The following is a 576,716-nucleotide window of genomic DNA, read 5'->3' on the forward strand; positions in this document are numbered from 1 at the left end:
TTCCCTACAAGCCAAATAAATATTTCATCATCTACATTGGCATGAGTCCACTATTTAGCAATGCTTTTTTTCCCGAACATGACATTAACGCTTTTAGCTGCTCAACCCCCTAGGAGATACTTGAGATGCGAAGGCATATGTCCGGAGCAATTAATAAACTCATCCCAATCTCCAACGAACTAACTTTGCTTTGGTTTAATATTGCAAATCATCATCATCATCATCATCACAATCGTCCTTGTAATCTCATAGTAAGAGGTATTTGCAAGGATCTGATGTTACTCACTTCTGATGTCAATGAATTGCCTCGGATTTCTAAAATAGAAAGCCAAATGGAATCATGAAATAATGAAGCAGACCATGGTGACCAACGGTATGACATTGCAGTAAGTCACTATGCTGGAAATGTTATCAAATTCTAATTGCCAGCAATTCCCAGGAGTTGCTTATTTTTAGCCCCATATTCGGAAAATGTCAGTTAGGGAAATTTTCTAAGTAATAAGAGAAAATTAGTGTACTTTAAATCGCATTTCACTTGGTTGACATTTCCACAAAAGTGAAGGAGGGAGATTTAAATCAAATTAGTACCAATTTTTCAATTTTGGGGGGAAGGAGTTCAAAACATTTTTTCTGGAAAAAAAATGTTAGAGGCAATAAATAGAAATGAAAATAATTTAAATTGTTCAACTTGCATAGTTTTTTTTTTTTGGAAAGTCATTCATTATGAAAGCCAGATCCAGTTTTAATGGCAACGTCTTCCAACGAGAACGAGTTGAGAGGGAAGGAGACAAAAAGAGTTCACACTCAGGATTCCTGCCAGCATCATTTAGTTTGGTGTAAAATATATTAAACTAATTTGAAAATTTTTACTGTGTTCGAAATATTAAGAGCTTCGGTTCTATAGTTCCCCCTTCTGTTATCATCTGACATACAGTTCTACCATCCAGACTTTCGCATCTACAGATCTCTTTTTGAGACCCTCGGCCAAAGTTGCTTGTGATATTTGCAGTGCCTACGGAAAAAGTGTCTTAGGAGTGTCTTTTGTACAAAAATCGTTCGCGAAGTTTAGTTTTGACAAAGTCGTTCTGAGGGCAAGGGCAATCTATAGCCACTTTAATCATTTTTGGATATTCACAAAAACACGGATCATTGATGATTCTTTGTAAGAAAGGCTCTACGGACTAATATAATTTTCTAACAGAGATCCTTTGGGCCTACAGTTCATATACTGAGAAGTTCGTATCTACTGTTTAACTTTCAGAATTTCTGATGTACAGTTTCCACCAATAAGACCTTCCAACCTATAGTTAACTGATTAAAACCTTTGGGCCTATCGTTGCCCAACTGAGACCATCCGGTTTACAGTTCCTATTGATCTACAGTTTCCACACTGAGACATTCTAAACTACAGTTTTCACACCTAGAGTTTCCCGACAAAGACTTCATGTTCCCTCAATGGCCTTTGGGCCTATAGTTCCCCAACTGAGACCTTCTGGCATACAGCTACTAACCAATGGGACTTTTTGGCCTACGGTTAACTGACTAAGACCTTCAGTTCCATCGTTCTCCAGCTGAGACCATCCGGTCTACAGTTCCCACACTGGGACTTTCACACCCAGACTTTCATGCCAACAGTTTCTCCAAAGGTGGGCCTAAAGTTCCACCAGTGAGACTTTTGCCCCTACAGTTAACTGAGTAAGACCTTCGGGCTTATTGTTCTTGTCTTAGATCTACTGGTCTATATTTCCTACACGGGGTTTTATAAACTATAGTGTTCACACCGAAACACTTGTACCTACAATTTCTCTAAAAATACTTTCGGAACTACAGTTACGCCATTATGCCTTTTGGGCCTAGAGTTAACTGACTAATAAGTTCAGGTTTATCGTTTCCCTCTGAGAACTGCTGTTCTATAGTTTCTACACTGAGACATTCTGACGTACAATTTCCAAACTGGGAGTTTCTAAAGTACAGTTTTCACACCGATATTCATACCGCTAGATTCTCCAAAGACACTTTCGGACCTACAGTTCCACCACTCAGACTTTTGGGCCTACTTTTAACTGACTAAGACTTTCGGGCCTATAACTCCTTGGCTACGGCTTTCTACAATTATCACACTGAGAACTTCGTGTCTGCAGTTCCTCCATTGAGACCTCCACACCGACACTTTTTGTACCTTTTGAACTTCGGGTCTACTGAAACCTTCTGATCTACAGTTTCCATACCAACCTATAGTTTCCCCTTCGGGTCAACACTTCCATCACTTATACATTTGCTGTGAAAATATATGCTTTCGAGCCTAAATTTCCACAGCTGAGACTTTCTGCCCTATAAATTCTCCACTGGGATCGGCTGGCATCGAGTTTCCACAATGAGACCTTCTGATTTACATTTTCTTAAAACATACCTTCGGGCCAACAGAATATTTTGTCAATATTTTATTTCTATAGAAAATTTTGCCAAAATTTTATTTCTATAGAAATTTTGCCAAATTTTTTTTGTTGTTGATTAAAGAACAAAACCAACAATAACAAAACAAAACGAATGAAAAAAAATTATTTCTATAGAAAATTTTGTCAAAATTTTATTTCTATAGAAAATTTCGTCAAAATTCTATTTCTATAGAAAATTTAGTCAAAATTTTATTTCTATAGAAAATTTTGTCAATTTTTGTTTTCTATAGAAAAATTTGTCAAAATTTTATTACTATAGGAAAATTTCTCAAAATTTTATTACTATAGGAAAATTTCTCAAAATTTTATTACTATAGGAAAATTTCTCAAAATTTTATTTGTATTTGTAAAAATTTTGTTTCTACAGAAAATTTTGAAAAAATTTTATTTCTAAAGAAAATTTTGTCAAGATTTTATTTCTATATAAATTCTTTCAAAATTTTATTTCTATACAAAATTTTATCAAAATTTTATTTCTGTAGAAAATTTTGTCACCATTTCATTTCTGTAGAAAATCTTGTCAATTATTTTTCTAAAAGAAAATTTTGTCAAAATTTTATTTTATTTTATTTTTATAGAAAATGTCGTCAAAATTTTATTTCTATAGAAAATTTCGTCAACATTTTATTTCTGTACAAAATTTTGTCAAAATTTTAGTTCTATAGAAAATGTACTCAACATGTTATTTCTACAGAAAATTTCGTCAAAATTTTATTTCTATGGAATTTTTTTAAATTATGTTTCTATAGAAACTTTTGTCAAAGTTTTATTTCTATAGAAAATTCCGTCAAAATTTCATCTCTATAAAGATTTTGTCAAAATTTTATTTTTATAGAAAATGTCGTCAACATTTTGTTTCTATAGAAACCTTTTTTAGTTTTTTATTTCTATAAAAACTTTTGTCAAAGTTTTATTTTCATAAAAAATTTTGTCAAAATTTTTTTTCTATAGAAAATTTTGTCAAAATTTTATTTCTATAGAAAATTTGGTCAACATTTTATTTCTATAGAAAATTTTATCAAAAGTTTTTTTTTTATAGAAGATTTTGTCAAAATTTTATTTCTAAGGAAATTTGGTCAATATTTTATTTCTATAGAAAAATGTCGTCAAAATTTTATTTCTATAGAACATTCTTGTCAAAATTTTAGTTTTATATAAAATGTCGTAAAAAATCATTTCTATAGAAAATTTTGTAAAAATTTTATTTCTAAAAAATCTTTGTCAAAATTTTATATCAATAAAAAATTTTGCCAAAGGTTTTTTTTTATAGAAAATTTTATCAAATTTTATTTCCATAGAAAATTTTGTCAAAATTTTATTTCTATAGAAAATTTTATTAAAATATTATTTATATAAAAAATTTTATAGAAATTTTATTTCTATAGAAAATTTGGTCAAAATTTTATATATAGGATTTTTTTTTTAATTTTTGTTTCTATAGAAATTTTTGTCAAAGTTTTATTTCTGTAGAAAATTTTGTCAAAATTATATTTCTATAGAAAATTTAGTCAAAATTTTATTTATATATATTTTTTTTAAATTTCATTTCTAAAGAAAATTTTGCCAAAATTTCATTTCTATAAAGATTTTGTAAAAATTTTATTTTTATAGAAAATGTCGTCAAAATTTTATTTCTATAGAAAATTTCGTCAAAATTGTATTTCTATATAATTTTTTTTTTAAATTTCGTTTCTATAGAAAATTTTTTCAGAATTTTATTTCTATAGAAAATTTTGTCAAAATTTTATTTCTATAGAAAATTTTGTCAAAATTTTAGTTCTATAAAAAATTTTATAAAAATTTAATTTTTTATAAAAAATTTTATCAAAATTTTATTTCTATAGAAAATTTTGTCAACATTTTATTTCTATAGAAAATTTTGTCAAAGTTTTATTTCTATAGACAATTTTGTCAAAACTTTATTTCTATAGAAATTTTTCTAAAATTTTCGTTTCTATAGAAACTTTTGTCAAAGTTTTATTTCTATAGAAAATTCTATCAAAATTTTATATCTATAAAAATTTTTATCAAAATTTTGTTTCTATAGAAACTTTTGTCAACGTTTTATTTCTAGAGAAAATGTTGTCAATTTTTTTTCTATATAATTTTTTTCAAAATTTCTTTTGTATAGAAAATTTTTTTTCAAAATTTTATTACTATAGACAATTCTGTCAAAATTTTATTTCTATATAAAATTTCGTCAAAATGTCATTTCTATATTAATTTTTTTAAATTTTATTTCTATAGAAATTTTTTTCAAAATTTCATATCTATAGAAACTTTTGTCAACATTTTATTTCTATACAAAATTTGTCAACATTTTATTTCTTCAGAAAATTTTGTTAATTTTTTTTCTACAGAAAATTTTTGTCAAAATTTTATTTCGAGGAGGGATTTGTGAAGTACCTCTTAGATGGGGAGGAATGTTTTGCAAAATCTACCAAAACATCAAGAATTCTACTAATCTAGCAAACATTAAAAAAATCTTACATTGCATAAGTGTGTGGGGGGATTGCAAAATGACAGTTGAGAACCAATGTGATAGATGGAATCCCCTGTATGAGATGAGTCGACTGTATAAGGTTGTATGTGTATTTTGTTTTATTATTTCTCCAAGTAATGAGAGATAATAAACAAAATGTTGATGACGTGAAACCCAACCCGAAAAGGAGTAGAAATAACAAAGTGGAGGTTTCAGTTTTGAATTTACAAAATTAAAATTTTATTTATTAGATAATGAATTGTAGGGAAAGTGATAGAGAAGAGAAGAAGTATGATGCTCACCGTTGTGTAGTTGATGCAGAAGTGAAAGAAAAGTAAGGATCTTAAGGAATGGATAGCTTATTGTACTAAATTTTATAAAGCTAATATTCACAATAGGCGTTATCGATATCAATTCAGCGACTTTTTAGTAATAGCAATTCAAAATAGAGAAATTCATAAAACTCGATAATTACAATATAATCAAATTCATTATTATACAATTCAAATTCATAACAATTCAAGATATAAAAGTCATAAAAATTCATAAATATGTTTGGAAAACTATGAAGTTTGTCCAAGCATTATTGGTAGAATTCTACCAGCTGTGGCAATCGACCCTATAGTTCCACACTTGAGATCTTCTAGTGTCCCGATGGAGAAACTTCATCGCCTTGGACTTATTGATATCGAGAAATACTGTTCTTAAAATATTTCACGGTTTTGCTGCCTACAGTCTCCTTTATTATAATTACAAATTATAATAAACTTATTTATACGAGCACTAGCAACTGGAGGCTATCGGCCAAAAAGTGGTATATGGGAAGGATCTCGCAGAATTTAGCACTCCACTTACCTTAGTCTTTGTTCCAAATATTTCATAATATTTTAATAAAAAATCTATAAAAAGTATATTAAATATTTTTTTGTTAATTTTATTTATTGATTTTTCTCCATTCAATTTGTATTAAATTTTACAAAATCTTAATGTAATATTAAAGAGATATATGTAAATAAAATGTTCAAATAAAATATTACTTAATTAGTATTGAACTTACTAGTAGAAAGAAATATATATATATAGATATTAAAAATTCTTATCAAATTAGTATTATTATTTTTTGTTTCATATAATATCAAAATAACTTAAAATAATTGTAAACATTTAAGTTTCTTATAAAAAAAAAACTGAAAATCAATCTTAATAATTAGGTATTCAATATAAATTAGGTTTGAAGAATAGAAAATAAATGAACGGAGTTTTTCTGTTTGATATATGAAACCAATTAAGCCTTTTTTTCTGTCAATGACAATTTAAAGTTTGTTTTTTTGGTTTTTACAAAGGCCTTGGATTTTCTTTTTCATAACACAAAACAATAATGATGTGTGTAGTGATGTATCAGTTTATAGTTTACAATGAGTTAATGTTTGGAAGTGTTGCTAACTATTTTATTTATATTAGGGTGGGTCAAGTCAATATGTTGGGGTCGTGGTGGCTCCATTATTTTCGTATTTAATTTCCAATTTGTCATTATTTTCATTAATAATATGAAAACCTTGTTAGTTAATGGCAAAACCTAAACAATTGCAAAAATTTAATTGTATTTATGGAATTGCTTGTTTGGCTCAATAGCAAATTTAGTTAACACAAAGAAGATTTTTCCACCAGTGCACGGTGGAAAGTTCGGCCAGGCCAGTTCAGGAATTGGAGTACATTTTAGATATAAAAATCGCACACTATATACATAATTAAGGACCAATTGAAAAAGAGGCCCGCTGGTGGGAATTTAGGTCCAATTTTGGAAAATTTTTGGTCCAAAAACACATTTTCGTTGTGGCAAGGCTGGTTTTAGTAACCCATGAAAAAAATGAAGGTTTTTCTTTCAAAAATCCATTCTAGAAAAATTTAGAATATTTGAAAATATTCGAGGGAAAATGTTTCAGACAAGCATTAGAATGCATTAAAATTACAAAAATTATAAAACTTACCAATTTTTTAAATTCATATTCAAAACACTGAAATCGGATCACACCTTAGAAGTGATGCATATTCAGTGCAACGACTATTTTCCATAGATTTTTTTCTGTAGAATTTCTATAGACGATTTTGGCACAATTTTATTAATATAGACGATTTTGGCAAAATTTTATTTCTATAGACAATTTTGGCAAAATTTCATTTCTATAGAAAATTTTGTCAAAATTTTATTTCTATAGAAAATTTTGTCAAAATTTCATTTCAATAAAAAATTGTGTCAAAATTTTATTTCTATAGAAAATTTTGTCAAAATGTTATTTCTATAGAAAATTTTGTCAAATTTTATTTCTATACAAAGGATTATAGATTTTTTTCTATAGAATTTCTATAGACAATTTTAGCAAAATTTTATTTCTATAGACAATTTTGGCAAAATTTAATTTCTATAGAAAATTCTGTCAAAATTTTATTTTTATAAAAAATTTTGTCAAAATATTATTTCTTAGAAAAAATTTTCAAAATTTCATTTCTATAGAAAATTTTGTCAAAATTTCATTCCTATAAAATGTTTTGTCAAAATTTTATTTCTATAGAAAATTTTGGCAAAATTTTATTTCTATATAAAGGATTATAGATTTTTTCTATAGAATTTCTATAGACAATTTTAGCAAAATTTTATTTCTATAGACAATTTTGGCAAAATTTAATTTCTATAGAAAATTCTGTCAAAATTTTATTTTTATAAAAAATTTCTATAGAAAAAATTTTCAAAATTTCAATTTCTATAGAAAATTTTGTCAAAATTTCATTTCTATAAAATATTTTGTCAAAATTTTATTTCAATAGAAAATTTTGGCAAAATTTTATTTCTATAGAAAATTTTGTCAAAATTCCATTTCAATAAAAAATTGTGTCAAAATTTTATTTCTATAGAAAATTTTGTCAAAATGTTATTTCTATAGAAAATTTTGGCACAATTTTATTTCTATAGAAAATTTTGTCAAATTTTATTTCTATAGAATGGATAATTGATTTTTTTTTCTATAGAATTTCTATAGACAATTTTTGCAAAATTTAATTTTTTAGAAAATTCTGTCAAAATTTTATTTTTATAAAAAATTTTGTCAAAATATTATTTCTATTGAAAATTTTGTCAAAATTTCATTTCTATAAAAAATTTTGTCAAAAGTTCATTTCTATAAAAAATTTTGTCAAAATTTTATTTCTATAGAAAATTTTGGCAAAATTTTATTTCTATAGAAAATTTTGGCAAAATTTTATTTCTATAGAAAATTTTGGCAAAATTTTATTTCTATAGAAAATGTTGTCAAATTTTATTTATATAGACTAGATTATAGATTTTTTTCTTTAGAACTTCTATAGAAAATTCTGTCAAAATTTTATTTTTATAAAAAATTTTGTTAAAATATTATTTCTATAGAAAATTTTGTCAAAATATTATTTCTATAGAAAATGTTGGCAAAATGTTATTTCTATAGAAAATTTTGTCAAAATTTCATTTCTATAAAAAATTTTGTCAAAATTTTATTTCATAGAAAATTTTTGCAAAATTTTATTTCTATAGAAAATTTTGGCAAAATTTTATTTCTAAAGAAAATTTTGGCAAAATTTTAGTTCTATAGAAAATTTTGGCAAAATTTTATTTTTATAGAAAATTTTGGCAAAATCTTATTTCTAGAAAAAATCTTGCCAAAATGTTATTTCTACAGAAAAATTTGTCAAAATTTTATTTATATAGAAAATTTTGGCAAAATTTTATTTTTATAGAAAATTTTGGCAAAATTTTATTTCTATAGAAAATTTTGGCAAAATTTTATTTCTATAGAAAATTTTGGCAAAATTTTATTTCTAAAGAAAATTTTGGCACAATTTTATTTCTATAGAAAATTTTGGCAAAATTTTATTTTTATAGAAAATTTTGGCAAAATCTTATTTCTAGAAAAAATCTTGCCAAAATGTTATTTCTACAGAAAAATTTGTCAAAATTTTATTTCCATAGAAAATTTTGTCAAAATTTTATTTCTATAGACAATTTTGGCAAAATTTTATTTTTATAGAAAATTTTGGCAAAATTTTATTTCTATAGACAATTTTGGCAAAATTTTATTTCTATAGACAATTTTTGCAAAATTTAATTTCTATAGAAAAATCTGTCAAAATTTTATTTTTATAAAAAATTTTGTCAACATATTATTTCTATAGAAAATTTTGTCAACATATTATTTCTATAGAAAATTTTGTCAAAATTTCATTTCTATAGAAAATTTTGTCAAAATTTCATTTCTATAAAAAATTTTGTCAAAATGTTATTTCTATAGAAATATTTGTCAAAATTTTATTTCTATAGATAATTTTGTCAAAATTTTATTTCTATGGAAAATTTTGGGAAAATTTTATTTCTATAGATAATTTTGTCATAATTTTATTTCTATAGAAAATTTTGTCAAAATTTTATTTCTATAGAAAATTTTGTCAAAATTTTATTTCTATAGAAAATTTTGGCAAGATTTTATTTCTATAGAAAATTTTGTCAAAATTTTATTTCTATAGAAAATTTTGTCAAAATTTTATTTCTATAGAAAATTTTGGCAAGATTTTATTTCTATAGAAAATTTTGTCAAAATTTTATTTCTATAGAAAATTTGTCAAAATTTTATTTCTATAGAAAATTTTGTCAAAATTTTATTTCTATAGAAAATTTTGGCAAAATTTTATTTCTATAGAAAATTTTGTCAAATCTTCATTTATGATGAATGCCCATTCTATGACAAGCCCATGTTAAATTCATAGCTTCAATTTTTTGCTGGGAACCCCTATGGAACGTAAATCGAACGAAAATGGGTTTTCATATTTGTTACTTCAAAAGCATTTAAATCATTTCAAAACCTTGTGAAAATCATTTGCTACTTCTGTTTGTCCGTTTTATTGATTTGACCTACCCTAATGTTTTTATTTTTTATATATGAAAGAATATAGATGCGTATGTTTATGAAGTCAATTTTCTAGTCATTTAGTTTCTCAGTAAATATGTGTATGACATTGACATATGACATTGTTGTTATTGTTATTTGTTGTATATATATAAATCTTATTCTCGATAAATACTTATTAGATATATTGTTATAATTAATTATAAATATATATTAAGGTGTAAGGTGTGAAATTTTATAGATTTTTTTCTTTTAATTTTGTAAAGAATTGTTTTCGTATTTTTTGTTTCTTCTATAACTTATAAACCTTAACATATAAAATCCTTAATAAATTTACAATAATTTATATACATTTACGTTATATTAACTTATTGTACGATGAATTTCTTGGAAAGTGTTTTTTTTCTTTATTAAGGAGTATGGAATGCTGGGTAATGGAAGGGAAATCTTTATAGTCTAACCTTATTTTATATGCTCATATTGCTTATACAAATTTTATTTGTATATGAACACTTTATATAAATTTATTTATATTGGTATATTTTCTATAAGTTATTTTGTTTTTTTGTTTGTTAATTGTATGATAAAATGTTTTCTTTTGAAGTGTCTATATTTATTCATTATTCGATTTTTTTTACTTATATCCTAATTTTATTTACATTTAAATTGTTTGTTTGTTTCTCTACAAAATATCACATTGAGAAATGTGTTCGTGTGGTTTCGTAAGAAATATTAGTATTATGGTATATTAATTAATATTTTTATTTGATAACTAAAAATAAATCAAATACTCCAATATATGATGATAAAGATATAAAATAATATTTATTATATATATTTTGTTTATTCAATAATTTATAAACAAATAAATGTGAGTAATTGTAAATAATTAATTTAGTTTAAAATAAACAAGCATGGATTTAAAGTTTATTAAAGGGTCTGGGCAGGAGAAGTGTGGTATAGTGGGTAAGAGATTTTCATCTTTCGTCAATTTATGCGAATATATAAAAATGGGCCAAAAATTAAAATACCCAGAAAAGAATCAGGAAAATATATCAATGTCAAATTGATTAAATTTGATAAAGTAATTGTTAAGACTTTGTTTTTAATCCCCTTAAAAACGTCCATGTCCAAATAACTTTGGTGATAACGAAAGGGAAATGTTGTTTACTTTCGCAAGGAAAAATTAAATTATAAGTCTGGACGCGATATGATGTAAAATGAATATGGCAGAAATGATCGTTATAAGCAGGGTTTCACTTCATGAATATGCGCAGTGTTTGGTGGGTCAAATATTTTTTTTTGTTCTTGTTTTTTTTTTTTTTTAACAAAATGTTTGTTTTTCCAATTAACATTTTAATTGAGTAAAAGAAGTAAAATAACTCTATATACAGTGAAACCTCTTAGAAGTGGAGTTGTCCTGTTATGAGATTTGAATTTTAAGGTTTTAACCCTTATATTATGTTGGGGTCATTTGATGACCCACATCGTATTTTTCATCAGCGCATTTCTTACTGTTGGAATATAAATAAAAGTTCTTACTAGTCAGTGCATAAATTGTTGACATGTACTGAATTCTTGCTGAGTAGTAAGAACTTTTAATTATATTCCAACAGTAAAAAAATGCGCTGATGAAAAATACCATATGGGTCATTAACTGACCCCAACATAATATAAGGGTTAATATAGAAAACGTCTCTCCATAAATGTCCACTTTTGAGAGGTGTCCAGTTTTCAGAGTGTCTACATATGAGAGTTTTCACTGTTATTATGTAATAATATAGAAAGTGGTAAATCATATTAACTCTTATAAAATTACAAGAAAATTATTTTATTTAAATGTGAAATAATTATAATCTTAAAAAAATTAATTGATTTTTGCGACGAAAATAAATTAAAATTTTTAATTGAATGAAAGAAAAACTCCGAATAAAATAATTAAATTTCTTATCAAGTATAATTTTTTACTAAGTAAGTCTGTGAATGATACTATGGTAAGTGAAGCAATATCAATTACAAACATAATTTGATCAATTAATTTTTTGATTGAACGCAAAAAAAAAAATGCAAAATTACCATAGATATGGTTGTGGTGATTTCCAAGTCAAAAAAAAAATATTTTTTTTAAGAAATATAAACGCAAACGAAATAAAAATTAAAAGTGAAAAGATGAACAAAGCTCTTCACCGAAAACAATTCAATTTTCCAAACATTTACCTAAAACCAAACATTTGTATTTTAAATATAGGGCATAAATAATATAAATGTAAAAATATATTAAAAAAAACATTTTTTGGTCTTGGTAACCATTGCTACACCGTGGCCAACTAAATGTATGTTTAAGTCAAATAAAGTTTTTTACATCGGCTCGTGGGCACCAAAAATTATGCTTTATAAATATACCTACTTCACTCTTTGCATTTCTTATGCATTTATTGCTATAGCGATAATTGTCTGTTGATGACAATCACAGCTACGTAGCCAGTCGAAAGCTGGTCCGCGGTTCTATTCTCCATCCAGGCGAAAGGTAAAATTTTAAAAAATATATAAAATCGAATAATTTATTCTACATTGTTCGTATTACAGAAGAAGGTGCTAAGAACTAAACAAGTATATACGGCCGTAAGTTCAGCCAGGCCGAATCTTATGTACCCTCCACCATGGATTGCGTAGAAACTTCCACGCAAGACTGTCATCCACAATCGAATTACTTGGATTGCGGTAACACTTGCCGATGGCAAGGTATCTTAAAACTTCCTAACACCGTCTTCTAAATTGCAAGGTAGTCCATACGTGGTACATAATAAACTAAACAAGTATATACGGCCATAAGTTCACCCAGGCCGAATCTTATGTACCCTCCACCATGGATTGCGTAGAAACTTCCATGCAAGACTGTCATCCACAATCGAATTACTTGGGTTGCGGTAACACTTGCCGATGGCAAGGTATCTTAAAAATTCTTAACACCGTCTTCTAAATTGTAAGTTAGTCCATCGGGGTATATATTAAACAAAAAAAAAACCGATTACATACATAAATAATTCGATTTGATAACATTTTCTATAGAAATAAAATTTTGGTAGATTATTTTTGGCGATATGAACCAATTTTTGTGTGATTGGCGATGGGGTATATATAACTATGTTATAGACCGATATGGACCAATTCCCAGCAAAAAAAAAAAGCGTCGCCAAAAAAGTAATGAAAATGTTCTTTTTGTATCCGGAAGTGGTGCAAAACTGACGCAGAAGCGATGAATTTAACATGGGCTTGTCATAGGACGGAAGTCCTCCATTTCAACAGCCTTTGCACTGAATTTGCATCACTTCGTTAGGTGTGATCCGAATTCAATGCTTTGGGGTGAAATATTAAAAAATTCTGTGATATTTTGTCAAATAAATAATTTTTATAATTTTTTATCATTTTTAATGGATTCTAACGCTAGTAGGAAACGTTTCACCTCAAATATTTTCAAAAATTCACAATTTTTTCAGATTGGATTTAGCATTTTTGTCGACAAAATTTAAATGATTTCTACCATTTTATGAATTCTTACTCTGTTTTTAACCTATTTGAAACAAAAAAAATTTAAATTATCTATTAAAAATATGAGTAAACCAAGTTATAAAAAATTGAATTAAAAGAACTTCCTAGGTAGTTAAAATAAAGAACATCATTGGGAGTGCATCTTCTGGAAGTGCTTTTAAAGTTGTTCCTTTGGAAGAACTTCCAAATTTTTTTGCTGGGTTGTTGCATGGCTGTTAATGGCCATATACTAGTGCTATGTACCAAATTTCACCGAATGGGATGAATTTTGCTCCTCCAAGAGGTTCCGGGGGTCAAACCTGGGGATCGATATATAAGAGGGCTATATATAATTTTGGACCGATATGGACCAATTTTTGGATGGTTGTTAGAGACCTTATACTAACACCACGTATCAAATTTCAAACGGATCGGATGAAGTTTGCTCTTCTAAGAGGCTCCGGAGGTCAAATCTGGGGATCGATTTATATGGGGGCTATATATAATTATTGACCGATATGGACCAATTTTTGCATCGTAGGTAGAGACCATATACTATACCATGTACCTAATTTCAGCCGAATGGATGAATTTTGCTCCTCTAAGAGGCTCCGGAGGTCAAATCTGCGGATCGGTTTATATGGGGGCTATATATAGTTATGGACCGATATCGACCACTTTTTGCATGATTGTTAGAGACCATATAATAACACCACGTACCAAATTTCTACCGGATCGGATGAATTTTGCTCCTCCATGAGGCTCCGGAAGTCAAATCTGGGGATCGGTTTATATGGGGGCTATATATAATTATGGACCGATATCGACCAATTTTTGCATGGTTGTTAGAAACCATATACTAACACCACGTACCAAATTTCAGCCGGATCGGATGAAAATGCTTAGAGGCTCCGCAAGCCAAATCTTTGGGTCCGTTTATATGGGGGCTATGTATCAGGCTCACTTAGCCTATTCAGTCCATTGTGATACCACATTGGTGAACTTCTCTCTTATCACTGAGTGCTGCCCGATTCCATGTTAAGCTCAATGACAAGGGACCTCCTTTTTATAGCCGAGTCCGAACGGCGTTCCACATTTCAGTGAAACCACTTAGAGAAGCTTTGAAACCCTTAGAAATGTCGCCAGCATTACTAAGGTGGGATAATCCACCGCTGAAAAACTTTTTGGTGTTCGGTCGAAGCAGGAATCGAACCCACGACCTTGTGCATGCATGGCGGGCATGCTAACCATTGCACCACGTTTCAAGTCGATAGCTTGTTTCATTCGGAAGTTAGCGTGATTTCAACAGACGGACGGACATGTTTAGATAGACTCAGAATTTCACCACGACCCAGAATAACTATATATACTTTATGGAGTCTTAGAGCAATATTTCGATGTGTTACAAACGGAATGACATCCTATAGTGGAAGTGGGAAATATGGAAAAAATTATTTTTTTTTGTTGTGTATATAAGTCAATTCAGTTCTTGATCAGTTTATGTAAAAAAAATCAACCGGATGGGATTAAATTTGTCTCTCCATGTGGCTTCTGAGGTAAAATCTGGAAATCGGTTCATTTGGACGCTGCATACAATTATGAGCCCAATGTTATATTATAGACCGATATGAACCAATTTTTGTATGATTGTTTGAATGCCTATATTTACATCATCGTAATTTTGAACCGGATAGAATGAAATTTGCTCTTTTAAGAGTCTCCGGAAATCAAATCTGGCGGTTGGTTTATGTTGGGTCCATGTATTACGACGGATGGACGGACGGACGGACATCGTTAGGTCGACTCAAAATCTCACCATAACCCAAAATAGATCCCAATAGATCTGAAATCAATGCTGTGTTACAAACGACAACGTTAGTATACTATGGTAGAGTGTAAAGAAAATCAAATGTCTTTCTTTTGAAAAAAATGTCCTTATTCTTGTTACAAATTGTATGTCGTAAAATTAAGGATGCCTTTTATTTAGTATTAGGACACTATTTCATTTACTCTATGGGAATGAAAAGGATCGCATTAAAATTGGCTCAGAAACTATTAGATCATAACACTTGTTTCGGTTCTTGAAATTTAATTCAATTTTCTAAATTTTTATGTGTGACTGATATTATAGGCTGAGTAATTTTTTTTAATAAATTTACCAAAGTAAGATATATTCCATTTTTAAATTCTTTACCATTTTATTAAAAAAAAATATACTGCATATGTATATATTTATTATGTCATTTTCCAAATGCAAGCTATTTCAGAAATTTTCAATTTTGAAATTGCAACAATAACAATAACTGTGGGAATTTTATTTTAATTTTTGGCACACTTTTATAAATTGACATTATCTTACAAATCAAAACCTCTGAGCCACCACACAGACAAATATTTTGATATTTTTTCTGTGTATCCCCGCCGGACCCATTAGATCAAATATAAATGAAAATTTTCACTATAAAACACCCAAATCCATCAAAACAAATCGCCACTCTTGGGTTCACGCATTATGAAAAGAACTCAAGTTCAATAAGACTCTCAAAAAAATCTTGATAATTATTGTGTTAAATAGTGTTGTAAGTATTTTGTCTTTTCCTTAGACAATCTTCTATTATAGACGAAGGTGGCAAATAGATCTAAAGTGTTTTTAAATTTTTGTTTTTTTTTTTTGTGAAGTCTTTTTTTTAAATTAATAAAAATATATACTTATTGCCCAATTCTGTGAGTAAGTTGAATTTCTTACCGCTCAATGATATGAAAATATTTAAAATTTTATCTCAAATTTACATACATTTTATAATAAATAATGTATGTTTAACAGACCATTTTATAATAATCCGAAAATCCATGCTGATACGTTTCAGTAATCTAAACAACTACACTTAATTAAAGATAATACTGCCTACTTTTAGGCACTTAATTGAATGTGATATTTTTTGTGTGGAATAAAAAAAAAACAACTACAAAATAATAATAATAATAAAAACAAACACCATAAACATTTTTAATCATACATAGAAAACAAATATAAATACAAACTAAATTTCGGTTTCAACCCAAAATATATATAATTACATTGCAATTAGATTGTGATTTGATAATGATTGTGGTTTACCATATAGTGTGCATTATCTCCTCCTATTTCATTCGTATAGTAATTGCATTGACACACAAACGGAAATTTAATTTTTATTTCTCACTTTATAGACACTTAGTTTGTTAGTTATTATTTAATAAGTTGATATTGTACAAATGGCAGTATATATATATGTGTGATAGATAGATGCATATGGGAAATTCCATAACAATGAAGTTGATAATTGCACCCATAGAAGGAATATGATCACCTCAAACATGTTTTAAGAGCAAAATGTCATTTTTGGGTGGTGACCATGTAACATGGTTTTCGCAACCATGTTATTTTCTCGGAAATCATGTATCTGATTTCGGCAAGCAGGTTATATTTAACGAGAAAATAACATTTTAGTGACAAACATGTTACATGGTCACCATACAAAAAAAAATATTTTGCTCTTGAAACATGTTTGAGAATATCATATTCCTTCTCTGCGTGTGTCCAGGATATAAAAAACTTGAAAAATATTTTTAAAATTTATTTTTTTTTTGAAAAATTCTTTTGTAAAATTAATAATTTTTTTGGATTAACTTTCTAATAAAAAATAATTCCGAAAATATTTAAATTTTCACCTTACAAGTTCCATGTGTTATGGAATTTCCCGTAATCGATGCTTTAAATTGAAAACACGCTTAAATCGAAAGAATAAATATATTGGAATAAAACACTGAATTTAATATTGTTTTTATAAAATTAAAATTTTTTTTGGATTAAAATCTAGAATTTTTTGAATAAAAAAATCTACAATTCATTTATAAATAAAATATTTTGTTCGGATTAACTTTCTACTAAAAATAGTTCATAAAAATTAAAAATTTTCTTTTAGCAACAAGGATGGAAAATAATTTTTTTTAAGAATGCACAAAAAATTTATTTTTTGAGCCAAGTAGTACTTTTCACTAAATTGCAACAAAAATTCAATTGGAAGATTATTGTCATGAGCTCCTTTAGACTGAGTTTTAGAAAAAATAAAATTTTGTTTGTCAAATCCTTTATTTAAATTTTTAGTTGTATATCCGCTGACAAAGACTACCGCAGTATTGTAATCAATGTTGCTATAGTTTTTGACAAAATTTCATATTGAGATAAAATTTTGACAAAATTTCATAGTGAGATAAAATTTTGACAAAATTTTCTATAGAAATAAAATGTTGACAAAATTTTCTATAGAAATAAAATTTTGACAAAATTTTCTATAGAAATAAAATGTTGACAAAATTTTCTATTGGGATACAATTTTGACAAATTTCCTATAGAAATAATAATAAAATTTTTTTCTAGAAATAAATTGTTGACAAAAACTAAAATACAATTTTGACAAAATTTTGTATAGAAATAAAATTTTGACAAAATTTTCTAATTTTGACAAATTTCCTACAGAAATAAAATTTTCTATTGAAATAACATTTTGACAAATTTCCTATAGCAATAAAATTTTGCCAAAATTTTCTGCAATAAAATTTTGCCAAAACTTTCTACAGAAATAAAATGTTGACAAAATTTTCTATAGAAATAAAATTTTGAGAAAATTTTCTATTGGGATAAAATTGTGACAAAATTTCCAAAAAAAACTTGACGAAATTTTCTATAGAAATAAAATTTCGCGAAAATTTTCTATACAAATAAAATGTTGACAAAATTTTCTATAGAAATAAAATGTTGAAAAAATTTTCTATACCAATAAATTGTTGACAAAAACTAAAATAAAATTTTGACCAAATTTAAATAAAAAAATTGACAAAACTTTCTATAGAAATGAAATGGTGACAAAATTTTCTATAGAAATAAAATTTTGTGAAAGATTTCTATTGAGATAAAATTGTGACACAATTTCCTATTGAGATAAAATTTTCACAAAATTTCCAGAAAAAAATTGACGAAATTTTCTATAGAAATAAAACTTTGCTAAAATTTTCTATAGAAATACAATGTTGACAAAATTTTCTATAGAAATAAAATTTTGACAAACTTCCTATAGAAATAAAATTTTGACAAATTTTTCTATAGAAGTAAAATTTTGCTAAAATTTTCTATAGAAATAAAATGTTGACAAAATTTTCTATACAAATAAATTGTTGACAAAAACTACAATAAAATTTTAACAAAGTTAAAAAAATGACAAACTTTTCTCTAGAAAGAAAATTTTGACAAAATTTTCTGTAAAGATAAAAATTTTACAAATTTCCTACAAATATAAAATTTGGACAAAAGTTTTTTATAGAAATAACATTTTGACAAATTTCCTATAGAAATACAATTTTGCCAAAATTTTCTATAGAAATAAAATGTTGACAAAATTTTCAATAGTAATAAAATTTTGAGAAAATTTTCTATTGAGATAAAATGGTGGCAAAATTTCCTATTGGGACAAAATTTTCACAAAATTTCAAAAAAAATTGACAAAATTTTCTATAGAAATAAAATTTTGACAAAATTTTCTATACAGATAAAATGTGGACAAAATTTTCTATAGAAATAAAATTTTGCTAAAATTTTCTATAGAAAGAAAATTCCGCCAAAATAAAAATAAAATTTTGACAAAATTGTTAATAGAAATAAAATTTTTTATACAAATAAATTTTAGCAAAAACTAAAATAAAATTTTGACAAAATTTTTCAAAGAAAAAAAATTTTGGCAAGATTTTCTATAAGAAAAAAAATTGACACAATTTTCAATAGAAATAAAATGTTGACAAAATTTTCTATAAAATAAAATTTTTGTTTGTTTTTTATTGAAGGTTTGTACTTCAATCATATTTGTTGTTTTGATCTCAGCTTTAAAACCATTGTGTTGACTAAACTACAAGAGCAGCTTAACCAACAGAGGAAAAGAATGTTAGTCAAATTTATTTGGGCAAAGCCCTATAGACTGCAAGATGGTTGGATGGACGCACGTTTCGGAATTACCGCATTCCTCATCAGCATCCTCTACTTGCAGCAAAACTATCAACCAATTATCAGAATAGTTCAAGTGTGGCTTACCATGGGTTTAGTGAACTGTCTGAATTTATTCTGATAATTGGTTGATAGTTTTGCTTCAAGTAGAGGATGCTGATGAGGAAAGTGGCAATTCCGAAACGTGCGTCCATCCAACCATCTTGCAGTCTATAGGGCTTTGCCCAAATAAATTTGACTAACATTCTTTTCCTCTGTTGGTTAAGCTGCTCTTGTAGTTTAGTCAACACAATGGTTTTAAAGCTGAGATCACAACAACAAATATGATATAAAATTTTCACAAAATTTTCTAAAGAGATACAATTTTGACAAATTTCCTATAGAAATAATATTTTGACAAATTTTTCTATAGAAGTAAAATTTTGCCATAATTTTCAATAGCAATAAATTTTGCCATAATTTTCTATAGAAGTAAAATGTAGAAATAAATTTTTGACAAAAACTAAAATAAAATTTTGACAAAATTTTCTAAAAGAAAAAAACATTGACAAAATTTTGTATAGAAATAAAAATTTGAAAAAAATTTCTTATTTTGACAAATTTCCTACAGAAGTAAAATTTTGACTAAATTTTCTAAAGAAATAACATTTTGACAAATTTCCTATAGCAATAAAATTTTGCAAAGTTTTCTATAGAAATAAAATGTTGACAAAATTTTCTATAGAAATAAAATTTTGAGAAAATTTTCTATTGAGATAAAATTGTGGCAAAATTTCCTTTTGAGATAAAATTTTCACAAAATTTCAAAAAAAAAAAAAAATTGACGAAATTTTCTATAGAAATAAAATTTTGACGAAATTTTCTATAGAAATAAAATTTTGACAAAATTTTCTATAGGGATACAATTTTGACAAAATTTTCTATAGAGATAACATTTTTAACAAATTTCCTATAGAGATAAATTTTTGACAAAATTTTCTATAGAGATAAAATGTTGACAAAATTTTCTATTGAAATAAAATGGTGACAAATTTTTCTATAGAAATAACATTTTGACATATTTCCTATAGCAATAAAATTTTGCGAAAATTTTCTATAGAAATAAAATGTTGACAAAATTTCCTATAAATGTTGACAAAATTTTCTATAGAAATAAATTGTTGACAAAAACTATAATAAAATTTTGACAAAATTTTCTAAAAGAAAAAAAATTTTGACAAAATTTTCTGTGGAAATGAATTTTTGAGAAAACTTTCTATTGAAACTTTTGAGAAAATGTTCTATTGATTAAAATTTTGACACATTTCTAATAGCAATAAAATTGTGATAAAATTTCCAAAAAAAAAATTGACAACATTTTCTATAGAAATAAAATTTTGACAAAATTTTAATAGAGATAAAATTTTGACAAATGTCTAATAGAAATAAAATTTTGCTAAAATTTTCTATAGAAATACAATTTTGCCAACATTTTCTATAGAAATAAAATGTTGACAAAATTTTCTATAGAAATAAAACGTTGAAAAAATTTTCTATACAAATAAACTGTTGACAAAAACTTAAAAAAAAATTTTGACAAAATTTTCTAAAAGAAAAAAAATTTAATTAAATTTTCTGTAGAAATAAAACTTTGACAAAACATTTTGAAGAAATAAATTTTTGATAAAATTTTTTGAGTGTTGTTGGTAAGATTTTCTCCAAATGTTGGTGGATTATTTTTGTCTCAAGTTTGGACCTTGACTGTTATGGTTCGCATTATTTTAGTACGTGATCGATATTTTCTTATCTAGAAGGTGTTCGTGGGGAAGCGTAATAAAGAATTGAATGCTTTTTTTTCGACTAAAACGATCTTGAAATTCAATAAAATCGTGTTTTTGACTATGGCTTTTGCAAAATCGAGATTTTCATCCCGCATGAACTTGTCTGTTTTGCCAAATTAGCAAAAGACTTTTTCAAAATATAAAAATATTTTGTCAAAACTATTGTACTATAAATCTGATATCGGCTCAAAAATGTCAACACAAGAGGTACTAAATTATTCGCAGAGGTACTCAGGGTAAGAAAGTATTGAAAAAAATTCTATAGTACTGCATTTTCCATCCCTGCTTCACAAGTCCCAAGTGTCATGGAATTTCCCATAGAATAATAGATGCCTTAAATGGGAAATAATATTTTATACAAAAATAATTGCATAAAACACTGAATTTTTTTATCATTTACCATATATCGAAAATAGAAACTTTTGTTTGTAGACTAAAGCTGTTTTACAATTAATGAATCGGATATAAATGTGTGTGTGTGTGTGGATGGCTGTGTGAATTTAATTTTCTTATATACACCTGCTTCTCTAGGGTAGGCAGTATTAAATACGATATTATAGTTACTTTGTACATGTGAAACTAATTCGATCTCTACGATAGACTACAATGGAAGATTACAAAAAAACGAATTTCTTCCCACAGGGAGCACAAGGATTAAGACCACCAACTACAGCCTCAAAGGTGGTGTTAGTGTTGTTGGTAGATCTACGTGTATGTAGTCTTTGTTTGCTGCTGCTGCTGCTGGTGGTGGTGTTGGTTGTAGTGTTGCGTTGTGTGATAGTCACTGTTTAAATGCGATGTCATTGGCATTGTTCTCACCGTATTCGAATGGCCCATAATAGCCTGGGGTCAGTTAACACTGACCAATGGTTCAAGTGTGGTTAAATGCAACAATTGTTGCTGATGTTGCTGCTGTTGGTGTTGTTGGTGTCCTGCTGTTAGCATTGTCGTTGTTGTAGGCGAAACTGATTGTGGCGCTGGTGGTGGTGGTAATACCACCACTATGGCCTCAGGCGGCATTGTGGTATGATTGTGATGGTGGTGTACTGGTGTCAAAGGCGTACCACTGAGCATTGTGGATGCTGTTCCAGCGGATGGTGCCCCCGGTGGTATAACTGTGGCCGCGGCAGCCACTGCGGCTCTTGCTGTGGTACTGCCACAGTTAAGAGGCGATGCTAAATATCTTAAATATAAGCTGCTGCTACAACTTGATGTATCTTTTGTTGCTGACGATGCTGTGCCCAGGCCTACTGCAGTTGCTGCTGCTGCCGAGGTTTTACTTACGCCCGCATTTCCCGATAATTGTGGCCCCACCATAAGCTCATCAATGGTACATACGCGATCGTCTATGGGAAATTTGAAATTTATTTCATTTGCCTGTGCTTCAACATTATCACCATCATTTTTATTGGGATTTAGTGGTTCCATGGATTCGAACCCATTGCTATTGGCATTCAATGAAGATTTCTTAGTGCTGCCATTTGTGGGTGAGGCAGCTGCCGACCCATTGCTATGGGGTGTTAATGTAGTGGTTGTAGTTGTTTCCATATTCTTTTCCAAACATTTATCTTCACCTAAAGGTATGTGGCATGGAAGAGAATGGAAAAGAAGAAGAAGATGTAAAAGAAATGAAAGTGAATTACCAAGGGCTACCAAATTTACGATGTCTTGTAGCAATGACCACAGATAACATAAAAAAGCTCATTTTCGATTTATTCGCTTTTGGTAAAAGATGTTTTTTGGGAATAATAAACTTGTATTGAAATATCAAATAAATTTCTTTGGGGGACTATAACGAGTATTCAATGGAGCGAAAGGAAGACTTGTAAGCTGCAAGAGCATATTTTTAATTTGTTTAAGGATTTCAATATTTTATTTGTTGATATTAACAAAATAGTTTTTTTTAAGAAATATACAACCAAATTTTCTGAAGAAAAAACAAAAAATAAATAAATAAAGAGAAACCCATTTAGAGATAAATCCAAAATTTAATTTGGAATGAAGTCAGACCTTTACTTTATTTTATTTCGAAAGCTACTATTAAGGCTGTTTGTGAGTGAGGGAGGATTCCTTTGTTGTTATTTTTTTAAAGAAACTGCACACCATCTTTAAAGATTATGTGAATGGAAGTTCTTCTAAAGGCACGAATTTAACAGCACTTCCAAAAATGTCCCCCAAAGGTCTTCTTCATTTTAACTACACAGGAAGTTCTTTTAATTCAATAATGTATAACTCTCCTTTTTTATACCCCCCACCATAGGATGGGGGTATATTAAATTTGTCATTCCGTTTGTAACACATCGAAATATTGCTCTAAGACTCCATAAAGTATATATACCCAGCAAAAAAAAAATGGAAGTTGTTCCACAAACATTTCTTTTAAAGCCCATCCCAGAATCCCCCATCGAGTTTTTCCAACTTCCGATGCAGTCCTTTTGGACAAGTCCACAAACATTTCTTCTAAAGATCATCGTGGGATCCCCCAATCATTTTTTTCCACTTCCAATGTAGTCCTTTTGGACAAGTACACAAACATTTCTTCTAAAGTGCATCTTGGGATCCCCCAATGATTTTTTTCTACTTCCATTGCAGTTCTTGTGGACAAGTATTAGAAAGAACGCAATCAGGCTATTTTACGTGCAAATTTTGGACAATTAAATTTTACAAAATAATAGAAAACTAAAAAAGTAAAAAAATAATAATAAAAAAAAAATAAATTCTATCCCCGCTGGGATTTGAACCTGTGCCGTTTGACTTTTTCGCTTCCATGGAAGTTCTTTTGAGAAGGTTTTGCAAATTACGAGAATTTTTAATTTCTTTTTTTTTGATTTTTAATGGAAAAAATATATTTATACAAAAATATATCCCGAAAATAAAAAAATCAAAATGATTTTAGAAAATTTTTAATAAAAAAAATTGCCGCTGGTGAGATTTGAACTTGCGTTTCTTATTTTTTTCGTTCATACTAATAAAGAACATCTCGAGAAGCAATTAGAATGTTATTCCTTGGTGTCGTATTACGATCATATCACAAACATTTGAATTGACCTTTCGACGCTTTATGTTCAATGGCGTTTGTGGCTGAGTGTGCTAAGGCGTTCTGTTATGGTGCCAGCAAACCCAGGTTCAATCCCTGGTCGGAGCGAAAAAGTTTCTCAAATTGTAAAAATTAGATAATAGGAAAATATTAGTGTAATAAAACATATGGATAAAAGAAAAAGTGAAATTGGTTGAAAAAAAATTTTTTTTTCCTTTTTAAATTTCTTCACTCAAATTAACTTCCAGGGCACAACTTCTAAAGCAATGCAAAGGATCAAAAAAGGGAGTACTTCCGTCCTATGACAAGCCCATGTAAAATTCATTGGAGATGATCCAAGTTTGCACTACCTCCGGATCACAGATTGGGGATCCAAACTACTTTTTTGGAAGCTCTTTTTTTGCTGGGTAGTTATTCTGGGTCGTGGTGAAATTCTGAGTCGATCTGAGCATGTCCGTCCGTCCGTCTGTTGAAATCACGCTAACTTCCGAACGAAAAAAGCAATCGCCTTGAAACTTGGCACAAGTACTTGTTATTGACGTAGGTCGGATGGCAAATGGGCTATATCGGTCCACTTTTACGTATAGCCCCCATATAAACGGACCCCCAAATTTGGCTTGCGGACCCTCTAAGAGAAGCAAATTTCATCCGATCTGGCTGAAATTTGGTACATGGTGTTAGTATATGGTCTCTAATGACCATGCCAAAATTGGTCCACATCGGTGCATAATTATATATAGCCCCCATATAAACCGATCACCAGATTTGTCCTCCGAAGTCTCTTGGAAGACCCAGATTCAGTTGAAATTTGGTACGTGGTGTTAATATATGGGCTCAAACACCCATGCAAAAATTGATCGAAATCGGTCCATAATTATATATAGCTTCCATATAATCCGATCCCCAGGTTTGACCTCCGATGCGTTGTGGAGAAGCAAAATTCATCCGATTCGGTTAAAATTTGGTACGTGATGTTAGTATATGGTATCCAACAACCATGCATGAATTGGTTCATATCAGTCCATAATTATATATAGCCCCCATATAAACTGATACCCAGATTTGACCTCCGGTGCCTCATCCGATCTGGTTGAAATTTGGTACGTGGTGGTAGTATAACAGGTTGGCTGATAAGTCTCCGGTCTGACACATAGATGGCGTCGCTAGTATTAAATGCATATTATGTTTATATAGTACCAACCTTCAAATGATTCGTGTCAAAATTTGACGTCTGTAAGTCAATTAGTTTGTGAGATAGAGCGTCTTTTGTGAAGCAACTTTTGTTATTGTGAAAAAATTAAAAAAAAACAGGAATTTCGTGTTTTGATAAAATACTGATTTCTGAAGGTAAAAAATACGGTGGAAGCAAGAACTAGGCTTGATAATGAGTTTTCGGACTCTGCCCCAGGGAAATCAACAATAATTGATTGGTATGCAAAATTTAAGCGTGGTGAAATGAGCACACAGGACGGTGAACGCAGTGGATGCCCGAAAGAGGTGGTTACCGACGAAACCATCAAAAAAATCCACAAAATGATTTTGAATGACCGTAAAGTGAAGTTGATCGAGATATTTAGCAGAGGCCTTAAATATATCAAAGGAACGGGTTGGTCATATCATTCATCAATATTTGGATATGCGGAAGCTCTGTGCAATATGGGTGCCGCGCGAGCTCACATTAGACCAAAAACCACAACGTGTTGATGATTCTGAGCGGTGTTTGCAGCTATTAACTCGGAATACACCCGAGTTTTTCCGTCGATATGTGCCAATGGATGAAACATGGCTCCATCACTGCACTCCTGAGTCCAATCGACAGTCGGCTGAGTGGACAGCGACCGGTGAACCGTCTCCGAAGCGTGGAAAGACTCAAAAGTCCGCTGGCAAAGTAATGACCTCTGTTTTTTGGGATGCGCATGGAATAATTTTTATCGATTATCTTGAGAAGGGAAAAACCATCAACAGTGACTATTATGTGGCGTTATTGGAGCATTTGAAGGTCGAAATCGCGTCAAAACGGCCCCATATGAAGAAGAAAAAAGTGTTGTTCCCCCAAAACAACGCACCGTGCCACAAGCCATTGAGAACGATAGCAAAAATTCATGAATTGGGCTTCGAATTGCTTCCCCAGCCACCGTATTCTCCAGATCTGGCCCCCAGCGACTTTTTCCTGTTCTCAGACGTCAAAAGAATGCTCGCAGGGAAAAAAAATTGGCTGCAATGAAGAGGTGATCGCCGAAACTGAGGCCTATTTTGAGGCAAAACCGAAGGAGTACTACCAAAATGGTATCAACAAATTGGAAGGCCGTTATAATAGTTGTATCGCTCTTGAAGGGAACTATGTTGAATAATAAAAACGAATTTTGACAAAAAAATGTGTTTTTCTTTGTTAGACCGGGGATTTATCACTCAACCTGTTATGAGATTTAACAACCATGCCAAAAGTGGTCCATATCAGTCCATAATAATATATAGCCCCCATATAAACCGATCCAGAGATCTGGTTTTGGAACCTCTTGGAGGAGCAAATTTCATCCGACTCAGTTGAAATTTGGTACATTGTGCTAGTATATGGCCGTTAACAACCATGCCTAACTAGGTCCATATCGGTCTATAGTTATATATAGCCCTCAGATAAATCGATCCCCAATCACACAAAAATTGGTCCACATCAAGTTCATAATTGTATATGGCCCCCATATAAGCGACCCCCATACTTCAGTTCTGGCTTCAATTTTGAAATTTGGTATGTGGTGTTAGTATATGGTCTCTAATCACAATTGCCACTCGAGTCAAAAATAATTTTCCAAAATTTTATTGCCATAGAAAATTTATTTAAAATATTATGTTAGGTTAGGTGGCAGCCCGATGTATCAGGCTCACTTAGACTATTCAGTCCATTGTGATACCACATTGGTGAACTTCTCTCTTGTCACTGAGTGCTGCCCGATTCCATGTTAAGCTCAATGACAAGGGACCTCCTTTTTATAGCCGAGTCCGAACGGCGTTCCAAATTGCACTGAAACCACATTGAGAAGCTTTGAAACTCTCAGAAATGTCACCAGCATTACTGAGGTAGGATAATCCACCGCTGAAAAACTTTTTGGTGTTCGGTCAAAGCAGGAATCGAACCCACGACCTTATAGTGAAACCACTTAGAGAAGCTTTGAAACCCTCAGAAATGTCACCAGCATTACTGAGGTGGGATAATCCACCGCTGAAAAAATTTTTGGTGTTCGGTCGAAGCAGGAATCGAACCCACGACCGTGTGTAGCGGGCATGCTAACCATTGCACCACGTTGGCTCCCAAAATAGTCAAAATGTTATATTTCTATAGAAAATTTTGTCAAAATTTTATTTCTATAAAAAATTTTGTCAACATATATATCTTCTATAAAAAATTTTGTCAAAATTTTATTTCTATAGAAAATTTTGTCAAAATTTTATTTCTATAGAAAATTTTGTCAGAATTTTATTTCTGTAGAAAGTTTTGTCAAAATGTTATTTCTATAGAAAATTTATGAAGCATTTCATAGTCGGAGAGGAATATTTTGCAAAATCTTCCAAAACATCAAGAATTTATCAATTTGCCAAACAGTAAAAAATCTGCCATTTTTGGTAGACTCGTGTTCATAATTGTATATAGCCTTCATATAAAGCGATCCCCATATTTCAACTCTCACTCTATAATTACTGCACAAAAGTTCATTTCGGTTCGTAATTATTTCTTCCCTATATATACCGGTCAAGAACTGAATATATATGTATTTAATAGACCTTTCTTTTGTCTACTATATATCCCGCATGGACTAACTTATAATTTAGAAAATGATATTAAGAAGTTTTAAGATGTTTTAAGATTTAATTGTGGATGACCGTCTTTAGTAGAAGTTTCTACGCAATCCATGGTGGAGGGTGCATAAGATTCGGCCTGGCCGATCTTACGGCCGTATATACTTGTTTGTTTTTTGGTACATTTTGTTTGATAACAGAATCAAACAGTCTATACAATGAACGGAATATTTATACCCTGCGCCACACTGTGGAACAGGGTATTATAAGTTAGTGCATATGTTTGCAATACCCAGAAGGAGACGAGATAGACACATGGTGCCTTTGGCAAAAATGCTCAGGGTGGGCTCTTGAGTCGATGTAGCGATGTCCGTCTGTCCGTGAACACAGTTTTGTAATCAAAGTCTAGGTCGCAGTATTAGTCCAATCTACTTCAAATTTGGCACCAGTATGTGCTTTGGCTCAGAATGGACCCCTATTGATTTAGGAAGAAATCGGTTCAGATTTAGATATAGCTCCCATATGGACTTATATAGCCCCAGAAGCCAGAGTTTTACCCTAATTTGCTTAAAAATTTGCACAAGACGAACAAATGGTACTATAGTCAAGTGTGCCAAATTTGATTGAAATCGGTTCAGATTTAGATATAGCTCCCATATATAACTTTCGCCCGATATGGACTAATACGGTCCCAGAAGCCAGAGTTTTACCCCAATTTGGTTGAAATTTTGCACAGGGAGTAGAATTAGCATTATAGCTATGCGTAGCAAATTTGGTTGAAATCGGTTCAGATTTAGATATAGCTCCAATATATAGCTTTCGGCCGATTTACACTCATATGACCACAGAGTCCAATTTTCTGCTCCGATTTAGTTGAAATTTTGCGCAGGGAGTAGAATTAGCATTGTAGCTATGCGTGCCAAATTTGGTTGAAATCGGTTCAGATTTAGATATAGCTCCAATATATAGCTTTCGGCCGATTTACACTCATATGACCACAGAGGCCAATTTTTTGTTCCAATTTAATTGAAATTTTGCACAGGGAGTAGAATTAGCATTGTAGCTATGTGTGCCCAATTTGGTTGAAATCGGTTCAGATTTAGATATATCTACCATATATAGCTTTCGCCCGATTTACACTCATATGACCACAAAGGCCAATTTTTAACTCCGATTTAGTTTAAATTTTGCACAGGGAGTAGAATTAGCATTGTTGCTATGCGTGCCAAATTTGGTTGAAATCGGTTCAGATTTAGATATAGCTCCCATATATGTATGTTTTTCTGATTTCGACAAAAATGGTCAGAATACTAACATTTTCCTTGTAAAATCGCCACTGCTTAGTCGAAAAGTTGTAAAATTGACTATAATTTTCCTAAATTTCTAATACATATATATCGAGCGATAAATCATAAATAAACGTATGCGAAGTTTGCTTAAAATATCTTCAAATTTAAATATTTCCCATATTTTTTTACTAACATTGTATTACACCCTAGTGCATTAGCCGACTTAAATTTTGAGTCTATAGATTTTGTAGAAGTCTATCAAATTCTGTCCAGATCGAGTGATATTTAAATGTATGTATTTGGGACAAACCTTTATATATAGCCCCCAACACATTCGACGGATGTGATATGGTATCGAAAATTTAGATCTACAAAGTGGTGCAGGGTATAATATAGTCGGCCCCGCCCGACTTTAGACTTTCCTTACTTGTTTTTTATTTGTACCTATATCAGGCGGACGGAGACCAAGGACTAAACCGACTCAGGAGTTGGTTCTGAGTCGATCGGTATATATTTTCGCAGATACCCGGAGAACTATGTGGTTTAGGGTGATGTGCCAATACTTATGTGCGGCACTGTATATACTTTATGAGGTCTTAGAGCAATATTTCAATGTGTTACTAACGGTATGACAAAGTTAATATACCCCCCATCCTATGGTGGAGGGTATTGAAAATTCATATTTATATTCCATTTAATGCTACTTGCCAATGCAATAACTTTTTTTAGGACATTAGCTTCAATAAAGTTTACCTCTTTTACTGTCAGTAAATTTCAAACGCACATTAATTATTTTAACAGACACTATCAAGTACCACTAACAAACCATAGTATTTTCTGAAATATGACAACAACAAAATATTATCTTACTATGTTAGTTCGTTTTTGCACAAAGTCCTTTTTTAATTGTCAGACATAATCAGGCTTTCTTCTTTTCATACACCTTATGAGAAATCGCATAGCTCTCAAAAAGAAATAAGTTCACCAAAAATACTGAGCACTAGAAGAAATAAAGTTTGACTTTCAAAAACACAAAAAAAGTTATTCCTTACACTTTGGGAACAGTTTTAAGTATCATTAAAAAGTAAGAAAATATATGTTTGATGGTATTTGTTCTGTTGATTTCTGAAATGTTAGTGGTTTGTGGGGAGGGAGGGTGGTTAGACTTAAGTTTGCAGTAAAAATCACACCAAAATATAAAGAGCGGTGGCAAATGCTTCAAATTATACTGCTACACTTTTCCCGACAAAGGGAAAGGGGATCACACTTTCGAAGCTGTGCCAAACTGATTTGCTTTTTCTGTGAATTGATTGGTTGTTTGCACCAACTGTTCTACTACTAGAGAACCCAGACAAAGTTTACATTTTGTGATTGAGAAAAAAAAAACGAAAATTTATTTCACATTTTTTTCTACTCAGTAAGCAAGTCCCTTTGTAACTGGGTCAAAGAGTATTATAACAAATTTGTATTATTGCCAATTTAATTTATACCGCAGTTGTTAAAATATTTGTTTTTCGACAATCCCCCAGTAAGTTTTGAATATTCTTCAGTAAAAGCAAACAAACCGCAAACATTAAAGTTTTCATTTGCAAATGGTGTTTTGTAAAAAAAAAAAAAAATACTATGGTATGGAATATTTAAAGCATTTTTATTAGATTGCTGATAAATTGAGTGAGTTGGTGAAGTGAATGAGAAAATAAATTTAAGAAAATTATTAAAAATAATTCTTATATTTATATAAATATTTATATATAAAGAATATTTATTGGTTTGTTAATAAAGATCAAGTTAATTTAGTATAAGCTCAAGTGTCTTCTTCGGAATTCTTATGCCTTTAGCAAATACGAAATTTTTTGTCAAAGTCAAAAAAACAAAAAACTATACTCTTCCTCAATTTTTTTCTTAATTTCTTCCATAATTTCCCTGTATCTTAAACCATATTAAGTTTCATTTAATTTTTTCCGTTTATAGTTTTATAACTTACTTCCGTTAAGATGATCCTCTCGTGTATAATAGCGGGCACGATTCCTTGAAAAGCATATTGCCACAGAGATTATGATGATGGCAACTAAGACAAATATGACACCACCCAACACGGCGAGAGTGTTAAGGCCACCTAAAACAACAAAGAAATCTATAAGAAAAAAATTTTAAATTTCAAACACAGTAAACAAAGAAGAGAAAAACTATAAATAAAAAATTTAAGGCATTCATTTACCTAAAAAAAATAATATTTTTTAACATTAGGAATTTTTATTAGTTTATACAGAAAAAAGTCACAATATTTTACCTAAAAAAATAATATTTTTTAACATAAAAAATTTTTATTATTTTACATAGAAAGTCAACAATATTTTATTCAATTAACATTTTAATTCAATTTTCAATTTAATTCAATTAACATTTTAATTGAGTATGGATAAATTTTCGTTTAACCCTCTGTATCATAGTGTAGACTGTAGGCAACATACCGTTCGAATGCCTCAAAATTAATAGAAATAACTTCTTTAGCTCAATCACGCACTGTATCCCGTGGTTTACATACTGAGCTAATAAACTTGTAAAAACAGAACAATTAGGTGGCACTACTTGCTGGAAATTGACACTTCTTTATTGACTATTGGTATTTACGAAAAAGTGCCGGTTTGCTGTGACTTCAAAAAATAATAAAAAATTGTTGTGCTTGTGTTTTGTGTGTAATCTTGATAAATTGGAGAGGTAAGTGTTTGAGCTCTATTGTAGAATGTTCTTTTTGAACAATTTTTACGTTTTTTTTTTTGTTTTTGGTGGCAAATAATGTTTGGCAACACACCCAATTTGTGGGAGTTTATCTTCAAATAATAAAAATAAATGAAAATTAAAAATACGTGTATTTTATTTTTTTGTTATCATTTCCAATACGAAAAATCATACAAATCGGAGTTCATGAGTGATAGAGGGTTAAGACATTAATTGATTCTATAATTCTTCAAGAAAAAAAAATCAATCACGACGAAAAAAATAATTTTTGTTTTTCAACCAAGAAATTAATTGATCAATAATAATATTTTATTAAAACGTGTTCAATCAGCCCATTTAAAAATAAATGGATCCAATTAAAAAATTAAATGACACGATAATTTTTATACCCTCCACCATAGGATGGGGGGTATATTAACTTTGTCATTCCGTTTGTAACACATCGAAATATTGCTCTAAGACCCCATAAAGTATATATATTCTGGGTCGTGGTGAAATTCTGAGTCGATCTGAGCATGTCCGTCCGTCTGTTGAAATCACGCTAACTTCCGAACGAAACAAGCTATCGACTTGAAACTTTGCACAAGTAGTTGTTATTGATGTAGGTCGGATGGTGTTGCAAATGGGCCATATCGGTGCACTTTTACGAATAGCCCCCATATAAACGGACCCCCAAATTTGGCTTGCGAGGCCTCTAAGAGAAGCAAATTTCATCCGATCTGGCTGAAATTTGGTACATGGTGTTAGTATATGGTCTTTAACAACCATGCAAAAATTGGTGCACATCGGTCTATAATTATATATAGCCCCCATATAAACCGATCCCCCGATTTGGTTTGTGAGGCCTCTAAGAGAAGCAAATTTCATCCGATCCGGCTGAAATTTGGTACATGAGGTTAGTATATGGTCTCTAATAACCGTGCAAAAATTGGTGCACATCGGTTCATAATTGTATATAGCCCCCATCCGATCCGGCTGAAATTTGGTATATGGCATAAGTATATGGTCTCTAACAACCATGCAAAAATTGGTTCACATCGGTCCATAATTATATATAGCCCCCATATAAACCGATCCCCCGATTTGGCTTGCGAGGCCTCTAAGAGAAGCAAATTTCATCCGATCGGTCCATAATTATATATAGCCCCCATATAAATCGATCCCCCGATTTGGCTTGCGAGGCCTCTACGAGAAGCAAATTTCATCCGATCCGGCTGAAATTTGGTACATGGCGTTAGTATATGGTCTCTAACAACCATGCAAAAATTGGTCCACATCGGTCCATAATTATATATAGCCCCCATATAAACCGATCCCCCGATTTGGCTTGCGAGACCTCTAAGAGAATCAAATTTCATCCGATCCGGCTGAAATTTGGTACATGGTGTTAGTATATAGTCTCTAATCACCATGCAAAAGTTGGTCCACATCGGTCCATAATTATATATAGCCCCCATATAAACCGATCACCAGATTTGACCTCCGAAGCCTCTTGGAAGACCAAAATTCATCTGATTCAGTTGAAATTTGGTACGTGGTGTTTATATATGGGCTCAAAAACCCATGCAAAAATTGGTCGAAATCGGTCAATAATTATATATAGGCCCCATATAAACTGATCCCCAGATTTGACCTCCGGAGCCCCTTGGAAGAGCAAAATTCATCCGATTCGGTTGAAATTTTGTACGTGATGTTAGTATATGGTATCCAACAACCATGCAGGAATTGGTTCATATCAGACCATAATTATATATAGCCCCCATATAAGCCGATCCCCAGATTTGACCTCTGATGCCTTTTGGAGAAGCAAAATTCATTCGATCTGGTTGAAATTTTGTACGTGGTGGTAGTATATGATATTTAACAACCATGCCAGAAGTGGTCCATATCAGTCCATAATCATATATAGCCCCCATATAATCCGATCCCGAGATTTGGTTTTGGAGCCTCTTGGAGGAACAAATTTCATCCGAGTCAGCTGAAATTTGTGTATAGTTATATATAGTCCTCAGATAAATCGATCCCCAATCAGACAAAAATTGGTCCATATCAATAATTGTATATAGCCCCCATATAAGCGACCCCCTTATTTTAATTCTGGCTCCCTACATACCGTGCAAAAGTCCATATCGATTCGTAATTATTTGTAGACTTACCTAAACACACATTTTTTGTCTAAATGGACTAACTCGCAGATTAGAAAAAAGTTTCTACGCAATCCATGGTGGAGGGTACATAAGATTCGGCCTGGCCGAACTTACGGCCGTTTTAAGATACCTTGCCATCGGCAAGTGTTACCGCAACCCAAGTAATTCGATTGTGGATGACAGTCTTCAGTAGAAGTTTCTACGCAATCTATGGTGGAGGGTACATAAGCTTCGGCCTGGCCGAACTTACGGTCGTATATACTTGTTTGTTATTGATTTTTCTTAACAAAAAAATCTTTGAAATAATCAAATTTTTAATTGAATATTTTTCTAAAATATAATTAAAATGTTAATTGTATATTTTGAAAAAATTAATTGAAATTGTAGATGACTATTTTTTTAAATTTTATGTGAAAACATTTTAAATCATTTTTTGTGTTTTTACTTTTCTACACAGAAAAAAGAACAACAATATTTTTTCAGTTAATATTTTAATTAAATTAAGTAATTACAAAATTTTTCAATTTAAACTTAAATTGATTCAATTAATTTTTTTTACAAAAAAAGATAATAATTATTCACACAGAAAAAAATTCTTTGAATTAATCAAATTTTTAATTGAATATTTTTCTAAAATCTAATTTAAATATTAATTGCATATTTTGAAAAAATTAATTGAAATTGTGAATGAGTATTTTTTAAAATTTTGTGTGAAAAAATTTTAAATCTTTTTTTAGTTTTGTCTTTTCATTTTTCTACAGAAAACAAAACGAACAATATTTTTTCAGTTAACATTTTAATTAAATTAAGTAACTATAAAATTTTTCAATTTAAACTTTCAATTAAAAAAAAAATAATAATAATAATTCGCACAGAAAAAAATATTTTTTGTTTTTCAACCACGAAATTAATGGATCTATAATAATAATATAATAACCTAACCTTAACCTAACCTAAGATTTTGTGTGAAAAAATGTTAAATCTTTGTTTAGTTTTGTCTTTTCATTTTTCTGCAGAAAAAAGAACAACAATATTTTTTCAGTTAACATTTTAATTAAATAAAGTAATTACAACATTATTCAATTTAAACTTAAATTGATTCAATTTTTTAGCACAAAAAAAAAAATAATTCACACGGAAAAAATATTTTTTTATTTTCAAGGCCACCTTAAAAAACAAGAAATCGTTATGGTAAAGTTTTTTTAATATTTAACAAAAAATAAGCAATACCAAAAAAGAAATAAAAAAATAAGGTACGTATTTGCTTGAAACCAAAAACAAACCAAATTTCTTCTTTAATTTAGTATTTTTATTTTTCTAAAAAAAAAAAAAATTGTACAATATTTTTTTCAGATAACATTTAATTGAATGTGGAAAAGTTTTCAATTAATTTTTCACACAGAATTTTTTGTTTGGTTTTTGATTTTCAACCAAGAAATTATTTGATCAAATTAATTTTCAGTTGAAATGTCCTCAAACAGTCCATTAAAAAATTAATTGATCAAATTAAAAAAAAAATTAAATAATTGATGAAATTATTTTTTGTGATTGATTTTTTTAGTTAAACAATTTTTTAAATTAATAAAATTTCTAATTGAATATTTGTTAAAATGTAATTAAAATTTTAATTGTTTATTTTGAAAAATTTAATTGAACTTGTAATTGACTATCTTTTAAAATTTTAATTGAAGAAATTGTAAATCTTTTTTAGTTAACGTTTTTATTAAATACGGAAATTTTTTCAATTTAAACTTTAATTGTTTCAATTCATTTTTTAACAAAACAAACATAATTCACACAGAAAACAATATTTTTTTTTATTAGAAGGCCGCAAAAAAGAACCAAGAAATCTTTATGATAAAATTTTATAAATATGTAAAAACAAAGTAAGAAATAAAAAAAAAAAACAAAATGAAATGAAATAAACAAATTAAGATATGTATTTACTTGGACTAAAATCAAAACAAATAGTTTCTTAAATTTTTTACTTTTATTTTTTCTACACTAAAAAAATCTAAACTAATTTTTCAGTTGACATTTTAGTTGAATGTAGAAAAGTTTTCAAGTAATTTTTCACGTAGATTTTTTTGTCTTTGGTTTTCAACCACGAAATTATTTGTTCAAATTAATTTTCAGTTGAAATGTCATCAAACAGTCCATTAAAAAATTAATTGATAAAAAAAAAATAATAATAATTGATAAAATTATTTTTTGTGATTAATTTTTGTTTTAGTTAAACAATTTTTTAAATTAATAAAATTTTCAATTGAATATTTGTTAAAAACTAATTAAATTTTAATGGTATATTGTTAATAACATAATTGAAATTGTAATTGAATATATATTTTTTTTAAATTTAATTAAAATTTAATTTGAAACAATTTACAATTTGGCCTTTTTTCTACACAGAAAAAATCAACAAAATTTTTTCAGATTACATTTTATCTAACATGGAAAATTCTTCAATTTAAACTTTAATTGTTTCAATTAATTTTTTAAACAAAACAAATGTTATTAGCATACAGAAAAAAATTTTTTTTTGTCACCTCAAAAATCAAGAAAAAAGTCAAAGCTTACAATTATATTTATAATTTTATTGTAAATGTAATTAATAAATAAATAAATAAAGTTTTTTTTTAATATTTTAAAACCTATTAAGCAATACAAAACGAATTAAAAAACTTATGGTATGTACTTAAAACAAAAAATACTTTTTTTTTAATTTATTATTTTTTATTTTTCTACATAGAAAAAAGCTACAATATTTTTTAGTTAACATTTTAAAGGAATTTGAAAAAAAAAAAAATATTTTATTAATTCAGTTGATTTGTTAATAAAAACAAAAATAAATCCTACCGAAAAAAAACACGAAATCGTATTGATTTTTATGTCTTCAGTCAGTCCATTAAAAATTAATTGATCCAATTATTTTTTTTTATTGAGTTTTGTTTTAGTTAAAAAATTCTATGAATTAATTTAATTTTTTAATTCAACACTTTTGTACAGTTTTAATTGATAAATTTTATAAGTTTTAATTACAATTTTAATTAAAAAAAAATATTTTAATTTAAATAAAATATTTGCGATATTTGCACAAAATCAATTTATTTTTTTTTTATAAATTTATTTTTTAAATGGTTTGAATGATTGATATTATCAAATCCGTGATTTGAGCAATCGGTTAAGAATTAATTAATTAATTGTATCATTTAATTGGGTTTTTGAAACAAAATAATATTTTTTTCTGTGTATTGTTAACATCAGTATAAACATTATAATATTTTTATTATTTTCAACATAAATTCTTTATTAAATTCTCCTCAAGTATAAACAAAAAATGAAAAAAATAATCGAAAAGGCACTTACCAGCTTCAAGAAAATTGTGTGAAGTACTCGCTGCATTTTGTTCTTCGTCCGTTATATACTGCAAGCATGAATCCAAACCATTGGCATCCAAGTCTGTTATCTCAGCACCTCTTAATGTTTTTGGTAGAAAACAAATCGGATATGTTTCCCACTTCCATTGTAACTAAAAAAAATTGTAGAAAAAAAACAGACCAGGTGAATATGAGATGAATGGCCGGACATATATACCACACAGATATACTAAACGACAAAAGTAACAAATTGTAAATCATAACAGAAAAAAATAGTTGCCAAAAAAAAAAAACAAAAACTTATGAAACATAAATATACAATTTATATAAAAAACCATGGGAGTAGCTAAGGAGGGGTCAAATTAAATCTATAACTTTCAGTGTTATATAATAAAATTTTATCAAGCAAAATTAAATGTGTATTATTATTCGCGTTAAATATAACGAAATTTAAATTAAAAATAAAAGTAATAAATTCATCTATTTAATAAACAAAATTTTAATCCTTGTAGTAGTTTGGAACAATCGGAATTTCGTTAGATTCTTTAAAGTAATGTTTTAAGTATTTTTTTAAAAATAATTTTTAAAGCAATTTTTAAAACTATTTAAGTAATGGTTTAATTGATTTTTTTCCTATCTAATAAGTGGGGACAATAGGAATCTAAAGAGTATCTTCAAACTCGTTTTTGTTTGCACCAAAATAAAGTGATATATTAAAAATTGTATCAACCAACAATATGTGTGCTTCATTATTTGCAATAAGTAAAGAGAATTTTAAATTTAAATTAGAAAAAAATTTATATTTTAACTCCATTCATTTAACAAAATTATTGAATATAGTAGGTTGGAACAGTAGGAATTTCGTTAGAGATTGTATGTGATTTATTCATGCTAATAGTTGGGAACAATAGGAATGCGGAGAGCTTCTCCAAACTTCTACATCATAGAATCTCAAAGTAATTATTTGTTTTTGGTGGGGACAATAGGAATATGAAGAGCTTCTTTAAAGTCCATTATTATATTGAAAAGTTTTAAAATTTAAAAACAAAGTCCCTTTAAAATAATTTAATTCCATTTCCTTTTCATACTACGTCTTTTATACCACCATTTTGTAGGAGAACAATAAATTGCTGGTTGAAACTCAACTAATATTAGATAACATTCATCCCCAAATAACTAACCAGAAATTGCGGAAACACAACGAAATTGTAGTAAAAAAGCAGTTGCATGACAAATAACTATTTTCATATTTAAAATCTCTGTTTTTTTGTTTCTCTTTTCTTTTGGAACAACAATGCGAAAAACATCATTTGCATTTTTCATATATTTTTCGCGTTCTTATTTTCTGTTATATATATATAGAGATGGGGCTAAGGAAGAGAAAATGTATATAAACCATTCCACGGAAAATAGGGACATGTCATACTAAAAGATAGGATATTTCCATTTTTTGTAGGTGGGTAAAATTAATTTTAATTTTTTATTAAAAATTTAAAAATTAATTTGAATTTGTGAAAATTTTTAAGACACACTTTTTATTATTTTAGGAAATTTTCAAGAATTAAAACAATGTTTTGTATTTAAGCCTTTTTAATAATTCAGATCGATTTTAAATTTCAGAAGAATCGGAATTCATATAGATCGAAAACTTGTCTTGTGATCATGGCTTGGCTGCTCAGTTTGGAATTTTGTGCTTAGACAAACTTATGAGCCAAACTTTTCCTAACATACACTGAAAAATCGCTGCCAAAGATTTCATCTTTGAAGTTATGTTTTGGTTTGATTCCGGGCCAAACAATTGGAGCATTGCAGGAGAATGAGGTCTTGAAAAGCAGTTCATATTTTGGAATACGTTTTAGCTTTATAGTCAATTTAGAAAAATACATCGAAATTAGGGACAATTTCACTGAAATCGAAATTTTATTCCCAATAACTAATGAATCTTATATAGGTATTTATATTGCCTTTTTTTATCAAGCAAAGACTCCAAAGGAAGACAATGTTAAGAAGGTTTAACATACCTTCCCATCGGTCACTGTTACCACGACCAGCGTTGCTACAATGAATTTTATTTTGGACCAACAATTTTCCAAAATTACATTAATATAATTTATAATTTTTTTTTCGATAGAAAATTTTATCAAATGTTTATTTCTGTTAAACATTTTTATTTCTATTTATTTCTATTAAAAATTTTGTCAAAATTTTATTTCTACAGAAGATTTTGTCAAACTTTTATTTCTATATAGAATTTTGTCAAAAACTTTATTTCTATAGAAAATTTTGTCAAAATTTTATTTTTACAGAAAATTTTGTCAAACTTTTATTTCTATATAAATTTTTTGTCAACATTTTATTTCTATAGAAAATTTTGTCCAAATTTTATATCTATAGAACATGTTGTCCAAATTTTATTTCTATAGAATATTTTGTCCAAATTTAATTTCTTTAGAAATTCCATTTCAATAGAAAATGGAATAATAGAAAATAGAATATTTTGTCCAAATTTAATTTTTTTAGAAATTCCATTTCAATAGAAAACTTCGCTAAAATTTTATTTATATAGAAATTTTAGTCAACATTTTATTTCTACAGAAATTTTTGTCAAAATTTTAAAAATTTTGAAAAACTTCCGATGTGAAAAAAATGGACGAGGAACAACCAAATTCCAATTGGTCCGACTATGGGACCAAATTTAAAATTTAATAATTTTTTGGACCAATTTTGTTCCAATCGGAATTTTGTCAAAATTTTATTTCTATATAAAATTTTGTTAACATTTTATTTCTATATAAAATTTTGTTAAAATTTTATTTCTACAGAAAGTTTTTGCAAAATTTTATTTCTATAGAAAATTTTGTCAAAATTTAATTTCTTTAGAAATTCGATTAATTTAAAATTCCATTTCTATTTTGCCAAAATTTTATTTCTATAGAAAATTTCGCCAAAATTTTATTTATATAGAAAATTTTGTTAAAATTTTATTTCTATAGAAATTTTAGTCAAAATTTAATTTCTACAGAAAATTTTGGCAAAATTTTAAAAATTTTGAAAAACTACCGATGTGATGAAAATGGACCAGAAACAACCAAATTCCATTTCCCAGCAAAAAAAGGGTCGCCATAAAAGTAGTCAAAATGTTCTTTTTGGTCCGGATGTGGTGCAAAATTGACGCAAAAGCGATGAATTTAACATGGGCTTGTCATAGGACGGATGTCCACCATTTCAACAGCCGTTGCACTGAATATGAATCACTTCTTTATATGTGGTTCGAATTCAGTGTTTTGGATGTGAATTAAAAAATTTTGTGGTATTTTGACAAATAATTAATTATTATAATTTTTTATGATTTTTAATGCAATCTAACACTCGTCTACACCCTTGACTTCAAATATTTTCAACAGTTCGCACTTTTTCTAGAATGAATTTAGAATTTTTTTGGCAAAATTTTAATAATTTTTACCATTTTATTAATCCTTACTCTGTTTTTAACATATTTGAAAATTGCCCTTTACAGGTATGAAAAAAGCGAGTTATAAAAAATTGAATTAAAAGAATTTCTTGAGTAGTTAAAATAAAGAACATCACATCAGAAGGACATTTTTTGAAATGATTTTAAAATTGTGCCTTTGGAAGTACTTCCAAATTTTTTTGCTGGGTTGGTCCGACCATCGGACCAAATTTAAAATTTAATAATTTTCTGGACCAATTTTGGTCGGATCGGACCAAAATGGCAGACCTGACCACGATCCAAGTAATTCGATTAGAATTTGAATTAGCAGAATGTCGTGCGCAATTCATGGTTGGATAGAAAATTTTGTTAATTTTCTATTTCTATTAAAAATTTTGCCAACATTTTATTTCTATTGAAAATTTTGCCAAAATTTTATTTCTATATAAAATTTTATCAATATTTTATTTCTATAGAAAATTTTGCCAAAATTTTAAAAATTTGGAAAAATTGTCGATTTGATGAATATGGATCAAAAACAACCAAATTCCATTTGGTTCGACCATCGGACCAAGTTTAAAATTTAATAATAGTTTGGACCAATTTTGGTCCGATCGGACCAAAATGGCAGCCCTGACCACGATCCAAGTAATTCGATTAGAATTTGAATTAGCAGAATGTCGTGCGCAATCCATGGTTGGATCGATAGAAAATTTTGTCAATTTTCTATTTCTATTAAAAATTTTGCCAAAATTTTATTTTTATTGACAATTTTGCCAAAATGTTATTTCTATTGACAATTTTGCCAAAATTTTATTTCTATTAAAATTTTTGCCAAAATTTCATTTCTATATAAATTTTGTCAAAATTTTATTTCTATATAAAATTTTGTTAAAATTTTATTTCTATAGAAAAATTTGTCCAAATTTTATTTCTATAGAAAATTTTGTCCAAATTTAATTTCTATAGAAAATTTTGTCAAAAATTTTATTTCTATGGAAAATTTTGTCCAACTTATATATCTATAGAAAATTTTGCCAAAATTTTATTTCTATAGAAAATTTTGTTAAAATTTTATTTCTATAGAGATTTTAGTCAAAATTTTATAAATTTTGAAAAACTACCGATTTGACGAAAATGGAACAAAAACAATGAAATTCCATTTGGTCCGACTATCGGACCAAATTTAAAATGTAATAATTTTTTGGACCGACTTTGGTCCGATCAGACCAAAATTGGCAGCCCCGACCGCGACCCCAGTAATTCGATTAGAATTTGAATTAGCAGAATTTCGTAAGCTATTCATGGTTGGATAGTACATAAGATTCAACCTGGCCCATCTAGCTTTAAAATTTATTTCAGTTTTTAAAGTTAGAAATTTAAACATTTGTATTTCGGCAAGGAAAAAAAATATTAACGAATTTCTCATATTTAATTTTTTGAAGGAGTTGTTGAGAAATATCGCACCCTAAATTGAAATATTTCGCACCAAATTGAAATATTTTAAAAATTCTATGATTTTATTGTACTACCAAAAGTGTTTAACAAAATAGAAAAAAAAACTAAAATTTTTTAGCTCCCATTTCCTTCATGGAAATATCTGTCTGTGAGTGCTACGTTAGCTAACAAGATTTTAAACCGTACTATGGACATATTTATAATTTTGTGCATATATTCGGAACTTAACTACTGAAACATTTTCAGTTAAAATGAATTGGAAAGAAGATATTTCCAATTTACTTTTTATTGACTGGTGTTAAAGCTTAACGCAGTTACATGAAAATGGCCGTAAATTTATTAAATCAATGAAAAGTTTAAAACACGATGTTATTAAAGTCTATGCTTTAAAGAAAAACACAACGAAAACTAAAATAAAATTTAGATCTCAAATAAAATTAATCGCAAATACCAAAATAATATGAAGGAAATTATTTATTTTAGTTTTTTTTTTAATGTGAACTTACCTGTCTAACAACATCGATTAATTTCCCCATATGACATTCATCACATATTAAAGGATTATTGTCAAGTCGCACATTTCTTATGGCCTGTATACGCAATACAAGTTCTTCGTTAATACCGGTCAATTGATTACGTGAGAGATCCAGAAACTGAAAATAGGAATGAATGAAAAAATATTATAATGTTAGTGAGAGAATAGACCCTATTTTAGCATAAGAAAGTTATTTTGATCACTATAAACGTTAAATTAATAATTGACAAAAATATAAATGACGCTCCATTAGTTTCCAAAATTTTAAGTAATTTCGAATATTAAGTACTAGTCATTTTAAATGTCTAGACAGAAATTCAGATGGATGCAATAAAAGTAAATTGGACATTATTTGAATTTATATGTTCCTAAGAATAGAAATATCTCAGAGGAAAATTGGATGATTAGTGAACATATATTTTGGGGTCTTCACTGGACCGCGATATCTCCAGTTTCTTAAAAATTGCATCGAAAAAAAACGGATATTTGCTGAAATATGCATTTTGCCACACATTTGACAGTGATGTGCAAAATGGAGACCGATGTGGATATTTTTTTTTTTCAATGACATAACTATTGCGATGACATTTAAGTTTATATATTTCAAGCGCAGATTAAAAATGTGGTATTTTATTTTAAATATTTGAGAATTTATTCCGAAACAAGTAATGAAAGTCTAAAGTCGGGCGGGGCCGACTATATTATACCCTGCACCACTTTGTAGATCTAAATTTTCGATACCTTATCACATCCGTCAAATGTGTTGGGGGCTATATATAAAGGTTTGTCCCAAATACATACATTTAAATATCACTCGATCTGAACAGAATTTGATAGACTTCTACAAAATCTATAGACTCAAAATCTAAGTCGGCTAATGCACTAGGGTTGAACACAATGTTTGTAAAAAAAAAATATGGGAAACATTTAAATCTGAAACAATTTGAAGGAATTTTCGCAAAAGTTTCTTTATGATTTATCGCTCGATATATATGTATTAGAAGTTTAGGAAAATCAGTGTCATTTTTACAACTTTTCGACTAAGCAGTGGCGATTTTACAAGGAAAATATTGGTATTTTGACCATTTTTGTCGAAATCAGAAAAACATATATATGGGAGCTATATTTAAATCTGAACCGATTTAAATCAAATTTGGCACACATGACTATACGACTAAGTGTTATGTTTGTACAAAATTTCAAGCAAATCGGTATAAAACTCTGGCTGCTGGGTCCATATTAGTTCATATCGGGCGAAAGATATATATAGGAGCTATATCTAAATCTGAACCGATTTCTTCCAAAATCAATAGGGTTCTATTCTGACCCAAATTAGGAACATGTGCCAAATTTGAAGGCGATTGGACTTAAATTGCGACTTAGACTTTGATCACAAAAATGTGTTCACAGACAGACGGACGGAGGGACGGACGGACGGACAGACGGACATGGTTATATCGACTCAGGGACCCACCCTGAGCATTATTGCCAAAGACACCATGTGTCTATCTCGTCTCCTTCTGGGTGTTACAAACATATGCACTAATTTATAATACCCTGTTCCACAGTGTGGCGCAGGGTATAAATATGGGAAACATTTTAATCTGAACCAATTTTGAGGCATCTTCGCAAAAGTGTATTTATGATTTATCGGTCGATAAATAACAAGTTGACTGATAAGTCCCCGGTCTGACACATAGATGGTGTCGCTAGTATTAAATGCATATTATTTTTATATAGTACCAACCTTCAAATGATTCGTGTCAAAATTTGACGTCTGTAAGTCAATTAGTTTGTGAGATAGAGCGTCTTTTGTGAAGCAACTTTTGTTATTGTGAAAAAAATGGAAAAAAAGGAATTTCGTGTTTTGATAAAATAATGTTTTCTGAAGGGAAAAAATACGGTGGAAGCAAAAACTTGGCTTGATAATGAGTTTCCGGACTCTGCCCCAGGGAAATCAACAATAATTGATTGGTATGCAAAATTCAAGCGTGGTGAAATGAGCACGGAGGACGGAGTACGCAGTGGACGCCCGAAAGAGGTGGTTACCGACGAAAACTTTAAAAAAATCTACAAAATGATTTTGAATGACCATAAATTGAAGTTGATCGAGATAGCAGAGGCCTTAAAGATATCAAAGGAACGTGTTGGTCATATCATTCATCAATATTTGGATATGCGGAAGCTCTGTGCAAAATGGGTTGCCGCGCGAGCTCACATTTGACCACAAACAACAATGTGTGGATGATTCTGAGCGGTGTTTGCAGCTGTTAACTCGTAATACACCCGAGTTTTTCCGTCGATATGTCCCAATGGATGAAACATGGCTCCATCACTACACTCCTGAGTCCAATCGACAGTCGGCTGAGTGGACAGCGACCGGTGAACCGTCTCCGAAGCGTGGAAAGACTCAAAAGTCCGCTGCCAAAGTAATGGCCTCTGTTTTTTGGGATGCGCATGGAATAATTTTTATCGATTATCTTGAGAAGGGAAACACCATCAACAGTGACTATTACATGGCGTTATTGGAGCGTTTGAAGGTCGAAATCGCGTCAAAACGGCCCCATATGAAGAAGAAAAAAGTGTTGTTCCACCAAGACAACGCACCGTGCCACAAGTCATTGAGAACGATAGCCAAAATTCATGAATTGGGTTTCGAATTGGCTGCAATAAAGAGGTGATCACCGAAACTGAGGCCTATTTTGAGGCAAAACCGAAGCAGTACTACCAAAATGGTATCAAAAAATTGGAAGGTCGTCATAATCGTTGTATCGCTCTTGAAGGGAACTATGTTGAATAATAAAAACGAATTTTGACAAAAAAAAAATGTGTTTTTCTTTGTTTGGGAGCCACCGTGGTGCAATGGTTAGCATGCCCGCCTTGCATATACAAGGTCGTGGGTTCGATTCCTGCTTCGACCGAACACCAAAAAGTTTTTCAGCGGTGGATTAACCCACCTCAGTAATGCTGGTGACATTTCTGAGGGTTTCAAAGCTTCTCTAAATGGTTTCACTGCAATGTGAAACGCCGTAAGGACTCGGCTATAAAAAGGAGGTCCCTTGTCATTGAGCTTAACATGGAATCGGACAGCACTCAGTGATAAGAGAGAAGTTCACCAATGTGGTATCACAATGGACTGAATAGTCTAAGTAAGCCTGATACAACGGGCTACCTAACCTAGGGTTTCCTTTGAAATTTCAGGGGGGTTTGAGGACAGATCAAGCAGAGCAGTTCAACCAGTACACTTCCCGAAGATAAATTTAAAGATTTTACCTATGAAGACTATTTAAGATTCTGGATTTATAAGAGCCATTTTTGTTTGAGTTTTAGAGGAATCATTAACATCTCTTATAAGTGTCCAAGAAAATTATAAAATAACGTCTTGATTTGAAATCTTAAATCTGTAGATTTTCACCCGAGAAGTAAAATCTGGAAATTTTCAATTCAATTTTCATGATCGGTGCGCCTTCTATACCCTCAAGAAGTGAAATCGGTCTATATGGTGGCATTACCAAATGGACCGATAAAAACTTAATCCGATACACGATACCAGAATATTTACAATTTCAAGCAAATCGGATAAAAACTACGGTTTCTATAAATCCAAGGAGTTAAATCGGGAAATCGTTCTAATGGGGGCTATACTAAAATATGGACCGATACTCACCATTTTTGGCACACATCTTTACCGTCCTAAAATACCTTCAGATTGCCAATTTCAGGCAAATTTGATAAACACTACGGTTTCTATAAGCCCAAGACCCCAAATCGGGAGGTCGGTTTATATGGGGACCATACCAAAACATGGACCGATGCGCTCCATTTTTTGCACACATCTTTATGGTTCTAAAATACCTCTCGATTTCCAATTTCTGGTAAATTGAATAAAAACTGCGGATTCTTGAAGCCCAAGAAGTAAAATCGGGAAATCGGTCTATATGGGGGCTATACTAAAATATGGACCGATACTCACCATTTTCGGCACACCTCTTTATGGTCCTAAAATACCTCTAGATTTCCCATTTCAGACAAATTGGATAAAAACTACGGTTTCTATAAGCCCAAGACCCCAAATCGGGAGATCGGTCTATATGGGGGCTATACCATAATATGGACCGATACTCACAATTTTTGGCACACGTATTTGTGGTCCTACAATACCTCTAGATTTCCAATTTCAGGTAAATTGAATAAAAACTGCGGTTTCTATAAGCCCAAGAAATAAAATCGGGAGATCGGTCTATATGGGGGCTATACCAAAATATGGACCGATACTCACAATTTTTGGCACACATATTTGTGGTCCTACAATACCTCTAGATTTCCAATTTCGGATAAATTGAATAAAAACTGCGGTTTCTATAAGCCCAAGAAGTAAAATCGGGAGATCGGTCTATATGGGGGCTATACCAAAATATGGACCGATACTCACAATTTTTGGCACACGTATTTGTGGTCCTACAATACCTCTAGATTTCCAATTTCAGGTAAATTGAATAAAAACTGCGTTTTCTATAAGCCCAAGAAGTAAAATCGGGAGATCGGTCTATATGGGGGCTATACCAAAATATGGACCGATACTCACAATTTTTGGCACACGTATTTGTGGTCCTACAATACCTCTAGATTTCAAATTTCAGGTAAATTGAATAAAAACTGCGGTTTCTATAAGCCCAAGAAGTAAAATCGGGAGATCGGTCTATATGGGGGCTATACTAAAACGTGGACCGATACTCACCATTTTTGGCACATCTCTTTATGGTCATAAAATACCTCCAGATTTCAAATTTCAGGCAAATTGGATAAAAACTACGATTTCTATAAGCCCAAGACCCCAAATCGGGAGGTCGGTTTATATGGGGACTATATCAAAACCTGGACCGATATAGCCTATCTTCGAACTTGACTTGCCTGCAGACAAAAGACGAGTTTGTGCAAAATTTCAGCACGATTGCTTCATTATTGAAGTTTGTAGCGTGATTACAACAACCAGACAGACGAACAGACGGTTATATTGTCTTAGAATTTCTCCCTGATCAAGAATATATATATATATATATACTTTATATAGTCATAAATCGATATTTCGATGTGCTACAAACGGAATGACAAACTTATAATACCCCCGTCACCATTCTATGGTGGGAAACATTTAAATCTGTACCAATTTTGAGGCAACTTCCCAAAAGTGTATTTATGATTTATCTTTCGATAGATATGCATTAGAAATAAAGGAAAATTTGAGTCACTGAGTCACAACTTTTCGACTTAGCAGTGGCGATTTTATCAGGAAAATGTGGGTATTTTGGTCATTTTTGTCCAAATCGGAAAAACATATATATGGAAGCTACATCGAAATCTGAAACGATTTCAACCAAATTTGACATGTATATTTAGTATTTAAAAAACTTTGACCTCTGTGGTTATATGACGGAAAATCGGGTGAAAGATATATATGGGAGCTATATCTAAATCTGAACCGAGTTCAACCAAATTTGGCATGCAAAGCTACAATGTTAATTCTACTCTCTGGAGTCATATGAGTGTAAATCGGACAAAAAATATATATGGGAGATGTATCTAAATCTGCATCAATTTGAATCGAGAACGTTAACTCTACTCCCTGTACAAAATTTAAAGCAAATCAGGGCAAAACTATGGCTTAAAGGGCCATATAAGTGCATATCGGGAGAAAGATATATATGGAGGCTATATCTAAACCTGAACCGATTCCAACAAAAATCGACACACTTTATGACACTATCACTTGCACTCCTTGTGCAAAATTTCAAGCAAATCAGGGTAAAACTATGGTTTCTGGGTCCATATAAGTGCATATCGGGCGAAAGATATATATGGGAGCTATATCTAAATCTGAACCGATTTCTACCAAAATCAACAGAGTTCTATTTTAACCCAAAACACTTGCTTGTGCCAAATTTGAAATCGATTGGACTTAAATTGCGACCAAGACTTTGATCACAAAAATGTGTTCATAGACAGACGGACTCAGATCGACTCAGAGGCCGGCCCTGAGCAATATTTCCAAATACACCATGTGTCTATCTCGTCTCCTTCTGGGTGTTGCAAATATATGCACTAACTGTGGCGCAGGATATAATTATCAAAGTAGCCACCTTCTACAATTTGTAGGCATGATGAAGAACGGGTGTATTTCATTTATACAAAAATCGCCATTTGTTGGGCAAAATCGTCGAATGGCTATTTTCCTTTTTGGCTCGTATAAATTGTTAAAATGACGGTAAATCTTATTTGTGACAACACTGGTTTTAATATCGTATAAACAGATTTACAAGTTATGCTTAATTTCTTCTATTCAACACTACAAAAAAATCTGTTATTTTGAGGTATAAATGTGGACATCAGTGCGTATAAGCATTGCAAATTCATTTCGCATGGCATAATCATACGCCACCTAGGTCTCTATGCCCATGACATAGAGATAACGACACACATTTCATAAAATGTGACAAATGGAGCTAATTGAAAATAAATCAATTATATATTCTGTAAAGTATAATTGTTTTTATTACTATTAGCAATATTTATTATACATATCCTGAAAAAAATTACATTTAATTTAATTATATATTATGCGAAAATGTTCTCGTAAATTTTAATATCATTTCTTTTCCAAGCATTAAGTGTACTTAAACTCCATTTTTTTCAACTTCAATAAAATGTCAAGTATTTATTTTAATTTTTTTTTTTGCTTCTTTCTAGCAAGACAGACAATGTAAAAATCTCCAACAAATGGAGGAGAACGTAAATTGTTTGCGGTTTGATGCCGTACAAACATGCTTTATAGCAGCTTCAGCATCGGCAGCAACAGCAAATGCCTTGCTCTGAAAGAAATGGTCATTATCAATCCAGTCAAGGCAATATGTGTACGTCTGGTATAATGGACAATGATGCTCTACAAGACCAAACTACCAAGCCTGTGGCTTTAACATCACAACCAGAATCAAGTGACATCTTTAACCATGCACCCATCCACCCAAAACCATTCTTATGTGTGTGCTGCAGCCGGTTGAGGAAAAAACAAAACACGAAACTCTGGGTTTCGCATGTCTGCATCATGCTGAATAATGCAATGGCAAATACAAAGATGTATGTTTGCTTTTAGCAGTCATAAAATTTATTGCTATCACCCACTATCCACCACCATAGAGCAACCATCGGAACCAGCACAAGTTTTATCACCAATACAGAAGTGGTTTTTTTTTTTGGTTTTTTTATTTTGTCTACAATAATGTATGTGCATGTATTTATGAAACTCATTCACTCTCAAAAGGGTGTTATACAATTAAAGGCCATATGAGATCTATATAGGACACTATTTTCATATGAAATTTGTATCGATCCAATCTCATACCCCTATTTTGGCCAACTAGGTGAGGGTAATCTATGACTGCCAAAGAAACAAACATCAAATGTTAGCTCTGGTATTTTCGGTGGACAATACAGATTTTCACAAGAATTCCAAGAAACCAAATCAGTCAAGTAGTGGTTAAGGTCAATTGGGCAGAAGATCAAATACTATGGAATTTTGTAGGAAATATTTACTTCTACAATCAAATGCCCCAATTTTGGCAAATCAAATAAATAGTGCAAAACCAGACATTTACTACGTACATCTACATTTGAACCGAATCGGATGAAATTTGATTCTCCAACAGGTTTCGGAGGTCAAATCTGTTTATCGGTTTATATGGAGGCCATATATTGTTATGGACCTATAATGACTAACATTTGCTTCAATCTTAGAGACCATATACTAATTTCACGTACCTAGTTTTAAGCGGATCGTATGAAATTTGCTCCACCAAGAGGATCCGCAAGCAAAATCTGGAGATCGGTTTATATGGGGGCTAAATATAATTGTGAACCGATATGGACCAATATGGGTGTTAGAGGACGAACATCGCTGAATTTCACCACGAGCCAGAATACTTTATGGGATCTTAGACCAATATTTCGTTGTGTTACAAATCCTATGGTGGAGTTTATAAAAAACAAATAAGGAAAGTCTAAAGTCGGACGGGGCCGACTATAGTATACCACGCACCGCATTGTAAATCCACATTTTCGATACTACGTCAAATGTGTTGGGTGCTATATATAAACGTTTTTGTCTCAAATACATACATTTAAATCTCACTCCATCTGAACAAAATTTATAATCTATAGACTTAAAATTTAAGTCGGCTAATGCCCTGGGATGGTACACTATGTTAGTAGAAAACAAGTAAGGAGAGTCTAAAGTCGGGCGGGGGCCGACTATATTATACCCTGCACCACTTTGTAGATCTAAATTTTCGATACCATATCACATCCGTCAAATGTGTTGGGGGCTATATATAAAGGTTTGTTCCAAATACATACATTTAAATATCACTCGATCTGGACATAATTTGATAGATTTCTACAAAATCTATAGACTCGAAATTTAAGTCGGCTAATGCACTAGGGTGGAATACAATTTTAGTAAAAAAATATGGGAAACATTTAAATCTGCAGCAATTTTAAGGAAACTTCGCAAAAGTTTATTTATGATTTATCGCTCGATATATATGTATTAGAAGTTTAGGAAAATTAGAGTAATTTTTACAACTTTTCGACTAAGCAGTGGCGATTTTACAAGGAAAATGTCGGAATTTTGGCCATTTTTGTCGAAATCATAAAAACATATATATGGGAGCTATATCTAAATCTGAACCGATTTCAACCAAATTTGGCACGCATAGCTACAATGCTAATTCTACTCCTTGTGCAAAATTTCAACTAAATCGGAGTTAAAAATTGGCCTCTGTGGTCATATGAGTGTAAATCGGGCGAAAGCTATATATGGGAGATATATCTAAATCTGAACCGATTTGAACCAAATTTGGCACGCATAGCTACAATGCTAATTCTACTCCTTGTGCAAAATTTCAACTAAATCGGAGTTAAAAATTGGCCTCTGTGGTCATATGAGTGTAAATCGGGCGAAAGCTATATATGGGAGATATATCTAAATCTGAACCGATTTGAACCAAATTTGGCACGCATAGCTACAATGCTAATTCTACTCCTTGTGCAAAATTTTCAACTAAATCGGAGTTAAAAATTGGCCTCTGTGGTCATATGAGTGTAAATCGGGCGAAAGCTATATATGGGAGCTATATCTAAATCTGAACCGATTTCAACCAAATTTGGCACGCATAGCTATAATGCTAATTCTTCTCTCTGTGCAAAATTTCAACTAAATCGGAGCAAAAAATTGGCCTCTGTGGGCAAATGAGTGTAAATCGGGCGAAAGCTATATATGGGAGCTATATCTAAATCTGAACCGATTTGGCTGATATTTTGCAAGTTTTTCGAGACTCATAAAATATTCGGATGTACGGAATTTGAGGAAGTTCGGTTGATATACACGCCAATTATGACCCGATCGGTGAAAAATATATATGGCAGCTATATCTAAATCTGAACCGATTTTTTCCAAAATCAATAGGGATCGTCATTGAGCCGAAACAGAACCCTGTACCAAATTTTAGGACACACAAAAATACACCAACAGACAGACGGACAGACAGACAGACGGACATCGCTAAATCGACTCAGAATTTAATTCTAAGACAATCGGTATACTAAACGATGAGTCTCAGACTTTTCCTTCTTGGCGTTACATACAAATGCACAAACTTATTATACCCTGTACCACAGTAGTGGTGAAACATTTTAATCTGAACCAATTTTGAAGCAACTTCGCAAAGTGTATTTATGGTTTATCGCTCGATAGATATGTATTAGAAATAAAGGAAAATTTGAGTCACTTTTACAAGTTTTCGACTTAGCAGTGGCGATTTTATAAGGAAAATGCGGGTATTTTGGTCATTTTTGCCCAAATCGAAAGGATATATATATATATATATATATATATATATATATATATATATATATATATATATATATATATATATATATATATATATATATATATATATATATATATATATATATATATATATATATATATATATATATATATATATATATATATATATATATATATATATACATATATATATATATATATATATATATATATTATATATATATATATATATATATATATATATATATATATATATATATATATATATATATATATATATATATATATATATATATATATATATATATATATATATATATATATATATATATATATATATATATATATATATATATATATATATATATATATATATATATATATATATATATATATATATATATATATATATATATATATATATATATAGAACCTATGTAGAAATCTGAACCGATTTCAACCAAATTTGTCATGCATACTTAGTATTTTAATTCTACTCCCTGTGCAAAATTTCACGTATATATGGGAGCTATGTCTAAATCTGAACCGATTTCAATACAATTTGGCACACTTGACTACACTACTAATTGCACTCCTAGGGCAATATTTCAACCAAATTGGGCTAAAACTCTAGCTTCTAGGGCCATATAAGTCTATATCGGGCGAAAGATGTATATGAGAGCTATATCTCAATCTGAACCGATTTCAATCAAATTTGGCACACATGACTATAGTACTTATTGTTCTCTTGGTACAAAATATCAAGCAAATAAGGGTAAAACTCTGTTTTCTGGGGACATATAAGTCCATATCTTGCGAAAGATATATATGGGAGTTATATCTAGATCTGAACCGATTTCAATCAAATTTTGCACACTTGACTATACGACCATGTGTTATGTTTGCGCACAATTTCAAGCAAATCAGGGTAAAACTCTGGCTTCTGGGTCCATATAAGTGCATATCGGGCGAAAGATATATATGGGAGCTATATCTTAATCTGAACCGATTTCTTCCAAAATCAATAGGGTTCTATTCTGACCCAAAAGTGGAACTTGTGCCAAATCTGAAGGCGATTGGACTAAGGTTAGGTTGGTCCAGCTTGGAAAAATATTAGGAATTAGGAAGGAATTCGTTAAGGACAAAGATATCTTGGAATAAAAGAAGCGTACGGTGGAAAGAAGAAGTTAGGTTAGGTTAGCTTAGGTGGCAGCCCGATGTATCAGGCTCACTTAGACTATTCAGTACATTGTGATAACACATTGGTGAACTTCTCTCTTATCACTGAGTGCTGCCCGATTTCATGTTAAGCTCAATGACAAAGGACCTCCTTTTTATAGCCCAGTCCGAACGGCGTTCCACATTGCAGTGAAACCACTTAGAGAAGCTTTGAAACCCTCAGAAATGTCACCAGCATTACTGAGGTGGGATAATCCACCGCTGAAAATCTTTGTGGTTTTCGGTCGAAACAGGAATCGAACCCATGACCGTGTGTATGCAAGGCGGGCATGCTAACCATTGCACCACGGTGGCTCCCAAAGCGATTGGACTTAAACTGCGACCTAGACTTTGATCACAAAAATGTGTTCACAGACAGACGGACGGACAGATGGATGGACATGGCTAGATCGACTCAGGGACCCACCCTGAGCATTATTGCCAAAGACACCATGTGTCTATATCGTCTCCTTCTGGGTGTTGCAAACATATGCACTAACTTATAATACCCTGTTCCACAGTGTGTCGAAGGGTATAAAAACAATCGAAAAGTAAAGGGTGGTTAAAATTTCAAGGGCCGATGTTGATTTTGAATAAAAACAATCTATTTACGAAATTAGTGTAATTTTATTTTATTATGATATGTGGTATTACTCAATTATGTATGGAACAAAATATCGGCCAAATGGACGCCGCGACCTCGGTGGCACACCTTCATCCGATGGTCCAAATTTTCGATGACGCTGAGGCATAATGGAGGTTCTATGCCGTTAATGTGCCGAATTATCTCATCCTGTAGCTCTTGAATTGTTGCTGGCTTATCGACGTACACCTTTTCGTTCAAATAACCCCAAAGAAAAAAGTTCAACGGTGTCAAATCACATGATCTTGGCGGCCAATTGACATCGCCATTAAGTGAGATAACACGGCCATTGAATTTGTTGCGCAAAAGAGCCATTGTTTCGTTAGCTGTGTGGCAAGTGGCACCGTCCTGCTGAAACCACATATCGTCCACATCCATATCTTCCAATTCGGGCCATACAAAGTTCGTTATCATCTCAGATAGCGAACACCATTCACAGTAACTGCCTGACCGGCCTCATTTTGGAAAAAATACGGCCCGATTATGCCGCCATCCCATAAACCGCACCAAACAGTCACTCTTTGTGGGTTCATTGGTTTTTCGACAATCACTCTTGGATTCTCATTCGCCCAAATTCGGAAATTCTGTTTATTGACGAATCCACTGAGGTGAAAATGTGCCTCATCACTGAAGATGATTTTCTTCGAAAATTGATCATTCCCTGTTACCATTTCTTGGAACCATTTAGCACGTTATTGGATTGTGTATCTCCCCATGGTTCAAATTGAATAAGTCTGAAATAGAGAAATGTCAAATAAAATTCGAAAAAAAACTTGGCGTCTAGGTGTGGTTCACCTTCAACATCGGCCCTTACAATTTAACCACCCTTTTGAAGTCAATAGTCTTATCCACAAACACGACCAACATACTTGTGATAGTTTTGAAGATGACCTCAAACCGACTTTGGGAGGCACTATGGTGGAATGGTTGACATACCAAAAGCTATACAATTTCATGAATAATTGACTTAATTTATAAAAATAAATATAATACAAATTGAATAATAAAATAATAACAAATATATACAGCCGGAAGTTCGGCGAGGCCGAAGCTTATGTACCCTCCACCATGGATTGCATAGAAACTTCTACGAAAGACTGCCATCCACAATCGAATAACTTGGGACGTGGTATCTTCAAACTTCTTAACATAGTTTTCTAACTTGTGAATTAGTCCATACATGGTATATATTAGACAAAAAAGTTATGTAAGTCTACAAATAATTACGAATCGATATGGACTTTTGCACGGTACGTAGAGAGTCAGAATTGAAATATGGGGGTCGCTTATATGGGGGCTATATAGAATTATGAACTTGATATGGACCAATTTTTGTGTGATTGGGGATCGATTTATCTGAGGACTATGTATAACTATAGACCGATATGGACCTAGTTAGGCATGGTTGTTAACGGCCATATACTAGCACAATGTACCAAATTTCAACTGACTCGGATGAAATTTGCTCCTCCAAGAGCATCCAAAACCAAATCTCGGGATCGGTTTATATGGGGGTAATATATGATTATGGACTGATATGGACCACTTATGGCATGGTTCTTAAATATCATATACTACCACCACGTACCAAATTTCAACCAGATCGGATGAATTTTGCTTCTCCAACAGGCACCGCAGGTCAAATCTGGGGATTGGTTTATATGGGGGCTACATATAATTATGGACTGATATGAACCAATTCCTGCATGGTTGTTGGATACCATATACTAACATCACGTACCAAATTTCAATCGAATCGGATGAACTTTGTCCTCCGGAGGTCAAATCTGGGGATCGGTTTATATGGGGCCTACATATAATTATTGACCGATTTAGACCAATTTTTGCATGGGTGTTTCAGGCCATATATTAACACCACGTACCAAATTTCAACTGAATCATATGAATTTTGATCTTCCAAGAGGCTCCGGAGGTCAATCTTGTGATCGGTTTTTATATGGGACTATATATAATTATGGACCGATGTGGACCAGTTTTGCATGGTCATTAGAGACTATATACTAACACCATGTACCAAATTTCAGCCGGATCGGATGAAATTTGCTTCTCATAGAGCAATCGCAAGCCAAATTTGGGGGTTCGTTTATATGGGGGCTATATATAATTGTTGACCGATGTAGACCACTTTTTGCACGGTTGTTTGAGACCATATATTAACATCATGTACCAAATTTCAGCCGGATCGGATGAAATTTGTTTCTCTTAGAGCAATCGCAAGCCAAATTTGGGGGTCCGTTTATATGGTGCCATTTGCAATACCATCCGACCTACATCAATAACAACTACTTGTGCCAAGTTTCAAGTCGATAGCTTGTTTCGTTCGGAAGTTAGCGTGATTTCAACAGACGGACGGACGGACGGACATGCTCAAATCAACTCAGAATTTTACCACGACCCAGAATATATATACTTTATGGGGTCTTAGAGCAATATTTCGATGTGTTACAAACGGAATGACCAAGTTAATATACCCCCATCCTATAGTGGAGGGTATAAAAAGGAGCGCAGGATACTCTCTTTTCTAGTTGTTTAAAATTTTGAAAAGCCAAATTTTAGAATTTTAGAAATTTTTTGAAATGCAATAAACCTCGATAGTTTTGCACATAAATATTCACCTTATGCCGGCTAATAATTTTTGGAAAGTTTTGATTCTCTTTGCAATTCCAATTTCATCATCAAAAATCGGCTTAAGTCAACGTCATTGCTTAAGCAGTCAGTAAAAGTCGAAAAACAAAATTGTGTCGATTTGAAAAATAAACAAATTCGGTTGGACGAATTTACAGTTTTCAGAATGTTGTTTTTGTTTTTCGATGTTTTGAGATGTTCGTTTAGTCGAGCATCGACTATAGTCTTTTTTCGATCAATATTAAAAATGGATAAGCTGCTTTTGATCAATATAAAAATTCAATGAGATTTCTTAAAGTAATTTTGAAAACCCGAAAACTCGGTTACTGGAATATTAAAAGCATAGCATACATTTATTTCGCTCTTTTTAATCAAAAACTGTAAAGTCAAAATATCTATACTTGTATATAATCCTTGATAATAAAAAGCGGTATCAAATTCTGTATTTAAAAGTTGTTTTGTAATGATTTTATGATTTTAACGCATAAAAGACAATTTGTAACAGAGTATATAGGACAAAATGGACAAAATGGAATCTGGTTTTGAATTGATTTTGAAAAAATTACAGAAACTCAATTTCATTGAAATTTTCCTCAATAGAATTTTTATGCTTGTGGCAAAAATATGAAAACAATTTGCCCATTTATTTTTTTTTTTAAGAAAAAAATTCTCTAAAGTATACGTTTGGCAAACCAAACAATTTCTTTTAATTTCTACACAAAACTATGTCGTATTTATGTCTAAACTTTTGTTCTAAATTTCAAAAAAAAAAAAACATGTGCAATAGACATTTTTTAGTTGCATGCATTATTTCTCGTTTATTGCATTTTTCTCATATATATGTGTTTTGTCAAAATTGTATGCGTAAAGCTTTTCTATATACACCAGCTATAAAATAAGGAGTTTTGTATTGCCCAAACAGACCAAAATTCCTAGTATGTACAAAAACGGTTGACCAAAAAAAGAAAGAAAAAAACTAGAATTGTAAATCAAATACCATATGCTGCAAATGAAAACTATATCAACAATATTGTATTGTTGGCTTACCGGCTAGATTTACTAAGTCTGTTTAAAATAGTTTTTTTTCGGGGGATCTAAATATCAATAAAGACACAAAAACAAAATTTCCCAACATTTTTTTTTTAAAGAATATTAAAAATGAAATGTCATATAACCTACTTTTGCTTTGTGGCAACGTTGGTTTATATATAGAATGTACAAATAGGTTTGAAAAATCCCTATGTAATGGGACATAACGGATTTCGAAAGAATAAAAATTGTGAAGAGGGCCTTATGGAATCAAAACTTTAACGATGGTATAAAGATATCTATAAAGTTTGGCGTTTGCATTCTTTGATTTTTGACGAGCAGAAATTACAGCATTGCGAAAAGTATTAACCCTAGGATAGACTACTTGGTCTGGCCAGACCAAATTTGACTTTGAGCGCTTAGTGATCGAAAGCTTTTCGTCTATCCTAGGGTTAAAATTCTCTACCAAAATTATGCGCACAATTTAAATTTATTATATTAAATATAAATAAATTTAATTTTAATAAATTTATATTTATGTTTTAAAATTTAATTGTAATATAATTTTATTAAATTCAATTTAATTATTTGGTTTTTATAAATTCCAAACAAGATTGATATGGCACATCAAATTTTAACTGGGTCGGATGAATTTTGCTTCTCAATGAAGCTCAAGAACTCAAGACCGTACAAATTCGTGTATGGTTATTATAGGGCATATACTAACATCACGTACAAAATTTCAACGATATAGACCAATTTAGCATGTAGTTAGAATACATATACTGACATTAGACACCCAATTTCAACAGGATTGGATTTCATCTGGGAACATGGCTGGCCACATTAGAAGCCAAATGGACACTTTTTCACGAGATGATATTCTCATGGCAGTTTTTAATTATGGCAATAAATGATACATTTTTAAAATTTTTGTGCCACCTTTCTGTCAAGTTGCGCCGATTTACCCATATCCGTCCGTTTGTCTGTGAACACATTTGTGTGATTTTACGATTTGGTAGATTTGTAGAATTCTTTACGTTTTGGTAGATTTTGTAAAATATTCATCTCCAATTAAGAGTTACTTCAATTTTATCTAGAAATATAATTAGACAAATTTTTCGGTAGAAATAAAATTTTGAAAAAAAATTCTATGAAAATAAAATTTTGACAAATTTTTCTATAGAAATAAAATATTGAGAAAATTTTCTATAGAAATAAAATTTTGACAAAATTTTCAATAGAATTAAAATTTAGACAAATTTTTCTATAAAAATAAAATTTTGACAAAATTTTCTAAAGAAATAAAATTTCGACAACATTTTATATAGAAATAAAATTTTGACAAAATTTTCTTTAGAATTAAAATTTTGACAAACTTTTGTATAGAATAAAATTTTGACAAAATTTTCTACAGAAATAAAATTTTCTATAGAACTAAAATTTTGAACAAATTTTCTATAGAAATAAAATGTTGACAAAATTTTCTATAGAAATAAAATTTTGACAAAATTTTCTATAAATAAAATTTTGACAAAATTTTTTAAAGCAATAAAATTTTTGCAAAATTTTCTAAAGCAATAAAATTTTGACAAAATTTTCTAAAGAAATAAAATTTTGACAAAATTTTCGTTAGAAATAAAATTTTGACAAAATTTTCCATAGAATTAAAATTTTGAAAAACTTTTCTATAGAAATAAAATTTTGACAAAATTTTCTATAGAAAAAAAATTTTGACAAAATTGTTTCTGGAAACAAAATTGGCAAAATTTTGTATTAAAATAAAATTTTGACAAAATTTTCTATAAAAATAAAATTTTCGTGTTTTGTTTTTTATTGTTGGTTTGTACTCCAATCATATTAGTTGTTTTGATTTCAGCTTTAAAAACATTGTGTTGACTACACTACAAGAGTAGCTTAACCAACAGAGGATAATTAAAATAGGATTGATAAAATGTTCTATAGAAATAAAATTTTGATAAAATTTGGAATGTTGTAATTCATAAACGTGCGTCCATTCAACCATCTTGCAGTCTTTATTATTTTCCTCTGTTGGTTAAGCTACACTTGTAGTCTAGTCAATGCATGGTTTTAAGCTGAAATCAAAAAAACAACAGAAATAAAATTTTGCCAAAATTTCCTAAAGAAATAAAATGTTGACAAAACTTTTAATAGAAATATAATTTTGACAAAATTTACTAAAGCGATAATATTTTGACAAAATTTACTAAAGCAATAAAATTTTGACAAAATTTGCTATAGAAATAAAATCTTGACAAAATTTTCTATGGAAAAAAATTTTGGTAAAATTTTCAATGGAAATAAAATTTTGACAAAATTTTCTATAGAAATAAAATTTAGATAAAATTTTCAATAGACAAAATTTTATATAGAAATAAAATTTTGAAAAAATGTTCTGTAGAAATAAAATTTTGACAAAATTGTTTCTGGAAATAAAATTTTCACAAAATTGTTTCTGGAAATAAAATTATGACAAAATTTTGTATTAAAATAAAATTTTGAAAAAATTTTCTATAAAAATAAAATTTTCGTGTTTTGTTTTTTATTGTTGGTTTCTACTTCAATCATATTTGTTGTTTTGATCTCAGCTTTAAAACCATTGTGTTGACTAAACTACAAGAGTAGCTTAACCAACAGAGGATAATTAAAATAGGATTGATAAAATGTTCAATAGAAATAAAATTTTGATAAAATTTTCTATAGAAAAAAATTTTGACAAAAAATTTCTGTAGAAATAAAATTTTGACAAAAATTTTCTATAGAAATAAAATGTTGACAAAATTTTCTATAGAAATAAGATTTTGCCAAAATTTTCTATAGAAATAAAATTTTGACAAAATTTTCTATAAAAAAAATTGACAAAAATTTTCAATAGAAATAAAATTTTGACAAAAATTGTTTATAGAAATAAAATTTTGACAAAATTTTCTATAAAAATAAAATTTTGACAAAATTGTTTATGGAAATAAAATTATGACAAAATTTTTTATTAAAATAAAATTTTGACAAAATTTTCTATAAAAATAAAATTTTCGTGTTTTGTTTTTTATTGTTGGTTTGTACTTCAATCATATTTGTTGTTTTGATCTCAGCTTTAAAACCATTGTGTTGACTAAACTACAAGAGTAGCTTAACCAACAGATGATAATTAAAATAGGATTGACAAAATGTTCTATAGAAATAAACTAGGATTGATAACATTTTCTATAGAAATAAAATTTTGATAAAATTTTCTACAAAAAAAAAATTGTTGAAAAATTTTCTATAGAAATAAAATGTTGACAAAATTTTCTATAGAAATAAAATTTTGCCAAAATTTTCTATAAAAATAAATTTTGACAAAATTTTCTAAAGAAATAAAATTTTGACAAAATTTTCTATAGAAATAAAATTTTGACAAATTTTTCTAAAGAAATAAAATTTTGACAAAATTTTCTAAAGAAATAAAATGTTGACAAAATTTTCTATAGAAAAAAAATTTGACAAAAATTTTCTATAGAAACAAAATTTTGCCAAAATTTTCTATAGAAATAAAATTTTGGCAAAATTTCCTAAAGAAATAAAATTTTGACAAAATTTTCTAAAGAAATAAAATTTTGATAAAATTTTCTATAGAAAAAAATTGTTGACAAAATTTTCTATAGAAATAAAATTTTGGTGTCGTTTTTGATTTCAGCCTTAAACCATGCATTGACTAAACTACAAGTGTAGCTTAACCAACAGAGGAAAAGAATGTTTGTCAAATTTATTTGGGCAAAGCCCTATAGACTGCAAATGGTTGGATGGACGCACGTTTCGGAATTACCACATTCCTCATCAGCATCCTCTACTTGCAGCAATTATCAGAATAAATTCAGGCAGTTCACTAAACCCAAAAATGAACCACGCTTGAACCTTCCGAAAAAATATTTCATATGATAGCCGGCTTATGCCGAAACAAAATTCATACAAATATATCTGGGTCTTTTTCTCATTCGTTTTGTTTTGTTATTGTTGGTGACAAAATTTTCTATAGAAAAAAAAATTTGACAACATTTTATATAGAAATAAGATTTTGACATAATTTTCTATAGAAATAAAACTTTGAAAACATTTTCTATAGAAATAAATCTTTGAAAACATTTTCTATAGAAATAAAATTTTGACAAAATTTTCTATAAAAATAAAATGTTGACAAAATTTTCTATAGAATTAAAATTTTGAAAACATTTTCTATAGAATTAAAATTTTGACAAAATTTTCTATGAAAACAAAATTTTGGCAAAAATTTCAATAGAATTAAAATTTTGACAAAATTTTCTATAGCATTAAAATTTCGACAAAATTTTCTATAGAAGTAAAATTTTGACAAAATTTACTAAAGCAATAAAATTTTGACAAAATTTTCAATAGAAAAAAAAAATTGACAAAATTTACTAAAGTTATAAAATTTTGGCAAAATTTTCTAAAGCTATAAAATTTTGACAAAATTTACTAAAGCTATAAAATTTTGACAAAATTTTCTAAAGCAATAAAATTTAGACAACATTTTCTATAGAAATAAAATTTTGACAAAATTTTCTATAGAAATAAAATTTTTGATAAAATTTTCTATGGAAATAAAATTTTGATAAAATTTTCTATGGAAATAAAATTTTGACGAAATTTACTAAAGCAAAAACATTTTCTATGGAAATAAAATTTTGACAAAATTTTCTATAGAAATAAAATTTTGGCAAAATTTCCTAAAGAAATAAAATTTTGACAAAATCTTCTATAGAAAAAAAATTATGACAAAATTTACTAAAGCAATACAATTTTGACAAAATTTACTAAAGCAATAAAATTTTGACCAAATTTACTAAAGCAATAAAATTTTGACAGAATTTACTAAAGCAATTAAATTAAGACAACATTTTCTATAGAAATAAAATTTTGACAACATTTTCTATAAAAATAAAATTTTGATAAAATTTTCTATGGAAATAAAATGTTGATAAAATTTTCTATGGAAATAAAATTTTGACGAAATTTACTAAAGCAAAAACATTTTCTATAGAAATAAAATTTTGCCAAAATTTTCTATAGAAATAAAATTTTGACAAAATTTTCTAAAGAAATAAAATTTTGACAAAATTTTCTATAGAAATAAAATTTTGACAAAATTTACTAAAACAATAAAATTTTGAAAAAAAAATCCTAAAGCAATAAAGTTTTGACAAAATTTTCTATACAAATAAAATTGTTAGAACATTTTATATGGTAATACAATTTTAACAAAATTTTACTTCATAGAAAAATTCTGCTTCAATAAAAAAAGTTTTGAGAAAGTTATCAATTGAAAATTTTATTTCAATTGAAACACAGATCATTCTCATCTCGTATGTTGAAGGAAAAATGTATGCAAATCACATTTTCTAGAACATGAACACAATTATTTTTATATATTTTTCGAGAAAAAAAAGATTTCAATCTAAAATCTTCCACAGAAACAAAAGAGGCCTCTTGCAATACCATTTTCCCATTTGTCTTCCATGACCTAAAAACTTGTTCATATATGTATATCTTCACATCCTTTAATATCCGACTGTTTGCTTCTGTATTTGTATTCACATGAGTGTGTAAGTATTTGCCGACAGTTTTCCAAATATTGTTGACAATTGGTTAAGTCGTCTCTTTGTATTGCCGGCTGTCGTCTCTGGGCATTGTCTGTTTGTCATTGTATTTTGGCTATTGGACTGGCAAACCATACAAAGTCCACACTACGCTACTATAGATGGCATATTTCAAAAGCTCAAAATCAATTTAGGAAGAAAAGGAGTAGACAGAAGAAGAAGAAAATAGACGAAATTAAATTAAACCCTCATAGTCGATTTGTTTGTTCACTTAATCCCTTGAAGCAATGCACACAGAAAATGCTTTTGTTCAATATTTAAATACACTCCGATTCCAATTGTACTTTGAAGAGATTTACTAGAAGATATTGCATAGCTTCTTGGCAGAGTACAATCCATTTTTGTCCAATTACAAGAGGATTTATCTCATTTTAGTATTGTCAAACTGTTCCCCTATGTTAGTTTGACTATACTAGAATGAGATGAATCCTTTTTGGAATTGGATGAAAATGCTTTGTGCTCTGCTAAGGAGCTATGATAATTTTCCTTGCGAAACTGCTATGTCACAGGATTTTGGGGACATGTAATGATGATTATATTTCTCTGTGTTAAGAAATTTAAGATTTAGCTTTTTTATTTATTTATTGGAGTTGGCGTCCGTTATTTATAGAATAGTGCAAAAGTTAACGTAGCACTCCTATTCTTTAATGTGAAGAAGAATTGGTTGGACATTTTGATGTTAGACCTATAATGTTTAGGCAATTTTGTCAAAATTTTATCTCGATACAAAATTTTGTCAAAATTTTATTTTATATAGATATTTTTTTCAAAATTTTATATCTATATAAACATTTGTCAACATTTTATTTCTATAGAAAATTTTGTTAAAAAAATAAACTTCAATAAAAAATTTCTTCAAAATTTTATCTCTATACAAAATTTTGTCGAAATTTTATCTCTATACAAACTTTTGTAAAAATTTTATTTCTAAAGAAAATTTTGTTAAAATTTTATCTCTATTCAAAATTTTATTTCTATAGAAAATTTTGTCAAAATTTTATCTCTATACAAAATTTCGTCAAAATTTTATCTCTATACAAAATTTCGTCAAAATTTTATCTCTATATAAAATTTTGTCGAAATTTTATTTGTATATAAAATTTTGTCAGAATATTACTTGTATAGAAGAGTTTGCTAAAATTTTATCTCTATAGCAAATTTAGTCGAAAATTTTTCTCTATAGAATATTTTATCAAAACTTTATCCCTTTAGAAAATTTTGTCACAATTTTATCTCTATAGATTTTTTTTTTCAAAATGTTATCTCTACAGAAAATTTGGTAGAAATTTTGTTTCTGCAGAAAATTTCGTAGAAAATTTTAGCAAAATTTTATATCTATACATAAAATTTTGTCAAAATTTTATTTCTATAGAAAATTTTGTCTAAATTTTATATCTATAGAAACTTTTGTCTAAATTTTATATCTATAGAAAATTTTGTCCAAATGTTATCTCTACAGAAAATTTTGTCAAAATTTTATCTCTATAGAAAATTTTATCAAAATTTTATTTATATAGAAGATTTTACCAAAATACTATCTCTATAGAAAATTTCGTCGAAAATTTATCTCTATCGATAATTTCGTCGAAAATGTATCTTTATAGATAATTTTGTCAAAATTTTTTGTCTAAATTTTATATCTATAGAAACTTTTGTCAAAATGTTATCTCTACAGAAAATTTTGTCAAAATTTTATCTCTATAGAAAATTTTGTCAAAATTTTATCTCTATAGAAAATTTTATCAAAATTTTATTTGTATAGAAGATTTTGCCAAAATATTATCTCTATAGAAAATTTCGTCGAATATTTATCTCTATCGATAATTTCGTCGAAAATGTATCTTTATAGATAGTTTTGTCAAAATTTTATCTGTATAGAAAATTTTGTCAAAATTTTATCTCTATAGAAAATTTTGTCAAAATTTTATTTCTATAGAAAATTTTGTCAAAATTTTATCTCTAATAGAAAATTTTGTCAAAATTTTATCTCTATAGAAAATTTTGTCAAAATTTTATTTCTATAGAAAATTTTGTCAAAAATGTATCTCTATAGTTAATTTTGTAAAAATTTTATCTCTATACAAAATTTTGTCAAAATTTCAATTATCTAGATATTTTTTACATTTGTCAACATTTTATTTCTATAGAAAATTTTGTTAAAAAAATAAACTTCAATAAAAAATTTCTTCAAAATTTTATCTCTATACAAAATTTTGTCGAAATTTTATCTCTATACAAACTTTTGTAAAAATTTTATTTCTAAAGAAAATTTTGTTAAAATTTTATCTCTATTCAAAATTTTATTTCTATAGAAAATTTTGTCAAAATTTTATCTCTATACAAAATTTCGTCAAAATTTTATCTCTATACAAAATTTCGTCAAAATTTTATCTCTATATAAAATTTTGTCGAAATTTTATTTGTATATAAAATTTTGTCAGAATATTACTTGTATAGAAGAGTTTGCTAAAATTTTATCTCTATAGCAAATTTAGTCGAAAATTTTTCTCTATAGAATATTTTATCAAAACTTTATCCCTTTAGAAAATTTTGTCACAATTTTATCTCTATAGATTTTTTTTTTCAAAATGTTATCTCTACAGAAAATTTGGTAGAAATTTTGTTTCTGCAGAAAATTTCGTAGAAAATTTTAGCAAAATTTTATATCTATACACAAAATTTTGTCAAAATTTTATTTCTATAGAAAATTTTGTCTAAATTTTATATCTATAGAAACTTTTGTCTAAATTTTATATCTATAGAAAATTTTGTCCAAATGTTATCTCTACAGAAAATTTTGTCAAAATTTTATCTCTATAGAAAATTTTATCAAAATTTTATTTATATAGAAGATTTTACCAAAATACTATCTCTATAGAAAATTTCGTCGAAAATTTATCTCTATCGATAATTTCGTCGAAAATGTATCTTTATAGATAATTTTGTCAAAATTTTTTGTCTAAATTTTATATCTATAGAAACTTTTGTCAAAATGTTATCTCTACAGAAAATTTTGTCAAAATTTTATCTCTATAGAAAATTTTGTCAAAATTTTATCTCTATAGAAAATTTTATCAAAATTTTATTTGTATAGAAGATTTTGCCAAAATATTATCTCTATAGAAAATTTCGTCGAAAATTTATCTCTATCGATAATTTCGTCGAAAATGTATCTTTATAGATAGTTTTGTCAAAATTTTATCTGTATAGAAAATTTTGTCAAAATTTTATCTCTATAGAAAATTTTGTCAAAATTTTATTTCTATAGAAAATTTTGTCAAAATTTTATCTCTAATAGAAAATTTTGTCAAAATTTTATCTCTATAGAAAATTTTGTCAAAATTTTATTTCTATAGAAAATTTTGTCAAAAATGTATCTCTATAGTTAATTTTGTAAAAATTTTATCTCTATACAAAATTTTGTCAAAATTTCAATTATCTAGATATTTTTTTCAAAATTTTATATCCCTAGAAACATTTGTCAAAATTTTATTTATTTTGTCAAAATTTTTTCTCTATAGAAAATTTTGTCAAAATGTTATCTCTATACACAATTTGGTCAAAATTTTATCTCTATAGAAAATGTTGTCAAAATTTTATCTCTATAGAAAATTTTGTCAAAATTTTATATCTATAGAAAATTTTGTCAAAATTTTATCCCTATACAAAATTTTGTCAATTTTTTTTCTATAGAAAATTTTGTCAAAATGTTATCTCTATAGAAAATTTTGTCAAAATTTTATCTCTATAGAAAATTTCGTCGAAAATTTATCTCTATAGATAATTTTGTCAAAATTGTATCTCTATACAAAATTTTGTCAAAATTTTAATTCTATAGATATTTTTTTCAAAATTTTATATCTATAGAAACATTTGTCAAAATTTTATTTATTTTGTCAAAATTTTATCTCTATACACAATATTGTCAAAATTTTATCTCTATAGAAAATGTTGTCAAAATTTTATCTTTATAGAAAATTTTATCTCTATACAAAATTCTGTCAAAATTTTATCTCTATAGAAAATTTCGTCGAAAATTTATCTCTGCAGAAAATTTCGTCGAAAATTTATCTCTACAGAAAATTTTGTCAAAAATTTATCTCTATAGAAAAATTTGTTAAAATTTTATCTCTATAAAAAATTTTGTCAAAATTTTATCTCTATCGAAAATTTTGTCAAAATTTTATCTCTATAGAAAATTTTGTCAAAATTGTATCTCTATAAAAATTTTGTCAAAATGTTATCTCTATACAAAATTTTATCTCTATACAAAATATTGTCAATTTTTTTTTGGTATAGAAAATTTTGTCAAAATTTTATCTATGTACAAAATTCTTTCAAAATTTTATCTCTATAGAAAATTTGTCAAAATGTTATCTCTATAGAAAATTTTGTCTCTATAGAAACTTTTGTCAAAATTTTATCTCTATAGAAAATTTTGTCAACATTTTATCTCTATCGAAAATTTTGTTAAAAAATTAACTTCAATAAAAAATTTGTCAAAATTTTATTTGTATAGAAGATTTTGTCAAAATTTGATCTCTATAGAATATATTGTCACAATTTTATCTCTATACAAAATGTTGTCAAAATTTTATTTCTATAGAAAATTTTGTCAAAATTTTATCTCTATACAAAATTCTGTAAAAATTTTATTTCTATAGAAAATTTTATTTATATAGAAGATTTGGCCAAAATTTTATCTCCATATAAAATTTTTTCGAAGTGTTATTTCTATAGAAAATTTTGTCAAAATTTTATCTCTATAAAAAATTTTTTCTAAATTTTATCTCTATACAAAATTTCGTCAAGATTTTATCTCTATAGAAAATGTGGTCAAAATTTTATTTGTATAAAAGATTTTATCAAAATCTTATCTCTATAGAAAATTTTGTCAAAATTTTATCTCTATCGAATTTTTTTTTCAAAAAAAGGAAAATTTTTGTCTCTATACAAAAATTCGTCGAAATTTTATCGTTATGGAAATACTAGTCGATATTTTATCCCTACAGAAAATCTCGTCGAAAATTTATTTCTATAGCAAATTTTGGCGAAATTTTTAATCTATAGAAAATTGCATCGGAATTTTATCTCTGTAAAAAATTTCATTGAAATTTTGTCTCCAGAGATATTTTCCTAGAATTTTTTCTATATAAAAAATTTCCTCAAAATTTTATCCCTATAGAAAATTTCGTTAAAATTTTATCTCTGTAGAAAATTTCGTTAGGTTTTATCTCCATAGAAAATTTAGTCGAATTTTTGCCTCTATAAAAAAATTCGTCGAAATTTTATCCCTATAGAAAATCTCGTCAAAATTTTGTCTCTATCTCTATAAAAACTTAAATTCTATTCCATTTGTACTTTTTCACAAAATTTCCTCCAATTTTCATATTGATTTTATATTTTGATTTTATGTGCCAATTTCAAGGTTGAAAAATCCCAAAAAGACATTTACCTACAACATATGTTTGTGCTATATTTCATTCATTGGAAATATCTATGAAGAACAAAAAAAAAAAAGCACAGTGATGGTGACCTTGTGTCCTTAGAACATAAATGCATATATAGATGAATGGAGCAACCAGAAATCATTTTAGGCTTTTATGTCTTTTGAATATGTAATTTGGGCAAGGTTATGGGAAAAAACCTATTTATGGTCGACCATCACATTTAGAATTTTTGTGTTCTCATATGCATTCGTGTATGTGTTAGTGTGATGTGGTGTTGGAAAGTCATATTTTCTGGAAAACAGAGATTCTAGTGGTTAAAGCCCAAAATGGATGAATATTTGCAGAGAGCCAAACGAATGGCAGCAAATATTGAAGCAGGTTTTCACATTTTTCAAATATTTTATGATTTGCATTTTATGGTTTTTTCATCAAAAACAAAGAGTACACACAATCTAAAATGAGTGGAGAATGTACTTGGCAAGAGACACTGGGAGAAAATTTTAGGTATTTGAAGCAAATTTAAGGAAAATATAATCTCTTGCAAAATGAATGAAAAAATGGGTAAAGAAAATTTTAGACATCTCAATTTATTCTAATCTAATTCAATTTAAAGAAATCTAATTCAATTTAGCTTATATCAACCTAATTTAATAAATTTTTTGTTTGGATTTTTTATTGAAAATATTTTCGATTTGACAAAATATTTTTCATATCCCTTCCATTTTTATTTTTTGTATATTCCATCATGATTCCTTCATATGCCAAAATCGTTTTTGTTTTTGGTTTTTTGGATACCTCAAATATGACTGAATGACTACTTACCTCCAATTCTTGGCAAGGCTCAATAACTTGCAGAGACATCACATCCAATTTATTGCCAGAAATATTCAAATAACGTAGATGTTTAAACGGATTTAACAAACCAACGGGCAATATATTCATATCGGCAATCGAAAGATGTGTCAGGTGTGGCAAAAGCTATAAAAATTGAAAGAAAATGTGAGTAAAAATAGCACAAGAAACGAAAATAAAAGATCAATAACCATAAAGAAGTGAAAATGTTGAGTAATCTAATAATAATAATAATATTGTTATTGTAGTCAAGACATGAAAGAGAATAACACGGCAGGTATTGTTGTAAGGTTAAAAAGGAGGATTTGTTTGGTGTTTCCCTTAATCGGTGTGATATTTGCAACAAACTGGAATAATAAGACATTGGAAAATAGGTGTACATTTCGATGCCCAAAGAATGTGTTCAATGCCATATTTGTTTTTAAAATAAATTACATTATTTTTTATTTAAATATTGTAATATTTCTTATAATTTTGCCTAAATATTCGGTATTAATTAATATGGAGCTTAAACTTATGCTACATTTTGTGCCCCGTAAATCTTTACTCCTAGACCAAAGCAATAACTTGGAAATATATATATATTTTTTTTAAATATAACAAATTGCAAATCATCTGATAATATATATACGAGTAAGTAATGTCCCAAATTTCTTTAAACTTCTATAACAACCCTAGACTTAAAATTTAAATCGGTTAATGCCCTAAAACAGAGCACAAAGTTAATCAAAAAGAAGTATATACGGCCGTTAGTTCGGTCAGGCCGAATCTTATGTACCCTCCCCCATGGCTTGCCTGGAAACATGAACTAAAGACTGTCATCCGCAATCGAATTGCTTGGGTTGCGGTAACACTGGTCGATGGCAAGGTATCCTAAAACTTCTTAACACCTTCTTCTCAATTGTAAGTTAGTCCATACGGGGTATATCTGTGGTCACAACCCTTAAGAGCCTAACTCGAGTTAGGACACAATTGAGTTATTAGCACCATCGTATTCAGCGTATCTAAATCTATTTGCTCTAAATTTTTCATTTTTGTATCTCTTCTAGGAATTTGTAGCAAAGTTCTCCACAAAACACCTTCTCCTGATTTTCAGTAAAGATTCAAAACTTTAAACTCCTGTACTGAACATATTGAAAAACAGACTTAGGCTGTTATGGGTTGTGACCACAAATATTAAACAAAAATAAAAAAGGCCGATTAAAGACGTATATAATTCAGTTTGACAAAATTTTCTATAGAAATAAAATTTTAACAAAATTTTATATAGAAATAAAATGGTGACAAAATTTTCTATAATAATAAAATCTTAACAAAATTTTCTATAGAAATAAAATTTTGGTAGATTATTTTTGGGGATCGCCTATATATAACTATAGACCGATATGGAATAATTTTGGCATGGTTGTTAGCGGCCATATACTAGCGCAATGCACCAAATTTCAACCGGATCGGATGAATGTGTACTCCTCCAAGAGCTCCGGAGGTCACATCTGGGGATTGGTTTAAATGGGGGCTACATATAATTATGGACCGATATGGACCAATTCCTGCAAGGTTGGTAGAAACCATTTACCAAATTTTAGCCGGCTCGGATGAAATTTGCTTCTCTTAGAGGCTCCGCAAGCCAAATCTGGGGATCGGTTTATATGGGGGCTACATATAATTATGGACCGATACGGACCAATTCCTGCATGATTGGTAGAGACCATATACTAACACCACGTACCAAATTTCAACCGAATCGGATGAATTGTGCTCATCCATGAGGCTCCGGAGGTCAAATCTCGGCATCGGTTTATATGGGGGCTATATATAATTATGAACCGATGGGGACCAATTTTTGCATTGTTGTTACAGACCATATACTAACACCATGTACCAAAGTTCAGACGGATCGGATCAAAATTGCTTCTCTTAGGTTAGGTTAGGTTATGTGGCAGCCCGATGTATCAGGCTCACTTAGACTATTCAGTCCATTGTGATACCACAGTGGTGAACTTCTCTCTTATCACTGAGTGCTGCCCGATTCCATGTTAAACTCAATGACAAGGGACCTCCTTTTTATAGCCGAGTCCGAACGGCGTTCCACATTCTAGTGAAACCACTTAGAGAAGCTTTGAAACCCTCAGAAATGTCACCAGCATTACTGAGGTGGGATAATCCACCGCTGAAAAACTTTTTGGTGTTCGGTCGTAGCAGGAATCGAACCCACGACCTTGTGTATGCAAGGCGGGCATGCTAACCATTGCACCACGGTGCTTCTCTTAGAGGCTCCGCAAGCCAAATTTAGGCCGTTTATATGGGGGCTATACGTAAAAGTGGACCGATATGGCCCATTTGCAATACCATCCGACCTACATCAATAACAACTACTTGTGCCAAGTTTCAAGTCGATAGCTTGTTTCGTTCGGAAGTTAGCGTGATTTCAACAGACGGACGGACGGACGGACATGCTTAGATCGACTCAGAATTTCACCACGACCCAGAATATATATACTTTTTGGGGTCTTACAGCAATATTTCGATGTGTCACAAACGGAATGACAAAGTTAATATACACCCATCGTATGGTGGAAGGTATAGCAAGTAAGGAAAGTCTAAAGACGGCCCGTCTATACTTGTATGTTATACCCTGCACCACTTCAAATTTGTATTTATGATTTATCAGTCGATAGATATGTATCAGAAGTATAGGAAACTTGGATTCATCTTTACAAGTTTTCGACTTAGCAGTGGCGTTTTTTTACAAGAAAAATATGGGTATTTTGGCCAATTTTGCCGAAATCAGAAAAACATATAAATGGGAGCTATATCTAAATCTGAACCGAGTTCAACCAAATTTGGTATGCAAAGCTACAATGTTAATTCTACTCCCTGTGCAAAATGTCAACACCATCGGGGTAAAAAATTGGCCACTGTGGTCATATGAGTGTAAATCGGGCGAAAACTATATATGGGAGCTATATCTAAATCTGAACCGATTTCTTCCAAAATAGGATTCTATTTCGACCACAAACAGAAAAGTGTGCCAAATTTGAAGTCGACTGAACTACACAGACGAACACCACGTACAAAATTTCAACCGGATTGGAAGAAATTTGCATTTCCAAAAGGCTCCGAAAATCGAATCTGGGTTTGGGTTTATATGGGGGCTATACCTAAAAGTGGTCCGGTATGACACATTTGCAAAACCATCCGACCTAAACTCAAAAAAAGAAATATTGTCGTGAGGCCAAAGATTTCTGCTCCTTAAAATACGAATGCGAATTTTGCTTAGCAAAGAAGACACATTTCTCTGATATAAAGTTTTGTTCCTTGTTCAAAATTCGAGACGAGTTTTAGCTGGGAAATTTAAGTAGTTATACCCTTCACCTCTACTGTGGTACAGGGTATAATAAGTTTGTGCATTTGTATGTAACGCCAAGAAGGAGTAATCATAGACCAACCTTTTAGTATACGGATCGGCTTAGAATTAAATTCTGAGTCGATTTAGCGATGTCCGTCTGTCTGTCTGTCCGTCTGTCTGTCTGTTGATGTATTTTTGTGTGCAAAGTACAGCTCGCAGTTTTAGTCCGATTGTCTTAAAATTTGATATAGGGGCCTGTTTCGGCTCAAAGACGATCCCTAGTGATTTTGGAAAAAATCGGTTGAGATTTAGATATAGCTGCCATATATATTTTTCACCGATCTGGTACACGTACATCCGAATATTTTGTGAGTCTCGACAAACTTGCAAAATAACAGCCAAATCGGTTCAGATTTAGATATAGCTCCCATATATAGCTTTCGCCCGATTTACACTTATTTGCCGACAGAGGCCAATTTTTTGCTCCGATTTAGTTGAAATTTTGCATAGGGAGTAGAATTAGCATTGTAACTATGCGTGTCAAATTTGGTTGAAATCGGTTCAGATTTGGATATATCTCCCATATATAGCTTTCTCCCGATTTGCACTCATATGACCACAGAGGCCAATTTTTAACTCCGGTTTAGTTGAAATTTTGCACAGGGAGTAGAATTAGCATTGTAGCTATGCGTGCCAAATTTGGTTGAAATCGGTTCAGATTTAGATATATCTCCCATATATAGCTTTCGCCCGATTTACACTCATATGACCACAGAGGCCAATTTTTAATTCCGATTTAGTTGAAATTTTGCACAGAGAGTAGAATTAGCATTGTTGCTACGAGTGCCAAATTTGGTTGAAATCGGTTCAGATTTAGATATGTTTTTCTGATTTCGACAAAAATGGTCCAAATACCAACATTTTCGTTGTAAAATCGCCACTGCTTGGTCGAAAAGTTGTCAAAATGACTCTAATTTTCCTAAACTTCTAATACACATAAATCGAGCGATAAATCATAAGTAAACTTTTGCGAAGTTTCCTTGAAATTGCTCCAGATTTAAACGTTTCACATATTTCTTTACTAATATTGTGTCCCACCCTAGTGCATTAGCCGACTTAAATTTTGAGTCTATAGATTTTGTAGAAGTCTATCAAATTCTGTCTAGATCGAGTAATATTTAAATGTATGTATTTGGGACAAACCTTTATATATAGCCCCCAAAACATTTGACCGATGTGTTATGGTATCGAAAATTTAGATCTACAAAGTGGTGCAGGGTATAATATAGTCGGCCCCGCCCGACTTTAGACTTTCCTTGTTTTTAATGGACTTTGATAGCATACGAAGAAAAACAAGTATATACAGCACTAAGTTCGGCCGGGCCGAATCTTAAATACCCACTACCATGAACCAAATATTAGGGTTTCCTTTGAAACTTCAGGAGGGCTTGATGACTTGAGGACACTTCCCGACGATCAATTTAGAGATTTCACCTATGAGGACTATATGATATTCTGGATTTATAAGAACCATTTTTGTTTGAGTTTTAGAGGAATCATTAACATCTCTTGTAAGTGTGCAAGAAATTATAAAATAACGTCTTGATTTGAAATCTTAAATATGTAGAAGTACAATCTGGAAATTTTACATTGAGTTTTAAGCAATTTTCATGATCAATGCTCCTTCTACACCCTCAAGAAGTGAATTCGGTCTATATGGAGGCATTACCAAATGGACCTGTAAAAACTGAATCCCATACACGTTTTCGTGAACCTAAAATACCAGAATATTTACAATTTCAGGCGAATCAGATAAAAACTACGGTTTCTAGAAACCCAAGGAGTTAAATCGGGAGATCGTTCTTATGGGGTCTATACTAAAATATGGACCGATACTTTCCGTTTTCGGCACACCTCTTTATGACCCGAAAATACCTCTAGATTTTCAATTTCAGGCAAATAGGATAAAAACTTCGGATTCTAGAAGCCCAAGAAGTAAAATCGGGAAATCGGTCTATATGGGGGCTATACTAAAATATGGACCGATACTCACCATTTTCGGCACACCTCTTTATGGTCCTAAAATACCTCTAGATTTCCCATTTCAGACAAATTGGATAAAAACTACGGTTTCTATAAGCCCAAGACCCCAAATCGGGAGATCGGTCTATATGGGGGCTATACCATAATATGGACCGATACTCACAATTTTTGGCACACGTATTTGTGGTCCTACAATACCTCTAGATTTCCAATTTCAGGTAAATTGAATAAAAACTGCGGTTTCTATAAGCCCAAGAAATAAAATCGGGAGATCGGTCTATATGGGGGCTATACCAAAATATGGACCGATACTCACAATTTTTGGCACACATATTTGTGGTCCTACAATACCTCTAGATTTCCAATTTCGGATAAATTGAATAAAAACTGCGGTTTCTATAAGCCCAAGAAGTAAAATCGGGAGATCGGTCTATATGGGGGCTATACCAAAATATGGACCGATACTCACAATTTTTGGCACACGTATTTGTGGTCCTACAATACCTCTAGATTTCCAATTTCAGGTAAATTGAATAAAAACTGCGTTTTCTATAAGCCCAAGAAGTAAAATCGGGAGATCGGTCTATATGGGGGCTATACCAAAATATGGACCGATACTCACAATTTTTGGCACACGTATTTGTGGTCCTACAATACCTCTAGATTTCAAATTTCAGGTAAATTGAATAAAAACTGCGGTTTCTATAAGCCCAAGAAGTAAAATCGGGAGATCGGTCTATATGGGGGCTATACTAAAACGTGGACCGATACTCACCATTTTTGGCACATCTCTTTATGGTCATAAAATACCTCCAGATTTCAAATTTCAGGCAAATTGGATAAAAACTACGATTTCTATAAGCCCAAGACCCCAAATCGGGAGGTCGGTTTATATGGGGACTATATCAAAACCTGGACCGATATAGCCCATCTTCGAACTTGACCTGCCTGCAGACAAAAGACGAGCTTGTGCAAAATTTCAGCACGATTGCTTCATTATTGAAGTCTGTAGCGTGATTACAACAGACAGACAGACAGACAGACAGACAGACGGACAGACGGACATCGTTATATCGTCTTAGAATTTCTCCCTGATCAAGAATATATATACTTTATATAGTCGGAAATCGATATTTCGATGCGTTACAAACGGAATGACAAACTTATTATACCCCCGTCACCATTCTATGGTGGTGGGTATAAAAATGTCGATAAATTTTCTGTAGAAATAAGATTTTGACAAAATTTTTCTCTTGAAATAAAATTTTGGCAAAATCTTCTATTAAAATAAAGTTGCGACAACATTTCCTATAGAGAATACAATTTTGACAAAGTTTTCTATGGAAATAAAATTTTGACAAAATTTTCTATAGAAATAAAATTTTGACATAATTTTCTACTGAAATTACATTTTGACAAAATTTTCTATATTTTTTGACAAAAGTTTCTATATGAATTTTGACAAAATTTTCTATATAAATAAAATTTTGAAAAAATTTTCTATAGAAATAAAATTATTTTTATTAGATTTTTTTTTTCAAACTTTTATGTCTATAAAAAATTTTGTCACAATTTTATTTCTATAGAAAATTGTGCGTAAATTTTATTTTTATAGCATTTTGACAAGTTTCTAAAAAAATAAAATTTAGACACAATTTTCTATAGAAATAAAATTTTGACAAAATTTTTTATAGACATAAAAGTTTGAAAAAAAATCTAATAAAAACAATTTTATTTCTATAGAAAATTTTTTCAAAATTTTATGTATATAAAAATTTTGTCAAAATGTAATTTCTGTAGAAAATTATGTCAAAATTTTATTTTTATAGAAAATTTTTTAAAAATTTTATTTCTATAAAAAATTTTGTCAAAATTTAATTTTTATAGAAAATTTTGTCAGAATTTTATTTCTATAGAAAATTTTGTCAAAATTTTATTTCTATAGAAAATTTTGTCGAAATTTTATTTCTATAGAAAATTTTGTCAAAATTTTATTTCTATAGAAAATTTTGTCAAAATTTTATTTCTATAGAAATATTTTGTCAAAATTTTATTTCAAACTTTTATGTCTCTAGAAAATTGTGCCTAAATTTTATTTTTATAGAAACTTGTCAAAATACTATGTCTATAGAAAATGTTGTCGAAATTTTATATCTACAGAAAATTTTTTCAAAAATTTTTTTTGAGAAAATTTTTATAGAAAATTTTGTCAGAATTTTATTTCTGTAGAAAATTTTGTCAAAATGTTATTTCTATAGAAAATTTTGTCAAAATTTTATTTCTATAGAAAAATTTTGTCAAAATTTTATTTCAAACTTTTATGTCTATAGAAAATTGTGCCTAAATTTTATTTTTATAGAAACTTGTCAAACTGCTATTTCTATAGAAAATTTTGTCAAAATTTTATTTCTATATAAAATTTTGTCAAAATTTTATTTCTATAGTAAATTTTGTCAAAATTTTATTTCTATAGAGAATTTTTCAAATTTTTATTTCTATAGAACATTTTTTCAAAATTTTATTTATATAGAAAATTTTGTCATAATTTTATTTCTATAGAAAATTTTTTCAAAATTTTATTTCTATAGAAAATTTTTTCAAAATTTTATTTCTATAGAAATTTTATATTAATTGCTCGTCTTGAAGTTGGGGACAATTCATATCAGCCACCCTGTATATACTTGTTCTTAAGTATGATTGCAACCAACTGAAAATCCCGATCTCTAGTAGGTCATTGCAATCTTTTTCCACTGTTTTTTGTGTTTTCCTGCTTGCACCACATTTCCGCACACTGTGCAGCTCTAGTGTCGCCATTCAAATGGGCCATCACAAGGTCTTCATGCCCAGGCATATTCACGATGAAGTTGTCGATAAATAATTATGAAATATTACAGCAAATCAATTTATGCTTGTTATCAATGCAATACAAAAAAAAATGACAAGAAACCATGAGACCCAAGTCTTTCCACAACGGGCGAAAGGTTCCAGGGTAGTGAGAACGCCCACATTTCCTACCTCCATGACTAAGGATAAGGAAAAATTTTGTCTGTCTACTAATTAAGGAAATTACAAAACGTGACACAAGTAAATCTTTTGTTCTACAGTTCCGGTAGAAGGTGACTTCTAGCATCGTAAATGAAATTCTCCGCTGTAGGTGGACTCGCATGCGTTGAATTTATGGCCAGCCTCCTGATGCCAGGAGGCTGTTACATACACGTTTAAGTTTTTTTTATTGCGTTCGGCTTGAACATAAATGTATTTGTTCATCTTTTGTTCCAAACAATTCTGGAAGTAACGCAAAATGTAATATTGCAAAAAAGATATGAAGAGAAATAATAAGAAAAGAAAAAACAACAACAACAAACGGCTAAGGCACATACATCTCATGGAGTGGAAATAATGTCATGTTGGAAAAAGTTACCAAGAGGACATAAAATGACATGACGTTTTGAGTGAAAAGGAGTACAGGAGACGTACGACTTGCCTAATGATGGTTTAGTATATGTGAGTGCAGTCATGAAGAATGGATGCGCGTATTTTATTATTAAGTTTTCCCAAACGTTGGGTCCCATCTGAGTATACCACACATGAAAACGCAATGCAATGTAGATCAAAGAGACTTATTTTACGATAATAAAATAATTATTGGTATTTAAAACAAATTTTAATTATTTTTTTAAAAAAGTAATTGAAGACATTAAATATTATTTTTAGAATGGTCCGATTTCACTCAATAGAAGCCATTTAACTAATAACTTGTTAGCAACTCAAATGAAGTTTCCGTATGCCTTTCTGAAAGAAGACCGTTTTTTTTTCATAAACCTCTATTGAAGCGAACAATTCAAAAAAAAAAAAAAATAAAAATGTTCGCCATGGACGTAAGCAGATGGCAATCACTTGAAAGTTCCACACAATAGGATGAATTCTTAAGAACCTCTCCAGATCTGATTTTTAACTGACTTGTGTTGCCTCCACTACTGGAAAAAGCTGGCCGCTTTATGGCAATTACTGCCTTCAGACATTTTAAAGGAAATGTGGCTAAAATAAATCTTTCATATAAAATTTTGAATTTTTAGAGGATTTTCATTAAAATTTTGATTTTTTGAAGGTGGTCAGGAATTGAGATCCTGTTCGCTGTGGAACGCACATTTAAGAAGATATGGTCAAAATAAATTTTTCGTATAAAAATTTGACATATTCGAGGATTTTTTTGAAATTTTGATTTTTTTGAAGGTGGTTACGAATTATGGTCCTTTTCGCTCTAGAACGCACATTTAAGGAGATATGAGCAAAATAACTTTTCTTATAAAAAGTTTTACATTTTCAACGATTTTCAACAAAATTTTAATTATTTGGAGGTGTTCACTAATTGAAGTTATTTTTAATCTAGGACGCATATTTTTAGGGATATATGGTAAAAATAAGTTTTTCATACAAAAATTACGATTTTTCAAGGATCACAAATTCACGAATTAGCCAACTTTTCGCCTAAGGGCGCATATTTAAGGAGATATGTCAAAAAAAAATTTTTTTTCATATAAAAATTTAAAATTTTCGAGGGTTTTCATTGGAATTTTGATTAAATATAAATAGTGATAATTGGCTGTGAAGAAGCTGGAGCCAAGTCTACATGAACTTAAGCTTAATCCTACTCTACTTTCTAGCGGGAATTTGACTCTGTACCATTGGACTTTCTCACTTCCTTGCAAATTACCAAAATGATCAATTGTTTTTTGGTGGAATTAAATAAGAACAAGTATATACGGCCGTAAGTTCGGCCAGGCCGAAGCTTATGTACCCTCCACCATGGATTGCGTAGAAACTTCTACTGATGACTGTCCTCCACAATCGAATTACTTGGGTTGAGGTAACACTTGCCGATGGCAAGGTATCTTAAAACTTCCTAACACCGTAATATATACCACACAGTCCATATGTGGTACATATTAAACTAAAAAAGGCCGATTATTTAAATACGTATATAATTAAGTTTAAAGTTTCTATAGAAATAAAATTTAGACAAAATACAATTTTGACAACATTTTCTATAGAAGTAAAATTTGGAAAAAAAATTTCTACAGAAGTAAAATTTTCTATAGAAATAAAATTTTGACAAAATTTTCTATAGAAATAAAAATTTGACAAAATTTTCTATAGAAATAAAATTTTGACAAAATTTTCTATAGAAATAAAATTTTGACAAAATTTTCTATAGAAATAAAATTTTGACAAAATTTTCTATAGAAATAAAATTTGGACAAATTTTTCTATAGAAATAAAATTTGGACAAATTTTTCTATAGAAATAACATTTTGACAATGTTTTCTATAAAAATAAAATTTTGGTAGATTATTTTTGGCTCGAGTGGCAACCATTATTATGAACCGATATGGACCAATTTTTGTGTGATTGGGGATCGGCTATATATAACTATAGACCGATATGGATCAATTATGGCATGGTTATAAGCGGCCTTATACTAACACCATATTCCAAATTTCAACCGGATCGGATGAATTTAGCTCCTCCAAGAGGCTCCGGAGGACAAATCTGGGCATCGATTTATATGTGGGCTATATATAATTATGGACCGATATGGACCAATTCTTGCATGGTTGTTAGAGACAATGTACTAACACCACGTACCAAATTTCAATCGGATCGGATGAAATTTGCTTCTCTTAGAGCAGTCGCAAGCCAAATTTGGGGGTCCGTTTATATGGACCGATATGGACCAATTTTTGCATGGTTGTTAGAGACCATATACTAACACGATGTACCAAATGTCAATCGGATCGGATGAAATTTGCTTCTCTTACAGCAATCGCAAGCCAAATTTGGGGGTCCGTTTATATGGGGGCTATACGTAAAAGTGGACCGATATGGACCAATTTTTGCATGGTTGTTAGAGACCATATACTAACACAATGTACCAAATTTCAGCCGGATTGGATGAAATTTGCTTCTCTTAGAGCAATCGCAAGCCAAATTTGGGGGTCCGTTTATACGGGGGCTATACGTAAAAGTGGACCGATATGAACCAATTTTTGCTTCTTTTAGAGCAATCGCAAGCCGAATTTGGGGGTCCGTTTATATGGGGGCTATACGTATAAGTGGACCGATATGGACCAATTTTTTTCATGGTTGTTAGAGACTATATACTAACACGATGTACCAAATTTCAACCGGATCGGATGAAATTTGCTTCTTTTAGAGCAATCGCAAGCCAAATTTGGGGGTCCGTTTATATGGGGGCTATACGTAAAAGTGGACCGATATGGCCCATTTGCAATACCATCCGACCTACATCAATAACAACTACTTGTGCCAAGTTTCAAGTCGATAGCTTGATTCGTTCGGAAATTAGCGTGATTTCAACAGACGGACGGACGGACGGACGGACATGCTCAGATCGACTCAGAATTTCACCACGTATATACTTTATGGGTTCTTAGAGCAATATTTCGATGTGTTACAAACGGAATGACAAAGTTAATATACCCCCATCCTATGGTGGAGGGTATAAAAACAATATAAAAAGATTTACGGCCATTTTCATATAGCTCCGTTAAACTTTAACTGCGAGTTAACATGAAAGAAAATTGCAAATATCTTCTCTCCAGTTAACTTGAAAGACTAGAGTAATACGGCTCGCTTCGCCGCGCTTCCCTTCCTTAACTTAGTCAACCATATCCTTGGATGTGAAAACAAATTCGAAAAGACTTGACTTTCAGGGGAAGTCTGGCACAAAAACTGAAGTGCTGATTAATCAATCCATGGTTTCCACACACGTATCGTACATTTTCGAAAAATCGTACTACTTGCTTTTTCGTTTATATACAGAAATAGGATGGTTATGCGTATGTAAAACGGACCGGCTTAACAAATGTCGGGTTGGGGGTGTTCCTTGTCAAGCAATTTTTATACCCACCACCATAGAATGGTGACGGGGGTATAATAAGTTTGTCATTCCGTTTGTAACGCATCGAAATATCGATTTCCGACTATATAAAGTATATATATTCTTGATCAGGGAGAAATTCTAAGACGATATAACGATGTCCGTCTGTCCGTCTGTCTGTCTGTCTGTCTGTCTGTCTGTCTGTTGTAATCACGCTACAGACTTCAATAATGAAGCAATCGTGCTGAAATTTTGCACAAGCTCGTCTTTTGTCTGCAGGCAGGTCAAGTTCGAAGATGGGCTATATCGGTCCAGGTTTTGATATAGTCCCCATATAAACCGACCTCCCGATTTGGGGTCTTGGGCTTATAGAAATCGTAGTTTTTATCCAATTTGCCTGAAATTTGAAATCTGGAGGTATTTTATGACCATAAAGAGATGTGCCAAAAATGGTGAGTATCGGTCCACGTTTTAGTATAGCCCCCATATAGACCGATCTCCCGATTTTACTTCTTGGGCTTATAGAAACCGCAGTTTTTATTCAATTTACCTGAAATTTGAAATCTAGAGGTATTGTAGGACCACAAATACGTGTGCCAAAAATTGTGAGTATCGGTCCATATTTTGGTATAGCCCCCATATAGACCGATCTCCCGATTTTACTTCTTGGGCTTATAGAAAACGCAGTTTTTATTCAATTTACCTGAAATTGGAAATCTAGAGGTATTGTAGGACCACAAATACGTGTGCCAAAAATTGTGAGTATCGGTCCATATTTTGGTATAGCCCCCATATAGACCGATCTCCCGATTTTACTTCTTGGGCTTATAGAAACCGCAGTTTTTATTCAATTTATCCGAAATTGGAAATCTAGAGGTATTGTAGGACCACAAATATGTGTGCCAAAAATTGTGAGTATCGGTCCATATTTTGGTATAGCCCCCATATAGACCGATCTCCCGATTTTATTTCTTGGGCTTATAGAAACCGCAGTTTTTATTCAATTTACCTGAAATTGGAAATCTAGAGGTATTGTAGGACCACAAATACGTGTGCCAAAAATTGTGAGTATCGGTCCATATTATGGTATAGCCCCCATATAGACCGATCTCCCGATTTGGGGTCTTGGGCTTATAGAAACCGTAGTTTTTATCCAATTTGTCTGAAATGGGAAATCTAGAGGTATTTTAGGACCATAAAGAGGTGTGCCGAAAATGGTGAGTATCGGTCCATATTTTAGTATAGCCCCCATATAGACCGATTTCCCGATTTTACTTCTTGGGCTTCTAGAATCCGAAGTTTTTATCCTATTTGCCTGAAATTGAAAATCTAGAGGTATTTTCGGGTCATAAAGAGGTGTGCCGAAAACGGAAAGTATCGGTCCATATTTTAGTATAGACCCCATAAGAACGATCTCCCGATTTAACTCCTTGGGTTTCTAGAAACCGTAGTTTTTATCTGATTCGCCTGAAATTGTAAATATTCTGGTATTTTAGGTTCACGAAAACGTGTATGGGATTCAGTTTTTACAGGTCCATTTGGTAATGCCTCCATATAGACCGAATTCACTTCTTGAGGGTGTAGAAGGCGCACTGATCATGAAAATTGCTTGAAACTCAATGTAAAATTTCCCGATTTTACTTCTACAGATTTAAGATTTCAAATCAAGACGTTATTTTATAATTTTCTTGCACACTTTCAAGAGATGTTAATGATTTCTCTAAAACTCAAACAAAAATGATTCCTATAAATCCAGAATCTGATATAGTCCTCATAGGTGAAATCTTTAAATTTATCTTCGGGAAGTGTCCTCAAGCCCTCCTGAAATTTCATAGGAAACCCTAATATTTGGTTCATGGTGGTGGGTATTTAAGATTCGGCCCGGCCGAACTTAGTGCTGTATATACTTGTTTGTTTTTTAATTGTTCTCCCAATTTCAAGTAAATCGGAGAAGGTTCGATTTTGCTCTTTCTGTAAACTTTCCTTCAAGTTTCATGGTGTGGGGCAAGGAGAAGGTTCCCGTTCAAATACCAAGAAAATCGAGTACACCATATTGATTTCATAACCTTCCCCTACGGCCTTAGTACATTACAAGTAAACTGGAGAATTCCAGTGTTTTTTCCGATTTTAGAGGAGGTCTCCCTCCCCGACCCAATCTCATCTCGAACAATCACAAGCAAATTATAATCCCAATTTTTGTGATATTCAGACCGAATATCACAAAATGAGATATCCATTATAATAATATAACCTACCCCACATCCACATTGGAAACGTTTAATTCTTTGCCGGTGTGTAGTTTAGGAGAAAGAAGGTCTCCCTGTGCCTTTTTATTTTTTCCCGAGCAAATATTAAAACATCATATGCCTCATACAAATTTCATAATCTTTCCCAAGTTCTCCGTAAATTTCAGTAAGCCGACAAATTGTAGTTTTTTAACCGTACTTTAAAACAAGTATATACAGCACTAAGTTCGGCCGGGCCGAATCTTAAATACCCACCACCATGATCCAAATATTAGGGTTTCCTTTGAAATTTCAGGAGGGCTTGAGGACTTGAGGGCACTTTCCGAAGATAAATTTAAAGATTTCACCTATGAGGACTACATCAGATTCTGGATTTATAAGAACCATTTTTGTTTGAGTTTTAGAGGAATCATTAACATCTCTTGTAAGTGTGCAAGAAAATTATAAATCAAGACGTTATTGTTTTGAAATCTTAAATCTGTAAAAGTAAAATCTGGAAATTTACATTGAGTTTCAAGCAATTTTCATGATCAGTGCGCCTTCTACACCCTCAAGAAGTGAAGTCGGTCTATATGGAGGCATTACCAAATGGACCGATAAAAACCTAATCCGATACACGTTTTTGTGAGCCTAAAATACCAGAATATTTACAATTTCAGGCAAATCAGATAAAAACTACGGTTTCTAGAAACCCAAGGAGTTAAATTGGGAGATAGTTCTTATGGGGGCTATACTAAAATATGGACTGATACTCACCGTTTTCGGCACACCTCTTTATGACCCGAAAATACCTCTATATTTCCAATTTCAGGCAAATAGGATAAAAACTTCGGATTCTAGAAGCCCAAGAAGTAAAATCGGGAGATCGGTCTATATGGGGACTATACCAAAATATGGACCGATACTCACCATTTTCGGCACACCTCTTTATGGTCCTAAAATACCTCTAGATTTCCAATTTCAGACAAATTGGATAAAAAGTACGGTTTCTATAAGCCCAAGACCCCAAATCGGGAGATCGTTTTATATGGGGACCATACCAAAACATGGACCGATACTCACAGTTTTCTGCACACGTATTTGTGGTCCTACAATATCTCTAGATTTCCAATTTCAGGTAAATTGAATAAAAACTGTGTTTTCTATAAGCCCAAGAAGTAAAATCGGGAGATCGGTCTATATGGGGGCTATACCATAATATGGACCGATACTCACAATTTTTGGCACACGTATTTGTGGTCCTACAATACCTCTAGATTTCCAATTTCAGGTAAATTGAATAAAAACTGCGGTTTCTATAAGCCCAAGAAATAAAATCGGGAGATCGGTCTATATGGGGGCTATACCAAAATATGGACCGATACTCACAATTTTTGGCACACATATTTGTGGTCCTACAATACCTCTAGATTTCCAATTTCGGATAAATTGAATAAAAACTGCGGTTTCTATAAGCCCAAGAAGTAAAATCGGGAGATCGGTCTATATGGGGGCTATACCAAAATATGGACCGATACTCACAATTTTTGGCACACGTATTTGTGGTCCTACAATACCTCTAGATTTCCAATTTCAGGTAAATTGAATAAAAACTGCGTTTTCTATAAGCCCAAGAAGTAAAATCGGGAGATCGGTCTATATGGGGGCTATACCAAAATATGGACCGATACTCACAATTTTTGGCACACGTATTTGTGGTCCTACAATACCTCTAGATTTCAAATTTCAGGTAAATTGAATAAAAACTGCGGTTTCTATAAGCCCAAGAAGTAAAATCGGGAGATCGGTCTATATGGGGGCTATACTAAAACGTGGACCGATACTCACCATTTTTGGCACATCTCTTTATGGTCATATAATACCTCCAGATTTCAAATTTCAGGCAAATTGGATAAAAACTACGATTTCTATAAGCCCAAGACCCCAAATCGGGAGGTCGGTTTATATGGGGACTATATCAAAACCTGGACCGATATAGCCTATCTTCGAACTTGACTTGCCTGCAGACAAAGGACGAGTTTGTGCAAAATTTCAGCGCGTTTGCTTCATTATTGAAGACTGTAGCGTGATAACAACAGACAGACAGACAGACAGATGGACAGACGGACAGACGGACAGACGGACATCGTTATATCGTCTTAGAATTTCTCCCTGATCAAGAATATATATATTCTTTATAGAGTCGGAAATCGATATTTCGATGTGTTACAAACGGAATGACAAACTTATTATACCCCCGTCACCATTCTATGGTGGTGGGTATAAAGATGGAAAAAGCACACAAAACACAAATTTAAAAGAGAATTGTGTTTTAAATGTATCCTTACTTCAATTCTCCGTTTCTTTGGCTTGGAATCAGCACCAAACTCATCAGTGCAAAGATAAAATCTTTGGAACCGGGTATGTTTTTTTTTTCTGTGTACATTTATACCAACTATATGTTTCAAATTTCCAGTCGATAGCTTGTTTCGTTGGGAAGCTAGCATGATTTCAACAGCCAGGCGGATGGACATCGCTACATCGACTCACAATGATTTTTTGGGGTCTGGAGCCACTATCCCGTATATTCCATAACTACCGGATTCAATAAGAACATTTTCAATGACTTTGTGGCCAACCTTGTGTGCTGGGTTAGCATGAGCTTATCACAATGGACTGAATAGTCTAAGTGAGCCTGAAATTTAATCTAGTATGAGCTCCATCAGTATGACCTCCATCGGTGGAGTTTTACAGAACTTTCTAGGCAAATGTGGTTTTTATTATTTTAAAATTACAACTTGACCACTTTTCAAACTAGGAGTGACCTTATTAGAAATTTGCAATAATTATTCATCAATAATTAAACATGGTATATATATTATGAATCAATATGATTGTTTATCATGAATCTCCTTCATTTAAATTCTTAATCCCATACACTGAAATCATACAACTGTTAAAATTTGTTGTATGCCTAAATCATCAATAAAACTAATTAAGCTTCCAAGAAGCCTGCATAACAAAAAATATTTATTTATCACCAATTAATTGCTTTCTTTAATGTGTTTTGTAGTTTTGTAGCATACATTTAGGCAAAGTCATTAACATTAAACATCTGTATAAATACCTGCTATACAAGGCTTTCTAACTTAAAATGGCCAAATTAAATTATTCGAAATTTTAAATTAATTTCCAAAGAATTGAAAATCTTCGATTTGAAACTCAATTTAATTAAAATGCAAAATAGAAAATAATCTACATTAATAAACACATTCGATGATTAGTTTAATTTAAATATTCGTTTGTTATGACTGTTGATTTTAGGATATAATTACATATTAATACATATATTAAACTTTGCTACCAATTATAGCTTTTCATTGGAGAAGTCATTAGTAGCAATACATATATTAAGATTTCATAGCATACTTTCGTAGGCACTAATATGCAATATTTAAAGTATACCTTGGGGCTTATACATATAAAATTAATGACAACAAAGACTATGGACTGAAGAGTAATTTCTATGGAATAGGTATACAATGAAAGTTGCCATATTTAAATCTCTCATTTCTATGCATTTTATTTATGGTTTGTTCATATTGAATGAGAAACCAGAGATAATTGCTTTAAAAGAGCAGTCACTTCGTTTATGACATAAATGACATTTGCAATTCTCTTTGGCATCACAAAAGTCAATTATCTATGCAAAGTGATAGAGCAATACTGGAATTATATTCAGTGTTGGCAAAGTTTATTCTTTTGCCTTTCTTAGTTCTTTGTTTTTTTTTTTTTCATTTCTTTGGCACAAAGCATATTTTAGGGGTTTGTCATAGATATGCTCCTTGTTTTGGCATCATATCAAACTCCATTTGAATGACAAATAAATAAATTTGTTTTGCCAATACAATAGGGTTAACAAATTTGTATACAATAACTTTGAAGTAACAATGCGTTGACAGTAGTGTGCTCAATGACAAGGTGATCCTTTTCATAGCAGAGTCCAAACGGGGTTCAACATTGCGGTGATACTACTTAGAGAAACTTTGAAACACTTAGAAAATGGTCAAAACTGGGATTGAACCCATGACCCTGGCATCACTGTGTTTCTTAGAGAATGATAGAATTAACAAGTATATACGGCCGTAAGTTCGGCCAGGCCGAATCTTATGTACCCTCCACCATGGATTGCGTAGGAACTTCTACTGTCATCCACAATTGAATTACTTGGGTTGCGATAACACTTGCCGATGGCAAGGTATCGTAAAACTTTTTAACACTGTCTTCTAAATTGTAAGTTAGTCCATAAGGGATATATATTAAACAAAAAAAAGGCCGATTAAATACGTATATAATTCAGTTTGACAAAATGTTCTATAGAAATAAAATGTTGACAAAATTTTCTATAGAAATAAAAACTTGACAAAATTTTCTATAGAAATAAAATGTTGACAAAATTTTCTATGGAAGTAAAATGTTGACAAAATTTTCTATAGAAATAAAATGTTGACAAAATTTTCTATAGAAATAAAATGTTGACAAAATGTTCTATAGAAATAAAATGTTGACAAAATTGTCTATAGAAATAAAATTTTGACAAAATTTTCTACAGAAATAAATTTTTTACAAAATTTTCTACAGAAATAAAATTTTGACAAAATTTTCTATGGAAATAAAATGTTGACAAACATTGCTATAGAAATAAACTTTTTACAAAACTTTCTATAGAAATGAAATTTTGACAAAACTTTCTATAGTAATAAAATTTGACAATTTTTACATGGCTGTTAGAGGCCATATACTAACGAAATGTACCAAATTTCAACCGCATCGGATGACTTTTGCTCCTCCAAGAGGCTCCGAAGGTCAAATCTGGGGATCGGTTTATATGGGAGCTATATATAATTATGGACCGATATGGACCAATTTTTGCATGGTTTTTAGAGACCCTATACTAACACCACGTACTAAATTTCAATTGGATTGGATGAATTTTGCTCATCCAAGAGGCTCCAGAGTTCAAATCTGGGGATCGGTTTATATGGGAGCTATAAATAATTATGGACCGACATGGACCAATTTTTGCATGCTTGTTAGAGACCGTATACTAACATCAGGTACCCAATTTCAAACGGATCGGATGAATTTTGCCCCTCCAAGAGGCTCCGGAGGTCAAATCTGGGGATCGGTTTATATGGGAGCTATATATATTTATGGACCGATATGGACCAATTTTCGCATGGTTGTTAGAGACCGTATACTAACATCAGGTACCAAATTTCAACCGGATCGGATGAATTTTGCACCTCCAAGAGGCTCCGGAGGTCAAATCTGGGGATCGGTTTATATGGGGGCTATATATAATTATGGACCGATATGGACCAATTTTTGCATGGTTGTTAGAGACCGTATACTTAGACCACGTACCAAATTTCAACCGGATCGGATGAATTTTGCTGCTCCGGAAGGCTCCGCAAGCCAAATTTGGGGATCGGTTTATATGGGGGCTATACGTAAACGTGGGCCGATATGGCCCATTTTCAATACCATCCGACCTACATCAATAACAACTACTTGTGCCAAGTTTCAAGTCGATAGCTAGTTTCGTTCGGAAGTTAGCGTGATTTCCACAGACGGACGGACAGCCGGACAGACGGACGGACATGCTTAGATCGACTCAGAATTTCACCACGACCCATAATATATATACTTTATGGGGTCTTAGAGCAATATTTCGATGTGTTACAAACGGAATGACAAAGTTAATATACCCCCATCCTATGGTGGAGGGTATAAAAATTAAAATGTGTCAACATTATTATTCGGTCCATTGGGGAATATATTGATATATGGAGAGCATATTTTCAGGCGTCACAATTGTCTGTCTAACCATAGTGTTATGGTTTGAGAAAGACAAAATGATCAAAATTATAGTTTGGAAAGCATTAAATCGTTTGTGTTAAGGCACCAATTACATCTGTAACTTTAGAGGAATTCATGTTCAAAATTTATGAAAAATATTGTACTAAAAAGGAGCTAATTAAAAAGTGGCAAAACTTGGCTAAAAGGGGCAAAATTATGTAAAAAGTATGGCACAAGCCACTAGAAAAATAAAAAAGCCCCAAAAATTGCAATTATTATAAACATTGATAAAATTGTCACAAAGTTGACACTGATTGGAGCATTCCAAATTTCGAACAAATCGGTTTCGCATAGATGGGTTAAAAAAATGTCATCTGGAGCCTCAAGAAATAAATTCGAGAATATGGTTTTTATGGTCACAAATGGATAATTCTCTATAGTATATAAAGTGAGTGCACCTAATAATAGGCAATCAATTTTGCTATTAGTTAGTTACTCCTAAAAATATGCATTGCTCTATAATTTGGAATCTACTATAAGCAATCTCTGATTTCAAATTCCGAGTACATCAGATCAAAACGAATGATTAGGACTTATCAATATGCAAAATCGGGCGATCGCTTTATATGGGACTACCAGGTACACCTGTATGAAATGAGCGTTTTTTGGAAATCTTTCTTTTGGTGGTCTTCCAGGTTCTTCATTTCTCACATCAAAATCATTATTTTTGAACCGTTGAAACCATCTTTTGCATGTTGCTTCTGATAGAACATGATCACCACATGCCTCGACAAGTATTCGATGCGACTCTGCAGCACATTTCTTTAAATGAAACAAACAAGTATATACGGCCGTAAGTTCGGCCAGGCCGAATCTTATGTACCCTCCACCATGGATTGCGTAGAAACTTCTACTAAAGACGGTCATCGGCAATCAAATTACTTGGGTTGCGGCCGATGGCATCTTAAAACTTCTTAATATCATCTTCTAAATTGTAAGTTAGTCCATGCGGGATATATAGTATACAAAAGTAAGGTCTAATTAATACGTATATATTCAGTTCTTGACCGGTATATATAGGGAAGAAATAATTACGAACTGATATGAACTTGTGTGCGGAAATTATAGAGCCAGAATAGAAATATGGGGGTCGCATTATATGGGGGCTATGTGAACACAAGTCTACTTTCTATTGTTTTGTTTACTATACTATAATATTTATTTATACTTTCTATAAATCTTATGACTATGTGTTCCTAAACTACCATGTTGAACTATAAAAGAATATAATTCTTATTGTTCTTATATTGTGATTAAATAAATAATAATAATAAATAATAAATGGCAGATTTTTTATTGTTTGGTAGACTGGTAGAATTCTTGATGTTTTGGAAGAATTTGCAAAATATTCCTTAGCAACTATGAAATCCTTCATAAATTTTCTATAGAAATAACATTTTGACAAAATTTTCTACAGAAATTCAATTCTGAAATTTTCTATAGAAATGAAATTTTGACAACATTTTCTATAGAAATATAAAATTTTGACAAAATTTTCTATGGCAGTAAAATTTTGGTAGATAATTTTTGGCTCGAGTGGCAATCGTTATTTGTCTGTGATTGGGGATCGGTTTATTTGGGGGCTATATATAATATAGATCGATACGAACCAATTTTGACATGCTTGTTGTCGGCCATACACTAGCGAAATGTACCAAATTTCAAACGAATCGGATGAATTTTGCTTCTTCAAGAGGCTACGGAGATCAAATCTGGGGATCGGTTTATATAGGGGCTATATATAATTATGAACCGAAATGGACCAATTTTTACATGGTTGTTAGAGAACATATACAACACCACGTACTAAGTTTCAACCGAATTCGGATGTAATTTTCTACAGAAATTCAATTCTGAAATTTTCTATAGAAATAAAATTTTGACAAAAATTTCTATAGAAGTAAATTTTTGGCAAAATTTTGTATAGAAATTATATTTAGACAAAATTTCTTAAAGACATAAAATGTTGACAAAATTTTCTATAGAAAGGAAATTTTGACAACATTTTCTATAGAAATATAAAATTTTGTCAACATTTTCTATGGCAATAAAATTTTGGTAGATTATTTTTGGCTCGTTATTTTTCTGTGATTGGGGATCGGTTTATTTGGGGGCTATTTATAATATAGATCGATACGAACCAATTTTGACATGCTTGTTATCGGCCATACTCTAGCGAAATGTATCAAATTTCCAAAGGATCAGATGAATTTTGCTCCTCCACGAGGCTCCGGAGGTCAAACATTGGGATATCGGTTTATATAAGGGCTATATATAATTATAAACCAATATGGACCAATTCTGGCATGGTTGTTAGAGACCATACACTAACACCACGTACCAAATTTCAACTAAATCGGAAGAAATTTGCTTCTCTTAAAGGCTCCGCAAGCCAAATCTGGGGATCGGTTTATATGGGTGCTTTATATAGTTATGGACCGATGTGAACAAATTTGTGCATGGTTGTCAGAGACCATATACTAACACCATGTACCAAATTTCAGCCAGATCGGATGAAATTTGCTTCTCTTAGAGGCTTCGCAAGCCAAATCGGGGGATCGGTTTATATGGGGGCTATATATAATTATGGACCGATGAGGACCAATTTTCGCATGGTTGTTAGGGACCATGTACTAAAACCTTGTACCAAATTTCAGCCGGATCGGATGAAATTTGCTTCTCTTAGAGGCTCCGCAAGCCAAATCGGGGGATCGGTTTATATGGAACAATGTGAACCAATTTTTGCATCGGTCCATAATTAAAGGGTGATACGGTCAAAATTTGGTCAATTTAAACATGACGTATTTCTTTCAATTTTGCATTTAAAAAACCTGAACACCCCTCATTTTAAAGGTGTGTGTGTGTAGAATGTTGATCCTATTTTGATTTTGGAATTCACTCTTCTGTTGTAAAAATGCCGTCCAAGCAAGAAGAGCAGCGTATCAAAATTTTGTTCGCGCATCGCGAAAATCCGAGCTACTCGCACGGAAAGCTGGCAAAATCGCTAAAAGTTACCAAATCAACCGTTACAAATGTAATTAAAGTGTTTGGGGAACGTTTGTCGACAGCAAGAAAGTCTGGATCGGGGGGAAATCGAAAACCGGAAGCCGCTGAGACGACAAAGAGAGTTGCCGGTAGTTTCAAGCGAAACCCTAACCTCTCTCTCCGAGATGCCGCAAATAAGCTGGGTGTATCGTCTACAACCGTGCATCGAGCCAAAAAACGAGCCGGACTATCGACTTACAAGAAGGTAGTGACTCCAAATCGCGATGATAACCAAAATACGACGGCCAAAGCGCGATCCCGGCTGTACACGACGATGCTGACGAAGTTTGACTGCGTGGTAATAGACGACGAAACCTACGTCAAAGGCGACTACAAACAGCTTCCGGGACAGGAGTTTTATATGGCAAAAGGAAGGGGAAAGGTAGCAGATATTTTCAAGCACATAAAACTGTCAAAGTTCGCAAAGAAATATGTGGTTTGGCAAGCCATCTGTACCTGTGGCTTGAAAAGCAGCATTTTCATAGCTTCCGGGACTGTCCACCAAGAAATTTACGTGAAAGAGTGTTTGAATAAACGTCTGCTGCATTTCCTGAAGAAACACGGTTGTTCCGTACTGTTTTGGCCGGATTTGGCATCTTGCCATTACGGTAAAAAGGCCATGGATTGGTACGCCGCCAACAACGTGCAGGTGGTTCCCAAGGACAAGAACCCCCCCAACACGCCAGAGCTCCACCCAATTGAGAAATACTGGGCTATTGTCAAGCGGAACCTAAAGAAGACCAAAAAAACTGCTAAGGACGAGCAGCAGTTCAAGGCAAACTGACTTTCTGCGGCGAAGAAGGTGGACAAGGTGGCTGTACAAAATGTGATGGCAGGTGTCAAGCGTGAGGCCCGGCAATTCGGATTTGGAAAAGCGAAAGCGTAACTGAATATTTTTCCTGAATTTTATACTAATTGAACTTGAAAAAGAAATTTTATTTGATTTTTTAAATAAACGATTTCACCGATTTACACGCGTTTTCCCTTGACCAAATTTTGACCGTATCACCCTTTACATATTTTTCACACATGTAGTTCCCTTATGGAGGGTTTAAATATCTCAGACTTAGATATATATATAGACTTGCCTGCAGATGAAAAAATTGATATTTGCACAATTTCAGTAGACCCTCAACCCCCATATTAACCGATCCCCGAATATGGCACCTCCGGAGCTTCGTTGAAATTAGACACGTGGTGTTAATCAATCTAGCATGCAAGCAATGGTCCATACCGTAGTTAGTTATAGCCCCCATACGTACAATTCTCAAAGATAATAAGAATGAACTACAGTATGGTTAAAATGATCATGATTTGGTGCCAATGATTTTTTCTTTTTTTTTAGTTCATTTTTTCTTCTATGAGTGTAATTTTGTGAGTTGTAGTTAAAAAGTACACCAGGGCATTAAATTTTCTGCTTTTAAAAACATTTTGTGGACATCTCAAAATGTGGTGTATAATTTAGTTTAATCTTCGCATGAAGTATTTCATTCTTGCTACAAAAGGGTTTGCTTTTTTTCTGTGTAGTGTTTTAATCTTTCAATTTCAATGTTAGTATGGAAAATAAATAAAAAACAAGTATAAACGGCCGTAAGTTCGGCCAGGCAGAATCATATGTACCCTCCACCATGGATTGCGTCGAAACTTCTACGAAAGACTGTCATCCACAATCGCATTACTTGGGTTGTGGTATCTTAAAACTCCTTAACATCGTTTTCTAAATTGTGAGTTAGTCCATACGTGATATATATGAGACAAAAAAGTTATGTATAGTTAAGTCTACAAATAATTACGAATCGATTTGGAGAATTGAAATATGGGGGTCGCTTATATGGGGGCTATATACAATTATGAACTTGATATGGACCAATTTTTGTGTGATTGGGGATCGATTTATCTGAGGGCCATATATAACTATAGACCGATATGGACCTAGTTAGGCATGGTTGTTAACGACCATATACAAGCACAATGTACCAAATTTCATCTCACTCGGATGAAATTTGCTCCTCCAAGAGGCTCAAAAACCAAATATCGAGATCGGTTTATATGGGGCTATGTATGATTATGGACTGATATGGACCACTTTTGGCATATTTGTTAAATATCATATACTATCACCACGTACCAAATTTCAAGCAGATCGGATGAATTTTGCTTCTCCAAAAGGCACCAGAGGTCAAATCTGGGGATGGGTTTATATGGGAGCTATATATAATTATTGACTGATAGGAACCAATTCCTACATGGTTGTTGGATACCATATACTAACATCACGTACCAAATTTCAACCGAATGGGAAGAATTTTGATCTTCGAAGGGACTCTGGAGGTCAAACCTGGGGATCGGTTTATATGGGGCCTATATATAATTATAGACCGATATCGACCAATTTTTGCATGGGAGTTTGAGGCCATATATTAACACCACGTACCAAATTTAAACTGAATCAGATGAATTTTGGTGTTCCAGGAGGCTCCGTAGGTCAAACCTGGGGATCGGTTTATATGGTGGCTATATATAATTATGGACCGATATGGACTAATTTTTGCATGGTTGTTAGATACCATATAAAGGGTGATTTGTTAAGAGCTTGATAACTTTTTTTTTTTTTTAAAACGCATAAAATTTGCAAAATCTCATCGGTTCTTTATTTGAAACGTTAGATTGGTCCATGACATTTACTTTTTGAAGATAATTTCATTTAAATGTTGACCGCGGCTGCGTCTTAGGTGGTCCATTCGGAAAGTCCAATTTTGGGCAACTTTTTCGAGCATTTCGGCCGGAATAGCCCGAATTTCTTCGGAAATGTTGTCTTCCAAAGCTGGAATAGTTGCTGGCTTATTTCTGTAGACTTTAGACTTGACGTAGCCCCACAAAAAATAGTCTAAAGGCGTCAAATCGCATGATCTTGGTGGCCAACTTACCGGTCCATTTCTTGAGATGAATTGTTCTCCGAAGTTTTCCCTCAAAATGGCCATAGAATCGCGAGCTGTGTGGCATGTAGCGCCATCTTGTTGAAACCACATGTCAACCAAGTTCAGTTCTTCCATTTTTGGCAACAAAAAGTTTGTTAGCATCGAACGATAGCGATCGCCATTCACCGTAACGTTGCGTCCAACAGCATCTTTGAAAAAATACGGTCCAATGATTCCACCAGCGTACAAACCACACCAAACAGTGCATTTTTCGGGATGCATGGGCAGTTCTTGAACGGCTTCTGGTTGCTCTTCACTCCAAATGCGGCAATTTTGCTTATTTACGTAGCCATTCAACCAGAAATGAGCCTCATCGCTGAACAAAATTTGTCGATAAAAAAGCGGATTTTCTGCCAACTTTTCTAGGGCCCATTCACTGAAAATCCGACGTTGTGGCTCGTTAGTAAGTCTATTCATGATGAAATGTCAAAGCATACTGAGCATCTTTCTCTTTGACACCATGTCTGAAATCCCACGTGATCTGTCAAATACTAATGTATGAAAATCCTAACCTCAAAAGAATCACCCTTTACTAACACCATGTACCAAATTTCAGCCGGATCGGATGAAATTTGCTTCTCTTAGAGGCTCCGCAAGCTATAATTTGGACCGATGTGGGCCAATTTTCGCATGATGATGATTTTTGGAAAGCATTAATTTTTATACCCTCCACCATAGGATGGGGGGTATATTAACTTTGTCATTCCGTTTGTAACACATCGAAATATTGCTCTTAGACCCCATAACCCTGGGTCCCATAACCCTGGGTCCCATAACCCTGGGTCCCATAACCCTGGGTCGTGGACCCATATATTCAGGGTCGTGGTGAAATTCTGAGTCGATCTAAGCATGTCCGTCCGTCCGTCTGTTGAAATCACACTCATTCCGAACGAAACAAGCTATCGACTTGAAACTTGGCACAAGCAGTTGTTATTGAAGGTAGGTCGGATGGTACTGCAAATGGGCCATATCGGTCCATTTTTACGTATATCCCCCATATAAATGGACCCCCAAATTTGGCTTGCAGACCCTCTAAGAGAAGCAAATTTCATCCGATTCTGCTGAAATTTGGTACAAGGTGTTGGTATACGGTCTCTAATAACCATGCAAAAATTGGTTCACATCGGTCCATATAAACCGATTTTGCTTGCGGAGCCTCTAAGAGAAGCAAATTTCATCCGATCGGGCTGAAATTTGGTACATGGTCTTAGCAGATGGTCTCTAATGACCATGCAAAAATTGGTCCACATCTGTCCATAATTATATATAGACCCCATATAAACCAATCACCAGATATATATATATATATATATATATATATATATATATATATATATATATATATATATATATATATATATATATATATATATATATATATATATATATATATATATATATATATATATATATATATATATATATATATATATATATATATATATATATATATATATATATATATATATATATATATATATATATATATATATATATATATATATATATATATATATATATATATATATATATATATATATATAAGATTCAGGCTCACTTAGACTGAATCTTAATCGGGCTGCCACTTTAACCTTTAACCTTTAACCTATATATATATATATATATATATATATATATATATATATATATATATATATATATATATATATATATATATATATATATATATATATATATATATATATATATATATATATATATATATATATATATATATATATATATATATATATATATATATATATATATATATATATATATATATATATATATATATATATATATATATATATATATATATATATATATATAGCCCTCAGATAAATCGATCCCCAATCACACAAAAATTGGTCCATATCAAGTTCATAATTGTATATAGCCCCCATATAAACGACCCCCATATTTCAATTCTGTCTCTCTACGTATCGTGCAAAAAGTCCATATCGATTCGTAATTATTTGTAGACTTACCTATACATAACTTTTTTGTCTAATATATACCACGTATGGACTAACTCACAATTTAGAAAACGATTTATGATACCACAACCCATGTAATTCGATTGTGGATGTCAATCTTTCGTAGAAGTTTCTACGCAGTCCATGGTGGAGGGTACATAAGATTCGGCCTGGCCGAACTTACGGCCATATATACTTGTTTTTGCTGGACTGTTCCGCATTGAGGCGCAGATTATAAAAAAACACGAAATTCCAAGGTTTAGGTCGATCGTATAAAACTATGCCATCTGGAGCCTTAAGAAATAAAATTCAGATAAAGCTTTTTATGGAGGGTGTAAAATATCTCAACCTTGTCTATCTTATCCATAGACCTGCCTGCAGATTAAAGAAACGAATATGTGCACAATTTCAGTAGATCATCAACCCCCTGTAAACCGATCCCCAGATATGGCACCTTCAGAGCTTCCATGAGGTGCATTTTTCATCCCACGAAATATGATACGTGACGTTAGTCTATGCCCTCTTACTACCGGCCAAAAATTGATCCATATGGTAAAATACTTATTTATAGCCCCCATATAAACTGATCCTTAGATTTTACTTATTGATGCTCCTGGAAAAGCCAATTTCAACCAACCAAAGTAATTTGATAGCGGATGACAGTCTTTAGAAGAACTTTCTATGCATTCCATAGTGCAAGGGACATATGATTCGGCCTGAACGCTCTTATGGCCGTATGTTCTTGTTACTCCTTAAAGTATGCAATGTTTTGTGTTTTTTGTAATTTAGTTTAATTCGGACGACGTAGTTCATTCTTGTTACAAAATAGTTTGCTTTTTTCTGTTTTCTGTAGTGTTTTAATCTTTCAATTTCAATTTTAGTATGGAAAATAAATAAATAAATATTTTTCCTCAAACAATTCTTACAGTTTTTTGGCCTACATATTTCAATTTCTCCTGGAATTGCCCATATTCCCGCAACTCACGCTTAATGATTATGGTGTGACTTTTTAGATTTTTTTTTTTAGATTTCATTTTCTTACTGTTAAGCTTATACTTACATCAAATGTCTCTCGCATTTCAAGGAGATTCATGTGCACATTGCCACTTATATTCAGAGTTTGCAAATGGCTTAGACGCTTCACTGACTGCGGTTCTAAACGCACCAATTTGTTATACGACAAATCCAAAAAAGTCAAATTAGTCAAACTAAGAAATGAATCGCTTGGAACTTTGGCCAAACGATTGTAGGACAAATCTGAAAAATAAGTGAAAAAGAATATAGACGATAAGATGTGGTAAGGAAAAGGTTTTTTTTTTTGTTAGTGGTCTAAAGAGGGTTTTTAGATATAAAAACAAAAAAATCTTGTGAAGAAAGTATGATGGAAATTGAATGGTAACCACAACCCGAACCATCAGAAATGAAAACTCCAAACAAGACTAGCAAAAAACCCAAAATCATTTAAAAAGTTCTCTAAAAACTCAAAATGATTACTTATGCGAAAAGTTTGTGTCAACATTCTTTATGGTCGACCACTGGGACAAAAAAAAACTGCAAGCAAGTAATGAAAATGGTAGCGGTGGTGTCAGTTGGTTCATGGAATGCCATAACTTACCCAAATGTTGAAGACTTTTCTGCGAGCGGAATAGTTCATCGACAACCACGGACAATTGATTGCCATCCAGTAAAAGTTTTCTCAGATGCTTGATGTCACGAAATTCATCTTTGTCAAGAAATTTAAACTGTGTAAGCCATAGACACGAGAGAAAGAGAAAATCGAAATGAAAATGGGGATAAAAATAAGTTACACAAAAACCCATATTTTCCATTAAAAGTCAAGCATTCAATTTTTTTCTCTCAAGAATTTGAATTTTTCGACATTTCATACCTCATTTCTTCCCAAATCGAGCTCGGTTAGTTGCGGTAATAAATTGTACAGTTGAGGATTGATTTTCTTCAATTGACAGTTGCGACATTTGAATACTTTCAATTGCTGAAATTCAAAACGAACAAAAAGAAAAAAGATGACAAAAGGATTAGATGAAAAATTCCCAGGCAATTGCCCATCAATATTATGGTGATCAGTGTGTACTTAAAAGTGATGGTTATGGCAATGATAGATTGTCCCAACTTACCGGCACATCGCGGAAGACATCCGGTGGCAGCTCTTGCAAGGGATTACCACTTAAATCCAAATATCTCAACTTGCTCAACATGAAAAATATTCGCTGAACCAACTCACCAATGGAATTGTCAGCCAAATTAAGGCGACGCAGATCCTGGAATAAAAAGGAAAACGGGCAATTATAATTGGTCAAAATGGCTTAGATTTTTTTGGTAATTAAAATTTAACTAGCGTTTTGTTTTCAGAAAAAAAAAACAAAATGGGTCGAATAAAAAAGTCGAATAATTAATTTTCGACTTTTATATTCTTATATGTACTTCAAAATATTTCTTCCCTACAAAAGAAGCAAATAATATTTTCCTCAAAATCCCTTGAATACTTCTTCAATGCTTTTGCAATCAGAGCGAGTTATTGAAAATCCTATCAGAAATTATCTGAGCACTTTGTTCAGTTAAATATCATTTTCCTTTCTCCTTAAGAAGTTTACCAATAATCCCCCCTATCTTAAAAAGCAATCAGTAATTAAGAAATCTGTAAACAAAAATAATTTCCAAAGTATCTCAGGTTGTTACTCACCGTTAAATTACAGAATACCGAACTGGCCATGTTAATAATTTTATTTTTCGATAAATCCAATTCCAGTAAATTATTTTGTCCACGAAAATGGCTCTGTTGTATCAGCGAAATGTTATTTCTGGAGAAATCTGTATTTTACAATGGCCACAATTCCGGACCGCACATGCAAAAATTCAGGACAATGTTCATGATGATGGCGATGACGATGACCATGACGAGAAGGATAATATTCCACATTCAGAAGGAATGTTGATGACAATGAATTTGGGAAAGTGCACCGCAAATATGAAATGACCAGAGCCAACATCATCGTCAGCGTTGTCATCGTCATTCGTTCGAGTGAGGTTTTATGTTGTGTCACAAGCAGTGGTCATATCCATTTATAATTTTACAGGATTCAGACATGCAGATTTCGATTGAAATATGTAAAATTGTTGTTCATCCATGAACATTTCCGTAGCAATTATTAAGACAAATTGAAATGAGACGAAAAGAAAGAAAATTGTGAGATATACATGGAAGAAATTCATTTGAGATTTTATTTCATAAATTAGAATAAAGGGATAAAAAAGAGCATAATTGTTTTATTTTCATAGAGATTATAAAAACTTATACCATCAGATTTTATATTATACCCTTATAATGGGTATTGTAACAAAATTGCAATATTTTCTTAATCAGTGTTATATTAAAGACGATATGCGTCTCGTTTGAAATCTATATCAAAAGAGCTGCAATCTAGAAATTCAGTACAGATTCTAAAATTTTGTCAAAATTTTATTTCTATAGAAAATTTTATTTATTTTTTTTTTATTTGTCAAATTTTGTCAAAATTTTATATCTATAAAAATTTTGTCAAAATTTTATTTCTATAGAAAATTTCGTCAAGGCTTATCTCTATTGGAATTTAATTCAAAATTTTATTTCTATAAAAAAATTGTCAAAAATTTAATTCTATAAAAAAATTTATCAAAAGTTTATTTATATAAAAAATTTTATGAAAATTTTATTTCTATAGAATATTTTGTCAAAATTTTATTTCTATAAAAAATTTGGTCACAATTATATTTTTTATAGAAAATTTGGTCAAAATTATATTTCTATAGAAAATGTTGTCAAAATTTGATATCTGTAGACAGTTTTGTCAAAATTTTATTTATATTATTTCGTCAAAATTTGTTTGTATAGAAAATTTCGTCAAGACTTATCTCTATTGGAATTTAATTCAAAATTTTATTTGTATAAAAAAATTTGTCAAAATTTTATTTCTATAAAAAAGTTATCAAAATTATATTCATGTAGAAAATTTTGTCAAAATTTTATTTCTATAAAAAATTTTGTAAAAATTTTACTTCTATAGAAAATTTTGTCAAAATTTTATTGCTATAAAAAATTTGGTCAAAATTATATTTCTATAGAAAATGTTGTCAAAATTATATATCTGTAGACAATTTTGTCAAATTTTATTTCTATAGAAAATTTGGCAAAATTTTTTTTCTCTTTTTTTATTTGTCAAATTTTGTCAAAATTTTGTTTCGATAGAAAATTTCGTCAAGACTTATCTCTATTGGAATTTGATTCAAAATTTTATTTCTATAAAAAATTTGGTCAAAATTATATTTCTGTAGAAAATTTGGTCAAAATTATATTTCTATAGAAAATGTTGTCAAAATTATGTATCTGTAGACAGTTTTTTCAAAATTTTATTTCTATTGAAAATTTTGTCAAAATGTTATTTCTTTTTTTTTATTTGTCAAATGTTGTCAAAATTTTATTTCTATAAAAATTTCGTCAAAATTTTATTTGTATAGAAAATTTCGTCAAAATGTATCTCTATTGGAATTTAATTGAAAATTTTACTTGTATAAAAAAAAATTATCAAAATTTTATTTATTTTATTATATTTATTATTTTATTATATTTTATTTCTATAGAAAATTTGGTCAAAATTATATTTCTATAGAAAATTTTCTCAAAACTGTATTTCTATAGAAAATTTTGTCAAAATTATATATCTGTAGACAGTTTTGTCAAAATTTTATTTCTATAGACAATTTTGACAAAATTTTATATCTATTTTTTTTATTTGTTTAATTTTGTCAAAATTTTATTTGTGTAGAAAATTTTGTCAAAATTTTATTTCTTTTTTTTTATTTGTCAAAATTTTATTTCTATAAAAATTTCGTCAAAATTTGTTTGTATAGAAAATTTCGTCAAGACTTATCTCTATTGGAATTTAATTCAAAATTTTATTTCTATAAAAAAATTTGTCAAAATTTTATTTCTATAAAAAAGTTATCAAGATTTTATTCATGTAGAAAATTTTGTCAAAATTGTATTTCTATAAAAAATTTTGTCAAAATTTTACTTTACTTCTTGACAAAAATTTGGTCAAAAGTGCAATGTGCTGCAAGTGCCGTCTTTTGCTCCAAGGGCTTATCAGTGACTTTCTGATCAGATTTTTGCCCTGAGAGTCTAGTTTCAGAATCAGAAAGCCACTGATAAGCCCTTGGAGCAAAAGACGGCATTTGCAGCACATTGCACTTTAACAGGACACAAACCAAACTTTAAGGACGTAGATATTTTGACGCAAGAAACCAATTATAAAAGGAGATTTACTCTGGAGATGCTACATATTATAAATGTACCTGCAGAAAGACGAATGAATTTTAAGACTGATACGGACCATTGTGCACATATTTATAGAAATATTGTACAAAAATGTAGAAAGACAGATTAGCTTTTAGTTGTAAATATACTCCCTTGTAAAGAAGTTCACTGTTCTTTAAATTTAAATGTAATTATCTGTGTTTTTCATGTAATGATATATTTTTTGTTAATGTGTTAAATGTTTTTCCTTTTTGTTTAAAGTAATTTCCCTGAAGATGAGCATCGGAGATGTCTCGAAATATTGGAAAATTTTAAATATAAAAATACAACTCAAAAAACAACAACATCTGTTTTTATTCACATGACCTCAAGCCGAACTAAGCAAATATAATTAAAATTATATTTCTATAGAAAATTTGGTCAAAATTATATTTCTGTAGAAAATGTTGTCAAAATTATATATCTGTAGACAATTTTGTAAAATTTTATTTCTATAGAAAATTTGGCAAAATTTTATTTCTATAGAAAATTTGGCAATATTTTATTTCTTTTTTTTTTATTTGTCAAATTTTGTCAAAATTTTGTTTCGATAGAAAATTTCGTTAGGGCTTATCTCTATTTGAATTTAATTCATAATTTTATTTCTATAAAAAAAAAAATTGTCAACATTTTATTTCTATAAAAAAATTTATCAAAATTTTATTTATGTAAAAAATTTTGTCAAAATTTTATTTCTATAGAAAATTTTGTTAAAATTTTATTTCTATAAAAAATTTATCAAAATTTTATTCATGTTGAAAATTTTGTCAAAATTTTATTTCTATGAAAAATTTGGTCAAAATTATACTTATATAACAAATTTTGTCAAAATTTTACTTCTATAGAAAATTTTGTCAAAAATTTATTTTTATAAAAAATTTGGTCAAAATTATATTTCTATAGAAAATTTGGTCAAAATTATATTTCTGTAGAAAATGTTGTCAAAATTATATATCTGTAGACAATTTTGTCAAATTTTATTTATATAGAAAATTTGGCAACATTTTATTTCTATAGAAAATTTGGCAAAATTTTATTTCTTTTTTTTTTTAATTGTCAAATTTTGTCAAAATTTTGTTTCGATAGAAAATTTCGTTAAGACTTATCTCTATTGGAATTTAATTCATAATTTTATTTCTATAAAAAAATTGTCAACATTTTGTTTCTATAAAAAAATTTATCAAAATTTTATTTATGTAAAAAATTTTGTCAAAATTTTATTTCTATAGAAAATTTTGTGAAAATGTTATTCCTATCGAAAATCTTTTTAAATTTTATTTCTATAGAAAATTTTGTCAAAATTTTATTTCTATAGAAAATTTCGTCAAAATTTTATTTGTGTAGAAACTTTTGTTAAAATTGTATTTCTTTAGAGTGTGGGAGCCACCGTGGTGCAATGGTTAGCATGCCCGCCTTGCATACACAAGGTCGTGGGTTCGATTCCTGCTTCGACCGAACACCAAAAAGTTTTCAGCGGTGGATTGTCCCACCTCAGTAATGCTGGTGACATTTCACGCAGAGAAGGAATATGATCACCGCAACCATGTTTCGAGAGCAAAATGTTATTTTTGGACGGAGAACATGTAACATGTTTGCGGCAACCATATTATTTTCTCAAAAAGCATATGTCTGACTTCGGCAACCATGTATATGTTTGCCGAGAAAACAACATTTTTGCGACAAAAATGTTCCATTGTCACCGTCCAAAAATAACATTTTGCTCTCGAAACATGGTTGAGGCGATCATATTCCTTCTCTGCGTGTTCTGAGGGTTTCAAAGCAGTGGTTTCACTGCAATGTGGGACGCCGTTCGGACTCAGCTATAAAAAGGAGGTCCCTTGTCATTGAGCTTAACATGGAATCGGGCAGCACTCAGTGATAAGCGAGAAGTTCACCAATGTGGTATCACAATGGACTGAATAGTCTAAGTGAGCTTGATACAACGGGCTGCCACCTAACCTAATATTACAGACGATATCTCTCTCATTTGAAATCTATATATAAAGGGGTGTTATCCAGAAATTTAGTACAGATTCTAAAATTTGCCCCGGGGAATAAACGATATACAGATTTATACACTGATGGCTCCAAATTGGATGGACAAGTGGATTTCGGAGTATATTCTAAAGATCTGGAACTTCGAATAGCGAAAAGATTACCTAATCACTGTAGTGTTTTTCAGGCTGAAATATTAGCAACAAGAGACGTGGCGCATTGGCTGAGAAGTAATGTTCCCAAAAATGTTGGCATTAATAAATATATACTCATACAGTCAACCTGCAATAAAATCCTTGTACTCTATTTTCCTTAACTCGAAAACAGCCATCGACTGCCGCAAATCTCTCTATGAGATGGCTGAGCAGCACATTATTCATCTAATATGGATGTCTGGCCACAGGAACATAACGGGGAACTGCGAAGCGGATGACTTGGCAAGGCTAGGGACTACCTTACATATTCCAGGGGAACTAGAACCTGTTGGTATGCGCCTGGCTACCTGCAAGCTCATACTGCGTGAGAAGGCTGTCATGATGGCAAATGTTCGATGGGAGAATTGCAAGGGTTGTAACGACATTTAAACTTAACCAGCACCCTAGATTTGCTAGCGTTCTCGAGAAGTCAGATATCACTCCTGATATTTGCTATAACGGGTGGCTGCCTGATAGGCGATTTTGCAAAAACTTTTGGCGCGAACTATAATGACTATTGTATGAGCTGTCATGATGCGGGGGAAAAGGAATCAATTAAACACCTCTTATGTGAATGTCCTGTATTTTAGGTTTAGATTACTGGCGGACTTGGAAAACTTTAACTTAAGCAGTCTGCTAGTGTTTTTGGTTCAACAAAATAAAATAATGGAGAAGGTTCAGCGGCTAAAACTAGAAGTGCTAATATGTAATAGGTACTTTTAGTTAATGTGGTATCACAATGGACCGAACAGTCTAAGTGAGCCTGAATCTAGATCGGGTTGCAACTTTAACCTAACCTAACATAACCATAGAAAAGTTAGTCAAAATTGTACTTCTATAGAAAATTTTGTCAAAATTTTATTTGTATAGAAAATTTTGTTAAAATTTTATCGTTCGGGTTCGGCTATTATAAAAAAAGGTCCCTTGTCATTGAGTTTAACATAGAATCGGGCAGACTCAGTGATAAGAGAAAAGTCATCACTTTCGTATCACAATGGACTGCATAGTCTAAGTGAGCCTTAAATATCAGTCTGCCATTACACCTTACCTAACATTTTATCTTAATAGAAAATTTTGCAAAAATTTTATTTCCATAGAAAAATCCCTCAAAATATTATTTCCATCGAAAATTTTCTTAAAATTTTATTCCTATCGAAAGCCTTATTAAATTTCATTTCTATAGAAAATTTTGTCATAATTTGTCAAAATTTTCTTTCTATAGAAAATTTTGTCAAAATTTTATTTATATAGGAAATTTTGTCAAAATTTTATTTTTGTAGAAAATTTTGTCAAAATTTTATTTCTATAGAAAAGTTTGTCAAAATTTTATTTCTATAGAAAATTTTGTCAATTTTTTTTATATCTGTAGACAGTTTTGACAAAATTTTATTTCTATAGACAATTGTGTCAACTTTTAATATCTACAGAAAAGTTTGTCAAAATTTTGTTTCTCTAAAAAGTTTTATTTCTGTGTGTCGTATATGTCAAATATTTTCAAAATTATATATGTGTAGAAAGTTTTGCCAAAATTTGATTTATATAGAAAATTCTGTTAACATTTTATTTCTATAGAAAATTTTGTCAAAACATATCTCTATTGGAATTTAATTCAAAATTTTATTCCTATAGAAAATTTTGTCAAAATTTTATTCCTATAGAAAATTTTGTCAAAATTTTATTTCTATAGAAAATTTTTTCAAGACTGTATTTCTATAGAAAATGTTGTCAAAATTGTTATAGACAGTTTTGTCAAAATTTTATTTCTATAGAAAATTTTATCATGTTTTTTCTTTTTTATACCCTACGCCACACTGTGGAACAGGGTATTATTATTTGTTAAATTTTGTCAAAATTTTATTTCTATAAACAATTTGGTTAAAATTTTATTTCTATAGAAGATTTCGTCAAAATTTTATTTCTATAGAAAATTTTGTCAAAATGTTATTTCTATAGAAAATTGTGTCAACTTTTAATATCTACAGAAAAGTTTGCCAAAATGTTATTTCTATAGAAAGTTTCATTTCTGAGTTTATATGTCAAATATTTTCAAAATTATATTTATATAGACAATTTTTTCAAAATTTTATTTCTATAGAAAATTTTGTTAAAATTTTATTTCTATACAAAATTTTGTCAAAACTTATCTCTATTGGAATTTAATTCACAATTTTATTTCTATAAAAAAATTTGTCAATTATTTATTTCTATAGAAAATTTTGTCAAAATTTTATTTATATAGGAAATTTTGTCAAAATTTTATTTCTAAAGAAACTTTAGGCAAAATTTTGTCAAAATTGTATTTCTATAGGGTTAGGTTAGGTTAGGTTAGGTTAGGTGGCCCGATGTATCAGGCTCACTTAGACTATTCAGTCCATTGTGATACCACATTGGTGAACTTCTCTCTTATCACTGAGTGCTGCCCGATTCCATGTTAAGCTCAATGACAAGGGACCTCTTTTTTATAGCCGAACGGCGTTCCACATTGCAGTGAAACCAATAGAGAAGCTTTGAAACCCTCAGAAATGTCACCAGCATTACTGAGGTGGGATAATCCACCGCTGGAAAACTTTTTTGGTGTTCGGTCGAAGCAGGAATCGAACCCACGACCTTGTGTATGCAAGACGGGCATGCTAGCCATTGCACAACGGTGGCTCCCTTCATTTCTATAGAATATGTTGGCAAAATTTTATTTCTATAGAAAATTTTATTTCTCTAGAATTTTTTTTTTAATTTTATTTCTTTAGAAAATTTTGTCAAAATTTCATTTCTATAGAAAATTTTATTAAAATTTTATTTCTATAAAAAATGTTGTCAAATTTTTATTTCCATAAAAAATGTTGTCAAAATTTTATTTCTATAGAAAATTTTGTCAAAATTTTATTTCTATTGAAAATTTCTTTCAGGTAATGATAGGTATTATTAATTCCCCATTTCAAACAATGGACGAGAATCTCCTCAATATAATTATTATTATTTGTAGTATACCTACTTAATATACCCCAAGGTTAAAATGGCAGCCCCATTTATTTCGGGCTCACTTATACTATTTAGTCCATTCTATTCTTCTATACCATAATGTATGTTGTATTGTACACTAAATGAGGTTTAATAAATACAGTTTTATATTTGACTTCAAATAGAAGGATCCCAAATATTGGGAAATAAAGACTAGCCTTAACAGTCTATATTTTCCAATATTTCCTTCAATTTATTCAATTTTTTATTTTCTCCATTTTAAACAACATTTGTTTAAGAGGAGACTTTTATTAAAATTTTGAATAATATATTTGGATAGCTTCAGCTCATCACCTCATGTACTTGAGACTATCCTTAAGACTAAACAATTTGGACAGTCTCTTTTGGAAAATGCCTTCTTTGCTATGTGGAATATTTAAAATCATTTGGAGAATGTTGACTTTTGTTGTAAACAAAAGCAATAATTTTCAGTTTTTTTTTTTGTTGGTTGCTGTTCAAGTGTCATCAACATTTGTTTGCTTTATTTATTAGGGAGATAGCTCAAGCGTCAAAGCATTCATTTTTAGATGATTGACTTTAGATTTCAAATAGATTACCAGCTGTTGTTTGTATTATTCGTTTATTTGTTCATTGCTGGGTGGGCATTTTTTTTTTGGGATTTGATTTTTTGTTTGTTGTAAATTTATGCAAAATTCCATCATGGCTACTGATTACCTTCGATAGAAAATAAATTCTAGGAATACAAAAAAAAAAAAAATACAATGGAAAAAACGACAGCAGCATTAAGCTGTGGTACTTTATTCAAGATTTAAATATCATAAAACTCAAGCAATATCATGAAGGATAGATTGTATACATAGACACCAACAATTTGACTTGATGACAAGGATAATGGGGATGTAATCAATATCGTAGTAGATATAGAATAAAATCGCAATGAGAATGGATAACAAAATGGTTTTATAGAAATCGAAAACTCATAGTGGAGAAGCACTGAAACTTATGTACAATACAAAAATTTTATTTAAAATATATTTAATGGCTCATATCGGACCACGTTTAGGTATAGCACCCACATAAATCGATCCCCAAATTTGACTTGCGGAGCCTCTTGGAAGATCAAATTTCATTTTATCCAGTTTAAATATACTTCTTCAAAATAATTTCTCAGTAATCGTTTGAGTGTTAAAAGAACATAAAGTTGTATATACTTAATTAATATTATTATTACAATATTAAAATCCATATTGGTTTTTTAATTGTACAACAAATTAAAAATTTTTGTTCTATATATAATTTTATATGTTTTATTATTACATACCCAAAATCCTTAAATGCTGCAATCCCCATAAACTTTCTGGACCTATGACAGGCACATTTGAATCTGTTATTCGCATAACTTCCAATTTAAGAAAATTTCGTAGAAATTGTCCGATAGTAACAGAGTTGCGAGGTCCTTGTATGATTATCACCTGAACATCTTTGTCTATGTGATCGACGGGAAATCGTGTAAGGCCACCTAGAAGAAACGATATAAGAAAAATAAATATATATTCGTATTAGTTGTTATAAACGATCAGGATGAGTCGAGTATGATATCCTACACAGAAAAAAAATTTCACGAAAATATTTCCAATTAAAGACTTAATTGAGTTTTAACCCTTTCACTACCGAAATAACCCTAATGTTAAAAACTTTAACTTTTCTTCTCTTTTTACTTGTACTAACAGCATGTATAACAAAAATTGCCATTTTGAAAATCTACCTCAATTACTTCAAGAGCTATATGAGCTTGTTCTGAAAACTTGATTCTTGAATTGTGACTAAATGGCCTTACGAAAATAAGCCATATTTGGCCTATAATATCCTTGAAAGTGTGAGAAAAAATACAAAAAAGAACCTGAAAATGTATCAGCTATAGTTTTTGTATGAATGTCCATTTACTAGAAACATACATTAGAAAAATTGTCTCAAATTTTCGTATTTTTCGTTTATTGCTAAAGAAGTTTATAAAAATGTGTTTTACACCTCACCAATATGGAAAATATTTATAGCTTATTTATATTAAAACCTCAACTTTAAAATAACATCGAGAAATAAATCGAAACTAAGTGGAATTATAGATTTTGGAGTCTTTTTCGAATGTCCTTCTAAGTGGACATCGGTAGTGAAAGTGTTAAAAAATATTCAATAAAAATTTTAATTGATTCAAAAATTTATTTAATTGAAATAAAAATTAATAGTATCAATTAATTTTTTAATCGGATCAATTAATTTTTTAATTGGTACTATCATTTCTGTCATTGAAGACATTTCAATTAAAAATTAATTGGATCAATTAATTTCGTGATTGAAGACAAAAAATATTTTTTTGTATATAGAAAAAAAAAATGGAAGTTGTTCCATAAACAGTTCGTTTGAAGTCTGAATTTTTGAGTTTTTGGGGGTGGTCACGAATTAAGTTTCTTTTCGTTGTAAGACGCATATTTAAGGAGATATAGTCAAAATAAAATTTTCATATTCATTTTTTTTTTTTTATTTTTGAACATTTTCATCGAAATTTTAATTTTTTGGATAGGTCAAGAATTAAGGTTCTTTTCCCTCTAGGACGCATATTTAAGGAGATATAGCCAAAATAAGTTTTTCATAAAAAATTTAAATTTTCATCCAAATTTGGATTTTTTGGGGGTGGTCATGTATTGAGGTTCCTTTCGCTCTAGGACGCATATTTAAGGAGATATGACCAAAGTAAATTCATATAAAATATCAGTTTTGTATTTTTTGCAGATTTTTTTTTGGGAGAGATCGCAAATTAAGGTCCTTTTCGCTCAAGAACGCATATTTAAGGAGATATGGCAAAAAAAAAAAGTTTTCATATAAAAATTTCAGTTTTGAATTTTTGGAGGATTTTCATCCAAATTTTGATTTTTTAGGGGTAGTCACCAATTAAATTTCTTTTCGTTGTAAGACACATATTTAAGGAAATATAGCCAAAATAAATTTTTCATAAAAAATTTGATTTTTTCGAGGATTTTCATAAGAATGTTGATTGTTTGGGAAAGGTCACGAATTAAGGTCCTTTTCAATCTTGGACACATATTTAAGGAGATATGGCCAAAATAAATTCAATTTTTCGAGGATTTTCATTGAAATTTTGATTTTTTGGGAGTGGTTACGAATTATGGTCCGTCGGTTAACCTTACATAGGCAGCTCCTTGTTTGGTTCTCATATGGTCTTTCGTCGCTATCAGATATTTATGAAGGTCAAGTATTTTTAACTTTACCTCATGTATCAAGAGAGGGAGGTCTTTATTTCTTTTTTATTTCCGACAATATCTTCGTAGGGCGAGATTTTAGTATAGCTACTTTTGTACTCGGTTCGAAATTTTGTCGGGTCGATCCATATCGATAGGTTAGGTTAGGTTAGGTTAGGTGGCAGCCCGATGTATCAGGCTCACTTAGACTATTCAGTCCATTGTGATACCACATTGGTGAAATTCTCTCTTATCACTGAGTGCTGCCCGATTCCATGTTAAGCTCAATGACAAGGGACCTCCTTTTTATAGCCGAACGGCGTTCCACATTGCAGTGAAACCACTTAGAGAAGCTTTGAAACCCTCAGAAATGTAACCAGCATTACTGAGGTGGGATAATCCATCGCTGAAAAACTTTTTGGTGTGCGGTCGAAGCAGGAATCGAACCCACGACCTTGTATATGCAAGGCGGGTATGCTAACCATTGCACCACGGTGGCTCCCTATCGATATCGATAGTATCCATCTAATTTTTCAATATTGGAAAGATAGATCATGTGGATTTTCTTAGTGTCAAACAAGTATATACGGCCGTAAGTTCGCCAGGCCGAAGCTTATGTACCCTCCACCATGTACGTAAAAACTTCTACTGATGACTGTCATCCACAATCGAATTACTTGGGTTGCGGTAACACTGCCGATGGCAAGGTATCTTAAAACTTCCTAACACCGTCTTCTAAATTACAAGGTAGTCCATACGTAGTATATATTAAACTAAAAAAGGCCGATTAAATACGTATATAATTAAGTTTAAAGTTTCTATAGAAATAAAATTTTGACAAAATAAAATTTTGACAACATTTTCTATAGAAGTAAAATTTGGAAAAAAATTTCTATAGAAATAAAATTTGGAAAAAATTTTCTATAGAAATAAAATTTTGACAAAATTTTCTATAGAAATAAAATTTTTACAAAATTTTCTATAGAAATAAAATTTTGACAAAATTTTCTAAAGAAATAACATTTTGACAATGTTTTCCATAAAAATAAAATTTTGGTAGATTATTTTTGGCTCGAGTGGCAACCATGAATATGAACCGATATGGACCAATTTTTATGTGATTGGGGATCGGCTATATATAACTATAGACCGTTATCGACCAATTTTGGCATGGATATTAGCGGACTTATACTAACACCACGTTGCAAATTTCAAACGGATCGGATGAATTTTGCTCCTCCAAGAGGCTCCGGAGATCAAATCTGGGGAACGGTTTATATGGAGGCTATATATAATTATGGACCGATATGGACCAATTCTTGCGTGTTTGTTAGAGACCACATTCTAACACCATGTTCCAAATTTCAAACGGATCGGATGAATTTTGCTCCTCCAAGAGACTCCGGAGGACAAATCTGGGAATCGATTTATATGGGGGCTATATATAATTATGGACCGATATGGACCAATTTTTGCGTGGTCATTAGAGAACATATACCAACACCATGTACGAAATTTCAGCCGGATCGGATGAAATTTTCGTTTCTTAGAGGCTCCGCAAGCCAAATCGGGGGATCGGTTTATATGGGGGCTATATATAATTATGGACCGATGTGGACGAATTTTTGCATGATTGTTAGAGAACATATACTAACACCATGTACCGAATTTCAGCCGGATCGGATGAAATTTGGTTCTCTTAGAGGCTCCGCAAGCCAAATCGGGGGATCGGTTTATATGGGGTCTATATATAATTATGGACCGATGTGGACGAATTTTTGCATGGTTGTTAGAGACCATATACTAACATTATCTACCAGATTTCAGCCGGATCGGATGAAATTTGCTTCTCTTAGAGCGATCGCAAGCCAAATTTGGAGGTCCGTTGATATGGGGGCTATACGTAAAAGTGGACCGATATGGACCAATTTTTGCATGGTTGTTAGATACCATATACTAACACCATGTACCAAATTTCAGCCGGATCAGATGAAACTTGCTTCTCTTAGAGCAATCGCAAGCCAAATTTGGGGGTCCGTTTATATGGGGGCTATACGCAAAAGTGGACCGATATGGCCCATTTGCAATACCATCCGACCTACATCAATAACAACTACTTGTGCCAAGTTTCAAGTCGATAGCTTGTTTCGTTCGGAAGTTAGCGTGATTTCAACAGACGGACGGACGGACATGCTCAGATCGACTCAGAATTTCACCACGACCCAGAATATATATACTTTATGGGGTCTTAGAGCAATATTTCGATGTGTTACAAACGGAATGACAAAGTTAATATACCCCCTATCCTATGCACTATGGGCGGAAATCGCAAAACAGCGGAAAAAAGTCAAATTTTCAAAATGAAAAATTATTGGATATTTCAATTGAAATTACTATAGAACATTTTGAATAGTAAAAATCGAAAGTTAATTTAAAACTTGGCAACCCTGTTCAGGAGAAAAAGGCTGTCAATGTTTACCAAAATTTATGCCAGTTGCGTTTAATCAAGGCGAACAAAAATTGACAAATTTCGTGCTTAATTTTCTTCGCAATAAAAGTGAATAAAGAAAACTTTTAAATGTAGATTCTAAGAGGAGGTTTAGTAGTTCAAAATGTTGTAAAGACTTTACAAAATATTTTTGTTTTTGAACTTGAATTTATGGATTCAAAAGTGCGGTTTATATGTGAAAATTGTAACACATACGTATATTTGGGAGGAATAGATCTAGAAATGTTAACTATTGTTAATGAAAATTTTTACTTAATATTGTTCGTGAGGAAGTATACTTTTACGTGCTGTAAAGTTTGTCTGCCCAAACTTGCCCATACTAAAATAAATGTAAGGGTTTTATAGTCAAATTTGGGAAAATCGGGCGATACATATATATGGTAGCTATATCTAAATCTGAACCGAATTTGATGAAATTTTGCACACTTTAAGGGTACTATAAAAAATTACTTTGTGTTAAATTTGAAGACAATCGGGTGGTAAATAAGCGCAGTATGGTCTAAATCGGGCGATACATATATATGGGGGCTATATGTAACTTTGGTCCATTTTTTTCCAAATTCAACCGTGTTTTTCCTTTGACCAAGAAAATATGTTGTACCAAATTTTATCAAAATCGGTTAATAATCGCCACCGGAATCCTGCGAACAACAAACACAGAGGGACGGAATTAGTGTTAGATACCGAAGAATGTGATTTTGATGGTTAATATTTTTTTAATTTTAATTAATAAAATTAATTTAATAAAATGACAATTGGTTTGTACTATTTACATCAAGTTCTGGGGATAAGGCACTTTCTTAATAAGGAAAATAAGCAAATATAAATTAAACTCCATCTAAGAGTATATTCTATAGTATTCCAAGTGGAATTACAATTTCGACCCCTCTATAGTAACGCACCTGGAATAAGGGGGATTGACGTCCTTTTGGTTGGTAACATTTGATTTTGATAAGATATATCGATATACCATGTTTGGCGATACTAGATTGATTGTAAATAATTTTTGCCGCAAATTTTCAATTTCCGCCCATAGTGCTATGGTGGAGGGTATAAAAATAATACATCTAAATAAATCCCAAAATTCGCAACCCATACAAAAATTACAATAAACCACCATTGCCTCACAGTTTTACACCTTTTTTTGTGAAGTTTATCCACCCAAAGGAAGAATGAAATTAACATTTACATTTTTTTGCAGGAAATTTGTAACAGCAATTGAAAGGAAAGAGAACATGGCAACGAGAAAATGTTCTCACTAAAAACAACCAGACACACACACATACGCTCACATATCAACACCTTTAAATGATTTCCGGCATTATTTCCACACCACCTTTCATTTTGAAATATTTTAATGGCTTTTGTGTATGAGCGTGCGAACAATAGACAGTTCCGTTTCCGTTTGTAATTTCTTAAGTTTAATGTCTTAATTTGTTGCTATTTTATTATTGTTTATCATTCTAGTTCATTTTTTGGGGGGATTTTTACAGATAATTGAAGTTTTATGTTTTTTTCTGCTTCTTCGATTTTACCTTTTGTGCATATTGTTTGAAAACGCCTTTCATCATCCAGACCGCATGTACACTCCACTGGACATTTTCTTTCACTACCATGGGCCAGCAGGAATAGCATTGCCATCAGGCAAAGTATAAACCACTTTACCCACATCTGCAAAAAGAAATCAAGAAAAAAATAGATGTAATTAAATTTTTGGGGTATTAAATTAAATACCATTTATTTTTGTAAATTTAATACCAATTGTTTTTATAAATCTGTACTAGAAAAATATATATTTAAAATAATTTTAATAAAAATATATATTTTTTGCGATTTATTTCTCAAAAGAAATTTGTATGAATCAAGTTGTCCAACAATTTTGTCATTATTATGGTATGGGACATTTTAATTTAGTTTCAACATTTTTCGATATATCAAAGACTCCGTCATATTTAAATTCATTTTATTTAATTTCAATTAAAAATAAAACTCACTTCAAGCAGCTTTGTTATTTTCTCAAAAATTAAAATTCCAAATACCCAATTAAATATTTAATAATTGATTTCTGTTGTTGGCTCATTATAAACAATGAATATTCCATCCATTGTTGTCATACTTGAATTTTACACAAATTCTGCTGATTTAAAGCTTTCAATTCTGATAAAAATTCAACTTTGTGTAATTAATTTATGTAGAACAATTGACAGGTCACCATTTTGCAAATGTAAACCTTATTATAAAATTTTAATGTCCTTTTAATAATTTACCTTGTTATTTGTTATTGTTGTTGTTTTTTCTTTGTTATTTGTCTATAATTACATCAATTAAGGTATATCGCTATCTCTCTCTGTCTTTTTCTCACTTACTATACATTATCTACCCTAAAAAGGGCTTGGGTAGATTGTATGAAATTGTTATTGTTAGTGGAGTTGATATTGTTTTTTTTTTTTTTAATACATTTTAATTAATATTAATAACAACATAATTTAATTTGAAACCCCTTTTTGCTCCCCGCCCATGAATATTTAAATGCCTCAACTGATGTTAATGAGTATATATGTTTTTTGCTGTCCTCAAGAACATAAATTTGGAAGGACATTGTAAATTAATTAGAAGGCAATTAAAGTTGCCATTAATGGCTTTAGTAGAATTATGACAATTAAATTTTTCGGTAACAATATGAAAAGAAATAAAAAGACAATATTTTAAGATGTAACAAGAAGAAAATTTTAGTTAGGTTAGGTTATGTGGCAGCCCGATGTATCAGGCTCATTTAGACTATTCAGTCCATTGTGGTACCACATTGGTGAACTTCTCTCTTATCACTGAGTGCTGGCCGATTCCATGTTAAGCACAATGACAACGGACCTCCTTTTTATAGCCGAATCCGAATGGCGTTTCACATTGCAGTGAAACCACTCAGAGAAGTTTTGAAATCCTGAGAAATGTCACTAGCATTACTGAGGTGGGATAATCCGCCGCTGAAAAAAACTTTTTGGTGTTCGGTCGAAGCAGGAATCGAACCCACGACCTTGCAAGGTGGGCATGCTAACCATTGCACCACGGTGGCTCCCAAAATTTCACTTAAATTAAGCCAACGAAATAATTTCACAGAGAAATTATTTTACTAATAAATATCCATAAAATAAATCGCCATAAAATTTTGTTAATGTATTTAATTCCTCCATTAAAAGCAATAATTCGAAGCCTGAGTGTAAAATTTGATAAACAAATCCATAACACAAATCAAAAAAATTTAAAATGCCTCTTTATAACTTTCAGTCTTATCTGTCTTTTACATCTTAATATGAGTCTTAAATGAGTCTTCCAAAAAAAAAAAAAAAAAAAAAAAAACGGAAACATGTCCTTTAAATTTTGGTAAGTTTTATTTGCCTTATCGTAAAACTGAATCTTTACCCAAGGCTCATTATCATTTGCGACTAACAATTATAGACAAATTTTCTGTACATTTCCCCCGCTGCCACAAGCATGACACTCTATACCTCCAAAGAAGTAATGTCTGCATGGGATTTGGTCTATTTCGAAAAATATTAATGCCTTTAACGATTCAAGATTAAGTTTCACATTTTTTGTCGTCTGTATCGAATCATTGATCGAAAAAAATCAGTCTCTTTTCACATTTCATTTTACACATATTTTTCAAGTCATTTTATCTTTATTTTTTTGAGAGTATACTATGACAAATATGCCTAGGGGTGGATCAATAAAAAATTGTATATAAAAGTATTTTTTTTTTTTAACATAGTGTTACAGGATTCACATTTAATCGAAATTTCATAGAAAAATTTTGCTTATTCGAAATTTCATAGGACAGAGAGAGATTTGTTGGAATTTTCATTAAAAAATTAATTGAATTAATTTTTTTTTTTTTTGAAAAATTCATAGAAATTAGAAGTTTAGTAGAAAATTTGAACTTAATCGAACTTTGGGACAAATTCAGAATTTATAGGGATTTTTTAGAGAAATCTCCAATTTGTTGTTATACCCTCCACCATAGGATGGAAGGGTGTATTAGGTTAGGTTAGGTTATGTGGCAGCCCGATGTATCAGGCTCACTTAGACTATTCAGTCCATTGTGATACCACATTGGTGAACTTCTCTCTTATCACTGAGTGCTGCCCGATTCCATATTAAGCTCAATGACAAGGGACCTCCTTTTTATAGCCGAGTCCGAACGGCGTTCCACATTGTGGTGAAACCACTTAGAGAAGCTTTGAAACCCTCAGAAATGTCACCAGCATTACTGAGGAGGGATAATCCACCGCTGAAAAACTTTTTGGTGTTCGGTCGTAGCAGGAATCGAACCCACGACCTTGTGTATGCAAGGCGGGCATGCTAACCATTGCACCACGGTGGTGTATTAACTTTGTCATTCCGTTTGTAACACATCGAAATATTGCTCTAAGACCCCATAAAGTATATATATTCTGGGCCGTGGTGAAATTCTGAGTCGATCTAAGTATGTCCGTCCGTCCGTGAGTTTGTTGAAATCACGCTAACTTCCGAACGAAACAAGCTATCGACTTGAAAATTGGCACAAATAGTTGTTATTGATGTAGGTCGGACGGTATTGTAAATGGGCCATATCGGAGCACTTCTACGTATAGCCCCCATATAAACCGATGCTCAGATTTGGCTAGCGGAGCCTCTTGGAGGATCAAAATTCATCCCATCCGGTTGAAATTTAATACATGGTGTTAGTATATAGCCTCTAACAATCGTACATAAATTGGTCCACATCGGTCCATAATTATATATAGCCCCCATATAAACCGATCCCCAAATTTGGCTTATGGAGCATCAAACAAAAGCAAATTTCATCCGATCTGGTTGAAATTTGGTACATGGTGTTAGTATATGGTCTCTAACAAACATGCAAAAATTGGTCCACATCGGTCCATAATTATATATAGCCTCCATATAAAATGATCCCCCTATTTGGCTTGCGAGGCCTCTAAGAGAAGCAAATTTCATCCGATCTGGTTGAAATTTGGTACATGGTGTTAGTATATGGTCTCTAACAACCATGCAAAAATTGGTCCACATCGGTCCATAATTATATATAGCCCCATATAAACCGATCCCCAGATTTGGCTTGCGGAGCCTCTAAGAGAAGCAAATTTCATCCGATCCACCTTAAATTTGGTACATGGTGTTGGCATATGGTCTCTAAAAACCATTCTAAAATTGGTTCACATCGGTCCATAATTATATATAGCCCCCATATAAACCGATCCCCAGATTTGGCTGGCGGAGCCTCAAAGAGAAACAAATTTCATCTGATCCGCCTGAAATTTGGTACATGATGTTGGTATATGGCCTCCAACATGCATTCAAAAATTGGTCCACATCGGTTCACAATTATATATAGCCCCCATATAAACCGATCCCCAGATTTGGCTTGCGGAGCCTCTAAGAGAAGCATATTTCATTCGATCCGGTTGAAATGTGGAACATGGTGTTAGTATATGGTCTCTAACAACCGTACCAGAATTGGTCCATATCAGTCAATAATTATATATAGCCCCCATATAAACCGTTCTCCAGATTTGACATCCGGAACCTCTTGGACAAGCAAAATACATCCGATCCGGTTCAAATTTGGAACGTGGTGTTGGTATATGGCCGCTACCAACCATACCAAAATTGGTCCATATCGGTCTATATAGTTATATATAGCCGATCTTCAATCACACAAAAATTGGTCCTATCGGTTCATAATCATGGTTGCCACTCGAGCCAAAAATAATCTACCAAAATTTTATTTCTATAGAAAATTTTGTCAAAATTTTATTTCTATAGAAAATTTTGTCAGAATTTTATTGCTATAGAAAATTTTGTCAAAATTTTATTTCTATAGAAAATTTTGTCAAAATTTCATTTCTATAGAAAATTTTGTCAAAATTTTATTTTTATAGAACATTTTTTCAAACTGAATTATATACGTATTTAATCGATCTCTTTTGATTTAATATATACCACGTATGGACCCTCCACCATAGGATGGCGGGTATATTAACTTTGTCATTCCGTTTGTAACACGTCGAAATATTGATCTAAGGCCCCATAAAGTATATATATTCTGGGTCGTGGTGAAATTCTGAGTCGATCTGAGCATGTCCGTCCGTCCGTCTGTTGAAATCACGCTAACTTCCGAACGAAACAAGCTATCGACTTGAAACTTGGCACAAGTAGTTGTTATTGATGTAGGTTGGGTGGTATTGCACATGGGCCATAACGGTCCACTTTTACGTATAGTCCCCATATAAACGGACCCCCAAATTTGGCTTGCGACGCCTCTAAGAGAAGCAAATTTCATCCGATCCGGCTGAAATTTGGTACATGATGTTGGTATATGGTCTCTAACAATCGTGCCAGAATTGGTCCATATCGGTGCATAATTATATATAGCCCCCATATAAACCGATCCCCAGATTTGGCAGGCGGAGCCTCAAAGAGAAGCAAATTTCATCCGATTCGGCTAAAACTTGGTACATGGTGTTGACATATGGTCTCTAATAGCCATGCAAAAATTGGTCTATATCGCTCCATAATTATATATAGCCCCCATATAAACCGATCCCCAGATTTGGGTGGCGGAGCCTCAAAGAGAAACAAATTTCATCCGATCCGCCTGAAATTTGGAACATGGTGTTAGTATATGATCTATAACAACCGTGCCAGAATTGGTCCATTTCGGTCCATAATTATATATAGACCCTATAAAAACCGTTCTCCAGATTTGACCTCCGGAGCCTCTTGGAGAAGCAAAATTCATCCGATCCGGTTGAAATTTGGAACGTGGTGTTAGTATATGGTCGCTAACAACCATACCAAAATTGGTCCATATCGGTTCATAATCATGGTTGCCACTCGATCCAAAAATAATCTATCAAAATTTTATTTCTATAGAAAAATTTGTCAAAATTTTATTTCTATAGAAAATTTTCTCAAATTTGTATTTCTATAGAAAATTTTGTTCAAATTTTATTTCTATAGAAAATTTTGTTAAAATTTCATTTTCTATAGAAAATTTTGTGAAAATTTAATTTCTATAGAAAATTTTGTGAAAATTTAATTTCTATAGAAAATTTTGTGAAAATTTAATTTCTATGGAAAATTTTGTCAAAATTTTATTTTTATAGAAAATTTTGTCAAATTTGTATTTCTATAGAAAATTTTGTTAAAATTTTATTTCTATAGAAAATTTTGTTAAAATTTCATTTTCTTTAGAAAATTTTTTAAAAATTTAATTTCTATAGAAAATTTTGTGAAAATTTAATTTCTATAGAAAATTTTGTTAAAATTTTATTTCTATAGAAAATTTTGTCAAAATTTTATTTTTATAGAAAATTTTGTCAAACTGAATTATATACGTATTTAATCGATCTTTTTTGATTTAATATATACCACGTATGGACTTACATACAATTTAGAAGACGGTGTTAGCAGGTTTTAAGATACCTTGCCATCGGCAAGTGTTACCGCAATCCAAGTAATTCGATTGTGGATGACAGTCTCTATGCAATCCATGGTGGAGGTTACATAAGATTCGGCCTGACCGAACTTACGGCCGTCTATAAATGTTTTTAATTGGATTCTAAAAAAATTTTCTATAAAAAATTTAATTGGTTCAACAAAAAAATTTTTGAAATGAAACAAAAATCAATCACAGAAATTAATAGTATAAATTAAAGTTTTCATTGGATCAATTAATTTTTTAATTGACGTTGTTGATTGGTACTGTCATTTCTGCGATTGAAGAAAATTCAATTAAAGATTCATTGTGTCAATCAACTTCGCGATTGAAGGCAAAAATAATATTTTCGGTGTAAAGTCCGATATCCTTAGGTTAGGTTAAAGTTTCGATGTGTTACAAAAAGAATGACAAAATTTAGTATACCCCCATCCTATGGTGGAGAGCATAAAAACGAGTCTATACTAAAAATCGCCATGACAGCTTCATTTTTTAAGGTTTTACTCATGCAACTACCTCAACAGACAGAATTTCATAAATACTATTAGAATTCCACACAAATAAAGTATACGAATGCTTTATATAATCGAAAATCTATAATTCGAATGGCAAACTTCAATGGTTTTTGGGTTCAAATATTTCCTATACTTATTCTAATTTTCTCCACTGTATTGTCTACAGAATTTTATATTTGGGTCTCCTTCCATGTTTTGGTTTCGGCATCATCAACAACTGTTTCTCTGTTTGTGAATCCTTGGTATCCTTGGGTGAATTTTAGCTTTTTAAAGCTCTGCTAAATAAATTAGTTCAACAACTTTTTTTTTTTTGTTTGCTCAAACTCCCTTAGCACGCCCTTTTCCAAATTGAATGATTAAGGGCGAAAAGAAAAGTTGGTTTGATTTTAGTCCTTTTTTGTTTTGTGGAGTTTATAAAACAAAACACCACAACAACAGTTCAAGACCATAGTAAAATCGTGTAACATCTTAAATCTTATACTGAATTCTATTTTTTTGCTTTTAATTTTGACAAGGAAAAGGATTTATTTTATAAGCTAACGGATAAACAAAATGGAAAAAGGATATGATAGGAAGAAAACAAAAATATAATACAGTTTAAGGAAATTCATTCAATGTGTGTTGGTGTCTGTTTGCGGCTTGGTGTTTGTTTTACAATCTGCAGGTTTTACCAATTTCTTATTCACCATCGAATTTTGATTAGAAGTGTCGTCATAGCAAGCATATGCAGGACCATAGAGAATTTCTACAAAATCTCACTCACTATGAAATATTTCGCCTATTTGGTTATGGAAAAGCGGTATGTGTGTGCTTTCGCATTCCCTTGTGACCATATGTGTGGAAGAGATAATAAAGATTTCAAAAGGAATGTCGCGATTTCTGTGTGTCCCTTGGTAACACATTTTGCACTAAATGATAGAGAATTAAGGGAACTCTGTCACCTAGTTTGAGTGTTTTTTTATTATTCTTCACAAAAAGTAAGCCAGTATCTTTTTAAGCGTAATTTTTTAAAGGAGAAAGAAAATGTATGTGAAATATTTGCCATACAAATTTAAGTTTGATAAGAATTTGAATTAATTTGAAGTGTTTAAATATATAATTTATTACTTCATTTATTGTAAAAACAAATTATAATAAAATTAATTATACGGGCACTAGCAACTAGAGGCAATTGACCTAATTTTCTATAGAACTGAAATTTTTACAAAATTTTCTTCAGATATAAAATTTTGATAAAAATTTTCTATAGCAATAAAATTTTGACAAAATGTTCTATAGAAATAAAATTTTGACAAAATATTCTATAGAAATAAAATTTTGACAATATTTTCTATAGAAATAAAATTAGGACAAATTTTTCTATCGAAAGCAATGTTGCTATAGAAATAAAATTTTGACAAATTTTCTATAGAAGTAAAATTGTTTACAAAATTATCTATAGAAATAAAATTTTGACAATATTTCCTATAGAAATAAAATGTGGACAAAAATTTCTACAGAAATAAAATATAATTATATATAGCCTCCATATAAACCGATCCCCAGATTTGGGTGGCGGAGCCTCAAAGAGAAACAAATTTCATCCGATCCGCCTGAAATTTGGAACATGGTGTTAGTATATGGTCTGTAACAACCGTGCCTGAATTGGTCCATATCAGTCCATAATTATATATAGCCCCCATATAAACCGTTCTCCAGATTTGACATCCGGAACCTCTTGGAGAAGCAGAAATAAAATTTGTTTTTGTTTTTTTTTTCATTTCAGCTTAAAACCATGCATTGACTAAACTACAAGTGTAGCTTAACCAACAGAGGAAAAGAATGTTTGTCAAATTTATTTGAGCAAAGCCCTATAGACTACCACATTCCTCATCAGCATCTTCTACTTGCAGCAAAACTATCAACCAATTATCAGAATAAATTCAGGCAGTTCACTTAACCCAAAAGTAAACCACACTTAAACCTTCCGAAAAAAGGTTTTACATGATAGCCGGCTTATGCCGTACAACTAAATTCGTACGTAAATTCGTACAAACATATCTCTTTGCCTTTATCACCGTCAAATCATCAATTTGAGTGCAGTTGGCTGAGTTTATTTTTGAGCGCGCTTCCTCTTTTTTATACCCACCACCATAGAATGGTGACGGGGGTATAATAAATTTGTCATTCCGATTGTAAAACATCGAAATATCGATTTCCGACTATATAAAGTATATATATTCTTGATCAGGGAGAAATTCTAAGACGATATAGCCATGTCCGTCTGTCTGTCGTAATCACGCTACAGTCTTCAATAATAAAGCAATCGTGCTGAAATTTCGCACGTCTTTTGTCTGCAGGCAGGTCAAGTTCGAAGATGGGCTATATCGGTCCAAGTTTTGATATAGTCCCCATATAAACCGACCTCTCGATTTATAAGCCCAAGGCCATAGTTTCTATCCAATTTGCCCAAAAATTGCAAAATTGAAAATTATGACCGCAAAGAGGTGTGCCAAAAATGGTGAGAATCGGTCCATGTTTTGGTATAGCCCCCATATAGACCGATCTCCCGATTATATTTCTAGGGCTTCTCGAATCGATAGTTTCTATCCAATTCGCCTGAAATTGGAAATCTAGAGGTATTTTAGCACCATAAAGAGGTGTGTCACAAATGGTGACTATCGGTTGATGTTTAGATATAGCCCCATATAGACCGATTTTACTTCTTGGGCTTCTATAATCCGTAGTTATTATCCAATTTGGTTGAAATTTGAAATCTAGAGGTATTTTAGGACCATAAAGAGGTGAGCTAGAAATGGTGAGTATCGGTCCAGGTTTCGGTATATCCCCCATATAGACCGATCTCCCGATTTTGGTTATTGAGCTTATAGAATCCGTAGTTTTTATCCAATTTGCCTGAAATTGGAAATCTAGAGGTATTTTAGAACCATAAAGAGGTGTGCCGAAAATGGTGAGTATCGGTCCATGTTTTGGTATAGCCCCTATCATAAGCGTAGGAAGGCCTCTGGGGAGGGGCTTAGACCCCCCAGAAACATTTTAGCTCCCCCCAGAATTTGAAAACCTTTTTACGATTTTTTATTGCTTTTATATAATATTATTTAAACAAGTAAATAAAATCGCACAAAGTTCCAATAAAGAATTTCATATCTTTAGCACAAGTTCCGCTAAAGAATTTTCATTTCAATTGCCGATGGCAATATATAGCTTTATTTTTATATAAGTGAATTATTTATTATAAGTGAATGTTTGAAGTCTGATATTTATGAAATAAAACTTTGGTTGAACTTATGATTTAAGTTCCTAAATTTATGTTTAGTTTAATAACTAAAGCACCTTTATTAATTTGTTTAGTCGGAGTTTTAGTCGATTTAATTAAAACAATTGTAATTGATATTAAAACTATTCTTTTATAAATGAATATCTTTATAACGGTGCAAAAAAACAGAATCGCCAAAAAAGTTGTGAAACTGTTCTTTTTGTGTCCGGAAGTGATGCAAAATTGGCGATGAATTTAAGATGGGCATGTCATAGGACGGATGCCCACCATTTCAAATGCTGTTGCACTGAATTTGCATCACTTCTTAAGGTGTGATCCGAATTCAGTGTTTTGAATGTGAATTAAAAAATTCAAATTGATATTTTCCCAAATAAATAATGTGAAATGGGAACGTTTGACCTAAAATATTTTCAAAACTTTGCAATTTTTCTAGAATGGAATTAGATTTTTTTCGACATCATTTCAATAATTTTTTCATTTTATTAATTCTTACTTTTTATCCTATTTGAAACAAAAAATACCCATTAAGAATATAAAAAACGAGTTATAAAAATTGGGTTAAAATAATGAACTTCTTTGTGAGGACATTTTTGGAAGTGCTTTTAAAGTTATACCTTTATAACAACTCCCAATTTTTTTTGCTGGAAAAAAGTGTGGAACTACTTTTAGTTGCTTTATTATAAATTAGTTGTCTAGTTATGAAGAAGTCTGATTTTTATTTAGTATTATAAAATAAAACAGAAATTGAACCTATAACTTCCGTCCATAAATTTGTAGCTAGGGGGGGGGGGCTATTGCCCCCCTAGGAAAATTGTCTAGCTACGCTAATGGCCCCCATATAGACCGATCTCCAGTTTTTATTCTTGGGCTTATAGAAACCGTAGTTTTTATCCAATTTGCCTCAAATTGGAAATCTAGAGGTATTTTAGGACCATAAAAATGTATGCCGAAAATGGTGAGTATAGGTCCATGGTTTGATATAGCCATCAGATAGACCGATCTCCCGATATTACTTTTTGGCCTTATAGAAACCGTAATTGTTGTCCACTTTGCCTGAAATCGAAAATCTGGAGGTTTTTAGGAATATAAATAGGTGTGCAAGAAATGATTTTATTTTTTAGGCTTGTAGAATCCGTAGTTTTTATCTAATTTACCTGAAATGAGAAATCTAGAGGTATTTTAGGACCTTATCTCCCAAATAGACCGATCTCCCGATTTTACTTCTTGAGCTTTTAGAAACCATAGTTTTTTTATCAAATTTGCATGAAATTTTAAATCTAGAAGTATTTTAGGAACATAAAGAGGTGTGCCGAAAATGGTGAATATCGGTCCATGTGCACTACTTTCCAGATTTTACTTCTGGCAATCATTTAAATAATGGGGGTAAAAATCTACAGATAGAGTAGAGGATGCTGATGAGGAATGTGGTAATTGCGAAACGTACGTCCATCCAACCAACTTGCAGTCTATAGGGCTTTGCACAAATAAATTTGACAAACATTCTCTTCCTCTATTGGTTAAGCTAGCACCTGTGGTTTAGTCAATGCATGGTTTTAAGCTGAAATCAAAAACAACAATAATGTTTGAAGGATAACATAAACCAACAATAACAAAACAAAACGAAATAAAATTTTGACAAAATTTACACAAACTTTTTTCTTTTTTCTAGAAATAAAATTTTGACAAAATTTTATATAAAAATAAAATCTTGACAAAATTTTCAATAGAAATAAAATTTTGACAAAATTTTCTATAGAAATAAAATGTTGACAAAATTTTCTGTAGAAATAAAATATGGACAAAAATTATCTATAGAAATAAAATTTTGACAAAATTTTCTATATAAATGAAATTTTCTATAGAAATAAAATTTTCACAAAATTTTCTATAGAAATAAATTTGAATAATTTTTCTATGGTAACAAAATTTTGACAAAATTTTCTATAGAAATATAATTTTTACAAAAAATTCTATAGACACATATTGTTTACGACATTTTTTATAGAAGTAAAATTGTGGCACAATTTTCTATAAATATAAAACTTTGACAAAATTTTCTATAGAAATAAAATTTTGCAAAAAATGTTCTATTGAAATAAAATATTGACAAAATTTTCTATAAATAATAAAATTTTCACAAAATTTTCCATAGAAAGAAATTTGACAAAATTTTCTATAGCAATAAAATGTTGACAAAGTTTTCTATAGCAATAAAAGTTTGACAAAATGTTATATAGAAATAAAATTTTAACAAAATGTTATATAGAAATAAAATTTTGACAAAATTTTTTATAAATAAGAAAATTTTGATAAAGTTTTCTCTAGAAATAAAATATTGACAAAATTTTCTATAGAAATAAAATTTTGATACAATTTTCTATAGAAATACAATATTAACAAAATAAATAAAGTTTTGACAACATTTTCTATAGCAATAAAATTTTGACAAAATTTTCTATAGAAATAAAATGTTGTTGTTGTTTGATAGTTAACCTTTAAACTGTTAATTGTATTTGTTTAGTTTGCCTTGAGGTCATGGAAATAAAAACAGATGTTGTTGTTTTATTGAGTTGTAATTTTTATTTGAAAATATCCAATATTTCGAGGCATCTCCGATGCTCGTCTTCAGGGAAATTACTTTAAACAAAAAGAAAAAACATTTAACACATTAATTAACAAAATATATACCAGTACTTGAGAAACACGGATAATTACATTTAAATTGAAAAAAAAAAAACAGTGAACTTGTTCAGAAGAAAGTATATTTACAACTAAAAGCTAATTCGCCAATGGTCCGTATCAGTCTTAAAATTCATCCGTCTTTCTGCGGGTACATTTATAATATGTAGCATCTCCAGTGTAAATCTCCTTTTATAGTTGTTTTCTTGCTTCAAAATATCTACGTCCTTAAGCTTTGGTTTGTGTCCTGTTAAAGTGTAATGTGCTGCAAGTGCCGTCTTTTGCTCCAAGGGCTTATCAGTGGCTTTCTGATCAAATTTATGCCCTGAGAGTCTAGTTTTTAATTTGGTTTTCGTTGTACCAACATATACTTTCTGGCAAGTATCCGAATCATTTCCATTGCATTTGATCTTATATACTACGTTTGACTTGTCTTCTTTCTTAATTTTGGATTTTGTCTTGCTTAAGAATTGATTTACTGTATTATGAGTCCTTTGTGCAATTTGAAATTTGTCCTTATTAAACATGTTTGATGATTTGAATCTTTCCGAAAATTGGGGGACATATGTCAAGGGTTTATAAATTTTGGGTTCAATTTCGTCATTTTTGATATGTTGTCGTTCTTTTACATGTTGAATTAGGTCGTCAATCGTTTTATTCGGGAAATCATTTAATCGCAATATAGTTTACAAGTCGATAAAACAACAACATCTGTTTTTATTTACATGACCTCAAGCCAAACTAAACAAATAGAAATAAAATGTTGATAAAAATTTTCTATAAGAATTAAATTTTGACAAAATTTTCTGTAAACAATAAAATTTTGAAAGAAATTTTCCATAGAAATAAAATTTTGACAAAATTTTCTAAAGAAATAAAATTATTGGCAAATTTTCTATAGGAACTAAATTTTAGGTAGAAGAAGTAGCTGTTATATTTAAAATTTTGATATTAAAAATTTTAAATAAATGTACCCGACAATAGTTTTTTTTTTCAGTGTACTACAAACGAAATACATAGCATATATATACATATATTTATCAACTGATATTTCAATGTGTTAGTAAGACAATTTAAATTTCTGCAAAATTATTTAAAAACATTGTAGCTTAACAATCTGCCTATGTGTGTGTGTGTGTGTGAAAATAAAAAGACACAATTTCATTTATCCCAAGGCATCATATGGATGGCTCCACCTATGGGGTCCCTTGAAGACCAATCAATATGACATGGGTATTTAATATATAATTTAAAATTATAAACTTTTCAAATAAACTCAAATGGAGCTTACACACATGCTTACATCCATGAAATAATGATTTAAAAAGTTATAGCAGTCTGTCTGGGTTGATTGTAATCAAATATTTTAATGAGGGTCCTCCCCCAGAGTATTGTGGATCAATGCCATTTTATCCATAGAAAAAAAAAGGCCAGACCAGACATCTGTCATTTTGTGAAAATGTAATATTTTTCCTTTTAACTGAAAAAAAAAAAAAAATATTTTTTAATATTCGCTATGAGTGAGGAGTATGTTACGCTCTTCTTTTTTTTTAGCAGTTACATAAAATTTCATTTCAGTTACCACCATCAACAAAAATTTTTCTTTGGGATATTTTCCTTTTGTGAGCCCTATGTTCATGTGTGTGTGTGTGGGTGTCTGCGTTTTCTCTGTGTGGGAATATCAAAAAAGTTTCACTTTTATGACCAACAAACCAGCGCCATGGAATCCATTGCAAAAAAAGGAAAACTTTAAAATATTAAATTAAAAGTTTGCGGTTATAGACTTTTATTGGATTGCAATTCAAATTATTGATATGGCTCAAGGCGGGCGACATTAAATGAGAGGCAGTATGTCAGGGTCAGATTTTTTCGCTAAAAACAAATAAGGCCAACGGGGATTATTTGTTAGAAAAGTTTAAATAATAATTGCTAGGAGGTTAGAAATTTAATGTTTTGTTGGTAATTAAAAATCATTGAAGCTTAAAAAATACAATAAATTTTACAGCAAACATTTGCAAGAAGGGCCCGAATGGGATGGATTTTAATTAGGAGAATATCTTGAGACCTATGACAATAGTGGTAATTGTCGTATATATATGTTTTGAATTTAATTTGTTTTTTACTTAAAGTTATCTTTTATATAATACCTTTTTTTAAACCCTCCACTATAGGATGGGGGTATATTAACTTTGTCATTCCGTTTGTAACACATCGAAATATTGCTCTAAGATCCCATAAAGTATATATATACTGGGTCGTGGTGAAATTCTGAGTCGATCTGAGCATGTCCGTCCGTCCGCCCGTTTGTTGAAATCACACTAACTTCCGAACGAAACAAGCTATCGACTTGAAACTTGGCACAAGTAGTTGCTATTGATGTAGGTCAGATGGTATTGCAAATGGGCTATATCGGTCCACTTTTACGTATAGCCCCCATATAAACGGACCCCCAAATTTGGCTTGCAGACCTTCTAAGAGAAGCAAATTTCATCCGAATCCGGCTGAAATTTGGTACATGGTGTTAGTATATGGTCTGTAATGACCATGTAAAAATTGTTCCACATCGGTCAATAATTATATATAGCTCCCATATAAACCGATCCCCCGATTTGGCTTGCGAGGCCTCTAAGAAAAGCAAATTTCATCCGATCCGGCTGAAATTTGGTACATGGTGTTAGTATATGGTCTCTAACAACCATGCAAAAATTGGTCCACATCGGTCCATAATTATATATAGCCCCCATATAAACCGATCCCCCGATTTGGCTTGCAGGGCCTCTAAGAGAAGCAAATTTCATCCGATCCGGCTGAAATTTGGTACATGGTGTTAGTATATGGTCTGTAATGACCATGCAAAAATTGTTCCACATCGGTCAATAAGTATATATAGCCCCCATATAAACCGATCCCCAGATTTGGCTTGCGGAGCCTCTAAGAGAAGCAAATTTCATCCGATCCGGCTGAAATTTGGTACATGGTGTTAGTATACACTAACTTCCGAACGAAACAAGCTATCGACTTGAAACTTGGCACAAGTAGTTGCTATTGATGTAGGTCAGATGGTATTGCAAATGGGCTATATCGGTCCACTTTTACGTATAGCCCCCATATAAACGGACCCCCAAATTTGGCTTGCAGACCTTCTAAGAGAAGCAAATTTCATCCGATCCGGCTGAAATTTGGTACATGGTGTTAGTATATGGTGTTAGTATATAGTCTCTAACAACCATGCAAAAATTGGTCAACATCGGTCCATAATTATATATAGCCCCCATATAAACCGATCCCCCGATTTGGCTTGCGAGGCCTCTAAGAGAAGCAAATTTCATCCGATCCGGCTGAAATTTGGTACATGGTGTTAGTATATGGTCTGTAATGACCATGCAAAAATTGTTCCACATCGGTCAATAATTATATATAGCCCCCATATAAACCGATCCCCAGATTTGGCTTGCGGAGCCTCTAAGAGAAGCAAATTTCATCCGATCCGGCTGAAATTTGGTACATTGTGTTAGTATATAGCCTTTAACAACCGTGCAAAAAATGGTCCACATCGGTCCATAATTATATATAGCCCCCATATAAACCGATCACCAGATTTGACCTCCGCAGCCTCTTGGAAGACCAAAATTCATCTGATTCAGTTGAAATTTGGAACGTAGTGTTAGTATATGGCCTCAAACTCCCGTGCAAAAATTGGTCGAAATCGGTCCATAATTATATGTAGGCCCCTTATAAACCCATCCCCAGATTTGACCTCCAGAGCCCCTTGGAAGAGCAAAATTCTTCCCATTCGGTTGAAATTTGGTACGTGATGTTAGTATATGGTATCCAACAACCACGCAGGAATTGGTTCCTATCAGTCCATAATTATATATAGCTCCCATATAAACCGATCCCCAGATTTGGCCTCCGGTGCCTTTTGGAGAAGCAAAATTTATCCGATCTGCTTGAAATTTGGTACGAGGTGATCGTATGTGATATTTAACAACCATGCCAAAAGTGGTCCATATCAGTCCATAATCATATATAGCCCCATATAAACCGATCCCGAGATTTGGTTTTGGAGCCTCTTGGAGGAGCAAATTTCATCCGAGTGAGTTGAAATTTGGTACATTGTGCTAGTATATGGTCATTAACAACCATGCCTAACTAGGTCCATAGCGGTCTATAGTTACCCAGCAAAAAAATTTGGAAGTTCTTCCAAAGACTCAACTTTAAAAGCACTTCCAGAAGATGCACTCCCAATGATGTTCTTTATTTTAACTACACAGGAAGTTCTTTTAATTCAATTTTTTATAACGTGGTTTTTTTCATACTATTAATGGATGATTTTAACTTTTTTTGTTTCAAATATGTTAAAAACAGAGTAAGAATTCATAAAATGGTACAAATCATTTAAATTTTGTCGAAAAAAATGCTAAATACAATCTGAAAAAATGTTGAATATTTGAAAATATTTGAGGTCAAACGTTTCCGATAAGCGTTAGAATCCATTAAAAATCATAAAAAATTATTTCTTTAACAAAATATCACAGAATTTTTTAATTTACATCCAAAACATTGAATTCGGATCACACATAAAGAAGTGATGCAAATTCAGTGCAACGGCTGTTGAAATGGAGGACTTCCGTCCCATGACAAGCCCATGTTAAATTCATCGCTTCTGCGTCAATTTTGCACCACTTCCGGATCCAAAAAGAACATTTTCATTACTTTTTTGGCGACGCTTTTTTTGCTGGGTATATATATCCCTCAGATAAATCGATTTCCAACCACACAAAAATTGGTCAATATCTAGTTCATAATTGTATATAGCCCCCATATAAGCGACCCCCATATTTCAATTCTGGCTCTCTACGTACCGTGCAAAAGTCCATATCGATTCGTAATTATTTGTAGACTTACCTATACTTAACTTTTTCGTCTAATATTTACCACGTATGGACACAATTTAGAAAACGATGTTAAGAAGTTTTAAGATACCACAACCCAAGTATTTCGATTGTGGATGACAGTCTTTCGTAGAAGTTTCTACGCAATCCATGGTGGAGGGTACATAAGATTCGGCCTGACCGAACTTACGGCCGTATATACTTGTTTTGTCTAATATATGCCACGTATGGACTAACTCACAATTTAGAAAACGATGTTAAGAAGATTTAAGATAACACAACCCAAGTAATTCGATTGTGGATGACAGTCTTTCGCAGAAGTTTCTACGCAATCAATGGTGGTGTTTAAGTTATCTTTTATAAAATAGCTATTTTTTTCTAAAAATTAATTTTCCAAAAATCACATTTAATATTTAAATAATTTCTTAGTTCAGGTCATTTTATCTACTCTGTGAAAAATGTATTCTATCAAGAAAAAAAAAAACTGTTATCATTTCATTACTTTGAATATTTAATTAGTATTCACAACAATTCCATTGAAAATATCATAAATGATAATTTTTGCTTTGGCAGTGATATATCACTTAAGTGTGCCAAACAATTATAAACATGTTTTGCATAATACTGAATATTTAATATTTGCATAAATACATAAATTAAAATTTACATTCATATCTAAAACCATTGACAGAATTACTAATTCTGTAAAGGAAATTTATTTTTATATTGGAGTAAATATTCAGTGATGTGAATAGAAAATTTAAAAATTGTCCCCTTTCTATGGCTGAGGTATCAACTAAGTCATAAATCATAAATCAATTTTTAAATGTTTCATTTTAATGAATGATTTATTAAAAGTTTGTCTTTCCAAAAAGATATCTCGGTTGGAATTGTTATCGATATATCATAGTAATTGATTTTATTTATAAGTAGGTATTGCAAAGGTGAAATGGATGGGACATAGATTAAACAGTTTAAATGGAAAATTTTGTAAGATTATAGAATTTTGTGAATATGAGTCTTGATGTGATTTTGTATAGGGATACATTTCAAAAACTAAATATTAAATATATAAAAAAATGTCTTCCTGGAACCTTCTTCTTCGCAGAAGTGATACAAATTAAGTGTAATGACCGTTGAATTGGTGGAGACGACCTTCTTAAATTTATCGCTCCTGCGCCAACTTTGCACCACTTCCACATTCACATAGAACATTTTTACAACTTTTTTTAATGCCTTTTTTGCTGGGATATTTGTGCAAAATTTTAATCAATATAAAATTTCGGGCCTTTGGGCCAATATAAGTGGATGTCGGTCCTATATATTGTAAACTTTGTAAATTCACATTTTCGATACTATATCAAATCCGTCAAATGTGTTGGGTGCTATATATAAAGGTTTTGTCCCAAATACATACATTTAAATCTGACTAAATCTGAACAAAATTTATAATCTATAGACTTAAAATTTAAGTCGGCTAATGCCCTGGGATGGTACACTATGTTAGTAAAAAACAAGTATATACAGCACTAAGTTCGGCCGGGCCGAATCTTAAATACCCATGGACCAAATATTAGGGTTTCCTTTGAAATTTCAGGAGGTCTTGAGGACTTGAGGACACTTCCCGAAGATAAATTTAAAGATTTCACCTTTCAATTTTTAGAGGAATCATTAACATATCTTGTAAGTGTGCAAGAAAATTATAAAATAACGTCTTGATTTGAAATCTTAAATATGTAGAAGTAAAATCTGGAAATTTTACATTGAGTTTCAAGCAATTTTCATGATCAGTGCGCCTTCTACACCCTCAAGAAGTGAAGTCGGTCTATATGGAGGCATAACCAAATGGACCGATAAAAATTTAATCCGATACACGTTTTTGTGAGCCTAAAATACCAGAATATTTACAATTTCAGGCAAATCGGATAAAAACTACGGTTTCTAGAAACCCAAGTAGTTAAATCGGGAGATCTTTGTTATGGGGGCTATACTAAAATATTGACCGATACTCACCGTTTTCGGCAAACCTCTTTATGACCCGAAAATACCTCTAGATTTCCAATTTCAGTCAAATAGGATAAAAACTTCGGATTCTATTTAGAAGCCCAAGAAGTAAAATCGGGAAACGGTCTATATGGGGGCTATACCAAAATATGGACCGATACTCACCATTTTCGGCACAACTCTTTAAGGTCCTAAAATACCTCTAGATTTCCAATTTCAGTCAAATACGATAAAAACTTCAGATTCTATTTAGAAGCCCAAGAAGTAAAATCGGGAAACGGTCTATATGGGGGCTATACCAAAATATGGACCCATACTCACCATTTCCGGCACACCACTTTATGGTCCTAAAATACCTCTAGATTTCCAATTTCAGACAAATTGGATAAAAACTACGGTTTCTATAAGCCCAAGACCCCAAATCGGGAGGTCGTTTTATATGGGGACCATACCAAGGCATGGACCGATACTCACAGTTTTTGGCACACGTATTTGTGGTTCTACAATACCTCTAGATTTCCAATTTCAGGTAAATTGAATAAAAACTTCGATTTCTATAAGCCCAAGACCCCAAATCGGGAGGTCGGTTTATATGGGGACTATATCAAAACCTGGACCGATATAGCCCATCTTCGAACTTGACCTGCCTGCAGACAAAAGACGAGTTTGTGCAAAATTTCAGCACGATTGCTTCATTATTGAAGACTGTAGCGTGATTACAACAGACAGACAGACGGACATCGTTATATCGTCTTAGAATTTCTCCCTGATCAAGAATATATATACTTTATATAGTCGGAAATCGATATTTCGATGTGTTACAAACGGAATGACAAACTTATTACACCCCCGTCACCATTATATGGTGGTGGGTGTAATAATACCCTGTTCCACAGTGTGGCGCAGGGTATAAATATGGGAAACACTTTAACTTCAACCAAATTCGGCTTAAACTCTGGCTTCTGGAGCCATATAAGTCTATATCGGGCGAAAGATGTATATGAGAGCTATATCTCAATCTGAACCGATTTCAATCAAATTTGGCACAGCTGACTATAGTACATATTTTTCTCCTGGTGCAGAATTTCAAGCAAATTAGGATAAAACTCTGGCTTCTGGGTCCATATAAGTGCATATCGGGCGAAAGATATATATGGGAGCTATATCTAAATATGAACCGATTTCTTCCAAAATCAATAGGGTTCTATTCTGGCCCCAAAGATGAACTTGTGTCAAATTTGAAGACTTAAACTGCGACCTAGATTTTGATCACAAAAATGTGTTCACTGACAGACGGACGGACAGACGGACATGGCTAGATCGACTCAGGGACCCACCCTGAACATTACTGCCAAAGACACCATGTGTCTATCTCGTCTCCTTCTGGGTGTTGCAAACATATCCACTAATTTATAATACCCTGTTTCACAGTGTGGCGCAGGGTATTAAAATTCACTTTGACAAAATTTTCTATAGAAATAAAATTTGGACAAAATTTTCTATAGAAATAAAATTTGGACAAAATTTTCTATAGAAATAAAATTTGGACAAAATTTTCTATAGAAATAAAATTTTGACAAAATTTTCTATAGAAATAAAATTTTGAAAAAAATGTCTATACAAATAGAATTTTGACAAAATCTTCTTTAGAAAAAAAAATTTTGAAAAAAAAAATTTACAGAAATAAAATTTTGACAAAATTTTCTGTAAAACTAAAATTTTGGTAGATTATGTTTGGCTCGAGGACTTACAATTTAGAAGATGATATTAAGAAGTTTTAAGATGCCTTGCCATCGATCGCAACGCAAGTAATTCAATTGTGTATGCTCGTCTTTAGTAGAAGTTTCTACGTAATCCATAGTGGAGGGTTCATAAAATTCGGCCTGGCCGAACTTACGGCAGTATATACTTGTTTATTTTATTTTTTTTTTCTGACTCATGAATAACCCTTAAGCAATCCAACTACATATTGCCTTTGGCAATTATTGAATTCTATATTGCTGGAAGTCTTTTAGAAAAAAACAAACTAACTGAAAAAAGGATCAAAGAGTGGAATCCAACAGAGCAGATACACTGAAAAAAATTGTCGTGAGGTCAAAGATTTCATGTCTTTAAAATACGAATACAAATTTTGCTTAGCATAGAAGACGCATTTCTCTAAAATAAAGTTATTTTCCTTGTCCAAAAGTCGATAAACTTTTCAATGAAGTCGTATTGTCCTTATAATTAAGTGATTTGACTTAAAAATGGGTATCTTAACATGAAAGAAAAAATTTATAGACTAAGGTCAACTTGACTTTAATAATTCAGAAAAATTCTTTAAATTTAATGAAATTGTCTTTAAATTTGTTGTCTTTTTGCATCTTGACTACAAAGCAAAAAATCGTTCAAATATAGGACATGTTTTTCAAAACTTTATTTTAAAGAAGTTTTTACTTCAAACATAGCATAATTTCTACTGGAAGTCGAGTCCTAATTTGGAAAATAAAGTTGCCGTTAACTCGTTTTTAAAGGACTTTGATAGCATATGAAGAAAAAAAGCTGAGAAAGCGAAAAATTAAAATTTGCTTCCTAGAAGCAAGTACACAAAACCTAAATTTAAAAAAGAATTGTGTCTTAAAAGTATCCTTACTTGTAGTCTCCGCTTCTTTGGCTCGGAATCAATACCAAATTTTTTAAAGTAAAGACAAAATCTTTGGAACCGAGTATGCTTTTTTTTCAGTGTAACAGGGGGAAATAAATCGATTTGTTAAATGGGTTGTAAGTATTCAATGCCAGAGGGTATAGCATGAAAAATCGGTTAATAATTGCGACCGGAATCCTGCGAACAACAAATACATGGACAGACAGACGCCAAGGGCTAGATCGACTCAAGAGATGATTCTGAGTCGATCGGTATATATTTCATGGGATCTAAAATCAATATTTCTAGTAGACACATTTTTTGGCTGATCAAAGTTATTAGCCCTGTGATTGTGGGGTATAAAAGGACACAAGTTATACTGCCGAAAGTTTCGCCAGGTCGAATCATACACACAAAAAAATTTTTTTCTGATTCAATCACGAAATTAATTGATCCAATTAATTTTTAATTGAAATGTCTTCAATCACAGAAATTAAAAAATTAATTGAAGATCAATTAAAAAGTTAATTGATCCAATTAAAAAATTAAATGATACTATTATTTTTGTGATTGATTTTTGTTTCAATTAAAAAAATTTGTTGAATCAATTAAATTTTTAATTGAATATTTTTTAAAACTCAATTAAAATTTTAATTGGAAAAATTTTCGTGAAATTTTTTTGTGTGTATGTAGGAAATAAAGAGAAAATATTTAATTAAATCGTAAATGCTGAAATAAAGTCTGAATTTTGTACACTTTATTGTGACGCTCAGTGAAGGTCTTAGATCAATATTTCGATGCTTCATTTAAGGAACGATAAAATTACTACACCCCCTCCCTATGGTGGAGGGTCTAAAAATATTTTTTAAACCCCCTGATCAAAGTAATGACTACTAAACTATTCATAATTCATTTTTTTTTCAATTTTACTCTTTATTCCCTCACTTGATGGATTATGACATACTAGCTGGTTTATTGGATGTTTTTACCAATTCTATTTCCATTTTCCATTTCCATTTCATTTTCAATTTTGTTTTCTTATTTTTTCCAAATCAATTTCAGATTTATCAAGCAATATTGCATATGCACTTTGACTATTCATGAAATCTCCATTGTTAAATAACTCAAACTTCGTTTTTGATAAATTTTTCATTCAAAAACATGGAAAAAGGGGAATACATTTCTGATTTTTTCACAACTATAGGATTCATGACTGCCTTTTTGTATTTTATTAGTTTTTTTTTTTTTTGACTCATGAATGACCCTTAAGTAATCCAACTACATATTGCCTTTGGCAATTATTGAATTCTATATTGCTGGAAGTCTTTTAGAAAAAAAAAGACTAACTAAAAAATAGCATCAAAGAGTGGAATCCAACAGAGCAGATAACAGGGGGAAATAAATGGATTTGGGTTGTAGGTATTCAATGCCAGAGGGTATAGCATGAAAAATGATATGGCCATAAAGAGCATATTTGAATTTTGAGTAAAAAAACTATGGCATAATTTTAAGTGTTGTTCATTGCAAGACATATGGCAAATACGTCGATGTCGAGCAACTTCATATTTTTATGCCCTGACCCACTCTGGGGAACAGGGTATTTTAGTCACTGCATTTTTTTGTAAACCGGGCCTGATTTAAAAATGGGTATATGGAAACACATATCAAATTTGAAGTATTTGAGATGGTGTCGTAAATATAGATCTACAAAATGGTGCAGGGTATATAATAGTCGGATTCGTACGACTTTAGACTTTCAGTACTTGGTTTTAATAGACTACCTTTGATTGCCATATTTGTTGATGCTTTTTAAATTATAGTAAAATAAAAAAAATATTATATTAAAAATAAGAATTGACGCTATCGTAGACTACATCGTCCCGGTCTTTCCAATATAAACGAAGGTAATATACATACTCGTATTTGAAGCGTCTGACTAAATCTCTTGATAAAGGACCAACAGTAACCCTTTTCAAATACATGTCTCTGTTGCTGTATGTCTTAGACGTTCAATCAAAACTTTATCCATTAATATTTTTGGATATGGCTGTCAAACATATTTCATATGTATAGACTTTGTAATAACTGTGTCATAAATTAAACTTTTGGAAAATAAAAAAGTGTCACATTAGCCAATCATGAAGATGAAAATTATCAACAAAGCAATGAAAATCATGAACAAAAAATTCCTCACAATTCAATGAGAAAGCAGGACTTTGTAATACTGGAAATTTTCTTTAAATATTAAAAACAATTTAATAAATTCTTTGTGAATACACACAATTGTAATACTGGAAAATTTATTAAATAATAAAAAAAAAAATAAAAAAAAATCTCATATTGAATACAATTTGTAGAGAGTTTATCAATATTCCAAATAAAAATAAATTTTTGTATATAGAAGTAGATGTTGTAGGCAAAATTGACAGGGCCTGATATACAAATATCGCCATTAGACTGAACTACGCATGAATATTTAATTATATCTAAACCCTAATTTAAAATTTTAATATATTATATCAATTTGAGAGAAGCAATTTTTCAAATTATAAAAAATTCATACAATGGAATTTAATATGATGATAAAATAATATCTTTAGGTGAAGCTATTTCGACAAAATTTTTGGAATGTATACACAACCAACTGCTAATTCTACTCTCTGTGGGATAAAACTTTAGCTCTCTGTGTAAATCGGGTGAAAGATATATATAGGAGCTATATCTGAACCACCGTGGTGCAATGGTTAGCATGCCCGCCTTGCATACACAAGGTCGTGGGTTCGATTCCTGCTTCGACCGAACACCAAAAGTTTTTCAGCGGTGGATTATTCCACCTCTGTAATGCTGGTGACATTTCTGAGTGTTTCAAAGCTTCTCTAAGTGGTTTCACTGCAATGTGGAACGCCGTTCGGACTCGGCTATAAAAAGGAGGTCCCTTCTCATTGAGCTTAACATAGAATCGGGCAGCTCTCAGTGATAAGAGAGAAGTTCTCCACTGTGGTATCACAATGGACTGAATAGTCTAACTGAGCCTGAAATCTCGGGTTGCCACTATACCTAACCTAACGCAACCTATATCTGAATCGAGTTCTTTCATCATCAATAGGGTTCTATTCTGACCCAAAACACATACCTGTTGATTGGAATAAAACTGCGACCTATATTTGGATTAGAAAAATGTTTTCATGGAGAGACGGACATGGCTAGATCGACTCTGAAGCCTTCCCTGAGCAATATAGCCAAACACACCATGTGTCTATCTCGTTTCATTCTGGGTATTGCAAAAATCTGCATTAGCTTATAATTTTCTGATCCACAAGATAGTTCATGGTATAAAAATCAAACAATGATTTCGAATTATGATAAATCAAAAATTTTATAAAAATATTTGCCGAGTCCAAAAATAAGAATTTTTTTCTTTCAATATAGTCACTGAGATGGATATCGAATCTAGGTTTCCACCTGATTCAAAACCTTTTCATAGAAAATTTTGACAAAATTTTATTTCTATATAAAATTTTGTCAAAATTTTATTTCTACAGAAAATTTTGTCAACATTTTATTTCTATAGAAAATTTTGTCAACATTTTATTTCTATAAAAAATTTTGTCATTTTATTTATTTATTTATTTATTTATTTATTTTATTTTCATTATGTAATTTGAAGCCACATAGCGGCCAATTTATGTAAATTACAATGGACTACTAACCGTGACTAAAGTATAATTGAAGTTATGACAATGTGAAAATATATGCGAGTATATAAAAAGTATAATTACATATATAAGGTATAAAATAGATTAATTAATAATATGACAAAAAATGAAATATGACAATTATAATTAATAATATGATAAAAAAAATATAAAGAAAATGAAATATGACAAAACATTTTTAGTTCCCATTATGATTGAAAAAAGACAAAATAAGAAAATATTATTTACTCAACCAAGCACAACAAAGCAGCACTACTAACTCGAGTTTGGATAAGCTTCATGCAGGTGATCCAAGATGATCGAGTAATCTTTTACGATATGTCGAATCAGAAATCGAGAAGTCCTTTAAATTAGTAGGGAGACAGTTATAAGATATTATAAAAAATTTTGTTAAAATTTTAGTTCTATAAAAAATTTTGTCAAAATTTAATTTCTACAGCAAATTTTGTCAAAATTTCATTTATATAGAAAAGTTTGTCAACATTTTATTTCTATATGAATTTTTTGTCAAAATTTTAATTCTATAGAAAATTTTGACAACATTTTTTTCTGTAGAAAATTTTTTACAAATTTTATTTCTATAGAAAATTTTGTCAAAATTTTATTTATATAGTGTAAACTCAAACGTAGTGCCGCGCAAGCCACCTTGTCTTATTAAAAAAATTAATTTGTCTGAGAACGGACAACGATGGTGTTCGAAATATTGGAAAGAATTAAAAATAAATCAATATAAAAAATTAAGATTTTATTTTGTGTTATTACAACATGACCTCAAGGCTTTCAAACTCTACAAATATTTATACTCAATGGTCAATTATACAACAATTATAATTCTATTTCTATAGAAAATTTTATCTCTATAGAAAATTTTATCAAAATTTTATTTCTAAAGAAAATGTTGTCAAAATTTTATTTCTATAGAAAATTGTGTCCAAATTTAATTTCCATACAAAATGTTATTTCTATAGACAACTATGCCAGAATTTTATTTCTATAGAAAATTATGCCAAAATATTACTTCTATAGACAATTTTGTCAAATTTATATTTCAATAGAGAATTTTGTCAAAGTTTTATTTCTATAAAAAATTTTATCAAAATTTTATTTCTATAGACAATTTTGTCAAAATTTTATTTTTTATAGAAAACTATGCCAACATTTTATTTTTAGAGAAAATTATGCCAACATTTTATTTTTATAAAAAATTTTATCAAATTTTATTTCTATAGAAATTTATGCCAACATTTTATTTCTATAGAAAATTTTGTCAAACTTATATTTCTGTAGAACATTTTGTTGAAATTTTATTTCTATAGAAAATTTTGACAAAATTTTATTTCTATAAAAAATTTTGTCCAAATTTTATTTCCATACAAAATTTTTTTATAGAAAATTTTGTCAAAATTTTATTTCTATAGAAAATTATGCCAGAATTTTATTTCTATAGAAAATTATGCCAAGATTTTACTTCTATAGAGAATTTTGTCAAATTTATATTTCTATAGAGAATTTTGTCAAAATTTTATTTCTAAAAAAAATTTTATCAAAATTTTATTTGTAAAAAAATGTTTGTTAAAATTTTACTTCTATAGAAAATTTAGTCATATTGAAAATTTTGTTAAGATTTTATTTCTATAGAAAATTTATGAAAATCTTATTTCTATAGATAATTTTGTCAAAATCTTATTTCTATAGAAAATTTAGTTATATTGAAAATTTTGTTAAAATTTTATTTCTATAGAAAATTTTGTCAAAATTATATTTCTATAGAAAATGTTGTTAATATTTTATTTCTATAGAAAATGTTGCCAATATTTTATTTTTATAGAAAATTTTATCAAAATTTTATTTTTTATAGAAAATTATGCCAACATATTATTTCTATAGAACATTTTGTCAAATTTATATTTCTGTAGAACATTTTGTTGAAATTTTATTTCTATAGAAAATTTTGTAAACATTTTATTTCTATACAAAATTTTGTCCAAATTTTATTTCCATACAAAATTTTATTTTTATGGAAAATTTTGTCAAAATTTTATTTCGATAGAAAATTATGCCAGAATTTTATTTGTATAGAAAATTATGCCAACATTTTTTTCTATAGACAATTTTGTCAAATTTATATCTCTATAGAGAATTATGTCAAAATTTTATTTCTATAGAAAATTTTATTAAAATCTTATTTGTAAAAAAATGTTTGTCAAAATTTTACTTCTATAGAAAATTATGTCAAAATTTTATTTCTATACAAAATTATGTCAAATTTACATTTCCATAGAAAATGTTGTTAATATTTTATTTCTATAGAAAATGCTGTCAATATTTTATTTTTATAGAAAATTTTGCCAAAATTGTATTTCTATAAAAAATTTTGTCAAACTTTTACTTCTATAGAAAATTTTGTTAAATTTTTATTTCTATAGAAAATTATACCAACATTTTATTTTTATAGAATATTTTGTCAAATTTATATTTCTGTAGAACATTTTGCCAAAATTTTATTTCTATAGAAAATGTTGTCAATATTTTATTCCAATAGAAAATTTTGCCAAAATTTTATTTCAGTAGAAAATTTTGCTAAAATTTTCTTTCTATACAAAGTTTTGTCAAAATTTTATTTCTATAGAAAATGTTGTCAATATTTTATTTCTATAGAAAATGTTGTCAATATTTTTTTTGTTGAAAATTTCGTAAAATTTTTATGTCTATAGCAAATTTTTTTCATAGAAAGTTTTGTCAAATTTTTATTGCTACAGAAAATTTTTTCAAAGTTGTATTTCTGTAGAAGATTTTGTAAGATTTTATTCTGTAGAATATTTTTTTATAGAAAATTTTGTTAAAATTTTTTTCTGGAAAAAATTTTAAAAATTTCCGTTTTAGAAACACAAATGCATCAAATTCACTTTAAATTTTGCACAGGGAAAACAATCAAAATTTTAGCTATTTGGTTTAATATGGAGAGAGTCTTCACACAACCGATCTCAATAAGGTTTTACTTCAAATAACTTAAAACTTTACAAACGTAGATGATTGGAAAATTGTGTCAAAATTTATCCGTTTTTTGATTTATGTAAATATGGCCAGAATACCAACATTTTTGGCTGGATATTAAGGATATGTTTTTTTTTTTTTATTTTCCACAGAGAATACCAAAGGTTTCAAATGAATAATTTCACTCGAAATAAATCCACTTCCATCCATATTTCTTAACAAATTTTAAGCTCATGTGGTTGTCAAAATTTTTCTCTTATTAGCATAAAAATTTATTAAAATAGAAATTATATTTAAATTTATAAATATTTAGATGTATACAAGCAAATACCTTTTTCTTATAAATAAATTAAATCACAACCATTTCCATTGATCCTTAATAACATTCATAAATGTTAACCTTAACCTTTTCATAGGCCCTTTTTGTTAACAAAAAACTACAACGATTCCACTTACAAAGGAAGTTACCTACAATTCCATATCAATTATCCTTTTAGTGATTTCTCGTTAGGCTTTTGAGCTCTTGGTTTTTGTATATAGTCAATGTTGGTAGGTGTGGTATCCGCATATCCTTTTTGATATTCAAAATGCCTTTACAGTGGAATTATTTTTAACCCCCCAGAAATATGCGTGACTAGCACAAGCAAAAAAATCAAAGCCAAAAAGGGACGAAATCTCGGTAACTTTTGTTTATTGTTATTGCTGGTGTTTTGTGTGTGTGTGTGCATGGAGATGTTTGTATTCGAACAAACCAAACACTTGATGGTACCAAAAGGCAAGCCAAACAATAGCTTTGGGTTGGTTGGTTGCTTTGTTATTCATGGCTCGCTACTCTTTGCTATGCCTCAATACAGGTCCTGTCTACACGTTTCAAGGTATGAAACCAAATGTAAACATTTTCTTAAAGGTGTTACATACCAGATACAAAAAAAAAGAAAATAAAGCTACACCAAAATATTTTGATTTTATTTTCCTCAGCTCCATCATAGACCACCACCACCACCTGTTTATGTCTAACGTTCACAATAGCAACAGCCTTTCAAAAGATATCAAAATATTTGTTCTGCTCTATTTTGATGCGAGGGAAAAACAAATCTAAGACGTTAGCATTAAAGACATTTCATGAGGGTACTATTTGCTGGTACACATAATGAAAATATGATACCTTAGACATTAGAGGTAGTACAGGAATGCGAAAAGCACTTTCATTGTTTGGTGTGAAATGAATGCAGTGAAAAACTATGGAGAAAAAGAGAAAAAAAACAAATATTACCCGAATTTCTTTTCCAAAATTATACACTTATTTTTTGGAAATAGTTATTGAGATATATATATTTCGAGATGTTTATATTTCAGGATTAGACAAAGACAAATATTAATCATCAAAAATCTCTTTATTTATTTAGTTTTTTTTTTTTTTTAATATTCCCTATCAATATTGGCATAAGTTTGAACCAATAGTCGAAGCGCTTTTGTCACTATGATTAACTTGTTTCCAGAACATGCATTCTCAATGCATCAGCCACTTCCTCAGTTGTCGAAATGATTATCTTTGGATCATTTCTTGTGACCAATCGACACGAACCTTTTTTTGGGCGATTGGCAAATTGTGTGGGATCCAACTCGAATAAAATTTTGACTATCAAATGTTGATGCAATATTGAAGATGTGCTGTTCCCACTAATGCCTAAGGTTTTCTCCATCTCCCGATTGCTGACATGATGATCTTGCTATATCGATTGGCGAATGGCTTTAATGATTTCCAGAACAATAACTAATCTTGAACTACTTTCACGAAATTTATCTGAGCTACGAGCGAACTACGATCCCGATTGAAATCACCATACCATCGATAAACACTGGTCCTTGACGAAGCTTCATCGCCAAAAACTAAATTCAACGATACCCTGTTGCTGTTTATTCTATAGAATATTTTGTCAAAATTTTATTTCTATAAAAATTTTGCCAAATTTTATTTCTATAGAAAATTTTGCCAAAATTTTATTTCTATAGAAAACTTTGCCAAAATTTTATTTCCATTGAAAATTTTGCCTAATTTTATTTCAATATAAAAATTTTGCCAAATTTTATTTCTATAGAATATTTTGTCAAAATTTTATTTCCATTGAAAATTTTGCCAAATTTTATTTCAATAGAAAAATTTGCCAAAATTTTATTTCTATAGAAAATTTTGTACAAATTTTATTTCTATAGAAAATTTTGTACAAATTTTATTTATATAGAAAATTTTGTCAAAATTTTATTTCTATAGAAATTTTTTAAAAATTGTATTACTATAAAAAATTTTGTCAAAATTTTATTTCTATAGAAAATTTTGTCCACCAATAAAAAACAAAATACGAATGATGTAAGCGGAAGCACGCTTAAAATAAACAAAGACAACTGCACTCAAATCGATGATTTGATGGTGGCAGAGGACAAGAAAGATGTTTGTATGAATTTATTTCGGCATAAGCCGGCTATCACGTAAAACCTTTTTTCGGAAGGTTCAAGTGTGGTTCACTGTTGGGTTTAGTGAACTGCCTGAATTTATTCTGATAACTGGTTGATAGTTTTGCTGCAAGTAGAGGATGCTGATGAGGAATGTGGTAATTCCGAAACGTGCGTCCATCCAACCATAGGTTAGGTTAGGTATAGTGGCAGCCTGATATTTCAGGCTCACTTGGACTACTCAGTCCATTGTGATACCACATTGGTGAACTTCTCTCTTATCACTGAGTGCTGCCCGATTCCATGTTATAGCCGAGTCCGAACGGCGTTCCACATTGCACTGAAACCACATAGAGAAGCTTTGAAACCCTCAGAAATGTCACCAGCATTACTGAGGTGGGATAATCAACCGCTGAAAAACTTTTTGGTGTTCGGTCGAAGCAGGAATCGAACCCACGACCGCCTTGCCTAGGACATGCTAACCATTGCACCACGGTGGCTCCCATACAACCATCTTGCAGTCTATAGGGCTTTGCCCAAATAAATTTGACAAACATTTTTTTCCTCTATTGGTTAAAATTGGTCAAAATTTTATTTCTATAGAAAACTTTGTCAAAATTTTATTTCTATAGAAAATTTGCTCGAAATTTTATTTCTATAGAAAATTTTGTCAAAATTTTGTTGTTATAGAAAATTTTGTTAAAATTTTATTTGTATAGAAAATTTTCTCCAAATTGTATTTCTAGAGAAAATTTTGTGCAAATTGTATTATTGTAGAAAATTTAGTAAAAATTTTATTTCTATAGAAAATTTTGTCAAAATTCTATTTCTATAGAAAAATTTTCCAAAATTTTATTTCTATAGAAATAAAAATTTCTCAAAATTTTATTTCCATAGAAAATTTTGTTAAAATTGTATTTCTTATAGAAAATTTTATCAACATTTTATTTCTATAGAAAATTTTGCCAAAATTTTAATTCTATAGAAAATTTTGTCAATATGTTATTTCTATAGAAAATTTTGTTAAAATTTTAATTCTATAGAAAACTTTGTTAATATGTTATTTCTATAGAAATTTTTGTCAAAATTTGAATTCTATAGAAAATTTTGTCAAAATTTTATTTCAGTAGAAATTTCTGTCAAAAGGTTATTTCTATAGAAAATTTTGCAAAAATTTTATTTCTATAGAAAATTTTGTCAAAATTTTATTTCAGTAGAAATTTTGTCAACATTTTATTTTAATAGAAAATTTTGTGCAACTTTTATTTATAAATGTAGAAAATTTTGTTAAAATTTTATTTATTATAGAAAATTTTATTAAAATTTTATTTCTATAGAACATTTTGTCGAGATTTTAATTCTATAGAAAATTTTGCCAATATGTTATTGCTGTAGAAAATTTTGTTAAAATTTTATTTTTGATAGAAAATTTTGTTAAATTTTATTTATTATAGAAAATTTTATTTATATATAACATTTTGTCAAGATTTTAATTCTATAGAAAATTTTGCCAATATGTTATTTCTGTAGAAAATTTAGTTAAAATTTAATTTTTGATAGAACATTTTGTTAAAATGTTATTTATTATAGAAAATTTTATTAAAATTTTATTTTTTATAGACATTTTTTCAAAATTTTGCCAAAATTTTATTTCAAAGAAATTTTTGCCAAAATTTATTACTATATGTTATTTCTGTAGAAAATTTTGTTAATTTTTTTTTTTTTTTGATAGAAAATTTTGTTAAAATTTTATTTATTATAGAACATTTTACTAAAATATTCTTTTTTAATAGAAATTTTTTTCAAAACTTTGCCAAAATTTTATTTCTAAGAAAATTTTACCAAGATTTTATTACTATAGAAAATTCTGCCAAAATTGTATTTCTATAGAAAATTGTGTCAAGATTTTATTTCTAAAGAAAATTTTGCCAACATTTTATTTTAATAGAAACTTTATTCCTGTAGAAAATTTTGCCAAAATTGTATTTCTATAGAAAATTTTATCAAAATTTTATTTCAATAGAAATTTCTGTCAAAAGGTTATTTCTATAGAAAATTTTGCAAAAATTTTATTTCTATAGAAAATTTTGTCAAAATTTTATTTCAGTAGAAATTTTGTCAACATTTTATTTTAATAGAAAATTTTGTGCAACTTTTATTTATAAATGTAGAAAATTTTGTTAAAATTTTATTTATTATAGAAAATTTTATTAAAATTTTATTTCTATAGAACATTTTGTCGAGATTTTAATTCTATAGAAAATTTTGCCAATATGTTGTTGCTGTAGAAAATTTTGTTAAAATTTTATTTTTGATAGAAAATTTTGTTAAATTTTATTTATTATAGAAAATTTTATTTATATATAACATTTTGTCAAGATTTTAATTCTATAGAAAATTTTGCCAATATGTTATTTATGTAGAAAATTTAGTTAAAATTTAATTTTTGATAGAACATTTTGTTAAAATGTTATTTATTATAGAAAATTTTATTAAAATTTTATTTTTTATAGACATTTTTTCAAATTTTGCCAAATTTTATTACTGTAGAAAATTCTGCCAAAATTGTATTTCTATAGAAAATTGTGTTAAAATTTTATTGTTAAAGAAAAAAAAAAAAAATTATTATAGAAAATTTTATTAAAATTTTATTTTTTATAGACATTTTTTCAAATTTTGCCAAATTTTATTACTGTAGAAAATTCTGCCAAAATTGTATTTCTATAGAAAATTTTGTCAAAATTTAATTTTTATAGGAAATTTTGTCAACATTTTATTTCAATAGAAAACTTTGTGCAACTTTTATTTATATATGTAGAAAATTTTGTAAAAATTTTATTTATATAGAAAATTTTGTCAAAATTTTATTTTTGTAGATAATTTTGTCAAAATTTTAGTTTTATAGATAATTTTGTCAAAATTTTATTTCTATTTATAATTTTGTCAAAATTTTGTTTCTATATATAATTTTGTCAAAATTTTATTCACAAAAAATTTTTTTTTTCACAATTTTGTTTCTATACAAAATTTTTTGCGAAAATTTCAATCTATAGAAAATTTTGAAAAATTTTATTTCTATAGAACATTTTGCCTAAATTTTATTTTTATATATATTTTTTTAAAATTTTATTGCTGTAGAAAATTTTATCAAAATTTTATTTCTACAGAAAATTTGTGAAGTACCTCTTAGTTGGAGAGGAATATTTTGCAAAATCCATCAAAACATAAACTTTTCTACCGATCTATCAAACAGTAAAAAATCTAAATTTAAATTTCATCCAATCAGAATGAAATTTTGTACATTATGTCCTCAAACAAACGTGCGAAAATTCACCCAAATCGCTTTATTATTGTATTAGCCCCCATTTCGGTTGGAAAATTGTAAAAATCCTTAAAAAATTTGTTAAATTTATTAGCATTAGCAATATTTATGACGATGTATTTTTTAAGCCTAGCTTACTATCTACAAGTTTTTCCGATCTCATTGATTAACACTTTAAATATTCTTTCGCTGAATCTTAAGAGCTTATGCTGGTTTTTTGTTTGGCTTTAATAGATTTATTCATTTATGTTTTTTTTTTTGGAAAATTTTTAATAGTTTTTGTATTGCCCATTGCGTACAATATGTAAAAAAAATTAAATATGCAAATTATTTCACAAATAGCTAGTAAATGTAAGATGATCAAAAATAAATAGCTTTTCGGAACTCCTGACTAATTATGGCTGATAAACTGTGTAGAAGTTTTTTTTTTGCAATTTCACTCCTTATTTCAGTTTTTAATATCTGTTCTATTTTGAAATTCGATTGACTTTTGGTTTTTTATCCTATAAAATAATCCTAGCAAGTGGATTATTTCATCATGTCCAGTGTTTTTAACATAAACAACTTAGTTTCAATTTCATTTATCAAATAATGCAACAAAATTTCTTCAGCATCATTTTTGAAAATATCAAACTGGTCATTTATAAATAATTCTCATATAAAAAAAAACACATTCAAAGAAAATGACATCTGTGTTGAGTTGACTAATATGTGAATGTGTTGGCAATCATGCATTTACGTTAGAGGAATTTCAAATTGTAGAAAACTGAAACGGAAATACCCAAATAAATGTGCTTTTCACACCGTACACACAAGCAGACATACACACTTACACGTATATTCACCCATAGCAGATATAACACAGGCTCCATATGGAGTCCACATACATGGCAGTGAACTTTTATGGCTTAACTAGAGCTCATGTTGTGGAATTTATGTGCGATCTACTCCATTCCCAGGCATGGTTTTTTTTTGTGCCAGAGGGGAAAACTCATTCCCGTTGCTAAAGGATTTACTGTAGGTCATAAAAAAAATGAGAATACTTCAACTGGATGCATTGCACTTTCAGTCATTCAGTTAAAATGAAAAGATCTACGAATATTTGTTCACAGCAGGCTAACGTTTGAATGGGGGTAAAAGGAATGACAATTTTGGGTGATGTGCCATTTTTTTACCGTAAAAAAGTTCCCAAGGAAAGAAAGAGATTTGATGAGAAATTTAAAGATACAAAAACCTAAAAAAAACTCTCTCCATGAATTGTATTTGAAAATAAATTTTTAAAAGATTTCTTACTGAAAATAAAAATAATCAAAGAAGCATTTAAGTTGGACAGTATTGGTTACTTGTACTGAGCAATTTCTAAAAATACCACAAAAACATTCCTTGGAAAAGAATTTGATGACAAATACGTTTTGTTTCTTTACTTTTATTTTTTTTTTTAAATTTTAAACACCGTGACTTTTCAACATTTCAAAGGAATGTTAAATTTTTCGAAATTTCGTGTTTGACATTTTTCGAAATTTACTTGGAGAAGTAAATTTTTCGATTTTTTTTTTAATTTGCATAAGTCAACTTTTCGACATAATCTGGAGATAAGTCTATAAGGAATATTATTAAATATTGGTCCGATTCCAAATTGATTTGTATGAAGTTTTTAGAATTTTTAGGAGTATTACAAAATATCTGTAAAAAATGGGGAAAAGTTGATTAAATTAAAAAAAATTCATACTGATACAAGGCATTATTTTGTAGTGATCATATTGTCGTTTTTAAATTTATTAAAATTTTCGTTACGATTTTGGCAGTAACATGAATGTCGCCATATTGATTATAGGCAGGTCCATAAACACTAAATCTTCATTCTATATCAAAATACCCTTTAACCCTTTCATACATTTTGTGCTGATATGAATCGGCGAAAAAATAAAACAAAAATTCTGACATACATTCAGATAATGGTGCAAAGGTTACCCGTTGAATCCTCTAAGGATGCTGCATTTTTCACAGGTCCACATACATCTGAAAACACATGCTTGCAGTTATACATTTTCGCTTAAGCTCTATGCAGCGACTCACAATTTAAAAAGATTTCAGGTTCGTTCATTGGTTTGGACTATTTTTAGCCAGTCAGTTTTTTTTTGCTACTGCATTCATAATCTAGGGCATGTACAATGTAGCCACCATTAGGATCTATATTTCATTCATAGGAGTTTTGGGTATTTCTTTGAATTTCCCATTTTCTCATACGATGGTCTACGAAAAGTGCTTGTTTGTACTGTGGCCCATCTTATGTGGCATAAAATTTAAGCCACACAGGCTTTGTGGATTTGGTGTTAGTGGTGCAGAATTGATACTAAATACAGGCATATTACATGCACTCATATGTGTGATGTGTATTAGGGTGGTTAATGTGTTAACAACACTATTGCCAGCCAAAACTAATCTACCAAAATTTGAAGAAAATTTTACAAAAAAAAAAAAAAACTACCAAACAAAAACTCTTAGTTTTGTCAAATTTTACTTCTATAGGAAATTTTGTCAAAATTTTATATCTATAGGAAATTTAATCAAAATTTTATTTCTATAGAAAATGTTGTCAAGATTTTATGTCTATAGAAACTTTTGTCAAAAATTTTATTTCTATAAAAATGTTGTCAAAATTGTATTTCTATAGAAAATTTTGTCAAAATTTTAATTATATAGAAAATTTTGACAAAATGTTAGTTCTATCGACAATTTTGAAAAAAATTTTAGTTCTATCGAAAGTTTTGACAAAATTTTAGTTTTATCTAAATTTTTTTCAAAATTTTAGTTCCATGGACAATTTTTACAAAATTTTAGTTCTATCACACATATTGTCAAAAATTTATTGCTCTAGGAAATTTTGTCAAATTTTTATTTCTATAGAAAATGTTGTCAAGATTTTATTTCTGTAGAAAATTGTGTCAAAATGTTATTTCTATAGAAAATTTTGTCAAAATTTTATTTCTAGAAAATGTTGACAAAATTTTAATTCTATCGAAAATTTTGACAAGCTTTTGTTTTCAATAGAAAATTTTGTCAAAAGTTTATTTTTATAGAAAATTTTTCTAAAGTTTATATATAGCAAATTTTGTCAAAAAATTTTGTCAAAATTTTATTTATATAGAGAATTTTGTCAAAATTTTATTTCTATAAAAAATTTTGTCAAAATTTTATTTCTATAGAAAAGGTTGTCAAAATGTTATTTCTATAAAAAATTTTGTCAAAATTTTATTTCTATAAAAAATTTTGTCAAAATTTTTTTCTATAGATTTTTTTTTTAATTTTATTTCTATAGAAAATTTTGTCAACATTTTATTTCTTTAAAAAATTTTGTCAAAATTTTATTTCTACAGAAAATTTTATTTGTGTAGAATATCTTGTCCAAATTAAAATAAGTTGTATAGAAAATTTTGACAAAATTTTAGTTCCATCGAAAATTTTGACAAAATTTTAGTTTTATGGAAATTTTGACAAAATTTTAGTTCTATCGAAAATTTTGACAAACTTTTTTTCTAAAAAAAATTTTGTCAAAAGTTTGTTTTTATAGACAATTTTGTCAACATTTTATTCCTATAGAAAATTTTGACAAAATTTTATTTCTATAGAAAATTTTGTCAAAATTTTATTTCTATTAAAATTTTTGATAAAGATTTACGTCTATAGAAAATATTGTCGAAGTTTATAAAAAACCTTGTCAAGATTTTATATCTATTTAAAAATTTTATCAAAATTTTATTTCTATAGAAAATTATGTCAATATTTTATTACTATAGAAAATTTTGTCAAAATTTTATTTCTATTGAAAATTTTATTTTCTATAGAAAACTTTGTCAAGATTTTATTTCTATAGAATTTTTTTTCAAAATTGTATTTCTATAGAAAATATTGTCAATTAAATTTCTATTGAGAATTTTGACAAAATTTTATTTCTATAGAAAATGTTGTCAAAATTTTATTTCTGTAGAAAATTTTGTCAAAATTTTATTTCTACAGCAAATTATGTCAACATTTTATTTCTATAGAAAATTTTGTAAAAATTTTATTTCTATAGAAAATTTTGTCAACATTTTATTTCTATAAAAAATTTTGTCAACATTTTATTTCTATAGAAAATTTTATTTCTGTAGAATATCTTGTCCAAATTTTATTTCTGTAGAAAATCTTTTCAAAATTTTAATTCTATAGAAAATTTTGTCAAAATTTTATTTCTGTAGAAATTTTTATCAACATTTTATTTCTATGGAAAATTTTGTCAAAATTTTATTTCTATAGAAAATGTTGATAAAGATTTTTTTCTATAGAAAATATTGTCAAGGTTTTTGTTTATAGAAAATTTTGTCAAGATTTTATATCTATTTAAAAATTTTATCAAAATTTAATTTCTAAAGAAAATTTTGTAAAAATTTTATTTCTATTGAATTGTTTATTTTTTATAGAAAACTTTGTCATGATTTTATTTCTATAGAAATTTTTGTCAAAATTTTATTTCTATAGAAAATATTGGCAAGGTTTTTGTTTGAAGAATTTTTGTCAAAATTTAATTTCTATTGAAAATGTTGACAAAATTTTATTTCTATAGAAAATTTTGTCAAAATTTTATTCCTGTAGAAAATTTTGTCAAAATTGTATTTCTATAGAAAACTTTATTTTTTATAGAAAACTTTGTCAAGATTTTATTTCTATAGAAATTTTTGTCAAAATTTTATTTCTATAGAAAATATTGTCAAGGTTTTTTTTAATAGAAATTTTGTCAAAATTTTATTTCTATAGAAAATTTTGTCAAAATTTAATCTTTATAGAAAATTTTGTCAAAATTTTATTTCTATAGACAATTTTGTCAAAATTTTTTGTCTGTAGAAATTTTTGTTAAAAAATTTAATTTTTATATAGAATTTTGTCAAAATTTTATTTCTATAGAAATTTTTGTCAAAATTTTATTTTTATGGAAAATTTTGTCAAAATTTTATTTCTGTAGAAAATTTTGTCAACACTTTATTTCTATAGAAAATTTTGCACAATTTTATTTCTATAGAACATTTTTTTCAAGGATTTATTTATATAGAAAATTTTGTAAAAATTTTATTTTTTATAGAAAATTGTATCAAAGTTTTATTTCTGCAGAAAATCTTGTCAAAATATTTTTATGTTAGCCTGATATCAACGTAGGCTGGTTTTTCGTCCAAATCAATTACTTTACATGAATTACAATTTTAAATGCGAGCTAATTGGACATGAAGATTAAGAAATTGGTATTATTATGCTATTGAAAAGAAAATGCCAGATACCCATCTTACAAGTCTGACTTTACATATGTTTCAGTGTTGACTAATTCACATTTCCATAGTCTCTAGTAAGATCTGGCTGGGTGAGATGATTCAATTTGGCTCTTATGCTAATGCTAATTTCTTATGGAAATTACATACGAGAATCATTTCGCCCAAGTTGAATCATTTTTTCTCCACCACTGCGCATCATCTTCTTGTGAAAATTTTATATGTATAGAAAATTTTGTCAAAATTATTTTCTACAGAAAATATTGTCCAAATTTTATTTCTATAAAAAATTTTGTCAAAGTTTTATTTTTTGTAAAAAATTTTGTCAAAATTTGATGTTTTTTAGAAAATTTTGTCAAAGCTTTTCTCCTCATTTACAATTTTAATCCCCTAGTTTACAATTCATCCTATGACCTTTATGTCATTACAAGTATTTTTTTGCCTCCATCGTATAACTAAATTTGAAAATTGTGTTCTCCAGAATTTTGCGGTTGTCTTGTAACCCAAGACTTGTGGGTGGTCTTGGTGGTGGGTGAGGGTCGGCATGTAAAGGACATGTGTGTGTGCGTGTTTGTAACCTAGTATTTCATATAGCCTTGGGTCATATTTTTTCCTGTGTGGTAGTGCTAATGCAAATACAGTTTATAGTTTAGTGTAGCACAGCACATTCCCATTCAATATTCTTAGAAGTAAGACAAGTGAAAATTGTTACTGAATACCCCATCCATACCTTCACCAGTACTAAGTTCAGTGGTACGATATATCCTTGAAAACTATAACATAAAGTTCAAAAATATTTTGGCTTGCAATTTTCTTTTTTGTGCTTTAAGTGCTTGTGTAAGTTGTCTTACAAACTTTTTCTCTAAAAACAAATAAAAATGGAGAAAAGTCGAATTTTTTTCTCTTAGTCTCAACGCAAATATGATGGTGATGATGGTGTAGTGAGATTTGTGGTTAGCATCGATTTCCTTTATAATGGAAACTCGTATTTTCCTTTACTGACAAATGCTAGGGTAGATGATTTTTGGGACAAATGACTGACAGTAATTTTTACAAACTTCCATCATTTAATCTTCATAATAAAATTTGAAAACTGTTTTCTCTAAGTTTTGTGGCAAACTAAAAATGATGAATGAGTTCTACTTATAGTGGTAGTTTGTTAGAATTATGATGAAGGGATTATGGCTTTTGTAGTTTTTTTTTTGTTTTTGTAAAGCTTCACTGAAATTTGAAAGGTGTAATAAGTTTGATATTTGGTTAATTCCGACTAAAATTTGGTAATAAATATGGTCCTATAAGCAAGAAAACTTGTAAAAGAGTGCAAATTAAATGTTATTTTCCCCTATTTAATACCAAAAAAAAGAAAAGAAAAAAATAATTTTGATCATTACTACTGTTGTAATAAACTATGAATATAATAAAAAAAATAATTTTAATATCCCTATTAACATTAACTTTATTTTTCTCCTATCCTTCATAAAGTTTTCTAATTATTCACTCCAACTTAATTTAGTTTCTTATACAACTTTTTATTTAATTTTGAATAGTTTGTATATTTATTTTTTGGATAACAGTAAAATCTTTTCCACTATTGTTTCATGTTTGTATAAAAAAAAAAACATAAAAATAAAAACTAAAAATCCAATAAAAATAATTTATATTGTTTTTAGTTTGTCGAATAGTTACAGCAAACAGCAAACTACAAAACAAATCAAACTTATTTTCCTTCACTGGCAATTGAAGAAGAAACTTGAAAATCTTGTTAAAAACTTTGATTCCTTGTCTTGCGTGCCAGACCAAGGACCAAGACATAAAAGAAAAACTAAAAATTCCCAAGTGAGAAAACAATCCTTCCGATATGAGGACATGAAAAGCAAAGACAGAAAATATCAACAAATAGCTAAAAAAGAAAAAACAAAAATTTGGAGCAAAAAAAAAATCGATACCTCCATTAATGTAACCGACAATTGCTAATATCTGTCAAACAATAAAAAAAAAACTCCAATGGAAATTTCCCTAACATATGTAAGCTGTTCACTTTTCTAATCCATTTTTTCAAGCATAGCAGTTTTCCAATCGTCTGTGGGGTGGTTATGTTTCAATGGACATGGAGAAAAAAAGTAAAAGTGATAAAATTGAAAATAATAAAATACTGAAATTTATTAAAAATTTTAAGAATATTTTTCATATAACAGATGTAGTAGCATGTAGTATGAAATTTTCTATGGTAAGATATTTTTTTGTATAGCTTTATTAGCTAAATAATCGTACCAAAAAAACTAAATTTTCTAATACAAAAAACTGTCATAAAATTGAACATTTGTTAGGTAAGTGTTTTCCTCTAAAGTTTTTAAAAGAATACAGTATAGAGGATTTTCTTTTAGTAAGGGAAAAAATTCTAAAAATAATAAATTATTTTTTTTATTCAACATTTTATTTCCAAAGAAATTTTTTTTAAAAATTTTATTTCTATATAAATTTTATTTCTCTAGAAAATTTTGTCAAAATTCAATTTCTATAATAAAAAAAATCTGCAGAAAAAATTTTGTGAAAATTTAATTCCTATAAACAATTTCGAAAAAAAAAATATTTCTATAGAAAATTATATAAACTATATAATTAACTATAGAAAATGTTGTCAAAATTTTATTTCTATAGAAAATCTTGTAAAAATTTTATTTTTATATAAAATTTTGTCAAAATTTTGTTTTTACAGAAAATGTTGTCAAAATTTTATTTCTATAGAAAACATTGTGGAAATTTTATTTCTATAGAAAGTTTTGTCAAAATATCATTTCTATCAAAAATTTTGTTAAAATTTTATTTCTAAAGAACATCTTGTCAATATTTTTTTTCTATAGAAAATTTTGTCAAAATTTAATTTCTATAAACAATTTTGTCAAAATTTAATTTCAAAAATTACAAAAGAATGAGTTCACAGACAGCTGGGCGGACAGACCGATATGGCTATATAGACCCGGTGATCGGTCGTGATCAATATTGCTAAAGACACCATGGGCCTATCTCGTCTCCTTCTGGGTGTTGCAAACATATGCAATAACTTATAATACCCTGTTCCACAGCGTGGCGCAAGGTATGAAAAGGGTCAATTTTGGTTTATGTACACGCAATGAGAAACTATTCTGGAACGAAATTGTAGACAAATGTCAAAATTTTATTTCTATAGAAAACATTGTGGAAATTTTATTTCTATAGAAAGTTTTGTCAAAATATCATTTCTATAAAAAAAATTTTATTCAAACTTTATTATTTAAAGAACATCTTGTCAATATTTTATTTCTATAGAAAATTTTTGTCAAAATTTAATTTCTATAAAAAATTTTGTCAAAATTTAATTTCTATAGAAAATTTTGTCAAAATTTAATTTCTATAAAAAATGTTGTCAAATTTCATTTCTATATATTTTTTTCTATAGATTTTTGAATACAAAAAATTTTTCAAAATGTAATTTCTATAGAAAATTTTGTAAACATTTTATGTTTGTACAAAAATTTTTAAAATTTTTATCTTATAGAAAATTTTGTCAAAATTTTATTTCTATAGAAAATTTTGTAAAAACTTCATTTCTATAAAAAATTTTGTAAAAATTTTATTTCTATAGAAAGTTCTTTCAATATTTTGTTTCTATATCGAATTTTGTCCAAATTTAATTTCTATATAAAATTTTATTTCTCTAGAAAATTTTGTCAAAATTCAATTTCTATAAAAAAAAAAAAATTTGTGAAAATTTAATTCCTACAAACAATTTTGTAAAAACTTTATTTCTATAGAAAATCTTCTCAAAATTTTATTTTTACCGAAATGTTTGTAAAAAATTTATTTCTATAAAAAATTTTGTCAAAAGTTTTCTTCAGTTCAGTTCAGTTTTCATATTCCCCTTTATTTATTTTACTTAATAATTACAATTCATTTAATGACATTTTATCACAGCAGATATTACAACAATTTTGTTAAAATTTTATTTCTAAAGAAACTTTTGTCAAATTATATTTCTATAAAAAATTGTACAAATTTTATTTCTCTAGGAAATTTTGTCAATATTTTATTTCCATAAAAAATTATGTGAAAACTTTATTTCAATATAAAAAATTTGTTAAATTTTTATTTCTATAGAAAATTTTGTCAAAATTTAATTTCTATAGGAAATTTTATGGAAATTTAATTTCAATAAAAAATTTTCTCAAAATAATATTCCTATAGAAAATTTTGTCAAATTTTTATTTCTATAGAATATCTTGTCAAAATTTTATTCCTATAAAAATTTTTATCAAATTTTATTTCTACAGAAAATTATTTTTTTTATTATTACATTTTATTTCTATAGGAAATTGTGTTAAAATTTTATTTCTATAGGAAATTATGTTAAAATTTCTTTTCTATATAAAATTTTGTGAAGGTTTTATTTCTATAAAAAATTTCTCTAATTTTATTTTTCTATAAAAAAATTTTTCAAATTTTTTTCTTATAAAAAAAATTTTGTCAACATTTTATTCCTTTAGATTATTTTGTGCAAATTTTATTATTATAGATAATTTTGTGCAAACTATGTTTCGATACAAACATTTTATGTTTTCTACAAAAATTTTTATAATTTTTATTTTAAATATTTTGTAAAAATTTTATTTCTATACAAAATTTTGTAAAAATTTTATTTCTATACAAAATTTTGTAAAAATTTTATTTCTATAGAAAGTTTTGTCAATATTTTGTTTCTATAGAAAATTTTGTCCAAATTTTATGTCTATATAAAATTTTATTTCTCTAGAAAATGTTGTCAAAATTCAATTTCTATAAAAAAAAATTCTCAAAATATTATTTGTATAGAAAATTTTGTGAAAATTTAATTCTTTTTCTTTATAGAACATTTTGTTAAAATTTTATTGCTAAAGAAAATTTTGTAAAAATTTTATTTCTATACAAAATTTTGTAAATTTTTTATTTCTATAGAAAGTTTTGTCAATATTTTGTTTCTATAGAAAATTTTGTGCAAATTTTATGTCTATATAAAATTTTAATTCTCTAGAAAATTTTGTTAAAATTCAATTTCTATAAAAAAAAAAAATTCTCAAAATATTATTTATATAGAAAATTTTGTGAAAATTTAATTCATATAAACAATTTTGTCAAAATTTTATTTCTATAGAAAATATTCTCAAATTTTTTTTACAGAAATTTCTGTCAAAATTTTATTTCTAAAGAAAATTTTATTTTTATCAAAGACTTTGTTAAAATTTCATTTCTAAAGAAACTTTTGTCAAATTTTATTTCTATAAAAAATTTTTTACAAAATTTTTTCTATAGGAAATTTTGTCAACATTTTGTTTCTATAAAAAATTGTGTGAAAACATTATTTCCATATAAAAAGTTTGTTAAACTTTTATTTCTATAGAAAATTTTATCCAAATTTAATTTCTATAAAAAATTCTCAAAATATTTTTTCTATAGAAAATTTTATGGAAATTTAATTTCAATAAACAATTTTATCAAAAATTTTATTTCTATAAAAAATTTCGTCAAATTTTATTTCTACAGAAAATTATGTCAAAATTTTTTTCTATAAAAAATTTCGTCAAATTTTATTTCTACAGAAAATTATGTCAAAATTTTATTTCTATAGAAAGTTTTCAATATTTTATTTCTATAGAAAATTTTGTTCAAATTTTATTTCTATCTAAAAATTTATTTCTCTAGAAAATTTTTTCAAAATTAAATTTCTATAAAAAGAATTCTCAAAATATTATTTAAATAGAAAATTTTGTGAAAATTTAATTCATATAAACAATTTTGTCAAAATTTAATTTCTATAGAAAATTTTGTCAAAATTTTTGTTTCTATAGAAAATCGTCTCAAAATTTCATTTTTACAGACATTTTTGTCAAAATTTCATTTCTATAGAAAATTGTGTCAAAATTGTATTTCTACAGAAAATTTCGTCAAGATTTTATTTCTATATAAAATTTTGTCAAAATTTATTTCTTTAAAAAATTAGGTCAAAATTTTATTTCTACAGAAAATTTTGTCAGAATTGTATTTCTATAAAAAATTTTGTCAACATTTTATTTCTTTTGATATTTTGTGCAAATTTTATTTCTACAGAAAATTTCCTCAAAATTCGATTTCGGAATTTTCTTAGAGAATTTAGTTGATATGAACTTTAATAAAAAATTGAAATTTATTTAATTTTTCTTTGTAAACACCTCAGCTTTTTAATATCGTATGATTTGTGTTCTCTTCCGTTTTTGTTTTGTTTAGTGTATAAAAACACAATCTAACGTTCATTGAATGCTTGATTGACATTGTGGCACCTAATGTCGATTTATGTCAAAGCACAAGGCTATGTGTCTCTTTGTAATTCGGCAGGAATAGAGATAATGGTAATGGTTGGTGGTGGTCCCTTGTGTAAAACATATTGGTCTTTTACGATCAGTGTTCCATTACAATTCGAATCTATTTTGATTGATTTTAACAGGGTGGTTTCGTTTTTTTTTTCCTTTGGCATATATTTCATTGTATTCCATTAAAATTTTAGTTTTATTGGTTTTAGTTTAATTTTTTTTGTTATTCTATCTATATACGTATTTTCTTTTTTACTTTTGGCTTCTAAGAGTTCTCTGATTTTTATATTTTACTTATTTGTATACAAAGTCCAATAAAAAAGAATTTCGGCTGCATGAATGATAGGAATAAAGAAAATAAAATTTAATATTATTGTCACAATATGAAAAACCTTTAAATGAGACCAGAAGTTTTAAGAATTTTGGGACTTATTGGCTTTTTAAAAAAGAGAAAAAATTATTTTTTTTTTTTTTTAATTTTTATTTTATCCCAAATATTTTGAAATTCAAATACGTTTGATTTTTCGTAGAATATTTTCGAATAATAAAAGTATTTTTTATCTCTTGGCCAGCATTCTATATTTTCTTAAATTCCGTTGTTTATTATCTCTAACAAAACGTGGCATTATTTTGTTTTGTTTGGATGTTAAGTATACTATCTCTGTCATTCTGTTTGTAACGCATAGAGATATTGATATGAGACCCCATCAAAGGTATAAATTCTTGTTGAAACTCTATGTCCATCCCCAAATGTCCGTCCACACACCAGTCTGTTAAGCAAATCAGGCTGAAATTCTGGCTTCTAGGGCCACATAAGTATGTATCGAGCGAAAGATATCTGTATCTAAATCTAAACCAAACTCAATAGGTTTCTATTCTGATCTAAAACAGAATCTTGTGCCAAATTTGAAGTCGATTGGACTAAAACTGCGAACTGAACTTTGATCACAAAAATGAGTACACAGACAGCTGGGCGGACAGACCGATATGGCTATATCGACTCGGTGACTGGTCGCGAGCAATATTGCTAAGGACACCATGGGCCTATCTCGTCTCCTTCTGGGTGTTGCAAACATGTGCACTAACTTATAATACCCTGTTCCACAGTGTGGCGCAGGGTATGAAAGGGGTCAATATTGTACACGCAATGAGAAACTACTTTGCTCTGGAACGAAATTGTACACCAATGAAATTTTTCCTTGTTATAAAGTATTTTCTTTAATAGAAAACAAATCTGAATTTTTGACAATCAAATCAACAATTATCTATTATAATTTTTTATTTCAGCTCAAACAAAATATTTTAAAGTCAAAAGAAACCCATGATGGTGGGTATATAAGAATCGGCTAGGCCGAAGTTTCGTCCAAGTATACATGTTCTTTGTTCGTTTTTTTTTTTTTTTTTTTTTTGGTGTAAGGAAAAACTTTACTTTTTTATGGTTGTTGATATTTCTACAACTGTTTTTCAATTTAAACTTTTTGGTAAAAAACAAACTCATACTCTCCAAGAGAAAAGAGGAAATAGAAAGAGGCAAAAAAAAAAACGCTCATAAACTTTTACGACCCAATGATACGGATAAATATGTTTATGTCAGGAAGTAGCCTTTTGAAACTCTAGTATGCAAAACTTCTATAACTAAAAAACATTTTCAATAATAGCAAGTAGATCGAAGGGATTGTATTGACGCTTTGGGATGAATTTATTTTGAATTTTTTTATTGACTTTTATTTTTTCTTTTGCTATTGAGGTAATGATTTCTAAATTTATGTATAAGAATCACGGTTGCCACTCGAAACCAAAATAATCTACCAAAAATTGGGAAAAAAATTTATCAAAAACCACCAAACAAAAAAATATTATTTTTCAAAATTTTATTCCTATAGAAATTTGTGTCAAAATTTTATTCCTACAAAAAAAATTGTTAATATTTTATTTCTATAAAAAATTTTATCAAAATTTAAATTTTCTATGGACAATTTGTGAAATTTTATTTCTATAAAAAAGTGTGTCAACATTTTATTTCTATAGAAAATTTTGCAAAATTTTATTTATAGAAAATTTGTTGAAAATTTTATTTCTATACAAAATTTATGAAAAGTTTATTCCTACAGAAATTTTATGAAAATTTTATTTCTATAGAGAATTTATGCAAATCTTATTTTTTATAAAAATTTTGTTAAAATTTTATTTCTATAGAAAGTCAAGTCAAAATTTTATTAACATTTTATTTCTATAGAAAATTTTATCAAAATTTTATTTCTATAGAAAATTTTATCAAAATTTTATTTCTATAGAAAAATTTTGTCAACATTTTATTTCTATAGAAAAATTTTGTCAACATTTTATTTCTATAGACAATTTGTGAAATTTTATTTCTCTAAAAAAGTGTGTCAAAACTTTATTTCTATCGAAAATTTTGCAATAGAAAATTAATTATAGAAAATTTGCTTAAAATGTTATTTCTACAGAAAATTTATGAAAATTTTATTTCTATAGAAAATTTTAAGAAAATTTTATTTCTATAGAAATCAAAATATTATTTCTATAAACAATTTTATCAAAAGTTTATTTCTATAGACAATTTGTGAAATTTTATTTCTATAAAAAATTGTGTCAAAATTTTATTTCTATAAAAAAGTGTGTCAAAATTTTATTTCTATCGAAAATTTTGCAATAATTTAATTATAGAAAATTTGCTTAAAATTTTATTTCTACAGAAAATTTATGAAAATTTTATTTCTATAGAAAATTTCGTGAAAATTTTATTTTTATAGAAAATTTTAACAAAATATTATTTTTATAAAAAATTTTGTCAAAAGTTTATTTCTATAGAAAATTTTGTCAAAAGTTTATTTCTATAGAAAATTTTCTCATAAATTTATTTCTATAGAAAATTTTTCAAAATATTATTTATAGCAAATTTGCTTAAAATTTTATTTCTATAGAAAATTTATGAACATTTTATTGCTTTGGAAAATTTTGTCAAAATTTTATTTCTATAGAAAGTCGAGTCAAAATTTTATTTCTATAGAAAATTTTATCAAAATTTTATTTCTATAGAAATTTTTATCAAAATTTTATTTCTATAGAAAATTTTATCAAAATTTCATTTCTATAGAAAATTTTATCAAAATCTAATTTCTATAGACAATTTGTGAAATTTTATTTCTATAAAAAAAGTGTGTCAAAATTTTATTTCTATCGAAAATTTTGCAATAAATTAATTATAGAAAATTTGCTTAAAATTTTATTTCTACAGAAATTTTATGAAAATTTTATTTCTACAGAGAATTTATGAAAATCCTATTTCTATAGAAAATTTTGTTAAAATTTTATATCTATAAAAAGTCGAGTCAAAATTTTATTTCTATAGAAAATGTTAGCAAAATTTTATTTCTATAGAAAATGTTATCAAAATTTTATTTCTATAGAAAAATTTTGTCAACATTTTATTTCTATAGACAATTTGTGAAATTTTATTTCTATAAAAAAGTGTGTCAAAATTTTATTTCTATCGAAAATTTTGCAATAAATTAATTATAGAAAATTTGCTTAAAATTTTATTTCTACAGAAAATTTATGAAAATTTTATTTCTATAGAAAATTTTGTGGAAATTTTATTTCTATAGAAAATTTTGCGAAAGTTTTATTTCTATAAAAAATTTTGTCAGAAGTTTATTTCTATAGAAAATTTTCTCATAAATTTATTTCTATAGAAAATTTTTTAAAATATTATTAATAGCAAATTTGATTAAAGTTTTATTTCTATAGAAAATTTTTGAACATTTTATTGCTTTGGAGAATTTTGTCAAAATTTTATTTCTATATAATATTTCCCAAAGTTTAATTCCTATAAGAAATTTTGTTAAAATTTTATTTCTATAAAAAATTTTCTCAAAATTTTATTTCTATAGAAAGTCGAGTCAAAATTTTATTTCTATAGAAAATTTTATCAAAATTTTATTTCTATAGAAATTTTTATCAAAATTTTATTTCTATAGAAAATTTTATCAAAATTTTATTTCTATAGACAATTTGTGAAATTTTATTTCTATAAAAAAAGTGTATAAAAATTTTATTTCTATCGAATATTTTGCAGTAAATTTATTATAGAAAATTTGCTTGAAATTTTATTTCTACAGAAAATTTATGAAAATTTTATTTCTATAGAAAATTTTGTGAAAATTTTATTTCTATAGAAAATTTTATCAAAATATTATTTCTATAAAAATTTTTGTCAAAAGTTTATTTCTATAAAAAATTTTGTCAAAAGTTTATTTCTATAGAAAATTTTTTCATAAATTTATTTCTATAGAAAATTTTTGAAAATATTATTTATAGCAAACTTGCTTAAAATTTTATTTCTATGGAAAATTTCTGAACATTTTATTGCTTTGGAAAATTTTGTCAAAATTTTATTTCTATATAATATTTCCCAAAGTTTAATTTCTATAAGAAATTTTGTTAAAATGTTATTTCTATAGAAAATTTTCTCAAAATGTTATTTCTATAGAAAAATTTGTCAACATTTTATTTCTATAGAAAAATTTTGTCAACAATAAATTTTCTATAGAAATAAAATTTTGTCAAAATTTTATTTCTATAGAAAATTTATGAACTTTTTATTGCTTTGGAAAATTTTGTCAAAATTTTATTTCTATATAATATTTCCCAAAGTTTAATTTCTATAAGAAAATTTGTTAAAATTTTATTTTTATAGAAAATTTTCTCAAAATTTTATTTCTACAGAAAAAGTTATCAAAATTTTATTTCTATAGAAAAATTTGTCAACATTTTATTTCTATAGAAAAATTTTGTCAACATTTTATTTCTATAGAAAATTTTGTCCAAATTTTTTTTCTATAGACCATTTGTAAAATTTTATTTCTATAAAAAATTGTCAACATTTTATTTCTATCGAAAATTTTGCAATAAATGAATTATAGAAAATCTGCTTAAAATTTTATTTCTATAGAAAATTATGAAAATTTTATTTGTATAGAAAATTTTGTGAAAATTTTTATATCTATAGAAAATTTTGTGAACATTTTATTTCTATAGAAATTTTTATCAAGATATTATTTCTATACAAATTTGTGTCAAAAGATTATTTCTATAGAAAATTTTGTAAAAAGTTTATTTCTATAGAAAATTTTCCCATAAATTTATTTCTATAGAAATTTTTTCAAAATATTATTTATAGCAAATTTGCTTAAAACTTTTTTCTATAGAAAATTTATGAACATTTTATTGCTTTGGAAAATTTTGTCAAAATTTTATTTCCATATAATATTTCCCAAAGTTTAATTTCTATAAGAAATTTTGTTAAAATTTTATTTCTATAGAAAATTTTCTCAAAATTTTATTTCTATAGAAAATTTTATCAAAATGTTATTTCTATAGAAAAATTTGTCAACATATTACCTCTATAGAAAAATTTTGTCAACATTTTATTTCTATAGAAAATTTTGTCAAAATTGTATTTCTATCGAAAATTTTGCAATAAATTAATTATAGAAAATTTTATTATACAGAAAATTTATGAAAATTTTATTTCTATAGAAAATTTTGTGAAATTTTATTTCTATATCAAAATATTATTCTATAAAAAAAATTGTCAAAAGGTTATTTCTATAGAAAATTTTCTCATAAATTTATTTCTATAGAAAATTTTTGAAAATATAATTTATGGCAAATTTGCTTAAAATTTTATTTCTATAGAAAATGTATAAACATTTTATTACTTTGGAAAATTTTGTCAAAATTTTATTTCTATATAATATTTCCCAAAGTTTAATTTCTATAAGAAATTTTGTTAAAATTTTATTTCTATAGAAAATTTTCTCAAAATTTTATTTCTATAGCAAATTTTCTCAAAGTCTTATTTCTTACTGATGTTCACTGATACCCACAGCTAAGTCAAAATTTTGTAAAAATGACATAAATTTTCCTATACCTCTAATAAATATCTATCGGTGGATCAATCATAAATGCATTTTTGGGAAATTGCCTAAAAATTTATAAATATTGCCTATATTTATACCCTGCGCCAAACTGTGCCCAAGAATTTTGTAGAAGTCTGACAAAATTAATTCCAAATCGGGTAATTTTTAAATATTTGATAATGGGAACATATACCTTTATATATCTATCGATCTCTCATTTACTGAAGAACTCAACTCATAAAGCAATTTAAATTATCAATATTACCGTATATAACAACAACATTTCATATTAAAACTGAATGTTAAGAATATCCCCCCCATTTGAAGTTATATGGTGGTTCATCTTACCATTCATACCCTCATTTAGATGTGAAGTGAAAATCGGAGATTTATTTGCTTTCACATGCCCAATGGCATGCATTACCTTCGTGTTGAAATGATAAATTATACTTTGATGAAATGTCAAATACGAGAAATACTCTCAAAGTAACCTCAAGTGATAATCAAATATTGACTGGTTTGAGTTGTGATGATCTATTTATTTATCATGGCCGAATGAGTTAAAAGCAATTTTTGGCCTTGTAACGAGGGTGGTGGTCCCCACATTACTCTGTGTTGGGAATATCATTGTAATGACCAGCCTTCAGGAAATTGGTGAAGGTTTAATGGTTCCATGAATTGATAGAAATGAATGTGACAATATTAATTATATTTTCAGGTGCTTTCGACATTTCCCAATAAACTGAAGTTAATTCATGACCATTTTTTTGGTTTCTGTTGAAGAGGAAAATGAGTGCGCTTTAATATCATATAAATGTATGGCATATTTGTATACCGTAGAGGTACTGCCGTTTCGTATTATAATGGGATGGGCAAAAATTAAGGTGAATTTTTAAAATTTATATTAGGTCGAAGATGGGCTATATTGCTCCAGGTTTTGATATAGTCCCCATATAAACCGAGCTCCCAATTTTACATCTTGGGTTTCTAGAAACCGTTGTGTTTTCCAATTAGCCTGAAATTGGAAATAAAGAGGTATTCTAGGACTATAAAGAGGTGTGCTGTAAATGTTGAGTATCGGTCCATGTTTTGGTATAGCCTTATATAGAACAATTTCCCGATTTCACTTCTTCGGTTCTAGAAACCGTTGTGTTTTCCTGAAATTAGTAATTTAGAGGTATTTTAGGACCATAAATAGGTGTGTCGAAAATGGTTGTATCGGTCTATGTTTTGGTATAGCCTCATATGTACCGATCTCTTGAAGTTACTTCTTGGACTTCTAGAATACGTAGTTTTTATCCAATTGGCCTGAAATTGGAAATCTAGAGGACCCATAGATATTGTGTATGGGAACACTCCAATTTGTGGTCTAGATTGCGTAGAGGAAGCACGCTTCAAAATAAACCCAGCCAACTGCACTCAAATCGATGATTTGATGGTGGCAAAGAAAAGAGAAATGTTTGTATGAATTTGTTTCGGCATAAGCCGGCTATCATAAACCTTTTTTCGGAAGGTTCAAGTGTGGTTCACCTTGGGTTTATTGAACTGCCTGAATTTATTCTCATAATTTGTTGATAGTTTTTCTGCAAGTCGAGGATGCTGATGAGGAATGTGGTAATTCCGAAACCTGCGTCCATCAATCCATCTTGCAGTCTATACGGCTTTGCCCAAATAACTTTGACAAACATTCTTTTCCTCTGTTGGTTAAGCTACACTTGTAGTTTAGTCAATGCATGGTTTTAAGCTGAAATAAAAAAACAACAACAATGCTTCTGTAGAAATTATATTTTTACTAAACTTTCTATTATAATACAACTTGCACGAAATTTTCTATAGAAATAAAATTTTGACACAATTTTCTATAGAAATCAAATTTTCACTAAATTTTCTATAAAAATAAAATTTTGACAAAATTTTCTATAGAAATAAAATTTTGAGAAAATTTTCTATAGAAATAAAATTTTGACTTAATTTTCTACAATAATACAATTTTCACAAAATTTTCTGTAGAAATACAATTTGGAAAAAATTTTCTATAGAAATAAAATTTAAAAAAAAATGTTCTATAACAACAAAATTTTGACAAAATTTTCTATAGAAATAAAATTTCGAGCAAATTTTCTACAGAAATAAATTTTTGACAAAATTTTCTATAGTAATAAAATTTTGACAAAATTTTCTATAGAAATAAAATTTTAACAAAATTTTCTATAGAAATAAAATTTTGAGAAAATGTTATTTCTATAGAAATACAATTTTGGAAAATTTTTCTATAGAAATAGAATTTTGACAAAATTTTCTATAGAAATAAAATGTTAACAAAATTTTCTATAGAAATAAAATTTTGATAAAATTTTCTACAGAAATAAAATTTTGACAAAATTTTCTATAGAAATAAAATTTTTACTAAATTTTCTATAGAAATAAAATTTTTACTAAATTTTCTACAATAATACAATGTGCACAAAATTTTCTATAGAAATAAAATTTCCAGCAAATTTTCTACAGAAATACATTTTTGACAAAATTTTCTATAGAAATACAATTTTGACAAAATTTTCAATAGAAATAAAATTTTGACAAAATTTTCTATAGAAATAAAATTTGACAAAATTTTCTATAGAAATTTTCTATAGAAATAACATTTTGGAAAATTTTTTATAGAAATTAAATTTTGACAAAATTTTCCATAGAAATAAAATTTTAACAAAATTTTCTATAGAAATAAAATTTTAACAAAATTTTCTATAGAAATAAAATTTTTACTAAATTTTCTACAATAATACAATTTGCACAAAAGTATCTCTAGAAATACACTTTGGAGACAATTTTCTATAGAAATAACATTTTAACAAAATTTTCTATAACAACAAAATTTTGACAAAATTTTCTATAGAAATAAAATTTTGATGAAATTTTCTATTGAAATAAAATTTCGAGCAAATTTTCTATAGAAATAAAATTTTGAAAAAATTTTCAATGGAAATAAAATTTTGACGAAATTTCCTATAGAAATAAAATTTTGACAGCATTTTCTAAAGAAACAAAATATTCTTTAGAAATAAAATTTTGACAAAATTTTCTATAGAAATAAAATTTTGAGAAAATGTTATTTCTATAGAAATACAATTTTGGAAAATTTTTCTATAGAAATAGAATTTTGACAAAATTTTCTATAGAAATAAAATGTTAACAAAATTTTCTATAGAAATAAAATTTTGACAAAATTTTCTACAGAAATAAAATTTTGACAAAATTTTCTATAGAAATAAAATTTTTACTAAATTTTCTACAATAATACAGTGTGCACAAAATTTTCTATAGAAATAAAATTTCCAGCAAATTTTCTACAGAAATACATTTTTGACAAAATTTTCTATAGAAATACAATTTTGACAAAATTTTCAATAGAAATAAAATTTTGACAAAATTTTCCATAGAAATAAAATTTTGAGAAAATTTTCCATAGAAATAAAATTTTGACAGCCCCTAGGATATAGGCGAAAGTTTAATGGGTCCATGAATTGATAGAAATGAATTTGACAATATTATTTATATTTTCAGGTTCTTTCATCATTTCCCAAAAATTTTCTATAGAAATAAAATTTTAAAAAAATGTTCTACAACAACAAAGTTTTCACAAAATTTTCTATAGAAATAAAATTTCGAGCAAATTTTCTACAGAAATACATTTTTGACAAAATTTTCTATAAAAATACAATTTTGACAAAATTTGCTATAGAAATAAAATTTTGACAAAATTTTCTATAGAAATAAAATTTTGGAAAATTTTTCTATAGAAATTGAATTTTGACAAAATTTTCCATAGAAATAAAATGTTAACAAAATTTTCTATAGAAATAAAATTTTAACAAAATTTTGTATAGAAATAAAATTTTAACAAAATTTTCTATAGAAATAAAATTTTTACTAAATTTTCTACAATAATACAATTTGCACAAAAGTATCTCTAGAAATACACTTTGGAGAAAATTTTCTATAGAAATAAAATTTTAACAAAATTTTCTATAACAACAAAATTTTGACAAAATTTTCTATAGAAATAAAATTGTGATAAAATTTTCTATTGAAATAAAATTTCGAGCAAATTTTCTATAGAAATAAAATTTTAACAAAATTTTCAATGGAAATAAAATGTTGACGAAATTTCCTGTAGAAATAAAATTTTGACAGCATTTTTTAAAGAAACAAAATATTCTTTAGAAATAAAATTTTGTCAAAATTTTCTATAGAAATAAAATTTTGACTAAATTTTCTACAGAAATAAAATTTTGACAAAATTTTCCATAGCAATAAAATTTTGACAGTCCCTAGGATATTGGCGAAAGTTTAATGGGTCCATGAATTGATAGAAATGAATTTGACAATATTATTTATATTTTCAGGTTCTTTCATCATTTCCCAAAAATTTTCTATAGAAATAAAATTTTAAAAAAATGTTCTACAACAACAAAGTTTTCACAAAATTTTCTATAGAAATAAAATTTCGAGCAAATTTTCTACAGAAATACATTTTTGACAAAATTTTCTATAAAAATACAATTTTGACAAAATTTGCTATAGAAATAAAATTTTGACAAAATTCTCTATAGAAATAAAATTTTTACTAAATTTTCTACAATAATACAATTTGCACAAAAGTTTCTCTAGAAATACAATTTGGAGAAAATTTTCTATAGAAATAAAATTTTAACAAAATGTTCTATAACATCAAAATATTGACAAAATTTTCTATAGAAATAAAGTTTCGAGCAAATTTTCTATAGAAATAAAATTTCGAGCAAATTTTCTATAGAAATAAAATTTTGACAAAGTTTCCTATAGAGATAAAATTTTTACGAAATTTCCTATAGAAGTAACATCGTTACAGCATTTTATAAAGAAAAAATTTTTTTTTGAAATAAAATTTAGACAAAATTTTCTATAGAAATAAAATTTTGACAAAATTTTCCATAGAAATAAAATTTTAACAAAATTTTGTAAAGAAATAAAATTTTGACAAAATTTTCTATAGAAATAAAATTTTTACTAAATTTTCTACAATAATACAATTTGCACAAAATTTTCTATAACAACAAAATTTTGATAAAATTTTCTATAGAAATAAAATTTCGAGCAAATTTTCTATAGAAATAAAATTTTGACAAAATTTTCTATAGAGATAAAATTTTGACGAAATTTCCTATAGAAATAACATTTTGACAGCATTTTCTAAAGAAAAAAAATTTTTAGAAATAGAATTTTTACAAAATTTTCTATAGAAATAAAATGTTAACAAAATTTTCTATAGAAATAGAATTTTTACAAAATTTTCTATAGAAATAAAATTTTGACAAAATTTTCTATAGAGATAAAATTTTGACGAAATTTCCTATAGAAATAACATTTTGACAGCATTTTCTAAAGAAAAAAATTTTTTTTAGAAATAAAATTTTGACAAAATTTTCTATAGAAATAAAATTTTTCTATAGAAATAAAATTTTGACAAAATTTTCCATAGAGATAAAATTTTAACAAAATTTCTTAAAGAAATAAAATTTTGACAAAATTGACTATAGAAATAAAGTTTGCAAAATTTCGATGGAAATAAAATTTTGACAAAATGTTCTATTTAAATTTTGACAAATTTTTTTGAGAAATAAATTTTTGAAGAAAATTTCGATATATGGATGTAGGTATAATGTCTTAAAATAAAATGGAATGTTCGAAATATTTCAAATAAATTGTTATGGTTGTGGGCATTAAAATGGATCGATTCAGTCCATCTAACATTCTAGAAAATATAGAATGATCTCCATAATTGGAAGTTGCGTTTCATTTACAGTCATACCAAACATTGATCGAATGAATAACACAATGGAAACTAATTTGCATAAAAAATTGTTTAGTTAAAAAAGTGAAGTGTTGTAAAAAAATTAATTTAGCCGGAGTCGTAGTCGAGCAACATGTAGACTCCGACTCTAGCAAAATTTTCAGATTCCAGCCCTGGTTAAAACAATAATAGATGTGTCAAATTTGGTTTATATCGGTAAGGGTTTTATATAATCCTTATATATTCGTTCTCCCGATTTAACTTCTTGATGGGATAGAAGGCTAACTGGTCATCCAAATTCCATGTAACTAGAAGTAAAATTTCCCAATTTTACATCTCGAGCTCATTCGACTAATGGGGGTAAAAATTTATAGAATTTCGATTTCAAATCATATAAAAATGATTGTTTCATTGGATTTTCTTAAACGCTTAGACAAGTACGATTCCTTTAAACACCAAACTAAACTGAACAATCTTCTTGAAAGTAACACGCTACGATGAAAATTTTTCAAAAGAAGCTTTTGTAGTTGATTAGTGGTAGTGGGTAACTAAGATTCTATCAGGCTGAATTTATTGGTATATATATATATATATACTTGTTATTACCGTTTTCCAAAATATTAAATTAATTAATTACAAGATATTAAATTAATTCATCACAACTAATTTATATAATAATGCTAAGTCAGACTTTTTATAAGAACAAATCTAAGGCATTTATTCTTATAAATTGACCAATACGTCAAGACTTTCAATCATTGCTCATGGTCAAAAAATGGCCTATATATCGTTGTGATATTTTCTTAAGCTTTGAATTTTTAAATTGATTGCAATGATTTGCGAGGAACCAAAAGTTCAAATTTTCATGTCTTTGTATCCCACCTCAAAATCATAGCCTGTCATGAATTCCTGATAAAAGCCCTCACATTGCCTTTGTTTCTGATGTGAGTCACCGAGAGTTCAACTGAATGAATGGCATTGAATCTATATAAGTGACGGACTTGGATTATTTATGGCAATATATCATTGGATCTGATGATTTATGTCACCAACCAATTGTCAATGAATCTTTCACTCTCATTCGTTCATTCATTCATTTTAGCAAAAGAGACTGAAAGACTATCACTTTAGGCATAAACCTACGACCATGGAGACCATAAAAATTTATGGCAGATTTTTACTTGATTAAAAAAAACACCTCTTTAGTTTTTGTCTCGCATTGAAGAGTGTCCACAATCGACCATCGACCAGAGAGTGACATAAACTTTATGGCTTTTCAATAATTAATAAAGTTCAACTTTATTTTTATGTGACTTCTTTGTTTGCTACTCCATGATTTTTTGTATTTTACTGTGCCCTCTGTTCACTGTTTGTAGCAATGATAAATTAACAATTCCCTATGGCAACCAACCGTCATTCATACGTATGATTAATATATCCAATTAATATTGATTATACGCAATTGTTTGATTATTATTTGGGTTTACCTTTTATTTTTATTTTTTTCGGATGATGTTTTTTTGCTGGACTATATTTTCTCTCACTGGCTTAATTATTAAATGGTATAATTTGATTAAATGTATAAAGATCTATCATATTATAAGAAGTCTTAGAAATGGTTTAATATCCCAGCAAAAAAAATTGGAAGTTCTTCCAAAGGCACAACTTTAAAAGCACTTCCGGAGGATGCACTCACAATGATGTTCTTTATTTTAACTACCCAAGATATTCTTTTAATTCAATTTTTTATAACTGAGTTTTTTCATACTTTTAATGGGAAATTTTAACTTTTTTTGTTTCAAAGAGTAAGAATAGGTTAAAAACAGAGTAAGAATTCATAAAATGGTAAAAATCATTTAAATTTTGTCGAAAAAAGTGCTAAATCCAATCTGAAAAAAATTGTGAATTTTTGAAAATATTTGAGGTCAAACGTTTCCGACAAGCATTAGAATCCATTAAAAATTATAAAAAATTATAAAATTATTTATTTGACAAAATATCACAGAATTGTTTAATTTACATCCAAAACATTGAATTCGGATCACACCTAAAGAAGTGATGCAAACTCAGTGCAACGGTTGGTGAAATGGAGGACTTCCGTCCTATGACAAGCCCATGTTAAATTCATCGCTTCTGCGTCAATTTTGCACCACTTCCGGATCCAAAAAGAACATTTTCATTACTTTTTTGGCGACGCTTTTTTTGCTGGGATGATAATAGTTAATATTATCCTGAGTTAAATAAATAAATGTTAAATATACACACACAAAAGTTTCTGATTCAATCACGAAATTAATTTTTATTCACCCCACCATAGGATGGGGGTATATTATTAACTTTGTCATTCCGTTTGTAACACATCGAAACACACCCCATAAAATATTAATATTCTGGGTCGTGGTGAAATTCTGTGTCGATCTAACCATGTCCCTACGTCCGTCTGTTGAAATCATGCTAACTTCCGAACGAAACAAGCTACCGACTTGAAACTTGGCGCAAGTAGTTGCTATTGATGTAGGTCGGATGGTATTGCAAATGGACCATATCAGTCCACTTTTACGTATAGCCCCCATATAAACGGACCCTCAGAGAAGCATAGTTCATCCGATCCGGCTGAAATTCGGTACATGATGTTGGTATATGGTCTCTAATAACCATGGAAAAATTGGTCCACATTGGTCCATACTTATATATAGCCCCCATATAAACCGATCCCCAAATTTGGCTTGCAAAGCCTCTAAGAGAAGCAAATTTCATCCGATCCGGCTGAAATTTGGTACATGATGTTAGTATATAGTCTCTAACAACCATGCAAAAATTGGTCCATATCGGTCCATATATATATATAGCCCCCATATAAACCGATCTCCAGATTTGGCTTGCGGAGCCTCTAAGAGAAGCAAATTTCATCCGATCAGGCTGAAATTTGGTACATGATGTTAGTATATGGTCTGTAATAACCATGCAAAAATTGGTCCAAATTGGTCCATACTTATATATAGCCCCCATATAAACCGATCCCCAAATTTGGCTTGCAAAGCCTCTAAGAGAAGCAAATTTCATCCGATCTGGCTGGAATTTGGAAAGTGGTATTGGTATATGGTCTATAATAACTGTGCAAAAATTTGTCCTCATCGGTCCATAATTATATATAGCTCCCATATAAACCATTCCCCAGATTTGACCTCCGGAGCATTTTGGAGTAGCAAAATTCACCCGATCCAGTTGAACGTTGGTACGTGGTGTTAGAATAATGAATATAACAACCATGCAAAAATTGGTTCATATCGGTCCATAATTATATATAGCCCCCATATAAACCGATGCCCAGATTTGGCTTGAGGAGACTCTAAGAGAAGCAAATTTCATCCGATCCGTCTAAAATTTGGTACATGATGTTAGTATATGGTCCCTAACAACCACGCAAAAATAGGCCCATATCGGTCCAAAATTATATATAACCCCCATATAAACCGATCCCCAGATTTGGCTTGCGGAGCCTCTTAGAGAAGCAAATTTCATCCGATCCCGCTGAAAATTGGTACATGATGTTAGTATATGGTCTCTAACAACCATGCCAAAATTGGTCCACATCGGTCCATAATTATATAAAGCCCCCATATAAACCGATCCCTATACGTAAATGTGGTCCGATATGGCACATTTGCAATACCATCCGACCTACATCAATAACAACTACTTGTGTCAAGTTTCAAGTTGAAAGCTTGTTTTGTTGGGAAGTTAGCGTGATTTCAACAGACGGACATACTTAAATCGACTCAGATTTTCTAACCCAACAATCTTATCGTTATCCTAAACAAACATATGCCGCTGCTTTTTACTTCAGTCTTCTTAGGAAAGAATATCATAAAACACAACGACACACAAGGCATGTAGCAGGTTTGTGTCATCTTGTATAAATCAATTGGGGACCTTAGAAACATAGTAGCCTCGGAAAAACATTAAAATAAGGGAAAACAAACCAAGTAATCTATGAAATCCTATATATGAATGTCAGTTTCGAAAATTTTTATTCACTTAAAAATTTGGAATATATTCAATGTGATTCACAAACTGAACAAAAAAAAGCTAGAAAAAAACCCGTCGCTTGAGAGGGAAACATTAATAGAAAAGATAAATATATAAAATATTATATTTGGAAAATTCTGATTGCGAACTACGGATATTACAATTGAAATAGACACAAATAAAAAAATAAAACAATTTTTGGTAACAAAATAAATGGTCATTGCTCAATCAAGATGCAATTCAGATCAGGGTTCCGGTAAGTCTATTAGTTGCATGACTATTCATCTTCTTAATGTCTCAATATATTTTGCCTTGGTAGGGAACTATTTGAAGTTGCAAGACGGTGTCGGTTTGACACCGTTAGCGGCGGTGCCCAGAACTGACCTACATAAATGGAATTACAAGCCGTTTAAATTCAAGAATTGAACAAAACATTTCCTTCGACTAACAATAGTTTTAATTCAATTCCAGTTTTTTTTTGTTCAGTTTGTGAATCACATTGAATATATTAAAAATTTTTAAGTGAATAAAAATTTTCCAAACTGACATTCATATATAGGATTTCATAGATTACTAGGTTTGTTTTCCCTTATTTTAATGTTTTTCCTAGGATACTATGTTTCTAAGGTCCCCAATTGATTTATACAAGATGACACAAACCTGCTACAGGCACTGATAAGAGAGACCACCCTAAGACAAGCAGATGCACCTAACATATGCTACCTCCAGTGGATAATGGCTAAAGTGCCCTTCATAATCGTTTTAGGGACATAATTATTTATCAGGAATATCAACGACTGTGATATTCCATGTTCAAGGCATATTTGTTTTGAAAAACCCTATACTAAGTTTTTTTACCACATGTTCTTTGAAAATTTCAAATAAATCGAATCAGCCGCTTTCGAATTTAACCAGGAACATACAAACAAACATAAGAAACCACGTAATGATTTTAGTTTTATAAAATTCAATATACAAATTTATTTTATTATTTATTCATATCACTCATCCCACACAATTGATTTGAAATTGTTTCATTTTTTTCGCGTAATGTGTTTGTTTAATTTATGATTGTGAACAAGGCAAACGTATGAATAATAGGTTTAGTATCATTCAACTGTACCACATACACATACACACTTATATGTATCATCATTTACCTAATACACTCGGTTACCCGTAGCGTATGAATGATATTTTCAATTCACGCACAATACTCATACGCTGCCATGTACCTTAAAATATTTTTGTGACTAAATGGGAGATAGTGAGCGAGAGAGATGGGGAGCAATAGAGGTGTCATTGAGAACACCTTCGATAGAGAGGAAAGATAATAATTTCATTTCCTATAACATAATTAATCGATAATTGAAATGAATTTCCTACCAGGCCAAAAACACATTAGAACTGTCAAAAAGAGATTCATTAGGCCTAGAGTATCTGTGTTGCTGTCGATGTTTGCAGCTATTATGCTGACTTTCTTTGTTTTCTTCATTCTAATTTCACTGAGGTTACCCATATTGACCTTGTTTTCCCCATTTGGCTGTGAACATAATTCACATGACACATATAGCAAGGCTCACAAAATAATATCAAAGGTAGTCATGTGTTAATTAGGGAGGTTCGGAAAATAATTTTGTCTACACACATAAACTATGAAAATTAAAAAAATTTGATGTTTTTTTATCAGGTCTTGTAGAAAAATTTTCCATTGACATTCTAAATAAAACTTTTATAGAAATTTTCTAGACGTTAGAAAGTCGGCATTTCCAACAAAATTTTCGAAGCGGTATGCTACTGCCCATAAAAGATAGAACGCTAACGATAGCGTCAAGCAAACAAGTTCGTGGTCGAAATGCGGCGTGTCTGTAGAATTCTACGAAAAATGAAAGATTTTTTCCGGTTTGATAAATTTATAGAATTCTTGAAGATTTGGTAGATTTTGCAATATATGTCTCCTCAAGTACGAGGTACTTACATTTTCTATAAACAAAAATTTTTCTATAGAAAAAACGTATGACAATATTTACTTTAGAAATAAAATTTTAAGATAATTTTCTGTAGAAATAAAATTTTGACATTTTCTAAAGAAATGAAAATTTGAAAAAAAAAATCTATAAAAATTTTGACAAATTTTTCTCAAAAAAAAAAAAAAACTATAACAAATAAAGTGTTGAAAAAAATTTCTAAAGAAATAAAATTTCGGAAAAATTTACTATCGAAATAAAATTTTCAAAAAATGTTCTATAGAAACAAAATTTTGAAAAAAGTTTTCTGTAGAAATAGAATTTTGACAAAAAAAATTATAGAAATAGAATTTTGATAAAAAAAAAATTATAAAAATAAAATTTTGACAAAATTTACTATAGAAATAAAATTTTCAAAAAATTTTCTATGGAAATAAAATGTTGAAGCAATTTTCTGTAGAAATAAAATTTTGACAATTTTTTTTATAGCAATAAAATTTTTACAAAATTTTCTATATAAATAAAATAGAAATAAAATACTGACAAAATTTACTATAGAAAAAAAATTTGGACGAAATTTCCTATGGAATATAATTTTGACAAAATTTTCTACAGAAATAAAATATAATAAAGAAATTTACGAAAAAAAAATTAAAAAAAAACTTAAATAAAACGTTGACAAAATTTACCATACAAATAAAATTAAAAAAAAAATCTGTAGGAATAAACTTTTTACAATTTTTTTTTATAGAAATAAAATTTTGACAAAATTTTCTCTAGAAATAAAATAGAAAAAAAACTTTGACAAATTTTCTACAGAAATAAAATTTACCAAAAAATTTAAGAAAAAAAAAATTTTTGAAAAAATTTACTATAGAAATAAAATTTTTAAAATTTTCTATAGAAATAAAAGTTTGAAAAAATTTTCTATTGAAATAAAATTTTGACTTAAATTTTTTTATAGAAATAAAATTTTGACAAAATTTTCTATAGAAATAAAATTTTGACAAAAATGTCTATGGAAATAAAATTGTAACAAAATTTTCTCCAGAAATAAAATTTTGACAAAACTTTCTATAAAAATAAAATTTTGACAAATTGTCTGTAGAAATAAAATTTTGACAAAATTTTCTATAGATATAAAATTTTGACAACATTTTCTCTAGAAATAAAATAGAAAAAAATACTGACAAATTTTTGTATTAAAAAAAAAACTTGGACAAAATCTTCTATGGAATATAATTTTCTACAGAAATAAAATTTAAGAAATTAAATTTGGAAAAATTTAGTATAGAAATAAAATTTTGTAAAAATTTTCTATCGAAATAAAATGTTGACTAAAATTTTTTGTAGAAATAAAATTTTGACAAAATTTTATATAGAATCAGAATTTTGACAAAATTGTCTATATAAATAAAATTCTGACAAAATTTACTCCAGAAATAAAATTTTTACAAAACTTTCTATAGAAATAAAACTTTGACAAAATTATCTACAGATCTAAAATTTTGACAACATTGTCTGTACAAATAAAATTTTGACAAAATTTTCTATAGATATAAAATGTTGACAAAAATGGAAAAAAAATTTAACAAAATTTTCTATGCATTGTTGTTGTTTTTTATTGCAGCTTAAAACCATACATTGAGTAAACTACAAGTGTAGCTTAACCAACAGAGGAAAAGAATGTTTGTCAAATTTATTTGGGCAAAGCCCTATAGACTGCAAGATGGTTGGATGGACGCACGTTTCGGAATTACCACATTCCTCATCAGCATCCTCTACTTGCAGCAAAACTATCAACCAGAATAAATTCAGGCAGTTCATTAAACCCAACAATAAACCACACTTGAACCTCCCGAAAAAAGGTTTTACATTGATAGCCGGCTTATGCCGAAATAAATTCAAAACAAACATAAATTATGACTAACTTTTCTATAGAAATAAAATTTTGAAAAAAAATTTTCACAGAAATAAAATTTTGACAAAATTTTCTAAAGAAATAAAATTTTGACCTAATTGGCTATCGAAATAAAATTTTGACAAAATTTTATACCATTTACCGTTAATCTATTGTTAGTAACATTTCGAATGGAATGTTACTAACCTTACCTACCTACGGCAATGAAAGACTTGAGTATTATTAAAACAATAGATTTTATAAGTATACCTGATATATCAAGAAAGCAAGCTAATAATTTGGAAAATTGACATCACACCGATTAAGATCACAGTATATTTATATAATCGTAATTTTTCCCAATCGTAATCTTTCTCAAATAATCGTTCTTTCCCAAAAATATGTTCAAACCCATTTAATTAATTATTGCATTTTTTTATTATTTTTCCCAGATTGGAATTACCTCATATTCATATAGACTTGTGTGTTCGTGAGTGTCATGTTATGCCATTTGTTGAGACTGTTTTGTGGGGGCTTTATACATATCTTTCTCATTGGCAGACAAATTAACTCGTTAATTAAAACGATTTGTTAAAATGAATGACAAAATGCCATGTAGCGACCAGGGCCTATATCAAATTGACAAATGTCTTTTTTTCTATGACAGACTTACGTTTACATACCTCCATAGAATACAAACTTGATTTACACAAGTCTAGTAAGATAATCACACAGAGGAAAGAAATAATATTACATTATTTTTTGTCATTAATTGCAAGGATATAAAAGTGTGGTGAAAAAGAATTAAAAATTTAAGGTATAAGAGCTTAGTAGGCATCAGGGAAATATATTAGATTTTTTAATACAATACGAAAAATATCATTTAGTAAGAGATGATTAAATAATTAAATGTAATAAATTTCATTATGGTCCATGTATTATTTTTGGAGGACGTTCGAGTGTGATTTTCAATGGGCGACGAAATGCTAAAATGCCATCTCCATCGATGGAGACGGCCCCCATAAGGTAAGTTATGCAAATTCAGTGTAACGGCTGTTGAAATGATGAAACCCCATCCTCTGACAAGCCCATGTTAAATTGATCGTTACAGCGAAAATTTTGCACCACTTTCAGAACCAAAAAGGACATTTTCATTATTTTTTTTTGGCGACTCTTTTTTCCGGGATTGGACAGTTCATATTCTATGGAATAGAAGGATATGCTCCAAGGCTACTAATCTCAGAATTAATTGAACCTTAAATAACCCTGGTAAATAAAACAGACTTCAACATAATCCGCTTCAATTCGAAATTTTACACAAGAGAATCCTAAATATGAATTCCTTTACACAGATGCTTCGAAACTGCTGTATCCTTTTTTATTATAAAGGCGCAAAATTTAGACTGGGCCCAAGAAAATTTCAAGAGAAAACTCCCCATGGACTCTGGCTAGCGAAGAAATTTTTCTATGGATGCAAAAAAATTTCCCTCTCCTCTTTGAAATTCGGCATATAAATTTAGAATTATATGTAGCCCCCTTTTAAAGCGATCCCAAGGTTTGATTTCTTGAGTCTCTTGAAAGGACCATTTTCTTCAGATCCAATTGGTTTTTTTTATATTGTTATCCACATAAATTCTTAATATTTTGATAACTTAGCAATAGTTCAAAACATGTAATTCGAAATGTCATCTTACCTAAAATAAAAATAAAATTTTTTTTATAAGAATTATGAAACAACTTATTAGAATTTAATATACCTATCTTCTCTATTTCATAAGAATATATAGAATATATATTCTATATATATATATATATATATATATATATATATATATATATATATATATATATATATATATATATATATATATATATATATATATATATATATATATATATATATATATATATATAGAGAGAGAGAGAGAGAGAGATACGTTAATTATTTTTGTGTCTACGCATTTTTGTTAATATTTATTTTTTTTTCCATTTATCATTATTTTTTTATTTTTATACCATCCAATATCAGATGGGGAATATATTAACATTATCATTCCCTTTGTAACACATCGAAATATTGGTCTATGACCCCATAAAATATCTAACAACCAATGGTATTTGAGTCTATGTAGAAATGTCCGCCCGTCTGTTGAAATCACGTTACCTCGAAGCAAACTATCGGAAAGCTATTGCCACTCTTGCCACAAATAATCTATCAAAAATCTACCTAATTTTACAAATCTTATTTGCAGATTTTGATTAAATTTATGTGGTTAATTTTTTGTTTCTATAGAAACTTTTGCCAAATTTTATTTCTATAGAAAATGTTCTCAAAATAATATTTCCATGGAAATTTTTCTCAATTTTTTTTTCTAAAGAAAATTTTGTTAAAATTTTATTCCTATTGAAAATTTCGTTAAAATTTTATATCTATAGAAAATTTTGTCAAAATTTTATTTCAATAGAAAATTTCGTCAAAATTTTATTTCTATAGAAAATTTTGTAAAAAATTTATTTCTACAGAAAATTTTGTGAAAATTTTATTTCTGTAGAAAATTTTGTGAAAATTTTATTTTCTATTGAAAATTTTGTTCAAATTTTATTTCTACAAAAAATTCTGTCAAAATGTTATTTCTAAAGAAAATTTTGCCAAAATTTTATTCCTATAAAAAAGTTTTGTCAACATTTTATTTCTAGTGAAAATTTTCCAAAACAAATTTTATTTTGTGAAAATTTTATTTCTGTAGAAAATTATGTTAATGTTATTTCTAAAGAAAATTTTATTCCTATAACAAAGTTTTGTCAAAATTTTATTTCTATAGAAACTTTTGCCAAACTTTATTTCTATAGAAAATTTTCTCAAAATCATATTTCTATAGAAATTTTTCTAAGATTTTTTTTCTATAAAAATTTTGTGAAAATATTATTTCTGTAGAATATTTTGTCAAAATTTTATTTCCATAGAAAAAATTGTCAAACTTTTATTTCTATAGAAAATTTTATTAAAATTTTATTTGTATAGACAATTTTGTCAAAATTTTATTTCTACAGGAAATTTTGTCAAAATTTTATTTCTATAGAAAAATTTGTCAAAATTTTATCTCTATAGAAAATGTTGTCAAAATAGAAATAAAATTCTGACAAAATTTTCTTTAAAAATAATATTTTGTCAAAATTTTATTTCTATAGAACATTTTGTCAAAATTTTATTTCTATAGAAAATTTTGTCATAATTTTATTTTTATAGAACATGTTATCAAAATTTTATTTCTGTAAAAATTTTTGTCAATACCTTAGGTTAGGTTATGTGGCAGCCCGATGTATCAGGCTCACTTAGACTATTCAGTCCATTGTGATACCACAGTGGTGAACTTCTCTCTTATCACTGAGTGCTGCCCGATTCCATGTTAAGCTCAATGACAAGGGACCTCCTTCGTATAGCCGAGTCCGAACGGCGTTCCACATTGCAGTGAAACCACTTAGAGAAGCTTTGAAACCCTCAGAAATGTCACCAACATTACTGAGGTGGGATAATCCACCGCTGAAAATTTTTTTTTTTGTGTTCGGTCGTAGCAGAAATCGAACCCACGACCTTGTGTATGCAAAGCGGGCATGCTAACCATTGCACCACGGTTGCTCCGTCAATACCTTATTCTTATAGAAAATTTTGTCAAAATTTTATTTCTGTAGAAAATTTTTTCAAAACTTTTTTCTATAGAAAATTTTGTCAAAATTTCTAAATTTTCTAAAGAAAATTTTGTCAAAACTTTATTTCTACAGAAAATTTTGTCAAAATTTTATTTCAATAGAAAATGTTGTCAAAGTTTTATTTGGGAACAAAAATTTTATTTCTAGAAAATTTTGTGAAAATTTTATCAATATTTTATTTCTATAGAAAATTTTGTGAAGATTTTTTTCTCTATAGAAATTGTTGTCCAAATTTTATTTCTGTAGAAAATTTTTTCAAAATTTTTTTTTACAGAAAACTTTGTCAAAATTTCTAAATTTCTAAAGAAAATTTTGTCAAAACTTTATTTCTATAGAAAATGTTGTCAAAATTTTATTTTTAGAAAATTTTGTGAAAATTTCATCAAAATTTTATTTCTATAGAAAATTTCGGCACAATTTTATTTCTATAGAAAATGTTGTCAAAATTTTACGTCTATAGAAAACTTTGTCAAAATTTTATTTATATGGAAAATGTTGTCAAAATTTTATTTATATGGAAATTTTTATCAAAATTTTATTTCTTTTGAAAATGTTGTCAGTATTTTATTTCTATAGAAAATTCTGTCAAAACTATATTTTTGTAGAAAATTTTGTCAAAATTATATTTCTATAGAAAATTGTGTCAAAATTTTTATTTCTATAGAAAAGTTTGTCAAAATGTTATTTCTATACAAAATTTTGTCAAAATTTTATTTCTATAGAAAATTTTTTTTCTATGCAATTCATGGTGGAGGTTACATAAGTGTTGGCCTGGCCCAACTTACGGCCGTATATTGTAGCGTGCATATTTCTTGATCATAATACTCGTGTACTTGTTTTTTCACACAATCCCTGTTTTTATTTAAATTAACTTAAAATATCTAAATAATTTTTTACATATCCTTTGAATACTTTTAATACCAGAACGGAGGTATTTTCCTTTCATTTCCCATGGTGTAACTAGTTTAATAAATTAAAATTCTTTGAATAAATTTTTAACAATAACAAATTTATAGATTTATTGATGATTCACATAAAAATCTGACATATCTTATCCACAATTTATTTATTTTTTAATCCCCACAAACTGTTTTCAAATTGCTGTATGAAATCGCAATTAATTTAAAATTAAATATTGACATGTTCGTGGTATACGGATATAAGCACTCATTAGGGAACCTTGTTGCTTGTCACTCGATCAACCCAATAAAATAAATGTAGTTAAAATCTGCTTGCCACCTCCCATACTCGTAATTGACCACAATCCAGCGAAGTCATTACACCATGAAACAGCAAAATATTAGGCAGAGGATTTTGCTGTCAAAATTTTTTCAATTAATGGTCCATAATTTATGATGAAAAATTATGATAAATTTATCACATTGCGTGTCATTGGCTTGCTCATCACACTATCACCTCCCTACCACCCACGCACATTTATGCACTTGTTGGCCATTTTGGGTGGAACTTTTTTCCAGGGCGGCATATAAAAATGTAAAGGCAGATGACGGGGAAAACAGAGTATAAAAAAATATCTACATGGATATTTGTAAAATTATACTTTGCGTGACATAAATTTCACTGTAAATGACATTATTGAAAAAGTATCTAGAACGCGTAGCATAAGATGGATAATTTACAATGGAACACTGACAGCTTAATGAGTTTCTTGTGCATAATGAATATTGAAAATTCTGTCCCCTACTCCTTGGTCTTACTGATATTGGCATAGCGAAAAGAGAACTTTACCCAGTGCCAGGTTTCCTTCCCTTTCTTTTCGTTTTGTATCTTAACGTTTCATTTGATTTGATGAAGTGAGAAATGCGTTATGAAAAATATTCCAAGATACAGTGGGTGAAACTTGAGTAGAAGAAAAGAAAAGTAAACAAGTAAAAAAACCGAAGGTACAAAGAGAGAGATTGAAAAAAAAACTTTAAATATTAATTTAATAAAATTTAGATGAATAGATTCAAAACTATGAATATGGTGTTACTTTATGTATATATTACGCAGAACAAAAAACCATAAAAATTATGGAGCATCATTTCATTTTGTATAATCCTAATCCCGAGTTTCATACCATTTCTATAGAAATAAAATGTTGACAACATTTTCCATAGAAATACAATTTTTACAAAACTTTCTGTAGAAATAAAATTTGTAACATCTTTCTACTACAGAAATAGGGAAAATAGGGAGCCACTCAGTGTTAAGAGAGAAGTTCACCAATGTGGTATCACAATGGACTGAATAGTCTAAGTGAGCCTGATACATCGGGCTGCCACCTAACCTAACCTACTACAGAAATAAAATACTGACAAAATGTTCTATAGAAATAAAATTTTGACAAAATTTTCTATAGCAATAAAATTGTGACAAACTTTTTGTTTGAAATAAACTTTTGGCAAAATATTCCACAGAAATAAAATTTTGATAAAATTTTCCATAGAAATAAATTTTTTACAAAATTTTCTATAGAAATAAAATTTTTAACATTTTTCTACTACAGAAATAAAATTCTGACGAAATGTTCTTTAGAAATAAAATTTTGACAAAATTTTCTATAAAAAAAAAAATTTTTGACAAAATTTTCTATAGAAATAAAATTTTGACAAAAATTCCTATAGAAATAAATTTTTGACAAAATTTTCACTAGAAATAAATTTTTGACAAATTTTCAATAGAAGTAAAATTTTGAGTAAATTGTCTATTGACATAAATTATTTATAATATTTTCGGTAGAATTAAAACTTCATAAAATTTTCTAAAGAAATAAAATTTTTATAAAATTTTCTAAAAAAATAAAATTGTGACAAATTTTTCTATAGAAATAAAATGTTGGCAAAATTTTCTATAGAAACGTAATTTTAATATAATCTTCTACAGAAATTAAATTTCGGCAAAATAATTAATAGAAATAAAATTTTGATAAAACTTTTTATAGAAATAAAATTTTGATAAAATTTTCCAGAAAAACAAAGTTTTAACAAAATTTTCCATAGAAATAAAATTTTGACAACATTTTCTATAGAAATAAAATTTTGATAAATTTTTCTACTAATGAAATAAAATTATGACAAAATTTCTTATAGGAATAAAATTTTGACAACATTTTTTTTGAAATAAAATTCCGACAAAATTTTCTGTAGAAATGAACTTTTGACAAAATATTCTATAGAAATAAAATTTTATTTGTAGAGTTTGTAAAGCCTGAGGTCATGTTGTAATAACAAAAATAAAATCTTAGAAATAAAATTTTCTATTTTCAAATTATTTTGTCAAAATTTTCTATAGAAAAAAAATTTGACAGAATTTTCCGTATAAATATAATTGTGAAAAAATTTCCATAGAAATAAAATTTTGACAAAATTTTCAATAGAAATATAATTTTAATAAAATCTTCTACAGAAATTAAATTTTGACAAATAATCTATAGAAATAAAATTTTGATAAAATTTCTTATATATTTCTTATTGACAAAATTTTCTATAGAAATAATATTTAAACAAAATTTTCTATAGAATATAATTTTATTAAAATCTTCTACAGAAATTAAATAATTATAGTAAAAGGTCAACTATACAACAACTACAAGAAATAAAATTTTAATAAAATTTTCTATTTTCATAATATTTTTCAAAATTTTCTATAGAAAAAAAATTTGACAGAATTTTCCGTATAAATATAATTTTGAAAAAATTTCCATAGAAATAAAATTTTGACAAAATTTTCTATAGAAATATAATTTTAATAAAATCTTCTACAGAAATTAAATTTTGTCAAAATAATCTATAGAAATAAAATTTTGATAAAATTTCTTATATATTTCTTATTGACAAAATTTTCTATAGAAATAATATTTAAACAAAATTTTCTATAGAAATATAATTTCATTAAAATCTTCTACAGAAATTAACTTGACAAAGTAATCTATAGAAATAAAGTTTTGGCAAAATTTTCTATAGAAGTAAAATGTTGACAACATTTTCTTTAAAAATAAAATTTTGACAAAATTTTCAAAATTTTGACAGAATTTTCTATAGAAATAAAGATTTAACAAAATTTTCAAAATTTTGACAGAATTTTCTATAGAAATAAAATTTTTGACAAAATTTTTTATAGAAATAAAATTTTTTACCAAATTTTCTATGGAAATAAAATTTTGGCAAATTTTTCTATAGAAATAAAGTTTTGACAAATTTTTCTATACAAATTCAATTTTGGCAAAATTTTCTGTAGAAATAAAATCTTGACAAAATTCAGTATAAAAATAAAATTTTTACAAAATTTTCTATAGAAATAAAATTTTGACAAAATTTTTATAGAAATAAAATGTTGACAAAATTTTCTATGCAAATAAAATTTTGAAAAAATTTCTATAGAAGTAAAATTTTGAAAAATTTTCTATAGAAATAAAATTTTTAAAAAACATTTTATAGATATAAAATGTTGACAACATTTTCTATAAACCTAAAATTTTGATAAAATTTTCTATAGATATTAAATTTAGACAAAAATTTCTATAGAAATAAAAGTTCGAAAAAATATACTAAGAAATAGAAATTTGACAAAATTTTTACAAAAAAAAAATTATTTTTTGTTTTTCAAATTTTTCTATGGAAATAAAATTTTTACAAAATTTTCGATATTAATAAAACTTTGACTAAATTTTATATAAAAACAAAATTATCACAAAATTTTCTATAAAACGAAAAATTTTCCTTATAAATAAAATTTTCTCAAAATTTTCTATAGAAATAAAATTTTGACAAAATTTTTTATACAAATAAAATTTTGACAAAATTTTCTATAGAAGTAAAATTTTAACAAAATTTTCTATAGAAATTAAATTTTGACAAAATTTTCTATAGAAATTAAATTTTGACAAAACTTTCTATAGAAATAAAATTTTGACAAAATTTTCTATAGAAAAAAATGTTGACAATATTTTCTATAGAAATACAATTTTTATAAAATTTTCTAAAGAAACAACATTTTTACAAAATTTTCTACAGAAATAACATTTTGACAATATTTTCTATAGAAATAACAATTTGACCAAATTTTATATAGAAATAAAATTTTTTATAAAATTTTCTATTGAAATAAAATTTTGAAAATTTTTCTATAGAAATAAAATCTTGACAAAATTTTCTATAGAAATAAAATGTTGATAAAATTTTCTATCGAAATATAAGTTCTACAAAATCATTTATAGAAATAAATTTTTCACAAGATTTTCAATTAAAATAGAATTTTGATAAAATTTTTGTATACATATATTGTCTATAGAATTAAAATTTTTATAAAACTTTCTAAAGAAATACGATTTTGACAAGATTTTCAACAGAAAAAAAAAATTGACAAAATTTTACATAGAAATATAATGTTATAAAATCTTCTACAGAAATTAAATTTTGCCAAAATATTCTATAGAAATAAAATTTGGCAAACTTTTCTATAAAAAATAATACCCAGTTCCACAGTGTGGCGGAGGGTAAAAAATTAACAACATTTTTTATAGAAATTAAACTATGACAAAATTTGGGAGCCACCGTGGTGCAATGGTTAGCATGCCCGCCTTGCATACACAAGGTCGTGGGTTCGATTCCTGCTTCGACCGAACACCAAAAAGTTTTTTAGCGGTGGACTATCCCACCTCAGTAACGCTGGTGACATTTCTGAGGGTTTCAAAGCTTCTCTAAGTGGTTTCACTGAAATGTGGAACGCCGTTCGGACTCGGCTATAAAAAGGAGGTCCCTTGTCATTGAGCTTAACATGGAATCGGGCAGCACTCAGAGATAAGAGAGAAGTTCACCAATGTGGTATCACAATGAGCCTGATACATCGGGCTGCCACCTAACCTAACCTAACCTTGACAAAATTTTCTAAAGAAATAAAATTTGACAAAATTTTCTATATAAATTAAATTTGACAAAATTTTCTATAGAAATAAAATTTTTAGAAATTCTGATTTTATGAAATAAAGAAGAAAATTTTGACAAACTATAGAAATAAAATTTTGACAATATTTTCTATAGAAATAAAATTTTTATAAAATTTTCTAAAAAATAAAATTTTGCCAAATTTTTTATAGAAATAAAGTTTTGACAAAATATTCTATAAAAATAAAATTTTAATAAAATATTGTTTTTATAGATATAATATGATAGGACTGGAAACATGTTTTGGGATGATCGTATTCCTTATCTGTATGATTACGTTTGAATGCTATCACGAAAAACTTTATTTCTGAATGAAATGGACCAGAATGCTTATAACATATTAATTACCCATCCTGAAGTTGGGACAATTCATATCAGCCACCCTGTATATACTTGTTCTTAAGTATGATTGCAACCAACTGAAAATCCCGATCTCTAGTAGGTCATTGTAATCTTTTTCCACTGTTTTTTGTGTTTTCCAACTTGCACCACATTTCCGCACACTGTGCAGCTCTTGTGTCGCCATTCAAATGGGCCATCACAAGGTCTTCATGCCCAGGCATATTCACGATGAAGTTGTCGATAAATAATTATGAAATATTACAGCAAATCAATTTATGCTTGATATCAATGCAATACAAAAAAATGACAAGAAACCATAAGACCCAAGTCTTTCCACAACGGGCGAAAGATTCCAGGGTAGTGAGAACGCACACATTTCCTACCTCCATGACTAAGGATAAGGAAAAATTTTGTCTGTCTACTAATTAAGGAAATTACAAAACGTGACACAAGTAAATCTTTTGTTCTACAGTTCCGGTAGAAGGTGACTTCTAGCATCGTAAATGAAATTCTCCGCTGTAGGTGGACTCGCATGCGTTGAATTTATGGCCAGCCTCCTGATGCCAGGAGGCTGTTACATACACGTTTAAGTTTTTTTTTATTGTGTTCGGCTTGAACATAAATGTATTTGTTCATCTTTTGTTCCAAACAATTCTGTTGGAAGTAACGCAAAAATGTAATATTGCAAAAAAGATATGAAGAGAAATAATAAGAAAAGAAAAAACAACAACAACAAACGGCTAAGGCACATACATCTCATGGAGTGGAAATAATGTCATGTTGGAAAAAGTTACCAAGAGGACATAAAATGACATGACGTTTTGAGTGAAAAGGAGTACAGGAGACGTACGACTTGCCTAATGATGGTTTAGTATATGTGAGTGCAGTCATGAAGAATGGATGGGCGTATTTTATTATTAAGTTTTCCCAAACGGTGGGTCCCATCTGAGTATACCACACATGAAAACGCAATGCAATGTAGATCAAGGAGGCTTATTTTACGATAATAAAATAATTATTGGTATTCAAAACAATTTTTTTTTTTTAACAAGTTATTGAAGACATTAAAAATTATTTTTAGAATGGTCCGATTTCACTCAATAGAAGCCATTTAACTAATAACTTGTTAGCAACTTAAATGAAGTTTCAATATGCCTTTCTGAAAGAAGCCCGTTTTTTTCATAAACATCTATGGAAGCGAACAATTCAAAAAAAAAAAAAATAAAAATGTTCGCCATGGACGTAAGCAGATGGTAATCACTTGAAAGTTCCACACAATAGGATGAATTTTTAAGAACCTCTCCAGATCTGATTTTTAACTGACTTGTGTTGCCTCCCCTACAGGAAAAAGCTGGCCGCTTTTAGGGAATTTCTGCCTTTAGACATTTTAAAGGAAATGTGGCCTAAGTAAATCTTTCTTATAAAATATTGAATTTTTAGAGGATTTCATTAATATTTTGATTTTTTGAAGGTGGTCAGGAATTGAGATCCTGTTCGCTGTAGGACGCACATTTAAGGAGATATGGTCAAAATAAATTTTTCGTATTTTTTGAAATTTTGATTTTTTTGAGGGTGGTTACGAATTATGGTCCTTTTCGCTCTAGGACGCACATTTAAGGAGATATGAGCAAAATAACTTTTCTTATAAAAAGTTTTACATTTTCAACGATTTTCAACAAAATTTTAATTATTTGGAGGTGTTCACTAATTGAAATTACACGCAGAGAAGGAATAGGATCACCTCAACCATGTTTCGAGAGCAAAATGTTATTTTTGGACGGTGACCATGGAACATTTTCGTCGCAAAAATTGTGTTTTCTCGGCAAACATATACTTGGTTGCCGATGTCTTACATATGCTTTTTGAGAAAATAACATAGTTGCCGCAAACATGTTACATGTTCTCCGTCCAAAAATAACATTTTGATCTCGAAACATGGTTGAGGTGATCATATTCCTTCTCTGGGTGTATTTTTAAACTAGGACGCATATTTTTAAGGATATATGGTAAAAATAAGTTTTTCATATAAAAATTACGATTTTTCAAGGATCACAAATTCACGAATTAGCCAACTTTGCGCTTTAGGGCGCATATTTAAGGAGATATGTCTAAAAAAAAAAAATCTTCATATAAAAATTTAAAATTTTCGAGGGTTTTCATTGGAATTTTGATTAAATATAAATAGTGATAATTGGCTGTGAAGAAGCTGGAGCCTTGCAAATTACCAAAATGATCAATTGTTTTTTGGTGGAATTAAATAAGAACAAGTATATACGGCCGTAAGTTCGGCCCGGCCGAAGCTTATGTACCCTCCACCATGGATTGCGTAGAAACTTCTACTGATGACTGTCATCCACAATCGAATTACTTGGGTTGAGGTAACACTTGCCGATGGCAAGGTATCTTAAAACTTCCTAACACCGTAATATATACCACACACTTCATACGTGGTACATATTAAACTAAAAAAGGCTGATTAAAGGGTGATACGGTCAAAATTGACGTATTTCTTTCAATTTTGCATTTAAAAAACCTGAACACCCCTCATTTTGAAGGTGTGTGTGTGTGTAGAATGTTGATCCTATTTTGATTTTGGAATTCACTCTTCAGTTGTCAAAATGCCGTCCAAGCAAGAAGAGCAGCGTATCAAAATTTTGCTCGCGCATCGCGAAAATCCGAGCTACTCTCACGCAAAGCTGACAAAATCGCTAAAAGTTGCCAAATCAACCGTTACAAATGTAATTAAAGTGTTTGGGGAACGTTTGTCGACAGCCAGGAAGTCTGGATCTGGGGGAAATCGAAAACCGGAAGCCGCTGAGACGACAAAGAGAGTTGCCGGTAGTTTCAAGCGAAACCCTAACCTCTCTCTCTCCGAGATGCCGAAAATAAGCTGGGTGTATCGTCTTCAACTTACAAGAAGGTAGTGACTCCAAATCGCGATGATAAACAAAATACGACGGCCAAAGCGCGATCCCGGAGGCTGTACACGACGATGCTGACGAAGTTTGACTGCGTGGTAATGGACGACGAAACCTACGTCAAAGCCGACTACAAGCAGCTTCCGAGACAGGAGTTTTATACGGCAAAAGGAAGGGGAAAGGTAGTAGATATTTTCAAGCACATAAAACTGTCAAAGTTCGCAAGGAAATATCTGTACCTGTGGCTTGAAAAGCAGCATTTTCATAGCTTCCGGGACTGTTAACCAAGAAATTTACGTGAAAGAGTGTTTGAATAAACGTCTGCTGCCTTTCCCGAAGAAACACGGTTGTTCCGTACTGTTTTGGCCGGATTTGGCCTCTTGCCATTACGGTAAAAAGCCATGGAGTGGTACGCCGCCAACAATGTGCAGGTGGTTCCCAAGGACAAGAACGCTCCCAACACGCCAGAGCTCCGCCCAATTGAGAAATACTGGGCTATTGTCAAGCGGAACCTAAAGAAGACCAAAAAAACTGCTAAGGACGAGCAGCAGTTTAAGGCAAACTGGCTTTCTGCGGCGAAGAAGGTGGACAAGGTGGCTGTACAAAATCTGATGGCAGGTGTCAAGCGTGAGGCCCGGCAATTCGGATTTGGAAAAGCGAAAGCCTAACTGAATATTTTTCCTGAATTTTATACTAATTGAACTTGAAAAAGAAATTAAATTTAATTTTTTAAATAAACGATTTCACCGATTTACACGCGTTTTCCCTTGGCCAAATATTGACCGTATCACCCTTTAAATACGTATATAATTAAGTTTAAAGTTTCTATAGAAATAAAATTTTCACAAAATTTTCAATAGAAATAAAATTTTGACAAAATTTTTTATAGAAATAAAATTTGGACAAATTTGTCTATAGAAATAAAATTTTGACAAAATTTTTTATAGAAATAAAATTTGGACAAATTTTTCTATAGAAATAACATTTTGACAATGTTTTCTATAAAAATAAAATTTTGGTAGATTATTTTTGGCTCGAGTGGCAACCATGATTATGAACCGATATGGACCAATTTTTGTGTGATTGGGGCTATATATAACTATAGACCGATATGGATCAATTATGGCATGGTTATAAGCGGCCTTATACTAACACCATATTCCAAATTTCAACCGGATCGGATGAATTTAGCTCCTCCAAGAGGCTCCGGAGGACAAATCTGGGCATCGATTTATATGTGGGCTATATATAATTATGGACCGATATGGACCAATTCTTGCATGGTTGTTAGAGACCATATACTAACACCACGTACCAAATTACAACCGGATCGGATGAATTTTGCTCCTCTAAGAGGCTCCGGAAATCAAATCTGGGGATTGGCTTATATGGGGGCTATATATAATTATGAACCGATATGGACCACTTTTGGCATGGTTGTTACCGACAATATACTAACACCACGTACCAAATTTCAATCGGATCGGATGACTTTTGCTCCTCTAAGAGGCTCCGGAGATCAAATCTGGGGATCGGTTTATATGGGGGCTATATATAATTATGAACCCATGTGGACCAATTTTTGCATGGTCATTAGAGAATATATACCAACACCATGTACCAAATTTCAGCCGGATCGGATGAAATTTGGTTCTCTTAGAGGCTCCGCAAGCCAAATCGGGGGATCGGTTTATATGGGGGCTATATGTAATTTTGGACCGATATGGACCAAATTTCAGCCCAGTCGGATGAAATTTGCTTCTCTTAGAGCAATCGCCAGCCGAATTTGGGGGTCCGTTTATATGGGGGCTATACGTAAAAGTGGACCGATATGGACCAATTTTTGCATGGTTGTTAGAGACCATATACTAACACCATGTACCAAATTTCAGCCGGATCGGATGAAATTTGCTTCTCTTAGAGTAATCGCAAGCCATATTTAGGGGTCCGTTTATATGGGGGCTATACGTAAAAGTGGACCGATATGGCCCATTTGCAATACCATCCGACTTACATCAGTAGCTACTACTTGTGCCAAGTTTCAAGTCGATAGCTTGTTTCGTTCGGAAGTTAGCGTTATTTCAACAGACGGATGGACGGACGGTCGATCTGAGACTCAGAATTTCGCCACGACCCAGAATATATATACTTTATGGGGTCTTAGAGCAATATTTCGATGTGTTACAAACGGAATGACAAAGTTAATATACCCCCCATCCTATGGTGGAGGGTATAAAAATATAAGAGTACAAAAATGCATACCATAAAAATTACGGCCATTTTCATATAGCTCCGTTAAATTTTAACTGCGATTTAACATGAAAGTAAATTGCAAGTCCATGTAAAAATCATTGGATATGATCAAAATTTGCACCACTTCCGTATCACATGTTGAGGATCCGAACTACTTTACTAGAAACTTTTTTCTTGCTGGGCTGCATTGAAAAGTAAAATCATGGCACCCACAATGCAATCCCACTGTTCCACAGTGAGACATCCTTGTTATGCATGTGTGCATACAAATGTCCTGTAAATCAACTGTGTCAAGTTAATTTTGTGTAAATACTGGAAGATGGGGCGAAAAAGAGGACAAAAAAATACAAACTGTATACAAGTATGAACTACATTTACGTATCATGTAATCCCACTCACACATGAAAGCTCTAAATTGCATGGAGTCACAGATGAAGGAGAAGAAAACTCTGTTTCATGCCAAAAGGAAATACCAAAGACATTCTTTTTTTCCGAAAAAGCAATAACATTAAAAGTAAAACAATCTGGATTGAGTTAAGAAATGCATAACAAATACACAATTTGTCGCAATATTAGCTATACTCACACATATACGAAAGCAATTGATTGAGAAAATAACTGGAAAAGTTTTTCTTTTGCAAAGCTGAAGAAAAACGTACTTGTAAATACCAGTCATAGGAAAACTAAAAACAAACATATTTAGCATGTGATGAAATAAGGCTACAAGAAAGGATGCAAATTTTTATTCAACAAATTTTGATTTTTTACTTTTTCAAAGAAAGTTCTATTGACTGAGTTGGTGGCATTGATGACTATGATGGAGCAAAAGCTGATTGATGTAATAATTTACACGGCATAATGAGGGGTTATAATGAAGGAGTACAACAAATTTGATTTACCTGAAAAGATAACTACTGGAAATATAAATATAAGTATAAGCCCTGGGCTTCAAATTCAAAACAATCTCTAACTTATAAAAAATTTAACAACACCCCAGCAAAAAAAGAACTTCCAAAAAAGTATTTTTAATCCCCCATTTGTGATGCGGAAGTAGTGAAAACTTGGATCTTCTCCAATGAAGTACTCCTTTGTATTGCTTTAGAAGTTATTCCTTGGAAGTTAATTTGCATAAAGACATTTAGAAAACTAAAAAAACAACAAGTATATACGGCCGTAAGTTCGGCCAGGCCGAATCTTATGTACCCTCCACCAAGGATTGCGTAGAAACTTCTACAAAAGACGGTCATTAACACTTAAATTACTTGGGTTGCAGCCGATGGCAAGGTATCTTAAAACTTCTTAACATCATCTTCTAAATTGTAAATTAGTCCATGTATTGGACAAAAGAAAGGTCGATTAAATACGTTCAGTTCTTGACTTCCAAAAAAGTATTTTAAATCCATCATTTTTGATGCGGAAGTAGTGAAAACTTGGATCTTCTCCAATGAAGTACTCCTTTGTATTGCTTTAGAAGTTATTCCTTGGAAGTTAATTTGCATAAAGACATTTAGAAAACTAAAAAAACAACAAGTATATACGGCCGTAAGTTCGGCCAGGCCGAATCTTATGTACCCTCCACCAAGGATTGCGTAGAAACTTCTACAAAAGACGGTCATTAACACTTAAATTACTTGGGTTGCAGCCGATGGCAAGGTATCTTAAAACTTCTTAACATCATCTTCTAAATTGTAAATTAGTCCATGTATTGGACAAAAGAAAGGTCGATTAAATACGTTCAGTTCTTGACCGGTATATAGGGATGAATTAATTACGAACCGATATGGACTTTTGTGAGGTAATTAGAGCCAGAATTGAATTATAGCGGTCGCTTTACATGGGGGCTATATACAATTATGAAGACGAGTCTACCAAAAATTACAGATTTTTTACTGTTTGGTAGATTGATAGAATTCATGATGTTTTGGAAAATTTTACAAAATATACCACTCCAACTAAGAGGTGCTTCATAAATTTTCTATAGAAAAAACATTTCGATTAAATTTTCTACAGAAATAAAATTCTGACAAAATTTTCAATAGAAATAAATTTTTGACAAAATTTTTTATAGAAATTAAAGTTTTAAAAAATTTCGTAAAGAAATTGAATGTTTACAAAATTTTCTATAGAAATAAAATTTTGACAAAATTTTCTATAGAAATATAAAATTTTGACAAAATTTTCTATTGCAATTAAATTTTGGTAGATTACTTTTGGCTCGAGTGGCAATCGTGATTTTTCTGTGATTGGGGATCGGTTTATCTGGGGGCTATATATAACTATAGATCGATATGGACCAATTTTGGTATGGTTTTTATCGGCCATATAGCACGTATTATTTTTTTTACATTTTCACTTTTTATATTTATCAGTATTTTTATACCCTCCACCATGGTCTTTATCGGCCATATAGCACGTATTATTTTTTTTCCATTTTCACTTTTTATATTTATCAGTATTTTTATACCCTCCACCATAGGATGGGGGTATATTAACTTTGTCATTCCGTTTGTAACACATCGAAATATTGCTCTAAGACCCCATAAAGTATATATATTCGGGGTCGTGGTGAAATTCTGAGTCGATCTAAGCATGTCCGTCCGTCCGTCTGTCTGTTGAAATCACGCTAACTTCCGAACGAAACAAGCTATCGACTTGAAACTTGGCACAAGTAGTTGTTATTGATGTAGGTCGGATGGTATTGCAAATGGGCCATATCGGTCCACTTTTACGTATAGCCACCATATAAAGGGACCCTCAGATTTGGCTTGTGGAGCCTCTAACAGAAGTATATTTCATCCGATCCTCAAATAGAAGCAAATTTCATCTGATTCGGCCAAAATTTGTTACATGGTGTTGGTATATGTTGGTGTCTAACAACCATGCAAAAAGTGGTCCATATCGGTCCATAATTATATATAGCCCCCATATAAACCGATCCCCAGATTTGACCTCCGGGGCCTCTTGGAGGAGCTAAATTCATCCGATTCGGTTGAAATTTGGTCCATGATATTAGTATATGGTCTCCAACAACAAAGCAAAAACTGGTCCACATCGGTCCATAATTACATATAGCCCCCATATAAATCGATTCCCAGATTTGATATTCGGAACCCCTTGGAGGAGCTAAATTCATCTGATTCGGTTGAAATTAGGTACGAGCTGTAAGTATATGGTATCGAACAACCATGCAAAAATTGGTCTATATCGGTCCATAATTATATAGCCCTAATATAAACCGATCCCTAGATTTGAACTCGGCAGCCTCTTGGAGGAGCAAACTTCATCCGATCCGATTGAAATTTGGTACGTGGTGTTAGTATATGGTCTCTAACAACCATGCAAGAATTGGTCCATATCACTCCATAATAATATGTAGCCCCCATATTTGACATCCGGAACCCCTTGGAGGAGCAAGATTCATCCGATTCGGTTGCAATTTGGTACATTGTGCTGGTATATGGTCCATATCGGTCTATAGTTATATATAGCCGATCCCCAATCGCACAAAAATTTGTCCATATCGCCAAAAATAATCTACCAGCATTTTATTTCTGTAGAAAATTTTGCCAAGATTTTATTTCTATAGAAAATTTTGTCAAAATTTTATTTCTATAGAAAATTTTGTCAAAATTTTATTTCTATTGAAAATTTTGTCAACATTTTATTTCTATAGAAAATTTGTCAAAATTTTATTTCTATAGAAAATTTTGTCAAAATTTTATTTCTATTGAAAATTTTGTCAACATTTTATTTCTATAGAAAATTTGTCAAAATTTTATTTCTATAGAAAATTTTGTCAAAATTTATTTCTATTGAAAATTTCTATTGAATATTTTGTCAACATTTTATTTCTATAGAAAATTTTGTTAATTTTTTTTTTCTATTGAACAATTAGTCAAAATTTTATTTCTATAGAAAATTTTGTCAACATTTTATTTTTATAGAAAATTTTGTTAAAATTTTATTTCTATTGATCATTTTGTCAAAATTTTATTTCTATTGAACATTTTGTCATAATTTTATTTCTATAGAAAATTTTATCAAAATTTTATTTCTATAGAAAATGTTGTCAAACTTATTTTTTTTTGTTTAATAAATATATACCCCGTATTGAGTAAGTTAGAATTTAGAAGCCGGTGTTAAAAAGTTTTAAGATACCTTGCCATCGGCAAGTGTTACCGCAACCCAAGTAATTATATTTTTTCAAAAAAAAAACAAAAAAAAAAATGAACAAAGAATTAAAATAAAAACTTTCTCAAAAGAACTTCCATGAATGTAAACAAACTCAAACGGCACAGGTTCAAATACCAGCGGGGATGATTTTGTCTTTTCTTGTTTTTACTTTTTGTGATTGTCTATGGTTTTTTTTTTGGAAATTTAATTGTTCAAAACTAAAATTTTCACTTGTTAAATTTTGTACGACCCTCTTATTTTTTAGGTTTGGTTATTTTTAGATCTGTTCAAAAATTGTCTCTCAATGCAATTTTCACTTAAAATAGCCTAATTCGTACTTTATAATACTTGTCCAAAAGAACTACATGGGAAGTGGAAAAAATCGATAGGGAATCCCGAGAAGCGCTTTAAAAAAATATTTGTGCACTTGTCCAAGAGGACTGCATGGGAAGTGGAAAAAATTGATGGGGGATTTTGGAATGCGCTTTTAAAGAAATGTTTGTGGAACAACTTCCAATTTTTTTTTGCTGGGTTAAAACGGCCTAATTCCGTACTTTCTAATACTTGTCCAAAAGAACGACATCGGAAGTGGAAAAAATCGATAGGGGATCACGAGAAGCGCTTTAAAAGAAATGTTTTTTGGACTTGTCCAAGAGGACTGTATGGGAAGTGAATAAAAATTGATGGGGGATTCCGGGATGCGCTTTAATACAAATGTTTATGGAACAACTTCCATTTTCTTTTTTGCGGGGGTATATTATATTCCTCTTTCATATTTACTTCCTCAACGTTTCACTTGTCAAATCATTGTCATCATCGTTTCTTTTATTGCGTTGACACTTCAGATTAATTCCATACATTTCCATTTCTAAATTAGGAAAATTAATTTCTTGAAAATCTGTTTTTCATTTTTCGAAATTTGTAGACATCAAGAGTCCGATGAAATGAATGAAAATGTACAGCAGCCCCAAGTTTTGCTAATCTTTGAAATGGCGTTGTTTTATTTTGTCTTTTCGTTTGTCACACAGAAGAAAACTTTTGTTTATTTTACATTTACATAATGAAAAACGGTGTAAACGACTACACTCAAAAAAAAAAAAAAAAAACAATGAACCCACTATTTTACTAAAGCCAATTTAACGTTATTTAATAAATTTTTTAATTTAAATTTCTTCTATCACGAGAATGATCGCATCAATAATAGAATTAATCAGAAATCAAAACCGTACTTGACACTTGAAAAATTGATTGAATTCTTCCGGCACTTTCACTTAATCTTTTAATTGGGTCAATTAAAAAAGTAATTAATTTGGAAAAATGCAATTAATTTTGTAATTGACGATATTAATTATTTATTATATTATTGTTTGTTTTGTTTATAATAGGTTTTCCATTAGTTGATAAAATTATACCCTGCGCCACACTGTGGAACAGGGTATTATAAGTTAGTGCATATGTTTGCAACACCCAGAAGAAGACGAGATAGACATATGGTGTCTTTGGCAAAAATGCTCAGGGTGGGCTCCTGAGTCGATATAGCCATGCCGTCTGTCCGTGAACACATTTTTGTAATCAAAGTCTAGGTCGCAGTTTTAGTCCAATCGACTTCAAATTTGGCACAAGTATGTGTTTTGGTTCAGAACAGAACCCTATTGGAAGAAATCGGTTCAGATTTAGATATAGCTCCCATATATATATTTCGCCCGATATGGACTAATACGGTCCCAGAAGCCAGAGTTTTACCCCAATTTGGATAAAATTTTGCACTAGTAGTGCAATTAGTAGAGTAGTCAAGTGTGCCAAATTTTATTTATATCGGTTCAGATTTAGATATAGCTCCCATATATATCTTTCGCCCGATATGGACTAATACGGTCCCAGAAGCCAGAGTTTTACCCCAATTTGGATAAAATTTTGCACTAGGAGTGCAATTAGTAGTGTAGTCAAGTGTGCCAAATTTTATTTAAATCGGTTCAGATTTAGATATATCTCCCATATATACACAGTCTTACACAAGTTTACATACCCCTGAGTTTTTAACCTTCTAACTAAACAGGTTTCTCATTGTTGTTTATAAACCACACCAAAAAAATTTCTTAAAAATTAACAAGTACTTTGTTTCTCAAATTATTTTACAAAAATTAAATCATGTATATGCATAGTTTATAATATTTTATTATTTAAACAAAATACACATTCTTTTATCGTATGTAAACTTGTGTGAGACTGTGTAGCTTTCGCCCGATTTACACTCATATGACCACAGTGGCCAATATTTTACTCCGATTTAATTGAAATTTTGCACAGGGAGTAGAATTAGCATTGTAGCTATGCGTGCCAAATTTGGTTGAAATCGGTTCAGATTTAGATATAGCTCCCATATATAGCTTTCCCCCGATTTACACTCATATGACCACAGAGGAAAATTTTTTGCTCCGATTTAGTTGAAATTTTGCACAGGGAGTAGAATTAGCATTGTAGCTATACAAGCCAAATTTGGTTGAAATCGGTTCAGATTTAGATATAGCTCCCATATATTTGTTTTTCTGATTTCGACAAAAATGGTCAAATTACCAACATTTTCCTTGTAAAATCGCCACTACTTAGTCGAAAAGTTGTAAAAATTACTCTAAATTTCCTAAACTTCTAATACATATATATCGAGCGATAAATCATAAATAAACGTTTGCGAAGTTTCCTTAATATTGCTTCAGATTTAAATGTTTCCCATATTATACCCTCCATCATAGGATGGGGGTATATTAACTTTGTCATTCCGTTTGTAACACATCGAAATATTGCTCTAAGACCCCATAAAGTATATATATTCTGGGTCGTGGTGAAATTCTGAGTCGATCTAAGCATGTCCGTCCGTCCGTACGTATGTTGAAATCACGCTAACTTCCGTACGAAACAAGCTATCGACTTGAAACTTGGCACAAGTAGTAGTTATCGATGTAGGTCGGATGGTATTGAAAATATCCCATATCGGTCCACTTTTACGTATAGCCCCCATATAAAGGGACCCTCAGATTTGGCTTGTGGAGCCTCTAACAGAAGCATATTTCATCCGATCCGGCTGAAATTTTGTATATGGTGTTGGTATATGGTCTCTAACAACCATGCAAAAATTGTTTCACATCGGTCCATAATTATATATAGCCTCCATATAAACCGATCCCCAGATTTGGCTTGCGGAGCCTCAAAGAGAAGAAAATTTCATCCGATCCGGCTGAAATTTGGTACATGATGTTGGTATATGGTCTCTAACAACCATGCAAAAATTGGTCCATATCGATAATTAATTATATATAGCCCCCATATAAACCGATCCCCAGATTTGGTTTGTGGAGCCTCTAAGAGAAGCATATTTCATCCGATCCGGCTGAAATTTGGTACATGGTGTTGGTATATGGTCTCTAACAATGATGCAAAAATTGGTCGACATCGGTTCATAATTATATATATCCCCCATATAAACCGATCCACAGATTTGGCTTGCGAAGTCTCCAAGAGAAGCAAATTTCATCCAATCCGCTTGTAATTTGGAACATGGTGTTAGTATATGATCTTTAACAACCGTGCCAGAATTGGTCCATATCGGTCCATAATTATATATAGCCCCCATATAAAACATTCTCCAGATTTGACCTCCGGAGCCTCTTGGAGGAGCAAAATTCATCCGATCCGGTTCAAATTAGGAACGTCGTGTTAGTATATGGTCGCTAACAACCATACCAAAATTGGTCCAATCACACAAAAATTGGTCCATATCGGTTCATAATCATGGTTGCCACTAGAGCCAAAAATAATCTACCAAAATTTTATTTCTATAGAAAATTTTGTCAAAATTTTATTTCTATAGAAAATTTTGTCAAAATTTTATTTCTAGAGAAAATTTTGTTAAAATTTTATTCGGTTCATAATAAAATTTTCATCATTGTCATAATTTTATTTCTATAAAAAATTTTGTCAAAATTTTATTTCTATACACAATTTTGTTCAAATTTTATTCGGTTCATAATCATGGTTGCCACTCGAGCCAAAAATAATCTACCAAGATTTTATTTCTATAGAAAATTTTGTGAAAATTTTATTTCTATAGAAAATTTTGTTAAAATTTTATTTCTGTAGAAAATTTTGTCAAAAATTTATGTCTACTTTACCGCAACTAAAGTAATTCGATTGTGGATGGCAGTGTTTAGATGAAGGTTCTATGCAATCCATGATGGAGGGTACATAAGCTTCGGCCTGGCCGAACTTACGGCCGTATATACTTGTTTTTTTTACTAACATTGTGTTCCACCCTAGTGCATTAGTCGACTTAAATTTTGAGTCTATATTTTTTTTTTTAGAAGTCTATCACATTCTGTCCAGATCGAGTGATATTTGATTGTATGTATTTGGGACAAACCTTTATATATAGTCCCAACACATTTGACGGATGTGATATGGTATCGAAAATTTAGATCTACAAAGTGGTGCAGGGTATAATATAGTCGGCCCCGCCCGACTTTAGACTTTCCTTACTTGTTTTCTACTTATTTTACATGATTTAAAAATCTTATGAATTTTCCAATTGGATTTTTCTTCAGTAGAATTTTAATTTTAGTTCAACCAAATATTTTCCGAATAAAATCTTCAATCACCCTGCAAAAAAATTTGGAAGTTCTTCCAAAGGCACAACTTTAAAAGCACTTCCAGAGATGCACTCCCCGTGATGTTCTTTATTTTAACTACACAGGAAGTTCTTTTAATTAAATTGTTTATAACTTGGGTTTTTCATACTTTTAATGGATAATTTTAACTTTTTTTGTTTCAAATAGGTTAAAAACAGAGTAAGAATTCATAAAATTGTACAAATCATTTAAATTTTGTCGAAAAAAATGCTAAATCCAATCTGAAAAAATTTTGAATTTGGGAAAATATTTGAGGTCAAACGTTTCCGACAAGCGTTAGAATACATTAAAAATTATAAAAAATTATTTCTTTGACTAAATATCACAGAATTTTTTAATTTACATACAAAACATTGAGTTCGGATCACACCTAAAGAAGTGATGCAAATTCAGTGCAACGGCTGTTGAAATGGAGGACTTCCATCCTATGACAAGCCCATGTTAAATTCATCGCTTCTGCGTCAATTTTGCACCACTTCCGGATCCAAAAAGAACATTTTCATTACTTTTTTGGCGACGCTTTTTTTGCTGGGCAGTTTCTTATTTTGGAATTATACAGTTAATTGGGATATTTAATATTATTACTAAAAATTAAAAAAATATTCAATAATTGTCTTAATTGACTCAATGTTTTAATTTGATTAAAAATTTTAAATTCAATTAATCTTAAAAAAATTAAAATTAATTAATTATTTATATTATTATTGTCTATAATAAGCTTCCATTAGTTGATGTAATTTTCTTGTAATTTTATATGATTAAAAATCTTATGAATTTTTCGGTATTAATTATAGTTGAATTTTATTTATGATTTTAGTTAAACTTAATTTTTTCCTAATAAAATTTTCAATAAGTTTCTTATTTGGAATTATACTGTTAATTGGGATAATTAACATTATGACTAAAAATTTAAAAATATTAAATCCTTTTAAAAATGTAAAAAATATGCAATCATAATTAATATTATAATTATAAATGTACGAATATGAAATCATTCTTAGTTTTTAACTTGATTAAAAATTAATTGTATCAGTTAATTTTTTAACTGTTTTTTTTATTTTATTGAAAATAGTTGCGTTATATTTTTTCTGTAATGATAATGCTATTTATTTACATTTCCTAATTAAATTATTTAATTTATTTTTTAGTGTATGTTGTACAGTATAAATAACGCTTTCTACATTATTTACATTACCTCTTAAGATTATTATCTTCCACACTTATGTTTGGTACCTAACTCCAAGTTTTATTCGAGCTTTTGTTTGGATAATTTTGATTTAACACCTCCGCTTTTTTTACACTCACATCATGAAATGCATGTAATACAAACAACAACAAAAAAACACATGTTTCTTACACACTTCAGGTGTAAAGCAATTCAAAAATATGTAACAATATTTTTTCAAGTATTTGTTTGTTATAAACATTTTACATTTTACACAAATGATATAGTATGGGGTTAGGTTTGTATATCCTTCACATCAAATGCTAAGCAAATGTTTATTCATTCATATTTTGTATATCCTTTCCTTTTGTCAGATCTTTTTTCATTCTGATTGTTCTGGCCCCATAACGACAACTTCCGCTTCCTCATGTTATTATCCTCACGGTGAATAGCTGGTTGGTAGCTTGTCTGTCAAAACTTTGAAGTATTTCTTGACATACACAAATGAGCATTAAATAAACCACATTGCCGTGTTACAGATGCTGTGATGAAATGTGAGTGGGAAAAAAACAACAAAACAACAACACTATCCAGAGAAGATGGAATGACAGCCCGCTGATATAATAAAAAAACAGCACACACACGTAGAAGAATACTGAAAAGTTTTAACATAAGATATGCATTAACAAGAGTGTGCGTGTGTTGTATGTATGGTGAAAGGAGCCACACTAATATTGTGTAAGTTTTCTCAGCCACCCCCTCTAAATATAATATGGAAGAATTTTAATGTCGTAAAATTTATTGTTGGCTATAAAATATTGAAATATTTTGTAAATACGTACATAAGTACAAATAAGTAAACATTATACCTAATATTTAATCAAATAAATAAGTGGATTTTAAGAAATAGAATAACTGGTTAAATGAAAAAAATATGTGTATTATTGTGCTGTTTTGTTATTGTTGATCTTTCTGTTCAATATACACATTACGAGTACTGTTTTAATCTCAGCTTAATATTGTCGACTTGAAACTTTTTTCGGTAGAATCGAGGCTAATTCACACCGGATTTGGTGTGAATTTATTTCGATAATTGTTGGTCACATGGCAAGTTGGGGACACTGATAGGGAATGTGAAAATTCCAAAAGCATCTGATCGCCTTGGTGGGACAAAACATCAAAATTGGAGGGGCATTGGAATTATATATCTGTCGATCGCCCTTTGGAAGCCAAAACTAATAATTAAGGGGCTTTCCTATCAGCCTCAATATATCCTAATTTTATCGCCAACAATACATCCATACCACATACATTAATAAAAACAAGTATGTACGGCCGTAAGTTCGGCCAAACCAAAACTTATGTACCCTCCACCATAGATTGTACAGAAACTTGTACTAAAGACTGTCATCCAAAATCGAATTGCTTGGGTTGCGGTAACACTTGACGATGGCAAGGTATCTTAAAACTTCTTAGCACCTTCTTCTCAATTACAAGTTAGTCCATACGGGGTATATATTAAACAAAAAAGGCCGATTAAATACGCATATAATTCAGTTTGACAAAATTTTCTATAGAAATAAAATTTTGACAAAATTTTCTAAAAAAAATAAAATTTTGACAAAATCTTCTATAGCAATAAAATTTTGACAACATTTTCTATAGCAATAAAATTTTGACAAAATTTTCTATAGCAATAAAGTTTTGACAAAATTTTCTATAGAAATAAAATTTTTACAAAAATTTCTATAAAAATAAAATTTTGACAAAATGTTGTATAGTAATAAAATTACTACTAGCGCAATGTACCAAATTTCACCACGTACCAAATTTCAACCAGTTCGGATGAATTTTGTTTCTCCAAAAGGCACCGGAGGTCAAATCTGGGGATCGGTTGATATGGGGGCTATATATAACACGTATATAAAGCCGTAGGTTCGGCCAGGCCGAATCTTATGTACCCTCCACCATGGATTGCGTAGAAACTTCTACGAAAGACTGTCATCCACAATCGAATAACTTGGGTTGTGGTATCTTAAAACTTCTTAACATCGTTTTCTAAATTGTGAGTTAGTCCATACGTGGTATATATTAGACAAAAAAATTATGTATAGGTAAGTCTACAAATAATTACGAATCGATGTGTAATTTTTGCACGATACGTAGAGAGCCAGAATTGAAAGATGGGGGTCTTTTATATGGGGGCTATATACAATTATGAATTTGATATGAACCAATTTTTGTGTGATTGGGGATCGATTTATCTGAGGACTATATATATAACTATAGACCGATATGGACCTAGATAGGCATGGTTGTTAACGGCCATATAATAGCACAATATACAAAATTTCAACTGACTCGGATGAAATTTGCTCCTCCAAGAGGCTCCAAAAGCAAATCTCGGTATCGGTTTATATGGGGGCTATACATTATTATGGACTGATATGGAACACTTTTGGCATGGTTGTTAAATATCATATACTACCACCACGTACCAAATTTCAACCAGATCGGATGAATTTTGCTTCTCCAAAACGCGCCGGAGGTCAAATCTTGGGATCGGTTTATATGGGAGCTATATATAATTATTGACTGATATGAACCAATTCCTGCATGGTTGTTGGATACCATATATTAACATCACGTACCAAATTTCAACCGAATCGGATGAAGTTTGGTTTCCCAAGGGGCTCCGGAGGTTAAATCTGGTGATCGGTTTAATTGGGGATATAAATAATTATGGACCGATGTGGACCAATTTTTGCATGGTCATTAGAGACCATATACTAACACAATATACCAAATTTCAGCCGGATCGGATGAAATTTGCTTCTCTTAGAGGATCCGCAAGCAAAATTTGGGGGTCCGTTTATATGGGGGCTATACGTAAAAGTGTACCGATATGCAACATTTGCAATACCATGCGACCTACATCAATAACAACTACTTGTGTCAAGTTTCAAGTCGATAGCTTGTTTCGTTCGGAAGTTAGCGTGATTTCAACAGACGGACGGACATGCTCAGATCGACTCAGAATTCCACCACGACCCAGAATATATATACATTACGGGGTCTTAGAGCAATATTTCGATGTGTTACAAATGGAATGACAAAGTTAATATACCCCCCCCCCCATTCTATGGTGGAGGGTATAATTATGGACCGAAGTGGACAAATTTTTTCATAGCAGTTAGAGACCATATACTTACACCACGTTCCAAATTTCAGCCGGATCGGATGAAATTTGCTCCTCCAAGAGGCTCCGGAGATCAAATCTGGCGATCGGTTTATATGGGGGCTATATATATTTATGGACCGATGTGGACCAATTTTTGCATGGTTCTTAGAGACTATAGACCAACATCATGTACCAAATTTCAGCCGGATCGGATGAAATTTTCTCCTCCAAGAGGCTCCGGAGGTCAAATCTGGCGATGTGTATGGTTGTTAAGGACCATATGTTTACACCACGTACCAAATATCAGCGGGATTGGATGAAATTTGCTACCCCAAGAGGCTCCGCGAGCCAAATCTGGGGATCGGTTTATATGGGGGCTATATATAATTATGAACCGATTTGGACCGAATTTTGCATGGTTGTTTGAGACAATATACTTACACAACGTACCATATTTCAATCGGATCGGATGAAGAAAGTTTCAACAGACGGACGGACGGACATGCTTGGATCGACTAAGAATTTCACTACGACCCAAAAAAATATATATACTTTATGGGGTCTGAGAGCAATATTTCGATGTGTTGCAAACGGAATGACAAAGTTAATACACCCGCCATTTCAGCAAAAAAAAAGCGTCGCCAAAAAAGTAATGAAAATGTTCTTTTTGGATCCAGAAGTTGTGCAAAATTGACGTAGAAGCGATGGATTTAACATGGGCTTGTTATAGGACGGAAGTCCTCCATTTCAACAGCAGTTGCACTGAATTTGCATCACTTCTTTAAGTGTGATCCGAATTCAATGTTGTGGATGTAAATTAAAAAATTCTGTGATATTTTGTCAAATAAATAATTTTTATAATTTTTTATAATTTTTAATGGATTCTAACGCTTGTCGGAAATGTTTGACCTCAAATATTTTCAAAAATTCAAAATTTTTTCAGATAGGATTTAGCATTTTTTCTACAAAATTTAAACTTTTTGAAACAAAAAAAGTCAAAATTACCCATGAAAAGTATGAAAAACCCAAGTTACAAAAAATTGAATTAAAAGAACTTCCTGGGTAGTTAAAATAAAGAACATCATGGGGAGTGCATCTTCTGGAAGTGCTTTTAAAGTTGTGCTTTTGGAAGAACTTCCAAATTTTTTTGCTGAGATCCTATGGTGGAGGGTATAAAAATGTTTTCATGGTGGAGTGTACATAAGATTCCGCCTGGCCGAACTTACGGCCGTATATACTTGTTTAAATTCATTTGGACTTTTGAAGTGTCATTTATTTCCACATGAATGACTTCGTTAATATATCGCTACAATAGAATCATATATCGTTAAATGAGATCTATATCAAAATTTTAATTTTTTTAACAATGGATTTTATTTCAAAAAAGTCGAATTTTTGATTCGGAGTCAATACCAAAAATTCTTAAGAGAAGGTCAAAATCGTTGGTACAAAGTAAACTTTTTTTTTAATGTAGGGAGTTATGAACTCGCCATCAACCGCAATATGACACTGTTGCAGTAACTACATATCCTATAAAAATATCCGTGTCATTTTAAAACCCAGAGGATCTCACACTGAAAAAAAAGCATACTCGGTTCCAAAGATTTTGTCCTTACTTTAAAAAATTTTGTTCTGATTCCGAGCCAAAGAAGCGGAGAATACAAGTAAGGATACTTTTAAGACACAATTCTCTTTTAAATTTAGGTTTTGTGTACTTACTTCTAGGAAGCAAATTTTAATTTTTCGCTTTCTCAGCTTTTTTTTTTCTTCATATGCTATCAAAGTCATTTAAAAACTAGTTAACGGCAACTTTATTTTCCAAATTAGGACTCGACTTCCAGTAGAAATTATGCTATGTTTGAAGTAAAAAACTTCTTTAAAATAAAGTTTTGAAAAACATGTCCTATATTTGAACGATTTTTTTGCTTTGTAGTCAAGATGCAAAAAGACAACAAATTTAAAGACAATTTCATTAAATTTAAAGAATTTTTCTGAATTATTAAAGTCAAGTTGACCTTAGCCTATAAATTTTTTCTTTCATGTTAAGATACCCATTTTTAAGTCAAATCACTTAATTGTACACTGTTAAAAAAATATGTTTTTCATATATTCCGATATAAACAAAATGTGTTTCGGGCACAATTTTTAAACACAATATATTTAAGTGCAAACATGTAATGTTCCTAAACTAACACTAAATGTTTGGGACACATATGTTAATATGTTAAAATTTATTATATTTGGGACATGAATGTTTCATAAAAATAATATGTGTAAATTTAATCATATATAAATTTACAAATTTCGAGTAAACATATATAGTTTTACAATTTCTGTGAAACGGTTGCATGTTGCTTCGGAAAACTGCTTTATGATAAGGCCACAAATTTGATATGCTTAAGTCGAAATATTATTTAATTTGAATATTAGAATGAGTATTCGGAGTAAAGAGAATAGACATTCGGAACCAAGAGAATAGAGATTTGAAAAAAAAACAACATGTGTTTTCGCCTTGATAGGAGAATTTTATGTATGTGTGGACAAGTGTTTTGTTTATCATTTTGGCATTATGGACACACATTTTTTAACGGCCTTAAAAATGAAATTAAGTACAAAACACGATAAGTTTTAAAGGCATTTAAAATGGTGTTAAATGCTAGTAAAAAACGGTTAATGCCTAAATAAATTTATGTGTACATTATAAAATTATTTATGTATGTTTACACTCTTCTTTTCTTAGAGTTTTCGATTTTCTTCCAAAATTTCAAACTTTTATACCAAAAACTGTTTTTGTTATAAAATTGTTATTTTTGCAATAAAAAAATAATATTTTATCCAAAAGCCATTTCGTTTATATCAAGCACTGTTTCTGACTGTAAATCTTTATTAACCCACATTTCGAAGTTTCATTATAAAAATTTAATATAGTATAAATGTCTAAATTAAAAAAAAATGGTTCGGTCAGAGCAGGGATTGAACCCACGACCCTTTGCATGCAAGGCAGACATGCTAACCACTGCTCCACGTGGCCAACAAATGTATGTTTTTGTTAAATAATGTTATGTTTGCATGGGCTCGTGGGCGCTGCAAACTATGCTATATAAATGTAACTTATAACGATAATTGTCTACTGGTGACTATAACAGCTACGTAGCCCAGTGGATAGTGTGTTGGCTTACAAACTGTATGGTCCTCGGTTCGATTCTCCGTCCAGGCGAAAGGTAAAATTTAAAAAATTTATAAAATTGAATAATTTCTTCAACATTATTTGTATTACGGAAAAAGGTGCCAAGAACTAAAAATTTCGTGGAAGTGAAAATTATGTTAGGGAATGAGCACAATCTTTTTTGGGGAAAATTCTTCCAAGCTATAATATTTTTGGGCTCAAAATGCTTCCAAACATATAATATGTTCATATAAAACAAACATATTAATGTTTCGGCAGTATCCAATAATATATGTGCTTCCTGCAAAATATGTTTGGAACATATGTTAGAGAAGCGATTTTTTTTGAGGGTGTAAGGACAATACGACTTCATTGAAAAGTTTATCGACTTTTGGACAAGGAAAATAACTTTATTTTAGAGAAATGCGTCTTCTATGCTAAGCAAAATTTGTATTCGTATTTTAAAGACATGAAATCTTTGACCTCACGACAATATTTTTTTCAGTGCACTTCCGACAACACACCACTTTTTAATAAGTATAAAAAATGCAATACTATTAATGCTTTTATTTTAAGTTACTCTCTTGCTACCTTAGCCCAATAACTCTTAATCGCGGTGATTTAAGTCCCTCTCATGCTATCTCAGCACTTTGCCAATAACTCTCAAACTTCGTTCTCCATCTTAACAGTAGCCTCAAACACATTAAAACAAACACACACGCAACCAATCAAACAACTGCTAATCGAACTAACGCAACAAATACACTAACTCGACTGTAATTGAACAACTAAACAATTATTCGCCATTACAAAAACAAAAATTTATTCATTTGATATCAATTTTTCTCTCTCACTATATGAACCCAACAACAAATGTTGGGTAGACGTATACATATATAGGCTCATTTTACCGTTGACCCCTTTCGGGTACATTTTGCTAGACTTTCTAATAAATTTCAAATCATTAAAGTTTAAAATGCGTTCATTTTAAAATAGATCGCATTCCAAGTAGAACAAAGGCCCATTGTACTGTCTTCAATGTGAATTGAAACATTCCAAATGGCATCATTTGCATGCTGTTCTATTTAATATTTAGCTCACTTTTTTTTTTTTTGAGAAAACAATATTAAATGACTGTCTGGACCACGTTATCTATCTTTTAGGCATTTGCTAAACCCCATTTTCCCACTCTCAAAGAGCATTGCAAATGAAAAAGTAACTGGCCAACGATAAACTAAAAACTGAGGTCCAACAGTGTGCTTATCTTAAAGCTTTTGTGAAACACGATATTAAAAATGAAATGTATTCATTTTTTATGAGACCACACGCACAGAGGCGAGAAAATAGCGGTTCATATACTCACACATACATTTGCATAGATGGAGGCAGATTGAAACAAAAGGACAAGCCGCAGACTAAAATGGCAATAATGGCAGTGGTAATGCCATATATAAGGCTACATAAGAACAGTGGCCCAAAGATATAAAATTAAATAAAAAAATAAATTAAATAAAATAAAATAAAATAAAATAAAATAAAATAAAAGAAAATAAATTAAAAAATTAAATTAAATAAATTAAAATAAAAGAAACTGAAATGAAATAAGTAGTTAAATTAAATTAAATGAAAAACAGAAATGAAAACAAAATTACTTAAATAAAATTTAATTTATTTATTTAATAGTACCAATAGCACTGGTAATTCATACACATATATAAGGCTACATAACCTTACAGTGGCCAATAAAATAAACTAAAATAAAATAAAATAAAATGCAATAAAATATATTAAATTAATTAAACTTTAATAATGTCAATGGCAGTGGCAATGCATACATATGTAACGCTACATATATAAGGCTACATAACAGGGGCCAAAGATAAAAAATTAAATAAAAAGATAATGGAATGAAATGAAATAAAATAAACAATTAAATTAAAATTAAAAATTTGAAAACGAAAACATTTAAATGAAATTTTATTTTTAATAATTTTTAAATATTAAAAATTATATAAAACAAGTATATACGGCCGTAAGTTCGGCCAGGCCGAATCTTATGTGCCCTCCACCATGGATTGCGTAGAAACTTCTACGAAAGACTGTCATCCACAATCGAAATACTTGGATTGTGGTATCGTAAAAATTCTTAACATCGTTTTCTAAATTGTGAGTTAGTCCATACGTGGTATATATTAGACAAAAAAGTTATGTATAGGTAAGTCTACAAATAATTACGAATCGATATGGACTTTTTGCACGGTACGTAGAGAGCCAGAATTGAAATATGGGGGTCACTTATACGGGGGCTATATACAATTATGAACTTGATATGGACCAATTTTTGTGTGATTGGAAATCGATTTATCTGAGGGATATATATAACTATAGACCGATATGGACCTAGTTAGGCATGGTTGTTAACGACCATATACTAGCACAATGTACCAAATTTCAACTCACTCGGATGAAATTTGCTCCTCCAAGAAGCTCCAAAACCAAATCTCGGGATCGGTTTATATGGGGCTATATATGATTATGGGCTGATAGGAACCAATTCCTGCATGGTTGTTAGATACCATATACTAACATCACGTACCAAATTTCAACCGAATGGAAAGAATTTTGCTCTTCCAAGGGGCTATGGAGGTCAAATCTGGGAATCTGTTTATATGGGGCCTATATATAATTATGGACCGATGTGGACCAATTTTGGCATGGTTGTTAGAGACCACATACTAACAGCATGTACCAAATTTCAGCCGGATCGGATGAAATTTGCTTCTCTTAGAGGCCTCGCAAGCCAAATCGGGGGATCGGTTTATATGGGGGCTATATATAATTATGGACCGATGTGGACCAATTTTTGCATGGTTGTTAGAGACCATATACTAACACCATGTACCAGATTTCAGCCGGATCGGATAAAATTTGCTTCTCTTAGAGGCCTCGCAAGCCAAATCGGGGGATCGGTTTATATGGGGGCTATATATAATTATGCACCAATGTGGGCCAGTTTTTGCACGGTTGCTAGAGACCATATACTAACACCAAGCACCAAATTTCAGCCGGATCGGATGAAATTTGCTTCTCTTAGAGGCCTCGCAAGCCAAATCGGGGGATCGGTTTATATGGGGGCTATATATAATTATGGACCGATGTGGACCAATTTTTGGATGGTTGTTAGAGACCATATACTAACACCATGTACCAAATTTCAGCCGGATCGGATGAAATTTGCTTCTCTTAGAGGCCTCGCAAGCTAAATCGGGGGATCGGTTTATATGGGGGCTATATATAATTATGGACCGATGTGGACCAATTTTGGCATGGTTGTTAGAGACCATATACTAACACCATGTACCAAATTTCAGCCGGATCGGATGAAATTTGCTTCTCTTAGAGGCCTCGCAAGCCAAATCTGGGAATCTGTTTATATGGGGCCTATATATAATTATGGACCAATGTGGACCAATTTTTGCATGGTTTTTAGATACCATATACTGACACCATGTACCAAATTCAGCCGGATCGGATGAAATTTGCTTCTCTTAGAGGCCTCGCAAGCTAAATCGGGGGATCGGTTTATATGGGGGCTATATATATATATAATTATGGACCGATGTGGACCAATTTTGGCATGGTTGTTAGAGACCATATACTTACACCATGTACCAAATTTCAGCCGGATCGGATGAAATTTGCTTCTCTTAGAGGCCTCGCAAGCCAAATCGGGGGATCGGTTTATATGGGGGCTATATATAATTATGGACCGATGTGGACCAATTTTTGCATGGTTGTTAGATATCATATACTTACACCATGTACCAAAATTCAGCCGGATCGGATGAAATTTGCTTCTCTTAGAGGCCTCGAAAGCCAAATTTGGGGGTCCGTTTATATGGGGGCTATACGTAAAAGTGGACCGATATGGCCCATTTGCAATACCATCCGACCTACATCAATAACAACTACTTGTGCCAAGTTTCAAGTTGATAGCTTGTTTCGTTCGGAAGTTAGCGTGATTTCAACAGACGGACGGACGGACGGACGGACGGACATGCTCAGATCGACTCAGAATTTCACCACGACCCAGAATATATATACTTTATGGGGTCTTAGAGCAATATTTCGATGTGTTACAAACGGAATGACAAAGTTAATATACCCCCATCCTATGGTGGAGGGTATAAAAATATCTCCCTTATAATCATTCAATGGCCACAGTGTTTATCTCTTTGGATAAGTACTGCCAAAATCATTGGCAAAATAACAATTCTCTTGTTGGCAATTTCAGACACTTAAAGAACTCGTTGAACAGATTTATAGAATGGATTATGTACAGGGGAATCACAAAGAATCCACAAAAACCACATTATCCTCAAAAGATATACAAATGCTTCTAAAGTATTCATTTTAATATGTATATAAATTAAAATGTATATGCAAACGACTTTTTCAAACCTACATCACCGCATTCGCCACCTTCACCATTACGAAGTGTTTTTTTGTTTGTGTTTTTTTAATAAATCGTTGGTGGTCTTTTGTATGGCATGGCTAGTGTGTAATTCGTTGACCAAAATCCGAAAAAATATCATGTGCAAAATTTATATTGCCGACCACACGCAGACTTTGGAATCCATCGTAGTTAAACTCAACTAAATGTGCCTCTTTTTTTGGAAATAGAGGCACATAAATTTCTACTTTAATATTCTGGGTCAATCTTCTTAATATCATTATGAAGAGCATGATATTACATTTAACATTTAAATGTTGTCAATGGGCTTATTGTTCATTTGTATATACCTTTGAAGTAAGGCTAGCTTTTTCTTAAAGAAAAAAAATTTAAAAATTATTCTTTAAAGTAATTGGTTCGTTGAAGATAAAAAAAGTTCAAATATAGACTAGAACTCATTTAAAAAATATTAAATGTGACTAGCATCTTAATTTGAATTTTGTAGAACTTACACTGAAAAAAATACTATCGAAAAGTGAAGGAAAGATTTGATCGAAACTTACTCATGAGCTGAAGGGTTAGGTTAGGTGGCAGCCCGATGTATCAGGCTCACATAGACTATTCAGTCCATTGTGATACCACATTGGTGAACTTCTCTCTTCTCACTGAGTGCTGCCCGATTCCATGTTAAGCTCAATGACAAGGGACCTCCTTTTTATAGCCGGGTCAGCTGAAAATTGGCTATTGGCGACCAGAACTTAAGAACTATCAAAATTTTATTTTATAGAAAATGTTGTCTAAATTTATTTCTAAAGAAAATTTTGTCAAAAATTTATTTTCAAAGAAAATTTTATCAAATTGTTTTTATTAGAAAATTTTTTCAAAATTTTATGTCTATAGAAAAACTTTATTTCTATAGCAAATTGTGCTTTGATTTGCTAATAAAAAATATTTTACAAAATTTTCTTTAGCAATAAATTTTTGACAAAAATTTATATAAAATAAAATTTGACAAAATTTTCAATAGAAATAAAATTTTGTGAAAATTTTATTTCTATGGAAAATTTTCTATAGCAATAAAAGTTTCTACAACTTTGTAGAAATAAGATTTTGACAAAATTTTTCTCTAGAAATAAAATTGTGCCAAATCTTCTATAGAAATAAAATTGCGACAACATTTTCTATAGAAATAAATTTTTGGCATAGTTTTCTATAGAAATACAATTTTGAATAAATTTTCTATAGAAATAAAATTTTGACAAAATTTTCTGTAGACATAAAATTTTGACAAAAAATTTTCAATAGAAATAAACTTTTGTGAAAATATTACTTCTATGGAAAATTTTCTATAGAAATCAAAATTTCTACAACTTTGTAGAAATAAGATTTTGACAAAATTTTTCTCTAGAAATAAAATTTGACAAAATCTTCTATAGGAATACAATTTTGACAAAATTTTCTATAGAAATAAAATTCTGACAAAATTTGCTATACAAAAAAATTCTGACAAAATTTTCTATAGAAATAAAATTTTGGCATAGAAATACAATTTTGAATAAATTTTCTATAGAAATAAAATTTTGACAAAATTTTCTGTAGACATAAAATTTTTACAAAAAATTTTCAATAGAAATAAACTTTTGTGAAAATATTACTTCTATGGAAAATTTTCTATGGAAATCAAAATTTCTACAACTTTGTAGAAATAAGATTTTGACAAAATTTTTCTCTAGAAATAAAATTTGACAAAATCTTCTATAGGAATACAATTTTGACAAAATTTTCTATAGAAATAAAATTCTGACAAAATTTGCTATACAAAAAAATTCTGACAAAATTTTCTATAGAAATAAAATTTTGGCAAAATTTTATTTGTATAGAAAATTTTGACAGAATTTTATTTCTATAGAAAATTTTGTCAAAATTGTACTCTATAGAAATAAAAATTTCTACAACTTTGTAGAAATACGATTTTGACAAAATTTTTCTCTAGAAATAAAATTGTGGCAAATCTTCGATAGAAATAAAATTGCGACAACGTTTTCTATAGAAATAAAATTTTGACATAGTTTTCTATGGAAATAAAATTTTGACAAAATTTTCCATAGAAATAAAATTTTGACAAAATTTTCTATACAAATAAAATTTTGACAAAATTTTCTATAGAAATACAATTTTTACTATATTTTTTATAGAAATAAAATTTTGACAAAATTTTCTATAGAAATACAATTTTGACAAAATTTTTCTATAGAAATAAAATTTTGACAAAATTTTCTATAGAAATAAAATTTTGACAAAATTTTCTACAGACATAGCATTTTGACAAGTTTCTATAAAAATAAAAGTTATGCACAATTTTCTATAGAAATAAAATTTTGACAAAATTTTCTGTAGAAATAAAATTTTGACAAAAAATTTTCAATAGAAATAAACTTTTGTGAAAATATTATTTCTATGGAAAATTTTCTATAGAAATAAAATTTTCTACAACTTTGTAGAAATAAGATTTTGACAAAATTTTTCTCTAGAAATAAAATTTGACAAAATCTTCTATAGTAATAAAATTTTGACAAAATTTTCTATAGGAATACAATTTTGACAAAATTTTCTATAGAAATAAAATTTTGACAAAATTGTTTATAGAAATAAAATTTTGACAAAATTTTCAATAGAAATAAAAGTTTGACAAAATTTTATTTGTATAGAAAATTTTGTCAGAATTTTATTTGTATAGAAAATTTGGTCAAAATTGTATTTTATAGAAATAAAAATTTCTACAACTTTGTAGAAATAAGATTTTGACAAAATTTTCTATAGGAATAAAATTTTGACAAAATTTTTCTATAGAAATAACATTTTGACAAAATTTTCTATAGAAATAAAATTTTGACAAAATTTTCTATAGAAATAAAATTTTGACAAAATTTTCTATAGACATAGCATTTTGACAAGTTTCTATAAAAATAAAAGTTAGGCACAATTTTCTATAGAAATAAAATTTTGACAAAATTTTCTGTAGAAATAAAATTTTGACAAAAAATTTTCAATAGAAATAAACTTTTGTGAAAATATTGTTTCTATGGAACACACAAAGAATTCACAAATTTGTCGACATTTTATTTCTAAAGTTGTCTATAGAAAGTTGTAGAAATTTTTATTTCTATAGATTTTTTTTTCTATTGAAAACATTGTCAAAATTTTATTTTATATAAAATTTAGAAAAAAAAAATTGACAAAATTTTCTACAGAAAAAAATGGAGACATAATTTTGACAAAATTTTCTATAGAAATAAAATTTTGACAAAATTTTCTATAGAAATAAAATTTTGACAAAATTTTCTATAGAAATAAAATTTTGACAAAATTTTCTAAAGAAATAAAATTTTGACAAAATTTTCTATAGAAATAAAATTTTGACAAAATTTTCTATAGAAATAAAATTTTGACAAAATTTTCTATAGAAATAAAATTTTGACAAAATTTTCTATAGAAATAAAATTTTGACAAAATTTTCTATAGAAATAAAATTTTGACGTAATTTTTTGGAAGGTTTTGGTACAACTTTCTCCAAATTTTTTTAGATTATTTTTGGCTCGAGTGGCATCTATGGTTGAGGGCCATAATTTTTGCCTGATTTTATAAGTTTATGTATTTTTTTGCTTTTGTGTAATAAAAATAAAAATATCAGCCACCCTATATACACCAAAGCGACACCAAAATTTTACCAAAACTGATAGCGATTTCGATTCTAGTAAAAGTGCAACGTTTCTGATTTTTTTTGTAATACTAGGGCAAGGATAGAAAATATTTTTGTTTTCAATTAATTCATTCAATTAATTGATCCAATGAATTTTGAATTGGAATGTCTTCAATCACAAAAGTGATAGTATCCATCACCAATGTAAAATTAATAAAAAATTTAAGTATTCCAATTAAAAATTTATTGATACAATGCAATTTTGTGATTGACTTTTGTTTCAATTAAAAAATTGGCAGAAAAAATTAATTTTAAATTGATTTTTTTTAAATTCAATTATATTTTTAAGTGGAAAAATTTTGGTGATATTTTTTCAGTACTTATTTTCACAGAAACGAATTCTCTCTAAGATAAGCCTCGATAGATAGGTGAACAGTGATGGGGGGAAGTATAGTATGAGGCATGTTGCCTTGACGTAATGTGGGACAAAGTCAATTAGAGCTCTAGAAATAATTCTGGACTAAGATTGAAGATGTTGGCTAAATGAACGAGAACTCCAAGCATGACTAACTACCAATGGCTAATAGGAGCAACGGCTCAAGTAGTGGCGTAAATCGAAATAATTTGTTATATAGATAGCTAAAAGTACTATTTCGCTGAAGTGCAGCAGCATTTAATGGCCAAGAGGTGATCATTTGTATCGAAAACCTAATCTGGGAGATTGGAATCCCAGAAATAACGTTTAAGAGGACAATAAAATCAAAAATCTGCAGCTCTAAGACTTTAGATAATATAGAAGGCATTAGTTCCTTGGGTTTCCTTGTTATACGAAAAGTTTAAAATCTCACCAACATATTCCTTATAAATGGACAATCTATAATAGTCCCCAAATGAAGAAACTTCCAATTTAACTTCGGAAACCATACCATTTGAACCGATACTCTTGAAAGAGTATATAAAATCTGCCTGAAATTCTATGTTATCAAATAACCTACTACGACGGGGAGGTCATCAAAAGATTTTTTATATTTTTATACCCACCACCATAGAATGGTGACGGGGTATAATAAATTTGGCATTCCGTTTGTAACGCATCGAAATATCGATTTCCGACTATATAAAGTATATATATTCTTGATCAGGGAGAAATTCTAAGACGATATAAGCATGTCCGTCTGTCCGTCTGTCTGTCTGTCTGGCTGTCTGTTGTAATCACGCTACAGCATTCAATAATGGAGCTATCGTCCTGAAATTTGGCACAGAATCGTCTTTTGTCTGCGCGCAGGTCAAGTTCGAAGATGGGCTATATCGGGCCATGTTTTGGTATAGCCCCCATATAAACCGACCTCCCGATTTGGGGTCTTGGGCCTATAGAAATCGAAGTTTTTATCCAATTTGCCTGAAATTTGAAATCTAAAGGTATTTTATGACCATAAAGAGGTGTGCCAAAAATTGTGAGTATCGGTCCATATTTTGGTATAGCCCCCATATAGACCGATCTCCCGATTTTACTTCCTGGGCTTATAGAAACCGCAGTTTTTATTCAATTTACCTGAAATTGGAAATCTACAGGTATTGTAGGACCACAAATACGTGTGCCAAAAATTGTGAGTATCGGTCCATGTTTTGGTATGGTCCCCATATAAAACGACCTCCCGATTTGTGGTCTTGGGCTTATAGAAACCGTAGTTTTTATTCAATTTGTCTGAAATTGGAAATCTAGAGGTATTTTATGACCATAAAGAGGTGTGCAAAAAATGGTGAGTATCGGTCCATGTTTTGGTATAGCCCCCATATAGACCGATCTCTCGATTTTACTTCTTGGGCTTATAGAAACCGTAGTTTTTATCCAATTTGTCTGAAATTGGAAATCTAGAGGTATTTTAGGACCATAAAGAGGTGTGCCGAAAATGGTGAGTATCGGTCCATATTTTGGTATAGCCCCCATATAGACCGATTTCCCGATTTTACTTCTTGGGCTTCTAGAATCCGAAGTTTTTATCCTATTTGCCTGAAATTGGTAATCTAGAGGTATTTTCGGGTCATAAAGAGGTGTGCCAAAAACGGTGAGTATCGGTCCATATTTTAGTATAACCCCATAAGAACGATCTCCCGATTTAACTCCTTGGGTTCCTAGAAACCGTAGTTTTTATCTGATTTGCCTGAAATTGTAAATATTCTGGTATTTTAGGCTCACAAAAACGTGTATCGGATTAAATTTTTATCGGTCCATTTGGTAATGCCTCCATATAGACCGACTTCACTTCTTGAGGGTGTAGAAGGCGCACTGATCATGGAAATTGCTTGAAACTCAATGTAAAATTTCCAGATTTTACTTCTACAGATTTAAGATTTCAAATCAAGACGTTATTTTATAATTTTCTTGCACACTTACAAGAGATGTTAATGATTCCTCTAAAACTCAAACAAAAATGGTTCTTATAAATCCAGAATCTGATATAGTCCTCATAGGTGAAATCTTTAAATTTATCTTCCGGAAGTGTCCTCAACTCCTCAAGCCCTCCTGAAATTTCAAAGGAAACCCTAATATTTGGTTCATGGTGGTGGGTATTTAAGATTCGGCCCGGCCGAACTTACTGCTGTATATACTTGTTTACCTTATGATGGGTATTTAGGATTCGGCCTATATATTTATTATACCCTCCATCATAGGATGGGGGTATATTAACTTTGTCATTCCGTTTGTAACACATCGAAATATTGCTCTAAGACCCCATAAAGTATATATATTCTGGGTCGTGGTGAAATTCTGAGTCGATCTAAGCATGTCCGTCCGTCTGTTGAAATCACGCTAACTTCCGAACGAAACAAGCTATCGACTTGAAACTTGGCACAAGTAGTTGTTATCGGTGTAGGTCGGATGGTATTGAAAATGGGCCATATCGGTCCACTTTTACGTATAGCCCCCATATAAAGGGACCCTCAGATTTGGCTTGTGGAGCCTCTAACAGAAGCATATTTCATCCGATCCGGCTGAAATTTGATACATGGTGTTGGTATATGGTCTCTAACAACCACGCAAAAATTGGTCCACATCGGTCCATAATTATATATAGCCCCCATATAAACCGATCCCCAGATTTGGCTTGCGGAGCCTAAAACAGAAGCAAATTTCATCCGATCCGGTACATGGTGTTGGTATATGGTCTCTAACAATCATGCAAAAATTGGTCCACATCGGTCCATAATTATATATAACCCCCATATAAACCGATCCCCAGATTTGGCTTGCGGAGCCTCAAAGAGAAGCAAATTTCATCCGATCCGCCTGAAATTTGGTACATGATGTTGGTACATGGTCTCTAACAACCATGCAAAAATTGGTCCACATCGGTTCATAATTATATATAGCCCCCATATAAACCGATCCCCAGATTTGGATTGCGAAGTCTCCAAGAGAAGCAAATTTCATCCAAGCCGGTTGTAATTTGGAACATGGTCTTAGTATATGATCTTTAACAACCGTGCCAGAATTGGTCCATATCGGTCCATAATTATATATAGCTCCCATATAAAACGTTCTCCAGATTTGACCTCCGGAGCCTCTTGGAGGAGCAAAATTCATCCGATCCGGTTCAAATTAGGAACGTGGTGTTAGTATATGGTCGCTAACAACCATACCAAAATTGGTCCAATTACACAAAAATTGGTCCATATCGGTTCATAATCATGGTTGCCACTAGAGCCAAAAATAATCTACCAAAATTTTATTTCAATAGAAAATTTTGTCAAAATTTTATTTCTATAGAAAATTTTGTCAAAATTTTATTTCTAGAGAAAATTTTGTTAAAATTTTATTCGGTTCATAATAAAATTTTCATCATTTTCAAAATTTTATTTCTATAGAAAATTTTGTCAACATTTTATTTCTATAGAAAATTTTGTTCAAATTTTATTCGGTTCATAATCATGGTTGCCACTCGAGCCACAAATAATCTACCAAGATTTTATTTCTATAGAAAATTTTGTCAAAAGTTTATTTCTATAGAAAATTTTGTTAAAATTTTATTTCTGTAGAAATTTTTGTCAAAATTTTCTATCTATAGAAAATTTTGTCAACATTTTTATTTCTATAGAAAATTTTGTTAACATTTTATGTCTACTTTGTCAAACTGAATTATATACGTATTGGATCGATCATTTTTGATTTAATATATACCACGTATGGACTTACATACAATTTAGAAGATGGTGTTAGGAGGTTTTAAGATACCTTGCCATCGGCAAGCGTTACCGCAACTTAAGTAATTCGATTGTGGATGGCAGTTTTTAGAAGAAGTTTCTACGCAATCCATGATGGAGGGTACATAAGCTTCGGCTTGGCCGAACTTACGGCCGTATATACTTGTTTTTTAATTAAATTGCAATAGAGAAACATATCTTAAATACTTCCCTAAATAAATTTTTCCTATGATTTTCTTGAATTTGTTTTATCATTCCTATATTTCGGTTTGTGAGCTTTAATATACTTGCTCCATAAGAACAAAAAAATATATAAAATGTTTTTGTTTTCTTTGTTTTTTTTTTCCTAAAAACAAAAAAACTACGAGGTGGTCTTATTGTACCATTTGTATTAGCATGGGGCGTTTAATGTTTATGTGAATGTTTTGTTTGTCTAAATGCGCACACTTTGTCCTATGTTGGAATATTGGCCATTGTTCAGAGATCTAAACGAAATTCAAGCTGCCGTTTTCAACACCATGGTGTGATTAGAGTAGGCCTGGCAAATGCCAAGATAAACAATTAGAGTGTGTGTATGTGTGTGTGTGTGGACAATGCTGCAAAACGTAATGGTAGCATTTCATTACATCACTTGAAGAGATAACCTTAAGTGAGATTTACTAGAGAAACAGTGGTGTTGAAGACCATCAAGCTGGGAGAAATAAAGATGATTTTAAATCTAAGGAAAAACTTGCCTCAATTGTTATTTCCATATTGCTCATAGAGAGTAATTAAGTGAATTTGCCGCCATCAATCATACAATATGACCTTGTAGCAATAATCACATATCCTATTTTGATATCAAATTGTCATATAAATTAATACAAAGTAATTTGTGCTCTCAATTTTCTTAATATAAATATGCTTACCAAATTAAAGTTTATTAAAGCCTTGAAAAAATAACCTACCAAAGAATCACTTAAAACCTAAAAGATCTCACCTTCCACTTCACCACTCTATCAAATTGTACACAGAAAAAAAATTCTCGAAAATTTTTCCAATTAAAATCTTAACTGAGTTTTAAAAAATATTCAATTAAAAATTTAATTGATTAAACAAATTTTTTAATTGAAATAAAAATCCATCACACAAATTATTAGTATCAATTAATAGTTTAATTGGATCAATTAATGTTTTAATTGGTTGTCAATGAATTTTTTAATTGATACTATCATTTCTGTGATTGAAGACATTTAAATTAAAAAATTAATTGGGTCAATTAATTTCGTGATTGAATCAGAAATTTCTTTTTTTTTGTGTATGCATAAAAATACTATCGTATTAATTCCGTTATTTCAAATCTCTCTTGCTCTCTTGCTATCTCTACTCTCTCCCAATGGCTCTCAAACTTCTCCATACGAGCTTAACAAAAGCCAAATGCAAAAACAAAGAAAACACACACACAACCAATCAATCAACTAGTAATAAAACCAGGTTTGCCATTTTGGTCCGATCGGAACAAAATTGTTCAAAACATTATTAAATTTTAAATTAAGTCCGATGGTCGGACCAAATGGAATTAGGTTGATTTAGGTCCATTTTCGTCAAATCAGTAAAATTCTGAAAAAATGTCAATAGAAATAAAATTTTAACAAAATTTTGTATAGAAATAATAGTTTGCCAATACTTTGTACGAACATAAACTGACAAAAAATTTTATAGATATAAAATGCTGACAAATTTTTTTACAGAAATAAAATTTTGAAAAAATTTATTATAGAAATAAAATTTTGCAAAATTTTCTATAAAAATAAAATTTTGGCAAATTTTTCTATTGAAATAAAATTTAGCGATATAATTTTTATACCCACCACCATAGAATGGTGACGGGGTATAATAAGTTTGTCATTCCGTTTGTAACGCATCGAAATATCGATTTCCGACTATATAAAGTATATATATTCTTGATCAGGGAGAAATTCTAAGACGATATAAGCATGTCCGTCTGTCCGTCTGTCTGTCTGTCTGGCTGTCTGTTGTAATCACGCTACAGCATTCAATAATGGAGCTATCGTCCTGAAATTTGGCACAGAATCGTCTTTTGTCTGCGCGCAGGTCAAGTTCGAAGATGGGCTATATCGGGCCATGTTTTGGTATAGCCCCCATATAAACCGACCTCCCGATTTGGGGTCTTGGGCCTATAGAAATCGAAGTTTTTATCCAATTTGCCTGAAATTTGAAATCTAAAGGTATTTTATGACCATAAAGAGGTGTGCCAAAAATTGTGAGTATCGGTCCATATTTTGGTATAGCCCCCATATAGACCGATCTCCCGATTTTACTTCCTGGGCTTATAGAAACCGCAGTTTTTATTCAATTTACCTGAAATTGGAAATCTACAGGTATTGTAGGACCACAAATACGTGTGCCAAAAATTGTGAGTATCGGTCCATGTTTTGGTATGGTCCCCATATAAAACGACCTCCCGATTTGTGGTCTTGGGCTTATAGAAACCGTAGTTTTTATTCAATTTGTCTGAAATTGGAAATCTAGAGGTATTTTATGACCATAAAGAGGTGTGCAAAAAATGGTGAGTTTCGGTCCATGTTTTGGTATAGCCCCCATATAGACCGATCTCTCGATTTTACTTCTTGGGCTTATAGAAACCGTAGTTTTTATCCAATTTGTCTGAAATTGAGAAATCTAGAGGTATTTTAGGACCATAAAGAGGTGTGCTGAAAATGGTGAGTATCGGTCCATATTTTGGTATAGCCCCCATATAGACCGATTTCCCGATTTTACTGCTTGGGCTTCTAGAATCCGAAGTTTTTATCCTATTTGCCTGAAATTGGTAATCTAGAGGTATTTTCGAGTCATAAAGAGGTGTGCCAAAAACGGTGAGTATCGGTCCATATTTTAGTATAACCCCATAAGAACGATCTCCCGATTTAACTCCTTGGGTTCCTAGAAACCGTAGTTTTTATCTGATTTGCCTGAAATTGTAAATATTCTGGTATTTTAGGCTCACAAAAACGTGTATCGGATTAAATTTTTATCGGTCCATTTGGTAATGCCTCCATATAGACCGACTTCACTTCTTGAGGGTGTAGAAGGCGCACTGATCATGGAAATTGCTTGAAACTCAATGTAAAATTTCCAGATTTTACTTCTACAGATTTAAGATTTCAAATCAAGACGTTATTTTATAATTTTCTTGCACACTTACAAGAGATGTTAATGATTCCTCTAAAACTCAAACAAAAATGGTTCTTATAAATCCAGAATCTGATATAGTCCTCATAGGTGAAATCTTTAAATTTATCTTCCGGAAGTATCCTCAACTCCTCAAGCCCTCCTGAAATTTCAAAGGAAACCCTAATATTTGGTTCATGGTGGTGGGTATTTAAGATTCGTTTTTGTTTGTTTTGTTATTGTTGGTTTTGTTCTTTAAGCATTGTTGTTTTTTTTTTTTTATTTCAGCTTAAAACCATACATTGACTAAACTACAAGTGTAGCTTAACCAACAGAGGAAAATAATGTTTGTCAAATTTATTTGGGCAAAGTCCTATAGACTGCAAGATGGTTGGATGGACGCACGTTTTTGAATTACCACATTCGTCATCAGCATCCTCTACTTGCAGCAAAACTATCAACCAATTTTCAGAATAAATTCAGGCAATTCATTAAATCCAACAATGAACCACACTTGAACCTTCAGAAAAAAAGGTTTACGATAGTTGGCTTTTGCCGAAATAAATATTTGTACAAACATCTCTCTTTTCCTTTGGCACTGTCAAACTATCGATTTGAGTGCAGTTGGCTGGGTTTATTTTAAGTGTGCTTCCTCTTACTTCATTCGTTTTGTTTTGTTATTGTTGGTTTATTTTGCAATCATTTTGTTTGATAAAAATCTTGATAAAAATTTCTACATAAATAAAATTTTTTTACAGAAATACAATTTTGACAAAATTTATTATAGAAATGTAATTTTGACAAAATTGTCTACCTAAAAAATAAATAAAAAATAAAATTTTGACAAAATTTTCTATAAAAATAAAGTTTTGCGATAACTTTCTATTGAACTAAAATTTTGACAAAATTTTCTACAGAAATAAAATTTTGACAAACTTGTATATAGAAATAAAATTTTGGCAAAATTTTGTATAGAAATAAAATTTTGACAAAATTTTGTGTAGAAATAAAATTTTGACAAAATTTTATATAGAAATAAAATGTTGACAACATTTCTATAGAAATAAAATTTTGACAAAATTTTCTATAGAAATAAAATTTTGACAAATTTTTATTTAGAAATAAAATTTTGACAAAATTTTATACAGAAATAAAATTTTGACAAAATTTTCTATAGAAACAAAATTTTGAAAAAATTTTCTATAGAAATAAAAATTTTGACAAAATTTTCTATCGAAGTAAAATTTTAGAAAAATTTTAACTTTTAAATAATATTAATTTCGGTCCAATTTTTGAAAAATGTTGGTCCAAAATAAAAAATTCAATGAAACGTACCGATATCTTACAAAATTGCCAAAAATCTAATTCATATGGGGGCTATATAGAGTAGAGGTGTTCACGTGAGTAATAGTTTACTCACGCTCACGCACACTCACGACTGAAAAATCATACTCACGCACACTCACGCACGATATTTTTTGGTAGGACTCACGCTCACGCACACTCACGAAAAGAAAATTTGTACTCACGCACACTCACGCACGAATACGTCGTGACTCACGAAAAATACAGTGACTCACGAAAAATATCGTGACTCACGAATAATTTTATGATTAATTTACTTTACCAAAGTGTCTGAAAACATGAGCATTATTAAAATCGAGAGTGTTATTAAACTCTTAACGTCCCAGGTGTCATTAAAATTTTAATTGAATTTAACTCTTAAGCGTTTTATGTTGGTGAGCAGGAATATTTTCGTGAGTGTAATTCGTTACTCACGCACACTCACGAAGATATTAGTTTCGTGACTCACGCTCACGCACGACATTTTTGTTTGTTAATCACGCTCACGCACACTCACGCTGTTGTCATGAGCGTGACTCACGGCTCACGCACGAATCACGAAAATTTTCGTGAGTCACGACAATTTCGTGTCACGTGCACACCTCTAATATAGAGTGAGCAAAAAAAAATGTGTTTACTAATATGAAATAAATTATGAAACGATATTGAAAATATGAATTAAATATATATTTATTATACCTTAAATTAAAGCTTGATATGCCAGCTTTAACTTAAGATACATATTCAATTCATATTTTCCATATCGTTTGACAATTTATCATATTGGTGTAGAACTTTTTTTTGCTCACTGTATATGTACAGACGGATATGGACTAATTTGCATAGAAGTTAGAGGATAATACCAATTTCACCAAAATTGAATGAAAATTGCGGCTCAGGAGGTTAAGGAAATAACATCTCGGGAATGGGGAAGGCTATTCAGATATACCCGAATATGTTGGTATCTTTATCAGACGTAAATATAGTACATATTCATTGCTCATATTCAATTTAAAATTTTGTGAATAAAATTAAAAATAGAACATTTTCTAGTGCGATATTAGATTCACTTACCACTGTACTCTCGGACAAAAGCTTTAAATTTTGTCCGACTAACTAAACGTTAACTTAAAGTTAATTCAAATGGCTGCTTTTGTGTAAATCCAAAAGAACAAAATACTTTACAAATCCGGAAGTGTATGAACACACATATATTATGTAACACAAAAAGGCTATATACAAAGACTAAGAGCTTTGTTCCTTAAGCTTTGAGCGTAAAGGCAAAACAAAAGACAACAAAATACACTTCAATGATATTTTAATAGTAAATGGGCGTGAGCCCGTTGGCAATACTAACCGGCTATCTCAAGTAAAAGATAATTAAATATTTAGTTTATAATGATATATTTGTTAGACCTCCTCCACAGATAGGGATACCTTCTATTATTATTCCTTAAACAGTAAGAAAAAAAAAAGAAAACACTTCCCTAAGTTTTCACCCATGTGCTTAACAACTAAATTTGCTTTTAAATCTCTATTATCCTTCTAATGAATGAACTCTACTAAAAGTTGTATGTGTATGTATATGTAATTCTTCATAATTACAGATATCCCAAACGTTAAGTGTATGTGCATGTGTAAGTGAGCAGGTGTAATGGGAAATTTCATTCTATTAAGGGCTTTGTACATTACTTGTGTCCATTAAATCGTGCTAAGGATACTTTGACTTTTTCTGTGAGGGTCTTTCTTTGGACTATGAACTATATATTTAAATATTTGATTTGTTTGTTTTATGTTAGCTTTAGGACTTTAGAACTATAATATGATATGAATATAATAAAGTTATATATTTACTCCTCTTTGCGTATATGATATGGTGGAACATATTTAAGAACTAATTTTCCTTGGTAGTACCATCTTAACTATGTATATGTGCATAAATGTTGGGTGAATTGTACTCAACTTGGATGTTATAGATGGCATAGGTTAAAATATCCCCTCAATATTATGAATTGATTGAAAATTACAATAGATTGAAAATATGTTTACATAGTGGATCCTGTTCCCAAACCCGGAACACAAATAGCTCGGAACTAAAATAAGACCAGTTTATTTCTACAGAATATTTTGTCAAAATTTTCTTTCAAAAGATTTTTTTTTTTTAAATTTTATTTCTATAGCAAATGCTGTCAACATTTTTTTCTATCGAACATTTTCTCAAAATTGTATTCATGTAGAAAAAATTGTAAAATTTTATTTTTATAGAACATTTTGTCCAAATTTTATTGCTATAGAAAATTTTGTTATACCCTCCACCATAGGATGGGGGGTATATTAACTTTGTCATTCCGTTTGTAACACATCGAAATATTGGTCTAAGGCCCCAAAAAGTATATATTCTGGGTCGTGGTGAAATTCTGAGTTGATCTAAGCATGTCCGTCCGTCCGTGCGTCTGCCTATAAGAGAAGCATATTTCATCCGATCTGGCTGAAATTTGGTACATGATGTAAGTATATGGTGTCTACCAAACATGCAAAAATTGATCGATATCGGTCCATAATTATATATAGCCCCCATATAAACCGATCCCCAGATTTGACCTCCGGAGCATTTAAGAGGCGCAAAAATTCATCCCATCCGGTTGAAATTTAATACGTGATGTAAGTATATGGTCTCTAACAACCATGCAAAAATTGGTCAATATCGGTCTATAATTATATATAGCCCCCATAAAACCGATCCCCAGATTTGATCTCCGGAGCCTCGTGGAGGAGCAAAATTCATCCCATTCGGTTGAAATTTGGTACATAGCACTAGTATATGACCGCTAACAGCCATGCAACAATTGGTCCATATCGGTCTCTAGTTATATGTAGCCGATCGCCAATCACACAAAAATTAGTCCATATCGCCAAAAATAATCTACCAAAATGTTATTTCTATAGAAAATTTTGTCAAAATTTTATTTTATTTTATTTTATAGAAGTTGCTATGTAATCAATGGTGGAGGGTATATAAGATTCGGCCTGGCCGAACTTACGACCGTATATACTTAATAAATTTTATTTTTATAGACCATTTTTTCAAAAGTTTATTTCCATAGAAAATTTTTTCAAAATTTTAATTTTATAAAACATTTTTTTAAATTTTATTTTTATAGAAAATATTTTTCAAAATTTTATTTCTGAAGAAATAAAATAGAACATTTTGTCAAAATTGCACTTCTATAGAAAAATTTGATAAAATGTTATTTCTATAGAAAATTTTGTCAAAACTGTATTGCTATAGAAAAATTTGACAAAATTTTATTGCTGTAGAAATTTTTTTTCAAAATTTTATTGCTATTGAAAATTTTGTCAAAATTTTATTGCTATAACCAATATTTATACCCTTCACCACTACTGTGGTACAGGGTATAATAAGTTTGTGCATTTGTATGTAACGCCAAGAAGGAAAAGTCTGAGACCCATCGTTTAGTATACCGATCGTCTTAGAATTAAATTCTGAGTCGATTTAGCGATGTCCGTCTGTCTGTCTGTCTGTCCGTCTGTCTGTCTGTTGATGTATTTTTTTGTGCAAAGTATAGCTCGCAGTTTTAGTCTGATTGTCCTAAAATTTTGTATAGTGTCCTGTCTCGGCTCAAAGACGATCCCTATTGATTTTGGAAAAAATCGGTTCAGATTTAGATATAGCCGCCATATATTTTTCACCGATCTGGTCATAATTGGCGTGTATGTCAACCGATCTTCCTCAAATTCCGTACATCCTAATATTTTATGAGTCTCGAAAAACTTGCAAAATATCAGCCAAATCGGTTCAGATTTAGATACAGCTCCCATATATAGCTTTCGCCCGATTTACACTCATTTGCCCACAGAGGCCAATTTTTTGCTCCGATGTAGTTGAAATTTAGCACAGGGAGTAGAATTAGCATTATAGCTATGCGTGCCAAATTTGGTTGATATCGGTTCAGATTTAGATATAGCTCCCATATATAGCTTTCGCCCGATTTACACTCAAATGACCACAGAGGCCAATCTTTTACTCCGATTTAATTGAAATTTTGCACAGGGAGTAGAATTAGCATTGTAGCTATGTGTGCCAAATTTGGTTGAAATCGGTTCAGATTTAGATATAGCTCCCATATATAGCTTTCGCCCGATTTACACTCATTTGCCCACAGAGGCCAATTTTTTGCTCCGATTTAATTGAAATTTTGCACAGGGAGTAGAATTAGCATTGTAGCTATGTGTGCCAAATTTGGTTGAAATCGGTTCAGATTTAGATATAGCTCTCATATATAGCTTTCGCCCGATTTCAGTTCAAATCGGTTCAGATTTGGATATATCTCCCATATATAGCTTTCGCCCGATTTACACTCATTTGCCCACAGAGGCCAATTTTTAACTCCCATTTAGTTGAAATTTTGCACAGGGAGTAGAATTAACGTTGTAACTATGCGTGCCAAATTTGGTTGAAATCGGTTCAGGTTTGGATATATCTCCCATATATAGCTTCCGCCCGATTTACACTCATATGACCACAGAGGCCAATCTTTTGATCCGATTTAGTTGAAATTTTGCACAGAGAGTAGAATTAGCATTGTTGCTATGCGTGCCAAATTTGGTTGAAATCGGTTCAGATTTAGATATAGCTCCCATATATATGTTTTTCTGATTTCGACAAAAATGGTCAAAATACCAACATTTTCCTTGTAAAATCGCCACTGCTTAGTCGAAAAGTTGTAAAAATGATTTTAATTTTCCTAAACTTCTAATACATATATATCGAGCGATAAATCATAAATAAACTTTTGCAAAGTTTCCTTAAAATTGCTTCAGATTTAAATGTTTCCCATATTTTTTTTACTAACATTGTGTTCCACCCTAGTGCATTAGCCGACTTAAATTTTGAGTCTATAGATTTGTAGAAGTCTATCAAATTCTGTCCAAATCGGGTGATATTTAAATGTATGTATTTGGGACAAACATTTATATATAGCCCCCAACACATTTGACGGATGTGATATGGTTTCGAAAATTTAGATCTATAAAGTGGTGCAGGGTATAATATAGTCGGCCCCGCCCGACTTTAGACTTTCCTTACTTGTTTTTTAACTCTTTTGCAGCGAAAAGAATTTTATAAAGACATTGAGTAGGTACACACGATTTTCATTTTGCGCGTCAGTCGTGTGTTGATTGTTGCTTGGAATGGACGGAGAATACGGAATTACTGAGTTTTGTGTTAATTTATGTATTCAGAAGAGGCACGTGGTTTTATTTGAACACCAAAAAGGAAAGTGTAATTGAAAAAATTTACCTGGTTTTTGTTCTGCATTTTGTTTATGGTATAATTTATTTTTATTTGCAGTTACATGATGCCTACGTTTGTACATTTTATGGGCACCACGTAAATGTGGAATGATTACATATTGTTGAAATTGACCAAAATAGAGTGTGTAAAATTATGTGATGTTTGCTTGCACGACATTATAAATACAAATAAACAATGCATTAGTTTATAAATAAATAAATAAATTTAAGTTAAAGTTTTTTCGACGACGAAAACAATTTTTTCATAAAGATCATAACATTTTAGGTTGTGACCATGTTCTTTTAACTGGAGGAAAAACATTCTGGACGAATACCATAACATCTTAGATCGTGACCATTGTCTTTTAATGGAAACAAAATTCTTAATTTATCAACATAATAATATTTTAGATGAGGACAATTTAATTTTTCTTAGAACCATGTTCACAGAGCCAACATGGTTGCTGGTGAAAATGTTACATGGTCGCCGCAAAAATTGCTCCTATCATATTATTTTGCTCTTCGAATATGATTGTGACAATCATGTTTCTTCTCTGCGTGTGGGGACTGTTCAAAAATATAGACCGATTCACACCATGTTCTGCACACCTATTTAAGGTCCTTAGATTTTGATTTTCATGCAAGTCGAATAAAACTTTCGATATACAGATAATTAAGACCTCGGATCGGGAGGTTGGGGCTATATCGAACCCTAGAAACATCTTCGAATTTTACTTGTCTGCAGACAAAAGACGAGTTTGTACAAAATTTCAGAACGAAAGATAGACAGATAAACAGACATATGAATATCGGTTTAAAAGATTATATACACTTTCTGTAGTCGAAAATCTATATTACGATGTGTTAAAAACCGAATGAAGTACGCATTATACCAACATCACCGTTCAATGGTGTTGGATATAAAACCAACAAAACTTACCATACTAACTTCAACTTTTAAAATGCACTCTGCCAAAGACTTACCTGAAATAAGAAAGAGAAAAAAACTCATTTTATTATATTTTATTAAATTGAATATTTGATAGATATATAAATTTATCTCGTAATTCTCTTCATATATACATAAGACTATAATCCATTAAGAGAGATATTTCTACTATTTGCACTAAACCACTTTTGGCTTTGACTTCATTCCTGATACTTCATATGGCAAGAAAAAAAAGACAATTCCACGAATGCCATTTGGCACTGAAACACATGGAACCATACCTCTTGCCGTGATGATGCCATTAATAAAGGAAATACCAACTTCATGAGAATTACAAAGCTTTGTCAGTTGGAGATGAATGAGAAGTTTCCATGAGAATGACAACGCATCACTATGATGCTGATGATGATGGTTATGTTGCTGACAAGAAATATGTGAATGATACTTAGCAAAGGAAGACACTTCAGTACAAAGCCTAGAATAGAAAAATACGCAAAAAAGAGAGCAATACATTCAAATGAACAAACCCAACTACAACAAAACCAACGCATCTCTCGCACATTCTTAGAATTGAAATGAATAATTGAGTGAGCGAATGAGTGAGTGAATGGGTGAGCGAGTGAGCGAATGAATGAATGTGTGGGAATTTTTAGATATGCTTGTTGAAAGAAATTTAGCACTTCTGTACTCAGGCAACTATCGTCTATCAACATCACTGTCATCATACAAAAGCTGAATGTTGAGGGCAGCATTTGTAAGACATGCGACATAGAGATTAGAATATTTTTGAAAAAAAAAAAAAAAATGAGGATACCTGTTTTAGGTTCTTTTTAATTACAATGCAATACATCCGAATGGGATTAAGAGTTAGGAACGTAAATAAAGCTGAAGAGCTTTTGGCATACTTGTGAGGTATTATACCTTTAAACAAAGGCCACATTGAACACAACTGAAGTATCACTACTGAGGTACGTCATAAAAGCGAGAAAGAAATTAGAATAAGGTAAGGAGTCATAGGTTCTTGAAAAGTTTTGAAAGTTTATAAACATGTAAGGAAAGTCTAAAACCAGGGGCGGGTTTTTCGATACCATCTCAAATCTATCAAATTTGTTGGTGCTTTAAATAATGGATTATATTCCCATATACATATATTTAAATCTGAACTGATTTGTACAAAATTTTTACACTTCTACAAATTCTTTTAAACCGGCTAATGTCTAAGGACTTAGCAAAATGTTACTAAAAATAAGTATGTACAGTAAGTTCGGCCGGGCCGAATCTTAAATACCCACCACCATGAATCAATTATTATAGTTTCCTTTGAAATTTCAGGGGGGTTTGATGACAGATATTCTCCCAAGCAGAGCAAGTAAACCAGTACACCTCCTGAATATGAATTTAAAGATTTTACCTATGAAGACTATTTCAGATTCTGGATTTATAAGAACCATTTTTGTTTGAGGTTTAGAGGAATCATAAACATCTCTTGTAAGTGTGCAAGAAAATGATGAAATAACGCCTTGATTTGAAATCTAATATCTGTTGATTTTTATCCCCTTAGCCACCGTGGTGCAATGGTTAGCATGCCTGCCTTGCATACGCAAGGTCGTGGGTTCGATTCCTGCTACGACCGAATACCAAAAAGTTTTTCAGCGGTGGATTACCCCACCACAGTAATGCTAGTAACATTTCTGAGGGTTTCAAAGCTTCTCTAAGTGGTTTCAGTGGAATGTGGAACGCCGTTCGGACTCGGCTATAAAAAGGAGGTGCCTTGTCATTTAGCTTAACATGGAATCGGGCAGCACTCAGTGATAAGAGAGAAGTTCACCACTATACCTTTAAAAAGGAAACTCGGTCTGTAGTACCACAAATAGTACTACAATACCTCTAGATTTCCAATTTCAGACAAATTGGATGAAAACTACAGATTCTAGAAGTCCAAGAAGTAAAGTCAGGAGATCGGTCTATATGGGGGCTATACCAAAGCATGGACCGATACTCACCATTTTTGCACACCTCTTTGTAGTCCTAAAATACCTCTAGATTTCCAATTTCAGGCAAATTGGATAACAACTACAGATTCTAGAAGCCCAAGAAGTAAAATCAGGAGATCGGTCTATATGGGAGCTATGCCAACTCATGGACTGATACTCACCATTTTTGACACACCTCTTTATGGTTCTAAAATACTTCTAGATTTCCAATTTCATGCATATAGGATAGAATCTACAGATTCTAAAAGGCCAAGATATAATATCGAGAGATCGGTCTATATGGGGCCTATACCAAAACATATACCGATACTCACCATTTTTGGCAACCCCTTTATGGTCCAAAAATACCAGATTTCAAGTTTCAGGCAAATTGGATAAAAACTACGGTTTATATAAGTCCAAGACCCAAATCGGGATGTCGGTTTATATGGGACTTTATTAAAAGCTGGACCGATATAGCCCATCTTCGAACTTGACCTGCCTGCAGACAAAAAAAAAAAATTTCAACAACATTACTTTATTATTGAAGACTGTAGCGTGATTACAACAGAAAGACGGACATGGTTGTATGTTCCGAGTTGGCTCCGAAACGGCTGAACCGATTTACTTAAAACTTTCAGGGATCGTATGGGGCGTTCATGTGGTGAAACTAGGGTACCTCATTTTTTAACACCTGGTCGCCGGGGGGGGGGGCTTCCCTTTGTCGGACTTTTTGAAAATTGGACCAAAGTTGACTGATTTGCTTGAAATTTTCATTGAAGGTTGGGGTTGGCATCTAGACAACGATCCGCTACTTTATATTTCGATATTTTGTGGCGGAGGGGGACCTCCCCTTTGTTCGACTTTTTTTAAAGTACAGTGAAATAACAAAAATTCTCTAAATTATTAGAGATTTACAGAGAACATGCGGTGAGATTATGGAATTAATATGGGGTACCTGATAATTTCATATGTGGATGGGGACCTCCCCCTTGCCCTACTTTTTGAAACTTGGAACAAAATTATGCGATTTGCTTGAAATTTTCATTGAATGTTGGGGTGCATCTAAACAAAAATCCGCTACATTATTTTTCGATATTTGGTCGGGGATGGGGACCACCCCCATGAAATTTTACGGAAAAAATGGGTGAGGTTATGAAATTTATATCAGGTTCCTGATTCCCACTTCTCTTAAGTACATACCGAGAAACAATTAAACTTTACCGAGTTACTTGAAATTTACAGAGGATTGGGGAGAGGTTACGATATTAATAGTTGATATTTGATTTTGTGATATCTGAACGGAAGAGAGGCCGCCCGTTTAGGCTTATAATTTGCTTGACATTTGCTGGGACGTTTACAAAAGATACGCTACATCACTTTTCGATATTTGGTCGGAGAGGTGGTCATCCTCTAAAACTGCAAAAAAACATAAATTCTTAAGTTTTCTTGAAATTTACAAAGGCAGTGGGGGAAGGTTATGAACGAAGAGGCAACCTTCCTTGAAGGCAAGTTTCAACAATTTTCAGGGAAGCTTAGGGGTGCCATTCACAACGGTGTTTGTCGATATTGTATAGGGGAAAATGACGTGTCTTTAAAACAATATGTTAGAGCAAAATTTAAACATCTCCGATCTACTTGAAATTTACAGGGAACGTGGGAGGAGGTGATTAAATTTATACATGATTTTTAAATTAGTATGTGATTTTTGGATATCTGGTTGGGGAAGGGGAAAATTGAAATAAACTTTGTCGATTTACTTCGATAGAATTTATAGGGACCATTGAGTAGTTGTGAAATTAATATAGGGTACGTGATAGTCCGATGTCAGGCCGGAGTGGAGTGAAGGTGGGGAGAGGGTTCTTTTTGTCCATTTTTTATACCCTCCACCATAGGATGGGGGTATATTAACTTTGTCATTACGTTTGTAACACATCGAAATACTGCTCTAAGACCCCATAAAGTATATATATTCTGGGTCGTGGTGAAATTCTGAGTCGATCTCAACATGTCCGTCCGTCCATTCGTCTGTTGAAATCACGCTAACTTCCGAACGTAGTTGTTATTGATGTAGGTCGGATGGTATTGCAAATGGGCAATATCGGTCCATTCGTCTGTTGAAATCACGCTAACTTCCGAACGTAGTTGTTATTGATGTAGGTCGGATGGTATTGCAAATGGGCAATATCGGTCCACTTTTACGTATAGCCCCCATATAAACGGACCCCCAAATTTGGCTTGCGGAGCCTCTAAGAAAAGCAAATTTCATCCGATCCGGCTGAAATTTCGTAATAGGTTCTCTAACAACCATGCAAAAATTGGTCCACATCGGTCCATAATTATATATGGCCCCCATATAAACCGATCCCCAGATTTGGCTTGCGGAGCCTCTAAGAGAAGAAAATTTCATCCGATCTTGCTGAAATTTGGTACATGGTTTTAGTATATGGTCGCTAACAACTATGCAAAAATTGGTTCACATCGGTCCATAATTATATATAGCCCCCTATATAAACCGATCCCCCGATTTGGCTTGCGGAGCCTCTAAGAGATGCAAATTTCATCCGATTCGGCTGAAATTTCGTACATGGTGTTAATATTTGGTCTTTAACAACCATGCAAAAATTGGTCCATATCGGTCCATAATTATATATACAGAGATGGTCTGTATCAAACTTTTTTAGGTTTGCGACTGTCGTAAAGTTGTAAACGTCGTAAACGTCACATACGCGTCGTAAATGTAGAAAAAGTAAAAAAAGTCGCAAACTGAAAATACTTTAGTCGCGTCAGCTAGGCAGCGAATGCGAGACGATGGTATGTGCGAAGAAGTTTCAATTCTTAGGAATTTTCTCGTCCTTTCTTAGCTTTCAAGTTCAGTCTCCTGTCTAATATAACCCCAAGGTATTTTGCACACTCACCAATGGGAATTTCGATACCACCTAAGAAAATAGGCTTGACCATGGGAAAACTTTCACAAATTTCTGCAGAAACTCACAGCGAATGCTGTCAAACTAAATTAAAAAATGTTCAGGATTTCTTCTATTCAAAATTTGGTTTTCTACAGTAGGTTTACGACTTTTGCGACATACGTATTATACCGTCGCAAATGTATGTCGCAAAAGTCACAGTTTGTGACAGGCCAACCCTGCATATATATAGCCCCCATATAAACCGATCCCCAGACTTTACCTCCGGAGCCTCGTGGAGGAGCAAAATTCAACCGATTCGGTTAAAATTTGGTATGTGGTGTTAATATATGGCCTCAAACACCCATGCAAAAATTGCTCGAAATAGGTCCATAATTATATATAGCCCCCATATAAACCGATCCGCAGAAAACGAAAAAAAAAACAAGTAGTCCGATTTGTTTGAAAGAATTCAAATCTTTTCGAAATTGTTTTCAGCACGAAGGATATGGTTGACTAAGTTAAAGCTAAATGTTCCTACAAATACCCTTCGGAAGGCGCAGCGAAGCGGGCCGGGTTACGCTAGTACTTTATATAGTCGTAAATCGATATTTCGATGTGTTACAAACGGAATGACAAGCTTATTATACCCCCGTCACCATTCTATGGTGGTGGTGGCTATAAAGATATATATTTTCTAATTTGTCTTATTTCCATTACCACCCTTCCAATGTTCCCAACTTAAAAACTTTCTGACTTTTTTTTTCAAAATCTATTACGTTATGAGCAAAATTATATTTCTTAATTTTCAATATTAATTAAACTTGTGCAACTTATTTTTTTTATATTTCTCCACATAATAATCTTTGAAAAATATCTGGAAACAAAAAATTATATATATGTAGATGCTCGTATTGCAACATTTTATCATGTGAGATAAGTGTGCCATTAACACTTTCATCTCAAGGATATTATATCCTCTATATATTTCTATTATCACATTAAAATACTTCATCGCATCATTAAGGAGCACTAAACAAAGGATACAACTACAATTCATAAGCAGCTAAGTATATGAAGACAACCGGGGCAAAGGAAGAAAACCAAATAGAGCAAAAGGATATCCAAAGCCGCAACAAAGATGAAAAGGGTAAGCCAAAGAAATAGTTTTCAATTAAAAAGTATACTTTTGCGTTCACGCATTCTAGAAAGCGCGTTATAATGAATGAGGATAAGAAAAAAGAGCAAAGACCATGGAAACTTCTTTGTATGAACGCCCAGCTGATAATGATGGCGATGATACTGGTGACTAAGGCCATTAGATAATATTATGAAAAGGCTTTAATAAGAGTCAAAGTGAGAGAGAGAAAGAGTGAGGGACATTTATATAGGGATTACCAAAGAGCAATGAGCATACATACATACGTACATATGTACATATTCCTCTAAAGTCTGTGTTAATAGTTTCAATTAACAGATAACATAGAAATGAGATAATGCCAGAAGTCGTCGTAAAGAAAGGTACACAAAATACCGGTTCGCATATACGTTCTCTGACTGAGATTCAAGGCAAGGACAATGCCACAAACAGACACTATGACAGTGATAGAGATAGAGATGAAGCATATAGATCTCATTGGTATCACAAAGAAATAGAAATTCTCTATCGCCCTGAGTGTCTGTGGTGCAGTGGTGGTGTTTGCTTGTGTCTATGAGGAAGTAGTGTCAACAGCCATGTTTAATAAAACCTCAGATTGACACACTCTCACGCACACACACACACATTTACATATTTATTACAAGGCTTAGACTTTTCAAAGTAAAGTTAATTAGAGAATATCTAAAAACAAACAGAGAATGAGTGGTAAAGCATAGACTTACGCATATCACCACCATATGCCCCATTTGATATATTCAACTAAGAAGAAAGTTTGCTGCTGATGTTTGCTCTTGCCAATTAGGTCGAGAACCAATTTTCCCTTTTTGCTCTTTGCTATTAATGTCATCTGCGGGTTTAATTATGCTTTCTTTGAATCCTCGATGGTGTATAGCAATACCATTTAAGTTTACAATCGCCGTCTAAGCAAAAGCGGAAAAAGTGTTTTATAATTAGTTTTGTTAAATTTTCAATATTTTGTTAAATGAAGGACCACAGATTATGGGAAAACATGGCAACATATAAACAAACAAGTATATACGGCCGTAAGTTCGATCAAGCCGAAACTTATAGATTGTGAAGAAAGTTCTACTAAAGACTGTCATCCACAATCGAATTACTTGGGTTGTGGTAACAAATACCGATGACAAGATATCTTAAAACTTCATAACATCGTCTTCTAAATTTTAAGTTAGTCCATACGGGATATATAGTCAGAAAAAAAAAGTTTTACCACCAATCAATGTGAAATAAATTGTGAAACGCTATGGAAAGTATCAAGTAAATATATATGCTTTATACTTCAAATTAAAGCTTGAGATCCCAGCTACAAAATAAGAAGAAAATTAATTCGCATTTATGTCGGTTTTGATGAAAAAAAAAATAACAAAAACAAAAAATCGTTAATTTCGCATAGCAAAATAAAAACTTGTACACCAAAATTAAATGACAACTATATACGGCCGTAAGTTCGGCCAGGCCGATTAAATACGTATATAATCTAGTTTGACAAAATTTTCTATAGAAATAAAATTTTGACAAAATTTTCTATAGAAATAAAATTTTGACAAAATTTTCTATAGAAATAAAAATTTGACAAAATTTTCTATAGAAATAAAAACTTGACAAAATTTTCTATAGAAATAAAATTTTGACAAAATTTTCTATGGAAGTAAAATGTTGACAAAATTTTCTACAGAAATAAATTTTTTACAAAATTTTCTATAGAAATTAACTTTTGATAAAACTTTCTATAGAAATGAAATTTTAACAAAACTTTCTATAGTAATAAAATTTGACAAAATTTTCTATGGAAATAAAGTTTTGGTAGATTACAAAATTTTCTATAGAAATAAAATTTTGACAAAATTTTCTATGGAAATAAAATTTTGACAAACATTTGTATAGAAATAAACTTTTGACAAAACTTTCTTTTGACAAAAATTTTCTATAGAAATAAAATTTTGACAAAATTTTCTATAGAAATAAAAATTTGACAAAATTTTCTATAGAAATAAAAACTTGACAAAATTTTCTATAGAAATAAAATGTTGACAAAATTTTCTATGGAAGTAAAATGTTGACAAAATTTTCTACAGAAATAAATTTTTTACAAAATTTTCTATAGAAGTTAACTTTTGATAAAACTTTCTATAGAAATGAAATTTTAACAAAACTTTCTATAGTAATAAAATTTGACAAAATTTTCTATGGAAATAAAGTTTTGGTAGATTACAAAATTTTCTATAGAAATAAAATTTTGACAAAATTTTCTATGGAAATAAAATTTTGACAAACATTTGTATAGAAATAAACTTTTGACAAAACTTTCTTTTGACAAAAATTTTCTATAGAAATAAAATTTTGACAAAATTTTCTATAGAAATAAAAATTTGACAAAATTTTCTATAGAAATAAAATCTTGACAAAATTTTCTATAGAAATAAAATGTTGACAAAATTTTCTATGGAAGTAAAATGTTGACAAAATTTTCTACAGAAATAAATTTTTTACAAAATTTTCTATAGAAGTTAACTTTTGATAAAACTTTCTATAGAAATGAAATTTTAACAAAACTTTCTATAGTAATAAAATTTGACAAAATTTTCTATGGAAATAAAGTTTTGGTAGATTACAAAATTTTCTATAGAAATAAAATTTTGACAAAATTTTCTATGGAAATAAAATTTTGACAAACATTTGTATAGAAATAAACTTTTGACAAAACTTTCTATAGAAATGAAATTTTGACAAAATTTTCTAAAGTAATAAAATTTGACAAAATTTTCTATGGAAATAATGTTTTGGTAGATTGTTTTTGGCGATATGGACCAATTTTTGTGTAATAAGTCATAGGCTATATATAACTAAAGACCGATATGGACCAATTTTTACATGGCTGTTAGAGGCCATATATTGACAAAATGTACCAAATTTCAACCGTATCGGATGACTTTTGCTCCTCCAAGAGGTTCCGGACGTCAAATCTGGGGACGGTTTATATGGGAACTATATATAATTATGGACCGATATGGACCAATTTTTGCATGGTTGTTAGAGACCATATACTAACACCATGTACCAAATTTCAACTGGATCGGATGAATTTTGCTCTTCCAAGAGGCTCCGGAGGTCAAATCTGGGGATCGGTTTATATGGGAGCTATATATAATTATGGACCGATATGGACCAATTTTTGCATGGTTATTAGAGGCCGTAAACTAACATCAGGTACCAAATTTCAACCGGATCGAATGAATTTTGCCCCTCCAAGAGGCTCCGGAGGTCAAATCTGGGGATCGGTTTATATGGGGGCTATATATAATTATGGACCGATATGGACCAATTTTTGCATGGTTGTTAAAAACCGTATACTAAGACCACGTACTAAATTTCAACCGGATCGGATGAATTTTGCTCCTCCAAGAGGCTCCGGTGGTCAAATCTGGGGATCGGTTTATATGGGGGCTATATATATTTATGGACCGATATGGACCAATTTTTGCATGGTTGTTAGAGACCGTATACTAAGACCACGTACCAAATTTCAACCGGATCGGATGAATTTTGCTGCTCCGGGAGGCTCCCCAAGCCAAATTTGGGGATCGGTTTATATGGGGGCTATACGTAAACGTGGTCCGATATGGCCCATTTTCAATACCATCCGACCTACATCAATAACAACTACTTGTGCCAAGTTTCAAGTCGATAGCTTGTTTCGTTCGGAAGTTAGCGTGATTTCCACAGACGGACGGACAGCCGGACAGACGGACAGACGGACGGACGGACGGACGGACAGACGGACAGACGGACGGACGGACGGACCTGCTTAGATCGACTCAGAATTTCACCACGACCCAGAATATATATACTTTATGGGGTCTTAGAGCAATATTTCGATGTGTTACAAACGGAATGACAAAGTTAATATACCCCCATCCTATGGTGGAGGGTATAAAAATTTTTGGTTTAAATACTAAATATGACAAGTTTTTAATATTTGGTATGTTATTCATTAGCGTTTGTTATAGCTTGGAGTATATTTGGCATTAAGTGGGCTAGGATTTTCGTCAAATTTACGCGATTTGAGCTCCATATACCCATAAAGACGTTTTGAGAGTTTCTTTGCTAAAAATGTTAACGTTCTTCAGCTTTGCCTTCATATATTTCCAAATGTGTTCAATTAGATTCATGTCTGGGCTCTGAAGAGGTGAGGTAATACTTTTTTGGTGTTGTATATCATGTATTCTTTAAGAATATGGGCCAAATGCTTTGGGTCATTATCTTGGACAAACACAAATCCATCTTCCAGACCCGTTTTTTGGGAAGATTCAGCCAAATTATTCTTCAGAATGTGTAAATTATCTATTGTAAAGGATGATACGGTCAAAATTTGGTCAATATAAACTTGACGTATTTCTTTCAATTTTGCATTTAAAAAACACCCCTCATTTTGAAGGTGTGTGTGTGTAGAATGTTGCTCCTATTTTGATTTTGGAATTCACTCTTCAGTTGTCAAAATGCCGTCCAAGCAAGAAGAGCAGCGTATCAAAATTTTGCTCGCGCATCGCGAAAATCCGAGCTACTCTCACGCAAAGCTGGCAAAATCGCTAAAAGTTGCCAAATCAACCGTTACAAATGTAATTAAAGTGTTTGGGGAACGTTTGTCGACAGCCAGGAAGTCTGGATCGGGGGGAAATCGAAAACCGGAAGCCGCTGAGACGACAAAGAGGGTTGCTGGTAGTTTCAAGCGAAACCCTAACCTCTCTCTCCGAGATGCCGCAAATAAGCTGGGTGTATCGTCTACAACCGTGCATCGAGCCAAAAAACGAGCCGGACTTACAAGAAGGTAGTGACTCCAAATCGCGATGATAAACAAAATACGACGGCCAAAGCGCGATCCCGGAGGCTGTACACGACGATGCTGACGAAGTTTGACTGCGTGGTAATGGACCACGAAACCTACGTCAAAGCCGACTACAAGCAGCTTCCGGGACAGGAGTTTTATACGGCAAAAGGAAGGGGAAAGGTAGCAGATATTTCCAAGCACGTAAAACTGTCAAAGTTCGAAAAGAAATATCTGGTTTGGCAAGCCATCTGTACCTGTGGCTTGAAAAGCAGCATCTTCATAGCTTCCGGGACTGTCAACCAAGAAATTTACTTGAAAGAGTGTTTGAATAAACGTCTGCTGCCTTTCCTGAAGAAACACGGTTGTTCCGTACTGTTTTGGCCGGATTTGGCATCTTGCCATTACGGTAAAAAGGCCATGGAGTGGTACGCCGCCAACAACGTGCAGGTGGTTCCCAAGGACAAGAACCCTCCCAACACGCCAGAGCTCCACCCAATTGAGAAATACTGGGCTATTGTCAAGCGGAACCTAAAGAAGACCAAAAAAACTGCTAAGGACGAGCAGCAGTTCAAGGCAAACTGGCTTTCTGCGGCGAAGAAGGTGGACAAGGTGGCTGTACAAAATCTGATGGCAGGTGTCAAGCGTGAGGCCCGGCAATTCGGATTTGGAAAAGCGCAAGCCTAATTGAATATTTTTCCTGAATTTTATACTAATTGAACTTGAAAAAGAAATTTAATTTTATTTTTTAAATAAACGATTTTACCGATTTACACGCATTTTCCCTTGACCAAATTTTAACCGTATCACCCTTTATGTATATTTCCTCCAAGAAATATGGGGTTTTCAACGCCATTTGCATTCCGTCTCATTTTTGCCTATGAGGTTAGCAGCAAAATTCATATTTTGTTTTTATAGACCGATATGCATAGACCGATATGCATCAATTTTCGCATGGTTGTTATATACCATATACTAACACCACGTACCAAATTTTAAACGAATCGGACGACATTTTCTCCTCCAAAGGGCTCCGGTGGTCAAATCAGGGGATCGGTTTATATGGGGGCATATAAAATTATGGACCGATATGGACAAATTTTTGCATGGTTGTTAGAGACCATATGCTAACACCACGTACCAAATTTCATTCGGATCGAATAAAAGTTGCTCCTCCAAGTGGCTCCGGTGTTCGAATCTGGTGATCGGTTTATATAATATGGGGAACGGTTTATATAATTATGACCCGATATGGTGCAATTTTTGCATAAGTGTTCGAGGTCATATACCAACACCAAGTGTAAAATTTCAAATAGATCTGACGAAATTTGCTCCTCCTAGAGCATCCGCAAGCCAAATCTAAGCGTCGTTTTATATGGGGGCTATATGTAAATGTGGTCCGATAATATTGCCCATTTAGAATACCACCTGACCTACATTAATAACAACTACTTGTGCCAAGTTTCAAGTCGATAGCTTGTTTCGTTCGGAAGGTAGCGTGATTTCCACAGATGGACGGACAGGACGCAATTCAACCAGTTCGGATGAAATTTGCTTCTCTTAGAGGCTCCGCAAGCCAAATCTGGGGATCGGTTTATATGGGGGCTATATAAAATTATGGACCGATATGAACCAATTTTTGCATGGTTGTTATAGACTATATACTAACACCACGTACCAAATTTTAAACAAATCGGACAACATTTTCTCCTCCAAGAGGCTGCGGAGGTCAAATCTGGGGATCGCTTTATATGGGGGCTATATATAATTATGAACCGATAAGGACCAATCTTTGTATGGGTGTTAGAGGCCACATATAAACAATACGTACCAAATTGCAACCGGATCGGATGAAATTTGAGGCTCCGGAAGTCAAAACTGGGGATCGGTTTATATGGGGGCTATATATTATTATGGACCGATATGGCAAATTTTTGAATGGTTATTATATACCGTATACTAACACCACGTACCAAATTTTAAACAAATCGGACGACATTTTCTCCTCCAAGGGGCTGCAGAGGTCAAATCTGGGGATCGCTGTATATGGGGGCTATATATAATTATGAACCGATAAGGACCAATCTTTGCATGGGTGTTAGAGGCCACATATAAACATTAGGTACCAAATTTCAACCGGATCGGATGAAATTTGCTCCTCCCATAGGCGCCGGTAGTCAAATCTGGAGATCGGTTTATATGGGGGCTATATATAATTGTGGACCAATGTTACAAACCATATACTCCCAATACGTAACAAATTTCATCCGGATCGGATAAAATTTGCTCCTCCAAGGGGCCCGGAGTTAGAATCTGGGGATCGGTTTATATAATTATGAACCGATATGGACTATTATTTCATGGTTGTTAGAGACCATATACTAAATTTTCTCCAAGAGGCTCAGCAAGCCAAATCTGAGGGTCGGTTTATATATGGGCTATATGTAAAAGTGGTCCCACATGGCCCATTTGCGATACCATCCGACCTATAACAACTACTTGTGCCAAGTTTCAAGTCGATAAGTTGTTCCGTTCGGAAGCGTGATTTCCACAGACGGACAGAGGGACGAACATAGCTAATCGAATCGAATCGAAACAGAATTTCACCACGACCCAGAATATATGTACTTTATGGAATCTTAGACCAATATTTCGATGTGAAAAAGTTAATATACCACCCCCTCCCATCCTCCCTGGTGGAGGGTATAAAAATGAGAAAGCTGCACTAAATGATAGATTTATATACACCCAAAGATATCTTAGAATTGGCGACCTTTCACTAAAAAACCAGTTAGTCGCCAGAAAAGAAAATTTTTGGTTAATTTTAAAATTATAAACAAACCCTTATTTCACAAAAATAAATAAAAATTTTATTGAATATTCAAAAAACTTTTTTGATTGTTTGTTTTGCAAAGCGGAAAGAAGCTTAATACGTGACCACGCTAAAAAAAATGAAAATTTCATCAAAATGTGTAAATTGCGTGTCCAAAAATGTCGGTTGCATTACTTATCATATCACGACAAAGCGAAAGAATTTTTTTTTTTCAGTGTAGAAGTAACTGAGTCTTTCTGCATAACCCATTCCATTTCTTTTCTAAATGTTGCAATCAATATGAAATATTGAAAACTGATAATAATAAGATACTAGAAATTGATTGTACCAAATTTTCTTAAAAAAAACGAAAATTTTCTCCCTGGCTAAAAAAATCTACAATTTAATCACTTCATTAAAATTCAGTACCCATTTTATCTATTTGATCATTTAAAAATATATTAATCATAGCACAATTTTGCTCATTAACATTAACCCCAATTGCTCAAATATTAGAATGCCTTAAACAGCCCTTTGGTTAGCTGACATAATTACAAATACAAAAAAAAAAAATTGTAACCCTTTGCTAACTATGAAAAGGGTTAGCCTATTTTCAGGCGATTTTTCTAATTATTTCTTTTGAAGCAAAATCACCAACCTTATATTTAATCAAGAAGGAAGGAGGAGGAGGAGGGAAGGACCAACAGGAAAATTAACCATTAAAACTCTAATACAATTTTTCGGAAAACAATCTAGGGAATGCTTGTTTTGGGGGGAAAATAAGCACAACGGTGAGGACAAATAACCACAGTCTACATTTAGGATTACAAGCATCAGAAAATATCTTGGTAATAATTTTTTTCGTTTTCTTTCATGTAAAATTAAACAACCTTCAACTTTAGTTCTATATTTTTGCAAGGTTAGGCAAATTACTAGGAAATTGGGGTGCCTTAGCGAAAATACACTAAATTTCTTCCACTCTTATTTTATGTCAATAAAATGCATGTTAATATTTGAGAGCAAGAAGAAATTTTCTAGGAAATTTCTGACGTTTCCTTCCTTTTCCTTTTGCTGTTAACTTAAATAGTTTTATTTAGCTTTAAAAGCGTTTATCACGTTTCTGAAAATGACTTTTATTTTGTTTACCTTTGCTATTTTCAATGCTCTGCTCATACATAGATACGCACACATGTGAGTGTATATCTATGTATGTGTCTTGGCCAAGTCCCAAGTATGCTATAATACAAGCATTCTGACAACATAGTTTCGGCTCTTCCATTTGGGCTAAACATACTGACGAAACACAAAAAAAAATCAAAGACGTATCCTGACATATATATGAGTGTTACAAAATGGCCTTTAATCCACATCGAGCAAAAAAGATGAATCCATTTTTTTATACTCTACATCACTCTGCAAGGAGCAGAGTACAATAAGTTGGTACATAGGTTTCCAACATCCAGAAGGAGACGGAGTCGATTTAGTGATACTCGTCTGTTCGTCCGTAGAAAAATTTTCTCCCAAAACAAGGGTCCTAGAGCGAAATGGAGCTTGATTCGTAACTACCTCCAATAAATCAGAAATTCCATCTAAATTCTGAAAAAATCGAAAAATTCGATAATATTTCCTAATCTAATCGTCTTAGAGGGAAATTGATCTTAATTCATGACCACCCCCCAAAACACCGAAAATTCCATTCAAGTCCTGAAAAATTTTAATTTTTATATAAAACAAGTATATACGGCCGTAAGTTCGGCCAGGCCGAATCTTATGTACCCTCCGCCATGGATTGCATGGAAACTTCTACGAAAGACTGTCATCCACAATCGAATTACTTGAGTTGTGGTATCTTAAAACTTCTTAACATCGTTTTCTAAATTGTGAGTTAGTCCATACGTGGTATATATTAGACAAAAAAAGTTATGTATAGGTAAGTCTACAAATAATTACGAATCGACATGGACTTTTGCACGATACGTAGAGAGCCGGAATTGAAATATGGGGGTTGCTTATATGGGGGCTATATAGAATTATGAACTTGATATGGACCAATTTTTGTGTGAGTGGGGATCGATTTATCTGAGGGCTATATATAACTATAGACCGATATGGACCTAGTTAGGCAGGGTTGTTAACGGCCATATATTAGCACAATGTACCAAATTTCAACTGACTCGGATGAAATTTTCTCCTCCAAGAGGCTCCAAAACCAAATATCGGGATCGGTTTATATGGGGGCTATATATGATTATGGATCTATATGGACCACTTTTGGCATGATTGTTAAGTATGGTACATATACCACCACCACGTACCAAATTTCAACCAGATCGGATGAAATTTGTTTCTCTTAGAGGCTCTGCAAGCCAAATCGGGGGATCGGTTTATATGGGGGCTATATATAATTATGGATCGATGTGGACCAATATGTGCATGGGTGTTTCAGGACATATATTAAGACCACGTACCAAATTTGAACTGAATCAGATGAATTTCGGTCTTCCAAGAGGCTCCGGAGGTCAAATTTGGTGATCGGTTTATATGGGTGCTATATATAATTATAGACCGATTTGGACCAATTTTTGCATGGCTGTTAGAGACCATATACTAACACCATGTACCAAATTTCAGCCGGATCGGATGAAATTTGCTTCTCTTAGAGGCTCCGCAAGCCAAATCGTGGGATCGGTTTATATGGGCCGATGTGGACTAATTTTTGCATGGTTGTTAGAGAACATATACTTACTCCATATACCAAATTTCAGCCGGATCGGAAGAAATTTGATTCTCTTAGAGAAATCGCAAGCCAAATTTGGGGGTCCGTTTATATGGGGGCTATACGTAAAAGTGGACCGGTATGGCCCATTTGCAATACCATCCGACCTACATCAATAACTACAACTTGTGCCAAGTTTCAACTCGATAGCTTGTTTCGTTCGGAAGTTAGCGTGATTTCAACAGACGGACGGACGGACGGACGGACATGCTCAGATCGACTCAGAATGTCACCACGACCCAGAATATATATACTTTATGGGGTCTTAGAGCAATATTTCGATGTGTTACAAAACGGAATGACAAAGTTAATATACCCCCATCCTATGGTGGAGGGTGTAAAAAATAATTTTGCCTATACACCCTAAACTAATCGTTTTACAGCGAAAAAAAACTTTAATTTGTGACCATCCCCAAAAACTAAAAAAAAGAAATCCTGAAAAAATTAATTTTTTTTAATGAAGACATATCTTTTTAGATATGCGTACTCGAGCAACAGAATCTTAAATCGTAACCATTTCCAAAAAATCAAAATTTCTAAAAAAAATCCTCTAAAATTCCAAACTTTTATATGACGAATTTATTTTGGCTATGTCTCTTTAAATATGCGTTCTTGATTCAAAATTCAAATTTTTCTTGAAAGATCTTAATTTTTATAAGAAAAATTAAAATTTTTTTATATGAAATCTTATTTTGGCCATATCTCCTTAAATATGTGTTCTAGAGTGAAAGGGACCTTAATTCGTGGCCCCTCCAAAAAATCAAAATTTCTATGAAAATCCTCAAAAAATTTCAAATTTTATATGAAGAACTTATTTTGGCTATGCGTCCTTGAGAGAAAATAAATATGCGTCCTTGAGAGAAAATAAATATGCGTCCTTGAGAGAAAATGACCTCAACTCATGATCGCCCCCCAAAAAATCAAGATTTCAACCAAAATCCTCAAAAAAATTAAAATTTGTATATGAAAAACTTAATTTGGCCATATCTAAATATGCATCCCAGCGCGAAAAGGAACTTAATTCATGATCACCCCCATATCTCCTGAAATATGCGGCCATATCTCCTTAAATATGCGACCTAGAGTGAAAAGAACCTCAATTCATGACCACCCCAAAAAATCAAAATTTCGATGAAAATCCTCCAAAATTCCAATTTCCAATTAAAACCTTATTTTGGCCATATCTTTTAAAACATTCATTCTTGAGAGAAATGGAGCTTGATTCGTGACCAACCCCATAAATCAAAAATTCCGTCCAAGGTCTAAAGAATTGACATTTTTTCTTGAGAGATCTAAATCTTGATATAAAAAATTCAAATTTTTATATGAAAACGTATTTTGGCCATATCTCCTTAACTATGCGTTCTAGAGTGAAAGGGACCTTAATGCGTGACCCCCCCAAAATATAAAAATTTCAATCAAAATCCTAAAAAAATCCAAATTTTTATATTAAAAACTTATTCTCTTTAAATACGTGTCCTTGAGATAAAGGGAGCTTGATTCGTGACCAACCCCATAAATCGAAAATTTCATTGAATGCCTAAAGAATTCAATTTGTTTCTTGAGAGATCTAAATTTTTATATAACAAATTCAATTTTGGCTATATCTCCTAAATATGCGTTCTAGAGTGAAAGGGAAATTCCATTCAATTTCTAGAGAAGTCGAATTTTTTATATGGAAAAGTTTTTTTGATCTTTATTCCTAATCTAAGGATCCAAGAGCGAAATGGAGCTGTACTTCTGAGTATCCCAAAAAAAAAAAATCAAAATCCATCAAAATCCTAAAAAAAAATAATTTTTATATGAAAAACTTATTTTGGCCATGTCTCCTAACATAAACGTCCCATAGCGAAGATGACCTTAATTCGTGACTATTGAAGCATCCTAGAGGGGAAAGTACTTTACGTTAAAAATTCCTATCATATCTCCAAAACAAAGCTTCAAGAGAAAATTACAAATTTGGACATGAAAAATCGAAATTTTTACATGAACAATTTATTTTGCTCCTAATTCTAAAAAAATTTAAATTTTTATATGAAAAATGTTTTTGCTCGTATTTTCTAACTCAACATCGTAGAGCGTAAAGGACCTTAATTCGGGATCGCCCTCAAAAAATCAAATATTCCATCGAAGTCCCGAAAAAATACATTTTTATACGAAAACCTTATTTTGTTCATATCTCCTAAACTTAGTGTCCCAGAGCGAAAAGGAGCTTAACTTATGAACACCCCAAAAAATTTCGTCCTTGTCTTGAAAAAATCGAAATTTTCCGTTTGTTCATCTGTTGACAATTTTTTTATATTATAAATATAATTTGCTCATATTGCCTTTACAAAACTTTCTAAAGAAAAAAGGATGATATGTCGTGACCGCCCCTCCCCAAAAAAAATCAAAAATGCTATCAAGATCCTCAAAAAATGGAAATTTTTATATTGTGCTCTTAGTGCTCTTTTTTATAAGCCTCCTAGAGCGATAAAGAGCTGAATTCGTGACCCCATCCAAAAAATTAAAAATTCCATCCAAGTCCTATAGAAACCAATTTGTTTTATTAAGAACTTGTAACGAGCCAATTGCTCGTACATATTTTGAATTTATTTAGTTCCTATATTCGCCGCTTTTTTTCATTCGTACCACTGTATCCACATAGTGGCTGTGCCCCATAGTATCCATTATAACTGCGGTCATGTGGTATCAAAGGGAAACTGGCTTTCATCACCCAACGTTGTTGAGATTACACGTTGGTAATTCTCATTGGGTTGGGGACGATGGGATGAATCACCCGAAGCTCGACGATTAGTACAGCGAGTGGCAACGACCGCTGCCGAACTTCTGAGAGCAGAACCAATTCATCGCAACGCGATTCGTTCGCATCAATAACACTGTAGTAGATTAGCACTCCCCACCGCCTCTTCCCCTACCTTTTTCCCTACCCGGCTATACTAACACCCTCCCAACGCGGTTCATCCGCTTCCTCCATTCGTTCGCTTCAGCAGTTTGGCTGATTCCGCGGTTCGTCCGCTTCAGCGGTTCGTCCGCTTCAGCGGTTCGTCCGCTTCCGCGATTCGTTCGCTTCAGTAGTTCGGCTGCTTCCGCGGTTCGTCTGCTTCAGCGATTCGTTCGCTTCAGCAATTCGGCTGCTTCCGCGGTTCGTCCGCTTCCGTGATTCATTCGCTTCAGCAGTTCGACTGCTTCCCCGGTTCGTCCGCTTCAATCTAGTGGTAGTATAGCCGAATCCCCTTTTCCTTTCCCTCTTATCGTTATAGGGACAGAACCGTCCTCACCGCAAACAAATACCGTCGGCCTGATATCATCGTCATCACCGTGCACGAACACCCGACACCATCGTCAACTTCGTATACGAACCCGTCGGCCGGATATCATCGACTTCACCGTACACGAACACCATCGGCCCGACACCATCGTCAACTTCGTATACGAACACCGTCGGCCCAATATCGTCGATCCAGTCAATTCACCGTCGTATCCAGTCAATTCACCGACACCGTTCATCATCGTATCCAGTCGATTCACCAACGCAGTTTCATCATCGTCATCACGCAACATCGTCCAAGCAGCACTGCCCGTGTCTTCGCCATCGTCCGACCCAGCTCAGCGTACATTTCACAGTCGAAGTTCCACCAGTCGTCGCCGCCCACTCAGCCCACTCAACGCCCTTACCCAAAACGGTATTTTATATAAATAAGAATAGTTAATAAAACCCGCAAAAGAGTAAAAGTAGTGTGTTATTATTTAAGGTTTGTGGATCCTTAAAAGGTATTCCTGGACGGCCACTGGACTACCTCAGCCCACGAAGAAAACCTCGTTACAAACTTATATTGTTCACGTCTCCTAAACTAAACGACTTTAATACGTGAGCGCCCCCAAAAAAACGAAAATACCATCGAAATTCTGAAAAACACGAAATTTTATATGAAATACTTATTTTGCTCATAACTACAAAACTATGCATCCTACAGCGAAACAAAGCTTAATTTGTGAAAACCCCAAAAAAAAAACGTAGATTCCATCCAAGTCCTGAAAAATCGAAATTTTTATATGAACAACATATTTTGCTCGTATTTCCCAAAACTATGTGCTTTATTATATTTTTTTTTTAAGGATCTAATCTAAATTTGTGATTATCTCCAAAAAATCCGTTCACATCCTGAAAAAATTGCAATATTTATACGAAAAACATTTTCTCATGTCACCACAGCTCAGCGTCGAAAAGAAGCTTAATTCGTGACCACCCCCAAAAAATTCCCTCAAAATTAAAAAAAAAGAAAAATAAAATTTTTATATGAAATTCTGACATGTCCATTATTAGCGTCATAATAGATCCTTATTGATTTGGTCTAAATCGGTATGTAAATCATATTCATGTTCGTATAGCTTCTCTAACATATTTCGCCTGATATGGACTTAAATGGCAACAGATGCCAAAGTGATTAATTTTCATCCTGTATGTGCCGAATTCTGTTGAAATCGCCTCAGAATTTTGCAAAGGAAGTGTAGGGTATAGAGTCGTTCATGCCTGACTTTAGGTTTTTCCTACTTGTTGTTTCTAAGATGGAGTAGAAAATGGCCATTAATCTCAATATTTCTATGCAGTGGTTAAAAAGATCACAAAGTCAAGCAAGAAAAGAAAAAGTCACAAAAAAAAACTTTACTGAGATCCAACGATTTTGAATGGATTTTTCCATCGAATCCAATGCAAAGATGTGGCTTTTTTGAAATCAAGACATTTTTATGCTGGCTGTTTAGCTTTGAATCTTGGCCCTACAAAAATTCCTTTATTTTAAGGAATACTTGTCTTACATAAAAGAATTACGATTATAACTTTGGGACACAAATTTCAAAAATATATCCTAAATTTATTGGAAAGAAATTTTATAGGAAATATTATAAAAAAAAAATATTTTAATTAATAATATTAAGTAAATTGCGTTTCCTAAAATTTATGTTCCTCAATCTTTCGATTTTTTTCAGTGCAGATGGCACAAAACTTTATATCACAAAATTACCCTTGACCCACTGTATGTACTACAAGTTTAACAAACCGTCATTCATATCATCTCAATCTACTCTCTTCGTAACACTTGGCCAGTGGTGTGGATTTTTTGGTGAGAACCTAATGTAGGGATGATTATGAGTGTCAGTCACACGAACCCAACACATAATAGCCCACATACAAAAACTCACCTCCACTCTCCATCACACAAACACACACACACTGCTACTACAAGAGAACGAAATAGCACTTAAGGGCATACAGCAAACAAACAAACATATGAGATGACTGGAGCAAAGAAACAAAAACCAACAACAAAAACAGGACAGACGTTGTTGGCAAAAAAAAAACGGCAAGGACTACGACAACGAGAGTATTATAGAAAAAAAGGGCATAATGATGCTCATCTTTTATTAATTTTTCGTGTTATATGTATGTGAAAAAAATCACATGCCACTCTTCCAAAAAAAAAAAACCAAAAACAAAAATTTTGTTTAGTAGTATTTTTTCGGACTTTGTGTAGGCTTAAGGCTCATCTCAAATTTCGTCCTTTTCTGTTTTGTTTTTGGTCTTGGGGATAATGGTGGCGTTTTAATGCCAAAACATGATACTCCTTTTCATACATTTTCCGGATCTTTTCTGTTTGCCCAAGGATGATCCTTTTCTGTCAACAATTCAAAGTTCAAGTAGTGATTTGTCCTGAAATTTATTAGGGTCTTTAAATATGCTGCAAAGCAACTTCTACTTGGAATAATTAAAGTAAAATATGGAACATGAGTTGCTTGGTGCATGTTGTTTGAACATAGGTAAAGAGATATGATAGAACTTAGTCAACTTTAAGTGGTGGTGGATGTTTTTGTTAACTAGGGAAATTTTGAGATGAGTGGCTTATGTAAATTTAAAAAAAAATTTTGAAAAAATTTTCTATAGAGATAAAAGCTTGCCAAAATTTTCTACAGAAAAAAAAATTTGACAAAATTTTCTATAGAGATAAAATTTTGACACAAATTTATATAGAAATAAAACTTTGACAAAATTTTCTATAAAATAAAATTTTTACAAAATATTCTATAAACTAAAATTTTCACAAAGTGTTCTAAGAAATAAATTTTTGACAAAATTTTCTAAAGAAGTACAATTTTGACAAAAATTTACTTTAGAAATAAAATTTTGTCAAAATTTTCTATAGAATTAAAATTTTGACGAAATATCCTATAGAAATAAAATTTTGACAAAATTTTCTTTAGAAATAAAATTTTTACGAAATTTCCTATTGAAATACAATTTTTAAAAATTGTTCTATAGAGATAAAATTTTGACAAAATTTTCTCCAGAAATAAAGTTGTGACAATGTTTTCTATAGAAATAACATTTTGTAAACATTTTCTATAGAAATAAAATTTTGACAAAATTTTCTATAAAATAAAATTTTGACAAAATTTTCTATAAAATAAAATTTTAACAAAATTTTTTATAAAATAAAATTTTGACAAAATTTTCTCTAAAATAAAATTTCGACAAAATTTTCTGTAGAAATATATTTTTGACAAAATTTTCTAAAGAAGTACAATTTGACAAAATTTTCTTTAGAAATAAAATTTTGACGAAATTTCCTATTGAAATGCAATTTTTAAAAATTGTTCTATAGAGATAAAATTTTGATAAAATTTTCTCCAGCAATAAAATTGTGACAAAGTTTTCTATAGAAATAAAATTTTGACAACATTTTCTATAGAAATAAAATTTTGAAAAATTTTCTATAGAAATAAAGTTTTGACAATTTTTTTTTTCAGATTTTTGTTTGGTTTAATGGGCTGTTTAGGTCAGTGTATATAAATGCAAATGAAACAAGTCTATTTCATCTTTTTTTCTCGAACTTTTCCATAGAAATTTTTATTTGAAATATCTGTAGAGGAAAATTCTATTTAAAATTCATTCATCGTAGATTTTAATTATTACTTACAATTGTTTTACATTTGTTTCATTTATAAATTATTACAACTGGACATCACAAACAATAATAATAACTAAATAAATAATAAAAAAAAATATTGATACAATTTTCGATAGAAATAAAATTTTGTCAAAATTTTCTATAGAAATAAAATTTTCTATAAAAACAATATTTTGCCAAAATTTTATATAGAAATAAAATTTTGACAAAATTTTATATGGAAATAAAATTTTGACAAAATTTTTTATATCAATTTTTATTTATATAAAAAATTTTGTCAAAATTTTATTTCTATAGAAAATTTAGCAAAATATTTCTAATATAAAACAATTTTATTTCCATAGAAAATTTTGACGAACTTTTCTATAGAAATAATATTTTGCCAAAATTTTCTATAGAAATAAAATTTTTACAAATTTTTTTATAGAAATAAAATTTTTACAAATTTTTTTTTTTACCAAATTTTCTATAAAAATATAATTTTGACAAAATTGTCTATAGAAATAAAATTTTGAAGAAAAAAAAATTATAGAAATAAAATGCTGACAAAATTTTCCATAGAGATAAAATTTTGAGAAAATTTTTTTAGAAATAAAATTTTGACAAAATTTTCCATAGAAATAAAATTGTGACAAAATTATCCATCGAGATAAAATTGTGAGAAAATTTTCTATAGAAATAAAGTTTTGACAAAATTTTCTATAAAAATAAAATTGTGAAAAACAAAAAAAATTATATAAATAAAATTTTCACATAATTTTCTTTACATATTATTACAATTTCTATGCGAGCTAATTGAACATGAATATTAAGGAATTGATATTATCAAGCTATTGAAAAGAAAATGCCAGATACCAATCTTACAAGCCTGACTATACATGTGCTTCAGTGTCGGCCAATCCACATTTCCATAGTCTCTAGTAAGATCTGGCTAGTAAGATCTGCTTCTCTTAGAGGCTCCGCAAGCCAAATCGGGGGATCGGTTTATATGGGGGCGATATATAATTATGGACCGATGTAGATCAATTTCTGCATGGTCATTAGAGACCATAAACTAACACCATGTACCAAATTTCAGCCGGATTTGCTTCTCTTAGAGCAATCGCAAGCCAAATTTGGGGGTCCGTTTATATGGGGGTTATACGTAAAAGTGGACCGATATAGCCCATTTGCAATGCCATCCGACCTACATTAATAACAACTACTTGTGCCAAGTTTCACGTCGATAGCTTGTTTCGTTCGGAAGTTAGCGTGATTTCAACAGACCCAGAATATATATACTTTATAGGGTCTTAGAGGAATATTTCGATGGTTACAAACGGAATGACAAAGTTAATACACCCCCATCCTATGGTGGAGGGTATAATAAAATTTTGACAAAATTTTCTGTAGAGCAAAATTTTGACAAAATTTCCTATTGAAATAAAATTTTGACAATATTTTCTACAAAAATAAAATTTTGACAAAATTTTCTGTACAGCAAAAATTTTGACAAAATTTCCTATTGAAATAAAATATTTGACAAAATTTCCTATAGAAATAGAATTCTGAACTGATATGGCCCATTTGCAGTACCATCCGAACTACATCAATAACAACTACTTGTGTCAAGTTTCTAGTCGATAGCTTGTTTCGTTCGGAAGTTAGCGTGATTTCAACAGACGGACGGACGGACATGCTCAGATCGACTCAGAATTTCACCTCGACCCAGAATATATATACTTTATGGGGTCTTCGAGCAATATTTCGATGTGTTACAAACGGAATGACGAAGTTAATATACCCCCATCCTATGGTGGAGGGTATAATAAAATTTTGACAAAATTTTCTGTAGAGCAAAAATTTTGACAAAATTTCCTATTGAAATAAAATTTTGACAATATTTTCTACAAAAATAAAATTTTGACAAAATTTTCTGTACAGCAAAAATTTTGACAAAATTTCCTATTGAAATAAAATATTTGACAAAATTTCCTATAGAAATAGAATTTTGATAAAATTTTCTATAGAAATAAAATTTTGACAAAAATTTCCACAAAATTTTCGATAGAAATAAAATTTTGAAAAATTCTCTATAGAAATAAAATTTTGACAAAATTTTGAGAAATTTATGTACAGAAATCAAATTGTGCAAAATAAAATTTCTCTAAAATTTGCTAGATTATTTTTGGCTCGAGTGGCAACCGTGCTAATGACCAACTAAAACAATTGTCATAGATTACTGTTTCTTAGCGGTAGTCAAGATTTTCTGCAACAAGGCTTACATTCATGGTCCAGGATACGTATAACATTGGGTGGGCTGGAACTTTTCATAGCCTTTTCTTATTTTCCATTTTGAAACACATCAATTTGTGAAAAAAAAAACATAATATTTTTCTAGGATTGCTAAAAGCAAGAAACAAGAAAACAAAAAGCCTTTAAAGCGAATCCCAACATATAATTCCGCCATACATGGATATGCTCTAGTATATCCCGAAGTCATTTGTCAAGTAAAAAGTTCAATTTTATCCCTTGCCTTTTTGGTCTCAACTACAAATATATTCAGCTTTAGACTTTTTTTTCATTTTTTGCCCTATTCATTTTATCCTTTTGGCGATTGATATTAACAACCTCGACAAATTTTTTATTGGTTGGTATTGACAAGACCAAAAAAAAGCACGCAAATATAAGCCAAGACCTAAGAAAGCATAGGGCCATATAAAAGATTGGGTTAACATTAACATAAAATAAAATGTCATGTTTTTCCTCATTACTTTTGCTGTTTTCTTAACCCTACAACAACAACAACAAGAACAAGTCTTTTGCAACATATCAAAGTATTCAAAATTCTGGAAAAAAAGAGGCAAGCTTCTTCATCATCAAACAAAAGGGCTATGGCTCCCTATAGCAACTTTAACCCTTTTGTTTTGTCTTTTTGTTTTTTTCACTTTCTTATTTTTTTAATAAATACAAATAAAATTAATGCTTTGTTAAACAAATTCTCAACAGCCATTTCTTCATTAAAATTGGACAAATAGCGTGGTAGCCGGATTTTTTGTCAGTGTTTGTGTGTGTGCGTTAGGGATGAAAAATGCGGTACTATAGAACTTTTTTCAATACTTTTTTCAACATGATCAGTACCGTAGTACCCGCCCGAATGATTTAGTAATTTTTGCGTACAAGTTTTTGAGCTGGTATCTTTAACAAACTTATTGGCTAATAGTCTTTTACACATTTGGCAAAACAGACAATTTCATGCGTGAAGAATATCTCGATTTTGTAAAAGCCATAGTCAAAAACACGGTTTTATTGAATTTCATGAATATATTAGTCGAAAAAGATTCTATATTAGGCCTTCACACGAACACTTTCTACATAAGAATTTTTAGATCGCATACTAAAATAATTCGAAGCATTACAGTCACGGTCGAAACTTGAGACAAAAACAATCCACCAACATTTGGAGAAAATCTTACCAAAAACTACCGAAAAAATATTATTTTGAAAAAATTTATTTTTACAGAAAATTTTGCCAAAATTATATTTCTATAGAAAATGTTGCCAAAATTTTGTTTCTATTGAAAATTTTGCCAAAATTTTATTTCTATTGAAAATTTTGCCAAAATTTTATTTCTATTGAAAATTTTGCCAAAATTTTATTTCTATTAAAAAATTTGCCAAAATCTTATTTCTATTGAAACTTTTGCCAAACTTTTATTTCCATAGCAAATTTTGTCAAAATTTTATTTCTATCGAAAATTTCTTCAAAATTTTATTCCTATAGAAAATTTTGTCAAAAGTTTTTTTATAGAAAATTTTGTCAAAATTTTATTTCTAAAGAAAATTTTGTCAAAATTTTATTTCTAATGAAAATTTTGTCAAAATTTTATTTCTATAGAAAATTTTGTCAAAATTTTATTTCTATAGAAAATTTTGTCAAATTTTTATTTCTATAGAAAATTTTGCCAAAATTTTATTTCTATAGAAAATTTTGTCAAAATTTTATTTCAATAGAAAATTTTGTCAACATTTTTTTTCTATGGATTATGTTGTCAAATTTTATTTCTATAGAATATTTTATCAAATTTTATTTCTATAGAATATTTTGTCAAAACTTTATTTCTATAGAAAATTTTGTCAAAATTTTATTTCGGTAGAAAATTTTGTCAAAATTTAATTTTTAATGAAAATGTTGTCGAAATTTTATTTCTATAGAATATTTTGTCAAAACTTTATTTCTATAGAAAATTTTGTCAAAATTTTTTTTCGGTAGAAAATTTTGTCAAAATTTTATTTCTATCGAAAATTTCCTCAAAATTTTATTTCTATAGAAAATTTTGTCAAAATTTTATTACTATAGAAAATGTAGTCAAGATTTTATTTGTATAGAAAATTGTATCAAAATTTTATTTATATAGAAAATTTTGTCAAAATTTTATTTCTATAGAAAATTTTATTAAAATTTTATTTCTATAGAATATTTTGTCAACATTTTTTTCTATAGAATATGTTGTTAAATTTTATTTCTATAGAAAATTTTGTCAAATTTTATTTCTATAGAAAATTTAGTCAAAATTTCATCTCTATAGAAAATTTCCTCAAAATTTTATTTCTATAGAAAATTTTATTAAAATTTTATTTCTATAGAATATTTTGTCAAATTTTATTTCTATAGAAAATTTTGTCAAAATTTCATCTCTATAGAAAATTTCCTCAAAATTTTATTTCTATAGAAAATTTTATTAAAATTTTATTTCTATAGAATATTTTGTCAAATTTTATTTCTATAGAAAATTTTGTCAAAATTTTATTTATATAGAAAATTTAGTCAAGATTTTATTTCTATAGAAAATTTTGTCAAAATTTTATTTATATAGAAAATTTCGTCAAAATTTTATTTATATAGAAAATTTTGTCAAAATTTTATTTCTATAGAAAATTTTGTCAAAATTTTATTTCTATAGAATATGTTGTTAAATTTTATTTCTGTAGAAAATTTTGTCAAAACTTTATTTCTATAGAAAATTTATCAAAATTTTATTTCAGTAGAAAATTTATCAAAATTTTTTTTCGGTAGAAAATTTTGTCAAAATTTTATTTCGGTAGAATCAAAATTTTATTTCTATAGATATTTTTCAAAATTTTTTTTCTATAGAAAATGTTGTCAATTTTTTTTTTTTCAATAGAAAATTTTGTCAAAAGTTTTTCTATAGAAAATTTCAGTCTAAAGGAGCTCTTGACAATATTCTTCCAATGGAATTTTTGTTGAAATTTAATGAGAAGTATTTTTTCGCTCAAAACAATACATTTTTTGTACTTTCTTACAAAATTGTATTTTCCATCCCTGATGTGCTTGTATTTTAAGACATAACCCATGTCTCTCTCTATCTCTCCTTCTCTAACACTCTTTCATTTCTCTGATCCCTACATAAATTTCACTTTTACTTCCATTTCGGTTCATTCGTTAATAGAAATGTTTTTGGTTTAGAACTCCTAAATTGAAAATATCTGCATATTCAAAAGGATTCCATTTTGGGGTTTCATAGCATTTGGATATTGAGGGTTCCCTTTGTTTTCTACTGTCCCCCTGTCCTGGTTTGGCTTTGGATTAAAAAAAAATCCAAGCAGAAAAGTTAATGAACCTGAATAATTAAAAAGTTCTTGTATATTTATTTTCCTTTCTGTGTTTAAAACTAATTTAATAACAATTAATTAAGCATTTGAAGTTTTTGGTAGGAAGCATGTTACTAATTATGTTGTTGGCTTGTTCCTTCTTTTTTTTTTTGGACCAAATATTCTAGTGAATTTAATATGACTTAATCTGTGAAAAACAAAATAATACAGCATTTATAATGAGTAAGCCATTTGTTTTAGAGTGGAGGACATTAATATTGTGGATTTTAGGGATCTCCGAGATGAAGAACAAGAGAAGGGAATCACGACAAAGTGAGACCTTTTTTATAATTTTACAAGTTATTTCATTTGGTATTAATTACATATTTATTTATTTATTTTTATTGGCTATGATATAGCATCTTTGGAGATAGATTTAAAAATAACATAAACTAAAAATATAACATTTATTTTATTATTGTTATAAAATGTATCATAAAATTAATAATTTTTTAACAAACAAAATTACTTATATTTGTTTTGAAATTTACGTGGTGTCGTAAATGTCAGGAATTTTCAAAAAATATCAAATAATGGTTAATGTGGATACTAAATCTCAAAGAACCATTTTATAAATATCTTTAAGTCTCTAAGATTTTTATATTCCCTCACTCAATTTTTTATAACTCGACATTTTCATATCTTTAATGGGTAGTTTTATCTTTTTGAAAATTTATGAATTTGCGAATTTTTGAAAACTTCTACCAACCGTACAAATCATTTTGGTGGAATTCTACCGTGACCTCAGCCCCCATTAAAAATATATATATTTGGTCGTGGTGAAATTTTGTGTCGATCAATGATGCCTTCTTCAAAACGAAACACGCTATGGACTTGAATCTTTGTACATGTAGTTTTTTTGATATAGGTCGGACCAACCCAAAAACTTGACTTCCGGATCGTCTTGGAAGAGCACAAATTCATCTGATGCGATCATACTTCGTATCATATTTTGTATAGAAATAAAATTTGGTAAAACTTTCTTTAGAAATAAAATTTTGACAAAATTTTCTATAGAAATAAAATTTTAACCAAATATTCTATAAAAATAAAACTTCGACAAAATTTTCTATAGAAATACAATATTGACGAAATTTCGTAGAAAAATAAAATCTTGACAAAATTTTTTATATAAATAAAATTTTGACAAAATTTTCTGTGAAAATAAAGTTTTTACAAAATTTCCTATAGAAATAAAATTTTGAAAAATATTTCTATAGAAAAAAAATTTTGAAAAAAATTTCTATAGAAATAAAATTTCGACAAAATTTTCTTTTCTAAATTTTTGAGCAAATTTTCTTTAGAAGTAAAATTTTGACAAAATTTTCTATAGAAATAAAATTGTGACAAAATTTTTCAGAGAAACAAAATTTCGATCAAATTTTTTAGAGAAATAAAATGTTAACAAAATTTTCTATAAAAATAAAATTTTGACAAAATTTTCTATAGAAATACAATTTTGACGAAATTCCTTAGCAAAATAAGATCAAGACAAAATTTTCTATAGAAAAATTTTTTTACAAAATTTTCTGTGAAAATAAAGTTTTTACAAAATTTCTTATAGAAATAAAAATTTGAAAAACATTTCTATAGAAATAAAATTTTGACTAAAATTTCTATAGAAATAAAATTTCGACATAATTTTCTTTTCCAAAATTTTGAGAAAATTTTCTTTAGAAGTAAGATTTTGACAAAATTTTCTATAGAAATAAAATTGTGACAAAATTTTTTAGAGAAACAAAATTTTAATCAAATTTTTTAGAGAAATAAAATGTTAACAAAATAAAAAAAAATATAAAAATAAAAAAATATAAAAATTTTGACAAAATTTTCTATAAAATTAAAATTTTGAAAAAATTTTCTATAAAAATAAAATTTTGAAAAAATTTTCTATAGAAATAAAAACTTGAAAAGCATTTTTATAGAAATACAATTTCCACAAAATTTTCTTTAGTAATAAAATTTTTGAAAAAATTTTCTATAGAAATTAAATGTTGACAACATTTTTTAAAGAAATAAAATTTTGACCAAATTTTTTAGAGAAATAACATTTTGACAAAATTTTGTATAAAATTAAAATTTAAAAAAAAATGTAAATAGAAATAAAATTTTGACAAACTTTTCTATAGAAGTAAAATTGTGGAAAATTTTTCTATAGCCATAAAATTTTGACAAAATTCCCTATAGAAATAAAAATTTGAAATTATTTCTATAGAAATAAAATGTTGGCAAAATTTTCTATAGAAACACAATTTCGACAAAAATTTTTTTAGTAATAAAATTTTGAGAAAATTTTCTATAGAAATAAAATGTTGACAAAATTTTTTAGAGGAACGACATTTTGACCAAATTTTTTAGAGAAATAAAATTAAAAAAAAATTTTTCTATAAAAGTAAAATGTTGACAAAATTTTCTATAAAATTAAAATTTCGCCAAATTTTGAAAAATTTTTCTATACAAATAAAGATTTGACAACATTTTCTATCAAATTAAAATTAAAAAAAAAAAAATCTATAGGAATAAAATTTTGACAAAATTTTCTATGGAAATAAAGTTTTGACAAAATGTTCTATAGAAATGAAATTTTTTAGAAAATGTTCTATAGAAATAAATTTTTGACAAAATTTTCTATAGAATAAAATTTTGGAAAAATTTTCTATAGAATAAAATTTTGGAAAATTTTTCTATAGAATAAAGTTTTGAAAAAAGCTTCTATAGAAATAAAAAAAATTAAAAAAATTTCTATAGAAATAAAATTTTGACAAAATCATCTACGAAAATAAAATTTTGAAAAAATTTTATTTTCATAAAATTTTGAAAATAAAATTTTGAAAAAATTTCCTATAAAAATAAAAATTGAAATCAATTCTATAGAAATAAAATTTTGACAAAATTTTCTATAAAATTAAAATTTCGACAAATTTTTCTATAAAATTAAAATTTTTACCAATTTTTCTATCTTTATTTATGATTTGACAAAATTTTCTATAGAACTAAATTTTTGACAAAATTTTCTCTAGAAATAAAATTTTTGACAAAATTTTCTATAGAAATAAAATTTTTGACAAAATTTTTGTAGAAAAAAAATTTTAGACAAAATTTTCTATGGAAATAAAATTTTGACAAAATTTTCTATAGAATACAATTTTGACAAAATTTTCTATAGAATACAATTTGGGAAAAATTTTCTATAGAAATAAAAACATTTTAAAAAAAATTCTATAGTAATAAAATTTTGACAAAATCTTCTATAGAAATGGAATTTTAGCAATTTTTTTTATATAAATAAAATTTTGACAAAATTTTCTATAAAATTAAAGAATTTTCTATAAAATTTAAAATTTTGACAAAATTTTCTATAGAAATAAATTTTTGACAAAATTTTCTACAGAAATACAATTTTAGACTAAATTTTTTGTTGAAAAAAAATTTTTGACAAAATTTTCTATGGAAATAAAATTTTGACAAAATTTTCTATAGAATACAATTTTGACAAAATTTTCTATAGAATACAATTTTCTATAGAAAAAAAAATATGAAAAAATTTTCTATAGTAAAAAAAATTGACAAAATCTTCTATAGAAATGATATTTTAACAAAATTTTCTATATAAATAAAATTTTAACCAAATTTTCTATAAAATTGAAATTTTGAAAACAATTTTCCATGCAATTTAAATTTTGAAAAAAAATTCCTTTGGACAAAATTTTCTATAAAATTAAAATTTTGACAAAATTTTCTATAAAATTAAAATTTTGACAAAATTTTCTATAAAATTAAAATGTTGACAAAATTTTCTATAGAAATGAATTTTTGACAAAATTTTCTATAGAAATTCAATTTTTGACAAAATTTTTTGTAGAAAAAAAAATTTTGACAAAATTTTCTATGGAAATAAAATTTTGACAAAATTTTCTATAGAATACAATTTTGGAAAAATTTTCTATAGAAATAAAATTTTGACAAAATCTTCTATAGAAATGAAATTTTAAAAAAATTTTCTTTATAAATAAAATTTTGACAAAATTTTCTATAAAATTGAAATTTTGAAAAAAATTTTCCATGCAATTTAAATTTTGAAAAAATTCCTATGGAAATTAAATGTTGACAAAATTTTCTATAAAATTAAAATTTTGACAAAATTTTCTATAAAATTAAAATTTTGACAAAATTTTCTATAAAAATAAAATTTTGACATTTTCTATAAAATTAAAATTTTGACAAAATTTTCTTTAAAATTAAAAATTTGACAAAATTTTCTATAAAATTAAAATTTTGACAAAATTTTCTATAAAATTAAAATTCTGGCAAAATTTTCTATAAAATTAAAATTTTGACAAAATTTTCTGTAGAAATAAAATTTCCACAAAAGTTTCTTTAGTAATAAAATTTTGAGAAAATTTTCTATAGAAATAAAATGTTGACAAAAATTTTTAGAGAAATAAAATGTTGGCCAAATTTTTTGAGAAATAAAATTTTGACAAAATTTTTAAAAAAATTTTAAATAGAAATACAATTTTGACAAAATTTTCTATAGAAGTAAAATTGTGGAAAAATTTCCTATAGAAATACAATATTTGACAAAATTTGTTGTAGAAATAAATTTTTTACAAAATTTTCTATGGAAATACAATTTTGACAAAATTTTCTATAGAATACAATTTTGAAAAAATTTTCTATATAAATAAAATTTTAACAAAATTTTCAATAACATTGAAATTTTGAAAAAAGGTCCATGCAATTGCAATTTTGAAGAAAATTTTCATAGAAATAAAATGTTGACAAAATTTTCTATAAAATTAAAATTTTCTATAAAATTTAAATTTTGACAAAATTTTCTATAAAATTAAAATTTTTTATAGAAATACAATTTGGGCAAAATTTTCTATAGAAATAAAATGGTGACAAAAATTTCCTATAGAAATAAAATGGTGACAAAAATTTTCTATAGAAATAAAATTTTGTCACAAAATTTCTATGGAAATAAAATTTTGTCACAAAATTTCTATAGAAATAAAATATTCAAAACTTCCGCAAATGCTGGTTTGTGGGCACGAAACTTGGCATATTGATAGCCGAAAAAAAACTATGTTATTTACACTCCTGGAATATAACACAATCTGAAAATTAAATTTATGTAATGAGGCTTTTACATGTTTTGGGGTTTCACTATTGCCTGATGTGTATATCCCGAAATACGCCATCTGTTGCCAATCCTGTCATTACTAATTTGCGATCCCAATATTTATCTCTTTTTCTGCATATGTAATTGAACAATTTTACGATATATTTCTGAGTATGATCCAACATTAAAAAGCTCTTAACAACAAATTTAATTTTTTACAACCAGTACAAAGGTAATCGTAAAATGTCAGGTAATCACATATAAAAATATATCGTCTACGCAGCAATTTGAAATTTTGTCGCTTTTTTAAATTAATAATTAATTCTGCTAAACATTTAAATAAAGATTTATTTTTCAAATATTTAACAAATACTCATTCGTTTAGAAAGGAGCATAGGTACAAGCAAACCTTCAAATGCGGAAATGGTAGCCTGTGAAGTATGCCATAAATTTTGTTCATTTTATATAGCAAATGAAAAAGTTAAAGCATACAATTAGGAGGTGGAAAGAAATTTGTTCGACTCATATGCTTAAATGGTAACAAGTTTTTATGTTCTCGCAGGAAATGCGAGAGAAAAAAAAACACAACACAAACGGTCATAAAAACCCCCATTAAATCCTCTCTCACCATCAACTCGCCACTAGCTGTAGAAGAAACCTCGCCAACACAAACACCACCGCCACCATATCACCACCACACATTTAAATAATTTTAATTACAAAATAAGCATATACAGGTATATATGCTTTGCTTTGTACCAACTGCAATGTGAAAAAAAAAACGAAATAACCGAAATATTGCAAACTATATAGCATACTTTCTGGCTACAAAAAAATACACACACACAAATTGTTTATGTTCAAAATAAAACAACACCATACCATAGAAAACGCCCAAACGTATGCCATGTGCATAAAATACAATTTAAAGTAAATTTATGCCAGGTGCTATAATGAATTATACAGCCAATCCAGGCCAAAAAAATTAAGAGAAATTCTCTTACTCGCTCTCTCTCAGTCGGCCTCTTCACAGAAAAACAAAGTGTGTCACCAAATATTAAAGGCAGCATCCAAGAGGCCATATTGCTCTGACATGGCAGTTTGCTTGGCAAAAAGAATTTTAATGTTGAAATTTAATTTGCTACCTTGTTAATTCACATATTTTTTTTTTTGTAGTTGCACTAGTTTACGATGATACCGCACTTCGGTGTATTTTTATGTTTATAACAAAATGAAAGAGAAAGTATTTAAATAACTACCCAACAATTGCGTGGTTTTTTCATAGCACATGTCCTGAGTATATGGTCGTATTTTTGCATTATACTGCTCATTTCTGGATTGACATATAGCAATATTATATAAACGACAATATACATTTTTTTTTGGGAGGGGGCGGGGGGAAGATAAAAACAAAACTTGACATGAAATGCCAAATTTTAATTAAGTTTAAAAATGTTGCTACCTAACTAAAGACACACAAAAGTATACCATTTATAATTTACGGGGAAGAATATGGCTTAAAACGACAGGCTAAATAACAAGGTTGCCAAACTAAGCAGTTCACGAAATATGCGTGCCTGATATGTTATGCAAGTATATGTCCAAATTTGTTACCTTGGAATCTGTTGTATTTTCGCCCATTCCCAGCGAAGCACTGACTTGAGATGACACTTTGGATTTTGTTAGGCTTACCTTACTCCCCAAAATTCCTCATCGCAAAAGTCCAAGGGATTGACACGAATTAGGGCCTTCAAACGGCCGACAAAGACATCACACGCTGCACGAAAATAGCTCGTATCATCCCGTCGCCTTGAGATGATCAGCATATTGGCAATTTTCTAATGACAATCGTACTCTCCTAAAAATCTCTTGGGTTCAAAAGTCCAAAGGATTGAGATCCGGAAGTTTTTGGTGCTCATTATGCGGTAGAAGTGAATCGGGGAATCTCATTGATAATGACCAGAGAGGCATAGCTTTGGAAAAGTAGATAAGTGGCCGCATTTTGCACGAAGAAGCGCCACGAAAATTCGTCAGACATATCATTAGCATCCGACAGACATATTATTAGCGTCACCTGGTCTGATAAATGACGTATCCTAAACTCTCGTTATTTCACTGGGATCAGACCACCTCCCCATAATTCTTAAAATTGAGCGACTCTCCAATTTCATAACCTTTGAACGCCGGATGTTCATCAACCAAAAGAAAGCAAACAGGAACAGATTCAATGGCATTCAAAGCGATGGTTGCCGATGGAGTATCCATACTAAAGCATCTGGGAATACTGGGAATTGAGTACTTGACACCTCAATTTATCTTTAGAATCTCTCATAACGCCCGCACACAAAGAAAAAAAAACGTTTGGAAAACGTGTACCGAAAACGTTTTTCTTTTGTTAGAGTTTTTTGAATTGCTTCGAAAAGTATACAATTTTATCATCAAAAAAATTCGTTTGTTACAAAGTGTTAATTTTTTTTAATAAAAAAAGTTATTTTTGAACCAACAACACAGTCCATTTCGTTTATATCAAACACTGTTCTCTTCTTACTTTAGGGTTTTAATAAGACACATTTTACAGTTCAAAATTTAATATACTACAATGTAATGTTGAACATTTTTTCGGAATCTTCCTAACATATCTGGAATATATGTAAAAAAAAAAACAAAAAAACTTTGGTCGAAGCAGGGATCGAACCCACGACCCTTGGCATGCAAGTCAGACGTAGCAACCACTGCTCCATGGTGCCCAACTAAATGTATTTTTCTGTGAAATAAACTTTGTTTAATCGGCTCGTGAGCGCCGCAAGCTATGCTATATAAATATAACTTATATAGGTAATTGTCTATTGATGACAATAACGGCTACATAGCTCAGTGGATAGTGTGTTGGCTTACAAATTGCATGGTCCGCGGTTCGATTCTCCGTCCAGGCGAAAGGTAAAAAAAATTTTAAAAATTTATAAAATCGTATAATTTCTTCTACATTGTTTGAATTACAGAAAAGGTGCTAAGAACTAAAAAACTTCGTGGAAGTGAGAAAGATGTGAGGGAAAATGCAATTAGCCAGAAAAAAAAACTTTTTTAGTTAGTCTTTATGAAATTGTTTTTACATCCTGGAAAAGAATAAACGTTTATCATAAAAAGTATATACTTTTCTTCCAAATACACTTCCTTTCAACGAAAAGCAAATGAGAAACGAACATTGTTTGTCTAAAATTTCGTTTGGGAGGAAAGAATTATTTTTTTGCGTGCGATGTCCCAGAAATTGGTAGAGTGATTCCACTTCTACAGTCAGACAAATGCCTTTGACATGAATTATGGCATTCAAACGAACGTTAAAGTCTTAACACGCTACACGAAAATATTTCCGCGATATTTTGACCCGTTCCTAGCGAAGCTCCGCCTTGAGATGATAGACTATTTGTGATTTTTTAGTGCCAACTTTACTTTCCAAAATGCCCTAGGTTAGGTTAGGTGGCAGCCCGATGTATCAGGCTCACTTAGACAATCAGTCCATTGTGATACCACATTGGTGAACTTCTCTCTTATCACCGAGTGCTGCCCGATTCCATGTTAAGCTCAATGACAAGGGACCACCTTTTTATAGCCGAATCCGAACGGCGTTCCACATTGCAGTGAAACCACTTAGAGAAGCTTTGAAACCCTCAGAAATGTCACCAGCATTACAGAGGTGGGATAATCCACCGCTGAAAGACTTTTTGGTGTTAGGTCGAAGCAGGAATTGAACCCACGACCTCGTGTATGCAAGGCAGGCATGCTAACCATTGCACCACGGTGGCTTCCTAGGTGCAAAGTCCAAAGGATTGAGATCCGGAGATTTTTGATGGTCATTGTGCGGAGCGAAGAACCTCCTTAGTAATGGCCAGAGAGGCAGAACTTTGGCAGAGCAGATATATGGCTCCGCATTTTGCACAATAAGTGAAGAGGTCCCCATGGGTAACTCAGGAATTGCAGCAATTTTGCCAGATATATCACAAGCGTCTGATAAATGACTTGATTTCGCTGGGATTAGACAACCTTCCCATAATTCTCACCACTGACCGACCAATTCCCTATGTCGTAACCTCTGAACACCGGAAGTTCATCAAACCAAAAGTAAGCAAAATGGGTCGTATTCAGAGTATATAATTATCGCCTGGTCGGATAAATGAGTATCCTGAAAACACATCATGCCACCGGGATCAGACAACATCCCCATAATTCTCACAATTGAGAGACCCTCCGATTTCAAAACATCTGAACGTGGGATGTTCACCAACCAAATGAAACACAACTGGGCCAGTTCCCATCCTATGAGTATGTGGCCCAGAGGGTGTAGAGACCCTCCAATTTCATAACATCTGAACGTGGGATGTTCATCAAGGTTAGGCTAGGTTATGTGGCAGCCCGATGTATCAGGCTCACTTAGACTATTCAGTCCATTGTGATACCACAGTGGTGAACTTCTCTCTTATCACTGAGTGCTGCCCAATTCCATGTTAAGCTCAATGACAAGGGGCCTCCTCTTTATAGCCGAGTCCGAACGTCATTCCACATTCCAACCCTCAGAAATGTCACCAGTATTACTGAGGTGGGATAATCTACCGCTGACAAACTTTTTGGTGTTCGGTCGTAGCAGTAATCGAACCCACGACCTTGTGTATGCAAGGCGGGCATGCTAACCATTGCACCACGGTGGCTCCCTGGGATGTTCATCAACTAAAAGAAACACAACTGGACCAGTTCCCATCCCATAATTATGTGGCCCAGAAGGTGTAGAGTGTAGAGATTAGTATGGTAGTCGACGAGCACAAGTGGAGCATTTGGTTAGGGCACTTGAAGCAATATAACCTAAGCCCCCTGTCGAATTTGCCTTGTGACACTCAAGTTCCCAGCAGAAGTGGTGGCAATCACAAACGCCTGTGGTGAGCTCAGTCCTGTTAACCCTGCCGTCCCTAGAATCAGGGAACTGAATCTAGAGATTGTGTTCGTCGACTATCTTCGACGAACACAAACGGAACATGTAGTGAGAGTACTTGAAGCTATGTGACCTAGGCACTTCATACCCGCTGGTCAAAATGCCCAGGTGATACCCAACTTCCCAGCAGAAGAGGCGGCACTCACAAACGAGCGTGATGAACGCCGTCATGTTAACCCTATATACGGATGAAAAAGACTGTTTTTCATATGTTTGGCTATAAACATTATATGTTTGGAACACAAATTTTTAAACACAATATTTTTGAGTGCAAGCATATAATATTCATAAACTAGCATAACATGTTTGGGACATATATGTTAATAACGTTAGAACATATTATGTTTGGGACATAAAATGTTTGTAAATATAATATGCTTGGATGCAAATATATATTAATTTAGAAATAGCCTATAAACATATATGTGTTTAGTAGCTTGGAGCGCTATTTAACAGGGAGCGATATTGAATTAAGTTGGTGGTTGTTGCTTGTTATTACAAAATTAAAATTTTATTTTTCCTTGGGCAATTGATCAGCTACTTCTTTGATCCTTACAAACTGTGTGGTCCGCTGTTCGAAACCCCGTCCGGCAAAAGGTAAAATTAAAATAAAAAAAATCATACAACTGAATAATTTCTTCTACAATGTTTGTATTGCAGAAAAAGGTGCTAAGAACTAAAAAATCTCGTGGAAGTGAGAAAGATGTGGGGGAATATACAATACAGAAACAAAATTTTGAGCATTCAGGTCGAAAACCTATGTTGTTAGCACCTATATTACCTGTTTATTTTCATAATTCATTATGATTGATATAAATAAATAAATAAATAAAATTTTGAGCACAATATTGTTTGGGAGATTTTTTTTTAAACATTTAATATTTTTGGGTGCAAAATGCTTCCAAACATATTATATGTTCACATAATAACATATTGTTTTTTGGAAGACAACATTATTGAATTTGGATGCAAAAATACAAAATGTTTGGAACTTAGACTACCCAAACATATATTGTTCAGACCAATATGCTTTCAAACATATTATATATTGGAAGAGATCAAACATATAAATGTTTGGGCAATACCCAAAAATGTATATGCTTGAAGCAAAATATGTTTGGGAGTATATGTTACAGAAGCGATTTTTTGTGAGCGTGTAGAAGAAACTGAATCTGGACATTAGTAAGATAGTTTATGAACATAAGCGGAATACTTGGTTAGAGCACCAGAAGCAATGTAACATATGCACTGCCACAGGTATGTTGTGGTCAGCAGTAAAAGTCCTTCCGAACTACGCTACCAGGCGATGTAGGATTCCCAAACACCCTTGGTGACGTGACAATAACAGATCCGAAAAGGTGTCTGATGGTTTTCAACAGACAGTTTGTAGAGTATTCCGAGGGTTATAGAACGAAAGAGAGCCATTCGTCAGCGACACGCCGCGATTCCCCTCCCATGTTCAGGTTGCCCAGAGGGTTTTACGGGACATCATCAACGCAGCAGACGCTCACTTCCTAGCCGCTGGTCGAATTGCCGAGTTGAGGCCCAACTTCCCAGCAGAAGCGGCGGGACTCGCAATCGAGCATGATGAGCGCCAAGCCAAGGACCCACCACAATTTACCCCAGCCGAAGTTTCCAAATATCATCAACAGCACAAAACCATCCAAAGCGCAGGGGCCCAACTGGGAGTTGAGTACTTGCCCAGATTCCCCCTCCTTTGACTCACATATTATATTCTATGTCTGAGCATGGAAAGGATGAATGCACTACTGAAGCCAGACAAGGACTCGAGCAAAGGAGATTTGCACAGACCGATCACACTTCTCTCACCGGTAGCCAAGACAGTTGAGGCACTAATCCTCCCCAACCTTGTGGAGAATTTTCCAACTGCTATCCATAAACAGGGATTTTGTAAAATACATAGTACGACAACCGACCGTTTTGCATGTCATTTAAGCATACATAAATAGAGGACTCAACCAGCCCAAGCCGTATCACAGGACGGTCCTCGTTTCACTTGACCTATCGAAGACATTCGGTACGTAGAGCCATTCGTCAGACAGCTCGAGTACATCGCAAATACTTCAATATCAGCAGAAACCAAACGTTTGGTTCTTAATTCTTCGTGTGGGCATCAGTCGAAAGTGGCATTTAGCAGTGGAAACTCAAAGCCTCGTGGACTGAAACAGGGAGTTCCCCAAAGTAGTATGTTCAATCTCTACTTGCCTCCACCACCAACTGACGGCCTTGAGATTGTATCATATGTAGAAGGTGCAGATTGTAGAGATTAGTATGATAGTCGACGAGCACAAGTGGAGCATTTGGTTAGAGCACTTGAAGCAATATAACCTAAGCCCGCTATCGAATTGGCCTTGTGAGACTCAACTTCCCAGCAGAAGTGGTGGCAATCACAGACGCCCGTGATGAGCGCCGTCGTGTTAACCCTGCCGCCCCTAGAATCAGGGAATTGAATCTAGAGATTCTGTTCGTCGACTATCTTCGACAAACACAAACGGAACACATGGTTAGAGTACTTGAAGCTTTGTGAGCTAGTCACTTCATACTCGCTGGTCAAATTGCCCAGGTGATACCCAACTTCCCAGCAGAAGAGGTGGCACTCACTGAAGAGCGTGATGAGCGCCGCCATGTTAACCCTATAGAAGAAACTGAATCTAGACAGTAGTAAGATGGTCGATAAACACAAGCGGAACACATGATAAGGGCATCTGAAGCAATGTAACGATTCCCCTCCCATGTTCAGGTTGTCGAGAGGCAACGCTCACTTCCTACGCGCTGGTTGAATTGCCGAGTTGAGGCCCAACTTCCCAGCAGAAGCGGCGGGACTCGCAATCGATCATGATGAGCGCCGAGCCAAGGACCCACCACAATTTATCCCAGCCGAAGTTTCCAAATGTCATCAACAGCACAAAACCATCCAAGCCGCAGGGGCCCAACGGAATTTCTATGCTACTGCTGAAACACCTGTGAATACTGGGAGTTGAGTAATTGACCAGACTTCTCCTCCTTTGACTCACATATTATGAATGCACTACTGAAGCCAGTTAAGGACTCAAGCAAAGGAGATTTGCACAGACCAATCACACTTCTCTCACCGGTAGCCAAGACAGTTGAGGCACTAATCCTCCCCAACCTTGTGGAGAATTTTCCAACAGCTATCCATAAACATGGATTTTGTTAAATACATAGCACGACAACCGTTTTGCATGTCATTTAAGCATACATAAATAGAGGACTCAACCAGCCCAAGCCGTCTCGAGTACATCGCAAATGCTTCAATATCGGCAGGAACCAAATGTTTGGTTCTTAATTCTTTGTGTGGGCATCAGTCGAAAGTGGCATTTAGCAGTGGAAACTCAAAACGTCGTGGACTGAAACAGGGAGTGCCTCAAAGTAGGATGTTCAATCTCTACTAACCTCCACCACCAACTGACGGCCTTGAGATTGTATCATATGCGGACAACTATACAATTATGGCATCCAAGCCAATGGTTGATTACATCTGGCATCGTTTAAACATCTACCTTGCCGATCTTACAGGATTTTGCGGATCGAAATTAGAGATCATCCGCCTGCTCATATACTCTATGCACTAAACGATCGGCAGAGGTACGCAGGTAATTGAATATAAAAGACGTTGCCGAATCAACTCCGTCTATAAATTAACCCACGATTCTCAAGGTTACATTCGCCAGTCTTTTCAAGTCTTTTACCCAATCCATTGCAGTTTGTGAGAAGCTCCGCGGTACAGAGAAAGTCTTCAAGTCGGTGTCCGGTAGCACTTGGGTTGCTGACAAAGAAATCTGTTTGACTATTCAAAGACCCCTCAGACAAGCAGTGGAATAACATATAAACCTATCAGAACGCTGCCCTTAGAATTGCAACATAATGTCTCCGAATTTCTCCCATGGATTATCTTTATATTGTGACCAAGATCATCCCTGCGCGTAGACACAATGTAGTATCTCCATATCCAGCGTTACAAATGTGAGCCTATATTGCAGAGAAGCTACAAGGCACCGTAGCACCGGAGAAAGGAGACCTGCTAGGACAGACCGGGATGGTTTTGGTCCAACTAGGATCAGGGGAGCCACCGTGGTGCAATGGTTAGCATGCCCGCCTTGCATACACAAGGTGGTGGGTTCGATTCCTGCTTCGACCGAACACCAAAAAGTTTTTCAGCGGTGGATTATCCCACCTCAGTAATGCTGGTGACATTTCTGATGGTTTCAAAGCTTCTCTAAGTGGTTTCACTGGAATGTGGAACGCCGTTCGGACTCGGCTATAAAAAGGAGGTCCCTTGTCATTGAGCTTAACATGGAATCGGGCAGCACTCAGTGATAAGAGAGAAGATCACCACTGTGGTATCACAATAGAATGGAGTCTAAGTAAGCCTGATACATCGGGCTGCCACATAACCTAACCTAAGATCAGGCAAGTGATGTTGCCTAAATTTCTACCTATCAGTGGTTGATAGTAGCGTAACTTACGTGTATCCCATCTACAACTAAGGGTCACATGACACGAGTCATCTTTTCGCTTGCAAAGCCAACCCTACCCGACTCACTATCAAATCACTACGAACGCATCCCAGGTTAGTCGCAGGCTTTGACACTAAGCAAATCAAAAATGCACAATAACGCAACATACTGTTCGAATAACAACTATCGGCGGTGATTGAGTGTGGTGGTCAACCGAAGGTATTCTTTTTCAGCTGATCTCTTTGGCAAATAAGACTTATAATGTTGTGCTTTTGGAATGGCTTCTTGTCGCAGAAAAATTGGGTAACTGACCACTTTTCTGTGGGCGAAGGAATTCCTTGACTCTTTCCAGTCTGTAGTATTGTATCCGCTCTCTTGTATTGTGATACCACAGGTGAGGAACTTCAGTCTTAACTATGAGTGCTGCCCCATTCTATGTTCAGCTCAATGACAAAGGACCTCCTTCTTATAACCGAGTCCGAACGACGTTTCACACTACAGTGAAACCACTTAAAGAAGCATTGACACACATATGTCAGAAATTGAGAGGAGATAATCCACCGTTGAAATATTGTTTGGTGATCGTTCGTAACTGGGATTGAAACCAATACCTTATGTATGCAAGGCGGGCATGCTATCCATTGGATCACAGTGGACCACCAGGAATAAATTTGTCAGCTGTCAGACGGGCAATTTTGTAATACTAGCAGACTGAAGTTGGTAGCAATATACATCAGCCACACTGTAAATGTTACGAGAGATTATATGAGGGAGCCACCGTGGTGCAATGGTTAGCATGCCCGCCTTGCATACACAAGGTCGTGGGTTCGACTCCTGCTTCGAGCGAACACCAAAAAGCTTTTCAGCGGTGGATTATCCCACCTCAGTAATGCTGGTGACATTTCTGAGGGTTTCAAAGCTTCTCTAAGTTGTTTCACTGGAATGTGGAATGCCGTTCAGACTCGGCTATAAAAAGGAGGTCCCTTGTCATTGAGCTTAACATGGAATCGGGCAGCACTCAGTGATAAGAGAGAAGATCACCACTGTGGTATCACAATAGAATGGAGTCTAAGTAAGCCTGATACATCGGGCTGCCACATAACCTAACCTAACCAATATGAGGATAATCTCCCACTGAAATTCCTGCAAATATGTTAAAGAAAGCCCTCTTGGCCGAACGGGTTTCTTAAAATTCTCAAAAATAAACTAATGTTGGCAACTCCATAATTTTATGCCCATTCTCCATCTTTACTCTTTTCCCATCTCGCTCCTCCTAACACTATTTTCTCTCTGGTTGTTATTTTCTTTTATGGCTATGCCACTAAATATTTTACTTGATGTAAAGACCAAGACCATATACCCAAGCTATGCGAAGATAACTGAAATATTTTTAGCGGCCATAGCATACTTTTGGGTGTTATCAAATACAAAATTCCATGAATTTGTGCGGCATACATTTAAAAATCGTAAAATGATTCTTTTTCCTGTTAGTTCTCATCATATTTACCTTCATTTCATTTCTTTTGCTTGGTTTTGGAAGGAATGGATCACACTCAGTCCATCAGGCCCTCAAGAGATGGGTTTTCACTTACATTTGTATTGTGTCTGTCCGTTTGCAAGAGTCCTTAAAATAATAAAAAAACTGAAAACAGAGCCATGATGAATTATCCTGTATTGTGATAAAGAAACCACCAAACTAACCATGCCACATAAAAACGAAACACTAATAAGAGATTTATTATGATGAAATAACCAACCAAACTTAATTCAACATAATCTCATACACTAACACCATAAACTCAGTTGTTAAAAATATCATTGAAATTATGCCACTTTTTTATGATTGTTTATTATAAAAGAAAATTTGTTTCTCGTTTTTATGTTGACTGCCTTGCTGAGCTGTGTGTGCTTGGCCTATTTTCACTTTCAAGTGAGATTATGGTCATATGAAATTAGCCTGAAAGTAAAATGGAGTGGTGTTTGGAATTAAAATTAAATTGAAAGTATTAAAGCAAAAACTTTAAAATGATAAAGGCTCTTAAGCAATAGCTCAAAAGCTTGAAATTTCAATGACTGGCTCTAAAATTGAAAACGTGGAAAACTGTACGGATTCCTCAAGCATGTGGATGAAGGAATTCCGTAATTGTTTCCCTGTTACCAATCTGGGTCAGGGCCCGAATCACCTCTGGACCGAATTGGTTAACTCTTTGTGCAGGACAGTGACAATGTTAGTTTCCCAAGGTCGCATTATCCTCAAAAACATGCCCCACTGCTGCTCTCAATTCTAAGTGCCCGGTCACTATCGTCCTGTTCCCCTTGAAAGTTCTCCAGTCTGTTTCTTGTCTGGATCACTCTAGCCACATTTTCCCCAAACTCCCCGTTGTTTTCCTATTCCTCAGCTAGGAGTGTGCGACCACAATAACAACGCCCAACGACCCAAACGTCGACCAATTCTCCCATACCTTCCGTCTCACACCGCCAAAAACCACGGTAGAAGTGTTCACCTCTCCACTCGCCCACGACATAGCAACCAACGCTGTGAAGAACCGTTGATTGCCTGGCAAGATTCGAGCGCGTTGAGGACCATAAGGTCTCGCCTCACCGTATCCAGATATCCACAATCCGTCATAACTACAGCCAAGAGGGCTCCATAAGATCAGACACAAACATACTGTCATACTAAATTCTTAACTCTGTAACACAAACATTTTCACGACAATAAAGTTTAAATAACGCCATAACCATTCCTTCTCCTTATCTCAGTCTGAAGAATAAATTTCTGTGACGTACCCTTCCCTCCGAGAGTCTTACCCCAACCAAGGTCGGGAAAATCCGTCCTTAGAATGTGCTCCTAAATTTATGTGTCTGGTCATTCTACCCACGGCTCTATCGGTATGAAAATGGACCCCAGAAAAATGAGCGCCAAAACCCCATATGAAACAGGACCCCAAAAGTGGGACAACGATTTATAATTGATATGAACCCCAATGAATTATAACAGAAGCATGGAAATCGACTCTAAAGCAAAATTAAGGTTCAACATAATTAAGGGGCAACCACATAAGTCAGTTCATTAGTGGCGGTATGAAAATGGGCCCCAAGGAAATGAGTCCCAAAACCTAAATGAAACACGGTTACAAATATAGGGCGATGATTCATAATGAATATGTTTCCCATGAAAATCAACCCCAACAAAATGTAACTGCAACTGAAAATCGAAATCCAAATAAAATTAATGCTCAGTGAAAATGAATCTCTTGGGAATGGCGATAGCCCACTTTGGACTCAGAAACCTAAGCATGGCTGCCACTCGATCTAAAAATAATCTACTAAAATTTTAAGAAATTTTTACCAAAAACTACCAAATAAAAAAAATCTAATTTTTCAGTTTTTGATTTCTATAGAAAATTTTACTTGGAACGAAATTTTGTCAAAATTTAATTTTTGTTGAAACATTTTTAAAATTTTTTGTTATAGAAATTTTGTCAAAATTTTATTTCTCTAGAAAGTTTTTGTCAAAATTTTATTTCTATGGACAATTTTGTAGAAATTTTATTTTATAGAAAATTTTGTCAAAATTTTATTTCTTTAGAAAATTTTGTCAAAATTTTATTTCTATAGAAAATTTTGTCAAAATTTTATTTCTATAAATTTTTTTTCAAAATTTTATTTCTATAGAAAAATTTGTCAAAATTTTATTTCTACAGAAAATTCTGTCAAAAGTTTATTCCTACAAAAATTTTTAAATTTTTTTTTCTATATAAAATTTTATTTCTATACAAATTATTAAAATTTTATTTCTATGATAAATTTTGTCAAAATTTTATTTCTACAGAATTTTTTGTCAAAATCTTATTCTTATAGAAAATTTTGTAACATTCTATATCTATAGAAAATTTTGTCAAAATTTTATTTTATAGAAAATTTTGTCAAAATTTGATATCTATAGAAAATTTTGTCAAAATTTGATATCTATAGAAAGTTTTGTCAAAATTTTATTTCTGTAGAAAATTTTGTCAAAATTTGATATCTATAGAAAGTTTTGTCAAAATTGTATTTCTATAGAAAATATTGTCAAAATTTTATTTCTATAGAAAATTTTGTCAAAATTTTATTTCTATAGAAAATATTGTCAAAATTTTATTTCTATAGAAAATTTTGTCAAAATTTTATTTCTATAGAAAATTTTGTCAAAATTTTATTTCTATAGAAAATTTTGTCAAAATTTTATTTCTATAGAAAATTTTGTCAAAATTTTATTTCTATAGAAAATTTTGTCAAAATTTTATTTCTATAGAAAATTTTGTCAAAATTTTATTTCTATAGACATTTTTTTCAAAATTTTATTTCTATAGAAATTTTTTTCAAAATTTTATTTCTATAGAAAATTTTGTCAAAATTTTATTTCTATAGAAAATTTTGTCAAAATTTTATTTCTATAAAAAATTTTCTCAAAATTTTATTTCTATTGAAAATTTTGTCAAAATTTTATTTCTATAGATTTTTTTTAAATTTTATATCTATAGACTTTTTTTTAAATTTTTACGTCTATAGAACATTTTGTAACATTTTATTTCTGTAGAAAAGTTTGTCAAAATTTTATTTCTATAGAAAATGTTGTCAAAATTTTATTTTATTTTGTCAAAATTTTATTTCTACAGAAAATTTTGTCAATATATTATTCCTAGAAAAATTTTATTTCTATAGAAAATTTTATTAAAATTGTATTTCTATGGAAAATTTTATTTCTATACAAAATTTTATTTCTATGGAAAGTTTTGTCAAAATTTTATTTCTACAGAAAATTTTGTTAATATTTTATTACTAGAAACATTTTATTTCTATAGAAAATTTTGTCAAAATTGTATTTCTATAGAAAAATTTGTCAAAAATATATTTCTATAGAAAAGTTAGTCAAAATTTTATTTCTATAGAATATTTTGTCAAAATTTTATTTTATTTTATCACAATTTTATTTCTACAGAAAATTTTGTCAATATTTTATTCCTAGAAAATTTTTATTTCTATAGAATATTTTATTAAAATTGTATTTCTATGGAAAATTTTATTTCTATACAGAATTTTATTAAAATTTTATTTCTCTAGAAAATTCTGTCAAAATTTTATTTCTATAGAAAAGTTTGTCAAAAGTTTATTTATATAGAAAATGTTGTCAAAATTTTATTCTATTTTGTCAAAATTTTATTTCTACAGAAAATTTTGTCAAAATTTTATTCCTAAAAAAATTTATTTCTATAGAAAATTTTATTAAAATTTTATTTCTATACAAAATTTTATTAAAATTATATTTCTATGGAAAATTTTGTCCAAATTTTGTTCCTAGAAACATTTTATTTCTATAGAAAATTGTGTCAAAATTTTATTTTTGTCGACAATTTTTTAAACATTTTATTTCCTAGAAAATTTTGTCAACATTTTACTTCTAAGAAAAATTTGGCAAACTTTTATTTCGATAGAAAAATTTTGTCAAAATTTTATTTCTATAGTAAATTTTGTCAAAATTTTATTTATATTGAAAATTTTGTCAAAGTTTTATTTATATTGAAAATTTTGTCAAAATTTTATTTCTATAGAAAATTTTGTCAAAATTTTATTTCTATAGAAAATTTTGTCAAAATTTTATTTCTATAGAAAATTTTGTCAAAATTTTATTTCTATACAAAATTTTGTCAAAATTTTATTTCTATGGAAAATTGTGTCAAAATTTTATTTCTATAGAAAATTTTGTCAAAGTTTTATTTCTATAGAAAATTTTGTCAAATTTTTATTTCTATAGAAAATTTTGTCAGCATTTTATTTCTATAGAAAATTTTGTCAAAATTTTATATCTGTTGAAAATTTTGTCAAAATTTTATTTCTATAGAAAATTTTACCAATTTTTTTTTATAGAAAATTTTGTCAACATTTTTTTCTTTAGAAATTTTTGACAAAATTTTTTTTATAGAAAATGTTGTCAAAATTTTATTTATATTGAAAATTATGTCAAAATTATATTTCTATCGAAAATTTTGTCAAAATTTTATTGCTATAGAAAATTTTGTCAAAATTTTATTTCTATAGAAAATTTTGTCAAAAGTTTATTTCTATAGAAAATTTTGTCAAAAATTTTTTTCCATAGAAAATGTTGTCAACATTTTATTTCTGTAGATTTTTTTTGACAAAATTTTATTTCTATAGAAAATTTTGTCAAAATTTTAATATTAATTCATAGAAAATTTTGTCAAAATTTTATTTCTATAGAAAATGTTGTCAATTTTTTTTTCTATAGAGATATTTTGTCAAAATTTTATTTCTATAGAAAATTTTATCAAAATTTAATATATATAGAAAATTTTGTCAAAATTATTTTTCTATAGAAAAATATTTTCTATAGAAAAATCAAAATTTTATTGCTATAGAAAATTTTTGTCAAAATATTATTTCTATAGAAAATTTTGTCAAAATTTTATTTCTATAGAAAAAATTTTCAAATTTTATTTCTATAGAAAATTTTGTCAAAATTTTATATCTATTGAAAATTTTGGCAAAATTTTATTTCTACCAAAACATCTACGAAACAGACAGAATTCTACCAACCGTGGCAAACGTGAATACAATTCCAAAGAGGAAATTGGGGTTTATTTTCATTTGAAATCTTGGGTTTATTTTCATAATGCAAACGAGCCTTAAAAATAACATGAAGTTACTCACAAAAAACATACAAGTTTGGTGTTGTTGATTGTCATATGATTTTTTTGGTCCTACTTCATTAAGATGTTAAGGTTCAGTTGGATGTGGTCCATATTCATAGAGCCAAAGTCTTTTATTGGATATTAGCCCTCAAATATGCAATTAGTTTTATTTATTTTTTAATGTCTATAAAGTCAAAATCAGATAGCGAATCTAACATGGGTTAGTGACCTTTATAAAAAAATAATACTCCTTACTGCCAAAGCTCTATTCTCCAATAAATGTTGGATTGATCTTTGGATGTTTGTTAAATAATCACCGTAGGTCAATACACAAAAAAAGAAATACTTCCAATCTTTGCTCCAGAATGTTATTCATATTTTATAGCCACTTAGAAAAGTTTTCTGTTAGCATTGCTATGAAAAACAATATCATTTATCTTAAAGTTTTTGTGGAAAACTGTTCACAGAATGCCACAAATATTTACCGAAAAATAAAAACGCGTAAAAGTTCATAAAACTATTTTTGTGTACGCAGCAATGCCTGGAAGCCAAAAAACAATATTCACTTACGAGAGTCGTACCACTCTCAAAAGAAAACAACAAAAACCTTTATAAAATTTCATTTTATTTAAATGTGCTCTTAGCCATATATTATACTCTGTGTAGCAACCTAAAAGTATGCAACATTCTTTCTTGTTTTTTCTTTGGCATTGAGTAAATTTCTTAAATGTAACGAAAACTTTTCAACATTGCCCAGTTTTCTTAAAACGAAAAATTCTCTAGCAATGTGCATTGAGTCAGTGATGTTATACTCCTACACTTTACCGCTGATGATATTTTGTCCCAAATTCCTTAAATACTTGGGCTTAGCAATCCACGCAAAACGAAAACAAAAATAAAATCACTCGATGATGTCCTTTTCTTAAGCTGCGGCAGAGTGAAAAGAGCAAACCAAAAAGCAAAAACAAAATTTAATTTGTGCAAATACCAATGTTGATTACTAACAAGTCACATATTTTTTTTTTTGTTTTTTCTGCTTTTTGCTGAAGCTGCACGTTCTTAGATTCCTTATGGCTCTTGAACGAATATCGAAAAGATAAGCATCATGGCAAATTCTTAGGCTTTAGGGAGGCAATTTTGCATGCAATGATAAGAAGAAAAAAAATGAATTTAACTAAATTCAATTTTCTGCATACTGATGACTTAGTGAGCAAAGATGTTGATGATGTTGCAAAGTGGTTTGGGGGCATGGCATCACGGTTCACTGTTTGGTAGATTATTAAAACTCTTGATGTTTTGGTAAACTTTGCAAAATATTAGTCTCCAGCTAAGAAGTACTTCACAAAATTTTAAGGAAATAATTTTCTATAAAAATAAAATTTAGACGAAATTTTTTATTAAAATAAAATTTTGATAAGATTTTCTATGCAAATAAACTTTTGAGAAGACATAGACTATAGAAATAAAATTTTGAAAACAATTTCTATAGAAATAAAATTTTTACAAAATTTTCTATAGAAATAAAATTTTAGCAAAATCTTCTATGGAAATAAAATGTTGACAAAATTTTCTATAGAAATAAAATTTTAGCAAAATCTTCTATGGAAATAAAATGTTGACAAAATTTTCTATAGAAAAACAAGTTTAAACGGCCGTAAGTTCGGCCAGGCCGAATCTTATGTACCCTCCATCATGAATTGCGTAGAAACTTCTACGAAAGACTGTCATCCACAATCGAATTACTTGGGTTGTGGCATCTTAAATCTTCTTAACCTCGTTTTCTAAATTGTAAGTTAGTCCATACGTGGTATATATTAGACGAAAAAGTTATGTATAGGTAAGTCTACAAATAATTACGAATGGATATGGACTTTTGCACGGTACGTAGAGAGCCAGAATTGAAACATGGGGGTTGCTTATATGGGGGCTATATAGAATTATGAACTTGATATGGACCAATTTTTGTGTGATAGGGGATCGATTTATCTGAGGTCTATATATAACTATAGACCGATATGGACCTAGTTAGGCATGGTTGTTAACGGCCATATACTAGCACAATGTACCAAATTTCAACTGACTCGGATGAAATTTGCTCCTCCAAGAGGCTCCAAAACCAAATCTCGGGATCGGTTTATATGGGGGCTATATATGATTATGGACTGATATGGACCACTTTTGGCATGGTTGTTAAATATCATATACTAACACCACGTACCAAATTTCAACCAGATCGGATGAATTTTGCTTCTCCAAAAGGCACCAGAGGTCAAATCTGGGGAATGGTTTATATGGGGGCTATATATAATTATTGACCGATTTAGACCAATTTTTGTATGGGTGTTTAAGGCCATATATTAACACCACGTACCAACTTTCAACTGAATCAGATTAATTTGTCTTCCAAGAGGCTACGGAGGTCAAATCTGGTGATCGGTTTATATGGGGGCTATATATAATTATTCACCGATGTGGACCAATTTTCGCATGGTTTTACCAAATTTCAACCGGATCGGATGAAATTTGCTTCTCTTAGAGGCCTTGGAAGCCAAATCGGGGGATCGGTTTATATGGGGGCTATATATAATTATTCACCGATGTGGACCAATTTTTGCATGGTTTTAGAGACCATATACTAACACCATTTACCAAATTTTAACCGAATCGGATGAATTTTGCTCTTCCAAGCTGCTCCGGAGGTCAAATCTGGGGATCGGTTTATATGGGGCCTATATATAATTATTGACCGATTTCGACCAATTTTTGCATGGGTGTTTGAGACCATATATTAACACCACGTACCAAATTTCAACTGAATCAGATGAATTTTGTCTTCTAAGAGGCTACGGAGGTCAAATCTGGGGATCGGTTTATATGGGGGCTATATGTAATTATGGACCGATGTGGACCAATATTTGCATGGTTGTTAGAGACCATATACCGACACCATGTACCAAATTTCAGCCGGATCGGATGAAATTTGCTTCTCTTAGAGGCTCGGCAAGCCAAATCGGCGAATCGGTTTATATGGGGGCTATATATAATTATTCACCGATGTGGACCAATTTTTGCATGGTTGTTAGAGATCATATACTAACACCATTTACCAAATTTCAACCGGATCGGATGAAATTTGCTTCTCTTAAAGGCTCCGTAAGCTAAATCGGGGGTCGGTTTATATGGGGGCTATATGTAATTATGGACCGATGTGGACCAATTTTTGCATGGTTGTTAGAGGCCATATACTGAAACCATGTACCAAATTTCAGCCGGATCGGATGAAATTTTCTTCTCTTAGAGCAATCGCAAGCCAAATTTGGGGGTCCGTTTATATGGGGGCTATACGTAAAAGTGGACCGATATGGCCCATATGATTAGCATGCCCGCCTTGCATACACAAGGTCGTGGGTTCGATGCCTGCTTCGACCAAACACCAAAAAGTTTTTCAGCGGTGGATTATCCCACCTCAGTAATGCTGGTGATATTTCTGAGGGTTTCAAAACTTCTCTGAGTGGTTTCACTGCAAAGTGGAACGCCGTTCGGACTCGGCTATAAAAAGGAGGTTCCTTGTCATTGATCTTAACATGGAATCGGGCAGCACTCAGTGATAAGAGAGAAGTTCACCAATGTGGTATCACAATGGACTGAATAGTCTAAGTGAGCCTGATACATCGGGCTGCCACCTAACCTAACCTAACCTATGGTGGAGGGTATAAAAATTCTATAGAAATAAAAATTCGACCAAATTTTCTATAGAAATAAAATTTTGAGTAAATGTTCCATGGAAATAAAATTTTGAAATTTTTTCTATAGAAATAAAATGTTGACCAAATTTTCTATAGAAATACAATTTTGAGAAAATTTTCTATAGAAATAAAATTTTAACATAAATTCTATAGAATTAAAATTTTCAAAAATTTTCTACAGAAATAAAATTTTGACAAATTTTTTTAAACTTTTTTCCCTAGGAATAAAGTTTGGACAAAAATGTTTATAGAATTAAATTTTGACCAAATTTTCTTCAAAAAATAAAATTTTAAAATTTTTTCTATAGAAATAGAGTTTTGATTAATTTTTTTTAAATAAAATTCTGACAATATTTTCTATAAAACTAAAATTCTGACAAAATTTTCTATAGAAATAAAATTTTGAGAAAATTTTCTATAGAATTAAAATTTGCAAAAATTATCTATAGAAATAAAATTTTGAACAAAAATTTGTTTAGGAATTAAATCTTTTTCCTTAGGAATACATTTTTAACAAAAATGTCTATAGAACTGAATGTTGACCAAATTTTCTTAAAGATAAAATTTTCCAAAATTTTTCTATAGAAATAGAGTTTTGATTAAATTTTCTGTAAAAATAAAATTCTGACAAAATTTTCTACAGAAATGAAATGTTGCCAATTTTTTTATTAGAAATGAAATTTTGTTAAAATTTTCTTTAGAAATAAAATGTTGAAAAAATATTCTATAGAAATAAAATTTTGAGAATTTTTTCTATAAAAATAAAATTATTAAAAAATTTTTTATAGAAATAATATTTTGACAAAATTGTCTTTAATAATAAAATTTTGACAAAATTATAGTAATATAGTACTAAAATTTGAACAATTATTTCTATAGAAATAAAAATTTGACAAAATTTTCTATAAACATAAAATTTTGACACAATTTTCTATAAACATAAAATTTTGAGTAAATGTTCCATGGAAACAAAATTTTGAAAATTTTTCTATAGAAATAAAATAGCTGATGGCCTTAGCAGGCAATGCTACTTTTCCCTTTTCTTTTTTATCATATATTTACTGTATGATTAAAATAAACAATAAATAAAAATAAATAAGTAAAATGTTGACCAAATTTTCTATAGAAATATAATTTTGAGAAAATTTTCTATAGAAATAAAATTTTAACATAAATTCTATAGAATTAAAATTTTCTACAGAAATAAAATTTTGACAAATTTTTTTAAACTTTTTTCCCTAGGAATAAAGTTTGGACAAAAATGTCTATAGAATTAAATTTTGACCAAATTTTCTTTAAAAAATAAAATTTCCAAAAATTTTTCTATAGAAATAGAGTTTTGATTATTTTTTTTTTTTAATAAAATTCTGACAATATTTTCTATAAAACTAAAATTCTGACAAAATTTTCTATAGAAATAAAATTTTGAGAAAATTTTCTATAGAATTAAAATTTGCAAAAATTATCTATAGAAATAAAATTTTGAACAAAAATTTGTTTAGGAATTAAATCTTTTTCCCTAGGAATAAATTTTTGAAAAAAATGTCTATAGAACTGAAGGTTGACCAAATTTTCTTAAAGATAAAATTTTCCAAAATTTTTCTATAGAAATAGAGTTTTGATAAAATTTTCTTTAAAAATAAAATTCTGACAAAATTTTCTGTAGATTTAAAATTCTGACAAAATTGTATATAGCAATGACATTTTTTTTAGAAATGAAATTTTGAGAAAATTTTCTATAGAAATAAAATTTTGAGAAATTTTTCTATAAAAATAAAATTATGAAAAAATTTTCTATAGAAATAATATTTTGACAAAATTGTCTATAATAATAAAATTTTGACAAACTTGTCTATAGTAATAAAATTTGAAAAATTATTTCTACAGAAATAAAATTTTGGGTCTATAATCATAAAATTTTGACAAAATTTTCTATAAACATAAAATTTTGACACAAATTTCTATAAAAATAAAATTTTGAGAAAATTTTCTATTGAAATAAAATTTTGAGAAAATTTTCTATAAAAATAAAATTATGAAAAAATTTTCTATAGAAATAATATTTAGACAAAATTGTCTATAATAATAAAATTTTGACAAACTTTTCTATAGTAATAAAATTTGAACAATTATTTCTACAGAAATAAAATTTTGGGTCTATAATCATAAAATTTTGACAAAATTTTCTATAAACATAAAATGTTGACACAAATTTCTATAAAAATAAAATTTTGAGAAAATTTTCTATTGAAATAAAATTTTGATAAAATTTTCTATAGAAATAAAATTTTGACAAAATTTTGCGAAAAATTGCTAATGAAATAAAATTTTTGCAAAAGAAAATTTTTTGTTTGGTAGTTTTTGGAAAAACTGTGTTTTGGCAACTGTGCATGGCAACGAAAGGAAAGGCAGTCTAGTTGTGGGTCAAACAAAAAATATTGAAATTTTATAATTTCTTTTCTTGGAAACGAAATTTCAGACCAAAGTTGTTTTCTTTTGTTGTTAAGGTTATGCCTTCCAGCCTGAAGTATATTCGATGGGGACAAAGGTGGCAAAGGATATCATAAATTAGAATAAACTCCATATTTCTTTTTTGGGACTGTGCTTCGTTTTCAAGTAGGTTCAATTTTAGGAAACTTGGTACGATGACTGAATTTTTGTTCATATAAAAAAATATTTTTTTTATCACTGCCTCACAAAATCACTGTGCCTTTACTGAATGGATGAGTTTTTGATTAACGTTGTTAGCTTTACCCTGTAGTGTTTGAATGTTTGAATTAACTTGACATATTTTTCAAATGAAATCACCTTCTCAAAAAGTGTACAAATGCATATACATTTATATCGAATTAGATTATGTGCAAAGAATATAAGATTATATTTTCTTGGTATATTTAAAATAATTTTTGTGGAAAGTTAATTATTTTAAACTTAAATCCTTAAGCAAATAGAGATTCTAAAGAGTTATAAAAACTTAAAAATTTAAAGGAATTCTAAGAAAGAAATACATTGATATACATTGATAGGCTCGAGATAAGATAGAGATAGGGAAAATATAGAATAGGTGATAGATTGTGGTTTGAGGATAACCAACCGCAAATAACATCTTATAACAATGGACAACATGATGTTTTTTTGTATATTTGCGCTCTTACGTTTATGAACTCTATAAACTATTTGATTGAATAATTCTTCAAATTTAATTATAACATAATTTTATATTATTTTTTTCTTTATGTAACTCAATTTCCTTCAATCTCAAAATGCTACTTAACTAAATCCACAATGAAATTCATAAATATAAATATTTAAATTTCATACTTTGAATATAAAATCAACAATTTTCTACATCTACAAGGATTCAAAATCCTTTTGGATGAGCTAACATATGACCTGGCCAAAATCTATTGGTGTTTCTACTCGTTTTGATTACATTTCGAAATAAAAACCTCTGCAATGCTTCATTTCATTAAAGAACTTTATTTATTTTATGGCAATTTCAATTTAACTTTATTAGATCAGGTGTTTTGTTGGCGGAACAAAAGCCCAAATGTAAATATCACTGTATCATGCCAAGTGAGTTCGTTGTTTTTCATGTTTACTTTTTTCCTATGCTTTTGCCTTTATGATGATTATAGCACATATATGTTCATTCAATTTAATTTCCCTTTACCATGAATGTATATTTTTGTCTTTTTTTTTGCTTTTTTTCCAGTAATAGTTTTTTATGTTCAATTTTGTGAGTGTGCTACAAATTTAATATCCATTGCTGGGAAAATAGAAAATTTAAGAGAGGGCAACACAAAAACAACCACTGCAGAAAGGATTACAAAATCTGAATATTAATTCTCATCATATAAGAGATGCAATAATAGATTCAAAGGGAAGTTGTTAAAATTTTATTTATATAGGAAACTTTTGTCAAAATTTTACTTCTATAGAAAATTTTGACAAAAAATTTTGATTTTATGAAATTAGAATTAAATTTCCTTTATTTTATGCCAACTTGAGAGAAACCCTCTTATACCTTTTATTTACAAATCGGTGAAATGCTTTTTATGTTCCCATGTTCTTAATTTGTCTGTTTCCTTACTTTCTCCTTTCCCTTGTAAAAATAAATATATCAAATATTTGATACTTCCAAAAAGGTAATTTTATGAGCCACATGTACAAAGAACCTAATTTATAACAAATAATAAACGTTTTTATTTTTTTATGTACATCTTAACATTTTATTTCAATTTTCCACACCACGGGATTTCATTATGAGATTCTCATGGGTTTCTTTATAGTTCATTGCTCAATGCTAGCTACCATTCCACTTCAAATATGAAATTTTATTTAATGACATACTTTTTAGTTTGCCCACCTCCCAAGGCGGTTTACACTTAGGGGACAATATCTTAATGCATGTACAGCAAAGTGAATTAGAAAAAAAAAACAAAATAATTAACATGGCTGTAGTATAATTGTCAGTGGTGTTAGAACATACATTTTTAAGACATATTTTTTGGTATTACAAAATATTTAAAAATACATTGCATATTTTTAAGAGCTTAAAAAATAAACAATTTAAAGCATAAATTTAGGTTATATGCATATGAAATGAAATGGAAAATACTTTGGACATTTTAATGTATATTAATTCACAATTAATGTTATCCACTGTTTTGGAGGAAGATATCGAACAATTCAGGGTAACCTCTCAAAAGGAGAATAATTTTCATGAGACGTATGTTTGAATTATCTAATAAAAATTAACATTTCTTAACCCTTAAATGCACAAGAACTCTGATTCCCTCGAAAAAATATATAATATGCAAAATGGTAAAAAATATTTTTTTGGGTTTTTTGCTTTTTTGTTAATATTATCCTTCCAATTTTTAGGTTTTTGAATTTTCGGACAATTTTTTTTTTCATTTTTGATTTCAGATTACACAGAAGCCCAATAGTTTTTTTGGAAAAGCATATTTTTTTTTTTAAACTGCGTTATGATGTTTTAAATGTAATTAACTTTATTTCGTAAAATTCGGTCAACATTTTAAGACGTAGGAATTTTTAGCTCAACGTATCTTAAAAGATACAGCGCACATTTAAGGGTTAAGTGGAAACCCCTCAAATATGGGCAAAATTTAGGGAACCCACTTCTGCGAGGTTTTTGTATATCCAACATTGCTGACGGGCAAAACTGTTGACCAAAAAGTGAAAAGCCTTTACAGTCGACTACAGCAAATGAAAAAGAAAACACGAGTGAATCAAATTAATTTCCCAAAAACGAAGAAGTCTTAATATAATAATTTTTGTCAGTTATGTTTTAGACATCTTTTGTTGGGTTTCCTCTTTAATGGAGTTCATAAAATTTTAATGCTTAATATTTTCCCAGCAATCAAATGAAAATCTTGCTGATTTTTCTAAGAAACGAATAGAAAAATACTGACCTTTTCATATAATTTCGTTGTACTAAATGGCAAGTTTGTGGCTTCGTTTTGCTTATTTTTGCTTCCCTTTCAAAGAGAAAATATTTGGTTATGATTTCTGCTATTAATGACCTTTTTCTGGGTCTGACAGACGACGATATCGATAATTGGTATTTTCACAAAAAATCTATTGTTCGTAATATTTGTAATTGTGGTCGAGAAATTTTGACGACAGATGTTAAGAAACAAGAGAAACAATTAAAGTAGGATGGTATAATCATAGAATTTTTTTTGTCAACAAATATTCAACACAAAAACAATAAATCAATTAAAAAATTAAATGAGACTTTAAAATTTGCTATAACTGAAAGCGAAGTGAAACTAAGAAGTGGATTTCCACTGACATTTAAATTTTGTTCATTTATAAGAGGTACCATTCACTGTGATAAAATTGTCCTCCTTTAAGAGATGATTTTCAGTGTGTATAGGTGTGTGTGAGTCTAAAGGTACAACTTTAAAAGGCCATCCAAAAATGTCCTCGCAAAGGTGTTTTTTATTTTAACCTCATAGGAAGTTCTTTTAATTCATTTTTTTTTATAACTCGCCGTTTTCCTAGTTTTAATGAGTAATTTTAATTTTTTTTTGCTTCAGCAGATATGATAAAACAGAGTAAGTATTAATGAAAAGTACGACTTATTTAAATTAAGTGGAAAAAATTCTACATCCATTCCAGAAAATTTGAAAATATCTGCGGTCAAACATTCAAATCCACTAAAACACTATTAAAATTATTTGGCAAAATATCACAATTTTTTTAATTCGCATCTAAAACACTGATTTCGTAGCACGCATTAAGAAGTGATGCAAATTCAGCTGTTGAAATGGTGGACATTCGTCCTACGACAAGCCCATGTTAAATTCATCGCTTCTGTGCCAATTTTGCACCACTTCCCTAACCAAAAAGAACATTGTCTTTTAATTTCATTAAATTGATTTATATTACTAAATTTATAAAATTTATAAAATAACTTGCACGCAAAAAAATACGAGTACAGATAACATACAATTGTAGAAAATCTTGTCCGAGGGTTTCCCTTATATGTCGTGAATGTTACAAATCTAGTGTTGAAATCTTCCATCTGACAGCTCAATCCTAATGTTTGACATTTTTGAGGTTACACTCACTCAGAACGTTTTGACATATGAGCGCTATTTGTATTCCTTGGCTACCATTGGTACCACTTCTGAAAATATAATTTTGACAAAATTTTCTATACAAATAAAATTTTGATAACATTTTCTATAGAAATAAAATGTTTATAAAATTTTCTATTGAAATAAAATTTTGACAAAATTTTCTATAGAAATAAAATTTTTATAAAAGTTTTTATAGAAATAAAATTTTGAGAAAATTTTCGATAGAAATAAAATTTTGTCAACATTTTCTATAGAAATAAAATTTTTATAAAAGTTTTTATAGAAAAAAAAATTTTGACAAAATTTTCTATTGAAATAAAATTTTGACGAAAATTTTGAATTGAAATAAAATTTGACAAAACTTTCTATAGAAATAAAATTTTGACAAAATTTTCTATAGAGATACAATTTTGACAACATTTTCTATAGAAATACGGTGTACGGTGACTTGCAGAACGGACAGCATCACACGAACTCACATACAAAATCCCGGAAGATGGTTAGTGGCACTAACCGAAATATTGGAAATAAATATTAAAACAAATCAATAATCGATTGTTTCTATGACCTCAAGCCGAACAAAATTAATAATCAGAATAAACATAAAATAGGTCAACAACACTCAAAAATATTTTTGAAATACAATTTTGACAAAATTTTCTATAGAAATACAATTTTGAAAAAATTTTCTATAGAAATACAATTTTAAAAAAATTTTCTATAGAAATAAAATTTTGACAAAATTTTCTATAGAAATAAAATTTTGTCAAAATTTTTTATAGAAATAAAATTTTCACAAAATTTTCTGTAGAAAAAAAAATTTAGACAAAATTTTCTATAGAAATAAAATTTTGAGAAAATTTTCGATAGAAATAAAATTTTGTCAAAATTTTCTATAGAAATAAAATTTTTATAAAAGTTTCTATAGGAATAAAATTTTGACAAAATTTTCTATAGAAATAAAATGTTGACAACATTTTCTATAAAAATAAAATTTTGACAAAATTTTCTATAGAAATAAAATTTTGACAAAATTTTCTATAGAAATAAAATTTTGACAAAATTTTTTGTAGAAATAAAATTTTCACAAAATTTCTGTAGAAATAAAATTTTTATAAAAGTTTCTATAGGAATAAAATTTTGACAAAATTTTCTATAGAAATAAAATTTTGACAAAATTTTCTATACAAATAAAATTTTGACAAAATTTTCTATAGAAATAAAATTTTGACAACATTTTTTGTAGAAATAAAATTTTCACAAAATTTCTGTAGAAATAGAATTTTGACAAAATTTTCTATGGAAATAAAATTTTCATAAAAGTTTTTATAGAAATAAAGATTTGGCAAAATTTTCGATAGAAATAAAATCTTGAAAAAATTTTCTATAGAAATAAAATTTTTATAAAAGTTTTTATAAAAATAAATCTTTGACTAAATTTTCAATTGAAAAAATATTTTGACAAAAATTTTTATTGAAATAAAATTTTGACAAAATTTTCTATAGGAATAAAATTTTGACAAAATTTCGTATTGAAATAAAATTTTGAGAAAAGTTTCTATAGAAATAAAATCTTGACAAAATTTTCTATAGAAATAAAATTTTTACAACATTTTCTATAGAAATAAAATTTGGAGAAAATTTTCTATAGAAATAAAATTTTGACAAAAATTTCTATAGAAATAAAATTTTGACAAAATTTTGTAAGAAATAAACTTTTGACAAAATTTTCTATAGAAATAAAATTTTTATAAAAGTTTTTATAGAAATAAAGATTTGACAAAATTTTCGATAAAAAAAAAAATTTTGAAAAAATTTTCTATAGAAATAAACCTTTTATAGAAGTTTTTATAAAAATAAAACTTTGACTAAATTTTCCTATAGAGATAAATATTTGACAAAATTTTCTATAGTAATAAAATTTTGACAAAAAAATTTTCTATAAAAATAAAATTTTTATAAAATTTTTTGTAAAAACAAAATTTTTTCAAAATAAGATTTTTTGGTTAAGTAGTTTTTTGGTTAAATGTTCTCCAAATTTTGTTTTTGGCTTGAGTGGCAACACTTTCTCCGACCCTACAAAATATGCATATTCGGATAGTGATGAAATTTTGAGTAGATCTAGCGATATCCATTCGTCCGTCTGTTTGTCCACCCGTCGGTTTAAATTACGCTAACTTCCGAGCGAACCCAATTATTGACTTGAAACTTTGTAGTTGTTATGCTATTGCATATAAACTCATATAAACTGACCCCAATTTTAATTTCCAAGCCTTCGTGGAAGAGCAAATTTCATCCGATGTGGTTAAAATTTCGTGCAAAAATCGGTGCATATCGGTCCATAATTATATATAGCTCCTATATTAACCGATCCCCAAATTCGATTTCTGGAAGCCCTTCGAGGAGAAAATTTTATCCGATTCCGATTAAATTAGTCTTTTTATTGACTCCTCTATATAAACAGTTCAAGATTTGAATTGGGTTATTTAGATATCTAGTCTACTTTTTGTCTAACATAGTATCTATATGGACTAACTTACAATTTAGAAGACTATGCAAAGCAGATGTAAGACACCTTGCCATCGATAACTGTTACCACAACCCGAGTAATTCGATTGTGGATGACATTTTTTAGTAAAATTTTGTACACAATCCTTGTTGAAGTATACACATAAGACGAGCTGACCGAATTTGGTTGGCCATATTTGCTTGTATAAATTCATTTCTACATAATTAATATGAATTGGTACATTGGCCATCTTACAATCTACATTAAAAGGACAAAACTTTGTTTCGCAAAACAATGTCCAAATAATGTCTTTTTTGTCTAATAATAAATTCTTGAAAATATCTTTTGAAAATCGCCCATAGCGCTTGAACCCTGGAGAGCCAAAGTAGCTTCAATGGAACTTTTTTGCCTTATTTAATATTTCAAATGTAATGGCTAAACAAATATGACACATCCTCTTAAGGATGTTTAAACTGAAATGCCATATCCTTATTTACTAGCGACATTAAAATCTTCGACATCCTTGTCATCGTCGTCATAATCATCACCATCATCTTCGCTTATTACATGCCTTATGGCATTAAAGCCTTGGATTTTCTCTGTCACATCACATTTTCGACATTTTAAGTGATTTGTGATACCATTTGATTGCCTCCAACCAAATGTTCTGCCCGCCAATGACCCTGTGATAACAAAATTTTTCGACAGAATGTCAATAATATCCTATCGGATTAAGTGATCACATGGTGGCTATAATGACAGATGATATTGTTGGTATGACAATAAATATGGTATTGAGTAAGATTGACATGGTTGAGAATGGTTGGAGGTAGTAATAAAAACGAGAATTATGATCTATGGAACTGTCTTTATAACCTTCAAAGGAGATGGCTAATGAAAGACACATTTCGATGCTTTTATTTTTGGTATAAAGGTTATGTTGGATATATTAGCTGTTTATAGTTGCTCAAAAGCCATGGCATCATGAAGTATAAGGTAAATTCAAAGACTTAAGCATCTATCCAGATGTTGGTAAAATGTCCTGCATAGCAAAGTACAAATAGACGGATGGACAAAAAGTTTCCAAATTAAACGTTTATTTCAAAATATTCATAGACTTTTTTCAAAATTTTATGCAATTTTCTCATTTGGCAAACAAAAAAAATCTCACCAAGTTTAATGCAGTTTGAGCGAGAAATACTTACGACTGTGTCAAATGTGTTACCTGTAAAATAGTAAAAGAAAATCTTATTAGATTTTATTTCATTTGAAAGCAAAATTAAAAAAAATGTTAATTTGTAACATGGCAAAAAAGAAACAAGCAAGTAAAAGAGAAAGTCGGGCGGGTCATACCCTAAACCAACCGTAATAAATTAGTAACCATAAGGATTTGTGGAGTAGTATTGAAATAGGAGATAACCGTATTTCTAATTTTAAGAAAATTAAGCGGTCCATATTTTTAGGAACTTTATCTCAATCTGAACAGATATGCCTGATATTAGGAGCTAGATATGATTTTGATATTTAGTCCATTAGTAAACAAGTAAGGAAAGTCTAAAGTCGGGCGGTGCCAACTATATTATACCCTGTACCAGTTTGTAGATCTAAATTTTGGAAACTTCGCAAAAGTTTATTTATGATTTATCGCTCGATATATATGTATTAGAAGTTTAGGAAAATTAGAGTCACTTTTACAACTTTTCGACTAAGCAGTGGCAATTTATCAGGAAAATGTTGGTATTTTGACCATTTTTGTCGAAATTGGAAAAACATATATATGGGAGCTATATCTAAATCTAAATCAACTAATTCGGAGTTAAAAATTGGCCTCTGTGGTCATATGAGTGTAAATCGGGCGAAAGCTATATATGGGAGATATATCCAAATCTGAACCGATTTCAACCAAGTTTGGTACGGATAGCTACAATGCTAATTCTACTCCCTGTGCAAAATTTCAACTAAATCGGAGTAAAAAATTCGCCACTGTGGTCATATGAGTGTAAATCGGGAGAACGATATATAACATATGGGAGCTATATCTAAATCTGAACCGATTTCAATAAAATTTGGCACACTTGGCTATAGGACTAATTGTTCTTCTTGTGGGAAATTTTAAGCAAATTAGGGTAAAACTCTGGCTTCTGGGGCCATATAAGTGCATATCGGGCGAAAGATATATATGGGAGCTATATCTAAATCTGAACCGATTTCTTCCAAAATCTATTCTGACCCAAAATAGAAACTTGTGCCAAATTTTGAAGTCGATTTGACTAAAACTGCGACAAAAATGTGGTCACAGACAGACGGACTTGGCTAGATCGACTCAGGGACCCACCCTGAGCATTATTGCCAAAGACATCATGTGTCTATCTCGTCTCATTCTGGGTGTTGCAAACATATGCACTACCTTATAATACCCTGTTCCACAGTGTGGCGCAGGATATAAAAAGAGGAAATCACTCAGTTGGTAATATATTGCAATCAAGCAATATATTTATGCAAGAGCTATATGTAAGTCTGAATAGGGTCCTCTAATACATTCCAAAATTTCCAATCCATTCCAAAATTTCCTAGAGATAAAATTTATGTGTTTAAACTCATTTTCAGATATTTGTATGTTTTCGGTTTTAAATGGTTTTGAACAAAATAAAAACCGAATACCGCGTTTAAAAAAATGATATTTTCGAATAAACCGAAAACCTTTCAAAAAAATCGGTTATTTAGACACCCTAGGCAAAATACCGCAGAGTAACTTACGTGCTGCGTGCGATGGCTTTGTCGGATTTTTAAAGGCTATATGTGGTACCTATACCCAATAAAAAACAAAAAATGAAAGTTGTTTTAAAACCACAATTTTAAAAGCCCTTCCAAAAAAAAGTCCAAATATGTTCTTTAGTTTAAGTACACAGGAAGTTTAATTAAATTGATTTTTAAACCCGCCACCATATGACGGGGGGATGGGGGATGGTATATTAACTTTATCGTTTATCGTTCGTTTGCAACACTTGTAAATATTGCTCTAAGACCTCAAAAAGTACAGACAATTTTTTTTTTTCAGATGCAATCACGAAATTAATTGATCCAATTAATTTGTTAATTGAAATGTCTTCAATCACAGAAATGATAGTATCAATTAAAAAAATTAATTGAAGGTCAATAAAAAAATTAATTGGTCCAATAAAAAATATAATTGATGCTATTAATTTTTGTGATTGATTTTTGTTTCAGTTAAAAAATTTGTTGAATCAATTAAATTATTAATTGAATATTTTTTAAAACTCAACTAAAACTTTAATTGGAAAATTTTAGTGAATTTATTTTTTTCTGTGTACGAGCATATGTATATATTCTGGGTCGTTGTGAAATTCTGAGTCGATCTGTTGAAATCCCGCAAACTTCCGAACAAAATAAGCTATCGACTTGAAACTTGGCACCAATAGTTGCTACTGATGTAGGTCGGATGTTATTGCAAATGGGCCGATCCCAATATTTTGCTTGCGGAGGCTCTTATAGAAAATTTCGATCCGGTTGAAATTTGGTGCGTGGTGTTATTATATGGTCGCTAACAACCATGCAAAAATTGGTCCATATTGGTCCATAATTATAAATAGCCCCCATATAAACCGATCCCCAGATTTTAACACCGGAGCCTCTTGGAGGAGCAAAATTCATCCGATTCGGTTGAAATTTGGTACGTGATGTTTATATATGGCCTCTAACATCGGTACTAAAATTGGTTCAAATCGGTCAATAATTTTATATAGCGCCCGTATAAGCCAATTCCCCGATTTTACCACCGGACCCTCTTGGAGGAGCTAATTTTATCCTATCCGGTTGAAATTTGATACGTGCTGGTGATATATGGCCTGTAACACCTATGTAAATATTGGTCCAAATCGGTCCATAATTTTATATAGCGCCCATATAAACCGATCACCAGATTTTACCACGGGAGCCTCTTGGAGGAGCAAATTTCATCCAATCAGGTTGAAATTTTGGACGATGTGTTAGAATATTGCCTCTAACACCCATGCAAAAATTGGTCCATGTTGGTCCATAATTATATATAGCCCCCATATAAACCGATTCCCAGATTTTACCAGAGGAGCAAACTTCATCTGATCCTGTTGAAATTTGATACGTGTTGTTGATATATGGCCTCTAACATTCATACAAAAATTGGTTCAAATCGGTCCATAATTATATATAGCCCCCATATAAACTGATCTCCAGATTTGACCTCCGGAGCCTTTTGGAGGAGTAAATTTCATCCGATAAGGTTGAAATTTGGTACGTGTTGTTGATATATGGCCTGTAACACCTATGTAAAAATTGGTCCAAATCGGTCCATAATTTTATATAGCGCCCATATAAACCGATCACCAGATTTTACCATGGGAGCCTCTTGGAGGAGCAAATTTCATCCCATCAGGTTGAAATTTTTTACGATGTGTTAGAATATTGCCTCTAATACCCATGCAAAAATTGGTCCATGTTGGTCCATAATTATATATAGCCCCCATATAAACCGATCTCCAGATTTTACCACCGTGGCTCAGGTGGTAAAATCTGGAGGAGCAAAATTCATCCGATACGGTTGAACTTTGAAACGCCACCCCTCTTTGTTGAAGGTACTTAAGATTCGACCCAATAGAAATTTCCTCTTATAATAATTTTTATTTGATTTATTCAATACACTTAATTTCGTTTTCCATATTGATTGCTTGATTACATTTGGGATTGATAAAAGTAAATTTACCTGATTGACATCTGTTTTAAAAAAAAGAAATATAATTGCTTATTCGCTGCCATGTGGCATCTGATATTCACAATTTTAATCCTATTTAATGGGATTTTCTTTTTATTCCAGAAATGTACTTCACAAAAATAAAACTGCCATAATTCCATTCATTTGGTAAATCGTAATCAATCCTCTTTCTAGGTTTGTTTTGCTATAAGCCCATTTAATTTTGGTGTGAATTAATAAAATTTTGGGGTAAATTTGGTTGCCATAAAAAAAGATTATGGCTGTAAAAACATAAAACAGGGAAAAGAAAAACACTTTGTTACTCAAAAAAATAAAAACCTTTTAACATGCTCTGTTTTTATATTCCAGGGTTTATTTATTCTTTGTTTTATTTTTCAATCAATTTTCGGCTCTTTTTACCAAATCAATTTTTGTGTTTGATATTCTAGTGGATTTTTCCTGTTTTTGACATGTACTCGATATAAATTTCACATACTCTAGCTAATCGACATTTCTGGCAAAAGAAGTGAATGGATAATTGGATTTCATTTCAGAAAAAAAAAAAAAAAACAAAACATGAACAAAATACATTGCTGATATGTTTTATTAAATAAATGTGAATTGATGGTATTCCATTTTTCCCTCTTGCCAGATTACAATGGGGTTTTCCAAACTCACATTAAAAAAAAATTGACATGACTCGAAATTACTTGACGAAAAACCAGAACACAAAAAAATATACAAATTACCCAGGATTACAAGGAAAATGTTTCTAACACAGAGTTTTTTTTTTTTTTGAAGATAGAAATTTATTACGATAACAGCATGAAATATGAATAAATCCAAGTTTTTCCATTTACCCTAATGGGGAAAATTTTATTTAGGAGATTAGTAGTCACCCACAATGGAAAAGTTTCCTAGTAACCACAATACCTTGTGTCATTACTCCTACACGCATATAATGCAAAAGTTTAATTTTGCAAATTGTAAATGTTAGAGGCGTTTTCATTGAAAATCATCTTGAATTCTTAGTATTAATAATTTTAACACCCACATTCTTAGATTTGTAATGTTAAAATATGGGTAAGCCCAAGCCCATATGCCTTCCTCTGTCCTTTGTAATTTTCTTTAAGTTACTTTCATGGCCCCTGTGCAATAGAGCCCATAAAAATTTTGACAACATTTTCTATAGAACTAACATAAAATTTTGACAAACATTTCTATAGAAATAAAATATTGACAAAATTTTCTATAGAAATGAAAATTTTGACAAAATTTTCTATAGAAATAAAATGTTGACAAAATTTTTTATAGATATAAAATTTTGACAAAATTTTCTGTAGAAATAAAATTTTGACAAAATGTTCTATAGAAATAAAATTTTGACAAAATTTTCTATAGAAATGAAATTTTTGACAAAATCTTCTATAGAAATAAAATTTTGACAAAATTTTCTATAGAAATGAAATTTTTGACAAAATTTTGCTATAGAAATAAAATTTTGACAAACTTTTCTACAGAAATAAAATTTTTGACAAACTTTTCTACAGAAATAAAATGTTTGACAAAATTTCCTATAGAAATAAAATTTTGACGAAATTTTCTATGGAAATAAAATTTTGACAAAAATTTCTATAGAAATAAAATCTTTGACAAAAATTTTCTATAGAAATCAAATTTCGACAAAATTTTCTATAGAAATCAAATTTTAACAAATTTTTCTATGGAAAAAAAATTTTGACAGAATTTTCTATAAAAATAAAATTTTGACAAAAATTTCTATAGAAATAAAATTTTTGACAAAATATTAAATAGAAATAAAATGTTGACAAAATTTTCTATAGAAACAAAATTTTGACGAAATTTTCTATGGAAATAAAATGTTGACAAAAATTTCTATAGAAATAAAATCTTTGACAAAATTTTCTATAGAAATAAAATTTTGACAAAATTTTATATAGAAATAAAATTTTGACAAAATGTTCTATAGAAATAAAATTTTGACAAAATTTTCTATAGAAATGAAATTTTTGACAAAATGTCCTATAGAAATAAAATTTTGACAAAATTTTCTATAGAAATGAAATTTTTGACAAAATTTTGCTATAGAAATAAAATTTTGACAAAATTTTTTATGAAAATAAAATGTTAACAAAATTTTCTATAGAAATAAAATTTTAACAAATTTTTCTATGGAAAAAAAATTTGACGGAATTTTCTATAGAAATAAAATTTTGACAAAATTTTCTATAGAAATAAAATTTTTGACAACATTTTCTATAGAAATAAAATTTTTGACAAACTTTTCTACAGAAATAAAATTTGTGACAAACTTTTCTACAGAAATAAAATGTTTGACAAAATTTTCTATAGAAATAAAATTTTGACAAAATTTTCTATAGAAATACAATTTTGACGAAATTTTCTATAGAAATAACATTTTGACAAAAATTTCTATAGAAATAAAATCTTTGACAAAATTTTCTATAGAAATAAAATTCTCACAATATTTTCTATTGAAATCAAATTTTGACAAAATTTTCTATAGAAATAAAATTTTAACAAATATTTCTATGGAAAAAAAATTGACAGAATTTTCTATAGAAATAAAATTTTGAAAAAATTTTCTATATAAATAAAATGTTGACCAAATTTTCGATAGAAATAAAATATTTACAAAATGTTCTATATAAATAAAATTTTAACAAAATTTTCTTTAAGTAAAATTTTGCAAATATTTCGATGGAAATAAAATTTTGGCAGAATTTTCTATAGAAATAAAATGTTGACAAAATTTTCTGCAGACATAAAATTTTGACAAAAATTTCTATAGAAATAAAATTTTTGACAACATTTTCTATAGAAATAAAATTTTTGACAAACTTTTCTACAGAAATAAAATTTTTGACAAACTTTTCTACAGAAATAAAATGTTTGACAAAATTTTCTATAGAAATAAAATTTTGACAAAAATTTCTATAGAAATAAAATCTTTGACAAAATTTTCTATAGAAATAAAATTCTCACAATATTTTCTATTGAAATCAAATTTTGACAAAATTTTCTATAGAAATAAAATTTTAACAAATATTTCTATGGAAAAAAAATATGACAGAATTTTCTATAGAAATAAAATTTTAAAAAAATTTTCTATAGAAATCAAATGTTGACAAAATTTTCGATAGGAATAAAATATTTACAAAATGTTCTATATAAATAAAATTTTAACAAAATTTTCTTTAAGTAAAATTTTGCAAATATTTCGATGGAAATAAAATTTTGGCAGAATTTTCTATAGAAATAAAATGTTGACAAAATTTTCTGCAGACATAAAATTTTGACAAAATTTTCTATAGAAATAAAAACTTTCTATAGACATAAAATTTTGACAAAATTTTCTATATAAATAGCATTTTGACAAAATTTTCCATTCAAATAAAATTTTGACAAAATTTTCCATAGAAATAAAAATTTTACAACATTTTCTATATAAATAAAATCTTGACAAAATGTTCTATAGGAAAACAATTTTTGACAAAATTTTCTATAGAAATAAAATTTTGACAAAATTTTCTAAAGAAATACCATTTTGAAAAAATTTTCAATAGAAATAAAATTTTTACAAAATTTTCCATAGGAATAAAGCTTTGACAAAATTTTCCATAGAAATAAAATCTTGACAAAATTTTCTATAGAAATAAAATTTTGACAAAATTTTCTATAAAAATAAAATTTTTGACAAAATTTTCTATCGAAATAAAATTTTGACACAATTTTCTATAGAAATACAATTTTGACAAAATATTAAATAGAAATAAAATGTTGACAAAATTTTCTATAGAAATAAAATTTTGACGAAATTTTCTATGGAAATAAAATTTTGACAAAAATTTCTATAGAAATAAAATCTTTGACAAAATTTTCTATAGAAATCAAATTTTGACAAAAGTTTCTATAGAAATAAAATTTTAACAAATTTTTCTATGGAAAAAAAATTTTGACAGAATTTTCTATAAAAATAAAATTTTGACAAAAATTTCTATAGAAATAGAATTTTTGACAAAATTTTCTATAGAAGTAAAATGTTGACAAAATTTTTGATAGAAATAAAATATTTACAAAATTTTCTATTTTAATAAAATTATAACAAAATTTCCTATATAAGTAAAATTTTGCAAATATTTCGATAGAAATAAAATTTTGGCAGAATTTTCTATAGAAATAAAATGTTGACAAAATTTTCTATAGAAATAAAAATTTTCTATAGACATAAAATTTTGACAAAGTTTTCTATATAAATAAAATTTTGACAAAATTTTCCATAGAAATAAAATTTTGACAAAATTTTCCATAGAAATAAAATTTTGACAAAATTTTCCATTTTCTATAGAAAAAAAAATTGACAAAATTTTCCATAGATATAAAATTTTGATCAAATTTTCCATAAAAATAAAATTTTGACAAAATTTTCTACAGAAACAACATTTTGACAAAATTTTCTATAGAAAAAAGAAAAATTGACAAAATTTTCTATAGAAATAAAATGTTGACAAAATTTTCTATAGAAATAAAATTTTGACAAAATTTTCTATAGAAATAAAATATTGACAAAATTTTCTATATAAATAAAATATTGACAAAATTTTCTATAGAAATAAAATATTGACAACATTTTTTATAGATATAAAATTTTAACAAAATATTCTATAGAAATAAATTTTCTATAGAAATAAAATTTTGACAAAATTTTCTACAGAAAATTATTTGTGGCAACCGTGATACTGAGGCGGTGTGATATGGCAACCAATGGCAACCCTTGTGGGGAAAATTGCTCCCTTCTAAGCTTACAACTCCAAAAATTAAATCAAAAGTCTCCCTAAGTCATCAAATAAAATTTGGCAAAATTTTCTATAGAAATAAAATTTGGCAATATTTTCTATAGTAATAAAATTTTGACAAAATTTTCTATAGTAATAAAAAGTTGACAAAATTTTTTATAGAAATAAAATTTTGACAAAATTTTCTATAGAAATAAAATATTGACAAAATTTTCTATAGAAATAAAATATTGACAACATTTTTTATAGATATAAAATTTTAACAAACTATTCTATAGAAATAAAATGTTGACAAAATTTTCTATAGAAATAAAATTTTGACAAAATTTTCTATGAAAATAAAATTTTAACAAAATATTCTATGGAAATAAATTTTGACAAAATTTTTTATAGAAATAAAATTTTAACAAAATATTCTATGGAAATAAAATTTTGACAAAATTTTCTATATAAATAAAATTTTGACAATATTTTCTATAGAAATGAAAATGTTGACAAAATTTTCTATAGAAATAAAATTTTGAAAATATTTTCTATAGAAATAAGATTTTGACAAAATTTCCAATATAAATAAAATTTTGACAACATTTTCTATAGAAATAAAGTTTTGACAGAATTTTCTATAGAAATAAAGTTTTGACAGAATTTTCTATAGAAATAAAATGTTAACAACATTTTCGTTAGAAATAAAATATTTACAAAATTTTCTATATAAATAAAATTTTTACAAAATTTCTTATATAAATAAAATTTTGCAAATATTTCGATAGAAATAGAATTTTGGCAGAATTTTCTATAGAAATAAAATGTTGACAAAATTTTCTATAGACGTAAAATTTTGACAAAATTTTCTATAGAAATAAAATATTGACAAAATTTTCTATAGAAATAAAAATTTTCTATAGACATACAATTTTGACAAAATTTTCTATAGACATGAAATTTTGAAAAAATTTTCTATAGAAAAAAGTTTTGACAAAATTTTCTATAGAAACGAAATTTTTGACAAAATTTCTATAGAAATAAAATTTTGACAAAATTTTCGATAGACATAAAATTTTGACAAAATTTTCTATAGAAATAAAATTTTGACAAAATTTTCTATATAAATAAAATTTTGACAAAACTTTCTACAGAAATGAAATTTTTGACAAACTTTTCTGTAGAAATAAAATTTTGACAAAATTTTCTATGAAAATAAAATTTTAACAAAATATTCTATGGAAATAAAATGTTGACAAAATTTTCTATAGAAATAAAATTTTAACAAAATATTCTATGAGAATAAATTTTCTATAGAAATAAAATGTTGACAAAATTTTCAATATAAATAAAATTTTCACAACATTTTTTATAGAAATAAAATTTTGACAGAATTTTCTATAAAAATAAAATTTTGACAAAAATTTCCATAGAAATAAAATTTTGACAAAATTTTCCATAGACATAAATTTTCTGACAAAATTTTCCATAGAAATAAAATTGTTGACAAAATTTACTATAGAAATAAAATTTTGCCAAAATTTTCTATAAGAAAAAAAATTTTGACAAAATTTTGTATAGAAATGAAATTTTTAACAAAATTTTCTATAGAAAAAAAAATTTTGACAAAATTTTCCATAGATATAAAATTTTGAGAAAATTTTCCATAAAAATAAAATGTTGCCAAAATTTTCCATAAAACTAAAATGTTGATAAAATTTTCTATAAAAATAAAATTTTTCTATAGAAATAAAATGTTAACAAAATATTTTATATATAATATTTTGACAAAATTTTCCATAGAAATAAAATTTTGACAAAACTTTCTATAGAAATAAAATTTTTGACAAAATTTTCTATGGAAATGAAATTTTTGACAAAATTTTCTATAGAAATACAATTTTGACAAAATTTTCAATAGAAATAAAATGTTGACAAAATTCTCTATAGAAATAAAATTTTGACAAAATTTTCTACAGAAAATTATTTGTGGCAACCGTGAGGCAGTGAGATTATGCAACCATTGAACCACCCACGTAGGGAAAATCGCTCCCTTCTAAGCTTAGAACTCCAAAAATTAAATCAAAAGTCCCCCTAAGTCATCATCGTTCTTCTTCAACTACATAAAGACTCATTAATTTGCAAGACTATCAAAATGCAAACAAATTGAAGACATTGAAATATGCCCGTCTCCCTTCTCATTGTTGTGATCCCCGGAATACCAATACAAACGAACCACTGTACACAAAACAAATTTTGTCAAATTTATCAAAGGACATTACAAAATGTTTAGACGACATCGGATAAGTCCTCTGCATACATGTGTCAAAGGATATGCATAGGCTCTGTGATATTTCGCACAGACCTTTTACATCAAAATAAGCAAAACGACAGAAGAAAGATGTTTAGATGAAATTTTTTGAAGCTCAGACTAAAGATGACAAAAAACAACCCCAACAAGCAGCAATGCGACATGACCAAGATGATGAAATGACGACAAATGATCAACATGAATAACCAACCATACATTAGGGATGGTGGAGGGAAGGGGAAATAAAAATGCAAAAATATTTGTCTGACATTAATATTTGGTAGAATGGTTGATAACTTATATTTCATATGAAGAAAATGATTAATGAAATCCATATATTACACAGGAAAAAATGAATTATTTTATAAGGTTATCAGGACCCTCTTTTTTCCTAAAAAATATCATAATAATTTAAAAAAAAAATCTATAGAAAAACAATTTTGACATAATTTTCTATACAAATAAAATTTTGACAAAATTTTCTATAGAAATAAAATGTTGACAAATTTTCTATAGAAATAAAATTTTGGCAAATTTTTCTATAGAAATAAAATTTTGACAAAATTTTCTGTAGAAATACAATTTTGACCAAATGTTCTATAGAAATACAATCTTTACAAAATTTTCTATAGAAATAAAATTTTTACAAAATCTTCTATAGAAATAAAATATTGACAAAATTTTCTATAGAAATAAAATATTGACAAAATTTTCTATAGAAATAAAATTTTGACAAAATTTTCTATAGAAATAAAATTTTGACAAAATGTTCTATAGAAATAAAATTTTGACAAAATTTTCTATAGGAATGAAATTTTGAAAAAATTTTCTATAGGAATGAAATTTTAAGGAAATTTTAATATATATAAAATTTTGACAAAATTTCTACAGAAATTAAATTTTGACAAAATTTCTATTTAAATAAAATTTTAAGGAAATTTTTTGAAATTTTGAAAAATTTTGAAAAAATTTTTTTTTTTTGAAATAAAATTTTGACAATTTCGTTGCATCACAAACGGAACAACATATGCACCACCACCAAAGGATGGTGATGGGGGTAAAATACAATAATTATTCCCACATATCCTAAGGCCCACCCTAAGTTAACACATTTATGCAAAGGAAACCAGAATATGTCAACACTTGGTGATAACAATGTAATCCGATGGAAAAGAAAAGCACATCCTATCAACCTTCCAAAAAAATAAATAAAGAGAAATACGTCAACATGATAACCAAACAACAGAATAAGAAAAAGCAACGATAAAAATTTGCCAGGATAAACAAAAAACCGCATAACCAAATCTGAATTGAAGTGGCACAAAATTTGAAAAATTAAGGTCGTTTGACAGCAAAGAGTCCGCAGTGGAATGAAGTTTGAGGCTACGTTAAAGGATTACTTTTCCTGCCATCAAAATTTCATGAGATGGAAATTTCAATGTTGCGACGGAGGCAACCACAAGTTTTACTCGTATCAAAATAAAAATTTTTGTTATCTATTATTGATAATATTATATCATTTTATCTTGGACAATTTTTAGATGGGTCAGAATTGACTTAATTTGGGATGGGCCCTAGATAATGGGAGTTGTTATTGATGTAGTCAATCAAATAGGACAATAAAAAAATAGTTAAGAGCATATGACTCAAATTATCACAAACAAGTGTATACAAGTGGCTTTGAAAGCCCCCATTAAAAAAAATCCCAAATCAATTTGACGAAAATATCATTCCTCTGATTTCAGCTTTAAAAAAGCGATGACAAAACTATAAGCGTAGCTTAACCAACAGAGAGAAAATTTGGTCAAAATTTTATTTCTATAGGAAATTGTGCGAAACATTCATTTCTATAAAAAATTTTGTCAAAATTTTATTTTTATATTAAAATTTGTCAAAATTTTATTTTTATATACAATTTTGCCAAGTTTTAGTTCTATAGAAACTTTTGTCAAAATTTTATTTCTGTGAAAAATTATTCCAAAATTTTATTTCTATTTTGTGAAAATTTTATATATATAAAAATATTGTGAAAATTTTATATATATATAAAAATATTGTTAAAATTTTATTTCTATAGAAATTTTGTTAAAAGTTTATTTCTATAGATAATTTTATCAAATTTTTATCTCTAGAAAAGTTTGTCAGAATTTTATTTTTATAGAAAGAAATTTTTTTCCAAAATTTCATTTCAATAGAAAATTCTGCCAAACTTTATGTCTATAAAAAATTTCGTAAAAATGTTATTTATATAGAACAGTTTGCCAAAATTTTCTTTCTACAGAAAATGTTGTCACAATTATATTTCTATAGACAATTTTGTCAAAATTTCTTTCTATAGAAAATTTTGTCAACATTTTATAACTTTAGAAAATTTTGTCACAACTTTTTTTTCTATAGGAATTGTGATCATAATTTTATTTCTATAAAAAATTTTGTCAAAAATTTTTTTAATAGGAAATTTTGCCAACATTTTATTTCTATAAAAATTTTGCCAACGTTTTATTTCTATAAAAATTTTGCAAAATTTTTATTTCTATAGAAAATTTTGTCAAAATTGTATTTATGTGGGAAATTTTACCAGAATTTTATTTATGTTGAAACATGTGCCAAAACTTTATTTCTATGTTGTGAAAATTTTATATCTATAAAAAGTTTGTTAAAATTTTATTTCTATAGATAATTTTATCAAAATTATCCCTGTAGAGAAGTTTGTTGGAACTTTATTTTTATATAAAGAAAAATTTCATTTCTATAGAAAATTCTGCCAAATTTAGTGTCTATAGAAAATTTCGTAAAAATTTTATATATATAGAAAAGTTTGTCAAAATTTTATTTCTACAGAAAATTTTGTCAACATTTTATTACATTAGAAAAATTTGTCCCAATTTTATTTCTATAGGAATTTTGGTCATAATTTTATTTCTATACAAAATTTTGTCAAAATTTCTTTTTAATAGAAAATTTTGCCAAAATTTTATTTTTTTTTTTTTAAATTTTGCTAACTTTTTATTTCTACAGAAAATTATGTTTTTATTTTTGTGGGAAATTTTACCAAAATTTTATTTGTATTGAAACTTTTGCCTAAACTTTATTTCTATGTTGTGAAAATATTATATCTATAAAAAGTTTGTTAAAATTTTATTTCTCTAGATAATTTTATCTCTGTAGAAAAGTTTGTCAGAATTTTATTTTTATATAAAGATAATTTTTTTCCAAAATTTTGCCAAATTTTATGTCTACAGAAAATTTCGTAAACATTTTATTTATATAGAAAAGTTTGTCAAAATTTTATTTCTATAGAAAATTTTGTCACAATTTTATTTCTATAGGAATTTTGTCATAATTTTAATTCCATAGAAAATTTTGTCAAAATTTATTTTTAATAGAAAATTTTTTCAAAATTTCTTTTTAATAGAAAATTTTGTCAAAATTTATCCCTGTAGAAAAGTTTGTCAGTATTTTATTTTTACATAAAGAACATTTTTTTCCAAAATTTCATTTCTATAGAAATTCTGCCAAATTTTATGTCCATAGAAAAATTCGTAAAAATTTTATTTATATAAAAAAAATTGTCAAAATTTTATTTATATAGAAAATTTTGTCACAATTTTATTTCTATACGAAATTTGGTCATGATTTTATTTCTATTGAAAATTGTGTCAAGATTTCTTTTTAATAGAAAATTTTGTCAAAATTGTATTTCTATAAAAGATGTTGTCAATATTCTGTTTTTGTAGAAAATTTTGTCAAAATTTTAATTCCGTAGAATTTTTCAAAATTTTATTTCTATAGAACATTAGAAAATTTTGTCACAATTTTATTTCTATAGAAAATTTTGTCAAAATTTAATTTCTATAGAAAATTTTGTCAACATTTTATTACATCTAATTAACAATTATTTTTCGAGCTTTATGGAGCCTTAATCTATGTCTGTCCATAAAGCTTGAAATATAATTGTTAATTAGATATAATGCATTTGGATGTTAATTGCCTGTTTCGGTATCAGGTTAACATGAAATATAACATTTTATTACTTTAGAAAATTTTGTCACAATTTTATTTCTATAGGAATTTTGGTCATAATTTTATTTCTATAGAAAATGTTGTCTTTTTAATAGAAAAATTTGTCAATATTTCTTTTTAATAGAAAATTTTGTGAAAATTGTATTTCTATAAAAGATGTTGTCAAAATTCTCTTTTTGTAGAAAATTTTGTCAAATTTTATTTCCGTAGAATAGTTTGTCAAAATTTTATTTCTTTAGAAAATATTGCCAAAATTTAATTTCTTTAGAAAATTTTGCCAAAATTAAATTTCTTTAGAAAATTTTTCCAAAATTTTATTTCTATCGAAAATTTGGTCAAAATTTTATTCCTATCGAAAATGTTTCTAAAATTGTATTTTTGTAAAATTTTTTTCAAAATATTGTTTCGTTAGAAAATTTTGTCAACATATTATTTATTTGTAGGAAATGTTGCCAAAATTTAACTTCTTTAGAAAATATTTCCAAATTTTTATTTCTATCGAAAATTTGGTCAAATTTTTATTCCTATTACAATTGTATTTCTAAAGAAATTTTTTGTTCAAAATCTTATTACTATAGAAAATTTTGTCACAATTTTATTTCTATAGAAAATTTTATTACAATTTCATTTCTATAAAAAATTTTGTCAACATTTTATTACTTTAGAAAATTTTGTCACAATTTTATTTTTATAGGAATTTTGGTTATAATTTTATTTCTATAGAAAATTTTGTCAAAATTTCTTTTTAATAGAAAATTTTGTCAATATTTCTTTTTAATAGAAAATTTTGTGAAAATTGTATTTCTATAAAAGATGTTGTCAAAATTCTCTTTTGGTAGAAAATTTTGTCAAAATTTTAATTCCGTAGAATAGTTTGTCAAAATTTTATTTCTTTAGAAAATTTTTCCAAAATTTTATTTCTTGAGAAAATTTTTCCAAAATTTTATTTCTTGAGAAAATTTTTCCAAAATTTTATTTCTATCGAAAATTTGGTCAAGATTTTATTTCTATCGAAAATTTGGTCAAAATTTTATTCGTGTATAAAATTTGGTCAAAATTGTATTCCTATAGAAATTGTTTCCAAAATTGTATTTCTTTTTTGGAAATTTTACCAGAATTTTATTTCTTTAGAAAATTTTTCCAAATTTTAATTTCTATCGAAAATTTGGTCAAATTTTTATTCTCATAGCAAATGTTTCCAAAATTGTATTTCAATAGAATTTTTTTTTTAAATCTTATTACTATAGAAAATTGTGTCAAAATTTTATTTCTGTAGAAAATTTTGTCAATAAATGGCAAAACCATTATATAACTCTCAACAAATTTATAGGATTTGAGGTGGTTACGAAAATATTGATCTACAATGTGGTGTAGGGTATAAAATAGTCCCTTTCCTTTGTTGGTGGTATGGACATTTTTTTAAGAAGGTTTTGAAAAATACGAGATTTGTAAAATATATTTGTACAAAATATATTCCGAAAATATCAAAATAAAGTGAAGAAATTAATAAAGGATTCGGTGACGCGCATAACAAGATTTGTTTGTGAAACAATTTCCTTCATTTCTGTTTTGCTTAAGAGATCAAATATTTCGAAGCAGAAAATTCTATGATACCCTCTTCCATATGATCATGGTAATTGCTAAATAGTCCATTCATTGAGTGAGAATATAATGAATATTATGTAAATTAACATTAATAAAAATAAAATTTATTAAATAGATGTCCTAAAGTCTAAAACTATATCTGAATAAAGGACAGGTGTAGACCTACCTAACCTCGGGGTCAGCATAAATTTCCGCAATCTAAATAATTTATTAATTTTTTTTATATATAATGTTTTGCTACATGGTCCTTTAGTACCTTCTGCTCTACCAAAAAAAGGAAAGACCAAAAGACAGTAAAATAAAAAAAAACGCAACAACAACAAACCATCATCACACAAAAGCTCGTTTACATTTTTGTTCTCACAGACAGCCCCACACAAAAGAAGTGAATTGTGACGCAACACTGGCCAAGAATAATAACACTTTTGACCAGTATCTTTTACATTTGCTTTGCTCTGGACTGTCACCACTTGTGGTGCATCCATGTGCAACCAGGGGTGACTATGTTGCAACATGTCAACCAACACAAAAGCAGCCATGCTGCGAGTAAGCCACTCACTCTCAAGCCATTACGGTTCGGTGATAGTGCCGCTACTGCTGGCTGGCAATTGTGGATGATCAAAAGGTTTTTTGTTACGAAGTCGTATCTACCTCACCCATAGAACTGGGCCAACATACATATGAAGGCAAACCGGGTCCCTTCATCACCGCCACCTGGTGGGCACTTATGTGTGTGTGAGTGTGTGTTTATGTCTGCATTTGTATCACAATGTAAGCAAAATTTTTGCAGTCCATGGGAAATTCATTGCTTCTATGACCGAAACGGTAACAGAGAAAAAAATTTAGATTTTGAAGTGGTATGTCACATGAAACTGTTATGAAGCAAAAAAAAACAGAACCGAAAAACTTTAGACAAAGTTGCACTAAACAATTTTTCCAATAACAAAAGACCAAGCTTTATTTGTTAGAATTTGGTTCATATGAGGGGTTTCTAAAAAAAATGAATATTTCCTTGGCTAATTGTTGGAATTAGAATTTTCATGGAGTTTTTTATGGAGTTTCCCAAAAGGTATGTATATAATTGGCCATTTCATATTTAAAATTTTGGACTTTTTTACCCACTGCCATAACATGATGTGGGGGTATAATAAGTTTGCCATTCTGCATGTAGCACATCGAAATATCGAGTTCCGATTATATAAAGTATATACATTCCTGATCAGGGGAAACAACGGAGCTATTGTTCTCAAAATATAAATATAAGTATAAATATAAATAGGCCAAATGTTCTATACAAAATGTTCTATAGAAATAAAATTTTACAAAATTTTCTACAGAAATAAAATTTTGAAACATTTTCCATAAAAATTTTGACAAAATTATTTATAGAAATAAAATGTTGACAAACTTTTCTATAGAAATAAAATTTTGACAAATTTTATAGAAATTAAATTTTGACAAGTTTTCTATGGAAATAAAATTTTGAAAAAATTACTTATAGAAATAAAATTTTGACAAAATTTTCTATAGAAATAAAAATTTATATATAAACATAATTTCACAAATTTTTCTTTTACAAATAACATTTTGAACAATTTTCTATAAAAAAAAAATGATAAAATTTACTATGAAAATAAAATTTTGGCAAAATTTTCTATAGAAATAAAATTTTGACAACATTTTCTATAGAAATAAAATTTTGACAAAATTTTCTATAGCAATAAAATGTTGGCAAAATTTTCAATAAAATTAAAATTTTGACAATTTATTCTTAGAACTAAAAAGCATAGCTGAAATCAAAAACAACAATAGAATAAAAATTTTGACAAAAGTTACTACAGAAATAAAATTTTTATAAAATTTTCTATAGAAATAAAATTTTGCCAAAATTTTCTATAGTAATAAAATTTTGATAAAATTTTCTCTAGAAATAAAATTTTAACGAAATTTTCTATAGAAATAAAATTTTATCAAAATTTTCTAAAGAAATAAAATTTTGACAAAATTCACTACAGATATTAAATTTTGAAAAATTTTACTATAGAAATAAAATTTTGATATATTTTACTATAGAAATAAAATATTGATAATTTTTTCTATAGAAATAAAATTTTGACAAATTTTACTACAGAAATAAAATTTTGAAAAATTTAGCTATGGAGATGGAATTTTGCCAACATTTTCTATAGAAATAAAATTTTGATAAAATTATCTATAGAACTAAAATTGTGACAAAATTTTCTATAGAAATAACATTTTGACCAAATTTGCTATAGAAATAAAATTTTTACAAATTTTTCTATAGAAATGAAAGTTTGACTAAATTTTGCTATAGAAATAAAATTTTTATAAAATTTTCTATAGAAATAAAATTTGGCAAAGTTTTCTATAGAAATAAAATTTTATATAGAAATAAAATTTTTACAAAATTTTATATAGAAATAAAATTTTGGCAAAATTATCTATAAAAATAAAATGTTAACAAAAATTTCAATAGAAATAAACCTTTGACAAAGTTTTCTATAGAAATAAAATTTTGAAAAAATTGTCCATAGAAATAAAATGTTGAAAAAACTTTCCATACAAATAAAATTTTGACTAAATATTCTATCGAAACGAAATCTTCTAAAGAAAGAAAATTTTGCAAAATTTTCTATATACAAAAAAAATAGAAAATCTTGCAAAATAAAAAAACAGTTTCTTAGAAATTTAATTTTGGTAAAATTTTCTACAGATTTAAAATTTTGACAAATTTTTTGTAGAAATGAAATTTTGACAAATTTTTTATAGAAATAAAGTTTTAACAAAATTTTCTATAGAAATAAAATTTTGACAAGTTTTCTATGGAAATAAAATTTTGACAAAATTATTTATAGAAATAAAATTTTAACAAAATTTTCTATTTTCAGAAATAAAATTTTATGTATAAACATAATTTTCAGAAATTTTTCTTTTACAAATAACATTTTGACACAATTTTCTATAGAAATAAAATGTTTACACAATTTCTTATAGAAATAAAATTTTGATAAAATTACTACAAATATAAAATTTTGACAAAATTTTCTATAGAAATAAAATTTTAACAAAATTTTTTATAGAAATAAAATTTTGACAAGTTTTCTATGGAAATAAAATTTTGACAAAATTATTTATAGAAATAAAATTTTAACAAAATTTTCTATTTTCAGAAATAAACTTCTATGTATAAACATATTTTTCACAAATTTTTCTTTTACAAATAACATTTTGACACAATTTTCTATAGAAATAAAACGTTTACACAATTTTATATAGAAATAAAATTTTGACAAAATTTACTATGAAAGTAAAATTTCGACAAAATTTTCTATAGAAATAAAATTTTGACAAAATTTTCTATAGAAATAAAATTTTGACAAAATTTTCTATAGAAATAAAATTTTGACAATTTATTCTTAGAAATAAAATTTTAAAAAAATTTTCTATAGAATATATAGAAAATATAAAATGCATAGCTGAAACCAAAAACAACAATAAAAATTTTGACAAAAGTTACTACAGAAATAAAATTTTGATAAAATTTTCTATAGAAATAAAATTTTGACAAAATTTTCTATAGTAATAAAATGTCGATAAATTTTTCTATAGAAATAAAATTTTGACAAAATTTTCTATAGATATAAAATTTTAACAAAATTTTCTATAGAAACAACATTTTCTATAGAAATAAAATTTCGACAAATTTTACTATAGAAATAAAATTTGACATATTTTACTATTGAAATAAAAGTTTGATAAATTTTACTATAGAAATAAAATTTTGACAAATTTTACTACAGAAATAAAATTTTGACAAAATTTACTATGAAAATAAAATTTTTACAAAGTTTTCTATAGAAATAAAATTTTGATAAAATAATCTATAGAACTCAAATTGTGACAAAATTTTCTATAGAAATAACATTTTGACCAAATTGGCTATAGAAATAAAATTTTGACAAACTTTTCTATAGAAATGAAATTTTTACTAAATTTTGCTAGAGAAATAAAATTTTGACAAAATTTTCTATAGAAATAAAATGTTTACAAAATTTTCTGTAGAAATAAAATTTTTACAAAATTTTTTATAGAAATAAAATTTTGACTAAATTTTGCTGTAGAAATAAAGTTTTGACAAAATTTTCTTAGAAATAAAATTTTGACAAAATTTTCTATAGAAATAAAATTTTGACAAAATTTTCTATAGAAATAAAATTTTTACAAAATTTTCTATAGAAATAAAATTTTGACAAAATTTTCTATAGTAACAAAATTTCGATAAATTTTACTATAGAAATAAAATTTTGACAAATTTTACTATGGAAATGGAATTTTGACAAAATATTCTGTAGAACTAAAATTGTGAAAGTTTTCTATAGAAATAAAATTTTAACAAAATTTTCTAAAGAAATAAAATTTTGACAAAATTTACTACAGAAATAAAATTTCGACAAATTTTACTATAGAAATAAAATTTTGACATATTTTACTATTGAAATACAATTTTGATAAATTTTACTATAGAAATAAAGTTTTGACAAATTTTACTATGGAATTTTGACATATTTTTCTATAGAAATAAAATGTTGATAAAATTATCTATAGAACTAAAATTGTGACAAAATTTTCGATAGAAATAACATTTGACCAAATTTGCTATAGAAATAAAATTTTGACAAACTTTTCTATTGAAATGAAATTTTGACTTAATTTTGTTATAGAAATAAAATTTTGACAAAATTTTCTATAGAAATAAAATTTTGATAAAATACTTTATAGAAATAAAATTTTGATAAAATATTTTATAGAAATAAAATTTTGACAAAATTCGGACTGCACTCAATAAATTAATAATACTAATTCCCTTAATCTTCGTGTCCAATAATTTAGTTTGAACATTTTAATAATGCGTTAAATGATTTTTATATTTATTCCATCTAAAAATCTTCACCCATATTAAGAAGAGTATTTTTGAATGTACATTAATGTAATGTAAGAAGAACTCGAAAGAACTTCCAAAATTTTTATTTTTGCTGGGTTCAAAAATGTGAATTCAAAATTTCTCTTGTGTAGACCTTATTTCATTACTTTTTTTGATCCCGTTTTTCCAAATTTTAAATCCCAATTAAAAATGATATAACATTCAATTGTTATGTTAATTACGGAGCCAATATGCTTCTCCATTTTTGAAACATTAAATCCAGCTGCTCTCTACAAACTAGCACATTTTATTTATCCATTCTAATTGTAGTCCCTCGCACAGAATTGAATGAGCAAAATTTAATTAAAAATTTTTAGTAAAACGCATCACATACATACAGCCAAAGTGCAATGTTTATTTAATTTTCTCACAAAAACAGAATTGCTAAACTAATGTCGATTGGAAAGAAACAATGAATTTAGATCTACCAACGCAAATATCCTACTCAATCGATGAAGGGGGCGACGAAATTCACAAATCCGTAAAATTATTTCACGCATTATAAATTCTAAACATGGAGAGTGAAAAAATTCACGTAAAACCACAACAAAAATCGATTCAGCAGAAAAATGCAACAAATGAAACAATAATGATGTGAAATGGAATTTCCCACCAAAAATATTCAACAATGGCAAATTTTGCAAATACATTTGGACATAACGAAAATGCATCATGGACGATGGAGAGCAGTCCATAAATCCCAAAAGGTCTGAAATATATAATTCAAATTGCAATTGAATTGAAATGAATTCATGCTAAAATTTCTTTCGAACAACGTTGGCATATCCCACAAATTGTTGTGTTGACTGACATACCCTCCTCCATACAATTGAAACGGAAATCATTTGTCTTCCTTCATTTGATGATTCGATAATCAAAGTTTCATCGATGCACTCAACAAATCCACAACTAAATAAATAATCGTTCAACGGAAGTGCAAGAGTAGGTTCCGGTCATCGATTGATATTTGCAGGTTGCTGGAATGGATGGGTTGGCATAAAATCGCCATAATCAATAGATAATGGGAAAAACTTTTGGTAGAAATTAAATATTTGTTGATTGCTGCTATGGTGAAATTTGTTTCACTGTAACAAACAAAAGATTAAATGAGTCAGCACCTGTCCACATAAGTCACTATACAAACCCTACTGAATTCAAAGGTTTCTAATGCAGTTTGTATTATCTGTTGCCGAACTATAGATCTGAGGGTCTCATTGGAGGAACTGTAAGACCTAAGGACTCTGTGATGGAACTGTGACATCAAAGGTCTACAGTGACAAAACTCCAGGTTCGAAGGTCTCAGTATTTAAACTGTATGTTTAAAAGTCTCAGTAGTAGAACAGTAGACCCAAAGGGCTCACTACTAAAACTGTAGTCCCGACCGAATCAGTGGTAGTCCCAAAGTTCTCAGTGGTAAAAGCGTAGAGATTTATGTGTCAGTAGTAACATTGTAGGCTCGAAGGTCTCAGCGGAAAAATTACAGATCCGAAGGTCTCATTGGTGACATTGTCGGCCGAAAGTTGCAGTAGTTATACTGTCGGCATAAAAGCCTTAGTGGTAGATCTATAGGCGTTTTGTAACCCTGTAGTCCTGACAGTCTGTTGTGGAATTGTAGGCCCGAAGTATTCAGTACAAAAAATTTAAGCCTAAATGTCTCAGTGATAGAATTGTAGACGGAAATGTCTCATTATACAAATTATAGACTCGAAGGTTTCAGTAGCAAAACTGCAGGCTCAAAGGTCTCAGTGGTGAAATTGTGGGCCCCATGGTCTCGGTAGTAACTGTAGACGTAAAAGTCTCAGTGGTAGAACTGTAGACCCGAAGGTCTCTTTAGTAAAACCTTAGCCCTGAAAGTCTCAGTAGTGTAAATATAGGTCACGCTGGAAGATCTCTAGACCGGATGGATTCATTAGCAAAGCTGTAGACAAAAAGATATCAGTAAGAATAGTGTAGGCCCGTAGGTCTCAGAGGTGAAGTTGTTGGCCCGAAAACTTCAGTGGTGAAATTGTTGGCCCGAAGGTTTCAGTAGTTCATTTTCTATCTTAAAAGGTCTCAGTAGTAAAAATGTAATCCCGAATTGTTGGCCGAAAGGTCCCAGTCTCTAAACTATAAGTTAAAAGGTTGTAGAATCATAGTCCTTCTAGTCTCAGTAGTAAAACTGTATACCTGAAAGTTTTAGTGGTGACACGTAAGGCAAGAAATTATCATAAAGTAAAACTGTATGCCCGAAGATATCAACGAAGACGCTGAAAGCCCGAATATCATTTCTATAGGAAATTTCTCAAAATTGCAATTCTAGAAATAATTTTCTCAAATTTTTATTACTATAGGAAATTTTTGGCAAAATTTCATTTATATAGGATTTTTTGTAAAAATTTCAATTCTATACGAAATTTTGTCAAAAATGCATTCCTTAGAAAATTTAGTCAAAATTTCATTTCTATAGGAAATTTTTTCAAAATGTCATTTCTATTGGATTTTTTTTTTTAATTTCATTTCTATAAAAAATTTTGTCAAAATTTCATTTCTATTGGAAAATTTTCCAAAATTTCAGTTCTATAAAAAATTTTGTCCAAATTTCATTTCTATAGTAAATTTAGTCAAAATTTCATTTCTATAGGAAATTTTGTCAAAATATCATTTTAATAAGGAATTTTGTCATAATTTAATTTCTAACGGATATTCTGTCAAAAATGCATTTCTATAGAAAATTTTGCAAAATTTAATTTCTATTGAAAATTTCATCAAAATTTCATTTCAAACGAGAATTTTGTTAAAATTTTATTTCTATAGGAAATTTTGTCAACATTTTATTTCTATAGGAAATTTTGTCGAAATTTAATTTCTATCGGAAATTTTGTCAAAATTTAATTTCTATAGGGAATTTTGTCAAAATTTCATTTCAATAGGAAACTTTGTCAAAATTTCATTTCAATAGGAAACTTTGTCAAAATTTTATGTCTATAGGAAATTTTATAGAAATTTCATTTCTATAGGAAATTTTGTCACAATTTAAATTCTAACAGTATTTTTTGTATTTATGGAGTATTGTGTGAAGCAATTGAAAGTCTAAATTTCATTTCTATGGGAAATTTCTCAAAATTTCAATTGTACAAATTTTCTCAAATTTTTATTACTATTGGAAATTTTTACAAAATTTAATTTCTTTAGAAAATTTTGTCAACATTCCTTTTTTTTTTTTGGTCCAAATTTCATTTCTATAAGAAATTTCATCTCTATAGGACATTTAATCAAAATTTCATTTTTACAGGAAATTTTATCACAATTTTATTTCTATGAGAAATTTTGTCATTTTTTTCTATAAGAAATTTTGCCAAAATTTAATTTTTATGGCAAATTTTGTCAAAATTTAATTCCTAAAGGAATTTTTATCAAAATTTCATTTCTATAGGAATTTTTGTCAACATTTTATTTCTATAGGAAATTTTGTTCAAAATTTCATTTCTACAGGAAATTTTGTCAAAAATGCATTCCCACAGAAAATTTTGTCAAAATTTTATTTCTATAGGAAATTTCGCTAAAATCCCATTTCTATAGAAAATTTTTCTGAAATTTCATTTTAATAGGGAATTTTGTCATAATTTAATTTTTAAAGGATATTTTGTCAAAAATGCATTTCTATAGAAAATTTTGCAAAATTTCATTACAATTGAAAATTTCGTCAAAATTTCATTTCCATCGAGAATTTTGTTAAAATTTCATTTCTATAGGAATTTTAGTCAAAATTTCATTTCTATAGGAAATTTTGTTCAAAATTTCATTTCTATAGGAAATTTTGTCAAAAATGCCTTCCTATAGAAAATTTTGTCAACATTTTATTTCTATAGGAAATTTAGTCAAAATTTAATTTCTATAGAAAATTTTGCTACATTTTCATTTTAATAGGGAATTTTGTCATAATTTAATTTCTAACGGATATTTTGTCAAAAATGCATTGCTATAGAAAATTTTGCAAAATTTCATTTCTATTGGAAATTTTGGAAATTTCTTCAAAATTTCATTTCCATCGAGAATTTTGTTACAATTTCATTTCTATAGGAAATTTTGTCAAAAGTTTATTTCTATAGGAAATTTTGTTAAAATTTCATTTTAATAGGGAATTTTGTCATAATTTAAATTCTAAATGATATTTTGTCAAAAATGCATTTCTATAGACAATTTAGCAAAATTTCATTTCTATTGGAAATTTTGTCAAGATTTGATTCCTATAGGAAATTTTGTGAAAAATTTTATTGCTACAGAAAATTTTGTCAAAATTGTTTTATAAAATTTTGTCACACAGTAATTTTTGTATTTATGGAGTATTGTGTTTCACTTTAAATTGTTGATAAAAAGAACATCTGCACACCAAGCATTGTTAACATTTCAATTCGCTAAGGTACTTTGCTTAAACCTATGAATAAAGAAACTGAAAGTCCGAATTTTATTTCCATAGAAAATTTCTCAAAATCCCAATTCTATAAAAAAAATGTTCCCAACTTTTTATTACTATAGGAAATTTTGTCAAAGCATCATTGCTATAGGAAACTTTGTCAAAATTTCATTTCTATAGGAAATTTGGTCAAAATTTCACATCTACTGGAAATTTTGTCAAATTTTTTTTCTATAAGAAATTTTGTCAAAATTTAATTTTTGTAGGGAATTTTGTCAAAATTACATTTCTATAGAATTTTTTGTCAAAATTTAATTTCTAAAGGAAAATTTTTTAAAATTCAATTTCAATGGGAATTTTTTGTAAAAGTTCACTTTTAGGAAATTTTGTCAAAAATGCATTCCTATAGAAAATGTTGTCAAAATTTCATTTCTATAGAAAAATTTCTCAAAATTTAATTTCTTTCGGAAATTTTCTCAAAGTTTTAATTCAATAAATTCTATTTCCCAACATTTCATTTCCATGAACAGTTTTGTCATAATTTCATTTCTATAGGAAATTTTGTCAAAATTTCATTTCTATGCACCCTCAAAAAAAATCGCTTCTTTAACATATGTTCCAAACATATTTTGCAGGAAGCACATATATTATTGGATACTGCCGAAATATTAATATGTTTGTTTTATGTGAACATATTATATATTTGGAAGCATTTTGAGCCCAAAAATATTATATGCTTGGAAGAATTTTCCCCAAAGAAGATTGTGATCATTCCCTCACATAATTTTCACTTCCACGAAATTTTTAGTTCTTGGCACCTTTTTCTGTAATACAAATAATGTTGAAGAAATTATTCAATTTTATATATTTTTTTTTAATTTTACCTTTCGCCTGGGCGGAGAATCGAACCGAGGCCCATACAGTTTGTAAGCCAACACACTATCCACTGGCTACGTAGTAGTTATAGTCACTAGTAGACAATTATCGTTACAAGTTACATTTATATAGCATACTTTGCAGCGCCCACGAGCCCATGCAAACATAACATTATTTAAAAGAAACATACATTTGTTGGCCACGTGGAGCAGTGGTTAGTATGTCTGCCTTGCATGCAAAGGGTCGTGGGTTCAATTCCTGCTCCGACCGAACCAATTTTTTTTTTGCAATTTAGACATTTATACTATATTAAATTTTTATAATGAAACTTCGAAATGTGGGTTATTAAAAATTTACAGTCCCTACATACATAAAATTCTCCTCTCACGGCGAAAACACATGCTGTTTTTTTTTCAAATCTCTATGCTCTTGGTTCCGAATGTCTATTCTCTTTACTCCGAATACTCATTCTAATATTCAAATTAAATAATATTTAGACTTAAGCATATAAAATTTTTGGCTTTATCATAAAGCATTTTTCCGAAACAACATACAACCGTTTCACAGAAATTGTAAACATATATATGTTTGCTCGAAATTTGTAAGTTTATATATGTTTACATTCACACATATTATTTTTATGAAACATTCATACCCCAAACATAATATATTTTAACATACTAACATATGTGTCCCAAACATTTAGTGTTAGTTTAGGAACATTACATGTTGGCACTTAAATATATTGTGTTTAAAAATTGTGTCCGAAACACATTTTGTTTATATCGGAACATATGAAAAACATATTTTTCTAACAGTGTAGGAAATCTTGTCCAAATATCATTTTTATAGGACTTTTTGGCCAAATTTAATTTTTATAGGAAATTTTGTTAAAATTTCATTTCTATAGAGTATTTTGTTAAAATTTAATTTTTATAGGAAATTTTGTCAAAATTTAATTTCTATAGGAAATTTTGTCAAAATTTTGTTTCTATAGGGAATTTTGTCAAAATTTCTTTTTTATAGGAAGTTTTGTCCAAATTTCATTCCTTTAAGAAATTTTGAAAAAATGTCATCTCCATAGGAAATATGGTCACAATTTCATCTCTATAGGAAATTTTATCACTATTTCATGTCTATAAGAAATTTTGTCAATTTTTTTTTCTATAAGAAATTTTGTCAAAATTTCATTTTTATGAGGAATTTTGTCAAAATTTCATTTCTAAAGAAAATTTTTTCAAAATTTGATTTCTATAGGAATTTTTGTCAAAATTTTATTTCTAAAGGAAATTTTTTCAAAATTTCATTTCTACAGGCAATTTTGTCAAAAATGCATTCCTGTAGAAAATTTTGTCAAAATTTCATTTCTATTGGAAACTTTGTCAAAATTTCATTTCTATAGAGAATTTTGTCAAAATTTTATTTTTATTGGACATTTTGTGAAAAATTGTAATTCTATAGAAAATTTTGTCAAAATTGTCCATATGAAATTTTGTCACAATTTATATTCTAACAGTAATTTTTGTATTTATGGAGTATTGTGAAACACAATTCAAAATTGTTGGTAAAAAGAACATCTGCACACCAAGCATTGTTTACATTTCAATTAGCTAAGGGACCTTGGATAAATCTATGAATGAAGACACTTAAAGTCCGAATTTTAATTGCCAACTTTTGATTATTATAGGAAATTTTGTCAAAATGTCATTGCTATCAGAAACTTTGTCAATATTTCATTTCTATAGGAAATTTGGTCAAAATTTCACATCTACTGAAAATTTTGTCAATTTTTTTTCTAGAAGAAATTTTGTCAACATTTCAATTCTAAAGGTTTTTTTTTAATTCCATTTCTATAGGAATTTTTGTCAATAATGCATTCCTATAGAATATTTTGTCAAAATTTCATTACTATAGAAAATTTTCTCAAAATTTTATTTCTATAGAAAATTTTGTCAAAGTTTAATTTCTATAGGAAATTTTGTCAAAAATTGATTTCTATAAGGAGTTTTCTCAAATTTCATTTCTATAGGGAATTTTGTCAAAATTTCATTTCTTTTGGAAATTTTGTCAAAATGTAATTTCTATAGGACATTTTTTCACAATTTCGTTATGAAGTATTGTGTTTCACTTTAAATTGTGGGTAAAATGAACATCTGCACCTCAAGCATTGTTTACATTTCAATTAGCTAAGGTACCTTGGATAAACCTTTTATAGAAATTAGAAAACACAAACCTTATTTATGCCGTTACCTAAATAGAAAAATTCTTCTTATTTAATGGCTTAATTAAATTCGCATTGTGGTGGGTCTACAAAAAAAAAAAAAGACTAAACAAAAAAGGAAAACAAACAAAGCCTGGATACCAGAAATTATACTTTGGGATAGAATCAAAACAAATCCAAAAGCCCAACATAAACGAAATAGAGAAAAAAATTGAAATAATTTCCATTTTAATCATAATATTTAATATTTACTCTTGGCTTTTGATGTTATTCTTTTCCATTCACAGATGTTTTCCGCCTTGCTGAAGGAGTAGCTTATAACAGACGATACTAAAATACCAAGGAACTAGCCATGCATTAGCAAAATGCCACAATTGATACCGCACCATTGCATCACCCCCCGCACCGTAGCCAATAGCAGTGGCATATTTCATTTTCCTTTGTTTTAAGTTGACCTTAATTTGCTATGGGTTAGAATGTTTTCTCAATTTTTCCTCTTCATTGTGGTATATATTTTTTCATCTTTTGATTGTTCCATTTGGTGGACTCTAGGAGTCTAGGGGAGGTGGGGTTTGGGTCTTAGTGTAGGTTGATGTTCTGTGTAGCCATGGTCTTGGTTTATTCTATCTTGGCTTATTTTTTAATGATTACTCAATTGTATATTTGCATTGTGTTTTTTTTTAGTTATAGGGAAATGTTTTATTTTTTTTTTTAAAGAAGGAAAAATAAAAATTATTTATATAAGAATTGGGTAGTCGAATAAGCCTTTTTATCAATTATTTTATCATTAAATGTCGCTTGAGTCGCCTGTGCCATCAGCCGTATGGTGATGGAAAGATAACATTTTAAGTTTAATTTAAACAAACGAAACAAAAATGTGGAGAAGTGGAAAAGGGGATGAAGCTGTTCAAAAATGAGTGAAAATAATAACGAAATTCTTCATATATTAGTTTTATTTGTTTTTATAAAAAAATAATAATAATGAATGCTACTCCAGCCACCTATTGTAAAATTTACGTAGACGATTCTGTAGCCGTTCGGGAAATTCCATTTTAAAAATTTCGATGTGAAGGATGCATTTCATTCTGGTCGAAGTATCTGTCAAATAGCTAATACAATTTTGGAAAAGATTGAAAATTCTTATTGATCAATGTAACATCTGCGATTCTATGGCAAAACGAATTGATATCCAAACATTTCTGATGTGAAATATATCACAAGACAATATTGAGACCAAATACGGCAAACATTTATAAAAAGGAACATGAACAAAGCGGATAATCCCAACAAAAAATTAAAAAAATTTTATTTCTACATGAAATTTTGTTGTGTAAACATTTCAAAAATTGTATTTCGAACTTTTTATAAAACGTTATTTCTGTTGCTTTAAAATTTTTATTTGTACAGGAATTTTTCTCAAAATGTTATTTCTATAGGAAATTTTGTAAAAATGTTATTTGTATGGAAAAGTTTTTTTACTTTTTTTTTTGTATAAGAATTTTTGTCAAAATTTTATTGTCGTATTATATTTTTTAATTTTTTTTATGGGAAAATTTATTAAAATTTCATTTGTATAGGAACTTCCATTGGAAGTTTTGTACAACTTTTATTTCTATAGGAATCGTTTTTAAACTTTTATTTTCATAGGACATTTTAACAAAATTTTATTTCTATAGAAAATTTTGGCAAATTATATTTCACTAGGATATGTTGTCAAAAACTTTTCTTTGGATTTTTTTTTGTTTTTCAAAATGGTATTTCCATGGGAAATTTTTTAAAAATTTTATTTGTAAAAGAATTTTTTGTCAAAATTGTATCTCCATAAAAAAATTGGTCAACATTTTATTTCAATATAAAACTTGTCAAAAATGTATTTCATAGGAAATTGTGTCAAAATTTGATTTATATATATTTTTTTCAAATGTTATTTTTATGGGAAATTATTATAAACATTTTATTTGCATAGGCATGTTTGTCCCAATTTAATTTTTATAGGATATTTTATCAACATTATATTTCTTGTCCCAGTGCCAGTTTTAGCAGCGAGGCACTTAACTCAGTGTCCGTTGTCTAAGTGACTCACCTTTGGGCGTGTTAAGCTTACCCCGGATAATATTGTAAACTCGCATTCAACCAGTAATTAAACAATAAAGTGGATTGTTTTCTATCGAAGAAAGGAAAACGCCTGCCAGTTTTTGTCAAAATTCTATTAGAAATTTTTGTTAAAATTTTATTTCTGCGAGTTTTTATACCCTGCGCCACACTGTGGAACAGGGTATTATAAGTTAGTGCATATGTTTGTAACACCCAGAAGGAGACGAGATAATGCTCAGGGTGGGTCCCTGAGTCGATATAACCATGTTCGTCCGTCCGTCTGTTTGTGAACACATTTTTGTGATCAAAGTCTAGGTAGCAATTTAAGTCCAATCGCCTTCAAATTTGGCACATGTTCCTAATTTGGGTCAGAATAGAACCCTATTGATTTTGGAAGAAATCGATTCAGATTTAGATATAGCTCCCATATATATCTTTCGCCCGATATGCACTAATATGGACCCAGCAGCCAGAGTTTTATACCGATTTGCTTGAAATTTTGTATAAAGATAACACTTAGTTGTATAGTCAAGCGTGCAAAATTTGATTGAAATCGGTTCAGATTTAGATATAGCTCCCATATATATCTTTCGCCCGATATGGACTTATGTGGCCCCAGAAGCCAGAGTTTTGGCCCAATTGGGTTGAAATTTTGCACAGGGAGTAGATTTAGCATTGTAGCTATGCGTGCCAAATTTGGTTGAAATGGATTCAGATTTAGATATAGCTCCCATATATATCTTTCGTCCGATATGCACTTATATGGACCCAGAAGCCAGAGTTTTATCCCAATTAGCTTGAAATTTTGCACAACGAGTACAATTGGTAGTATAGTCATGTGTACCAAATTTGATTGAATCGGTTCAGATTTAGATATAGCTTCCATATATATTTTTCGCCCGATATGGACTCATATGGCAACAGAAGCCAGAGTTTTGGCCCAATTTGGTTGAAATTTTGCACTAGGAGTACAATTAGTAGTATAGTCAAGTGTGCAAAATTTTATTGAAATCGGTTCAGGTTTAGATATAGCTCCCATATATATCTTTCGCCCGATATGGACTAATATGGTCCTAAAAGACAGAGTTTTGGCCCAATCTGGTTGACATTTTTCACATGGAGTAGATTTAGCATTGTTGCTATGCGAGTCAAATTTGGTTGAAATCGATTCAGATTTAGATATAGCCCCCGTATATATCTTTCGCCCGATATGGACCCAGAAGCCAGAGTTTTATCCCGATTAGCTTGAAATTTTGCACAAGGAGTACAATTGGCAGTATAGTCATGTCTGCCAAATTTGATTGAAATCGGTTCAGATTTAGATATAGCTCCCATATATATGTTTTGCTGATTTCGACAAAAATGGTCAAAATACCAACATTTTCCTTGTTAAATCGCCACTGCTTAGTCGAAAAGTTGTAAAAATGACTCTAATTTTCCTAAACTGCTAATACATATAACTTTTAAACTTTTGCGAAGTTTCCTTAAAATTGCTTCAGATTTAAATGTTTCCAAAAATTCCAAATTAAATTTTGAGTCTATAGATTTTGTAAAAGTCTATCAAATTCTGTCATAATCGAGTGATATTTAAATGTATGTATTTGGGACAAACCTTTATATATAGCACCCAACACATTTGACGGATGTGATATGGTATCGAACATTTAGATCTACAAAGTGGTGCAGGGTATAAAATAGTCGGCCCCGCCCGACTTTAGACTTTCCAAATATTATTTGTATAGGATTTTTGTTTTAATTTTATTTCCCCATGAATTTTTTAAACATTTTTGGTTGCATAAGGATTTTTACAAAATTTTATTTCTATGAGGTTTTTTTTTACAATTATTAATCGAGCTTTATGGACAGATTAAGATTAAGGAACATGATTAATAGAGTCATTGAAAAGAAAACGCCAGATACAAATCTATACACGCCTGGACTGTACATGTTTCGATTCGGGCGAATAAATCTTTCCACAGCCTTTAGTATAGATCTGGCTGGGAGAGATAACTCAATTTTTGGCCCTTTATGCTAACTCCTTATATTGAATCATCTTTTCTCCCACTGTACATCATCTTTTCATATAACTACAGGTTTTTTTTCTACAGGAATATTTTTAAAACTTTCATTTCTAGGGATATTTCTTAAAACTTTTATTTGTATAGGATTTTTTGTCAACATTTTACTTCCATGGGATTATTTTTTTTTTAATATTTGGAGCAGTTCTATATATTTTGTTATATATAAATTTTTGTCAAAACTTTATTTTTATGTGAATTTTCAAAATATTATTCCAATAGAAGAATTTTGTATATAAATTTTTATCACAATTTTGTTTCAGTAGGAAATTTTTGTCAAATTCCTATTACTATCGAAAATCTATTAAATATTTTGTTTGTACACGGATGAAAAAGACTGTTTTTCATATGTTTGGATATAAACATTATATGTTTGGAACACAAATTTTTAAACACAATATTTTTGAGTGCAAGCATATAATGTTCATAAACTAGCATAACATGTTTGGGACATATATGTTAATATGTTAGAACATATTATGTTTGGGACATAAAATGTTTGTAAATATAATATGCTTGGATGCAAACATATATTAATTTAGAAATAGCCTATAAACATATATGTGTTTAGTAGCTTGGAGCGCTATTTAACAGGGAGCGATATTGAATTAAGTTGGTGGTTGTTGCTTGTTATTACAAAATTAGCATTTTATTTTTCCTTGGGCAATTGATCAGCTACTTCTTTGATCCTTACAAACTGTGTGGTCCGCTGTTCGAATCCACGTCCGGCAAAAGGTAAAATTAAAATAAAAAAATCATACAATTGAATAATTTCTTCTACAATGTTTGTATTACAGAAAAAGGTGCTAAGAACTAAAAAATCTCGTGGAAGTGAGAAAGATGTGGGGAATATACAATTGGGCAGAAACAAAATTTTGAGCATTCAGGTCGAAAACCTATGTTGTTAGCACCTATATTACCTGTTTATTTTCATAATTCATTATAAGTGTAAATAAATAAATAAATAAATAAAATTTTGAGCACAATATTGTTTGGGAGAATTTTTTTTAAGCATATAATATTTTTGGGTGCAAAATGCTTCCAAACATATTATATGTTCACATAATAACATATTGTTTTTTGGAAGACAACATTATTGAATTTGGATGCAAAAATACAAAATGTTTGGAAATTGACTACCCAAACATATATTGTTTAAACCAATATGCTTTCAAACATATTATATATTGGAAGAGATCAAACATATAAATGTTTGGGCAATAGCCAAAAATGTATATGCTTGAAGCAAAATATGTTTGGGAGTATATGTTACAGAAGCGATTTTTTGTGAGCGTGTATATATATTTTATTTGCATAGTTTATTTGGTCAAAATTTTATTTCAATAGGAAACTTTAAAAAAATTATTTCTGAAGAAAAAATATTCAAAGTTTTATTTCAATAGGAAATTTATTCAAACATTTCTAGAAAATTTTGTCAAAATTTTATTTCCTAAGAAACTTTAATTTTCATTTCAATTTCATTTTATTGAGTACCTACATAACAAGATTAAAATCTTATAATTACAGTGCAGGATTATAAATGTTAAAACATCTCCGACTTATAATAAATATATGCAATAATTAAATTTTAAAGACAAGTATATACGGCCGTAAGTTCGGCCAGGCCGAATCTTATGTATCCACCATGGATTGCGTAGAAACTTCTACGAAAGACTTGGGTTGGTTTACTTGGGTTGTGGTATCTTAAAACTTCTTAACATCGTTTTCTAAATTGTGAGTTAGTCCATACGTGGTATATATTAGACCAAATAGGTAAGTCTACAAATAATTACGACTCGATATGGACTTTTGCGCGGTACATAGAGAGCCAGAATTTAAATATGGGGGTCGCTTATATGGTGGCTATATACAATTATGAATTTGATATGGACCAATTTTTTGTGATTGGGGATCGATTTATCTGAGGGCTATATATAACTATAGACCGTTATGGACTTAGTTAGGCATGGTTGTTAACGGCCATATATGTTACTAGTACAATGTACCAAATTTCAACTGACCGGATGAAATTTGCTCCTTCAAGTGGCTCCAAAACCAAATATCGGGATCGGTTTATATGATTATGGACTGATTATCGACCACTATTGACATGGTTGTTAAATATCATATACTACCACCACGTACCAAATTTCAACCCGATCGGATGAATTTTGCTTTTCCAAAAGGCACCGGAGGTCAAATCTGGGAACCGGTTTATATGGGGGCTATATATAATTATGGACTGATATGAACCAATTCCTGCATGGTTGTTGGATACCATATACTAACATCACGTACCAAATTTCAACCGAATGGGAAGAATTTTGCTCTTCCAAGGGGCTCTGGAGGTCAAATCTGGCGATCGGTTTATATGGGGCCTATATATAATTATGGACCGATACCGACCAATTTTTGCAAGGGAGTTTGAGGCCATATATTAACACCACGTACCAAATTTCAACTGAATCAGATGAATTTTGGTTTTCCAAGAGGCTACGGAGGTCAAATCAGGTGAACGGTTTATATGGGGGCTATATATACTTAAGGTCGGATGTGGACCAATTTTTGGATGGTGATTAGAGACCATATACTAACACCATGTACCAAATTTCAGCCGGATCGGAAGAAAGTTGCTTCTCTTAGAGGCCTCACAAGCCAAATCGGGGGATTGGTTTATATGGGGGCTATATATAATTATGGACCGATGTGAACAAATTTTTGCATGGTTGTTAGAGACCATATACTGACACCTTGCACCAAATTTCAGCCGGATGGGATGAAATTTGCTTCTCTTAGAGGATCCGCAAGCGAAATCGGGGGATTGGTCTATACGGGGGCTATATATAATTATGGACCGATGTAGACAAATTTTTGCATGGTTGTTAGAGACCATATACTAAAACCATGTACCAAATTTCAGCCGGATCGGATGAAATTTGCTTCTCTTAGAGGCTCCGAAAGCCAAATCGGGGGATCGGTGTATATGGGGGCTATATATAATTATGGACCGATGTGGACCAATTTTTGCATGATCATTAGAGATCATATACTAACACTATGTACCAAATTTCAACCGGATCGGATGAAATTTGCTTCTCTTAGAGGCCTCGCAAGCCAAATTTGGGGGTCCGTTTATATGGCGGCTATACGTAAAAGTGGACCCATATGGCCCATTTGCAATACCATCCGACCTACATCAATAACAACTACTTGTGCCAAGTTTCAAGTCGATAGCTTGTTTCGTTCGGAAGTTAGCGTGATTTCAACAGACGGACGGACGGACGGACATGCTCAGATCGACTCAGAATTTCACCACGACCCAGAATATATATACTTTATGGGGTCTTAGAGCAATATTTTGATGTGTTACAAATGTAATGACAAAGTTAATATACCCCCATCCTATGGTGGGGGGTATAATAAAAGAAAAAAATAAAAATTTAAATAAATAAAATAAAAATTAATATTAGAGAAAAAATGAAGAAAATTAAAAATTACTTTTTTCAAAATTATATTTCTATGGGAATATTTTTAAAAAATTTGTTTGGATAGGAATTTTGTAAATATTTTATTTCTATAGAACTTTTTGTCAAATATTAATTTCAACAAGTATATACAGCAGTAAGTTCGGCCGGGCTGAATCTTAAATATGTGGTGGGCATGAATCAAATATATTAGTCCTTTTAATAACAGATATCTTCCCAAGTATATTGAAGACTAGATCAGATTCTGGATTTATAAGAACCATTTATAAGAAGCACTACAAGTAAAATCGGGAGATCGGTCTATATGGGGGCTATATCAAAACATGGTCCGATAATAATCATTTTCGGCACACCTCTTTATGATTCTAGAATACCTCTAGATTTCCAATTTCAGGCAAATTGGATAAAAATTATGGTATCTATAAGCCCAAAACCCCAAATCGGGCGATCGGTTTTTATGGGAGCTATATCAAAACCTGGACCGATATAACCCATCTTCCAACTTGGCCTGCGTGCAGACAAAAGACGATTCTGTGCCAAATTTCAGGACGATAGCTCCATTATTGAAGACTTTAGCGTGATTACAACAGAGAGACAGAGGTGCATGCTTATATAGTCTTAGAATTTCTCCCTATAGTCGGAAATCGATATTTCGATGTGTTACAAACGGAATGACAAACTTATTATACCCCCGTTACCATTCTATGGTGGTGGGTACAATACGAATTTTTTTCAAAATTTAATTTCCATAGGAAATTTCATTAAAATTCTTTTTCAATAGGAAATTTTGTCAATATTTTATTTCTAAGGAAATTAGTTTTTAGATATTTTTTCTATGTACAGTTTGTTATATTTTGTTTGTATAGTTTTTTTTTTTTTTGTTAAAATTTTATTTCAATTGAAAATGTTGTCAGAATTTAATTTACATACGAGATTTTGTCATAATTTAATTTTTACAGTAATTTTTACGAGTCTTTAAAAACAAATCTCAAGTGCTTTAAAAAATCTTTAAATGTCTTAATAACCACCTCAAATTCAATTCGACATTCTCTCACAGACCTTTGCAATTTTTATTAAATTATAACAGTCATATCGGTGGTTGCTGTTGTTGTTGGAAAATGGCACATTTAATAGAACGTGTTAAATATTTAATGGTTTTTACATGATTTGGGCCCTTCGCCCATTCTCCCACATAAAAAAAAGAAAAAAACACTTTAACCAAATCATCATCTCTACGACTTTGCTTTTGCCTACCCAGCAAGGAACCCAAGCTATGTTAAGCTTAAAATGGAAACATCATCACCGTAATCAGCTCACGCACACCGAATACGAAACGGAAAACAACAAAGAAATGTCGGTCGATATTCTCCTTCTCTCACTCTCTCTCCCTCACTACACCAAATCTTGCCTAAAGGCAGACGACATTCATGAATACCATAGCGGATAGGTAAATGCAAGAGACGTATTTTTGAGGATGCCATATTATATGAGTCACGTTCGAGTAAAAAGGATTAAAGCCATTCGAAGAGCATTGCTTATGTTTTTAATTGCACTTTTCAAACAAGGATTTTTGCCATTGCTGTTCAAAATTAAAAAAAAGAAAAGACACCCACATACAAATCAAAGAACTTTTAAACATTTACCTTATAAATATATTTGGTCTTTTGAAATCTTAACAAGAAAGGTTATTGTAACTTTTTAATTTATGACATTGAAGTTTGAAACAAAATTTATATGAAATTTTAAATATTCGTATTTGATTAGAAATTTTGATTTAAAGAGATTTTCACATAGAAATTAAGAAAACGATTAAATAACTTTTTTTCTGTATGTTATTTTGTTTATGAGTTATTTTTAACTTTGTATTAAAGAGGGGGGAAATTGTGAAAATAGCTCTATATTAGCAAATGGTTTACGAATTTTACTAGGTTTTATATAAAATCACAAAAATGAAAATAGAAAATCAATAGTCTGTAGTTTTTTTTTTAATTTAAATTTCCAATTTAAATTGCAACCTTAATTAAATATTTTATTGCTAGTGGGGCTTACCTTTTCAAATTAATATTGTGATGTTTCCAATCAAATCTGTAATATAAAGAGAACATAAATAAAAATAAATACATAAAATTAATATATGATGATTATTTGTTTTAATGGGGTTTGAAATATATACTTTGTTGTGGTTCGATGAAAATTAACTTAAAATTGAAGAAATTAAAATATTTTAAATATGTAGATTAAGTAACTGGCAATAATCTTTAAAAAAAAATTTCAAAAGTTTTAGTATAAATCTATATATATATAAAATTCAATCTATGTTTGTTTATTTGTTTGTTTGTATGTACCGAGTTGGCTCCGAAACGGCTGAACCGATTTACTTGAAACTTTCAGAGATCGTAGGGGGCGTTCATGTGGTGAAAATAGGGTACCTCATTTTTTGACACCTGGTCGCGGAGGGGGACCTCCCATTTGTAAGACTTTTTGAAAATTGGACCAAAGTTGACCAATTTGCTTGAAATTTTCATTGAAGATTGGGGTTGGCATCTAGACAAAGATCCGCTACTTTTTATTTCGATATTTGGAGGCGGAGGGGGGCCTCCCCTTTGTTCGACTTTTTTTTAAGTACAGTGAAAAAACTAAAATTCTCTAAATTATCAGAGATTTACAGAGAGCATGTGGTAAGGTTATGGAATTAATATGGGGTACCCGATGATTTCATATGTGGATGGGGAGGGGGACCTCCCCCTTGCCCTACTTTTTGAAACTTGAAACAAAATTATGCGATTTGCTTGAAATTTTCATTGAATGTTGGGGTTGGCATCTAGACAAAAATCAGGTACATTATTTTTCGATATTTGGTCGGGGAAGGGTACCACCCCTTTGCCCGAATTTTTTTGTTTGAAAGTACAAACGAAACTAAACTACCCCGACTGAAATTTTATGGAAAAAATGGGTTATGAAATTTATATATCAGGTTCTCGATTTTTTAATAAAAATAAAAGGGCATAGGGAGACATCCGCTTCTCTTAAGTACATACAGAGAAACAATTAAACTTTTTCCGAGTTACTTGAAATTTACAGAGGACTGGGGAGAGGTTACGATATTAATAGTTGATACCTGATTTTGTGATATTTGGACGGAAGAGAGACCGCCCTTTTAGGCTTATAATTTGCTTGACATTTTCTGGGACGTTTACAAAAGGTACGCTACATCACTCGATATTTAGTCGGGGAGGAGGTCCTCCTCTAAAACTGCAAAAAAAAAACAACAATTCTTAAGTTTTCTTGAAATTTACAAAGGCAGTGGGGGAAGGCTATGAACGAAGATGCAACCTTCCTTGCCCCACAGTTGAAGGAAAGTTTCAAGAATTTTCAGGGAAGGTTAGGGGTGCTATTCACTACGGTGTTTGTCGAAAGTGACGTCTTTTTAAAACAATAGAGCAAAATTTAACATCGCCGATCTACTTGAAATTTACAGGGAACGTGGGAGGAGGTGATTAAATTTATACATGATTTTTAAATTAGTATATGATTTTTCGATATCTGGTTGGGGAAGGGGAAAATTGAAATAAACTTTGTCGATTTACTTCGATAGAATTTATAGGGACCATTGAGTAGTTGCGAAATTAATATAGGGTACGTGATAGTCCGATATCAGGTCGGAGTGGAGCGAAGGTGGGGGGAGGGTTCCCTTTTGTCCGTTTTTTTTTTCTTAAATTGAAAGTAGAGGGTTGTCCGTAAATGAGAACTCGGTACATAATTTTATGATTTTTGTACAGGCTTCTGCCAGACTTCTTTTTAGTAAAGAACTTAAATTTACATGAAATTGGTAGCCAACGTAGAGGGTGCATCATTTTCCAACATTTTGGCAAATGTTAATGTGGTAAAATTTTTTACTATTTTTGCTTTTTCCGATTTATTGGATGGGAAACAGTAATTCTTTGTATGTTATTATAATATAGTGCTTAATTTTCAGATATGTTGAGGAGAAGGATACCTTTCCTTGACAAACCACACTTAAAATTCACAAGAAATATAGAAGAAGGTGCACCCTCTCCCGCCGTATTTGTACCTATAAACGAAAAATCAAGTAGTCCGATTTGTTTAAAAGAATTCAAATCTTTTCGAATTTGTTTTCAGCACGAAGTATATAGTTGACTAAGTTAACGCAAAATATTCCTCCAAATATGCTTCGGAAGGCGCAGCGAAGCGGGCCGGGTTACGCTGATATTTTATAATTGGGTAAAGCTAAAAGGCTATGCTGTCGAAAAGTTAACCCTCGATATGATTTACACCTAAAAAGATCCTTTAGCGACTTTTGTATTGATTTCGAGTCAAACACAGAAGAAAAAGCTGCTCACCAGCATTACTGAATGGAGATAATCTACCGCCGAAAAGTTTTTTGAGTCTGGTTGAAGCTGGGAGTGAACACAGAAAAAATAGTTTTCGTCTTCAATCACGAAGTTGAATGATACTATTAATTTTTACTTGAAATGTCTTCAATCAAAGAAATGAAAGTATCAATCATCAAAGTCAATTAAAAAATTAATTGTTCCAATTAAAAAAAATAATTGATATAATTAATTGTTGTGATTGATTTTTGTTTCAATTAAAAAATTTGTTGAACCAATTAAATTTTAAATTGAATATTTTTTAGAATTCAAGTAAAATTTTAATTGAAAAAATGTTGATGATAATTTTTTCTGTGAACCCTTGATACATCGATCTTCGAACTTGACATAAACTACTTACGAATTCCAAGATTTCTCTTCCTTAAAGATAACCAACATTTACTATATTTGGATATGTGATTGATTATTTATCTTGACGGTGCTCGATATTTAATTATAAATATTGTATTCAAAGTATATATTAGACAATAAATGTTTTCCGAATGTAGGCCATTTTCATTATACCCTGCATCACACTGTAGAACAGGGTGTTATATATTGAAAGCTATCTGAATATTTTATAATTAATCAATCTATATATATAAAATTCAATCTATGTTTGTTTATTTGTTTGTTTGTTTGTTTGTTTGTTTGTATGAACCGAGTTGGCTCCGAAACGGCTGAACCGATTTACTTGAAACTTTCAGAGATCATAGGGGACGTTCATGTGGTGAAAATAGGGTACCTCATTTTTTGACACCTGGTCGCGGAGGGGGACCTCCCCTTCGTCGGACTTTTTGAAAATTGGACCAAAGTTGACCGATTTGCTTGAAATTTTCATTGAAAATTGGGGTTGGCATCTAGACAAAGACCTCCCCCTTGCCCCACTTTTTGAAACTTGGAACAAAATTATGCGATTTGCTTGAAATTTTCATTGAATGTTGGGGTTGGCATCTAGACAAAAATCCGCTACATTATTTTTCGATATTTGGTCGGGGAGGGGGACCACCCCTTTGCCCGAATTTTTTTGTTTGAAAGTACAAACAAAACTAAACTCCCCCGACTGAAATTTTACAGAAAAAATGGGTTATGAAATTTATATCAGGTTCTTGATTTTTTAATAAAAATAAAAGGGCATAGGGAGACATCCGCTTCTCTTAAGTACATACAGAGAAACAATTAAACTTTTATCGGGTTACTTGAAATTAACAAAGGACTGGGGAGAGGTTACGATATTAATAGTTGATACCTGATTTTGTGATATTTGGACGGAAGAGAGGCCGCCCTTTTAGGCTTATAATTTGCTTGACATTTTCTGGGACGTTTACAAAAGATACGCTACATCAGTTTTCGATATTTAGTCGAAGAGGAGGTCCTTCTCCAAAACTGGAAAAAAACAATTCTTCAGTTTTCTTGAAATTTACATAGGCAGTGGGGGAAGGTTATGAACGAAGAGGCAACTTTCCTTGCCCCACACTTGAAGGAAAGTTTCAAGAATTTTCAAGGAAGGTTAGGGGTGCTATTCACTACGGTGTTTGTCGATATTGTATCGGGGAAATTGACGTCCCTTTAAAACAATAGAGCAAAATTTAAACATCTCCGATCTACTTGAAATTTACAGGGACGTGGGAGGAGGTGATTAAATTTATACATGATTTTTAAATTAGTATATGATTTTCCGATATCTGGTTGGGGAAGGGGAAAATTGAAAAAAACTTTGTCGATTTACTTCGATAGAATTTATAGGGACCATTGAGTAGTTGAGAAATTAATATAGGGTACGTGATAGTCCGATATCAGGTCGGAGTGGAGCGAAGGTGGGGAGAGGGTTCCCTTTTGTCCGTTTTTTTTTCTTAAATTCAAAGTAGAGGGTTGTCCGTAAATGGGAACTCGGTACATAATTTTATGATTTTTGTACAGGCTTCTGCCAGACTTCTTTTTAGTAAAGAACTTAAATGTACATGAAATTGGCAGCCAACCTAGGAGGGTGCATCATTTTCCAACATTTTAGCAAATGTTACTGTGGTAAAATTTTTTAGTACTTTTGCTTTTTTCGACTTATTGGATGGGAAATAGTAATTCTTTGTATGTTGTTATAATATAGTGCTTAATTTTCAGATATGTTGAGGAGAAGGATACCTTTCCTTGACAAACGATACTTAAAATTCACAAGAAATATAGAAGATTGTCCAACTACTTGAATACAGAACATTATTAAAAAAATTTGGAGGAAAGGGTACACCCTCTCCCGACGTATATGTACCTATAAACGAAAAATCAAGTAGAACTATTTGTTTAAAAGAATTCAAATCTTTTCGAATTTGTTTTCAGCACGAAGGATATAGTTGACTAAGTTAAAGCAAAATATTCCTCCAAATACGCATCGGAAGGCGCAGCGAAGCGGGCCGGGTTACGCTAGTATATAATAAGCTTTGATTTTTCTGTACCATCCATACCATGAATTACAACTATAATTTTAGTACCAAAAATATAAACATGTAAATAGTAGTGTTTAGATCATTTTAAATAAATAGTTTTTAGTTTCACTTCAACCACCAAACAGTGCGTTTGGAATGTAACACAGGGTATTATAAGTTAGTGCATATATTTTCAATACCCAGAAGGAGGGGCCCAGTATGAGCTCCTGAGCACGGTTGACCCAAAATGGTAGGGTTTTTACTGTTTCGTAGATTGGTAGAATTTTTGGTGTTTTGGTAAATTTTGCAACATTAAAAACACTGTTGACAAAATTTTCTACACAAATAAATTGTTGAAAACATGTCTATAGATTTAAATATATGGCAACATTTCTATAGAAATACAATTTTGAAAAAAAAAAACAATAGACGTAAAATTTTGACAAAAATTCTTATAGAAATAAAAATCTTTTCTATTCATATAAAAAATTTGACCATATAAAAATAACAATTTGACCAAATTTTTTCTAGAAATAAAATGTTGACAAAAAATACAATTTTGATAAAATATTCTATAGAAATAAAATTTTGACAAAATTTTCTATAGAAATAAAATTTTGACAAAATTTTCTATAGAAATAAAATTTTGACAAAATTTTCTATAGAAATATAATTTTGAAAATTGTATATAGAAATATAATTTTGACAAAATTTTCTATAGAAATAAAATTTTGACAAAATTTTCTACAGAAATAAAATTTTGACAAAAATTTCAATAGAAATAAAATTTTGACAAAATTTTCTATAGAAATATAATTTTGACAAAATTTTCTATAGAAATATAATTTTGACAAAATTTTCTATAGAAATAAAATTTTGACAAAATTGTATATAGAAATATAATTTAGACAAAATTTTCTATAGAAATAAAATTTTGAGAAAATTTTCTATAGAAGTAAATTTTTGAGAAAATTTTCCAAAGAAATAAAATTTGGAAAAAATTTTTTCTAGAAATAAAATGTTGACAAAAAATACAATTTTGATAAAATTTTCTATAGAAATAAAATTTTGACAAAATTTTCTATAGAAATATAATTTTGACAAAATTTTCTATAGAAATATAATTTTGACAAAATTTTCTATAGAAATAAATTTTTGACAAAATTGTATATAGAAATATAATTTAGACAAAATTTTCTACAGAAATAAAATTTTGAGAAAATTTTCTATAGAAGTAAATTTTTGAGAAAAATTTCCAAAGAAATAAAATTTGGACAAAATTTTCTATAGAAATATAATTTTGACAAAATTTTCTATAGAAATAAAATGTTGACAAAATTTTTATAGAAATAAAATTTGACAAAATATTCTATAGAAACAAAATTTTCTATAAAAATAAAATTTTGATAAAATTTTCTATAGAAATTAAATTTTGACAAAAATTTCTATAGAAATTTAATTTTGACAAAATTTTCTTTGGAAAATAAATTTTGATTAAATTTTCTATAGGAATGAAATTAAAACAGAATTTTCTATAGAAATTAAATTTTGACAAAAGTGTCTATAGAAGTGAAATTTTGACAAAATTTTCTATGGAAATAAAATGTTGACAAAATTTTTTATAGAAAAGAAAAAAAATTTTGACTAAATTTTCTATAGAAATGAAATTGTAACAGAATTTTGTATAGAAATTAAATTTTGACAAAATTGTCTATAAAAGTTAAATTTTGACAAAATTTTCTATAGAAATGAAATTTTGACACATTTGCAATAAAAATAAAATGTTGACAAAATTTTCTATAGAAATACAATTTTGACAAATTTTTCTATAGAAATAAAATTTTGACAAAATTTTCTATAAAAACAAAATTTTGACAAAATTTTCTATAGAAATTAAATTTTGACAAAATTTTCTATAGAAATTAAATTTTGACAAAATTTTCTATAGAAATTAAATTTTGACAAAATTTTCTTTGGAAAATAAATTTTGACTAAATATTCTATAGAATTGAAATTATAACAGAATTTTCTATAGAAATAAAATTTTGACAACATTTTCTATAAAAATAAAATTTGGACAAAATTTTCTATAGAAATAAAATGTTGACAAAATTTTCTATGGAAATAAAATGTTAACATAAATTTCTATTGAAATAAAACGTTGACAAAATTTTCTATAGAAATAAACTTTTGACAAAATTTTCTATAGAAATAAAATTTTGGCAAAATTTTCTATAGAAATTAAATTTTGACAAAATTTTCTTTGGAAAATAAATTTTGACTAAATTTTCTATAGAAATAAAATGTTGACAAAATTTTCTATAGAATATAAAATATTGACAAAATTTTCTATAGAATATAAAATGTTGACAAAGTTTTCTATAGAAATTAAATATTGACAATATTTTTTATAGAAATAAAAATTTAACAAAATATTCTATGGAAATAAATTTTCAGAAATAAAATTTTGACAAAATTTTCAATAGAAAAAAAAATTTTCAATAGAAAAAAAAATTTTGGTACAATTTTCTATAGAAATAAAATTTTGTACAGAAAATTATTTGTGGCAACCGTGATTTTGCATAGAAATAAAATTGTGTCAAAACTGTCTACAGAAACATAATTTTTACAAAAGTTTGTATAGAAATAAAATTTTGAGAACATTTTCTATAAAAATGAAAGTTCGACAATATTGACAACATTTTCTGAAGAAATAAAATGTTGACAAAATTTTCTATACAAATAAAATGTTGAAAACATTTTCTATAGAAATAAAACTGTGACAAAATTTTCTATAGAAGTAAAATTTTCAGAAAATTTTCTATAGAAATAAAATTTGGACAAAATTTTCTATAGAAAAGAAATTTTGACACAATTTTCTATAGAAATGAAATTTTGACACAAATTTCTATAGAAATAAAATATTAACAAAATTTTTTAGAAATAAAATTTTGACAAAATTTTCCACAGAAATATGATTTTGACAAAATTTTCTATAGAAATATAATTTAGACAAAATTTTCTACAGAAATAAAATTTTGACAAATTTTTTCTATAGAAATAACATTATTACAAAATTTTCTATAGAAATAAAAGTTTGACAAAATTTTCTATAGAAATAAAATTTTGACAAAATTTTCTATAGAAATAAAATTTTGACAAAATTTTCTATAGAAATAAAATTTTGACATGATTTTTTACAGAAATTTAATCATGACAAAATTTTCCATAGAAATAAAATTTTGACAAAATTTTCTATAAAAATTAAATTTGGACTAAAAATTTCTACAGAAATAAAATTTTGATACAATTTTCTATAGATATATAATTTTGACAAAATTTTCTATAGAAACAAAGTTTTGACAAAATTTTCTATAGAAATAAAATTTTTACGAAATTTTCTATAGAAATAAAATTTTGACAAAATTTTCTATCGAAATAAAATGTTGCAAAATTTTCTATAGAAATAAAATTTTGACAAAATTTTCCATATATATAAAATTTTGATAAAATTTTCCATAGAAACAAAATTTTGACAAAATTTTCTATAGAAAAAAATTCGACAAAATTTTCTAAAGAAATAAAATTTTGACAACATTTTCTATAGAAATTACATTTTGACAAAATTTTCTATAGAAATAATATGTTGACAAAATTTTCTATAGAAAACAAATTTTGACAAAATTTCCTATAGAAAATAAATTTTGACAAAATTTCCTATAGAAATGAAATTGTAACAGAATTTTCTATGGAAATTTAATTTTGACAAAATTTTCTATAGAAATAAAATTTTGACGAAATTTTTTATAGAAATAAAATTTTGACAAAATTTTCTATCGAAATAAAATGTTGCAAAATTTTCTATAGAAATAAAATTTTGACAAAATTTTCCATAAATATAAAATTTTGACAAAATTTTCCATAAATATAAAATTTTGATAAAATTTTCCATAGAAACAAAATTTTGACAAAATTTTCTATAGAAAAAAATTCGACAAAATTTTCTAAAGAAATAAAATTTTGACAACAATTTCTATAGAAATTAAATTTTGACAAAATTTTCTATAGAAATAAAATGTTGACAAAATTTTCTATAGAAAACAAATTTTGACAAAATTTCCTATAGAAAATAAATTTTGACAAAATTTCCTATAAAAATGAAATTGTAACAGAATTTTCTATAGAAATTCAATTTTGACAAAATTTTCTATAGAAATGAAATTTTGACCCAAGTTTCTAAAGAAATCAAAATTTTGACAAAATATCTATAGAAATATCATTTAGACAAAATTTTCCATAGAAATAAAACTTTGACAAAATAAAATTTTACAATATAAGATTTTTTAGTTGGTAGCTTTTTGGAAAAAGTTTGGTAAATTATTTTTTGGCTTGAATGAGTCGATCTAGTTATGTCCGTCCGTCCGTCTGTCTATGGACACATTTTTGAGATCAATGTCTAGGTCGCAGTTTTAGTCCAATCGACTTCAAATTTGAAATAAGTATATGCTCAGGTCCCAAATAGAACTCCATTAATTTTAGAAGACATCGGTTCAGACTTATATATAGGTCCCATATATATTTCGCCAGATTTACACTCATATGACCACAGAGGCCAAAGTTGTACGGTGATGTACTTGAAATTACACACATACTCCTTCTCATAGAAAAAAAAATTAATTAAAAATAAAGAAACAATAATTGGCGCCAAATCGTAACCATTTTAACCGTATGAATCGTTCTTCTGCTTTAGTTCATATTGAACTTAAGTGTACGGTCGTTGAACTTTATAGCCAAGTTTAGTTCATAAAATTTTTGAGACATACATAAAGAAAATTTTTCAGTGGGCTGTGGAAAATTTCAAAAAAATAATAAAATTTAACTACAAACAAATAATTTGTTTGCAATTAAGTTATGTTACATTTGGCGTTAGTTTACATCATACCATCTCTGAAGAATTGCTTATATGAATTTTTGCTAAAGTAAAAATTTTGCAAAAAATGAAAATAAAACTTTCGCATAGTTCTTGGCGAAGTATATATCATTAATAATATTTTCTACCAGTTTTATATTCATCTTGGGACTCCACAGAAACTCCTTAATTTGTGAAATTATATTTGCACCATTACGATGAAACAAACAAGGCAAAAAGCGAAATAAAAACTGAAAAAAAAAACTTTTATGCCAACTATATTTTCTTGCAATGTTGCTAGCTAGTTTCCATTTGGTTTTGTTGTTGGTGTTGTTTTTTTGTTTACTTGCAATTAAAGTTGCACACCGTGTTTTTGTAGAGCTCTGTTTTTTTTTTCTTTTTTCTTGTGTTTGTGTCCTTTAGTTTATTTTACTCGCCCGCACACAAATGGTGACATAAGGAATCATATCTGAAATGGTAATGGAATTTTTTACGCCATTTAGCAATGAGACATTCCTCAAAACTGGCATTAGTATGAGTACCTTGGAATGAGTTTGAGTACTAAGAAAAATAAGTTTTCTCCTGAACTGAGTAAACAAAACTTTGTCCTTTTATGTGGCTTCAAGTTTGCTTTTTTTAATTTTTTGTTTTTCCGCAATCATTTCAGGCACAAACTGGGTACTCATATAGGGGAGTATGTGCATGTGTGTGGGTTGGTGTTAGTTCTCACAATTGTCTTGGCTTTGATATCGTTTTCAGTTTTCTTAAAAGTATAAGGGAAAATATATAGAAGAACAAAAACAAAAAAAAAAAAAAAACGAAAACTACGAAATGAAAATATTGGCTAGAGAAAGAGAAAAATACGCCAGGATAACTTAACAAAGGATTTTTGTGTAAACAATCATGAAGCATAAAAAGTAAACAATCAATTGTTTTTAATAAAGGAAGTTGGAATTTCATGCTTGAATGTCAAATTTGAAGCAGTTAGATTTTACAAAGCATGGAATCAATATTTATTAAAATATTAACAAAAAAAGTCTAACAATTTGTAAATGTCTAGAGATTGTTCGAAGTGAAATATCTAATCAATAATTTGATCTACAACCATTGCATTAAACTTCGTAAATGTGCACTTGTGATTTATCGGTAGTACACAGAACATAATTTTACGAAAATTTTTCCAATTAAATTGAGTTTTAAAAAATATTGAATTAAAAATTTAATTGATTCAACAAATTTTTTAATTGAAAGATCAATCACACAAATTAAAAGTATCATTTAATGTTTAATTGTATCAATTAATTTTTTAAATGACTGTCAATTAATTTGTTAATTGATACTATCATTTCTTTAATTGAAGAGGTTTCAATTAAAAAATTAATTGGATCAATTAATTTTGTGATTGAATCAGAAATTTCATTTTTTGTGTGTAGAGGTATAGGACAATTTTAATAATTTTTATACCCACCACCATAGAATGGTGACGGGGGTATAATAAGTTTGTCATTCCGTTTGTAACACATCGAAATATCGATTTCCGACTATATAAAGTATATATATTCTTGATCAGGGAGAAATTCTAAGACGATATAACGATGTCCGTCTGTCCGTCTGTCTGTCTGTCTGTCTGTTGTAATCACGCTACAGTCTTCAATAATCGTGCTGAAATTTTGCACAAACGCGTCTTTTGTCTGCAGGTAGGTCAAGTTCGAAGATGGGCTATAGCGGTCCTGGTTTTGATATAGTCCCCATATAAACCGACCTCCCGATTTTACTTCTTGGGCTTATAGAAACCGCAGTTTTTATCCAATTTGCCTCAAATTTGAAATCTATGACCACAAAGAGGTGTGCCAAAAATGATGAGTAACGGTCTATGTTTTGGTATAGCCCCCATATAGACCGATCTCCCGATTTTACTTCTTGGGCTTATAGAAACCGCAGTTTTTATTCAATTTACCTGAAATTTGAAATCTAGAGGTATTTCTTTCTTTCTTTATTTATTTGCTTTCCCATGCACAAGACCACTTGAGTCTCATATTTCAGCATGAGAAGTTTAAAATCATAATGTACAATTAAATAAATATAATATAATTACAATATTAGGTATTTTTTAGGACCATAAATACGTGTGCCAAAAATTGTGAGTATCGGTCCATATTTTGGTATAGCCCCCATATAGACCGATCTCCCGATTTTACTTCTTGGGCTTATAGAAACCGCAGTTTTTATTCAATTTAAACGAAATTGGAAATCTAGAGGTATTGTAGGACCACAAATACGTGTGCCAAAAATTGTGAGTATCGGTCCATGTTTTGGTACGGTCCCCATATAAAACGACCTCCCGATTTGGGGTCTTGGGCTTATAGAAACCGTAGTTTTTATCCAATTTGTCTGAAATTAGAAATCTAGAGGTATTTTAGGACCATAAAGAGGTGTCCCGAAAATGGTGAGTATCGGTCCATATTTTGGTATAGCCGCCATATAGACCGATCTCCCGATTTTACTTCTTGGGCTTATAGAAACCGCAGTTTTTATTCAATTTACCTGAAATTGGAAATCTAGAGGTATTGTAGGACCACAAATACGTGTGCCAAAAATTGTGAGTATCGGTCCATATTTTGGTATAGCCCCCATATAGACCGATCTCCCGATTTTACTTCTTGGGCTTATAGAAACCGCAGTTTTTATTCAATTTAAATGAAATTGGAAATCTAGAGGTATTGCAGGACCACAAATACGTGTGCCAAAAATTGTGAGTATCGGTCAATGTTTTGGTATGGTCCCCATATAAAACGACCTCCCGATTTGGGGTCTTGGGCTTATAGAAACCGTAGTTTTTATCCAATTTGTCTGTAATTGGAAATCTAGAGGTATTTTAGGACCATAAAGAGGTGTGCCGAAAATGGTGAGTATCGGTCCATATTTTTGTATAGCCCCCATATAGACCGATTTCCCGATTTTACTTCTTGGGCTTCTAGAATCCGAAGTTTTTATCCTATTTGCCTGAAATTGGAAATCTAGAGGTATTTTCGGGTCATAAAGAGGTGTGCCGAAAACGGTGAGTATCGGTCCATATTTTAGTATAGCCCCCATAAGAACGATCTCCCGATTTAACTCCTTGGGTTTCTAGAAACCGAAGTTTTTATCTGATTTGCCTGAAATTGTAAATCTGGTATTTTAGGCTCACAAAAACGTGTATCGGATTAAGTTTTTATCGGTCCATTTGGTAATGCCTCCATATAGACCGACTTCACTTCTTGAGGGTGTAGAAGGCGCACTGATCATGAAAATTGCTTGAAACTCAATGTAAAATTTCCAGATTTTACTTCTACATATTTAATATTTCAAATCAAGACGTTATTTTATAATTTTCTTGCACACTTACAAGAGATGTTAATGATTCCTCTAAAACTCAAACAAAAATGGTTCTTATAAATCCAGAATCTGATACAGTCTTTATAGGTGAAACCTTTAAATTTATCTTCGGGAAGTGTCCTCAAGTCCTCTAGCCCTCCTGAAATTTCAAAGGAAACCCTAATATTTGGTTCATGGTGGTGGGTATTTAAGATTCGGCCCGGTCGAACTTAGTGCTTTATATACTTGTTTAAACAGACTTCGCAGTTACGATTTTATAAAGAAAATATGGGTATTTTAGCAATATTTGTCCAAATTGCAAAAACATTTACAGAGGAGCCTTTTCCGAATCTGAGACGAGTTTGACCAAATTTGGCACACATAACTAAAATGTTATTGTCTTGCAATAAAAAATATAGAGTCAAACGGGTACAGTTTTGACCTACGGGAGCCATGTGAGCACAGTTGAAGTTTTTGATCAAAATTTTGTGATTAGTATGAAAAATGTTTTTTCTTCGAAAGAAATGTTTTATTATTATATTATTGCAGAAGTATTGTTCGACTGTTCACCACTTAGGTGAATTCTAACAAATTAGCTTTCTAAAATAAATTTCGTGTTGTTGCATTACTATGTAACAAAACGAAAATAAAAATAAGATTAAGGGACTTGTAAGTTATATGAAAAGATGATGTACAGTGGGAGAAAAGATGATTCAATTTGTAAGAGGAAATTTCCCAAATGTTTTCTCCACAAGGAGTTAGCATATAGGGCCCAAAATTGAGTTATCTCTCCCAGCCAGATCTATACTAAAGGCTGTGGAAAGGTTCATTCGCCCGAACCGAAACATGTACAGTCCAGGCGTGTATAGATTTGTATCTGGCGTATTCTTTTCAATGGCTCTATTAACCATGTTCCTTAATCTGTATCTGTCCATAAAGCTCGAAAAATAATTGTATAATTTTGTTGAAAATTTTAAAATGAAGAAAAAGTTGTCAACATTTTATTGCTATAGAGAACTTTCTTCCAATTTAATTCTGTAGGCAATTTTGTAAAAATTTGGTTTCTATAATTTTTTTTCCAAATTTTATTCCTATAGAAAATTTCGTCGGAATTTTATTTCATCAGAAAATTTTGTCGAAATTTTATTTCATTAGAAAATTTTGTCAAAATTTTATTTCTTTTGAAATTGTTTCAAAATTTTATTTCTACAGAAAATTTTGCAAAAATTTTATTTCCATAGAAAATTTTTTCAAAAATGTATTTCTATAGAAAATTTTTTCAAAATATTTTTCCTATAGAAAATTTTGTCAAAATTTTATTTCTATTGAACCTTTTGTCAAAATTTTATTTTTTGGAAAATTTTGTCAAAACTTTATTTCTATAGAACATTTTCACAAAATTTTATTTCTATAGAAAATTTTCTCAATATCTTATTTCAAAATTATACATCTATAGAAAGTTTTCTTAAAATTTTGTTTTTATAGAAAATTTCCACAAAATTTAATTTCTACAGAAAATTTTGTCAAACTTTTATTTCTATAGAAACTTTGTCAAAATTGTATTTCTATACAAAATTATGTCAAAAATTTATTTTTATAGAAAGTTTTGTCAAATTTTTTTCCTATAGAAAATTTTGTCAAAATTTTATTTCTATAGAAACTTTTGTCAAAATTTTATTTTTTGGAAAATTTTGTCAAAACTTTATTTCTATAGAACATTTTCGCAAAATTTTATTTCTATAGAAAATTTTCTCAAAATCTTTTTCAAAATTATGTTTCTATAGAAAGTTTTCTTAAAATTTTGTTTTTATAGAAAATTTCCACAAAATTTAATTTCTACAGAAAATTTTGTCAAACTTTTATTTCTATAGAAACTTTGTCAAAATTGTATTTCTATACAAAATTATGTCAAAAATTTATTTTTATAGAAAGTTTTGTCAAATTTTTTTCCTATAGAAAATTTTGTCAAAATTTTATTTCTATAGAAACTTTTGTCAAAATTTTATTTTTTGGAAAATTTTGTCAAAACTTTATTTCTATAGAACATTTTCGCAAAATTTTATTTCTATAGAAAATTTTCTCAAAATCTTTTTCAAAATTATGTTTCTATAGAAAGTTTTCTTAAAATTTTGTTTTTATAGAAAATTTCCACAAAATTTAATTTTTACAGAAAGTTTTGTCAAAGTTTTATTTCTATAGAAAATTTTGTCAAAATTTTATTTCTATAGGAACTTCTGTTAAAATTTTACTTTTTGGAAAATTGTGTCAAAACTTTATTTCTATAGAAAATTTATAGAAAATTTTGCCGATATTTTTTCTAACGAAAATTTTGTCAAAATTGAATTTCTATATAATGTTTTGTAGAAATTTTTAAAATGAAGAACAAGTTGTCAAAATTTTATTGCTATAGAGAACTTTCTTCAAATTTAGTTTTGTAGGAAATTTTGTAACAATTTGATTTCTAAAAAAAAATCTGTCCAAATTTAATTCCTATAGAAAATTTTGTTGAAATTTTATTTCATTAGAAAATTTTGTCAAAATTTTATTTCTTTAGAAATTGTTTCAAAATTTTATTTCTATAGAAAATTTTGCAAAAATTTTATCGTCATAGAAAATTTTGTCAAAATTTTATTTCTATAGAAACTTTGTCAAAATTTTATTTCCATAGAAAATTTTGTCAAAAATTTATTTCTATAGAAAATTTTGTCAAAATATTTTTCCTATAGTAATTTTTATTTCATAAGAAAATTTTGTCAAAATTTTATTGCTGTAGAATATTTTATCAAAATTTTATTTCTAAAAAATGTCTGCAGAATTCTTGAAATGTTGGTATATTTTGCAAAATATTCCTATCTAACTAAAAGCTACTTTAAAAAAAAAAACTACACAATATAAATAAAAATTGGAAATAATTTCTGCAGAAATAAAATTTTGACAAAATTGTCTGTAGAAATAACATTTTAAAAACATTTTTGTAGAGGTAAACATTTTGAGAACATTTTCTACAAAAATAAAATTTTGAGAAAATTTTCTGTAGAAATAAAATTTGGGAAAAATTTCTACAGAAATAAAATTTTGACAAAATTTTCTGTAGAAATTAAATTTTGTGGAAATTTTCTATAAAAATAATTTTTTTACAATTTTTTATATAAAAATAAAATTTTGACAAAGTTTCTATAGAAATAAAAGTTCAACAAAACTTTCTATAGAAATAAAATTTTGAAAAATTTTCTATAGAAATTAAACCTTGAGATAATTTTCTATAGAAATAAAATTTTACAAAATTTTCTATAGAAATAAAATGTTGACAAAATTTTCTATAGAAATAAAATGTTGACAAAATTTTCTATAGAAATAAAATTTTGACAAAATTTTCTATAGAAGTAAAATTTTGAGGAGATAGTAGTAAAAGTAATAAAATTTTGAGAAAATTTTCTATAGAAATTAAAACTTGAAAAAATTTTCTTTAGAAATAAAATTTTGACAAAAATTTTCTATAGAAATAAAATGTTGACAAAATTTTCTATAGAAACAAAATGTTGACAAAATTTTCTATAGAAGTAAAATTTTGAGGAGATAGTAGTATAAGTAATAAAATTTTGAGAAAATTTTCTATAGAAATTAAAACTTGAAAAAATTTTCTTTAGAAATAAAATTTTGACAAAAATTTTCTATAGAAATAAAATGTTGACAAAATTTTCTATAGAAATTAAAACTTAAGAAAATTTTCTATAGAAATAAAATTTTGACAAAATTGTCTAAAGAAATAAAATGTTGACAAAATATTCTATAGAAATAAAATGTTGACAAAATTTTCTAGAGAAATAAAATTTTGACAATATTTTCTATAGAAGTAAAATTTTGAGGAGATGGTAGTATAAGTAATAAAATTTTGAGAAAATTTTCTATAGAAATTAAAACTTGAGAAAATTTTCTATAGAAATAAAATTTTTACAAAATTTTCTATAGAAATAAAATTTTGAGGAAATAGTATATATGTTAAGTAATAAAGTTTTGAGAAAATTTTCTAAAGTAATAAAATTTTGTGAAAATTTTATACAGAAATAAAATTTTGACAAAATTTCTCTAGAAATACAATTTTGACTTATTTTTCCATAGAAATAAAATTCCAAAATTTTCGGTACAATTAAAATTTTGAAAAAAATTTCTTTAGAAACAAAATTTTGAGAAAAATGTCTACAGAATTTTGACAAAATTTCTATAGAAATATAAATTTTGACAAAATTTTTTAAAGAAATAAAATTTTGACAACATTTTCTATAGACATAAAAATTTGTGAAAATTTTCTGTACAAGTAAAAATGTTGACAAAATTTTCTATTGAAGTTAGATTTTGACAATATTTTCAATAAATTCAATATCTTTAAAAATTTTAATTTTCGTGTTAGATCAAACTATCATAATCCATTGTTTGTAGGTTTTCTTTTTTGTAGAAGTAGTAACTTAGTGGTGCAAGCTAAAATATTGGGAAAATTTGCTATAGAAATATAATTTTGTGAAAATTTTCTATGGAAATAAAATTTTGACAAATTTTTCGATAGAAGTATGAATATTGTCATTGAGCTTAACATGGAATCGGGCAGCACTCAGTGATAAAATTGAAGTTCATTTATTTGGACTCAATAGTCTAAGTGAGCCTGATACATCGGGCTGCCACCAAACCTAAATATTGTGTAAATGTTCTATAGAAATAAAATTTTGACAAAATTTTCTATAAGAACAAAATTTTGAGAAAAATTTTTATAGAAATAAAATGTTGGCAAAATTTTTTATAAAAATAAAATTTTCTATAGAAATAAAATTTTGAAAAAAAATGGCAGAAATAAAATTTTAACAACGTTTTCTATAGAACTAAGATTTTAACAACATTTCGTAAAAAAAATAAAATTTTGACAAAATGTTCTATAAAATAAAATTTTGGCAAAATTTTCTGTGGAAATAAAATTTTGACAAAATTTTCTATGGAAATAAAATTTTGACAAAATTTTCTATAGAAGTTACGGTTTGACAAAATTTTTTTAGGAATAAATTTTTTTTCTTTAAAATTTTCTATAAATTCAATATCTTTAAAAATTTTAATTTTCAAACTATAAAAAAGATCAAACTATAAAAATCAATTGTAAGTTCTCCTCTTTTTGTAGAAGTAGTATATTTCCCTTGATGGTGCAAGCTAAAATTCTTATAACATTTAAAATTGGATAAATTTACAATTCAAGGGATATTCATATATCCAAAGAAATTCTCGCTAGTAGGAGAGATCAAAATATATAATAAATGAACATCTAAAATAAATTAATAAACATTTCTTTAGAAGAAACATTTTTTGTATACTAACCGCAAAAATTTTATTAAAAACTTCAAAATAAGATTTTTTAAATTTAGTAGATTTTTGGTAAAATTTTCTTCAAATTTTGGTAGATTATTTTTGGCAGGAATGGCAACCATGGTCAAAGGTCGACCCTGAGCATTATTGCCAAAGATGTCATGTGTCTATCTCGTCTCCTCTGGGGGTTGCAAATATATTTACTAAAAATATATAAATAAAAAAAATAATAAATAAAAATAATCATATGTATAACATATGTATATATAATTATTTATATATAACAAATATAAAAGGGTTATTAAAAATTCAAATTTTATATAAAATATAAGTGAACATACCATACCAGTATTTATTTACAATGCTCTTACTGGCATTAAAGCGGAAGGCACCCCGAAATTTCTATCCGATTTATTTGATAATTATAAACAAAATAAAATTCATCTTAAATTATGAATGCCCAGATTTGGTGATGAAAATTAAAATCCTAAATCCTTATTCATTTTTAATGATTTCTACGGCGACCTTCAATATACGTTCAAAAAAAAAATGAGTTTTTGTTCTGCCAACATAACAAACGAAAATCGACATAAGTTCTCTGCTCTGCATGTTAAACTCAACATACAAACCAACGACGCGTTAATGACTACCACAATGCAAAGTACTTTTCGAACTTTGGGGTGAATCAAGAGCTATGGTGAACAATGTGAAAAACGAAAAGTGAAAGCGGCGCGGCTGGCGACGGTACAATGTGAGTGAGAATAGGTGAACAAATGTCGGTGTGTGCGGTTGTTTTTGTAACAGCACCAAGTTCGACCGCAAAATAGGCAAGGGCGTAATTCAAAAAGGAAATGAAAATTCCAACATCGGAAACATGAGAGTGGAAATTTCACGGAAACCAGGTGAACTGAGCAACAAAGAAAAAACACCAACAACAACAACAAAAGCAGTAGCAATATTACAGCTGAACACAGAAAGAGAATTAAGCATTGTTTTACGACAAAAGAGCGCGCATTTCTTACACACCTCTATCATTATCGTTTAATTGAAAATAATGAGAAGCATAGTAAGGATAACCAACGGTATGATGCTTGCTATATGCCAATAGATTTCGAGGGGACGACGATGATTAACTTTCATAACAACTTGCCCAAGTTGGAAGATATTCGGGGTGAAATTTTGATGATAAAAGCAAAAAAATTACTTTGATTCCATGGAATTTTTAATATTCAGACGTTCGTCCTTCAAGGTTAGATTTTGTATAGTGGCAGCGAGCTATTTTTGCATGGGTGTTTGAGGCTGAATCAGATGAATTTTGGTCTTCCAAGAGGCTCCGGAGGTCAAATCTGGTGATCGGTTTATATGGGCGCTATATAAAATTATGGACCGATATGGACCATTTTTTGCATAGTTGTTAGAGACCATGTACCAAATTTCAGCCGAATCGGATGCAATTTGCTTCTCTCAGAGGCTCCGCAAGCCAATTCGGGTGATCGGTTTATATGGGCGCTATACATAATTATGGACCGATGTGGACCAATTTTTGCATGGTTAGAGACCATATACTAACACAATGTACCAAATTTCAGCCGGATCGGATGAAATTTGCTTCTCTTAGAGCAATCGTAAACCAAATTTGGGGGTCCGTTTATATGGGGGCTATACGTAAAAGCGGACCGATTTGGTACATTTGCAATACCATCCGACCTACATCAATAACAACTACTTGTGTCAAGTTTCAAGTTGATAGCTTGTTTCGTTCGGAAGTTAGCGTGATTTCAACAGACGGACGGACGGACATGCTCAGATCGACTCAGAATTTCACCACAACCCAGAATATATATTTTTGGGGTCTTAGAGCAATATAACGATGTGTTACAAACGGAATGACAAAGTTAATATACCCCCATCTTATGGTGGAGGGTATAAAAAAATACTTATGGTTACCCCGGTCATGCCTCAACATCAACGGCAATGTCGAATATCCAAAAGGAAAGAAGCTTATGCCTTATGCTTATGGTGGAACTCTTGGTGCAATGGTTAGCATATCCGCCTTGCATACACAGGGTCGTGGGTTTGAAGCCAGTTTCGGAAAAACGCCAAACTGTTTTTCAACGGTGGATTATTCCACCTCAGTAATGCTGGTGATATTTCTGAGGGTTTCAAAACTTCTCTACGTGGTTTCACTGCAATGTGGAACGCCGTTCGGACTCGGCTATAAAAGGGAGGTCCCTTGTCATTGAGCTTAACATGGAATCGGACAGCACTCAGAGAGAAGTTCACCACTGTGGTATCACAATGGACTGCATAGTCTAACTGAGCCTGATATAGCTGGCTGCCACTATACCTAACCTAACCCAAACATTTGGTGGAACTACACCCTCTAAAAAAAAAATCGCTTCTGTAACATATACCCCAAACACATCCCAAACATATTTTGCTTCAAGCATATATATTTTCAGGATTGATCCAAACAAAATATTGTTTGTATTGTTCAAACATATTATGTTTTACCTTAGGACATACATTGGTAGAAAAAAATTTTAATGAAATTCCATGTGTGGATAAATTTTTAAAACGCCAATTGGTTACATCCATTATTTTACTTGCAGTATAGTCTCTAGGTCTCTCTTTCTACACTGAAAAAAAGCATACCGGGTTCCAAAGATTTTGTCTTTACTTTGCAAATTTTGGTATTGATTCCGAGCCAAAGAAGCGGAGAATACAAGTAAGGATACTTTTAAGACACAATTCTCTTTTAAAATTGGGTTTTTTATACCCTGTTCCACACTGTGGAACAGGGTATTATAAGTTAGTGCATATGTTTGCAACACCCAGAAGGAGACGAGATAGACACATGGTGTCTTTGGCAAAAATGCTCAGGGTGGGCCCTTGAGTCGATATAGCGATGTCCGTCTGTCCGTGAACACATTTTTGTAATCAAAGTCTAGGTCGCAGTTTTAGTCCAATCGACTTCAAATTTGGCACAAGTATGTGTTTTAGCTCAGAATGGAACCATATTGATTTTGGAAGAAATCGGTTCAGATTTAGATATAGCTCCCATATATATTTCGCCCGATATGGACTTATATGGCCCCAGATGCCCGAGTTTTACCCTAATTTGCCTAAAATTTTGCACAAGAAGAACAATTAGTACTATAGCCAAGTATGCCAAATTTTATTGAAATCGGTTCAGATTTAGATATAGCGCCCATATATATCGTTCGCCCGATTTACACTCATATGACTACAGAGGCCAATTTTTAGCTCCGATTTAGTTGAAATTTTGCTAAGGGAGTAGAATTAGCATTGTAGCAATGCGGGCCAAATTTGGTTGAAATCGGTTCAGATTTAGATATAGCTCCCATATATATATTTTTTTCTGATTTCGACAAAAATGGTCAAAATACCAACATTTTCCTTGTAAAATCGCCACTGCTTATTCCAAAATTTGTAAAAATGACTCTAATTTTCCTAAACTTCTAATACATATATATCGAGCGATACACCATAAATAAACGTTTGCGAAGTTTCCTTAAAATTGCTTCAGATTTAAATGTTTCCCATAATTTTATATCCACCACCATAGAATGGTGACGGGGGTATAATAAGTTTATCATTCCGTTTGTAACACATCGAAATATCGATTTCCGACTATATAAAGTATATATATTCTTGATCAGGGAGAAATTCTAAGACGATATAACCATGTCCGTCTGTCCGTCTGTTAGCACAATCGTGCTGAAATTTTGCGCAAACTCGTCTTTTGTCTGCAGGCAGGTCAAGTTCGAAGATGGGCTATATCGGTCCAGGTTTTGATATAGTCCCCATATAAACCGACCTCCCGATTTGGGTCTTGGGCTTGGGCTTATAGAAATCGAAGTTTTTATCCAATTTGCCTCAAATTTGAAATCTAGAGGTATTTTATGGCCATAAAGATGTGTGCCAAAAATGGTGAGAATCGGTCCATGTTTTGGTATTGCCCCCATAGACCGATCTCCCGATTTTACTTCTTGGGCTTACAGAAACCGCAGTTTTTATTCAATTTACCTGAAATTGGAAATCTAGAGGTATTGTAAGACCACAAATACGTGTGCCAAAAATTGTGAGTATCGGTCCATATTTTGGTATAGCCCCCATATAGACCGATTTCCCGATTTTACTTCTAGGGCTTCTAGAATCCGAAGTTTTTATCCAATTTGCCTGAAATTGGAAATCTAGAGGTATTTTCGGGTCATAAAGAGGTCTGCCGGAAACGGTGAGTATCGGTCCATATTTTAGTATAGCCTCCATAAAAACTATCTCCCGATTAAACTTCTTGGGTTTCTATAAGCCATAGTTTTTACCTGATTTGCCTGAAATTGTAAATATTCAGGTATTTTAGGCTCACAAAAACGTGTATCGGATTAAGTTTTTATCGGTCCATTTGGTAATTCCTCCATATAGACCGACTTCACTTCTTGCACAGACAATACAGATTGGTTGTGACAACCGAATTTATTGCCAACCTCCTTTTTGCAGTTGTAGCAACTATCAGTTGGCAGTTGTGTCACCCGACTGATTCGGTCGACACAACTAATGCCTAATGTGGTATTGGTTGGGTCTGCCGAAGACATTGGTTGTAACTACCTTCATCATTCGGTTGTGTTGCCCAACCTTAATAATACTCATGGCCAAATTAAAAACCAATTCCTTCCCAATTAAATATTATATTTTATTTTATTTAAAAATATGAAATGAAAATAAATCTTAACTCATTGTATTTCATATCAAATTATGAAAATTACAATTTATAATTTTTAGCGATTAAGTTGGTTGTAAATCAGCTCGTATATCCTTCGCCATGAATTTGCGCATCATCCTATTTTTACTACAAACAAAATAAAAATTGATTAATAAATTAATTAATATATATTCGTATCGGAAACAACTAAATACGCAGAAAGATCGAACCGATATGAACTTTTGCGCGGTAATTAGAGAGCTAGCTGATTTGTACTGATCGTTACTAACATATTGAGATTATAGCAGATTACAAATATTTACTTGTTGCCCACGTCGCCAGCTATCGAGAGAGTTTATATGTTATTTGCTTTAGCACGGAATTAAGTTGTCAACCTCTCTGGCCAGTGGCCAGTAATTTACTAATCTAAAAGACAAAAGTTTTGATTAATTGATCAAATGACAGACTGGATGCTAGGGTTAAATACCTGTTGGAACTGTGAAGATTGGTACATTAAAGTGGTGTCTCGGAGCACTCCTTGACCATTGAGGAAGTGTATTTCTCATCCGATCTATTACGTTCCGAGTTCTCCAGAAGATTAAAAATTAAACAAGTATATACGGCCGTAAGTTCGGCCAGGCCGAAGCTTATGTACCCTCCATCATGGATTGCGTTGAAACTTCTTCTAAACACTGCCATCCACAATCGAATTACTTAAGTTGCGGTCACGCTTGCCGATGGCAAGGTATCTTAAAACCTCCTAACACCATCTTATAATTGTATGTAAGTCCATACGTGGTATATATTAAATCAAAAAAGATCGATCCAATACGTATATAATTCAGTTTGACAAAGTAGACATAAAATTTTAACAAAAAGTTTTAACAAAATTTTCTATAGAAATAAAATTTTCACAAAATTTTCTATAGAAATAAACTGTTGACAAAATTTTCTATAGAAATAAAATCTTGGTAGATTATTTTTGGCTCGAGTGGCAACCATGATTATAAACCGAATAAAATTTGAACAAAATTTTCTATAGAAATTAAATTTTGACAATGAAGAAAATTTTATTATGAACCGAATAAAATTTTAACAAAATTTTCTCTAGAAATAAAATTTTGACAAAATTTCTATAGAAATAAAATTTTGACAAAATTTTCTATAGAAATAAAATTTTGGTAGACTATTTTTGGCACTAGTGGCAACCATGATTATGAACCGATATGGACCAATTTTTGTGTGATTGGACCAATTTTGGTATGGTTGTTAGCGACCATATACTAACACCACGTTCCTAATTTGAACCGGATCGGATGAATTTTGCTCCTCCAAGAGGCTCCGGAGGTCAAATCTGGAGAACGTTTTATATGGGGGCTATATATAATAATGGACCGATATGGACCAATCCTGGCACGCTTGTTAAAGATTATATACTAACACCATGTTCCAAATTACAACCGGATTGGATGAAATTTGCTTCTCTTGGAGACTTCGTAAGCCAAATCTGGGGATTGGTTTATATGGGGGCTGTATATAATTATGACCCGATGTGGACCAATTTTTGCATGGTTGTTAGATACCATATACCAATATCATGTACCGAATTTCAGCCGGATCGGATGAAATTTGCTTCTCTTTGAGGCTCCGCAAACCAAATCTGAGGATCGGTTTATATGGGGGCTATATATAATTATGACCCGATGTGGACCAATTTTTGCATGGTTGTTAGATACCATATACCAATATCATGTACTAAATTTCAGCCGGATCGGATGAAATATGCTCCTCTTAGAGGCTCCACAAGCCATGTCTGGGGATCGGTTTATATGGGGGCTATATATAATTATGAACCGATGTGGACCAATTTTTGCATGGTTATTAAAGACCATATACTAACACCATGTACCAAATTTCAGCCGGATCGGATTAAATTTGTTTCTCTTTTAGGCTCCGCAAGCCAAATCTGGGGATCGGTTTATATAGGGGCTATATATAATTATGGACCGATGTGGACCAATTTTTGGATGGTTGTTAGAGACCATATACCAACACCATGTACCAAATTTCAGCCGGATCGCATGAAATATGTTTCTGTTAGAGGCTCCACAAGCCAAATCTGAGGGTCCTTTATATGGGGGCTATACGTAAAAGTGGACCGATATGGCCCATTTTCAATACCATCCGACCTCCATCGATAAAAACTACTTGTGCCAAGTTTCAAGTCGATAGCTTGTTTCGTTCGGAAGTTAGCGTGATTTCAACAGACGGACGGACGGACGGACGGACATGCTTAGATCGACTCAGAATTTCACCACGACCCAGAATATATATACTTTATGGGGTCTTAGAGTAATATTTTGATGTGTTACAAACGGAATGACAAAGTTAATATACCCCCATCCTATGATGGAGGGTATAAAAAAATACGTCTTCCTTAGACATGAAATTAATATTTTAATAGAAATGACATTTGTACAATAATTCAAATGGCATTCGGTTGTGAAAGCCATCCGTAAGTTGTGATAACAAAGTGACAGTTATGACAATTAATTACGGCAGGTTGTGTCATCCGAATATGGGCAAAATTTTTTAAAGTAGAGACATTTAGCTCCTACAACTGTCTGTCTTCTATCACAAACGTAAATCCATTGAAATAATCGAAACATTGTAGTAGAGACCCACGTATGATTGCAAATATAGTACATAGATTGGGGCAATTGATATTTAATTATAAATGTAGAATATTCATTACTTCAACCGATTTCCAACCAACCTCTTCTCTGTGTGTGAGGGTGTAGAAGGCGCACTGATCATGAAAATTGCTTGAAACTCAATGTAACATTTCCAGATTTTACTTCTACAGATTTAAGTTTTCAAATCAAGACGTTATTTTATAATTTTCTTGCACACTTACAAGAGATGTTAATGATTCCTCTAAAACTCAAACAAAAATGGTTCTTTTAAATCCAGAATCTGATATAGTCCCCATAGGTGAAATCTTTAAATTTATCTTCGGGAAGTATCCTCAAATCCTCAAGCCCTCCTGCAATTTCAAAGGAAACCCTAATATTTGGTTCATGGTGGTGGGTATTTGAGATTCGGCCCGGCCGACTTAAATTTTGAGTCTATAGATTTTGGAGAAGTCTATCAAATTCTGTCCAGGTCGAGTGATATTTAAATGTGTGTCTTTGGGACAAACCTTTGTAAATAGCACCCAACACATTTGACGGATGTGATATGGTATCGAAAATTTAGATCTACAAAGTGGTGCAGGGTATAATATAGTCGGTCCCGCCCGACTTTAGACTTATCTTACTTGTTTTGGATTTGGATAACAAAGCAAAAAAAAAGCCTTTGCAAAAAGGAGATGTCTTTCAACATTTTATTTTAACACGGGCTGTACTAGCGTGACCATATGGTCACACACATTAGACCGTCACTAAATCTTCTCGTGTTGATCACTGATAAAGATACCATTGACATTTCAAAATTCGAAAAAAATAATTACAGCACAATTCGGGTTAAAGACAATTTTATGTTACTTGAAAGACAACATAATTTCTACTTGAAGTCGAGACTGAATTTAGAAATTGACGAAAGAAACAGAAAAATCGAATAAATTCATATTTGTTTCCTAGTATTTTTGGTTTCTTAGTGTGTCTAAAAATGTATCCTTACTTGAGTTATCCGCTTCTTTGGCTCGAAATAAATACCAACATTAAAATCATCATCCTGTATGAAGACATAGTTAAATATATGATATTTAATTTTCCTTTGAATATTATAATAATACTCCTAATTGGAATATCCTTCATACAGTTTCTGTATACGCACATTTGTTATCTATTGGGCTCATAATTAAATAAACTGTATGACTTATTTAAAAATACATACATATTTAAAATTCCCAATATGATGTGAAGTATTTTGCACTATAATTAAAACCACAAATGATGTATGGTAGAGTGTGTGTGTGTTGTTTTTTTTTTTTTTTCAATCATTAATTTCAATGAGATCCTTCAACACACAAATAATATTCGTTAAACAGTTTTGCACATGGAGTAATGAACCACAGACCACATCATTAGACATTTTCTCATCAATCATTATTGCAAGTGGAATCTCATGCCTAATGAATTCCCAATTCACCCGCTTCCCCTCAATCCATGCATTGCTGTGGCTTACCTATGGCCTTTCTTCTTCGATTCTAGCAAAGTAAAAATTGCAATTTACTGATAATGTCAAATGTTTCACATTGCCAGACATCTACAAAGATTGAATTGCATATTGCAAGCAAAAAAAAAAAAAAATACACACACAAATCCAATATAAATGCTATGCAATGGAGAGGAAGAAAAAAAATATTGCAAGGCAAATATTGTACGTAGAAAAACGGAAACCATCGATCGAATGATGAATTAGACAGCTGGTGGCTAGGATTTGTTTGTACAACCATTATTGATAAAAGTTCTTAGTACAAAGCATAACGAAAAAAAAAAACGGTCATGGATGCAAAGAAACACAAGACCATGACCAACAAGGACATTTGCATAGAGCATCATATGTTCGAAGGATATGCCTTAGGGTCAACGGAAACGGATATTATCAAATGACTTATAATAAGCTTTAAACGTAGAAACCAAAAAAAAAAAACAGAGAAACCATGACTTTGACTTGTTATCAGGTGTTGAATATCTAATAGCTTTGGTGTTTGAAAAAGTATGAAAAATATCCTTTCATTTGTCATGGGTCATACGGTTTGTACTTGCGTAGGGGTAGCAACTTGTAGATGATGATATTTGACTTGAATGATATATCCAAAGTAGAAATTTGAAAAAACAAATAAGAAAGATATTGCAAATTAGAGGAAGTCGGTCCTTTATTATATATTCTTGAGTAATTGGAATGATCTAAAATTGTGCGTATTAGAATTAAGTGTTCGCACATTTGACAGATTTAAAATGAAATCTATTCCAACACAAAAAAAAATTAAACCTTTTCCACAAACATTTATTTTTAAGAAGATCTCGGGATCCTCTATTATTTTTTTCTAATTCCGATGAAGTTGCTCCTCCAAGAGTCTTCGGAGGCCAAATCTTTGGATCGGTTTGTATGGGGGCTAAATAAAATTATGAACAAATTTTCCTATGAATATTAGAGGCCCTATACTAACACCACGTACGACATTTCAATCGGCTCTCTGTGTTCTCTACGAGGCTTCGCACACACGGTTGCCAATCGAACCAAAAATAATCTTCCACAATTTTGAGAAAAGTTTACCAAACCAAAAATACTTATTTTGCAAAATTTTATTTCTAGAGAAATTTTGACAAAAAAAATTGTTTTTTTTTTTAAATTTGAAAAAAATCATTTTATAGGAAATTTTGACAAAATTTAAATTCTATAAAAATTTTTGAAAATAAACTTTTCTCAATATTTTATTTCTATAAAAAATTAGTCATAATTTCATTTCTATAGAAAATGTTGTCAAAATTTTATTTCTATAAAAAACTTTGTCAACATTTCAATTCTGTAGAACATTTTGTCAAAATTTTATTTTTATAAAAAATGTTATCAAAACTTTATTTCTATAGTACATTCTCCTAAAATTTTATTTCTATAGAAAATTTGGAAAAAAACATTGTAGAGAAAATGTTGAAAAAATTTTAATTCTATAAAAATTTTTGAAAAGAAAATTTTTTCGAAATATTATCTCTATAGACAATTTTGTAAAAATTTTATTTCTGTAGACAATTTTGTCAAAATTTTATTTCTATAGAAAATTTTGTCAAGATTTTATTTCTATAGAAAATTTTGTCAAAATTTCATTTCTATACACATTTTTGGCAATTTTTTATTTTTCCATACATATAACTTTGTCAACATTTTATTACTATAGAAAATTTTGTCAAAATTTTATTTATATAGAAAATTTTGTCATGATTTTATTTCTATAGAAAATGTTCTCAAAAAATTATTTCTATAGAAAATTTTGTCAACATTTCATTTCTTTGGAACATTTTGTTAAAATTTTGTTTCTATTGAACATTTTGCTGATGAGGAATGTGGTAATTCCGAAACGTGCGTCCATCCAACCACCTTGCAGTCAATAGGGCTTTGCCCAAATAAAGTTGACAAACATTTTTTCCTCTGTCGGCTAAGCTACTCTTATAGTTTAGTCAACGCAATGGTTTTTAAGCTGAGATCAAAACAACAAATAAAAAATTTTATTTTTATAGAAAATTTTCTCAAAATTTTATTTCTATAGAATTTTTTTTCTAAATTTTATTTCTATAGGAAATTTTGACAAGATTTTATTTCAATAGAACATTTTAATTTTATAGAAAATTTTGTAAAAAAAAAATAAAATTTTATTTCTATAGAAAATTTTCTCAAAAATTTATTTCTGTAGAAAATTTTGTCAAAATTTTATTTCTATAGAAAATTATGTCAACATGTTATTTCTATAGAAAATGTTGTCAAAATTTTGTTTCTATAGAAAATTTTCTCAAAAATTTATTTCTATAGAACATTTTGTCAAAATTTTATTTCTATAGAAAATTTAGTTAAATTTTTATTTCTGTAGAAAATTTTGTCAAAATTTTATTTCTATAGAAAATTTTGTAAACATTTCAATTCTATACAACATTGTGTCAAAATTTTATTTTTATAGAAAATCTTGTCAAAACTTTATTTCTATAGAAAATTTTCTCAAAATTTTATTTTAGTAGAAAATTTGAAAACAAAAATCATTTTAGAGAAAATTTTGACAAAGTTTTAATTCTATAAAAATTTTTGAAAAGAAAATTTTTTCCACATTTCAATTCTATAGAAAATTTTTTCGAAATTTTATCTCTATAGACAATTTTGTCAAGATTTTATTTCCACAGAAAATTTTGTCAAAATTTTATTTCTATAAAAAGTTGACAAAATTTTTTATTTCTATAGAAAATTTTGTCAAAATTTTATTTCTATAGATATTTTTGGCAATTTTTTATTTTACAATATATACAACTTTGTCAACATTTTATTTCTATAGAAAATTTTGTCAAAATTTTATTTCTATAGAAAATTTTCTCAAAATTTTATTTCTATAGAAAATTTTGTCAAAATTGTATTTCTGTAGAAAATTTTGTCAAAATTGTATTTCTATTGAACATTTTGTCCAAATTGTATTTCTATAGAAAATTTTGCAACAATTTTATTTCTATAGAAAATTTTGTCAAAATTTTATTTCATTTTGTTTCGTCATTGTTGGTTTGTACTTCAATCATATTTGTTGTTTTGATCTCAGCTTAAAAACCATTTCGTTAACTAAACTACAAGAGTAGCGTAGCCGACAGAGGAAAAGAATGTTTGTCAAAGTTATTTGGGCAAAGCTCTATAGACTGCAAGATGGTTGGATGGACGCACGTTTCGGAATTACCACATTCCTCATCAGCATAATCTACTTGCAGCAAAACTATCAACCAATTAAGAGAATAAATTCAGGCAGTTCACTAAACCCAAAGTGAGCCACACTTGAACCTTCCGAAACGTGCGTCCATCCAACCATCTTGCAGAGTATAGGGCTTTGCCCAAATAAATCTGACAAACATGTTTTCCTCTGTCGATTAAGCTACTCTTGTAGTTTAGTCAAGGCAATGGTTTTTAAGCTGAGATCAAATCAACAAATATAAAATTTTATTTTTATAGAAAATTTTTTCAAAATTTTATTTCTGTAGAAAATTTTGTCAAAATTTTATTTCTATAGACAATTTTGTCAAAATTTTATTTCTATAGAAAATTTCGTCAAAATTTTATTTCTATAGAAAATTTTGTCAAAATTTTATTTCTATAGACAATTTTGTAAAAATTTTATTTCTATAGAAAATTGTATTAAAATTGTATTGCTATAGAAAATTGTGTCAAAATTTTATTTCTCTAGAAAATTTTGTCAAAACTTTATTTCTATAGAAAATTTTGTCAAAATTTAATTTTTATAGAAAATTTTGTCAAAATGTTATTTCTATAGAAAATTTTGACAAAATTATAATTCCATAGAAATTTTTGTCAATATTTTATTTCTATAGAAAATTTTGTCAAAATTTTATTTCTATGGACAATTTTATTCCTATATAAAATTTTGTCAAAATTTTATTTCTATAGAAAATTTTGTCCAAATTTTATTTCTATAGAAATTTTTGTCAAAATTTTATTTCTGTAGAAAATTTTGTCAAAATTTTATTTCCATAGAAAATTTTCCCAAAATGTTATTTCTATAGAAAACTTTGTCAAAATTTTTTTTTCTATAGAAAATTTTGACAAAATTTTAATTTTATAGAAAATTTAAACAAAATTATAATTCTATAGACAATTTTGTCAAAATCTTATTTCTATAGAAAATTTTGTCAAAATTTTATTTCTATAGAAAATTTTCTCAATAATTTATTTCTATACAAAATTTTGTCAAAATATTATTTCTAAAGAAAATTTTCCCAAAATTTTATTTCTATAGAAAATTTTCCCAAAATGTTATTTCTATTTCTAGAAACTTTTCTCAAAAATTTATTTCTGTAGAAATTTTTCTCAAAATTTTATTACTATAGAAATTTTGTCAAAATTTTATTTCTACAGAAAATTTCGTCAAAATTTTATTTCTATAGAAAATTTTGTCAACATTTTGTAGAAAAATTTGTCAAAATTTTATTTCTGTAGAAAATTTTGTCAAAATTATATTTCTGTAGAAAAATTTGTCAAAATTTTATTTCTATAGAAAAATTTGTCAAAATTTTATTTCTATAGAAAATTTTGTCAAAATTTTATTTCTATAGAAAATTTTCTCAAAAATTTATTTCTATGCAAAATTTTGTCAAAATATTATTTATAGAAAATTTTGTCAAAATTTTATTTCTGTAGAAAATTTTGTCAAAATTTTATTTCTATAGAAGATTTTGTCAAAATTTTATTTTTATAGAAAATTTTGTCAAAATTTTATTTCTATAAAAATTTTGTCAAAATTTTATTTCTATAGAAAATTTTGTTAAAATTTTATTTCTATAGAAAATTTTGTCAAAATTTTATTTATATAGAAAATTTTCCCAAAATGTTATTTCTATAGAAAACTCTGTCAAAATTTTATTTCTATAGAAAATGTCGACAATTTTTTTAATTTTATAGAAAATTTTGACAAAATTATAATTCTGTAGAAAATTTTGTCAAAATGTTGTTTCTATAGACAAGTTTGTTGCAATTTTATTTCTATAGAAAATTTTATCAAAAATTTATTTCTATAGAAAGTTTTCTCAAAATTTTATTTCTATAAAAATTTTGTCAACATTTTATTTCTATAAAAATTTTGTCAAAATTTTATTTCTATAGAAAATTTTGTCAAAATTTTATTTCTATAGAAAATTTTGTCAAAATTTTATTTATATAGAAAATTTTCCCAAAATGTTATTTCTATAGAAAACTGTGTCAAAATATTATTTCTATAGAAAATGTCGAAACATTTTTTAATTTTATAGAAAATTTTGACAAAATTATAATTCTGTAGAAAATGTTGTGAAAATGTTGTTTCTATAGACAAGTTTGTTGCAATTTTATTTCTATAGAAAATTTTATCAAAAATTTATTTCTATAGAAAGTTTTCTCAAAATTTTATTTCTATACAAATTCATTCAAATTTGAGTTTGACAAGTGAAAAGAGATATGCTGGCAAATTTGTTTAGGCTGTAGCCGACTATCAAACCCTTTTTCGGGAGGTTCAAATGTAGTTCACTTTGGGTTGAGTGAATTACCCGAATTTATTCTGATATTTGGTTGATAGTTTTGCTGCAAGTAGAGGATGCTGATGAGGAATGTGGTAATTCCGAAACAGCTGTACATCCAACCATCTTGCAGTCTATAGGGCTTTGCCCAAATAAATTTGACAAGCATACTGTTCCTCTGTTGGTTAAGCTACATTTGTAGTTTAGTCAATGCATGGCTGTAAGATGAGATCAAAAACAACAATAACGGCCAAAATTTTATTTCTATAAAAATTTTGTCAAAATTTTATTTCTATAGAAAACTTTGTCAAAATTTTATTTCTTTAGAAAATTTTGTCAAAATATTTATTCTATAGAAAATTTTTAAAAAATTTTAATTTTATTAAAAATTTTGACAAAATTATAATTCTATAGAAAATTTTGTCAAAATTTTATTTCTCTAGACGGGTTTATTTCTATAGAAAATATTATCAAAATTTTATTTTTATAGAAACTTTCCTCAAAATTTTGTTTCTATCGAAAGTTTTCTCAAAATTGGAATTGAAGTACCTTTTAGTGGGAGAGGAAGTTTTTGAAAAAAACTACCAAAACATCAAGAATTCTACCAATCTAACAAACGCTAAAAAATTTCCCATTTTTGGTAGTATTCTATCAACTGTGATTTTTTTCCGATTTGCTTTAAATTTTGGATAACATCAAGCCAAATTTAAGTACCTTTTATTTGGAGAGGAAGACTAGCAAAACTTCAAGAATTCTACCAATTTACCAAACGGTAAAAAATCGACCATTTTTGGTAGAATTCTACCAACTGTGAGTTTTTCCGATTTGCTTTAAATTTTGCATAACATCATGCCAAATTTGACTAAATTCCTTTCGGATTTATATGTTGATCAAATATATATATTTCCTTCAATTTAGGCTCATATGTCGACCGTAGGTCAACATTTCAATCGGTTTTTTTTTCTCCTAGGTTCTTAGTAACATTTTGTTAGTAAAAAAAAAATTAAAGATTTTAGATGGTATCGTGATCTACAAAGTGGTGCAGCATATATTATAGTCGACCGCGCCCGAATTTATAGTTTCCATATTTATTTGAAAATGGACTTAGACAATTTGCAAGATAACAAAATCAACTTTCACCATATGTATTATACCAAAAATTTTCTCATATTCCCTCTTATCTCTCATGAGATGCTCACCAGGCAAATGTGTGTATGTATGTGTGTCGAAAACCGTAGATTTACCCTAGGCTCTTAAAGTTTACTTTCATCCTTGACTCGTATTTCCCCATGCCCCTCGCCCACATCAATTTATCGTCGAACTATGCTGGCAAAATTTTTGCTTTAGTACTTTTGACACTTTTGTTTGCCGAGGAAAACATCGTATGATGAAAGTAAATTACAAATTCAACCCATTTTGTGTGTTTTAATTTGGATTCGGTGTTTACTCTGGCACCATATAAAAGTTTTAGCCTCAAGGAGGAATGAATGAATGAAGAAGTAAACCCCGGTTTGGGGTTCATTTTAATTTACCCATACGATTTTTTTGCTTACTTTTGCTGTTGGCCAATAATAAAATGTTTTATTTGCTATAAACTATATGTTACATATGTGTGTGTGTTTGTGCGTATGCATAAGTCTGTATGTATTTAAACAAAAGTGTATTTATTTTATTTTATTTATTTATTTGAATTGGTTTTAAGTGGCACTTATCTCTCCATAAGATGACCGACCGACCAATTCCTTAGGTTCTTAAAACTAGAGGCTACTCTAGGAATTATAATGGGCAGAACACACACACACATACACACAAATACCAAGCTGGATGACTTGTTTTCACTTTGGTTTCATGGTCACTTTGGAATGGTCAAGACCATTAAGGGGATTAGTATTTAAAAAAAAAGATACAACACAAACAAACATAGATGGAGAAAATATTTTTCTTTTTGGTTATGTAAAAAAAAGGATCTGGGAGATTTTCCAAAAAGCTAAAGTAAATGAAAATAAATCCATCCTCAATCTGAAGACATCTTTAAATAAATGGACAATGTAAATAAGATGAACTAAATGGGATTTTTATTACAGAATACTTCTTTTGTCTCAAGACGAGTGGATTAGATTAAAATTTTGTGTATATCTAAAAGTTTCACATAGACGAGATGAAATTTATTTATGTTTAAGAGAATAAAATATTTTACAGAATAAATATTCAAGAAATTTAAAATCCAAACAACAACAAGTAAGTAAAGTCTAAAATCGGTCGGGGCCGACTATATTATATTCTGCACCATTTTGTAGATCCACATTTTCGATACTATATATGCTATATATATAAGTGTGTAGGTTCCCATATACACATATTTAAATCTGACCAGATCTGGACAAAAATTTGTTAGACTTCTACAAAATCTATAGACCTAAAATATTAGTCGGCTAATGCCCAGGGATGGAACACAATGTTAGTAAATATAGAAAATATTTAAATGGGAATCTATTTGGAGGCAACTTCACAAAGGGGTATTTATGATTTATCGGTCGATAGATTGCGTATTAAAATTATAGGAAAATTGGTGTCATTTTTCGTTAAGTCGAAAAATGACGATTTTATAAGGTAAATGTGGGTATTTGGGCCATTTTTGCCTAAATCGGAAAATCATATATATAGCAGCTATATATAAATCTGAACCGATTTCAACCAAACTTGACATGCATAGCTACAATGTTAATTCTACTCTCTGTGCAATTTCACGTAAATCGGATTAAAACGTTGACCTCTGTGGTCATATTACGGAAAATCGGGCGAATGATATATATGGGAGCTATACGTAAATCTGAACCGATTTCCACAAAAAATACCATGCACACCCAAAATCTTAATTATACTCCCTGTGAAAAGTTTCAAGTAAATCGGAATAAAACGTTGGTCTCTGTGGTTATATGTATGGTTAATAAAAGGGGGCAGCGGCCGGCCCTGAGTAATATTACCAAAGGCATCATGTGTCCATCTCGCCTCCTTCTGCTGTTCCCTAGTGTGGCGCAGGGTATAAAAAAGGCCGATTAAATACGTATATAACTCAGTTTGACAAAATTTCTATAGGCATAAAATTTTAACAAAAATTTCTATAGACATACAATTTTGACAAAATTTTCTATAGAAATAAAATTTTGACAAAATTTTCTATAGAAATAAAATTTTGACAAAACATTCTATAGAAATAAAATTTTGACAAAATTTTCTATAGAAATAAAATTTTGACAAAACATTCTATAGAAATAAAATTTTGACAAAATTTTCTATGGAAATAAAATTTTGACAAAATTTTCTATAGAGACAAATTTTGACAAAAATTTCTATAGACATAAAATTTTCTATAAAAATACAATTTTGACAAAATTTTCTATTGAAATAAAATTTTGACACAATTTTCTATAGAAATAAAATGTTGACAAAATATTCTACAGAAATAAAATTTTGACAAAATTTTCTATAGAAATAAAATTTTGAGAAAATTTTCTATAGAAATAAAATTTTGAAAAATTTTTCTATAGAAATAAAATGTTGACAAAATTTTCTATAGAAATAAAATTTTTGACAAAATTTTCTATAGAAACAAAATTTTGACAATATTTTCTATAGAAATAAAATGTTGACAAAATTTTCTATAGAAATAAAATTTTGACAAAATTTTCTATAGAAATAAAATTTTGACTAAAATTTCTATAGAAATAAAATTTTGACAAAATTTTCTATAGAAATAAAATTTTGGCACAATTTTCTATAGAAATAAAATTTTGACAAAAATGTTTATAGGCATAAAATTTTAACAAAATTTTCTATAGAAATAAAATTTTGACAAAATTTTCTATAGAAATAAAATTTTGACAGATTTTTCTATAGAAATAAAATTTTGACAAATTTTTCTATAGAAATAAAATTTTGACAAAATTTTCTATAGAAACAAACTTTTGACAAAATTTTCTATAGAAATAAAATTTTGACAAAATTTACTATAGAAATAAAATTTTGATAAAATTTTCTATTGAAATAAAATTTTAACAAAATTTTCTATAGACATAACATTTTGACAAAATTTTTTATAGAAATAAAATTTTGACAAAATTTTCTATAGAAATAAAATTTTGACAAAATTTTCTATAGAAATAAAATTTTGTATAGAAATGAAATTTTGACAAAATTTTCTATAGGAATAAAATTTTGACAAAATTTTCTATAGAAATAAAATGTTGACAAAATTTTCTATAGAAATAAAATTCTTATAAAATTTTCTATAGAAATAATATTTTGACAAATTTTGCTATAGAAATAAAATTTTGACAAATTTTTCTATAGAAATAAAATTTTGACAAAATTTTCTGTAGAAATAAAATGTTGACAAAATTTTCTATAGAAATAAAAATTTGACAAAAATTTCTATAGACATAAAATTTTGACAAAATTTTCTATAGAAATAAAATTTTGACAAAATTTTCTATAGATATAAAATTTTGACAAATTTTTCTATAGAAATAAAATTTTGACAAAATATTCTATAGAAATAAAATTTAGACAAAATTTTCTATAGACATAAAATTTTCACAAAATTTTCTATAGAAATAAAATTTTGATAAAATTTTCTATAGAAATAACATTTTGACAAATTTTGCTATAGAAATAAAATTTTGACAAAATTTCTATAGATATATAATTTTGGTAAAATTTTCTATAGAAATAAAATGTTGACAAAATTTTCTGTAGAAATAAAATGTTGACAAAATTTTCTATAGACATAAAATTTTCTTTAGAAATAAAATTTTGACAAAATATTCTATAGAAATAAAATTTTGACAAAATTTTCTATAGAAATAAAATTTTGACATAATTTTCTATAGAAATAAAATTTTGACAAAATTTTCTATAGAAATAAAATTTTGACAAATTTTTCTATAGAAATAAAATTTTGACAAAATATTCCATAGAAATAAAATTTTGACAAAATTTTCTATAGGAATAAAATTTTGAGAAAATTTCTATAGATATAAAATTTTCACAAAATTTTCTATAGAAATAAAATTTTGATAAAATTTTCTATAGAAATAACATTTTGACAAATTTTGCTATAGAAATAAAATTTTGACAAAATTTTCTATAGAAATAAAATTTTGACAAAAATTTCTATAGTAATAAAATTTTGACAAATTTCTATAGAAACAAAATTTTGACAAAATTTTTTATAGAAATAAAATTTTGACAAAATTTTCTATAGAAATAAAATTTTGACAAAATTTTCTATAGATATAAAATTTTGACAAATTTTTTTATAGAAATAAAATTTTGACAAAATATTCTATAGAAATAAAATTTTGACAAAATTTTCTATAGGAATAATATTTTGACAAAATTTTCCATAGAAATAAAATTTTCACAAAATTTTCTATAGAAATAAAATTTTGATAAAATTTTCTATAGAAATAACATTTTGACAAATTTTGCTATAGAAATAAAATTTTGACAAAATTTCTATAGATATACAATTTTGATAAAATTTTCTATAGAAATAAAATTTTGACAAAATTTTCTGTAGAAATAAAATGTTGACAAAATTTTCTATAGACATAAAATTTTCTTTAGAAATAAAATTTTGACAAAATAGTCTATAGAAATAAAATTTTGACAAAATTTTCTATAGAAATAAAATTTTGACATAATTTTCTATAGAAATAAAATTTTGACAAAATTTTCTATAGAAATAAAATTTTGACAAATTTTTCTATAGAAATAAAATTTTGACAAAATATTCCATAGAAATAAAATTTTGACAAAATTTTCTATAGGAATAAAATTTTGAGAAAATTTCTATAGATATAAAATTTTCACAAAATTTTCTATAGAAATAAAATTTTAATAAAATTTTCTATAGAAATAACATTTTGACAAATTTTGCTATAGAAATAAAATTTTGACAAAATTTTCTATAGAAATAAAATTTTGACAAAAATTTCTATAGTAATAAAATTTTGACAAATTTCTATAGAAACAAAATTTTGACAAAATTTTTTATAGAAATAAAATTGTGACAAAATTTTCTATAGAAATAAAATTTTTCTTTAGAAAATTTTCTATAGAAATAAAATTTAGACAAAATTTTCTATAGAAATAAAATTTTGACAAAAATTTCTATAGTAATAAAAATTTGACAAAATTTTCTATAATGATAAAATTTTGACAAAATTTTCTATAGAAATAAAATTTTGGTAGATTATTTTTGCCAATATGGACCGATATTTGTGTGATTGGCTATCGGCTATATGTTACTATAGACCGATATGGACCAATGTTTCCATGGTTATTCTAGCGCAATGTCCCAAATTTCAACTGTATCGGATGGATTATGCTCCTCCAAAAGGTTTCGTAGGTCTCCAAGAGGCTCTGGAGGTCAAATCTGGGGACCGGTTTATATAGGGGCTATATATAATTATGGACCGATATGGACCAATTTTTGCATGGTCTTTAGACACAATATACTAACACCACGTACCTTATTCCAACTGGATCGGATGTAATTTGCTCTTCCCAGAGGCTCCGGAATTAAAATCTGGGTATCGGTTATATATAATTATGGAGCAAAATTCATTCGATCCGGTTGAAAATTTTGGTAGATTATTTTTGTCGATATGGACCACTTTGTGTGTGATTGGCGATCGGCTATATGTTACTATAGACCGATATGGACTAATTTTTGCATGGTTATTAGCGGCCAAATTCTAGCGAAATGTACCAAATTTCAACTGAATCGGATGAATTATGCTCCTCCAAAAGGTTTCGTAGGTCTCCAAGAGGTTCTGGCGGTCAAATCTGGGGATCGGTTTATATGGGGGTTATAAGATATATATTTATGGACAGATATGGACCAATTTTTGCATGGTTGTTAGAGACCATATAGTAACATCATGTACCAAATTTAAGCGGATGAATCGGATGAATTTTTCTATTCCAAGGGGCTCCGGAGGTCAAATCTGGGGATCGGTTTATATGAGGCCTATATATAATTATTGACCGATTTTGACCAATTTTTGCATGGGTATTTGAGGCCATATATTAACACCACGTACCAAATTTGAACCGGATCGGGTGAATTTTGCTCCTCCAAGAGGCTCCGGAGGTCAACTCTGGTGATCGGTTTATATGGGGGTTGTATATAATTATGAACCGATGTGGACCAATTTTTGCATGGTCATTAGAGACCATATCCTAAACTCAGCCGGATCGGATGAAATTTGCTTCTCTTAGAGGCTCCGCTAGCCAAATTGGGGGATCGGTTTATATGGGGGCTATATGCAATTATTGACCGATGTGGACCAATTTTTGCATGGTTGTAAGAAACCATATACTAACACCATGTACCAAATTTCAGCCGGATCGGATGAAATTTGCTTCTCTTAGAGGGTCTGCAAGCCAAATTTGAGGGTCCGTTTATAAAAGTGGACTGATATGGCCCATTTGCAATATCATCCGACCTATCAATAACAACTACTTGTGCCAAGTTTCAAGTCGATAGCTTGTTTCGTTCGGAACGACGGACATGCTTAGAGCGACTCAGAATTTCACCACGACCCAGAATATATATATACTTTATGGGGTCTTAGAGCAATATTTCGATGTGTTAATATACCCCCCCTCCATCCTATCGTGGAGGGTATAAAGAGAATAAATTAATGACGCAAAACTTAAATTTAAAATAAATGCAATATACTGTCGAAGTTTTCCAAATAAATATATATTTTAACCCAATGCAATTAAGCAACAAAAAAAAATATTTCCATCAAAGGCTAAACGAGCCTTTGATTCTCCGTTTACTCGTAATGTTTTAACATCTAGCAAATCTATTTAAACTATTTCTTATTAAAACATTTCCCTATAAATTTCGATTTAATGAAATACTATTTTCTATACGTTTTCCAAATCAATAGGGCCACAACATTTTAGTTTAGTTTTTTTTTAATACTTTTCCCAGTTATTTCAATTAGAGTATGTAATTTAAAAATAAAACAGACAATTTCAATTTAGAAAAATAATACAGAAAAAACAAACATTTATACGAAAATTCAATTAAGTAATCAACAAAAAACAATGACCATGGTCTCAAAAAAAAAAAAAGAAAAAAATTCTAGGAAACATAATGCACAACCTTTTGATTGCTACAGAGTATCGAGAAGTTTTCCTTTATATAGCACACGTTTATATATTCTCGATAAACTCAAAACAAACAAAAAAAAAACACAAAACAAAACGGAAGTGAAAGGATAAATTCACTGTAGTCAGCTTAATGCTAGCAAATGATTTGGAAAATCGTATACATTGTGGTTGGTGATGCAGCTCCAGCATGCAGCTGTATTTGCAATGGAGATTACCATTTGTGTGCCTCTTACCGTCTCTTGGTATTGCTCAAGGCTATGAACATACGTATACATATCAATGCACTGAAGGTATGTGAATCAAATCCAAGTTTATAACATATAAGATCAACTATGGCCAACATGAAATGAAAATGGAAAACTTATGCAAAACTATCTATATACCTTTCGGGAAATGAATTAAGAACAGCCCGGGTATAAGGGGAGTAGGCCCTTATGTGTATGGACAACTGCATATTGGCCCAAATGCTCCATTAGTGAGAAGCCGTATTGACATTAAATTTTATCAACAAGTATATACGGCCGTAAGTTCGGCCAGTCCGAAGCTTATGTACCCTCCACCATGGATTGCGTAGAAACTTCTACTGAATCCGATGGCCAGGTGTCTTACAACTCCCTAACACCGTAATATATACCACATAGTCCACACGTGGTATATATTAAACTAAAAAAGGCCGATTAAATACGTATATAATTAAGTTTAAAGTTTCTATAGAAAAAAAATTTTGAAAAAATAAAATTTCGACAACATTTTCTATAGAAGTAAAATTTTGACAAAATTTTCTATAGAAATAACATTTTGACAATGTTTTCTATAAAAATAAAATTTTGGTAGATTATTTTTGGCTCGAGTGACAACCATGATTATGAACCGATATGAACCAATTTTTGTGTGATTGGGGATCGGCTATATATAACTATACTGATATGGACCAATTTTGGCATGGTTATTAGCGGCCTTATACTAACACCACGTTGCAAATTTCAACCGGATCGGATGAATTTTGCTCCTCCAAGAAGTTCCGGAGATCAAATCTGGGGAACGGTTTATATGGGGGCTATATATAATTATGGACCGATATGGACCAATTTTTGCGTGTTTGTTAGAGACCATATTCTAACACCATGTTCCAAATTTCAACCGGATCGGATGAATTTTGCTCCTCCAAGAGGCTCCGGAGGACAAATCTGGGGATCGATTTATATTGGGGCTATATATAATTATGGACCGATATGGACCAATTCTTGCATGATTGCTAGAGACCATATACTAACACCATGTACCAAATTTCAGCCGGATCGGATGAAATTTGCTTCTCTTAGGGGCTCCGCAAGCCAAATCGGGGGATCGGTTTATATGGGGGCTATATATAATTATAGACCGATGTGGACCAATTTTTGCATGGTTGTTAGAGACCATATACTAAAACCATGTACCAAATTTTAGCCGAATCGGATGAAATTTGCTTCTCTTAGAGCAATCGCAAGCCAAATTTGGGGATCCGTTTATATGGGGACTATACGTAAAAGTGGACCGATATGGACCAGTTTTTGCATGGTTGTTAGATACCATATACCAACACCATGTACCAAATTTCAGCATGATCGGATGAAATTTGCTTCCTTTAGAGCAATCGCAAGCCAAATTTGAGGGTCCGTTTATATGGGGGCTATACGTAAAAGTGGACCGATATGGCCCATTTGCAATACCATCCGACCTACATCAATAACAACTGCCAAGTTTCAAGTCGATAGCTTGTTTCATTCGGAAGTTAGCGTGATTTCAACAGACGGACGGACGCACGGACGGACGGACATGCTCAGATCGACTGAGAATTTCACCACGACCCAGAATATATATACTTTATGGGGTCTTAGAGCAATATTTCGATGTGTTACAAACGGAATGACAAAGTTAATATACCCCCATCCTATGGTGGAGGGTATAATAAACAAGTAAGAAAAGTCTAAAGTCGGGCGGGACCGACTATAATATATCCTGCACCACTCTATACATATATTTAAATCTGACCCGATGTAAAATATAGATGTAAAATTTAAGTCGGCTATTGACGTGGAACGCCACCCTACAGAAAATTTTGTCAAAATTTTATTTCTATAGAAAATTTTGCAAAAATTCTATTTCTATATAAAATGTTGTGAAAATTTAATTTCTATAGAACATTTTTTTTCAAAATTTTGTTTTTATAGAAAATTTCTTCAAAATTGTATTTCTATAGAAAATTTCGAAAATGGGCTATATCGGTCCAAGTTTGAAATAGTCCCCATATAAACCGACCTCCCGATTCGGGGTCTTGGGCTTATAAAAACTGTAATTTTGATCCCATTTGCCAGAAATTGGAAATCTAGAGGTATTTTAGGATCATAAAAAAGTGTACCGAAAATGGTGCCTATCGGTCCATGATTTGGTATAGCCACCCATATGGACCGATTTCCCGATTTTGCTTCTTGGGCGTCTAGAAAGTGTATTTTCTCTCCGATTTGTCTGAAATTGGAAATCTAGAGGTATTCTAGAACCATAAAGAGGTGTGCCGGTCCATATTTTGATATAGCCCCCATATACACCGATCTCCCGATTTTACTTCTTTAGCTTCTAGAATCCGTAGTTTTTATCCAATTTGCCTGAAATTGGAAATCTAGAGGTATTTTAGGACCATCAAAATGTGTACCGAAAATGTTGCCTATCGGTCCATGTTTTGGTATAGCCCCCATATGGACCGATTTGCGATTTTGCTTCTTGGGCGTCTAGAAATTATATTTTCTATCCGATTTGCCGGAAATTGGAAATCTAGAGGTATTCTAGGAAAATAAAGAGATGCGTCGAAAATGGTAATTATCGGACAATGTTTCGATATAGCCCCCATATAGACCGATCTCCCGATTTTATATTTTGGGCTTCTAGAATCCGTAGTTTTTACCCAATTTACCTGAAATTGGAAATCTAGAGGTATTCTAGATTTAAACCGGCCCTCCGATTTGGGGTCGAGATTCTAGAACTACAATTGAATGTGCTGAATACTGTGTGTATCTTTCCATGGTTTGGTATAGCCCCCATTACACCGAACACCCGATTTAACTCCTAGGGTTTCTAGAAATTGTAGTTTTTATCCGATTTGCCACAAATTTAAAATATACTGGCATTTTGAACCCATTACAAAGTGTATATGATTTAATTTTATCGATCCATTTGGTAAGGCCTCCATATAGACAGATTGCACTTATTGAGGGTAGAGAAGGCGCACTGATCATGAAAATTGCTTGAAACTGAATGCAAAATTTCCAGATTTTACTTCTCGTAGTCATTTAAATAATTGGGATGAAAATTCACAGATTTTAGATTTCAAATCAAGGCGTTATTTCATCATTTTCTTGCATTTATAAGAGATGTTTATGATTCCTCTAAAACTCAAACAAAAAATGGTTCTTATAAATTTAGAATCTGATGTAGTCTTCATAGGTAAAATCTTTACATTTATGTGTGGGAATCGTAATGGTTGAACTGATCTGCGTGGGAAAATATCTGTCATCAAACCCCCCTGAAATTTTCGAAGGAAACTATTATATTTGATTCATGTTGGTGGGTATTTAAGATTCGACCCGGCCGAACTTACCGCTGTATATACTTGTTATAGGAAATTTTGCAAAAAAATTTTTTTTCAATAGAAAATTTGTGAAGTGCCTCGCAGTAGGAGAGGAATATTTTGCAAAAATCTACCAAAACATCAAGAATTCTACCAATCTACCAAACAATAGACTTTGCAAAAATGTGTTCACAGACAGATGGACGGAAAGACGGACACTGCTAGATCGACTCAGAGGCCGACACTGAATATTAGAGACACCATGTATCTCATCTCATCTCTTTCTGGGTGTTGCAAATATACACTGAAAAAACAGTGAACCCACCAGGAAATAAAATTTTAGTTAATTTTAGAAAAATTAAATTATGTTTAGAAAATGTTTAAAAAAAAGTTAACTAAAGTGTAAGTAATAAGTTTCGGTAAATTCAAGAAAATTTATTAGAGAAAATTATTATTTTCAACTTATTTTGTAGTTTTAATGAAAAAATTGGAGTTGAAAATTGCAAAAATGTCTTTAGTGCTATACGAAGTTCAAGAAGAAATTCTGAACTATTTTGTGGGAGACAGGAATTTGGTTAATCTTTATATCTCATTTTTATACCCTCCATCATAGGATGGGGGTATATTAACTTTGTCATTCCGTTTGTAACACATCGAAATATTGCTCTAAGACCCCATAAAGTATATATATTCTGGGTCGTGGTGAAATTCTGAGTCGATCTAAGCATGTCCGTCCGTCCGTCCGTCCGTCTGTTGAAATCACGCTAACTTCCGAACGAAACAAGCTATCGACTTGAAACTTGGCACAAGTAGTTGTTATCGATGTAGGTCGGACGGTATTGAAAATGGGCCATATCGGTCCACTTTTACGTATAGCCCCCATATAAAGGGTCCCTCAGATTTGGCTTGTGGAGCCTCTAACAGAAGCATATTTCATCCGATCGGGCTGAAATTTGGTATATGGTGTTGGTATATGGTCTCTAACAACCATGCAAAAATTGGTCCACATCGGTCCATAATTATATATAGCCCCCTTTTAAACCGATCCTCAGATTTGGCTTGCGGAGCCTAAAAGAGAAGCAAATTTCATCCGATCCGGCTGAAATTTGGTACATGATGTTGGTATATGGTCTCTAACAACCATACAAAAATTGGTCCATATCGGTCCATAATTATATATAGCCCCAATATAACCCGATCCCCAGATTTGGCTTGTGGAGCCCCTAAGAGAAGCATATTTCATCCGATCCGGCTGAAATTTGGTACATGGTGTTGGTATATGTTCTCTAACAACCGTGCAAAAATTGTTCCACATCGGTTCATAATTATATATAGCCCCCATATAAACCGATCCCCATATTTGGCTTGCGAAGTCTCCAAGAGAAGCAAATTTCATCCGATCCGCCTGAAATTTGGTACATGGTATTGGTATATGGTCTCTAACAACCATGCAAAAATTGGTCCACATCGGTTCATAATTATATATAGCCCCCATATAAACCGATCCCCAGATTTGGCTTGCGAAGTCTCCAAGAGAAGCAAATTTCATCCAATCCGGTTGTAATTTGGAACATGGTGTTAGTATATGATCTTTACCAACCGTGCCAGAATTGGTCCATATCGGTCTATAATTATATATAACCCCCATATAAAACATTCTCCAGATTTGACCTCCGGAGCCTCTTGGAGGAGCAAAATTCATCCGATCCGGTTCAAATTGTCAAAATTTTATTTCTATAGACAATTTTGTCAAAATTTTATTTCTAGAGAAAATTTTGTCAAAATTTTATTTCTAGAGAAAATTTTGTTAAAATTTTATTCGGTTCATAATAAAATTTTCATCATTGTCAAAATTTTATTTCTATAGAAAATTTTGTCAAAATTTTATTCGGTTCATAATCATGGTTGCCACTAGAGCCAAAAATAATCTACCAAAATTTTATTTCTATAAAAATTTTGTTAAAATTTTATTCGGTTCATAATCATGGTTGCCACTCGAGCCAAAAATAATCTACCAAGATTTTATTTCTATAGAAAATTTTGTCAAAAGTTTATTTCTATAGAAAATTTTGTTAATATTTTATTTCTGTGGAAATTTTTGTCAAAAAATTCTTTCTATAGAAAATTTTGTCAAAATTTGTATTTCTATAAAAAATTTTGTGAAAATTTTATTTCTATAGAAAATTTTGTTAAAATTTTATTTCTGTAGATAATTTTGTCAAAATTTTATGTCTACTTTGTCAAACTGAATTATATACGTATTGGATCAACCTTTTTTGATTAAAGATATACCACGTATGGACTTACATACAATTTAGAAGATGGTGTTAGGAGGTTTTAAGATACCTTGCCATCGGCAAGCGTTACCGCAACTTAAGTAATTCGATTGTGGATGGCAGTTTTTAGATGAAGTTTCTACGCAATCCATGATGGAGGGTACATAAGCTTCGGCCTGGCCGAACTTCCGGCCGTATATACTTGTTTTCTCTGTTTTAGTTAATTTATCTTACTTGCAAAAAAAATGTTAATGTCATGGAAACTTTCTTAAAACGTAATAATTCTATGAATTAAAATAGAATTAAATCGGCTTTAGTGAAATATAGAGTTGACTTTTTTTTTGAGTGGGTTGGGAAACTGGCTCCTTTTCTAAATGGTTTGATTTTCGATGAAATGGAAATAAAATTGTTGTTAGGTTTAGATCTAATTTGAAAATAAAACGAAGTCCAAATTTCGTACGAAATCCTGATAAAATCCACATAATTAGTATTTTTGTCTTTATAAAATATATGACACTCTATATGCCACCTTTTGTGCTACCTTTTCGAAATTCGTAACGGTAATGTTGCTTGTGTTCTATGTCCATGTCCATGTAAAACGCATTGCTTCTAACTGATTGTGAATCACTTCCGGATCCTCAAGAACATTTTCATTGCTATGTTGGCTACAGTTCTTTGCAGAAATCTTATTGAAAAATTCGAAATACACAAAAAGCGTCGTTTAAATTACATCTATACAAATAGATTATAACATTTCTACCACAATACAAAGAAATACACGCCAAAACAAAAAAAACCAACGTTAGAAACAAAAATAGAATAATCCATTGAAGACAATATTTCCAGACACTTTGGCACAAATGTCCACATAAATATCATCAAGTAGAGCAAAACATTGAAGATTCCTTTTTTGGAAATAAAATAAAAAGTCAATATTGTCTTAGCCACACCATTTGCGATGTTCTAGTTTGCATAAAGCTAAGCTCCTTTGATCCCTCGTTAGTCACTGTGTCACTTGAAGATAAATGACAATGTGACGAAATCATGTCTGTCTCTCCGAAGACGATGATAATGGCGTTGGTGGTGATGACAATTCCCTATTGTGGCTATGGATTCCCTAAAATCGTTTATCTCTATGTGGTTGCAAATTTCACATTTCGTTTGAAATCAAGCATCAATTTGATACAAAATGGATAACAAAAAAAAAATCAAACAATACCGAGCAAAGCCATAAATGCGTGAGCCCCAAAACAAAAACAAAACGAAATACCAAGATTTACCAACAGGGAAAACAAAATGAAACGTTTCGTTTTTTTTTGGCTTTTGAGGGGGAAATTTTTATAACCTAAATCAACAGAAATAATCGCATAAACAGCAAGCGCCAATGGAAATCGAAGTCTATCCTAAGAACCATAATGCCATCTCGCCTTCAGTCGAAAATCAAAACCAAAGTGATGATATAAACAAAACATAAAATTTGATCTGTACCCCCCTTAAAAACTGAATGGGGTATTCACAAACACATATACTCGTACTATCTGCCAGCCTCCTGCTCTAAATAGGAAGTCATAGCATAGCCTCACCACAAAGCTATCCATTTTAAAAAGCCTCAGCATCACGTTTCAACTCTCTCACTTACACCATAACAATGAAACACATACTTTCTAAAATCTTAACACCAAAAAAAAAAATCTGAAACAAAGAAACAACAAAACCAAAAGTAAAGAAAACATCGATATGGATATACCTATTCAGAGTCATGCTAACTCTGAATTTACAAACATATCGATAAACGAAATTCAAAAGGGTGTACGTATATAAATTTCCATTTTTTTCAAATTTGGAATTTGATTCTTTCTGTCAATTGATGAAAAATTATAAGGTATACCACCCGTTCCTATAACATATATACAGAGTGGCTGACAAAAAATTTTTCCAAAATTTTATTTTTATAGAAAATTTTTAAATTTTGTCAAAATTTTGTTTTTATAGAAAATTTTGTACAAATTTTGTTTCTATAGAAAATTTTATCAAATTTTATTTTATAGAAAATTCTGTGAAAATTGTATTTATATAGAAAATTTTTTAAAAATTTTAATTCTATAAAACATTTTGTATTAATTTCACTTCTATAAAAAATGTTGTATAAATTTTATTTATATAGAAAATTTTGTCAAAAATTAGCTTCTATAGAAAATTTTATCAAAAAATTATTTCTAAAGAAAATTTTGTCAACAATTTATTTCTATAGAAATTTTTGTCAAAATTTTATTTCTATAGAAAATTTTGTCATAATTTTATTTATATAGAAAATTTTGTCAAAATTTTACTTCTATAAAAAATTTTGTAAAAATTTTATTTCTATAGGATACTTTGTCAAAATTTTGTTTCCATAAAAAAATTTTGTCAAAAATTTATTTCCATAGATCATTGTGTCAAAATTTTACTTCTATAAAAAATTTTCTCAAACTTTCTTTTATATAGAAAAATTTGTCATTGTGTCAAAATTTTACTTCTATAAAAAATTTTCTCAAACTTTCTTTTATATAGAAAACTTTGTCAAAATGTTATTTCTATAGAAAATTTTGTTAAACTTTTATTTCTATAGAGACTTCTATCAAAATTTTATTTCTATAGCAAATTTTGTCCAAAATGTTTTTCTACACAAAATTTTATCAAAATTTTATTTCTATAGAAAAGTTTGTCTACATTTTATTTCTATAGAAAATTTGGTAAAATTGCATTTCTATAGAAATTGTAAAATTAAAGATTTCTATAGAAAATTTTAACAAAATTTTATTCCCATAGAACATTTTGTCAAAATTTAGTAAATTTTGTCAAAAATTTTTTTCTATAGAAAATTTTATCAAAATTTTATTTCTATAGACATTTTTGTCAAAATTTCATTTCTATAGAAAATTTAGTCAAAATTTTATTTCTAGAGAAAATGTTGTCAAAATTTTATTTCTATATAAAATGTTGTCAATATTAATTTCTCGAAACTGAAACTTATACCACTTGTCATTTGAAGTGATATTTGTGTTATTAATACTGAAACGAATTTTATGCGATTTATTCCCTGTTTCTGTATGTCGAACGAAAACCCAGTCGACAGAAAAGCAGTCACTCGAATTCGAATCAATTTGGGTTTCTCTATTTTTGAAAGTTCATATCGTTTGTATGAAAGTGCATTGATTATCAAAAATGAGTATTTTCAAATTTTTGGCCGAGAATTGATTCAAATTTCAAAAGAGTTTTTATTTCTTTCTTGTTTGGTACTCGACAACAAGATATGAAGTGACTTGCCTGTCGACATAGAGAAACCCAAATAATTTTTTTTTTCATTTGAAATACTCTCGTTCGACATACAGAAACTGAGTATTAATATTCGCAGTTTTATTCTAAAAGGCTTCATTTTAATGTTTTTTTTCTTCATCGATATATTTTGGATAAAAGGATAGAAAATAACTGATAACTAAAAACTAATTTTAAAACACATACTTTCTAAAATCTTAACACAAAAAAATCTGAAACAGAGAAACAACAAAACCAAAAGTAAAGAAAAGTAAAAGTAAAAGAAAAAAGCAATATGGATATACCTTCAGAGTCATGCTAACTCTGAACATATCGATAGACGAAATTCAAAAGGGTGTAAGTATATAAATTTCCAATTTTTTCAAATTTGGAAATTGATTCTTTCTGTCAATCGATGAAAAATTACAAGGTATGCCACCCGTTCCTATAACATATATACAGGGTGGCTGACAAAAAATTTTTCCAAAATTTTATTTCTATAGAAGATTTTTAAATTTTGTCAAAATGTTGTTTTTACAGAAAATTTTGTACAAATTTTGTTTCTATAGAAAATTTTATCAAATTTTATTTTATAGAAAATTCTGTGAAAATTGTATTTATATAAAAAATTTTGTAAAAATTTTAATTCTATAAAAATTTTGTATTAATTTTACTTCTATAAAAAATTTTGTATAAATTTTATTTATATAGAAAATTTTGTCAAAATTAGCTTCTATAGAAAATTTTATCAATTTTATCAATTTATTTCTAATCAATTTATCAATTAAATCAAAATCAATTTGTTTCTAAAGAAAATTTTGTTAAAAATTTATTTCTATAGAAAATTTTATTTCAATAGAAAATTTTGTCAAAATTTTATTTCTATAAAAAATTTTGTCAAAATTTTACTTCTATTGAAAATTTTGTCAAAATTTTATTTCTATAGAAAATTTTGTCAAAATTTTATTTCTATAAAAAAAATTTTGTCAAAATTTTACTTTTATAGAAAATTTTCTCAAACTTTCTTTTATATAGAAAACTTTGCCAAAATTTTATTTCTATAGAAAATTTTGTTAAAATTTTATTTCTATAGAGACTTCTATCAAAATTTTATTTCTATAGCAAATTTGGTCAATTTTTTTTCTATAGAAAATTTTATCAAAATTTCTATAGACATTTTTGTCAAAATTTTATTTCTACAGAAAATTTAGTCAAAATTTTACTTCTATATAAAATTTTGTCAAAATTTTATTTCTATAGAAAATTTTATCAAGATTTTATTTCTATAGAAAATTTAGTCAAAATTTTATTTCTATAGAAAACTTTGTCGAAATTTAACTTCTATAGAAAATAATGTCAAAATTTTATTTCTATATAAAATTTTGTCAAAATTTTATTTCTGTAGAAAATTTTGTCAAAATTTTATTTTTATAGAAAATTTGGTAAAATTACATTTCTATAGAAATTGTAAAATTAAAGATTTTACAGAAATTTTTAACAAAAATTTATTCCCATAGAACATTTTGTAAAAATTTTAATTCTATAGCAAATTTTGTCAACATTTTTTTTTCTATAGAAAATTTTATCAAAATTTTATTTTTATAGACATTTTTGTCAAAATTTTATTTCTGTAGAAAATTTAGTCAAAATTTTATTTCTATATAAAATTTTGTCAATAGCAATTTCTCGAAACTGAAACTTATACCACTTTTCATTTGAAGTGATATTTGTGTGATGAATACTAAAACGAATTTTATGTGATTTAATATTCGCAGTTTTATTCAAAAAGGCTTGATTTTAATGTTTTTTTTTTCTTCATCGATTTATTTTGGATAGAAGGTTAGAAAATAACTGATAACAAAACAGGTAAAAACTAATTTTAAAATACAATTCGTTTTGCGTAATTGATTCTAAGAAAGAATTTTTAATTTCTTCGTTTTTTTCAGCAGTTTTCTTCATGTGCTAACAAAGTTATTTAAAAATGTGTTAACTACAACTTAAATTTTCAAATTCTGATTTGACTTATTGACTACGATTTTTGACAAGGCAAAAAAAAATTGTACCAGAAAAATGAGTCGTCTACGCTTTTATTTCCATTAAAAAATTTGTAAAAATTTTATATCTATAAAAAATTTTGTCCAAATCTTATTTCTATGAAAATTTTGTAAAATTTAATTTATATATAAAATTTTGTCACAATTTTATTTCAATAGAAATTTTCTCAAAATTTATTTCTATTGAACATTTTCTCAAAATTTTGTTTCTATAAAAAAAATTTTTCAATTTTTTATTTCTATAGAAAATTTTGTTAAAATGTTATTTATATAGAATATTTTGCCAAAATTTTATTTTCGTAGAAAATTTTGCCAACATTTTTTTCTATAGAAAATTTTGTTAAAATGTTATTTCTATAGAAAATTTTTCCAAAATTTTATTTCCATAGAAAATTTAGTAAAAATTTTATTTCCATAGAAAATTTTGCCAAAATATTATTTCCATAGAAAATTTAGTCAAAATTTAATTTTTATAGAAAATTTTGAAAATTTTGTCAAAATTTTATTTCCATAGAAAATTTAGTCAAAATTTTATTTTTATAGAAAATTTATCAAAATTTTATTTCCAGAGAAATTTTTGTCTTATTTTATTTCCATAGAAAATTTTATATACATTTTATTTCCATAGAAAACTTTTTCAAAATTTTATTTCCATAGAAATTTTTATAAAAATTTATATCCATAAAAAAATTGTATTCCCATATTTTTAACAACCAACGGCCAACCAAATTTTCTTGTAATTTTATTTTAAAATTGATGGCGATAATACACAAATGCAATTCAAGATACAATCAAACAAAGGGGCTTTCAATTCACAAAAGAGATATTCAATCTTAATTTGTCGTCAATCAAAATGGATTAAATCATGCCACTCTCTGACTATCAAAAGTAAATTCCATGAGGGATGAATATTGAAAGCTGCTTCTCAATTCAAATTTATTCGTCTCGAATTTATTATTGATTTGTTGTCATAAAATATTTATTTGAATTCGCTTATCTGATATCTTCATCAGTTTCAATTATGTACAAACTTTTGTTTATTTTTATATTCAAGGGAGGGTGTCTTCTTTCAATTTGTTTTTTGGGACGAAAACTATCAATTGTCAGATTTTCAGCTAAATTTATAAAAAGACATTACTCGTTTTGTTTTCGAAATTTTGCGTTCAATTTATAAGTTTTGGGTTATTATTTTTATGTTTGTTTTTATTTGTCTCAAAAGTTCCTTGAATAACGAGAGGAGAATGACTGTGGAGCACCACAAACAAGAAAGCATTCATCAGATGAAAATTCTGGGCAATAATAATGTTAAAATTTAATGGTTCTATTCTTTTTGTCTGATAAGCAATTTATTTATTTCTTTTTGCTTAGATTGTTTAGTTCTTTTTGTCAGAAGTTTTGCTCTTTTATTTACCTATTGCCAAGGCTTTTATGACAATATTTGAATTGTAAATATTCAATATATTTTTTGTATGTGCTTTTATTTTAGGACTTAACATTATGTATTTTTTGCTATGTGTCCAAATAAACGTTTTTAATGGTATACAGTGAAAACTCTCAGAAAAGGATACCAAGGGTAACCCATATTACTTCCATAGTTTTGCATTTAGGAGAGTTTAATTTTTATGAGATAATATAACAAAGGTTTCACGAAAATTTCCCGTTTTTGAGAGACGTCCGCTTTTCAGAGTTTGAGAGGTTTCGCTATATATTAATGCAAAATATTTGCCATTACTTGGGTGTATAATAACAAAAAAAATGGAACACATTAGACATTCGATTAATATTAAAGAGCTTTCAGAAAAATTATTCCGCACTTGTGTCTGGAATTTGTGCAATTTGGATTAAATTACACGAGCTAGTCATACGATGGAAGTACTACATTTTCGGATCCTTTACCTTACCTTAGATGTTAGACAATTTTGTCAAATTTTATTTCTTTAGAAAATTTTGTCAAAATTTTATTTCTATGAAAAATCTTGTCAAAATTGTATTTCTATAGCAAATTTTGTCAAAGTTTTATTTTTTAAAAAAAATGTGTCATAATTTTATTTCTCTAGGAAATTTTGTCAAAACGTTATTTCTATCGAAAACTTTTTCAAAACTTTATTTCTATCGAAAATTGTGTCAAAATTTTATTTCTATAGAAACTTTTGTCAAAGTTTTATTTCTAAAGAATTAATTTTAAATTTTTTTTTATCTAGAAAATTTTGTCAAAATTTTATTTTTATAAAAAAAATTTATCAAAATAGGAAATTTTTTCAAAATTTTATTTTTATAAAGAATGTTAAAATTTTATTTCTAAAACAAATTTTGTCAAAGTTTTGTTTTTATAAAAAAATGTGGCATAATTTTTTTCTCTAGGAAATTTTGTCAAAATGTCATTTCTATCGAAAATTTTGTCAAAACTTTATTTCTATCGAAAATTGTGTTAAAATTTTATTTCTATAGAAACTTTTGTCAAAGTTTTATATCTATAGAATTAATTTTTAAATTTTATTTATCTAGAAAATTTTGTCAAAATTTTATTTTTATAAAAAATTTATCAAAATTTAATTTTTATAGGAAATTTTTTCAAAATTTTATTTTTCTAAAAAATGTTATCAGAATTTTATTTCTATAGAACATTTTATCAAAATTTTATTTCTATAGAAAACAAATTATTTCAATATCTTTTTTTTTATTTTCAAAATTTTATTTATATAGAAAATTTGGTCTAAACTTTATTTCTATGGAAAATTCGGTCAAAATTTTTTTTCTATAGAAAATATCGTCAAAATTTTGTTTATATAGAAAATTTCGTCAAAATTTTATTTGTATAGAAAATTTTGTCAAAATTTTATTTCTATAGAAAATTTTGTCAAAATTTTATTTCTATAGAAAATTTTGTCAAAATTTTATTTCTATAGAAAATTTTGTCAAAATTTTATTTCTATAGAAAATTTCGTCAAAATTTTATTTGTATAGAAAATTTTGTTAAACTTTTATTTCTATAGAAAATTGTGTCATTATTTTACTTCTATAGAAAATTTTGTCAAGATTCTTAATTTCCCGAGAAATTTTTGTCAAATTTCAATTCTATAGAAATATTGGTCAAAATTAATAATTTTTTTGATTTATTTATTTTTGTACTTTTTATTGTTCTTATTTCTATTTTTTTTTTGTTTGCTATATTTAAATGTCCAAAATGATCTTTTTCATTTAAAATGGTCAAATAGCATATATTCCCAAAGATCTCAATCGGAAGTTTTCAAAAAAACTCCATGGAAAATGGAGGATTTTGGGATACGAGATCCTCTATTTCAGGATCACGGGATACGCTTAAACAATTTTATGGGAAGACTTCCAATTTTGTGCTGATATATATATATTTTTTTTTTTCTATAAAAAATTTTGTCAAAACTTTATTTCTATAGAAAATTTTGTTTATTTCTATCGAAAATTGTATCAACATTTTTTCTATAAAAATTTTTTGTCAAAATTGTATATCTATAAAAAATTACCAAATTTTTCTTTCTATACGAAATTTTGTAAAAATTTTATTTTTATAAAAAATTTTGTTAAAATTTTATTTCTATAGAAAGTTTGACAAAATTTATAGGGAAATAAAATTGTGTCAAAATTTTGTTTATATCAAATTTCCAAATTAATATATGTTTGCCAGAGCAATTACATTTTAATATATCTGCCCCAAACATGTTACACAATTTAATGAACATTATATGTTAGCACTTAAAACTAATGTGCTAAAAATTTGAGTTCTAAACATATAATTTTTACACCGCATCACATGAAAGACAGTGTTTTTCGTCGGTGTGGCCGAACTTACGTCGGTTAATGCTTGTTTTTTTATTTTATTTAAATTATTTTAAATTTGTTATTGATTTCTTATTTGTGTTGCTATATTGAAATACGCAATATTGATCTTTTTAAGATTTTTTCCAAACAAGTCCATTGGAAATGGAAAAATGGCTTGAGGATCTTAGGATACACATAAAAATTTGTTTATGGAAGAACTTCAACAAATATTTTTTTTTATTTTTTGCTGGGATACAATGAGTGGATAAATAACGGACTAAGCCGAATGTCATTGGATGAGAATAGTAATAACCCTATATATTTGTGGCCACATCTTGCAACCTTTTGACATCAATTCATCTGTGTATCCTTATAGCACATTGTTTCTCTAACAAATGACCTTGTAGAGAATAATGTCTCAGAAATGATTAATTGCTTGCAAAATGACATAAGATTTTTATTTGATATACAAAACATTGTAATAGAAAATATAAAATGGGAGGGAAATATATATGAAAGATTTAAACCACGTAGGAAAATCTCTTGGCTTTGGTCATGTGAATTTTCCACCCAACGACATAGAGCACATATATGCATGACCCTAGAAATTATTCACAGAATGATATATGATTTGTTTTTATATTTTTTCTCTCGATTCTTGTTAAAACAGACGTTACATTCCAATGTATATGATACGAGTGTTGAAGTAAGAAATTATAACGAGAGCATGATTTATTATTCAATATTTATGAGACTGTCTTCACCTCACCATCGCACAAATCTCCTCTGGGGTTATGCAAAATAATCAAAGAAATATTCCATAGGCAGATTTTGTAGTTTTATGTGACAGTTAATAATCAAAATTGTGCACACAAAATACAGTGGATAAATTAGAGTATTAGCACTAGTATTAGGTATAGAAATCAAGGGCTGTAGAGTCGAGCCAAAAATGGTCCGATATAAATTATCATATTCATATTTGTATACAAAAGAGCTTCACATTTGACGCCAGTTAAACTCCATATTTCAAATTTAAGACAAACTAGCTCCTATGTTCAATAAATTAATTTATGAAATAAGCCTATATCAGAGAGAATAAAAACACAAGAGGACGAAAATTTCTCTTCTACAAAAAGAACAAATGTCAACCGTATAGATGTGGCACAATGCCTGCAGCTTTGGTATTACTGACGTTGCGGTCGAAGCGCTGTTTTCATAAATTGTTTATAAAGGCATCGGCAGTTATATTTTCAAATTGTCTGCCGAAAAATTTTATGGAATGAAAACATTTATAAAAAAGAAAATTTTTACTACAAAGTAGGTTTTAAATCCTATTTTCTTTACGTTTCGTAAAGTCGGCAGATAACTGAACTGGGTGAAGCCGACGCAAACTGTATGATATTGAGAGAAGCGCCGACAAAAACTGCATGATATTAGAGAAATTTTCCTCATGGCTGCCACTTACTGGCGCAGTTTCACTTCACAGTTTCGATCTCTTGTGATTTTATTCTCTCTGCCTATATATATATAGCACGGTTGTCACTTACGCCGAAAATAATCTTTAAAGAGTTGGAGAAAATTTTACGCAAAACTACCACAAAATGGTGTCAACATTTTATTTCTATAGAGAATTTTATCAAAATTTTATTTCTTTAGAAATTTGTCAACATTTCATTTCTATAGAAAATTTTGTCAAAATTTTATTTCCTACAAAAATTTTGTCAAAATTTTATTTCTATAGAAAATTATTTCACAATTTTATTTCTATAGAAAATTTTGCCAAAATTTGATTTCTATAGAAAATTTTGTCAAAATTTGATTTCTTTAAAAAATTTTGTCAAAATTTTATTTCTATAGAAAATTATTTCACAATTTTATTTCTATAGAAAATTTTGTCAAAATTTTGTTTCTAAAGAAAATTTCGTCAAAAGTTTATTTTTATAGAAAATTTTGTCAATATTTTATCTTTATAGAAAATTTTGTCAAAATTGTATTTTTATAGAAAATTTTCACAAATTTTTAGTTGTATAGAGAATTTTGTCCAAATTTTATCTCTATAGAAAATTTTGTAAAAATTTTGTTTCTATAGAAAATTTTGTCAAAATTTTGTTTCTATAGAAAATTTTGTCAAAATTGTATTTCTATAGAAAATTTTGTCAAAATTTTATTTCTATAGAAAATTTTGTAAAAATTTTGTTTCTATTGAATATTTTGTCAAAATTTTGTTTCTATAGACTATTTTGTCAAAAGTTTATTTTTATAGGAAATTTTGTCAATTTTGTTTTTTTATTTTTATAGAAAATTTTGTCAAAATTTTATTTCTATAGAAAATTTTGTCAAAATTTTAGATCTATAGAAAATTTTGTCAAAATTTTAGTTCTTTAGAAAAGTTTGCCAAAATTTTGTTTTTATAGAAAATTTCCACAAATTTTTATTTTTATAGAGTATTTTATCAAAATTTTATTTCTATAGAAAATTTTCTCAAAAGTTTATTTTTGTAGAAAATTATCACAATTTTTTTATTTCTATAGAAAATTTTGTCAAAATTTTACTTCTATAGAAAAATTTGTCAAAAGTTTATTTTTATACAAAATTTTGTCAAAATACTTTTCCTCTGTTGGTTAAGCTACACTTGTAGTTTAGTCAATGCATGGCTTTAAGCTGAGATCAAAAACAACAATAAATTATATTTCTATAGAAAATTTTGTCAAAATTTTATTTCTATAGATAATTTTTTCAAAATTTTATTTCTATAGATAATTTTTTCAAAATTTTATTTCTATAGAAAATTTTGCCAAAATCTTATTTCTATAGAAAATTTTGTCAAAATTTTATTTCTATAGAAAATTTTGTCAAAATTTTATTTCTATAGAAAATTTTGTCAAAATTTTATTTCTATAGAAAATTTTGTCAAAATTTTATTTCTATAGAAAATTTTGTCAAAATTTTATTTCTATAGAAAATCTTGTCAAAATTGTGTCTATAGAAAATTTTGTCAAAATTTTATTTCTGTAGAAAAGTTTGTCAAAATTTTGTTTCTATAGAAAATTTTGTCAAAAGTTTATTTTAATAGAAAATTTTATCAATTTTGTTTTTTTATTTTTATAGAAAATTTTGTCAAAATTGTATTTTTATAAAAAATTTTCACAAAATTTTTATTTGTATAGAAAATTTTGTCAAAATTTTATTTTTATAGAAAATTTCCACAAATTTTTATTTTTATAGAGAATTTTATCAAAATTTTATTTCTATAGAAAATTTTGTCAAAATTTTATGTCTATAGAAAATTTTGTCAAAATTTTGTTTTTATAGAAAATTTTGTTTCTATAGAAAATTTTGTCAAAAATTTATTTTTATAGAAAATTTTGTAAAAATTTTATTTTTATAGAAAATTTTGTAAAAATTGTATTTGTATAGAATATTTTGTCAACACTTTATTTTTATAGAAAATTTTCACAAATTTTTATTTTTATAGTGAATTTTATCAAAATTTTATGTCTATAGAAAATTTTGTCAAATGAAAGAAAATGTTATATCTATAGAAAATTTCGTCAATTTTTTTTTATAAAACATTTTGTTAAAACTTTATTTCCATAGACAATTATGTCAAAATTTTATTTGTATAGAAAATTTTGTCAAAATTTTGTTTCTGTACAAAATTTTGTCAGATGGAAATTTTTATCTAAAGTTTATTTCTATAGAAATTTTTGCCCAAATTTTTTTTTTAGAAAAATTTTTCAAAATTTTATTTCTATAGAGAATTTTATCAAGATTTTATTTCTATAGAAAATTTTGTCAAATGAAAGAAAATGTTATATCTATAGAAAATTTCGTCAATTTTTTTCTATAGAACATTTTGTTAAAACTTTATTTCCATAGACAATTATGTCAAAATTTTATTTGTATAAAAAATTTTTTCAAAATTTTGTTTCTATACAAAATTTTGTCAGATGGAAAATTTTATCTAAATTTTATTTCCATAGAAAATTTTGTCAAAATTTTTCATAGAATTGTGTCAAAATTTCCATAGAACATTGTCAAAATTCCATAGAAAATTGTGTCAAAAATTTATTTCTATAGAAAATTTTGTGGAAATTTTATTTTGACCGAAAATTTGTGAAGTACCTCTTATCTGGGGAGGTAGGGAGCCACCTTGGTGCAATGTTTAGCATGCCCGCCTTGCATACACAAGGTCGTAGGTTCGATTCTTGCTTTGACTGAACATCAAAAAGTTTTTCAGCGGTGGATTATCCCACCTCAGTAATGCCGGTGACATTTCTGAGGGTTTCAAAGCTTCTCTAAGTGGTTTCACTGCAATGTGGAACGCCTTGTCATTGAGCTTAACATGGAATCGGGCAGCACTCAGTGATAAGATAGAAGTTAACTAATGTGGTATCACAATGGACTGAATAGTCTAAGTGAGCCTGATACATCGGGCTGCCACCTAACCTAATCTAACCTTATCTGGGGAGGTATATTTTGCAAAATCTACCAAAGAGTACAAAATCTATCATATTTGGTGGAATTCTACCAACGGTGGCAACCGTGATCGTAAATTAAATTTTGAGATTGGTTTATATGGGTACCCATTGCACCTATAGATGGTAGGCCATCCGACATATATCAATAACAACTAGTTGTGCCAAGTTTCAAATTGATAGTTAGTTTCGTTCGGAACTTAGCGTAGATTCCACAGACGGTAAGATGGTCATCGCTAGATCAACTGAGAATTTCACCACGACCCAGAATGTATATACTTTATGTGGCCTAACACCAATTTTTCTATGTACTGGAACCGAAATGAGAAAGTAAGTATATCCCTCATCCTGTGTTGGAGGGTATAGAAGTAAATAAAATTTAAATCAATGTTTCGAAAATTAAAAAAAAGATTATGGTAAATATTTGTTTTATTACAAATATAAGAAGTGTTTTTATTTTGGTTTAGCCGGAATTGGTGTCGAGCAAAATTGTTACAACTCCGACTCCAGCAAAATCTTCAGACTTCCGGCTCCACATCCCTGCCTAATACCACAATGTGTTTTGGGCTTAGTAACTTGGATCATCCTGCAAATATTCTTTGTAGAAATATTGAACTTATCAAATCAGATCGAATCAAAATCACATTCCTTTGTGATGTAAAAAACGTAAACCAGATCATATGTAATTTGCTGGCTCGGGAAGTCAAATTTTTCGGTAGAATTTAACTTTGTTTTCAGTGTGCCCTTAATAGACCAAAACTCAAATTGGTCCTTGGGAATATGATTATTTCCAATTTTGTGTGTGTTTTCACTCTTTTCTTATTTCACCAATTGTTGAAAACTATAATATCAACAGTCGAAACTTTTCCAATCACATTTCACTGTGCCTACTCATCTCCTCAAAATAACTCTAAAGAATTAATAAGATGCCAAAACCAACACCATCATCCAGCATTGACAGCCAGCATCTTCATAGCATATGAAAAATCCAAATCGCATATTCATGGAAATGAGTTCTTCATTTCTCATTTCTAAGTTTAGGCAAAAATTCATTATTCATATTTTATTAAGATTTTTCTTGTTAAGCAACCGTAGAAAAGATCCTTTTGCATAAAGTCAACAAACACACACCCACAAACACAAGTTTGAAAAAGAAATATACAAGGCAATGTAGAGAGAGAGAGAGTACTGTTATCATATCATTAGCAAGGGACTGAGAAGGGGTAAGAGAAAACTTTTCTTCTTCCCCCTTTTTTTGTGATGATTATGGCAAAAAAACTAAAGGTGGGCTATAGCTTATTAAAGTAAGGGATGTTGGCGCGACAGAGCTTTTATCAAACGCGTTAATGCAAAGTGTCAAAAATATCACAGCATGAGCATATTTTCAAAATTATGTACAAAACTTTTGATTTCCGTTTCCGGTTTCTACCAAAAAGACCACCTCCCCAAATGATAAGGCATCAAACACAACACAAGGCCATATAGACACAATGCCATGAGAGATTTTAAGTTTTTTACATAAAACAAAATTAAATCAAACCTTAAATATAAGGAGTTCATTATGTGCTCATTGTTTTTCGAGGCTATATGGGGGTCACCATCATCATGGCATCTTCATTAAATGAAATCCACCATCACTCTCAGACATATAACAAATTTTTTTATATTTTCCTTTTTTTTGGTAATTTACTCTTTGCCTTGCAACTTTAAGACTTACTGTAACTTTACCAAAAAAAAAAACTATTGGATATAGTTTCGTTGCTTGAGTTATAACCAAAGTTCCCACTCGGGTCAAAAATAATATACTAGGATTTGAAGAACAATTTATCACAAAACTACCAACTACAAATAATTTATTTTGGAATTTTTTATCAAACTTTTATAGAAAATTTTGTCAAAATTGTATTTCTATACGAAATTTTGTCAACATTTTATTTCAATAGAAAATTTTGTCAAAATTTTTATTTATATAGATTTTTTTTTTCAAAATTTTATTTCTAACGAAAGTTTGGTCAAAATTTTATTTCTGTAGAAAATTGTGTCAAAATTGTGTTTCTATAGAAAATGTTGTCAACATTTTATTACTATAGACAATTTTGTCAAAATTTTATTACTACAAAAAATTTTTTCAAATGTTATTTCTATAGAAAATTTTGTCAACATTTTATTTCTACAGAAAATTGTGTCAAAATTTTATTTCTATAGAAAATTTTATCAAAATTTTATATCTATAGAAATTTTGTCAAAATTTTATTTCTATAGCAAAATTTGTCAAAATGATATTTCTATAGAAAATTTTATCAAAATTTTATTTCTAAAGAAAATTTTTTAAAAATTTTATTTCTATAGAAAATTTTGTCAAAATTTTATTTCTATAGAAAATTTTGTCAAAATTTTATTTCTATAGAAAATTTTGTCAAAATTTTATTTCTATAGAAAATTTTGTCAAAATTTTATTTCTATAGAAAAATTTGTCAAAATTTTATTTCTATAGAAAATTTTGTCAAAATTTTATTTCTATAGAAAATTTTGTCAAAATTTTATGCCTATAAAAATTTTTGTAAAAATTTTATTCCTATAGAAAATTGTGTCAAAATTTTATTCCAATAGAAAATTTTGTCAAAATTTTTATTTATATAGATTTTTTTCAAAATTTTATTTCTATAGAAAATTGTGTTTCTATAGAAAATGTTGTCAACATTTTATTACTTTAGAAAATTTTGTCAAAATTTTATTACTACAGAAAATTTTTAAAAATGTTATTTCTATAGAAATTTTTATTTCTTTTATTTCTATAGAAAATGTTGTCAAAATTTTATTTCTATAGAAAAATTTTATTTCTATTGAAAATTTTGTCAAAGATCTAATCTCTATTGAAATTTTTTCAAAATTTTATTTCAATACACAATTTTGTCAAAATTTTACCTCAATACCAAATGTAATCAACATTTTATTTCTATAGAAAATTTTGTCACAGTTTATTTTTTTAGAAAATTTTGTCAAAATTTAATTTCTATCGAAAATTTTGTCAAAATTTTATTTCAATAGCGAATGTAGTCAACATTTTCTTTCTACAAAAATGTTTGTAAAAATTTAATTTCTATTGAAATTTTTGTCAACATCTTATTTCTATAAAAAATGTTGTCAAAGTTTTATTTCTATCGAAAATTTTGTCAAAATTTTATTTCTATCGAAAATTTTGTCAAAATTTTATTTATATAGAAAATTTTACCATTTTTTTCTAGAAATTTTTTGCCAAAATTTTCTTTCTATAGAAAATTGTGTCAAAATTTTACTTCTATAGAAAAATTTTATTTCTATTGAAAATTTTGTCAAAGATTTAATCTCTATAGAAATCTCTATGGAAAATTTTGTCAAAATTTTATTTCTATAGACAATTTTGTCAACATTTTACCTAAATTGAATAATCAACATTTTAGTTCTACAGAAAATTTTGTCAAAATTTTATTTCTAACGAATTTTTTTGTCAAAATTTTCTTTCAATAGAAAATGTTGTGAAAGTTTTATTTTTTAGAAAATTTTGTCAAAATTTTATTTCTAATGAAAATTGTATCACAATTTTATTTATATAGAAAACTTTTTTCTATAGAATTTTTTTGCTAAAATTTTCTTTCTATAGAAAATTTTGTCAAAATTTTGTAAAGAAAGAAAGTTCGGTCAAAATTTTATTTCAAAGAAAGGTTGGTCACAATTTTATTTCTATAGAAAATTGTGTCAAAATTGTGTTTCTATAGAAAATTTTGTCAACGTTTTATTACTATAGAAAATTTTTTCAAAATTTTATTTCTTTAGAAAATTTTGTAAAAATTTTATTTCTATCGAAAATTTTGTCAAAATTTAATTTATAATGAAAATTTTATCAAAATGTTATTTATATAGAAAATTTTACCTTTTTTTTTTCTATAGAAATTTTTTGCCAAAATTTTCTTTCTATCGAAAATTTTGTCAAAACTTTCTTTTAATAGAAATTTTTCTCGAAATTTAATATCGATGGAAAATTTTGTCAAAATTTGTTTCTATAGAATTTTTTGTTAATATTTTTGTCTATAAAAAATTTTGTCAAAATTTTATTACTATAGAAAATTTTGTCAAAATTTTATTTCTGTAGAAAAATTTTATTTCTATCTTAAATTTTGTCAATTATTTAATCTCTATAGAAACTTTTTTTATTTCTATAGAACATTTCGTCAAAATGTTAGTTCTCTAGACAATTTTGTGAAAATTTTACCTAAAACGAAAATGTAATCACCATTTTATTTCTACAGAAAACTTTGTAAAAATTTTATTTCTTACGAATTTTTTTGTAACAAATTTCTTTCAATAGAAAATGTTTTCAAAGTTTTATTTTTTTAGAAAATTTTGTCAAAATTTTATTGCTATCGAAAATTTTGTCAAAATTTAATTTCTAATGAAAATTTTATCAAAATTTTATTTATATAGAAAATTTTAACAATTTTTTTTTCTATAGAAATTTTTTGCAAAAATTTTATTCCTATCGAAAATTTTGTCAAAACTTTCTTTTAATAGAAAGTTTTCTCGAAATTTAATTTCGATAGAAAATTTTGTCAAAATTTATTTCTATAGAAACTTTTGTTAATATTTTTGTCTATACAAAATTTTGTCAAATTTTTATTTCTATCGAAAAGATAAAAAAAGATTTTGTAAAAGATCTTGTCAACATCTTATTTCGATAGAAAATTTTGTCAAAATGTTATTTCTATTGAAAATTTTGTAAATTTTTATTTCTATAGAAAAATTTGTCAAATTTTATTTCTACAGAAAATTTTGTCAAAATTTTATTTCTAACGAAGTTTTTTTTTCCAATTTTTTTTTTCTACAGAAATTTGTTGCCAAAATTTTATTTCTATAGAAAATTTTATCAAAATTGTATTTCTATTGCAAATATTGTCAAAATTTTATTTTTCTAGAAAATTTTTTTAGAAATTCAATTTCGATAGACAATTTTGGCAAAATTTATTTCTAAAGAAACTTATGTTAAGATTTTATTTCTATAGACAATTTAGTCAAAATTTCATTTCTATCGAAAATTTTGTTAAAATTTAATTTCTAATGAAAATTTGATCAAAATTTTATTTATATAAAAAATTTTACCATGTTTTTCTATAGAAATTTTTTGCCAAAATTTTCTTTCTATAGAAAATTTTGTCAAAACTTTCTTTTAAGAGAATTGTTTTTTTTTCGAAATTTAATTTCGATAGAAAATGTTGTCAAAGTTTATTTCTATAGAAACTTTTGTTAATATTTTTGTCTATAAAAAATTTTGTCAAATCTCTATTTCTATAGAAAATTTTCAAATTTCAAAATTTTATTTTATAGAAAATTTTGTTCAAATTTTATTTCTATAGAATATTTTGCTGGTATTTTATTTCCATAAAAAATTTGGCAAAATCTTATTTCTGTAAAAGATTTTGTCAAAATCTTATTTCTATAGAAAATTTTGTCAAAATGTTATTTCTATTGAAAATTTTGTAAAATTTTATTTCTATAGAAAAATTTGTCAAATTTTATTTCTATAGAAAATGTTGTCAAGATTTTATTACTATAGAAAATTTTGTCAAAATTTTATTTCTTATGCATTTTTTTGCCAAAATTTTCTTTGCATTGAAAATTTTGTCAAAACTTTATTTCTATAGAAAATTTTATCAAAAGTTTATTTCCATAGACAATTTTGTCAGAATTTTATTTTCATAGAAAAGTTTGTCACAATTTTATTTCTATAGAAAATTTTATCAAAAGTTTATTTCTATAGAAAATTTTGTCAAAAGTCTATTTCTATAGAAAATTGTGTCAAAATTATATTTCCATAGAAAATTTTTTCAAAAGTTTATTTCCATAGAAAATTTTTCAAAATTATATTTCCATAGAAAATTTTTCCAAAAATTTATTTCCATAGAAAATATTTTCAAAATTTTATTTCCATAGAAAATTTTGTCAAAATTTTATTTCAATAGATAATTTTCTCAAAATTTTATTTCCATAGAAAATTTTCTCAAATTTTATTTCGATAGAAAATTTTGTCAAGATTTTATTCCTATAGAAAATGCAACACCCAGAAGAAGACGACATAGACACATGGTGGCCTTGGCAATGATGCTTAGGGTGATCCCCTAAGTTGAGCTAACTATGTCCGTCAATCCATCAGCCTTTCTGTTAACATATTCTTGTGAACAAAGCCTAGATTGCAATTTTAGACCAATCAACTTCAAATTTGACATAAGTATTTGTTATGGGTCAGAATTGCAGGTTTGTATTTCAAAACTGAGAAAAACTTTATTGAACTGGTTATAAACGTTATATTAATTTTTTAAAAATCACCGAATACCTATCTTGTCCATCTTAAAGAACATAGAACAGCTAAAGTTTTACAAACCCGGTTTTTCGATCACACCAGTTACGAACTTATGTCAAATCGCAAAACACAAATCCTTTACAATATCTTCCTTATATCCTACAATTTATGGAGACTATAGCTAAGAAAGGACCTTACTTTGGAGGGTGAGTTCGTGAATGATTGCTAAACCTTCACCACCAAAAATGGTATAAAAACTATCGACATCATGAAACTCGTTATCATTTTTTTTTTGTTCGTTCTGTGCTCTAGTAACTTGTCTGCATTTTATAGCTGGCTTCTTTTTTGCCTTTTCAGTTGAAAATGGTGGATTATGGAAAAAATTATGACCATAAGGACATGAAGTAGTACACACAAACACACACACACACACACCAAAAGGGAACAAAATAAATTTCTAGGATTTTAAAGAGCATCAGTGTGGTTGGGTATGGAATACAAAAAAAAAAAAACACAAAAAAGGACAAATTTTAAATAGCTTATCAAGTGATCTAGTTTCACAAAATTATCTACGATATTAGTTATCCCTTTAAAGCTCTCTATTAAGGATGATAGTTAAGTTCACATTAACCTGCTTTAATGTCCCACATAAATTCAGAGAATTTAAGGAGTAAACTTTGTTTAAACAAAAACAAAAAATAACACATTTTTCCTTAGTTAAAGTACTGAAAATTCCATGAATTTTATAAATAGACAAGAGATGCTGGTGTTTCCACTTCAATCGCTTTAAGATGAAATTTAGATGGGAAAATTTTCTTGGAATTTGTCAAGGAACCATAAGATGGGAAAAATAAATAAGTTTTGTGAGAACTAAAAAATTTCATTGGAAATATATATGTTTTTGCCTATATTTCATCATAGGAAGAAGATGTTACACGTTTGGCATTACATTTTAAACTTCGATTAAAAAAGTTTGATTTTCATATACACAAAACTAAGAAAATTCAAAGTTCGGTATTTTTGGGAGTTCATACATTTTCCCACCCAAAATTGAATCATCAAACATAAGTGCTGCAGACATCTTAACGTACCATCTAAACAAATTGAGATGTTATTTGCTTTTCATATACTAGAGAAGAATTGATGATTTAAAATTTCCTTTTGACAAAATTTTCTATAAAAATAAAATTTTGACCAAATTTTCTATAGAAATAAAATTTTGACAAAATTTTCTATAGAAATCAAATTTTGACAAAATTTTTTTATAGAAATCAAATTTTGACAAAATTTTTTATAGAAATCAAATTTTGACAATATTTTTTCTGTAGAAATAAAATTTTGACAAAATTTTCATTGAAATAAAATTTTGACAAAATTTCTATAGATGTAAAATTTTGACAAAATTTTCTATAGACATAAAATTTTTACAATATTTTCTATAGAAATAAAATTTTGACAAAATTTTCTATAGAAATAAAATTTTGACAAAATTTTCTATAAAAATGAAATTTTCTACAGAAATAAAATTTTGACAAAAATTTCTATAAAAACAAGTAAGGAAAGTCCACAGTCGGGCGGGGCCGACTATATTCTACCCTGCACCACTTGTAGATCCACATTTCCGATACCATATCAAATCTGTCATATGTGTTAGGTGCTATATATAAACTTTATGTTCCCATATACATATATTTAAATCTGACTCGATCTTATAAGTGCATATCGGGCGATAGATATATATGGGAGCTATATCTAAATCTGAACCGATTTCAACCAATTTCGGCACTCTTTACGACACTATCAATTGCGTTTTTGTGCAAAATTTAAAGTAAATCAGGCTGAAATTCTGGTTTTTGGGCCATATGAGTAGATATCAGGCGAAAGATATATATGGGAGCTATATCTAAAACGTAACCGATTTCTTCCAAAATCAATAGGGTTCTATTCTGAGACAAAACACATACTTGTGCCAAATTGGAAGTCGATTGGACTTAAATTGCGACATAGAGTTTGATTACAAAAATGTGTTCACAGACAGACGGACATGGCTAGATCGACTCAGGGGCTGACCCAAAATCAATATGGTTCTATTCTGACCCAAAATACATAATTGTGCCAAATTTGAAGTCGATTGGACTTAAATTGCGAACTAGAGTTTGATTACAAAAATGTGTTCACAGACAGACGGACATGGCTAGAGGGGGCCGACCCTGAACAAGACTGCCAACGACACCATATGTCTGTCTCGTCTCCTTCTGAGTGTTGCAAACATATGCACTAACTTATAGTACCCTGTTTTATAGATATAAAATTTTGACAAAATTTTTTATTGAAATAAAATGTTGACAAAATTTCTATACAAGTATAATTTTCTACAGAAATAAAATTTTGCAAAATTTTATATAGAAATAGCAGAAATAAAATTTTGAAAAAAAGAATTTATAGAAAAAAAAATTGACAAAATTTCTATAGAAGTAAAATTTTGACAATATTTTCTATAGACGTAAAATTTTGACAAAATTTTCTATGGAAATAAAATGTTGACTAAATTTTCTACAGAAATAAAATTTTGCAAAATTTTATATAGAATTAAAAGAAATAAAATTTTGAAAAAAAAAATTTATAGAAAAAAACAATTGACAAAATTTCTATAGAAGAAAAATTAAAATTTTCTATGGAAATAAAATTAAAATTTTCTATGGAAATAAAATGTTGACAAAATTTTCTATAGAAATAAAGTTTTAACAAAGTTTTCTATAGAAATAAAATTTTGACAATATTTTCTACAGAAATAAAATTTTGATAATATTTTCGATGGAAATACAGTTTTGACAAAATTTTTAATGGAAATAAAATTTTGGCAAGAAATAAAATTTTAACAAAATTTTCTATAGGAATCAAATTTTGACAATATTTTCTATGGAGATATAATTTTGACAAAATTTTCTATAGAAATAAAATTTTAACAAAATTTTCTATAGAAATAAAATTTTGACAAAATTTTCTATAGAAATAAAATTTTGACAAAATTTTCTATAGAAATAAAACTTTGACAAAATTTTCTATAGAAATAAAATTTTGACAAAATTTTCTATAGAATTAAAATTTTGACAATATTTTCTATGGAGATACAATTGTGACAAAATTTTCTATAGAAATAAAATGTTAACAAAATTTTATATAGAAATAAAATTTTGACAAATTTTTCTATAAAAATAAAATTTTGACAAAATTTTCTATAGAAATAAAATTTTGACAAAATTTTCTATAGAAATAAAATTTTGACAAAATTTTCTATAGAAATAAAATTTTGACAAAATTTTCTATAGAAATAAAATTTTGACAAAATTTTCTATAGAAATAAAATTTTGAAAAATTTTCTATAGAAATAAAATTTTGACAAAATTTTCTATAGAAATAAAATTTTGAAAAATTTTCTATAGAAATAAAATTTTGAAAAATTTTGAAAAATTTTTCTTTAGAAATAAAATTAAAAAAAAAAAAAAATTTATAGAAATAAAATTTTGACAAGTTTAGATTTTTAGTTGCTGATTACAATATCTGTGGTTTGTCCCCACCTTACCCTCCTCCAAGTTTTTTTCCATTTTTTTCATAAAATAAATTCAGTTTTTGTTTCTTACACCCAATTCTCATCATTTTAATTTATGTATGCACTCCCACTTGAAAATTATTTTAATTCCATTGGATTGATTTATTTTCCACAAATTGAACTTTTTCCATTAAAACTTCATCGAATGGACTTGATGGGTTTTGTTTTTTTTTTTTCTGTTGTACCACATTAAAATAACCGACATTTGTTGAACAACTTTTAAAACAAATTCCACGAAGCCCTATGACAACAAACAAAATAGCAACTAACCGACCAACCGACCGACAAAACAACCAATCTTCATTCATTCATTGCGATGATGACCCAGAAATATTGACATTCATAAATTCGAGATTAAAAAAATGCAAATGCTTTCAAATGTAACGCAAAAAAAAACAGAAAACCAGAACAGAATCATCAACTGCAACGAACGAATAAGATGGCCAAACAACGATTTTCAATATTATTTGATATCAATGGCTCGATGCAGGGTGATTACCATACTGCGATGCCAATCGATGATAATCTGCATATGGATAACTCAATATTTTGCATATTTATAAAAAAAGGCACAATACACACACCCAAACAACCATCGTTGTATCGATTAATATTGCATTTCATGGGTATCACCGTGATTTTGAAATACTCGCAATATTGATTAAAGTCGGACAATTGCGCAAAGCTATGGAATATATTTGAAAAAGAATTTGGGGTTTTTTTATTTATACAAATGTTTCTTTAACCAAATAAATAATTATTCTGTGGCATTGTTATCGAAAATTCCTTCAATGTTCGTATAAATTACTAGAAAACTATATATGCAAGCAAACAGAATGACTGTTTGGTTTTTGTATGCCCTGTACCACTCTATGGAACAGGATATTAAAAATTAGTGACAGAGTATGAAGCTGACTAATTTTTGTCGACAGCGGTATAGAATCAAATTTAGGATATCCGTATGATAATGAGATTAGTTGTACAATCAGTCTTAAAATCCAATTTATATTCCATTCGTGTCTTCTGAGCTAGATTTTTGAGAATCTTTGAGAAAATTTTCGATAGAAATAAAATTTTAACAAAATTTTTTATACAAAAAAAATTGTGACAAAATGTTTTATAGAAATAAGATTTGGAAAAAATATTCGATAAAAATAAAATTTTGACAAAATTTTCTATAGAAATAAAATTCTTATAAAATTTTCTATAATATCAAATTTAGAGAAAATAAAGATTCGAAAAAACAAAATTTTCTAAAGAAATGTAATTTTGTACAAAATTTTCTATAGAAATAAAATTAAAAAAAAAAATTATAAAAATACATATAAAATTTTTATAATAATAAAACTTTGACAAATTTTCAATAGAAATAAAATTTTGACAATATTTTTATAAAAATAAAACCTTGCAAATTTTCTATAGCAAAATAATTTGACAAAGTTTTCGATAGAAATAAATTTCTGACAAAACTTTTGAAAGAAATAAAATTTTGACAAAACTATCGATAGAAATAAAATTGTGACAAATTTTTTGATAGAGAAAAATTTTGAGAAAATTCTCTGTAGAAATAAAAATTTGCGAAAGTTTTCTATCGAAATAAAATAGAAAATTCCAAAGAAATAAAATGTTAACAAAATGTCTATAGAAATAATATTTATTGTTGGTTTATTCTTCAATCAATTTGTTAGTTTTGATTGCAGCATGCATTGACTAAACTACATGTGTAGCTAACCGATAAAATTAACAAAAAAAAATTATTAAAATTAAATTTTGACAAAATTTCTATAGAAATAAAATTTTCAAAAAATTTTCTACAGAAATAAAATTTTAACAAAATTTTCTTTTTGACAAAATTTTCTACAAAAATAAAATTTTAACAAAATTTTTTATCCAATTAAAATTTTAAGAAAATTTTCGAAAGAAAATAAATGTTGTACAAAATTTTCTATAGAAATAAAATTTTGCTCAATTTTCTATAGAAATAAAATTGTGGCAAAATTTTCCATAAAAATAGAATTTTGACAATATTTTCTATAAAAATTATGTATTGACAAAACTTTCTATAGAAATAAACTGTTGACAAATTTTTCTATAGAAATAAAATTTTAACAACATTTTTATTAAAAATTATAACATTTGGGCAAAATTTTCTATAGAAATAAAATTTTGACATAATTTTTCTATAGAAATAAAATTTTTACAAAATTTTCTATAGGAATAAAATTTTGACAAAAATTTTCTATAGAAATATTTATATTTCGACTTTTGACAACATTTTCTATAGAAATAAAGTTTTGAGAAAAATTATATAGAAAGAAAATTGACAAAATTTTCTACAGAAATAAAATTTTGACAAAACTTTCTATAGAAATAAAATTTTGACAAAATTTACTATAGAAAAAAAATTTGGACAAAATCTTTTATATAAATAAAATTTCGATAAAATTTTCTATAGAAATAAAATTTGGACAAAATTGTCTATAGAAAGAGAATTTTGAGAAAATTTTCAATAGAAATAAAATTTTGACAACATTTTCTACAGAAATAAAATTTGGAAAAAATGTTCTATATAAATAAAATTTCGACAAAATTTTCTATAGAAATAAAGTTTTGAAAAAAGTTCTACAGAAATAAAATTTGACAAAATTTTCTATAGAGATAAAATTTTGACAAATTTTTCTATAGGAATAAAATTTTGACAAAATTTTCTATAGAAATAAAATTTTGACAAAATTTTCTATAGAAATAAAGTTTTGAGAAAAGTTCTATGGAAATCAAATTTGACAAAATTTTCTATAGAAATAAAATTTGCACAAAATTTTTTATATAAATAAAATTTCGACAAAATTTTCTATAGAAATAAAATTTTGACAAACTTTTTTATAGAAAGAAAATTTTGACAAAATTATCTACAGGAATAAAATTTTTTTTATGAATAAAATTTCGACAAAATTTTCTATATAAATAAAATTTGGACAAAATTTTCTATAGAATGAAAATTTTCTCAAAATGTTCATTCTATAGAAAATTCTATAGAAATAAAATTCTGATAAAATTTTCTATAGAAATAAAATTTGGCAAAATTTTCTATAGAAATAAAGTTTTGAGAAAATTTTCTATAGGAATTAAATTTCGACAAAATTTTCTATAGAAATAAATTTGACACAAAATTTTCTGTAGAAATAAAATTCTGGTAAAATTTTCTATAGAAACAACACTTGGACAAAATTTTCTATAGAAATAAAATTCTGATACAATTTTCTATAGGAAAAAAATTTTGAGAAAATTTTCTATAGAAATAAAATTTTGACAAAATTTTCTATAGAAATCAAATTCTGGAAAACTTTTCTATGGAAATAAAATTTTGACAAAATTTTCTATAGAAATAAAATTTAAAGAAAATAAAATTTTGGCAAAACAAAACTTTTTATAGAAATAGGGAGCCACCGTGGTGCAATGGTTTACATGTCCGCTGTGCATACACAAGGTCGTGGGGTCGATTCCGGCTTCGATAGAGCACCAAAAAGTTTTTCGGTGGTGGATTATCCCACCTCAGTAATGCTGGTGATATGTCTGAGTGTTTCAAGGCTTCTCTAAGTGATTTCACTGCAATAAAAAGGAGCTCCCTTGTCATTGAGCTTAACATAGAATCGAGCCGCACTCAACGATAAGGGAGAAGTTCACCACTGTGGTATCACAATGGACTAAGTGAATCTGAAAATATCGTGCTGCCACTATACCTAACCTAACGTAACATATTTGTCGCAACCATGCTATTTTCTAGGAAATTAGTTATTTCGACAACAATTTTATGTTTGGCAGGAAAACAACATTTTTGTGGCAAAAAAGTTGTTTTCTGACCATCCAAAAAAAATTTTTTTTTTGCTTTAGGATGTGATAATATTCCTTCTCTGCATGTAGGGCTGCAAAATAGTTTTTCTTTGTGACGATGAAAGCCACGTCAAACGGTGTATTACCTAGCCAAATTTGACCGATTTGTCTCGGAAGAGACATGAGGTCTAAGCCAAACTTTTATTACGGACTATTTTTCGACAAGTGGTTGCCCGATTTCTCCATCAATTCATTGTCGAAACGGGCCTATACGTCGCGTCTCAGCACAAAAAGCGTCGCCAAAAAAGTAATGAAAATGTTCTTTTTGGATCCGGAAGTGGTGCAAAATTGACGCAGAAGCGATGAATTTAACATGGGCTTGTCATAGGACGGAAGTCCTCCATTTCAACAGCCGTTGCACTGAATTTGCATCACTTCTTTAGGTGTGATCCGAATTCAATGTTTTGGATGTAAATTAAAAAATTCTGTGATATTTTGTAAAATAAATAATTTTTATAATTTTTTATAATTTTTAATGGATTCTAACGCATCTCGGAAACGTTTGACCTCAAATATTTTCAAAAATTCACAATTTTTTCAGATTGGATTTAGCATTTTTTCCGACAAAATTTAAATGATTTGTACCATTTTATGAATTCTTACTCCGTTTTTAACGTATTTGAAACAAAAAAGATAAAATTACCCATTAAAAGTATGAAAAAACCAAGTTATAAAAAATTTAATTAAAAGAACTTCCTGGGTAGTTAAAATAAAGAACATCATTGGGAGTGCATCTTCTGGAAGTGCTTTTAAAGTTGTGCCGTTGGAAGAACTTCCAATTTTTTTTGCTGGGTAGCTCCTATAGAGGTCAAACGTTCCAAACAAGCATTCGAATTTTTTAAAAATCAAAAAAAAAAGATTAAATATTATTTATTTGATAAAATAACACATAATTGTATAATTCACATCCAAAACACTGTATTCGGATCAAAGAGCAAATCTCATCCGAAACGATTGAATTTGGTACCAGATATTAGTATATGAGTTCTAGGTATAAAACGATATTTATGTTGATATTAATACTGCCTTTCTTATCTAACATAGACTCCATATGGACTAACATATAATTTAAGAGACAATGTTAAGAAGGTTTAATACGAGACCTTGTAGATCGTACCATCGGTACCTGTTACCTCAACCCAAGTAATCCGATTGTGGATGACAGCCTTAGTAGAACTTTGTATGCAATCCTTGGTGCGACATTTTGGCCTTGTTTACTTGTAGATTGAAAGTTTTGTTTCTTTGTATATATTCACGAATAGAGTAAATTCCTCCGGTCTTTAGCAATCCTTACTTGTTTTTCACGATTTTCTACCCTTAAATTGTTACATTTTTCTAACATTTATTTGTTTTCACCATCACTTCAACATTCTCACAGGGTCTCTTAATTCAGCTCCATTAATTAATTAATTGGTAGAAAATCATTGGCAATTAAAGTGTCTGAAAACAAGAAAACAGAATGTAATAGCAAAGATACAAAACAAAATAAATTCATTCTGGCCAAAATCATTGACACGTAAAAATGTTGTTCATTACTAGCGCACGAATTACAATCGAAATAAATTTCGATTCTGTCCGAAAAATTGATACAAATTAAACCAATTAAATTGTAATATAGACACTTTAAATATAAAAAAAAACGTGCAAAATATATTCCACATCCCCCACCCCCCTTTTATGTTTTATGATCGTCATTGCAACCCTCTTGAATATTTTCAGTATCATCGTAAATGAGCTCATTTTAAGTGACTGCTTTAAGGCAATAGAAAAAGAGGGAGTTCAAAGGGTAAATTGTAATTTCGTAGCTGTCTGAACAATTTACACACCTTGATGGCGACAGATGGCCTGTGCGAGTTTGTGCTTGTGGTAAATATACAGGATGTGGTGTCTATAGATAAAATGAGATTCTAGATTATGGCATTCCCATGACTACTACTCATCGTTCGTTGGAAAAGCGACAGTGTTAGGAAGATAATTATTTTGATGAATTGCAAGGTGATGTCAAGTTTGTTGTATTTGAGTTTTGTGAGCAACCACATAACAAAAATTTGCACCTGTAATTTTTTAATAGTGAAAAGCAGATTATTATCTGTGTAGAGTAAAGACGACCCTTTGCCATTTTTTTATTGCCTAAAACCTAAAATTTTTAGAGTAAATGTTGTCCTGAGAATTTAAAATGTAACAAAATGGTTGGTATCTTGTAATGAAAGTGAAAGGTGAGATTATGGGTTTTTTGTCAAGCCACCTATGATAATTTCCGCAAGCTAAATCTGGGGGTCCGTTTATATGGGGGCTATATCTAATTATGGACCGATGTGTACCAATTTTTGCATGCTTCTTAGAGATTATATGCTGACACCATGTACCAAATTTAAGCTGGATCGGATGAAATTAGCTTCTCTTACAGTCCCCGCAAGCCAAATTTGGATGTTCCGTTTATATGGGGGCTATACGTAAAAGTGGACCGATATGGCCCATTTGCGATACCATCCGACCTACACCAATAACAACTACTTGTGCCAAGTTTCAAGTCGATAAGAGATTTCGTTCGGAAGTTAGCGTGATTTCAACAGACGGACGGACGGACATGCTTAGATCGACTCAGAATTTCACCACTACCCAGAATATATATACTTTATGGGGTCTTAGAGCAATATTTCGATGTGTTACAAACGGAATGACAAAGTTAATATACCCCTATCCTATGGTGGAGGGTATAAAAATAGGTCACTAAAATCAAAATGTGGAAGTTCTTCTAAAGGCACAACTTTTAAAGCACTTCCAAAAATGTCCTCCCAAAGAAATTCTTTATTTTAGCTGCACAGGAAGTTCATTTGAGTCAATTTTTTTATAATTTGCTTTTTCATATTTTTAATGGAAAATTTAAATTTTTTTGTTCCAAATAGGCTAAAAATAGATTAAGATTTAATAAAATTGTAAAATTTATTTAAATTTTTCTGAAAAAATAATGCTAAAACCATTCTAGAAAAATTGCGAATTTTTGAAAATATTTGATACCAAACGTTCCACAAAAGCGCAAGAATGCATTAAAACTCATTAAACATTTTTAAAAATTATTTGTCAAAATATCACAAAATTTCTTAATTCACATCCAAAACACTGAATTCGCATCACACCTTAAGAAGTGATGCAAATCCAGTGCAACGGCTGTTAAAATGGTGGACATCCGTCCTATGACAAGTCCATGTTAAATTCATCACTTCTGCGCCAATTTAGCACCACTTCCGGATCCAAAAAGAACATTTTCACTACTTTTTTGGCGAAGCCTTTTTTGCTGGGAATTGGTATTAGATGATGGAAACTACAAAAAACTATCAGTTTCATAAAAAATAATTCAGAAAAAAATTTGTAAATTTTGTACACTTCGCAATTTTTACCAAACGTGTCCATCGGGAACTTCGTATGACGTTAGAAACATTTTTTGCAAATTTCTATCAATTTTTTTCTTGCAAAAAGAAGTCTGGCAAAAGCCTGTGCAAAAATAATAAAATTATGTACCGGGTTCCCATTTACGGACAACCCTCTACTTTCAATTTAAGAAAAAAAAAACAACGGACAAAAGGGAACCCTTTCCCCACCTTCGCTCCACTCCGACCTCATATCGGACTATCACGTACCCTATATTAAATTCACAACTTCTCAATGGTCCCTATAAATTCTATCGAATTAAATCGACAAAGTTTATTTCAATTTTCCCCTTCCCCAACCAGATATCGAAAAATTATGTATAAATTTAATCACCCCCTCCCACGTTCCCTGCAAATTTCAAGTAGATCGGATATGTTTACATTTTGCTTTATTGCTTTACAGGGACGTTACTTTCCCCGATACAATATCGACAAACACCGTATTGAATATCACCCCTAACCTTCCCTGAAAATTCTTGAAACTTTTCTTCAAAAGTTTATTTATGTTTATTTATCGCTCGATATATATGTATTAGAAGTTTAGGAAAATTAGAGTAATTTTTACAACTTTTCGACTAAGCAGACTAACAAGGAAAATGTTGGTAATTTGACCATTTTTGACGAAATCAGAAAAACATGTATATGGGAGCTAATCTAGATCTGAAACGATGTCAACCAAGTTTGGCACGAATAGCTACAATGCTAATTCTACTCCCTTTGCAAAATTTCAACTAAATCGGAGTTAAAAATTGGCCTCTGTGGTCATATGAGCTATATCTAAATCTGAACCGAGTTGGCTGATATTTTGCAAGTTGTTCGAGACTCATAAAATATTCGGATGTACGGAATTTAAGAAAGATACACGCCAATTATGACCAGATCGGTGAAAAATATATATGGCAGCTATATCTAAATCTGAACCAATTTTTTCCAAAATCAATAGGGATCGTCTTTGAGTCGAAACAGGACCCTGTACCAAATTTTAGGACAATCGGATTAAAACTGCGAGCTGTACTCTGCACACAAAAATACACCAACAGACAGACAGACGGACATCGCAAAATCGACTCAGAATTTAATTCTAAGCCGATCCGTATACTAAAAGGTTGGTCTATGATTACTCCTTCTTGGCGTTACATACAAATGCACAAACTTATTATACCCTGTACCACAGTAGTGGTGAAGGGTATAAAAAGAAAATTATGTCTTGAATTTATTGCTTATAGCGTAACCCAGCCCGCTTCACTGCGCCTTCCGAAGCATATTTGTAGGAACATTTTGCGTTAACTTAACATAAAGTAGCGGATCTTTGTCTAGATGCCAACCCCCAACCCCCATACCCCAACCTTCAATGAAAATTTCAAGCAAATCGGTCAACTTTGGTCCAATTTTCAAAAAGTCCAACAAAAGGGAGGTCCCCCTCCGCGACCAGGTGTCAAAAAATGAGGTACCCTGTTTTCACCACATGAACGCCCCTTTCGATCTCTGAAAGTTTCAAGTAAATCGGTTCAGCCGTTTCGGAGCCAACTCGGAACATACAAACAAACAAACAAATAAACAAACATCGATTGAAACCATATTTGTACCTATAAACGAAAAATCAAGTAGTCCGATTTGTTTAAAAGAATTCAAATCTTTTCGAATTTGTTTTCAGCACGAGGGATACAGTTGACTAAGTTAACGCAAAATGTTCCTCCAAATACGCTTCGGAAGGCGCAGCGAAGCGGGCCGGGTTACGCTAGTTTTATATATATAGATATAACATAGTTTATTTAAAAAATTCTGAAATTTATCCTACATTTTTCTTCCTGATGGATTAACGTTTTCTTTTTTTTTTTTGAGTGTATAATGGTGAGTACAATAAAATTAAATTTTATATCGTAAACACATAAAATTATTTCCACATTTAATTTTGACACATTATATCATGGTGTTATCTTGACATATTCTTCAAGGTAATAACATTGAAAATGTATGGTAAAGATATTAAATTTAATTACATTCTCCATGATGAAGAAACAAATGGAAACAAATATTTTGCTTAACAAACTTAGGATATAAATATAAAAATTATATATAAATTTTGCTACTTTTGCAAACTTACCTTTGTTTTAAATGTTGCCCATAAATTTTGTAAGGGGAAAACAAATACGGCAAACACACACACACACTCTGGCGACAAGGACGATAATGAATTAAAAGTTATTTCTTTTTTTTTGTGTTTGGTTTTGGTTTATGGAATCAATGCCTTAGAACACCTTCACTTTATTTAATGGCAGTAAAAACTTTTCCAAATAAATTAGAATTTTATTTTAATTTTTTGTTTTTGTAGATTGGGATGAAGTACTTTTATTTACAATTACAAAAGATAATGTAGTTGTTGAAGAAATAAAATTTCAAATGGCCCACGCATCATATCATTAATAACACATTTAGTGATGTTATAGGATTGTTTTATTTATTTATTTATTTATTTATATATTTATTTTTGTTTTGTTTTTTTTTTTATTCTGTGGAGTGTAGGTACTTTACCCCATAAATAATTAATTATTGTTGATAAGAAACTTTTTTTGTTTTTGTTTGGAAGGAAGTTATTTTGTTCGAGGTAAATTACTTTAATGGGCTTTCACTTTGAATGATAACAAACACAGAAGCCTCCCGCTGTTTATATGTAATGCCGATATGGTATTCTCACGAATACTTCAGTTAACTCAAAATATAAATACGCACAAGGACATTGGCACAAAACAAAATAAAAAGCACCGAGCACAAATGAACATTACATTCCATTACTCAAAGACTTCCAAGCTCTATAGAAAATTTGGCAGATTCGAATATGTGAAAATGACACACAGAAAAAATATATATAGAGACAAAAGCCCGGTACCATTTATCGTGGTCTCACACACACACACAAACGCACATACACACTGACACATACGAATTTCCTAAGGCAATGGGGAATTACATATATTTAGAACACCCTCACTTTCACTGTTGTCAAATGACAGACAAATGTCGGTTTAATGTCGAACAGTTGGTATTCTATAGGGTTAATGAACAAATCACACGAGACTTTGGAGGATGAACATTATTGTGATCATTTACATTAATGTATATAGTATATAAGGATTTGTTTTCTGTTGTTGTTGTTATTATTATTTTCATTAAAGCCAGAGATTACATACATTTACACTTCAATAGGTTTTTATGTGTATGTGTGTTTATTTTTTATATTTGTAAAAGCTAGGAAGTCTATATCGGTCTGTTAGACCTCCCGAATACAAGTGGCAGTAATAATTTATCAAATGTTTCCGTTTCCTGTTGATAAATTCCGTTTTACGCAACACACGCATTTACACCAACACTAAGACATTAGCAATCATATACCCGGGCTGTTGTCCTTTACATCGAAACACCACCACAAAATCTATGTAAGTCTCAACAGTATTCCCTATAGCAGTATCAGCATCATCATCATCATTGGTATCATCATTATCACACCGATATCTGAGAAATAGATTGAACTTCGGTTTTTTATCTTTTTTTTATTTTTGCTTACATCAAATGCGATTTGTGTACCTTGGTGTTCGTGAGCATCCGTGTAGTTGTAGGTCAGTATTACAAACAACCACAAGTAACAATGGCCTCAAGTTAAAAAGAAATCCCGAATGAATGCAGGATTGCCACACGAAGTTCAAAGAGGAAAATTTAATTCATAAACAGCGATGTAGTTTTAGTTTCTTCCAAACCAAAAAAAATCTAAAATTCTTTCGAGATTATATTTTTCATAAAGTATTTTTTTTTTATATTTAAAATTTGAATTTTTTATTTCTTTAATTTATTTGTAATTTATTGTTTTTTTTTTCTCTCCTCAAATACACTATTTTTCAAAACTTTCGACTATCATATCAACTTTAAAATCCACAACGAAAACGTTATCCCGACGTCCCGTTAAAAACGAATATACGAACGTTGCGTTACGCTTTCAATTGAATACTGAATTCGCATATTCAGGCGAAGCTGTTGATAAATGTCCATAAGAAAAATTTAGCCCTAAACAAAAAAAAGACGACAAAAGCTTAACAGCATAACATGGTCGTCTTTACTATAAGGCGAATACTCCATCTAACATATACGATTCAAACAGACATCGTAAGCCTAAAGAGAACCCAAGCATGCATAAAGGCTGGTATGTTTATACGCTCTCAATGTTAATTAACATACAGAACTCTTATGAAGTCCCCACATAGCATTCTGCTAATATCCGTTTTCGCCGCTTTATTTTATTATTAACATTAATGTTATGTTTACATAGCTCCATGTTTATGAGAGAAGTTTGAAATGTTCGACACTTCAAACATGTTGTTAACAGTAGTTTACAAAACATATTGACATAAAATTAAGTTCATACAAATTAAGTTTGATTGTGTGGTTGAGTAGCTGATTTTAATGTTAACGGATATGTTATTGCGATTTACATGGCTAATGTAAGTTAGTTAAGGGAATATGGTTAATTTCACCTAACATCAAAAGAAAATGTAGGTTTATTTTAGAGAATTTGAACTTAAGTATTTTATTAAAAACCCTTTGTTTTAAATACCAAATTTATTTTATATTTATTTTCATAATTTATAATGATTGTAAATCTTGTAATAAATAATTAAAATATGTTTTAAAAGTTGCACTTGAAAATGATTAAAATGTCTTTGGCTATACACAAAATTCAAGACTGGCACGATTTAAATAAAATTTAAATTATATGCCTCATTTGCATTTCATTGTATTTATTTATACTCTCCATTAAAGAATGGGGGTTATGTAGCACATGGAATAATTGGACTCCGACGCCATAATGGAAAGATGAGAACTATAGGAAAATTATAAAAAAAACCCGTGTGTACGGCCGTAAGTTCGGCCAGGCCGAAGCTTATGTACCCTCCATCATGGATTGCGTAGAAACTTCATCTAAACACTGCCATCCACAATCGAATTACTTAAGTTGCGGTAACGCTTGCCGATGGCAAGGTATCTTAAAACCTCCTAACACCATCTTCTAAATTGTATGTAAGTCCATACGTGGTATATATTTAATCAAAAAAGATCGATCCAATACGTATATAATTCAGTTTGACAAAGTAGACATAAAATTTTGACAAAATTATCTACAGAAATAAAATTTTAACTAAATTTTCTATAGAAATAAAATTTTCACAAAATTTTCTATAGAAATAAAAATTTTGACAAAATTTTCTATAGAAAGAAATTTTTGACAAAAATTTCCACAGAAATAAAATTTTAACAAAATTTTCTATAGAAATAAACTTTTGACAAAATTTTCTATAGAAATAAAATCTTGGTAGATTATGTTTGGCTCGAGTGGCAACCATGATTATGAATCGAATAAAATTTTAACAAAATTTTCTATAGAAATAAAATTTTGACAAAATTTTCTATAAAAATAAAATTTTGACAATGATGAAAATTTTATTATGAACCGCATAAAATTTTAACAAAATTTTCTCTAGAAATAACATTTTGACAAAATTTTCTATAGAAATAAAATTGTGACAATTTGAACCGGGTCGGGTGAATTTTGCTCCTCCAAGAGAATCCGGAGGTCAAATCTGGAGAATGTTTTATATGGGGGCAATATATAATTATGGACCGATATAGACCAATACTGGCACGGTTGTTAAAGATCATATACTAACACCATGTTCCAAATTACAACCGGATTGGATGAAATTTGCTTCTCTTGGAGACTTCGAAAGCCAAATCTGGGGATCGGTTTATATGGGGGCTATATATAATTATGAACCGATGTGGACCAATTTTTGCACGGTTGTTAGAGACCATATACCAATACTATGTACCAAATTTCAGCCGGATCGGATGCAATTTGCTCCTCTTTGAGGCTTCGCAAGCCAAATCTGGAGATCGGTTCATATGGGGTCTATATATAATAATGGACCGATGTGGACCAATTTTTGCATGATTGTTAGAGAATATATACCAACACCATGTACCAAATTTCAGCCGGATCGGATGAATTATGCTTCTCTTAGGGGCTCCACAAGCCAAATCTGGGGATCGGTTTATATGGGGGCTATATATAATTAAGGACCGATATGGACCAATTTTTGCATGGTTGTTAGAGACCATATACCAACATCATGTACCAAATTTCAGCCGGATCGGATGAAATTTTCTTCTCTTTGAGGCTCCGCAAGCCAAATCTGGGGATCGGTTTATATGGGGGCTATATATAATTATAGACCGATGTGAACCAATTTTTGCATGGTTGTTAGAGACCATATACCAACACCATGTACCTAATTTCAGCCGGATCGGATGAAATTTGCTTCTCTTTTAGGCTCCGCAAGCCAAATCTGGGGATCGGTTTATATGGGGGCTATATATAATTATGGACCGATGTGGACCAATTTTTGCATGGTTGTTAGAGACCATGTACCAACACCATATACCAAATTTCAGCCGGATCGGATGAAATATGCTTCTGTTAGAGGCTCCACAAGCCAAATCTGAGGGACCCTTTATATGGGGGCTATACGTAAAAGTGGACCGATATGGCCAATTTTCAATACCATCCGACCTACATCGATAACAACTACTTGTGCCATGTTTCAAGTCGATAGCTTGTTTCGTTCGGAAGTTAGCGTGATTTCAACAGACGGTCGGACGGACGGACGGACATGCTTAGATCGACTCAGAATTTCACCACGACCCAGAATATATACTTTATGGGGTCTTAGAGCAATATTTCGATGTGTTACAAACGGAATGACAAAGTTAATATACCCCCATCCTATGATGGAGGGTATAAAAACACGCACACACACATTAAATTAAAATTAATAAACATTGAATCGATAAATTAAATAAAATTTAATGATTATTTCATGCAAATGTTGACAGCGATTGAGCATCAAATGATCCATCCGCTTAGTCAAGTTTTGGCATACTCCTTGCAACATTGCACCCGGCATCTCGAATAAATGTAATAAATTTAATGTCAAATGAAGTAGGCTTGTGTATAGAGACATGAACTTTAATAAATCTAAAGTTATTTGAGGACCATAAAGAGGTGTGCCAAAAATGGTGAGTATCGGTTCATGTTTTGGTATATCCCCCATATTGACCGATTTCACGATTTTATTTCTTGGGCTTCTAGAGTCCGTAATTTTTATCCGATTTACCTGAAATTGGTAATCTAGAGGTATTTTAGGACCATAAAGAGGTGTGCCGAAAATGGGGTGTATCGGTCCATGTTTTGATATAGTCCTCTTGGGCTACTATAATCCGTAGTTTTAATCCAATTTACCTGAAATTGGAAATCTAGAGGTACTCTAGGACCCTAAAGACATGTACCGAAAATGGTGAGTACCGGTCCATGTTTTGATAAAGCCACCATATAGACCGGTCTCCCGATTTTACTTCTTGGTCTTCTAGAATCCGTATTTATTACCCAATTTGCCTCAAATCGGAAATCTGGAGGTATTCTAGGACCTTAAAGAGGTGTGTCGAAAATGGTTAGCAACGGTCCATGTTTTGATATAGTCCTCATATAGACCGATCTCCCGATTTTACTTCTTGGGATTCTAGAATCCGTAGTTTTTACCCAATTTGCTGAAATTGGTAATCTAGATGTATTTTAGGACCATAAAAAGGTTTGCCAAAAATGGTGACTATCGGTCCGTGTTTTGGTACAGCCACCATATAGACCGATCTCCCGATTTTACTTCATGGACTTCTAGAGTCCGTAATTTTTATCCGATTTGCCTGAAATTGAAAATTTAGAGGTATTTTCAATCCATAAAGAGTTATGTCGAAAACGGTGAGTATCGGTCCATGTCATGGTAAAGCCCCCATATAGACCGATCTCCCGATTTTACTTCTTGGGCTTATAGAAACCGTAGTTTTTATCCAATTTATCTCAAATTTATTTTAGAACCATAAAAAGGTGTGCCGGAAATGGTGAGTATCGGTCCATGTTTCAATTTAGACCCCTTAGGTTAGGTTATGTGGCAGCCCGATGTATCAGGCTCACTTAGACTATTCAGTCCATTGTGATACCACAGTGGGATAATCCACCGCTGAAAAACTTTTTGGTGTTCGGTCGTATTATAGACCGATCTACCGATTTTACTTCTTGGACATATAGAAACCGTAGTTTTTATCCAATTTGCCTTAAATTGGAAATCTAGAGGTATTTTAGGACCATAAAGAGGCGCGTCGAAAATTATGAGTATCGGTCAATGTTTTGGTATAGTCCGATCTCCCGATTTTACTTTTTGGGCTTGTAGAGACCGTAGTTTTTATCCGATTTGCTTGAAATTGTAAATATACTGGAATTTTAGACTCGAAAAAAAACCTGTATCGTATTTAGTTTTTTTTTTTCGATCCATTTGGGAAAGGGTCCATATAGACTGATCATGAAAATTACTTGAAACTGAGTAAAAAAATTTCCAGATTTTACTTCTCGTAATCATTTAAATAGTGGATGTGAAAATCTACAGATTTTAGATTTCAAATCAATGCGTTATTTCATCATTTTCTTGCACACTTACAAGAGATGTTAATGATTCCTCTAAAACTTCTACAAAATTGGTTCTTATAAATCCAGAATCTGATATAGTCTTCATAGATAAAATCCTTAAATTTATCTTCGGGAAGTTTACTGTTTGAACTGCTCTGCTTGGGAGAATATCTCCCCCCGAAATTGCAAAGAAAACTAAAATATTTGATTCATAGTGGTGGGCATTTAAGATTCAGCCCGGCCGAACTTACTGCTGTATATACTTGTTTATGATATATTTTTTTCGTAATTTGCAAAACCTTCTCAAAAGAAATTCCAAACCAGTGTTACCGTTGTGCGAGTTTAGTCGCATTTTGCAACCTTTTCGACGTCATGCGAGTTTTTGTGCGACTTTTTTAAAATATGTAAAATGTGCAACTTTAGTCGCACGCATGTCGCACAAAAGGGAAGTGCTTAAATTTTAAGCAATTTTTATAAGTGGAAATTCATCGCCGTGTGCCTTACGCGAAGCCACCGCAATGGCTCGCCTTGTATACAAAGGATCATGGATTCAAACCCAGTTTCGAGCAAAGAGCAACATATGTTTCTACAGTGGATGCTTAATGTTTCAAAGCTTCTCCACCACAATGTGAGACGCCAGAACTCGGCTATAAAAAAGAGTTCACTTTTCAATGACAAGTTGTCATTGGGCTAAACATAGAAGCACTCATAACTAAGAGAGAAGTAAATCACGTATAGTATCACAATGGACACCTAACCTACGATACCTACCCTACAGGAAGGAGAAAAAATTAACTTTTTATTTATTGCAAGTTTATGTTTTACTGGATTTTATGATACAATAAGTTGCTAAAATATCTCTTTATGTTAAAGGGAGTGTTCCTTTATTGTTTTTGGGTTGATTTATTTTTTGTAATATTTTTTGTAATAAAAATACTTCACAAATGTATGCGAATTTTTTATCATTATGTTACTTTTTTGTGCGACCTTTTTTTGAGTATGCGACTTTTTTGCGACTTTTCAAAATTTCCAACGCTAACACTGAATCAAACGGTACAGGTTCAAATCCCAGCGAGGATGAAATTTTTATTTTTTTTATAGATTTTCATTTTTTTTCGAAATTTAATTGTCCAAAACTTAAGTTTTCACTTAAAACGGCCTAATTCCGTACTTTCTAAGACTTGTCCAAGAGGATTGCATCGGAAGTGAAAAAACAAACGATAGGGGCTCCCGGGATTCGCTTTAAAAAAAATGTTTCAGGGCTTGTCCAAAAGGACTGAATCGGAAGTGAAAAAAACTTGATGGGGGATTCCAGAAATGTTTGTGGAACAACTTCCAATTTTTTTGCAGGCAGTACATTAAATTTTCCTGGTATTAAAAACGCCTTTTCGAAATCTCAAACTGTGGAGTATAATCTAGTTCATTGTTGCTATAAACAGTTTACTTTTCTTCTACACACAAAAAAAAATTTTTCTGATTCAATCACGAAATTAATTGATCCAATTAATTTTTAATTGAAATGTCTTCAATCACAGAAATGATAGTATGAATTAAAAAATTAATTGAAGGTCAATTAAAAAGTTAATTGATCCAATTATAAAATTAATTGATACTATTATTTTTGTGATTGATTTTTGTTTCAATTAAAAAAATTTGTGAATCAATTAAATTTTTAATTGAAAATTTTTTAAACCTTAATTAAAATTTTAATTGGAAATTTTTTCGTGAAATTTTTTTGTGTGTATTTGTATATCCCCCTACTATGTGAAATCTTACAATAGTACGTCCAATAAGTTTTCTTTTTATCTTTTTTATAACATTTGGAATATGAATTTATTCTAAGTCTGAATCTGATAAACATTTATTTTGAAGTTACAACAACACAGTGCTTACATTAAATATTTTTGTCTGCATCTGTATTTGTCCATTAATGCCTAATAAAATCTTATTATAAATTTTATTTTATTACATATATATCATATAGCCAATATAGCCGATCATTAAGTTAATTTTAAGTTCTCTTCTTCTCTTTTTTGCACCCGCAAACAAATCGAAATCCACCCCGCCACTGTTGTCTTAAGTAAGCCTTGTGTCACAGTTATAAAATCGGGACATAAAATTCATATCGTTCATCAAAATGTAACCAAAGGGAGAACATTAAGAATACCACCATTTCGCAACATTTATTTCAATATCATGGTGAACAGCTCTCCAATATATGCGGGAGGAATGGGAGCTATTTAAATTCGTATTAACATTTTAATATTGTATTTTAACGGTCCTCTAAAAGATAAATCACAACGTATTTCTTCTTCACATTTTTCATCACTTTCTATGCATAAATTAAAGCTGTGAATTATAGCTTAAAGGAGCTAGATGCCATACATCTCTGACCCCATGTCTTTGGCTGGGTAGACGAGGCGTGGGGAGTCGGTCTGTGAAAACCTTGGCTGTTGTTGTTCGGCATTTTTGCCCCAGTCATACTCATCTACTCTCTGGCTAGCTATGATTATTATATTTATGTTAACATAAAACAATACCTCTGAAATACACACTGACACACACACAAACAGAATTCTCATTTACAGAGTCTCACACAGTTACAGAACAAACAAAAAACTGTCTTCAAAACAATGACTGATATAAAAATTCAAAGATAAACACAATGCTACTAAACAGAGAATAACGAATACATCGTTGAACGAAAGAACAACAACAAAGTAAGAAAAACACTGAAATAGAACCGACCTACCGCAATAAATTCCATACAGAAGAGTAGATACGCACATTTCTACACACCCACCCACGCACATACACAAATATGTAGGGAGAAAGAAAGTGATTGTTAACAGAGTTGACGTCTCTGTTAAATCACTTGGTTTTGAGAGTTTAGGCCATATCATAGTGTTATAAATTGAATTAGAAAATTAAATGATGATGTACAATTCTAATTGAATTAGTAAATGGTAGATTGAAAACGAAAATTCGATATGTATTTTAATTAAATTTAATACATGCCAATTATTTCAATAAATTGATATTTTCTAAATTAAATAAAGAAACAGAGAATAACTAAACCAAGCATAAATTCCACAACCATGAATAAAATATACTATTTTTATTAACTACTCTACGCATTAAAGAATTTCAAGTGGATTGGATGACAAATACTAACATATAAACCAAACCATGAAAGGATAAAAACCATCTTCGGCACGCTCGCTTATGGACATAAATCAACTCCAAAATTTGGAGAAAATTTTATCAAAATTATATTTCTATAAAAAATGTTGTCAAAATTTTATATCTATAGAAAATTTTGTCAAAATTTTATATCTAGAGAAAATTTTGTCAAAATTTTGTTTTACCGAAAATTTTGTCAAAATTGTATTTCTATAGAAAAATATGTCAAAATTTTATATCTATAGAAAATTTTGTCAAAATTGTATATCTATAGAAAATTTTGTCAAATCTTTTATTCTATAGAAAATTTCGTCAAAATTTTATATCTATAGAAAATTTTGTCAAAATATTATTCCCATAGAAATTTTTGTCAACATTTTATTTCTATAGGAAATTTTGTCAAAATTTTATTATTATTTTTATAGAAAATTATTATTTTTATAGAAAATTTTTGTGAACATGTTATTTCTATAGAACATTTTGTCAATATTTTACTTCTATAGAAAATGTTGTCAAAATGTTATTTCTATAGAAAGATTTGTCAAAATTTTATTTCTATAGAATTTTTTTTTTAAATTTTATCAAAATTTTATTTCTGTACAAAATCATGTATAAATTTTATTTCCATTGAAAAAGTTGTCAAAAATTTATTTCTATGGAAAAATTTTGCAAAATTTTACTTCTATAGAAATTTTTTTCAACATCTTATATTTATAGAAAATTTTGACAAAATTTTATATTTATAGAAAATTTTGTCAAAATTTCATATCTATAGAAAATTTTGTCAAAATTTTATATCAATAGAAAATTTAGTCAAAATTTTATAACTATAGAAAATCTTGTGAAAATTTTATATTTATAGAACATTTTGTCAATATATTATTCCTATAGAAAATTTTTTCAAATCTTTTATTCTACAGAAAATTTCGTCAACATTTTATATCTATATAAAATTTTGTAAAAATATTATTCCTATAGAAAATTTTGTCAAAATTTTTATTTTTATTGAAAATGTTTGTGAAAATGTTATTTCTATAGAAAATTTTGTCAACATTTTACTTTTATAGAAAATGTTGTCAAAAATTTATTTCTATAGAAAGATTTGTCAACATTTTATTTCTGTAGAAATTTTTTGAAAATGTTATCAAAATTTTATTTCTATAGAAAGATTTGTCAATTTTTTATTCCAAATTTTATTTCTATAGAAAATTTTGTCCAAATTTCATTTCTATAGAAAATTGTGTCCATGTTTCATTTCTACAGAAGTCCAAATTTTATTTCTCTGCCAAATTGTGTTAAAATTTTATTTCTATAGAAAATTTTGTCAAAATATTATTTTTATTGAAAATGTTTGTGAAAATGTTATTTCTATAGAAAATTTTGTCAAAATTTTATATCTATAGAAATTTTTGTCAAAATGTTACTTCTATAGAAAATGTTGTAAAAATTTTATTTCTATAGAAAGATTTGTCAAATTTTTATTTCTATAGAATTTTTTTTTAAATTTTATCAAAATTTTATTTCTGTACAAAAACGTGTATAAATTTTATTTCTATAGAAAATATTTGCAAAATTTTAATGTTTTCAACATTTTATATCTATAGAAAATTTTGTCAAAATTTTACATCTATAGAACATTTTGTCAATATATTATTCCTATAGAAAATTTTGTCAAATCTTTTATTCTACAGAAAATTTCATATCTATAGTCTTTTATTCTACAGAAAATTCCATTAGAAAATTTTGTCAAAATTTTGTTTTTATTGAAAATGTTTGTGAAAATGTTATTTCTATAGAAAGATTTGTCAAATTTTATTTCTATAGAATTTTTTTTGAAAATTTTATCAAAATTTTATTTCTATAAAATATTCTGTCAAAATTTTATTTCTATAGAAAGATTTGTCAAAATTTTGTTTTCCAAATTTTATTTCTATAGAATATTTTGTCAAAATATTATTCTTATAGAAAATTTTGCCAAAATTTTGTTTTTATTGAAAATGTTTGTGAAAATGTTATTTCTATAGAAAATTTTGACAACATTTTATATCTATAGAAAGATTTATCAAAATTTTTTTTCTATAGAAAATTTTTTCCAAATTTTATTTGAATTTTTTTAAAATTTTACCAAAATTTTATTTTTGTACAAAATCTTGTATACATTTTATTTCTATAGAAAACGTTGTCAAAATTTTATTTGTATAGAAAATTTTTGTAAAATTTTATTTCTATAGAAAAATTTGTCAAAATTTTATATCTATAGAAAATTTTGTCAAAATATTATTCTTATAGAAAATTTTGTCAAATATTTTATTCTATAAAACATTTCGTAAAATAAATATATCTATAGAAAATTTTGTCAAAATTTTACTTCTATACAAAATGTGAAAATTTTATTTCTATAGAAAGATTTATCAAATTTTTTTTCTATAGATTTTTTTTTCCAAATTTAATTTCTATAGAAAATTTACTCAAAATTGTATTTCTATAAAAACTTATGTCAAAATTTTATTTCTATAGAAAGATTTGTCAAGATTTCTGTTCTATAGAAATTTTTTTTAAAATCATATTTCTATAGAAAATTTTGTCCAAATTTCATTTCTATAGAAAATTTTGTCAAAATTTTATTTCTATAGAAAATGTTGTCAAAATATTATGCCTATAGAAAATTTTCTCAAAATTTTATTTTTATTGTAAATGTTTGTGAAAATGTTATTTCTATAGAAAATTTTGTCAAAATTTTATATCTATAGAAAATTTTGTCAAAATTTTACTTCTACAGAAAATGTCAAAATTTTATTTCTATAGAAAGATTTATCAAAATTTTTTTCTATAGAAAATTTTTTCAAAATTTTATTTCTATAGAAAATTTTGTCAAAATTTTATTTCTATAGAAAATTTTGTCAAAATTTTATTTCTATAGAAAATTTTGTCAAACTTTTATTTCTATAGAAAGATTTTTAAAAATTTTATTTGTAAAGAAAGATTTGACAATTTGTTTTCTATAGAAAATTTTATCAAAATTTTATTTCTGTAGAAAATTTTGACACAAATTTCTAAAAAATTTCGTAAAAATGTTAGTTTTATAGAAAATGTTGTCCAAATTTCATTTCTATAGAAAATTTTGTCCATGTTTAATTTCTATAGAAAATTTTGTCTAAATTTCATTTCTTTAGAAAATTTTGTCCAAATTTTATTTCTCTACAAAATTGTGTTAAAATTTTATTTCTATAGAAAGTTTTTCAAATTTTTATTTCTATAGAAAATTTTGTAAAAATTTTATTTCTATAGAAAATTTTTTCAAAATTTTATTTCTTTAGAAAGATTTGACAATTTTTTTTTTCTATAGAAAATGTTGTCAAAATTTTATTTCTGTAGAAAATTTTGACACAAATTTCTCAAAAATTTCGTAAAAATTTTATTTTTATAGAAAATGTTGTCCAAATTGTATTTCTATAGAAAATGTTGTCCAAATTTCATTTCTATAGAAAATTTTGTCCATGTTTAATTTCTATAGAAAATTTTGTCTAAATTTCATTTCTTTGGAAAATTTTGTCCAAATTTTATTTCTCTACAAAATTGTGTTAAAATTTTATTTCTATAGAAAATTTTGTTAACATTTTATTTCTATACGAAATTTCCTAATTTTTTACAGAAAAAAAAAATTTTGACACAAATTTCTATAGGCATAAAATTTTGACAAAATTCTAAGTGTTTCACAGCTTTTATGAGTGGTTTCACCGTAATGTGAAACGCCGTTCGGTCTCGGCTATAAGAGGGTGGTCCCTTGTCAATGAGCTTGATAGAGAATTGCGCAGGACTCATCGATAAGAGAGAAGTTCACCTAAGTGAGCCTGACATATCGTGCTCTCACTATATCTAACTTAACCTAACCCAATGTTTCGTGCATTAAAGTCCACGATCTCTGTAGGTGCACAATATTGCTGAGACGGTTGGCATCCCAAAAATATCGCTAGATTCATAACCTACCAGAAATTTTGGACATAATAAAGCTATCAGCTGCTCTAACTCAGACTGGACAACTACCATCACTGTTAGACAGTGCTGCCGCTACTACTTCAATCGAAGTATTTTGCTTCATTTTCACAAAATTTACTTCGTCACTCCTTCTTCCAAAAATCTGCTTCACTTTTTGTTCTGCTTCAAATTTTTAAATTTTTCCCCATATTACCTAATTGTTTTTCCTATTCCTTTAATTGCGATGAACATAGTGGTTTTAATCATTAAACATATGCAAACCCTATTTTTCATCGCTGGAATGGCAACCCTTTATTTTTGCTTTGTACAAGTGTCAATGCGTGAACTGTCAAATTGTTGTGAGTAAATAACGTGTGGACATGTGATGTGCAAGATGAATCGGTAAGTAGTGCAATAATTTCCATGAAAAATATAAATATATTATTAATTATAAATTCTTTAATATCTTTAGCAAAGGAATACGCTCACCGACGCTATTGTTTTGTTTTCAAAAATGTATGCTACTTCAATTTTATTCAATCTACTCCACTTTTTTCCAAAATCTACTTTACTCAATTTTTCACTAGCGGCAGCACTGCTGTTAGACCTTTCATAGCAGTGTTTGATGCCAAACCAAAGGTGTTTCTGCCGAAATATCGATGCTGTGTCCTGCGTTCTAATTGCAGCTGGAAATTGGGTTTCGTTGAAGGAGTTTCCCGGGATTTGTAAGGTAATAAACATTTGTAAGGTAGATAACATCATCTAACGAAAGAAGAGTACAACGACCATCGAGTTACATTAGCGAATTGAAGGAAAAACGGTCGCTAATGGCGAAAATTGTGATCTTTCAGCATGATAATCCATCGTCTCACACTTCCCGATATGTCACCGCCAAATTGGTTGAATTGGACTGTAAACTCCATCGTATTGTCCTGAGTTAATTACATGGCTCTAAGATCGAAATTATCGTTTGGACCCTCAACTGGACCCTCCTAACAAATGATTTTTAATATGGCAACACTGCTCTCGCTGGACTAAAACCCATGTAACATTTGTATTTGTTGTGTTATTCAACAGACTATGCCTTGGAGAAAAAAAACACACACACACATAATGCATGGCTACGGGGGATGCGTTGAGTCCATGCCACCATTCAACACAAACAATTCCTGAATTTTTGGTAGTTTAACAATGAACGAAAAGACAACACAATAGGCGAGGAAATTGCAGCTCCCTCCCTTGAAGAAAGGAATGTGTTGGTTTCATTTTTGCCAGGAATGTATGATGATGCCAAAAAGACAAAAAAAAACATGAATGTAAGTTAGTTGGTATAACTGTAGAGGGAGTGATGTTGGTCATGGTTGTGGTGAGCCTGACAACAGCATCAGTAACAATGGCTAACAATCACAGCAACATGAATAGGAAATGGGGAACAGTATGCCAATCGAGCCCCCACCTCCACCACAAAAAAAAAAAAAAAACAACAACAAGTATCACAAGCCATGCACAACGAATAGTAGCTATAAAACATATCCATACATAAACAAACTCATCACACACACACTCACTCTCACTCTTACAGTCTTTCTCGAAAACATTCGCATTTTTAACTTAACTTGCACTTACAGCTCATACTTTATAACAATGCGACCTTTGACACAATGCTCTACTTTTCGTTCAGCACTCTGTAAACAAAAGCGAGTGAGTGTAAATAACAGCGTATTTTCGGTTTCATCACAGATGATGCTTGTGAGATGAGTGCAGGGATTTGTAGCTTAAATTAGGCTGAATAACATTTAAGAGAGCCACCCATTGGTTTTAGTTGTTCTGTTAACATTTGTTTACTCTGTGAAATATATGAGAGATGGCAGGATTTATATAGCATGGGGTGGGGGTTTATACATGCAACCTCAATGCGTTCTATGAATGATGTTCAGATTTCGGAAAGTTATATGGATTTTAAAGTTTATCTTTGTACAGACAATGTTTGATTATGTATTTTTTTGTTGTTGTTATTTATTCTTGATGGTAAACAAAATAAAAAACCCCATTGTAGTTGCGGGCATAAATCAATCGTATTGATTTTCTTTGAATTGGCAAAAATATTTTAAATTGCTCCAATAAAGCTGAAGACTTTAAATTGATTTTTTTTTTTTTGAAGAGCAAAGGGAAAAAACTCTTTTAAATAAAATCAATGGTTACAAGGTGTATATAATAATGAGACTTTTTTTTATTCCATTTTTTGTTTTTCATTAAATTTAGAACACCAATATTTTTGAAGTGAAGTTTATGTCCCTGTGTTAAAGTCATATATCTTTCTTAAAATTTTTCCTATAGAAAATTTTTTCAAAATTTTTTTCTCCATAATTTTTATCAAAATGTTAACTTCTTTTAAAAATGCACTCAAAATTTTATTTATATATATATAGAAATAAAATTTTGAGTGAATTTTTATGTTAAAAGAAGTTAACATTTTGATAAAAATTATAGAGAAAAAAATTTTGAGAAAATGTTCTATAGAAAATTTTATTTCTAGAGAAAATTGAAGTACCTCTTAGTTGGAAAGGAATATTTTGCTAAATCTACCAATCTACTAGAATTTTAAAACTACAAATAGGTGTGCCGAATATTTTTTTGTCTTGTTCCATGTGGTGATATATCCCCCATATAGAGCAATTTGCTTCTGAAAATCTAAAGATATTTTAGGATCACAGGTAAGTGTGGGTATATGTTGTGTATCGGTCCATGTTTTTGTATAGCCACCATATAGACAGATCTACAGATTTGACTTCTGGTCTTCAAGACACCGCATTTTTTATTCGATTTGCCTGAAATTGGAAAACTAGAGGTATTTTAAGCCCTCAAATAGATGTTCCGAATATGTTGTGTATGGATCAATGATCAGTGTTTGCAAGTCGCTTTTTTTTTTGGAAATAATTCTACTTGTCCAAAATGACCGAAAAAAAGCTTAAAACGTATCTTTATTTGGTTGTCTTAAGACACGAGCAAAAAAAGTATGTAATATTAACGAAATCTGTCTTTTAAACTGTGCCAACGAAAAAATTTCTTACATACAATTATATTTTTCGTTGTTTTAATGAAATGGTGACATTTCTGAGGGTTTCAAAGCTTCTCTATGTGGTTTCACTGCAATGTGGAACGCCGTTCGGACTCGGCTATAAAAAGGAGGTACCTTGTCATGGAATCGGGCAGCACTCAGTGATAAGAGAGAAGTTCACCAATGTGGTATCACAATGGACTGAATAGTTTAAGTGAACCGGATACATCGGGCTTCCACCTAACCTAACCTAACTAACCTATTTAATAATGAAATATTTCATACAATTCATGAACATGTTCATAGTCTTAATGGAATATTTTTCTATGTTAATGAATAGATTTCTTTGCTCAATTTTAATGGCTTTTTCTTAAAGTAGAGAAAAATATTTACGATTTGAAAAATTAATATTTAAATTTACGGAAGTATTTAATCTTTGTATTAAGCTTCAAATATCGACTAAGACTTTTTTAAAAATTTCATTTCTATTGGAAATTTTGTCAAAATTTCATTTCTATAGGAAATTTTGTCAAAATTTCATTTCCATAGGAAATTTTATCAAAAATTCAATTCTATAGCAAATTTTGTAAAATTTTATTTCTATAGGCAATTTCGTCAAAATTTCATTTCTATAGGAAATTTTGTCAAGATTTCATTTGTATAAGAAATTTTGTCAAAATTTCATTTCTATATCAAGTTTTTGTCAAAATTTCATTCCTATAAGAAATTTCGTCAAAATTTTGCTTCTCTAGGAAATTTTGTCAAAATTTCATTTCCATAAGAAATTTCGTCAAAATTTTGTTTCCATAGGAAATTTTGTTATAGAAAATTTTGTCAAAATTTCATTTCTATAGGAAATTTCGTAAAAATTTCATTTCTATAGGAAATTTTGTAAAAATTTAATTTCTATAGAAATTTTTATCGAAATTTCATTTCTATAGGAAATTTTGTTAAAATTTCATTTCTATAGGAAATTTTGTCAAAATTTCATTCCAATAGGAAATTTTGTCGAAATTTCATTTGTACAGAAAATTTTGTCAAAAATTGATTTCCATAAGAAATTTAGTCAAAATTTCATTTCTATAGGAAGTTTTTGTCAAAATTTCATTTCAATAGGAAATCTTGTCAAAATTTAATTTCTATAGGAAATTTTGTCAAAATTTCATTTCTATAGGAAATTTTGTCAAAATTTCATTTCTATAGGAAATTTTGTCAAAATTTCATTTCTATAGGAAATTTTGTCAAAATTTAATTTCTATAGGAAATTTTGTCAAAATTTCATTTTAATAGGAAATTTTGTCGAAATTTCATTTGTATAGAAAATTTTGTCAAAATTTCATTTCGATAGGAAATTTCGTCAAAATTTCATTTCCATAGGAAATTTTGTCAAAATTTCATTTCCATAGGAAATCATGTCAACATTTCATTTACGATTTAAAAAATTAAAATTTAAATTTAAGGAAGTATTGAATCTTTGTATTAAGCTTCAAATATCGACTTTTTTCAAAATTTCATTTCTAGTGGAAATTTTGTCAAAATTTCATTTCTATAGGAAATTTTGTCAAAATTTCATTTCCATAGGAAATTTTATCAAAAATTCAATTCTATAGCAAATTTTGTAAAATTTTATTTCTATAGGCAATTTCGTCAAAATTTAATTTCTATAGGAAATTTTGTCAAGATTTCATTTGTATAAGAAATTTTGTCAAAATTTCATTTCTATAGGAAATTTTTTCCAAGTTTCATTTCTATAGGAAATTTAGTCAAAATTTCATTTCTATAGCAAGTTTTTGTCAAAATTTCATTTCTATAAGAAATTTCGTCAAAATTTTGCTTCTCTAGGAAATTTTGTCAAAATGTCTATAAGAAATTTTGTCAAAATTTCATTTCCCATAGGAAATTTCGTCAAAATTTCGTTTCCGTAGGAAATTTTGTTATAGAAAATTTTGTCCAAATCTCATTTCTATAGGAAATTATGTCAAAATTTCATTTCTATAGGAAATTTTGTCAAAATTTCATTTCTATAGGAAATTTTGTCAAAAATTCATTTCTATAGGAAATTTTGTCAAAATTTCATTTGTATAGAAAATTTTGTCAAAATTTCATTTCTATAGGAAATTTTATAAAAATTTCATTTCAATAGGAAATTTTGTCAAAATTCCATTTGTACAGAAAATTGTGTGAAAATTTCATTTCTATAGGAAATTTTGTCAAAATTTCATTTGTATAATTTCTGTAGGAAATTTCGTCAAAATTTCATTTCTATAGGAAATTTTGTCAAAATTTCAGTTCCATAGGAAATTTTGTCAAAATTTCATTTCTATAAGAAATTTTGTCAAAATTTCATTTCCATACGAAATTTTGTCAAAATTTCATTTCCATAGGAAATTTTGTCAAAATTTCATTTCCATAGGCAATTTTGTCTAAATTTCATTTCCGTAGGAAATTTTGTGCAAATCTCATTTTTATAGGATATTTTATAAAAATTTCATTTCTATACAAAATTTTGTCAAAATTTCATTTATAGAGGAAAGTTTGTCAAAATTTAATTTCTATAAGAAATTTTGTCAAAATTTAATTTCTATAGGAAATTTTGTCAAAATTTCATTACTACCTTTAAAATTTATGTTTAAATTTACTGAAATATTGAATCTTTGGATTAAGCTTCAAATATCGACTACGACTTTACATCTTTGATTTAAATTATATTTTGTTTTTCTCCTATAAATTTTTTGTGGCATATACAATGCAGAGAAACTATCAATAACATATTGCTACATGTCATATAGAATATTGAATTTATTTAAGCCGCAAGGGATGTCTATTTACTGTACCAAATACCACAAAAAAAAATAGAGCATAAATGATCACCAACGGGCATTCTGTGGGTGTTTTACCCAATTCACATGGGATTTTGTTTTAATTTTTTCAACTTTACTTCAATCCTGTATCGTATTGATTTATTATTGAATTTTTTTTCTTTTTGTGTGTAGCAAGGACAAAAGTGTTCTAGTTTGTTAGTTTAAAATCCTTTCGACTTTCGTTATTGAGAAGGCATGTATCAAGTAATTTCTTATGTCATTGACATGTTTTTACTGCAAAGAAAGGCCAAAAAATATAACGAAAAAAAACAACAACAAATTTATTATTTATTTATTTGGATTTAGATTCGATGAAAAGTAAAAGCTTCGTGTATTTTGTTTTTGTATTTGTTGGCCGGAAGGATATAGTAATTGGGTTGGAAGGAAGTCTTGCCATGCCATCGATGTGAAAACTTTTCATTGAAAACCAATTTGAACTTTGGCTATAGACATAATATGTTTCCGTCAAATTTTCTATTTTACTTTGGATTGGCATTGGTGGGAGTGAATATCATATTTGTGGGTAGAAGTATATGTAAAATGAAGAGTGCTGAAGATGGTTCCACATCAAGTGGCATATGGAATAGGAATAGTAAAAAAATATCCACATGGCCAAGGATGACATATGAATGGCCAGGATTTGGGGGGTCTGATTGTGGGTCCTGAGCAGAGAATGAAGTTGATCCCTTTTTCTTAATTTTTTTTGACATCGGCGGAGGCGGCTTGGTGACTGAGCCGACCCTAGAGGTAAATTTGGAGATGCTCCTAATTCAACAGAAGTACTCTTTTAGCTCTTTAGGCGGAGGCGGCTTGGCGACTGAGCCGACACTAGAGGTAAATTTTGAGATGCTCCTGATTCAAGAGCAGTACTCTTTTAGCTCTTTAGTTTGAGTTCTTGAATATGTAATTAAATTTCTGCCAAAAATTAACTTCTAAAAAAGTCTTATTGCAATAAAGATAATTTCCTTTGTTTCATATCCAATCCCCTCTCGAAATGTTTCCCCGCCTTTGAAATACTCGCATAAAATTTCCAAAAATTCCACACATTATTGGTATATCACATTGCCATAAGTCCAATAACCCTTGGCTTTAGCTATAGCACATTCGCATAGTACTATGTGTATCGGATTCGTTTTCGTGATTTTTGGTGGTGGTTATCATACGTCCCAAAATGACATTATTTACACCAAGTAAGCTAATCTTAAATGCCACAAACATCTTTTCATATCTTTTGATGACATCCCACCACACACACACATACACGCGCGCACAGCATATTGTCGTCTGCTTTTGAGAAATGTTCTTTAATGCCATAAAATGTCCTTGCCGCAAGCATTCAAGTTTCTTTCACGCACATTCCTGTGATATATTGTTCCACAATCAGTGTACGAGACGCATTTCGGTCACTTGCTTGGTCACTCAGTCGGTCAGTTGGGCTTGTCACTTTCACTTCAATCAATCAGTGGATTTTTATGCATTTTATGGAGAGAGTAGCAGAGAAATGGAGTCACTGTGATATTCTTAAAGGCCGTTTTGTATCCAGCGCTACTATCGCCGCAAGGTAGGGTAGGCTTAAGGAAGGAATTGTCTTATTTTTATATGAACCTAAAAATAGAATCGGGCAGAACTCATTGTTAAGAGAGAAATTCACAAGGGTTATAATAATTATCGGCTGAGTACATCCGTCCGTCCGTCTGACCGAAAATGATATCAAAATTTTATTTCTATACAAATTTTCTCAAAATTTTATTTTTATACAAAATTTTATCAGAATTTTATTTTTATAGAAAATTTGCAAAATTTTATTTCTATAGAAAAATTTGTCAAAATTTTATTTCTATAGAAAACATAGAACATTTTTTTTAAATTTTTTCTATTTGTTGTTTTAATCTCATCTTAAAAACCATTGCGTTGACTAAACTACAAGAGTAGCTTAACCAACAGAGGAAAAGAATGTATGTAAAATTTATTTTGGCAAAGCCCTATAGACTGAAAGATGGTTGGATGGATACACGTTTCGGAAGTACCACATTCCTCATCATCATCCTCTACTTGCAGCAAAACTATCAACCAATTATCAAAACAAATTCTGGTAGTTCACCAAACCCAAAGTGAACCACACGTGAGCCTTCCGAAAAAAGATTTATGATAGTGGGCTTTTGCCGAAATAATATCAGTCATAAACTTTTTTTTCGGAAGGTCAAGTGTACAAACTAACAATAACAAAACAAAACGAATTTGTTTCTATAGAAAAATTTCTCAAAATTTTTTTTGAATAGGAAATTTTGTCAAAATTTCACACCTATAGGAAATTTTGTTAAAATTTTATTTTCAAGTTCAAGTTTTGTCAAAATTTCATCTATAAAGGAAATTTTGTGAAAATTTCATTTCTATATGTTTGCCAAAATTATTTTATTTTTGTCAAAATTTTATTTCTATAGAAGATTTTTTCAAAATGTTATTGCCAAATTTTATTTCTAAAGAAAATTATGTCAAATTTCATTTCTATAGAAAATTATGTCAACATTTCATTTCAATAAGAAATTTTCATTCAATTTTTTTTGTCAAAATTTTAACTCTATAGAAAATTTTGTCAAAACGTTAATTTCTATAGAAAATTTTGTCAAAATTTCATTTCTATAGAAAATTTTGTCAAAATTTCACTTCTATAGGAAATTGTGTCAAAATTTCATTTCTATAGAAAATTTTGAGAAAATTTTATTTCTAAGAAAATTTTATCAAAATGTAATTTGTATAGGAAATTTTGTCAAAATTGTATATCTATAAGAAATTCTGTGTAAATGTCATTTCCATAGGAAAATTAATTAAAATTTTATATCTATAGGAAATTCTGTGTAAATTTAATTTCCATAGGAAAATTAATCAAAATTTTATCTTCAATAGGAATTTTTGTCAAAGATTCAGATCTGTGGGAAATTTTGTCAAAATTTAACATCCATATGAAATTTTGTTAAAATTTTTTTTCTATAGAAAATTTTGTCAAAATTTCATTTCTATAGAAGATTTGGTCAAAATTTCTTTACAATAGGAAATTTTCCAAAATATAATTTCAATAGAAATTTTATTTGTATAGAAAATTTTGTCAAAACGTTAATTTCTGTAGAAAATGTTGTCAAAATTTCATTTCTATAGAAAATTTTGTCAAAACGTTCATTTCTATAGAAAATTTTGTCAAAATTTCATTTCTATAGAAAATTTTGTCAAGATTTCATTTCTATAGGAAATTTTGTCAAAGTTTCATTTCTATAGGAAGTTTTGTCAAAATTTTATTTCTATAGGAAATTTTGTCAAAATATCATTTCTATTTGAAATTTTATCAAAATTTAATTTGTATAGGAAATTTTGTCAAAATTTAATGTCTATAGGAAATTCTGTGTAAATTTCATTTCCATAGGAAAATGAATCAAAATTTTATCTTCAATAGGAATTTTTGTCAAAGATTCGGATCAGTGAGAAATTTGTCAAAATTTCACATCCATGTGAAATTTTGTTAAAATTTTATTTCTATAGAAAATTTTGTCAAAATTTCATTTCTATAGAAGATTTTGCCAAAATTTCTTTACAATAGGAAATTTGCCAAAATTTCGTTTCTATAGAAATTTTATAACTATAGAAAATTTTGTCAAAACGTTATTTTTTTCGAGAAAATTTTTTCAAAATTTTGTTTCTATAGGAAATTTTGTCAAAATTTCATTTCAATAGGAAATTTTCATTCAATTTTTTGTCAAAATTTTAATTCTATAAAAAATTTTGTCAAAACGTTCATTTCTATAGAAAAATTTGTCAAAATTTTATTTCTTTACAATAGGAAATTTTCCAAAATGACATTTCAATAGAAATTTTATTTGTCAAAACGTTAATTTCTGTAGAAAATGTTGTCAAAATTTCATTTCTATAGAAAATTTTGTCAAGATTTCATTTCTATAGGAAATTTTGTCAATGTTTCATTTCTATAGGAAGTTTTGTCAAAATTTTATTTCTATAGGAAATTTTGTCAAAATATCATTTCTATTTGAAATTTTATCAAAATTTAATTTGTATAGGAAATTTTGTCAAAATTTTATATCTATAGGAAATTCTGTGTAAATTTCATTTCCATAGGAAAATGAATCAAAATTTTATCTTCTATAGGAATTTTTGTCAAAGATTCGGATCAGTGAGAAATTTGTCAAAAATTCACATCCATGTGAAATTTTGTTAAAATTTTATTTCTATAGAAAATTTTGTCAAAATTTCATTTCTATAGAAGATTTTGTCAAAATTTCTTTACAATAGGAAATTTGCCAAAATTTCATTTCTATAGAAATTTTATTGCTATAGAAAATTTTGTCAAAACGTTATTTTTTTCGAGAAAATTTTTTCAAAATTTCGTTTCTATAGGAAATTTTGTCAAAATTTCATTTCAATAGGAAATTTTCATTTAATTTTTTGTCAAAATTTTAATTCTATAAAAAATTTTGTCAAAACGTTCATTTCTATAGAAAAATTTGTCAAAATTTTATTTCTAAGAAAATTTTTTCAAAATTTTATTTCTATAGGAATTTTTGTCAAAATCTCATTTCTGTTGGACATTTTATCAAAATTTAGTTTCTATAGGAAATTTTGTCAAAATTTTATATTTATAGGAAATTCTGTATAAATTTCATTTCCATAGCAAATTTATTCAAAATTTTATTTTCAATAGGAATTTTTGTCAAAATTTCAGATCTAAAGGAAATTTTGTCAAATTTTCACATCTATATAAAATTTTGTTAAAATGTTATTTCTATAGAAATTTTTGTCAAAATTTTATTTCTATAGAAATTTTTGTCAAAATTTTATTTCTATAGAAAATTTTGTCAAAAAAAAAAAAAACAAATTTTACCAAAATTTCTACAGAAGATTTTTATCAAAATTGTATTTCTACGGAAAATTTTGTCAAAATTTATTTCTATAGAAAATGACAACATTTCATTCCTTATAGCATTATCTCTATAGAAAATTTTCAGTTCTATAGAAAATTTTGTTAAAATGTTAAAGAAACTTTTCTTTTTTTATTCTCTACGCCACTCTGTGGAACAGGGTATTATAAGTTAGTGCATATGTTTGCACCACCCAGAAGGAGATCAGATAGACATACGTTATGGTGTCTTTGGCAAAAATGCTCAGGGTAAGCTCCTGAGTCGACATAGCCATGTCCGTCTGTCCGTGAACACATTTTTGTAATCAAAGGCTAGGTCGCAATTTTAGTCAAATCGACTTTAAATTTGGTACAAGTATGTGTTTTGACTCAGAATAGAACCCGGTTGAGTTGGGAAGAAATCGGTTCAGATTTAGATATAGTTCCCATATATATCTTTCGCCCGATATGGACTTATATGGCCCCAGAAGCCAGAGTTTTACCCTAATTTGCTTAAAATTTTGTCAAGAAGAACAATTGGTGCTATAGTCAAGTGTGCCAAATTTTATTGAGATCGGTTCAGATTTAGATATAGCTCCCATATATATCTTTCGCCCGATATGGACTACTATGGTCCCAGAAGCCAGAGTTTTACTCCAATTTGGTTGAAATTTTGCACTAGGAGTACAATTAGTAGTGTTCTCAAGTGTGCCAAATTTAATTGAAATCGGTTCAGCTTTAGATATAGCTCCGATATATGTCGTTCACCCGATTCACACTCATATGACCACAGAGGCCAATTTTTTTCTCCGGTTTAGTTGAAATTTTGTACAGGGAGTAGAATTGCCATAGTAGCTATGCGTGCCAAATTTGGTTGAAATCGGTTCCGAATTAGATATAGCTCCCATATATATGTTTTTCTAATTGGTCAAAATACCAACATTTTCCTTGTAAAATCGCCACTGCTTAGTCGAAAAGTTGTAAAAATGACTCTAATTTTCCTAACTACTAATACATATATATCGAGCGATAAATCATAAATAAACTTTTTCGAAGTTTCCTTAAAATTGCTTCAGATTTAAACGTTTCCCATATTTTTTTACTAACATTATGTTCCACCCTAGTGCATTAGCCGACTTAAATTTTGAGTCTATAGATTTTGTAGAAGTCTGTCAAATTCTGTCCAGATCGAGTGATATTTAAATGTATGTATATAGCCCCCAACACATTAGACGGATGTGATATGGTATCGAAAATTTACATCTACAAAGTGGTGCAGGGTATAATATAGTCGGCCCCGCCCGACTTTAGACTTTCTTACTTGTTTCTATAGAAAATTTTGTCAAAATTTTATGTCTATAGCAAATTTTACAAAACTTTTATTTCTATAGAAATTTTTATCAACATTTCATTTCTACTGAAGATTTTTATCAAAATTGTATTTCTACGGAAAATTTTGTCAAAATGTATTTCTATAGAAAATGACAAAATTTCATTCCTATGGAGCATTATCTCTATAGAAAATTTTCATTTCTATAGAAAATTTTGTCAAAATGTTATAGAAAATTTTCTTTTTTTTTCTATACAAAATTTTCTCAAAATTTTCATTTCGATAGAAAATTTTGTCAAAATTTCATTCCTATATAAAATCAATTTTTTCTGTAGTAAGTTTTATCAAGATTTTAAATTTATATGAAATATAGTCGAAATTTTTTTTTTATAGAAAATATTGTTAAAATTTAATTTTTATAGGAAATTTTGCCAAAACTTAATTTCTGTAGAAAATTTTGTTAAAATTTTATTTCTGTAGAAAATATTGTTAAAATTATATTTCTATAGAAAATCTTGTCAAAATTGTATTTCTATAAAAAATTTTGTCAAAACTTTATTTCTCTGGACAATTTTGTCAAGATTGTATTTCTATAGAATATCTTGTCAAAATTTCATGTCTATAGATAATTTTGTAAAAATTGTATTTCTGTAGAAAGTTGTGTCAAAAGTTTATTTCTATAGAAAATATTGTAATAATTTTATTTCTATACAAAATATTGTCAAAATTTTATTTCTATAGAAAATCTCGCCAAAATTTTAGTTCTATAGGAAAATTTTGTCTAAATTGTATTTAAGAAGGAAATTTTGTTAAGCTTGAAGGAAATTTCACTTCAAGCTTAACTATGAAGTTGTCAGTTTGCATTTTGCATACTCCCATACTAAGTACGCTCAGTATTTTATATATCTAACACCTATTTTAACTTCGACTTTTCATCAGATTATGGGCCTTTACTCCTGGTTTAGGTTTGTTTGCTTTCGCTATATTTATATCTTAAGGCCTGACCAAAAAGATTCTTGAATATATCCTTCTTCCTTGCATGGATTTTTATGTACATAATCATATATATGTGTGTGTGACTGTGTAGTTGTGTGCCTGTGTCATCTTGTGAACATAAAATGACATTTTTATGAGCGGTTACTGTGCAAGTGAATGAATGGCACAGACGTTGGTGATGGCAATTCTGACATTTAGTTTCCGTCCAATGCAAATGTCCATCTTTTGTCTACTCTTTAACTACCGTTTCTCATAAATTGGCCGTTCGTATACCGTATCCCCGGTAGCCAATGGCATACCCTTAACCAGCATTTGCCAAAGTTTCCGTAAATAACAAAGTTGAAGGCAAAGTGACAAAGTGTGGCACGATAAGGCATTAGTGGACACAGCACTGTGGAGTGATTAAGATGTTTTCTGTTTTAAATAAATAATTTAGAAAATAGATAGATCAGAATTCTACGACCAGTATGGTCCCATATGAGGGTTAGCATGGGGTTTAGATATAATGGCACAAATGGCCTAATTTTAGGCTCAGCCAATTTTGAAATTGGACAACCAATAATATTATGACCAAATTTTCTATAGAAATAAAATTTTGACAAATTTTTCTATAGAAAAAAATTTGTAAAAAAATTTCTATAGAAATAACGTTTTGACAAAATTTCCTAGAAAAATTAAATTTTGACAAAATTTTGTAAAGAAATGAAATTTTGACAAAATTTTTTATAAAAATAAAAGTTTGATAAAAATTTATATAAAAATGAAATTTTGACAGATTTTTTTATAGAAGTAAGAGAACATTTTATATAGAGATAGACATCCGCAGCATGGATTTCGGAAACTGGGCAAAACAAACAATTTTTATGTATCACTTCTAAAGAACTTCTTCTGAACTGAAAATAAAGTCCTTCTTGGCATTTTTGGATGTACATTAAATATGATGACTTTTTTTTTGCTGGGCATTAAAATAAATATTGAAATGTTTAGTTTGTAAATAATTTTGTTTAACTCAACCCATTGTGCTCAGTAATAAGACTATTATGTATACCTAGATGAAGATAAGAATGGGAGTTATGGTACCAAATATAAAGTCATTGGCATCACTGTCATCACAATGTTGATGTTGATTGATTAATTGACAAAAGAAAGAACCGTTATGTGTATTATACTGTATGTACACATGCATATGTAATACCAATAATGAAAGTGCATACATTAGGGTTGATCACAAAAATTAGCAAATCCCATATATGACTAAATATGTTATCGATATGGCAATACTCCATTTCTCTTCCATCGGAGGGTAAATATCAAGAGGAATGAAAAAAATAACAACTAAGAGGAAGAGATAATAACTATTCTCTAGTTTATATGGAAAGTTTTTTTTATGAAGACAGATTTAATTTAAGCTGAACACAATAATTTTAATATTCTACAGAAAATTGTGTCAAAATATTATTTCTATACGAATTTTTTCCAAAAATTTATTTCTATCGAAACTTTTGTTGAAATTTTATTGCTATAGAAAATGTTGTCAAAATTTTATTTCTATAGAAAATGTTGTCAAAATTTTATGTCTACGAAACTTTTTTTGTCAAAATTTTATTTCTACAGTAAATTTTGTCAAAAATGTATTTCTATAGAACGAAATCAATACTGCGGATGCCTGTCTCTATATAAAATGTTCTTTTATTTCTTTAGAAAAATTTGTCAAAATTTCATTTCTATAGAAAATTTTGTCAAGATTTTATTTCCATCGCAAATTTTGTAAAAATTTTATTTCTATAAGAAATTTTTCCAAAATATTGTTTCTATTGAAAATTTTTTGTCAAAAATTTATTTCTTTAGAAGATATCGTCAAAATTTTACTTCTATCGAAAATTTTGTCAAAATTTTATTTCTATTGATTTTTGTTTTTTAGAAAATTTTGTAAAAATTTATTTCGATATATTTTTACAAAAATTTATTTCTATAGAAAATTTTGTCAAAATTTTATTTCTATAGAAAATTTTGTCAAAATATTATTTCTATAGAAAATGTTGTCAAAATTTTATTTCTTTAGAAAATTTTGTCAAAATTTTATGTCTACGAAACTTTTTTTGTCAAAATTTTATTTCTACAGTAAATTTTGTCAAAAATGTATTTCTATAGAACGAAATCAATACTGCGGATGACTGCCTTTATATAAAATGTTCTTTTATTTCTATAGAAAAATTTGTCAAAATTTTATTTCTATAGAAAATTTTGTCAAGATTTTGTTTCCATCGCAAATGTTGTAAAAAATTTATTTCTATAGGAAATTTTTTCAAAATGTGTTTTCTATAGAAACTTTTTTGTCAAATTTTATTTCTATTGAATTTTTTTTTTCTACAGAAAATTTTGTCAAAATTTATTTCGATATATTTTTTTCAAAATTTTATTTCTATAGAAAATTTTGTCCAAATTATGCTTCTATAGAAAATTTTGTCAAAATTTTAATTCTATAGAAAATTTTGTCTAAATTTTATTTCTAAAGAAAATTTTTCTCAAAATTATATATCTATAAGAAATTTTGTCAAAATTTTATTTCTATAGAAAATTTTGTCAAAATTTTACTTCTATAGAACATTTTGTCAAAATTTTATTTCTATGGAAAATTTTGCCCAAGTTCTATTTCTAAAGAAAATTTTGTCAAAATTTTATATTTGTAGGAAATTTAGGCAAAATATTTTTTTTTCTATAGAAAATTTTGTCAAAATTTTACCTCTATAGAAGATTTTGTCAAACTTTTTTTCTATAGAAAATTTTCTCAAAATTTAATTTCTTGAGAACATTTTCTCAAAATTTCGTTTCTGTCGAAAATTTTCTCAAAATTTTATTTCTATCGAAAATTTTCTCAAAATTTTATTTCTATCGAAAATTTTGTCAAATTTATTTCTGTAGAAAATTTTTGTCAAAATTTCATATCTATAGGAAATTTTGTCAAAATTGTATTTCTATAGAAAATTTTGTTAAAATTTTACTTCTAGAGAACATTTTGTCAATTTTCTCAAAATTATATTTCTATCGAAAATTTTCTTAAAATTTTATTTCTGTAGAAAATTTTCTCAAAATTTTATTTCCATCGAAAATTTTTGTCAAATTTATTTCTGTAGAAAATTTTGACAAAATTTTATTTCTATCGACAGTTTTGTCAAATTTATTTCTGTAGAAAATTTTGTCAAAATTTTATAACTATAGAAAATTTTGTCAAAATTTTTTTTCTATAGAAAATTTTGTCAAAAGTTTATTTTTATAGAAAATTATCACAAATTTTTTATTTCTATAGAAAATTTTGTTAAAATTTTATTTCTATAGAAAAATTTGTCAAAATTTTGTTTCTATAAAAAATTTTGTCAAAAATTTTATTTCTATAGAAAATTTTGTCAAAATTTTGTTTCTATAGAAAATCTTGTCAAAAATTTTATTGTTATAGAAAATGTTGTCAAAATTGTATTTTTGTAGAAAAATTTCATAAAATTTGCTTTTCGTTAGAAAATTTTATCAAAATTTTATTTTTATAGAAAATTTTCACAAATTTTTATTTTTATAGAAAATTTTCACAAAATTTTATTTCTATAGAAAATTTTGTCAAAATTTTATTTCTATAGAAAATTTTGTCAAAATTTTATATCTATAGAAAATTTCGTCTCTTTTTTTTGCTATAGAACATTTTGTTTCTATACAATTTTGTTTCTATACAAAATTTTGTCAGATGACAAATTTTATCTAAATTTTATTTCTATAGAAAATGTTTTCAAAAATTTTATTTCTATAGAAAATTTTGTAAAAATTTTATTTCCTTAGAAAATGTTGTCAAAATTTTTCCATAGAATTGTGTCAAAATTTCCATAGAGCATTGTCAAAATTTCATAGAAAATTGTGTCAAAAAAATTATTTCTATAGATAATTTTGTCGAAATTTTTTTTTGACAGAAAATTTGTGTAGTACCTCTTATCTTATTAATTTTGTCGAAATTAATTTTGTCGAAATTTTATTTTGACAGAAAATTTGTGTAGTACCTCTTATCTTATCTGCATCACCCTGGTTAGCATGCCCGCCTTGCATACATAAGGTCGTGCGTTCGATTCCTGCTTCGACCGAACATCAAAAAGTTTTTCTGCGGTGGATTATCCCATCTCAGTAATTCTGGTGACATTTCTGAGGGTTTCAAAGCTTCTCTAAGTGGTTTCACTGCAATGTGGAACGCCGTTCGGACTCGACTATAAAAAGGAGTTCCCTTGTCATTGAGCTTAACATGGAATCGGGCAGCACTCAGTGATAAGATAGAAGTTCACCAATGTGGTATCACAATGGACTGAATAGTCTAAGTGAGCCTGATACGTCGGGCTGCCACCTAACCTAACCTAACCTACTTTATAGAACATTTTGTCAAAATTTTACCTCTATAGAAAATTTTCTCCATGTTTTATTTCTGTAGAAAATTTTCCCAAAATTTTATTTCTATCGAAAATTTCTTCACAATATTATTTCTATCGAAAAATTTCTCTAAATTTTATTTCTATAGAAAATTTTGTCAAAATTTTATCTCTATAGAAAATTTTGTCAAAATTTTATTTCTATAGAAAATTTTAAAAAAAAATTTATTTCTATAGAAAATTTTGTCAAAATTTTATTTCTATAGAATTTTTTTTTTTCAAAATTGTATTTCTTTAGAAAATTTTATTTCTACGAAAATTTTTTCTAATTTTTATTTCTATAGAAATTTTTGTCAAAATTTTATTTCTATCGAAAATTTTGTCAAAACTTTATTTCTATAGAAAATTTTGTAAAAATTTTAATTCTGTAAAAAATGTTATCAAGATTGTGTTTCTATAGAAAATCTTGTCAAAATTTCATGTTTATAGATAATTTTATCATTTTTTTTGTAGAAAGTTTTGTCAAAATTTTATTTCTATAAAAATATTGTCAAAATTTTATTTCTATAGAAAAATTTTGTCAACATTTTATTCTATAAAATTCGAATTCTACCAATCCACCCAACAGAAAAAAATCTACCATTTTTTTTTGTAGAATACTACCAACTGTGGCAACACTTCGTAATCTTACTATAGTTTTGTTGAATCACCCTAACTTATGTGTATATTGGTACGCACTTGGTTTCTCCAAACTGCTATAGTGTGTGTGTTTGTATGCCTATAAGTTTGAGAGGGTGCATTTGAAATCAAATTTACTTCAATAGCCGAACCTCGACCCCTTTTATAGTAATATGCAATTCTAGTATTAAAACTTCAAAAGGCATGCACATTAGCTAATGTAGGAAGTGCAGAAAAATTATGTTCATTGACAAAATATGGGTGACATTTGCATATGAATTGAAATGTTGTAATTAAGTTTTCCATAGTAGCTTTAAATTGTCTAGAGTTCGCGAGTAGTAACATTGCCATATGAGTTCTGAATTTTTCATTATTATCTAAATTAGCCTCGTTTATGATTGATTTATAAATGCAGTTTTTTTTATTCAAGAGACAGAAATTTTTATGAGGCATTTTATTTCATATGCATATGAGCTGGAAATTTTTATACCCTTCACCACTACTGTGGTACAGGGTATAATAAGTTTGTGCATTTGTATGTAACGCCAAGAAGGAGTAATCATAGACCAACCTTTTAGTATACGGATCGGCTTAGAATTAAATTCTGAGTCGATTTAGCGATGTCCGTCTGTCTGTCTGTCCGTCTGTCTGTCCGTCTGTCTGTCCGTCTGTCTGTCCGTCTGTCTGTCTGTCTGTCTGTCTGTCTGTTGATGTATTTTTGTGTGCAAAGTACAGCTCGCAGTTTTAGTCCGATTGTCCTAAAATTTGGTATAGGGTCCTGTTTCGGCTCAAAGACGATCCCTATTGATTTTGGAAAAAATCGGTTCAGATTTAGATATAGCTGCCATATATATTTTTCGCCGATCTGGTCATAATTGGCGTGTATATCAACCGATCTTCCTCAAATTCGGTACATCCGAATATTTTATGGGTCTCGAAAAACTTGCAAAATACCAGCCAAATCGGTTCAGATTTAGATATAGCTCTCATATATAGCTTTCGCCCGATTTACACTCATTTGCCCAAAGAGGCAAATTTTTAACTCCGATTTGATTGAAATTTTGCACAGGGAGTAGAATTAGCATTGTAACTATGCGTGCCAAATTTGGTTGACATCGGTTCAGATTTGGATATATCTCCCATATATAGCTTTCGCCCGATTTACACTCATATGACCACAGAGGCCAATTTTTAACTCCGATTTAGTTGAAATTTTGCACAGGGAGTAGAATTAGCATTGAAACTATGCGTGCCAAATTTGGTTGAAATCGGTTCAGATTTGGATATATCTCCCATATATAGCTTTCACCCGATTTACACTCATATGACCACAGAGGCCAATTTTTTGCTCCGATTTAGTTGAAATTTTGCACAGGGAGTAGAATTAGCATTGTAGCTATGCGTGCCAAATTTGGTTGAAATCGGTTCAGATTTAGATATATCTCCCATATATAGCTTTCGCCCGATTTACACTCATATGACCACAGAGGCCAATTTTTAACTCCGATTTAGTTGAAATTTTGCACAGAGAGTATAATTAGCATTGTTGCTATGCGTGCCAAATTTGGTTGAAATCGGTTCAGATTTAGATATAGCTCCCATATATATGTTTTTCTGATTTCGACAAAAATGGTCAAAATACCAACAATTTCTTTGTAAAATCGCCACTGCTTAGTCGCAAAGTTGTAAAAATGACTCTAATTTTCCTAAACTTCTAATACATATATATCGAGCGATAAATCATAAATAAACTTTTGCAAAGTTTCCTTAAAATTGAATCAGATTTAAATGTTTCCCATATTTATACCCTTCACCACTACTGTGGTACAGGGTATAATAAGTTTGTGCATTTGTATGTAACGCCAAGAAGGAGTAATCATAGACCAACCTTTTAGTATACGGATCGGCTTAGAATTAAATTCTGAGTCGATTTAGCGATGTCCGTCTGTCTGTCTGTCCGTCTGTCTGTCCGTCTGTCTGTCCGTCTGTCTGTCCGTCTGTCTGTCTGTCTGTCTGTCTGTTGATGTATTTTTGTGTGCAAAGTACAGCTCGCAGTTTTAGTCCGATTGTCCTAAAATTTGGTATAGGGTCCTGTTTCGGCTCAAAGACGATCCCTATTGATTTTGGAAAAAATCGGTTCAGATTTAGATATAGCTGCCATATATATTTTTCGCCGATCTGGTCATAATTGGCGTGTATATCAACCGATCTTCCTCAAATTCGGTACATCCGAATATTTTATGGGTCTCGAAAAACTTGCAAAATACCAGCCAAATCGGTTCAGATTTAGATATAGCTCTCATATATAGCTTTCGCCCGATTTACACTCATTTGCCCAAAGAGGCAAATTTTTAACTCCGATTTGATTGAAATTTTGCACAGGGAGTAGAATTAGCATTGTAACTATGCGTGCCAAATTTGGTTGACATCGGTTCAGATTTGGATATATCTCCCATATATAGCTTTCGCCCGATTTACACTCATATGACCACAGAGGCCAATTTTTAACTCCGATTTAGTTGAAATTTTGCACAGGGAGTAGAATTAGCATTGAAACTATGCGTGCCAAATTTGGTTGAAATCGGTTCAGATTTGGATATATCTCCCATATATAGCTTTCACCCGATTTACACTCATATGACCACAGAGGCCAATTTTTTGCTCCGATTTAGTTGAAATTTTGCACAGGGAGTAGAATTAGCATTGTAGCTATGCGTGCCAAATTTGGTTGAAATCGGTTCAGATTTAGATATATCTCCCATATATAGCTTTCGCCCGATTTACACTCATATGACCACAGAGGCCAATTTTTAACTCCGATTTAGTTGAAATTTTGCACAGAGAGTATAATTAGCATTGTTGCTATGCGTGCCAAATTTGGTTGAAATCGGTTCAGATTTAGATATAGCTCCCATATATATGTTTTTCTGATTTCGACAAAAATGGTCAAAATACCAACAATTTCTTTGTAAAATCGCCACTGCTTAGTCGCAAAGTTGTAAAAATGACTCTAATTTTCCTAAACTTCTAATACATATATATCGAGCGATAAATCATAAATAAACTTTTGCAAAGTTTCCTTAAAATTGAATCAGATTTAAATGTTTCCCATATTTATACCCTTCACCACTACTGTGGTACAGGGTATAATAAGTTTGTGCATTTGTATGTAACGCCAAGAAGGAGTAATCATAGACCAACCTTTTAGTATACGGATCGGCTTAGAATTAAATTCTGAGTCGATTTAGCGATGTCCGTCTGTCTGTCTGTCCGTCTGTCTGTCCGTCTGTCTGTCCGTCTGTCTGTCCGTCTGTCTGTCTGTCTGTCTGTCTGTCTGTTGATGTATTTTTGTGTGCAAAGTACAGCTCGCAGTTTTAGTCCGATTGTCCTAAAATTTGGTATAGGGTCCTGTTTCGGCTCAAAGACGATCCCTATTGATTTTGGAAAAAATCGGTTCAGATTTAGATATAGCTGCCATATATATTTTTCGCCGATCTGGTCATAATTGGCGTGTATATCAACCGATCTTCCTCAAATTCGGTACATCCGAATATTTTATGGGTCTCGAAAAACTTGCAAAATACCAGCCAAATCGGTTCAGATTTAGATATAGCTCTCATATATAGCTTTCGCCCGATTTACACTCATTTGCCCAAAGAGGCAAATTTTTAACTCCGATTTGATTGAAATTTTGCACAGGGAGTAGAATTAGCATTGTAACTATGCGTGCCAAATTTGGTTGACATCGGTTCAGATTTGGATATATCTCCCATATATAGCTTTCGCCCGATTTACACTCCTATGACCACAGAGGCCAATTTTTAACTCCGATTTAGTTGAAATTTTGCACAGGGAGTAGAATTAGCATTGAAACTATGCGTGCCAAATTTGGTTGAAATCGGTTCAGATTTGGATATATCTCCCATATATAGCTTTCACCCGATTTACACTCATATGACCACAGAGGCCAATTTTTTGCTCCGATTTAGTTGAAATTTTGCACAGGGAGTAGAATTAGCATTGTAGCTATGCGTGCCAAATTTGGTTGAAATCGGTTCAGATTTAGATATATCTCCCATATATAGCTTTCGCCCGATTTACACTCATATGACCACAGAGGCCAATTTTTAACTCCGATTTAGTTGAAATTTTGCACAGAGAGTATAATTAGCATTGTTGCTATGCGTGCCAAATTTGGTTGAAATCGGTTCAGATTTAGATATAGCTCCCATATATATGTTTTTCTGATTTCGACAAAAATGGTCAAAATACCAACAATTTCTTTGTAAAATCGCCACTGCTTAGTCGCAAAGTTGTAAAAATGACTCTAATTTTCCTAAACTTCTAATACATATATATCGAGCGATAAATCATAAATAAACTTTTGCAAAGTTTCCTTAAAATTGAATCAGATTTAAATGTTTCCCATATTTATACCCTTCACCACTACTGTGGTACAGGGTATAATAAGTTTGTGCATTTGTATGTAACGCCAAGAAGGAGTAATCATAGACCAACCTTTTAGTATACGGATCGGCTTAGAATTAAATTCTGAGTCGATTTAGCGATGTCCGTCTGTCTGTCTGTCCGTCTGTCTGTCCGTCTGTCTGTCCGTCTGTCTGTCCGTCTGTCTGTCTGTCTGTCTGTCTGTCTGTTGATGTATTTTTGTGTGCAAAGTACAGCTCGCAGTTTTAGTCCGATTGTCCTAAAATTTGGTATAGGGTCCTGTTTCGGCTCAAAGACGATCCCTATTGATTTTGGAAAAAATCGGTTCAGATTTAGATATAGCTGCCATATATATTTTTCGCCGATCTGGTCATAATTGGCGTGTATATCAACCGATCTTCCTCAAATTCGGTACATCCGAATATTTTATGGGTCTCGAAAAACTTGCAAAATACCAGCCAAATCGGTTCAGATTTAGATATAGCTCTCATATATAGCTTTCGCCCGATTTACACTCATTTGCCCAAAGAGGCAAATTTTTAACTCCGATTTGATTGAAATTTTGCACAGGGAGTAGAATTAGCATTGTAACTATGCGTGCCAAATTTGGTTGACATCGGTTCAGATTTGGATATATCTCCCATATATAGCTTTCGCCCGATTTACACTCATATGACCACAGAGGCCAATTTTTAACTCCGATTTAGTTGAAATTTTGCACAGGGAGTAGAATTAGCATTGAAACTATGCGTGCCAAATTTGGTTGAAATCGGTTCAGATTTGGATATATCTCCCATATATAGCTTTCACCCGATTTACACTCATATGACCACAGAGGCCAATTTTTTGCTCCGATTTAGTTGAAATTTTGCACAGGGAGTAGAATTAGCATTGTAGCTATGCGTGCCAAATTTGGTTGAAATCGGTTCAGATTTAGATATATCTCCCATATATAGCTTTCGCCCGATTTACACTCATATGACCACAGAGGCCAATTTTTAACTCCGATTTAGTTGAAATTTTGCACAGAGAGTATAATTAGCATTGTTGCTATGCGTGCCAAATTTGGTTGAAATCGGTTCAGATTTAGATATAGCTCCCATATATATGTTTTTCTGATTTCGACAAAAATGGTCAAAATACCAACAATTTCTTTGTAAAATCGCCACTGCTTAGTCGCAAAGTTGTAAAAATGACTCTAATTTTCCTAAACTTCTAATACATATATATCGAGCGATAAATCATAAATAAACTTTTGCAAAGTTTCCTTAAAATTGAATCAGATTTAAATGTTTCCCATATTTATACCCTTCACCACTACTGTGGTACAGGGTATAATAAGTTTGTGCATTTGTATGTAACGCCAAGAAGGAGTAATCATAGACCAACCTTTTAGTATACGGATCGGCTTAGAATTAAATTCTGAGTCGATTTAGCGATGTCCGTCTGTCTGTCTGTCCGTCTGTCTGTCCGTCTGTCTGTCCGTCTGTCTGTCCGTCTGTCTGTCTGTCTGTCTGTCTGTTGATGTATTTTTGTGTGCAAAGTACAGCTCGCAGTTTTAGTCCGATTGTCCTAAAATTTGGTATAGGGTCCTGTTTCGGCTCAAAGACGATCCCTATTGATTTTGGAAAAAATCGGTTCAGATTTAGATATAGCTGCCATATATATTTTTCGCCGATCTGGTCATAATTGGCGTGTATATCAACCGATCTTCCTCAAATTCGGTACATCCGAATATTTTATGGGTCTCGAAAAACTTGCAAAATACCAGCCAAATCGGTTCAGATTTAGATATAGCTCTCATATATAGCTTTCGCCCGATTTACACTCATTTGCCCAAAGAGGCAAATTTTTAACTCCGATTTGATTGAAATTTTGCACAGGGAGTAGAATTAGCATTGTAACTATGCGTGCCAAATTTGGTTGACATCGGTTCAGATTTGGATATATCTCCCATATATAGCTTTCGCCCGATTTACACTCATATGACCACAGAGGCCAATTTTTAACTCCGATTTAGTTGAAATTTTGCACAGGGAGTAGAATTAGCATTGAAACTATGCGTGCCAAATTTGGTTGAAATCGGTTCAGATTTGGATATATCTCCCATATATAGCTTTCACCCGATTTACACTCATATGACCACAGAGGCCAATTTTTTGCTCCGATTTAGTTGAAATTTTGCACAGGGAGTAGAATTAGCATTGTAGCTATGCGTGCCAAATTTGGTTGAAATCGGTTCAGATTTAGATATATCTCCCATATATAGCTTTCGCCCGATTTACACTCATATGACCACAGAGGCCAATTTTTAACTCCGATTTAGTTGAAATTTTGCACAGAGAGTATAATTAGCATTGTTGCTATGCGTGCCAAATTTGGTTGAAATCGGTTCAGATTTAGATATAGCTCCCATATATATGTTTTTCTGATTTCGACAAAAATGGTCAAAATACCAACAATTTCTTTGTAAAATCGCCACTGCTTAGTCGCAAAGTTGTAAAAATGACTCTAATTTTCCTAAACTTCTAATACATATATATCGAGCGATAAATCATAAATAAACTTTTGCAAAGTTTCCTTAAAATTGAATCAGATTTAAATGTTTCCCATATTTATACCCTTCACCACTACTGTGGTACAGGGTATAATAAGTTTGTGCATTTGTATGTAACGCCAAGAAGGAGTAATCATAGACCAACCTTTTAGTATACGGATCGGCTTAGAATTAAATTCTGAGTCGATTTAGCGATGTCCGTCTGTCTGTCTGTCCGTCTGTCTGTCCGTCTGTCTGTCCGTCTGTCTGTCCGTCTGTCTGTCTGTCTGTCTGTCTGTCTGTTGATGTATTTTTGTGTGCAAAGTACAGCTCGCAGTTTTAGTCCGATTGTCCTAAAATTTGGTATAGGGTCCTGTTTCGGCTCAAAGACGATCCCTATTGATTTTGGAAAAAATCGGTTCAGATTTAGATATAGCTGCCATATATATTTTTCGCCGATCTGGTCATAATTGGCGTGTATATCAACCGATCTTCCTCAAATTCGGTACATCCGAATATTTTATGGGTCTCGAAAAACTTGCAAAATACCAGCCAAATCGGTTCAGATTTAGATATAGCTCTCATATATAGCTTTCGCCCGATTTACACTCATTTGCCCAAAGAGGCAAATTTTTAACTCCGATTTGATTGAAATTTTGCACAGGGAGTAGAATTAGCATTGTAACTATGCGTGCCAAATTTGGTTGACATCGGTTCAGATTTGGATATATCTCCCATATATAGCTTTCGCCCGATTTACACTCCTATGACCACAGAGGCCAATTTTTAACTCCGATTTAGTTGAAATTTTGCACAGGGAGTAGAATTAGCATTGAAACTATGCGTGCCAAATTTGGTTGAAATCGGTTCAGATTTGGATATATCTCCCATATATAGCTTTCACCCGATTTACACTCATATGACCACAGAGGCCAATTTTTTGCTCCGATTTAGTTGAAATTTTGCACAGGGAGTAGAATTAGCATTGTAGCTATGCGTGCCAAATTTGGTTGAAATCGGTTCAGATTTAGATATATCTCCCATATATAGCTTTCGCCCGATTTACACTCATATGACCACAGAGGCCAATTTTTAACTCCGATTTAGTTGAAATTTTGCACAGAGAGTATAATTAGCATTGTTGCTATGCGTGCCAAATTTGGTTGAAATCGGTTCAGATTTAGATATAGCTCCCATATATATGTTTTTCTGATTTCGACAAAAATGGTCAAAATACCAACAATTTCTTTGTAAAATCGCCACTGCTTAGTCGCAAAGTTGTAAAAATGACTCTAATTTTCCTAAACTTCTAATACATATATATCGAGCGATAAATCATAAATAAACTTTTGCAAAGTTTCCTTAAAATTGAATCAGATTTAAATGTTTCCCATATTTATACCCTTCACCACTACTGTGGTACAGGGTATAATAAGTTTGTGCATTTGTATGTAACGCCAAGAAGGAGTAATCATAGACCAACCTTTTAGTATACGGATCGGCTTAGAATTAAATTCTGAGTCGATTTAGCGATGTCCGTCTGTCTGTCTGTCCGTCTGTCTGTCCGTCTGTCTGTCCGTCTGTCTGTCCGTCTGTCTGTCTGTCTGTCTGTCTGTTGATGTATTTTTGTGTGCAAAGTACAGCTCGCAGTTTTAGTCCGATTGTCCTAAAATTTGGTATAGGGTCCTGTTTCGGCTCAAAGACGATCCCTATTGATTTTGGAAAAAATCGGTTCAGATTTAGATATAGCTGCCATATATATTTTTCGCCGATCTGGTCATAATTGGCGTGTATATCAACCGATCTTCCTCAAATTCGGTACATCCGAATATTTTATGGGTCTCGAAAAACTTGCAAAATACCAGCCAAATCGGTTCAGATTTAGATATAGCTCTCATATATAGCTTTCGCCCGATTTACACTCATTTGCCCAAAGAGGCAAATTTTTAACTCCGATTTGATTGAAATTTTGCACAGGGAGTAGAATTAGCATTGTAACTATGCGTGCCAAATTTGGTTGACATCGGTTCAGATTTGGATATATCTCCCATATATAGCTTTCGCCCGATTTACACTCATATGACCACAGAGGCCAATTTTTAACTCCGATTTAGTTGAAATTTTGCACAGGGAGTAGAATTAGCATTGAAACTATGCGTGCCAAATTTGGTTGAAATCGGTTCAGATTTGGATATATCTCCCATATATAGCTTTCACCCGATTTACACTCATATGACCACAGAGGCCAATTTTTTGCTCCGATTTAGTTGAAATTTTGCACAGGGAGTAGAATTAGCATTGTAGCTATGCGTGCCAAATTTGGTTGAAATCGGTTCAGATTTAGATATATCTCCCATATATAGCTTTCGCCCGATTTACACTCATATGACCACAGAGGCCAATTTTTAACTCCGATTTAGTTGAAATTTTGCACAGAGAGTATAATTAGCATTGTTGCTATGCGTGCCAAATTTGGTTGAAATCGGTTCAGATTTAGATATAGCTCCCATATATATGTTTTTCTGATTTCGACAAAAATGGTCAAAATACCAACAATTTCTTTGTAAAATCGCCACTGCTTAGTCGCAAAGTTGTAAAAATGACTCTAATTTTCCTAAACTTCTAATACATATATATCGAGCGATAAATCATAAATAAACTTTTGCAAAGTTTCCTTAAAATTGAATCAGATTTAAATGTTTCCCATATTTTTTTTACTAACATTGTGTTCCACCCTAGTGCATTAGCCGACTTAAATTTTGAGTCTATAGATTTTGTAGAAGTCTATCAAATTCTTCCAGATCGAGTGATATTTAAATGTATGTATTTGGGACAAACCTTTATATATAGCCCCAAACACATTTGAAGGATGTGATATGGTATCGAAAATTTAGATCTACAAAGTGGTGCAGGGTATAATATAGTCGGCCCCGCCCGACTTTAGACTTTCCTTACTGGTTAACAATTGATTTTGGGTAGAATGTTGAAAATATATGGCAACAAGTGAATGAATGAAAAATCATGGGAATATCCTCCGCCATAGGGTTGTACTAACTTTGTCATACCGTGTGTGTCGCGTTGAAATATTGGGTCTTATTTTTGATAGTGATGAAATTCTAAGTCGATCTGGCAATATCCGACCATACGCTAACTTCCGAATGATAAAAGCCATCGGTTTGAAACTTGGTACAAGTAGTTGTTATTGGAGTTGGTCAGAGGTATTGCAAATGAGTCTTATCGGACCACTTTTAGGTGTAGGCCCCATAAAAACCATTTTTAAAATTTGTATTTCAGAGCCTTCTGGAGGAGCTAATTTCCAGAGCCAATGTCATCCTATTCAGTTAATACTTGGTACGTATCAGTACACTAAATGCAATACATACAGGTTAGAATTATACAGCGTGGTAGCATACAACAAATTGAAGCGCTATATTTTTTTCATTTTATTGTTTAAAAGCAAAAAACTCGGAAATAACATTAATAACATTAACGGCCCACGAAAGTGACTCTGCGGTATTTTGACCCAACCCCGGCCGAGCGCCGTCTTATGATAATGGACGCTTTGGTATTTTCTAGTGTCAAAGTTACTCTCCAAAGTGTCCAAAGGGAAAAGTTCAACGGATTGAGATGCGGAAATTTTTGTGACCATTGTACGGTCGATTAAACGAACAACTTTCTTTTTAAGCAATTTTTTGTTGACACGTCCATGGTCTACGACCGAAATGTTTTTCCACCCATGTCAAAATTTTATTAATTTGTCAAAATTTTATTAATACAGAAAATTTTGTCAAAATTTTATTTCTATAGAAAATTTTGTCAAAATTGTATTTTGAAATAATTTGGTTGTTTAGAAATTATGTCAAAAATTTATTTTTATAGAAAATTTTTTCATAGAAAATTATGTCAAAATTTTATTTCTTTGGAAAAAATTTTCAAACTGTTTTTTTGTCAAAAATTTGTTTTTATAGAAAATTTTGCCAGAAATTTGTTTGTATAGAAAATTATATCAAAATTTTATTTCTATGGAAAATTTTGTCATAATATTATTTCTATGGAAAACATTTGTCAATTTTTTTATGGAAAATTTTTTCAAAATTTTATTTCTATGGAAAATTTTGTCAAAATTTTATTTCTATGGAAAATTTTGTCAAAATTTTATTTCTATGGAAAATTTTGTCAAAATTTTATTTCTAGAGAAAATTTTTTTAACAATTTATTTGTATAGAAAATTTTGCCAAATATTTGTTTGTATAGAAATTATGTCAAAAATTTATTTCTTTGGAAAATTTTTTCAAACTTTTTTTAACAATAATTTTGTCAAAATATTATTTCTATAGAAAATCTTGTCAAAATTTTATGTCTTTAGATAATTTTATCTATTTTTTTCTGTACAAAGTTTTGTCAAAATTTTATTTCTATAGAAAATATTGTCAAAATTTTATTTCTATAGAAAATATTGTCAAAATTTTATTTCTATAGAAAATATTATAAAAAATTTATTTTTATAGGGAATTTAGTCAAATTTTTATTATTATTATTATTTCTATGGAAAAAATTTGTCAACTTTTTTTATGGACAATTTTTTCAAAATTTTATTTCTATAAAAAATTTGGTCAAAATTTTATTCCTATAGAAAATTTTGTCAATATTTTATTCCTATAGAAAATTTTGTCAAAAATTTGTTTGTAAAGAACAATATGTCAAAAATTTATTTTTATAGAAAATTTTGTCAAGAAAATTATGTCAAAATTTTATTTCTTCGGAAAAAAGTTTCAAACTGGTTTTTTAATAAAAATTTTGTCAAAACGTTATTTTATAGAAAATTTTGTCAAAAATTTGTTTTTATAGAAAATTTTGCCAGAAATTTGTTTGTATAGAAAATTATGTCAAAATTTTATTTCTATGGAAAATTTTGTCATAATATTATTTCTATGGAAAAAATTTGTCAATTTTTCTTATGGAAAATTTTTTCAAAACTTTATTTCTATGGAAAATTTTTTCAAAAATTTATTTCTGGAGAAAATTTTGTCAAAATTGTATTCCAATAGAAAATTTGGTCAAAATTGTATTCCAATGGAAAATTTTTTCAAAATTTTATTTCTATAGAAAATTTTGTTAACAATTTATTTTTATAGAAAATTTTGCCAAAAATGTGTTTGTATAGAAAGTGGAAATTTATGTAAAAATTTTTTTCTAATGATAATTTTGTCAATTTTTTTCTAATGAAAATTTTATTTCTATAGAAAATTTTGTCAAAATATAATTTCTGCAAAACATTTTGCTAAGATCTTATTTCCATGGAACATTTGTCAAAATTTTATTCCTATAGAAAATTTTGTCAAAATTTTATTCCTATAGAAAATTTTATTCCTATATAAAACAAGTAAGGAAAGTCTAAAGTCGGGCGGGGCAGACTATACTATACCCTGCACCACTTTGTAGATATAAATTTTCGATACCATATCACATCCGTCAAATGTGTTGGGGGCTATATATAAAGGTTTGTCTCAAATACATACATTTAAATATCACTCGATGTGGACAGAATTTGATAGACTTCTACAAAATCCATAGACTCAAAATTTAAGTCGGCTAATGCACTAGGGTGGAACACAATGTTAGTAAAAAATATGGGAAACATTTAAATCTGAAGCTATTTTAAGGAAACTTCGCAAAAGTTTATTTATGAGTTATCGCTCGATTTATATGCATTAGAAATTAAGGAAAATTAGAGTCATTTTTACAACTTTTCGACTAAGCAGTGGCGATTAAAAAGAAAAATGTTGGTATTTTGACCATTTTTGTCGAAATCAGAAAAACATATATATGGGAGCTATATCTAAATCTGAACCGATTTCAATCCAATTTGGCACACATGACTTTATTACTAATTGTACTACTAGTGAAAAATTTCAAGCAAATTGGGCCAAAACTCTGGCTTCTGGGGCCATATAAGTCCATATCGGGCGAAAAATATATATGGAAACTATATCTAAATCTGAACCGATTTCGATCAAATTTGGCACATATGACTATACTACCAATTGTACTCCTTGTGCAAAATTGCAACCTAATCGGGATAAAACTCTGGCTTCTGGCTCCATATAAGTGCATATCGGGCGAAAGATATATATGGGAGCTATATCTAAATCTGAATCGATTTCAACCAAATTTGGCACGCATAGCTACAATGCTAAATATACTCCCTGTGCAAAATTTCAACCAAATTGGGCCAAAACTCTGGCTTGTAGGACCATATTAGTCCATATCGGGCGAAAGATATATATATATATATATATATATATATATATATATGGGAGCTATATCTAACTCTGAACCGATTTCAATCAAATTTCGCACACATGACTACACTACTAATTGTACTCCTAGTGCAAAATTTCAACTAAATTCGGCCAAAAATCTGGCTTCTGGGGCCATATAAGTCCATATCGGGCGAAAGATATATATGGGAGCTATATCTAAATCTGAACCGATTTCAATCAAACTTGACTATACGACTAAGTGTTATGTTTGTACAAAATTTCAAGCAAATCGGTATAAAACTCTGGCTGCTGGGTCCATATTAGTGCATATCGGGCGAAAGATATATATGGGAGCTATATCTAAATCTGAACCGATTTCTTCCAAAATCAATAGGCTTCTATTCTGACCCAAATTAGGAACATGTGCCAAATTTGAAGGCGATCGGACTGAAATTGCGACCTAGACTTTGATCACAAAAATGTGTTCACAGGCAGACGGACGGACGGACGGACGGACGGACGGACGGACATGGTTATATCGACTCAGGGACCCACCCTGAGCATTATTGCTAAAGACACCATGTGTCTATCTCGTCTCCTTCCGGGTGTTACAAACATATGCACTAACTTATAATACCCTGTTCCACAGTGTGGCGCAGGGTATAAAAATTGTTGTCTAAATTTTATTTCTGTAAAAAATTTTGTAAAACCAGCAAAAGTTCTACCAATCTACCAAACTGTAAAAAACTTACCATTTTTGGTAGAATTGTACAAACTGTGGTATCCATGGTTGAAATGCAAATGTGCCATATCGGACCACTTTTAGGTATAGTGCCCATATAATCCGATTGTCAGATTTATATTAGAGCATCCTGTAGGAGCAAACTTCAGCCGATTCGATGAAAATTTGGTACGTGTTGGTAGTCTATGGCCTCTAACACCCATGAAAAAATTGGTCCATATCGATCCATAATTATATGTAGCCCCCATATAAACCGATTCCCTGATTTGTCTTGCGGAACCTCTTGGAGGAAATTTTATCCGATCCGGTTGATCCGGTTATAGCCAACATATAAACGATCGGTTTATTTGATTTCCTGCAGGTAAAATTTAGTGCGCACTTTCAATAGGTTTTAATGATACCTAGCCATCGACAACTGTCATAACAACCCAAATAATTCGATTATGGATGACGGTCTTCAGTAGAACTTTGTGCTCACTCCATGGAGAGCGTAGACTATTTAGTGCATTGTCATGCCACAGATGGTAAACTTCTTTCTTATCAGTAGTGTTGCTCAATTCTAATTAAAGCTCAATGGCAAGGGATCTCCTGATTTATAGCCGAGTTCGGAATATTTTTCTCAAAGAGAATGACAGAGGTATTATACTCTTCTTCCTGTAGTAGCCCTACACCCTCACATAAAATCGCTTCTGTAACATATACTGCCAAACATATTTTGATTCAAGCATATACATTTTTGGGTATTGCCCAAACATTTATATGTTTGATCTCTTCCAATATATAATATGTTTGAAAGCATATTGGTCTAAACAATATATGTTTGGGTAGTCTAAGTTCCAAACATTTTGTATTTTTGCATCCAAATTCAATAATGTTGTCTTCCAAAAAACAATATGTTATTATGTGAACATATAATATGTTTGGAAGCATTTTGCACCCAAAAATATTATATGCTTAAAAAAAATTCTCCCAAACAATATTGTGCTCAAAATTTTATTTATTTATTTATATATTTACAATCATAATGAATTATGAAAATAAACAAGTAATATAGGTGCTAACAACATAGGTTTTCGACCTGAATGCTCAAAATTTTGTTTCTGTCTAATTGTATATTCCCTCACATCTTTCTCACTTCCACGAGATTTTTTAGTTCTTAGCACATTTTTCTGTAATACAAACATTGTAGAAGAAATTATTCAATTTTATGATTTCTTTTATTTTAATTTTACCTTTTGCCGGACGGGGATTCGAACAGCGGACCACACAGTTTGTAAGGATCAAAGAAGTAGCTGATCAATTGCCCAAGGGAAAATAACATGTTAATTTTGTAATAACAAGCAATCACCACCAACTTAATTCAATATCGCTCCCTGTTAAATAGCGCTCCAAGCTACTAAACACATATATGTTTATAGGTTATTTCTAAATTAATATATGTTTGCATCCAAGCATATTATATTTACAAACATTTTATGTCCCAAACATAATATGTTCTAACATATTAACATATATGTCCCAAACATGTTATGCTAGTTTATGAACATTATATGCTTGCACTCAAAAATATTGTGTTTAAAAATTTGTGTTCCAAACATATAATGTTTATAGCCAAACATATGAAAAACAGTCTTTTTCATCCGTGTACGGGAAATTGGTGCAAATTGCCACTGACGGACCTATCACAGGATTGGTACCAATGACTCAGTTTGTCGCAGTTATTAACTAGTCATAATTTAATGATTGCCATACTCGCTTGATGTAAAAATCTACACATTTAGTGAAGTATAATTACCAAAATAACCTATAGTTTTAAAATTTTTCATTTCTAGTGCGATTCGGATAACCAAAATGAAACAGATTCCTAAGAGTTTGTTCGAGACTGATTCATGAGACACCTGTCTATAGAGTGCTACTATTAAAATGCACCAGGACGTGTCCTTAGGAACGAGTCCAAGACGTGTCCTAAAGTGTAAATTTACCCCGTCAATGACAAACCCATGTTAAAGTGACCGGTCCCTTCCATATGTCAGGGACTAGTCCTGTACCGGTCCTGTGGTTGATCCATTTCCCATAGGGAGTGGTTATAAAAAATCCAAAATATATATTTTTACAAATTTTTAAAAATTCAAAAGTCGAATTTTTGATATTAATTACAATCCCTTACATACACATCAGAGAATTTCTCACTCTCTCATAAATCATCTTGAAAATGAACACCCTTTCATTCAATATTGTCAGTGCGAAATGCAATTCATGTTTCGAACATAAGGCAGCAAATTACATCTGTAAATATTAGCATTTTGCACCATGTACACTCTCCTATTATTCCAAATGAACATTGTCATTGTAATTGTGAATGTTGCCAGTGGTTCTGGTGGCATTGTTAATGTTACAGTACTCGTAATTATTAAATACATTACGAATATTATTTGGTCTGTCTCTATTGTTTATAACAGCAATTTAATGACATTGCTGTTATCCCAAAAATGTTTACCAACCCACATGTCCCACAAGATACTGTTGTTTCTATCCATGTGTGTGTGCGTTGAATAATACATGCATTGTTGTATGCATATTCGGATATTCTATACTTACCAACCATGATATTTTTGGGGGTGTGGGGGGTATATTCTTCTAATAAATAGTTTAGTTAGACACAAACATGGATGTTAATGTCCATTCTTCCTCCATTGGATTAGTGTTGTAGTCCATTTTTGGTGGCCACAAAGAAAATTATTAAGTGCGTAGTGCTGGAATAATGTTTCCTCCTACACAGAAAGAAATGAAATGGAAAATTAATGAAAATCATGGAGGAGGTCGACCAGGCCGAATCTTCCCCAGAGTTCTAGCTAGTAAAAATGTCATTCACTATCGATTTACTTGAGTTACCGATAACAAGGTATATTAAACCTTCTTAACATTGTCTTCAAAATTGTATGTTAACCCATATGGAGTCTATGTTAGATAAAAAGACCTCTTTAGCTTTTGTTTGTATATTAATAGATGAATCTATAAATACTTTTGTCCTGATATGAATCAGTTTTAGCGTGGTAATAAGAGGGCCAAATTTCAACCTGATCAGATGTAATTTGATCTTCCAAGGAGTCTTGGAGCTTATATCTGGGGATCAGTTTATATGGGGGGGCTGCATATACACTGAACAAAATATTTAAGTGATATTAAATACTACACTAACTTAATTTTAGGATGTGTAATTACAAAATATTACGGACGAATTTCTTTAAAATAATGAAATTTTAATATAAATAAAATTTATAATTTTTCCTTAAAAAAATAAAATTATTAAATTTAGGACACAATTTGTGGGCATCTACCACCCTCCGTTCAAGTCGTACGTCTTTGAACTAAAACAAATATTCCTTAAAGTAAAGTAACACGATTTTGATTGAAATAAATCATCCTTAAATTTACTAAAATATTGAATTTTGAGATTTAAGATAGACAAGTAAGGAAAGTTTAAAGTCGGGCGGGGCCGACTATATTATACCCTGCACCACTTTGTAGATCTAAATTTTCGATACCATATCACATCCGTCAAATGTGTTGGGTGCTATATATAAAGGTTTGTCCCAAATACATACATTTAAATATCACTCGATTTGGACAGAATTTGATAGACTTTTACAAAATCTATAGACTCAAAATTTAAATTGGCTAATGCACTAGGGTGGAACACAGTTTTAGTAAAAAACCAGTAAGGAAAGTCTAAAGTCGGGCGGGGCCGACTATATTATACCCTGCACCACTTTGTAGATCTAAATTTTCGATACCATATCACATCCTTCAAATGTGTTTGGGGCTATATATAAAGGTTTGTCCCAAATACATACATTTAAATATCACTCGATCTGGAAGAATTTGATAGACTTCTACAAAATCTATAGACTCAAAATTTAAGTCGGCTAATGCACTAGGGTGGAACACAATGTTAGTAAAAACCAGTAAGGAAAGTCTAAAGTCGGGCGGGGCCGACTATATTATACCCTGCACCACTTTGTAGATCTAAATTTTCGATACCATATCACATCCTTCAAATGTGTTTGGGGCTATATATAAAGGTTTGTCCCAAATACATACATTTAAATATCACTCGATCTGGAAGAATTTGATAGACTTCTACAAAATCTATAGACTCAAAATTTAAGTCGGCTAATGCACTAGGGTGGAACACAATGTTAGTAAAAAAAATATGGGAAACATTTAAATCTGATTCAATTTTAAGGAAACTTTGCAAAAGTTTATTTATGATTTATCGCTCGATATATATGTATTAGAAGTTTAGGAAAATTAGAGTCATTTTTACAACTTTGCGACTAAGCAGTGGCGATTTTACAAAGAAATTGTTGGTATTTTGACCATTTTTGTCGAAATCAGAAAAACATATATATGGGAGCTATATCTAAATCTGAACCGATTTCAACCAAATTTGGCACGCATAGCAACAATGCTAATTATACTCTCTGTGCAAAATTTCAACTAAATCGGAGTTAAAAATTGGCCTCTGTGGTCATATGAGTGTAAATCGGGCGAAAGCTATATATGGGAGATATATCTAAATCTGAACCGATTTCAACCAAATTTGGCACGCATAGCTACAATGCTAATTCTACTCCCTGTGCAAAATTTCAACTAAATCGGAGCAAAAAATTGGCCTCTGTGGTCATATGAGTGTAAATCGGGTGAAAGCTATATATGGGAGATATATCCAAATCTGAACCGATTTCAACCAAATTTGGCACGCATAGTTTCAATGCTAATTCTACTCCCTGTGCAAAATTTCAACTAAATCGGAGTTAAAAATTGGCCTCTGTGGTCATATGAGTGTAAATCGGGCGAAAGCTATATATGGGAGATATATCCAAATCTGAACCGATGTCAACCAAATTTGGCACGCATAGTTACAATGCTAATTCTACTCCCTGTGCAAAATTTCAATCAAATCGGAGTTAAAAATTTGCCTCTTTGGGCAAATGAGTGTAAATCGGGCGAAAGCTATATATGAGAGCTATATCTAAATCTGAACCGATTTGGCTGGTATTTTGCAAGTTTTTCGAGACCCATAAAATATTCGGATGTACCGAATTTGAGGAAGATCGGTTGATATACACGCCAATTATGACCAGATCGGCGAAAAATATATATGGCAGCTATATCTAAATCTGAACCGATTTTTTCCAAAATCAATAGGGATCGTCTTTGAGCCGAAACAGGACCCTATACCAAATTTTAGGACAATCGGACTAAAACTGCGAGCTGTACTTTGCACACAAAAATACATCAACAGACAGACAGACAGACAGACAGACGGACAGACAGACGGACAGACAGACGGACAGACAGACGGACAGACAGACAGACGGACATCGCTAAATCGACTCAGAATTTAATTCTAAGCCGATCCGTATACTAAAAGGTTGGTCTATGATTACTCCTTCTTGGCGTTACATACAAATGCACAAACTTATTATACCCTGTACCACAGTAGTGGTGAAGGGTATAAATATGGGAAACATTTAAATCTGATTCAATTTTAAGGAAACTTTGCAAAAGTTTATTTATGATTTATCGCTCGATATATATGTATTAGAAGTTTAGGAAAATTAGAGTCATTTTTACAACTTTGCGACTAAGCAGTGGCGATTTTACAAAGAAATTGTTGGTATTTTGACCATTTTTGTCGAAATCAGAAAAACATATATATGGGAGCTATATCTAAATCTGAACCGATTTCAACCAAATTTGGCACGCATAGCAACAATGCTAATTATACTCTCTGTGCAAAATTTCAACTAAATCGGAGTTAAAAATTGGCCTCTGTGGTCATATGAGTGTAAATCGGGCGAAAGCTATATATGGGAGATATATCTAAATCTGAACCGATTTCAACCAAATTTGGCACGCATAGCTACAATGCTAATTCTACTCCCTGTGCAAAATTTCAACTAAATCGGAGCAAAAAATTGGCCTCTGTGGTCATATGAGTGTAAATCGGGTGAAAGCTATATATGGGAGATATATCCAAATCTGAACCGATTTCAACCAAATTTGGCACGCATAGTTTCAATGCTAATTCTACTCCCTGTGCAAAATTTCAACTAAATCGGAGTTAAAAATTGGCCTCTGTGGTCATAGGAGTGTAAATCGGGCGAAAGCTATATATGGGAGATATATCCAAATCTGAACCGATGTCAACCAAATTTGGCACGCATAGTTACAATGCTAATTCTACTCCCTGTGCAAAATTTCAATCAAATCGGAGTTAAAAATTTGCCTCTTTGGGCAAATGAGTGTAAATCGGGCGAAAGCTATATATGAGAGCTATATCTAAATCTGAACCGATTTGGCTGGTATTTTGCAAGTTTTTCGAGACCCATAAAATATTCGGATGTACCGAATTTGAGGAAGATCGGTTGATATACACGCCAATTATGACCAGATCGGCGAAAAATATATATGGCAGCTATATCTAAATCTGAACCGATTTTTTCCAAAATCAATAGGGATCGTCTTTGAGCCGAAACAGGACCCTATACCAAATTTTAGGACAATCGGACTAAAACTGCGAGCTGTACTTTGCACACAAAAATACATCAACAGACAGACAGACAGACAGACAGACAGACGGACAGACAGACGGACAGACAGACGGACAGACAGACGGACAGACAGACAGACGGACATCGCTAAATCGACTCAGAATTTAATTCTAAGCCGATCCGTATACTAAAAGGTTGGTCTATGATTACTCCTTCTTGGCGTTACATACAAATGCACAAACTTATTATACCCTGTACCACAGTAGTGGTGAAGGGTATAAATATGGGAAACATTTAAATCTGATTCAATTTTAAGGAAACTTTGCAAAAGTTTATTTATGATTTATCGCTCGATATATATGTATTAGAAGTTTAGGAAAATTAGAGTCATTTTTACAACTTTGCGACTAAGCAGTGGCGATTTTACAAAGAAATTGTTGGTATTTTGACCATTTTTGTCGAAATCAGAAAAACATATATATGGGAGCTATATCTAAATCTGAACCGATTTCAACCAAATTTGGCACGCATAGCAACAATGCTAATTATACTCTCTGTGCAAAATTTCAACTAAATCGGAGTTAAAAATTGGCCTCTGTGGTCATATGAGTGTAAATCGGGCGAAAGCTATATATGGGAGATATATCTAAATCTGAACCGATTTCAACCAAATTTGGCACGCATAGCTACAATGCTAATTCTACTCCCTGTGCAAAATTTCAACTAAATCGGAGCAAAAAATTGGCCTCTGTGGTCATATGAGTGTAAATCGGGTGAAAGCTATATATGGGAGATATATCCAAATCTGAACCGATTTCAACCAAATTTGGCACGCATAGTTTCAATGCTAATTCTACTCCCTGTGCAAAATTTCAACTAAATCGGAGTTAAAAATTGGCCTCTGTGGTCATATGAGTGTAAATCGGGCGAAAGCTATATATGGGAGATATATCCAAATCTGAACCGATGTCAACCAAATTTGGCACGCATAGTTACAATGCTAATTCTACTCCCTGTGCAAAATTTCAATCAAATCGGAGTTAAAAATTTGCCTCTTTGGGCAAATGAGTGTAAATCGGGCGAAAGCTATATATGAGAGCTATATCTAAATCTGAACCGATTTGGCTGGTATTTTGCAAGTTTTTCGAGACCCATAAAATATTCGGATGTACCGAATTTGAGGAAGATCGGTTGATATACACGCCAATTATGACCAGATCGGCGAAAAATATATATGGCAGCTATATCTAAATCTGAACCGATTTTTTCCAAAATCAATAGGGATCGTCTTTGAGCCGAAACAGGACCCTATACCAAATTTTAGGACAATCGGACTAAAACTGCGAGCTGTACTTTGCACACAAAAATACATCAACAGACAGACAGACAGACAGACAGACGGACAGACAGACGGACAGACAGACGGACAGACAGACGGACAGACAGACAGACGGACATCGCTAAATCGACTCAGAATTTAATTCTAAGCCGATCCGTATACTAAAAGGTTGGTCTATGATTACTCCTTCTTGGCGTTACATACAAATGCACAAACTTATTATACCCTGTACCACAGTAGTGGTGAAGGGTATAAATATGGGAAACATTTAAATCTGATTCAATTTTAAGGAAACTTTGCAAAAGTTTATTTATGATTTATCGCTCGATATATATGTATTAGAAGTTTAGGAAAATTAGAGTCATTTTTACAACTTTGCGACTAAGCAGTGGCGATTTTACAAAGAAATTGTTGGTATTTTGACCATTTTTGTCGAAATCAGAAAAACATATATATGGGAGCTATATCTAAATCTGAACCGATTTCAACCAAATTTGGCACGCATAGCAACAATGCTAATTATACTCTCTGTGCAAAATTTCAACTAAATCGGAGTTAAAAATTGGCCTCTGTGGTCATATGAGTGTAAATCGGGCGAAAGCTATATATGGGAGATATATCTAAATCTGAACCGATTTCAACCAAATTTGGCACGCATAGCTACAATGCTAATTCTACTCCCTGTGCAAAATTTCAACTAAATCGGAGCAAAAAATTGGCCTCTGTGGTCATATGAGTGTAAATCGGGTGAAAGCTATATATGGGAGATATATCCAAATCTGAACCGATTTCAACCAAATTTGGCACGCATAGTTTCAATGCTAATTCTACTCCCTGTGCAAAATTTCAACTAAATCGGAGTTAAAAATTGGCCTCTGTGGTCATATGAGTGTAAATCGGGCGAAAGCTATATATGGGAGATATATCCAAATCTGAACCGATGTCAACCAAATTTGGCACGCATAGTTACAATGCTAATTCTACTCCCTGTGCAAAATTTCAATCAAATCGGAGTTAAAAATTTGCCTCTTTGGGCAAATGAGTGTAAATCGGGCGAAAGCTATATATGAGAGCTATATCTAAATCTGAACCGATTTGGCTGGTATTTTGCAAGTTTTTCGAGACCCATAAAATATTCGGATGTACCGAATTTGAGGAAGATCGGTTGATATACACGCCAATTATGACCAGATCGGCGAAAAATATATATGGCAGCTATATCTAAATCTGAACCGATTTTTTCCAAAATCAATAGGGATCGTCTTTGAGCCGAAACAGGACCCTATACCAAATTTTAGGACAATCGGACTAAAACTGCGAGCTGTACTTTGCACACAAAAATACATCAACAGACAGACAGACAGACAGACAGACAGACGGACAGACAGACGGACAGACAGACGGACAGACAGACGGACAGACAGACAGACGGACATCGCTAAATCGACTCAGAATTTAATTCTAAGCCGATCCGTATACTAAAAGGTTGGTCTATGATTACTCCTTCTTGGCGTTACATACAAATGCACAAACTTATTATACCCTGTACCACAGTAGTGGTGAAGGGTATAAAAATATGGGAAACATTTAAATCTGATTCAATTTTAAGGAAACTTTGCAAAAGTTTATTTATGATTTATCGCTCGATATATATGTATTAGAAGTTTAGGAAAATTAGAGTCATTTTTACAACTTTGCGACTAAGCAGTGGCGATTTTACAAAGAAATTGTTGGTATTTTGACCATTTTTGTCGAAATCAGAAAAACATATATATGGGAGCTATATCTAAATCTGAACCGATTTCAACCAAATTTGGCACGCATAGCAACAATGCTAATTATACTCTCTGTGCAAAATTTCAACTAAATCGGAGTTAAAAATTGGCCTCTGTGGTCATATGAGTGTAAATCGGGCGAAAGCTATATATGGGAGATATATCTAAATCTGAACCGATTTCAACCAAATTTGGCACGCATAGCTACAATGCTAATTCTACTCCCTGTGCAAAATTTCAACTAAATCGGAGCAAAAAATTGGCCTCTGTGGTCATATGAGTGTAAATCGGGTGAAAGCTATATATGGGAGATATATCCAAATCTGAACCGATTTCAACCAAATTTGGCACGCATAGTTTCAATGCTAATTCTACTCCCTGTGCAAAATTTCAACTAAATCGGAGTTAAAAATTGGCCTCTGTGGTCATATGAGTGTAAATCGGGCGAAAGCTATATATGGGAGATATATCCAAATCTGAACCGATGTCAACCAAATTTGGCACGCATAGTTACAATGCTAATTCTACTCCCTGTGCAAAATTTCAATCAAATCGGAGTTAAAAATTTGCCTCTTTGGGCAAATGAGTGTAAATCGGGCGAAAGCTATATATGAGAGCTATATCTAAATCTGAACCGATTTGGCTGGTATTTTGCAAGTTTTTCGAGACCCATAAAATATTCGGATGTACCGAATTTGAGGAAGATCGGTTGATATACACGCCAATTATGACCAGATCGGCGAAAAATATATATGGCAGCTATATCTAAATCTGAACCGATTTTTTCCAAAATCAATAGGGATCGTCTTTGAGCCGAAACAGGACCCTATACCAAATTTTAGGACAATCGGACTAAAACTGCGAGCTGTACTTTGCACACAAAAATACATCAACAGACAGACAGACAGACAGACAGACGGACAGACAGACGGACAGACAGACGGACAGACAGACGGACAGACAGACAGACGGACATCGCTAAATCGACTCAGAATTTAATTCTAAGCCGATCCGTATACTAAAAGGTTGGTCTATGATTACTCCTTCTTGGCGTTACATACAAATGCACAAACTTATTATACCCTGTACCACAGTAGTGGTGAAGGGTATAAATATGGGAAACATTTAAATCTGATTCAATTTTAAGGAAACTTTGCAAAAGTTTATTTATGATTTATCGCTCGATATATATGTATTAGAAGTTTAGGAAAATTAGAGTCATTTTTACAACTTTGCGACTAAGCAGTGGCGATTTTACAAAGAAATTGTTGGTATTTTGACCATTTTTGTCGAAATCAGAAAAACATATATATGGGAGCTATATCTAAATCTGAACCGATTTCAACCAAATTTGGCACGCATAGCAACAATGCTAATTATACTCTCTGTGCAAAATTTCAACTAAATCGGAGTTAAAAATTGGCCTCTGTGGTCATATGAGTGTAAATCGGGCGAAAGCTATATATGGGAGATATATCTAAATCTGAACCGATTTCAACCAAATTTGGCACGCATAGCTACAATGCTAATTCTACTCCCTGTGCAAAATTTCAACTAAATCGGAGCAAAAAATTGGCCTCTGTGGTCATATGAGTGTAAATCGGGTGAAAGCTATATATGGGAGATATATCCAAATCTGAACCGATTTCAACCAAATTTGGCACGCATAGTTTCAATGCTAATTCTACTCCCTGTGCAAAATTTCAACTAAATCGGAGTTAAAAATTGGCCTCTGTGGTCATATGAGTGTAAATCGGGCGAAAGCTATATATGGGAGATATATCCAAATCTGAACCGATGTCAACCAAATTTGGCACGCATAGTTACAATGCTAATTCTACTCCCTGTGCAAAATTTCAATCAAATCGGAGTTAAAAATTTGCCTCTTTGGGCAAATGAGTGTAAATCGGGCGAAAGCTATATATGAGAGCTATATCTAAATCTGAACCGATTTGGCTGGTATTTTGCAAGTTTTTCGAGACCCATAAAATATTCGGATGTACCGAATTTGAGGAAGATCGGTTGATATACACGCCAATTATGACCAGATCGGCGAAAAATATATATGGCAGCTATATCTAAATCTGAACCGATTTTTTCCAAAATCAATAGGGATCGTCTTTGAGCCGAAACAGGACCCTATACCAAATTTTAGGACAATCGGACTAAAACTGCGAGCTGTACTTTGCACACAAAAATACATCAACAGACAGACAGACAGACAGACAGACAGACGGACAGACAGACGGACAGACAGACGGACAGACAGACGGACAGACAGACAGACGGACATCGCTAAATCGACTCAGAATTTAATTCTAAGCCGATCCGTATACTAAAAGGTTGGTCTATGATTACTCCTTCTTGGCGTTACATACAAATGCACAAACTTATTATACCCTGTACCACAGTAGTGGTGAAGGGTATAAATATGTGAAACATTTAAATCTGAAGAAATTTTAAGGAAACTTCGAAAAAGTTTATGAAGGATTTATCGCTCGATATATATGTATTAGAAGTTAAGGAAAATTAGAGTCATTTTTACAACTGTTCGACTAAGCAGTGGCGATTTAACAAGGAAAATGTTGGTATTTTGACCATTTTTGTCGAAATCAGAAAATCATATATATGGGAGCTATATCTAAATCTGAACCTATTTCAATCAAATTTGGCACACATGACTATACTACCAATTGTACTCCTTGTGCAAAATTTTAAGCTAATCGGGATAAAACTCTGGCTTCTGGGTTCATATAAGTGCATATCGGGCGAAAGATATATATGGGAGCTATATCTAAATCTGAATCGATTTCAACGAAATTTGGCACGCATACCTACAATGCTAAATCTACTCTCTGTGCAAAATTTCAACCAAATTGGGCCAAGATTCTGGCTTTTAGGACCATATTAATCCATATCGGGTGAAATATGTATATTTGAACCGATTCAATCAAATTTTGCACACTTGACTATACTACCAATTGTACTCCTTGTACAATATTTCAACCAAATTCGGCCAAAAATCTGGCTTCTGGGGCCATATAAGTCCATATCGGGCCACATAAGTCCATTTAGATATAGCTCCCATATATGGGATATGAACCGATTTCAATCAAATTCTGCGCACTTGACTATACGTGTATAAAACTCTGGCTGCTGGGTCCATATAAGTGCATATCGGTCGAAATATATATATGGGAGCTATATCTAAATCTGAACCGATTTCTTCCAAAATCAATAGGGTTATATTCTTACCCAAATTAGGAACATGTGCCAAATTTGAAGGCGATTGGACTTAAATTGCGACCTAGACTTTGATCACAAAAATGTGTTCACAGACAGACGGACGGACGGACAGACGGATATGGTTATATCGACTCAGGGACCCACCCTGAGCATTATTGTTAAAGACACCATGTGTCTATCTCGTCTCCTTCTGGGTGTTACAAACATATGCACTAACTTATCATAACCTGTTCCACAGTGTGGCGCAGGGTAAAAAAAGCGTCAAATATAGGCTGAGACTTATCCAATGACCACTGCGAAGGTGGGTAAACTCTGTTTTCTGGGGCCAAATATAAACATATGTGGGAGCTATCTATCTAAATCTGAACCGATGTATTCCAAAATCAATAGGGTTCTATTCTGACCCAAAAATCATACTTGTGTTAAATTTTAAGTAGATTGGACAAAAAGGTGTTCACAGAAAGACGAACGGACGTACAGATGGGCATAAGTAGATCGACTCCGAAGCCGGCCCTGAGTATTATTGCCAAAGATACCATGCATCCATACCTCGCCTCCTTCTGTGTGTTGCGAAAATAGGCACTAACTTCCCAGCAAAAAAGGAGCTTCCAAAAAAGTAGTGTGGATCCCCAATTTGTGATCCGGAAGTAGTGTAAATTTGGATCATCTCCAATGAATTTTATATGGGCTTGTCATAGGACGGAAGTACTCCATTTGTGGATCCTTTGCAGTGCTTTAAAAGTTGTGCCTTGGAAGCTCATTTGAATAAAGAAATTAAAAAAAAAAAAACAAGTATATACGGCCGTAAGTTCGGCCAGGCCGGAGCTTATGTACCCTCCATCATGGATTGTGTAGAAACTTCTTCTAAACACTGCCATCCACAATCGAATTACTTAAGTTGCGGTAACGCTTGCCGATGGCAAGATATCTTAAAACCTCCTAACACCATCTTCTAAATTGTATGTAAGTCAATACGTGGTATATATTAAATCAAAAAAGATCGATCCAATACGTATATAATTCAGTTTGACAAAGTAGACATAAAATTTTGACAAAATTTTCTACAGAAATAAAATTTTAACAAAATTCTCTATCGAAATAAACTTTTGACAAAATTTTCTATAGAAATAAAATCTTGGTAGATTATTTGTGGCTCAAGTGGCAACCATGATTATGAACCGAATAAAATTTGAATAAAATTTTCTATAGAAATAAAATTTTGACAAAATTTTCCATAGAAATAAAAAATGATGAACATTTTATTATGAACCGAATAAAATTTTAACAAAATTTTCTCTAGAAATAATATTTTGACAAAATTTTCTATAGAAATAAAATTTTGACAAAATTTTCTACAGAAATAAAATTTTGGTAGATAATTTTTGGCTCTAGTGGAAACCATGATTATGAACCGATATGGACCAATTTTTGTGTGATTGGACCAATTTTGGTATGGTTGTTAGCGACCATATACTAACACCACGTTCCTAATTTGAACCGGATCGGATGAATTTTGCTCCTCCAAGAGGCTCCGGAGGTCAAATCTGGGGATTGGTTTATATGGGGGCTATATATAATTATGAACCGATGTGGACCAATTTTTGCATGGTTGTTAGAGACCATATACCAACATCATGTACCAAATTTCAGCAGGATCGGATGAAATTTGTTTCTCTTTGAGGCTCCGCCAGCCAAATCTGGGGATCGGTTTATATGGGGGCTATATATAATTATTGACCGATGTGGACCAATTTTTGCATGGTTGTTAAATACTATATACTAACATCATGTACCAAATTTCAGCCGGATCGGATGAAATTTGCTACTCTTTGAGGCTCCGAAACCCAAATTGGGGGATCGGTTTATATGGGGGATATATATAATTATGGACCGATGTGGACCAATTTTTGCATGGTTGTTAGAGACCATATATTAACACCATGTACCAAATGTCAGCCAGATCGGATGAAATGTGCTACTCTTAGAGGGTCTGCAAGCCAAATTTGGGGGTCCATTTATATGGGGGCTATACGTAAAAGTGGACCGATATGGCCCATTTGCAATACCATCCGACCTACATCAATAACAACTACTTGTGCCAAGTTTCAAGTCTATAGCTTATTTCGTTCGGTAGTTAGCGAGATTTCAACTAACGGACGGACGAACGGACAAGCTCAGATCGACTCAGAATTTCACCACGACCCAGAATATATATACTTTGTGGGGTCTTAGAGCAATATTTCGATGTGTTACAAACGGAATGACAAAGTTAATATACCCCCATCCTATGGTGGTTATAATATGGTATATGCACACAAAAAAAATTTCACGAAAATTTTTCCAATTGAAATTTTAATTGAGTTTTAAAAATATTCAATTAAAACATTAATTGATTCAACAAATTTTTTTAATTGAAACAAAAATCAATCACAAAAATAATGGTATCAATTAATTTTTTAATTGGATCAATTAACTTTTTAATAGACTTTTAATTAATTTTTTAATTGATATTATCATTTATGTGATTTAAGACATTTCAATTAAAAATTAATTGGATCAATTAATTTCGTGACTGAGTCAGAAAAAAATTTTTTGTGTGTGGTTATAATAATAGAAATATAATCGTATTAGAGCTATCTAGCATAGACCTGGGAGATTTCAATACACAAAATCTTTCTCACTTGATTTTTGACATTTCGTATATTAACTGATAATCGCTCTTACATATGTACCTATGAAACCTTTCAGCCTATGTTCTCTTCTCTGTGTATTCATACAATGAACAGTGGTCACTTCTTAATGGCTCTTTGGTGAGTGATGTGGTGGTGTTAGTTGCCATTAAGTATTCTAGGCATGCGTATGTTCATGTACACATGGCTATGGTCACACTCCTCTCTCCACATAGGCACCCACGAATAATCTATGGCTACAGTGTTGAGCTTGATAATGCACTTGCATGGTGCGTTGCAATGATGTGCTCGTGTGTGTTTGGCTGCATGGAAGTAATTCATGTGGCTATTCTGGAAAAATGTCTTTTAAATGTCCAACAATTAGTGGTTGACAATGACAACAATACTCGTATTTACTCTTTAATAAACAAATATTTTGGATATTTATTTTATGCGCTATGCTAATTAAAGAATTGAAATTGTAATTACATTCAAGCCTATTTGGCTCAAATGATTTCCATAAACTCTTGGGAAATATAAGGAAATTCAATATTTACTTTTAATTGTCTTAGTACATATGCTTCGATTGAATTTATATTCATTTCACAGACTAATGCTTTTGACCATATCTATTTGATGGCTTGTTATTGTAATAGCATTAAGGAAATTTTAATTGAAATTATGAAGATATATGAACAAAAATTTATGAGACAACATTAGCAAAGTTTATTTTTACAAAGGTGCACAAATTGAATTTTTGTAGACATTATCATATAAATGTTTTTCGATAATATTGTAAATCAAAATTGATGATGTAAAATCTGATGAGAAAAAAAAGTATATACGACTGAAAAAAACAGTGAACCCACCAGGAAAGACAATTTTCGTTAACTTTTGAAAAATCAGATAAATTTTAGAAAATTTTAACTAAACTGTATTAGAAACGCAGATGTCACGCCAATTTCACAAAAGTAATAATTTTCGACAAATTCAAGTAAATTTATTAGACAAAATTATTATTTTTCATTTATTAAAGAAAATTTCGTAGTTTGAACAAAAAAAAAATTGATGTTCAAAATTGCAACAATGTCTTTAGTGCCATACGAAGTTTGGCAAAATTTATTAAATTCACAACTATTTTGTGGGAGACACGAATTAAGTTAATCTTTATGCTTTAGTTGTGTATAATTTTTATACCCTCCACCACGGCGGTATAATAAGTTTGTCATTCCGTTTGTAACACATCGAAATATCGATTTCCGACTACATAAAAAGTATATATATTCTTGATCAAGGAGAAATTCTAAGACGATATAGATGGTTGGATGGACGCACGTTTCGGAATTACCACATTCCCGTAAGTAGAGGATGCTGATGAGGAATGTGGTAATTCCGAAACGTGCGTCCATCCAACCATCTTGCAGTCTATAGGGCTTTGCCCAAATAAATTTGACAAACATTCTTTTCCTCTGTTGGTTAAGCTACTCTTGTATTTTAGTCAACGCAATGGTTTTTTTATAGAAAAAAAAAAATTTAAAAACCATTTGGTCAACATTTTATTTCTAGAAAAAAATGTGTCAAAATTTTATTTCTAGAAAAAAAAATTTTTCAAAATTTTATTTCTAGAAAAAAAAATTCAAAATTTTATTTCTAGAAAAAAATTTTTTTAAATTTTATTTCTGTAGAAAATTTTGTCAAAATTTTCTTTCTATAGAAAATCTTTTTAAAATTTTTCTTATATATATTTCTTAAAAATTGTAAAGGGTGATACGGTCAAAATTTGGTCAAGGGTAAACGCGTGTAAATCGGTGAAATCGTTTATTTAAAAAATCAAATTAAATTTCTTTTTCAAGTTCAATTATTATAAAATTCAGGAAAAATATTCAGTTAGGCGTTCGCTTTTCCAAATCCGAATTGCCGGGCCTCACGCTTGACACCTGCCATCAGATTTTCTACAGCCACCTTGTCCACCTTCATCGCCGCAGAAAGCCAGTTTGCCTTGAACTGCTGCTCGTCCTGAGCAGTTTTTTTTGGTCTTCTTTAGGTTCCGCTTGACAATAGCCCAGTATTTCTCAATTGGGCGGAGCTCTGGCGTGTTGGGAGGATTCTTGTCCTTGGGAACCACCTGCACGTTGTTGGCGGCGTACCACTCCATGGCCTTTTTACCGTAATGGGAAGATGCCAAATCCGGCCAAAACTGTACGGAGCAACCGTGTTTCTTCAGGAAAGCCAGCAGACGTTTATTCAAACACTCTTTCACATAAATTTCTTGGTTGACAGTCCCGGAAGCTATGAAAATGCTGCTTTTCAAGCCGCAGGAACAGATGGCTTGCCAAACCAGATATTTCTTTGCGAGCTTTGACAATTTTATGTGCTTGAAAATATCTGCTACCTTTCCCCTTCCTTTTGCCGTATAAAACTCCTGTCCCGGAAGCTGCTTGTAGTCGGCTTTGACGTAGGTTTCGTCGTCCATTACCACGCAGTCAAACTTCGTCAGCATCGTCGTGTACAGCCTCCGGGATCGCGCTTTGGCCGTCGTATTTTGTTTATCATCGCGATTTGGAGTCACTACCTTCTTGTAAGTCGATAGTCCGGCTCGTTTTTTCGCTCGATGGACGGTTGTAGACGATACACCCAGCTTATTTGCGGCATCTGGGAGAGAGGTTAGTGTTTCGCTTGAAACTACCGGCAACTCTCTTTGTCGTCTCAGCGGCTTCCGGTTTTCGATTTCCCCCCGATCCAGACTTCCCGGCTGTCGACAAACGTTCCCGAAACACTTTAATTACATTTGTAACGGTTGATTTGGCAACTTTTAGCGATTTTGCCAGCTTTGCGTGCGAGTAGCTCGGATTTTCGCGATGCGCGAGCAAAATTTTGATACGCTGCTCTTCTTGCTTGGACGGCATTTTGACAACTGAAGAGTGAATTCCAAAATCAAAATAGGAGCAACATTCTACAAACACACACACCTTCAAAATGAGGGGTGTTCAGGTTTTTTAAATGCAAAATTGAAAGAAATACGTCAAGTTTATATTGACCAAATTTTGACCGTATCACCCTTTATTTCTATAAAAAAATTTCATTTCTATAGAAAATGAAATGAAATTTTTTTATAGAAATACAATTTTTCAGAAATATATATAAGAAAAATTTTGACAAGATTTTCCATAGAAAGAAAATTTTGACAAAATTTTCTACAGAAAGAAAATTTAAAAAATTTTTTTTCTAGAAATAAAATTTTGACAAATTTTTTTCTAGAAATAAAATGTTGACAACATTTTTTATAAAAATAAAGTTCTGACAAACTTTTTTAAAAAATAAAATTTTTACAAAATTTTCTGTAGAAATAAAATTTTGAAAAAAAAATTCTATTGAAACAAAATTTTGATAAAATTTTCTGTGGAAATAAAATTTGACAAAATTTTCTTTAAATATAAAATTTGGCTAAATTTTGTGAATAAAATTTTGAAAAAAAAATTCTGTAGAAATAAAATTTTGCATAACTTTTCTATAGAAATAAAATTTTGCAAAACTTTTCTATAGAAATAAACTTTTGCAAAAATTTTCTATTGAAACAAAATTTTGATAAAATTTTCTGTGGAAATAAAATTTGACAAAATTTTCTATAAATATAAAATTTGGCAAAATTTTCTGAAGAAATAAAATTTTGCAAACATTTCCTGTAGAAATAAAATTTGGCAAAAATTTTCTATAGAAATAAAATTTTGCGAAATTTTCTATAGAAATAAAATTTTGCGAAATTTTCTATAGAAAAAAAATTTTGCAAAATTTTCTATAAATATAAAATTTTGACAAAATTTTCTACAGAAATATAATTTTGACAAAATTTGCCATAGAAATAAAATTTGGCAAAATATTTTTTTTGTTTGATAGTTTTTTGATAACATTTTCTCCAAATTTTGGTAGATTATTTTGAGCTCTAGTGGCAAGCATGGTATACATGCCAAAATTTATATTTTTGATTGCCCACCAGAGCTTAAGTTTCGCCGAAGGTATTGGTGTGGACCGTGGTAAATACTAATAGTCGCTGTCCGCTTATATTCATCGACCGTGGGGTCAAAATAACTACCGAATATTAACATAAAAGAAAAATATCCTAACGAGAGCCTGGAGCATTTTATAGAGTAAGGTTGGTACTAAAAAAATACCAAAGTATCGAACATCTCAAGAGAGAGCGCTGCGCTGGGAATGGGCCAAAATACCGCTAAACTACTTTCGTAAAGCGTATGATGCCTTTGCTGGCCGTTTGAAGACCAAAAGGCGTGCTAAAGGTAAAAAACTCAGAACATCAAATCGAAACTGATTTTAAAATTTCATGGTACTGCACGCAAAAAAATAATTCTTTGCTGCCAAACGAAATTTTAGACAAACAAAGTTCGTTTCTCATTTGCTTTTCGTTGAAAGGAAGTGTATTTGGAAGAAAAGTATATACTTTTTGTGATAAACGTTTATTCTTTTCCAAGATGTAAAACAATTTCACAAAGACTAACTCAAAAAAATTTTTTTCTGGCTAATTGCATTTTCCCTCACATCTTTCCCACTTCCACGAAGTTTTTTAGTTCTTAGCACCTTTTTCTGTAACACAAACAATGTAGAAGAAATTATACGATTTTATAAATTTTTAATTTTTTTTTTTACCTTTCGCCTGGACGGAGAATCGAACCGCGGACCATGCAATTTGTAAGCCAACACACTATCCACTGAGCCATGTAGCCGTTATTGTCATCAATAGACAATTACCCATATAACTAGGTTATATTTATATAGCATAGCTTGCGGCGCCCACGAGCCGATTAAACAAAGTTTATTTACAAGAAAAATACATTTAGTTGGGCACCGTGGAGCAGTGGTTGCTACGTCTGACTTGCATGCCAAGGGTCGTGGGTTCGATCCCTGCTTCGACCAAAGTTTTTTTTTTTTTTTTTTTACATATATTTCAGATATGATCGGAAGATTCCGAAAAAATTTTCAACATTACATTCTACTGTATTAAATTTTTACTATGAACTGTAAAATGTGTCTTATTAAAGACATAAATTTAGAAAAGAACAGTATTTGATATAAACGAAATGGACTGTGTTGTTGGTTCAAAAATAACTTTTTTTACTGAAAAAATAAAAATTTTGTAACAAACGAATTTTTTTGGTGATAAAAGTGTATACTTTTCGAAGCAATTCAAAAAACTCTAACAAAAGAAAAACGTTTTCGGTACATGTTTTCCAAACGTTTTTTTTCTTTACGTGTGTGAACTAAAAAATGATTTCAAAAGTGAAACAAATTGAATAAAAATTGCGACACCAAAGTCCTCAATAAATTAAATTAAATCAGGAGATCTGTCTACATAGGGGCTATATCAAAAGAGGAACCGATGTATAGGAAATTTAGCACAGCTCTGTATAGACTTGAAATACCCCTAAATTTCAAATTTAAAGCAAATCGAATACAAATTAAGACTCTCATTTCCTCATGAAGTTAAATCGTGAGACCTATACTCGTATATAAAAAATATCCCTCATGGTAATACTCTTAACTTGGAAATTTACTGTGAACAATTGAACCAATCACCCAGAAGCTGTCAGCTTTTGACGATTAGTAGAGGAATTATGTCCCTTAAAAACAAAGCAAGGCCACACAGATCGCTAGTGAGATGGCAGAGAGATTGGTTAGAAGATTTCTGTATACCCACCTTATATTTCGGATCGAAAACCAAGATTTGACCCAAATTTCATAAATTGAACTAAAGCCTTCCATTTCATGAATTCCTTCTACACCGATATTGATCAACCAGAAAAAATTTTAATCTGTTTTATAGGAAGAATGAATTACCTCCTGCGAAAATTGAACTGCATTGTATTACGTTTCACAGTGCGTTGTTACAATAAGGAGAATTTATTGAATTTTTCGAATTTTTAACGACCTTTTACGAAATTCTGCCTTCTCATAAAAGCAAAAGTGAACTAAGAGAGAAGAAAAATCTTTGGCGCAATATCATTACCACATTAACTGCGCCGTAAGCATTTGAATTTGGTAAGCATTGAAATTGTTTGGTCATTGAAATCTAAATCGCGTACAGTTCATAAAAATTTTGAGACATGCTTGAAAATTCATTGGGCTGGGGAAAATTTCTTAAAAAATTAAAAAAAAATGTTTCTATTAACGTTAGCTTTAGTATTAATTTAACAAGGGTATTTTTTCGTAGCAGATGTCGTAGTTTGCATTTTATTCCCCTTATGCGAATATCTGATTTTCGTTTTCGTATTCAACCCTTTCCGCCCTGTTTAACTCTGGGTTTCACATAAACCGTTAGAAATGACCAAATCAGACCCACCGTTATCTGCTAACTACAAAACCACTTACGTATTTCCGTTACACACACCAACACGGCCTATTATGAAAACTGCTATTTTAGCTTATCTGCAATCAAAGTTCAATTAGGCAAAGCATTCCCATATCTTCAATCTTTTCTTACGGTTTATAAATCAACGCATGACATTGGCGGTTTTCAATTTGAAATATTTAACCCACTCAATTTCTAATCACTTGCCAATTATCACTGACTTCAATCAAGTGTGTCAAAACATAACTGACTTTTCACCTCGTCGTCTTAGAGTTACTAATTTTCATGCTCACATTTACATGCTTTTCTTCAATGACTTTGGGCCATTCTTCCTTTCGCTCATGTACGTATGTATGAGCAGTCAGTCAATCAGTCAGCCTTAGTCATTGTAACTGTTGTCTGTGTCCATATCGAGACAAATATTTATGGCCTTATTAAAAGTCAAGTGCCCTTTAATTAAATTGTTTAACTCCTCTATTACTTCTTATCTGTTTTTTTTTTGTTTCGTTCCTCCGTTTGTCCATCATCATGACCATTTCGGTATACTTGTCGGGAAGTACTTGGAGTTTTAATTGATATTCAAAGTATGTCTTCCAGCAAAACACAACGACGGCGACGTCATGAATAACATGAATGCAATTTAGTAGTCATCATCGCCGTTGCGATTGTGGTTGTAGTGAGCGTAAAGACCACCATTGCTACGGAAGAGCAGGGGCAGAAGGGTGTGAAGTTTGCCATTTGAAGGCACTATATTTTATTACCAATAAAAATTTTATTAAAATTGTATTTCTATTGAAAATTTTGTCAAATTTTTATTTCTACAGCAAATTTTGTTAAAATTTTATTTCAATAGAAAATTTTGTTAAAATTTTATTTCTATAGAAAATTTTATCAAAATTTTATTTCTATAGAAAATTTTATCAAAATTTTATTTCTATAGGAAATTTTGTCAACATTCTATTTCTATAGGAAATTTTGTCAACAATTTATTTCTATAGAAAACTTCCTCAAAACTTTATTTCTTTAGAAAATATTGCCAAAATTATATTTCCATAAAATTTTTTTGCAAAATTTTATTTCTATAAATTGTTTTTGCAAAACTTTATTTCTATAGAAAATTTTGTCAAAAATTTTTTTTATATAGAAAATTTTGTTCGGGTAGGAAATTTTGTCAAAATTTTATTTCTAACGAAAATGGTGACAAAATTTTATTTCTATAGCAAATTTTTCCAAAATTTTATTTCTATAGAAAATTTGTCAAACTTTTTTTCTATAGAAAATTTTACCAAAAAAATTTTTCAAAATTTTATTTCCATCTTTTTTTTTATTTTATTTCTATAGAAAATTTTGTCAAAATTTTATTTCTATAGAAAATTTTTTCAAAATTGTATTTCTATAGAAATTTTTTCAAAATTTAATTTCTATAGAAATTTTTTTTCAAAATTTTCTTTCTATAGAAAATTTTGTAAAAATTTCATTTCAATAGAAAATTTTGTGAAAACTTCATTTCTATTGAAAATTTTGTCAAATTTTTATTTCTACAGAAAATTTGGTTAAAATTTTATTTCTATAGAAAACTTTCTCAAAATTTTATTTCTTTAGAAAATGTCAAAATTTTATTTGTACAGAAAACTTCGTCAACATTTTCTTTTTATAGAAAATGTTGTCACAATTTTATTTCCATAGAAAATTTTGTCACTATTTTATTTCTATAGAAAATTTTGCTAAAAAATGTCAAAATTATATTTTCATAAAAAATTTTTTGCAAAATTTTATTTCTATAAATTGTTTTTGCAGAACTTTAATTCTATAGAAAATTTTGTCAACATTCTTTTATATAGAAAATTTTGTTCCTATAGGAAATTTTGTCAAAATTTTATTTGACAAAATTTTATTTCTATAGCAAATTTGTCAAACTTTATTTCTATAGAAAATTTTACCAAAAATAAAATTCAAAAGTTTATTTCCATATTTTTTTTTAAATTTTATTTCTATAAATTTGTTTTGAAAAACTTTATTTTAATAGAAAATTTTGTCAAAATTGTATTTCTATAGAAAATTTTTTTTCAAAATTTTATTTCTACAGAAATTTTTTCAAAATTTTATTTCTATAGAAAATTTATTTCTATAGAAAATTTTTTCAAAATTTTATTTCTATAGAAAATTTTTTCAAAACTTTATTTCTGTAGAAAATTTTTCAAACATTGTTTTATATAGAAAATATTGTCAAAACTTTATTTCTATAGAAAATTTTGTCAAAATTTCATTTCTATAGAAAATTTTGTCAAAAAATTTTTTATATAGACAATTTTGTCAAAACTTTACTTCTATAGAAAATTTTGTCAAAATTTTATTTCTATAGAAAATGTTGTCAAAATTTTATTTGTATAGATAATTTTGTTTCTATAGAAAATTTTGTCAAAATTTTATTTCCATAGAAAATGTAAACATTTTATTTCTATAGGAAATTTTATCAATTTTTTATGGAAAATTTGAATTTCAATTTCAACAGTTTATTTATATTTTGCGAAATTTTATTTCTATTGAAAAATATTGTTAAAATTTTATTTTTAAAAAATTCTAAAGAAAATTTTGTCAAAAATTATTTCTACAGAAATTTTTTTCAAAATTTTATTTCTATAGAAAATTTTGTCAAAAATTTATTTCTATAGAAAATTTTTTCAAAATTTTATTTCTATAGAAAATTTTTTCAAAACTTTATTTCTGTAGAAAATTTTTCAAACATTGTTTTATATAGAAAATATTGTCAAAACTTTATTTCTATAGAAAATTTTGTCAAAATTTCATTTCTATAGAAAATTTTGTCAAAAAATTTTTTATATAGACAATTTTGTCAAAACTTTACTTCTATAGAAAATTTTGTCAAAATTTTATTTCTATAGAAAATGTTGTCAAAATTTTATTTGTATAGATAATTTTGTTTCTATAGAAAATTTTGTCAAAATTTTATTTCCATAGAAAATGTAAACATTTTATTTCTATAGGAAATTTTATCAATTTTTTATAGAAAATTTGAATTTCAATTTCAACAGTTTATTTATATTTTGCGAAATTTTATTTCTATTGAAAAATATTGTTAAAATTTTATTTTTAAAAAATTCTAAAGAAAATTTTGTCAAAAATTATTTCTACAGAAATTTTTTTCAAAATTTTATTTCTATAGAAAATTTTGTCAAAAATTTATTTCTATAGAAAATTTTTTCAAAATTTTATTTCTATAGAAAATTTTTTCAAAACTTTATTTCTGTAGAAAATTTTTCAAACATTGTTTTATATAGAAAATATTGTCAAAACTTTATTTCTATAGAAAATTTTGTCAAAATTTCATTTCTATAGAAAATTTTGTCAAAAAATTTTTTATATAGACAATTTTGTCAAAACTTTACTTCTATAGAAAATTTTGTCAAAATTTTATTTCTATAGAATATGTTGTCAAAATTTTATTTGTATAGATAATTTTGTTTCTATAGAAAATTTTGTCAAAATTTTATTTCCATAGAAAATGTAAACATTTTATTTCTATAGGAAATTTTGTCAATTTTTTATAGAAAATTTGAATTTCAATTTCAACAGTTTATTTATATTTTGCGAAATTTTATTTTTATTGAAAAATATTGTTAAAATTTTATTTTTAAAAAATTCTAAAGAAAATTTTGTCAAAATTTTATTTCTATAGAAAATTATGTCAAATTTTATTTCTATTGAAAATTTTGTCAATTGTATACCCTGCGCCACACTGTGGAGCAGGGTATTATAAGTTAGTGCATATGTTTGCAACACCTAGAAGGAGACGAGATAGACACATGGTGTCTTTGGCAATAATGCTCAGTGTGGGTCCCTGAGTTGATCTAGCCATGTCCGTCTGTTCGTCCGTCTGTGTGTGAAAACATTTTTATGATCAAAGTCTAGGTCGCAGTTTAAGTCCAATCGCCTTCAAATTTGGCAGAAGTTCCTGTTTTGGTCAGAATAGAACCCTATAGATTTTGGAAGAAATCGGTTCTGATTTAGATAGAGCTCCCATATATATCTTTCGCCCGATATGGACTTATATGGACGCAGAAGCCAGAGTTTTACCCTGTTTTGCTTGAAATTTTGCACCAGAAGAACAATAAGTACTATAGTCAGGTGTGCCAAATTTGGTTGAAATCGGTTCAGATTGAGATATAGCTCTCATATATATCTTTCGTCCGATATGGACTTCTATCGCCCCAGAAGCCAGAGTTTTATCCCAATTTGGTTGAAATTTTGCACTAGACGTACAATTAGTAGTGTAGTCAAGTGTGCTAAATTTTATTGAAATCGGTTCAGATTTAGATATAGTTCCCATATATATCTTTCGCCCCATTTTCCGTCATATGACCACAGAGTTCAAAGTTGTAGTCCGATTTATGTGAAATTTTGCACAGGGAGTAGAATTAAGATACTAAATATGCATGTCAAATTTGGTTGAAATCGGTTCAGATTTCTATATAGCTATGTTTTTCCGATTTGGGCAAAAATGACCAAAATACCCACATTTTCCTTATAAAATCGCCCTGCTTAGTCGAAAACTTGCAAGAATTACTCAAATTTTCCTTTGTTTCTAAAACATACCTATCGACCGATAAATCATAAATACACTTTTGCGAAGTTGCCTCAAAATTGTTTCAGATTAAAATGTTCCCATTTTGTTTTTACTAACATAACGTACCATCCCAGGGCGTTGGCCGACTTAAATTTTAAGTCTATAGATTATAAATTTTGTTTAGATGGAGTCAGATTTAAATGTATGTATTTGAGACAAAAACCTTTATATATAGCACCCAACACATTTGAAGGATATCGAAAATGTGGATTTACAAAGTGGTGCAGGGTATAATATCTATATATAATTTCTTCACTTGTTTCTTTAAAAAATTTTGTAAAATTTATATAGAAAATTTGAATTTCAACAGCTTAAATATTTCTATAGAAAATTTTGTGAAATTTTATTTCTATTGAAAATATTGTTAAAATTTTATTTTTAAGAAATTCTAAAGAAAATTTTATCAAAATTTTATTTCTATAGAAAATTATGTCAAATTTTATTTCTATTGAAAATTTTGTCAATTTCTTTTCTATAGAATATCTTGTAAAAATTGTATTTCTCTAGGTTAGGTTAGGTGGCAGCCCGATGTATCAGGCTCACTTAGACTATTCAGTCCATTGTGATACCACATTGGTGAACTTCTCTCTTGTATTTCTCTAGAAAATGTTGTAAAAATTTTTTTATATAGAAAATTTTGTTAAAATTTTATTTTTAGAAAATTTAATTTCTATAGAAAATTTTGTCAAAATTCTGTTTCTATAGAAAAATTTTTTTATAGACTTTTTGTTCAATTTTTTTTCTATAATAAATTTTGTCAATATTTTATCTCTATAGAAAATTTTGTCAAAGTTTTATTTCTATAGAAAATTTTGTCATTATTTTATTCCTATATAAAAAATTTTGTTAAAATTTTATTTCTATAGAAAATTTTGCCAACATTTTATTTCTATAAAAAATGTTGTCCAAATTTTATTTCTATAAAAAATATTGTCCAAATTTTATTTCTATAGAAATTTTTGTCAAAATTTTATTTCTATAGAAAATTTTGTCAAATCTTATTTGTATAGAAGGATTTTATCAACATTTTATTTATATAGAATATTTTTGCCAATTTGTGAGCATGATTTGCTCTCGTGAGCGCGATTTTGTCGCGATCATTATTTTCAATAAATTGTATCTACACAAATTCAGGATCTGATTTAGTTTTTCATCTACGCATGGCAAATTTTCGAGAGTGTTGCAATGATGTTTGATTTATATGCACTGCAATTCGTGACGCGTGGGTCGTGGTGACATGAGTGTCGTGCGTGATCTTGAGTCACGAAAATAATCTTTTCGTGAGTGTGAAATATACGCAAACGAAGATTATCCAACTCAAGAATAAAATAATGATTACGTACGGATTTTTGTTCGTGAGAATGAGTCCTACCAAAAATATCGTTCCGTTGTCAGTGGGCATGAGGATGACAAAAATATTTATCACACCTCTACTCGGTACACCCAGAGAAGGAATATTATCACCTCAAACATTTTTTAAGAGCAAACTGTTATTTTTGGGTGGTGACCATGTAACATGGTTTTCGCAACCATGTTATTTTCTCGGAAATCATGTATCTGATTTCGACAAGCAGGTTATATTTGACGAGAAAATAACATTTTAGTGACAAACATGTTACATGGTCACCATAAAAAAATAACATTTTGCTCTTGAAATATGTTTGAGGTGATCATATTCCTTCTCTGCGTTTGATTCTATGCCGAAATTTCATTCTTTACATTATGGCGCAGTAATATAAGGCCTTGCGACAATCGATTTTATTCTCTTGCACCGCCTCTGGACTTGTGTTGTGCTTGGTCATGAAGACTAAATGTGATTATGATTATTACGCTTTCTAAGTGCTCATCGGTATCCGATGTCCGGTCAGTGGTCATTGTTAGTGGTGGTGGTCCGTTTTAAAGTGGAATAATGAAAGCAGTATCTTGTTGCAATGACATACACGTCGAATGTTCTGCATAGTAGATGTCTCGCCTATATTCGATTGTGTTCTTTTCCAGGGATCTTCAATTTCACAAGACTGGATAGTGGTGTGATTACACTGCGAGAGAGATATATAGGACTATGATTTCATATCACTGAAATAAATTTAAATAAAAATCTATCAAAAAAAATATTTTTTGGTTTCTACAAAATATAAATTAAATTAAAATATTAAATATAAAATATTAGAAATTCCAATTAAAATTAATTTTTGTGATTGATTTTTAGTTTGTTTAAAAATTAATGAGATCAATTAATTTTTTAATTGAATATTTTTAAAATTCTATATATTAAGATTTAATTGAATAAAATTAGTGGTATTTTTATATCCTGCACCACACTCTGGAATAGGGCATCATAAGTTATAGAAATAGATACATTGTGTCTTTGGCAATAGTGCTCAGGGTCGGCCCCAGAGTCAATCTAGCCATGTTCGTCTGTCCGTCCGTGTGTCCGTGTGTCCGTTTTTGTAATCCAAGTATAGGTCGCAGTTCCAATCAACTGCAAATTTAGCACAAGTATCTATTTTGGATATATTTGCAAAAGTGTCTATTGATTTTGAAAGAAATCGGTTCAGATATAGCTCCCATATATGTACCTCTCATATATATCTTCCGCCCGCTATGTACTTACATGGCTCTAGAAGCCAAATTTCTAACTTGATGAGTGGCATTGTAATACCGAAATATAAACGAAATTTTATATTTTGGTACTACGAGTATCTAGCTGAGCTCGTTACCATAAAATTAGGAAATGTTTAAGAGGATCTCTTTCACACCACATTACATTTCCATTTCGTAATGTCGTTCAGTGTAGCGTTTTGGAGTAACAATCGCATAACATGTGCCACAAGCCTATAGTCAGGCGAAGAAACAAACAGGTCATGCAATCGACATTACATCGCTGCATATCAGCCAGTCTGGCATTGAAGTGCGTTGCGGTGGATGGACTGACTGCCTGATGCCTGAATGTCTTTCACTGTTAACCATTTTCGAAATGACAAGTGTTAGAACTTTGCACTGTGATACAAAGCCATGGAAATTCCAATAGTTTTCTATAGAAATAAAAATTTGACAACGTTTTTTGAGAAAATGTCCTATAGAATAAAAATTTGACAAAATTTTTTTATGGAAATAAAATGTTGACAAAATTTTCTATAGAAATAAATTGTTGATAAAATTTTCTATAAAAAAATTTTTCAAAAAATTGTCTATAAAAATAATATTTTAACAAAATTTCCTATAGAATAAAAATTGGACCAAATTTTTTTAGTGGAAATAAAATTTAGACAAAATTTTCTATAGAAATAAAATTTACAAACATTTTTATATAGAAATAAATTGTTGACAAAATTTTCTATAGAAATAAAATTTTCAAAAGATTTTCTATAGAAACATTTTCGCAGAAATAAATTTTTTACAAATTTCTGCAGAAAAAAAAATGTCTATAGAAATAAAATTTTGCAAAATAATTTTTTTTAGATGATCTAAAAAAAAGCTTCCAAATCGGCCTAGATTTAAACATACATATACTTTTACAATAGTCTTTAAATTTGATATTATGCAATTTTAGCAACTTTTGGTTTCGAAAATTACATTTTTAATACATTATTAGTACTTTTTCGTCAACATCATTTAACAATCCCTGACTCGGAGTTCGACTACCGCCAAGATCCGGCAAATGCAGCCGCCTCAAATCCTACCTTTTAAAAATTTTGATTTTTATTTATTTATTTCTTTATTTTTTTTATTTATTTATATATTCATCTTTATTTACCATTTGTTCAGACAATATTAAAAAATTTATTTCTATAGAATGTTTTATCAAAATTTAATTAAAATAGAACATTTCTTTTGCTATCACTGTTTCCCATGAATGAACGAAGAAGATACACGATAAGTGAGTGACACTGGCTGGTGTTGCAACTCGACAATGTGAATAGCCAGCCAGTCATTGGCTATTTTTGATCCATTTGCATGCACAGCATGTTGTAGTTTTAGCTTCCGTTTTGTTTGGTCAGTTTTCTATTCCAAGTCCTATGTAACAGACAGGCTTTGTTCCATGTTTTGTTCTTGTCGTTGTTGTTGTTGTTGCTAATACAACTCTTCCGATTGTCTGATACAATTGTGTTCATAAATGAACATTTTTATTTAATCGCCAATCGCTAATACTTAATTATGTTTCGTTCATATTTCAATGTGACAATTTTCGCCATCCAACATTTTCATTCAGTTTGTGATGCAACGAATTATTGATCTGAGATCCCAAAAAAATTTTTAGTCATGCAATTATGCGATAATCACGAACATCGTGAATATTTCTCGAAACTAGGAAAGAATTTCTATAGAACACTTTTACAATAAAAAAAATGTATTTCTATAGAAAATTTTGTCACTTTTTTTATTTATATAGAAAAATTTAGCAATATTTTATTTCTATAAAAAATTTTGTCAAAATTTTATTTCTGCTGAAAAATTTGTCAAATTTTTATTTCAATAGAAAATGTTTTCAACATTTTATTTGTTATTTTTTTTAAGGAAATTTTGTCAATTTGTTTTATTTATACAGAAAATTCTATCGAACTTTTTTATTTATATCGAACATTTTGTCAAAATTTTATTTTTTATTTCTATAGACAATTTTATCTATTTTATTTTATAAAAAAAAAACAAGTATATACGGCCGTAAGTTCGGCCAGGCCGAAGCTTATATACCCTCCATCATGGATTGCGTAGAAACTTCATCTAAACACTGCTATCCACAATCGAATTACTTAAGTTGCGGTAACGCTTGCCGATGGCAAGGTATCTTAAAACCTCCTAACACCATCTTCTAAATTGTATGTAAGTCCATACGTGGTATATATTAAATCAAAAAAGATCGATCCAATACGTATATAATTCAGTTTGAAAAAGTAGACATAAAATTTTGACAAAAATTTCTACAGAAATAAAATTTTAACAAACATTTTTATATAGAAATAAATTGTTGACAAAATTTTCTATAGAAATAAAATATTGGTAGATTATTTTTGGCTCGAGTGGCAACCATGATTATGAACCGAATAAAATTTGAAAAAAAATTTTCAATTGAAATACAATTTTGACAAAATTTACTATAGAAATAAAATGTTGACAAAATTTTCTATAGAAATAAAATTTTGGTAGATTATTTTTGGCTCAAATGGCAACCATGATTATGAACCGAATAAAATTTTAACAAAATTTTCTATAGAAATAAAATTTTGACAAAATTTACTATAGAAATAAAATTTTGACAAAATTTTCTATAGAAATAAAATTTTGGTAGATTATTTTTGGCTCGAGTGGCAACCATGATTATGAACCGAAAAAAATTTTAACAAAATTTTCTCTAGAAATAAAATTTTGACAAAATTTACTATAGAAATAAAATTTTGACAAAATTTTCTATAGAAATAAAATTTTGGTAGATTATTTTTGGCTCTAGTGGCAACCATGATTATGAACCGATATGGACCAATTTTTTTGTGATTGGACCAATTTTGGTATGGTTGTTAGCGACCATATACTAACACCACGTGCCTAATTTGAACCGGATCGGATGAATTTTGCTCCTCCAAGAGGCTCCGGAGGTCAAATCTGGAGAATATTTTATATGGGGGCTATATATAATTATGGACCGATATGGACCAATTCTGGCACGGTTGTTAAAGATCATATACTAACACCATGTTCCAAACTACAAACGGATTGGATGAAATTTGCTTCACTTGGAGACTTCGCAAGCCAAATATGGGGATCGGTTTATATGGGAGCTATATATAATTATGGACCGATGTGGACCACTTTTGCACGGTTGTTAAAGACTATATACCAACACCATGTACCAAATTTCAGCCGGATCGGATGAAATATGCTTCTCTTAGAGGCTCCACAAGCCAAATCTGGGGATCGGTTTATATGGGGGCTATATATAATTAAGAACCGATATGGACCAATTTTTGCATGGTTGTTAGAGACCATATACCAACGTCATGTACCAAATTTCAGCCGGATTGGATGAAATTTTCTTCTCTTTGAGGCTCCACAAGCCAAATATGGGGATCGGTTTATATGGGGGCTATATATAATTAAGAACCGATATGGACCAATTTTTGCATGGTTGTTAGAGACCATATACCAACGTCATGTACCAAATTTCAGCCGGATCGGATGAAATATGCTTCTGTTAGAGGCTCCACAAGCCAAATCCCTTTATATGGGGGCTATACGTAAAAGTGGACCGATATGGCCCATTTTCAATACCATCCGACCTACATCGATAACAACTACTTGTGCCAAGTTTCAAGTCGATAGCTTGTTTCGTTCGGAAGTTAGCGTGATTTCAACAGACGGACGGACGGACGGACGGATATGCTTAGATCGACTCTGAATTTCACCACGACCCAGAATATATATACTTTATGGGGTCTTAGAGCAATATTTCGATGTGTTACAAACGGAATGTCAAAGGTAATATACCCCCATCCTATGATGGAGGGTATAAAAAAAAATTACTTCTATAAAAAGTTTTGTTAAAATTGTATTTCTATACAAAGTTATTTCATAATTTTATTTTTATAGAAAATTTTGTCAAAATTTTATATCTGCAGAAAATTTGGTCAAAATTTTATTTTTCATTTCTATAAAGAATTCTGTCCCAGATTTATTTCGATAGAAAATTTTGTCAAAACCTTATTTTTCATTTCTACATAAAATTTTGTCAAATTTTTATTTCTATAGAAAATTTTGTCAAAATTTCATTTCTATAGAAAATTCTGTCAAATTTCTTTTCCTCTGTTGGTTAAGCTACACTTGTAGTTTAGTCAATGCATGGTTATAAGCTGAAATCAAAAACCAAAAAAGGATTGAAGAATAAACAAACGATAACAAAACAAAACGAAATTTTATTTCTATAGAAAATTTTGTCAAAATTGTATTTTTATAGAAAATTTTTTCGAAATATTTATTCCACAGAAAATATTGTCACAATTTTACTTCTATAGAAAATGTTGTCAAAATTTTATTTCAATAGAAATTTTTGTCAAAATTAAATTTCTATATAAACTTTTGTAAAAATTGTATTGTTTAAATTTTTTTTCAAAGTATCACTTCTATAGAAACTTTTGTCAAAATTTTATTTCTATAGAAAAGGATGACAAAATTTTGTTAACATTTTATTTCTATGGAAAATTTTGTCAAAAATTTTATTTCTATAAAAAAATTAATCAGCATTTTATAGCTATAGAAAATCTTGTCAAAATTTTATTTCTATAGCAAATTTTGTCAACATTTTATTTCTATGGAAAATTTTGTCAAAATTTTATTTCTATAGAAAATTTTATCAAAATTTTATTTCTATAGAATATTTTGCCAAAATTTTATTTCTATAGAAAATTCTGTCAAAATGTAATTTCTATAGCAAATTTTATTTCCCTCGAAAATTTTGCCAAAATTTTATTTTTTATTTCTATAGAAAAATCTGTCAAAATTTTATTTCTATAGAAAATTTTGTTAAAATGTTATTTCTATAGAAAAATCTGTCAAAATTTTATTTCTATTTCTATAAAATTATGTCAACATTTTTTTTATAGAAATTTTTGTCACAATTTTATTTCTATAGAAAATTTTGTTAAAATATTATTTCTATAGAAAATTCTGCTAAAATGTTATTCCTATAGAAAATTTTTTTCAAAAATTGTATTTCTATAGAAACTTTTATCAAAATTTTATTTTTATAAATAATTTTGTAAAAATTTAATTGTTTATTTCTACAAAAAATTCTGTCAACATTTTATTTATATAGAAAATTTTGTCAACATTTTATTTATATAGAAAAATTTGCCAAAATTTTATTTTTGTATAAAATTTTGTAAAGATTTCATTTCTATAAAACATTTTGGAAAAATTTAATTTTTTATTTCTATAAAACATTCTGTCAACATTTAATTTCTATAAAAAATTCTGTCATGTTATTCTGTCATGTTACTTCTATAGACACTTTTGTCAACATTTTATTTACATAGAAAATTTTGCCAAAATTTTATTTTTGTATAAAATTTTGTCAAAATTTTATTTCCATAATAAATTTTGCCAAAATTTTATTTTTTATAAAATTTTGTACAGATTTTATTTCTATAAACAATTTTGTAAAAATTTTATTTTTGATTTCTACAAAAAATTCTGTCAACATTATATTTCTATAAACAAGTAAGGAAGGTCTAAAGTCGGGCGGGGCCGACTATATTACACCCTGCACCACTTTATACATCTAAATTTTCGATACCATATCACATCCGTCAAATGTGTTGGGGGCTAAATATAAAGGTTTGTCCCAAATACATACATTTAAATATCACTCGATCTGGACAGAATTTGATAGACTTCTACAAAATCTATAGACTCAAAATTTAAGTCGGCTAATGCACTAGGGTGGAACACAATGTTAGTAAAAAATATGGGAAACATTTAAATCTGAAGCAATTTTAAGGAAACTTCGTATATTTAAGTTTATTTATGATTTATCGCTTGATATATATGTATTTGAAGTTTAGGAAAATTAGAGTCATTTTTACAACTTTTCGACTAAGCAGTGGCGATTTAAGAAGGAAAATGTTGGTATTTTGACCATTTTTGTCGAAATCAGAAAAACATATATATGGGAGATATATCTAAATCTGAACCGATTTCAACCAAATTTGGCGCGCATAGCTATAATGCTAATTCTACTCTTTGTGCAAAATATCAACTAAATCTGAGCAAAAAATTAGCCTCTGTGGTCACATGAGTGTAAATCGGACGAAAGCTATATATGGGAGCTATATCTAAATCTGTACCGATTTCAACCAAATTTGGCACGCATAGCTACAATGCTAAATCTACTCCCTGTGCAAAATTTCAACTAAATCGGAGCAAAAAATTGGCATCTATGGTCATATGAGTGTAAATCGGACGAAAGCTATATATGGGAGCTATATCTAAATCTGTACCGATTTCAACCAAATTTGGCACGCATAGCTACAATGCTAAATCTACTCCCTGTGCAAAATTTCAACTAAATCGGAGCAAAAAATTGGCATCTATGGTCATATGAGTGTAAATCGGGCGAACGATATATATGGGAGCTATATCTAAATCTGAACCGATTTCCACCAAATTTGGCACGCATAGCTACTACGGCAATTCTACGCCCTGTGCAAAATTTAAACTAAATCGGAGCAAAAATTGGCCTCTGTGGTCATATGAGTGTAAATCGGGTGAAAGATATATATGGGAGCTATATCTAAATCTGAATCGATTTCAACCAAATTTGGCACGCATAGCTACAATGCCAAATCTACTTCCTGTGCAAAATTTCAACCAAATTCGGCCAATAATCTGGCTTCTGGGGCCATATAAGTCCATATCGGGCGAAAGATATATATGGGAGCTATGTCTAAATCTGAACCGATTTCAATCAAATTTTGCACACTTGACTATACGACTACGTGTTATGTTTGTACATAATTTCAAGCAAATCGGTGTAAAACTCTGGCTGCTAGGTCCATATTAGTGCATATCTGGCGAAAGATATATATGGGAGCTATATCTAAATCTGAATCGATTTCTTCCAAAATCAATAGAGTTCTATTCTGACCTAAATTAGGAACATGTGCCAAATTTGAAGGCGATTGGACTTAAATTGCGACCTAGACTTTGATCACAAAAATATGTTCACAGACAGACGGACGGACGGACGGACGGACGGACGGACAGACGGACATGGTTATATCGACTCAGGGACCCACCCTGAGCATTATTGCCAAAGACACCATGTGTCTATCTCGTCTCCTTCTGGGTGTTACAAACATATGCACTAACTTATAATACCCTGTTCCACAATGTGGCGGAGGGTATAAAAATTCTGTCAACATAATTTATATAGAAAATTTTTCCAAAATTCTATTTTTGTATACAATTTTGTCAAGATTTTATTTGTAAAAAAATTTTGTCAAAAATTTTATTTATATAGAAAATGTTGTCAGAAATTTTATTTCTATAGAAATTTTTATCAAAAATTTACTACTATAGAAACTTTTGTCAAATTGGTATTGCTATAAAAACTTTTGTCTAAATCTTCTATAGAAAATTTTTTCAAAAATTTTATTTCTATAGAATTTTTTTGCCAAAATTTTATTTCTATAGAAACTTTTGTCAAAATTTTATTTCTATTAACAATTTTGTAAAAATTTTATTTTTTATTCCTATAACAAATTCTGTTAAAGTTTTATACCTATACAAAATTCTGTCAGCATTTTATTTATATAGAAAATTTTTTCAACATTTTATTTATATAGAAAATTTTGCCAAAATTTTATTTGTGTATAAAATTTTGTCAAGATTTTATTTCTATAAAAAATGTTGTCAAAATTTTATTTCTATAGAAAATTTTGTCAAAAATTTTATTTCTATAAAAGTTTTTGTCAAAATTTTACATCTATCGAAACTTTTGTCAAAATTGTATAGCTATAAAAACTTTTGTCAAAATCTTCTATAGAAAATTTTTTTTAAAAAATTTTATGTCTATAGAAAATTTTGTCAATTTTTTTTTCTATAGAATTTTTTATCAAAATTTTATTTCTATAGAAACTTGTGTCAAAATTTTATTTCTATAAACAATTTTGTAAAAATTTAATTTTTTGTTTCTATAAAGAATTCTGTCAACATTAGTTTTGCCAAAATTTTATTTTTGTATAAAATTTTGTCAAAATTTTATTTCTATAAACAATTTTGTCAAAATTTTATTTCTATAGAAATTTTTTTTTCAACTTTTGTCAAAATTTTATTGCTATAAAAATTTTTGTTAAAATTCTATTTTATAAAAAATTTTGTCAGAAGTTTATTTCTTTAGAAAATTTTGTCAAAATTTTATTTCTATAGAAAATTGAAGTATCTCTTAGTTAGAGAGGAATGTTTTGCATAATCTACCAATACATCAAGAATCCTACCGATCTACCAAACAGTAACAAAAATCTACCATTATTGGTAGAATTATATCGAATGTGGTAACCGTGGTCTGTGGACAAACGAATGTAAATTCTGCGAAAGATATATATAGGGGCTATAACTAAATTTAACCGATTTCTTTCAAATTTGGCAAGCATAATAAGATATATTTCCTGTGGAAATAATAAGATATATTCCCTGTGGAAAATTTCACTTTAATCTGAGTAAAAGTATGACCTCTGTCGTCATATAAGTTCATATCGGGCGAAAGATATGTATGGAAGCTACATCTAAATCTGAACCGATATCATCCGATTCTGAATTAAAATGCATACTTGTGTGAAACTTTGATTGGATTGGTCTAAAAACTGCAACCTAGACTTTGATCTCAAACATGTGTTCACAGGCAGACTGTTATGGCTATATCTACTCAGGGGCCCAACTTGAGCATTATTGCATGTGTCTGTCTCGTCTTTTTCTGAGTGTTGCCAACATACGCACTGCCTCCTAATACCCCTGTACATCTGTGAAGTATAAAAATTCGATTTTTATAATGATTAAAATCGACTATTCGATTTTTAACCAAAAATCGAAAAGTCGACTTTCATTCTGAAATTTAAAACGCGATGTCAAAAGTCGGCTTTTTAATAATCGCAAAATCGAAAGAAAAATTTTTCCATAATTTTAAAAAAGTGGAAAAGGCGGCTTTTTCAAATTTGGAAAAATTGGAAAATTCCACATTCGACTTTTGAAAATTTTCCAAAAAAAAAAAATTAAAATTAATTATTTAATAAAAACAAACATTTAACTCTTAACCCTACGTCATCCTTATATTAGCTTATATCTGTGAATAAATCAATTCGCAGCTATGACTTCTTGCATGTCCTTCCATACAAAGTGATCTTAATATATCGACTTTCAATATTGGTTTCGTGTTCGAAATTCCCCTAAAGAGTTGCTTGGCTTTTTGCAAAAGACAAACAAACAAATAAGAAGAGAGGAAAACCATAAAAGAACGAATGATATCTCATATATCATGTTGGCCTTTCGTTTATTTGAACTACACTTGACTTCTTGGCTAACATTGGAGCCTAAAGCAAACGAAATACATTGAATCGGAAATGAAACATGAAACCACTACATTTTTGAATTATGTACTGGAAAAATGACAAAGTGACCGGAAGATAGCGATGAAAATGGCAACCAAATTATTCGTTGTGACTGTATAATGGGTGGGATCGTAGACATTTGAGATTCTAGATATTTTTATTATTTTATAATAATTTTTATTGTGATTATTGGTCTGGTGGAAAAGTGTACTTTAGAGAAGTATATTCACAAATTATCAGGAAAAGTGTATCCTCAATATGTGAGGAGGGGAGTACTCAACTGGTGAACGGAAGTTTACCCCCGACTTGTGTGTAGCAGTGTACTCTCATGTTCTGGGGAAAAGTATATCATCAATATGTGAGGAGAGGTGAATCTTTCTCAATGTCAAGAGAAGTGTACACAACTTGTGAGGAAGAGTTTATCATAACTTGTGAAGAGAAGCGTATTCTTAACTTGTGGAGAGAAGAACACCCTCAATATTTTACGGGAAGTGTACTCAATTTGTGCGGAGAATTGTACCCTCAATATATGAGGAGAAGTGAACCCTAAATATTTGAAGAGTGGACAAACGTGGAAGTTTGAGGAGTTCACACTCAAATTGCGCGGATCAGTGTTCCCTGAAATTTTGGGAAGAAGTGTACCCTCAATATTGTGAGGAGAATAAAACCCTTACCTCGCGAGGAGGAGTTTCCCTCAATTTTTGGGAAGAATTGAACCCTCGATATGTGAGGAGAAGGATACTTTCCAAAATGTTGAGATAAGTATAGCCTCAGTATGTCAATAGAATACCCAGTATTTGTCGTGATATGTACCTCAACGTATGAGGAAGTATGTACTTTCTATTTGAATGGTGAACTTTATATTCTCAATAAGTGAGTACACTTCTCCTCTAACCTCCGTAAATGAAGCGCAGTGAAATCTAAATATACGAGGGGAAGTGTACTGTCCAATTGTGAGGAGTGTAATTTCAAATTTTGGGGAGATCTATACTCTCAATATTTGAGGAGAATAGAACCTCCAATAAGTGAAGTACACCCTCAACTAGTGAGGACGACTTTATCTTCAGCATATGAAGAGAAGTATACACTTAAATTGAGGAGAGGAGTGTACCCTTAATATATGACAAGAAGTGTAATCTCAATATGTTAGTAGAAATGCACACTCAACTTGTGTCGAGAGATATACTCTCAAATTGAATGGAAAAGTGTATTGCATCAGAAGTGAACATTCGATATGTTGGGAGAAGTTGATCCTCAATTAGTGTGAAGGATAGAAGTATACATTTTATATATGAGAAGTATACCTTCAGTATGTGGGGAGAAATATACACTCAACATATGAGGTTAAGTGTACTCCCAAATTGAGGGGAGAAGTGTATCACCTCAATATGTGAGCATAAATTTACCTTTAACTTGTATGGAGGTGTGACTCTCAAATTGTAAGGAGAAGTGTACATCCCCAATATGTAAGGAAAAAACAAGTATATACAGCCGTAAGCATTAGCGTAGCTAGACAATTTTCCTAGGGGGGGGCTATAGCCCCCCTAGCTAAAACTTTATAGACTGAACTTATAGGTTCAACTAATATTTTATTTCATAAAATTTAATAAAAAATAGACATCAAAATAACTCGAGAATCAATTTATAATAAAGCAACTGAAAGTACCCTACGGGAAACTGGTGCAAATTGTGAAATAAAATTTAGTGAAATAAAATTATCAGAATAACCTTTTGTTCGATATATTTCAATTTTTTTTTTTCATTTCGGGTTCGATTAGGAACCCAAATTGAAAGAGATTTCTAAGAGTTTGTCCGAGACTGGTTCCTGAGGACCTGTTTATGGGTTGCTCCTGCTAAATTGTTCCAGGACATGTCCTTTGGGGTGAGTCCAAGACGCGTCCTAAAATGTAAGTTTACTCCGTCAATGACAAACCCATGTAAAGGTGAACGGTCCCTTCCATACGTTTTGATCAGAACTGGGACTGGTCCATACACACCAGGGACTAGTCCTGTACCAGTTCTGTGGTTGATCCATTTCCCGTAGGGTAGTTCCACACTTTTCCCAGCAAAAAATTGGGAGTTGTTCTAAAGGCACAACTTTAAAAGCACTTCCAAAAATGTCCTCACAAAGAAGTTAACTATTTTAACTACACAGAAAGTTTTTTTACTTCATTTTTTTTTTATATTTTAATGCGTAATTTTTTGTTTTCTTTTTTCAAATAGTTTAAAAAAAGAGTAAAAGAGTAAGTAAGAGTGTACCACTTCCAGACCCAAAAAGAACATTTTCATTTCTTTTTGGCGACGCTTTTTTGCAGCATTATTAAGATATTAATTTATGAAAGAATAGTTCTAATATCAATTACTATTTTTTATTCAACTAAATCATAAGTTCAACCACAGCTTTATTTCATAAATATCAGACTTCTACCACAACCCAAGTAATTCGATTGTGCATGAAAGTCTTTAGTGGAACTTTGTGCGTTGTACGAGTATATACTTGCTTAATTTTTATAAAAATGTAAAATCGTAAATAGGTTTTCAAATTCTGGGGGGGCTAACATTTTTCTGGGGGGTCTAAGCCCCCTCCCCAGAGGCCTTCCTACGCTTATGGCCGTAAGTTCGGCCAGGCCGAATCTTATGTACCCTCCACCATGGATTGCGTGCAAACTTCTACTAAAGACTGTCATCTACAGTCGAATTACCTGGGTTGCGGTAACACTTGCCGATGGAAAGGTATCTTAAAACTTCTTAATACCGTCTTCTAAATTGCAAGTTAGTCCATACGGGGTATATATTAAACAAAAATAAAAAGGCCGATTAAATACTCATATGATATGATTTGACAAAATTTTCTATAGAAATAAAATTTTGATAAAATTTTCTATAGATATACAATTTTGAATAAATTTTCTACAGAAATAAAATTTTATAATAATAAAATTATGACAAAATTTTCGACAGGAATAAAATTTTGACAAAACTTTCTATAGTAATAAAATTATGACAAAATTTTGTATAGAAATCAAATTTTGGTAGATTATTTTTGGCAATATGGACCAATTTTTGTGTGACTAGCAATCGGCTATATATAACTATAGACCGATAAGGACCAATTTTTGCACGGCAGTTAGGGGCCATATACTAGAGCACTGTACCAAATTTCAATCGAATCGGATGAGTTTTGCTCTTGAAAGAGGCTCCAGAGTTAAAATCTGGGGATCGGTTTATATGGGGTCTATATATAATTAGGGACCGATACGGACCATATGCTTACACCACGTGCCGAATTTCAACCGGATCGGATGAATTTTGCTCTTCCAAGAGGCTCCGGAAGTCAAATCTGGCGATCGGTTTACATGGGGGCTATATATAATTATGGACCGATATGGACCAATTGTTGCATGGTTGTTAGAGACCATTTACTAACACCACACACCAAAGTTCAACCGGATCGGATGAATGTTGCTGCTCCAAAGGGCTTCGGAGGTCAAATCTGGGGATCAGTTCATATGGGGGCTATACTTAAACGTTTTCAATACCATTCGACTTATATCAATAACAACTACTTGTGCCAAGTTTCAAGTCGATAACTCATTTCGTTCGGAAGTTAGCGTGATTTCCACAGGCGGACGGACGGACATGCTTAGATCGATTCAGAATTTCACCACGACCCAGAATATATATATACTTTATGGGGTCTTAGAGTAATATTTCGATGTGTTACAAACGGAATGACTAAGTTAATAGCAGGTTGGCTGATAAGTCCCCGGTCTAACAAAGAAAAACACATTTTTGTTGTCAAAATTCGTTTTTATTATTCAACATAGTTCCCTTCAAGAGCGATACAACGATTATAACGACTTTCCAATTTTTTGATACCATTTTGGGAGTACTCCTTCGGTTTTGCCTCAAAATAGGCCTCAGTTTCGGCGATCACCTCTTCATTGCAGCCAAAGTTATTCCCTGCGAGCATCCTTTTGAGGTCTGAGAACAAGCAAAAGTCGCTGGGGCCAGATCTGGTGAATACGGTGGGTGGGGAAGCAATTCGAAGCCCAATTCATGAATTTTTGCCATCGTTCTCAATGACTTGTGGCACGGTGCGTTGTCTTGGTGGAACAACACTTTTTTCTTCTTCATATGGGGCGGTTTTGCCGCGATTTCGACCTTCAAACGCTCCAATAATGCCATATAATAGTCACTGTTGATGGTTTTTCCCTTCTCAAGATAATCGATAAAAATTATTCCATGCGCATCCCAAAAAACAGAGGCCATTACTTTGCCAGCGGACTTTTGAGTCTTTCCACGCTTCGGAGACGGTTCACCGGTCGCTGTCCACTCAGCCGACTGTCGATTGGACTCAGGAGTGTAGTGATGGAGCCATGTTTCATCCATTGCCACATATCGATGGAAAAATTCGGGTGTATTACGAGTTAACTAACAGCTGCAAACACCGCTCAGAATCATCAACACGTTGTTGTTTTTGGTCAAATGTGAGCTCGCGCGGCACCCATTTTGCACAGAGCTTCCGCATATCCAAATATTGATGAATGATATGACCAACACGTTCCTTTGATGTCTTTAAAGCCTCTGTTATCTCGATCAACTTCATTTTACGGTCATTCAAAATCATTTTGTGGTTTTTTTATCTTTTCGTCGGTAACCACCTCTTTCGGGCGTCCACTGCATTCACCGTCCTCCGTGCTCATATCACCACGCTTGAATTTTGCATACCAATCAATTATTGTTGATTTCCCTGGGGCAGAGTCCGGAACTCATTATCAAGCCAAGTTTTTGCTTCCACCGTATTTTTACCCTTCAGAAAACAGTATTTTCTCAACACACGAAATTCCTTTTTTCCATTTTTTTTCACAATAACAAAAGTTGCTTCACAAAAGACGCTCTATCTCACAAGCTAATTGACTTACAGTCGTCAAATTTTGACACGAATCATTTGAAGGTTGGTGCTATATAAAAATAATATGCATTTAATACTAGCGACACCATCTATGTGTCAGACCGGGGACTTATCAGCCAACCTGTTATACCCCCATCCTACGGTGGAGGGTATAAGAATATATGTGGAGAAGTGCACCATCAACGTAGGAGAATGAGTTTACCATAAACTTGTGAGGAGGAGCTTACCCTCAACATGTGAGGAAAAGTGTGACTTCAACATGCAAATTAGTTTAGATATAGTGGCAGACCGAAATTTTAAGCTCACGTAGACTATTCCGTACATTGTGATACCACAGTGGTGGACTTCTCTCTTATCAATGAGTGCTGCCCGATTCTATATTTAGCTCAATGACAATGGATCACCCTTTTATAGCCGAAAACGAACGGCGTTTCACATTTCAGTGAAACCACTTGGAGAAGCCTTGAAACACCCATTACAACTCGCTGGCTCTCCAACATACTTTAGTTCAAGATCTTACGAATCTCTGTGAGTTATATCCACACACTTACAGCGGGCATCGATAAAAGTGTAAAACAGCCAAAATTTTCCAAAAATATTTTACTTACCATACACGAAATTAATTCCTCTTACATCATCTTGGGGTATGGAAAATTCATCCGTTCTTCGCCAATATCTCTCGAACAACCATCCAAAGTGTTAAAGACATATGTTTGCATGCTTTTTTAGTCCGGCAAAATTTTGGTTATGGCCAAGTGTGATGATACTTCTGCAAGTATCTATGTTGGGCTGTATTTTTGTTTTTCTTTTACGTCCAAAAATAAGGAATTTTTTTTTGGGGCGTTTTGTAACAACATAACTAAATATGTTTATCGTAATGGAGATATCAAATATGTACGAGATTCACATATTTTTGTAGAACTCTACTACTAGACACAGGTCCCCGCCAGGCATATTTAGATATCAGGGAATAGAATACTGTGGTGATGTTTTTTTTCCTTTTCTAATTTTTTTTTGTTTTTTTTTTGTTGTTTATGGGTGGCCAAAAACATATTCTAGCCACCATATATCACGTTCAGTTTTTATTTCCTTTAAAGAAGACCTAAACTTTGTATGTGCTAAAAGTAAAACTCGAGTTATTTGGATATGTACAAAAATGGATGACAAATAAATTAATAATAAATTATTATGTTTTTGGGAATATATTGAAACACTGAAAAAAAGAATTAAATCTTATGATTTTTTTACACTACAAAATTTTCTAAAAAGTGAATAAAAAAAGTTTATCGTTTCCTAATTTTTCATAAATCCTAACTTATTTGATCTGAAAATCTCAGAACAGCTTCTTAAAGTATATAGCTTGATTTCATTTATTTCAAGTTTGCAATCAGCTGATTCTTTCTGTCGGATTCGGTTTTTAACAGGCCTGTGATCATTTTACAGTCCTTCGGGAAGTCGATGAAATCATCTCCTTCCATTTTTTGATTTTTATACCCTCCACAATAGGATGGGGGGGTATATAAACTTAATCATTCCGTTTGTAACACATCGAAATATTGTTCTAAGACCCCATAAAGTATATATTCTGGGTAGTGGTGAAATTCTGAGTCGATCTAAGCATGTCCGTCCGTCTGTTGAAATCACGTTAACTTCCGAACAAAACAAACTATCATCTTCAAACTTGGCACAAGTAGTTGTTATTGATGTCGGTCGGATGGTATTGCAAATGAGCCATATGGGTCCACTTTTACGTATAGCCCCCATATAAACGGACCTCCAGATTTGGCTTGCGGAGCCTCTAAGAGTAGCCTATTTCATCCGATCTGGCTGAAATTTGGTAAATGGTATTAGTATATGGTCTCTAACAACCGTGTCAGAATTGGTCCATATCGGTCCATAATTATATATAGCCCCCATATAAACCGATCCCCAGATTTGGTTTGCGGATCGTTTAAGATACGCAAATTTTATCCGATCCAGCTGAAATTTGGTACATGGTATTAGTATATGGTCTCTAACAACCGTGTCAGAATTGGTCCATATCGGTCCATAATTATATATAGCCCCCATATAAACCGATCGCCAGATTTGACCTCCGAAGCCTCTTGGAAAAGCAAAATTTATCCGATCCGGTTGAAATTCGGTACGTGGGATAAGCATATGGTCTCTAATAACCATGCAACAATTGGTCCATATCGGTCGATAATTATATGTAGCCCCCATTTAAACCGATCCCCAGATTTGACCTCCGGAGCCCTTAGAGGAGCAAAATTCATCCGTTCCGGTTGAAATTTGGTACACTGCGCTAGTATATGGCCGCTAACAACCATGCCAAATTTGGTCTATAGTTATATATAGCCGATTCCCAAAAACAATCTTCCAAAAATTTTTTTTCTATAGAAAATGTTGTCAAAATTTTATTTCTATAGAAAATTTCGTCAAAATTTTATTTCTATAGAAAATTTTGTCAAAATTTTATTCCTATAGAAAATTTTGTCAAAATCTTATTTCCATATAAAATTTTGTCAACATTTTATTTCTATAGAAAATTTTGTCTAAATTATATTTCTATAGAAAATTTTGTCAAAATTTTATTTCTATAGAAAATTTTCTCAAAATATTATTTCTATAGAAAATTTTCTCAAAATATTTTTTTTTCGAAATATTATTTATGTATAATATTTGGTCAAAATTTTATTTCTGTAGAAAATTTTGTCAAAATTTTATTTCTATAGAAAATTTTGTCAATATTTTATTTCTATAGAAAATGTTGTCAAAATTTAATTCCTATAGAAAATTTTGTCAAAATTTTATTTCTATATAAAATGTTGTCAACATTTTATTTCTATAGAAAATTTTATCAAAATCTTTTTTTTTTTTATAGAAAATTTTCTCCAAGTTTTATTTCTGTAGAAGATATTGTCAAAATTTTATTTCTATAGAAAATTTTCTCAAAATATTATTTCTATAGAACATTTTTCCGAAATATTATTTATCTAAAATATTTTGTCAAAATTTAATTTCTGTAGAACATTTTGTCAAAATTTTATTTCTATAGAAAATTTTGTCTAAATTATATTTCTATAGAAAATTTTGTCAAAATTGTATTTCCATAGAAAATTTTCTCAAAATATTATTTCTATAGAAAATTTTCTCAAAATATTATTTCTATAGAACATTTTTTTCTATTGAAAATTTTGTTAAATTTTTTTTTTTATAGAAAATTTTGTCAAAATTTTGTTTCCATAGTAAATTTTGTCAAAATTTTATTTCTATAGAAAATTTTGTAAAAATTTTATTTCTATAGAAAATTTTGTCAAAATTTTATTTCTATTGAAAATTTTGTTAAAATTTTATTTTTATAGAAAATTTTCTCAAAATTGTATTTCCACAGGAAATTTTGTCAAAATTTACATTCTATATGAAATTTTGTTAAAATTTTATTTCTATAGAAATTTTGTCAAAATTTTAATTTTCTAGATGATTTTGTGAAAATTTTATTTCTACAAAAAATTTTGTCAAAATTATAGTTTTATAGACAATATTTTCATAACTTAATTTGTATAGAAAATTTTACCAAATTTTATTTCTATATTATATATATAAATATTATAGTAGTAATTATACTACTATAATATTTTAACAAAGTTATCTATAAAAATAAAATTTTGACAAAATTTTGTATAGAATTAAGATTTCAGCAAAATTTTCTATAGAAATAAAGTTTTGATAAAATTTTCTGTAGAAATAACATTTTGACAAATTTTTGTATAGAATTAAGATTTTGACAATATTTTCTATACAAAAAAAATTTTGACAAAATTTTCTATAGAAATAAAATTTGACAAAATTTTCAATACAAATTAAATTATGACAGTTTTGTCTATAAAACTATAATTTTGACAAAATTTTTTGTGGAAATAAAATTTTCACAAAATCTTAAAATATTATTCCTGCATAATAGTTTTTCAAAATTTTATTTCTATAGAATATTTTGTAAAGATTTTATTTCTATAGAAAATTTTGTCAAAATTTTATTTCTATAGAAAATGATGTCAATTTTTATTTCTATAGAAAATTTTGTCAAAATTTTGTTTCTATAGAAAATTTTTTCAAAATATTATTTCTATAGAAAATTTTCTCAAAATATTATTTCTATAGAACATTTTGTCGAAATATTTATGTATAATATTTTGTCAAAATTTTATTTCTGTAGAAAATTTTGTCAAAATTTTATATTTATAGAAAATTTTGTCAAAATTTTATTCCTATAGAAAATGTTGTCAACATTTTATTTCAATAGAAAATTTTTTCAAAATTTTATTTCAGTAGAAAATTTTGTCAAATTTTATTTCTATAAAAAATTGTGTAAAAATTTTATTTCTATACAAAATATTGTCAAAATGTTGTCAAAATTTTATTTCAATAGAAAATTTTTTCAAAATTTTATTTCAGTAGAAAATAAAAATTTTATTTCTATAAAAAATTTTGTCAAAATTTTATTTCTATACACAATATTGTCAAAATTTTATTACTGTAGAAGATTTTGTGAAAATGTTGTTTTATAGAAAATTTTGGCAAAATTTTATTTCTATAGAAAACTCAGTCATCGTTTTACTTCTGTTGAAGATTTTGTCAACATTTTATATCTATAGAAAACTTTCTCAATTTTTTTTCCTATAGAAAATTTTGTCAAATTTTATTTCAATATGCAATATCCAATATTTTATGTTTATGAAAAAGTACCATTTAGTTGGAATTCTACCAATCTACAAAACAATAAAAAATGTATCATTTTTGGTCGAATTTTACCAACTGTGCTTATATATGTATTTAATCTGACTTTTTTTTCTAACAAAGGCTTCACATGGACTTTCCTACAATTTAGAACAAAATGCTAATAAATAAATCCCTACCTTGCAGAACGACAACTATTACTAGAACCCCAGTTTTTAGTAGAATTTTGTTAGCAATCCAAGGGGGAGAGTACCGGCTGGTCGAACTTATGGCCGTCTATGGTTAGGTTAGGTTAGGTGGCAACCCGATCTTTTAGGCTCACTTAGACTATTAAGTCCATTGTGATACCGCAGAGGTAAACTTCTCTCTTATGACTGAGTGCTGCTCGATTCCATGTTAAGCTGAATGACAAGGGACCTCTTTTTTATAGCCGAGTCCGAACGGAGTTTCACATTGCTGTGAAACCACTTAGAAAAGCTTTGAAACCCTCAGAAATGTCACCAGAATTACTCAGGTGGGATAATCCACCGCTGAAAATTTTTTGGTGTTCGGTCGAAGCAAGAATCGAACCCACGACCGTGTGTATGCAAGGCGGGTATGATAACCTTTGCATTACGGTGGCTCCCCCTATACTTCTTTAATAAGTTTTTCACCACTTATGTGCTTATCTTGGTTTTTTCTGCCTTACCATTCAAACTTCTATTAAGCCATTCAAATTGACCTTATTCAAGTATTCAACAGTGTCCAAAAATCCATTATAAATGGATAGTTTTGTCAATATGTCTTAATATTTATGTTAATTAGATATTTAGGAAATACATATGTGTATTCACAAAATTTATGTTTTACGCACACACACACGAACATACTTATGCCTAAAAATATTTCCAATTGCTGTGAAAATACATGTGACATGTATTAGCCCAGAAGAAGCAGAAAAAAGAAATTCCTACAAAATTTATGACTTTTTTGGGAGAGAGTTAAAAAGTGATAATGGTTTTCTTATTCATGGCTTTAGGAGGTTTTCGTACACACATCTATCCATGAAGAAATATGGCCAACTCATTTGACATTCAGATAGGAAAGAGGGTGGGGGGCATATGAACATATGTTAAGTTGGGCCTACAAATCAACACTTCCGGGCTATTATTGTCGGGTTCAAGAGTCTTGTTCTTCTACTTCTTCGTCGTCGTTATTGTTGTACATGGTGTCTACTCAAAACTATGTGTCTTGCCATTTACATTGTTGAATTATTTATTAGTTTATAATTTATTTATTTATTGCATTTTTTTGTAAGAGTATAGCTTTGTACAACCCTTTTGGTGGAAGGGGTGGCAAAATTTTTGGTTTGCCAAAAACCATTGTAGGCGAGGCATATCCGTCCGTCTCGGGTGTGTGTGTGTGTGTACCATATTGAAACATATTCATATGTGTGTGCGTTATTTTGTAAAATGCTTTATAAATTACATTTTAAATTGCCTTTCCATGCAGACTCCAAATATTTGCGTTCTTCTTTCTTCTCTAAGGATATGAATGCATTTGTATGTATGTGAATGATGTCGTCCCATTGCGGAACAAAGTAATTGGGTGCGAAAACGAAGAATTATTTCCCAAAACTAAGCCAAATAAATTGTTGCCGTAAAGGTTTGAAGGTCTTTAAAATGTAATAAATTAATTGATTATTGATTGCATTGCGGGCATGAAAATTGCCATTGGCATAATCAATGTAGAAGTGTTTGTGTGTATGTCTGTATATCCTTCAGAAATGTTTTAAAAATTTAATGGTCACAATGTAACAAAATGTTTAAAGCTAATGAGTGGAAGCTCGGTGTAATAAATTATAATTTTGGGTATCAATTTTAATTTATTAAAGCAATAAGGGAAAAAGTTAAACGAGGCCGCAAATGTGAAATAAAATGTTGACACAATTTTCTATAGAAATAAAATGTTGACAAAGTTTTATACAGAAATACAATTTTGACGAAATTTTCTATAGAAATAAAACTTTGACAAAATGTTCTATAGAAAAAAACTTTGACAAAATTTTCTATAGAAATAAACTTTTGACAAAATTTTTTATGGAAGTAAAATATTGACAAAATTTTCTATAGAAATAAAATTTTGACACAATTTTCTATAGAAATAAAATTTTGACAAAATTTTCTATAGAAATAAAATTTTGACAAAATTTTTTTATGAAAATAAAATTTTGAAAAAATTTTCTATAGAAATAAAATTTGGACAAAATTTAACTTCTATAGAAAGAGAATTTTGCCAAAATATCCGATAGAAGAAAATAGAATTTTTCCAAGATATTCAATAAAAAAATGTTGAGAAGATTTCTATAGAAATACAATTTTGACAAAATTTTCTACGGAAATAAAATTTTGACAAAATTTTCTGTAGAAATAAAATGTTGACAAAATTTTCTATGGAAGTAAAATATTGAAAAAATTTTCTGTAGAAATGAAATTTTGACAAACTTTTCTATAGAAATAAAATTTTGACAAAAATTAATTTCTCTAGAAATAGAATTTTGCCAAAATATTCTTAGAAGAAAATAGAATTTTGCCAAAATATTCTATGGAAAAAAATATTGACAAAATTTTCTATAGAAATAAAATTGTGACCAAATTTTGTATAGAAATAAAATTTTGACAAAATTTTCTATAGAAATAAAATTTTGACAAAATTTTCTATAGAAATAAACTTTTGACAAAATTTTCTATGGAAGTAAAATATTGACAAAATTTTGTATAGAAATAAAATTTTGACAAAATTTTCTATAGAAAAAAAATTTTGACAAAATTTTCTGTGGAAATAAAATTTTGACAACATTTTCTGTCGAAATAGAATTTTGACAAAATATTCTATAGAAATAAAATTTTGACAAAATTTAACTTCTATAGAAATAGAACTTTGCCAAAATATTCTATAGAAGAAAATAGAATTTCGCCAAGATATTCAATAAAAAAATGTTGAGAAAATTTCTATAGAAATACAATTTTGACAAAATTTTCTACGGAAATAAAATTTTGACAAAATTTTCTGTAGAAATAAAATTTTGACAAAATTTTCTATGGAAGTAAAATATTGAAAAAATTTTCTGTAGTAATGAAATTTTGACAAACTTTTCTATAGAAATAAAATTTTGACAAAATTTAGTTTCTCTAGAAATAGAATTTTTGCCAAAATATTCTTAGAAGAAAATAGAATTTGCCAAAATATTCTACGGAAAAAAATATTGACAACATTTTCTATAGAAATGAAATTGTGACCAAATTTTGTATAGAAATTAAATTTTGACAAAATATAGAATATAGAAATAGAATTTTGCCAAAATATTCTATAGAGGAAAATATAATTTTGCCAAGATATTCTATAAAAAAAATGTTGAGATAATTTTCTATAGAAATACAATTTTGACAAAATTTTCTATGGAAGCAAAATATTGACAAAATTTTATATGGAAACAAAATATTGACAAATGTTTTTAGAAATAAAATTTTGACAAAATTTTCTATAGAAATAAAATGTTGACGAAATTTTCTATAGAAATAAAATGTTGACGAAATTTTCTATAGAAATAAATTCTGATAAAATTTTCTATAGACATAATATTTTATTTCCAAGAAATTTTCTATGGCAATAAAATTTTGACAAAATTTTCTATATAAATAATATTTTGATAACATTTTCTATCACTGTGGTATCACAATGGACTGAATAGTCTAAGTGAGCCTGATACATCGGGCTGCCACATAACCTAACCTAACCTTCTATATAAATAAAAGTTTGATAAATTTTCTATAGAAAAAAATTTTACAAAATTTTTGATAGAAATAAAATGTTGACAAAATGTCGTATAGAAAATTTTTGACAAAATTTTCTATAGAAATAACATTTTGACAAGAAATTCTATAGAAATAAAATTTTGACTAAATTTTCTATAGAAATAAAATGTTGACAAAATTTTCTATGAAAATAAAATTTTGACAAAATTTGCTATGGAAATAGAATTTTGCCAAAATATTCTTAGAAGAAAATAAAATTTTGCCAAAATATTCTATAGACAAAATTTTTGAAAAAATTTTCTATAGCAATAAAATTTTTACAAAATTTTCTATAGAAATAAATTTTGGCAAAATTTGCTATAGAAATAAAATTTTAACAAAATTTTCTATAGAAAAATTTTTGACAAAATTTTGTATAGAAATAAAATTTTGACAAAATTTTCTATAGAAATAAAATTTTGACAAAATTTTCTGTGGAAATAAAATTTTGACAAAATATTCTTAGACGAAAATAGAATTTTGTCAAGATATTCTATGGAAAAAATATTGACAAAATTTTCTATAGAAATAAAATTTTGACAAAATTTTCTATAGAAATAAAATTGTGACAAAATTTTCTATATAAATAAAATTTTGACAAAACTTTCTATGGAAATAGAATTTTGCCAAGATATTCTATGGAAAAAAATTGACAAAATTTAATTTCTTTAGAAATAGAATTTTGCCAAAATATTCTATAGAGGAAAATAGAATTTTGCCCAGATATTCTATAAAAAAAATGTTGAGAAAACTTTCTATAGAAATACAATTTTGGCAAAATTTTGTATGGAAATAAAATTTTGACAAAATTTTCTATAGAAATAAAATTTTGATAAAATTTTCTGTGGAAGTAAAATATTGATAAAATTTTCTGTGGAAGTAACATATTGACAAAATTTTATATGGAAATAAAATGTTGACAAAATGTCGTATAGGAAATTTTTGAAGAATTTTCTATAGAAATAAACTTTTGACAAATTTTTCAATAGAAATAACACTTTCACAAAAATTTCTTTAGAAGTAAAATTTTGACAAAATTTTCGATAAAAATAAAATTTTGACAAAATTTTCTATAGAAGTAAAATTTTGGCAAAATTTAATTTCTATAGAAATAGAATTTTGCCAAAATATTCTGTAGAAGAAAATAGAATTTTGCCAAGATATTCTATAAAAAAAGTTGAGAAAATTTTCTACAGAAATAAAATTTTGACAAAATTTTCGATAAAAATAAAATTTTGACAAAATTTTCTATAGAAATAAAATTTTGACAAAATTTTCTATTGAAACAAAATTTTGACAAAATTTAATTTCTATAGAAATAGAATTTTGCCAAAATATTCTATACAAGAAAATAGAATTTTGCCAAGATATTCTATAAAAAAAGTTTAGAAAATTTTCTACAGAAATAAAATTGTGACAAAATTTTCTATAGAAATAAAATTTCGACAAAACTTTCTAAAGAAATAAAATTTCGACAAAATTTTCTATGGAAATAAAATTTTGACAAAATTTAGTTTCTATAGAAATAGTATTTTGCCAAAATATTCTATAGAAGAAAATAAAATTTTGCCGAGATATTCTATAAAAAAATGTTGAGAAAATTTTCTATAGAAATACAATTTTGACAAAATTTTCTATGGAAATACAATTTTGCCAAAATTTTCTATAGAAATAAAATTTTTATTCTGATTATTAATGTTGTTCGGCTTGAGGTCATAGAAACAATCGATTATTGATTTGTTTTAATACTTATTTCCAATATTTCGGTTAGTGCCATTAACCATCTTCTGGGATTTTGTATCTACATAAAATACAAAAATTAAATTACTTTTAATGTTCACAAATCACAATATTATTTTAGATATAATATATTGAAAATAACTAACGTGAGTTCGTGTGATGCTGTACGTTCTGCAAGTCACCGTACACTAAGCTTCGTTTGTGTCGATGCTTGTTTATGATGTGTCGATACATTCTCGCGCATTCTTCCGTGTCTTTTTTGAAATTCATTCTCTTGTCAGGAGAGAGATCTATTATATTAAGCATCTCAAGAGTGTATCTACGCCTATGATTATTCTCTTGAGCAAGTATCTCGACGTCTGTGAAGTTGGGTCCTGTTGTTGCACAGTGAGCTGCAAGTGCTGTTTTTTGCTCTACTGATTTGTCTACAGCTTTAAGGTCTGATTTATGCGACGAAAGTCTTGTCTGTCTCCATTACATTTAATTTTGTACACTATTATTTTGACAAAATTTTCTACTGAAATAAAATTTTGAAAAAATTTTCTATAGAAATAAAATTTTGACAAAATTTTCTATAGAAATGAAATTTTGAACAAAATTTTCTTTAGAAATAAAATTTTGACAAAATTTTCTATAGAAATAAAATTTTAAAAAAATTTTCTATAGAAATAAAATTTTGACAAAATTTAATTTCCATAGAAATGGAATTTTTCCAAAAAAAATTCTATAGAAGAAAATAGAATTTTGCAAAGATTTTCTATAGAAATAAAATTTTTACAAAATTTTCTATGGAAATGAAATTTTGACAAAATTTTCTATAGAAATAAAATTTTGACAAAATTTTCTATAGAAATAAAATTTTGAAAAAATTTCTTAATAAATAAAATTTTTACAAAATTTTCTATAGAAAAAAAATTTTGACGAAATTTCCTATAGAAAAAAAATTTGACGAAATTTCCTATAGAAATAAAATTTCGGAAAAATCTCCAAATTTCTGGGAATTCCCTATAAAATCCCTAAGTCCTGAACCCAAAAAGTTCGCCCCCATTCACGAAAAATATCCCCGATTTGTGGGGGAATCTCCAACACTAGCAAAACTGAATTTGGACTACATTTAAAAAATATTGCTCCAGTATTGAAAGCTCTAGTATGATTGCAACAGACAGACGGACGGACATCGTCGTCTCACAATCGTTGGATTTAAATTATAAAAGGTTTCATTAGAATCAAAAAAAAATTCATTTGATTTGAAAAGAATTTTTTTATAAATGTACAAAATTTGGTTTGCAGCAAAAATGCTATAAAAAATATACGTTCATCGATAAAATTTTCCTAAAATAGAAATAAAAAAATAAATTTTTGTTTTCCTTAAAACTAAATCCAATCCAATTAGAGAATACTTTCCTTCCACTTTCTGTTTGTACAGCAAATTACATCAATAAATTATGAAGAAATCCGTAAGTGACAGAAAACTCTGACCTCTATGGATAAGTGCACTACCTTCGAGATGCCAGTGCTACCTTCGAAATTTTCTGATTAAGACTTTGGTCATAAGGGGTTTTTTTGCTATGTCAGGTTGTGGTATTTGATGACCCTGTTGAAATTTGTGAAGTGAACAGGAAATGGTGAATGTCATATCAACTATGGATTCGAACATGAATGGGACTTTTTTACTTAAAGCCTTAAATTTGTGTTGAATGGAATGAAAGGAAATACTTCAAATGATTTAACATTGCGTTTTAGTATGATTTCTTGTTTCCATTAATGTTGACCACCATGGTACACTGGGATAATTTTAGAACAATCAGAATAAATGCCAATACACTAATAGAAGAAATTACGTTCCAAAATCGTGAACGGACGGTAATAAAATGAAAGGAAAACGTTCACAAAAAATCAAAACGGAATGTTCACCGTTTCCTCCATGGGCGTTGACGATTTCATGAACGGTTTTCGTTTTTTTTTTTGCCATGAAAAGTAATCAAATATTCGCTGGACATTCTTATGGAAACTCCGTCTGTGGTGCAATGCGCTAAGGCGATTGTTAGCGCGTATGGTGCAGACAATGCAGGCTCGATCCATATCGGCCTAATTATAGGCCGATATGGATCGGCCTATAATTAGGCCGATATGGCCTAATTATAGGCCGATATGGATCAATTTTTGCATGGTTGTTAGGGGGCATATACTAACGGATGAGATGTACTCTTCCAAGGGGCTTCGTAAGACAAATCTGGAGTTCGGTTTATTGGGGTGCTATATATAATTATGGATCTATATGGACCAACAGTTGCATGATTGTTAGAGAGTGTATACTTACTTTGCGTACCAAATTTCAACCGGATCGGATGAAATTTGCTTCTCCAGGGTGCTCCGCAAGCCACTGTTGGTAGAATTTTAAAAGGGTCGATTTTTTACTTTTGACAAAAATTTCTAGATAAATAAAATGTTGATAAAATTTTTCTATAGAACAAAATGTTGATAAAATTTTCTATTGAAACAATTTTTAACAAAATTTTATATAGACATAAAATTTTGACAAAATTTTATATACAGATAAAATTTTGCCAAAATGTTCTATAGAAATAAAATTTTAAAAAAATGTTCTAAAGATATAAAATTTTGACAAATTTTCTATAGAAATAAAATTTTGACAAAATTTTCTATAAAAATAAAATTTTGACAAAAGTTTTTATAGAAATAAAATTTTGACAACATTTTTTATAGAAATAAAATTTTGATAAAAATTTCTACAGAAATAATTTTTTGACAAAATGTTCTATCAAAATAAAATTTTCACAAAATTTTCTATAGAAATAAAATTTTCACAAAATTTTTTATAGAAATAAAATTTTCACAAAATTTTTTAGAAATTAAATTTTCACAAAATTTTGACAAAAATTTCTCTAGAAATAAAATCTTTACAAAATTTTCTATACAAATATTGACAAAAATTTTACTAAATTCTATAAAGAAGTAAATTTTGACAAAAATTAAAAAAAAAAAACAAAAACAAAACTTTGACAAAATTTTCTATACAAAAAAAAATTGACAACATTTTTTATAGAAATAAAATTTAAAATATTAAAATTTTCTATAAAAATATAATTTTGACAAAATTTTCTATAGAAATAAAATTTTGACAAACTTTTCTATAGAAATATTTTGAAAAATATTTATATAGAAATAAAATTTTGACAAAATTTTCTATAAAAATAAAATTTTGACAAAATTTTATATACAACTAAATTTTTGCCAAAATGTTCTATAGAAATAAAACATTGACAAAATGTTTTAAAGATATAAAATTTTAACAAAATCATCTATAAAAACAAAATTTTGACAAAAGTTTTTTAGAAATAAAATTTTGACAACATTTTTTATAGAAATAAAGTTTTGACAACATTTTCTATAGAAATAATTATTTGACAAAATGTTCTATCAAAATAAAATTTTCACAAAATGTTCTATAGAAATAAAATTTTCTATAGATATTAAATTTTCACAAAATTGTGACAAAAATTTCTCTAGAAATAAAATCTTTACAAAATTTTCTTTACAAATAACATGTTGACAAAAATTTTCTATACAAATATTGACAAAAATTTTACTAAATTCTCTATAGAAGTAAATTTTGACAAAACTTAAAAAAAAATCCTTGATAAAATTTTCTATAGAAAAGAAAATTTACAAAAATTTTTATAGAAATACAATTTAAAATATTCAAATTTTCTATAAAAATATAATTTTGACAAAATTTTCTATAAAAATTTAATTTTGATAAACTTTTCTATAGAAATATTTTGAAAAATATTTATATAGAAATTAAATTTTGACAAAATTTTCTTTAGAAATAAATTATGACAAAACTTTGACTAAATTCTCCATAGAAGTAAATTTTGACGAAATTTAAAAAAAAAAAAAAAATAAATAAAATCTTCACAAAATGTTCTGTAGAAAAAAATTTTGGCACAATTTTTTATAGAAATAAAATTTTGAAAAAATTTCCAATAGTAATGAAAATTTGACAAAATTTTCTGTTAATTCAATATCATAAGAAATTTTAATTTTTGTGTTGCTGGTACAAGCTAAATCGTTAAAACTTATAAAATTTGACACTTGGCTAATAGGAGAGATCATAATATATATACTATTTCAAATAGTAAAAATAAATTTCTAAAATAAAAAAAATAAAAAATTCATAATAACCACAAAAATTTGATAAAAAAAAATTAAGATAAGATTTTTATAAGTTTGTCATTCCGTTTGTAACACATCGAAATACCGATTTTCGACTATATAAAATATATATATTCTTGATCAGGGAGAAACTCTAAGACGATATAAGCATGTCCGTCTGTCTGTCTGTTGTAATCACGCTACAGCCTTCAATAATAACGCTTTCGTCCTGAAATTTGGCACAGATTCGTCTTTTGTTTGCAGGCAGGTCAAGTTCGAAGATGGGCTATATCGGTCCAAGTTTTGATATAGTCCCCATATAAACCGACCTCCCGATTTGGGGTCTTGGCCTTATAAAAACTGTAGTATTTATCCAATTTGCCTGAAATTGGAAATCTAGAGGTATTTTAGGACCATCAACAAGTGTACCGAAAATGGTGCCTATCTGTCAATCTTTTGGTATAGCGCCCATATGGACCGATTTCTCGATTTTGCTTCTTGGGCGTCTAGAAAGTGTATTTTCTATCCGATTTACCAGAAATTGGACATCTAGAGGTATTCTACGACCATAAAGAGTTGTGCCGGGCAATGCCTAAAAGTGGAACAATATGAGGACTATCCTAAAAGTGGACAGATGAATCTGTTGGTATAAGTACTTGTGCCAAGTATCTGGTGATTTCAACAGACGGACGGACATCGCTAGATCGATGCACTCAGAATGCATATACTTTATTGAGTCAGTGACAAATATTATGATCTGTTATACACGAAATGACATAGATAATATATACAAAAATGTTGGAAAAGAAGTTTCCAGGTATACCGGTATGAAGTGAGCTTCAACATATAAATGTCTCGTAAGGAAACATTTGTTGTGAACGAGCCTTTATTTTGCTATGACATCTGCAAAAAAGCAGCAAATGCCAGCATTATTAAATGTAGGACAAAATACAATTTCTGACCATTTGAAAGCTATGGTTAGGTTAGGTTATGGAGGATGACACGAATCCGAGCTGGCGGATTTGTGTCTACTTATACCATAGTTGATCCATTGCGGTTTCTCAAACTTCTTTCCATCTTCCTCTTCGAGTCTGCCTCACTCCGGCCGGAATGAGTCCATCCTATGATAATGCGTCATTCGGATGCGCCTAGGTCCTCCACCTCGAAGCCTTGATGAAAGCGAGAATACTCCTCAGGCTGCATTCTCGCAAGTCGGTCATAGTCTGAATGACACTGGCACAGGAAGTGAAATGAACCTTCCGTAGCCTCGGGGTCCAGACATAACCTACAAATATTATCATTTCCAAGACCGATCCTTACCATATGTTTTTCCAGAGTGTTGTGTCCTATTATGAGGCCTCACCTCTTCTTTTTACAATGACATCAGGATTTCAGAGTTCCTAATATTATTTTCGTCCCATATTAGTTTCGTTTGTTCACAGCTCACAGAAGAAGTCCATCGTCTCTTCCATAAATCTTCATATTTACTATTGATCCTGTAAATAAAGAAAGCGGAGGAAAAACGTCCGAGATGACGTTATCTGTGCCACCGGCGCCTTCCTTAGCCAGAAAATCTTCCTCTTCATTCCCAGTTATGCCATAATGTCCAGGTACCCAGCACAGAGTTACATTATGCTGTTCAGTGAGAACCGTAAGCTCTCTACGACAGCGGCTGGCTACCTTGGACGTTACGTTCGCATTGCCCAAGACACTTATAGCTTGAAAGCTACGCTCATTTCATACCGGTATACCTGCTATATTTATATTTTCATTAAATTAAAAAATATTTAATTTAAGCAACACATTTGTTATTACATTATTGCAATATGAAACAGGGCATATTGTGTACCAGTAGGATGCCCATTCTATTAATTTTGTTATTTCATTGTCTTTTGTTTTGTTACAAGGACGCTGATGAGGAGTATGGTAATTCCGAAACGGCTGTCCATCCAACCATCTCGCAGTCTAAAGGGCTTTGCCGAAACAAATTTAACAAATATACTTTTAGTCTGTTGTTTTGTAGTTTAGTCAACTTGTGGTTCTTTCTTACTAATATATTTCTCTTTGTGTACCTACTGACAATTTGATATTGGATTATTTCAGTTTTAAATTGTGCATGGGCCTTTGTAGATAAATATGGAGTGTCATTCAGAAAACTCAATGCCATGGAATGTAATCATCTTTTTAGTTGACAACGTCATCATCATCATCATCGTCATCGGATCAACATCATCATAATCAAAAGGGTAGAGTAGTTGCAAGTTGTATTAAATGTTGCATACAACTGAAGCTAAGCTAAAGTCCATACCGTACTACCAGTAGTAGGGAATAGTAGGAATCGACTGGGGCATATCTTCCTGCTTAACGAATTGGGGGGAAATACAATACAAAACCGACAAAATTCCCTCAACCCTTAGTATCAAGCGACAAACAAGAGTAGAGGTGAAAGAAGACTAGGGTCATGTGAATGAAAGTTCCATTCATTTAATTTCAGTTGGATGGTTGGTTGATGGACCTATTTGCCCATTCATTAGTGGGGAAGAGACCACTTCAGACCATAACATGCCCTATCTCCTCCGGAACAGAAAAAATATCATCATACTGCAAATTTTTGTTTAACCTGTGTGTTCGAAAAACAAAAAGAAATACGCACTGTTACTGCATCCTAGGTACGTAGCATGTCATGGAATCGGGGGATGAGGGAGGCATAAAGTGAATTAAGTGCTCTTTGGGTTTCTTTTATATCAGTATTCTTTGCTTGGCTTGGCCTTTTCCCATATTCTGTAAACCAAAAAAATACTGCGAGAAACCCTCCAAAAAGATTGGAATTGCTTTGCACCAAGTGCTTTTGCAATAAGCGCCTGTGGTTGATTGACTTGAATGGGATACTCTCCAATATACCGACTTATAGTCATTCAAACGCATAATGCATTATGGCACTATGGGCTTGGGAGCACGGTTGCCACTCAAGCCAAAAATAATCTACCAATATTTTGAGAAAATCATACCAAAAAAGTACCAAAACAAAAAAGCAAAAGCTCCTGAATGATTTGTTTTCTAAGAAATATCTCATGAATGATTTTTTTTTCTACGGAAAATATGAGGACTGAAATTTATGTTTAAACAAGTAAGGAAAGTCTAAAGTCGGGCGGGGCCGACTATATTATACCCTGCACCACGTTGTGGATCTAAAATTTCGATACCATATCACATCCGTCAAATGTGTTGGGTGCTATATATAAAGGTTTGTCCCAAATACATACATTTAAATATCACTCGATTTGGACAGAATTTGATAGACTTTTACAAAATCTATAGACTCAAAATTTAAGTTGGCTAATGCACTAGGGTGAAACACAATTTTAGTAAAAAAATAAATATGGGAAACATTTAAATCTGAAGCAATTTTAAGGAAACTTCGCAAAGGTTTATTTATGTTTTATCGCTAGATATATATGTATTAGAAGTATAGGAAAATTAGAGTCATTTTTACAACTTTTCGACTAAGCAGTGGCGATTTAACAAGGAAAATGTTGGTATTTTGAACATTTTTGTCGAAATCAGAAATACATATATGGGAGCTATATCTAAATCTGAACCGATTTCAATCAAATTTGACACACATGACTATATTACTAATTGTACTCCTAGTGCAAAATTTCAACCAAATTGGGCCAAAACTCTGGCTTCTGGGGCCATATAAGTCCATATCGGGCGAAAAATATATATGGAAGCTATATCTAAATCTGAACCGATTTCAATCAAATTTAGCACACATGACTATACTGCCAACTGTACTCCTTGTGCAAAATTTCAACCAAATTCGGCCAAAAATCTGGCTTCTGGGGCCATATAAGTCCATATCGGGCAAAAGATATATATGGGAGCTATATCTAAATCTGAACCGATTTCAATCAAATTTCGCACACTTGACTATACTACTAATTATACTCCTAGTGCAAAATTTCAACCAAATTCGGATAAAAATCTGGCTTCTGGGGCCATATAAGTCCATATCGGGCGAAAGATATATATGGGAGCTATAGCTAAATCTGAACCGATTTCAATCAAATTTTGCACACTTGACTATACGACTATGTGTTATGTTTGTACAAAATTTCAAGCAAATCGGTATAAAACTCTGGCTTCTGGGTCCATATTAGTGCATGTCGGGCGATATATATGGGAGCTATATCCAAATCTGAAGCGATTTCAACCAAATTTGGCACACATGACGACACTACTAATTGTACTTCATGTGCAAAATTTCAACCAAATTGGGCCTAAACTCTGGCTTCTGGGGACATATAAGTCCATATCGGGCGAAAGATATATATGGGAGCTATATCTAAATCTGAACCGATTTCAATCAAATTTTGCACACTCGACTATACTACCAATTTTACTCTTCGTGCAAAATTTCAAGCAAATCGGAATAAAACTCTGGCTTCTGGATCCATATAAGTGCATATGGGGCGAAAAATATATATGGGAGCTATATCTAAATCTGAACCGATTTCTTCCAAAATCAATAGGGTTCTATTCTGACACAAATTAGGAACATGTGCCAAATTTGAAGGCAATTGGACTTAAATTGCGACCTAGACTTTGATCACAAAAATGTGTAATTGAACAAAAATGTGTTCACAGACAGACGGACGGACAGACGGACATGGTTATATCGACTCAGGGACCCACCCTGAGCAGTATTGCCAAAGACACCATGTGTCTATCTCATCTCCTTCTGGGTGTTACAAACATATGCACTAACTTATAATACCCTGTTCCACAGTGTGGCGCAGGGTATAAAAATGATGAATGGCATTTTCTATAAAAAATCTCATGAATGTAATGTTTCAATGAATGAGTTTTTCTACGATCTCGTGATTGAACTATTTCTATTAAAAATCTTATGAATGAAATTTTTTCTATAAAAATCTTATGAATGAACTGTTTCTACTAAAAAATTTCATGAACATACTTTTATCTATAAAAAATCTAATGCATTAATTTTTTCATGAATAAGCTCATGAATGAACTTTTTTTGTAAACAAAACTCATGTATTAACATATTCTATAAAATATCTCGTTAATGATTTTTTATGAAAAATCTCGTGTTTCCATTAAAAATCTCATGAACTTCTGTTTTCTATAAAAAAATCTCAAAAATGAAAATTTTTATACCAAAAATCTCATGAACGCACTTTTATCTGTAATAAATCTGAAGAATGAAATTTTTCTATAACAAATCACATGAGTGATTTTTTTTTTCTATGAAAAAGCTCATGAATACATTTGCAACAAAAAAGTTCATGAACGATTTTTTTTCGCAATATCTCGCGAATGATCTGTTTGTATTTTTTTTATAGAAAAAAAAATGAACTTTTTTCTATAAACAATCTGATGAAAGAACTTTTTCTATAAAAATGTCATGAATGAATTTTTGCGCTCATGAATGATTTTTTTCGAAAAATCTCGTAATTGAACTGTTTCTATTAAAAATCCGAAGGTCTAACTTTTTCTGTAAAAAAAAATCAATGAAAAATCCCATGAATAATTCGTCCTATGAAAAAGCTCATGAAAGAATTTTTTTATGAAACTCGTGTTTCTATTACCAATCTCATGAATACACTTTTCTTCAACAAAATCTCATGAATGATTTTTTTTCGACAAAAAAATGTCATGAATTAACTTTTTCAATAAAAACGCTCATGCACAGAAAAAAATATCAACTAAATATTTCCAATTAAAAAGATAATTGAAGTTGAAAATTTTTTCAATTAATAAATTAATTGATACAATTAACTTTTTAATCATGATAGAAACAGTAAGTTAATTAAGTCAATGATTGAAATTTTTAAAATGTTTAATTAAAAAATTAATTGATACAATTAACTTTTTTAATCAAATTCGGAAGACTAATTCAGTTAAAAAAGTGCTGATTTTTTTTTACTTTTTTAATTAAAAATATATTTCAAACAATCATTTGTTAATCCAAATAAAAACTCTAAGCCAATCTAACTAAGTAATTAAAAATAGTTACCTTTTGTAATTAATAAATTAATTGCGATTTGCAATCAACATTAATTAAATTTTTAACTGAATCAATTAAAAAATTAATTGAATTTTGCTGAAAAAATCAATTAATTTTTTAATCAAGAATTTTTTCTATGCCCAATTAAAACTGTGATTGATACTATCATTTTCGTGATTGAAGACATTTCAATTAAAAAATTAATTGGATCAATTAATTTGGTGATTGAATCAGAGAAAACATTTTTTGTGTGTGGGTAAATTTTTCATGGGAAAAAATTCGTCAATAAAATTTTTCTATGAAAAAACTCATAAATGATCTCTTTTTATTAATAATATCATGAACGAACTTTTTCTATAAAAATCTAATAAACGAACTTTTCTAAAAAAAAACTCGTGAATATTTTTTTCGATTAAAAAGCTTTTTAAAAAAACTAAAAAATTTCATAAATTTTTTTTTTCCACAAAAAAAAAGTCAGGATTTAACTTTTTCAAAAAAAAACGCTCATGGGTAACTTTTTCATGGAAAAAAATCGTCAATGAAATCTTTCTATGAAAAAAACTCATGAATGATCTCTTTTTACTAATAATCTCATGAACGAACTTTTTCCATAAAAATCTGATAAACAAACTTTCCTAAAAAAAAACTCGTGAATAATTTTTTCGACTACAAAGCTTTTTACAAAACTTGTTCGGTGAAAGAAGCTCTTTTCTAAAAATTTTCTATAAGAAAGCTCATGAGTGAAATTTTATGAGAGAGCTTATGAAAAAAATAAAATTAACTTTTTCTATGAAAAAAACAAGTGGAAAGTCTAAAGTCGGGCGGGGCCGACATTATTATCCCCTGCACCACTTTGTAGATCTAAATTTTGGATACCATATGACATCCGTCAAATGTGTTGGGGGCTATATATAAAGGTTTGTCCCAAATACATACATTTAAATATCACTCGATCTGGACAGAATTTGATGGACTTCTACAAATCTATAGACTAGCAATTTAAGTCGGCTAATGCACTAGGGTGGTACACAATGTTAGTAAAAAAATATGGGAAACATTTAAATATGAAGCACTTTTAAGAAAACTTCGCAAAAGTTTATTTATGATTTATCGCTCGATATATATGTATTATAAGTTTAGGAAAATTAGAGTAATTTTTACAACTTTTCGACTAAGCAGTGGCGATTTTACAAGGAAAATGTTGGTATTTTGACCATTTTTGTCGAAATCAGAAAAAACATATATATGGGAGTTATATCTAAATCTAAACCGATTTCAACCAAATTGGGCACGCATAGCTATAATGCTAATTCTACTCCCTGTGCAAAATTTCAATTAAATCGGAGTTAAAGATTAGCCACTGTGCGATATATATGGCGCTATATCTAAATCCCAACCGATTTCATTAAATTTTGGTACACTTTACTACACTACTAATTGTACTCCAAGTGTAAAATTTCAACCAAATTGAGGTAAAACTCTAGCTTCTGGTACCATATGACATATCGGGCGAAAGCTATATATGGGAGCTATATCTAAATCTGAACCGATTTGAATAAAATTTGGCACACTTGACCAAGGCCGTAGCCAGGATTTTAATTCGGGGGGGGTTCAACTTAAAAAAAAAATATTCATATAATCTCATGTGTAGAAAATTTTAATTATGCATAGGTATGTATACAATATTTTTATAATATTAAATTGAACCGACGGGCTTTTTGGGCGGCAAATAAATCAATGACTTCTTCAGTCGGCACATTTATTCGGCGATGAACCGACATTAATGCCAATCCTTTGAGTCTACTCTCGCTAGTCGAATTTCTAAGATACGTCTTTAATCTCTTCCATGGCTGAATAAGGAGGTTGAATCACGATAACAAAAACAACAAATTTCAATATGTTGTTTACAATTTTAAGAAGTCAAAATCAGCTGATAAAAGAATCGTATGGCATTGGTAAAAGTGGCAATTATTTATTCTTTCAATTGTCCTGAAAAAATAATTCAAATCCAGAGAAAAATAAAGGTTCAAATTTAATTGCGTCACCTATGAGTTATTGTGAAGTGGATAATTCATCCGAGGAACGCCGATATGAGACCAAAGTTAATAATGGAAGTCAGTCAAATGGATATTCGCCATCTATTAATAAAAACAGTTTAGGATGCAGTTTAAAAGCTGATGTGCGTGGTATTTTGGGTCTGGAATATGTTATCAAGATACTCAAGTCATCTTTGAACAATTCACCAGCTATGAATGCGCCAGTTTGTTTGAGATGCATTTGCTATGCAGTGTCATTTGGAGAGCTGCAATCACCATAAACATATGATTTTGACATCTTAAAATTAGGTCGAAATAAAAAAATTGTAATCATATGGCCCCATGATTTAACCTTCTTGTTCAGCCATGAATCTCTTCATTGTTGAAAATGAACGTTCGGATGAGCACGTAGTAACTGCAGGGATGGAAAATGCAGTACTATAGTACTTTTTTCAAAACTTTTTCACCCAGGTCAGTAACGTAGTACCCCCGCGAATGATTTAGTACCTTTTGTGTAGACATTTTTGAGTCGATATCAGATTTATGGTACAATAGCTTTGACAAAATATTTTAATATTTTGAGAAAGTCTTTATCAACCTTATTTGCTACTAGTCTTTTACAAATATGGCAAAACAGACATGTTCATGTGGGAAGAAAATCTCGATTTTGTAAAAGACATAGTCAAAAACAGGATTTTATTGAACTTCAAGAATGTTTTAGTCGAAAAAAGAATGCGATTCTATATTATCGACTTTTTATTTCGGTAGAAAATGTTGTCAACATTTTATTTCTATATAGAATTTTTGCAAAATTTTATTTTTATAGAAAATTTTGTCAAAATTTTATTTCAATTGAAAATTTTGTAAAAATTTTATTTCTATAGGAAATTTTTGCAAAATTTTATTTCTATAGAAAAAATTTTGCAAAATTCTTTTTCTATAGAATTTTTTTGCAAAATTATTTCGGCATAAGCCGGCTATCATACAAAACCTTTTTTCGGAGGGTTCAAGTGTGGTTCATTGTTGGGTTTAATGAACTGCCTGAATTTATTCTGATAATTGGTTGATAGTTTTGCTGCAAATAGAGGATGCTGATAAGGAATGTGGTAATTCCGAAACCATCCAACCATCTTGCAGTCTATAGGTCTTTGCCCAAATAAATTTGACAAACATTCTGTTCCTCTGTTGGTTAAACTACACTTGTAGTTTAGTCAATGTATGGTTTTAAGCTGCAACAAAAAAACAACAATGCTTAAAGATCAAAACCAACAATAACAAAACAAAACGAATGGAAAATTTTATTTCTATAGAAAATTTTTGCAAAATTTTATTTATATAGAAAATTTTGTCAAAATTTTATTTATATAGAAAATTTTGTCAAAATTTTATTTTCTTTAAAATTCAGTCTCTTGACAATAATATTCAAGTGAAATTTTTGTTGAAATTTAGTAACAAGTACCTTTCCGATCAAAAAATACCTTTTTTGTACTTTCTTAAAAATTGTATTTTCCATCCCTGAGTAACTGGCAAAGTGATCAAAATTTTTAAAATATGCACGTTTGGAAATATCTCTTTATTGCTTCCATCGCTAAATTAGGCAGGTTCTTTTCGCAGGTTTTGCTCCATTTCATTTACACACGTGTGTTTGGCTGTTTCGTTGTTGTTCTATGGCCAAACAAAGCGAGTCATGTTCACAAAAAGAACAACAAACACACATAAAAAGCAGAAATACATTTTCCAAAAATGAAATTTGTGGTGCGAGAACAAAAACAATTTGTTTTTTTCGACCGTCGTTTGACGGACTTTTCAACTAGTATTCTATGATTTGTGCAAGTTTTATAGGTAAGCGTTTTTCAAAATAAAACCTCCAGCTTTTCTTCAACATCTTCGATAAGATTTTTCTATGCAGCTAAAAATATATATTTATTTATATAAAAATATTCATTCATTTCGGGGGGGGGGGGGGGAGTTTGATCCCCCTCATCCCCCCCCTGAATACGGCCTTGCACTTGACTATAGTACTAATTGTTCTTCTTGTGCAAAATTTTGAGCAATATAGGTCCATATCGGGCGAAATATATATATATGGGAGCTATATCTAAATCTGAACCGATTTCTTCCAAAAGTCCATTTTACTAAAAGCAAGATACAATTTTCTGTAATAAAAATGTATAAAATATTTTTTCGTTCGAGCTGACGATGCATATAAATTGAAAAAGCTTACAATATGCTACTGTGGAAACCCAAGAAAAGATTTTCTTTGCGATCATTTAAAATCTCATCACTGTTACAATCAAGAAACGTGATTGACTTTTCATTTAATTATGGTTTATATTCATGCCACTGTGTCGTCTGTGTATCCTACCGAAGTACCCATATTGAAACTTTAATCAAAATGACATAACATACGTACTCCTCTTTATAAAGACACTTGATAGGGATTCTCTTTACAATACCGCTCCCTCCTCCAACACTCCATGCAATAAAAGTATCTATAAGTGAGTGGTGGTTGTAGCAACTTTCTTACTTTTAGTTCATTTATTTTGTTCTTCACTTCGTTCATCAAAGTAAGCGCCCATAACAAGATAATTGTAATAAAAATACGCAAATTAATTGTGGAACTACGTAAATTATTCCATTCAATATGTGGTCTCACTTGAAACTGACCAAATAATCAGAGAATGGAGTGAGAGAGAGAGTGAGAGAGAAAAATCCAATAACCCCAATACCATGTCCAAGAGATGCTCAATAAACAGAGCCATATTAAAGTTTGTCGGCTACCAGGGCATAGTTAAGCCCAATGCCAAAAGAGAACAAACAAGGAAACGAAGGGGCAAAATTAAATCCTGTTCTGCGATAGTCAATCCACTTTGACGTTGTTTGTTATTGAAATTAAGAAGTCTCCAAGTCGCCAGTCGTATATGCCCGTTGTTATAGTCAGCTTTAAATTCGTTATTCATTGAAGAACTTGACCAATCTACCTGCCATATGGGTATCAGTGTTGCGCGAATGGTGTCGACGGTCAATGCCTATTGCCTTTCTTTGCCAGTTCGTATTTCGCAACTCCAGATGTTGTGTGGCATAGAACTGAACTGAGCATGGGTATACTGGCGATGTGGTCATGTCATGATGATGTGTGTACCTTTAGAATGGGGGCTCTTAATTGAAATTTAAGTAAATGGACTTAGTAAAAGTAAAGGTGGATTGACTATGTTTGTGTGGCATTCTTCGTGTTCTTGCCTTCCCTCTTTTCTTTGGGCATCAAAAGGTTAGAGGTTTTAATTTACCTTTGATTTTCAATGGAAACCTCATACATATCCGTTTGGTGTTTACTTTTATGCCCTTTGATATTTACCGGATTTTGTGGTTCTTCATCCTACAATGAAAAGAGGAAATTGTGTTACTTAAAATTATTTGCTTGTATCTGGTGTTAGTTGGTATTTAAATTTCATATTTGTATAGAGAGGTACTAATTATATTTTCTATTACTATTCAGAGCTGTCCATAATGGACTTAGACAATATCAATTTTAAAATTATTTTTTTAATAAATATCATTAACAACAATCTAGAAATATTCTTGGTCAAAGTTAGTACAATTTCCTCTTAGCAATCTTTTAACCATCTCTAATTGAATGACATATTTAAGATAATTATTTACCTTTCAAATACTTAGGCTATAATTAAGGCATTAATGATGGCCATATAACCCAGAAAACATTTTTGACATAGCCAAACAATTTTAAGAGTGGAAAAAATCGTCTTCGCTCTATGGACAAAAGGAATATTTGTGGGAAAGTCGATTTTTCGAATTTCTGTATGCCTGGTGAGGGAAACATTGAAAAATACAAATCGACTGAAATTCCCATTCCTGGCGAAGCACCGCCTTGAAATGATCGACACCTTTTTTATACCCTCCATCATAGGATGGGGGTATATTAACTTTGTCATTCCGTTTGTAACACATCGAAATATTGCTCTAAGACCCCATAAAGTATATATATTCTGGGTCGTGGTGAAATTCTGAGTCGATCTAAGCATGTCCGTCCGTCCGTCCGTCCGTCTGTTAAAATCACGCTAACTTCCGAACGAAACAAGCTATCGACTTGAAACTTGGCACAAGTAGTTGTTATCGATGTAGGTCGGATGGTATTGAAAATGGGCCATATCGGTCCACTTTTACGTATAGCCCCCATATAAAGGGACCCTCAGATTTGGCTTGTGCAGCCTCTAACAGAAGCATATTTCATCCGATCCGGCTGAAATTTGGTACATGGTGTTGGTATATGGTCTCTAACAACCATGCAAAAATTGGTCCACATCGGTCCATAATTATATATAGCCCCCATATAAACCGATCCCCAGATTTGGCTTGCGGAGCCTAAAAGAGAAGCAAATTTCATCCGATCCGGCTGAAATTTGGTACATGGTGTTAGTATATGGTCTCTAACAACCATGCCAAAATTGGTCCACATCGGTCCATAATTATATATAGCCCCCATATAAACCGATCCCCAGATTTGGCTTGCGGAGGCTCAAAGAGAAGAAAATTTCATCCGATCCGGCTGAAATTTGGTACATGATGTTGGTATATGGTCTCTAACAACCATGCAAAAATTGGTCCACATCGGTCCATAATTATATATATCCCCCATATAAACCGATCCCCAGATTTGGCTTGCGGAGCCTCAAAGAGAAGCCAATTTCATCCGATCCGCCTGAAATTCGGTACATGATGTTGGTATATGGTCTCTAACAACCATGCAAAAATTGGTCCACATCGGTCCATAATTATATATAGACCCCATATAAACCGATCTCCAGATTTGGCTTGCGAAGCCTCAAAGAGAAGCAAATTGCATCCGATCCGGCTGAGATTTGGTACATGGTGTTGGTATATGGTCTCTAATAACCGTGCAAAAATTGGTCCACATCGGTCCATAATTATATATAGCGCCCATATAAACCGATCCCCAGATTTGGGTTCCGGAGCCTCAAAGAGGAGCAAATTTCATCCGATCGGGCTGAAATTTGGTACATGATATTGGTATATGGTCTCTAACAACCATGCAAAAATTGGTCCACATCGGTTCATAATTATATATAGCCCCCATATAAACCGATCCCCAGATTTGGCTTGCGTAGTCTCCAAGAGAAGCAAATCTCATCCAATCCGGTTGTAATTTGGAACATGGTGTTAGTATATGATCTTTAACAAGCGTGCCAGAATTGTTCCATATCGGTCCATAATTATATATAGCCCCCATATAAAACGTTCTCCAGATTTGACCTCCGGAGCCTCTTGGAGGAGCAAAAATCATCCGATCCGGTTCAAATTAGGAACGTGGTGTTAGTATATGGTCGCTAACAACCATACCAAAATTGGTCCAATCACACAAAAATTGGTCCATATCGGTTCATAATCATGGTTGCCACTAGAGCCAAAAATAATCTACCAAGGTTTTATTTCTATAGAAAATTTTGTTAAAATTTTATTTCTGTAGAAAATTTTGTCAACATTTTATGTCTACATTGTCAAACTGAATTATATACGTATTGGATCGATCTTTTTTGATTTAATATATACCACGTATGGACTTACATACAATTTAGAAGATGGTGTTAGGAGGTTTTAAGATACCTTGCCATCGGCAAGCGTTACCGCAACTTAAGTAATTCGATTGTGGATAGCAGTGTTTAGAAGAAGTTTCTACGCAATCCATGATGGAGGGTACATAAGCTTCGGCCTGGCCGAACTTACGGCCGTATATACTTGTTTTTAAGTGTCTTCCTTAATCCACAAAAAGTTCCAGGCGCCGAAATCGGTGGCCCTAGGGCTGTAGAAATGAATCCTTCTTTTTAAGCCATTTTTGTTTGTCGCGTGCTGAGTCCTGTTGGAACCTCCATGTTCTGCGACCGAAATTTTTGTCTACCCAAGGCTTCCATACTTTTTAGGGCATCTTCCCAATAATATTCGGAATTTTTTTTTTTGATCTAACAGTCAATAAAAACGAACGGAAAGCGAGTATCTTCCATTACGGTGGTCCACACTCTTACCATCGGTGGCGCATGAGTGCTGGCAACCAATCGAAGGTGTACATTTTCAGCTGATATCTTTTGTAAGAATATGGTTTTTTTCTGTTTACCCACAAACTGTTCAGTTGAGACAAAGATAATATACCTAGGAAGATGGGAAATTGGCATGTGTAACACCAAACGTTGCATTGACGGTGCTAGTTCCACACATGTTTGTATTTTTTTTTTGTTGTTTTTCGTTATTTGTGTTTCGTTATTATTTAATTGAAAAAATATTTTTTTTTTTTAATAAAACAATATTAAATTTTAGGCAATAACAAAAAAATACATTTTCCCCTTTATGGAAATTTATTCCCTACGCTTAATTTCTTTTTATTTGCAATTTAATGATATGTCAATTCTTGTCGTGTACGCGTTTGGTTCGATAAACGAAATGTATGGGCCTAGCACGGTAAATGGTTTGATGTGCTCAGCAGCCAATTTCCCATCTTCTTCTCTCTATTATCTTTGGTTTAGACTGGCTTCTTAATGGAAGGAAACCAAAGTCGGTAACTGCCCTCAATAGCGCAAGCAACTGCTGGGGCTCTTTCCAGTTTATCTTTTTTGGGTATCGGTGAACTCTTGCACTTTTTGGAACTTCAATGGATTTAGCGCTAGCTCAGTTTTCAATAAGTGCTGCAAATGTTCTTGTGATATATTCAGCACACGAGAAAGTTTTCTACCACCATGGCATGGATTTCGACCAAATCTGACCTTCATTTCTAGGATCGCTTCGGATGTTGTTAACGTTTTTATACCCTCTACCATAGGATGGGGGGTATATTAACTTTGTTATTCCGTATATGACACATCGAAATATTGCTCTAAGACCCCATAAAGTATATATATTCTGGATCGTGGTGAAATTCTGAGTCGATTTGAGAATGTCCGTCCGTCCGTCTGTTGAAATCACGCTAACTTCCCAACGAAACAAGCTATCGACTTGAAACTTGGCAAAAGTAGTTGTTATTGATGTAGGTCGGATGGTATTGCAAATGGGCCATATCGGTCCACTTCATAATTATATATAGCCTCCATATAAACCGATCCCCCGATTTGGCTTGCGGTGTCTCTAAGAAAAGCAAATTTCATCCGATCCGGCTGAAATTTGGTACATGGTGTGAGTATATGGTCTCTAACAACCATGCAAAAATTGGTCCACATCGGTCCATAATTATATATAGCCCCCATATAAACCGATCCCCCGATTTGGCTTGTGGAGACTCTAAGAGAAGTCAAATTCATCCGATCCGGTTGAAATTTGCAACGTGGTGTTAGTATAAGTCCGCTAATAACCATGCCATAATTGGTCCATATCGGTCTATAGTTATATATAGCCGATCCCCAATAACACAAAAATTTGTGCCATATCGGTTCATAATCATGGTTGCCAATCGAACCAAAAATAATCTACCAAAATCTTATTTTTATAGAAAACATTGTCAAAATGTTATTTCTATAGAAAATTTTGTCAAAATTTTATTTCTATTGAAAATTTTGTCAAAATTTTATTTCTACAGAAAATTTTGTCAAAATTTTATTTCTATAGAATAGAATACCACGTATGGACTATGTGGTATATATTAAGGTGTTAGGAAGTTTTAAGATACCGTGCCATCGGCAAGTGTTACCGAGTAATTCGATTGTGGATGACAATCCATGGTGGAGGGTACATAAGCTTCGGCCTGGCCGAACTTACGGCCTTATATACTTTTTTTTTAGTTTTCTATTAAAATAAAATTTTAATGAAACTTTTTATAAAATGTAACTTTCGAGGAAATTTTTTACAAAAATAAAACTTCGGCGTGAATTCCTATAAAAACATAATTTTAAAGAAATTTTCTATAGGAATAAAATTTTGACACAAATTTCTATAAAATTAAAATGTCGACAGTATCTTCTAAAAAAAAAATCGACGAAATGTTCTATAAAATTTAAATTTGTACAAATTAAAATCTAAATTTTCAACAAATGTTCTGTAAAATTTAAAAATAACAATTCGACGAAAATTTCCTTAAAAATAAAACTTCGACGAATAAAATTTATGATTTTGAACAATGCTCAAAAACATAAAATAAAATTTCGATGAATATTTCTTTAACAAAACATATTTCGACAAACTTTTTTATAAAAATAAAATTTTGAAAAATTTTTCTATGAAAATAAAATATTGACAAAATTTTCTATAAAAATAAAATTTTGACAAAATTTTCTATAAAAATAAAATTTCGGCAAAATTGTCTATAAAAATAAGTTTTCAGCAGAACCTATATAAATAAAATTTCGGCAAAATGTTCTATAACAATAAAATTCCACATAATTTTTTATAAAAATAAAATGTCGACGAAAATTTCTATAGAAATAAAATCTTGACAAAATTTAGAATAGAAATAAAATTGTTACAAAATTTAAAGTAGAAATAAAATTTTGACAAATTTTTGAATAAAAATAAAATTTTGACAAAATTTTTAATAGAAATAAAATGTTGACAAAATGTTGTCAAAATTTTCTATAAAACTAAAATTTCTGATTTTCAACAATATACAGAAAACGTAAAATAAAACTTCGACCAATTTTTCTATAAACACAATTTCGACAAAATTTGCTATAAAAATAAAATGTTGAATAAATTTTCTAAAAAAATAAAATTTTAACAAAAATTTCTACAAAAATAAAATTTTGACAACATTTGCTATAGAAAAAATGTTAATAAAATTGTCTATAAAAATAAAATTTGGATAAAATTTTCTTTAGAAATAACATGTTGAGAAAATTTTGTATATAAATAAAATTTTGACAAAATTTTCTATAAAAAAAATTTTTTTGGAGAAATATTTCTATAGAAATAAAGTTTTGACCAAATTTTCTACAGAAATAAAATTTTGATAAAATTTTCTATAGAAATAAAAATTTAGACAATTTTTTCTACAGAAATAAAATTTTGACAAAATTTTCTATAAAAATTAAATTTTGACAAAATTTCCTATAAAAATTAAATTTCTGATTTTCAACAATTCTCAGAAAATGTAAAATAAAGTTTCGATGGAACTTTCCATAAAATTAAGAATTTAAAGAAATTTCCTATAAAAAATAATTGATTTTTTTTTGAAAAAATTAAATTTGGATTAGATTTAAGTTTAAATTAAATTTTTGATAAGGACAAAAAATGTCCCAGGTATGTGTAATAAAACTAAAAATCTCTATGACTTTTTCTATGGAACAAATTTCGACCAAATTTTCTACAACAGAATTTTTCAAAAAAAAAAAAAAAACAAAACAAGTAAGGAAAGTCTAAAGTCGGGCGGGCCGACTATATTATACCCTGCACCACTTTGTAGATCTAAATTTTCGATACCATATCACATCCGTCAAATGTGTTGGGGGCTTTAAAGGGTGATACGGTCAAAATTTGGTCAATATAAATTTGACGTATTTCTTTCAATTTTGCATTTAAAAAACCTGAACACCTCTCATTTTGTGTGTGTGTAGAATGTTGCTCCTATTTTGATTTTGGAATTCACTCTTCAGTTGTCAAAATGCCGTCCAAGCAAGAAGAGCAGCGTATCAAAATTTTGCTCGCGCATCGCGAAAATCCGAGCTACTCGCACGCAAAGCTGACAAAATCGCTAAAAGTTGCCAAATCAACCGTTACAAATGTAAATAAGTGTTTGGGGAACGTTTGTCGACAGCCAGGAAGTCTGGATCGGGGGGAAATCGAAAACTGGAAGCCGCTGAGACGACAAAGAGAGTTGCCGGTAGTTTCAAGCGAAACCCTAACCTCTCTCTCCGAGATGCCGCAAATAAGGACTATCGACTTACAAGAAGGTAGTGACTCCAAATCGCGATGATATACAAAATACGACGGCCAAAGCGCGATCCCGGAGGCTGTACACGACGATGCTGACGAAGTTTGACTGCGTGGTAATGGACGACGAAACCTACGTCAAAGCCGACTACAAGCAGCTTCCGGGACAGGAGTTTTATTCGGCAAAAGGAAGGGGAAAGATAGCAGATATTTTCAAGCACATAAAACTGTCAAAGTTCGAAAAGAAATATCTGGTTTGGCAAGCAATCTGTACATGTGGCTTGAAAAGCAGCATTTTCATAGCTTCCGGGACTGTCAACCAAGAAATTTACGTGAAAGAGTCTTTGAATAAACGTCTGCTGCCTTTCCTGAAGAAAGACGGTTGTTCTGTACTGTTTTGGCCGGATTTGGCATCTTGCCATTACGGTAAAAAGGCCGTGGAGTGGTACGCCGCCAACAACGTGCAGGTGGTTCCCAAGGACAAGAACCCTCCCAACACGCCAGAGCTCCGCCCAATTGAGAAATACTGGGCTATTGTCAAGCGGAACCTAAAGAAGACCAAAAAAAAAACTGCTAAGGACGAGCAGCAGTTCAAGGCAAACTGGTTTTCTGCGGCGAAGAAGGTGGACAAGGTGGCTGTACAAAATCTGATGGCAGGTGTCAAGCGTGAGGCCCGGCAATTCGGATTTGGAAAAGCGAACGCCTAACTGAATATTTTTCCTGAATTTTATACTAATTGAACTTGAAAAAGAAATTTAATTTGATTTTTTAAATAAACGATTTCACCGATTTACACGCGTTTTCCCTTGACCAAATTTTGACCGTATCACCCTTTATATAAAGGTTCGTCCCTTACATTTTAATACCACTCGATCTGGACAGAATTTAACAGACTTCTACAAAATCTATAGACTCAAAATTTAAGTCGGCTAATGCACTAGGGTGGAACACAATGTTAGTAAAACAATATGGGAAACAAAAGTTTATTTATGATTTATCGCTCGATATATATGTATTAGAAGTTTAGGAAAATTAGGGTCATTTTTACAACTTTTCGACTAAGCAGTGGCTATTTTACAAGGAAAATGTTGGTATTTTGACCATTTTTGTCGAAATCAGAAAAACATATATATGGGAGCTAAATCTAAATCTGAACCGATTTCAACCAAATTTGGCTCGCATAGCTACAATTCTAATTCTACTCCCTGTGCAAAATTTCAACTAAATCGGAGCAAAAAATTGGCCTCTGTGGTCATATGAGTGTAAATCGGGCGAAAGCTATATATGGGAGCCATATATAAATCTGAACCGATTTCGATCAAATTTGGCACGCATAGCTACAATACTAAATCTACTCCCTGTGCAAAATTTCAACCAAATTGGGTGAAAACTCTGGCTATTAGAACCATATTAGTCCATATCGGGCGAAAGATATATATGGGAGCTATATCTAAATCTGAACCGATTTCAATAAAATTTTGCACACTTAACTGCACTACTAATTGTACTCTTAGTGCAAAATTTCAAACAAATTCGGCCAAATCTCTGGCTTTTAGGACCATATTAGTCCATATCGGGCGAAAGTATATATGGGAGCTATATCTAAATCTAAATCGATTTCAACCAATTTTGGCACGCAAAGCGACAATGCTAAATCTACTCCCTGTGCAAAATTTCAACCAAATTGGGCCAAAACTCTGGCTTTTAGGACCATATTAGTCCATATCGGGCGAAAGATATATATGGGAGCTATATCTACATCTGAACCGATTTCAATCAAATTTTGCACACTTGACTATACAACTGTGTTATGTTTGTACAAAATTTCAAGGAAATCGGTATAAAACTCTGGCTGCTGGGTCTATATTAGTGCATATCGGGCGAAAGATATATATGGGAGCTATATCTAAATCTGAACCGATTTCTTCCAAAATCAATAGGGTTCTATTCTGACCCAAATTAGGATCCTGTGCCAAATTTGAAGGCGATTGGACCTAAATTGCGACCTAGACTTTGATCACAAAAATGTGTTCACAGACAGACGGACGGACGGACGGACGGACGGACGGACAGACGGACGGACGGACATACGGACAAGGTTATATCGACTCAGGGACCCACCGTGAGCATTATTGCCAAAGACACCATGTGTCTATCTCGTCTCCTTCTGGGTGTTACAAACATATGCACTAACTTATAATACCCTGTTCCACAGTGTGGCGCAGGTTATAAAAACAATTTTTTAAAGAAAATTTCTTTAAAATTATATACACTATCCAGTATCTTAATAGCGTACAATGGTATGAGCAATAAATTTAAATGCTGGATGGCTGTAACGAAAGCTACTTGTGGGGTTCCAGCCAAATAAATCTGTCAGCTGTTCTAAATCAGGCTTAGATGAGATAGCCACCTAGACTTGGTTGCAATGCTTATCGGGTGCCCTGTTCAAATTCTTAATATGGTCGGCGTGTCACATATTCTTAGTTGTATCCAAAGACCTTCTCTTAACGATTTTGCTATTGATTCCAGAACACTGTAGCGTTTTTTTATACCCACCACCATAGAATGGTGAAGGGGGTATAACAAGTTTGTCATTCCATTTGTAACACATCGAAATATAGATTTCTGACTATATAAAGTATATATATTCTTGATCAAGGAGAAATTCTAAATCCTGTCTGTCTCTTCTAATCACGCTACAGCCTTCAATAATGGAACTATCGTCCTGAAATTTGGCACAGAATCGTCTTTTGTCCGTACGCAGGCCAGTTCGAAGATGGGCTATATCGGTCCATGTTTTGGTATAGCACCCATATAGACCGATCTCCCGATTTTACTTCTTGGACTTCTAGAATCCGCAGTCTTTATCCAATTTGCCTCAAATTGAAAATCTAGAGGTATTCTAGGACCATAGAGAGGTGTGCCGAAAATGGTGAGTATCGATCCATATTTTGGTATAGCCCCCATATAGACCTTGGGCTTCCAGAATCCGTACTTTTTACCCAATTTGCCTGAAATTGGATATCTAGAGGTATTCTAGGACCATAAAGAGGTGTGTCGAAAATGGTGAGTATCGGTCCAGATTTTACATCTCGTAATCATTTAATTAATTGGGGTAAAAATCTACAGATTTTAGATATTAAATCAAGCCGTTATTTCAAGAAAATCTTGCATGCTTACAAGAGATGTTTATGATTCCTCTAAAACTCTAACAAAAAATGGTTCTTATTAATCCAGAATCTCATCTAGTCTTCATAGGGAAAATCTTTACATTTATCTTCGGGAAGCGTACTGGTTGAACTGATCTGCTTGTGAAAATATCTGTCATCAAACCCCCCTGAAATGTTCAAAGGAAACAATTATATTTGATTCATGGTTGTGGGTATTTTAGATTCGGTCCGGCCGAACTTACTGCTGTATATACTTGTTCTGGATATATTAGCAATAAAATACGTATGGCAGAAATATAAGAGTTTGTAGACCAGATTATGATAATATACTGATTTAAATTTTGTAGCGAGAGTTACTGAGTTACCGGAAAATTTTTTAAATTTTTTTTTTAAAATCCCCGGTAAATTTTTTAAATTTTCCGGTAACTGTGAATGAATATCGTATATCAAATAGGCTTCGAATTTTGCCATAGACATCGCTATATTGTTTGCTGGGATATTTTGATTACCTTTACTACTGTCGTTTTCCCAGAAAACTTTTCTCAACTGCAAAGTAATATTGTGGTCTACTATTGTAGACAGTGAAAAACTTCAAAAGAAAGAAAAAATAAAAACAACCATAAATCCATTTTTCTTCTCTTACACACACTTCCCCACACAAAATTAAAAGAAAAACTCAACAACAACAATTAAAAAACAACAACGAACTTTTCCATTGAAAATTTCTGCGACAAAAGGCAAACACAAATAAATCCCAAGAACTTGGCAGTGATTGCACTTAAAGTGACACCTTAACAAAAAAATAAAACCTCTAACAACGGAGCAATGCGTAGCGAAGATGATTTGCTGGTAAATACCCTCAGGATGAATGTCTCCCTCTTTTAAGCCTGACTGATTTTTTTCTAATTCCAACACAATTTGATGTTGATGATATTTTAATTTGAAATCTAAATAGACAGAAACTGCTAAGAGAAAATGAAGAGAGGAAGACGACAAAAGAAGTTTGTTTTTTTGTAAACAATTGCAATAAAGAAGAAGGAAGTTGTATTGCAATATGCATTAGCTAAAAAGGAACTATGCAGAATTGTCGAGTTGTACAAAGAAAAACTATTTTAATTACGAAATTAATTAGAGAATAATAATAATTGTTTTTTTGTTTAGTGTGATAAAGGAAAGGCTTTGTTCAACAGGAAGATGTATTGGTAGGCCATTATATAGGTAGTTTATTTTTTTCGGAAAAAATATTGAAAATTATTTATGAGGACAGACCCAAGTTAGATGTTAGTCCAACAAATCTCACCACATGGAACCCTAGACTAATAACAAAAATATATATACACACAAAAATTTTCACGAAAACTTTTCCAATTAAAGTCTTAATTGATTCAATAATTTTTTTAATTGATACTATCATTTATTATTACATTTATTTGGATCGATTAATTTCGTGATTGAAGAAAAAAATATTTTTTGTGTGTAGGACCAAAATTCGGCCAGGGCGAATCTTATGCCCCCTCATTATAAATTGCGTACATTGAAACAAGTACGAGTATATACAGCAGTAAGTTCGGCTAGGCCGAATCTTAAATACCAACCACCATGAATTAAATATTATAGTTTCCTTTGAAATATCAGGGGGGGGTTTGATGACAGATATTTTCCCAAACAGAGCAGTTCAACTAGAACAATTCCCGAAGATAAATTTAAAGATTTTACCTATAAAGACTATATCAGATCCTGAATTTATAAGAACCATTTTTGTTCGAGTTTGAGAGGAACATTTAACATCTCTTTTAAGTGTGCAAGAAACTACGGTTTGTAGAAACCCAAAACAATAAAATCATTTCTTTCATCCTAAAAACCTCCAGACATTCAATTTCAGGCAAATTGAACAACAACTACGGTTTCTACAAGTCCAAAAAGTAAAATCGGGAGATCGATCGATATGGGGACTATTCTAAAACATTGAGCGATGCTCACCATTTTCGGCACACCTCTTTGTGGTCGTAAAATACCTCTAGATTTTCAATGTCACAATAATTGGGTAAAAACTACGGTTTCCATAAGCCCCAGAAATAAAATCGGGAGATTGGTCTATATGGGGGCTATACCAAAACATGGATACTTAACACTTTTGGCACACCTCTTTGTGGTCGTAAAATAACTCTAGATTTCCAATGTCAGACAAATTTGATAAATACTACGGCTTCTATAAGCCCAAGAAGTAAAATTGGGAGATCGGTCTATATGGGGGCTATACCAAAACTTAGAACGTTACTTACCATTTTTGGCACACCTCTTTGTGGTCCTGAAATACCTCTGGATTTCCAATTTCAGGCAAATTGGATAAAAACTACGGTTTCCAGAAGCCCAAGAAGTAAAATCAGGAGATCGGTCTATTTGCCTGAAATTGGAAATCTAGAGGTATTTTAGGACCACAAGAGGTGGTCTCCGGTGCATTTTGGAGAAGCAAAATTCATCCGATCTGGTTGAAATTTGGTACGTGGTGGTAGTATATGATTATTAATTACCGTGCCAAAAGTGGTCCATATCAGTCCATAATCATATATAGCCCACATATAAACCGATCCCGAGATTTGGTTTTGGAGCCTTTTGAAGGAACAAATTTCATCCGAGCCATTTGAAATTTGGTACATTGTGCTAGTATATGGCCGTTAACAACCATGACTACCTAGATCCATATCGGTCTATTGTTATATATAGGCCTCAGATAAATCGATTCCCAATCACACAAAAATTGGTCCATATCAAGTTCATAATTCTATATAGCGCCCATATAAGCAACCCCCATATTTCAATTCTGGCTCTCTACGTACCGTGCAAAAGTCCATGTCGATTCGTACACGCAAAGAAAAAAACAAGTATATACAGCAGTAAGTTCGGCCGGGCCGAATCTTAAATACCCACCACCATGAACCAAATATTAGAGTTTCCTTGAAATTTCAGGAGGGCTTGAGGACTTGAGGACACTTCCCGAAGATAAATTAAAAGATTTCACCTATGAGGACTATATCAGATTCTGGATTTATAAGAACCATTTTTGTTTGAGTTTTAGAGGAATCATTAACATCTCTGGTAAGTGTGCAAGAAAATTATAAAATAACGTCTTGATTTGAAATCTTAAATCTGTAGAAGTAAAATCTGGAAATTTTACATTGAGTTTCAAGCAATTTTCATGATCAGTATTTACAATTTCAGGCAAATCAGATAAAAACTACGGTTTCTAGAAACCCAAGGAGTTAAATCGGGAGATCGTTCTTATGGGGGCTATACTAAAATATGGACCGATACTCACCGCTTTCGACACACCTCTTTATGACCCGAAAATACCTCTAGATTTCCAATTTCAGGCAAATAGGATAAAAACTTCGGATTCTAGAAGCCCAAGAAGTAAAATCGGGAAATCGGTCTATATGGGGGCTATACAAAAATATGGACCGATACTAACCATTTTCGGCACACCTCTTTATGGTCCCAAAATACCTCTAGATTTCCAATTTCAGACAAATTGGATAAAAACTACGGTTTCTATAAACCCAAGACCCCAAATCGGGAGGTCGTTTTATATGGGGACCATACCAAAACATGAACCGATACCCATAATTTTTGGCACACGTATTTGTGGTCCTACAATACCTCTAGATTTCCAATTTCAGGTAAATTGAATAAAAACTGCGGTTTCTATAAGCCCAAGAAATAAAATCGGGAGATCGGTCTATATGGAGGCTATACCAAAACATGGACCGATACTCACCATGTTTGGCACACGTATTTGTGGTCCTACAATACCTCTAGATTTCCAATTTCAGGTAAATTGAATAAAAACTACGGTTTCAATAAGCCCAAGAAATAAAATCGGGAGATCGGTCTATATGGGGGCTATACCAAAATATGGACCGATACCCACAATTTTTGGCACACGTATTTGTGGTCCTACAATACCTCTAGATTTCCAATTTCAGGTAAATTAATTAAAAACTGCGGTTTCTATAAGCCCAAGAAGTAAAATCGGGAGATCGGTCTATATGGGGGCTATCCCAAAACATGGACCGATACTCACCATTTTTGGCACACCTCTTTATGGTCATAAAATACCTCTAGATTTCAAATTTCAGGCAATTTGGATAAAAACTACGATTTCTATAAGCCCAAGACCCCAAATCGGGAGGTCGGTTTATATGGGGACTATATCAAAACCTGGACCGATATAGCCCATCTTCGAACTTGACCTGCCTGCAGACAAAAGACGAGTTTGTGCAAAATTTCAGCACGATTGCTTCATTATTGAAGACTGTAGCGTGATTTCAACAGACAGACAGACAGACAGACAGACAGACAGACAGACGGACAGACGGACATCGTTATATCGTCTTAGAATTTCTCCCTGATCAAGAATATATATACTTTATATAGTCGGAAATCGATATTTCGATGTGTTACAAACGGAATGACAAACTTATTATACCCCCGTCACCATTCTATGGTGGTGGGTATAAAAACGTTTGGAAAACGTGTACCGATAACGTTTTTCTTTTGTTAGAGTTTTTTGAATTGCTTCGAAAAGTATACTCTTTTATTACCAAAAAAATTCGTTTGTTACAAAATTTTTATTTTTTCAGTAAAAAAAGTTATTTTTGAACCAACAACACACTCCATTTCGTTTATATCAAACACTGTTCTTTTCTAAATTTAGGTCTTTAATAAGACACATTTTACAGTTCATAGTAAAAATTTAATATAGTAGAATGTAATGTTGAAAATTTTTTCGGAATCTTCCGATCATATCTGGAATATATGTAAAAAAAAAACTTTGGTCGAAGCAGGGATCGAACACACGACCCTTGGCATGCAAGTCAGACGTAGCAACCACTGCTCCACGGTGCCCAACTAAATGTATTTTTCTGTTAAATAAACTTTATTTAATCCGCTCGTGGGCGCCGCAAGCTATGCTATATAAATATAACTTAGTTATATGGGTAATTGTCTATTGATGACAATAACGGCTACATGGCTCAGTGGATAGTGTGTTGGCTTACAAATTGCATGGTCCGCGGTTCGATTCTCCGTCCAGGCGAAAGGTAAAAAAAAAAAATTAAAAATTTATAAAATCGTATAATTTCTTCTACATTGTTTGTGTTACAGAAAAAGGTGCTAAGAACTAAAAAACTTCGTGGAAGTGGGAAAGATGTGAGGGAAAATGCAATTAGCCAGAAAAAAATTTTTTTGAGTTAGTCTTTGTGAAATTGTTTTACATCTTGGAAAAGAATAAACGTTTATCACAAAAAGTATATACTTTTCTTCCAAATACACTTCCTTTCAACGAAAAGCAAATGAGAAACGAACTTTGTTTGTCTAAAATTTCGTTTGGGAGGAAAGAATTATTTTTTTGCGTGTAATTATTTGTAGTCTTACCTATACATAACTTTTTGTCTAATATATACCACGTATGGTATATATTAGAAAACGATGTTAAGTAGTTTTAAGATACCACAACCCAAGTAATTCGATTGTGGATGACAGTCTTTCGTAGAAGTTTCTACGCAATCCATGGTGGGGGGAACATAAGATTCGGCCTGGCCGAACTTACGGCTGTATATACTTGTTATACCCTCCATCATAGGATGGGGGTATATTAACTTTGTCATTCCGTTTGTAACACACCGAAATATTGCTCTAAGACCCCATAAAGTATATATATTCTGGGTCGTGGTGAAATTCTGAGTCGATCTAAGCATGTCCGTCCGTCCGTCTGTTGAAATCACGCTAACTTCCGAACGAAACAAGCTATCGACTTGAAACTTGGCACAAGTAGTTGTTATCGATGTAGGTCGGATGGTATTGAAAATGGGCCATATCGGTCTACTTTTACGTATAGCCCCCATATAAAGGGACCCTCAGATTTGGCTTGTGGAGCCTCTAACAGAAGCATATTTCATCCGATCCGGCTGAAATTTGGTATATGGTGTTGGTATATGATCTCTAACAACCATGCAAAAATTGGTCCACATCGGTCCATAATCATATATAGCCCCCATATAAACCGATCCCCAGATTTGGCTTGCGGAGCCTAAAAGAGAAGAAAATTTCATCCGCTCCGGCTGAAATTTGGTACATGGTGTTGGTATATGGTCTCTAACAACCATGCAAAAATTGGTTCACATCGGTCCATAATTATATATAGCCCCCATATAAAGGGACCCTCAGATTTGGCTTGTGGAGCCTCTAACAGAAGCATATTTCATCCGATCCGGCTGAAATTTGGTATATGGTGTTGGTATATGGTCTCTAACAATCATGCAAAAATTGGTCCATATCGGTCTTTAATTATATATAGCCCCCATATAAACAGATCCCCAGATTTGGCTTGTGGAGCCTCTAAGAGAAGCATATTTCATCCGATCCGGCTGAAATTTGGTACTTGGTGTTGTTATGTGGTCTCTAACAATTATGCAAAAATTGGTCCACATCGGTCCATAATTATATATAGCCCCCATATAAACCCATCCCCAGATTTGGCTTGCGGAGCCTCTAAGAGAAGCAAATTTCATCCGATCCGGCTGAAATTTGGTACATGATGTTGGTATATGGTCTCTAACAACCATGCAAAAATTGGTCCACATCGGTCTATAATTATATATAGACCCCATATAAACCGATCTCCAGATTTGGCTTGCGAAGCCTCAAAGAGGAGCAAATTGCATCCGATCCGGCTGAAATTTGGTACATGGTGTTAGTATATGATCTTTAACAACCGTGCCAGAATTGGTCCATATCGCTCCATAATTATATATAGCCCCCATATAAAACATTCTCCAGATTTGACCTCCGGAGCCTCTTGGAGGAGCAAAATTCATCCGATCCGGTTCAAATTAGGCATGGTCGCTAACAACCATACCAAAATTGGTCCAATCACACAAACATTGGTCCATATCGGTTCATAATCATGGTTGCCACTAGAGCCAAAAATAGTCTACCAAAATTTTATTTCTATAGAAAATTTTGTCAAAATTTTATTTCTATAGAAAATTTTGTCAAATTTTTATTTCTAGAGAAAATTTTTTTAAAATTTTATTCGGTTCATAATAAAATTTTCATCATTGTCAAAATTTTACTTCTATAGAAAATGTTGTCAAAATTTTATTTCTATAGAAAATTTTGTTCAAATTTTATTCGGTTCATAATCATGGTTGCCACTCGAGCCAAAAATAATCTACCAAGATTTTATTTCTATAGAAAATTTTGCCAAAAGTTTATTTCTATAGAAAATTTTGTTAAAATTTTATTTCTGTAGAAATTTTTGTCAAAATTTTCTTTCTAGAGAAAATTTTGTCAAATTTTTTTTTTCTATAGAAAATTTTATTTCTATAGAAAATTTTGTTAAAATTTTATTTCTGTAGAAAATTTTGTCAAAATGTGATGTCTACTTTGTCAAACTGAATTATATACGTATTGGATCAAACTCTTTTGATTTACTATATACCACGTATGGACTTACATACAATTTAGAAGATGGTGTTAGGAGATTTTAAGATAAGATTGGATTGTGGATGGCAGTGTTAAGATGAAGTTTCTACGCAATCCATGATGGAGGGTACATAAGCTTCGGCCTGGCCGAACTTACGGCCGTATATACTTGTTTTTTTATTAACATTGTGTTCCACCCTAGTGCATTAGCCGATTTAAATTTTGAGTCTATAGATTTTGTAGAAGTCTATCAAATTCTGTCCAGATCGAGTAATATTTACATGTAAGTGTTTGGGACAAACCTTTATATATAGCCCCAAACACATTTGACGGATGTGATATGGTATCGAAAATTTAGATCTAGAAAGTGGTGCAGGGTATAATATAGTCGGACCCGCCCGACTTTAGACTTTCCTTACTTGTTATACCCACCACCATAGAATGGTGACGGGGGTATAATAAGTTTGTCATTCCGTTTGTAACACATCGAAATATCGATTTCCGACTATATAAAGTATATATATTCTTGATCAGGGAGAAATTCTAAGACGATATAACGATGTCCGTCTGTCCGTCTGTCTGTCTGTCTGTCTGTTGTAATCACGCTACAGTCTTCAATAATGAAGCAATCGTGCTGAAATTTTGTACAAACTCGTCTTTTGTCTGCAGGCAGGTCAAGTTCGAAGATGGGCTATATCGGTCCAGGATTTGATATAGTCCCCATATAAACCGACCTCCCGATTTGGGGTCTTGGGCTTATAGAAATCGTAGTTTTTATCCAAATTGCCTGAAATTTGAAATCTAGAGGTATTTTATGACCATAAAGAGGTGTGCCAAAAATGGTGAGTATCGGTCCATGTTTTGGTATAGCCCCCATATAGACCGATCTCCCGATTTTACTTCTTGGGCTTATAGAAACCGCAGTTTTTAATTAATTTACCTGAAATTGGAAATCTAGAGGTATTGTAGGACCACAAATACGTGTGCCAAAATTTTTGAGTATCGGTCCATATTTTGGTATAGCCCCCATATAGACCGATCTCCCGATTTTATTTCTTGGGCTTATTGAAACCGTAGTTTTTATTCAATTTACCTGAAATTGGAAATCTAGAGGTATTGTAGGACCACAAATACGTGTGCCAAACATGGTGAGTATCGGTCCATGTTTTGGTATAGCCTCCATATAGACCGATCTCCCAATTTTATTTCTTGGGCTTATAGAAACCGCAGTTTTTATTCAATTTACCTGAAATTGGAAATCTAGAGGTATTGTAGGACCACAAATACGTGTGCCAAAAATTGTGGGTATCGGTTCATGTTTTGGTATGGTCCCCATATAAAACGACTTCCCGATTTGGGGTCTTGGGTTTATAGAAACCGTAGTTTTTATCCAATTTGTCTGAAATTGGAAATCTAGAGGTATTTTGGGACCATAAAGAGGTGTGCCGAAAATGGTTAGTATCGGTCCATATTTTTGTATAGCCCCCATATAGACCGATTTCCCGATTTTACTTCTTGGGCTTCTAGAATCCGAAGTTTTTATCCTATTTGCCTGAAATTGGAAATCTAGAGGTATTTTGGGGTCATAAAGAGGTGTGCCGAAAGCGGTGAGTATCGGTCCATATTTTAGTATAGCCCCCATAAGAACGATCTCCCGATTTAACTCCTTGGGTTTCTAGAAACCGTAGTTTTTATCTGATTTGCCTGAAATTGTAAATACTGATCATGAAAATTGCTTGAAACTCAATGTAAAATTTCCAGATTTTACTTCTACAGATTTAAGATTTCAAATCAAGACGTTATTTTATAATTTTCTTGCACACTTACCAGAGATGTTAATGATTCCTCTAAAACTCAAACAAAAATGGTTCTTATAAATCCAGAATCTGATATAGTCCTCATAGGTGAAATCTTTTAATTTAACTTCGGGAAGTGTCCTCAAGTCCTCAAGCCCTCCTGAAATTTCAAGGAAACCCTAATATTTGGTTCATGGTGGTGGGTATTTAAGATTCGGCCCGGCCGAACTTACTGCTGTATATACTTGTTTTATATTAAAAATGTGCATTCTTTTTTACCATATTGCATATTATAATTTTTTTTTCGGTGGAATCGGTGATCTTGTACATTAAAGGGTTAAAATATGACTCAACAACTTCTTAGACAAAAGACTGGCAGATTTTTGGTGAAACCGCATAAATAAATTTGGTCGAGAGATGGAAGGTACTCGTACATAGTCGTGGTGAAATTTTGGGTCGATCTAGCGTTGCCCGACCATCCCTGGTGCAAGCAGTTGTCATTGATGTAGATCAAACGATATTAACACAGGGCCATATCGGAACATTTTTGGTATAGCCCCTATAAAAAGCGATCCCGAGATTTGACTTCCGAAGAATTGACCTATATCGGCCTTATGGAGGATCAAATTTCATCGGATCCGTTTGAAAATGGGCTCTCTAATTATAATTCGAAAATTGGTTCTTATCGGTGTTTTTTCTAAGTTAGTTTACCATCAAATTGTTGGATTAAAATATCAAATTCTGTGGACTAAAAAATATTTTTTTTTTGATTTTGGATTAAAAAATCAAATAGGTTACCTTTTTAAATTATATGAAATTAATTTCCTGCTATTTTCATTCAGTTCTTAATTGCCAAAGAAAAAGTATATCTAAAATAGTTTTAATAGTTTTTTGTTCTCTTTTAACGATCATTTATTACAGAGCTAAATATTTCCATGCATACAATCTTAATCCTTTATGCAACTAATTCTTGCAAATTCATTTGGACGAAAAAAAAAAAAACGAATATAAAATTTACATTGAATGCCAATTCGAATAAGTTTTTCCCTGAAGTTGTTCTTTTGGTTTTTGTATTTTTTCTTCCATTACCAATCTGGATCAACAATGCAAAATAATTGCTAGTAATTTTCACAAAAATGATATTCGAACAGGTGAGAAACTATCTTATTCATAGCAAGCAATTAGTAAGAACCTGAATCTTGGTTACAAAAAAAAAAAAAAAATTTTTTTTGAAAAACATGAACGTACAGTAAAACACGTTCAACACCAGATAAAGAAAGTGTAAACTTGAATAAGAACAATTTTGTTTTTTTTTCTTTTTGTTATTTCCAATTTACTCGATATCATTATTAACAAGTAGGTGATACATGGACCAGAAAGAAGTGAACTAAATGAACAAAAGAAGAAATATTATGAAATTGTAGCTAACAACGACTTAGGAGAACCATATACAAATATGGAAAATTAATTAAAAACACTTTAAAGTTAATATACAGTTGATCCGTCGCTTGGAACATTCTAAAATCGATTCAGCACCCTACCCCGAGCATCACATTTAAGAAAAAACAAGTAAGTAAAGTAGAAAGTCGGGCGGGGCCGAGTATATCATACCCTAAACCACCATTATAGAATTAGTAATCATAAGCATTTGTGGGGTAACATAGAGGTCTGGGAGATAAACCGCAGTTGCATATTTAAGAAAATTAAGGGTTACATGTCTATGGGTGCTTTGTGTCAATCTGACTATTGCTTATAGTCAATGTTGCCAGGGAAAATGTTCGGTTTACCCTACAAGGACAAAAAAAGTTCCCTACTTTCCCATACATTCACAAACAATTTTCCCTACAATATTTTTCGTTAAATTTAAAAAATTTACAAAAAAAAAATGGCTCGGCTCTAAGTACTTTATTATCTTAAAACATGAATATGCAACGTATATAACTAAGAATATAAATTTGTAATATGGCCACGGTTGCCACAGTTGGTCGAATTCTACCCATAACAGTATTTTTTTCTTGTTAAATCTCTATTAAAATAAAATTTTGGAAAAAGTTTCTATAAACAAATTTTTGTGAGAAATTTTTCTATAGAAATAAAATTTTGACAATAAATTCTATAGAAATAAAATTTTGAGAAAATTTTTTTAGAAATAATATTTTGAAAAAAATTGCTATAGAAATACAATTTCGACAAAATTTTCTATAGAAATAAAATGTTGACAAAATTTTCTACAGGAATAAAGTTTTGACAAAAATTTCTATAGAAATATTTGTTTGGTAGATTTGTGGTAATCTTCAAATTTTGTTAATTTTTTTTTTGGCACGAGTGGTAAATGTTGTTAAAGATCAAGCCTTGCCGGCTTCTAATTTCCTCCTCTAGAGCCACCAAATTGTAAAAATTATTACAAATTGTGTTGAGTGAAAATGTCCTACATTGTGGTCCTACGTCCCTACAAGACGCTAAATATTAGAAAAACCCTACATATAGGGAATTTCCCCTACTTCTAGCAACACTGGCTGTAGTTGATATTGCACCTACGGAGTTAGTATGCCACTTATATTGAGCTCATTATTAAAAAAGAGAAAATCGTTCAATTAGGGTGGGTAATAAAACCAAATTTGTAAAAATCGAGCAATCCGATCGGCCAGTACATCAAAATTTGAAATTTGAGTAACATTGGTTAATAAATAAGAGTACTATGGCCAAGTTTGGGAAAATCGAGTGATGCATATATATAAAAGCTATATCTAAATCTGAACCAATTTGCATAATATTCGGCGGGTTTGATTAATACCACAAAAGGTTACCTTGTGCAGGATTTGAGTAAGATCAGTTACAAAATGAGGCCTGTATGGTTGAACATAAGGCTATAAGGGCGAATTTTTCAAAATCGGGCGATACATATATGAGAGCTATATCTAAATTTGAACCGATTTCGATGAAATTTTGCTCATACCGTTAGTACTATAGAGGCCTGGATCTAGCCAACTTTTAGTAAGATCGGTTAATAAATAAGGGTTCTATGGCCAAATTTGTGAAAATCGGGCTATACATATATATGGGAGCTATATCTAAATCTGAACCGATTTCGATGATTTGTTGCACATATAGCTAGTGCTATAGAAGACTACATTTAGCCAAATTTGGGTAAGATCGGGTGATAAATAAGGGTTTTATGGCCAAATTTAGAAAAATCGGGCGGTACATATATATGGGAGCTATAGCTAAATCTGAACCGATTTCGATGATTTTTTGCACATATAGTTAGTGCTATAGGAGATTATATTTAGCCAACTTTGAGTAAGATCGGTTGATAAATAAAGGTTTTGTGGCCAAATTTGGGAAAATCGGGCGATACATATATATGAGAGCTATATCTAAATCTGAACCGATTTGGATGAAATTTTGCAGACTTGAAGGGCGATGGAAAATATTAGCTTATGCCAAATTTGGTGACGATACGTTTGAAAAAAAGCGCAACGTGACCCCATTTGTCGAAATCGGGCGATACATATATATGGGAGCTATATCTAAATTTGATCCGATTTCTTCCAAATTCAATAGCGTTCGTCCTTGTGCCCAAAAAACTCCCTGTACCAAATTTCATCAAAATCGGTTAATAATTGCGACCGGAATCCTGTGAACAACAAATACATGGACAGACGGACGGGCGGACACCAAGCGCTAGATCGACTCAGGAGGTGATTCTGAGTCGATCGGTATACATTTTATGGGGTCTAAAATCAATATTTCTGGTAGGCACATTTTTTGGCCGATCAAACTTATTATACCCTGACCACTATGTGGTTTAGGGTATAAATATGTGAGATGTATAAAACTAATTAAAAAGCTGATGAAGGTACAGCTGATTGGAGGTACATGACAAATTTATTCCAGTGACTATTCATTATATTGCTCATAAGCTTACAAAAGCATTTTGATATATTGCATTCAGAAATAAATTTATATGTGTCCCAACAAAAAAATGGAAGTTGTTCTAAAAGGGACAACTTTAAAAGCACTTGAACTCGCTGTTTTAAATTATTTATAATGGGTAATTTTAACTTCTTTTTTTAATTAGGTTAAAAGCGGTCTAAAAAGTAACAAAAAGGTACGCATTAATTAAATTTTGTCAAAAAAAATCGTAAATCGATTTTAGAAAAATTGCAAAGTTTTGAAAATATCTGAGGTCATACGTTTCAGATAAGCGTTAGAATGCATCATTTGTCATCAATCATTTGTTTTGCAAAATATCACAATTTTTTAACTCACGTCCAAAAAACTGCATTCGGATCGCACCTTGATAGAGGAGTGATGCAAATTCAACACAGCGGCTGTTCAAATGAAGTAATCCGTCATATGACAAGCCCATAAAAAATTCATCGCTTCTGCGCAAATTTTTTATCACTTGTAAAATTTAGTTACATTTTTTTTTACAAAATTTCCTTGTTCAATTAATATAAAATGAAAAAAAAATATATATATATTAAATTTAAAAATATAATATTGAATTGAAATTTTGAGTGAATATAAAGAAACTTTTGTATGTTAATCCAATTTGTCAGAAATTTTTAACGAAAACTAAAAATATATTAAAATTGTTAATTAAGATAAATTTTATGCAAAATTCGCATCTTGTTAAAAATTCATTATAATTTTTTTTCCTCAAAAATTTCTTAAAACAAAATTAAACTTTTCTATAACATTTTAATTTAAACTTTGTCCCTGCAACTCTTTTGATGATGTTTCAACTTTAACAACCAATTCATATAGCCTATCGTTCGGACCAGCGTCACTCACTATTACTGCAAGTGGGCTACTTGAAGATTCATGTAATTTAAATAGTACTGCAGTGAAGGATGTACTGCACAAAAACAAAAAAAAAACTAAAAGGATAGTTATCTTGAATTGCAGCACAACCAACTGGCCATCCCATATTGGCGTAAGAACTTCTGCAACATTCCACCAGCATCTGGGGAGATGTTAAAGATGCGGCAAAGATGGAGCAACGACAAAAAAATTGGTAGAACGACAAAACACGTTGTTCTAGTGTATATCTGATGAATGGCTGGGTTACAGACGCACACACATACAGACACTCGCCAGTTGGTGAATGTGGTCATTCATTCACCTAAGACCATGTAATTCATTAAAACTAAAACATGAGAGAGAGAGAGAGCAAAAGATTCCCCCTTGTAACAAAATTGTTGCGTGCAACATGAACACACACGCACACGTACATACTCACATTTTGTTGAAATAATTAAGTGAGAAAACTAAACTGGACTGAAAATTGTAATGAGACAGTGGTATCAGAGATAAAGAGATAGATTTTATAAAGAAATTTCCACAAGTGTCATTTTAGTGTTCCGAGAAAAATGCCAATGTTTTAAGAAAAATTATCGAGTGTTTATTTGATAATAAGGAACTACGTATGCCGTTAATTATAAAAATCTATTTAGTCAAATTGTCGGTAGCAAATTGTGATCCACTTGTTCGGATATAACTCGGTCCCTAAACTTCTCCCGTAAAATATCAACGGTTTCAATTCTTGTATGGTATGTATCGCTCTCTTCAACGCTATTCAAAGAACTACTACAAAAGCACATCGAAAACTGACTAAAGGTGGGTATTAAGTTCGAGTTTTTTCACTAAAGTGAAAACTAAATCAGTAAAAAAAGGAATAAAATTATACATATATGTTGCAGATTTTATTATAACTTGATGGGGAATAGCCCAAAGTAAGTTTTCACAAAGTTTGTATTCCTTAAAATGGATTATTAAAGAAAAGTAATCGTGAAAAAATCATGTTTTTAGCGGCTAAACTCGAACTTAATACTCACCTTAACATAGAAATTGCAATACACAAATCAGAGGGCACAAACTCATCGTACAATACAGCGTACAGCCGTATTACAGGCATGACCCACACTTACGTTGGAGGAGATAAAAAGTAAAACTAAAATGTTAGCGATGGCATACTGCAGAATAAGGAGATCGATCCCATATTAAGGTAAAACAAACTAAGAGTCAAAAGGAGTCAAACTAAAAGGGTATGGTTTAGAATCAGATAGGATAGATGAAATGGTCAAGCTCCTACATGGAGTCCACCTTGCAGTAATGTGAGAACGGTGGCGATGTGGAGCAAAATACCACGAGCGATATTGGTCGATGTTTCTCGTGATGCAATGGTTTGCATGCCTGCCTTGCACACAAACGTTTATTCCAAATTACCACAGAACCCCAATAAAGTTCTCAGCACTAGATTGTCTAAGTAGTTTTACCGTAATGTGACATGCCGTTCGTACTCGGCGTTGCATGTCATTAAGCTAAAAATACAATTGGGCAGCACTCACTAATACAAGAGATGTTCACCACCTGTGGTACCACATTGGAATCAATAGTCTAATTAAGCCAAAACAAGGCCAGGCCCAATCTTTTGTACCCTTCATCTCGGATTGGGTACAAAGTTCTACCAAAGACTGTCATCCACAATCGAATTACTTGGGTAGTGGTAACAGTTACCGATGACATATGATCAGATGAAATGTGTTCCTTCAAAAGGCTTCCGACATTAAATCTTATGAACCAAATTTTGCATGGTTGTTAGAAAGTAAAGACAAAAATTTTTTTTCTGATTCAATCACGAAATTAATTGATTCAATTAATTTTTGAAATGTCTTCAATCACAGAAATGATAGTATCAATTAAAAAAATTAATTGAAAGTCAATTAAAAAATTAACTGATCCAATTAAAAAATTAATTGATACTATTAATTTTTGTAATTGATTTTTGTTCCAATTAAACAATTTGTTGAATCAATTAAATTTGTAATTGAATATTTTTGAAAACTCAATTAAAATTGTAATTGGAAAAATTTTCGTGAAATTTTTTTCTGTGTATATACTAACATCAAGTACCAAATTTCCACCGGATCGGATGGAATTTGCTCTTCCAAGAGGCTCCCAGGTTATATCTGGGGATTGGTTTATATGGGGGCTGTATCCAATTATGGACCTCTGTGGACCAATTTTTGCATGGTATATTATCTAATATGCATGGCATATTAGAGGGAGCCACCGTAGATGGCATTCCCGCCTTGCATACACAGGGTCGTGGGTTCAAACCCAGTTTTTTGGTGTTTGGATTATCCCACCTCAGTAATGATGGTGACATTTCTGAGTGTATCAAAGCTTCTCTAAGCGGTTTCACTGCAATGTAGATTGCCGTTCGGACTCCGCTATAAAAAGGAGGTCCCATGTCATTGAGCTTAGTATAGAATAGGGCGGCACTCAGTGATAAGAGTGCTATCACAATGAACTGAATAGTCTAGTTGAGCCTGAAATATCAGGTTGCCACTATACCTAACCTAACCTAGAGGGCATATTGTAATATAGTCGGCCAAATTTCTACCAGATCGGATCATGTACAAAATTTCTATCAAGAGGAGGGGCGGCTTATAAAGAATGATACGGTCAAAATTTGGTCAAGGGAAAACGCGTGTAAATCGGTAAAATCGTTTATTTAAAAAATACAATTAAATTTCTTTTTCAAGTTCAATTAGTATAAAATTCAGGAAAAATATTCAGTTGGGCTTTCGCTTTTCCAAATCCGAATTGCCGGGCCTCACGCTTGACACCTGCCATCAGATTTTGTATAGCCACCTTGTCCACCTTCTTCGCCGCAGTAAGCCAGTTTGACTTGAACTGCTGCTCGTCCTTAGCCGTTTTTTGGTCTTCTTTAGGTTCCACTTGACAATAGCCCAGTATTTCTCAATTGGGCGGAGCTCTGGCGTGTTGGGAGGGTTCTTGTCCTTGGGAACCACCTGCACGTTGTTGGCGGCGTACCACTCCATGGCCTTTTTACCGTAATGGCAAGATGCCAAATCCGGTCAAAACAGTACGGAACAACCGTGTTTCTTCAGGAGAGGCAGCAGACGTTTATTCAAACACTCTTTCACGTAAATTTCTTGGTTGACAGTCCCGGAAGCTATGAAAATGCTGCTTTTCAAGCCACAGGTACAGATGGCTTGCCAAACCAGATATTTCTTTGCGAACTTTGACAGTTTTATGTGCTTGAAAATATCTGCTACCTTTCCCCTTCTTTTTGCCGTATAAAACTCCTGTCTCGGAAGCTGCTTGTAGTCGGCTTTGACGTAGGTTTCGTCGTCCATTACCACGCAGTCAAACTTCGTCAGCATCGTCGTGTACAGCCTCCGGGATCGCGCTTTGGCCGTCGTATTGTGTTTATCATCGCGATTTGGAGTCACTACCTTCTGGTAACTCGATAGTCCGACTCGTTTTTTGGCTCGATGCACTGTTGTAGACGATACACCCAGCTTATTTGCGGCATCTCGGAGAGAGACATTAGGGTTTCGCTTGTAACTATCGGCAACTCTCTTTGTCGTCTCAGCGGCTTCCGGTTTTCGATTTCCTCCCGATCCAGACTTCCTGGCTCTCGACAAACGTTCACCAAACACTTTAATTACATTTGTAACGGTTGATTTGGCAACTTTTAGCGATTTTGCCAGCTTTGCGTGCGAGTAGCTCGGATTTTCGCGATGCGCGAGCAAAATTTTGATACGCTGCTCTTCTTGCTTGGACGGCATTTTGACAGCTGAAGAGTGAATTCCAAAATCAAAAAAGGAGCAACATTCTACACACACCCACCTTTAACATGAGGGGTGCTTAGGTTTTTAAAATGCAAGATTGAAAGAAATACGTCAAGTTTATATTGACCAAATTTTGACCGTATCACCCTTTATAGTCCCGCATACCTAAACGTTTATTAAGGCCCATTTCAAATACAATCCGACCTACATTAATAAAAAGTACTTGTTCCAAATTTCGGAAGTTAGCGTGATTTCAACGGACGGCTAAATCGACTCAGAATTTCACCACGACCTATAATATACTAATACTAATACTAATACTAATACTAATACTAATACTAATACTAATACTAATACTAATACTAATACTAATACTAATACTAATACTAATACTAATACTAATACTAATACTAATACTAATACTAATACTAATACTAATACTAATACTAATACTAATACTAATACTAATACTAATACTAATACTAATACTAATACTAATACTAATACTAATACTAATACTAATACTAATACTAATACTAATACTAATACTAATACTAATACTAATACTAATACTAATACTAATACTAATACTAATACTAATACTAATACTAATACTAATACTAATACTAATACTAATACTAATACTAATACTAATACTAATACTAATACTAATACTAATACTAATACTAATACTAATACTAATACTAATACTAATACTAATACTAATACTAATACTAATACTAATACTAATACTAATACTAATACTAATACTAATACTAATACTAATACTAATACTAATACTAATACTAATACTAATACTAATACTAATACTAATACTAATACTAATACTAATACTAATACTAATACTAATACTAATACTAATACTAATACTAATACTAATACTAATACTAATACTAATACTAATACTAATACTAATACTAATACTAATACTAATACTAATACTAATACTAATACTAATACTAATACTAATACTAATACTAATACTAATACTAATACTAATACTAATACTAATACTAATACTAATACTAATACTAATACTAATACTAATACTAATACTAATACTAATACTAATACTAATACTAATACTAATACTAATACTAATACTAATACTAATACTAATACTAATACTAATACTAATACTAATACTAATACTAATACTAATACTAATACTAATACTAATACTAATACTAATACTAATACTAATACTAATACTAATACTAATACTAATACTAATACTAATACTAATACTAATACTAATACTAATACTAATACTAATACTAATACTAATACTAATACTAATACTAATACTAATACTAATACTAATACTAATACTAATACTAATACTAATACTAATACTAGGGAGTCACCGTGGTGCAATGGTTAGCATGCCCGCCTTGCATACACAAGGTCGTGGGTTCGATTCCTGCTTCGACCGAGCACCAAAAAATTTTTCAGCGGTGGATTATCCCACCTCAGTAATGCTGGTGACATTTCTGAGGTTTTCAAAGCTTCTCTAAGTGGTTTCACTGCCATGCGGAACGCCGTTCGGACTCGGCTATAAAAAGGGGGTCCCTTGTCATTGAGCTTAACATGGAATCGGGCAGCACTCAGTGATAAGAGAGAAGTTCACCAATGTGGTGTCACAATGGACTGAATAGTCTAAGTGAGCCCAATACATCGCGCTGCCACCTAACCTAACCAAATACTAATATTATAATGTATCTTTCGCCCGATTTACCCTCATATGGCCACAGAGGCTATAGCTTTTTTCCGATTTATTTTACTAACACAAAGGATCGTCCCATTCCGAGTAAAATTTCAAGTCTAGAGATTTTGTAGAATTTTTTTTTGCCGTGCAGAGCGGCCCCACTCGACTTTAAACTTTATTTCCGTACTTATAAAGATTTTTTTTTTGTCTGAAATCAGTGTCCAGTTCACAGGTGATACTGTAGCCATTTAAGCATCAAGTTTTTGAACACGTAATGCTTGTTGTGATTGTTACTCTCTCTCTCTCTCTTTTTAAGTGATTCGGGTGCAAAAATGCCAACTACAACAACACAATAAAAAATGCACACAAATAAGCCAACAACAAAGAATCCTTGTTTGGACAATTGAGTGAGTGAAAGATATCCATGGAACTTAGCCTGCCAGTTCAAACAGTACCACAACAATGAAAACGCGATGATGTTGGACAATGAAAGCAAAGTGCAAGTGGAGCAAAAACACAAAAAAAGAAGAAATTCTCCCCACCAACAGCACAACATAACCACAAGGTGCTACATCCGCTGATGGTGCAGCAAACAAGCCAAAGTAGTCAGTCTTTGGTGATAATAATGTTCTATACTCCCAGCCACACAACGGCTCTCAAGATGACGATGTGGCAGTTGATGATGCCTGTCATGATGATGAGAAGGACTATGGTTCAGGTTCATTTATTTCCCCTTTGGTGTGCTTAGCCAAGACTGACAGACAGACGGAGGGACGGACACGCTGCGCCACACAAAAAAAAAGAATCTTTTCAAGTTGTTAAGTACTTTTGGTTGAGATTTTTTTATTCGATTTCTTCAAAGCAGGTGTACACCTTTTGCGCGTGTCCAGAAGCGTTGTAGTGCTTTAAACAAAACGCTGTTATCATCATCATCATCATCATCATGTGCATAATTCTATTGGGAGAGTAGTGGAAAAAATGGGAGGAGATGGTCAAAACAAAAAAAAATCGTATGAACCTCACTTCCTTTACTGATGGTCTTCGCTTTTGTTGCTTAAGGTGCTGCCGCCTTGGTTCTCTTCAAAAAGCAGGATGTGTCGATACACATACACTTAGGGAATTGTAAGTAAATGAAATATTTTGGAAATTTTATTCAATCAAGAAACAAGCTTCATCTCGCAAGGCGTTCATTATACCCACCACCATAGAATGGTGACGGGGGTATAATAAGTTTGTCATTCCGTTTGTAACGCATCGAAATATCGATTTCCGACTATATAAAGTATATATATTCTTGATCAGGGAGAAATTCTAAGACGATATAACGATGTCCGTCTGTCCGTCTGTCTGTCTGTCTGTCTGTCTGTCTGTCTGTCTGTTGTAATCACGCTACAGTCTTCAATAATGAAGCAATCGTGCTGAAATTTTGCACAAGCTCGTCTTTTGTCTGCAGGCAGGTCAAGTTCGAAGATGGGCTATATCGGTCCAGGTTTTGATATAGTCCCCATATAAACCGACCTCCCGATTTGGGGTCTTGGGCTTATAGAAATCGTAGTTTTTATCCAATTTGCCTGAAATTTGAAATCTGGAGGTATTTGATGACCATAAAGAGATGTGCCAAAAATGGTGAGTATCGGTCCACGTTTTGGTATAGCCCCCATATAGACCGATCTCCCGATCTTACTTCTTGGGCTTATAGAAACCGCAGTTTTTATTCAATTTACCTGAAATTTGAAATCTAGAGGTATTGTAGGACCACAAATACGTGTGCCAAAAATTGTGGGTATCGGTCCATATTTTGGTATAGCCCCCATATAGACCGATCTCCCGATTTTACTTCTTGGGCTTATAGAAACCGCAGTTTTTATTCAATTTATCTGAAATTGGAAGTCTAGAGGTATTGTAGGACCACAAATATGTGTGCCAAAAATTGTGAGTATAGGTCCATATTTTGGTATAGCCCCAATATAGACCGATCTCCCGATTTTACTTCTTGAGCTTATAGAAACCGCAGTTTTTATTCAATTTACCTGAAATTGGAAATCTAGAGGTATTGTAGGACCACAAATACGTGTGCCAAAAATTGTGAGTATCGGTCCATATTTTGGTATAGCCCCCATATAGACCGATCTCCCGATTTTACTTCTTGGGCTTATAGAAACCGCAGTTTTTATTCAATTTATCTGAAATTGGAAATCTAGAGGTATTGTAGGACCACAAATACGTGTGCCAAAAATTGTGAGTATCGGTCCATATTTTGGGATAGCCCCCATATAGACCGATCTCCCGATTTGGGGTCTTGGGCTTATAGAAACCGTATTTTTTATCCAATTTGTCTGAAATTGGAAATCTAGAGGTATTTTAGGACCATAAAGAGGTGTGCCGAAAATGGTGAGTATCGATCCATATTTTGGTATAGCCCCCATATAGACCGATTTCCCAATTTTACTTCTTGGGCTTCTAGAATCCGAAGTTTTTATCCTATTTGCCTGAAATCTAGAGGTATTTTCGGGTCACAAAGAGGTGTGCCGAAAATAGTGGGTATCGGTCCATATTTTAGTATAGCCCCCATAAGAACGATCTCCCGATTTAACTCCTTGGGTTTCTAGAAACCGTAGTTTTTATCTGATATGCCTGAAATTGTAAATATTCTGGTATTTTAGGCTCAAAAACACGTGTATCGGATTAAGTTTTTATCGGTCCATTTGGTAATGCCTCCATATAGACCGACTTCACTTCTCGAGGGTGTAGAAGGCGCACTGATCATGAAAATTGCTTGAAACTCAATGTAAAATTTCCAGATTTTACTTCTACAGATTTAAGATTTCATATCAAGACGTTATTTTATAATTTTCTTGCACACTTACAAGAGATGTTAATGATTCCTCTAAACCTCAAACAAAAATGGTTCTTATAAATCCAGAATCTGATATAGTCCTCATAGGTGAAATCTTTAAATTTATCTTCGGGTTGTGTCCTCAAGTCCTCAAGCCCTCCTGAAATTTCAAAGGAAACCCTAATATTTGGTTCATGGTGGTGGGTATTTAAGATTCGGCCCGGCCGAACTTACTGCTGTATATACTTGTTTTATTATAATGTAATTCAATTCGGTGGAATTGGTACTTGATACCGTAATTTATTACCTGGTCTAGTTTAGATTTGGAGTGTCGGCCATGGGGACTGGGGACTATTAGAAATTTTTGTACACCTTGGAATGATCTAATGGATAAAGCCCTACATTCGCTGAGAACGGCCAGAGACCATGCTTAGTCCTGGGACGGTTCTTTCACGTTGGGCGCCATTTAATTCATGCATAGAGGCTACATTGGTTGAGAATGAATGCCATACATTCGCTGCGAAAGGCTACCTTCTTCCCAGAGACAATGCTTACCACTGGGACGGTTCTTTCGCAATGGAAGTAGACCCCACGTTGGGCGCGTTTTAATTTATGCATAGAGCCTACTTTAGTTGAAAACGAAAGCCATACATTCGCTGAGAACGACTACCTTCTTGTGAGAGACAATGCTTAATCCTGGGACGGTTCGTTCTCAATGGAAGTAGGTCCCACGTTGGGCTCCATTTAATTTATATATACACCCGAAGAAAAAATACTTTCCTCTGGAACGAAATTTTAGACAAAAGAAAGTCTTTTTAATTTATGGTATTTTCGTCAATAGCAACTAAACCCGGATTTATGACAAACGATCCAATGATTGTCACGAATATTTTTTAGCATCGAAAGCAAACTGGTTGTCTAAAATTTCGTTCCTCAGAAAAGAAAACGCTTCTTTCAGTGTAAAGCCTACTTTGGTTCAGAATGAATTTAATTTTATAATCAGCCGCAACGGGACTAGGGACGATGGTTAGGTTAGGTTGGGTTATGTGGCAGCCCGATGTATCAGGCTCACTTAGACTATTCAGTCCATTGTGATAACACAGTGGTGAACACTAGGGAAGACTAGGGACGATAAGAAATGTTGATACACCTGGTAATGATATGCCAGATAGGACCTCATATTCGCTGAGAAGGGCTACCTTCTTGTCATTGGGGGTTCTTTCTAACCGATGTTTGGTCCATGCATAAATTAAATGGCGCCCAACTTGGGGCCTACTTCCATGATTGATAGGGCCGTACATTAGCTGAGAGCTTTTGCCTTCTTGCCGCAGGCAATACTCAGACGTGGGCGGTTCTTTCCCAATCGGTGTAAGTTCTATTTATAAATTAAATGGCGCCCAACGAGAGGCTTACACTACCTTGGTTTATTGAGAATGAAAGCCCTACATTCGCCGAAAACGGCTACCTTCTTTCCAGAGACAATGTGTAGTCCTTGGACGGTACTTTCTCATTGGAAGTAGGCCCCACGTTGGGCGCCATTTAATTTATGAATAAAGCCTGCTTTGGTTAAGAATGAATGCCATTCATTCGCTGCGAACAGCTACCTTCTTACCAGAGACAATGCTTAGTCCTGGGATGGTTCTTCCTCGATGGAAATAGGTCCCACGTTGGGCGCCATTTAATTTATTTATACACATGAAACAAACTACTTTCCTCTGGAACGAAATTTTAGACAAAACAAGTATATACGGCCGTAAGTTCGGCCAGGCCGAAGTTAGAGACGATATACCAACACCATGTACCAAATTTCAGCCGGATCGGATGAAATTTGCTTCTCTTTGAGGCTCCACAAGCCAAATCTGGGGATAGGTTTATATGGGGGCTATATATAATTATGGACCGATGTGGACTAATTTTTGCATGGTTGTTAGAGACCATATACCAACACCATGTACCAAATTTCAGCCGGATCGGATGAAATATACTTCTGTTAGAGGCTCCACAAGCCAAATCTGAAGGTCCCTTTATATGGGGGCTATACGTAAAAGTGGACCGATATGGCCCATTTGCAATACCATCCGACCTACATCAATAACAACTACTTGTGCCAAGTTTCAAGTCGATAGCTTATTTCGTTCGGAAGTTAGCGTGATTTCAACAGACGGACGGACATGCTTAGATCGACTCAGAATTTCACCACGACCCTGAATATATATACTTTATGGGGTCTTAGAGCAATATTTCGATGTGTTACAAACGGAATGACAAAGTTAGGAGGGTATAAAAAGGCTCCTTTAATTTAGGGTATTAAAGTCTGCTTTGATAGGGCCGTACATTAGCTGAGAGCTTGGGGCGCTTCTGTCACAACAGAAGTAGGTTCACGTTGGGCGCCATTTAATTTATGCTTAGAAACTACTTAGCCATTTTCAGCGAAACTGCATACTGCCATATGGTTTCGAATTTAAATATAGCTCCCATATTAATATAGCGATTGATTTCTATTATCCTAATTCATAGCCTTTCTTGCACTTCCCCAGAGTTTTCTCCAGGTGTATTTCTACCCCCTCCTTCAAACTGGGCAGATGTTTTTCATTCGGGAACAGGTTATTTCTCAACTTTGCATGGTGTATCGTCTTTCATTCATCTATTACCTACCTTCATGTCTTCCAATCCACTTCCCCAGATAGCGCATTTGTATTGATAAATCGTTCTTTAATTATACTAACGATCCTGAAGCTATCAACGAAAAGTAAGTAAAGTGGATATTCTTCTATAGACAGATAGCAGTGGAATAAGTAGTCTTAAGACTTATGGTTTTATTAAACTGCTTCCATAATTGGTGTTGTGCTTGTGGTTTATGACCAAAAAAACAGTATAACGTGATTTATGTATACAAGTGGGGAGTTTCCTAAAGATGGGATAATAAAAACTTGCTTTTGATTACCAGCAAGTGATAGAATTGGATTTTCACCTCCTCTTATAATCAATAGATCTCACAGAAGCATTGAGTTTACTATATTTAAATTTAAATTTACATATCTTTACTGAGTAATTCATAATAATATGGTGGTGTAATGATGAAACTACGCCCAAAGATGCAATTAAATTGTGGTTTTGTTCACAATATTTTCAATATATGGGGAAATACTATATTGAGTCAGTACAATTAATTTTCAAGGAATATGGGAAAATTTTCAATGGAAATCAAATTTTGATAAAATTGACTATGGAAATAAAATTTTGATAAAATTGACTACGGAAATAAAATTTTTACAAAACTTTCTGTGGAAATAAAATTTTGATAAAATTGACTATGGGAATAAAATGTTAACAAAATTATATATGGAAATAAAATTTGTATAAAATACTCTATGGAAATAAAAGTATGGCAAAATTTTTTATAGAAATAAAATGTTGATAAAAATGACTATTGGAATAAAATTTTGACAAAATTTTCTCCAAAAATAAATTTTGACAAAACTTTCTATGGAAATAAAATTTTAACAAAATTTTCTATGGAAAGAAAAGTTTGACAAAATTTTCGATGGAAATTAAATTTTGACAAAATTTCCTATAGAAATGAAATTTTGACAAATTTTTCAACTGAAACAAAATTTGTCAAAGTTTTTTTTTTACAAAAATAAAATATTGTCAACATTTTCTATAGAAATTATTTTGGCAAAATTTTGTTTAGAAATAAAATTTTGACAAAATTTCCTGTAGAAATAAAATTTTGACAAAATTTTCTATAGAACTAAAATTTTGAAAAAATGTTGACAAATAATATAGAAATAAATTATTCATGTTTTTTATACCCACCACCATAAAATGGTGACGGGGGTATAATAAGTTTGTCATTCCGTTTGTAACACATCGAAATATCGATTTCCGACTATATAAAGTATATATATTCTTGATCAGGGAGAAATTCTAAGACGATATAAGCATGTCCGTCTGTCCGTCTGTCTGTCTGTCTGTTGTAATCACGCTACAGCCTTCAATAATGGCGCTATCGTCCCGAAATTTGGCACAGATTAGTTTTTTGTTTGCAGGCAGGTCAAGTTCGAAGATGGGCTATATCGGTCCAAGTTTTGATATAGTCCCCATATAAACCGACCTCCCGATTTGGGGTCTTGGGCCTATAAAAACCGTAGTTGTTATCAGATTTGCCTGAAATTGGAAATCTAGAGGTATTTTGGGACCATAAAGAGGTGTGTCGAAAATGGTCCGTATCGGTCCATGTTTTAGTATAGCCCCCATATAGACCGATCTCCCGATTTTGCTTCTTAGGCGTCTAGAAACAGTATTTTCTATCCTATTTGTCTGAAATTGAAAATCTAGAGGTATTTTAGGACCATAAAGAGGTGTGTCGAAAATCGTTCGTATCGGTCCATGTTTTGATATAGAAATTGGAAATCTAGAGGTATTGTGGGACTATAAAGAGGTGTGTCGAAAATGGTCCATATCGGTTTTGGTATAGCCCCCATATAGACCGATCTCCCCATTTTGCTTCTTACGCGTCTAGAAACAGTATTTTCTATCCGATTTGTATGAAATTGAAAATCTAAAGGTATTTTGGGACCGTAAAGAGGTGTGTCGAAAACGGTCCGAATCGGTCCATGTTTTGATATAGCCCCCATATAGACCGATCTCCCGATTTTGCTTCTTGGGCGTCTAGAAACTATATTTACCATCCGATTTGCCTGAAATTGGAAATCTAGAGGTATTGTGGGACTATAAAGAGGTGTGTCGAAAATGGTCCATATCGGTTTTGGTATAGCCCCATATAAACCAACCTCCCGATTTGGAGTCTTGGGCCCATAAAAACCGTACTTTTTATCCAATTTGCCTGAAATTGGAAATATAGAGGTATTTGAGGACCATAAAAAGGTGTGCCGAAAATGGTGCTCATTGGTCGATGTTTTGGTATAGCCCCCATATAGACCGATATCCCGATTTTGCTTTTAGGGCTTCTAGAAACTATATTTACCATCCGATTTGCCTGAAATTGGAAATCTAGAGGTATTTGAGGACCATAAAAAGGTGTGCCGAAAATGGTGCTCATCGTTCCATGTTTTGATATAGCCCCCATAGAGACTGATTTCCCGATTTTGCTTCTAGGGCTTCTAGAAACTATATTTTCTATCCGATTTTCCTGAAATTGAAAATCTAGAGTTCTCTTGGGACCATAAAAAGGTGTGCCGAAAATGGTGCCCATCGGTCCATGTTTTGGTATAGCCCCCATATACACCAAACTCCCGGCTCTATTTCTTGGGCTTCTAGAATCCGTAGTTTTTATCCGATTTGCTGGAAATTAGTAATCTATAATAAAATTATAAAGTGTTTTCGTTTATTCAACGATTGTCTCTAAAATTTGTGTCAAAAGGAAACTTTGCTTGTCTAAAATTACGTTTCTCAAAAAAGAATACACTTCTTTCAGGGTATAGCAGGCGCACTGATCATGAAAATTGCTTCAAACTGAAAGTAAAAGTTCCAGATTTTACTCATCGTATTTAAATAAATGCGGAAAAATCTACAGATTTAAGATTTTAAATCAAGGCGTAATTTCGATATATACACGACATGTTTATATTTTCTCTAAAACTCTAACAAAATTGGTTCTCATAAATCCAGAATCTTATCTGGTCTTCATAGGTAGAATCTTTAAAGTTTGTCTTCGGGAGCTGGCTCGTTTGGAAGAAGATTTGTCATCAAACCCCCTACAATTCTATATATTATCAAGTAACCCACAACGACCAAGAGTTTTCATAGTAAACTATTATACTTGATTCATGGTGGTGGGTATTTAAAATTCGGCCCGGCCGAATTTACTGCTTTATATACTTGTTTCTTTATGTTTTGGTAGATTTTGAAGAAGATAATCTATTGAAATAAAATTTTGATAAAATCTTCTATGGAAATTAAATTTTGACGAAACTTTCTACGGAAATAAAATTTTGTCAAAACTTTCTATGGAAATAAAATTCTGATAATTGGTTGATAGTGTTGTTGCAAGTGCTGCTGATGAGGAATGTGGTAATTCCGAAACGTGCGTCCATCCAACCATCTTGCAGTCTATAGGGCTTTGCCCAAATAAATTTGACAAACATTATTTTCCTTTGTTGGTTAAGCTACACTTGTAGTTTAGTCAATGTGTGGTTTTAAGCTGAAATAAAAAAACAACAACAATGCTTAAAGAACAAAACCAACACTAACAAAACAAAACGAGTGGAAAAAGAAGAGGAAGCACGCTCAAAATAAACCCAGCCAACTGCATTCAAATCGATGATTTGACAGTGGCATAGGAAACGAGATATGTTTGTTTTGAATTTATTACGGCATATGGCGGCTATCATACAAAACCTTTTTTCGGAAGGTTCAAGTGTGGTTCATTGTTGGCTTGGCAAAATTTTCCATGGAAATAAAATTTGGATAAAATTTTCCATGCAAATAAAACTATGACAAAATTTTCTATTGGAATAAAATTTTGACAAAATTTTCTATAGAAATAAAAAGTTTGACAAAATTTTCATATGGAAATAAAATTTTGACAACATTTTCAATGGACATAAAATTTGGAGAGAATTGTCTATGCAAATAAAATTACGACAACATTTTCTACGGAAATAAAATTTTGTCAAAATTTTCTATGGAAATAAAATTTTGTCAAAATTTCCTATAGAAATTATGTTGGCAAAAATTTCTATAGAAATAAATTCTTTATGTTTTGTTCTTGAAGTATTGGTGGATTTTTAAGAATATAATCTAGTAATCTAAAGAAAAAAATGTTGGCAACGTTTTCTATGGAAATAAAATTTGCATAAAATTTTCTATGCAAATAAAATTATGACAAATTTTTCTATTGAAATAAAATTTTGACAAAATTTTCTATAGAAATAAAAGGTTTGACAAAATTTTATGTGGAAATAAAATTTTGACAAAGTTTTCTATGGAAATAAAATTTGGAGAAAATTTTCTATGCAAATAAAATTACAACAACATTTTCTATGGAAATAAAATTTTTTTCAAAAATTTCTATAAAAATTATTTTGGCAAAAATTTCTATAGAAATAAATTCTTTATGTTTTGTTCTTGATGTCTTGGTGGATTTTGAAGAATATAATCTAGTAATCTAAAGAAATACATTTTTTCTATGCAAATAAAATTATGACAAAATTTTCTATTGAAATAAAATTTTGACAACACTTTCTATAGAAATACAATTTTGACAAAAATTTCTATGGAAATACAATTTTTATAAAATTGTGTATCGGAATAAAATTTTAAAAAATTTTCAATGGAAAAAAAATTTGCAAACAATTTGTCTATGGAAATACAATTATGACAAAATTTTCTATGGAAATAAAATTTTGACAAAATTTTCTATAGAAATAAAATTTTGACAAATTTTTCCATTGAAACAAAATTTTGTCAAAATTTTTTACAGAAATGAAATTTTGTCAACATTTTCTACAGAAATTATTTTGGCAAAATTTTCTTTAGAAATAAAATTTTGAGAAAATTTCCTCTAGAAGTAAAATTTTGACAAAATTTTCTATAGAACTAAAATTCTGATCAAATTTTGACAAATAATATAGAAATAAATTATTCATGTTTTGTTCTTTATGTTTTGGTAGATTTTGAAGAATATAATGTAATAATCTATAGAAATGAAGTTTTGACAAAATTTTCTATGGAAATAAAATTTTGACGAAAATTTCTATGGAAATAAAATTTTGTCAAAATTTTCTATGGAAATAAAATTTTGAAAAATTTTTCCATTGAAATAAAATTTTGTCAAAATTTCCTATAGAAATTATTTTGGCAAACATTTCTACGGAAATAAAATTTTGACAAAACTTTCTATGGAAATACAATTTTGACAAAATTTTCTATGGAAATAAAATTTTGACAAAACTTCCTATGGAAATAAAATTTTGACAAAATTTTCTATGGAAATAAAATTTTGACAAACTTTCTATGGAAATAAAATTTTGACAAAATTTTCTTTGTAAATACATTTTTTATAAAATCGTGTATGGGAATAAAATGTAAAAAAAATATTATATGGAAATAAAATTTAAAACAAAAATTTCTATGGAAATACAATTATGACAAAATTTTGTATTGAAATAAAAGTTTGACAAACATTTCTTTGAAAATAAAATTTTGACAAAATTTTCTAAAATTTGTATAAAATTTTCTATGCAAATAAAATTATGACAAAATTTTCTATCGAAGTAAAATTTTGACAAAATTTGATATAGAAAGAAAATTTTGACAAATTTTTTTACTTAAAGAACATTTTGACAAAATTTTCTATGGAAATAAAATTTTGACAAACTTTCTATGGAAAAACAATTTTGACAAAATTTTCTTAGTAAATACAATTTTTATAAAATCGTGTATGGGAATAAAATGTAAAAAAATTTATATGGCAATAAAATTTTAAAAAAATTTTTCTATGGAAATACAATTATGACAAAATTTTGTATGGAAATAAAAGTTTGTAAAACTTTTCTTTGGAAATAAAATTTTGACAATAATTTCTAAAATTTGAATAAAATTTTCTATGGAAATAAAATTTTGACAAAATTTTCTATGGAAATAAAATTTAGACAAAATTTTCTATGGAAATAAAATTTTGACAAAGTTTTCTATGGAAATAAAATATTTCTATAGAAATAAATTATTTATGTTTTCTTCTTGATGTTTTGATAGAGTTTGAAGAATATGATCTTATAATCTGTAGAAATAAAATTAAAACAAATTTTTCTATGAAAATAAAATTTTGCCAAAATTTTCTATTCGAATAAAATTAAAACAACATTTTCTATGGAAATGCAATTTTGTTAAAATTGTCTATAGGAATAAAATTTTGACACAATTTTGTATGGAAATAAAATATTGAGAAAAAAATTTCTATGGAAATATATTTTTGACAAAATTTTCTATGGAAATAAAAGTTTGACAAAATTTTCCATGCAAATAAAATTATGACAAAATTTTCTATGCAAATAAAATTATCACAAAATTTTCTATCGAAGTAAAATTTTGACAAAATTTTATATAGAAAGAAAATTTTGACAATTTTTTTTTTACGGAAATAACATTATGACAAAATTTTCTATCAAATTTTTTTACGGAAATAACATATTTCTATCGAAGTAAAATTTTGACAAAATTTTCTATGGAAATAAAATTTTGA

At 29.9% G+C, this 576,716-nt stretch overlaps 1 protein-coding gene and 1 long non-coding RNA gene across 2 annotated transcripts; one reads left to right on the plus strand and one right to left on the minus strand.

The window, feature by feature from the left end:
- Positions 1-21,139: 21,139 nt before the first annotated feature.
- rdo (leucine-rich repeat domain-containing protein reduced ocelli) lies at positions 21,140-421,887 on the minus strand. Its single transcript, XM_075297349.1, has 14 exons — positions 420,020-421,887; positions 340,125-340,160; positions 116,743-116,878; positions 110,766-110,963; positions 101,631-101,758; positions 101,065-101,208; positions 100,818-100,922; positions 100,545-100,671; positions 99,990-100,186; positions 70,458-70,613; positions 43,045-43,191; positions 37,619-37,781; positions 31,351-31,482; positions 21,140-22,822 (listed from the first exon to the last, which is right to left on the minus strand). Exons 3-14 carry the CDS (start codon positions 116,876-116,878, stop codon positions 22,098-22,100), a joined length of 2,358 nt encoding a protein of 785 aa, XP_075153464.1. The 5' UTR covers positions 340,125-340,160; positions 420,020-421,887; the 3' UTR covers positions 21,140-22,097.
- LOC142225038 (uncharacterized) lies at positions 178,674-179,214 on the plus strand. The gene is made up of 2 exons (XR_012719209.1): positions 178,674-178,897; positions 178,961-179,214. It is a non-coding gene; the product is annotated as an uncharacterized LOC142225038 (long non-coding RNA).
- Positions 421,888-576,716: the final 154,829 nt, after the last annotated feature.

Source organism: Haematobia irritans, chromosome 2 (assembly GCF_050003625.1).
Source record: "Haematobia irritans isolate KBUSLIRL chromosome 2, ASM5000362v1, whole genome shotgun sequence".
NCBI lineage: Eukaryota > Metazoa > Arthropoda > Insecta > Diptera > Muscidae > Haematobia > Haematobia irritans.

Excerpts from the sequence above, each read along its gene's own strand:
- rdo (XM_075297349.1), bottom strand. The coding sequence starts at position 116,878 with ATGTGGGTAAAGTGGTTTATACTTTGCCTGATGGCAATGCTATTCCTG. Across the intron at positions 100,187-100,544 it reads GAAAAGTCTTCAACATTTGG|ATTTGTCCTACAATCGTTTG; the intron begins GTAAGTTATGGC and ends CTTATTTTTCAG. Across the intron at positions 31,483-37,618 it reads ACACAATTTTCTTGAAGCTG|GTGGCCTTAACACTCTCGCC; the intron begins GTAAGTGCCTTT and ends TTGTTGTTTTAG.